This window comes from Falco peregrinus, chromosome W (assembly GCF_023634155.1).
Source record: "Falco peregrinus isolate bFalPer1 chromosome W, bFalPer1.pri, whole genome shotgun sequence".
In the NCBI taxonomy this organism is placed as follows: Eukaryota; Metazoa; Chordata; class Aves; order Falconiformes; family Falconidae; genus Falco; species Falco peregrinus.
In genome coordinates this window covers 22,874,267-23,450,982 of record NC_073743.1, presented here as the reverse complement: position 1 = coordinate 23,450,982, position 576,716 = coordinate 22,874,267, and the positions used below count along the sequence as shown (strand labels likewise).

General features: G+C 42.1%; 6 protein-coding genes and 2 long non-coding RNA genes across 19 annotated transcripts; 5 read left to right on the top strand and 3 right to left on the bottom strand.

Moving 5' to 3' along the window:
- Positions 1-109,254: 109,254 nt before the first annotated feature.
- Positions 109,255-371,799, top strand: LOC129783120 (BDNF/NT-3 growth factors receptor-like). The gene is given in 17 exon segments (XM_055792861.1): positions 109,255-109,958; positions 129,323-129,397; positions 129,827-129,898; positions 137,898-137,966; positions 139,708-139,862; positions 152,097-152,233; positions 155,120-155,252; positions 156,735-157,034; positions 159,958-159,974; positions 169,739-169,861; positions 172,194-172,293; positions 235,843-236,031; positions 251,693-251,823; positions 262,217-262,389; positions 267,001-267,235; positions 365,847-366,005; positions 366,844-371,799. Coding segments are annotated over 17 exon segments (2,517 nt in total). The 5' UTR covers positions 109,255-109,695; the 3' UTR covers positions 367,030-371,799.
- On the bottom strand, positions 270,883-276,988 carry LOC129783106 (BDNF/NT-3 growth factors receptor-like). The gene is made up of 5 exons (XM_055792812.1): positions 276,931-276,988; positions 275,824-275,960; positions 272,805-272,937; positions 271,023-271,322; positions 270,883-270,887 (listed from the first exon to the last, which is right to left on the bottom strand). The coding sequence occupies exons 1-5, from the start codon at positions 276,986-276,988 to the stop codon at positions 270,883-270,885; spliced, it is 633 nt and encodes a 210-aa protein (XP_055648787.1).
- LOC129783122 (uncharacterized) lies at positions 357,594-408,985 on the bottom strand. The gene is made up of 3 exons (XR_008745111.1): positions 408,798-408,985; positions 389,639-389,758; positions 357,594-358,249 (listed from the first exon to the last, which is right to left on the bottom strand). It is a non-coding gene; the product is annotated as an uncharacterized LOC129783122 (long non-coding RNA).
- Positions 408,986-420,094: 11,109 nt separating this feature from the next.
- On the top strand, positions 420,095-433,838 carry LOC129783191 (uncharacterized). 4 transcript variants are annotated; one of them, XR_008745164.1, is made up of 4 exons: positions 420,095-420,619; positions 423,462-424,655; positions 427,928-428,116; positions 433,109-433,838. It is a non-coding gene; the product is annotated as an uncharacterized LOC129783191 (long non-coding RNA). The 4 variants fall into 4 exon arrangements; XR_008745163.1 differs by having other exon boundaries at positions 433,089-433,838; XR_008745162.1 differs by having other exon boundaries at positions 433,079-433,838.
- Positions 433,839-449,543: 15,705 nt separating this feature from the next.
- LOC101921703 (NAD-dependent malic enzyme, mitochondrial) lies at positions 449,544-489,169 on the top strand. 5 transcript variants are annotated; one of them, XM_027794514.2, is made up of 16 exons: positions 449,544-449,672; positions 456,897-457,021; positions 469,726-469,859; positions 471,232-471,381; positions 473,329-473,404; positions 474,166-474,327; positions 474,853-474,956; positions 475,307-475,416; positions 475,538-475,635; positions 476,678-476,791; positions 476,884-476,998; positions 478,494-478,636; positions 481,807-481,909; positions 482,543-482,613; positions 483,354-483,452; positions 487,263-489,169. In XM_027794514.2, the coding sequence occupies exons 2-16, from the start codon at positions 456,914-456,916 to the stop codon at positions 487,269-487,271; spliced, it is 1,596 nt and encodes a 531-aa protein (XP_027650315.2). In that variant the 5' UTR covers positions 449,544-449,672; positions 456,897-456,913; the 3' UTR covers positions 487,272-489,169. The 5 variants fall into 5 exon arrangements, with proteins under 5 accessions (XP_027650315.2, XP_027650314.2, XP_005242962.2 ...); XM_027794513.2 differs by lacking the exon at positions 487,263-489,169 and adding an exon at positions 486,076-486,295; XM_005242905.4 differs by lacking the exon at positions 487,263-489,169 and adding an exon at positions 483,812-486,295.
- Positions 489,170-489,391: 222 nt separating this feature from the next.
- LOC101921875 (zinc phosphodiesterase ELAC protein 1) lies at positions 489,392-495,324 on the top strand. Of its 4 annotated transcripts, none has more exons than XM_055793103.1 (5): positions 489,392-489,815; positions 490,543-490,604; positions 491,468-491,646; positions 493,077-493,544; positions 494,163-495,324. In XM_055793103.1, exons 2-5 carry the CDS (start codon positions 490,600-490,602, stop codon positions 494,543-494,545), a joined length of 1,035 nt encoding a protein of 344 aa, XP_055649078.1. In that variant the 5' UTR covers positions 489,392-489,815; positions 490,543-490,599; the 3' UTR covers positions 494,546-495,324. The 4 variants fall into 4 exon arrangements, with proteins under 4 accessions (XP_055649078.1, XP_055649079.1, XP_055649080.1 ...); XM_055793104.1 differs by having other exon boundaries at positions 489,392-489,841; XM_055793105.1 differs by having other exon boundaries at positions 489,394-489,815; positions 490,543-490,656.
- A 14,266-nt stretch (positions 495,325-509,590) lies between these two features.
- Positions 509,591-538,705, top strand: LOC129782547 (mothers against decapentaplegic homolog 4-like). Of its 2 annotated transcripts, XM_055792941.1 has the most exons (12): positions 509,592-509,935; positions 519,871-520,236; positions 521,139-521,313; positions 521,738-521,767; positions 523,328-523,543; positions 525,335-525,454; positions 525,586-525,696; positions 527,502-527,552; positions 529,602-529,785; positions 530,791-530,959; positions 532,220-532,358; positions 533,565-538,705. In XM_055792941.1, exons 2-12 carry the CDS (start codon positions 519,988-519,990, stop codon positions 533,774-533,776), a joined length of 1,656 nt encoding a protein of 551 aa, XP_055648916.1. In that variant the 5' UTR covers positions 509,592-509,935; positions 519,871-519,987; the 3' UTR covers positions 533,777-538,705. The 2 variants fall into 2 exon arrangements, with proteins under 2 accessions (XP_055648917.1, XP_055648916.1); XM_055792942.1 differs by lacking the exon at positions 525,335-525,454 and having other exon boundaries at positions 509,591-509,935.
- Positions 538,706-549,123: 10,418 nt separating this feature from the next.
- On the bottom strand, positions 549,124-570,123 carry LOC101922045 (RNA-binding E3 ubiquitin-protein ligase MEX3C). Its single transcript, XM_055792970.1, has 2 exons — positions 569,359-570,123; positions 549,124-552,239 (listed from the first exon to the last, which is right to left on the bottom strand). The coding sequence occupies exons 1-2, from the start codon at positions 569,969-569,971 to the stop codon at positions 551,014-551,016; spliced, it is 1,839 nt and encodes a 612-aa protein (XP_055648945.1). The 5' UTR covers positions 569,972-570,123; the 3' UTR covers positions 549,124-551,013.
- Between the last annotated feature and the right edge of the window lie 6,593 nt (positions 570,124-576,716).

Genomic DNA, 576,716 nt, shown 5'->3' with positions numbered 1-576,716 from the left:
TAAGTGATTATAGAAAGCCTGATCCAGCTGCAAGAGATGCTAAAAAAGAAAATCATATTTACACTGATGTGGTGGGTTGACCTTGGCTGGCCAACAGGTGCCCACCAAGATGCTCTATCACTCCTCCTCCATCAACAGAACAGGGGGAGAAAATACAATAGAAAAGCTCATGGGTCAAAATAAGGGCAGGGAGATCACTCACCAATTGCTGTTACAGGCAAAACACACTCGAGCTAATTAATTTATTGTCAATTAAAAACAGAGTAGGACAATGAGAAATAAAAACAAATCTTAAAACACTTTCCCCCCACCTTCTTCCCAGGCTCAACTTCACTCCTGACTCTTCTAACTCCTCCCCCTCAAGTGGCACAGCGGGACAGGAAATGGGGGTTGCGTTTAGTCCATTATCTGTTGTCTCTGCTGCTCCTTCCTCCCCATGCTTTTCCCCTGCTCCAGTGTGGGGTCTCTCCCACAGGATACAGTCCTTCATGAACAGACTGCTCCAGTGTGGGTCCCCCATGGAGTCACAGGTTCTGCCAGACTCCTCTGTGAGCTTAAAATATGGACTGTACTTCTGTGGATGAGTGCACAAATAATGTCTGTATAATAATAATTATGTTTATATCTGGGTGGTAGCAACATATCACCATATTTTTTAAAAATAAATTTATTTATGAATTATTTTAATTTATTATATTATTTTATTATAAAAACATAATAAAAAGAAAATTAATTTAAAATTAAAAAGACCTGAATGGTGGTGGTAACTTCATTTCTTAACGAATTGTAGTCTTTGGGTTTTTTTTTTCCCCAAGAAAAAAACACGTAGTGTGTCTCAGCATAATTAGAACCCGGTTTTGCCCACAGCACTAAATTCAACTTGGTGAGTACAGGCCTAATTGTAATAGTTCTCTCATTTTTTTTTGTTAGTTAGGAGCATACCTTCCTTTTACTTATATGTATCCTAATTCCTGTGACTTGCATATGTAAAGAACGAACTGGTTCTATTAGGTAGTCATTACAAGATAGATGACCATGCTGGATTTTGTAGCATTATTTGCAACTATGAATAGTAGCTATAGGGGAGAAAAAGGATTCTGCTCCATGCTGAATTTTCCCCTGATGCTTTTTAACCAATGCATTTATCTGTTCTTCATTTTTCAAATTATCTTCTCCAGCTGTGCAGTTATAATTCAGCAATATCATGCACACTTCTGCATTAGTAAATACCTAGGACCTGCTGAGTAATTATGAAATAACCTCATAATGAAATGCAGCAAAGAGTTCTAATTAAATTCTGAAGTTGCTTAACAACTATTCTACTTAAAATGAGAATTTTCCAACCATGTTTCCTAATGAGTTCTCAATACATTACTAAAAATGTATAAACAATGCGGTAAACACAAAATGTGATTTTCCACACCTCTAGTGTGTGGAATACCATTTGTAAACAAAGTAAACTAATATAAAAAAATAAAATATTAAGTGATGTTGGAATACTAGGGCAAGTGGATAAAATTTTTATAACACTCTTTTATAAACAAAATCTAAGAAACCTGTATAGGATGAGACCAATGGTCCATATAATTAAGTATTTTGTCTCTGAAAATGGCCAGTAGTGGGTGCCTAGGGTAGCATGGCAATCATGTAGTGCTATTTCCCTGAAATATTTTTTCAGCAGTCTTTTGCTCATGAACCCCCTAAGCCAGAGGTTGTATCTTTGCACTTAATAGTCCCTGATGGAAATTAAGGAAGTACAACAATTGGACTAGACTTACAACAGAAAGTTTTGTCAACATAAAATATTGGCTAAAAATGTGATTGTTGTATACCATCTTTCATTCAGGGATTACTAAATTTATATTTGCAAAACAAATATTTTGTAAGTATAAGCTATATTTCTAGTAAAGGAGTTCACTGGTATTGCTATCGCTTTCTAATACAAAATAGACCTTATTCAGGATGCTTTCTGATTTAAAAGAGATAATATGCTCACAATCACTAATAGAAGTACAGTTAATGCCATAATCCATTCATGTTCCCATATAAATTATTTTTCTTAAGTCTTAAAAAAAACCCAACAGAAACAAACCCACAAAAATAAGTTATTCTATCCAAGCGCTAAAATCAACTAATTTAACCTACTAACTGAACATTTATAAGTAATACTAAAGTAATCATGATAACATTAATCAATTCTTGTTTGGATACAGAATTCATAGCAATACTAAATAAAATAATAATCATGGCATTCTTTTGAAAGATCTTTTTGAGAACTCTTAACTTCAATGATGGTATAGAGTACCATTTTATGGAAAATATTTTTGAGGTTAAAAAAATAAACGCACAGAACTAATTATATTACCAAGAACAAGTACCTCAGTCTCACAGACAGCCTTACAAAATTTAATCTTGTATTTCAGTTTCTCACTTTCTTGTTGTATAATGCTAATACTTTTTTTCTTCTATCCTTTACATGCTTTGTTTACTTGAACAGTAAGATTATTAGTTTACAATCCTGAAGACAGTTGAGGCTGCTAATTTCACAAGACACAGATTACCAGAATGCAGCACTTTTCCATCATGTTCCCTCCTTGCTCCAGGCTTTGAGTGATGAATAAGAGGACAATAGCAGGAGCAGAGGAGTGATTTCTGCCCTAAGAAAGCATGTGAGTGGCATAACTTTTTTTTTCTCAAACTTTCCTCCACAATCGGTGTATATCGTTGGGAGGGGTTGTCTTGTTCTGCTTTTTAAATTATTTCAGGTAATCATGTAGCAGCTGGAGTGGAGACAGTGCTGTCTTCTTACTCTAATGTATCCCCAATATTTGTAGATACTTTTTGATATCTTGTGAAAATTTACCCAAATTTAATAAAAATAGGGTCTCTGCAAGATAACCAGTTTACACATACCTCCTCCCTTCACAGGCTTTCTGTCTTAACTGTACTGCACAGTTGTGTGCTGTCTCTCAAAACTGAAATGACTGGCTAGGACTTCCCTCTAATTCCTGTCGTTGGCTGTGAGTGGCATTCTGGCACTCAGCACACCAGCTAAGATGAGAAAAATTTTTCCTACCCTGCAGACAGTAGAATTTACTGACCCTAGTGGAGAGAAATGGGTAATTGCAGTGGGGGAGAACTGAGTTTTCAGAAAACTGAAAGAAAAAGGCAGATGCTAGAGGAAATGAAAGCATCAAAGATGCAGCAAAACATTTCTGTAAAGGGGCTGTGTAAGGGCAGAAGACAGTCCTGAGTTTTTGGGTACATGAACAGAAGAATAGGAAACAAAAGTTGGAGAGACACATAAGAGGGCTAGGGGTCAGGTAGACAGAGAAGAAGAAATTTGAGTATATGGAAGTATAAAGAAGGGAAAGGGCAGGAGAGCTAAAATGAGAAACATGAATAGATGTGAGAAAGAGTCTCAGCATAAACTATAAGATGACAGTAGATAGGCAGAAACTGAAAGCTGTGACACTGGAAACTTGAGGAGCTGGAGAAAAAGAAGCTTGATGGTATGGCAGAAAGGTACAGGCAGCCAAGTTGTGGGTATAGTGCCTATGAGCAGAGATATGAGAGTTCAGATTGTATGCAGTAGAATTTCTAAAATATCCTTACAGTCACTGGGCAAAATAGCATGTTTTTTCCATCGCCTTATTCTCAGAAATGACTCAACCATTTTTGCTAAAGTTTCTCTAAGTTCAGCCTGAGGCAGGAATCTAGCATGATGCTTGAATGATTAAAGTATGATCCAAAATGATCTTGGCAAATCAGATATATGGTTTTAAAAAAAATAAAGAAGACATTAAAGACATTCAGTAGGATCAAGTACAAGATATTACACCTGAGGAAGAGCAATCAACTGCACAAATTAAGTATGGGCAAGAACTGGTTAGGTAGCAGATCTTCAGGAAAGGATTTATGGGTTATAGTGGATCACAGAATGAGTGAGCCTCAACCTCATGTGACTGTGAAAGGACAGATGTTAGACAAGGAAATATAAAAAGGATTGTAACCTGAAAGGCACATGAAGTAATTCTCCTCTGGTCAGCACTGGTAAATCTGCGTGGGTTTACTCTGTCCAGATTTAGGAATCACACTTCAGGGAAGATGTCAATCACACATTGAAAGTCCAAACAAGCAGCAAGAATGATCAGGAGAGAAAACATGTTTGGTGAGGAAAGACTGATAGAAACCAGGCTGTTTACCTGAAAGAAGACTGAAGGGATGAATGAGGAAACATGATAGTCTTCAAATATATATAAGGCTATTACAGACAAAAAGATTAATCTATTCTCTGTATCTACAATAGGACAAGAAGGAACAGGCTTAAATTGCTGCAAAAAAGATTCGAGTTAAACATGATAAAAAATTATTAAAGGTACTATTCACAGAGATCTCAAATAGGTTGTCTGGGGAGGCTGTAGGGTTCTATGATCAGGAGACTTTCAGGAACAAGTAGACAAAATCAGTCAGGAATGACCTGAGTATAGTTATTGTGGTTTAGAGACAATAGAAAATAGAACTAGATAACTTTGAGTCCCTTCAGATGTGTTTTCCTATGATTGTAAAATTATAAATACTGGGAAAAAATACTGAAAAGTATTTTAAGATTAACATGCAGAATGCTTTTCTGTTTAAGAATACCAACACTTGGAATATTTCTAAAGCTATCCCAGGGGTGGATGCAGTTATACCTAGAAAAAGTAAGCTTACCTAAAAGGCTTGGTTTAATCCTAATTAAAGCTAACTGTTGTCTACAAATGTGTTGTCTTCTCTGCCTATCTGCTGCTGTGTACTCATTTCTGCATCTACTTGTTCCAATGGTTAAAATGCTTTTGTCAGTAGAGTTCTATTTATGCTAGGGACTTCTGCTGGTACAACTCTTGTCACTCATTAATTATACCTCTTCATGCATAGCAGGCATCTCTGATATAAACCTAGCTTATTTGGGTAACTGTGACATTAGGATTGCAACTTGTACCATATGTTGGCAAAAAGTGGTAAAGAAGATATGGTCATTTTACCTGAACAGAAAACTTTTCTGATATCCAGTACTGAATACACAAAGAAGCTAATTGCTGTTGACTACCTCCAGTACTGAAAAACTGTGATTACCACAATCTGATTTGAAACTTTGTTTTGAAATATCTTTCTTAAAACATTAACATTTTCTTCCTAGATATTTATGGAATTTTAGAAAACTATTTTTATTCCATTAAAGAAACTTTGTAGAATTGCTCCCAGAACAGTTTTTACTTATATAATTCTTTTAAATGCAGTTCCTCCAATTAATAAAAGCATTTCTTAGAGAAGATATCTGAAACATAAAGCTAATTGCTTCGATCTATATACTCTGACTTGCTCTAATGGGCAGAGCTAAGTCTATGCTTTTCCTTTTTCTCTCCAACTACAATGTTATCTATTTTCATGTGAAGAGTACTAAAAAAAATCCTATTTTGATTTAAATAAGGTCTGTCCGTTTGAGTCTGTCCTTTTACAGTTAAAAAAAATATGCTTCTTAAAATAAATTTCACAGTAGCTGGGGCAACTGCAGAGTGAGTAGTCAGAAGAGAACAGTCACTAGATTCTCATGCTAGAGGAAATACAGGATATGTTCTTTTCTACACCAGAAGATGGGGATTTATTAGACCTTTTTGCAAATAATTTGATTTTAAAATACATTACCAGGAATTAGTGAGATTGGCTATGTCCCTAATTATGTTTTTTAAAAATGTCCTTAGTCTACTTTGAAAGATTTTGAAGTGGACCTTTATTATAGTTACAAAACTGTATAACAGAGCATTACCCTCATAAAATAAGGGTCACAGGTAGAATGTAGCAAGGCTGATATGAAAGTAATGGAAAAATCTACTACTTGCATTTGTTACTTAAGTGACATGGTTGGGTAAATGGATTTCTTGACATCCTAGGAGTGTGCTTCTACATTAGTCTAGCAGCAATTAGAGAAAAGAGGTTGCTCTGCACATTGGCTCTGTGAACCATGTTAATTTTTTTATTGTGTAAAGCATAAAAAATTGCTCCTAATCAATCCACTTCAACTTTCAGTCAAAAAATTATCAGACTAGAGCACTTCTAAAATTTTTTCCTGAAATTAACTAAAAGATTATATTTCTATCGATAAGCAGATTATGGTTATGTGAGGTAAATCTTACTGTGTTAGCAACAAAGGGACTACATTATTACAGCAGAGTTCTTAACAAATTAATTAATGTTTTTAGAATAATTAGTCCACATTTCAGATGTAATAGTGCTCTCTTATTTAACAAATGAATGATGCATCACTTGACCATAACAGTAAAATAGCTCATTTTTTGAAAAAGAAAATAAATTATTTTGAACTTTCCTTATCAACAGATAGTAAGTCACTTATTGAATACAGCTTGCCTCCTTGTCTTTAACATGTCTCCTTTGAGACCTCATGTGACTTCTGCTTTTGTGGACAATAATATTTTGGATTGTAGTTTCACGATAGTCATTAGTTCCCACAACTTGACAGAATCATTGTGATCAGATGATAGGACTGGGAGTCAGGAAATGTGATTTCTACAGCAGGCTACCAGTATGACAGTGGGGAATTATTTAACCTTGGTGTTGTATTTTCTGTAATATATAGGCAGGATGTTCATGATTAGAGTATTGCGAGGCTTAATTAATTACACTTGAGATCTTAGTATGAAAGAGGGTCTAAAAAGTATTATTATCTGCATGGATATTTTGAGTCCAATCTTGTAATCCTCTGAAAAGCAACACTATAATGCAAAGTATTTTTCTTGATTATTAAAGTTGGTGAGAGATGACAATTCAATTTCATTATAACATTCAGGCTTTTGAAGTTTGTTTCTGTTCTGCACTGGAGTAAAAACAAAACCTTTAAAGTGTTTCCACAAGTAAAATTGCATTGAAATATCCATTTCTAGATAAAATATTATCAATTTTATTCTTTCTCACCTGAAGTAACTGTATATGGCCTGTGATGCTATGAAACCTTCCCAATGAAAGCTCTGTAGAACTCAGTAAGTCTCTATCATGTTTCAGCTTAAAAAAAGGATATTTTCACAAAAATGTCTTTTGAAAGTGTTGCAACCAGATTTACTGATCATCTAAAGGAAAAAATATTCTACTTCTGATGTACCTGCACACATTCCTGTGAAAGAGGCTATTATCTAAGGTGATTCAACTATGGCTTCCATATCCATTTCTTTATTTTTGCTGAAAGCAATTATGCCAACTATAAATAATTTTGAAAATGTGATAATATTCTTATTTGTATGCAATAATAATATTTTAAAGTCTGTTAAGTAGATTCCTTCTGTAATTGCAAAAGAAGTACTTTAATGCAGTCATTCTGTACAGCATATGTGAAAATTATATGTATGGACTTTAGTGACTCCAGTCTTCAGTTGGCACTGAAGAACTAAGCAGTGAGCAAGTGAAAGAGTTCCATTCTGACTCATAAATCAATAGGGGCAACCAAAATTCACATTTCAGTTGCAGGGTTTATTTTGACAACAGCATGCAAGTCAGGGAAAAATCTTCCAGGTTGAATTTATAAGGCTAAAAGATACTCTTGAAGTCTGTGAGATTCAATCAAAAATAAAATTTGTGCTGAAATTTTTATAGGGCAAATTTCTGATTAGAATAGAACTTTATGGTGGGTTAGTCCTTTTAGGTGAAGGTGTCCTGGAATGATAAGAGGGATTGCTATACACTCCCAAACTAATCTTCATAGCCAATAAAATCTGGCTTTGGAAAAAAGCAGATTTTAATCTGCGGAGACCTCAAATCTAATACTGGTACAAGTTGCTAGTAGTTCTATACAAGATTCCCAACTATTGGCTGCCTGGTTCTCCAGAAGTCCAAGAGTTTGTGGCCTGAGTATTCAATTGTGGTTTAAAAATATCTCAGGATACTTGCTGATTGTATCAGCCTCCAAATTTGGGTCACAGATACCAGGTGAGAAATATTTTTGTCCTTTAATGAGCGCACCTGCAGCTCCAAATAGAATATTATATTGCCTATGACTCTGAGAAGGGATTTTTCAGAAACATTTGGAAAAGGATAGTGATGATCACTGCAGATAAGGGGTTGGCTGGAGCTAAAACAGAATTTGGAATATAAGGAATAGGGCAGTATTAGGGTTATAGACACCAGGGTGGAAGACTGCAGATCTACATTATATTGGACCTGTTTATTATAAACTATCTCAAGGATAGGAAGTAGATAATTAGGTGAAAATAAGATTTAGTGCCGGTATTATGGGAGCTTTGAAAAATATTACTAGTTCTCTTGGAACTCACATTAGATACAGATGTAAACTTAGCTTAGTTGCCACCACATTTATCAGCACATAAATGCAGAATTATTTATGTACAAACATGAAGCTATAAAGTGTGTACATCTGTATATATATACACAGATGTATATCTGTGTATAAATACAGATGTGCATGTTTTCTCATTTGTTCCAGAAAAAGAAGAGGGCTATGGAATTAAATTATTTACCTGTTTGTTGATATGTGATTATCAACCTCTGGGAAGAGTGACATGTTTGGTTTCTTAGGGACCTCAACCACTTAATATCACCTAGGAAAGAAAATCGTTTTTTTTCATGTTTTTCAATACAGTGTGCTTGAAACCAACATAAAATCTTTTCTATGGCAGTTTTCTACAACATGCTATTCCCTTAGAGTTCAGGAAAATCAAGCACCTGCTATGATCATAGTCTGTCTTTAAGCATCCCACATAGCTTCCACTCAGAAGTGACTGCTGATATAGTTCTATATCCATGATTCTTATTCTGGTTCCCTACCCTGAAAACTAATTAAGCATTGGTTGGACATTCAAACTTACACAAACTGGCAACTGAACAGTAGCCACACTCTTTCAGTCCTCCACACTGGTCCCTCAGGCAGGAGAATCATAGGTGAATTTGTCAGATCTATGTTTTCCCAGGAGTCCCTGACAAAGTAGGGATCAAAAAGGATCACAACTCCCAATCTCCCTCTTATGCAGAGAAGAAGGAGAGAAGTAAATAATTGAATTTACCCTTAGGAACTTAATTCTCCTTAACCCTTCTGTTAAAAGGTTTGTGTTTGGAATGTTTTGTGAGCTATTCTTATACTCAACTTAAGGTATATAATTCTTCTGTTGAATAATTCTTCTGGCCAGGCAGCAGTAGTTTCTGATAGGTCTTTGACAAAGAATTCAGATACTGATTAAATTTATTAGTCCTTCAAGGTATTGCTATGTTTTTCTTTACCCATATGGGCTCAGTATAAGTTCACTGACTAATCACAGCTGCTGGTGCTTTGTGGGAAGGATGCTGCCTGGGATATTTTAAATAGTTTTAAAATTAATTTTTACTCCCTGTTGTTCATAAAAAATTCTAAATAAATTAATTTTTTTCTTTTACTGAAATTATTCATTTAATAATTGTAAAATAGAAAGGAGGAACAGTACAAGATTTGCATTTAGAAATTCAGCAAAATCTCAACTAGCATGTATGGTGAAGTTATGACAACTGTTGACAGTAAAAAGAGAAGAATTGAGAATATACTTTTAAAGTTATTGTTGTTTTATTAGTGTTGTGTTAAAGGGGCATGGAGTAATTCCATGGGAAATCCCCCCCCCACCTTCCAACTCTCCTCACTGAGGTGGGAGGTTAGGCGTGGTTAGTTTTAAATTCTAGGTGATGTCCAATTTACCACTATCAGTCCAGTCGCGTTTAATATGTATATTAAACTACCACGGGTCTGGATGCACTGATAGCAGTCTGCACTGCTAGTACAGTCGTACTCATGAACTAGCATGGTCACACTCTAGGGTTTGGTCACGTTCAATGAAAAACTGCGACAACCAGCTACTTAACAGTGCAGTTTTATTTGTGCAACAGATATACAGGTTTTTGGATTGTCAGTGATAGTGACTGTTTGCAAAAAGACACATGTAAATAAAATGATATGAAGTATAAAATGCGTGGAAAAATTACAAACAATACAGCCTGGCTACAAATATTAAAAAGTAACTCTCTAGAGATATTTCTAAGTCTCCCAAAGAAGCACTTGGTTTAAGTCTCACCCAAGGTGTCCCAAGGAGATTAGAAGCAAGGCCCAGCCCGTCGGCTGGTCCCAGGAGTCTGTCTTGGTGGTGTCTTCTCTTAGCTTGTTCTCAGTGGCGTCTTCCCCACTTGTCCCCTCATTCATTCACTTTTTATACTTCTCTTTACTCTCAGGTGGAGCTTGGGTGACTCTAGTCATACATTCCTTTATTATGATTGGTGTAAAGTTCTCTTGCTTTCATTTAAAGATACAGTTAATTTTAAATTTACTATGCATGCTCCCCAAGTGGGGGATTCACTCTCTTGGGGGGAGGGGCATTTGAGTAGGAGGTTATGATCTCCCACTCCCACAATTATTTTATCCTAGCATCCTTGAGTTTTATCTCTTCAGCAGTTTGTTTTCTTTTAGCAGTTAGCACATCCTCATCAGAAGGCTTTGAAATGCTAAAGGAGCCAAGTTCCTGACCTTCTCTCGCAGATAATGAGGCTCCTGCTTGGTGCCACAGTTGTTGGCCCAGCAATGGACATCTTCTCATATATTTTACAGCTGCTATGCAGTTTATTTGCTGTATGGTAAATTCATCACATTCCCAATCCTGCAGGGAGTACAGCAGAGCCTGGCCATGGTGTCTCCACTCCGCTCCATCCTCCATCACTCCTACACTTCTATCAGCATGTGCTGAGCTCGCAGGTTGTGTTGCTTAGGGAACTGTGGTGATGTAGATTCTGTGCATGCCAACTTTTCTGAAGGTGATAGCTGTATTTTACCCTAAAAAGCCTTCTGTAATACTACGCTTCTATTAGGACCCAATTTTTCTCTAATTTCCCCCCTCAAGGTGATTTTCCCACAATTAGGAATTTTTAATTTTGGCGTAAAATATCACTCAGTTTCCACAGCTGTGAAAATACTTCATTGCCTTAAGGGAGAAGTATGAATCTTAAGTAACTACCATTAAATACATAGCTATGAAATACCTGAATGAGGATACCATAGGTACCTAAATAATTTATTTTTAGGTTTTTAATTTTTTAGGTCTTTAGATTTTAGGTTCAGTGTTTCTCACAGTAAGATTTTTCAGAGTTTTCAGAATTCACTGTGCCAGAAAATCAGCCAACTCTCAACCCAAGGGAGTATGGAATCAGGCACTGGGCTTTGGACTGGGTGTTCAATGACAGTAGAGTTTAGCCAATGAATGCAAAACTGCAGTGGTTAGAATGTGACTGCATGAGTCTCAATAGAAATAATTAGAATAAATAAGGCCTAATATGACATCAAGATCTTCTGATATAGTGGAATTTTCAATGTGGGTTTAGGTACTTAAACTAATAGCAGAATGTATACCACAGAACATCTGACTGAATGGCTACTGTGAGAAGACACCTTAATAGTTGGCAGTGTGATGCCTTACAGAAAAAGGCTACTCTGCCTAAGCCACCTGGTGGCAGAGAATGGAAATATTGGATACTGCATTAATAGAAAAGCTCTGTAATACCATGATGAGGAAGACCAGATGCAGAATGACCTTTATCTTCAACACATTTGATTAACAAAGCAGTAGCTGACTTTTTGTAAAATATTTTGGGTTTTGGAACTGACTGTCCCCTACTTTGATATTTTGACAGTTTACTTGAGCTATAGAGGGTAAAATACCTCAGATGCCTCAATTCAGACAAAGCTCCAGAGGGAGGAATCAGCTCCCTAGGCCTGAGGCTGCAGCCTGGTGCAAGTGGAAGTGATGTCTTCATCTGCAGGAAGGGTGTGCTGGCCAAGGAGCCACACTGACAACTTAAGGAGATGAGTGAACAGACTGTGCAGCATCAGGGAAGATAATAATAAAAAAAAAAAGACAAGATTCTCACAGAAACTCTGCAGAGACCAAAGCCTGAACCCCTAACTGCACAAAACCAGAGGTAGCCAGAAACTGTGTTCGACTGTGGGACAAATAGAGACATGGAGAGGGTGGAAGAAGTTGACTTCTGGTAACAGGAGGATGGCTCCTGTTCTGCCTGCAGATCTGCAATTGCAGACTAGGCTCAGTGCCCTGGTAGCAGGCGAGGGGCAGAAAGCCCTGTCTGGAGAAGCATCAGTGGCATCCAAGCCTGAATCCTGCAGGAGCACCAGGAGGAAACAGTGAGTGATAGTAGGTGACTCCCTGCTGCAGGGGACAGTGACCCCCATCTGCTGACCTGACTTGCTGTCTAGGGAGGTTTGCTGCTTGTGGCGTATGAAGGCACAGACTCAGGTTGTGGTTCAACCAGAGACACTTTATTGTACAGAGAAGGTCATATTTATATCTCTGAGCCCGGATACAAATTCCAGCTGTATGTACCACCAAGCTCAGGGTGGAAACCACTCATGCAGTTACATAGCTATATATCACTACAAGCATGCAGACACCTTTTTGCTACTAGATAACCATGTCTATCTTTCTTACTTTCCTTCACAATACCCAGCTGTTCTCTCATCTCCTGCCAGATCAGACCTTCTCCATCCTCCTCTCATACATCTCTCTTCAGACATTCTCTATCCTCCTCTCCCACAGCTTCTTGCTGGGGGCTTGGATCTCAAATGTTGTGGAGAGACAGATGAGGCTTTTCCAGCCCTTGGACTATTCCTTCCTGCTGCTCATCCCTGTGGATACCAATGATACAACCAAGGGAGACCTTGAGCATATCAAGAGTGATTGCATGGCTCTGGGGGATGAGGGTCAAGGGCATGAGGGCCCAGGTTGCATCTCATCTATCCTGTTGGTGAAGGGGAAACGCTTGGAGAGGAGCTGATGGATCCTGCAGGTCAACACCTGGTTGCACAGCTGGTGTCATGGACAGGGATTTGGCTTTTATGACCACAGGACTCACTTTGTGGATTGAGAACTGCTAGGAAGAGATGGGATCCACCTAGCAAAGTGGTACAAAAGCATCTTTGTCAACAGGCTAGCCAACCTGGTGAGGAGAGCTTTAAACTAGGAATGATGGAGAGGGAGATGGCAAACCACAATTAAGTGAGGAAATGGTGGATGGAGTGGAAAGAAATGAATGCAGGGTGATAGGAACAAGCAAAACCTCAGAAATTATAAAACAGGGTGAAGGGACACATACCTCAAGTACATTTGCACATATGCATGCGGTCTGGGAGATAACCAGGAGAGAGTAGAGCTCTATGTACAGTCACAAAAATATGACATTGCTGGGATCACTCAGAGGTGGTGGGAAAATTCCTGTGACAGGAATGCTGTGGTAGATGGACACAAGCCCTTCAGGAGTGACAGGCAGGGAAGACAAGGAGAGGTACTGCCCTCTGTGTGAAGGAACAGTAGGATATGTGGGACAGAGAACAGGCAGGTGAGAGCTTGTGGGTCAGGGTCAGAAGAGAGACCAGTAAAGCTGACAATGTGTGGGAGTGAGTTACAGACCAGCCACTAAGGGTGAGGAAGTGCACAAAGTCATCTTTAAACAAGTTGAGGAAGTCTCTGTGTCACCAACCCCAGTTCTTCTGGGGAACTTTAACCTCCCTGACATCTCCTGGAAGAGCAATGCAGCAGGACACCAGAAATCAAGATTTCTGGAGAGTGTCGGGGGAAACTTCCTGATATAGGTACTGGATGGGCCAAATGGGCAATGCACAGCTGTATCTGCTGTTCACTAACAAGGAAGAACTTCTGGGGGATCACAGAACCACAGAACAGTCAGGAATGGAAGGGACCTCTGGAGATCATCTAGTCCAACCACCTGCTAAAGGTGGTTCTCCTAAAGCGATTTGCACAGAGTCGTATCCAGGCAGGTTTTGAGTATCTTCAGAGAAGAAGACTGTACAACTTCTCAGGGCTATGTCACCATGCAGGGCTCCTGACTCCCTTGCTTGATTTATTACTCATAGGGATGCTCTGATATTGAGCTTGGAGGAAGTGATGCTTGAATATTAGCCAGATCTCTTGGACCCCCCCACGTTCTTGTTGTGGTTTAACACTGGCCAGCAACCAAGCACCATGCAGCCGCTTGTTCACTCCCCCTCTCCCAGAGGGATGCAGAGGAGAATTGGAAAGGAATGTAAAACTTGAGGGTTGAGATAAGAACAATTTAATTAATTAATGGTAAAGCAAAGCGAAGCAAGGAATTAATTCACTACTTTCCATCAGCAGGCAGGTGTTCGGCCATCCCCAGGAAAGCAGGGCTCCAACACACATCATGCTTACTCAGGAAGACAAACACCATAATGCCAGATGTCCCCCCCATTCCTTCTTCTTCCCCCAGTTTATATACTCAGCATGATGTCATATGGTATGGAATACCTCTTTGGCTAGTTCGAGTCACCTGTCCTGGCTGTGTCCCCTCCCAATTTTCTGTGCCACTCCAGCCCTCTGGCTGGCAGGGCCCAAGAAACTGAAAAATCCTTGATTTAGTATAAACATCACCTAGCAACAAATAAAAACATCAGTGTGCTATCAACATTGTTCTCACACCAAACCCAAAACACAGCACTGCACCAGCTACTAAGAAGAAAATTAACTCTATCCCAGCTTAAACCTGGACACTTCTAGAGCCCTAACCTATAGAATTCCTCCAAGTAGGTCCCTGAAGCGGCCAAAGTTAGCTCTCCTGAATTCCAGGGTTGCAATCCTACTTATTGCCCTGCTTCCTCCATGCAGGACCCTGAACTCCACCATCTCACGGTCATTGCAGCCAAGGCTGCCCCAAACCTTCACATCCCAAACCAGTCCTTCTTTGTTTGTTAGTACAAGGTCCAGCAGTGCACCTCGCCTTGTTTGCTCCTCCACCACCTGCGACAAAAAGTTATCATCAGTGCTCTGCAGGAACCTCCTGGACTGTGTGTGCCTAGCTGTGCTGTTTTTCCAGCAGATATTAGGGTGGTTTAAATCCCCCATGAGAACCAGGGCCTGTGATCATGAGGCTACCTCCAATTCTCTGTAGAAGGCCTCACTGATTTCCTCTTCCTGATCAGGTGGCCTGTAGTAAACACCCACAACAGTGTCACCTATGTTAGCCTGCCCCTTAATCTTTACCCATAAGATGTGGTAATCAATGGCAACTTTGGCTGTAGTGATCATGAAATAACAGTCAAGATCATGAGGAGGGTGAGGAAGGAGAGCAGCAGAGCATAGACCTTGGACTTTAGGAGAGCAAATTTTGACTTCAGAAAGTAGTAGGTGGGAACCCATGGGAGGCAGCTTTGAAGGGTAAAGGAGCTCAAGAAAGCTAGTGTATCTTTAAAGACAGCATCCTGCAAACACAGGAGCAGTCCATCTCAGTACTCAGGATATGAAGTAAATATTTTGGGAGACCAGCTTGGCTAAGCAGGAAATTTATGGCACAGCTCCAATGCAGAAAGGCAGCGTACAGGAAGGGGAAGCAGGGCCAGGATACAAAGCAGAAATTTAGAAACATTACCTGGGCATGTAGAGATGGTGTCAGGAAAGCCAAAGCTCAGCTGGAGCTGAGACTTACAAGGGATATCAAGATCAACAGGAAGAGCTTCTACTGCTTCATTAGCAGTAAAAGTCTGAACAAGGAAAATATGGGATGGTGTTGTGGTTTAACCCCAGCCACCAACCAAGCACCACACAGCTGCTTGCTCACTCCCCCTGTCCTGGTTTCAGCTGGGATAGTTAATTTTCTTCTTAGTAGCTAGTACAGTGCTGTGTTTTGGATTTGGTGTGAGAACAATGTTGATAGCACACTGATGTTTTTATTTGTTGCTAGGTGATGTTTATACTAAATCAAGGACTTTTCAGTTTCTTGGGCCCTGCCAGCCAGAGGGCTGGAGTGGCACAGGAAATTGGGAGGGGACACAGCCAGGACAGCTGACCTGAACTAGCCAAAGAGGTATTCCATACCATATGATGTCAAGCTGACTCACTCCCTAAAGTTGTTATGAATGGACTTCTAATCAAGGTAGTCAGCCTGTTACAGAAGGGTTAAGGTTTAATCTTAAGAACTTAGAAGTAGTCATGCATCCTAGGACTGAACAGTTAGTGTTAAGGCACCTTGATTGTTTGAAACTAATCTTTGTATGCTTGTAAGCCATAAATTCAGGTTCTAACAAAGAGGTAGCCCTGGAGGATGAAGGAAAATTGGCCCAAGGCCAGAGATTCCAGGCCAAGAAAGAGTAAGAGACTGAGATGACCTGGTTTAAGAACATATATGGGAACTACAAAGGAGAACTCTAGCCAACTGAATAGAGGAGTGGGCGGATTTGCAGACCCTTGAGACCATCGAAGACCCCTGCCCTGGACAACGGGGCATGTGTGAGGGAGAGGGTGAATATTTTGTTTAGTTTTGGGTAATGTCATGCATATGTATGTCTTTTCTGGGAAATTTGTTGAATATGTATACATGTACTGCATAAAAAGAGCTACCTAAGTGCACCTATGTTAGGTGGAGTGAGTCCCTGTGCATCCAGCACTGCAATAAAGAATGCCTGCTTCTTAATGCTACATTGGTGTTAAGGAGTTTCATATTTCCGATTTTGGTAACAAACCTTGCATTTGTAGCACTAAGCTTTCTTTTGCTGAGCAGAATAATACATTGTAGCTTTTGTATGTATCCTTGAGCATTCTATCCTGTTTGTAGAGCTATAGCTACCTGTGTGATGAAACCCAGCTATATTCTTGTTTAGCAATATGATCAAATACTGCAAAGAAATAATTTGTGCTAACTATTGCAATTATGTCTTGAAACAGTTTTAGATCATTGTAACAATAAGTGTTGTAAGTTTCTAAACTGGTGTTTTTTCCACCAGTCAATGGTTTCAAATCTGGGTGTGCCTAAATCCATTTAAAACAAACAAACAAAAAGAAACTAAATAAATCTAGCCTGGATGTAAGTACTCACAAATATCAGTGAAATCAATGGGAGCTGCAAGTGTTAAGCACTATTAAACAAACAAAATCAAGACAGAGTTTGGCAAACATTCTTTTCCCACCTTTGGAATGAAAACTCTTTAAGAAAATAATGCTTCCTAATTCCTGCTCATCTTGGGGATGAAAACTGACCGGAATGAGATTTGGTAAAGGAACTTGAATGCAGGTGATGAGAATGAGGAATAACCTTATGCAACGTCAGATTTTGCCTTGATTGTATACAAGCATTTCTGTGCTCATGGAAGTAGAGAGCTTAGATAGGTCTCATGTTTAACTGCGAAATAATGAGCTTTCTTTTGTAAAATGTAGGCTTCTCTTAAATAGGTGGTTGTTCTTCAGACAGTCGGAGAATAGCATTTCTAAAGTAATAGCACCAGTTTGACATGACGTTTTGTACTTAAGGCCTGCATTTTAAAATGTAAATTAATTCTTAAAACCATATAAAAAAATGGAGTTCCATCAGTAAATATTGGTTTAGATAGAAACATCTGTGTGTCATTTTCCCTTGATCCTAATTTTTACTGCTACAGTGTCCTGGCTAGCACTTAAAATCAGTTTTGTTGAGAGTGATATAATTCTTGGCCTACTGTTCTAATTCTTGTTCTTTTATTTATTTATCATAAAAGAAACATTATTTTATTTATTTAGGGATGTATTTACTGGTAATTGGTGAATTTACAGACTAAAATATTGCACAAGCTTAAAAGTTTATTTAATCTCCTAATCTTTAAATTTAAAAAGCATCAAAAACATTAAGCTAAGAAGTCTACAGACAATCTGCAGCATGTAAAAAAAATAAAAGCAACACAAACAGACTTGATCCTCCAAATTGCCATAACATTATTATAATTTCATGTTTACATTTTAGTAGCATTTAGAAAGTCCAGTATAAAAGTAATGGAGTTACTTTATTAAGCATTTTACAAACAAAGAGAGAGACAGGTCTTTGTTCTAAGCCTCTAATAGTCTAGGGCTCTGGTTCTGCAAATGACTACTTGTAGGCACTTTTTCCTATGTACCAAATATGATTCTTCACCTGCACAAATCCAGGGGCTAGAATCTCTTGACTAAAAGATTTGAAAAAGGAAGAACTACATTTATAGTTTTTAAATGTACAAAGGCAACTACAGATGTAGAGAGGCTCTCAGTGTTTTGAACACTTCTGAAAATCTTGCTTTGTTCTTTAATAACTCTTCCAGTTCAGCCCACAGACAAGTCACTTCCTTTCACTTTCTTAAGGTAAGAGCCACCTTTCTTATCCTGTGTAATCAAGTTTTGTGTACAGAGTACCTTAGCCATTCTTTTCCTTCACTACAAAAGTGTTCTCTCAATTCTTTTAGAAAAATAAAATCTGCTCTCTTTGTGATATATTTTCTATCTATAATATGAAGCTATTATGCTAATAGAGATATGTATAGCAATTGTGCTGGTGTTCAAATACCACAACCATTATTTTTTTGTTTTCCTTATTAAAAAAAATACCCTAAGGTCAACACTGAAGACTAACAGTCTACAAGGTATAATTAAAAATAAAGATGGCTAATTTTCAAGGATCACCTCCTCCAAGCTCAAGAATGGTCCACCCCAAGATGTAGGAAGTCAAACAAAAGTGACAGGAGGCCTGCATGGATGAACAAGGAGCTCCTGACTAAACTCGGATGTAAAAATGAAGTATACAAGAGATGGAAGCAGGGACAGGTAACTCAGGAGGAATAGAGACACTAACGGAGCATGCAGGGATGGGGTTAGGAAAGCCAAAGTCCACCTGGAGTTGAATCTGGTGAGGGATGTGAAGGGTTTCTGTGGATTTATCAGCAGCAAAAGGAAGACTAGGGAAAATGTGGGTCTGCTGCTGAATGGGGTAGGGGACCTGGTGAAACAGGACATGGAAAAGGCTGAGGTATTCAATGACTTCTTTGCCTCGGTCTTTACTGGTAAGACTGGCCTTCAGGAATGTAATCCTTCAGGAGGTGATCCTTCCTCTCTACTCAGCACTGGTGAGGCCACACCTGGAGTCCTGTGTCCAGTTCTGGGCTTCTTGGTACAAGAGGTGGACATACTAGAGGGAGTCCAACAAAAGGCCACAAGGATGATTAAGGGACTGGAGCACCTCACATATGAAGAAAGGCTGAGAGAGCTGGGACTATTTACCCAGAGAAGGCTCAGGGGGGATCTTATTAATGTCTATAAATACCTGAAGGGAGGGTACAAAGAGGATGGAGTCAGGCTCTTGTCAGTGGTGTCCAGTAACAGGACCAGAAGCAATGGGCAGAAACTGAAATAGAGGAAAATCCATTTAAAAAAAAGAAAATGCTTTTTTAATACTTTAATTTTTTTATCAAACACTGGAACAGCTTGTCCACAGGGACTGTGGAGTCTCTATACTTGGAGATATTTAAAACCCAACTGGACATGGTCCTGAGCAACCTGCTTTAGTTGACCCTGCTTTGAGCAGGGGTGTGGACTAGATGACCTCAATAGGTGCCTTCCAACCTCAGCTCTTCTGTGATTGTTATCATTAAAGCTATAGGCAGATTTCAGTTCCTGTAAAATTAGCAAATTACATTCTCTACAGTAATTTTCCACTTGTGCCATCAAGTTTCAAACTAAAACAGATTTCCTTGGTCAGTCACTGATCTTCAAAGTCACAGCTACAAGCACTGATGGACCTGTAATGTTCTACTTTGCTGTAGGCTCTAAGTCACAGGGGTCCTCAAACTTTTTAAACAGGGGCCGGCGTGTGGATTAAGTGGCAGGAAGTCATCTGCGGCTGCTTGGTTTCCCCCCCCAACCCTCGGCGGGGGGGTGGGGGGGTGGGTTCTGTAAATACTGGGGGCTGGATTGAGGACCTTGGGGGGCTGTATCCGGCCCACGGGCCGTAGTTTGGGGACCCCTGCTCTAAGACCTGAGGTAAAGATAGTAGCATTTACCTTAGAGCCATCTTACTTTTCTTGGAAGAAAAAATCCAAGACACCCATATTTAACTTTTTCTCATATTCCTTTCTGCCATCCTATGATGATCAAGTGATGCCAGCTGGAGAGGAACCTGAAAACAATAGAATCTGGACTTTGTTCCCTGGCTCATAGCTTCAAAAGAGTATTTCAGCAAGGAAATGCCAGGACAGCATTTCTCACCACCATTTTGGGAGGAACTTCTTGTTTCTCGCATATGTAAATGAAAAGCTTCTATAGCCAGCATTTTTAATGTTTTCTCTCAGGAATTTCAGACCAACAGAACTCACTTCAGAAGAAAAAAGTCCATATATACCCATCTGAACTGCCTCAACCAGAAGTGAATGTTGACCTGGTTTCCTTCTTGCACTGGCATCATCAAAAATAAAAACGATCTAATTGAAAGCTAGGAAAGTAAGTAAATCCATGATCATACAGAAGACAAAATTCATTTCAGGTCCCTTTTCCCGAGTGCTGCTGTCTCCTCAGTATTAACTGAGGACATGAACTGGATGAACTTCTAGGATGAACTGGAAGTGTTGGTTAGTTCCCAGAGCTATGATATCATTTGTATTAGCAAGACTTGGTGGAATGACTCCCATAACTGGAATGCTGGGATGGAGGTATATAGGCTGTTCAGGAGGGATAGGAAGGACAGGTAAGGTGGAGGTGTTGCACTGTATGTCAGGGAGAGGTTTGGCTGTACAGCCCTTACAGTTAGGGATGATGTGGTTGAGAGCCTCTGGGTGAGGATTAGGGGGATGGAAAACAAAGCTGATGTCATAGTGGGTGTCCACTACTGATCACTCAGCCACGATGTTAACACTGATGAGTTATTCTATAGGCAATTAGGAGAAATCTCTGGTCTGGTAGCCCTTGTCCTTATGGGAGATTTCAACTTCCCAGACATCAACTGGGAATACCGTACTGCTGTGACAAGCAGGTCTGGGAAATTCTTGAAGTTTGTAGGAGATTAATTCTTTTCACAAATACTCAGTGAGCCAACTAGGGAAGATGCCCTCCTAGACTTTTTGTTTGTGAATAGAGAAGGACTCATAGGAGACATCATGGTAGGTGTCTGTCTTGGCCACAGTGATCATGAAATGGCTGAGTGTAAAATTTTTGGTATAATGAGAAAAAAGGTCAGCAGAGTTGCTACCCTGGATTTCAAGAGAGCAAACTTTAAGCTACTCTGGGAGCTACTTAACAGTGTCCCCTGGGAACCTGCCTTTGTGGGCTTAGGAGTCCATGAGTGCTGGTCAATTTTTAAGAACCACCTTTTAAAAGCACAGGCAAAGGCAATCTCATTGTGGTGTCCTAAGTCAAGCAAGCTGGGCAGAAGACCAGCTTGACTGAACAGGGAACTCCTTGTAGAGCTCAAGAGGAAAAAGAAATTGTATGATATCTGGGAGCAAGGTCAGGCATTGCAGGAAGATTACAGAGCTGTGGTTTGTCTATGCAGGGAGAAGACAAGACCAAAGCTCAACTAGAGATGAAACTGGCCACTGTTGCATCAGACCACAAGAAAGGATTTTTTAAAGTATGTTAATAGCAAGAGGAGTTACAAAGAAAACATTGGACCAATACCTGTTGAAGATGGTCACCTGACAAATAGGGATGAAGAAAAAGTAGAGGCATTCAATACTTATTTTGCCTCAGTCTATCAGGACAGATAGACCTTGGGCTGCCTGTTCCTCTGAGTCAGAGGACCACGAGTGTGGTAACAGTGACTTTCCATTTGTGGACACTGAAATTGTAAGGGATCAGCTGTATTAACTGAATGTTCACAACTCCATGGGGCCTGATGGGATTCATCCCAGAATACTGAAGGAGCCAGCAGATGTTACAGCAGGACCCCTCTTGATCATCTACCAAAGGTCTTGGGAGTCTGGGGAGATCTTTGCTGACTGGAATCTAATCAACGGTATTCCAATTTACAAGAAGGGCATGAGGGAAGACCCAGGAAGCTACAGAACTGTTAGTCTCATCTTAGTACTTGGAAAAATTATGGAGAGGATCATACTGGATACTGCTGAAAAGCATTTAAATGACAATGCAATCATCAGGCACATTCAACATGAGTTGCCAAAAGCAAAGTACTTTTTAATTAATCACATATCCTTCTACAATAAGATCACCCAGCCAGTGGATGAAGGGAAGGTAGTGGATGTACTTTATCTTGGATCTTAGGAAGGCTTTTGATATTGTACCTCACAGCATCCTTCTGGACAAGCTGTCCAATTGTGGTATGAGGAGGTTCACACTGCACTGATTGAAGAACTGGCTGAGGCCTTGCAGAGGGATCTAGATACATCGAAGCATTGAGCAATCATCAATGGCATGAAACTTAACGAGAACAAATCCCGGATTCTGCACCTGGAATGGAGTAACACTGGACACAGGTATAGATTGGGAGAGAGATGCCTGGAGATCAGCCCTGCAGAAAGGGATCTGGGGGTGCTGGTTGACAGCAGGCTCAATAGGAGTCAGCAGTGTGCCCTGGAAGCCAAGAGGGCAAACCACATTCTGGGATGCATCAAACACAGTGTAACCAGCTTGTCAAGAGAGGTGATTATCCCTTTGTATTTAGCATTGTTGTGGGCTTACCTTGAGTATTCTTTGCAGTTCTGGGCCCCACAATTTAAGAAGGATGTTAAGGTACTTGAATGCATCCAGAGGAGGGCAACAAGGCTGATGAAAGGGCTGGAAGGCATGCCCTATGAGGAGCAGCTAAGGACTCTGGGTTTGACTAGTTTGGAGAAAAGGAGGCTGAGGGGTGACCTCATTGCTCTCTACAGCTTCCTGAGGACGGCAAGTGCAGTGAAAGGTGCTGATCTCTTCTCCCTGGTATCCAGTGACAGGATGTGTGGGAATGGTTCAAAGCTGCATCATGGGAGGCTTAGACTTGACATTAGGAAACACTTCTTTATCAAGTGGGTGGTCAAACACTGAAACAGTCTTATTATTTATTACAATTTCTAATAACAAATAACCATTAAAAAAATTACAAGCCACCATCTCCAGAGCTGTAACTGTCTATCTTAGCTAAGAGTCAAAAGAGCTAGTAGCACAAGTGTACACTCTCCCTTGTCAAGATGCACAATGTGCAGGTTGCTTGCTCCTTTGCTATCTCCTGTGCAGCTCTGAAAACTGGTACATTTCAAGAACACTACATTTACTATAAATAAAATTCTTTATTCTGTGAAAGCAAAATCTGTTCTTCTACTGAAACAGGAAAGAAGTTTATTTTTTGTTTCCCTGGACAGATGTTCTCCCTAGGAACTCAGAGCTTTAAACAAACTTAACACCAGTTGTTTTTAAACTGGGGGGAATGCTTTTAGAACATTTACCATCAATTCTACTTTTTTTTTTTTTAAATCTGTAATGCACACTTATTTAATAGATAATTTATCCCTGCTTTTACTAATGAATAAAGGCCAGATTCTGTCAGAGACATGAATTTTCCCATTGTTTTTCAGGGCACTATTACAAACAGGGAACTATAACAAAATCTCTGCAGGGAGTCCACCTAGGGACCAGTTAGATTTGATGAGGGCTCCACACTGATTCAGGAATCTTTGCCTGTTCCTCTTTGTAAGATCAAGCATGGTGTGCAGGACTCAGGCAGGGGATTTAAGCCCTACCTATACCCAGATGAATGCACAGAATCGATGTGGAAGAAGGATGAGGGGGGCTTCCTGACTGCATAGCCACAGTCATGCCACATTGTATGGACTATCCAGGTTCATCTCTCCTCTTTCCCTTACACCAGCCTACTGACAGTAAGGCTGCATCTGGTAATGAATGTAGAAAAAATGGCTACTGGAAACAGGTTGATATAATTACCAGAATTAGTGGTTGCTACATTTAAGTATTATAACTTCAAAGTTCTAGGGATGATAATAAAATCACCTATGGTCATTATGGATTCTTTCTTGGTATTTAAATTATTATTGATATGACAGAACTGTTCTTAAATTTTTTTAAAAGCCATCCTACAGCATTCCAAGAAAGACACTCTTTCTGATACTTCCTGAAGCAGTAAAAAATGGCTCTGTTGTTGCATTTAACAAAGTTGAAGCTGCTAAACATTGTAAGCAATAAACACGAGGGGTTTTTATTTCAGATAAAACTCTAATGCATAACTAATTATTGCTCATCCTGGAAGACCACTGTGTTGACTTTTGAATTTCCATGTCTCTTAGAGGTAACACATATTTTTGTTGACTAAAAACAATGAAAACCAAACCAGTTGGTTATCTTGTGCTTGAATTTGTATGAACAAAATTAAATTCTTATTATGTTACAGGTTCAATTTACATAGTAGGTAAAAGACATGACATGCTGTTGGGGTCTGCAGCGGGTCTGCAGACAAGTTAGTTGACTTCAAAGACTTATCCGTGTACCTTTAAGACAGCCACAAATTGTCAGGTATGTGAACAGGGTGTGAAGAATCGGAACTTAGAACCGCAGCATACGGGCACCTACAGCAACAGCAAATAGCAAGCAAGAAGAAGGACACAAAAACCTATCAGGGTCTAACACCTGCACTGTCTAAGATATATAAATAGTTTGTATAAACAATAAAGGCCATTTTGCTGGAACCCAGCCACGCAGACATAGTGTTTCTTTTAAGTCCGCCTCGACTTGCGTCACCACAGCATGCATTTTAAATCTGGCAGGCACACTAGTGATAATAAAGTGAGAGTGTTCTAATTAAATTACAAATCCTGCATTTAAATACATTATTTAATAATAATAAAAAGGTTGTATCATTCACCTTCACAAGCAGTTATAAAAAATAATTGGGTATAATCAATATCAAAATTGTCATTGCTGCAATATGATGATATAGCTTTGGGGCTTTGATATTTCTTGTTTTTTCCCTTTCTTTAGAAGATGAGCTATACCCCTGCTGCATTATGCAACCAAGCCAAATAGTCTCTATGCATAGGCTGATTTGCAGGGACATTGTAAGCATGTCCTGCAAGTGAAAGTAGGGCTGGAGAAGTCAAGGCTGCTCTCTCTACTCAAAGAGGCTCAAGAATCCTTGTGGAGAGTAGGGAAGAGAAAAAAAACACAAGTTATGCAGAACTGGTCTAGCAAGGTACTGTGTGGCTTAGTTTCTCAGCAGCTTCACAAAAGACTAGCAGGTGTGTTAAAGTGGCATTATGCCACTCAGTGCTGGACATAGCAAACTTACTAGGTCATGCCAAGTATTTGGCAGGAAATAGCAGGTCTGTAGCAGAGCTGCTGCATCAAAGATTTCCTTCATTACACCCTTTAGTTCTTAGGAGTCACATTCTGTGAAGAAACTGCTTTTTTCTTACACAAATCACAGAATCACAGAATGGTTGATGTTGGAAGGGACTTCTGGAGGTCACCTGGTCCAACCCCCTATTCTCAAGCAGGGCCACCTAGAGCTGGTTGCTCAGGACCATGTACAGATGGCTTTTGACTGTCTTCGAGGAGGGAGGATCCACAACCTCTCTGGGCAATCTGTCCCAGTGCTCAGTCACCCTCACAGTAAAAAAATCTTTCCTGATGTTCAGGTGGGGAACCTGGGGAAACTGCCCTAGTGGATCCACTGGTTAAAATAAAGCTAGGGGCTCAGAATAAGGAAGTAGAATTTTTAATTGATACTGATGCTTCATATTCTGTGTTGAATCAAAGGTTGGAACCTGAGGGAAATAATGCTGTCAACATTGTGGGAGCAACTGGTAAGCTTGAAAAGGCTCATTTTCTAAAATCATTACAATATAAATTGGGAAAGCAAGTGGGAATACATTAATTTTTGTATTTGCCTAACTCCCCAAATTCACTATTGGGCCAAGATTTGTTGGGACTATTAGATACCGAAATAAAGTTTCATAATGAACAAATAATATTTAAAGTAAAAGAAGAAAGATTGGTCAAAATTATGAGTTTGGTGTTAATAACAAATGTAAAACAAATAGAAATCCCCACTCAAGTGATGGATCAGGTATTTCCAGGGATTTGGGCCTCTGGGGTACCAGGAAGGTCTAAATGAGCAAAACCCATTGAGGTGAGGCTCAAACCTGGTGCAACTCCAATGAGAGTAAAACAATACCCCTTGAAATTGGAAGATAGACGAAGAATAAGAGAAATAATTGATAATTTTATACTGAACGGGTTATTAAAAGAATATGAATCAGAATATAATACACCAATCCTGCCCATCAAAAAACCCAATGGGAAAGGGTGTAGACTGGTGCAGGTTTTGAGAACAATAAATCAAATTGTGGAAGATTTAAACCCAGTGGTGGCAAATCCTTAAACTTTATTAACAAAATTAAAATCCAGGTGGAAATGGTTTTCAGTGTTGGATCTCAGAGATGCCTTCTGCCTCCTGTTGGCTGAAAGTAGTCAAAAGCTATTTGCTTTTGAATGGGAAAACCCAGATTTGGGAAGAACGACCCAGTTAACCTGAACAGTATTACCCCAAGGTTTTAAAAACAGTCCAACTATTTTTGGAGATCAATTAGCCAAAGAATTAGAAGAATGAAATCCTCCCTCTGAAAACAGGGCTTTATTACAATATGTGGATGACCTCTGAATTGCTACCCCTACTAAAGAAGATTGTTGCCAATGGATGGTAAACCTACGTAATTTCCTGGGATTAAGTGGATACCGAGTATCCCAGCAAAAGACTCAAATAATATAGACTTGTGTAATTTATCTGGGATATGAAGTATCTGAAGGACGAGAATTGGGGACAGAATGGAGAGAAACTATTTGTTAAACATCTGAGCCCACCACAGTAAAGGAGCTACGAACCTTTTTGGGTATGACTGGGTGGTGCCGTTTGTGGATATATAATTATGGACTATTGGTTAAGCCATTATACCAGATATTAAAAGCAAACCCAAGTCAGTTAGAATGGACTAAAGAATCCAGAAAAGCTTTTCAGCAATTGAAACAGGAATTAATGAAGGTCCCCGCTTTGGGTCTCCCAGATGTAACCAAGCTGGTTTTTTGTTCTCCTATGATAAGCAAGGAGTAGCTCTGGGAGATTTGGCACAGGAGATGGGGCCATATAAATGGGTGGTTGCGTACTTCTCCAGTTGGATGAAGTAGCTAAAGGATGGCCAGGCTTCCTGAGGGCAGTAGCAATGGTAATCCTGAATGTACAGGAAGCCTGAAAGTTTACACTAGGGCAAAGAATGACTGTATTCATGTCCCATGCGGTAACTGCTGTTTTAGAACATTGGTTATCCCCCTCCCATTTTTTGAAATACCAATCCATTTTGGTAGAGCTTGATGATGTCACCATAACAACCACTAACTTTGTCAATCCAGTTTCTTTCCTCAGTGGCGATGTGGCTGGACCCATAGAGCATGACTGTCTACAAACAATAATGGAGGTATATTCCAGTTGTCTGGATCTAAAGGATCAACCTATCAAGGATGCTGAGGACTGGTATGTTGATGGAAGCAGTTAAATGCAGCAGGGACAATGAAAAGCCAGATATGCAGTAACTACTTACCAGAAGGTAATTGAAGCCTGCCCATTACCTGCCAGAACATCAGCCCAGAAGGCAGAACTGATACCATTAACAAGGGCCTTAACATTGGCCAAGGGTAAAAGAATTAACATATGGACAGACTCGAAGTATGCCTTTGGAGTGGTGCATGTTCATGGAGCTATATGGAAGGAACGAGGGCTCTTATTGGCCCAAGGGAAAGGAATAAAATATGCTACTGAAATTCTGAAGTTATTGGAAGCGGTGAATGAACCAGAGGAGGTGGCTATCATCCACTGTAAGAGCCATCAAAAGGGTAACAGTGTTCAGGAAATGGGAAACAACTTTGCGGACCAAATGGCAAAATGGGCAGCAGAACAGCTGGTAACAGAAATGCCATTGATCCCTGAAGGTAAGGTAGAAAAACTTTGTATGTCCAGCTCTTCCCAGGGGTACTATGAGGATTCCCTTGTTTGGGGTTGCAGCAACTCATTGGAACATTGATACCTAAACTTGGCCAGAGTTTTGGAAAAGGCCTGATGGGAGCTATTGTGAATATGATAACAATAGTTATCCAGTAGGCCCAAGATTTGATTTGCAATTGTTGAATAATATCCAGGTGATAGTAATAATGAGTGTGCATGGAAATCCAGGTTTAACAACTGCCAATGTAGGCCATCAATTTGCCAGAACTGTGGGAATTGCTCTTGCCATGATGGGTGGGATGATTATTGGATAAAGAAGACTCAGGTAGGTGTAGGATCTTGGAGTTTAACTGGGGAAAATATAACATATAAATTTTTGTAATAAAACATAGTTAGAAATATACTTACCTATGGGCTATGATGATAAAAGGAACAATAGCACCTATGGGTGGAAACGCATAGGTTCCTTTCTGGGAGCCAACCTCACCGCCACTGATGGCCTATATAAGTTACTCCATGGATATTGGTGGTTATGCAGGGATGGATTTGCCTGTAAACGATTGCCCTTGGGATGGAAGGGTACTTAACACCATAGGGTACTTAACACCCCAAACTACTGTTTATAACCACTCTCATGCTCCTCAGGGGATATGGCGCACCCCATGGAAAAGAACTAAGAGATCTATCAGCCCTTTAGTGGAAAGGGGATTTGGCTTACATAGCTTCATACGTTGGCTCATCCCCACACTGGGAGTCAGTGAACTCGAGAAAGCAATAGTAAACATCCTGGCCACCCTAGAGCAAATAAACAATGCAACAGCAGATGCAATACGCAACCTGCAGATAGAAGTATCATCATTTAGCAAAGTAGTACTATAGAATCAAATGGCTCTTGACACACTATTAGCTAAGGATGGTGGAGTTTGTGCAGTAATTAACACTAGCTGCTGTGCATATATAAATAGAGATGCGGAAATTGAGACTCATTTAGAAGTAATTTGGGACAGATTATGATTAGTGCACCAAGTTTCCTTAGATGACACTTCTTTTGGGTTCTAAGAAATCTGGGAAAAGCTTACATCCTGGTTGCCAAATTTAAAATGGTTTAAGCAATTATTAGCATTAGTTACAGGATTCCTTTTAATGATTGTACCAATATGTGTATTAAGCTGCTGTGTATATATATAGTAGCCTATTGTATTAAATCAGAAAAGGGTTACTAAAACTACGATAAAATGGTCAGCTGGTATAAATGAAAGAATTCGTTTAGTATCTAGAAAAGGGGGGAATTGATATGTAAGGGTTAAAAGAATAAGAGACTGGTCAACTTTGGTGAAGTGGCAGGGGTTCACTACCCTTTGTACAATGTGCTAACATATGTAGAATGTAGGGAAATACCTAGTTGCTACATAATTGTGGTCTGGGAGTTTAGACTAGGGGATGTAGAACCATAAGGGTATGTCATAAATAACCTTGGACAATGGTAAACAAGCACTGCAAAGGAAGATATAAGTTTTCTGTAACTAGAGAACAGGATGGTGTGTTCCAGAACAAGAGGATAAGAAGTTTTAAAATTAGCAGAAATGAACTGCATATACGCAAGAGATCCCGGGTTGAAAGTTTATGCAGACAAAGACTTCATCAGAAGACCCTCTGAGAAGACCCTCAAGGTGGCAGCACGCATGCACGAGGAGGCGGAAAAATATGTAAATAATTTCAGGAAAATAGTTTAAAAATGTATTAGTTTTCCAGGAAATGTTATGCATATGTATTAGATTGTAGCATAAGAATAGTGAGCCAGAGCTGGGGTGTGCATACAAGGAGGAGCAATCCCCTATGCACCCGGCACTGCAAATAAAGAATACCTGCTTAACGACTCCGACATTACTGAGTTTTATCTCAGAATCCCAGCCCAGCCACACCTAGCCTGCCGCCTTAGCAAGGAGTGCTAGAAAGCAAGGAGGCTCAGAAACTGCAATTTTTGATATCATCACCATCTTCATGACTCTTTGTTGGACTCTCTTTTGTACAGGGGAGCCCAGAACTGGACACAGGACTCCAGGTGTGGCCTCACCAGTGCTGAGTTGAGGGGAAGGATCACCTCCCTCGACCTGCTGGCAACACTCTTCTTAATGCAGCCCAGTATACCATTCACCTTCTTTGCTGCAAGGGCACATTGCTGGCTCATGGTCAGCTTGTTATCCACCAGGACACCCAGGTCCTTTTCTGCTAAGCTTCTTTCCAGCTGAGTGGTCCCTATCATATGCATGGGATTTTTCCTCCTGTCCTGGTTTCAGCTGTGATGGAGTTAATTATTTTCTTAGGAGCTAGTGTGGTGCTGTGTTTTGGCTTTGATGAGAGAATTTTCAGTTCCTCAGGCCTTGCTAGCAAAAAGGCTGGAGGGGCACAAGAAATCGGGAGGGGACACAGCCAGGTCAGCTGACCCAAACTAGCCAAAGAGGTATTCCATACCATGAGATGTCATACTTGGTATATATACCTGGTGGGTTGGCCGGGGTGGGTGGGTTGTTTCTCAGGGACTGGCTGGGCATCGGTCGGCAGGTGGTGAGCACTATGTGTTCCTTTCTTCCTTTCCCTCTGGATGTTATTCTTTCCCTTCCCCTTTATTGTTATAATTTTATTATTACTGTTATAATTATATTATTAGTCATTATTAAGTATATTATTAGTCATTATTAATTATAATATAATAAATATATTATTATTAATTATTATATTGTTATTATATTATTGCTATAATAATATTATATTATTGTTATAATTTATTGTCATAATTTTTATTGTTGTTCTTTCGTTCTTATTCTATTTCAACTATTAAATTGTTCTTATCTCAACCCTTGAGTTTTACATTCCTTTCTGATTCTCCTCCCCATCCCTCTGGGTGAGGGGGGAGTGAGCAAGCAGCTGCGTGGTACTTAATTACCAGCCGGGCTTAAACCACGACACCTCCCCAGGTGCAGGACTTTGCACCACTTCTATGATTTATTTGGATTCAAAACTAAACAGCAATAAGGATATTTTTACAATTACTGTTTGCTTATTTAACATCAATGTCACTAAATAAGTGAAATGTCTGAACTTTGTAATAGACAAACAGCAACGTTGTTTCTCCTGAAATCCATACAAGTAAAAAATATTAGTGCCTCCAATGCACTCTAATTGCCTGCATTTAATTTTTTATTTCTTTTTAAAGAAGAGAAATAAAGAGCCTATGAATGATTGCACCTTCAGATGAACTCGTCACATGTACCTGCCCTCATTTGTGTGCAGTATGAAATATAAATTAATATAATTTAAGTGAATATATATAATTAATTATATATCTATATAAAAACCATGTAGTTCATTCAGAGCAGATTTTTCCACGTTATGTTTTTGATTTTCTAGCAGGTTGCTAATCAAGTCCCTGAGAGTGTGGAACCTTTTTTTATTTTGGAAATATAGAGCTCATCCCTTTCCCACAGCCTGACTTGAAATGCCAAACAGGTAAGTAACTATGGATAAAATGATGTAACTACACTACTGTTCATAGGCACTGCTCCTTCAAGACACAGAGGGTTTCCAAAGCATTTCACCACCCTCTTTAAATCCTTTTCTCACTATACACTAATGCCCAATGCTCAACCACCTAACATCTACTATTTTTACACCACCTTGTGTCTTTATTTTTTTCTTTTTTTCAGTGGACACAGGAGAAGTCTAGTTTCAGACAAATTCATCCCCATTATGAGTAGACACCCACCATCATTCAACCTTAAAAAAACCCTCATCAGATTATGAAAGTCCTGCCACTATGAGTTTTTTTATTTGCCATCAGCTTGGTTCTACTTTGTCTGGTGAGAGTTTTGATTTCCTTAGACTTCCTTCCATTTGACTGGACAGCCAGACAGGTTTAATATTCTTCAGGTATTAGCTAGAGAATAGAACAGAATAGAACAGAACAGTTGGAAGGGACCTACAATGATCATCTAGTCCAGCTGCCTGACCACTTCAGGGCTGACCAAAAGATAAAGCATGTTATTGAAGGGCATTGCCCAAATGCCTCTTAAACACTGACATACATGGGGCATCGACCGCCTCTCTAGGGAGCCTGTTTCAGTGTTTGACCACCCACTTGATAAAGAAGTGTTTCCTAATGTCAAGTCTAAACCTCCCATGACGCAGCTTTGAACCATTCCCACACATCCTGTCACTGGATACCAGGGAGAAGAGATCAGCACCTTGTGGGGCCCAGAACTGCAAACAATACTCAAGTTGGTACAATGTTGTGTTTTGGGTTTAGTATGAGAACGATGTTGATAACACACTGATGGTTTTAGTTGTTGCTAAGTAATGTTTATACTAAGAAGGATTTTTCAGTTGTTTAGGCCCTGATAGTGAGAAGGCTGGAGAGGCACAAGAAATTGGGAGGGGACACAGCCAGGACAGCTGACTTGAACTCGTCAAAGGCATATTCCATACCATATAAAGTCATGCTGAGTATATAAACTGGGGAGGGGTTGGCCTGGGTGTGCAGATCGTTGCTTGAGGACTGGCTGGGCATTGGTCATCAGATGGTAAGCAACTGTATTGTGCATCACTTGTGGTTTTTTCCCTTTTGGATTTTATTTCTTTCTCCCTCTCTCTCCTTTTGATTATAATAGTTGCTATTATCATTATTATTCTATTTCAATGTATATAAATTATTAAGTTGTTCTTATCTCAACCTATGAATTTTACCTTTTTCCCAGTTCTTCTCCCCATCCCAGTGTAGAGTAGGGAGCGAGTGAGTGGCAGCGTGGTACTTAGTTGCCAGCTGGGGTTAAACCACGCCAGTCCCAGAACTGCAAAGAATACTCAAGGTAAGGTTGAAACAATGCTAAATACAGAGGCATAATCACCTCTCTTCACAGGCTGTTTGTACTGTTTGATGCATCCCAGAATGTGGTTTGCCCTCTTGGCTTCCAGGGCACACTGCTGACTCCTATTGAGCCTGCTGTCAACCAGCACCCCCAGATCCCTTTCTGCAGGGCTGATCTCCAGGCATCTCTCTCCCAATCTATACCTGTGTCCAGTGTTACTCCATCCCAGGTGCAGAATCCGGGATTTGTTCTCGTTAAGTTTCGTGCCATTGATGATTGCCCAATGCTCCAATGTATCTAGATGCCTCTGCAAGGCCTCTGGCCTTCAAGAGAGACACGAGCACGTCCCAGTTTAGTTACCAGCAAACTTGCTAATGGTGCATTCAACTCCTGCATCCAAATCATTGATAAAAATATTGAACAGAACTGGCCCTCGAATTGAGCCCTGAGGAACACTGCTGATGACTGGTCACCAGCCAGATGTAGCCCCATTCACTACACCCTTTGAACATTTGTTTAAAAAATGCTGTTAGTAATACACCATCAAATACTTGTTCACAAAAAAGAAATATATGTAGTGAGGCTCAGTTCTAAACACAGCAGTGAGGGTGTCACCCCATTCAGACAGTTCTTCACGCAGTGTAGTGTGGACCTCCTCATGCCACAGTTGTACAGCTTGTCCAGAAGGATGCTGTGAGGGACAGTATCAAAACCTTCCAAAAATCCAGAAAAACTATATCCACTGCCTTCCCTTCATCCACTATGCGGGTGACCTTATAGTAGAAGGATATCAGAGTAGTTAAACAGGACTTTCCCTTTGTGAACCCATGTTGACCATGCCTGATGATTGCATTGTTCTTTAAATGTCTTTGAATAGCACCCAGTATGACCTTCTCCATAATTTTCCCAGGTACTGGGGTTAGACTAATATCTAGTTTCCTGGGTATTCCCTCATGTCCTTCTTGTAAAGAAGCTATACATTAATTGAAACTGTAGAAGATATACATTGAGTGAATCTGTAGAACAAAACTGTTAACAAAAATAGATCTCCAAAAATAAAAATGAGGTTGTTGTTTGTAGTGCAAATATAAACTAATTCATCGCTGAGGATAAGTAGGTTTAGGTTGTAGCAAGGTGACTGCTTTCTAAAAGAGCTTGTTACAGTTCCTAATAGAGATACTTGAGTATGCACTTCAGAAGGAAAAATCATAGAGTACTTACAGAGATTTTTTTCCTTCTTCTGTCTGATCTGAAAAGAAAAGGAAACAAATGGACTCCTTTTCATTTGGGAGATTTACCTTACTTCCCCAGTCAAATTATCATTTTAAAATTTTATGACCAAAAGGAATATCACACATCACACTTGTTTCTTCTGGTAGATTTTAACAAGTCCTTAGATAGGGACTAAGTCCAAAGACAAAGTGGCTAATGGTTCAAGTAAGATACAACAGGGTAGTCTCACCAGTTATGTGACACCCTCACTGCTGTGTTTAGAACTGAGCCTCACTACATATATTTCTTTTTTGTGAACAAGTATTTGATGGTGTATTACTAACAGCATTTTTTAAACAAAAGATTTTCAGGAAAGTATACTATCTTTACTTTCAGGAAACAGGATCTGATGGAAAATGCCAAAGACTTGAAACTTGAACTCTTTTTTGTATCAACTACTCATGTCATGGCAAGTATTTTTTAATATAGCAGCATTTATAATGTGTCTTTGGCTTACCCATTTGTGATCTGTTCCCATCAATAATTGCCACCTGTATAGATTATACAATGAATATTTTATAAAGAAAATTTACTTAGGAGTTTAATCCCTATGTAGTAAATATTAATTAGGGACAAATTATTGTTTTAAAACAGCTTTTGTGATACAGAGGGCATGTTTTTCTATCAGCTGCTCAATATTTATTTTAAGCATATTAAACCACCTCAGGAACATTCAGTGCATGAAACCCTTTTTATGATTGTGTGGATTAAATTTACAAGTCTAAATAAATGCTAAAAATTACTTTTACTTAATTAATTTTCCACAAAGGGGAATTTGTTTTGCATACGTATGTGCTAATATATGCAATTGATGAAAACACAGCACACTACTGTTGCCCATGTTGCTAATTTGGTCTAAACAGTTTATAAACCATTTCAGCTCCTTGTTTCGTTGCCAAATCTTTTAGTAGCTGTATTTCACAATTAAGCAATGTGTATGCATTCTCCCAAATTAAAAGAGCCTTGCTAAATAATAAACCCAAACAGCCCTTGCTTTGCTTCTTAGGAATATCATCATGTTTAAAAAGCTTATTATTAGTATTTTGCTTATTAGTATAAATAAGAAAAGGCAACTGGGGAGAAGCAAAGTAATTGAACAGAAGGTTAGACAGGAAAAGTATGCAGAGGAATGAGCAGCAGAGATGGAGCATTATGAACTGACCACAAAGCCCATTCCCCATCCCCGCTGCACTGCTCATGGGTAGGGGGAGAAAGTAGAAGAGTTGGAAACAAAGGAGTGAAGTTGAGCCTGGGAAGAAAGGGGATGAGGGGAAGGTGTTTTTAGTTTTGTATTTGTTTCTCACTATCCCACTCTACTTTTAATTGTCAATAAATACAATTAATCTTCCCCAATTTGCATCTGTTTGCCTGTGATGGTAATTGGTGAACAATCTCCCTGTCCTTATATTGACCCACAAGCTTTTTCATCCTATTTTCTCCCCCTGCCCAGCAGAGGAAGGGGAGTGATAGAGCTGCTTGGTAGGTACCTGGCAGCCAGCCGAGGTTTACCCACACACACTATGTCAAACATCCAAACTTAGAATATACATGTAACGTAAACTTGTTCCTTTCATATTTTCCTGATAGTGACATCTCTAGGATCCATGTACATTTTACCATTCATGCTATGTACTTTAAGGTTATAAAATGATGATATCTTAACATTTTACATATATAAATTATTACTTTATTGTATTACAATAATTTGTTGCACCTCAGGTACTATGAGTCTAATCCGAAAAGTCACTGAAATCAGTGAGAGTTCTGCTGACTCCTCTTGCCTTCAAAATGGACCCAATATTACTGTAATTCTTTATTGAAGCATTAGATTGGAAAACTTTCTATTATTCAGCTTGGTCCACTCCCCCTTTCTATTCACAGGTATTAGTTACATTAGTGATGGACTTGGCAGTCCTGGATTAATGGTTGGACTTGATGATCTTAATGGTCTTTTCCAACCTAAATGATCTATGATTCTATGATCCCCTCACCCAGATCATTGATAAAGATATTAAACAAAACTGTTTGCAGAGACCAAAGACCTTGTCTCAGAGAAGAAATTAATCTAGATGCAGCGCTATTTTAGGGACTGTTTAAAGAGTAAGAAGAGGGTGAAGGTGACTCCTAATACAGGTACAGGTTATAGTAGCATCCTACTGAACCCTCAAAGGAATGAATGTATCCACTGATCAGAATAACAATGATTAGGTAAATATATATATTCTTCTAGTTATTGAGATAGATTAGGGCATGAAGATGAAACTCCTTCCTGTTGGCACTGAAACGTTCAAGGAACTTTAGGCAGCAAGATTCACAGAAGGAAAATATATCAGTATTTTAAGTCTTGTATATCTTTGGAAAGAAAATAAATATATAGAAAACACTATAGTGAATTAGACCAATACTCTTTCTTTTGGTCTTTATTTGGCATGTTCTGTATTGGAAACAAGCAAGTCAAAGTCTGCAGGACAGAAATGGCCCTTTTGCAACCAGCTGAAATTATCTTTGGAATATACGCTGCCTTTCATGTCCAAGTAAAAATGCTTTTATGAGCAATGTCCCAAGAGTCTTCTTGAAGCTGTACTTTACAGGTAAAAGACACCCACTGTCTATAGTCCCCCTCCTGACATTTAGTTTGGTGATAAACATACATAACAGTGACACCCTTCCTCCTGACACTCAGAAACCTTTACCCCCCATATTATCTGTATCTAAGTAGAATGGGAATATTATAGCAGGATGCACAAGGATCTCCCTCCCCATTTGTTGCAAGCTTTTACAATATCCATGTATGTCTTTATTCCATAGTTCATTCTGCTACTTTCAATAACATTACTATAAAGAAGCATTAACACCCTTCACCACAATCTACTGTGGTAACTACAGATTTGGGGGGGACTGATGGGCATCTTTTTTAGGAAAAGATGATTTTCAGAGACAGCTGTATAATACTCTAAAAAGCAGACCTATTTAAAGTGCTCCATAGTTACCCCTAAAAGCAAAGCATCTTGGCCAAAGTGTATCATATTTTATATTACCTGAAATCAGAGGATGGCTAATAAATATATTTATATTCCAATTTTGAGCAACAAACAACAAATAAACCATATACATGCGAGTAAAAAGGTTAGATACTTGTATCTCTACATGTTTTCTGGTGAAGAGCTTTCACTGATTATGTTCTGCCACCTAGTGATATAAGAAAGGAAAAATTCAAGCACCCCTGTGGTGATGGAAATCAAAACGTAGGTGATCAAGAATAAACAAGGTCTGACCTGAAATGTCATTCTAGGCTCTGCTGTGGTGTTATTACAGCAGTAAAGGTAGAACAAAAAGAGAGCTGATTTTGTTCTCAAGCAGTTCTGCAAATTTTCCTGGATGATTTCAGGTTGAGTCAAAAAACACCATCAGTTATACAGAGATAAATGTATAATATAGTATCTTAGTTGACTTCAGCAGAGCTGGTCACAAGAACAGTTTGTAACTGCAAGGACAAATACTATTTTCAAAGATTGTTCAAAAAACTGTGAGGGGATGGTATTTGGTACTTATGAACTTGTGGATAACTGGCTAGCTGAAAAAAGGTCTCATAGACATAGTCCAGCTGGCTGAACAAAAATGCACATCGCTCTCAGCCTATCTGAAGTAAAGCAAAATACACTGTCTTTGGCTGTCCTTGTTACACAATAACAGGAAGATTTCGGTGGGAAAAGAATGTTGCAGGTGGGAACAGATAACTACAGAAGAGAAACTAGGGGCGGGCTTGGTATTTAGGCAACTAACCAATAATGAGCTTAACTTTTGTAATATGTATGAGCTAATTATAAAAAGGCATAAAAGGTGACTGTAAGAGACAATAAACGAAGTCTGCTGATCACTCATATTGAGTGACTGTGTCTTCCCTCCGTCGCGACAAATGGCGCCCGAACAGGGACCCTAGAGAGGGCTGAACCTGCGAGCCACGGTTCGACGGAGATTCGGGTACCGGTCCTGAAAGCAGCGCAGGAGGCGGAAGGGCACAGTCCCCGCGCCCGGGAGCACCTGCAGAGGGTCCTGCCGGCCACGTGGCCGAAGTCTCGCAAAGGCTGCAACAGCGCTGATGAAGGTATGGAGAGACAAGCGAAGTATGATTCGCTCATATGCTTTTTAGAAAAGCGGAGCATTCGGGGCATAGATTGTAAAAAGGAATTACCAGGGTTATTAGCGTATGGGGTAGCGAGGGGTCATTTTGGGAATCCAGATACGGTTTTCGAGCATGCAGAGTGGCGTAATTATGGGGACACGCTGTTTGCCGAAGTAATAGCCGACAATAAAACTGCCAAAAAACTGATGAAACCGTGGCAGGCTGTCACTGATGCCCTTTTGCAACATCGAGCCGAACAGAGAGCGGCTGCTGCTGCCTCTGGGCGGCTGGGAGTTGCAAGCGGGACTGCAGTAGCCGCACGGCAGGGGGAATCGGCTTCCCCCCCGATTGCCCGCTGCCTCCCTCGGTGCGTACGCTGACGGTTCAGCAGGGGGCTGCGGGAAGCTGGGACCAGTCGCCCTTCCCGTCGCCGCCCTCCTCGAATCCCTCAGCCCCCCCCGTCGGGGAATGATGACGTAAACGAGGACATAGACCGTAAAAACCCGGTAGAGAGTAGGGAATGTACGAATCCTTTTGCAGAATGTCTTCAGGTTGCCCAAAATAGGCAAAAGGTCTGGAAGCAGATAGCAGACAGTGCTATGCTTGAGGGTGAACGCGATTTTGCCACAGGAATCGTGCATGAGGCTTTCCCGGTCACGTATTCACAGCCAGATGCGCAGGGGAATATCACGGTTTCTCTCACTAACTTAGATTGGAAATTATTAACTCAGCTACGGGCTACGGTGAGTGAGTCAGGTTTAAAAGGGAAACCCACCAGGCAAATGTTAGATTATCTTTGGGGAACTAATATCTTACTCCCGAGTGACATACGCAGTATAATGAAGTTAATCTTGAGCCAACATCAGCAGCTTCTGTTTAACGCTCATTGGCAGGCTGCTTGTCAGGAATCGGTAGCAGTGGTTAGACAGCCAGGGGACCCACTGCATGGGGTTACTCTACAGGAGCTGATGGGTTTAGGACCCTATTTTCGAACCGAAGCTCAGGCACTGATGGGACCGGATAAGGCAAAGGAAGCGATGAGGCTAGCTAGACTAGCGCTTGACCGTATAAAGGAGCCCGGGGGAATCCCTTCATATATGGGAATCAAGCAGGGAAGAGAGGAGCCATTTGGGTTATTTGTCGATCGGGTAGCAAACGCCATACAGGCGGCTGGGGTGCAAGACTATCTCAAAGGCTCCATTTTAAAGCAGTGTGCCATACAGAATTGTAACCCAGCCACACGTAACATCCTAGCTACGCTACCAGGGACATGGACCATAGAAGAAGCTTTGGAAAGAATGGCACAAGTGCCAGTCGGGCCCCAGGCTATGTTAGTCGAGGCAATAAAAGAACTAGGGAGTGCTTTAAAAGAGCAGGCGCAGTCTACCCAGAGTCAGGTCTTAGCAGCTCTTGCTCCTTTGCAAGCCTTTGCTGGGCGATCAAATGACCGCGGCCCATCTCGTCTACGGTGCTTCCGTTGCGGTTCCACCAGACACGTGAGACGGGACTGCAATGTCAACTCCGTATGGTGCCGAAACTGCCGCTCGGACCCTCACAATGAAGCTGCTTGTCGTCGATCGCGAAACGGGCGACCCAGCAGGAAGAGCCGCCCTGCGCTGACACAAAAAGCGGCTGCCTGCCCAGCAGCACAAAATCCTTTCCTCTCCGACCTGCAACCAGCGGAAGCCTCGGCTTGGACCTGGCAACAACAGTAGATTGTACCCTCTTGGACTCAAAGCCGACAAAACTTGCTACTGGCATACAAGGCCCAGTTTGTATAGGCGGACAAGCTGCTGGAGCATTACTCATCGGGCGTTCATCAGCCACCATGTTGGGACTCAATGTTTTGGTGGGACTGATTGATAAGGACTTTCACGGAGAAATTCATATTATGGCTCAGATGCTGTTTCCCCCACTCTTTATACCTAACGGGACCAAGATAGCCCAGCTGATTCCACTACCGCATCTTGCAGGCACCCTCCAACCACTGCAAGAACAACCTCGAGGACAAGGTAACTTTGGGTCTGCAGGGCAAATGGCTTTATTGACTATTGGCTTGCGTCAACGACCACGGCGATCGGTCACAGTGCAGTATGGAGACCAGACACTCTCGATTACTGCGCTGTTGGATACTGGCGCTGATGTCTCTATAATCAGTGCACAGAAATGGCCGGCGCATTGGCCAACCTGTACGACCAATGCCACAGTTGCAGGAGTGGGAGGATTGACCCTCGCTCGCAAATCCCCCCTTCTGCGATGGACTATAGCTGACAAAGTTATAAACTGTTGTGTCTCAATTATTCCATTGCCTGAGGGGGTGCATGCTTTGATAGGCCGCGATATCTTGGCCCAAATGGGGATGGTCCTCACTTCAGACCTCCCTTTCTAGGGGCGGCCATTGCTTGGACTTTCCCGATCCCACTCCGATGGAAGACAGAGGAACCAGTGTGGATAGAGCAGTGGCCGTTAAAAAGGGAAAGTCTAGAACAGGCGCATGAACTGGTTAAAGAGCAGTATCAACAAGGTCATTTGCGTCTGTCAACGAGCCCCTGGAATACCCCCATCTTTGTTATCAAGAAAAAGTCTGGAAAATATCGATTGCTTCACGATCTGCGAGCGGTAAACAAACAGATGCATGATATGGGGGCCTTACAACCCGGTTTACCCAACCCAGCTATGATACCGGAAGGGTGGCATTTACTCATTGTAGATTTGAAAGACTGCTTTTTCACAATTGCTTTACATGAAGATGATCAGCACAGATTTGCCTTTACCTTACCCGCGATCAACCGGGAGGGACCGGACCAACGCTTTGAATGGACGGTCCTCCCGCAAGGAATGAGAAATTCGCCCACCTTGTGTCAACTCTATGTTGCTGCCACACTACAACCTTTGCGACAACGCTGGGCTAAGACTTTAATCTACCATTATATGGATGACATCTTGTTAGCACAGCCGACACCCTTCTCTTTACAACAAAAACAGGTTTTAACTGAACAACTCAAGCTTAGGGGCTTGGTAGTAGCACCCGAAAAGGTGCAAGAATCAAGCCCCTGGAAGTATCTGGGGTGGCGCATTACTGATACAACAATTCAGCCTCAAAAGTTGTCACTCCATTTGGATATCCGAACCCTTCACGACGCCCAACGACTGCTCGGTGATCTGCAATGGCTCCGGCCTGTAGTGGGCATCCCCAACGAACTGTTAAATCAACTACGCCCCCTGTTGAGAGGGACAGATCCTTCAACCCCAGTACAGCTTACTGAACAGCAAGAACAAACGTTACAACAAATAGCATCAATGGTGACTACGCGCTCCACGCATCGGCGTGTTGTAGGGTTACCCATCGATTTGACTATCTTGTGTGGCACTCAGTACCTCATGGGTGCTCTAACACAGCAAAAAATAAAAACAGGGGAGAAAGGGGAGTACTCCACCATCGTATTGGAATGGATAGCTCCCCCGCTGCAACCACGACGCACAATACAAGACAAGATCTCGACGCTGACGGAGCTGATCAAGAAAGGTCGCTGTCGTATTTTACAGGTGGATGGCACTCCTCCTGGCACGATATGGGTGCCGATGAGACAGATCGACTTGGAGTGGTACTTGCAGAACTCCGAGGAACTGCAGGCTGCATTACTCCACGATGGAGCAGCGATAATAGTGAAACCACTCCCATCGCCCATCCTGTCGTGGATGGAGAACATGGGCTGGATTGTTAAGCCAAAGCGATCCAGCCAGCCTATCCCGCACGCTCTCACGGCCTTTATTGATGTGGGTCGACGCTCTAGGACCGCTGCCATAACGTGGAAAGATGAGCAAGGGTGGCAACACCAAATTCTACAAGCGCAGCCAAAGGATTCCCTACAGACACTAGAACTCTTTGCAGTGGTCTGGACATTTATTAGATGGAGAGATGTCCCACTGAACGTAGTCACAGATTCTCTCTATGTTGCCGGCATAGTCAGCCGGATTGAAGATGCAAGCGTGTGTGATTTAAAGAATCAACGCTTGACAGAACTGCTTGTGAGCTTGCAGCTTGCAATCGCACAGAGATCGGAATCGTATGCGGTGATCCATATCCGAAGCCACCAGTGGGAAGAAGGCCTCGGAGAGGGCAATGCTTGAGCTGATCATCTCGTCGCAATCACTACTGAACCCCCATTAGCATCACATTGTCGAGCCCGAGAAGCCCATTCGATCTTCCATCAAAACGCGAAGGGATTGGCACGAGCCTACAAACTCTCTATGGAGGAGGCTCGGGCCATTGTGAAGGCTTGCCCTATATGTAGTCACCATAACTCAGGCTTAGGGCTCGGTTGCGGGGTCAACCCGCGAGGACTACAGTCTAATGGTGTTTGGCAGATGTATGTTACTCATGTTCCTGCATTCGGTCGATTGAAATATGTGCATGTTACTATAGACACCTATAGCCATATGTTATGGGCCACACCACAGCCCGGGGAAAAGGTCCGGGACGTGTGCCGGCATTTAACTAGTTGCTTTGCTGTTTTAGGGGTGCCTATTACTATTAAAACTGATAACGGTCCTGCATATGGTAGCGGATTACTTAAACGCTTTATGCAAATGTGGAATATTAAACATGTTACTGCAATCCCTCATTCTCCAACTGGACAAGCAATTGTAGAGCGGGCTAACGGGACGCTAAAACGTTATATAGAAAAGTTCAAAGAGATTCAGGATGTAAGAGAAAGGGTGGAAAAGGCCCTTTTTGTGCTTAATCATTTGTGTGTGTTTGGGGACAGTAATGAGCCGCCTATAATAAGGCACCACGCTGGCTCAGAACCCCCCAGGCCACCACACATGAAAGTATTGTATAAGGATGCAAAAACAGGACAATGGGTAGGTCCTGTGGAGGTGATTTATGTGGGGCGTGGTTATGTCTGTATTTCTACCAATTCAGGCACTATTTGGGTTCCCAGCCGTTGGGTAAAACCTGCTGTAGAGCACGCTGGAGGAGTTCGACGCGAGAACGCTGCTTTGCCTGCACTTTGCGATAGGCCCTGTTCTGGAATCTATTCGACATCTGTTCCGATCCCACACACAGAGGACCACGCGTGAAAAACTCGAACTTTTGACAGCAAAGATACAATCTCATAGCAAACGGGATTATTATTTTTTTTTTTGATCATTATGGTAATAGTTTTAGTAGTGCTTAGCTATGTAGTTTTCCTGTGTTAAAACGCTGTTATTGAAGATGGTCAACCAAGCCTATGTCGCCCAAAATAAAAACGGGGGAATTGTGGATAACTGGCTAGCTGAAAAGGGTCTCATAGACATAGTCCAGCTGGCTGAACAAAAATGCACATCGCTCTCAGCCTATCTGAAGTAAAGCAAAATACACTGTCTTTGGCTGTCCTTGTTATACAATAACAGGAAGATTTCGGTGGGAAAAGAATGTTGCAGGTGGGAACAGATAACTACAGAAGAGAAACTAGGGGCGGGCTTGGTATTTAGGCAACTAACCAATAATGAGCTTAACTTTTGTAATATGTATGAGCTAATTATAACAAGGCATAAAAGGTGACTGTAAGGTTCAATAAACGAAGTCTGCTGATCACTCATATTGAGTGACTGTGTCTTCCCTCCGTCGCGACATGAACTGACAATAGATATGGACTTTTTTCTGTGGCTTCTTGGGGAAGTACATGTAACAGTAATGATTCAATATGAATAGAAAACATTTGGATCTTTTTCATGTGTAATAATTAGCGTAATAGGTCAAAATAGAATTAATTGCAAGCAAATGAGTGCTTTGTAGACCAAATTAAAGTCAGCACTTAAGGATACTTGGAATATTTGGAGTCACAAAGATAATAAAGCAGCCATGGAAGGCAGCTGGGATTATGTGATGGCAACAGCAGTCATTTGGTATGGGCACCAGTTTGTTATTCCCCCTGCTATTATTTGAGTTGAGATGTGTTCCAGTCCGGGAAAGCCCGAGCTGGGGAGATTCATTGTTATACCCGGAGTGAGATTAAGACGCAAATGAGGTCAAATGCTGCCAATCAAGGAAGTTTATTGGAGCAAAGTGTTCATAAGAAAATAGCGATAGGAAAGGGAAGGAAAGGTAGAAAAGAAAGAAACCTAGCAAGCAGTCGGGATAGATTTGCAGGAGAGAGTCACCACCATGGATCCAGCGGCGTCCCATTGGCTTGTAGTTTCCTTGTCCATCGGTGGGGGAGGTCTCCGGATTGCACCCTTACTGTTCAGTTGTGCAGTCTTTTATCAGGTATTCAGGGAGACCATTTCCCAGACTTAGGTGCGGAATTAAACTCTATAACTCAGGATAAGTTATAAAACAGGTATGTTTATTGTGGCACGGGGTGCAAGGGGGATCGCTCCTCCTAACTTTCACACCTAGTTGTACTCACAATACATATTTATATAGTGAAGTTGGTTAGTTCTGCCCAAAGTCTACACCTACTAACTAAGTATTGGTTAGTTGCTTTCTCGCTTCAATTTAAAGGTACAGTTCATTTTAAATTTACTGGGCATGCTCCCAAGCGGGGGATTCACTCTCTTGGGGGGGGGGGGGGGGCATTTGAGTAGGAGGTCGTGATCTCCCACTACCACAATTATTTTATCCTAGTGTCCTTGAGTCTTATCACTTCAGTAGTTTTTCTTTTAGCAATTAGCACATCCTTGTCAGAAAGCCGGCTACTGATTCTAGTGGAGCTCACCTACATCTGTACTAACTGTCCCTTTTGAAGTGCTGAGCAGGCCGAGCTCCAGACCTTCTCTCCAGACACTGAGGCTCCTGCCTGCCTGTTGATGGTTCCTGTTATCTATGCAACTCCAACTCCTGCCTGCAGAGTTTTAGGTTTTTCACTATATTTTCTCCCATCAAGACAATGGCACATAATGCACTTCCACATGCTCCCTGTCTCAGTATGCTGGTTCCAAGGGGCACACGCAACAGCTGCTGGTCATTTGCCATGGACTGTGCATGTCTCAGCAGGTTGAGGTGGTCGTTCATGTCTGGATGTGTCCCCCAAAACGTGGCCGTTCCTTGACCCTGGCCGATGTCCGGTTTCAGGTGGCTGTTTGCTCCTTGTCTGGTCCACAACTGCCAAATTTGTTTAAACTGCCAGGGAGCCTTGCACTGAGCTCAGCAGGGATGTAAACAAGCTTTGAGACAGTCAGCTCACAATATGGTCTCCCATAAGATGCTACAGTAGTGGATTAGTGTTTCTTTAGAAGGGGAAAATAACATCGGTGCAAATTTATCTATAGTCTTCCTCCTTTTTCTGAACAGAAGCTATTCAGTTTAAGAAAAGCATCAAGCTGATTGAGTTGTATCTATCTGGTTTAATCCATGAGTAAGAGACCTCTGACAGAAACTAGGTATGTAGTGTATAGTTTCTCATTACTTTTTGGTACAGAATCAGTCAGGAGAAAGCTCATGAGTATATAAACCTATGACTGCAATTCTCCTGACCTTCCATTTCTGCTAACATTTTTTTCTGTACTATAGTTGGTAACAACACCTGTAGACTATTGCTTAATTTTACAGCTCAGGAACAGAGACATCACAAAGTTGAGAAACTTTCCCAAGGGCAGTTTGCCTGTGGCAAAACTAGAAACTGGCCACAAATCTCTTGTGCCACTTGTTTATTATCCTATGTGCAGGTTCATTCTCCCTAACATGGGGACTACAAATGTCATAGTGCAATTGCTGCTGAGGTCAGAGCACTTCCCTAGCACATGGAAAGCAAATAAACAACAGAAACCAAGTAAATAATTTTTAAAATATATTTAATCCTGGCAGCATGCAAGACTGAGGGAACTGGGGTGGTTTAGTCTGGAGAAAAGGAGGCTGAGGGGAGACCTTATTGCTTTCTACAACTACCTGAAAGGAGGTTGTAGAGAGGTGGGCATCGTTCTCTTTTCCCAAGTAACAAGGGATAGGATGAAAGGAAACATTCTCAAGTTGAGCCAGGGGAGGTTTAGATTGGATATTGGGAAAAATTTCTTCACTGAAAGGCTTGTCAAGAATTGGAACAGGCTGCCCAGGGAAGTGGTTGAGTCACCATCCCTGGAGATATTTAAAAAACGTCTAGATGTGGTGCTTAGAGACATGGTTTAGTTGTGGACTTGGTACTGTTAGGTTAACAGCTGGACTCAATGACGTTAAGGGTCTTTTCCAACCTGAATGATTCTATGATTCTATCTCTTATAATCCTACATCAGAAAAATCCTACAAAACAGATAGCAGGAATTTTTTTTTCTTCATATATGTTCACTTACATGTGCTTAGTTAGGTTTGAAAATTTTTTTCTATGTGTTTGACTCCCATTAAAACTATATGAGCCAATGGCAGAGTGTGAACTGGATTCCTTTCCTACTTGCACTTTCCTGAATACATGGTGCTTAGAGACATGGTTTAGTGGTGGACTTGGTAGTGTTGAAACAGAGCAAGGTCTTAAAAGGATTAGTCAGGATGAGTTTGGTACAATGCTCTGGGTGATGCTGTGTTTGTGTTGAGATAAGATAGAAACAGGAACCGTCTGTTCCCTTCCACTGACTATGTTAAAGTAAAAGAATGTACTCTGAATAATTAGAAAAGATAAGGTGGGCACCTGAAGGAGATGAGGAGACCATGAGTCAGGAGGTCATTGAACAAAGAAAGTTGAAAGGTTTAAGTGAGGAAGAAGATTGAGCAACCCCCAAAAGTGAGGCCAAAGAACGGAATGACCACCCAAAAGTCTCCCAAAAAGATGATTCTAGAAGACTCCACCTCAAGCTCCACCTAAACCCTGCCTATTATGAATATGATGATTAGATGTCGAAATCAAATGAATATGTATGTAAAGATGTAACCTCTCACGAAAACTGTACAAATTACCTGACTTTTCACTGAAAACTTGGGAGCTAGTTTGTCCGGTGCAAATCGGCTAGCTCCCCATCGTTGCACGAAATAAATACCTTTGCTGCTTAAAGACAAAATTAATCTCTGAGCAGTTACTCTGTGCTGTTTTGGCATCAGTGTTAGTCTAACAGTTGGACTCAATGATCTTAAGGGTCTTTTCCAATCTAAATGATTCTATAATTCTATGATTTTTGCATGTAAAAAGGCAAGATTTTCTGGTTTCACCTATACAGACCTGGTCCTGAACTCCAGCCTATACTTGCCACCAGGGAACATGCAGTCTCATGAAGGGTGCTCACATCTCCCTGACATTTCTAGCCACCTGACACAAAAGGCACCAATCAATACAGAAAAAGAAATATCAGTCTTTGTTTTCACTATGGCAACCCATCCATTCTGATCAGTCCTTTGTGAATTAGTACACTGGTTGCTATAGTGAGTCCCTATGATGCAGAATGTCAGAGCAATAAAAAAATGCAGTGATTTTAATTTTTTTTTAATAATTATCATGAAGGAACAAAGTACTTCTGAGCTAAAGAGTAAACTGGTCTTCCCCAGCCTGTTTTTCTGAATATCCTTGAGTTTCAGATTCAGAGCTCCACTAGGAAAAACAAAAGCATGTCTAGATGCACCAATCACTATTACAGTATTGTAGCATTTGAAGTACTTTCATTGGCTCCTGTGAACTGATAGGACTTTAAAACCATAAAATTCATACCTTTATAATGAGCATTTGGGCATTATTCCATCAGGTGCATCAGGAAAACATATTCTATGCTGTCTTAGTTTTGGTTGGCATAGATCAATTTTCTACTTAGTAGCTGGTACAATGCTGTGTTTTGGATTTGGTGAGAGAACAATGTTGATAGCACACTGATGGTTTTGGTTGTTGCTAAGTAATGTTTATACTAAGTCAAGGACTTCTCAGTTTCTTAGGCCCTGCCAGTGAGAAGGCTGGAGGGGCACAAGAAATTGGGAGGGGATACTGCCAGGACATCTGACCTGAACTGGTCAAAAGCATATTCCATACCATATAATGTCATTCTGAGTATATAAACTGAGGGGGGGGGTGTTGGCCTGGGCAGGTGTTGACGCGGAAGGCTTGACACAACTTATACGACTGATATGGAGAAATAGTGTGAAATGGGGACAATGGACATCGATTGTGATTGTATATGTCTGCTCAAGGAATGTGGGTATGGTGACTAGTCATGGGTGCGGTGTCTGGTCACATAGGCACACAGCCTTGAGGAGACGCCTACAGTTTTGAGGAGACGCCTGCCCTTCTTCCTCTAACAAAAGGGGCTATTTTAAAAAAGAATGAGAAAAGGATGAGAGATATTCCAATGCTATCTAGAGGGAGGGAGTGCTAAGTCTCCTTGCTGGAGAAGATCAGATGGTCACAAGGACATGAATCACCTACAAACCTGCAAGACCACCACATTCCAGGCAAAGGACTGATAAGCTAATTAACATACGAAGCGGGTTTAGGTAACGAATATGTATAGGCGTTAATTGAATATTCATTTGTTTTATTGTATAAGTGTGAGATGGTTCCTCACTTTGGGCATGCACGCTTGTGGAGGAGCGATCCCCCGTGCACCTGCGCGCAATAAACATACCTACTTTATAACTTTCGAGTTATAGAGTCTAATTCCGCACGTCATTTTGGCGAGCCAGGCAGGAGGATTTCTGCTTGGCTGAGGGACCAGCTGCGGAGCGGACGCTCCTAGGCGCGCCCCGGGAGATTTCCTCGGAGGAGCCTCCTCTTCTCAGCTCTTCACCCAGGAGCAGAAGAGAAACCCCTGGATCCACGGATAAAACGGTATGTTTAGAAATGGGGCGGCTGGTGAGACGCACGGAGATGTCCGGCGCGCAGCGTAGTCCCCAGGAGGAAAGGTACCTTGGGAGGGGGTTTGCTGACCAAGGGGTGGCCGCTAGCGATCTTGAGGGCAGATCGAGCAAACCCGAGGTTACTGCCATTCCTAAAAGCCCGGAGGCCTCGTGACGGAAAGCGGGGGGCGGGACGGAATAAGGCGGAATCTCACAGTAACAAGAGGGACCTCATAGCAAAAGTAAAAGGGAAACTTTTGCGTAGGAAAAAAAAAAAAAAGGAAAAAAAAAAAAGAAAAAAAAAAAGAAAAAGGGGGAAGCTAAAAACTTCCTTTAGGTTGTCTTAAGAATTGGGGAATTCCTAGAATGTAACAACTGAAATAGCGCTCTGTGTCTTGTTTGTTCTATGTGTTGTCTTGTTACATGTTCAAAACTTGGAGTTATGAAATGTATGTTGAAAAATAATAATATTCTGGTAATTCGTGGCAAATAGCGGAAAATTTAACACTCTGCTTAAGACCAGGAAAAATTGGTTTTTTGTTTGTTGTTTGTTTTTTTGGCAGTTGTTCATTGAAATGCATACTTTGTGAACTGTTAGAGTTCCTAAAAGTTGTACATAAGTGCACGGTACCGTATAATATACTGCTTGTGTGACTAAGGGCTGCCCGGAGAGTGTGAATGGTGTGACTGAGATGCGCATTTTGATTTTCCGTGTATAGCTTAATTATTTTGACTGAGTGTGAGTGCAAGAGTGCTTGAGATGCGCATTTGAGTGCAAAACGAGTAAGGAGCTCTATCCGCGTTTCCGACCTTGGGTGGCTAAGGCGGCCGGAGAAAACCAAAGTAATTAAAATTCCAAAATAGGAAATGGAAGGAGTAAGCCCTGTGAAAAATCGCCCTTGGGCTGTATATTAAAACATTGGAGGGATATCGTAGGACAGGGTGGTACCGAAAATAGAAGGAAATGGATTAAATATTGTAATCAGTGGTGGCCTTTGCATAAATTGGGGACTGATGCAAAATGGCCTCAGGAGGGAGGAACGTTAGATTATAACACTCTCCTGCAATAAATGTTGTTTCTGAGGAGAGAGGGAAAATGGGACGAAGTATCGTATGCAGACATGTTCTTCATCCTCCAGGACAAACCCGAGTGGCAAAAGGACTGTGGATTGGTACCCCCTCGGGATCCTATGGTACTAACATTAGAAAGAGTGCGGGATTAACATCAGCTGATCTTTGATTATGGCTCTAGAAAAGGATAGAAAAAAACCCTGAGACCTAAACTAGAAAGATGTTCTTGTTGAAATTTTGTGTTTAAAAGCTCAGGTTGTGGTTCCTTCTGTGGAGCAACCAGAACGAAACACGTTGTAAGATATAAAAACTTGTACTGATGTATGTAAAACCTGAGGTGGGGGGGGGGGTTCAAAGACCTTGTGAAAGTGTTGGGGTGAGTTTGTACAAACCCCCGTACCCCCTCAAAGGTGTGACTGAGTCATGCTGGGATGCATGGCAGGGTGTTTGCTATTTGCCTGCGAAGGCATGATATGTAAGAACACAGACTTAAAGCAACAAGTAGCAGATTTGCATTCAGGGTAAGAAAGAGTTAAAACAGAAGTGTTGTTGCAGAGGCAGGCTTGTGTAACCTGCAGAGCAGGAAGAGCATCTCCTGCCCCGAACCCTTCTGCTGGTAAGGAGGAGGGGATTGCTATTGCTGACAATTGAGCAGAGGGACCTGACAAGGTCACCCCAATTGCTGCAGCATTTGCAGTACAACAGGACCCATAACGGCCCCTTTTAGGGCAGGGAATGGGTATGAGGTGGAATTTTAGTGAATACGAAACCAACTTATTTGTTAAACTTCAGTAAAAAAAAAATAAATTGTTAACAGTTGTGGGAGCTGCTGGCCACCAGGAAAACATCCTGAAACCTTTAAAGTACAAACTAAAAAAACAAATAAGAATGCCAAATTCATCAAAATCTTTGTTGGGATGAGATTTATTAGAACATCTAGACGTTTAAAGAAGGGGAAATGAAATTAAAAGTTAAATATGATCAAGTAATTGAAATATTGAGCTTATCTTTAATTCAACAGAAAAGAGGAAAAGAGGACCTCCCTGAAGTAAAAGAAACTTTTAACCAGGTGTATCTGAAAATAAATTCCAGGAAAGGTGAAAAATGCTTTACCTGTTACAGTAAAAATGATAAGGGGGAGGCTTGCCCAGTTCAGATAAAAACAATATCCCTTGGTCAGCAAGGCTGTGGGGATACTGGCAGAAAAAGTGAAATAAAATACACTCTGTAGTAGATCTACTAATGTAAATCTGTGCGTTTTGCCATGACAGTGACTTGTTATGGGATGTGCAGATGAAACTGCATTGACAATGAAGTACAAGGAATAAGGTTGGTCAGGTGCCTCCTACCATAGTCAAGGGCAAGACTGGGTTGGCCTCTGTGTTTGCCACCAAGAAGAATCTTGAGCTCTGCTGTTGGCTGCAACCCAGTAGGCGTTGAGCAGTGGGAACATATGCCATGCCAGACCTTGATGTGAGGAATGGCCCCCTCTGTTATAAGAGGGTATCCAGGAAGGAAGAACATAAGATGGCCCATTGAGGCACTGATTTGGAAATTGGAAACTGCCTGGCCGACCATGAGGCCAGACGAGTAACAGAGGAGGTAGGAAAGGAGGAATTATCCTTAATACCAGACGATAAAATCCAAACTGTAAGTACAGATCAAGAGCCAAACTATTCTAAAGAAAACTTATAAGGTAATTCAGGACATGAATGATAAAATAAAATTAAGTAAGTGGACTTATTTAAGGGATGGTCGTATAGTGGTACCATCCAATTTAATATGGACCACAGCCCTATTATTAATAAGATGCATTGGGGAGCTGATGCTTTATATAAAAGTCTAAATCAGAAATTGATAGGGCGAAACTTGTATACTGTAATAAAACAGGTGACTCAGCAATGTGAAATGTTTTTACGCAATAATCCCAATACAGCAAATAAAACAAAACTAGGGAACATTAGTAGAGGAAATGTTCCAGGGCAACATTGGCAGATCGATTTCTCAGAACTTCCTAGAAAAGGGGGGTATCGATATTGGTACTAGCAGACACCTTTTCAGGTTGGCCAGAAGCCTTCCCGTGCAGAACTGCTAAAGCCCGGGAAGTGACCAAAATACTACTCCAAGAGATAATACCTAGGTTTGGAGTCCCAGCGGTAATGTCCTCGGATAGAGGACCACATTTTGTGTCCAGAATAGTACAACAGATCAGCCACCATCTAGGAATAGATTGGCAATTACATACCCCATACCGACCACAATCGAGTGGCCAGGTAGAAAAGATGAATCATCTAATCAAACAACAGATTGTCAAGTTAGGTCAAGAAACAAACGCCTATGTATAGGCGTTAATTGAATATTCATTTGTTTTATTGTATAAATGTGAGATGGTTCCTCACTTCGGGCATGCACGCTTGTGGAGGAGCGATCCCCCGTGCATCTGCGCGCAATAAACATACCTACTTTATAACTTTCGAGTTATAGAGTCTAATTCCGCACGTCACGACCAATGTGATCAAGTTAGTGCCACTTTATTAAGGGATACACAGCAATTTGTACTCTACAGGTGCTATTAATAGACCCACACCAATTTATACCCCCAGCTAAAAATACACACGCTATGCATGCTTCGTTATGTAAAAGGTGATAGGTTAAAACTACTTGTTCACACGCTTCCATCTCCCCTATGATTGGTCCCGGTGTGGTGCCCACACACTGCTCCCCCCTTGTGCAGGCATCCTGCTTTTTCTCATCTTTCTGTCCAACTCTCTTATCTCTCTGTGAATACACAGTTTCTTTGTTTCCCTTGGCCTTGCATATGTCCTTCACAACATCTGCAGCTTGTTACAGCTTTGGCCTGCTCGGCCTGCTATTACAACAAAGTTACTTGGTCTGGATTGCTCATAATATGTCTGTTGTCTTCCAGCCACTCCACAGGAAGGAGGATCGCTACTCAGGGACTAGCTGGGCATTGGTCAGCAGGTAGTGTGCAATTATATTGTGCATCACTTATGGTTTTTTTTCCCTTTTGGATTTTATTTCTCTCTCCTTTTCATTACAATAGTTATAATTATTATTATATTTCATTGTATATCAATTATTAAATTGTTATTATCTCAATCCATGAGTTTTACTTTTTTCCTGATTCTCCTCCCCATCCCACCAAGGGTGGGGGGGGGAGGAGAGTGAGCACGCAACTGCATGGTACTCTAGTTGTTAGCCTAGGTTAAACCATGACAGTCCTTTATTACACCCAACATGGGGTTATGAAGGGTTGAGATAACGACAGATCTGACTAGAATGTGTTAAAACAAAATTGTTGTCTGTATTCATTGTATTGGTTTAATAATCACTGGCCACAATATTGATTTTTTTGCTCTCAAAGTTGCTGCCTAGGATCTCAGGGCTATGTTATGTACTTTACTTGCAGTATGTGTTCTCTGTGGTGCTGTTTATTGCCCTTGAGGCCTGGGCTAAAGTTATTGTGCTGTACTTTATAGTGCTGGCTCGTGATATGATAGACTTGCTGGTCGTGAAATTAATCTGGTCTGTGTAGTCAGCACTGCCATCACCTCTGTACTTTGGGAGCCATCTAATGGGAACTATTAACAATTACATGCTTTGCCTTTTCTCCTTGGAGAGCCAATCTACGGAGGAGGCATCCTTTCACATCTTACCCTTCCCCACCAGGTTAATTACAGTAGTGTTTGAGAACCTTGAAAATTTTTAATATCCTTGGGATGTTGAAACCAGCATGATCCTGTTTCTAGGAATGCTAAATGTGTTCTAGGTCTTGTTTAAGGTTAAAAAACCAAGACCTAGTGACCCTGAAGGAGAACTGCATGGTACAAGGAGTACTATGCTGCTCCCTGATACCTGGCACTGGAAGGAACAACTACAATAAGGCCGTATAACAGCTGTCCAGAAGATGAATCACAACTGTTGTCGTAACAACGAACCAGAACATGCGTGATAACCTTGCTCGAGAAGGCAGAGACTGGCAATATTCCATGGGCCAGAGGAGGAGCAACGTGTGTTGCTCGGCATAAAAGATGACTCCTTAGTAACCAAACTGGGGAGATCTTCCCCACCAAGGATCACGATGATCAGAAGGACAGGCATGCTGCTTGGACCTGGGACCATAGGGACGCCTTGGACCAGTGGTGGTAGCTATAATCCTCTTTCCTTTTCTTGTTACTTTATCTTTTCTTCACTTTCTGTCTTTCTACCTATTGCACCCCGCTTTACGGGCAAACAATAAAATTGTGCTGTTTGATTGAAGTATAACCCCTTGGTGTGTTCGCCTTGATTTTTTGTGCTTTGAGATCATAGTAAATGAACCATCACGAGTCCACTGAGTGGACCGTGACAATAGTGCACCATCGTCATATGCCAACTCATTGGCAGTAATGAGCTGGAGAGTCAAAGTGGTACCGACAGTGGATGAAGTGGCTCACCAACTCTGGGAATGCAAAGATAACATCTCTACCTGCCTTGTCTCATCTGTCCAGGAATTGGTTCAGTGACTCAATGAGGATTAGATCCTACTCCCCACTTGTATGGACCCACATCACAGCTATTAACAGTAAGCATACTTCTGCTTGAGAGGAACAATATAGGAGGTACACACCATGGAGTGCCCTTTGATTTTACCTGTGGGACCACAAAGAAGACATGAGGAGGTAGGATGGGAAACCTATCTCCACCCTGGAGGCATAGGTATGTGAATTGCAAGGAAGAACAATGACAATGGGGGTTCTTTCAGGAAGGCTGCTGCTCCAGTTTCCAGTGGGCGGTTCCCCAGACAGAGTGGAAGGGATGATCTTACTCCTGATCCTATGGAAGGGAATTCTAATCTGTTTTTACAAGAAGTAAGGGGAAAATCCTACAACCAGGACTACAGGGACACTACCTCCAGGTGAAGGACAGGGACAACCAGGTTTATTGGACTGTGTGGATCCGATGGCCTGGCACATCAGACCCACAGGAATATAAAGCTCTAGTAGATACAGGTGCGCAGTGTAGTCTCATGCCATCAAGCTATGAAGGGGCAGAACCAATTATTATTTCTGGAGTGACAGGGGGATCGCAACAGCTAACTGTATTGGAGGCTGAAATAAGCCTGACTGGGCATGAGTGGCAAAGGCACCCCATTGTGACTGGCCCAGAGGCTCTGTGCATTCTTGGCATAGACTATCTTAGGAGGGGGTATTTCAAGGATGAAATACTCACCGTAACCAACAAAGATCTTTAAAAGATGAAAAAAAATGGACAGATTCCTAAAAGGAGCTATTGTATTACAGCCATCCAATATCCCTTTAATAATTTGCAGACCGATGTCTTGTATTTTATCGCATCATTTCAAAACACCAGAAACAAACATTAAATCTAGCCGAGTCACGTCATCCTGCACAGCCAAAAGTGTTTTTCCATTAATAACTTGGGGTAGAGGCTATGCTTGTGTTTCCACAGGTTCTGGCCCAAGATGGGTACCAGCTTGATGGATCGAGCCATCGTTATCTCAGTCATCGCTGTTACTGAAATCTCGGAATGAAGAACTTATCGACACCAATGTGATGTAGATAAGCAGACACTTCTTTATTAACGGCCGGGTGCGTGAGCGAGTCATCTCATGATCAACGCACACCAGGTCTCAAAATTAGACACCATATATAGAACTTATTCATACATATTCATTAAGTATTCATGCATAACCATGATATTTCCCGTAAATCATTAACATATTCTCCTCCTATATCCGATTCTGCACAGTAAAGCTTAGAAAGGTCTAGAAATGGGTCTGGGGTACGATTTGGGTAGGTGGTATATGAGTCAGTGGTCGCGATCTCCCCCTGCCGGAATTACCTTTTACTAAAGTTCACAGTTTCTTGGCAGGCAACTACAAGCTGTTCCAGTCGACTCTCCCCGGTTTCCATTAATCTCATATTCTGACATTTCAATACACTTTCTACATACAGAAGACTGGTCAAATACAAAGAAACCTTTCAAACCCTAAAGTTATTACCTAAGTTTTAACAATGGTTCTAGCCCCTTCTTCTAGCCTTGGTACAGGATGTACAGAAGATCTCATAACAGCTTTTACTGTGCAACTATAAGTTTCATTAAAATATTTCTTATCCTTCTATATTTTAATTTTATAAAATGATTTTATAAAATCAATTAATCAATCAAAGTCAATCAATCTTAACTTATTAACAAATTGATAACATCACCATCATCTGTGCCATGACGTCAGTTGCATCAATATGGATCCCATCTCAACCCAAAACCAACATCTGGGTAAACCAAAACCAACATCTGGGTAACCTTGGCCAATCGCATGGGACAGGACACACTATGTTTGTCAACTGCTTCACCGGAAAATCCTTTTACAACCTGTCTGGTTGGACAACCTGTTGATGATTGGCCTGTTCCCTCAGATAAATGGATCATAATTCAGAAATTTGGTGATGTGCTTAACAATTGGGATGGTTGGGTTCCTTATTTAGCATATAGTAGGATTGAACCACAGGAAATGGATTTATTAGGATCTGTAAAAATGGATTATTGTGTATACTTCAACTACACAGGCAAAGATGATATAAAAATGATTCAATGGTTAAATGCTACCATACCTGCGTATAGAAATGATAGTGTTTGGTGTAATTATACTTCTCCTAATATATCGAAGTCTAGCAATCATCCACTTAAACTGCCCACAGGATTATTTCTAATCTGTGGAGATCGTGTGTGGCCTGGCATTCCCTCCCATGCGAAAGGAGGACCATGTAGCATTGGAAGGTTAACCTTGTTAACACCCAATACATCCATGATTATAAATCATAAGTTACACTGCCACATGCCTTTAAAACTGATTGTAAAGATAATATGGAACTTTGGAGCCCTGGTGGAATTATAGCAGCATCTATATTTGCTCCAGGGGTAGGAACACCACAAGTGCTAACCACCTTGAATAAGCTTGGCTGTTGGCTTGCAAAACAAACTAATGCAACTTCATTAGCCCTGAGTGGACTATTGATAGATGTTGATTCAATAAGACATGCTATGCTACAGAATAGACCTGCAATAGATTTTTAATTGTTAGCGCAAGGTCATGGTTGTCAGGATTTTGATGGACTTTGTTGTATGAATATGTCTGATCATTCTGAATCTATTCACAAAAGTATTGAAAACATGCAAGAACGAGTACAGAAACTACAACAAAGTGATGGTTTTAACATTTTTGGACATCTTTTTAGTAGATTAGGTTTAACCGCATGGATAAAGAGCTTATTACAAATAGATGTAGGGTACTTATTCATTTTTATATGTATTCTTTCCGTGTATGTTAAAATGTGTGCAAACTTTAATAGATAGAGCATTGAAACAAGCCTTTTTTATATATAAAGAAGGGGGAGATGTGGATATGTGACGCTCAAACGGCGTCAGTGAGCGAAAACTGACCTTGGGAGAGAGACACAGTTATGCTTGTTGGAAGGAAACCATAGGAGCAAGAAGAGAAACTTTAAGATACGGAGTAGTTTGCAGAGCTTGTGGCCTTGTAGATAAAGGGAGTTGCTAAGTTGCTGTGTCTGCAACAGAAAAAAGAGCTAGGAGTGGAAAATTACTGAGCATAGTTACAGGCTGACACGTCAGCCCCCTGTAAAGGTATAAAAGGCTTGTTTGATTTTAATAAAGTGTCTTTGAGGTGTCTTTGAGGTGTCTTCGAGTGTCTTCGTGCCTTTGATCTGCTCCCGGAGTCCGTGCATCATACGCCACATTAGAAGTGTTATCATTTCACTGTTTCGGCAATGGACTAACTGATTAATTGCTTGTCCTTTTCTTTATACATCAGACAAATGTATATAGTGAGCTAGTGAATCTAGTATGAGCTTCTGTAGCAGTTGCAACTGCCACTGTTTTGAACATGGAACTACTGTGTAGGTTCATTTAAATATGGAATTATTTGAAACTTTGTAAAACACCCTTCTAAAATGTTCAATCTCAACTTCCTCTTGCCTCAACATGTTTAGTCTTCACACAGTAGGAAAACAATTGGGATCCAAGACAAGCCCCAAGCCAAAAATAAATCACATAATGGACTAATAGGCCTCAAGAATATCCTTTCTCTTCCAAATTTATATATTAAAAAAGGCAAGAAAATGCTTGAAACAAAGTTCTTTTCATCCTTAGCATATGTCCTCTAAACTACCCTGCATTGGTGAAATGCTAATTCCATTGACGTTTTGCCACCAATTTTAACAAGGCCAGAATCTGAGCCTTGGCTTCCCCTTAAAATAAAAGGCATCTAAGTATCTTGGTGGATCAGGACCAGTAGGCTTAGCAAAAGGCTGGTTCAAGTTACACCATTTAGAGATTATGATCTTTTAAACTGCTTTTACAAATGTCTTGAGTCTTGTGTCTGCTTTGTTCTACTTTCTATTAGTTCTGTAAAAAAATTTTGTTTTTTCAGGCCCTGCTTAGAACTAAGGAAATGTTGACCTGAAATCTGATCTTCAAGAATGTCAGAAACAAGAGTAGCTGACCTGGTATTAAATATATTTAATCATTTCAAGTATAACTGCTGTTGATAATCATCAGTCAATACAGGTCATTTTCTTCCAGGAATTTTTTAAAAAATATACATATTCACAATGGAATTTTCATGGCATAGCTCCTTTCCCATAAGTGATTCTGTAATGTTATGGTTAATAGTAGCTATAGAAGAAACAAGATCCCCATATGCACATTTCAGGGGATGTTAGTTCGGTTTGCTTTGCTTTATGCAGTTTCTGAAAACTTAGGCTCACAGTCAAAAAGGAATTAAGGTACATCCCCAATATATTTGATTTCAATAGCAGCTATGTGCCTACATACATTTGTATAAGTAGATCTCTGTAAATGCAAAGTGTCCAGTAATACATTATATTCACATCCCATGCAGCATAGGCATATGGCTTTCAAACCTCTATAAATTTATTTCTCCATTTGAAATGCACATAAATTATAAGCTAATACAAGGAGTGCTTCACATTTTAAAGGACAGTTTTCAAAGAGAGGTTTTCCAAATATAACAAGATAAAGATACATTTAACATCAATAAAGCATTGAGAGGGGGTTTTAAGTTCTCTGCTTTGTTTTTCATCATTTTAATGCTTCATTACCTACTATACTCATCCAGCTTGGGCAAAGAAATTCTACCAGCCACCTTTATTGACAGGTTGTTAGATATTGCTGCAGTGACAGGTGACAAACACTGGAGAGAGAGAACTGCAATCCAAGAAGTACATTATTTTTTTCCCCTCTTCCTTTAATTCAAAATGGAGAAATAAAACCTTTATTCAGTTATGGAAATTTTTTTTGTTTAGAGTAATTTGAGATCTAGAATCTTGATAGGCTACTTTCTCTCTTAAACCTTCAGCATAAAAATAATAAAGGAAAAATAGAATCTGAAAAATCTGGTAAATGCCATTTTAAAGAGATTGAAAGCTGGACTCCTGGGCCTTGTTTTCTCATTAGTATGGAAAGAAGTGGAAGTTTCATGAAAACAGCATATTCTAGACCAAAGCCTCAAATTCATACATATTACCTTAATTTTAGTATATAAATTCCAAACCTCTCTTAAAACTCTGGAGTGACTAAAGGCATAGAACTACAGGTTGTGTCTTGCCAGCCCAATCCTGCACAACACTGAACACCTCCTGAAGGATCCTGCCCTCCTCCAGCAAGAGCCAGTTTACACTGTCTCAGCATGCCAGAGACAACCCCAAATGAGGTCCCAAGGAGCCTGATGAGTCCTCACTGACTGGAAGAATAAGGATTAAAACAAGGGATGCAAAAGGTTACCTGAGAGCAAAAAGAAACCAGAATGTATAAAACCCTATGGTTTGTGATATTTGGGGTATTTTTAGAGCCTGGAAATTACAAAACTGATTTTAATAATGTTTACTTTCAACTCACCGTAACCAACAAAGATCTTTAAAAGATGAAAAAAAATGGACAGATTCCTAAAAGGAGCTATTGTATTACAGCCATCCAATATCCCTTTAATAATTTGCAGACCGATGTCTTGTATTTTATCGCATCATTTCAAAACACCAGAAACAAACATTAAATCTAGCCGAGTCACGTCATCCTGCACAGCCAAAAGTGTTTTCAGGAGAAAGGGGATGGGGGTTGAGAAGCCCTGTTGACAGTTTTATAATATATTTAATCTAAAACAGAGTCTAAAATTCTAAACTGAGAGATCCAAAATACCAACAGCACTGAGCTTCGTATAAATTCAAACATTTTTTTTTTATTTTTTTAGCACAGGCTCACATGACTTGTTAAGTAATTTACTCTACTTATCCTATTTATTAACAATTCTAGAGCGCTTTATATAACTGCATTAGAAATTTACTTTGTGGTTTTGAAATGTATACACTACACAATTGTTTGTTAAAAATATAAGGTATGAAATGTTAAGAAAAAAAAGAAAAAGGGGGGGAGAATTGTAGAGGAATTATAGAGGACTGTATGAAAAGATTATTTGTAAAAAGGTTGTGATGATTGTTAAAAACATAAGGTATGAAATGTTAAGAAAAAAATAGAAAAAAAATGGGGGAATTGTAGAGGAATGAAGCTGGGTTAATTAGCATTGATAATATACAACTGTGGGTTGGCTTCAGGGGCTGCGGGTTGACCGATGTAGATAAGGTGCAGCTGTGGCTAGTTCTGTTAAGAGGCTGAGCAGCCAAGGAAGAAAGAGAGTGTGCCTGGGATGAGGAGAAGGCAGCAGAGGGACTAGCATGAAGAGTATCTTGGTATGAGATGGTAAAAGACCTTGTTGCGGCTTGATAGTTTTGAGAGTGCTGTGACACACAATCATCTCTCTCTTTTACAAGGGAAGAGCTAAAGTCACCTACTATTTTGTTGAGAAGCAGTTCTTTCTGAAATACACCCAATAATTTCAAACCTCATTCTCCTGAATATTCATAAGACAAAGTATTAATGATTTAATACTAGAACTGCAAAACTAGGCCAGGAATATACTTGCACTGCAATAAGATACTTTGATAGCAAGGACTATGAAGAGTCATATACACTGAGATATGCTAACAGCACATTTTACTTAAAGATAAAATATTAGATCAGGCTTTTTACAAAAAATCAGAAAATTTTGAAGTGACTTACTATCATATTAAATGCTTGAGTGATCTTGCTAAGAATTACTCATGTGGTATTGTACCTATAGTGTATGGATTTAACAATATTTATATATTAATTTTACTCTCACCTTTCTTCCTCCTTAGCTCTTAATTTGAGCTTCAGTGGCTGATTTCATTATTTTAATTCAGGCCTCACTTTGGAGTTCAGTTTATCTCTAATAACATCAGTACTATAAAACAATTATTATGATTAAGCTGTGTTACGATAAACAATTTTAGCACAGGCACATGCTTTCCAGACTGAGACTAGCAAATGTAAGCACCCTAAGCAACAGGACAAAAATCTAACCTTATTGGCTGCTCATGGTTTGGATGGGTATACTGTTTGCTGGGTAAAAACTGGCTGGATGGCCAAGCCCAAAGAGTGGTGGTGAATGGAGTTACATCCAGCTGGCAGTTGGTCACACATGGTGTTCCCCAGGGCTCAGTACTGGGGCCTGTTCTGTTTAATATCTTTATCCCCAATCTGGATGAGGGGGTTGAGTGCACCCTCAGTAAGTTTGCAGATGACACCAAGTTGGCAGGAGTGTTGGTCTGCTTGAGGGTAGGAAGGCTCTACAGAGGGATCTGGACAGGCTGGATCGATGGTCCAAAGCCAATTGTATGAGGTTCAATAAGGAGAAGTGCCACGTCCTGCACTTGGGTCACAACAGCCCCATGCAATGCTACAGGCTTGGGGAAGGGTGGCTGGAAAGGTGGCCTGGTGGGAAAGGACCCCAGAGAGCTGGTTGATGGTTGGCTGAACATGAGCCAGCAGTGTGCCCAGGTGGCCAAGAAGGCCAATAACATCCTGGCTTGTATCTGAAATAGTGTGGCCAGCAGGACAAGGGAAGTGATCATCCCTTTGTATTTGATATTGATGAAGCCGCACCTCGAATACTGTGTTCACTTTTGGGCCCCTCACTACAAGAAATATATTGAGGTGCTGTGTCCAAAGAAGGGCAACAAAGATGATGAAGGATCTAGAGAACAAGTCTTATGAGGAGCAGCTGAGGGAGCTGGGGTTGTTTAGTCTGGAGAAAAGGAAGCTCAGGGGGGACCTTATTGCTCTCCACAACTATGTGAAAGGAGGTTGTAGCAAGGTAGGTGTCGGTCTCTTCTCCCAAGTATCAAGGGATAGGATGAGAGGAAATGTCCTCAAGTTGCACCAGGGGAGGTTTAGATTGGATATTAGGAAAAAATTCTTCACTGAAAGGCTTGTCAAGCACTGGAACGTGCTGCCCAGGGAAGTGGTTGAGTCACCATCCCTGTAGACATGGTGCTTAGGGACATGGTTTAGTGATGGACTTGGCAGTGTTAGGTTTACAGTTGGACTCTTCCAACCTAAATGATTCTATGATTCTATTAGAGGCACAGGATTTTGGAAACTGTCTGTTATCCATTAGAAGAGAAAACTGTGCAAAAACAACTAGGAAGGGGAAGAGTGAGGAATATAAGAAAAGCACCAGGCAGAAGTACTCCTATGTCCTCCCATACCAAGTTTCAGCAGCTGAGTCTCACAGGGCTGATGCAAAAGTTCTCTGGAGGTCTTCCTGCTGATTTCAGTGGATTTGGATGGTGATCCAACTATGCATAAAGTAATACCTGGACTTGAAAGAAAGTGTTTATTAAGCTCCGAAGTGCTATTTATCTATGGGCCAAAATAGAGCCAAGGCACCTAGGTACCAAGTGGTTCAAGGCTATTTAATGCGTGGGAAAATGCAGCTGTTATTTCTACCAGTACCACCCCAGCTTTCTCTCCCACTTCTCGGAGACAAGGGGAAACTCTTGCTGCCCACTCATACCCTGCCTGCTCAGTGTCATCCACCTGGCCCATGGCCAACCCTTTGCACCACCATGGGTTTCACATGCCTGACCCAACCATGCAGTATCCCACCTGCAAAATTCCCAGTGCACATGGCCTTCTTCCCAGATAAGGTTCTTTACTCAGGCAACATTCCCAGGGAGTTAGTGGATGCTTTGCCTGGGACTGTGGCACCCACTCCAATCAAGAGCAGGACATAAGCAATAAATGAAGGATTGGTCTCAGAAGACATTCAGAAAATATAAAGGAATATATTACAAGAAATTAAGTGTCTTATGCTCTTCTCACTCTCATTTGTACCAACAGTAATTCCACCAGCAATCAATGGAATTGTGTTTCTGTAACTACAGAACATATAAAAGAAAAATCAGGCCTGAGGCTTCCTAGATAAAATGCATGCTACAGCCTCTTAAACTGGTTGCTTAGCTAGAATAAACAAGATATGCAGTTTTAAAAAATATGTTTTCACATTCTGTATCCACCATATTAGAAATGCTTCCTTACATATTTATTATTTTCTGAGTTCCCACAATGAAAACATGTAGCAGCTGCAGGAGTCCAATTTTTAATTTATGTCTACAAACTAATTAAAGGGCCTTCATGCTTTATGTTAAAAAAAGAACATCTTAAATATGTGCAATATAATCTCCTAAGACATTCAGTACTCCACATTATTTTTAGATCATCAAACACAACATACAAAGTCACAGAATGATACAGTAAAAACTGAAAAGAAATGTAAAGATAAACAGTGATGCTGAAAAAACACAGAAGAGAATAAAACCCAAAAATACCAATGCAGAATGACTGGACATGTTTTAAGTTGATCATGTCTAACATATATATTTGCATATGCATTTATTTTCTGATCTTTTAAACAGAGCTTAAGTTCTAGGGGTAAATTGCTGAGTTACCTCCAAACTGAACATACTGGATAACAAGACTAGCAAAGCTTATAAAAAAGCGATGCTGCATAGCTTGAAGAATATATTTTTTTTATTAAACAATCCACAGAACACTAAACAAACATCTGAATCAATAACTGTTGCAACAACTTAGAAAGATTACTTCATTCTCTTAGGTCCTAAAAATCTACCAAAGGTAGGTCCTATATGAGTAGAAGAAATTAATGTCTCCAGCTTTTTACCCACACATACATGTGGAAATACAGCAAACTGACTATAATAAACTGCAGAAAGGTAACCCAAGAGCTAGAATTAATCTGAAGTCACATAAAATGTAATGGCATTTTCCTATTGTTTCTAAAGGAAACAGAAAAAGAAGAAGGGACAGAGTTAGAAAAATATATATTTTGGAGGGAAATATTCTGTTATTTTTTATATTAAAAATGTCATGGGAAACAGTGCAGAAACAGCAAGTGCTGGGGAAGATGGAAATAGACAAAACAGCTGTAGAGGGTTTTTTTCCCCCATATCTATCATCTACAAATCTGGTATCCAAAATTTTTGTTCAGCAAGTCTTTGCAGCTTTTCTCAGGCAAAGTATGTAGATATTGCAGAGTTCTAAAAAGGATGCATGACAGAATACAAAAAGCTACTGGATTTCTTTCTTGAAATCATTTCCAGTCAAACAAGGTTGGAAATGACACATAGGTAAGAGGAGAAAAAAAACCAAACCCCAAACAAAAAAGCCCTTCCACTTCCCTCACTATTAATGAGGGTTTCCTAATGCTCCAGTATTTGCTGAGAGACAGCGCAATGTTCATTCTCCTGTAGACAGTATTTTCTCCTTCCAGCCACCTTATAGGGAAGGGCAAAGCAGGCTCGCATGCCTATAGCCAGGGCAGGGAAGCTAGTTTGCTCTTCCTTCTATCAGAATGTGCTGCACCACGTTCTCCCCACCCCCCACCCTCTTTTTTGAATAGAAGAAGAATATAAAGTGGAGATCTGAGAGAGGGGAAGGCCATCCACCAAACTCTCCATTCGCAGGAATAAACGGAGGGAGCAAGATTTATAAAAAGAGAAATAAAAACCCTTTCCAAATCTGCGTCTGCTGTCGACGCAGAAGCAAGATTTGGGTGGTGCGCACTTCACCCCATCCTCCTGGCTGATGCAAGGGCCAGAGGCGGTAGCTCAGCTGTGCCCTTCTGCAACCCCAGGTATTTCCATGGACGCACGACCTCCGTGCTGACCTTCGCTGCGCTGCTTCACTGCCCGTCCTGCTCCCAGGAAATCGTATCACAGGCAACTAGGATTTATCATCTAAATGGATTAGAAATTATCTCTCTGGGAAGTCAAGTCCAAATTAAATCACACCAGACTTAGGCTTCCAGCTAGAACATCAGTCTGCAGAGCAAGTGCATTTCAGTGCAGGGAACTTCCCCTCTGCCCTCTGTCCCCACGTCGCTCCGTCGGCTCCATCCCCACCACCCCTGTGCCCAGGGCTGGGGCTGGACCATACTCACATCTCGGTGATATTGTCACCCTCAGCGCTCCGCTGCGGCACAGGGAAGGAGATGATGCCCGGTGCCGGCTCTGCACACCAGATCCGCCAGGAGCTGCAGCGGCAGGATGTGGGGCAGCCCAGCGCACTCCTCCAGGAGCCCAGCACCAGGCAGCACAAGCCCCACAGTTGCACCAAGCCGGGCCCCGGCCGACTTCGCTGCCAGGACGCCATGACGCCCCCGCTCACTTCAGCGCTGCCTCGACGTCCTCCACCTACTGCCATTGCCAGGGAGCACGACCAGAGGGTGTGCAGCCTTCGGAACCGCGGGCGAGCGCCCGCGGCCAGGGTTCACATGGACTCACCGCAGCTGCCCGGGAGGCTTTGAGGGGCGGCAGGACCAGGTGCTGCTGCGGGACAGAGACAGAAAGGGGTGATGAGAGGAGGGAGGGGCTGCCGGCGCGACACGACAAGGCGTGGTGCGGCCCGCCCTGTTCCCTGCCCTGACCCTACGGGCGGACAGCGGCGCCGCCTGAGCCGCGGCGGTTCCCGATGATGCTGCAAAACGCGCGGAGCGGCCGAGACAGGTAGCAGAGGCTACCTGCGGGGGCTCAGCCGACCGCTGCCTGCGGTAGAGAAGGAATGGAAGAAACAGCGCAGGTCGCGGCGGAAGTGGAACGCAGGATACTGTGCTTGCTGCTTTACGCACAGCACCGTATCCTCCTCCCTCCAGCTGACAACAAGGAGACAGAGAGAGGGGGGGGACCTAGATGGAGAGAGAGGCAGGGACAGAAAGGGAGAAAGGGGGAGAATAGAGGGGGGAACAGACTGGGAGAGAGAAGGGGGGGGGGGGAGGGGCGTGTGTGTGTGTGTGATGGAGAGGGACAGAGAGAAAGAGACCTAGAGAGCATGAGAGAGAGATGGGGAGAGGGAGAGAGAGCCTGAGGAGAACGGACGGTCGTGAGAGAGGGAGAAGAAAGGCCCAACAACAAATGGATTAATAAAATAGCTGTTTTAATAAGACAGAATAAGAGGAGGAATAGATAACAAGTAAATCTTACATCCATTTAGATGCTTTGAACCCCGTATTCGTGCAGAATCAGACAGACCCTGGATGGACTTCTCCTATGGCATGCTGTGCAAATTCTGTCTGTGGAGAGGGGTTCCTCCTTTTTGGTCATTCCAGGTATTATATAATTTTCTAACAAGGAAATTGCTCTATTCGTAAAGGATGCTTCCATGATAACTTCTTGCTGCACTTTTAGATAAACACAAAGCTATGCAGGTAGTGAGATTACCAGTACCAAGTGGGAGATCCCTGAAGGCTCCTCTGTTAAAATGAGCTGATTATGTTTGTCCTTTGGCCAAGGAATCTGTGCAGAACAATGCAGGCCTGAAGGCCACTCTATACATGCAGCACAGCACAGGCCTGGGATTACTCAGGTTCACTGTTACGTGAATCATTAACTCCTTGACGTACAGTGGTCTCCCGGTCAGGATCCCTAAAAGTGAAGGGACAACACAGCACAGCAAAAGCAATCCAAGAGGTTCCTGAAGAGCATCAATGACAATTCCCTGACACAAATGATAGATGGTGGAGTTCAGGATCCTGAGAGGAGGGATCAGGGTAAAAAGCAGGCTCACAGCCCTGGACTTCAGGAGAGCAGACTTTGGCTTCTTCAGGGATCCATAGGATAAGGCCCTGGAGGGAAAAGGGACACAAGAAAGCCAGCTAGTATTCAAGGATGATCTCCTCCAAGCTCAAGAGAGTTCTACCCCGATGAGAAGGCAGGCAAACATGCCAGCAGGCCTGTGTGGATGAACAAGGAGCTCCTGACAAAACTCAAACACAAAAAGGATGCATACAGAAGGTGGAAGTAGGGACAGGTAACCTGGAAGGAATACAGAGACATTGTCCGATCATCCAGGGATGAAGTCAAGAAAGTTAAAGCCCAAATGGGATTGAATCTGGCTAGGGATGTCAAAGACAAGAAGAAAGGCTTCTCTAATGTTACATGTCCAGATTACACAGGACATGGAAAAGGTAGAAGTACTGAATGCCTTCTTTGCCTCAGTCTTTACTAGCAAAATTGTCCCTCAGGAATACCAGGCCCCTTGGTGGAGCAAGGAAGATGTACCCTTGGTGGAGCAGGATCAGGTCAGGAAATACTTAAGCAAACTGGATATACATAAGTCCATGGTCCCTGATGAACCCGTGACTGCTGAAGGAGCTGGCTGATGTCATTGCAAGACCACTCTTGATAATCCTTTATCCATCTGTCATGGTTTAACCCCAGCCGGCAACCAAGTACCACGCAGCTGCTTGCTCACTCTCCCCCACCTGGAGGGGTGGGTGCTGCGGGCATTTCGGGCGAGCGGGAGTCAGATTCAAATACTCACAGAGTTCAAGATCTGATCCGTTTATTGTACAAACCAGGTAGACTTTTATAAGGCATTCTATAAGCGTGCAATAATGTGATTGGCTATTTTACAAGCGTATAATAATATGATTGGTTAACAATTGTTTACTGGGAAGATTTCTGTTTCTGCTTGTTCTGGCATGTAGGCTCCTTTCTGCGGTTTCCCAGCTCCTCTTATCACGTCCCGTTGGCCTTGGTTTTGAGCAAACATCTGCAATTTGCTCCTTTTTCTTCATCCCACTGTTCTGGCCGTAACCTCGTCTTATTTCTTCAGTATTTTTCCACTTGCTTCAGAGTTCAGTATAATCATTCAATACAGCAAGAGCCCCAACACGTGGGGAGGAGAATCGGAAAGGAATGTAAAAAACGAGGATTGAGATAAGAACAGTTTAATAATTTAAACAGAATAAATAGGTAAGAACAACAGCAATAATAACAATAACAATAATAATATTAATAACAATAATAATAACAACAACAACAACAATTATAATGGAAAGGTAGGGAAAAGGATAATATCCAAAGGAAAAGGGGAAAGGAAAACAAGTGATGCACAATACAACTGCTCACCACCCGCTGACCAATACCCAGCCAGTCCCCGAGCAACGATCCCCCCCGCCCCAGCTAACCCTCCGAGTTTATATACCAAGCGTGACAGCCCATGGTATGGAATGCCTCTTTGGCTGGTTCAGGTCAGCTGACCTGGCTGTGTTCCTTCCCAGTCTCTTGTACCCCTCCAGCCCTCTGGCTGGCAAGGCCCAAGAAGCCGAAAAATCCTTGACTTCAGTATAAACATTACCCAGCAACAACTAAAAACATCAGTGTGCTATCAACATTGTTCTCACATCATAGCCAAAACACAGCACTGTACTGGCTACTAAGAAGAAAGTTAACTCCATCCCAGCCAAAACCAGGACAGTATCCACCCCTTATTCTATACCATTTATGTCATGCTACGTTTTCCAATACATCATCATCGCCTCTCCTGTCCTTTATATAAATACACAGATATCATTCCCTTAGTCTATGGACCATCCCTCTAAAGTCCATTGAGTTCATTTAGTCCATGATGTTGGGCTCCATCTGTTATAACAGTCTTTCTGGGCAAGGAGGACGGTACAAGGTGTTGGATTGTTCCATGTCGAAGCCAGTTCTAACCCTATTACAGCTTCACTGATCTGGTTTCACCAGTCAGTCTTCGTTGGTGTGGCAGTTGAAGAGAAATAAGGTTCAAATCTCCAAATTTAAAATAGTTGAGATGGGTGCCGCAAGATGTCTAGTCTCTCCGGAGGCGTGGGTTCAAATTCTACCATTGTCACCAATGACAATATACAGTATTATATAACAATTAACATCACTCAATTTATTGGCTGTTTTCACCCAAAATCAAATCCCCTTGAGGCACACACTGGACTTCCCCATCCTCCCGCATTACCCACCAAGTGCTCCCAGGCCCTTGAGCAAAAGCAGTCCCACAAATGGATTTGCCTTTGCCTGAGGCAGGAATGACCCAGACTGTTTTCCCAAGCATATTTTTAAAGCGCACTACAGGAACTTTATCCCACTCTACAGTACGCAAAAGTTTTGACTGGGCAGGACCAGCTCGGGTAGCAGATCCTCTGGTATTAACCAACCAGGTGGCCTTTGTTAGACGTTTATCCCAATGTTTGAAAGTTCCATCACCCATTGCTTTCAGTGTAGTCTTTAACAGTCCGTTACATCATTCAATTTTCCCAGAGGCTGGTGCCTGATAGGGAATGTGATATACCCACTCAATGCCATGGTCTTTGGCCCAAGTATCTATGAGATTGTTTCGGAAGTGAGTTCCGTTGTCCGATTCAATTCTTTCTGGGGTGCCATGTCGCCACAAGACCTGTCTTTAAAGGCCCAGTGTGGATAACTGGCTAGCTGAAAAGGGTCACATAGACATAGTCCAGCTGGCTGGACAAAAATGCACATCGCACTCAGCTTATCTGAAGTAAAGCAAAAATACACTGTCCTTGGCTGTTCTTGTTACACAATAACAGGAAGATTGCGGTGGGAAAAGAATGTTGCAGGTGGGAACAGATAACTACAGAAGAGAAACTAGGGGCGGGCTTGGTATTTAGACAACTAACCAATAATGAGCTTAACTTTTGTAATATATATGAGCTAATTATAACAAGGCATAAAAGGTGACTGTAAGGGACAATAAACGAAGTCTGCTGATCACTCATATTGAGTGACTGTGTCTTCCCTCCGTCGTGACAAATGGCGCCCGAACAGGGACCCTAGAGAGGGCTGAACCTGCGAGCCACGGTTCGACGGAGATTCGGGTACCGGTCCTGAAAGCAGCGCAGGAGGCGGAAGGGCACAGTCCCCGCGCCTGGGAGCACCTACAGAGGGTCCCGCCGGCCACGCGTCGCCAAAGTCTCACAAAGGCTGCAACAGCGCTGACGACGGTATGGAGAGACAAGCGACGTATGATTTGCTCAAAGGCTTTTTAGAAAAGCGGAGCATTCGGGGCATAGATTGTAAAAAGGAATTACCAGGGTTATTAGCGTATGGGGTAGCGAGGGGTCATTTTGGGAATCCAGATACGGTTTTCGAGCATGCAGAGTGGCGTAATTATGGGGACACACTGTTTGCCGAAGTAATAGCCGACAATAAAACTGCCAAAAAACTGATGAAACCGTGGCAAGCTGGCACTAATGCCCTTTTGCAACATCGAGCCGAACAGAGAGCGGCTGCTGCTGCCTCTGAGCGGCTGGGAGTTGCAAGCGGGACTGCAATAGCCACACGGCAGGGGGAATCGGCTTCCCCCCCCCCCCCCCCCCCCCCCCCCCCCCCCCGATTGCCCGTTGCCTCCCTCGGTGCGTACGCTGACGGTTCAGCAGGGGGCTGCGGGAAGCTGGGACCAGTCGCCCTTCCCGTCGCCGCCCTCTTCAAATCCCTCAGCCCCTCCGTCAGGGAATGATGACGTAAACGAGGACATAGACCGTAAAAACCCGGTAGAGAGTAGGGAATGTACGAATCCTTTTGCAGAATGTCTTCAGGTTGCCCAAAATAGGCAAAAGGTCTGGAAGCAGATAGCAGACAGTGCTATGCTTGAGGGTGAACGCGATTTTGCCACAGGAATCGTGCATGAGGCTTTCCCGGTCACGTATTCACAGCCAGATGCGCAGGGGAATATCACGGTTTCTCTCACTAACTTAGATTGGAAATTATTAACTCAGCTACGGGCTACGGTGAGTGAGTCAGGTTTAAAAGGGAAACCCACCAGGCAAATGTTAGATTATCTTTGGGGAACTAATATCTTACTCCCGAGTGACATACGCAGTATAATGAAGTTAATCTTGAGCCAACATCAGCAGCTTCTGTTTAACGCTCATTGGCAGGCTGCTTGTCAGGAATCGGTAGCAGTGGTTAGACAGCCAGGGGACCCACTGCATGGGGTTACTCTACAGGAGCTGATGGGTTTAGGACCCTATTTTCGAACCGAAGCTCAGGCACTGATGGGACCGGATAAGGCAAAGGAAGCGATGAGGCTAGCTAGACTAGCGCTTGACCGTATAAAGGAGCCCGGGGGAATCCCTTCATATATGGGAATCAAGCAGGGAAGAGAGGAGCCATTTGGGTTATTTGTCGATCGGGTAGCAAACGCCATACAGGCGGCTGGGGTGCAAGACTATCTCAAAGGCTCCATTTTAAAGCAGTGTGCCATACAGAATTGTAACCCAGCCACACGTAACATCCTAGCTACGCTACCAGGGACATGGACCATAGAAGAAGCTTTGGAAAGAATGGCACAAGTGCCAGTCGGGCCCCAGGCTATGTTAGTCGAGGCAATAAAAGAACTAGGGAGTGCTTTAAAAGAGCAGGCGCAGCCTACCCAAAGTCAGGTCTTGGCAGCCTTTGCTCCTTTGCAAGCCTTTGCTGGGCGATCAAATGACCGCGGCCCATCTCATCTACGGTGCTTCCGTTGCGGTTCCACCGGACACGTGAGACGGGACTGCAATGTCAACTCCGTATGGTGCCGAAACTGCCGCTCGGACCCTCACAATGAAGCTGCTTGTCGTCGATCGCGAAACGGGTGACCCAGCAGGAAGAGCCGCCCCGCGCTGACACAAAAAGCGGCTGCCTGCCCAGCAGCACAAAATCCTTTCCTCTCCGACCTGCAACCAGCGGAAGCCTCGGCTTGGACCTGGCAACAACAGTAGATTGTACCCTCTTGGACTCAAAGCCGACAAAACTTGCTACTGGCATACAAGGCCCAGTTTGTATAGGCGGACAAGCTGTTGGAGCATTACTCATCAGGCGTTCATCAGCCACCATGTTGGGACTCAGTGTTTTGGTGGGACTGATTGATAAGGGCTTTCACGGAGAAATTCATATTATGGCTCAGATGCTGTTTCTCCCACTCTTTATACCTAAAGGGACCAAGATAGCCCAGCTGATTCCACTACCGCATCTTGCAGGCACCCTCCAACCACTGCAAGAACAACCTCGAGGACAAGGTAACTTTGGGTCTGCAGGGCAAATGGCTTTATTGACTATTGGCTTGCGTCAACGACCACGGCGATCGGTCACAGTGCAGTATGGAGACCAGACACTCTCGATTACTGCGCTGTTGGATACTGGCGCTGATGTCTCTATAATCAGTGCACAGAAATGGCCGGCGCATTGGCCAACCTGTACGACCAATGCCACAGTTGCAGGAGTGGGAGGATTGACCCTCGCTCGCAAATCCCCCCTTCTGCGATGGACTATAGCTGACAAAGTTATAAACTGTTGTGTCTCAATTATTCCATTGCCTGAGGGGGTGCATGCTTTGATAGGCCGCGATATCTTGGCCCAAATGGGGATGGTCCTCACTTCAGACCTCCCTTTCTAGGGGCGGCCATTGCTTGGACTTTCCCGATCCCACTCCGATGGAAGACAGAGGAACCAGTGTGGATAGAGCAGTGGCCGTTAAAAAGGGAAAGTCTAGAACAGGCGCATGAACTGGTTAAAGAGCAGTATCAACAAGGTCATTTGCGTCTGTCAACGAGCCCCTGGAATACCCCCATCTTTGTTATCAAGAAAAAGTCTGGAAAATATCGATTGCTTCACGATCTGCGAGCGGTAAACAAACAGATGCATGATATGGGGGCCTTACAACCCGGTTTACCCAACCCAGCTATGATACCGGAAGGGTGGCATTTACTCATTGTAGATTTGAAAGACTGCTTTTTCACAATTGCTTTACATGAAGATGATCAGCACAGATTTGCCTTTACCTTACCCGCGATCAACCGGGAGGGACCGGACCAACGCTTTGAATGGACGGTCCTCCCGCAAGGAATGAGAAATTCGCCCACCTTGTGTCAACTCTATGTTGCTGCCACACTACAACCTTTGCGACAACGCTGGGCTAAGACTTTAATCTACCATTATATGGATGACATCTTGTTAGCACAGCCGACACCCTTCTCTTTACAACAAAAACAGGTTTTAACAGAACAACTCAAGCTTAGGGGCTTGGTAGTAGCACCCGAAAAGGTGCAAGAATCAAGCCCCTGGAAGTATCTGGGGTGGCGCATTACTGATACAACAATTCAGCCTCAAAAGTTGTCACTCCATTTGGATATCCGAACCCTTCACGACGCCCAACGACTGCTCGGTGATCTGCAATGGCTCCGGCCTGTAGTGGGCATCCCCAACGAACTGTTAAATCAACTACGCCCCCTGTTGAGAGGGACAGATCCTTCAACCCCAGTACGGCTTACTGAACAGCAAGAACAAACGTTACAACAAATAGCATCAATGGTGACTACGCGCTCCACGCATCGGCGTGTTGTAGGGTTACCCATCGATTTGACTATCTTATGTGGCACTCAGTACCTCATGGGTGCTCTAACACAACAAAAAATAAAAACGGGGGAGAAAGGGGAGTACTCCACCATCGTATTGGAATGGATAGCTCCCCCGCTGCAACCACGACGCACAATACAAGACAAGATCTCGACGCTGACGGAGCTGATCAAGAAAGGTCGCTGTCGTATTTTACAGGTGGATGGCACTCCTCCTGGCACGATATGGGTGCCGATGAGACAGATCGACTTGGAGTGGTACTTGCAGAACTCCGAGGAACTGCAGGCTGCATTACTCCACAATGGAGCAGCGATAATAGTGAAACCACTCCCATCGCCCATCCTGTCGTGGATGGAGAACATGGGCTGGATTGTTAAGCCGAAGCGATCCAGCCAGCCTATCCCGCACGCTCTCACGGCCTTTATTGATGTGGGTCGACGCTCTAGGACCGCTGCCATAACGTGGAAAGATGAGCAAGGGTGGCAACACCAAGTTCTACAAGCGCAGCCAAAGGATTCTCTACAGACGCTAGAACTCTTTGCAGTGGTCTGGACATTTATTAGATGGAGAGATGTCCCACTGAACATAGTCACAGATTCTCTCTATGTTGCCGGCATAGTCAGCCGGATTGAAGATGCAAGCGTGCGTGATTTAAAGAATCAACGCTTGACAGAACTGCTTGTGAGCTTGCAGCTTGCAATCACACAGAGATCGGAATCGTATGCGGTGATCCATATCCGAAGCCACCAGTGGGAAGAAGGCCTCGGAGAGGGCAATGCTCGAGCTGATCATCTCGTCGCAATCGCTACTGAACCCCCATTAGCACCACACTGTCGAGCCCGAGAAGCCCATTTAATCTTCCATCAAAACGCGAAGGGTCTGGCACGAGCCCACAAACTCTCTATGGAGGAGGCTCGGGCCATTGTGAAGGCTTGCCCTATATGTAGTCACCATAACTCAGGCTTAGGGCTCGGTTGCGGGGGCAACCCGCGAGGACTAAAGTCTAATGATGTTTGGCAGATGGATGTTACTCATGTTCCTGCATTCGGTCGATTGAAATATGTGCATGTTACTATAGACACCTATAGCCATATGTTATGGGCCACACCACAGCCCGGGGAAAAGGTCCGGGACGTGTGCCGGCATTTAACTAGTTGCTTTGCTGTTTTAGGGGTGCCTATTACTATTAAAACTGATAACGGTCCTGCATATGGTAGCGGATTACTTAAACGCTTTATGCAAATGTGGAATATTAAACATGTTACTGCAATCCCTCATTCTCCAACTGGACAAGCAATTGTAGAGCGGGCTAACGGGACGCTAAAACGTTATATAGAAAAGTTCAAAGAGATTCAGGATATAAGAGAGAGGGTAGAGAAGGCCCTTTTTGTGCTTAATCATTTGTGTGTATTTGGGGACAGTAATGAGCCGCCTATAATAAGGCACCACGCTGGCTCAGAACCCCCCAGGCCACCACACATGAAAGTATTGTATAAGGATGCAAAAACAGGACAATGGGTAGGTCCTGTGGGGGTGATTTATGTGGGGCGTGGTTATGTCTGTATTTCTACCAATTCAGGCACTATTTGGGTTCCCAGCCGTTGGGTAAAACCTGCTGTAGAGCACGCTGGAGGAGCTCGATGCGAGAACGCTGCTTCGCCTGCACCTTGCGATAGGCCCTGTTCTGGAATCTATTCAACATCTGTTCCGATCCCACACACAGAGGACCACGCGTGAAAAACTCGAACTTTTGACAGCAAAGATACAATCTCATAGCAAACGGGATTATTATTTTTGATCATTATTGTAATAGTTTTAGTAGTGCTTAGCTGTGTATTTTTCCTGCGCTAAAACGCTGTTATTGAAAATGGTCAACCAAGCCTATGTCGCCCAAAATAAAAATGGGGGAATTGTGGATAACTGGCTAGCTGAAAAGGGTCTCATAGACATAGTCCAGCTGGCTGAACAAAAATGCACATCGCTCTCAGCCTATCTGAAGTAAAGCAAAAATACACTGTCTTTGGCTGTTCTTGTTACACAATAACAGGAAGATTTCGGTGGGAAAAGAATGTTGCAGGTGGGAACAGATAACTACAGAAGAGAAACTAGGGGCGGGCTTGGTATTTAGGCAACTAACCAATAATGAGCTTAACTTTTGTAATATGTATGAGCTAATTATAACAAGGCATAAAAGGTGACTGTAAGGGAAAATAAACGAAGTCTGCTGATCACTCATATTGAGTGACTGTGTCTTCCCTCCGTCGCGACAGCCCAGTATAATGTTCTGGGCAGTGGCATGGGGCACAGGGTACGTTTCTGGCCATCCGGTGGTCGCTTCCACCATTGTTATTACATGACGCTTGCCTTGGCGGGTCTGTGGGTGTGATATAGTCAATCTGCCAAGCCTCACCATATTTATATTTCAGCCATTGTCCTCCATACCACAGAGGCTTTAACTGCTTGGCTTGCTTAATTGCAGTGCATGTTTCACATTCATGGATAACCTGTGCAATAGTGTCCATGGTTAAGTCCACCCCTTGATCTTGGGCCCATCTATATGTTGTATCTCGTCCTTGATGATCTGAAGTGTCATGAGCCCATCGAGCTATAAATAGTTCACCTTTATGTTGTCAATCCAAATCTACTTGAGCCACTTCAATCTTGGCTGCTTGATCTACCTGCTGGTTGTTTAAATGTTCCTCAGTGGCCCGACTCTTGGGTACATGAGCATCTACATGACGTACCTTTACAACCAGGTTCTCCAACCGAGCGGCAATATCTTGCCATAACGCAGCAGCCCAGATGGGTTTACCTCTGTGTTGCCAATTACTTTGCTTCTGTTGCCATAACCGCCCCCACAGGGCATTTGCCACCATCCATGAGTCAGTATAGAGGTAAAGTATTGACCACCTTTCTCGTTCAGCAACGTCTAAAGCCAGCTGGATAGCTTTCACTTCTGCAAACTGGCTCGATTCACCTTCTCCTTCAGCAGTTTCTGTGACTTGTCATAGGGGACTCCATATAGCCGCCTTCCACCTCTGATCCTTTCCTACAATACAACAGGACCCATCAGTAAACAAGGCATATTGCTTCTCATGGTCCAACAGTTCATTATATATACAATGGGGCTTCTTCAGCATGTGTCACCTCTGATGACATCCCAAAATCTTTACCTTCTGGCCAGTCCATAATAATTTCCAAAATTCCTGGATGATTGGGATTTCTTATCTGAGCTCATTGTGTAATCAGTGCGATCCACTTACTCCACGTAGCATCAGTTGTGTGATGTGTAGAGGAAACCCTCCCTTTAAACATTCAGCCCAGCACTGGTAACTGGGGCACCAAGAGGAGCTGCGCTTCAGTACCAATCACTTCCAAAGCAGCTCGAACCCCTTCATAAGCTGCCAAAATCTCTTTTTCAGTTGGAGTATAGTGGGCCTCAGAACCTCCATATCCCCGACTCCAAAAGCCCAAAGGTCGTCCTCCAGTCTCCCCTGGTGCTTTCTGCCAGAGGCCCCAGGTAAGGCCATTCTCCCCAGCTGCAGTGTAGAGCACATTCTTTACATCTTGCCCAGTCCAAACCGGCCCAAGACCTACTGCTTGAACTATCTCCCATTTAATTACTTCAAAAGCTTGTTGTTGCTCAGGACCCCATTTAAAGTCATTCTTCTTTCGGGTCACATGATAAAGAGGGCTTACAATCATACTGTAGTTTGGAATGTGCATTCTCCAGAACCCCACAACACCTAAGAAAGCCTGAGTTTCTTTCTTATTAGTTGGTGGAGACATAGCTGCTATTTTGTTGATCACATCCATTGGGATCTCACAATGTCCATCTTGCCATTTTATTCCCAAACCTGGATCTCCTGTGCAGGTCCCTTGACTTTATTTTGTTTTATGGCAAAACCGGATTTCAGAAGGATTTGGATAATTTTCTCCTCTTTCTCAAAAGCTTCTTCTGCTCTATTGCCCCATACAATGATGTCATCAATGTACTGCAGGTGTTCCGGAGCTCCACCCTGTTCCAGAATGGCCTGGATCAGTCCATGACAGATGGTAGGGCTGCATTTCCACCCCTGGGGCAGTCGATTCCAGGTGTATTGGATGCCCCTCCAAGTGAAGGCAAACTGTGGTCTGCACTCCGCAGCCAAAGGGATCGAGAAAAACGCATTTGCAATATCAATAGTGGCATACCACTTGGCTGCCTTTGATTCCAGTTCATACTGAAATTCTAGCATGTCTGGTACGGCAGCACTCAACGGCGGTGTGTGACTTCATTCAAGCCATGATAGTCCACTGTTAGTCTCCATTCTCCATTAGATTTTCGCACTGGCCATATGGGGCTATTAAGGGGTGAACGGGTTCTGCTGAGCACTCCTTGGTTCTCTAGTTGGCGAATCAGCTCCTGGATGGGAATCAGGGAATCTCAGTTGGTGCGGTATTGCCGCCAGTGCACTGTGGTAGTAGCAATCGGCACCTGCTTTTCCTCAACTTTCAGTAACCCCACCACAGAGGGGTCTTCTGAAAGACCAGGCAAAGTAGACAGCTGCTTAATTTCCTCTGTTTCCAGGGAAGCTATACCAAAAGCCCACCTATACCCTTTCGGATCCTTGAAATACCCTCTCCTAAGATAGTCTATGCCAAGGATACATGGAGCTTCTGGGTCAGTCACAATGGGATGATTTTGCCACTCATGCCCAGTCAGGCTTATTTCAGCCTCCAATACAGTTAGCTGTTGCGATCCCCCTGTCACTCCAGAAATAATAATTGGTTCTGCCCCTTCATAGCTTGATGGCATGAGACTACACTGTGCACCTGTATCTACTAGAGATTTATATTCCTGTGGGTCCAATGTGCCGGGCCATCGGATCCACACAGTCCAATAAACCCGGTTATCCCTGTCCTCCACCTGGCTGGAGGCAGGGTCCCTCTAATCCTGGTCTAGGGACTCCGCACTAGGGTGGCTAGCGGTGTGAAATGGATGTAGCGTGGAGTGGTTCCGCTCACTTATGTCTTGCCAGAATGGGTTAGAATTCCTTTTCACAGGATCAAGAGTAAAGTCAGCCCTATCACTCTGTCTGGAAAACTGTCCTCTGGAGACTGGAGCAGCAACCTTCCTGGAAGACTCTTTATTTGTGATTGGTTTTCCTTGTAGTTCGTGCACTCGTGCCTCCAGAACTGAGGTGGGTTTTCTATCCCACCTCCTCATGTCCTCTCCATGGTCTTGCAGATAAAACCACAGAGTACCTCGTGGTGTGTATTTTCTATATTCTCCCCTCCAAACAGAAGGGCGTCTACGGTTGATATCTGATATGCGAGTCTGTATTGGTGGAGAGTAGGACATATTCTTGCCAAGCTCCTGGACCAGCCTCTCCACAGCTGAGACGATGCAGGTAGAGACACTATCTTCATAGTCTCGGAGCTGATGAACCGCCTCATCCACTGTTGGTGGTGCAGTGTCTGACCAACCCATTACTGCCAATGAGTTGGCATATGCTGATGGTGCGCTCTGTATCAATTTCTACCACATCGGTTGAGCGCATCGGACTTCATCAGGATCTATGGGTGACTGTGGATCATTCAGGTTATAATAGATCATCTCTTTCACAGCTAATTCCCTCAAGTACTGAATACCCTTCTCTATTGCAGTCCACTTGGTTGGGTGACATGTAATATCCTCCTTGTAGGGATACCTTTCCTTCATGCTTGACAGAAGTCGCTTCCAGAGGCTGATGATTTGCACTCCTTTTCCAATTGCCCCTTTCTTTCACAAGTGATCCCAGTTGCTTGGCTTCCCTACCCTCCAAGTCTATACTATGAGCTCCATTATCCCAGCATTGAAGCAACCAGGTGATAATGTGTTCACCTGGTTGACGGGCATAATTTTTCCGCATATCCCACAGTTCACTCAGAGATAGGGATCAGGAGGTTACCTCTTGTTCGCTTTCTTCATCTTGTTCCTGTGATGGGCCTGCTCCTTCAGCCTCCTTTACCAAACGAGCTGCTTTCTGTTTCCATTTCCTTTTATCTACAGGGGCCACTAACACTGACAACAGTCGGTCTTCTGCATCACTCGCTTCAGGGGCCAAAGTAGCTGGAATGCCTGCCACAGGGGCTAGAGTAGCTGCAGCGCCGGCTGCGGGGGCTGGAGCGGCCGCAGCGGCTGGAGCAGGGGCTGGAGCAGCCACAGCGCCTGCCACAGGAGCTGGAGCGGCCGCGGAGGGTGGAGCAGCGGCTGGAGCGGCTGCAGGGGCTGGAGCAGTAGTTACAGTTTGTCGCTTAGAATTCCACCAGATCCAGGACATGAAAACCGCATTCAGTATTCCTATCACTAGGTTCAGGACTGACACTATGGAGCTTCCAGCGGACCAAAGATACTCAGTGTCTCCTAAAATCCTAAATGTTTCATTAATTAGCCCTGAGGGGAAGGGGGAGGTGTAGACCCCACCCACGGGCCGACTCTCTGGGAAAACAAAGCCAAAGGTACAGTTGTTGGCATTCCCCCGCAGGGGCCACCAGACACACAGAGGAGACAACACCGAGTGCACAGACCAGATTAGTTTCATAACCAATGAGCCCATCATATTATAGATTAGTACTATATAGTACAACACTACAATAACTTTAGCCCAGGTCCCAGTGTAAACAAACAACACAACAGGGAACACATACAAGACATAAACAAGACAGTTCAACCCTGGGACCATGGGCAGCAAATTCAAAAGCAGAGAAGCCAGCATTGTAGCCAATTATTATTAATTTAATACAATGAATACTGCAAACAATTTAATCTAACACAGTCTGATAAGACCTGTTGTTATCTCAAACCTTCGAGCCCCACGTTGGGCACCAAAAAGGACTGTTGTTGTTGCAGATTATCCTAAGATTTTTACTGAATCTTTCTATATTTTGTGTTTATGTAACAGTTAGTTATAAGAGCATTTTGATTTTAAGGAGTTAACCTCCACGTTAGAATTATGTTAGCACTTATCAACCAATGACGTATGAATTGCTGTGCTGCTTGTTATCCGAGACTGTTACTTGAAGTCCCTATGCTATAGACCATAGTACCCTTAGTCTTTACTCTCTAGACCATAACCAGAGCACCTAGGTTCTACTGTGTATAGGATGAGTTATTGGACAGTTTGACAAGGCCGATATCCAGCCGTCCAACTTGGCAACAAAACTTACTTTTAAGGTGTCCTGAAGTGAACTACCTTCATTATAATACTAAAAATCACGCCCACAGGTCAAGAAGACCCTTGCCCAGGTGAAGACCCTTCCCCTGCACAAGCATAGTAACAGAAAAGAATGACACAGCAAATATTACAATTGTATGCAAATTACTAACCAATCATTGTAACTGGGAGTGTACAACCTTGTAATTTTGTGTATAAATGTAACAGTAAAATCTACACAGGTGTGCTTGATTTGTGGAGATGCCACCGAGCACCCAGCGCTGCAATAAAGGAGTGCCTGCTTCTTAATACTACATTGGTGTTAAGAGGTTTGATTCCCAATTTCGGTGACATTGTGGTTCCAAGCACCACGCAGCCGCTTGCTCGCTCCCCCCCCACCCGGAGGGGTGGGGAGGACAATCGGAAAGGAATGTAAAAAACAAGGGTTGAGATAAGAACAGTTTAATAATTTAAACAGAATAAACAGGTAAGAACAACAGCAATTACAATAATAACAACAATAACAAATAATAACAATTATAATGGAAAGGTAGGGAAAAGGATAATATCCAAAGGAAAAGGGGAAAGGAAAACAAGTGATGCACAGTACAACTGCTCACCACCCGCTGACCAATACCCAGCCAGTCCCTGAGCAACGATCCCCCCCGCCCCAGCTAACCCTCCAAGTTTATATACCAAGCATGACAGCCCATGGTATGGAATGCCTCTTTGGCTGGTTCAGGTCAGCTGACCTGGCTGTGTTCCTTCCCAGTCTCTTGTACCCCTCCAGCCCTCTGGCTGGCAAGGCCCAAGAAGCCGAAAAATCCTTGACTTAGTATAAACATTACCCAGCAACAACTAAAAACATCAGTGTGCTATCACATCATAGCCAAAACACAGCACTGTACTGGCTACTAAGAAGAAAGTTAACTCCATCCCAGCTGAAACCAGGACACCATCATGATGACTGGGAGAAGTGACCGAGGATGACAGGAAAGCCAATATCACTCCTGTCTTCAAGAAGGGCAAGCAGGACCCAGGGAACTACAGGCCAGTCAGTTTATTTTGCTGACCTTGGGAACATGTTAATACAAACAATGGCTATGTGTTTTGCCCTGGCCTTGATGGCCTTACTGTGCTGGGAGAGCTATCTTGTGAGGAGGGTGAGGGAATACACCTCCCTCTTCCTATGATGTGGGTGAGTTTATTACACAGGCTCCCAAGATCCTTGTTCACCCTTGTGTGAGCTGTTTAATACTAATTAACATTCTTGGCTTATTGTCAGGTTTGTGGAATCTGGTGTCATTCTGGCATAAGGGGAGACAACTTTTGGGTGAGGTGATACTGACACATGCCCTGAGACAGCCGGTCCCCAGGTGGCACAGTGTGTGGAAGTATTTGGGCAGGTGCCTAGGACAGTTATCACCTCCCATAGCCTGGGATTTTACACCTGAACAGGCAAGTAACCCTGGTAAACTGACATGTCACCTGATAGAAGGGTGCCTTGGCTACCCCAATGAAAACCAGCAGCTTCTAGCACTGTCCTGGGGCTTGGTCTGTGCCTATCAAACCACAGTTCAGTAGTACCAGAGGACTGTGGTTAAGACAGGGACCGAAACCACCTCTTAAGAATGCCGTGTTTGAGAGCAGGATACAAACTACATCCAAGAACATGATAATTGAAACAGAGACCCAAGCCACATATGAGGACACCATGATATCGAGATAGGCACCTGAATGCCAACTACAGTAATTGCCCCAGTAGTGAAAAAGAAACAGTGGACAAGGAGGTCAACGGGTCCATATCATTGATTAGTAAGGGAGGAGGAGGAAGGATCTGATCAGGAATCCAGTCCTTCAGCAAAGAAATCAGAGAAAAAAGTGAGAGAAATCACCCATGAGGCAGAAACTACCCAGTCCCTGACCTTGAAGGAACTTTGAGACGTGCAGAAAAGTTACAGTCACCAGCCAGATGGGTGGTTTGCTGCCTGGCTGCTCCGATGCTGAGATAGCAGGGCCAACAGTCAGCAACTGGAAGGTAAGGAAGCCCAACAGCTGGGATCCCTTGCTAGAAACCGGGGAACTGAGAGAGGCATTGGAAAAGAGGCAGCAATTTGCAGTCTCTGGATATGGCTCCTGTCAAGTGTGAGGGTGAGATATCCATTCAAGGAAGATCTTGTGACCTCCCCAGGAAAGTGGACTACTGCAGATGAAGACATCCAGTACCTGAGAGAACTAGCGGTACTGGAAGGCATCTACAGTGAACTAGATGATGATGAGGTCTTCAAAGATTTTGAGGATGTCCTGTGCACATGGGTCATGTGGAGGAAGGTGATTCAAAGTGCCCCAACATCATATTCTAACAGCTTGGCAGCGATGTATTGCCTGGATATGGATACACCAACTGTGGAGGTAGTGTCTTCTTGGCTCCAAATCTTTGAAGAAAATCTCTGTACTCCCTTATCCCTACAGGGGAAGCACCTTGGCTGTCAGGGGCACCCCAGGAAATCAGTCCTCTCCTGCCCCAGCCAGAGGGAAAGGGAGCCCCAGGTACATGCCACATGTTTCACTGTGGTTCTTCCTGCGTGACCAAGTGGAGGACATGAGGAAGGGCGATGGTGAACCCACCTTCAAGCTGGAAACCCGTGTACACAAACTGAGAGGGAAGACAGCTGTTAAGAAGGGGTCACCCAAGAAGGCTGTCAGCATAGTGGCTGTAGAGACCCAAGAAGGCAATCAATGCTCTCCCAAACAGAAAAACTGAAATCACCTCCCTTGATCCTGGTGAGGGGACTTCTGGTCTGGCACTGCAAGGGTCAGACAGTGAATACTCTGACCAGGAACAGGAATAGAGGGTCCCTGCCTTCGTCCAGGAGGAGGAAAGGGATGACCAGGTATGCTGGACTGTGTGGATTCGATGGCCTGGCACATCAGACCCACAGAAGTATAAGGCTTTGGTAGACACTGGTGCACAGTGTACGCTGGTGCCATCAGGGTATAGGGGCACAGAACCCATCTGGATCTCTGGAGTGACAGGGGGATGCCAAGAATTGTCCGTATTGGAGCCTGAGGTGAACTTAACAGGGGACAAGTGGGAAAAGCACCACATTGTGACCGGCCCAGAGGGCCCTTGTATCCTTGGCGTAGCTGACCTCAGGAGAGGGTGCTTCAAGGACCCAAAGGGGTACCGATGGGCTTTTGGTGTAGCCACTGTGAACACAGAGAAGATCAAACAGCTATCATCTACCCTGCCTGGCCTCTCAGAAGATCCCTTCATTGTGGAATTGCTGCAAGTTGAGGAACAGCAGGTGCCAATTGCTACCAGGACGGTGCACCAGCAGCAATATCGCACAAACCGAGACTCCCTGGCTCCAATCGGTGAGATGATTCATCAACTGGAGAGCCGAGGAGTCATCAGCAAGACTCACTCACCATTTAATAGTCCCATATGGCCAGTGCAAATGTCTGATGGAGGGTGGAGGTTAACAGTAGACTATTGTGGCCTGAACAAAGTGATGCCACCACTGAGTGCTGCTGTACCAGACATGTTAGAGCTCCGGTATGAACTGGAGTCGAAGGCAGCCAAGTGATATGCTATAATTGACATTGCCAATGTGGTTTTTTCAAATTCCTTTGGCAGCAGAGTGCAGGCCACATTTTGCTTTCACGTGGAGGGGTGTCCAATACACCTGGAATCGACTGCCCCAGGGGTGGAAGCACAGCCCTACTATTTGCCATGGACTAATCCAAACTGCACTGGAAAAGGGTGATGCCCCTGAACATCTACAATACATCGATGACATCATCATGTGGGGCAACAAGGCAGAAGAATTGTTTGAGAAAGGAAAAAGAGTAACACAGATTCTTCCGAAAGCTGGTTTTGCCATAAAGAAAAGCAAGGTCAAGGGACCTGCACAGGGGGTTCAGTTCTTGGGAATAAAATGGCAGGATGGACGCTGTCATGTGCCTATGGGTGTGGTCAACAAGATAGCAACTATGTCTCCACCAGCTAACAAGAAGGAAACACAAGCTTTCCTAGGCCTTGTGGGGTTCTGAAGAATGCATACTCCAGGTTATAGTCAGCTTGTGAGCCCTCTCTATTGAGTAACCTGAAAGAAGAACTGTTTGGAGTGAGGTCCTGAGCAACAACAAGCCTTTGAGCATGTCAAACAGGAAATGGCTCATGCGGTAGCTCTTGGGCCTGTCTGGACAGGACCAGCTGCTCAGAATGTACTCTACACTGCAGCTGGGGAGCATGGTCTCACCTGGAGCCTCTGGCAGAAAGCATCAGGAGAAACCCAAGGTGGACCATGAGGGTTATGGAGCCGGGGGTATCGAGGATCAGAAGCCCACTACACCCCAACTGAAAAAGAGATACTAACAGCATATGAGGGGGTTTGAGCCACTTCAGAAGTTATTGGTACAGAAGCATATCCCCTCTTGGCACCACGATTGCCTGTGCTACACTAGATGTTCAAAAGAAACATTCCCTCTACACATCACGCAACCAGTGCTACATGGAGTAAGTGGATAGGGTTGATCACGCAATGAGCTCAACTGGGGAAACCAGAGCCAGCTAACAAACCCCAAACCAGCTGGGTTGCTGTACTCAGATAGCTGAGCTAGTTTTATTTTTTGGTTTATTTTTTTGGAGGAGCTCCCTCAATTTGTATGTATAACCAGGATTACCCTGTCCCAGGTGGAGAATCTGGCACTTGCTCTTGTTAAATTTCATATGACTGGTGATTGCCCAGCTTTGTAGTCTATCCAGATCTCTCTGTAAGGCTTCTCTACCCTCGAGAGAGTTCACAGCTCCTAATTTAGTATCATTGGCAAACTTTCTTAATGTACATTTGAATCTTGCATCCAGATCATTTATAAAAACATTAGAGAGCACTGGCCCTAAAATTGAGCCCTGGGGAACCCTACTGGTGACTGGTCTCCAGCCTGATGTAACCCCATTTACTATAAGCCTTTGAGACCAACTCATCAGCCAATTGTTCACCCAATGTAGTATGGACTTGGTTAGCTGTATGTTGGACGTTTTGTCCAGAAGGATACTTTGAGAGACAGTATCAAAAACTTTGCTAAAATCCAAGAAACCTCACATCTACTGGTGGGTGACCTTGTCATAAAAGAAAATTAAGTTGGTTAAGAAGGACTTTCCCCTCATGAACCCGTGCTGGCTATGACCAATGACTGCATTGTCTCTCAAGTGTTTTTCAGTAACACCCAGAATAACCTTCTCCATAATTTTACCAGGCACTGGAGTGAGGCTGACAGGCCTGTAATTACCAGGATCTTCCTTCTTACCCTTCTTGAACACTGGGAAAACATTTGCCAGCTTCCACTCGATTGGGACCTCTCCAGACTCCCAAGACCATTGAAAAATAATGGAGAGAGGTCCCGCAATGACATTGGCCAGCTCTTTCAGTACCCTGGGATGAATGCCACGGGCCCCACAGACTTATGTGCATCCAGTTGGAGCAGCAAGTCTTGAACAAGTTCAGAGTTGGCTGGGAGTTTATCATCCTTCCAGTCATGGTCTTCCAACACAGGGCTCCAGGGGTCCCAGAGCCCATCATTGGTGTTGAAAATAGAGGTGAAGGTGTCATTAAATGACTGCATTGTCTGTGTCCCTATTTGTGAGGTGACTGACTTCATCAAATAACGTCCCAATGTTATCTCTGATCCTCCTTTTGCTGTTAACGTATTTTAAAAAGCCCACGCATACAAACAGAGGAAAAATTCAGCAGGGGGAAAGGGCAGGGAAGAAAGGCGTTATTTTTGATCAAGTAACAATATCTTCTAACGCCACACAACAAATTACAGGTAGGGGTTCCCATGACTATTCCCAAGATGATCACTAAAAGGAGAAGAAAACTAGAGAAAGCAGCCCCATACTAACTTCTTGAAGGGCACAAGGAGCAATAAGAATTGCATTTGTTTGTTTTGGTGAAAGGCTTTGATCACAAATTGAGTTTCCAGACCCTTATCAGAATTGGATATTGTACTACTTCTCCTCTAGAAATGGAAAGCTTTAATTTACTGAAAAGTTCTGAAATAACAATGCATTTGATCTTTTTCACAGCCTCTTTTTCATTTTGTTCATTACTTTTATTTATGATGTATTATGCCCTCAGTTGAACATACATAAAAGCTTTCTGCCATTAGTGGTACTGTATTAAACGTTAATGTCTGCCTTATTTTGTACCTTTTGGGGATTTTTTTTTCTTTTTAGTATAGAAAAGCTGAGATCTTGTGTGTTTAACATACTTGTTAACCAAGTGATGCTAGTTTTATTCAGGATGAATGTTGAGTGTACATGGCAAAGTCTTGGGGGGGGGGGGGGGGGAGCAGGGGTGGCCTCTGTGGGAAGAGGTCAGGACATAGCCAGTTCAACAAAAGACCCACCGCAGACCACAACTTAGCCAATCAGCAAAGTTTGTGGTGCCTCTGTGAAAACATATTTAAGAAAGGGTATAAAACCACCAGAAAGGTAAAGGACAAGGTAAAACAAAGAGTGAAAAACAGAGGGAACACCAATGTCAGAGAAGAAGGAGGAGGGGGAGGAGGTGTTCCATGGTGGAACAGATAGGCCCTACATCCCGTGGAAGACCTGCACCAGAGCAGATAGATATTTCTGAAAGACTGCAGGCCATGGAGAGTATCCACAGAATTACAGACTGGTTGAGGCCGGAAGGGACCCCTGGAGGTCATCTAGTCCAACACCCCTGCTCAAGCAGGGCCACCCAGAGCAGGCTACCCCGGACCATGTCCAGACAGTTTTGTAATATCTCCAAGGAGGGAGATTCCACAAGCTCCCTGGGCAAGCTGTTCCAGTGCTCAGTCATCTGAACAGTAAAAAAGTGTTTCCTGATGTTCAGATGGAACTTCCTGTGTTTCAGTTTGTGCCCATTGCCTCTTGTCCTGTCACTAGGCAGCACTGAAATGAGCCTGGCTCTGTTGCCTTTAAACCCTCCCTTCAGGTATTTACAGACATCAATGAGATAGTCCCTGAGGCTTCTCTTCTCTAGGCTAAACAGTCCCAGCTCTCTCAGCCTTTCCTCATAGGAGAGATGCTCCAGTCCTTCAGACATCTTTGCGGCCCTGCACTGGACTCCCTCCAGTATGTCCATGTCTCTCTCATACTGGGGAGCCCAGAACTGGACACAGGACTCCAGGTGTGGCCTCATCAGTGCTAAGTTGAGGGGAAGGATCACCTCCCTTGACCTGCTGGCAACGCTCCTAATGCAGCCCAGGATACCATTCGCCTTCTTTGCTGCGAGGGCACATTGCTGACTCATGTTCAACCTGGTATCCACCAGAACCCTCAGGGCCTTTTCTGCCAAGCTGCTTTCCAGATGGGTGGCCTCCATTATATATTGGTGCCTGAGGTTGTTCCCCCCCAGGTGCAGGACTTTGCACTTCTCCTTTCTGAACTGCATGAAATTCAGGTTCCTGTCAGCCCATTTCTGCAACCTGTCGAGGTCCCTATGGATGGCAGCATGACCCTCTGGCCTATCAGACACTCCTCACAGTTTGGTGTCATCTGCAAACCTGCTGAGGGTACACTCTGACCTATCATCCAGATTATTAATTAAGACATTAAAGAGGACTGGACCCAGTATTGACCCCTGGGATATACTGCTAGTCACTAGCCTCCAACTAGACTTTGTTCCACTGATCACCACCCTCTGGGCCTGGCTGATCTACCTCACTCTCTGCTTATCCAGCCCATACATTAACAGCTTCTCTATGAAGATCTTATGGGAGGCAGTGTCAAAAGCCTTCCTGAATTCCATGTAGACAAAATTCACTGCTCTCTTCTCGTGTACCAGGACAGTCATTTCATCATAGAAGATAATCAAGTTGGTCATTGTGGTAGGTTAACCTTGGCTGGCCACCAAGCCTCTCTCTCACTCCCTTCCTCAGTGGGAAAGGAGGAAAAAATAAGATTAAAAACTCATGGGTTGAGATAAAGGCAGTTTAATAAAGAAAAGCAAGCCCGCACGCAGAAGCAAAGCAAAAAAAAAAAAGAATAAATTGTATTCTCTACTTCTCATCAGCAGGTGTTCTGGCTATGTCCCCTCCCAACCTCTTGCCCACCCCCAGCCTACTGGCCTTTGGGGCTGGGTGGTTTGGAGAGACAGCCTTGATGCTGTGGGAGCACCGCCCAGCAGTAACAGGTCTGTAGTTTCCTGGGTCTTCCCTCACACCCTTCTTGTAAATTGGAATACCGTTGATTAGATTCCAGTCAGCAAAGATCTCCCCAGACTCCCAAGACCTTTGGTAGATGATCAAGAGGGGTGCTGCTGTAACATCTGCTGGCTCCTTCGGTACTCTAGGATGAATCCCATCTGGCCCCATGGACTTGTGAACATTCAGCTCACTCTGAACCAACATTTCAGCTGGTTCCTTAAAATTTCAGTGTCCACAAATAGAAAGTCACTGTTACCACACTCGTGGTCCTCTGACTCAGAGGAACAGGAAGCCCAAGGTCTGAGACTGAGGCAAAAAAAGCATTGGATGCCTCTGCTTTTTCTTCATCCCTATTTGTAAGGTGACCATCTTCAACAGGTATTGGTCCAATGTTTTCTTTGTAACTCCTCTTGCTATTAACATACTTTAAAAAATCCTTTCTTGTGGTCTGATGCAACAGTGGCCAGTTTCAGCTCTAGTTGAGCTTTGGTCTTTTGTGTCTTCTCCCTGCATAGACAAACCACAGCTCTGTAATTTTCCTGCAAAGCCTGACATTGCTTCCAGAGATCATACAATTTCTTTTTCCTCTTGAGCTCTACAAGTGTTGTAGCTCATGACGTGTCCAAACCTCAGTGCAGCACCTGAGGGACCATCAGCACTCAGACTCTCATAGAGAGGAAAGCAAAATGGCAGTTTATTGAAAGACACAGGCACTTATATACTAGTAGCAGAGCCATCACCTTCCTGGGTGGTTTTCTACTTAGTTCCTACGTTTCCGTCACAACACGTGATATTCTGCATCGCCACATCCCTATGCTACTACATACAAGGAGTTCCCTGTTCAGTCAAGCTGGTCTTCTGCCCAGATTGCTTGACTTATGACACCACAATTGCCTGTGCCTGTGCTTTTAAAAGGTGGTTCTTAAAAATTGACCAGTACGCATGGACCTCTAAGCCTTCAAAAGTAGATTCCCAGGGGACACTGCTAAATAGTCCCCTGAGTATCTTAAAGTTTGCTCTCTTTTTCCTCATTACTCTCTTACAGGATTCCGGGGAGGTTGGGTTTCCCCAGTTGAGCTCATTGCGTGATCAACCCTATCCACTTACTCCATGTAGCACTGGTTGCGTGATGTGTAGAGGGAATGTTTCTTTTGAACATCTAGTGTAGCACAGGCAATCGTGGTGCCAAGAGGGGATATGCTTCTGTACCAATAACTTCTGAAGTGGCTCAAACCCCCTCATATGCTGTTAGTATCTCTTTTTCAGTTGGGGTGTAGTGGGCTTCTGATCCTCGATACCCCCGGCTCCATAACCCTCATGGTCCACCTTGGGTTTCTCCTGATGCTTTCTGCCAGAGGCTCCAGGTGAGACCATGCTCCCCAGCTGCAGTGTAGAGTACATTCTGAGCAGCTGGTCCTGTCCAGACAGGCCCAAGAGCTACCGCATGAGCCATTTCCTGTTTGACATGCTCAAAGGCTTGTTGTTGCTCAGGACCTCACTCCAAACAGTTCTTCTTTCAGGTTACTCAATAGAGAGGGCTCACAAGCTGACTATAACCTGGAGTATGCATTCTTCAGAACCCCACAAGGCCTAGGAAAGCTTGTGTTTCCTTCTTGTTAGCTGGTGGAGACATAGTTGCTATCTTGTTGACCACACCCATAGGCACATGACAGCGTCCATCCTGCCATTTTATTCCCAAGAACTGAACCCCCTGTGCAGGTCCCTTGACCTTGCTTTTCTTTATGGCAAAACCAGCTTTCGGAAGAATCTGTGTTACTCTTTTTCCTTTCTCAAACAATTCTTCTGCCTTGTTGCCCCACATGATGATGTCATCGATGTATTGTAGATGTTCAGGGGCATCACCCTTTTCCAGTGCAGTTTGGATTAGTCCATGGCAAATAGTAGGGCTGTGCTTCCACCCCTGGGGCAGTCGATTCCAGGTGTATTGGACACCCCTCCACGTGAAAGCAAAATGTGGCCTGCACTCTGCTGCCAAAGGAATTTGAAAAAACCACATTGGCAATGTCAATTATAGCATATCACTTGGCTGCCTTCGACTCCAGTTCATACCGGAGCTCTAACATGTCTGGTACAGCAGCACTCAGTGGTGGCATCACTTTGTTCAGGCCACAATAGTCTACTGTTAACCTCCACCCTCCATCAGACATTTGCACTGGCCATATGGGACTATTAAATGGTGAGTGAGTCTTGCTGATGACTCCTCGGCTCTCCAGTTGATGAATCATCTCACCGATTGGAGCCAGGGAGTCTCGGTTTGTGCGATATTGCTGCTGGTGCACCGTCCTGGTAGCAATTGGCACCTGCTGTTCCTCAACTTGCAGCAATTCCACAATGAAGGGATCTTCTGAGAGGCCAGGCAGGGTAGATGATAGCTGTTTGATCTTCTCTGTGTTCACAGTGGCTACACCAAAAGCCCATCGGTACCCCTTTGGGTCCTTGAAGCACCCTCTCCTGAGGTCAGCTACGCCAAGGATACAAGGGCCCTCTGGGCCGGTCACAATGTGGTGCTTTTCCCACTTGTCCCCTGTTAAGTTCACCTCAGGCTCCAATACGGACAATTCTTGGCATCCCCCTGTCACTCCAGAGATCCAGATGGGTTCTGTGCCCCTATACCCTGATGGCACCAGCGTACACTGTGCACCAGTGTCTACCAAAGCCTTATACTTCTGTGGGTCTGATGTGCCAGGCCATCGAATCCACACAGTCCAGCATACCTGGTCATCCCTTTCTTCCTCCTGGACGAAGGCAGGGACCCTCTATTCCTGTTCCTGGTCAGAGTATTCACTGTCTGACCCTTGCAGTGCCAGACCAGAAGTCCCCTCACCAGGATCAAGGGAGGTGATTTCAGTTTTTCTGTTTGGGAGAGCATTGATTGCCTTCTTGGGTCTCTACAGCCACTATGCTGACAGCCTTCTTGGGTGACCCCTTCTTAACAGCTGTCTTCCCTCTCAGTTTGTGTACACGGGTTTCCAGCTTGAAGGTGGGTTCACCATCGCCCTTCCTCATGTCCTCCACTTGGTCACGCAGGAAGAACCACAGTGAAACATGTGGCATGTACCTGGGGCTCCCTTTCCCTCTGGCTGGGGCAGGAGAGGACTGATTTCCTGGGGTGCCCCTGACAGCCAAGGTGCTTCCCCTGTAGGGATAAGGGAGTACAGAGATTTTCTTCAAAGATTTGGAGCCAAGAAGACACTACCTCCACAGTTGGTGTATCCATATCCAGGCAATACATCGCTGCCAAGCTGTTAGAATATGATGTTGGGGCACTTTGAATCACCTTCCTCCACATGACCCATGTGCACAGGACATCCTCAAAATCTTTGAAGACCTCATCATCATCTAGTTCACTGTAGATGCCTTCCAGTACCGCTAGTTCTCTCAGGTACTGGATGTCTTCATCTGCAGTAGTCCACTTTCCTGGGGAGGTCACAAGATCTTCCTTGAATGGATATCTCACCCTCACACTTGACAGGAGCCATATCCAGAGACTGCAAATTGCTGCCTCTTTTCCAATGCCTCTCTCAGTTCCCCGGTTTCTAGCAAGGGATCCCAGCTGTTGGGCTTCCTTACCTTCCAGTTGCTGACTGTTGGCCCTGCTATCTCAGCATCGGAGCAGCCAGGCAGCAAACCACCCATCTGGCTGGTGACTGTAACTTTTCTGCACGTCTCAAAGTTCCTTCAAGGTCAGGGACTGGGTAGTTTCTGCCTCATGGGTGATTTCTCTCACTTTTTTCTCTGATTTCTTTGCTGAAGGACTGGATTCCTGATCAGATCCTTCCTCCTCCTCCCTTACTAATCAATGATATGGACCCGTTGACCTCCTTGTCCACTGTTTCTTTTTCACTACTGGGGCAATTACTGTAGTTGGCATTCAGGTGCCTATCTCGATATCATGGTGTCCTCATATGTGGCTTGGGTCTCTGTTTCAATTATCATGTTCTTGGATGTAGTTTGTATCCTGCTCTCAAACACGGCATTCTTAAGAGGTGGTTTCGGTCCCTGTCTTAACCACAGTCCTCTGGTACTACTGAACTGTGGTTTGATAGGCACAGACCAAGCCCCAGGACAGTGCTAGAAGCTGCTGGTTTTCATTGGGGTAGCCAAGGCACCCTTCTATCAGGTGACATGTCAGTTTACCAGGGTTACTTGCCTGTTCAGGTGTAAAATCCCAGGCTATGGGAGGTGATAACTGTCCTAGGCACCTGCCCAAATACTTCCACACACTGTGCCACCTGGGGACCGGCTGTCTCAGGGCATGTGTCAGTATCACCTCACCCAAAAGTTGTCTCCCCTTATGCCAGAATGACACCAGATTCCACAAACCTGACAATAAGCCAAGAATGTTAATTAGTATTAAACAGCTCACACAAGGGTGAACAAGGATCTTGGGAGCCTGTGTAATAAACTCACCCACATCATAGGAAGAGGGAGGTGTATTCCCTCACCCTCCTCACAAGATAGCTCTCCCAGCACAGTAAGGCCATCAAGGCCAGGGCAAAACACATAGCCATTGTTTGTATTAACATGTTCCCAAGGTCAGCAAAATAAACTGACTGGCCTGTAGTTCCCTGGGTCCTGCTTGCCCTTCTTGAAGACAGGAGTGATATTGGCTTTCCTGTCATCCTCGGTCACTTCTCCCAGTCATCATGATGGTGTCCTGGTTTCAGCTGGGATGGAGTTAACTTTCTTCTTAGTAGCCAGTACAGTGCTGTGTTTTGGCTATGATGTGATAGCACACTGATGTTTTTAGTTGTTGCTGGGTAATGTTTATACTAAGTCAAGGATTTTTCGGCTTCTTGGGCCTTGCCAGCCAGAGGGCTGGAGGGGTACAAGAGACTGGGAAGGAACACAGCCAGGTCAGCTGACCTGAACCAGCCAAAGAGGCATTCCATACCATGGGCTGTCATGCTTGGTATATAAACTTGGAGGGTTAGCTGGGGCGGGGGGGATCGTTGCTCAGGGACTGGCTGGGTATTGGTCAGCGGGTGGTGAGCAGTTGTACTGTGCATCACTTGTTTTCCTTTCCCCTTTTCCTTTGGATATTATCCTTTTCCCTACCTTTCCATTATAATTGTTATTATTTGTTATTGTTGTTATTATTGTAATTGCTGTTGTTCTTACCTGTTTATTCTGTTTAAATTATTAAACTGTTCTTATCTCAACCCTTGTTTTTTACATTCCTTTCCGATTGTCCTCCCCACCCCTCCGGGTGGGGGGGGAGCGAGCAAGCGGCTGCGTGGTGCTTGGAACCACAATGTCACCGAAATTGGGAATCAAACCTCTTAACACCAATGTAGTATTAAGAAGCAGGCACTCCTTTATTGCAGCGCTGGGTGCTCGGTGGCATCTCCACAAATCAAGCACACCTGTGTAGATTTTACTGTTACATTTATACACAAAATTACAAGGTTGTACACTCCCAGTTACAATGATTGGTTAGTAATTTGCATACAATTGTAATATTTGCTGTGTCATTCTTTTCTGTTACTATGCTTGTGCAGGGGAAGGGTCTTCACCTGGGCAAGGGTCTTCTTGACCTGTGGGCGTGATTTTTAGTATTATAATGAAGGTAGTTCACTTCAGGACACCTTAAAAGTAAGTTTTGTTGCCAAGTTGGACGGCTGGATATCGGCCTTGTCAAACTGTCCAATAACTCATCCTATACACAGTAGAACCTAGGTGCTCTGGTTATGGTCTAGAGAGTAAAGACTAAGGGTACTATGGTCTATAGCATAGGGACTTCAAGTAACAGTCTCGGATAACAAGCAGCACAGCAATTCATACGTCATTGGTTGATAAGTGCTAACATAATTCTAACGTGGAGGTTAACTCCTTAAAATCAAAATGCTCTTATAACTAACTGTTACATAAACACAAAATATAGAAAGATTCAGTAAAAATCTTAGGATAATCTGCAACAACAACAGTCCTTTTTGGTGCCCAACGTGGGGCTCGAAGGTTTGAGATAACAACAGGTCTTATCAGACTGTGTTAGATTAAATTGTTTGCAGTATTCATTGTATTAAATTAATAATAATTGGCTACAATGCTGGCTTCTCTGCTTTTGAATTTGCTGCCCATGGTCCCAGGGTTGAACTGTCTTGTTTATGTCTTGTATGTGTTCCCTGTTGTGTTGTTTGTTTACACTGGGACCTGGGCTAAAGTTATTGTAGTGTTGTACTATATAGTACTAATCTATAATATGATGGGCTCATTGGTTATGAAACTAATCTGGTCTGTGCACTCGGTGTTGTCTCCTCTGTGTGTCTGGTGGCCCCTGCGGGGGAATGCCAACAACTGTACCTTTGGCTTTGTTTTCCCAGAGAGTCGGCCCGTGGGTGGGGTCTACACCTCCCCCTTCCCCTCAGGGCTAATTAATGAAACATTTAGGATTTTAGGAGACACTGAGTATCTTTGGTCCGCTGGAAGCTCCATAGTGTCAGTCCTGAACCTAGTGATAGGAATACTGAATGCGGTTTTCATGTCCTGGATCTGGTGGAATTCTAAGCGACAAACTGTAACTACTGCTCCAGCCCCTGCAGCCGCTCCAGCCGCTGCTCCACCCTCCGCGGCCGCTCCAGCTCCTGTGGCAGGCGCTGTGGCTGCTCCAGCCCCTGCTCCAGCCGCTGCGGCCGCTCCAGCCCCCGCAGCCGGCGCTGCAGCTACTCTAGCCCCTGTGGCAGGCATTCCAGCTACTTTGGCCCCTGAAGCGAGTGATGCAGAAGACCGACTGTTGTCAGTGTTAGTGGCCCCTGTAGATAAAAGGAAATGGAAACAGAAAGCAGCTCGTTTGGTAAAGGAGGCTGAAGGAGCAGGCCCATCACAGGAACAAGATGAAGAAAGCGAACAAGAGGTAACCTCCTGATCCCTATCTCTGAGTGAACTGTGGGATATGCGGAAAAATTATGCCCGTCAACCAGGTGAACACATTATCACCTGGTTGCTTCAATGCTGGGATAATGGAGCTCATAGTATAGACTTGGAGGGTAGGGAAGCCAAGCAACTGGGATCACTTGTGAAAGAAAGGGGCAATTGGAAAAGGAGTGCAAATCATCAGCCTCTGGAAGCGACTTCTGTCAAGCATGAAGGAAAGGTATCCCTACAAGGAGGATATTACATGTCACCCAACCAAGTGGACTGCAATAGAGAAGGGTATTCAGTACTTGAGGGAATTAGCTGTGAAAGAGATGATCTATTATAACCTGAATGATCCACAGTCACCCATAGATCCTGATGAAGTCCGATGCGCTCAACCGATGTGGTAGAAATTGATACAGAGCGCACCATCAGCATATGCCAACTCATTGGCAGTAATGGGTTGGTCAGACACTGCACCACCAACAGTGGATGAGGCGGTTCATCAGCTCCGAGACTATGAAGATAGTGTCTCTACCTGCATCGTCTCAGCTGTGGAGAGGCTGGTCCAGGAGCTTGGCAAGAATATGTCCTACTCTCCACCAATACAGACTCGCATATCAGATATCAACCGTAGACGCCCTTCTGTTTGGAGGGGAGAATATAGAAAATACACACCACGAGGTACTCTGTGGTTTTATCTGCAAGACCATGGAGAGGACATGAGGAGGTGGGATAGAAAACCCACCTCAGTTCTGGAGGCACGAGTGCACGAACTACAAGGAAAACCAATCACAAATAAAGAGTCTTCCAGGAAGGTTGCTGCTCCAGTCTCCAGAGGACAGTTTTCCAGACAGAGTGATAGGGCTGACTTTACTCTTGATCCTGTGAAAAGGAATTCTAACCCATTCTGGCAAGACATAAGTGAGCGGAACCACTCCACGCTACATCCATTTCACACCGCTAGCCACCCTAGTGCGGAGTCCCTAGACCAGGATTAGAGGGACCCTGCCTCCAGCCAGGTGGAGGACAGGGATAACCGGGTTTATTGGACTGTGTGGATCCGATGGCCCGGCACATTGGACCCACAGGAATATAAATCTCTAGTAGATACAGGTGCACAGTGTAGTCTCATGCCATCAAGCTATGAAGGGGCAGAACCAATTATTATTTCTGGAGTGACAGGGGGATCGCAACAGCTAACTGTATTGGAGGCTGAAATAAGCCTGACTGGGCATGAGTGGCAAAATCATCCCATTGTGACTGACCCAGAAGCTCCATGTATCCTTGGCATAGACTATCTTAGGAGAGGGTATTTCAAGGATCCGAAAGGGTATAGGTGGGCTTTTGGTATAGCTTCCCTGGAAACAGAGGAAATTAAGCAGCTGTCTACTTTGCCTGGTCTTTCAGAAGACCCCTCTGTGGTGGGGTTACTGAAAGTTGAGGAAAAGCAGGTGCCGATTGCTACTACCACAGTGCACTGGCGGCAATACCGCACCAACTGAGATTCCCTGATTCCCATCCAGGAGCTGATTCGCCAACTAGAGAACCAAGGAGTGCTCAGCAGAACCCGTTCACCCCTTAATAGCCCCATATGGCCAGTGCGAAAATCTAATGGAGAATGGAGACTAACAGTGGACTATCATGGCTTGAATGAAGTCACACACCGCCGTTGAGTGCTGCCGTACCAGACATGCTAGAATTTCAGTATGAACTGGAATCAAAGGCAGCCAAGTGGTATGCCACTATTGATATTGCAAATGCGTTTTTCTCGATCCCTTTGGCTGCGGAGTGCAGACCACAGTTTGCCTTCACTTGGAGGGGCATCCAATACACCTGGAATCGACTGCCCCAGGGGTGGAAATGCAGCCCTACCATCTGTCATGGACTGATCCAGGCCATTCTGGAACAGGGTGGAGCTCCGGAACACCTGCAGTACATTGATGACATCATTGTATGGGGCAATAGAGCAGAAGAAGCTTTTGAGAAAGAGGAGAAAATTATCCAAATCCTTCTGAAATCCGGTTTTGCCATAAAACAAAATAAAGTCAAGGGACCTGCACAGGAGATCCAGGTTTGGGAATAAAATGGCAAGATGGACATTGTGAGATCCCAATGGATGTGATCAACAAAATAGCAGCTATGTCTCCACCAACTAATAAGAAAGAAACTCAGGCTTTCTTAGGTGTTGTGGGGTTCTGGAGAATGCACATTCCAAACTACAGTATGATTGTAAGCCCTCTTTATCATGTGACCCGAAAGAAGAATGACTTTAAATGGGGTCCTGAGCAACAACAAGCTTTTGAAGTAATTAAATGGGAGATAGTTCAAGCAGTAGGTCTTGGGCCGGTTTGGACTGGGCAAGATGTAAAGAATGTGCTCTACACTGCAGCTGGGGAGAATGGCCTTACCTGGGGCCTCTGGCAGAAAGCACCAGGGGAGACTGGAGGACGACCTTTGGGCTTTTGGAGTCGGGGATATGGAGGTTCTGAGGCCCACTATACTCCAACTGAAAAAGAGATTTTGGCAGCTTATGAAGGGGTTCGAGCTGCTTTGGAAGTGATTGGTACTGAAGCGCAGCTCCTCTTGGTGCCCCAGTTACCAGTGCTGGGCTGAATGTTTAAAGGGAGGGTTTCCTCTACACATCACACAACTGATGCTACGTGGAGTAAGTGGATCGCACTGATTACACAATGAGCTCAGATAAGAAATCCCAATCATCCAGGAATTTTGGAAATTATTATGGACTGGCCAGAAGGTAAAGATTTTGGGATGTCATCAGAGGTGACACATGCTGAAGAAGCCCCATTGTATATATAATGAACTGTTGGACCATGAGAAGCAATATGCCTTGTTTACTGATGGGTCCTGTTGTATTGTAGGAAAGGATCAGAGGTGGAAGGCGGCTATATGGAGTCCCCTATGACAAGTCACAGAAACTGCTGAAGGAGAAGGTGAATCGAGCCAGTTTGCAGAAGTGAAAGCTATCCAGCTGGCTTTAGACGTTGCTGAACGAGAAAGGTGGTCAATACTTTACCTCTATACTGACTCATGGATGGTGGCAAATGCCCTGTGGGGGCGGTTATGGCAACAGAAGCAAAGTAATTGGCAACACAGAGGTAAACCCATCTGGGCTGCTGCGTTATGGCAAGATATTGCCGCTCGGTTGGAGAACCTGGTTGTAAAGGTACGTCATGTAGATGCTCATGTACCCAAGAGTCGGGCCACTGAGGAACATTTAAACAACCAGCAGGTAGATCAAGCAGCCAAGATTGAAGTGGCTCAAGTAGATTTGGATTGACAACATAAAGGTGAACTATTTATAGCTCGATGGGCTCATGACACTTCAGATCATCAAGGACGAGATACAACATATAGATGGGCCCAAGATCAAGGGGTGGACTTAACCATGGACACTATTGCACAGGTTATCCATGAATGTGAAACATGCACTGCAATTAAGCAAGCCAAGCAGTTAAAGCCTCTGTGGTATGGAGGACAATGGCTGAAATATAAATATGGTGAGGCTTGGCAGATTGACTATATCACACCCACAGACCCGCCAAGGCAAGCGTCATGTAATAACAATGGTGGAAGCGACCACCGGATGGCCAGAAACGTACCCTGTGCCCCATGCCACTGCCCAGAACATTATACTGGGCTGTCGCGACGGAGGGAAGACACAGTCACTCAATATGAGTGATCAGCAGACTTCGTTTATTTTCCCTTACAGTCACCTTTTATGCCTTGTTATAATTAGCTCATACATATTACAAAAGTTAAGCTCATTATTGGTTAGTTGCCTAAATACCAAGCCCGCCCCTAGTTTCTCTTCTGTAGTTATCTGTTCCCACCTGCAACATTCTTTTCCCACCGAAATCTTCCTGTTATTGTGTAACAAGAACAGCCAAAGACAGTGTATTTTTGCTTTACTTCAGATAGGCTGAGAGCGATGTGCATTTTTGTTCAGCCAGCTGGACTATGTCTATGAGACCCTTTTCAGCTAGCCAGTTATCCACAATTCCCCCATTTTTATTTTGGGCGACATAGGCTTGGTTGACCATTTTCAATAACAGCGTTTTAGCGCAGGAAAAATACACAGCTAAGCACTACTAAAACTATTACAATAATGATCAAAAATAATAATCCCGTTTGCTATGAGATTGTATCTTTGCTGTCAAAAGTTCGAGTTTTTCACGCGTGGTCCTCTGTGTGTGGGATCGGAACAGATGTTGAATAGATTCCAGAACAGGGCCTATCGCAAGGTGCAGGCGAAGCAGCGTTCTCGCATCGAGCTCCTCCAGCGTGCTCTACAGCAGGTTTTACCCAACGGCTGGGAACCCAAATAGTGCCTGAATTGGTAGAAATACAGACATAACCACGCCCCACATAAATCACCCCCACAGGACCTACCCATTGTCCTGTTTTTGCATCCTTATACAATACTTTCATGTGTGGTGGCCTGGGGGGTTCTGAGCCAGCGTGGTGCCTTATTATAGGCGGCTCATTACTGTCCCCAAATACACACAAATGATTAAGCACAAAAAGGGCCTTCTCTACCCTCTCTCTTATATCCTGAATCTCTTTGAACTTTTCTATATAACGTTTTAGCGTCCCGTTAGCCCGCTCTACAATTGCTTGTCCAGTTGGAGAATGAGGGATTGCAGTAACATGTTTAATATTCCACATTTGCATAAAGCGTTTAAGTAATCCGCTACCATATGCAGGACCGTTATCAGTTTTAATAGTAATAGGCACCCCTAAAACAGCAAAGCAACTAGTTAAATGCCGGCACACGTCCCGGACCTTTTCCCCGGGCTGTGGTGTGGCCCATAACATATGGCTATAGGTGTCTATAGTAACATGCACATATTTCAATCGACCGAATGCAGGAACATGAGTAACATCCATCTGCCAAACATCATTAGACTTTAGTCCTCGCGGGTTGCCCCCGCAACCGAGCCCTAAGCCTGAGTTATGGTGACTACATATAGGGCAAGCCTTCACAATGGCCCGAGCCTCCTCCATAGAGAGTTTGTGGGCTCGTGCCAGACCCTTCGCGTTTTGATGGAAGATTAAATGGGCTTCTCGGGCTCGACAGTGTGGTGCTAATGGGGGTTCAGTAGCGATTGCGACGAGATGATCAGCTCGAGCATTGCCCTCTCCGAGGCCTTCTTCCCACTGGTGGCTTCGGATATGGATCACCGCATACGATTCCGATCTCTGTGTGATTGCAAGCTGCAAGCTCACAAGCAGTTCTGTCAAGCGTTGATTCTTTAAATCACGCACGCTTGCATCTTCAATCCGGCTGACTATGCCGGCAACATAGAGAGAATCTGTGACTATGTTCAGTGGGACATCTCTCCATCTAATAAATGTCCAGACCACTGCAAAGAGTTCTAGCGTCTGTAGAGAATCCTTTGGCTGCGCTTGTAGAACTTGGTGTTGCCACCCTTGCTCATCTTTCCACGTTATGGCAGCGGTCCTAGAGCGTCGACCCACATCAATAAAGGCCGTGAGAGCGTGCGGGATAGGCTGGCTGGATCGCTTCGGCTTAACAATCCAGCCCATGTTCTCCATCCACGACAGGATGGGCGATGGGAGTGGTTTCACTATTATCGCTGCTCCATTGTGGAGTAATGCAGCCTGCAGTTCCTCGGAGTTCTGCAAGTACCACTCCAAGTCGATCTGTCTCATCGGCACCCATATCGTGCCAGGAGGAGTGCCATCCACCTGTAAAATACGACAGCGACCTTTCTTGATCAGCTCCGTCAGCGTCGAGATCTTGTCTTGTATTGTGCGTCGTGGTTGCAGCGGGGGAGCTATCCATTCCAATACGATGGTGGAGTACTCCCCTTTCTCCCCCGTTTTTATTTTTTGTTGTGTTAGAGCACCCATGAGGTACTGAGTGCCACATAAGATAGTCAAATCGATGGGTAACCCTACAACACGCCGATGCGTGGAGCGCGTAGTCACCATTGATGCTATTTGTTGTAACGTTTGTTCTTGCTGTTCAGTAAGCCGTACTGGGGTTGAAGGATCTGTCCCTCTCAACAGGGGGCGTAGTTGATTTAACAGTTCGTTGGGGATGCCCACTACAGGCCGGAGCCATTGCAGATCACCGAGCAGTCGTTGGGCGTCGTGAAGGGTTCGGATATCCAAATGGAGTGACAACTTTTGAGGCTGAATTGTTGTATCAGTAATGCGCCACCCCAGATACTTCCAGGGGCTTGATTCTTGCACCTTTTCGGGTGCTACTACCAAGCCCCTAAGCTTGAGTTGTTCTGTTAAAACCTGTTTTTGTTGTAAAGAGAAGGGTGTCGGCTGTGCTAACAAGATGTCATCCATATAATGGTAGATTAAAGTCTTAGCCCAGCGTTGTCGCAAAGGTTGTAGTGTGGCAGCAACATAGAGTTGACACAAGGTGGGCGAATTTCTCATTCCTTGCGGGAGGACCGTCCATTCAAAGCGTTGGTCCGGTCCCTCCCGGTTGATCGCGGGTAAGGTAAAGGCAAATCTGTGCTGATCATCTTCATGTAAAGCAATTGTGAAAAAGCAGTCTTTCAAATCTACAATGAGTAAATGCCACCCTTCCGGTATCATAGCTGGGTTGGGTAAACCGGGTTGTAAGGCCCCCATATCATGCATCTGTTTGTTTACCGCTCGCAGATCGTGAAGCAATCGATATTTTCCAGACTTTTTCTTGATAACAAAGATGGGGGTATTCCAGGGGCTCGTTGACAGACGCAAATGACCTTGTTGATACTGCTCTTTAACCAGTTCATGCGCCTGTTCTAGACTTTCCCTTTTTAACGGCCACTGCTCTATCCACACTGGTTCCTCTGTCTTCCATCGGAGTGGGATCGGGAAAGTCCAAGCAATGGCCGCCCCTAGAAAGGGAGGTCTGAAGTGAGGACCATCCCCATTTGGGCCAAGATATCGCGGCCTATCAAAGCATGCACCCCCTCAGGCAATGGAATAATTGAGACACAACAGTTTATAACTTTGTCAGCTATAGTCCATCGCAGAAGGGGGGATTTGCGAGCGAGGGTCAATCCTCCCACTCCTGCAACTGTGGCATTGGTCGTACAGGTTGGCCAATGCGCCGGCCATTTCTGTGCACTGATTATAGAGACATCAGCGCCAGTATCCAACAGCGCAGTAATCGAGAGTGTCTGGTCTCCATACTGCACTGTGACCGATCGCCGTGGTCGTTGACGCAAGCCAATAGTCAATAAAGCCATTTGCCCTGCAGACCCAAAGTTACCTTGTCCTCGAGGTTGTTCTTGCAGTGGTTGGAGGGTGCCTGCAAGATGCGGTAGTGGAATCAGCTGGGCTATCTTGGTCCCTTTAGGTATAAAGAGTGGGAGAAACAGCATCTGAGCCATAATATGAATTTCTCCGTGAAAGCCCTTATCAATCAGTCCCACCAAAACACTGAGTCCCAACATGGTGGCTGATGAACGCCTGATGAGTAATGCTCCAACAGCTTGTCCGCCTATACAAACTGGGCCTTGTATGCCAGTAGCAAGTTTTGTCGGCTTTGAGTCCAAGAGGGTACAATCTACTGTTGTTGCCAGGTCCAAGCCGAGGCTTCCGCTGGTTGCAGGTCGGAGAGGAAAGGATTTTGTGCTGCTGGGCAGGCAGCCGCTTTTTGTGTCAGCGCGGGGCGGCTCTTCCTGCTGGGTCACCCGTTTCGCGATCGACGACAAGCAGCTTCATTGTGAGGGTCCGAGCGGCAGTTTCGGCACCATACGGAGTTGACATTGCAGTCCCGTCTCACGTGTCCGGTGGAACCGCAACGGAAGCACCGTAGATGAGATGGGCCGCGGTCATTTGATCGCCCAGCAAAGGCTTGCAAAGGAGCAAAGGCTGCCAAGACCTGACTTTGGGTAGGCTGCGCCTGCTCTTTTAAAGCACTCCCTAGTTCTTTTATTGCCTCGACTAACATAGCCTGGGGCCCGACTGGCACTTGTGCCATTCTTTCCAAAGCTTCTTCTATGGTCCATGTCCCTGGTAGCGTAGCTAGGATGTTACGTGTGGCTGGGTTACAATTCTGTATGGCACACTGCTTTAAAATGGAGCCTTTGAGATAGTCTTGCACCCCAGCCGCCTGTATGGCGTTTGCTACCCGATCGACAAATAACCCAAATGGCTCCTCTCTTCCCTGCTTGATTCCCATATATGAAGGGATTCCCCCGGGCTCCTTTATACGGTCAAGCGCTAGTCTAGCTAGCCTCATCGCTTCCTTTGCCTTATCCGGTCCCATCAGTGCCTGAGCTTCGGTTCGAAAATAGGGTCCTAAACCCATCAGCTCCTGTAGAGTAACCCCATGCAGTGGGTCCCCTGGCTGTCTAACCACTGCTACCGATTCCTGACAAGCAGCCTGCCAATGAGCGTTAAACAGAAGCTGCTGATGTTGGCTCAAGATTAACTTCATTATACTGCGTATGTCACTCGGGAGTAAGATATTAGTTCCCCAAAGATAATCTAACATTTGCCTGGTGGGTTTCCCTTTTAAACCTGACTCACTCACCGTAGCCCGTAGCTGAGTTAATAATTTCCAATCTAAGTTAGTGAGAGAAACCGTGATATTCCCCTGCGCATCTGGCTGTGAATACGTGACCGGGAAAGCCTCATGCACGATTCCTGTGGCAAAATCGCGTTCACCCTCAAGCATAGCACTGTCTGCTATCTGCTTCCAGACCTTTTGCCTATTTTGGGCAACCTGAAGACATTCTGCAAAAGGATTCGTACATTCCCTACTCTCTACCGGGTTTTTACGGTCTATGTCCTCGTTTACGTCATCATTCCCTGACGGAGGGGCTGAGGGATTTGAAGAGGGCGGCGACGGGAAGGGCGACTGGTCCCAGCTTCCCGCAGCCCCCTGCTGAACCGTCAGCGTACGCACCGAGGGAGGCAACGGGCAATCGGGGGGGGGGGGGGGGGGGGGGGGGGGGGGGGGAAGCCGATTCCCCCTGCCGTGTGGCTATTGCAGTCCCGCTTGCAACTCCCAGCCGCTCAGAGGCAGCAGCAGCCGCTCTCTGTTCGGCTCGATGTTGCAAAAGGGCATTAGTGCCAGCTTGCCACGGTTTCATCAGTTTTTTGGCAGTTTTATTGTCGGCTATTACTTCGGCAAACAGTGTGTCCCCATAATTACGCCACTCTGCATGCTCGAAAACCGTATCTGGATTCCCAAAATGACCCCTCGCTACCCCATACGCTAATAACCCTGGTAATTCCTTTTTACAATCTATGCCCCGAATGCTCCGCTTTTCTAAAAAGCCTTTGAGCAAATCATACGTCGCTTGTCTCTCCATACCGTCGTCAGCGCTGTTGCAGCCTTTGTGAGACTTTGGCGACGCGTGGCCGGCGGGACCCTCTGTAGGTGCTCCCAGGCGCGGGGACTGTGCCCTTCCGCCTCCTGCGCTGCTTTCAGGACCGGTACCCGAATCTCCGTCGAACCGTGGCTCGCAGGTTCAGCCCTCTCTAGGGTCCCTGTTCGGGCGCCATTTGTCACGACGGAGGGAAGACACAGTCACTCAATATGAGTGATCAGCAGACTTCGTTTATTGTCCCTTACAGTCACCTTTTATGCCTTGTTATAATTAGCTCATATATATTACAAAAGTTAAGCTCATTATTGGTTAGTTGTCTAAATACCAAGCCCGCCCCTAGTTTCTCTTCTGTAGTTATCTGTTCCCACCTGCAACATTCTTTTCCCACCGCAATCTTCCTGTTATTGTGTAACAAGAACAGCCAAGGACAGTGTATTTTTGCTTTACTTCAGATAAGCTGAGTGCGATGTGCATTTTTGTCCAGCCAGCTGGACTATGTCTATGTGACCCTTTTCAGCTAGCCAGTTATCCACACTGGGCCTTTAAAGACAGGTCTTGTGGCGACATGGCACCCCAGAAAGAATTGAATCGGACAACGGAACTCACTTCCGAAACAATCTCATAGATACTTGGGCCAAAGACCATGGCATTGAGTGGGTATATCACATTCCCTATCAGGCACCAGCCTCTGGGAAAATTGAATGATGTAACGGACTGTTAAAGACTACACTGAAAGCAATGGGTGATGGAACTTTCAAACATTGGGATAAACGTCTAACAAAGGCCACCTGGTTGGTTAATACCAGAGGATCTGCTACCCGAGCTGGTCCTGCCCAGTCAAAACTTTTGCGTACTGTAGAGTGGGATAAAGTTCCTGTAGTGCGCTTTAAAAATATGCTTGGGAAAACAGTCTGGGTCATTCCTGCCTCAGGCAAAGGCAAATCCATTTGTGGGACTGCTTTTGCTCAAGGGCCTGGGAGCACTTGGTGGGTAATGCGGGAGGATGGGGAAGTCCAGTGTGTGCCTCAAGGGGATTTGATTTTGGGTGAAAACAGCCAATAAATTGAGTGATGTTAATTGTTATATAATACTGTATATTGTCATTGGTGACAATGGTAGAATTTGAACCCACGCCTCCGGAGAGACTAGACATCTTGCGGCACCCATCTCAACTATTTTAAATTTGGAGATTTGAACCTTATTTCTCTTCAACTGCCACACCAACGAAGACTGACTGGTGAAACCAGATCAGTGAAGCTGTAATAGGGTTAGAACTGGCTTCGACATGGAACAATCCAACACCTTGTACCGTCCTCCTTGCCCAGAAAGACTGTTATAACAGATGGAGCCCAACATCATGGACTAAATGAACTCAATGGACTTTAGAGGGATGGTCCATAGACTAAGGGAATGATATCTGTGTATTTATATAAAGGACAGGAGAGGCGATGATGATGTATTGGAAAACGTAGCATGACATAAATGGTATAGAATAAGGGGTGGATACTGTCCTGGTTTTGGCTGGGATGGAGTTAACTTTCTTCTTAGTAGCCAGTACAGTGCTGTGTTTTGGCTATGATGTGAGAACAATGTTGATAGCACACTGATGTTTTTAGTTGTTGCTGGGTAATGTTTATACTGAAGTCAAGGATTTTTCGGCTTCTTGGGCCTTGCCAGCCAGAGGGCTGGAGGGGTACAAGAGACTGGGAAGGAACACAGCCAGGTCAGCTGACCTGAACCAGCCAAAGAGGCATTCCATACCATGGGCTGTCACGCTTGGTATATAAACTCGGAGGGTTAGCTGGGGCGGGGGGGATCGTTGCTCGGGGACTGGCTGGGTATTGGTCAGCGGGTGGTGAGCAGTTGTATTGTGCATCACTTGTTTTCCTTTCCCCTTTTCCTTTGGATATTATCCTTTTCCCTACCTTTCCATTATAATTGTTGTTGTTGTTGTTATTATTATTGTTATTAATATTATTATTGTTATTGTTATTATTGCTGTTGTTCTTACCTATTTATTCTGTTTAAATTATTAAACTGTTCTTATCTCAATCCTCGTTTTTTACATTCCTTTCCGATTCTCCTCCCCACGTGTTGGGGCTCTTGCTGTATTGAATGATTATACTGAACTCTGAAGCAAGTGGAAAAATACTGAAGAAATAAGACGAGGTTACGGCCAGAACAGTGGGATGAAGAAAAAGGAGCAAATTGCAGATGTTTGCTCAAAACCAAGGCCAACGGGACATGATAAGAGGAGCTGGGAAACCGCAGAAAGGAGCCTACATGCCAGAACAAGCAGAAACAGAAATCTTCCCAGTAAACAATTGTTAACCAATCATATTATTATACGCTTGTAAAATAGCCAATCACATTATTGCACGCTTATAGAATGCCTTATAAAAGTCTACCTGGTTTGTACAATAAACGGATCAGATCTTGAACTCTGTGAGTATTTGAATCTGACTCCCGCTCGCCCGAAATGCCCGCAGCACCCACCCCTCCAGGTGGGGGAGAGTGAGCAAGCAGCTGCGTGGTACTTGGTTGCCGGCTGGGGTTAAACCATGACAGATGGATAAAGGATTATCAAGAGTGGTCTTGCAATGACATCAGCCAGCTCCTTCAGCAGTCACGGGTTCATCAGGGACCATGGACTTATGTATATCCAGTTTGCTTAAGTATTTCCTGACCTGATCCTGCTCCACCAAGGGTACATCTTCCTTGCTCCACCAAGGGGCCTGGTATTCCTGAGGGACAATTTTGCTAGTAAAGACTGAGGCAAAGAAGGCATTCAGTACTTCTACCTTTTCCATGTCCTGTGTAATCTGGACATGTAACATTAGAGAAGCCTTTCTTCTTGTCTTTGACATCCCTAGCCAGATTCAATCCCATTTGGGCTTTAACTTTCTTGACTTCATCCCTGGATGATCGGACAATGTCTCTGTATTCCTTCCAGGTTACCTGTCCCTACTTCCACCTTCTGTATGCATCCTTTTTGTGTTTGAGTTTTGTCAGGAGCTCCTTGTTCATCCACACAGGCCTGCTGGCATGTTTGCCTGCCTTCTCATCGGGGTAGAACTCTCTTGAGCTTGGAGGAGATCATCCTTGAATACTAGCTGGCTTTCTTGTGTCCCTTTTCCCTCCAGGGCCTTATCCTATGGATCCCTGAAGAAGCCAAAGTCTGCTCTCCTGAAGTCCAGGGCTGTGAGCCTGCTTTTTACCCTGATCCCTCCTCTCAGGATCCTGAACTCCACCATCTATCATTTGTGTCAGGGAATTGTCATTGATGCTCTTCAGGAACCTCTTGGATTGCTTTTGCTGTGCTGTGTTGTCCCTTCACTTTTAGGGATCCTGACCGGGAGACCACTGTACGTCAAGGAGTTAATGATTCACGTAACAGTGAACCTGAGTAATCCCAGGCCTGTGCTGTGCTGCATGTATAGAGTGGCCTTCAGGCCTGCATTGTTCTGCACAGATTCCTTGGCCAAAGGACAAACATAATCAGCTCATTTTAACAGAGGAGCCTTCAGGGATCTCCCACTTGGTACTGGTAATCTCACTACCTGCATAGCTTTGTGTTTATCTAAAAGTGCAGCAAGAAGTTATCATGGAAGCATCCTTTACGAATAGAGCAATTTCCTTGTTAGAAAATTATATAATACCTGGAATGACCAAAAAGGAGGAACCCCTCTCCACAGACAGAATTTGCACAGCATGCCATAGGAGAAGTCCATCCAGGGTCTGTCTGATTCTGCACGAATACGGGGTTCAAAGCATCTAAATGGATGTAAGATTTACTTGTTATCTATTCCTCCTCTTATTCTGTCTTATTAAAACAGCTATTTTATTAATCCATTTGTTGTTGGGCCTTTCTTCTCCCTCTCTCACGACCGTCCGTTCTCCTCAGGCTCTCTCTCCCTCTCCCCATCTCTCTCTCATGCTCTCTAGGTCTCTTTCTCTCTGTCCCTCTCCATCACACACACACACACGCCCCTCCCCCCCCCCCCTTCTCTCTCCCAGTCTGTTCCCCCCTCTATTCTCCCCCTTTCTCCCTTTCTGTCCCTGCCTCTCTCTCCATCTAGGTCCCCCCCTCTCTCTGTCTCCTTGTTGTCAGCTGGAGGGAGGAGGATACGGTGCTGTGCGTAAAGCAGCAAGCACAGTATCCTGCGTTCCACTTCCGCCGCGACCTGCGCTGTTTCTTCCATTCCTTCTCTACCGCAGGCAGCGGTCGGCTGAGCCCCCGCAGGTAGCCTCTGCTACCTGTCTCGGCCGCTCCGCGCGTTTTGCAGCATCATCGGGAACCGCCGCGGCTCAGGCGGCGCCGCTGTCCGCCCGTAGGGTCAGGGCAGGGAACAGGGCGGGCCGCACCACGCCTTGTCGTGTCGCGCCGGCAGCCCCTCCCTCCTCTCATCACCCCTTTCTGTCTCTGTCCCGCAGCAGCACCTGGTCCTGCCGCCCCTCAAAGCCTCCCGGGCAGCTGCGGTGAGTCCATGTGAACCCTGGCCGCGGGCGCTCGCCCGCGGTTCCGAAGGCTGCACACCCTCTGGTCGTGCTCCCTGGCAATGGCAGTAGGTGGAGGACGTCGAGGCAGCGCTGAAGTGAGCGGGGGCGTCATGGCGTCCTGGCAGCGAAGTCGGCCGGGGCCCGGCTTGGTGCAACTGTGGGGCTTGTGCTGCCTGGTGCTGGGCTCCTGGAGGAGTGCGCTGGGCTGCCCCACATCCTGCCGCTGCAGCTCCTGGCGGATCTGGTGTGCAGAGCCGGCACCGGGCATCATCTCCTTCCCTGTGCCGCAGCGGAGCGCTGAGGGTGACAATATCACCGAGATGTGAGTATGGTCCAGCCCCAGCCCTGGGCACAGGGGTGGTGGGGATGGAGCCGACGGAGCGACGTGGGGACAGAGGGCAGAGGGGAAGTTCCCTGCACTGAAATGCACTTGCTCTGCAGACTGATGTTCTAGCTGGAAGCCTAAGTCTGGTGTGATTTAATTTGGACTTGACTTCCCAGAGAGATAATTTCTAATCCATTTAGATGATAAATCCTAGTTGCCTGTGATACGATTTCCTGGGAGCAGGACGGGCAGTGAAGCAGCGCAGCGAAGGTCAGCACGGAGGTCGTGCGTCCATGGAAATACCTGGGGTTGCAGAAGGGCACAGCTGAGCTACCGCCTCTGGCCCTTGCATCAGCCAGGAGGATGGGGTGAAGTGCGCACCACCCAAATCTTGCTTCTGCGTCGACAGCAGACGCAGATTTGGAAAGGGTTTTTATTTCTCTTTTTATAAATCTTGCTCCCTCCGTTTATTCCTGCGAATGGAGAGTTTGGTGGATGGCCTTCCCCTCTCTCAGATCTCCACTTTATATTCTTCTTCTATTCAAAAAAGAGGGTGGGGGGTGGGGAGAACGTGGTGCAGCACATTCTGATAGAAGGAAGAGCAAACTAGCTTCCCTGCCCTGGCTATAGGCATGCGAGCCTGCTTTGCCCTTCCCTATAAGGTGGCTGGAAGGAGAAAATACTGTCTACAGGAGAATGAACATTGCGCTGTCTCTCAGCAAATACTGGAGCATTAGGAAACCCTCATTAATAGTGAGGGAAGTGGAAGGGCTTTTTTGTTTGGGGTTTGGTTTTTTTTCTCCTCTTACCTATGTGTCATTTCCAACCTTGTTTGACTGGAAATGATTTCAAGAAAGAAATCCAGTAGCTTTTTGTATTCTGTCATGCATCCTTTTTAGAACTCTGCAATATCTACATACTTTGCCTGAGAAAAGCTGCAAAGACTTGCTGAACAAAAATTTTGGATACCAGATTTGTAGATGATAGATATGGGGGAAAAAAACCCTCTACAGCTGTTTTGTCTATTTCCATCTTCCCCAGCACTTGCTGTTTCTGCACTGTTTCCCATGACATTTTTAATATAAAAAATAACAGAATATTTCCCTCCAAAATATATATTTTTCTAACTCTGTCCCTTCTTCTTTTTCTGTTTCCTTTAGAAACAATAGGAAAATGCCATTACATTTTATGTGACTTCAGATTAATTCTAGCTCTTGGGTTACCTTTCTGCAGTTTATTATAGTCAGTTTGCTGTATTTCCACATGTATGTGTGGGTAAAAAGCTGGAGACATTAATTTCTTCTACTCATATAGGACCTACCTTTGGTAGATTTTTAGGACCTAAGAGAATGAAGTAATCTTTCTAAGTTGTTGCAACAGTTATTGATTCAGATGTTTGTTTAGTGTTCTGTGGATTGTTTAATAAAAAAAATATATTCTTCAAGCTATGCAGCATCGCTTTTTTATAAGCTTTGCTAGTCTTGTTATCCAGTATGTTCAGTTTGGAGGTAACTCAGCAATTTACCCCTAGAACTTAAGCTCTGTTTAAAAGATCAGAAAATAAATGCATATGCAAATATATATGTTAGACATGATCAACTTAAAACATGTCCAGTCATTCTGCATTGGTATTTTTGGGTTTTATTCTCTTCTGTGTTTTTTCAGCATCACTGTTTATCTTTACATTTCTTTTCAGTTTTTACTGTATCATTCTGTGACTTTGTATGTTGTGTTTGATGATCTAAAAATAATGTGGAGTACTGAATGTCTTAGGAGATTATATTGCACATATTTAAGATGTTCTTTTTTTAACATAAAGCATGAAGGCCCTTTAATTAGTTTGTAGACATAAATTAAAAATTGGACTCCTGCAGCTGCTACATGTTTTCATTGTGGGAACTCAGAAAATAATAAATATGTAAGGAAGCATTTCTAATATGGTGGATACAGAATGTGAAAACATATTTTTTAAAACTGCATATCTTGTTTATTCTAGCTAAGCAACCAGTTTAAGAGGCTGTAGCATGCATTTTATCTAGGAAGCCTCAGGCCTGATTTTTCTTTTATATGTTCTGTAGTTACAGAAACACAATTCCATTGATTGCTGGTGGAATTACTGTTGGTACAAATGAGAGTGAGAAGAGCATAAGACACTTAATTTCTTGTAATATATTCCTTTATATTTTCTGAATGTCTTCTGAGACCAATCCTTCATTTATTGCTTATGTCCTGCTCTTGATTGGAGTGGGTGCCACAGTCCCAGGCAAAGCATCCACTAACTCCCTGGGAATGTTGCCTGAGTAAAGAACCTTATCTGGGAAGAAGGCCATGTGCACTGGGAATTTTGCAGGTGGGATACTGCATGGTTGGGTCAGGCATGTGAAACCCATGGTGGTGCAAAGGGTTGGCCATGGGCCAGGTGGATGACACTGAGCAGGCAGGGTATGAGTGGGCAGCAAGAGTTTCCCCTTGTCTCCGAGAAGTGGGAGAGAAAGCTGGGGTGGTACTGGTAGAAATAACAGCTGCATTTTCCCACGCATTAAATAGCCTTGAACCACTTGGTACCTAGGTGCCTTGGCTCTATTTTGGCCCATAGATAAATAGCACTTCGGAGCTTAATAAACACTTTCTTTCAAGTCCAGGTATTACTTTATGCATAGTTGGATCACCATCCAAATCCACTGAAATCAGCAGGAAGACCTCCAGAGAACTTTTGCATCAGCCCTGTGAGACTCAGCTGCTGAAACTTGGTATGGGAGGACATAGGAGTACTTCTGCCTGGTGCTTTTCTTATATTCCTCACTCTTCCCCTTCCTAGTTGTTTTTGCACAGTTTTCTCTTCTAATGGATAACAGACAGTTTCCAAAATCCTGTGCCTCTAATAGAATCATAGAATCATTTAGGTTGGAAGAGTCCAACTGTAAACCTAACACTGCCAAGTCCATCACTAAACCATGTCCCTAAGCACCATGTCTACAGGGATGGTGACTCAACCACTTCCCTGGGCAGCACGTTCCAGTGCTTGACAAGCCTTTCAGTGAAGAATTTTTTCCTAATATCCAATCTAAACCTCCCCTGGTGCAACTTGAGGACATTTCCTCTCATCCTATCCCTTGATACTTGGGAGAAGAGACCGACACCTACCTTGCTACAACCTCCTTTCACATAGTTGTGGAGAGCAATAAGGTCCCCCCTGAGCTTCCTTTTCTCCAGACTAAACAACCCCAGCTCCCTCAGCTGCTCCTCATAAGACTTGTTCTCTAGATCCTTCATCATCTTTGTTGCCCTTCTTTGGACACAGCACCTCAATATATTTCTTGTAGTGAGGGGCCCAAAAGTGAACACAGTATTCGAGGTGCGGCTTCATCAATATCAAATACAAAGGGATGATCACTTCCCTTGTCCTGCTGGCCACACTATTTCAGATACAAGCCAGGATGTTATTGGCCTTCTTGGCCACCTGGGCACACTGCTGGCTCATGTTCAGCCAACCATCAACCAGCTCTCTGGGGTCCTTTCCCACCAGGCCACCTTTCCAGCCACCCTTCCCCAAGCCTGTAGCATTGCATGGGGCTGTTGTGACCCAAGTGCAGGACGTGGCACTTCTCCTTATTGAACCTCATACAATTGGCTTTGGACCATCGATCCAGCCTGTCCAGATCCCTCTGTAGAGCCTTCCTACCCTCAAGCAGACCAACACTCCTGCCAACTTGGTGTCATCTGCAAACTTACTGAGGGTGCACTCAACCCCCTCATCCAGATTGGGGATAAAGATATTAAACAGAACAGGCCCCAGTACTGAGCCCTGGGGAACACCATGTGTGACCAACTGCCAGCTGGATGTAACTCCATTCACCACCACTCTTTGGGCTTGGCCATCCAGCCAGTTTTTACCCAGCAAACAGTATACCCATCCAAACCATGAGCAGCCAATAAGGTTAGATTTTTGTCCTGTTGCTTAGGGTGCTTACATTTGCTAGTCTCAGTCTGGAAAGCATGTGCCTGTGCTAAAATTGTTTATCGTAACACAGCTTAATCATAATAATTGTTTTATAGTACTGATGTTATTAGAGATAAACTGAACTCCAAAGTGAGGCCTGAATTAAAATAATGAAATCAGCCACTGAAGCTCAAATTAAGAGCTAAGGAGGAAGAAAGGTGAGAGTAAAATTAATATATAAATATTGTTAAATCCATACACTATAGGTACAATACCACATGAGTAATTCTTAGCAAGATCACTCAAGCATTTAATATGATAGTAAGTCACTTCAAAATTTTCTGATTTTTTGTAAAAAGCCTGATCTAATATTTTATCTTTAAGTAAAATGTGCTGTTAGCATATCTCAGTGTATATGACTCTTCATAGTCCTTGCTATCAAAGTATCTTATTGCAGTGCAAGTATATTCCTGGCCTAGTTTTGCAGTTCTAGTATTAAATCATTAATACTTTGTCTTATGAATATTCAGGAGAATGAGGTTTGAAATTATTGGGTGTATTTCAGAAAGAACTGCTTCTCAACAAAATAGTAGGTGACTTTAGCTCTTCCCTTGTAAAAGAGAGAGATGATTGTGTGTCACAGCACTCTCAAAACTATCAAGCCGCAACAAGGTCTTTTACCATCTCATACCAAGATACTCTTCATGCTAGTCCCTCTGCTGCCTTCTCCTCATCCCAGGCACACTCTCTTTCTTCCTTGGCTGCTCAGCCTCTTAACAGAACTAGCCACAGCTGCACCTTATCTACATCGGTCAACCCGCAGCCCCTGAAGCCAACCCACAGTTGTATATTATCAATGCTAATTAACCCAGCTTCATTCCTCTACAATTCCCCCATTTTTTTTCTATTTTTTTCTTAACATTTCATACCTTATGTTTTTAACAATCATCACAACCTTTTTACAAATAATCTTTTCATACAGTCCTCTATAATTCCTCTACAATTCTCCCCCCCTTTTTCTTTTTTTTCTTAACATTTCATACCTTATATTTTTAACAAACAATTGTGTAGTGTATACATTTCAAAACCACAAAGTAAATTTCTAATGCAGTTATATAAAGCGCTCTAGAATTGTTAATAAATAGGATAAGTAGAGTAAATTACTTAACAAGTCATGTGAGCCTGTGCTAAAAAAATAAAAAAAAAATGTTTGAATTTATACGAAGCTCAGTGCTGTTGGTATTTTGGATCTCTCAGTTTAGAATTTTAGACTCTGTTTTAGATTAAATATATTATAAAACTGTCAACAGGGCTTCTCAACCCCCATCCCCTTTCTCCTGAAAACACTTTTGGCTGTGCAGGATGACGTGACTCGGCTAGATTTAATGTTTGTTTCTGGTGTTTTGAAATGATGCGATAAAATACAAGACATCGGTCTGCAAATTATTAAAGGGATATTGGATGGCTGTAATACAATAGCTCCTTTTAGGAATCTGTCCATTTTTTTTCATCTTTTAAAGATCTTTGTTGGTTACGGTGAGTTGAAAGTAAACATTATTAAAATCAGTTTTGTAATTTCCAGGCTCTAAAAATACCCCAAATATCACAAACCATAGGGTTTTATACATTCTGGTTTCTTTTTGCTCTCAGGTAACCTTTTGCATCCCTTGTTTTAATCCTTATTCTTCCAGTCAGTGAGGACTCATCAGGCTCCTTGGGACCTCATTTGGGGTTGTCTCTGGCATGCTGAGACAGTGTAAACTGGCTCTTGCTGGAGGAGGGCAGGATCCTTCAGGAGGTGTTCAGTGTTGTGCAGGATTGGGCTGGCAAGACACAACCTGTAGTTCTATGCCTTTAGTCACTCCAGAGTTTTAAGAGAGGTTTGGAATTTATATACTAAAATTAAGGTAATATGTATGAATTTGAGGCTTTGGTCTAGAATATGCTGTTTTCATGAAACTTCCACTTCTTTCCATACTAATGAGAAAACAAGGCCCAGGAGTCCAGCTTTCAATCTCTTTAAAATGGCATTTACCAGATTTTTCAGATTCTATTTTTCCTTTATTATTTTTATGCTGAAGGTTTAAGAGAGAAAGTAGCCTATCAAGATTCTAGATCTCAAATTACTCTAAACAAAAAAAATTTCCATAACTGAATAAAGGTTTTATTTCTCCATTTTGAATTAAAGGAAGAGGGGAAAAAAATAATGTACTTCTTGGATTGCAGTTCTCTCTCTCCAGTGTTTGTCACCTGTCACTGCAGCAATATCTAACAACCTGTCAATAAAGGTGGCTGGTAGAATTTCTTTGCCCAAGCTGGATGAGTATAGTAGGTAATGAAGCATTAAAATGATGAAAAACAAAGCAGAGAACTTAAAACCCCCTCTCAATGCTTTATTGATGTTAAATGTATCTTTATCTTGTTATATTTGGAAAACCTCTCTTTGAAAACTGTCCTTTAAAATGTGAAGCACTCCTTGTATTAGCTTATAATTTATGTGCATTTCAAATGGAGAAATAAATTTATAGAGGTTTGAAAGCCATATGCCTATGCTGCATGGGATGTGAATATAATGTATTACTGGACACTTTGCATTTACAGAGATCTACTTATACAAATGTATGTAGGCACATAGCTGCTATTGAAATCAAATATATTGGGGATGTACCTTAATTCCTTTTTGACTGTGAGCCTAAGTTTTCAGAAACTGCATAAAGCAAAGCAAACCGAACTAACATCCCCTGAAATGTGCATATGGGGATCTTGTTTCTTCTATAGCTACTATTAACCATAACATTACAGAATCACTTATGGGAAAGGAGCTATGCCATGAAAATTCCATTGTGAATATGTATATTTTTTAAAAAATTCCTGGAAGAAAATGACCTGTATTGACTGATGATTATCAACAGCAGTTATACTTGAAATGATTAAATATATTTAATACCAGGTCAGCTACTCTTGTTTCTGACATTCTTGAAGATCAGATTTCAGGTCAACATTTCCTTAGTTCTAAGCAGGGCCTGAAAAAACAAAATTTTTTTACAGAACTAATAGAAAGTAGAACAAAGCAGACACAAGACTCAAGACATTTGTAAAAGCAGTTTAAAAGATCATAATCTCTAAATGGTGTAACTTGAACCAGCCTTTTGCTAAGCCTACTGGTCCTGATCCACCAAGATACTTAGATGCCTTTTATTTTAAGGGGAAGCCAAGGCTCAGATTCTGGCCTTGTTAAAATTGGTGGCAAAACGTCAATGGAATTAGCATTTCACCAATGCAGGGTAGTTTAGAGGACATATGCTAAGGATGAAAAGAACTTTGTTTCAAGCATTTTCTTGCCTTTTTTAATATATAAATTTGGAAGAGAAAGGATATTCTTGAGGCCTATTAGTCCATTATGTGATTTATTTTTGGCTTGGGGCTTGTCTTGGATCCCAATTGTTTTCCTACTGTGTGAAGACTAAACATGTTGAGGCAAGAGGAAGTTGAGATTGAACATTTTAGAAGGGTGTTTTACAAAGTTTCAAATAATTCCATATTTAAATGAACCTACACAGTAGTTCCATGTTCAAAACAGTGGCAGTTGCAACTGCTACAGAAGCTCATACTAGATTCACTAGCTCACTATATACATTTGTCTGATGTATAAAGAAAAGGACAAGCAATTAATCAGTTAGTCCATTGCCGAAACAGTGAAATGATAACACTTCTAATGTGGCGTATGATGCACGGACTCCGGGAGCAGATCAAAGGCACGAAGACACTCGAAGACACCTCAAAGACACCTCAAAGACACTTTATTAAAATCAAACAAGCCTTTTATACCTTTACAGGGGGCTGACGTGTCAGCCTGTAACTATGCTCAGTAATTTTCCACTCCTAGCTCTTTTTTCTGTTGCAGACACAGCAACTTAGCAACTCCCTTTATCTACAAGGCCACAAGCTCTGCAAACTACTCCGTATCTTAAAGTTTCTCTTCTTGCTCCTATGGTTTCCTTCCAACAAGCATAACTGTGTCTCTCTCCCAAGGTCAGTTTTCGCTCACTGACGCCGTTTGAGCGTCACATATCCACATCTCCCCCTTCTTTATATATAAAAAAGGCTTGTTTCAATGCTCTATCTATTAAAGTTTGCACACATTTTAACATACACGGAAAGAATACATATAAAAATGAATAAGTACCCTACATCTATTTGTAATAAGCTCTTTATCCATGCGGTTAAACCTAATCTACTAAAAAGATGTCCAAAAATGTTAAAACCATCACTTTGTTGTAGTTTCTGTACTCGTTCTTGCATGTTTTCAATACTTTTGTGAATAGATTCAGAATGATCAGACATATTCATACAACAAAGTCCATCAAAATCCTGACAACCATGACCTTGCGCTAACAATTAAAAATCTATTGCAGGTCTATTCTGTAGCATAGCATGTCTTATTGAATCAACATCTATCAATAGTCCACTCAGGGCTAATGAAGTTGCATTAGTTTGTTTTGCAAGCCAACAGCCAAGCTTATTCAAGGTGGTTAGCACTTGTGGTGTTCCTACCCCTGGAGCAAATATAGATGCTGCTATAATTCCACCAGGGCTCCAAAGTTCCATATTATCTTTACAATCAGTTTTAAAGGCATGTGGCAGTGTAACTTATGATTTATAATCATGGATGTATTGGGTGTTAACAAGGTTAACCTTCCAATGCTACATGGTCCTCCTTTCGCATGGGAGGGAATGCCAGGCCACACACGATCTCCACAGATTAGAAATAATCCTGTGGGCAGTTTAAGTGGATGATTGCTAGACTTCGATATATTAGGAGAAGTATAATTACACCAAACACTATCATTTCTATACGCAGGTATGGTAGCATTTAACCATTGAATCATTTTTATATCATCTTTGCCTGTGTAGTTGAAGTATACACAATAATCCATTTTTACAGATCCTAATAAATCCATTTCCTGTGGTTCAATCCTACTATATGCTAAATAAGGAACCCAACCATCCCAATTGTTAAGCACATCACCAAATTTCTGAATTATGATCCATTTATCTGAGGGAACAGGCCAATCATCAACAGGTTGTCCAACCAGACAGGTTGTAAAAGGATTTTCCGGTGAAGCAGTTGACAAACATAGTGTGTCCTGTCCCATGCGATTGGCCAAGGTTACCCAGATGTTGGTTTTGGTTTACCCAGATGTTGGTTTTGGGTTGAGATGGGATCCATATTGATGCAACTGACGTCATGGCACAGATGATGGTGATGTTATCAATTTGTTAATAAGTTAAGATTGATTGACTTTGATTGATTAATTGATTTTATAAAATCATTTTATAAAATTAAAATATAGAAGGATAAGAAATATTTTAATGAAACTTATAGTTGCACAGTAAAAGCTGTTATGAGATCTTCTGTACATCCTGTACCAAGGCTAGAAGAAGGGGCTAGAACCATTGTTAAAACTTAGGTAATAACTTTAGGGTTTGAAAGGTTTCTTTGTATTTGACCAGTCTTCTGTATGTAGAAAGTGTATTGAAATGTCAGAATATGAGATTAATGGAAACCGGGGAGAGTCGACTGGAACAGCTTGTAGTTGCCTGCCAAGAAACTGTGAACTTTAGTAAAAGGTAATTCCGGCAGGGGGAGATCGCGACCACTGACTCATATACCACCTACCCAAATCGTACCCCAGACCCATTTCTAGACCTTTCTAAGCTTTACTGTGCAGAATCGGATATAGGAGGAGAATATGTTAATGATTTACGGGAAATATCATGGTTATGCATGAATACTTAATGAATATGTATGAATAAGTTCTATATATGGTGTCTAATTTTGAGACCTGGTGTGCGTTGATCATGAGATGACTCGCTCACGCACCCGGCCGTTAATAAAGAAGTGTCTGCTTATCTACATCACATTGGTGTCGATAAGTTCTTCATTCCGAGATTTCAGTAACAGCGATGACTGAGATAACGATGGCTCGATCCATCAAGCTGGTACCCATCTTGGGCCAGAACCTGTGGAAACACAAGCATAGCCTCTACCCCACGTTATTAATGGAAAAGGACCCTCCCATTGATTTGTCTGTAAATTTTTTACTAAAACTTGTGCTTTCTCATTAGATTTTGAAGCACTGTGTAAGCCAAAATGGCGTTTTATAGGAGGTCCTTCCTCCATCCAACTATTTAAAAGATTCAAAACATAACAAGCTTTAGCTATACGCTCCTGTGGGGTTAATCCTAGTTTCCTCCTTTTTTGTTTTTGCAACATAGTTTTAAGAGTGCTATGTGTGCGTTCAATAATGGCTTGGCCTGTGGGAGAATGTGGAATGCCTGTAACATGCTGAATTCCCCATTGTTGAAAAAATGTCTGTGTCTTATGCGCTATATAGCCTGGGCCATTATCTGTTTTTATAGTTTCTGGAACTCCGAGGATGGCAAAGGCCATAATAATGTGTCTGCAAACATCTTTTGCTTTTTCACCTGAGTGTACTGATGCATAAATGCAAGATGAAAAGGTGTCGATAGAGACATGTACATATTTGTACTTGCCAAACTCTGGTATATGAGTAACATCTGTTTGCCAAATTTCAAGTGACGAAAGACATCAAGGATTAGTTCCTATTGATGGTGCAGGCAAAACCTGCTGACAATCGGGACATGATTGTATAATTTTCCTCACTTGGTCTTGAGTCAGTTGAAATGTGCGTTGCAGTGCTTTTGCATTTTGATGATAGAATTCATGAGATAAACGAGCCTGTGCAAAACTGTCAAGTAAGACCTGCATGGTACCTGCAAGCCTGTCTACTTGTGTGTTTCCCTCACTTATGGGGCCGGGTAGGGAGGTATGAGAGCGTATGTATTGTATAAAATATGGATGTGCCCATCAATTTAGGAGCCACTTGAGCTCCCAGAGAAGAGCAAATAAGGCTTCGTGTGAGACTTCCTTCAAAAAGGAGTGTTCTAGCCTAGAAACAAGGCCTGCCACGTAGGCAGAATTTGTGATAATGTTTATTGGGATAGTCCATAATTTGAAAACACAGACTACTGCGGAGAGTTCTATTACCTGAGGCGATCCTGTGACAATATATATGTTGCTTTTCCAGTTTCCTTCATCGTCTCTCCAAACTATGACTGCTTGGCCTGTTTTACCAGACCCATCAGTGAATACTGTAGGGGCATCAGCTATTGGTGTGATAGCTAATTGTGAAGTAGGTAAAAGAGAAACAGAGTGCAGGGATTGTATAATTTTGTGTCCTGGGAAATGAATACTTATCTGTCCTGTAAAATCCGCTAGAGCACACTGAAAAACAAAAGAATGGTGAGTTAAGAAAGTTAGCTGTTTTGTATCTAGAGGCAAATACATAACATTAGGTTCAACATCATCTAAAGTTAACAAACGCTCTCTTCCTTTCTGAATTACCATAGCTATCATTTCAATAGCTGTAGTAACTTTTTCCAAAATTATGTGGTAAAAATATCCATTCCAGAATAATCAAAGGATATATGTCTTGTGGAACCCACTGTGCTAAGAGACCATAGGATTGAAAAGTTGAATAAAAAATGCAAAGGCTAATAGGGTAGTCCATTTTTTGCCTATGAGTGACTTGACCTGTTAATTTTACAACCACTTTATCGAGAGCAATTTTTGCAGAGAGGGTAAGCGTTCGAGGAGACGTCAAGTCTGGATCTCCTTCCAATAGTTTAAACAGGGGATGGAGTTCTTCAGTAGATATCCCTAAGAGGGGACAAACCCAATTTATGGTTCCTAACATTTTTTGTAAATCATTCAGAGTCCTTATTTCTGTTTGCAAGGTGATATGCAGAGGTTGGATGTTTTGTTCTGATATTTTCCATCCTAAATATCACCAAGGTGGTGTTTCTTTTATTTTTTCTTCTGCAATGTTGAGTCCTGCTGTCGAGACTGCTTGGACTACTTGCTGTTTCACTTCTTGGGCTGTCTGTTTTGATTCTGCAGCAATTAAAATGTCATCCATATAATGGTAAATTAAAACATTTTCAAAACATTCTCGTATTTGGCTTAAAACTGCCGCTATAAATTGCTGGTATAGTGTAGGACTGTTTTTCATGCCTTGCGGCAACACTTTCCAATGGTATCTTTTATGTGGCTCTGCAGCATTAATAGAAGGCACAGAAAAGGCAAATCGTGGTGCATCTTGTGGAGCAAGAGGTATCGAAAAAACCCAGTCTTTTAAATCAATAACTACGAGAGTCCACATTTGCGGTAACATTGTTGGCGAGGGGAGCCCAGGCTGTAAAGCTCCCATATCTTCAATGACCTCCTTTATTTTTCTTAGATCATGTAAAAGCCTCCAAGAATTATTTTTCTTCTGAATCACAAAGACAGGCGTGTTCCGTGGGCTAGTTGTGGGGACTGTGTGACCAGCTTTTAGCTGTTCATTCACCAATTTATGTAGCTGCAGCAGTTTTTCTTTTGGGAGGGGCCACTGATCTACCCACAGGGGCTCATTTGTTTTCCAGGTTAATGGTGGGACCTGCTGCAGGATAGTAGCCCCTAGAAAAAATCTGTGCTTAAATGCATACCCCATTGGCTTAAACAGTCTCTGCCCTAAAGGGTAGGAGATCCAGGCAACACATAAGGCCTGATCAAAGCAGATCTCCCTTCTGGTCCCATAATAACAACAAATGCTTTACTCTGTTTTGGAGAAGTTTGACCACCAATTCCCGATAGGGAAGCATGAGCGTCTATTAAAGGCCAGTGACTGGGCCATTGTGACACAGAAATGACTGTAACGTCTGCTCCACTATCAACAATTCCTCACATAGCAATTCTTGTCTTCCCCAATTGCAAAGTACAGGACAGCTGAGGTCGATTCATAGTTAATTGCTGAGTCCAGTAAATTTCTGGCATCCCTGTAGATTCAAAACAGCCTGAACCCCGTGTTACACATGTAGCATTCTGTGATTGGGGTATAAAATATATCAATTGTGCAATTCAGCTTCCTGCTGGTATAGTACATGGTGGCATTGGAGTCCACGCCATTATTTTAATATCTCCCTCATAATCAGCATCTGACTCCTGGCAGCACAAAAAGGCCTCTTAATGTTGTAGAGGATCGTCCAATTAACAATGCTGATTTTTCATTACCGAGTGGACCATATGTGCCTGTTGGAATAAGCACAAATGAGCTGTCTTGGATTATTGTTTCTGCTGAGATGGCCAGGTCCACTCCGGCACTGCCGCTTGTGTTGGTGCACAGACTGCTGCAGCTCCGCAGGGGGGCCAGTCGGAGAGGTGATTTGTTGTCATAGCGCAACCCCTCATGGTGCTCCGCTTGGAGTTTCCTGGTAAGGTCAAAGACTGGCCGTCCTGGTCAAATTTTGATCGGCATTGATTGGCATAATGACACCCTTTATGACAGCGCGGACAGATTCCAGGCGGACGCCCTTTATTATTCACTTTTGCTTTCAGACAGTTCTTTCATAGATGCCTGTACTGACCACACGAAAAGCATTGCTTTGACTGAACTGATAGCGCTGCAAATGCTTCTGCAATCAGAGACAAATCATGCTGTCTAGACCCAATATTCATACAAGCATTCAACATATCATCAAGGCTAGGATTCTTTAAAGATCGTAATACTTTCTGACAGTCAGGGTTTGCGAGCGGCAGGGAATAACACGCAGCCGACTCAATATGAGTGATAAAGCATGATTCACTTTATTAGCCCAAATCGCTCTTATTTATACAGTGTATCTAATTATGCATACTCAGCAGTCTATGATTGGCTAGAATCACTACCTAGTCATTTACATGGTCCTCCTACTTGCGGTTAGCTAGCTTACATAACTTCTTTATCTTTACTGCACATACCTCCTCAGAATTGTTTGTGAAGCCTGTTAAGGCTGTGGTGTCCCTGCAACTCCACAGCCATCAGCACAGCTGGCAACCTCAGCTGAGGCCTAGTCTTGATAGCACACCGGTTAGATTTGGCTCTGCTCGTACAAATGCTCTAATGATCTGTGACCCTTCTCATCCAGCCATTCTCCAACAAGGGTTGGCATTTTTAATAGCAAGTTGTTTAAAAATATATTCATGTGCCATCTCATTTTCAATCTGCTTTTCCAAAGCCTCATTAAGTCTGTCCAAAAATTTCATAAATGGTTCATTTGCTTCTTGTTTAATTTTGACAAAAGGCTGCCTCTGTTTACCTGCTTCAGGGGCAGTTTTCAAAGCACAGAGTGCCAATCGTTTTACTTGCTGCAAACCCGCCTGGCAAATCCTAGCTTGTGCAGTGTTGGTGCTATGATCAGCTTGCCCTAGTAATACATCTACATTAACTGCTTGCAATGGATCATGTGCCCCCAACACTGAGTTCTCAGCAGCTTGGACGTCTGCAAGCTGCCTCGTTTTTGACTCCCACATAGTATATTGCATGTCTCTCATTATCAAGCGAAACACCATTTTAAAATCATTAGGGGTAAACACATGAGTATCACAGAGAGACTCTATTAAATGAGTTGTATAAGGAGCCCCAAGTCCATGGTCCATAACTGTTCTCCTGATATCTTATTAATAAGAGCATACGAGGGAGCTTCCCATCACAGATCTTGATCTGGCACATACACAACAGGGAAAGCACACAGCAGATCTGTATCCCCTGCTCGCTTTGCTTCCCCTTTTACATCTGCCCATTTATCGTGAGGGTCTGGAGGGTATAAATCTGGCTCTTTCTGGATCAGTAAGCTCTGGGTCAAAAGGATTATCTGTGTCATCATCGAGAGTATCAGGCAGTAGAGCCGCAAGAACAGTAGCAGCAGGTTTAGATTTTGGTCTTACGGCAGGCTCTGCTAAAGAGGGTAGTGATGAAGGAACCGAAGAAGCCTTTTCTGCTTCTTTTGATTGTGAGCCAGTGTGAGCTTTTAAAGTTTCAAAAATAATTCGCCAAGGGCTCAACAGAGTAGCTGCTACCTTATCATTTTTTGTAGCACAGTCCCATAGATGGATGCTTATTTTATCCCAAATCTCTGGAGTATAAATGTTAGTGGTATTAACAGATGGATCGACTTTTGATGCCCATAGAAGAATGCGTTTTAATTCTTCCTCATCTATTTTCTTCCCATACTTCTTAAGAATGTTAGTAAAAGCTTGTAAAACAGTTCTCTGTTCCTTTGTTAAAGCAGTCCCCATAGTTCTCAGCCGCTTACCTTCGTCCTGCGATAGGTAATTGAGCGCGCTGGATACGCTTCCTTTCAGTGTGTAGTCCCGTAGTTTGACTGAGCTACGCCACCGGATCAACAGCTAGTTGATTTCGAGCCTTGCGTTGGGTGCCATTTGTGGCATATGATGCATGGACTCCGGGAGCAGATCAAAGGCACGAAGACACTCGAAGATACCTCAAAGACACCTTGAAGACACTTTATTAAAATCAAACAAGCCTTTCATACCTTTACAGGGGGCTGACGTGTCAGCCTGTAACTATGCTCAGTAATTTTCCACTCAGCTCTTTTTTCTATTGCAGACACAGCAACTTAGCAACTCCCTTTATCTACAAGGTCACGAGCTCTGCAAACTACTCCGTATCTTAAAGTTTCTCTTCTTGCTCCTATGGTTTCCTTCCAACAAGCATAACTGTGTCTCTCTCCCAAGGTCAGTTTTCGCTCACTGATGCCATTGAGCTAGCTCGAGAAATACCCACATTCTAAGATTCTTATGGGACAATCTGTTGATAGAACTCTAATTGGGGCTGGGCAAATTATTTATTTATTTTTCATCTTGGTTCGGCAGGTAAGACAACAGAAATATTTTGGTTTTAGTTTTAAACAAAATATTTTTTATATTTTTCATTTCTGAACCTTACATATGTAAATAATTAGGGCCTTATTAAGCAGATATCCTCCGTAACATGGATATCCTATATTACAGAGTCAGATGCTGTATTCTGTATGAAGAGCATATAGAATGTGACTTTTTCCCATACTTCTGCAACAACTGTCTGATTTTCTAAATGCCAGACTGCACAGCAAGTATATGCAGATAAATCATGTGCACATATTAGGCATATCAGACTTATTGGGCATGCATGGGGGACTTTTCACAACATATGCTGTTAGTGTCATATGCTGGACTTGCTAAGCATGTCTGGGATGGTCCCAGACTTCAGCATTTAAAATCTGGCAGGTCTCTATGAAGTGTGTAGCAAAGGCGCTTAACTCAGCTGGCTACTCTCCTGCCAGCAATAGAGAGTCCACCTCTTCCAGGAAATTATTCAGAAGGCCTAAATTAGACTCTTGCTGCAAATCTACTTACTCATGTGATGTAATTGTCCCCCTCTCTCTCCACTGACTATAAGAAAACTTTGGGGACTTAGTTCACTGAGTGGGAAAAGCAAGACCTCCCTTCTAATGAACAGCATCATGCTGTGAAGTAAGCTGTTTGTGTGGTCCAAACCAAATCATTTCAGCAGAGCATTGCACAGGGTTGCTCTGCTTGATTCAGAGCATGGGTCTGAACCAAGGTCTTGCATATCAGCATCTCAACTACCATCCTATAAGGCATACAGATGTGGATGTCTTGATTCTTCCTGTCAGAGTTGCCTAAATTTGTGTGGAATATTTAAATATGCTTTTGGGTTGGAAAGCAGAACTGTTTAGCTAAGTGACTGTGATACTTATTTGTATGGTGAGACAGCTTAATCCTGTTCCTGCTCCACTGAACATTCAATTATGACAAAAATTAGAACAGCATGAACAAGTAAGGCTGAAACTTCCCTCTCTGATTGTTTTATAGTATGGTATCTTTTGGGAGACTGGGATTACATTCTCTCAAGAAGAAGGAAGAATTTAACCTGGTATTCCTGGATAATAGTTGAACATTATTTCCAGCATTTCCTCCAAATCTGTGCTCTTCTACCTCATGTAGACATGTCTTTTTTTCTTCTTCTTCTTTTTTTTTCCAGCTGAACCTATTTGGTGAATATGGGTCTGTTTAAGGAATCCCTTTTGTGGATAGGGAGGTGAATAATCTGTTGCTTTTTCATTTCTTAGTTCCCTCTTGAGTCTTGCCTTTCCTATTTTTTTAAAATTAGTTTTGGAATATAATATGCATGCAGTGATCCTCAGCTTGTAAACACATATATTAAACTCTCCTACTAGGAGCAGTTCTGTTAATTTCTATGTGGCTAACTATGCAAGTGTACTTAAGCATATGCCAAAGTATTTTCAAGTTTAGGGTGGTAGCAGTGTAAGTATATTTTGAATACTGTATATGCCTCATGTATTTATATGTGTACACAAAAGTGTGAACTTTCCACGTTAGGTTCAAATAGATTTACAAACATTTTGAACTGGCACAAATCCATATGTGGCTTAAAGATGCCAAAATGAAAAAATATTAATGCTGGATAGAACTTTGGGGTTTTTTTTTCAGCACTAGACATCACTGCAGATTCTGTACAGTGCTTGTGTGCAGTGTCTGTCTTGTTGCCCAAAGCCCATGTTTTTCGGAGGGCATAGACCTAGGTGGCACAGCTACAGAAAGAGTTACCACTTGTCCTGAAGGTGAGAGGGAGTGGAAGTGATGCCGAAAAACCTCAGAATGAAGAAAACTGCTAAAAGACTTTTTGTACTTTTAGCAGCAAGGTATTCATTTTCTCCACAGAAACTTGCTCCAAAGTACAGGTGTGAAACAGGCTAATTTATACATTTGACATACACGATTGCAACATCTCTTCATACATTTTTCATGTAATTACAAAATCTCATCGCATATTAATGATGGGCAGAGTCTAGGCGGGGCCTGGGTGTAGTTTTCTCTTGGCATCAATTTTTAGAGGGTTGTTCTGGCCTTTGGCCTTGCTCAGGTGGTCTTCCTCAGAGTTGAACTTTTCAACTTTCTTTCATAAGTGACCCTGCCAGGATCTTGTACATGAATCTTAGATTGTTACCATTTTTTTCTACTGATGTGTCTAACTCTACCTAATTTATGATTTCTAGTACCTGGTACAGCGATTTCCAACAATGGCTTAGGCCTGGGTACAGTGAGCAAGAACAGGGCAATTCAGCTCTACATGCTATGGTTCCTCAGTAACCAAGTTGAGCAATCTTGTAATGCAGGACAGAACTTTTACCTGAGACTTTTCTCAGGTGGATCTTTAGGTTTTTAGGCTTTTTTTCCTTTTCAGAAGAAAGATGGTTTTGATCTTCCCTGCCCTGAACATTTCTTGCAACTCTCCATGACATTCATGTCTGCATGGAGACAGGGTAGTCATTCCCTCCTCTTTGGTATGCTTGTATGTGCAGGTTTTGCCTGCTGTACAGCACTTTGCATCTTGTAATGGTTTTTAATAAACAATTTGGCTGGTCATCAGGTGCCCACCAAGCTGCTCTATCATCCCTCCTCCTCAACTGGACAAAGGGAAAAAATATGACTAAAAGCTCATTGGTTGAGATAAGAACAGGGAGATCACTCAGCAATTACTGTCATAGGCAAAACAGGCTTGACTATGGGAAATTAATTTAAATTATTGCCAATAATATCAGTGTAGGATAATTAGAAATAAGATCAAATCTAAAAAACACCTTACCCCCACCCTTCCCTTCTTCCCAGGCTCAACTTCACTCCCAACTTCTCTACCTCTTCCTTCTGAGTGGCACACGGGGATGGGGAATGGAGGTTATGGTCAGTTCATAATGCTTCATCTCTGCTGCTCCTTCCTCCTCATGCTCTTCCCCTGCTCCAGTGTGAGGTCCCTCCCATGTGATACAGTCCTTCATGAACTGATCCAGCATGGGTCCTTTCCATGGGATCCTTCAGGAACAGACTGCTCCAGCATGGGAGCCCTGTGGGGTCACAGGTCCTGCCAGAAGACTTGTTCCCGCATGGGCTCTCCACAGGGTCACAGCTTCCTTGAGGGCACATCCACCTGCTCCAGTGTGGGATCCTCAATGGGCTGCAGGGGGGACAGCCTGCCTCACCATGGACTTCACCACACACAGATTGCAGGGGAATCTCTGCTCTGGTGCCTAGAGCACCTCCTCCCCCTCCTTCTTCACCAACCTTGGTGTCTGCAGAGTTGTTTCTCTCACACTTTTATTGCTCTTCTCTCCCAGCTGCTGTTGTGTAGCAGTTGTTACTCTTAAATATGCTATCACAGAGGCACCACCAGTGTCACTGATTTGCTCAGCTTTGGTCAGCTGCAGGTCTGTCTTGGAGCCAGCTGACACTGGCTCTATCAGACATGGGGGAAGACATCTGGCATCTTCTCACAGAAGCCACCCCTGTATGCCTTCCTGCTACCAAACCTTGCCACATAAACCAAATACAGTGCAACAGGTCAGCAATCACTGCCAGCTTTCAGACTTCGTTGCTGACTTCTGATCAAAGACATGGAAGAAGCCACTTTCTTACTTTGTTTTTTGTCTTTTTCAACAGTTACATCGCAAACCAGCAGAAATTAGAAAGCATCAATGACAATGAAGTTGGATTTTATGTTGGACTTAAAAATCTGTGAGTATATGGGAAAATTATATTTCTTTATTTCTCTTGTAGAAGCATTTACAGACCTCATGATAGAGCAGGGCTAACTTTTTGCATTATAGAAGACATCTGTAGAGCTCGCAGTTCAGTCTAGTTCAGGGGTCCTCAAACTACGGCCCGTGGGCCGGATACGGCCCCCCAGGGTCCTCAATCCGGCCCCTGGTATTTACAGAATGCCCCCGCCCCTCCACCCCCCCACCCCCCCCGGGGGTTGGGGGGGGAAACCAAGCAGCCGCAGATGACTTCCTGCCACTTCATCCATGTGCCGGCCCCCTGTTTAAAAAGTTTGAGGACCCCTGGTCTAGTTGGTATTTCATCCACTTTTTTATTTTAAACATTATCATTATTCTATCCATTGTATTTTAAATGAACTATTCTAAGTTTTATATACTTTCACAGGACTGTGGTGGATTCAGGCTTAAGGTTTGTGTCCCATCAGGCATTTGTGAAAAACGTCAACCTACAATACATGTGAGTAAGGATAGCTTCTGTCTTATAAGTTAAAACTGTCCAAACTTTGTTAACTCCCTTCTCTCTCTTCCTGTTTACTTAATATAGAATGTTTTAACTTCTAATGGCCTCCTGTCATTAATAGGCATGAAATAGGACATGTATGATAAGGAATTTGTAGATCATAAGAACATAATGTGGAATGGCAAAAAGACCCATCCTGTTCATTATCCTGTTTCTAGCAGTGGTCGCTAGCTGTGTCTCTTTTAGTAAGTAGTGGAGTGCAAAGAAATGCATCTCTTTACTGAGTCATTTGGTGCAGAGAGTATGATGTCCACACTATATGCATCACACTCACTGACATGGGTTTGACTTTGGACTAGCTCTTCTCTGATTCAGTGGGCTGAACATGTTTTAGCAGCTAGAAGTGCATTTGCTCCATGCATGGACCATGGTCCATTTATCTTCTAATGTCGTTTGACTAGTTTACATGCCCTGAGATCCTATCATGACTGTGAACTTAAGCTCAGTTCTGAGCTGAACTGATGCACTCAAAGCAGAATATAAGATTGTGATTATTTTCCCACCCAATTGCACTTTGCAGTTTATGAATTTCAGGAAACAGAGTTGGTGCCTGTGCAGCTTTTTGATTGTGTTTTTCTAGATTACTTACAGTTTAAATTTAGCAAAGTACAGAGAAAAATGATCAGTTATAAAGAAAAATTTTGTGGGATATTTTTTTTACCTTAAAAACATATCCCTGAAAGACTGGAGTGCTTTTCAGTGGGACAAACATAGAGTAACTCATTCCTGCTACTTAAATGGAAAATTGTGTTTCCAGTCCTACAAAACACTGAGATTGTGTGGGGTTCACTGTTTTAGCCAAGTATTCAAGTGTGTGTTTAAGTCCATCCATCTTTGTTAGACATATTTATCACTTAATTAAACCCTTGCTTTTATTAAAGTTCTAATGAGATCAAGAAGACATAAGGCCAAGCCTCAGGCTTGTAAGATGCCTAAAAGCTTTATTATAATATGGAAGAATTGTTGACTCGGGTTTTGGACTGATTGCCTTGTTAATAAAAAGGACTCACTTTCTGCACCTGTGTTTTCCAAGGAATAGCAATTAATTTATGTAAAGAAGTGGGCATTAATATCTGAATTTGCCTACACAATAATTGCTGTCCTTAACATGGAACAAACACTGGAAGAGTATGAACTGGATCTTGCTGGCCTATGAGGGTTACATATTACTTCATATAGTCCTTAATGAATTAAATTGCTTTTACTATAATCAGTTGGCAAATAAGGAAAGTATCTTCCAGAATGAGTTTGTGTGTCTACCTGTGTGTCAGTTTCCCAGTGAATTATGATTGTATAAGATGAAATTGCATGAAGTCAAGTTCATATGTACTGACTATGGAAATGCACAATGAGAAAATATTGGCTAAGTGGCACAGTTGCAGAGAAATGTTTAGTGGCTATATTGAAACAGAATCTGAGCATAATGCAGCAGAACAAAGCAAATTCAGTCTATGATCATGTCATGGTTTAACCTCAGCTGGCAACCAAGCTCCACGCAGCTGCTCACTCCCTCCCTCCACAGTGGGATGGGGAAGAAGACTGGAAGAGTAAAAGTGAGAAAACTCAAGGGTTGAGATAAAGACAATTTAATAGGTAAAGCAAAAATCTGTGCACACAAGCAAAGCAAAACTTCCCACCAGCAGGCAGGTGTTTGGCCATCCCCAGGACAGCAGGGCTCCATCATGCGTAATGGTTACTTGGGAAGACAAACACCATAACTCCAAACATCCCTCCCTTCCTTCTTCTTCTCCCAGTTTATATACTCAGCATGACATCCCATGGTATGGAATATCCCTTTGGCTAGTTTGGGTCAGCTGACCTGGCTGTGTCCCCTCCCAATTTCCCATACCCCTCCAGCCCTCTCACTGGCAGGGCACAAGAAACTGAAAAGTCCTTGACTTAATATAAACATTACCCAGCAACAACTAAAACCATCAGTGTCCTATCAACATTGTTCTCACACCAAATCCAAAACACAGCACTGCACCAGCTACTAAGAAGAAAGTTAACTCTGTCCCAGATGAAACCAGGACAGATCAGAAATAATTTTGTGTAAGTCTTTTGCATCTTTTCCCCATTAATTTAGCTGCTGAGAAGGCATCTATTGGAATACTGTATATGGATTAGAACACTGAATCTACTTATCTAGAAAGATATTTGAGAAGAGCAACAGAGCTTTAAGGACTTTATAAAACAAATAATTTTGGGATAGGCTGAGAAGGCTGGGTTTGTTCAATATAGTAAAGGAAAAAATGAAAAAGAATATACAACTTCAGATTTTTAAAAGGAAAGTGATTATGAAGAGGAGAATAATCAGTTTTCTCCATGACCATGAGGATAGGAAATAATGATTTTAATTTGTAACAAGGAAGACAGATATTTGGAAAACTTTCCCAGATGTATGGGCAAGTAGACACTGCAAAAAATAACTGAGAGAGTTGGTAGGAATCCGTTCATAGTCTTTTTTGCCTAGTTCCTTAGGAAAATGAGGTTCATGCTATCAGAAAGTGTCTTTGTCTCCAGTGGTTGATTCTAACCAAAATTGATATAGGTGAATAGGTTTTGTGAAAATTCGCCATTGGGCAGAACATAGAGACCCTATTAGGGGTCCTGCTTAGGGGAAAAATATCATTGTGCACCTATGTCCCATTGGGCACTAGAGAATACATATGGACAAGATGTTTTTAAAATACTTCAGCCACAGGAAAAGCTTCAACTGGAGCACACGATAAATCATGGAATACATCATACCTGTTGGTATGCAGGCTTTATTAAAACTCTAGTTCATGAAACTGTTAGAAACAAATTAAGCTGATTGACATCTGTTACGTTGATGTATATGCAATTGTGATTCAGAAGAAGGTTATGAACTAGGATCTTGTCCAGTCTAATACTATGGTTTTTTTGTTGGGGAATTAGGATGGCTGGGGCTCTTACATAAGATGTTTCTGTATTGTGATACTCTAGTATTTAGAAAGTGGGAGAGGGGTGATTTTCAAAGCCCCTTCTATTTGGCTTGGTCTGGAGTCAGAGCTTGAGCCTGGGCTTTCCCTTTTAGGGTGTTAAGAAAGATCACATGAAATGGAACAACTTCAGCTGGACAGAGATTTCACTGAGGGCCCCATCATTTGATGGTTAGGGAGTCCACCTGGTATGGAAGAGCAGGGTCCTCTGCTGTGCAGAAACCAAGTTTTAAATCTTGTCCTCCCATGACCTGGAATATGTTGCCTTCCACTAGACTAATAAGTGGCATAGGTACCTATTTGCAGGTAGCACCCACTGTATGTCTGGTTGTATTTCAGGGAAGGCAGGATTTAGTCACTGTGCAGGTAAGAGAAGCAGGCACTTGTCTTATTTGGGAATACCAAGGGGGCATCTGTGTGTGCTGCTCTGCAGTGTCAGGATTGGATGGGGTTTTTTTGATGAGTGAGAATCATCTATGGAGGGGTAAGATTTGACGTGTTTTGTATAGTCTCAGTGCTGGAGAGGAGAGCTCAATTTCACAGGAGGTTTTAACTTCCTTTCAACCTCCCAAACTATTATTTGTGAATATTAGGAAAACCATCATAGTTAACATATTGACTGGATTTTACTTGGCCACAACTTCTGTCCTACATGCAAATTGTACCTTAATTTTGTCCATCAGGATCCACATGAGATGTTTCCACCAGCATCTACTGTAGGGCATGTCAGTCAACCTGAGTAATGAAACAATAGCTCACTCATTTTGGTCTCACACATTGCGACCAGTCAGCTTGCAAACTTCAGGCCATTGTTTGTTGGGGCTCTTGCTGTATTGAATGATTATACTGAACTCTGAAGCAAGTGGAAAAATACTGAAGAGATAAGACGAGGTTACGGCCAGAACAGTGGGATGAAGAAAAAGGAGCAAATTGCAGATGTTTGCACAAAACCAAGGCCGACAGGACGCGATAAGAAGAACTAGGAGACCGCAGAAAGGAGCCTACGTGCCAGAACAAGCAGAAACAGAAATCTTCCCAGTAAACAATTGTTAACCAATCATATTATTATACGCTTGTAAGATAGCCAATCACATTATTGCACGCTTATAGAATGCCTTATAAAAGTCTACCTGGTTTGTACAATAAACGGATCAGATCTTGAACTCCGTGAGTATTCGTATCTGACTCCCGCTCACCCGAAATGCCCGCAGCATCTGGTGACCCCGACGATCCGATGAGGGTCAACAGGATCGGTTAAAAGGTCAGGAGGATTCATTAAGGATCGTGTTACAAGCTGCGGAGCCGGTGAGGATCCTGCTGCCAGCGGAGAGAGAGCTGGGCGCCCGAAGAAAGGCGGAACGTGCACGGCTGACCGGTGAGTCAGGAAATTTAAGCAGGATGGGAATCACTGCATCAGTGGTGGAAAAAGCAATCGTAGACAGTTTGATGAAACTGGCAGAAAAAACTGAAACGCCAGTCTCACGGCAGGCAGTAGTTGATCTGCTATGTTGGAGTCGCCGCCGTGGTTACCTTGCTTCTACGCAAGATGTATATAATAATGAAACATGGAAGAAAATAGGAGAGGACTTATGGGAATCTGTGCAAGTCGGGACTAAGGGGGTAAAGACTTTGGCTCGCACGTATCGGGCTGTACGGGGTATGGTCGCGCAGTTACACGGTGAGGCGCAAGTCGCTGCAGCTGTTAAAGCTGCAGTGCGGTCTCCCGGCGATCCTACTGCTCAGTCGGAGGAAGAGCCAGAGGGACAACCTCCGTGTGAAAATCCCCCCGATTATACATCCAAAGCTTATCCAGTACTGACCACTGCTGAACGAATAGCGTGGGGATTAGATGATGAATTACCACCCTGGTGTCCTAAAAAGGAACAAGCGGCGAGCGGCGGCGTGCGGCCCGGCAGGCCCCGTCCCGGCCGCGGTTTCCCTCCAAGGCGGCACCCCACCCCACCCCCCCCCTCCGATCGGCGCCATGGCGATGCAAGCGGCCAAGCGAGCTGACATCTGGCTGCCCCCAGAGGTCAATCGGATCCTTTATATTCGGAACCTGCCGTATAAAATCACAGCGGAGGAAATGTATGATATCTTTGGGAAATACGGACCTATTCGACAAATCAGAGTTGGAAACTCTCCTGAAACAAGAGGAACAGCTTAAGCTTCTCAAGGAAAAATACGGACTTGATTACAAACCCACCAAAAAAAAATAAAAAAAAAAATAAAATGCTTCAGATGTCACCTACAAGAAATGCGTTTCTGCTTTGAACTAGCAAACATCTCTGTGTTTAAAAAGAAGCTTTTTTGCCTTGATGGAGATAATTTATTCTGTATTCTGTATTTATGCTGTATTCTGAATGTGGAAATTGGTTGGGACTAGGAGGCTGGCTTAAAGGCATTTTGCAAACGGGATTATTATTTTTGATCATTATTGTAATAATAGTTTCTTGATCAAAACCAGCCAAAATTATTTGTAAGCATTAGGCATATCTGAAGAGAATGCCTTTATTTGAATCAGCAGTTAAGGTGTAGTTTAGTCTGATGCTGTGGTTTTATCTGCTTCTGGTGAATTTTTGAAGTGATGAAATCAGAGATACTAAGAGTTATGAGGTAATGAGGTAATAAGGTAATAATCTAAGTAAGGGTGCTGTCTTTTATATCTACAAGTGCAATATGCTTTTATGTAGCAGAGAGAAACTTTAACAATAATGTTGCTTGAGCGAGATGTGCATGTGACAACTTGGGAAAAGGGATATCACAACTGGAGTGCAACAGTGTTTCTATGTCTGGCAGAGTGAAATCTTTCAAGACCTGAGTTTAGACAGTCTAAAATAAATTGTTAGTATTCAGAAAACCCATCTTAAGCCTCTTTTGCTTACATAGTGTTATGGAAGTCAACTGCTATTGTAGAGAATTAATGATTTTTAATACATATTAACAAATACTACTATTTTAACTTGAGGCAGTTGAGTGAAAAATACTCACGTGTAGCATTTGAGGGAATGTCAGCATAAATCGCACTTACATTAAGACTGCATTTTTAATTACTGTACTCGTTAAGATTCGATGATGCCATAAGGCTAAGGCCTTTTATCACAGATCGGTTCTGAACTAAAAGGTGTGTGCACATGTAGATATGCACATTTGTGTTATTTTCCTTAATTGGCTACCCTTATATACACTGGCCTGATTTTGAGCCTTTGGGAGTAAACTATACGGCTATAAATCAATCATATTGGGGTTGGTTAGATCGGCAGTATAATGACATGAATCATGGCCTTGGAGATAACTATACCTGGTGGAATACTACACTTATCAAAAATATGTATTTTTTGCAACAGTTGATTTACCGTTTAAATGTATCAATTTATTTACCTCAACAAGAATTGAGGGTGGTTGAGGGATTTATTGAAACAAGGTCTGTCTATATTGTTGTTTGTTATTCTTTTGTTACTTTTAGTGCCTTGCCTTTTACAATGTTTTCAGAGCTGTGTGGAACGCAGTATTAATGCTGTATTTAAAAAGAAAGGGGGAGGTGTTGGGGCTCTTGCTGTATTGAATGATTATGCTGAACTCTGAAGCAAGTGGAAAAATACTGAAGAGATAAGACGAGGTTACGACCAGAACAGTGGGATGAAGAAAAAGGAGCAAATTGCAGATGTTTGCACAAAACCAAGGCCGACAGGACGCGATAAGAAGAACTAGGAGACCGCAGAAAGGAGCCTACGTGCCAGAACAAGCAGAAACAGAAATCTTCCCAGTAAACAATTGTTAACCAATCATATTATTATATGCTTGTAAGATAGCCAATCACATTATCGCACGTTTATAGAATGCCTTATAAAAGTTTACCTGGTTTGTACAATAAACGGATCAGATCTTGAACTCCGTGAGTATTCGTATCTGACTCCCGCTCGCCCGAAATGCCCGCAGCAATTGTTTGCTAGAAGGAATCAACAAAAGTATAGTAAATAAAATCTCTTAAAGATTCTGTTCTAAATGTTTATAAAATGTATCCCCATAATTTCTCTGAAAATTATCTTGTACTCAGAGATCAAGGGCTGAAAGTAGGGGGAATAAACACTGGTTTTTAGCCAGGGAGCAGGGGGAAGAGGTTTAATCCCTGTTTTAAATGCTATGCAACTTAAAATATGGAGACCCTATTTCACTTCTATAATACCACATAAAACTCGTGGTATTTTGGCTCATAATGCTGATTTGCACTACACTATTGTCAATTTTACAGTTTAATGCTCTCACTATCTTTAATTTGTGGACTGATAAGACTATGGAAACTCAGCATTATTTTGGTTTGGAGAAAACATTTTTGTAAACTTAGGAAGGGGAGCATTTCTGATTCAGATGAGCATTTCTTTGCTCTGCATAATGGGAGAGGACCTTTCATTTAATTAGCACTGGAAACTGTAAACACTTAATTGACATAAAAAACCCCAATATAGGCATTTTACATTTTTGCTTTTGATCTTTCCTGTGGGTGCATATTGCACATGTAATTTGAACATAATAAATAAAAGTCTCTGATGTGGATGTGTGCTAGTACGTGAGTACAGAGTTTGGTGCACTATCAAAGAAAGGGATACAACCATTTAACTTATGAATAAATTAAGCATATAATTAACACCTGGACTTTACATAATACTTGTGAAACACAATTAAATCTGATGCTTTTCTGTAATGAACACAAGTGCTTTAAGTGAAAATATTGACCCCCTGTTGAGTTTGATTTTAAGGAATATAACTTCAGCCACAGGTTGGATTCAAATCCTTGAAACCCATCAAACTGTAAAAAGAGATGGAGTACTATTCCTTTCCCACTGAAGTTAAAGGAATAAGGACTTTTTAGAGCTGGTTTAGGCTCTTCATTGGTTTTTTTTTGACACACAAACTGTATTGGGAGTGTAAGAAGAAACAGCCCTAATTAATACAATTTTTCTGTTTTCCCATAGCAATTTATCCAGAAACAAGCTCTCAAGTTTGTCCAAGAAGCCTTTTCACCATCTGGGTTTGTCTGATCTGTAAGTTGTCATTTTTTAAAATAAAGTTTATTTATGGCTAGCAATGAAAGGACTTTGAAGTTTGTTATTTTGAAGCTACAGGTCCATCAAAGACTAGAAATTAAATTCTGATCCAAAGAAGGTCTCAAATATGTTGCCAGTGACATAAGTGCAGAGAGATTTTAATTCCAGGCCTTCAGAAAAGATCACATTTATCTTTTAACATAAATTTATAGATCAAAATAGCTTTTCCCCTTCAACTTTAAAATACTTTAAATGAGATTATTTCACACAAAACTACTGGTGCTTGTATTAAATATTTGAGCTAGTAAAAAATACAGCCATCTACAGATCACAGGTTCATAGAATGGTTTGGGTTAGAAGAGACCTTATAGATCATCTATTTTCAAACCTCCTGCCATGGGCAAGGACATCTTCTACTAGACCAGGTTGCTCAAAGCCACATCCAACCTGGCTTTGAACACTTCCAGGGATGGGACATCCACAACTTCTCTGGGTAACCTGTTCCAGTGTCTCACCACTCTCATAGTGAAGAATTTCTTCCTTATATCTAGTATAAATCTACCCTCTTTCAATTTAAAGCCATTCCCGCTTGTCCTATCACTACATGCCCTTGTAAAAAGTCCTTTTCCAGCTTTCTTGTAGGCCCCTTTAGGTACTGGCAGGCTGCTATAAGGTCTCCCTAGAGCCTTCTCTTCTCTAGTTTGAACAACCCCAACTCTCTCAGCCTGTCTTCGTAGGAGAGGTGCTCCAGCCCTCTGATCATCTTTGTGGCCTCCTCTGGACTCACTCCAACAGGTCCATGTTTGATTTGCTAATCAGTGATTTAAATTTCATACAACATGCTATATAGCTAGATTATACTATACATTTCTGTTTCAGGGCCATTTTTTCAGTTATTATTTCTACATTACATAGGGCCTTTACTGTGATAGTTTTTCAGAGTAATATACATGATGAATCTTTAAGGTTGTGTGAAATCCTTTTTTATGATTAGAGTAAGAATTTGCCTGGCTCTGTAAAGAATTTATCCACTTAACTGTGGCGTATGAAGGCACGGACTCAGGTTGTGGTGCAACCAAAGATGCTTTATTGTGCAGAGAAGGTCATATTTATATCTCTGAGCTCGGATACAAATTCCAGCTGTATGTTCCACCAGGCTTGGGGTGGAAGCTGTTCATACAGTTACATAGCTATATATGGTTATAAACATGCAAACACCTTTTGGCCAGATAAACATGTTTTTCTTTCTTACTTTCCTTCATAAGAACCAGCTGTTTTCTTACTTCCCATTAGTAACGATCAGATAGTCTCCATCTTCCTCTCCCACACTTAACAGCAATAAGCTTTTTCCGGAGTGGTCTTTCTGAGATAGTTGAGCAGAGTCTATCATACGAGAGAAAAATTTGTGATGTGTTTAGCTGCTATGAAATAAAATGGATCTTAGTGGAAAGCCCAATTCTCCAGGCACTCCTGATTTACACCAGTAAATTTGAGATAGGGATTCAGCCCCCTGTGTGATCTCTCTGATCTGTAGCAGGATGGATTCTTAATTGGTGCAGACAGAGCTTCATTTTCTACAAAGAAACCATATCTACTTACAGTTTGCACTGCACTGAGGTCTTTGATCCATACCTTTTTAAAGTAGAGTTCAACTTTCAGTTTTACCTGCATGAGTACTTTGAATTTTTTTTCTATATGCATGATACGTTCTTAAGAAATTGTTTGATTTTTGCTGTAGGATATTGCTGGACAATCCATTCAAGTGTTCCTGTGAAATTATGTGGATCAAGAAATTTCAAGAGACCAAGTTTTACAGAGAAACTTGGGATTTATATTGCATAGATGACAGCACCAAGAGAACATCCTTGCTGGATATGAAGGTCCCAAACTGCGGTAATACTCTTTTAACATAAAGTTCTTACTAAGATATTGTGAGAAAGAAAAAATAAACATGCTTTTTGACAAGATACCCATCAAGATGACAACAGTGCTGCTAAAGGAAAAGTTTTTTAGGGGGTAATATTAACCACTCACCGGTCTTTTATGCCACATGGAATAATTTTGGGAGCTTCACATAAAGCCTTTTTTTTCCTTGAACCTTTAAAAACATACTGTTATTCAAGTGCAGGAAAACAGAGTATCAATTACAGATAACACACAAGAATTATATAAAATGCATGTACCTTTATTGAACAAAATAGTAGTGCTTCCAAGCTGAACAGACACAAGGTTTTGCTTCCTTGAATTTTTTTTTCAGTTATGTGAGGTAAATGAAATCTTTCTTTTCCTTCAAAAATACAAAATCTACTGCTAGGGCTACAGGAAGGAAATTAAAAAAAATGTGCCTACTGAAAGAGAAAAAATTAACAAATAGCTGGTTTTCATGCAGATAAAACTTTGCATAGGCTGTGCAAAAGAGACCTTACAAGCTTAGGTTTGTAGCATTTTGCAGAGTATTATCTTCAGTTAGCTTATATGGATTTGGAAATGGTGGAAAAATGGTGACACTAAGGCCATCCCCTTTGTTTTTTGAATGCAACTTCAATTCCTGTATTTAGTCCTGGAACAGCTGGTGGAATATTTCACCTGATAGTTGAAGAGATACTCTTCCTCTGTGGATGGGGGCAGAGCTCAGGTGTTTCTGATTTGATGTGAAGCCTATTGAAGTCTGGAGTTTTCTTTGTGGGATGGGGTGCTGGGGTGCTCAGTGGCAGTCAGATAAGAGGAAAAGAGCAGGGTTTCCTCACAGAGGGCTGATTTGGACTGGGAAAGCTGTAAGCAAAGGTGAATGTCAGGAGGAACAAACAAATTCTACCTTTCTTTCTTCCATTGTTGCCTACTGAGCGCCCTTCTCTCCAATGGCTATACGGAGGGTGCAACACTCTCTGATTGCAGTCACTGGTGAGTTAGAGCCATGGAGGGGACCTGCTGTGGACCCAGTATGTGCTGTGTTTAATGATACTAATGCATAACCTGTGTTGGTGGACTTATGTACTGCAGGGTCTGGTCTGATTTACCTGAAATGGGAGATGATACTGAGTTGAGCTAAATTGACCTGATTGGCTGCTCCAGCTGGATGGACTAGAAGGTAGATTCATCTGCCAGGTGTTGAAAGGTCTCCTGCTGGAGTGAAATCAATTCACACAAAATGGGAGTGACAGCATAGCCTCTCTTAATGTCCTTGCCCAGCATATCTAGAAACTGCTAGGTAGCTAGGATTTTCCTTTGAAAATTCTCAGTGTTAAATTCCCTGAATTAAATGTGTAAGACATTATTTCCTTCTCTTGAATTCTTTAGAATCTGCAGCCCCAGCAGACTTGTTTCTGACCTCTTGATGCTATGTAGATGCTATGTGTACACATGTGCACATCCTGTGGACATATCTTAATTAAAATACTTGGCATGAGAAGAGAAGGTAGCACTTCAAACTAGAGGGGGAAGAGGAGGAGGAAAGATGCCCTTGACTGTGAGCATTTATGACATTCAGACTGAAGTATCAGTATGTGGAATTTTGCATATGAGGAATGAGTCTTTTGCTGAAGAGCTGTGAATGTTAGCACAGGCCTGCAAATTATTCCCACATTTGGTTTAATATTAATTTACAGGATCCAAATATAACTAGACTTTATACACTCTGTATTTTTCTCTCTTTTTCTTCCCCACTACCTCTTCTGGTGAGTTTTTCCCCTTAATTTACTTTTTCTGGTATGAACCAACATAGGACATAGCTTTTTACTTAGAAGAGGTAGATGACAACACAGCCATTTCCTAGATGGAGAATAGGAAGTCCTTGGTGAAAACAAATGACAGTCTTCATGAACATGGCTTGTCTTCTGGAAGATATATCAAACATACAATGTATGGCTGGCATAGATGTTGCTTTCAGCATTTCTGTACATCTTTTTCTTTGTTTAAAAGCACAAGATAGTTTCCAGAAAACCCACTAATGTACTTGGCTTATTTAATTTCTAGCACAGTCTGAAAGGCCAGTAAGTATAACTGAAACAGAGGAAGAAGCCCCTTTTAGCTCCTTTGGATGTCAGCAGTTGTTTTAGGCATGAAGGTCTTTGTGAATTTTGTTAATGAAACATTTTTTAAATTTTTTTTACTGATTGTTTCATCCCATGTCTGGTTTCTCGATTTTTTAATTTTGGGGGATTTTTTAGGTACTAAGCAAACATAGTCTTTTTTTTTTTTTTTTCCTTGCAGGAGTTAATTACTTCATAATGTAATAAAGTAGCCTGTATGTGGTAAAAGTCCTGATAATAGGACACCTTACTAATAAATCTCTTCCTGTGAAGTTGGAAGAGACCACTGTGGTTTCTTGGTCATAAGGCTCTGCTTTGTAGATAATTCATGTGAAAATTAAAAAGGTAATTTAATTACTGTTTATATGGTAGAAATCATAGAATCATAGAATGGTTTGGGTTGGAAAGGACCTTTAAAGTTCATCTAGTTCCAACTCCCCTGCCATGGGCAGGAACATCTTTCACTAGACCAGGTTGCTCAAAGCCCCATCCAACCAGACCTTGAACACTTCCAATGATGGGGCATCCACAGCTTCTTTGGGCAACATATTCCAGTGTCTCACCATCCTCATCGTAAAAAATGTCTTCCTTATGTCCAATCTAAATCTACCCTCTTTCAGTTTAAAACCATCGCCCCTTGTCCTGTCACTACAGGCCTTGGTAAAAAGTCTTTCTCTGTCTTTCTTATAAGACCCCTTTAAGTAGTGAAAGGCTGCAATAAGATGACTCTGGAGTCTTCTCCAGGCTGAACCACCCCAGCTCTCTCAGCCTTTCTTCATGGGAGAGGTGTTCCAGCCCTCTGACCATTGTTGTGGCCCTCCTCTGGACCCGCTCCAACAGGTCCATGTCTTTCCTGTACTGGGGACTCCAGAACTGGAAGCTGTACTCCAGATGGGGTCTCACGAGAGCAGAGTAGAGGGGGAGAGTCACATCCATCAGCCTGCTGGCTACGTTTCTTTTTATGCAGCCCAGGATACAATTGGCATTCTGGACTGCAAGTGCACATTGCTGGCCCATGTGCAGTTTTTCATCCACCAGTATCTCCAAGTCCTTCTCCACAGGGCTATTCTTAATCAGTTCATCCCCTAGTCTATACTGATATTGAGGATTGCCCTGACCCAGGTTCAGGACCTTGCACTTGGCCTTGTTGAACGTCACGAGGTTCATATGTGGCCAACCTCTACCGCCTGACAAGGTCCCTCTAGATGGCATCCCTTCTCTCTAGGGCATCAACTGCACCACTCAGGTTGGTGTCGTTTACAAATTTGCTGAGGGTGAACTCAATCCACTATCTATGTCATTGATATAACTCCATCATAGAAGGCCACTGGATTATTCAGGCACAACTTGCCCTTGGTGAAGCCTTGTTAGCTGTTTCTGATCACTTCCCTACGTTCCATATGTTTTGAGATATATTCCAGGAGTATATATTCCATGATTTTAGCAGGAACAGAGGTGAGACTGACTGGTTGGTAGTTCCCAGGGTCTTCTTTTTTACCCTTTTTAAAAATGAGTGGGATATTTCCCTTTTCTCCAGTCATTGGGGACTTCACCTGACTGCTATGACTTTTCAAATATAACTGAGAGTGGCTTAGTGAGTGGCATCAGCCAATTCCCTCAGGACCCTGGGATGGATATCATTCAGTCCCATGGACTTGTGTATGTTCAGGTTCCTCAGGTAGTCTTGAACCTGATCTATTCTTACGATGGGAGGGAGCTCATTCTCCCAGTATCTGCCTTGAGATTCAGGGACTCAAGAAATGTGGGAAGAGCAATTGCCATTGAAAAATGAGGCAAAAAAAATGCTGACTACCTCAGTTTTCTCCATGTCGGTTTTTACTCGTTCTCCTGTCTTTTTTATCAGGGGATAGTACATTTTCTTTAATCTTGCTTTTTTTTTTTTTTTTTTCCAACATACCTCTAGAAGCTCTTATTATTATTATTCTCATCCCTTGCCATATTCAGCTCCAACTGTGCCTTAGCTTTTCTGATCACATCCCTACACATCTGGGCAGCGCCCCTATATATTTCCCAGGATACACATCCCTGGTTCCACTTCTTATGCGTTTCCTTCTTGCACCGTACTTTGAGCAGGAGGTCCTTACTGAGCCATGCTGGTCTCCTGCCTTCCTTGCTCCAATTCTTACACATGAGAATCGAGAGCTCTTGTGCTCTAAGAAAAATGTCCTGAAAGAGCTGCCAGCTCTGTTCAGCTCCTTTTATCCCCAAGGGCAGTTTCCCAGGGGGTTCCCCGCACTAATTCCTTAAACAGCTGAAAGCTTACCCTCCTAAAATCCAGGGTCTTGACTTTACTCTTCACTTGGCCCATATCCCTCAAGACTGTAAATTCCACCAGGGTATTATTACTACAGCCCAGGCTGCCACCAGTCTTGACCCCTCTAATTAGTTAATCTAGCAACAGGTCTGGCAATGGTTCTCCTCTGGCTGGGCTGTCTATCACCTGGATTAAGAAATTATCCTCGATGCACTCCAAGAGTCTCTTGGACTGCTTACAGCTCGCTGTGCTGCTTTTCCAGCAGATGTCAGGGTGATTGAAGTCCCCTGGCAGATCAGGGCCTTCGAGCACGATGCTTCCTGTAGTTGACGTAAGAATGCTTTGTCAACAGGCTCCCCTTGATTGGGGGTCCTGTAGTAAACACCAACCACGAGGTTCCTTTGTTGGCATGACCCCTAATTTTTTACCCATAAGATCTTGACCTTTTCATCACTGTTTTTCAAAAACAGCTTTGTGTGGTCAATCCATTTTTTTTATTATTTTTTTTTTTACATAGAGGGAAACCCTTGCCCCTCCAGCTTCTTTTGTTTGTTACCTATGCCGCATGCATTGGTATAGAGGCACTTCAGCAGGGCTATCAACCATGTCACCTATTTAGAGGAACACACTCTAATTCCTTTGAGGCATTTCACATGTGTTTCCCTGTTGGTTCCTAATAAATTGGCATCCCCTGGCTCTTCTGTGTTGCTCAAAATTCTGTCCCCTTCCCCTGCTAAATCTGTTCATTAATGAGCTGATTAAAGGCCAGTTACAATTTAGATGCCATCAACTTTGTGATTTCTGTTGTTGACAATTATAATTAGGTGTGTTCTATAACTAGAAGATCCTTTCCAAGAACAATATTAAAAGTGTCAATCAATTAGTTTGATGTTTGCAGCACTATTTTTTCCAACTGTGTTTGGAATGTATTTATGTGTGATGAAAATTGCTGGATTCTTTTAAATTTTAAAGTCACACTTAATTACTATGTCAAAGGTTTTTAAGTTGCATCTACCACAGTTGTATTAGTAGAGCCTTTTGTGTAGAGAAATGATGTGCTTTACTTTTGCCGTTTTCACAGCTGGTGGTCATCCATACAGTGTGGCCACCTACACCTTCCTCTGTCTTGTTTCCAGCTGGTAAATAGCATTAGAAAATCTAGAAAGAGAAGTAAATACTTTGTTCTCATTACTGTTTCTGTAAGTGATGGCTGCGATTGCCACTGGTGCGTTAAATTCCTGGAAGCAAGGCATGTCCTATGTGTGGGGTAAGATCACTTGTAAGTCCATTAGTCTTCTGGAGATCACCTGGAGCTCACTTAATCACAGGGATGCAGGATCAGATTCTTTGGGATGTTATATCAAGTTATTAGTTGCTGCCTCTGGTAAGCATTTGATCGCTGAGCTGCTATTACTGAACTCATTGAAACTGAAGAGGTCTTTTTCTTCTAGTATTTTTGTGTAAGGCCTGTCTTCTACAGTTGTCTCTGCAGCCCCATGTGGATTTTTCTGTTGCTGTAGATCTCAGTCTAATAATGCTGGTAAATCTAGCCAATCTGGTCAATTTAGTTAATCCAAGGAACTGTTTTGTGTATGTTGGTGTGGTGCTTGATCTGGTTTTCAGTTTTGTTTATCCTCCCAGCATTGTAATCTTATTTTTCATGTATTGTTTCTGCAGATGTTTTCTGTCTTTTTATTGGTCATATTTGCTAGCTAAATATACTCACCAAAGTAGCAGAAAAGTACATGAGACTAATTTTTTCTGGATTGTATTGGGTCTGGCTGGGATGGTGTTAACTTTCTCTATAGCAGCCCTCATAGTTCTGTGCTTTGTATTTGTAGCTAGAAGGGTGTTGATAACACACTAATGTTTTGACTACTGCTGAGCAGTGCTCACAGCATCATGCTGTCTCTCCAACCCTGTCCCACCCCCAAAGGACAGTAGGCTGGGGGTGGGCAAGAGGTTGGGAGGGGATATAGCCAGGACAGCTGACTCAAACTGGCTAAAGTGATATTCCATACCATATTATGTCATGCTCAGCAAAAAAAGATAAGAGAAAAAGTGTGGGGGGGGGCATTAGTTATTAAGACACTTGTTTTCCAAAGCAACTGCTACATATACTGAGGCTCTACTTCCCAGGAAGTGGCTGGACATTGCCTGCTGGTGGGAAGTAGAGAATATTTTTTTGTTTGTTTTCCTTTGCTTTTACATGTGGCTTTTGTTTTTCTTTATTAAACTACCTTTATCTTTACCCATGAGTTTTTCATCTTATTTTCTTCCCCCTGTCCTGCTGAGGAGAGTGATAGAGTAGCTTGGTGGGCACCTGGCAGCCAGCCAAGTTTAACCCACTACCGAAACTTTGCCATGTAAACCCAATACATTCCACCCCTCACCTCTGTGAATCACATATTTTAAAATTATCATTAAAATGCACATTCATCCATCACACAATCTACAATCTTCACAAGCCTCACTTACATCAACAAAAAGAATTCCCCACATCAAAATCAAAAAACATCATCACAACACCAATAAAAGTGGACAATTTACACATACTCTAACACTTGTCCTTTCACCATAATTACAACAAAAATTCTCCACAATTATTCCACTCTCTAACAATGTTCAGTCCGTGTTTTGCCCATTACATCTCCCAATTACTATCCTTATCTCAAATTCCTCGTGCTCCATGTTGAGCGCCACAAAGGACTGTGTCGAGTTGACCTTTGCTGGCTGCCAGGTGCCCACCAAAGCCACTCTATCGCTCCCTCTCCTCGACAGGACAAGGGGAAAAAATATGATGAAAATCTCACAGGTTGACATAAGGAGAGGGAAATCACTCAGCAATTACTTTCACAGGCAAAACAGGCTCCGCTTGGCCAATCATATCAGAGTAGGATAATGAGAAATAAGAACATATCTTAAAAACACCTTCCCCCCACCCCTCCCTTCTTTCCAAGATCATCTTTACTCCCCACTTCTCTACCTCTTCACCCTGAGTGGCACAGGGGGATGGGGAATGGGGACTGCAGACAGTTCATAACACTTTGTTTCTGTTGCTTCTTCCTCCTCATGCTTTTGCCCTGCTCCAGCGGGGTGTCCCTCCCATGGTAGACGGTCCTGCATGAACTTCTCCAACATGGGTCCTTCCCATGGGCTGCAGTTCTTCAAGAACTGCTCCAGCATGCATCCTTTCCACAGGGTGCAGTCCTTCAGGAACAGACTGCTCCAGTGCGGGTTCCCCTGTGGGGTCACAAGTCCTGCCAGAAAACCTGTTCCAGCATGGGCTCCTCTCCATGGGGCCTCCTTCAGGGTATATCCACCTGCTCCGGCGTGGGGTCCTCCACAGGCTGCAGTGAGAATGTCTGCTCCACCATATTCCTCCATGGGCTGCAGGAGGAACAACCTGCATCACCATGGTCTTCACCATAGGCTGCAGGGGAATCTCTGCTCCTCTGCTCCAGTGTCTTGAGCACCTCCTTCCTCTCCTTCTTCACTGACCTTGGGGTCTGCAGAGTTGTTGCTCTCACATAGTCTCATTCCACTGTCCCAGCTGCTGTTGTGGCAGCATTTTTTACCCCTTAAATATGTTATCACAGAGGTGCTACCATTGTTGCTCCTTCAGTCAGTCTGGGAATCAGATAATTTTTTGTAAGTGTGAAGATAGTTAACTACTGAAATAGCATTTTGGGTGTAATGATGGAGTCCTTTCTTCTTGTTTAAGACCCTCTTTTTCTAAAAGCTGCTGTAGTATATTAGCTAGAACATTGACTTGGTGCTGAGAGATCAGTTACAGACTACAGTTTGTATTAATATTCAGTTATTTCTTAATTAGGTCATATCCTTTCTTTGATAGATATAGTGACAGTTTGGCTCTGCTGAGGGCAGTATAAGTTTTCTGTAGAAAACAGTAAGTAACAGCATGAGGACACTGAAAGCTTTCAAGAGTTCAGACATAAGTTTTTATTAATTTCCATTGACAACTGTGTAGCTAAATGCTGTAGTAGCCTTTAAAAATTTCAGCCAAAATATTTAGTTTTGTTATTGTGGAAGTCCCAGCTGTGCATGGTGAAAATATGAGTATGGCCTAGTATGTCCACGGCCATCAGTTTGCACTAATGATGGTATGTGAAAGTAAATAGCCCACCTACTTAGAGTTTATTACTTCTAAAAGCCTCACATAATATTTAGAGAGACTCAGGTGACATAAATGAGTGTGTGTGTCCGTTGCCTTTTGTTGTGTCCATTTGTGCTGGAGTAAATTGAAGTGACTGCTTATTCTAATCCAGAGCTGCCTATTCCCTGGAACAAAGCATTATTGATGTGAATACGTGTCATGGTTTAACCCACCTGGCAGCTAAGCCAGTTTAATAGGTAAAGCAAAAGCAAAATAAGGAATTCATTCATTACTTCTCATTGGCAAGCAGATGTTTAGCCATTTCCAGGAAATCAAGACCCTATTGTCCAAAACATGGAATTGTTCACCCAGTGTGCAAGAGCTAATCAACACACAGAGTCGAGGTATTTCTTTACTACAGATTTGCACAAAGCTGGGGGCTAGGTGGTATTCTACAAAGCAAGCCCAAACCTCAGAAGAACAAGAATAATATTTATGCAATCTACTTATACATATGTATTTTCCAAACTCTACCTAAAAGATACTATTGATAATTTGTTATGCACGGTAGTTTTCTGTTGGTCTATATATCTCTCACTTCGATTTAAAGTTACAGTGTATTTTTAATTTACTACACATGTCCGAGGGAGGTGAGGGTGTGAGTCTTTTAGTCATGAATTGAGTTGGCGGTTGCGATCTCCCCCTGCCGCCTTTACATTTCCCCTAGTTACAACCTCATTCTGTTGACTTCTTGTCTTTGTTGCAATTAACTGGCTGCTGGCACTTCCTGGGTTAGGTTGTTCTCCTTATCAGGCTTTTAGTTCTCCTTCAAGGGGACAGTCATTAATACAAAGTTACAGATACATGACTAACCTAACTTCACTAGAAGAAGAGAATCATTTCATGTTGACAACAATAAGATAATGGCGATTGAATGCATAGCTAGGCATCACTATCACAGATAATGGTTACGTGGTGAGACGAAACGCCACAACTCCAAACGTTCTCCCCTTCCTCCTTCCTCCCTATGGCTTTTATTACTGACCATGACATAATATGGTATGCAATATCCCTTTGGTCAGTTGGGATCAGATGTTCCGGCTGTGTCCCATTCCAGCTTCTTGTGCACCCCCAGCCTACATGCTGGCAGGACAGTGTGAGAAGCAGGAGAGGCCTTAAAGCTGTTGAAGCACTGCTCAGCAATAGCTAAAACATTGGTGTGTTAACACTGTTTTCATTACAAATCCAAAACATAGCCCCATACAAGCTGCTGTGAAGAAAATTAACTCTATCCCATACAAAACCAGTACATTATGAAAACAGATTGTCTCTATGCAGTGAAATAACATAGATATTATACATCTATACACAGTGAAAGGCATTTTTTTTAGTGTACACTTTTAATACATCTACTAAACTGCATAACTCTGTTAGAATTTAAAATTCATTGTAGCAAGTTCTATCCTCCCTTTTTTGAAGAGTATGAAAAACTTTGGATAGATTATTGAAAAAAACGGGACATGAGAAAAATAAATAAAACAGAGTGGTTTTAAGAAGATAATTCAGAAACTTTCTTTTCCTTGTCCTATCAGAACAGGGAATGAGCAATGAATTTGAACAGAGACAAATTTCAGAACTGATATAAGGAAATACTTTTGCATGCAGCCTTGATAATATACCTGTGAAACTCATTGCTCCAGAAAGCTGAAAATTATGTCATGGCTATCTTGCGTGATATTCTTATGCTACCATATAAACTTACTGTGCTGGCAGTATACAAAAGTATGCAAACCTATTGTCTGATTGCTTATATAATTTGCTGTGTACAAAGTTCTTTAAAATGTGCATCCATATAAACGGAACTGGTCATCTAAACCCCCTGTATTTAAACGAATTAAGATATGAATAAATTCAGCTGGATTAGAAATCTTTATAATTGTGTAGGTGTCAAAATGCTACTGATTCATATAAATGGTCTCACACTACACTGAACACATGTATTGAACATATGTTTCTGTTAGGGAACATTGGAGTTTTTTATATGCAATATTTGTCAGTACAGGTTTTGCTGCTTGGTCTCACTGCTTTACTCCTAAGTTCAGTGTATCACCTTTTCTAGATATGTCTTATGCTATTATCTTCTTTTTTCAAATACAGCTCAACTAGTGTGTGTTCTGCTGTGGTGCAGTCTGGGTACCACTTGAAATAGAAGCCAAAATGGTTGTGCATTAAAGTTCACCAACACAAAATATACAACCAGAAAAATTAATCCCAAAGCAATTATTTTATGTGTTTCTTTCTTACCCACCTCTTATGACTCGGAAAGGGAATAAATTCTGTTATCTGAGAGGATAAATTGCAAGTCAAACTTGCCTGGAATTGTTGATGAGAAATGCCTCATAATTGAGGGTAAGGATTCTTACAATGTGTAGGAGCTCCAAATGATGGTACAGTATCTCTGAAGAAATATCCAATATGTTATGTAATTATTTGCTATGCAAATAAATATGATGTGAGGTCTTGCATGCCTAAAGTCTTTTGACATTCCTGGCAATATTTTTGAAGAGGGCCAGACCCAAAGTAGTCTATAATGTGTTGGGGTTTTGGAAGTACTCAGCATATTGGTGCTGTTACTCTTTTGAAAGTTCCCGTTGCTTTGGGTGCTGAAGAATGAGAAAAATGAGATATGAAGTGGTGGGAGAGTCCTGGCACTTGAAAAAGCTAGGCTGGCTTACTGGTGAGTGGTATCATCTTGCAGCTTTTCTTCTTTCCCTCTGTTTTGAGGGCAATAGCTAAGTCTGCTGAAGCGCCCTGGATAGCAGGCAGCTCTGTGCGGTTGCTGATCCTCTCTTCTGTCCTTTCTCTCCTCTGGTTTGATCTGTTCAGGGCCTTGTTTTCCTCTTGTGCACTTTGTACTTGGAGATCTAGGTTTTGCTGTGCTGTCTATGAGCTCTGTATATGAGAGGGAAGGCTTCAATCTCTTATTCAAGGGTCCTCAAACTTTTTAAACAGGGGGCCGGCGCACGGATGAAGTGGCAGGAGGTCATCTGCGGCTGCTTGGTTTCCCCCCCCAACCCCCTGCGGGGGGGGGGCGGGGGGGTTCTGTAAATACCGGGGGCCGGATCGAGGACCCTGGGGGGCCGTATCCAGCCCGCGGGCCATAGTTTGAGGACCCCTGTCTTATGTGATACCATGGGGTAATGGGATTTTCATGTTAACTGTAGTAGAGAATAGTAAGAATACCACAATGTGAATTAGTCCCTGGAAAATAGAGATTTCATTGCAACTGCTACAACAGAGATAGACTAAATTTAATGTGTTAAAAAATGAAGGGATCTTTTTTTTTTTGGATGTTAAAACCTGAAGTTAACTACTATTTGTCCACCTAAAACATTTACCTCTATAATTAGCTTAATGTATTTCTGTATGCTAGAATGTTTCCTTTGGATGTGAAATGAAGGAGGCCCAAAAAAATTTATGTAGCAGCTTAAGGACTGTATTTATATATCTCCAACAATGCTGTTTGTACTTCCTTACTGAACAATAACTGACCACAGTGAATTTTAAGTAAGCAGTGATTTTGATTGCATTTATACATTTCCCATAGTACTGAGCAGTATCTATTTCTGGCAAACACAAATATCCATGTGGTGGGGTTTTTTAGGGGGTGTTTTTCGTTTTTTGTTTTATTTTTGCTTGTATCATAGACTTGCCCTCAGCAAAATTAAGCAGTTACAACATCACCGTGGTGGAAGGAAAGAACATCACATTGTACTGTGATACTACTGGAGGGCCGCCCCCTAATGTATCCTGGGTGCTCACTAATCTTGTTTCAAATCATGAGGTAAGTCTCATATTCAAATACGTGGTAATTCAGAGACATCTGCCAAAGGGTGAAATAAAGCCTTTTCTCTAACTTTAATTAACTTTTTATAAAAAATATGAAATAGTAAATTAATGTTAGGATTACATTTATTTCCAATTACTTTCAATCCATGGTGACTGCTGCAGTGCTTTTGGAAAATCACAAACATTCATTCCTCGAGAAACTGATTTGCACTTAAGTTTTTGGATATTCTTTTGTAAATGAGAGTGCTGTAATTTCATGGAAGTAATGTAGTGAATCAGGATACTGAAGCTTAAGTACTTTCTTATTATCACAAATACCTGCATAGAGAGAACAAGTCCAATCTAATTGTGAGAAAAGCTTTGTCTCTCTAATTTTATTATATTTTTAGGTTGAAATCTTGGTGTGCTGGAACTTTTGTTGCAAATATTAATTACTTTGTAGTTTGTTTCATTTTCCGTTAACAAAACAAAATAACAAGATAGTCATGAAAGCCAAAGTCAAGGTTTTACTATGGCAAAATTTTCTTATGATGTATGAAATTGTTTCCTCAATAAACCCATCCAGACAGTGGGAATTTTGTTTCCTGAGATCCTGGTGTTCTGTGGACCTGCCTTAGACTGTGTGCGCAGTGGGTATATACTGATTAAGTTCTTTCTGATGGAGATGTTGATAAGAAGCATTTAAACAGGTCTTCAACATGCAGCTGTTGACCTCCTAAATTGCTGTTATTTACATTGTGTAAGACCCTCTGTTATTTACAGTTTTATGGCATCAGCTCCCCTGCATTCATGAGAGTATAGACTGCCTAAAGCTTTCTGGCCTGTACAAAATGTGTGATGTGCGCTTCCAAAACTGTTCCTGCAGTATGGAAGAGACAGGACCTCTGGGGTCTCTTAACCTCTGCACTTTCTTCACGGAGGTCATTACATTAGGCTTATGTAGAATTTGACTAGCCTGTCTTTCAGCTTTCATAAGAGCTTTGCAGAGCTCTAGTTTTATTTTTCAACTTTTCTCTAATGTGTAAAACTACCCAAATGCATCAATTATCAACAAGAACAAGAAATTAAAACAGTTTGAGGAATTTATGCAGTTGTGGTTTTTTATATTTCTTTTTTTGTTGTTGAGTCATGAGCCAAGACAAATGTGGGATACTATTCAAAAAGTAAGATCATCTCATTTTTTAACCTCCCTGTCTTTCAAATACCATGTTCAGTTTGCTTTGAGCTTTCCTGAAAAGCTTTTTTATCCTGACATAACTTTGTGAGAGAGGCTTATAAAATAGCTGTTAAGCACAGTAGTCTTTTCAGTAGCAGAAGAATGAGTGCCTTATAAATCTCATTTGCCATTCACAACTTTCCTTTTCTGTGAGTGTTGGTTTTGGTTTCCTTTTTCTCACTTTAATGTCTTTGTTTCTGCCTCCCTTTTCTTAACCTTCTATGCTGCTTCTGTCTGGTTTTCTTTCCTGTTTTACAAGGAGAAATGTTAGCAAAAGTGAAAACCATTCTTCAGTCCTGGAACATTAACCACACTCTCAGCTTTTATGCTGATGTATAAGTTCATTAATGTCAGTTAGATTTTTCTTGTTATATGTTTCAGCCTGAGCCTGCAATTGAAGCCCTGTAATTTGGAGAGTTGTACATGGAGAAGTGTGCATTGGGGTGTTGTTTTTTCCATTCCTCCTGCCCCAGTGTCACAGTGAAATCAATGGGATGTTTGACTTAAGTGGATTTAAGGTGTTATCTCAATGTTTAAAATTCTGGTCCTGCAATCCTGTATGCAGGAGTGTTCCCACATGTCCCCATTGTCTACCACTGGAAGTCACTGTGGTTTTACAGGTGTAGCATATCATTTGCTTGTGTTCAGTGCAGCATCAAAGCATATGTGTACAATAAGTATCCCAAAAGGCATTTTTTAAACAATCATCCTAATTGTTGCTCATTTTCCAAATTTGTTTTGGTTCCTTTCCTTTTTAATAAAACAATCTTGCATTTTGTGAAAAATTCAAGTATGGAAATAGTAATTATTTGGCTGTAATTATAAAGACCTCACTTAACAGAAGCTTTAACAACTAGCTTTGCTAGCTGATAATTTTTTAAAAATCTTTGTAATTACTTTTTTATTTGTTTTTGTAATTAATTTTTGTAATTTATTTTATACAGCGTAGCATAGCTGCATATTTAATATAGCATTTAATGCACTGAACTTTCTGCAAATCATAATTCTTACCTCAATTAGCCTAGCCTGTGCTCAAGCACAGTAAAACAGCACTTGGGCAGTAGTTCAGTTAGTAGAAGGGACTCTTGTGGGAGGTTCCATGATAACAAGGAGCTTTTAAGAGACATTTGGCTAAGGAGGAGGGAGAAGACATGTTGTCAAGGTACGGTAGAGCTCAGAGAGCAGTAGTAGAAGACATGTCAAGCTAAGTGTAAATGAAAGAGATAAAAGGAATAGTAAAGCAAGGACTGAACAGAATATAGGAGGGAATAAAAAGATTAAAGAGATTAGAGATAGACCATAGAAATCAATCATGAAACTGAAGAGAGGGATAAGCAAGGGAATGGATGCAAAAAATCAACCCACATTTGTGTAGAGAGAGATAGGTGTCAAAAGAAGGGAGAAACAGAAAGTGACATGGTAGAAAAATGAATGAGCATTTTGGGCTTTAAATCCACCGCTACCGATGGTTACAATTGGTTCTGTAGGTGTGTTGCATCTGTTTGGATAAGACACCAAAATAATGCTTTGATTAATTGCAGTTTGATACAGCTAAAAGGAAGGGAAAATGGAAAATGCTTTTGAACTGTGGCCAATAGTTCCCCCCTCTCTCCATTGTTTCTTTATACCATATTTGGCACATCCATATTTCTTGATCATTTGTAGAGTGACACAAGTAAGAATCCTGCCTCACTAACCATAAAGAACGTTTCATCTGTGGACAGTGGACTGTGGATTTCTTGCGTAGCAGAGAATATTGTGGGAGAGGACCAAGCCTCTGCCGAGCTCACAGTATTCTGTACGTAAGCAGGCTAAACCACATTGGCAATAACTATTTTGGGTATAAATATTTGTTGGACACACAAGTTGTTGAAACAGAAACACCTTTTAAGCATGTGAGCTATCTATTACAGTTAATTCTGGGAATAGCCCAATGAGCAGTTGTTATTTTTACCTTTTTCTGCTCTGAGTTCTTCTGCAAAAATTATGTTTCTAAATGCTTTATCTTCCAGTCTGAGCAATCTGTAAGTAAATGTCTGAAACCCCAAATACTCAGTTGTACTGTCAGTGTGAACAGATTTGTAATGGTGTGCATATACATACACACTGTCTTAGGAATTAAGAAACATGAATGCATCAAAAGCCATAGAAATTATTTATAATAAACTACAATTTATTTTTTTTTAACTAAACCAACAATTGCTTTGTTCAAAAATTAACACACTTGCATTATTTGTTCTGCCAGATATAAAATTATTTGTCATAGCTTTGAATAATTATTTGTCAGGGCCAAGGAAGGGGGAAGGGACGTGTAGTATAGAAGTATTGGGTTCTTAGATCTGAGATTCCAACATGAATTCATTTTATGTGAAATATGTTTTCACAAGTTGCAGCCCTCTGTTTAATTGAAGATGGGAATGGAACACTTCGTAAATGGAAATTTATTTTTAGCATGTGCTCAGGACAGTAAACTTAAGAAATCACTCTACAAGCATTTAAAATGTTTTGGAGGTGGAAATTAGATATGTAATAGCTATGGAATGGGACAGAAACTAGAAATGTTTGAACAGTGTAAATGAGATTGTGAGATTGCCACTGTTATGAATGATAAAAGGGAGTATAACTAGATGAAATCAAATGCAGTTAAGAATGAATATCAAGGAATATTTCCTAACAGTGAAATAATGTGCAAGGTGTTAGAATAGTGTCCTGAAGGGAAACAGAAGTCTATAAACTTGAGGCATTTAGCACATTTGAACAAAGAATGAGAAAATGTACAGTAGAAAATGGTCTTACCCTGACAGAAGAATCTAGGGAATGAAAATAGCTGTTCTGGCCTTGATCCTTTTAAAGAAGTCACCTGAAAGTTTGGATTCTTAGCTGAATATATTTCCAGTACTACTTGCTTTTGGCTGACTTAAATATTTTTAATACTGTTTTGTTCTTTCAGCATTCCTCTGTGCCATTTTTTCAGCACAGTAAAGCTAAAATTTCCCTATCTCCCTTCTCAGTGATCTGGTAACTGAACTTTCCACACCTTGCAGAGTATGTGATTTAATGGAGGTTCACAGTTTGTCTGAAACTAGTTTTTTTTCTTTCTAAAGAATGGCTTCATTTCAGTTGTGAGCATAGTACCCAAGGCAGAGCAGGTGGGCTTCCTGTGTGAGTATCCTCCATATAGGTATAATTCCTTCAAGTAGTGTATTTTAGCACTGATAGCCTGAGAAAACAAGATGTTTGGTATATTGTGACGTTATTCACTCTTTTTTCCCCAATATAGTTGCACCAAATATCACATTTATTGAATCTCCAACCCCGGACCACCACTGGTGTATTCCATTCACTGTGAAAGGGAACCCTAAGCCCACATTGCAGTGGTTCTATGAAGGGGCTATACTGAATGAGTCTGAATACATCTGTACTAAAATACATGTTATCAATCAAAGTGAATATCACGGCTGCCTTCAGCTGGACAACCCTACCCATCTGAACAATGGTGCTTATACCTTACTAGCAAAGAACGAGTATGGAGAGGATGAAAAATGGGTTAATGCTCATTTCATGTCAGTGCCTGGAGATGGTGAGTATAATTATTATTTTTTTTATGTTAGCAATTGTAAATTGACATGAATGTGCAGACAGTGCTCCTGGACAGCTTACCTATTTTGGAGGAAGCTTTTTATATACGTTTTTTCTCTGAATGAATGTCTTCAAGATTAGTTGTAAAGTAAAACGATATTTTTTTTTTACATTTTCTTCTTGTTTATTCCTTTTCAAGGGAGGCCATGCTAGTGCTATTTAAATCCTCCCTTTGAGTAACGATCCTCAGTGCTAGTAAGGCTAGTAAAAGATTGCTGGTTTTGAAGTGTTTTCTTTAGCTTCAGTTCTGATCCTGTAAAGCATTGAGTACCAATTCAAGGACTCTGCAAGTTTTCTACACTGTGCACAAGTGCAACCAGGCAGTGTATCCAAGGGCACAGGGAGTATGCCTACATAGCATCTAGTGCATTGATGCAAAATCAGCAATGCAGTCCAACGAGTTGAGGATAATATATTGTGTAGGACACTAGAGGGAGATGGATAGAAAACAAGTAACCCAGAGGCAGGATGGACCAGCTCTCAGGTCCTCACAGACATTTAGACATCCAATTCCCATTCATTTCAGTGGAGGTTGGGAATCTGCATGCCTAGGAATACCTGTGTTCAAAATGGTTATCTTCAAATGTATGCATCTTATGCTACTCTAAAGGCTCCTGTTCAGACTTCCTAAATGCTATGTGAGCAGTCTCAAGGTGGACTAATTCACTGAACTGCAGGGACTACTGTAAGTAGTTAATGTACATTGTGGTTTGATCTTTTCCCACATCTTCAAAACCCTATTTGAAGTGACTGTAAGAATATGAAGGTGTACATGTAAGTGCATTGTTCTATGTGAAAAAACTGAGTGGACCTTGAGTGGAAATATAGGTGTGATTTTGTGCAAATAATTGCAGAATCATATCTGAAAATATGAACGTGTGCATACCTTTGGCTTTTTAACCATGGGATAGAAATAGCCTCCCTCTTGAAACAGCAATATGCAGTGCTAATGTTATGTGATAGAAAAAAAATGAATATTTAAATTCTCTCTCCTACATTGTAGGCTACAGACAGTAAAAAAATAGTCTGTATTTAACATTTGTTCCTATCAGCTCAGCCTGTTACAGGGAAAGAGATGGCAAGTATTTTTCATTCCCATCTTTAGAAAGAGAAGGTGAAGAGCTGATATAATCAGGCTCTATTTTCTCCTACTGTTCTTAGTAGCTTCCCTCTTCTTTTTTCCCTACAGTCCTTCCTTAAATAGACTCTTTACAGAAACAGATCATGGTTTCAGCTACAGGCATCCTTTAATACTACATTATAACAGTTCAGTAGAACAGTTCACCTCATGCATATACAATGGAAGTTCTCTTACACTCTGTTTATTTAATATTAATTTGGCTTTATTTTCTTTAATAGAATAACAGTTCCTTTTTTTAATAATTTTTTTCTTTTAATGCTCCATTTTTCTTCTATGCTTGTCTCTTTTAAGCTGAAAATTTCCTGTTTGTGGCCTTTTAAATTAAAGGTATCCTCCCAATTAGAAAGACAACATTATTTATTTGTTCCTTCCTTTTTATAAACATTCATTATAAGTCTCCAAGATAATCCATGTTGTGTTCAAACTGGACTACATACAGACAGGATGTAACTGCTTTAGAAATCAGTTTGTGTGTATGGGATGGCACCAAACCAGTCTTAAAAATTAACAGCAGGGGAAATTACTTATTTAGTTAGCATCCTCCGTGTTGTTTTTATTAGTGGGGCTTTTTCCTCTAAGACTTATGGTACTGAGCTTTAGAATATTCTATAATACTGTTGTCTCCTCCACGGAAGCTGGCATAAAAGTAAATGTTAAAAAAATAACATCCTTTATGTATTGTATTAATTTTTAAACTTTTTAAATTATTATTACTATTTAAAGCACTTCCAGGATCTTTCAGACCCTTAAAAGGCTTTTTCAGCACTGCCATTACTGTGTAGCATCTCCTTTTGGCCCACATATTGTACAATGAAGCATAAAGATTAGGCCCATGCTCTGTTATTATGTTCATTTCCATGCCTTCATGACTGAATTAAATACCAGCCCTGATGTTTCATGGGGTGGGGTATCCTGACTGAGCTTTGAACTGATTCTCTGGTTATTAAATCACTTACAGGCAAATGCACTAAAGATAAAAACAAAAGCAAATTAAAAAAAACCATTCACCTATAAACTATATATCTAATTAAAATAAATACAGCAAAGACTGAAGCATGTATTATCAACAGCCTAATACTCTACTTTCAAGGTTGCATCAAGCATGATGAAGACAGGATTTGTGCTAAGATGCTCTCAGCTTTCCAGCATGCTACTTACAGAACATATTTCAAGGGACAGCATAGAGGAAAGCATGTTCCACAGTGGGATTTGGGTCAAGTTAATGATATCACAGTTAATGTTATAAATTCAAAGTTTGTTTAAAATACTAAGGTCCGGGGGAACAAATTTCACATTGTTAGCTAGATTTTAAACTAGTTTTAATCTGCTAATCTTTATGGATACCAGTAAAGCTGTTCTTGCTGAGGATAACTTGACTATTTGAGATTAAGTTATAGAAAATGCTAAGCAATAAACATCTGTGTTTTATTTCAGAGGCTGTTTCCATAATTGATCCATAACAATTAATGAGTACTGCAGAGATTTTTACCAATAACTATTTTTTAAGTAAAATTATTCATCTACCAGCCCTCTACTCTAAAATTCAGATGAAGGAATTAAAGTCATGTAGTATCTTGTCATAGTATAATAATATGTTAGATATACCGTAGAAGTAGAATTTTGCTGGTTTGGCAAAATAACATGACTGTGTTGCACAAGTATTTTTTTGGATCGAGTCTTTTGCTGCTGCTTTATTTTGAAAATGTCTACTTTATAAAGAAAGAAGCAAGCAAACCAAATGTAGTTGAGGCAGTTTATAAAGATGAGTGAATAGAATATGTCTGTAATATTTTATTTGCACAACAACCTGTTCTAACAAGGACCAAAACAACGATGCTGTTCTTTGTGTTAAAAATAATTGCATGTAAACATGCAAAATTACTGTGGTAATCTTTAATGTTAAAATAGATTCAACCAATGTTTTGATGATGTTTTATGTAGGGAATACTGCATTGAAATTTGGGGTTGGTCCAAATTGATATTTGAAATTTTATTTCAAGTGAAGCATTTAGTTATGTAAAAGGTATTTGAATGGAATAGATGACTTCCTGCTTTATATGCCCCTAGCAGGAATTACAGGTTAAATCAATCAGATTATTTTAACCCATTTCCAGTAAACAGTAATAAAAATATTGTCATTTAGCTCAGGATAAAGGCCTAGGAAGTTTGGGGGTTTTTTTTCTTCAGATTATGAGAAGTAGGACTCATATAGACAATAAACTGGTTCTTTCATCAGCTGAATGTTCTATACTGGAAAAACTGAATCCATGAAGGTTTATGGACAAAAAAACCCCGGTCAGAACCTGCTTGAGGACAGACAGTAGTACACAATTATTTCACTTGCTATTTATTTCTGCAGATTGACATGACCATTCTCATGGGGTCTCTTAATCTATATCTTTGAGTACTAGAATATCTTCAAATGCATTTAAAAATGAACCTAATTATCTGCTGCCATTTTATATCTTCAAATGCATTTAAAAATGAACCTAATTATCTGCTGCCATTTTGCAAATAGGTTGCAACTCTTATTTTATGTTTTCAGCACAGATTCTCCTGCTGTTTAAATAAGCAGAAACAATTCTGTTCTGGTCATACTTCACAGTGGTTTATGCCAGTATAATGTCACTGGTATGGAATTACTGTATGGTACAATAAACAGAATTACGCCTTTTGAAGACTGAGTCATCTTTAGCAGTTTTACCTATCTTAACTATTAATCTTAACTACTATTTTATTACCAAACTAACAACAAAAAACAGTAAATATACTACATAAGTCATGCTATAAATAAATTATAAACCAGGATGAATGGGCATGTTGAAATATAACACAAGTATCTTTCAAAGCATGAATAAACTAATGTATATTAACTTAAGCGTATGTTATACTCACATGTGTGCTTAGCCTTACATATGTTCAGTAATTGGAAAAAGCTGCAAACTGGAACTAGTAACATTTTAAAAAGTATATACTAGACAGGTATCTACTTTGCTTGTTTAAAAGCTGGCTTCTCTAGTTTCTTTGCATATGGGAAATCTTATTCTTTCAATAAGAGTTCTGTCTGTGGATCAGGTGTGCAGCTGGCTTCTTGGGAACATCTTCTTACAGTATCCTCTAGCCTTTAATTTGCCAGAATGCTGCAGCTCTAAACCAATTTGCTCTCTCAGTGATTTAACTGCAAAATTTTTGACCAGGTAAAAGTCAGTTATTGTAACTCCCACTGAAGTCTGCTTCCACTTAATGTCAGGGAGAAATTTGCCAATGATTTTCAACAAGAATAGTTACCGTTGCACTTATTCCAGATATACATTATCAGCAGAGAGCAGAATTTTGCACATTTGGTAAATATGCCTGCTTTTACTAGAGCAAATGCCCTGTGTATTATCTGTTTCACATGAAGCAAAGCATTAACATTTGGGATAGCTCTAAAATAATTGTAATTTATAGTACAACATATTGATGTTGTTTTGCATTTGTGTAGGTACTGACCATTGCTATTGCAAATAACATGTAAGCTCTTAAATAAAAATCCTAAAGAAAATCTTATTCTTCCAGCATTTGCAATCTATTTACAAAGGCTTTTTCTTTCTGTTTTTTGTTGTTGTTTTTTTTTTTCTTCTCCATGCACAGGTAGTGGCCCAATTGTGGATCCAGACGTTTATGGTATATATTTGATTTTCTTTTTCTTTTCTTTTAATGATAGAAATAAAGGAACTCAAAGCATTAAAAGAATGAATGTCAGTCTCAGTTAAACTGAAATGGCAGATATTATAACACAATTCTGAAAGGCACTTGGTATTGTTGGTTCTATTCCTGACAATTAAGATAAATGAGGACAATTTTTACTTATGCTACAGCTTTTGATTCAGGGTACATAAATCCACTGCTACTGATGGTTACAATTGGCACTGTAGGATGAAAATTGTCTGATGTAGCACACAGGCATGAGATTTTGTGAAACTTTCAGAGGCATTTCTTAGGGGAAAGAGAGTTCATAATTTCTCCTTATAGAACTTATTTTTTCAGGGATGATTCCATACTTGTTTTGCCTCCAAAAATGTACCCCTAAATTCCCCTTAAAAATGAGTTTGGCACAAGTGAGTTTTCCTGTTGTGGTGGTTGATCCTGGCTGGATGCCAGGTGCCCACCAAAACCACTCTATCACTCCCCTCCTCAGCTGGACAGGGGAGAGAAAATATAACAAAAGGCTTGTGGGTAGAGATAAGGACAGGAAGTGATCACTCACTAATTACCGTCATGGGCAAAATGGATTAGACTTGGGGAAATTAATTTATTATCAATCAAATCAGAACAGGGTCATGAGAAATAAAATGAAATTTTAAAAACACCTTCCCCCCACCCATCCGTTCTTCCCAGGCTCAACTTTACTCCCGGGTTCTCTACCTCCTCTCCTTGAGTGGCACAGGGGGACAGGGAATGGGAGTTGCAGTCAGTTCATCACATGTTATTTCTGCCGCTCCTTCCTCCTCACACTCTTCCTCTACTCCAGTGTGGGGTCCCTCCCACGGGAGACAATCTTCCACGAATGTTTCCAACATGGGTCCTTCCCATGGGCTACAGTTCTTAATGAACTGCTCCAGTGTGGGTCCCTCCCACAGGGTGCAGTCCTTCAGGAACAGACTGCTCCAGCGTGAGTCTCCCATGGTGTCACAAGCCCTGCCAGCAAACATGCTGAGCTCTTCTCTCCATGGGTTTACAGGTCTTGCCAGAAGTCTGCTCCAGTGCAGGATCTCCACAGGGTCACAACCTCCTTCAGATGCATCCACCTGCTCCAGCATGGGGTCCTCCATGGCCTGCAGGTGGCTATCTGTTATACCGTTAACCTCCATGGGCTACAGGGGGACAACCTGCCTCACCATGGTCTTCACCATAGGCTGCAGGGGAATCTGTGCTCTGGCACCTGGAGCACCTCCTCCTCCTCCACTGACCTTGGTGTCTGCATGGTTATTTCATTAACATATTCTCACTCTTCTCTCCCACTGAAGTTGCCAGGGTGGTTTTTTTCCCCTTCTTAAATATGTTATCATAGAGGTGCTACCACTGTTGCTGATTGGCTCAGCCTTGGCAGTGGTGGCTCTGTCTTGGAGCCAGCTGACATTGGCTCCATCAGACATAGAAGAAGCTTCTAGCAGCTTCTCACAGAAGCCACCCCTATAGCCCCCCCACTATCAAAACCTCGCCACACAAACCCAATATACCTGTAGGTAATTTTTCTCTGTCCTCCCAATTTTACCTTCCTTTATTGTCTCTTGCATAAGCAGAACATTAACTTAGTGATATCTGAAGTAAAATATTTTAGGCTACACCTATTGAAAGCCAGTGTGCATTATAATAGAAACTGCAAACTGAAATACAACTGGCTATTTTTACATAATAGTTCTGGTATACTTCTGCTGAGCATGAAAGTACATCCTAACCAACACATCCAAAACACCCTTTAGCTTCCAGCAGAAGCAGGATCCTGTTTGGAGTAGCTTTATTTGGACAAAATGGCCCATGAATCAAGTTTCCTTAAGCTGATTGAAATGTTATTACTCTGATTCCATGTCATTAAACTTTAGCAAATGTGCATTTGAAGCATCAGTTTGGCTTTAAGTGCTTAGAAATACTAAAGCATAGCTTCCCCTCTTTCTCTTCCCAATTATTATTTTTATTTTATTTTAGGGCGAGGAAGAGGTGATGGTTTGCACAGTTTCCTAAATGTGTTGTATTATATATGATGTATACATGCATGAAGATTTTGAATCTGAGCTGTTTATCATGATCCTGATGCATGTGTATGAGTACTGTAATTCAGTTGACTGGTAGATTCGGTTAAAATGTATGCTTTGAATTGTGCAAGTGAATCACAGCCTGCAAGAACTAGTTCTGATGAGAACAATATTCCTTTTTATTTCAGGCTTTTCTTTCTACTTTTGAAATTGCTGCCTTTGATCTTTGTTACAGTGACTTAGTGATTGCTTTGTGCAACACTTTGTATTCCAGAGTGTTTCCTTAATTATTCCAAATTCACAAGTCCAGTTGGTGAGATGAATAAATAAGTCTAAAAAGTCTAGAAACTTATACTTCTTGGGAAAACCACTGCATGGTTCCCACCTGGGAATTAGCTCCTCCTAGAGACTGAGCATTTTTCATGACTTCTTTTCAGATCCTTCAATCTGTATGCTAATCTATTTACCACCAATTTAGATTATGTTAGAAGCAAGATTTAAAATTCTCCTTCCCCATCTCCCTCCTTCATGCTGCTTTCCCTTTTAAAACATATTTTTCATACTCCTATGCTAATCATGCTGCGAATTTGCACTCTGTAAAGGGTAAAGATAACTGCAGAGGGTTTGTTCTTCATGCTACACAATTTCTATGTTTTTTTAAGTGGTTTAATTCCTGGTAAACTCAGGATGCTTGGATGGTGCCCTAGTGCTTTAATAAACTCAGGGGATTTGCAAGGTATTTTCCTTTAAGTGTCAAGGCACTGCAGTGCCAGTGGCTTTGTGGGGACCAGGTGCCAAGGGTATTTTTGTGCTGGCAAGGCAGAAGTCTTGCCAGCCAGGGCCTGTCCCACTGTCCCCAATGAGGGAGCAGGGCAGGTTGTGGGGGCAGCTGTGGGCAGCCCCCAGCCAAGGGCATCAGGCACCTCTGTGGGGATGGGGCTTGGCTGTGGCCAGGATGAGCTGTCAGCCTGTGAGTGGGGATCAGAATCAGGACTAGTGACGGTAACCAAGGTTAGATACAGTCCCAGGATGGCAGGGCAGGGAGCAGGGCCACAGGGATGGGGACAGGCTCTGGTCAGGCCAGGATGTGAGCCTAAGTGTTGGGCCTGACACAGCATGACCCATGACAAGGTAGGGCAGGGCTGTGGCAGAGCTAGAGAGGAACATTCCTATGGTGTTCCTGGGGTGGGGATTGGTGGCCCTGGACTGACCTGAAATGAGGCTCCTGGGCCCATGGGCAGGGGTGAGAGAGGCCTCAGGGGAGGCTGGACAGTGCCAATAAGGGTTAGTACTCTCAGGGCCCTGACAATCGATTGGACCTTCACAGAAGAGGTGAATGTTTCTCCCCACCTGAATAAATGCAGGAAGAAGGTGGAATGTGACTAGGCAAAAATAAATTGGAACAGGGTATGAAGGGTGACCTTTCACTTCAAAGGAGCTAAAACAGACTACAAAAACTAATCATGAGATTTGAACCAAAAAGAATAATTCCAGACAAAAAGAACCCATATGTGCCCCTGAGAAAAGGTTTGTGACAGTTTTTCACAGTTTCTATTGGGCTGGAACTTGGTCTCTGCAGTGTCTGTGCACCATCTGAGTTCCCTTAGCCAGCAGGACGTGGTTACAAGCTCATGTAGGATGATTATGACCCTCATTGCTGTGCCTTGTGTGAGTAAGCAGGGCTTGGCTGCATGGGGGCAGGGGGCTCTGGCCTTGAGTACCCTTCTCCATAGAGCAAAGCCCTTTGTAGTGGGATATTCTCTGTCCCTTGGATTTGACCTTCAGAACTCTGTGCTTCATGTGAGGTAATTTGCAAATGTTTTCCATCAAATGTTTCAAAAATACTATGGGAAACAGAAGAACCAATCAGCTCACAAAAGTATGCATGTTGTTATGTTTGTTGGGGGAATTCTATCCACATTGTACTTTATATACTCAAAGCACAGATCAATCAATCCCTAATAACTAATCCCCAGAGAATCCTGTGGAAGAAAGAAATAAGAGATGTTATCACAGTTTTGTATGACAGGTAACTGACAAAATAAAATAAAGTGATTTGCCCAGGGCTGAGCAAGAAATAAAATGCAAAGATGCCTACTTTGGCCCCTAGTTCATGTTTTAAGGCCATGCTGCTTTTTTATAGAATCACAGAATCATTTAGGTTGGAAAAGACCTTTGAGTTGATCAAGTCCAACTGTTAACCCAGGACTGTCAAGTCCATCACTAAACCATGTACCTAAGCACCACATCTACACATTTTATTGACTACCTCCAGGGATGGTGATTCCACCACCTCCCTGGGCAACCTGTTCCAATGCTTCACCACCCTTTCAATGAAGAAGTTTTTCCTAATATCCAATCTCAACCTCCCCTGGCGTAACTTGAGGCTGTTTCTTCTTGTCCTGTCACTAGTAAACTGGGAGAAGAGACCAACACCCACCTGCCTACAACTTCCTTTTGTGTAGTTGGAGAGAGCAGTAAGGTTCCCCTTGAGTCTCCTCTTCTCCAGGCTAAACCACCCCAGTTCCCTCAGATACTCTTCATAAGGCTTCTGCTCCACAACCTTCACCAACTTCATTGTCCTTCTCTAGACATGCTGCAGCACCTCTATGTCCCTCTTGAAGTGAGTGGCCCAAAAGTGAACACAGTATTCGAGGTGTGGCCTCACCAGTGCTGAGTACAGGGGGACGGACAATCACTTCCCTTGTCCTGTTGGCCACACTGCTTCATATACAAGCCAGGATGCTGTTGGCCTTCCTGGCCACCTGGGCACACTGCTGGCTCATGTTCAGCTGGCTGCCGACCAGCATCTTCTGGTCCTTTTCCAGCAGGCAGCTTTCCAGCCACTCTTCCCCAAGCCTGTAGCATTGCATGGGGTTTGTTGTGACCCAAGTGCAGGATCCGGCACTACTTGTTGAACCTCATCCTGTCCAGATCCCTCTACAGAACCTTCCTACCCTCAAGCAGACCAACACTCCTGCCAACTTGGTGTCATCTGCAAACTTACTGAGGGTGCACTCGACCCCCTCATCCAGATTGGGGATAAAGATATTAAACAGAACAGGCCCCAGCACTGAGCCCTGGGGAACACCACGTGTGACCATCTGCCAGCTGGATGTAACTCCATTCACCACCACTCTTTGGGCTTGGCCATCCAGCCAGCTTTTAACCCAGTGTAGAGTACACCCATCCAAGCCATGAGCAGCGAGTTTCTCCAGGAGAATGCTGTGGGAGATGGTGTCAAAGGCTTTACTAAGCTCCAAGTAGACAATATCTACAGCCTTTCCTTCATCTACTAGGCGGGTCATCTTGCCGTAGAAGGAGATCAGATTCGTCAAGCAGGACCTGCTTTTCATAAACCCATGCTGGCTGGGCCTGATCCCCCAGTTGTCCTGCACGTGCCATGTGATGGCACTCAGGATGATCTGCTTCATAACCTTCCCCAGCACCAAGGTCAGGCTGATAGGCCTGTAGTTTCCCGGATCCTCCTTCCTGACCTTCTTGTAGGTGGGTGGCACATTGGCTAACCTCCAGTCTGCTGGTACTGTCCTGGTTAGCCAGGACTGTTGATAAATGATGGACAAGTGGCTCCTCGAGCTACTCCACCAGCTCCCTCAGTACCCTTGGGTGTATCCCGTTCAGCACCATAGATTTGTGCACATCCAAGTGGAGCAGCAGGTCACTAACTGTTTCCTCCTGGACTGTGGGGACTCCATTCTGTTCCTCCTCATATTGGATTGTATGACACATTTTCTAATTTGGTCATGAGAATGAGAGAGACTATGCCCCATAAAACTGAACTCCCAGAGGTATTCTCAAAACGACTCCCTGGTACTTATGACAGTGCCCTTGATTGGGTCCCAGCTGCTTTACACCTTGTTTATAAAAAAGCTGCAAAATGCTCCCATGCTTTAGTTGTGATTTACCTCCGTTGGTGTAGGAATATATGACTGCATAAGTTACTAGATACCAGAGAATTTTAGCCCTGAAGCAATACAAGTCCCACATAGCATGAATCAAGAGGCATGATCCTGTCTGTATCAGAATGCTATCTGCCTAATCAGAATTCATAATAAAATGAACAAGAACTCATTTAATTCAGAATTGCCTGGGTTTGGCTGAATAACTGTTGTGCATATTTTCCTTGATTTGCTCATCCATTTCAAGAGGCTTTGAAAGCATGGCACTAATTCAAATGTAAATGGTTCACAGTTATACAGGAGGGAATGGCAATGCAACACTGATGTACTGAAGTGGCCTACTTTATCCCTTGCCCTTGTCAATAATACTGCATAAACCCAGACCTGAAATACACAATTAATTTCAAATTTAATTTAGCATGCTGGAGGTGCATTTGCTATAAATGCACTTATTGGCCTTGTTTATTTTATTCCATCTGCACACATTACAGTCATACAATTGAAACGTATATTTCCAGATGCAATTACAGAAAATAATAATTTTAAAAAATATTTTTATTTTTTTATTATTTCAGTGCATGTATCTCTAAGTTCATGCATTTACTATTTAAGAATTTTTATCTCATTTAATAATTTTGATAGAAAATAATGAATTGCATATATTTGTGTTTCATTTTAAAATAATTATTTATAATTAAACCATATTCATTCTTTTGATGGAATTGTCCTGGATTCACCCCTGCAGACCTATGAGTAGCATTGTTTTGATAAATTAAATTTTTTCAGACCATCTGATATTGACGCAGAAGGTTTGGACACAACTTATATGACCAATGTGATCAAGTTAGTGCCACTTTATTAAGGGATACACAGCAATTTATACACTAGCACAAAGCACACACATTGCTTCTAGATTGCTAATAGGCTAAAGCTGCTTGTCTATTCATTCTCCTGAACTCTATGACTGGTCACAGCATGGTATACATGTTCCTCACCTACATTCTGTTTCAATATTTATTTTCATATTTTTCAGTTCAACTCCTTTATCTCTTTCCCACGTACAGTTCCTTAATAGTCCAACTTTCTTATCTCTCTGCCAGTACACAGTTTCTTTGTCTCTCTTGGCCTTGCATATGTCCTTCACAACAGCTGCAGCTTGTTACAGCTTCAGCCTGCTCGGCCTGCTCTTATAGTAAAGTTACTCGGTCTGGATTGCTCACAATATGTCCGTTATCTTCCAGCCACTCCACAATCTGAGGCACCTTTTTAAAGTTTACCTGTATGACCATTTAGCATGTTAGAACATAACCTCTATGCACACAGCATCATTTTTCATTATTTTTTTAACCTAAGAACACTAGCTGTTTTGCATTTGGTATCAATAAAATAGCTAAAAGGTCATCTGCCAAATTCTTCACAGCTAAACAAAAAGTCCCCAAGCTAATTTCTAAGTCAGTCTTATATTTGGCAGAATACAAAGCTAGAGAAGTTAATTTTAGAGGGCAGTCTTCAATTTTTAATGGGAAGTCAGAAGCACATAAAAATAGCTTTATGGATGGAGTTCTTATTTAACTCTAGTTTTTCTAATAGAACTATATATTATGATGTAGATTCTTTCTCTTTTAAGCTGAATAGAGAAACAGCTTCTTTTTTCAAGTCTGTTGGTCACAACACGTTTGTTCAAAGTTATCTGTCACAAGGATACCCCCAAATGTATCAGGTACTATATAAATAATGTATAATTTTCAAATTGCTCAGAATTCTGATAAGTGTTACTGTCATTTGGGCATTACAAAACTGAAATAATAAAGACAACCCTTTTCCCTTCAAGGTTGCAAAATTATAAAAGCACCCTTTTTTCCTTTCCTAAGAGTATGAAACCACGCTTAATGATCTTGAAGACACCACAAATAATAGTCATCGAATCACTTCTGCAGATGTTTCCAAAAAAGAGAATGAAGATAGTATCACTGTAAGTATATACATTGTTTCCTGATCTGTAATCTTGGCAGATTTTTTTGACTATACAACTAATGAAACTGCAAAGATTGTAATGGAACCCTAAGCTACCAGAACACCAGAGCTGTTACTGTGTCACGATCAAAATCAAGAGGCAAATAATCAATGCACCCCCCTCTTCCTTCACCCCATTTTTTGAGAGTGGTTCACTTTTTATTCCAAGTAAAGTTGCTAATTTGTTTTGTGCTTTTCTGAACAACTAACTGTAATTTGTTAGCCCAAGACTTTGCTTCTAATTTTAGCCAAGGAGAACAACTCTTTTTTTACAGAATATCAACATCCAAGGTAACTTAAAGACTTTTGCTTTAATTCCAGTTCCAAAATCAACTGCTCCTTACAAAGAGGACATGGTGTAGCGAACTTTCAAATTCTAATTGTATGTTTTTAATGTGTGTTTTCATGTAGCTTTTTTATAAAATAATTTGTAGTAGATCTTAGTATAGGCAGCTGAATTTGTGGGTCTTCTCCTTTGCTGCCTCACCTATCATGATGTTGGAAATTGAATGTTAGATGAACGTTAAATGTCATGAATTGTTGGAAACTGGTAGCAGGCAGCAGATCTGGTTAGTAGTGCTGCCTCCCTGGTGCAGGCGTTGATGACTCTGCAAGGCGGCAGGCAGTGGAGAGTGTGTGCATTTGTGGTAGACTGTGAGTTGGGAAAGAATGGAAAAGGAGGCTATAAAAGCTAGGTATTGTCTCAATACATCTGAAAGTGATGAGGGAGGAATCTATTTTGTGCAGATGGAAGAAAGCCTACCCAGTGGCTCTCTCTAGTGCTAGTGGTTGGGGAGTGAAAAGTTATAAGAATAAGAGCAGTGAGAAGGGTTCCTAAAACTTTGATTTTGTTCTGTTTCCATCTGTTAAGTGCAGTGGGGGCATTAACTTTGACAGCCTTCAGTCCCTCAAATTGGCAGTGGTTGCTTCATTGAGATATACTTTGCTAAAAAATCAGGAAGATCCCAGATAGTCTTATTTCTGATAACAGAATCACAAAATAGCTGAGACTGGAAGGCACCTCTGGACATCACCTAGTCCAACCCTCCTGCTCAAAGCAGAGTCAGCTACAGCAGGTTGTCCAGGGCTGTATCCAGTCAGGTTTTGAATATCTCCAGGGACGGAGACTCCACAACCTTTCTGGGCAACCTGTGCCAGTGTTCAACAACCCTCACAGTAAAAAAGTGTTTTCTTATATGTTTTCTTAAAACATGCCACTCTGCTGGAAGGGAAAGGGGTGATGTACATTCCCTCCCACCTGTCCTGAATGTGTGGAATGTTGAAAAAGTGGTTCTAAAGGTGTCTAAATCTCTATTCTTGGCAGGATAGAGGAAACTTCAGCAAGTGACTTATTTATGTACTCTTTGTTCTGAGTGCAAATCTTTCCTATTTGAAATTAATCTCTACCTAAATCATAGAATCATAGAATGGTTTGGGTTGGAAAGGACCTTTAAAGTTCATCTAGTCCAACACCCCTGCCATGGGCAGGGACATCTTTCACTAGAGCAGGTTACTCAAAGCCCCATCCAGCCTAGCGTTGAACACTTCCAGGGATGGGGCATCCACAGCTTCTCTGGGCAACCTGTTCCAGTGTCTCACCACCCTCATTGTAAAAAATGTCTTCCTTATGTCCAATCTAAATCTACCCTCTTTCAGTTTAAAACCATCGCCCCTTGTCCTGTCACTACAGGCCTTGGTAAAAAGTCTTTCTCTGTCTTTCTTATAAGACCCCTTTAAGTAGTGAAAGGCTGCAATAAGATGACTCTGGAGTCTTCTCCAGGCTGAACCACCCCAGCTCTCTCAGCCTTTCTTCATAGGAGAGGTGTTCCAGCCCTCTGACCATTTTTTTGGCACCTTCTCTGGACTCACTTTAGCAGGTCCATGTCTTTCTTGTACTGGGGGCACCAGAAGTGGCTGCAGTAGTCCAGATGGGGTCTCATGAGAGTGGAGTAGAGGGGGAGAATCACCTCCCTTGACTTGCTGGCCACACTGATTTTTATGCAATTCAGGACACAATTGGCTTTCTGGGCTGTGAGCGCACATTGCTGGCTCATGTCCAATTTTTTATCCACCAGTACCCCCAAGTCCTTCTCTGCAGGGCTGCTCTCATTGCATTCATCCCCCAGCCTGTATTGATACTGGGGGTTGCCCTGATCCAGGTGCAGGACCTTGCACTTGGCCTTGTTGAACTTCATGAGGTTGGGTTAATGGGTAAATCTGAATGTATGCTGAATATGTTTGAAGATGGTTAATGAGAAAAAATCAGATCTGTTTGTGTCCTTTTTTTTTAGGTATATATTATGGTGGGAAGTGCAGCACTGGTGTGCACTGGCTTAGTAATAATGCTCATTATTCTGAAGTTTGGAAGACACTCTAAGTTTGGGATGAAAGGTATGCAGGGTCATTTTTTATATCTCCTGTAATTGTTGTGGGTTGTACAAGCTTATACCGTAGGTATCTGTACCAAGAACAGTCAAGATAGATAACTAGATAAAGTGCCATCACATTTTGTGCTTCATTTATCCCTCAGATAAGTAAGAGCAGAGACAGGTCTAGAGAGGAATATATCATTTTAGTTTGAATGTTCTACTCCTCTGATTTTTCTTATCACAGATCCCATTTCTTTATCTTCAACTGCACAGCCCCATGGGACACTTCCTGAAATAAAATATCACTTGAATTACTGTAGGGAAGTAGAAGATAAGAAATTAATTTTTTTCTGATAAAAGTTTGATTACAAATATTTTGCAACAATCTATGCTTTATGGAAGAGATACTTCAGACAATACTATAAATGCTGCCTTGAGGTGATAGATTGCATTGGGTCTGGCTGGGATGGAGTTAACTTTCCCTATAGCAGCCGTCATAGTTCTGTGCTTTGTATTTGTAGCTAGAAAGGTGTTGATAACACACCAGTGTTTTGAATACTGCTGAGCAGTGATGGCACAGCTTCAGGGCTCTCTCTCCAACCTTCCCCCCCACCACCACCACTAGGCTGGGGGCGGGGGGGGGAGGGGCAAGAGAATGGGTAGGGACACAACCAGGACAGCTGACTCAAACTGGCCAAAGGAATATTCCATACCATATGATGTCATGCTCAGCAGTAAAAGCCAACAGAAAGGAGGAGGAAAGATCAGCAGAGATGAAGTGTTATGAACTGACTGCAGCTCCCATTCCACACACTGATCAGGGGCTGGGGAGGGAGGGCATAGAAGATTCATGAGTGAAGTTGAACCTGGGAAGAAAGGGGGCTGGAGGGAAGTTGGTTTTAGTTTTGTTTTTATTTGTTGTTATCCTATTCTGTTATTAATTGGCAATAAATTGAATTAATCATCCCCAAGTTGAGTTGATAGAATGGCTTGGTGGGCACCTGGCAGCCAGCCAATGTTAAACCACCACAGTTTGTTCTAGAGCTGGAGGAATTCAAGGTAGGGACAGTAACTGGGAGAGACAAGGGGAAAAACATGGACTGGACATTGCCAGAGAGCAGAATAATCATGGGAAATTTTTGTTGTTGTAATTGTGGTGAAGGGACAAGGACTGAAGTGTGTGTAAATTGTCCACTTCTGTCAGTGTTGCAATGATGTTCTGATATTGGTGTGAGAAATTCTTTTCATTGATGTAAGTGAAGTTTGTGAAGACTGTGTGATAATGTATATTTTAATGATAATTTTTAAATATGTGTTTCACAGAAGCTGTCCCTGCAGCCTCCTCTGCTACCAAAACTTTGCCCTTTAAACCCAATACATAGATTCAATGACAAGAGGGGAATGTGCATTTGCAGTGCATCCTGTCACACTGGTGATTTCTCATTTTCTTGAGCCTGTGCATGTGTCTTGGGAAATGGCAGCTGGAAAGAGTGGCAAGTGCTCAAGTCCCTATGGAAGGGGAACTGTCAGCTGTTTATTTATTTATTTATTTTACTACTGAATGGAGGTACAAATAACATAGAGGTACTTGTAACAACTCCAGTATGGTATCATTGTATTCATCTCATCAGTCTGCATCTAGAGATGTTGGTGCAATAGTATTTAAGAAAAACAACAGCCTCCCCCCAAAACCCAGAGGAACACACACACACACACACTTGTTATCTTGTTGAGAGGCACAGAAGGTGCTTTTCTGTGTACTAAAGGAGATGAGCTTTTGATCTTAAGATGTATAGTTAAGGATCTGTGGAGAAAGTGGTAAGTTATTTTTGATAGGTTCCTATTAACCTTATGTCCTTCCCCTTATTTGTGCTTATGATATAGTACCACAGAAGTTTTTTCCCCAAAGTTGTATATTTTGATGATTCTGACTTGTTCTTTGTCGCGACGGAGGGAAGACACTGACACTCAATATGAGTGATCAGCAAACTTCGTTTATTGTCCCTTACAGTCACCTTTTATGCCTTGTTATAATTAGCTCATACATATTACAAAAGTTAAGCTCATTATTGGTTAGTTGCCTAAATACCAAGCCCGCCCCTAGTTTCTCTTCTGTAGTTATCTGTTCCCTCCTGCAACATTATTTACCGACCGCAATTTTCCTGTTATTGTGTAACAAGAACAGCTAAGGACAGTGTATTTTTGCTTTACTTCAGATAAGCTGAGAGCGATGTGCATTTTTGTCCAGCCAGCTGGACTATGTCTATGTGACCTTTTTCAGCTAGCCAGTTATCCACAGTTCTTGACAGTGATCTTTTCAGAGATATCAACTGTATATTTGGTATTTGTATATTCTGTGTAGAAGAGAGTTCCTAGAACAGAGTAGATATGAAGAGTAGAAATGTAGGTAGTAGATAGTACAGATTAGCTCACTAGGATGGTAACCTCCTTTTCTCTCACCTCCTTCTGATATGATGCAGTCTCTGGTCTTTGAGGTAGCATTAAAAGAGGACAGACATTGTGAAATGTCCTGAAAAACAACATGGAGCTTGTGGAACAGAGCTGGAGAGTTTTGGCCAAAGACTAGAAAAAACTGTCTAGAACTGGATAGCAGCTCAGTGGAAATTTTCTTTGTGGCTGAAGCTTTCTGAATTCCATTTAAAGACCTGAAGGAAATGAAGCTAAATGACAGCAAGGATAGGATCTGTTTGCTTTAAAGCTGAATGCTTTTTAGTTTTTTCAAAATTTGTGTTACAGATTTCAAGACAGCATTGCAGAAGAACTTGGAAGTAAACTCTATCCTGAGGGAGAATGAACAAAACTGTATTTTGCATGGTAACATAATATGTTACTTTCTGGGTAGCTCCTTACATGGTGGTTGTTTTTCAGTATCTTCAATTAGAACTTCTCTCACAAAAATAACAGTTTTGCATTATTAGTAAGTTTGATTTCAGTAGTTTTATGTTGTGAAATTGGCCATCTAGATCATATTTGAATAAGGATGCATTTTGGGGGGAGTAACTAGCTGAAATTATGAAAAGGTAGCAACTGCATCTATGGAGTTTATTTTTTCCTGTTAATTTGACCAGTGATGGTTAGCAAAAGCAGTAAAATTACTTCACTATTCAGGTACACTCCCTCAAAAACTTATCACTGGCATGATATGTATGGTAATGGTGAAATGTCACTGTGAGCTACAAGTAACCCCTGAATGTTTCATGAGAAAGGAATGATGTTCAGTTGTCCCTGAAATGAACCTCAAACTTCTCCTAAGTTTACAGTCGTGCATCATTAATATGCTTGCAGTATGGGTCTATCTATAATCTATCCATAATCCAAAGCCCCAGAAACACTTTTACAATTTTTCATCACCAGTATTATTGAATTTATTTTAAAGCAATATTTAAAGACCTGAGATTAGAACACCATATTGATATGTAATACTCAGACTGATAATAAAAGAATGCCTGCTCTGAAGATCTGGCAACATAAGCATATAACGAGAAATAATGAATGAAGATAAACAATCCAGGATATTTGAGCATGAGGAAAATAAGGCAAAGCTGAAAACAAATTTTTAGTCTGTATTGGTCAGTATAATACATTTTAAAAGTGTATCTTGGAAATTCTGCATAAAAAAATTAAGCCAGCTACCTGTGAACTCGATGAGTGGTTTTGCATTGATTTCAGTGAGAGCAAAATTAGTCTCAACTTTGCATACAGACATCATTTTATAGTTGGTGTAGCTTAGCATATGATTTTAGTAGGGAAGTGGGAGGGAATAAAATATCTAAAATGCTATGGAAAACATTTATAAAACAAGGTAAATCAAATATTCCCCAAAGCGTGAATGAATATTTTTGAATACATGAGAAGGAACTTCTGGAGTTGCATGGGGTAGAGATGAACAAAAGGCTGTGCTTCATTTTTCTATTATCTTGTGAGAACACATTATGGTCACATCAAACACCCTGTCGTTAAACATCTCCCCACCCTTCCTCAAACAATAGTTTAGAAAAAACCAAAGTAGTCGATAACCGGAGCAGTAAAACTGGCACCCAATGGTATTTTTCATGTTACTGTGCACTAAGAGGGGAAAATTTGCCTTCCATGCTTAAAGAGCTTGAGCATTGTTGGACTTCAGAACTGAAAGTAACTAGTCTCCTCAGAAAGAGATGTGGAGCATGTAGTTGTGGTCTGAACTATGCTGTATCAGAGCTGACCATAGTTGAAAGCACTTTCACTGCAGCTGAACAGCTGTCACTGCAGCTGAACAGCTGCAGAGACTGCCACAGAGCCTACATACCCCCATTGTCTTCTTTCCATGACTGTGCCTGAGCAGAAGAGTCCATTTTACACAATAGGGAGAGCCTGGTGCTCTGGGTGCTTCCTGTACATTTGCATCAATCTCTTATTGAGATGTGTTGAAGAGTTGTGTAAAAATAACTTATCCTCTCTTTTGGCTTCTCTATTCATTTTGTATATCTTAGATGAGGGGACAGCTTGGGATATGTTAATTTCACACTGTTACCTTTGGAAATAACAGTAGTATAGCGCTTTTGCAGATAAAAAAAGACAAGCAAATCAGTTCACCAGTTCACCACCAGCAACAAAACTAAAACATTTTTTTTGTGATATCCTGGATTCTGGTTGAAGCTGGATTGTACCATACATGGCAATTCTTGTCCAGTTTTTGCAAAAGCACCCATTACTAGGCTTCTATCAAGAGCTTCCTTTAATGCACCTGAAAATGCCTTTGTTTTCATAGTATATACATTCTCATAGCATTACACTCCTTGGACCTGGATGTTTGGAAAAGAACATAAAAAAATAGAACTTTTTTTGCAAGTTCTATGGTACTTCTTTTTTCTGAATGAACAAGAAATGCTGTAAAGCCATTGTTGTTGCAGCAGTGCTGTTGGTGCTTAGGAAGAAATCAGGAAGTACAAAAGTTCACAGGAATTAAGAATAAATGAAGATCAACGGTAGCCAAGCTGTTTGAATGTCTTATAACAAGAACAATTCTGTGGCATATGAAGGCACGGACTCAGGTTGTGGTGCAACCAGAGACACTTTATTGTACAGAGAAGGTCATATTTATATCTCTGAGCCCGGATACAAATTCCAGCTGTATGTACCACCAGGCTCAGGGCAGAAACCACTCATGCAGTTACATAGCTATAGATCACTACAAGCATGCAGACACCTTTTGTCTACTAGATAACCATGTTTCTTTCTTACTTTCCTTCACAATACCCAGCTGTTCTCTCATCTCCTGCCAGATCAGACCTTCTCCATCCTCCTCTCATACATCTCTCTTCAGAAATTCTCTATCCTTCTGTCTCACATCTCCCCTTTTTTGCTTGTTAATTACAAGACAAAGGTTGTGTGTAGCTGGGTGACCATGGCCTGATTTATGTTATGATCAACTAAACACTGAATACAAGAAAGGAGGCATGGGAGACATACAGAAGGCAATTATAATAAATCCTGCAATACTTTTGATCCATGGCCTGAAGTTTCCCAGCCATGAGAAGAGACCAAAGGCATCCCACCCCTGGCTCTGCTGCAGATCTTTGTTTAAGGCTTTTAAGTTTTGTATGCTTTTGTGAATTGATTCAGAGTGGTCACTCAGATTCATGCAACAAATCCCATCAAAGTCTTCATGCCCATGTCTGCAGGAGCAAAATCATTGACTCAACAACATATCAATATGATCCTAGTTGAAGCCACTTTACTTAAGTTTCTGCAAGCTTATATACCATTTTCATATTCATACACGCGTCACATCTTAATTCTATTGGTTACATACACTGTTCACACGCTGCTATACAGATACTAATTGGTTAAAAACATACAAGCGGTTAGTCCCATCATTAAAATTGTTGATATTCCTGCGGTCATCAGTTCCCAACTCAGCTCCTCTTTTTCTGCCTGCTTAACTGCCAAAGATCCTGTTTTCTTAGTTCTCAGTGTCTTTCTCACACAACCTTGGGCCTTGCTGAGCAGGCAAAGCTTTTAATCATATCAAGCTGCTAAAGCAAGAGCAACTTTTGATAGGCCACATGTCCCTTTTCTTCCAAATACATTGCCACACATGTCACTGTGCTAACAATAAGAAATCAATAGCAACTGTTCTGTAGCAACACATGATGGACAGAATTGACAACTGCTAATAAGCCAGAAAGAGCAGTGTTTGGAGCATTACTTTCTTTAGCAAGGCAGCAGCCTAACTTATTAAGCGAGTTAAGAGCATGTACTATTTCTACAGAAAAGATTAGAGAAGCAAAAATGCGTTGCGCTGCATTCCAGAACTCAACCTGAGAGTTACAGTCTGCTATAAGGTCTGTGCCATAAATATTTGACACATAGTGGAGTTGTGATTGCGAAAGGGCTGCAATGCCCATTTGCAATCTTCATTGGCATTGTCATATGCAAGTTGTTTCAAAAGCAACCCTCGAGCTTCCACATGCTCGACTTGTCATTGCAAAATATTTTGAAGCCAATCAATAAAGGTAGCATATGACTCTCTAGGATCCTGCAAGACTGTGGCAAACGACTCACTAGAGGCATGCTCAGACTCCGGTATCTTCTGGACTGTCTTAATAGCCATCTCCTTCATTTGCAAATAGTCCTCCCTGGGATACCTTGCCTGAGTCACGGAAGCAGCATAATTATTTTCCCCAGCCAACTGCTCATAGCTAACAGCAATTCCCCAATTAAGGTTTTCAATCAAGGCCATTACACATAGCTCACAAAAATCAGATAACCACATCATATACTGCATCGGTGTTAGTACCATACGAAGCAATGACTTCCAATCATGAGGTGCGAGTGTATAAGGCTCTGCCATCACTTCAAGAAGGGACATAAAGAATGTTTCAGGCTCTGTGACCCTTCTACTTAAACCCCACTGTGGGGTGCTGTTCATGGTGCATGAAGGCATGGACTCAGCTTGTGGTGCAACTAGAGATTCTTTATTGTACAGAGAAGGTCATATTTATATCTCTGAGCCTGGATACAAATTCCAGCTGTATGTAACACCAGGCTTGGGGCAGAAACCATTCATGCATTTACATAGCTATAGATCACTACAAGCATACAGACACCTTTTTGCTACTAGATAACCATGTTTATCTTTCTTACTTTCCTTCACAATACCCAGCTGTTCTCTCATCTCCTGCCAGATCAGACCTTCTCCATCCTCTTCTCAAACATCTCTCTTCAGACTTTCTCTATCCTTCTTTCTGCATGCACTTCAGATTTTGTTTCAATTCTGGTAAAAACCTCAAAGATTATTGTTTTATCTGAATGAATGGCCCTCTTTTCATACATGCTGTTGTACATTTATAATCTCCTTACAACCTGGGGATCAGCTTGGTCCTCCTCCCATTAGTTCTTTTCCTTCTTGCCCACTCTGAACATTAGCTGTATAATAATACAGAGCTTGCATCTCTGAGAACTCAGAATTGAGCTTTTCCCCTCAGACTGTTTTTGTATTTTAAGTGTGTTATCCTCATGGAGTACCAGGAAGGAAGAAGATAGCCACAGTTGTGGCACTTAGCGCAGCTGGGCCCAATCTTTCCACTGCTATAATTTTTCATGGTCCAAAATCACAGATCTTTTACTTGTGCCATGCTCCAGTTTCCCCATCATTGGAAAAGAAATATCAGCATTTTGCTTTCTGTTAATTGCTTAACCTTATAATACTGATACAGCTGTGAGGTGCTCAGGTGCTGTGGTGCTCAGTGTAAACCATACTTAATAGTACAGCTAGTTGCAAATTTCAAAATCAGACTGTATATAAATGCCTACAGAGAGTATATGGAAACTTCTGCAACTAGAGGAGTTCATTCATAACACTAGTGAGGAATGCCTATGTTCATGGATCCAACACTTGTTCCCAGATTTGACAGGGACAGCCACAATATGGAGACATACCCTATATGGCCTTTTAAAGGAGGAAAAATTTTAACTTTGGTTCCAGTCAGAAAAGATTGTAAGTAATTGAACTTTGGAGATAAATGCTCTTAAAATCAGTGAATTGATTTACTAGAGCTCTCTTTCACCTGGGAGTGCTTAGACACATGAGCTGATGGCTGTGGCTGAAATCTGTGATACCCAAGGCCTTCCAAGAAAGTGTTGTGGCCTAGTCCTTCTATGTTTGTGTCCTTTTAAAAAGTTACCTTTCTGTGATTTCTAGCAATAGACAGCAGCAGGAATGCCTCCCACAAAAAGATTTCATTTTCCACACTGTCTGAACCAGAATATCTAGGCTTCCTTTAATATATTTGGAGAGGGCCATTGTAATGTTCTCTTAAAGTTTTCTCCTACAGTCTCTAGAGCTCCACTGTTATCCATCCTTTTCCCATGACATGTGGAGATATATTCTACAAGCAGCCCATGTTTTAAAAGTGTTCAGTTGGCTCTGATCCAAGTGTTCATTTGTTGAACGTCCCTTGCACTGTAGCTACCTGAGGGTCAAATTAAAACATGTAGTCAACTTCTATGTTTTCAACTACTAAGTATTTCTGTCCAGTACCATCATCTTGGGGGTTTCCCATGAGCTCTCACATCTTTAATTCACTTTGGAGAGCACTAGATAGTCTCTCCTGCTACGTTTCCCTTTTTCCATGTTTCTGAGTGCCAGCTTGTCAGCTAGGCAGGTGATGTAACTACTCATGGTGTCTGAAGCTTGTGCATTGCAGGTCCTTTTGCACTGACATTTCCCTACATGTTTTGGGCAAACATTAATACAGGCTATTCTGCTGTCATCAGAAGTATTCATGCAACCTGTCATGGGTACAATATACCCCAGGGGTCCTTTGAGTGCAGGCAGAGAGCAGGTTGTGAGCCATGTGAACAGCACAGGGTCTATTCCCTGCCCACTCAGGATCTGTGAGTTTGAGTGGTACAGCTATTAAGCGCAAAGACATCACCTCTGACTCATTAAGTCTTTGGGCTGCAAAGCTCAGAGAGGTATTCTGGATAAATGTCACTATGTGGTTTCTCTGTACTTACATGATTCCTCAGTCACATGCTTTTGGCCACTGTCGTTTGGTTGAACTGACACGGCTGTTCTTGTGTTCTTAGATATGCCTGCTGCACATAGGAAAGTTGGTAAAGGAGAGAAACTTTCCTTCTCTTTGTTTCTTAAGCCTCCTGTTGGTCCTGCAAGGAAGAGTATAAAATAAGTACACCTGGCTTTATTTTAGCAAAGCAGTAGTTTGGAATTTCTTGTACTTGATTTAGGGTAAAATCCTCCCCTAATTCACCAGATAATCTAGCATGACTGCAGGGGAACTGGAGGAAACATTTTTCCTTTTGCTCCTTGGAAAAGCATCCTATACCTTTGTCTCACACATGGTATATGCTACAGGACATGTAGCCTGCACAAGAGGAGCATGTTCACAAATCTACAGAGGAACTGAGGAGTATTTATACTTTCAACGTGTTGGACCATAGTGTCCTGAGGCCATTGAAAGACGTGCAATAGTTTGAATCCCTGATTTTCCTTTGGTGTGTTAGGACGTTTCCTGAGCTCAGGTCAGAGTGTGTGATCCTGTAGGATCAACAAGGACTGGAAGCATGTGTCCAGTTGCACAGATAAGGCCCAAAGATGCCAGATTTGAATTGTGGGCAGTGATTGTTCCTGAGAGAAGGATGAGTCTGCCCCATTCTGCTTTCCCATCCCTTTCCTCTGTGGCAGCAATCCAGCATGCTGGTGTTGCCCATGGCAGCTCTGGGCTGACAGTCTTACCTTCATGGTGCCAAAAAGAAGAGGAATTCTTACCATGTATTTACAGTCTTTTATGCAATTAGGTGGAACCCATCTGTGTACTTTGAAAAATGTTTATGCCATGTTATACATTCATTATTAATCACAATGAAATCACATAGCATTTAAGAGCTTAGACACCACAATAATGACAACTTTTGCAAACATTGATTTACTCCCAGAAGCCAGGACACCAACTTTTGCTAATTACAAGCTATGCTTCCACAAACAGATGCTCTTGATTGCATAAAGCAAAGCATTGGTCTCACTGGCTGCTACGTGTACAAAAATGATATCTGTATGAATAATGGCATATGCTAGTTGTCCTTGGACCAGTGATCTCTTTGCCACTGAGCTCCCGTATTTTGAGCAGACAAAATTTATGCCTGTCTTTTATTACTTGTCATGTAACTACAAGGCATAGAGCATCTGATAGTTTCCCAATGTCTCTTCCAACTGCTTCTAATTCCTAAGTTTACTTAAATTTTAATTAGGTACTTTCAAGTTAGATACCCCATGTTTTTCCAACTCATTCAATTGCATTTGATTACTGATAACCTTTCATCTCTGTTACAATTCTGAAGGTGCATCCAGGGTAGTGAGCAGTGTTATAGAAATACTTCATTTTAAATATTTGCATTCACTTTGAAAACTTGATCACTGGTTTATTTTGCTTCGGGGGGGGGGGGGGAAGTAAAACATCAATTACAGTGGAGACTTCAGAATTCAGTGTTTATTACTTTTACATGTCACAGAATCATAGAATGGGTTGGGTTGGTTGACCTTTAAAGGTCATCTAGTCCAACCCCCCTGCAATGAGCAGGGACATCTTCAAATACATCAGGTTGCTCAGAGCCCCCTCCAACATGACCTTGAACGTTTCCAGGGACGGGGCATCTACCAGCTCTCTGGGCAACTTGTTCCACTATTTCACCACCCTCACTGTAAAACATTTCTTCCTTATATCTAGTCTGAATCCACTCTCTTTTAGTTTAAAACCATTGTCCCTTGGCCTGTTGCTACAGGCCCTATTACAAAAGGCTGTCCCCATCTTTCTTATAAGCCCCCTTTAAGTACTGAAAGGCTGCAATAACGTCTCCCTGGAGCTTCTCTTCTCCAGGCTAAATAACCCCAACTCTCTCAGCCTTTCTTCATAGGAGAGGTGTTCCAGCCCTCTGATCATTTTTGTGACACCTTCTCTGGACCCACTCAAAAAAGTCCATGTGTTTCCTGTACTGGGGACTCCAGAGAAGGATGTTGTGGGAGCCTGTGTCAAAGGCCTTACAGAAGTCCAGATAGATGACAATAGTCAAAAAGCAGTCTCATTAATGTTTAAAACTTAAGTATTGTCTTTGATAAATAGGGAGATTTTGGAGAAGGAGAGGAGGAAATGGGCTGCATAGAATGGATGATTAGTTGATTGGTATCTAAAGTCAGTGAACCTGGCTCTTATTTACACAATGGCCCCTTTATACTACCCTGCCAGTAAATGAATGTAGATCAGATTTGGACTCATTTAGATTGATGGGGGTTAGCATTTCTTTGAGGAAGAGAAGTGCAGCAGGCAAAGTTCCTGTGGTTTGCTGTGAGCTTTCCATATGCATCTAGGAAAGTATCTTCATAGTAACATGGGAAACTAAATCCTCCCAGAGAATAGGTAGAACTTAATCTTGGCCTTTAGCTCCTCAATAAATCTTGGTACTATAACCCACTGGATGAGGGAGGCATCTCAGAGTGGTTCTTAAATAGCTTCTTAAATAGGAGATGAAATATCAATATTTTGCTGGAGTACTGGTTCCAGCCAGTGTAGTAGAATTTACAAGGCACATACAGAAAATAGCCCCACGTAATAACCTCTCTCCTGAACCTGCTCTGGGCAAGGTATGGACCATGATCAATTTTCTTCAGTGAGTCTCAGTCACAAAAAGGTTGTGGAGAACAGAGCTGAAGAAATGAATTTTCAGAGCGTTCCCTCAGCTGTAATTCAAATGTGCCTGACTGCATTGGCTAATGTGCAGAAAAAATAAAAAGTACAGCAAAATGGATCTTGCTGATATCAGTGAGAAAAGTTCCTAAGTCGAGCAGTAAATATGAACACAGGTTGTAGGCTGAACTGATAAATCCTTTTTATACGCTGAGATGTTCATGTACATACGTTAATGTATGCTTACACATTCATGGTTTGCTGTATAGGCTGTCATCTCTTTGCAGATAAATATCTCCCCAAATGTGGCTCAAGATAGTTTTCTGCTTTGTTTAACATAACTTCATAGTATTAGAATGCATTTTTTTTTAATTTGTCCAGTATGTTCATAGTTAAGTCACTTAACAAATACATCCTTTTTTACAAATACTTCATGGGTTCACTGCTTGTAATTCCCTTTTAGGATGTGGCTGTACCTTTAAGACATTTCTGTTGCCTGATTTCACTGAAAAATATTGCTAATTGTGCAAAATATGTATAAAATATTGAAGCTAGAAAAATAAGCAAAGTGAATACGAATGAATATTACAACATTTTGCATGATTCCTGCAGCCAAATTGAACAGATTTTGTTTTCCCTTTCTATAAAGTAATATAGGTCTTTGTAAAGATTTTAGTCTGTCTTCAGCAATAAGTAGTACAGGTGAATGAAAATTCCTTGTATTAGTATGACCTCAACCCTTGCTTTGCAAGAAAAATCATGGTTTCTTTTCTTCTTTCTGTGACGAACTATAAGGGATTCAAGGATCAATTCAGAAAGCAAAATAGTGTGTGGCAATTTAAATTGGAAAAATAGCTCTAAATCATGACTCGTACAAATCTCTTAGGATGGAAGGTGAATGATATGTTACATAAGCATAATAGGAAGTATTGCCAAGGGTAGGTATACAAGCAAGGTCCTGGATCAAGACCCAGAAGATTAGAATCACAGAATCATTTAGGTTGGAAAAGACCTTTGAGTTGATCAAGTCCAACTGTTAACCCAGGACTGTCAAGTCCATCACTAAACCATGTACCTAAGCACCACATCTACACATTTTATTGACTACCTCCAGGGATGGTGATTCCACCACCTCCCTGGGCAACCTGTTCCAATGCTTCACCACCCTTTCAATGAAGAAGTTTTTCCTAATATCCAATCTCAACCTCCCCTGGCGTAACTTGAGGCTGTTTCTTCTTGTCCTGTCACTAGTAAACTGGGAGAAGAGACCAACACCCACCTGCCTACAACTTCCTTTCATGTAGTTGGAGAGAGCAGTAAGGTTCCCCTTGAGTCTCCTCTTCTCCAGGCTAAACCACCCCAGTTCCCTCAGATACTCTTCATAAGGCTTCTGCTCCACAACCTTCACCAACTTCACTGTCCTTCTCTAGACATGCTGCAGCACCTCTATGTCCCTCTTGAAGTGAGTGGCCCAAAAGTGAACACAGTATTCGAGGTGTGGCCTCACCAGTGCTGAGTACAGGGGGACGGACAATCACTTCCCTTGTCCTGTTGGCCACACTGCTTCATATACAAGCCAGGATGCTGTTGGCCTTCCTGGCCACCTGGGCACACTGCTGGCTCATGTTCAGCTGGCTGCTGACCAGAGTCTTCTGGTCCTTTTCCAGCAGGCAGCTTTCCAGCCACTCTTCCCCAAGCCTGTAGCATTGCATGGGGTTTGTTGTGACCCAAGTGCAGGATCCGGCACTACTTGTTGAACCTCATCCTGTCCAGATCCCTCTACAGAACCTTCCTACCCTCAAGCAGACCAACACTCCTGCCAACTTGGTGTCATCTGCAAACTTACTGAGGGTGCACTCGACCCCCTCATCCAGATTGGGGATAAAGATATTAAACAGAACAGGCCCCAGCACTGAGCCCTGGGGAACACCACGTGTGACCATCTGCCAGCTGGATGTAACTCCATTCACCACCACTCTTTGGGCTTGGCCATCCAGCCAGCTTTTAACCCAGTGTAGAGTACACCCATCCAAGCCATGAGCAGCGAGTTTCTCCAGGAGAATGCTGTGGGAGATGGTGTCAAAGGCTTTACTAAGCTCCAAGTAGACAATATCTACAGCCTTTCCTTCATCTACTAGGCGGGTCATCTTGCCGTAGAAGGAGATCAGATTCGTCAAGCAGGACCTGCTTTTCATAAACCCATGCTGGCTGGGCCTGATCCCCCAGTTGTCCTGCACGTGCCATGTGATGGCACTCAGGATGATCTGCTTCATAACCTTCCCCAGCACCAAGGTCAGGCTGATAGGCCTGTAGTTTCCCGGATCCTCCTTCCTGACCTTCTTGTAGGTGGGTGGCACATTGGCTAACCTCCAGTCTGCTGGTACTGTCCTGTCGCGACAGAGGGAAGACACAGTCACTCAATATGAGTGATCAGCAGACTTCATTTATTGTCCCTTACAGTCACCTTTTATGCCTTGTTATAATTAGCTCATACATATTACAAAAGTTAAGCTCATTATTGGTTAGTTACCTAAATATCAAGTCCGCCCCTAGTTTCTGTTCTGTAGTTATCTGTTCCCACCTGCAACATTCTTTTCCCACCGCAGTCTTCCTGTTATTTTGTAACTTTTGCTTTACTTCAGATAAGCTGAGAGCAATGTGCATTTTTGTCCAGCCAGCTGGACTATGTCTATGTGACCCTTTTCAGCTAGCCAGTTATCCACAATTGCCCCGTTTTTATTTTGGGCGACATAGGCTTGGTTGACCATTTTCAATAACAGCATTTTAACACAGGAAAATACACAGCCAACTTATAAAATCTCAGTTCAGAAGTATAATTCCTGAAATACTTGAAAAATAAAGTAAGCTTGAAGCTTTAATTTATATGCTCTTTCTGTTCCAGTGATATAAAAAGTTTAAAAAATTCAAAGGTAATTTTAAAGTTCTGAACATGGACTAATGCAAGCTCAAAACCCCAAAAGAAACCAAACTGATGTTTGACTAGGAATATTTGCAAATATTTTAGTGGAAAATCCCTGACCATTAACAATTTTCTGTCCAAATAACAACTGCCCTTATGCAACCAACCAGTCCATACATTTTCTGAAGAATTCCTCATTGATATCAAAGAATTAACAAAGGGAAAAAAAATTAGTTCTAAGCTATATACATTCATAAGTGTTTTTTTTCAATAGTTACATACAGATTTACACACTAAGCCATAATGGCTTGTAGGTGATACACACAAGAAGAGTACGTTGCTTATCTGTCTGAATGTCTATGCTAAATTTGACAATTGTGCCACAAGCCAAGCCTACATGGGTGCTGTATGTTATGCACGTTCCTTAACAAACAGAAGTATAATAGACAAATTCCCAAGATCTAGTCCCCAACCTAATTATATTATTTTGTAGCCAATTAAGGAAAATAACACAAATGTGCATATCTACATGTGCACACACCTTTTAGTTCAGAACCGATCTGTGATAAAAGGCCTTAGCCTTATGGCATCATCGAATCTTAACGAGTACAGTAATTAAAAATGCAGTCTTACTGTAAGTGCGATTTATGCTGACATTCCCTCAAATGCTACACGTGAGTATTTTTCACTCAACTGCCTCAAGTTAAAATAGTAGTATTTGTTAATATGTATTAAAAAATCATTAATTCTCTACAATAGCAGTTGACTTCCATAACACTATGTAAGCAAAAGAGGCTTAAGATGGGTTTTCTGAATACTAACAACTTATTTTAGACTGTCTAAACTCAGGTCTTGAAAGATTTCACTCTGCCAGACGTAGAAACACTGTTGCACTCCAGTTGTGATATCCCTTTTCCCAAGTTGTCACATGCACATCTCGCTCAAGCAACATTATTGTTAAAGTTTCTCTCTGCTACATAAAAGCATATTGCACTTGTAGATATAAAAGACAGCACCCTTACTTAGATTATTACCTTATTACCTCATAACTCTTAGTATCTCTGATTTCATCACTTCAAAAATTCACCAGAAGCAGATAAAACCACAGCATCAGACTAAACTACACCTTAACTGCTGATTCAAATAAAGGCATTCTCTTCAGATATGCCTAATGCTTACAAATAATTTTGGCTGGTTTTGATCAAAAAACTATTATTACAATAATGACCGAAAATAATAATCCCATTTGCAAAATGCCTTTAAGCCAGCCTCCTAGTCCCAACCAATTTCCACATTCAGAATACAGCATAAATACAGAATACAGAATAAATTATCTCCATCAAGGCAAAAAGGCTTCTTTTTAAACACAGAGATGTTTGCTAGTTCAAAGCAGAAACCCATTTCTTGTAGGTGACATCTGAAGCACTTTTTTTTTTTTTTTTTTTTTGGGGGGGGGGGGGTGGGTGGTTAGTGGGTTTGTAATCAATTCCGTATTTTTCCTTGAGAAGCTTAAGCTGTTCCTCTTGTTTCCGGAGTGTTTCCAACTCTGATTCGTCGAATAGGTCCGTATTTCCCAAAAATATCATACATTTCCTCCGCTGTGATTTTATACGGCAGGTTCCGAATATAAAGGATCCGATTGACCTCTGGGGGCAGCCGGATGTCAGCTCGCTTGGCCGCTTGCATCGCCATGGCGCCGATCGGAGGGGGGGGATGGTGCCGCCTTGGAGAGAAACCGCGGCCGGGAAGGGGCCTGCCGGGCTGCGCGCCGCCGCTCGCCGCTGCCGCGGGGGTCCCTAATGCTATCCCATACGCTAATAACCCGGGTAATTCCTTTTTACAATCTATGTCCCGAACGCTCCGCTTTTCTAAAAAGCATATGAGCGAATCGTACGTCGCTTGTCTCTCCATACCGTCGTCAGCGCTGTTGCAGCCTTTGCGAGACTTCGGCGACGCGTGGCCGGCGGGACCCTCTGTAGGTGCTCCCGGGCGCGGGGACTGTGCCCTTCCGCCTCCTGCGCTGCTTTCAGGACCGGTACCCGAATCTCCGTCGAACCGTGGCTCGCAGGTTCAGCCCTCTCTAGGGTCCCTGTTCGGGCGCCATTTGTCGCGATGGAGGGAAGACACAGTCACTCAATATGAGTGATCAGCAGACTTCATTTATTGTCCCTTACAGTCACCTTTTATGCCTTGTTATAATTAGCTCATACATATTACAAAAGTTAAGCTCATTATTGGTTAGTTACCTAAATATCAAGTCTGCCCCTAGTTTCTGTTCTGTAGTTATCTGTTCCCACCTGCAACATTCTTTTCCCACCGCAGTCTTCCTGTTATTTTGTAACTTTTGCTTTACTTCAGATAAGCTGAGAGCGATGTGCATTTTTGTCTAGCCAGCTGGACTATGTCTATGTGAACTTTTTCAGCTAGCCAGTTATCCACACTGTCCTGGTTAGCCAGGACTGTTGATAAATGATGGACAAGTGGCTCGTCGAGCTACTCCGCCAGCTCCCTCAGTACCCTTGGGTGTATCCCGTTCAGCACCATAGATTTGTGCACATCCAAGTGGAGCAGCAGGTCACTAACTGTTTCCTCCTGGACTGTGGGGACTCCATTCTGCTCCTCATCCCTGTCTTCCAGCTCAGGGGGCTAAGTACCCAGAGGGTAACTGGTCTGACTATTAAAGAATGAAGCAAAGAAGTCATTAAGTACCTCAGCCTTTGTGGCAATGTTCCTCCCTGCATCCAATAAAGGATGCAGATTATCTTTGGCCCTCCTTCTGTTTCTAATGTATTTGTAAAAACTTTTTTGTTATCTTTTACGGCAGTGGCCAGCCTGAGTTCTGGCTGGACTTTTGACTTTCTAATTTTTTCCCTGCATGACCTCCTGACATCCTTATAGCCTTCCAGAATTGCCTGCCCCTTCTTCCAAAGGTGCTAAACTCTCCTTTTTTCCTGAAGTTCCAGCCAAAGCTCTCTTCTCAGCCAGGCTGGTCTACCCTGCTGGCTCGTGTTTTCACACATGGGGATGGCCTGTTCCTGTGCCTTTAAGAATTCCTTCTTGAGGAATGTCCAGCCTTCCTGGACCCCTTGGCCCCTTAGGACTGCCTCCCAAGTGACCCTATCAACCAGGCTCCTAAACAGGACAAAGTCTTCCCTCTGGAAGTCCAAGGTAGTGGTTTCACTGACCCCCCTCCTTATTTCTCCATGAATTAAAAACTCTATCATCTCGTGATTGTTATGCCCAAGACAGACTCTGACCACCCCATCACCCACCAATCCTTCCCTGTTTATAAACAGCAGGTCCAGCGGGGCATCTGCCCTGATTGACTCACTGACCGGCTGTGTCAGGAAGGTCTCTTCCACACACTCCAGGAACCTTTTAGACTGTTTCCCCTCTGCTGTGTTGTATTTCCAGTGGGCATCTGGTAGGTTGAATTTGCCTATGAGAACAAGGGCTAGCAATTGTGAGACTTCTCCCAGTTGCTTATAGAATGCTTCATCTGCCTCTTCATCCTGGTCGGCTGGTTTATAACAGACTCCCACCAGGATGTCCATCTTGTTGGCCCTCCCCCTGATTCTTACCCATAAACACTCAACCCTATTGTCACTATGTCATATCACACTGACTGGCAGTCATGAAAGGGGCTTTTCCCCTCCCTTTGTATCCCTGGTAATCCCGTGGCTGTATTATGGACAGGAAAGTGTGCTCATATATGAAACAATGGTACAATGTATTTCAGATATTTGATTATGCAAGATTTGTAGAATTGAATTGAGTTTGAAAAAATTGAGTTTCTGTGTGAGAGAGAGGATGTTTCCACTTTATGGATGTTGATCCTTCTTACTGTATTTTTGCAACTTGTTTTCCAGAACATCAAGTGAATAGTACATTTAAAAATAATGATAGTTAATTATTATTTTTTCATTATTTGGAAACTGGTTCAATGTAGACTAAGTAAACTTGTCCCATACTAAATAATTATCCTCACTTCCTGATGTTATATTGTAAATCCTAAGGTGAGTCCCAGATTCAGTATTTTAATTACAAGAAAAGAAACAGTACTTCACTAATGGGGGTGAAACATTCATCCCTGTAAAATAGCTCTCCTGTTCTGAGAAATAACTTCAGCAGTCACACACAAATACAGAAGAATACCTTAATTATACTTTTGTTTGGAATCTCATTATTTTATCAGCCAAGCATTTCCTTTCTGAATAGGCTACTAAAATACAGGTTTGATAGTTTGACAAGTTGCAAATGAGGCTGCCTTTTGTTATATAAATAAAAAATAAGGCATCATATCTTCCTTCTCTTGTTTTGTAGGAATATCCAGACAACATTAAAGTCTGAAGTCTTGACAGAATTCTGAGTCATGATAACAATTTCAGGAACAAGCTCCTGGAGATCAGCTTTACTGTAGAAAATTATAAACACAGTTAATGGTGCCTGTTGAACACAATGGATCCAAATTTTCTGTGGGTCATAATCCTTAATCAGTTGAAGAAAGTCAATCATTTCATCATAGAAGTTTATCAAATTGGTCAAGCATGACTTCCCCTTGGTGATTCCATGCTGACTACTCCTGATGACTTTCTTGTCCTTCATGTGCCTGGAAATGGTTTCCAAGATTAGCTGCTCCATCACCTTCCCAGGGATCAAGGTGAGGCTGTCCAGACTAGTTCCCCAGGTCCTCCTTCTTGCCTTTCATGAAGATAGGAGTGACATTTGCTTTCCTCCAGTCCTTGATCACTTCTCCCAGTCACCATAATGGATAAAAGTTTATCAAGAATGTCCTTGCAATGATATCAGCCATCTCCCTCAGAACTCATGAGTGCATCCAATCAGGGCCCATGGGCTTGTGTATGTCCAGGTTGCTCAAGTATTCTTATTCTCTAACCTGATCCTGTTCCACAAAGGGTACATCTTCCTTACTCTAGCCTTTCCCCCAGTCTCTGGAACCTGGGTTTCCCAAAGGCCAGTCTTGCTAGTAAAGACTAAGGCAAAGGCGGCATTCTGTACCTCAGCCTTGTTCATGTCCTGTAAAACCAGGTGCCCCATCATCTTCAGCAGTAGAACTACATTTTTCCTAGTCTTCCTTTTATCACCTATGCACTTATATAAGCCCTTCTTATTCTCTTATTGTCCCTTACCAGATTCAGCTCCAGGTAGACTGGCTTTACTGACTACATGTCTGCATGCTTGGAGAACAGCTCTGTATTCCTCCCAGGTTACCCGTCCCTGCTTACACCTTCTGTGTACTTCATTTTTGTGTTTGAGTTTGACCAGGAGCTCCTTATTCATCCACATATACCTGGATTTTTTGCATGACTTCCTGCTTGTTGGGATGGACTGCTCTTGAGTTTGGATTAGGTGATCCTTAAATATCAATGAGCTTTCTTGCCCCCCCTTTCCCTCCAGGACCCTATCCCATGGGAGTCTTCCAAGCAGATCCTTGTTTGAGTATGAGGTCCAGCAGAGCACCTCCTCTCATTGGCTTCTCTATCACTTGGGTCAGGAAGTGGTCATCGATGCTCTCCAGGAAACTCCTGGATTGTTTCTGCCTTGCTATGTTGTTCCTCCATGAGATATCAAGGTTGTTGGAGACCCCCATGAGGACCAGGGCCTGTGAATGTAAGTCTGCTTCTAGCTGGATGTGGAGGGCTGTCACGTGAAAAGGGAGGTGGAGTGGGGGGGGAATCCTCTCAACCCCAAGTATTTGATCTGTCTATCAGCACCCCAGGAAAGCCGAGACCTTTGTGCCAGACCAGTCTGTCAGCATCCCCTTACAGGGACCCTTCACTGAACATTCCCACTGGATCAGAGGGCAATTTGACTGACTTGTTCAGGGAAACATGCCAACAGCATCAGGGGGACCCCTCAGTGGGTCTTCCCACTTTATTTGAATGTGTTACCCGCTGCCGGCAACTGCTAGTGCCCACAAAGAACTCACACTAACAGTTTACGGAATAACACTCTTTATAATAAAATTGTGACAAGTTAAGATTCGTGATTGCTGGTGATAGGGACTGCCTGCAAAAACAAGCTTGAAATGATACACAACCAAACAATATACAACCAAAACCTTAATTACTAATGACAGCTAGAATGAGTTAGTTATTTAGCATGCATAAGTCAAAGTTCTTACCCAATAGGTGTCCCTATGGATGAGAAGACAGGCTCAGCCCGTTGACTGATCCCAGAAGTTATGATGGAATCTTCCCCTCACTTCTCCCCTCATCTGTCCACTCTTTATACTTCATAGTACATTGCATATTAATTCATCATGCACAGGATTGGTTACAAGTTTCTCGCTTCTAATGCAAATTAGTACGCATCCTCAGATAGCACTACTGATGTTCTCTACTAACTACGCATGCTCCTCAAGTGGGGTTTTGCCCTCTTTCGAGAGGGCTATTTGAGTTGGAGGTCGTGATCTCCCACTACTATTATTTTTGTCCTGTTTTCAACTAATTTTCTGTTGATATCAGTGGATTGCAACACCTTATCATCCTGCTTCCTCTCATGGCCAGAACTTTCCTCACTTGAAGGCTTCTTTCTGCGTAACTTAGATAACGGTGTTCTTTTCACTTTCTGTTCTGTGTTTCTCATGCTCCCCAAGGCTGACTACCTTGATTAGAATTCCCTTCATAACAACTTTAGAGAGTGAGTCAGCTTGACCTAGAGTTGTGAACACTGAATCAGAGTTGGGTAATCTGGGAGTTTAGACAACAATTCTCCCCCTTTGGACTTATTTCAGTCCAGGACCAGTCCATTTTCTTTCCATTTAGGTGGAGCTTGAGTGACTCTAGTCATACATATTGTTGTTACTAACTGGTATTGTGTGCCCAGTGAGGTGTAGTAGTACCTTGGAGGCAGATATCTTTGGGAGGGAGGTGTGTGTTAGTATTGCAATGAGATTATTTCATCTGAGGAAAGTAATTTCGCCACAATGGTTGGCTCAGCCATGGACATCTCATGGATTCTTCATGTGACAACTGGTGTGCAACTTATCAGCTGTGTGGTGCCATCGAGTTCCCATTCCTGCAGGGAGCATGACAGAGCCTGGCCATGGTGTCTCCACTCCGCTCCATCCTCCATCACTCCTACACTTCTATCAGCATGTGCTGAGCTCGCAGGATGTGTTGCTTAGGGAACTGTGGTGATGTAGATTCTGTGCATGCCAACCATCCTGAAGGTGATATCTGTATTTTACCCTAAAAAAGCTTTCTGTAATACAATGCTTCTGTTAGGACCCAATTTTTCTCTAATTCCCCCCTCCCCAAGGTGATTTTCCCACAATGGCCTCATCTTGGTCAGGCAGCCTGTAACAGACACCCACTATAATGTCACCTTTATCTGTCCTCTCTTTAATCCTAACCCATAAACTCTCAATTGTCTCCTCATCCATTCCCATGCACTCCAACTGCTCTCTCACATAAAGGTCAACTCCCCTTCGTCATCTTCCCAGCCTGTCCTTCCTAGAGAGCTGTATTCCTCCAACGCAATGCTACAGTCATGGGATCCATCCCACCACATTTTCTTGATCTTAGCAAGATTGTAGTCATGCAACTGCACACAGATCTCTAACTCATCATGTTTATTCCCCATACTGTGTGCATTACTGTACAGGCACTTTAAAGAGGCACTCAAGTATGTTGAGTTCCTGGAAAGGGTTTGGGGGTTTTCTCCATAATGGTGCCTTGTAGGTACTTCCCTGATCACATGCAAATGCAAGTTGCCCTGCTTAAGCTCTGTTGTTGATTTTGCATCCCCTTTCAGTCACATCACTCCAGGCCCTTTACCCATCAACCCTGTCTGTCAGTCCCCCACAGAACTGATGGTAACTCTCTCTCTCCCCTGCTATTTCTAGTTTAAATCCCTTCTTACCAGGTCAGCTGTCCTACTGGCAAAGATACCTTTGCTCTCCTTATTGAGGTAGATCCCATCTATTCCAAGCAGACACTGGATCTGTAAACAGGGTCCCATGGTCATAGAAACCAAAGCACTGTGACTGAAAACAACTCCACAGCTAATTATTGACTTGCCATGTTAGTGCCCTCTTCCTCATACCCTTCCTTTTACAGGCAGGATTGAGGAGAATACTACCTGAGTGGGTCCTAGTCATCTGAAGCTTCTTTAATGCAGTGAATTACCAACTGTTAATCAAAGAGGGTCCCCCGTGGAGAGTCGGCCAAGTCACGACAATCACACCAATATGGCTACATGCCGTGCTCCCTTTATTAAACAAAAAGGTCATATTTATAACTTAACCCAACTGCTCACGCAGCTCTACACACAGGTGATTGGATAAAAGTCTCTGGCCACGTGGGCGTCCATGTCGCTGATTGGTGAGCATGCTGCAGGTGCCTGATCAGAGTGTGCTGATGAGAGTGTGTTGATTTCACAGTTCCCAGGACTTGCTCTGCACCTGGCTTCTTGTTTGTGCATAGCTTGTTTTCTTTCTCCCACTGCTTGTTCCCAGGACAATTTAAAGTTGCTCTGCAGCTTCAACTAACAGGCCTGGGTTGTCCAACCCAGACAATGGTAACATATGTCCTCGGTCCTTTAAAAATTCCTCTACAGTTAATGAATCAGTGTTTCATTCTATATATGACCCCAAACAAAAGCAAAAACCCCAGAGAAAAACTATAAAACCTAAGTAAAATAATGTTCCATGCAATATGACTAAAGATTGATCCTTGACTTCATTGAATAGGAACTATCTGAACATTAAATTTGACTTTTCAGACCAAGGATCTATACCAAGAAGAATTTGGCCAGTGACTAAAGAATATATATTCACTACTGATTATAAAGAATAATACTATGAATTGTTTAAGAAATATTTTTACACTGTAGTGGCTTTCTATTTCTCTAAAACACATGCACAGGATGTGTCTAGTAGAATCCAGTCCAAAAAATATAGTGATAACCATTCTTGTGGTATATAGATTAACTGAAAAATGTGAACTGGGAACAGTCTAGAAGTACCAGAATGTTTTCTCTTCTGCAGAGTAGGATGAAAATTAAAGCAATTGGTAAAGAAATATAAATATAAAAAAGAGTAGAACTGACAATTGCAAACCAAACCCTTGACATTGCAGTAATGGTAATGCATTCTGTTCCAGTTCATGCTGAAGTAAAAGGAGTTGGTCTGGTAGATCAAAATGTCTTCCATTGTGTACTGGTTTTCGCTGGAATACAGTTCATTTTCTTTGTAGTAGCTCATATAGTGCTATATTTTCAATTTGAGATGAAAACAGTGTTAATAATACTCCCATATTTTAGCTATTGTTGAGCAGTGCTTACGCAGCATCAGAGATTTTTCTGTTTCTCACACTGCCCTGACAGCAAGTAGGCTGGAGATGCACAAGAAGCTGTGAGGGAATGAAGCCAGGACAGCTGACTCCAACTGACCAAAGGGATATTCCATAGCATATGATGTCTTGCTCAGCAATAAAAGCTGGGAGGAAAGAAGGAGGAAGGGGGGATGTTCAGTTATGGTGTTTGTCTTCCCAGGTAACCATTACACATGATGGAGCCCTGCTTTCCTGGAAATGGCTAAGCACCTGCCTGCCCATGGGAAGTTGTTGTGAATGAATTCCTTATTTTGCTTTGCTTGTGCACACAGCTTTTGCTTTACCTATTAAACTGTCTTTATCTCAACCCACGAGTTTTCTCACTTTTACCCTTCCAATTCTCTTCCTCATCCCACTGGGGAACATTTAGCAAGTGGTTGTGTGGTAATTATCTGCCTATTGGGGTTAACCCACAATGCATTGTAAGACTGCAGTAATGAAGGTGAGATGATAAAGTTATTCAGACTCCTAGCTATAAAGAGCAAAGGCTTTATTGTTTTCATATACACCTGGTGAATTTACAGAATTATTTCTTCTTAGAACAGATGTCATCTTAAAATACCACACTTATTTTCACTTTTTACTTCCAGCATATATACACACATACATACATACATACTTTTTCGTCAATAAAACATATGCAGTGAAAATTACAAATAATGAATTGTAGGTTCCCTTATGAATCTGGGAAATTATTTTTGTGTGAATGTCAAGGATTTGAACAGGGCTTGAAAAAGATGGTATTCTATTGAAATTTTTATTAATTGAGATGGACTAAATAATATTATGAGAAGGTAACTTATCTTGTTTTGCTCGTTAGAAATATGTTGTTTAGCAGGACTTGGTAAGTATTCATTTGTTATAAGCAAGCCCAACTGTATATCTGGGGAAAAGTTCTGAATATCTTGTCTGTACTAGTGTCTTTAGAGTAGTGGTTTGGGTTTTTTTTCTTTTTATGTTTGCTTACATGTTTTCAATCATCATCATCTTTTCTATTTCTGATAGGACTAAAATCACAAGAGCTCTCAAGTACCTATTGATTAATGTATTTTTCAGAGAGAATGTCAAAAATTGCTCTCTGTTTTATCAATATTGATTTATGACATCAAGCCTAAATAATTAGAAGTGGCCAAATGCTAGGCTTTTCTGTACTACATTAACAAAATTAGTAAAATTATTTTGAAAAATATTTAATCAGTTGCAATGCTAGTATACATTTCACATAACTGAGTCACTCCTTCCATTCCATTGTGCTTTAAGTAATCCAAAATATTTCAGTTCTATATTATCTGTTAAGTACTCTCCCTGGAGAGTAGGCATAATGTGTGGCTTGCAAATACATTATCATTTCACTTGCTTTTGGGGAAAAACACGGCAGCATTTGAGCTTACAAGTATACTAATAAAGCAATTGGGGCTAGGGTACATTCTCTGGCCCTGAGGGAAAGGTATAGATCATGCCCATACATTTAAAAATCTCTTCTCTCTCTTCTCTCAAATAAGGTGGCCTCATCCATACTGTGCATTGCAAATAATTCCTGAGCCATGCTCTCCTTTGAACCATACTGGGACATTGTCTGGGAAAGTGCTATTTATCTTAGGCCAAAATGGATAATAATAGAGATGAAATAAATGAAATGACAAAATAGAGATGAAATAAATGTGGATAAAAAAAAAAGATGACATGCCCTTGCTTAAGACTGTGTTCTGGCCTTTTTTTATTCACTGACATAGATGTGCCCTGAGCCTCCTTTTCTTAGAAGTTTTTAGCTTAGTGGTAGGGCCCTAAAACAACTTGTCTGGCACAACCCATTTACTCTAGAGAACTTTTGGCTTATTAATGGATATTTGGGTCTTGTTGCATGTCTGTTCCACACCTGAATCCACATGATTATCCTTTGGTAGAGAGGAGTTATTCAAGCTCTAGTTTGTACCACCCTGGCTCCAAGTAAGTCTAATTATTTTCTAGGAGGAAGTTGGGGAAAGGGGAGGAGATGGGAACCCCATCTCATGAAAGGAGGCCAGATCTAAGCCCCATTTCTGATTCTTTCTGCAGTGGCAGCAGCACATGTAGCCAGAGCACTACCTTGACCAATGCCTGCAGCATTGTGGCTGAAGCACTGACAGGTTCCAGGGATTCTGGACCTTCAGGATCTTTTCCTCCCCAGTTGTTGCAGGCTGGGAGCTGTTTGGTCCCTAGAGCCCAAAGGTAGGCAGTCATTTTAGTTGCCTGACTGAAAGCATATCTATTTAGCTGTTTCTTGAAAAGACAGAGGGTTTTGTAATGACTGTGAAGGATGAAGATACTGTATCTTTTAAGCAATGCTTTCATCACTTCAAGGCTACAAGACCACTTTCTGTGGAAACAGAGAAATTCAGGAGGCACAGCTCTGCAATGCTCCAGGAATAACTGAACAATAGCTCCACACCTTTCCTGGTTCTGTCCCTACAAATTTATGTGATGGAAATACCTTTGGGAGTGAGTTTCTACAGTTGGAGCTTAGCTAATATATATGGAAATAGGGAAAGGTTATTTCTAATGCTCTTCACACAACTCAGAAAGTTATGTTCATGGTGCATCAGTGCGGAGAAATAGTATCTGAATAGGACATATAGCATACAGTGTGACAGAACATGTGGATGAGAAACCGAGCAGCTCCAGTTGCAGGAACAGAGTTCTCAAAGAAGAAAATAGTCTTATTCACTTACTTGTAATAGTGCCCTCTGGTAATTATGGCAATAAGAAACAACATGGTATCCATTATAGACTCATGTCTCCAATTGATTTCCTATTATTTAAATTTATAATGACATTGTATTATTTAGTAAAACTCTTTACTTTCTCCCATAAGGAAGTAACTGAGCCATCAGATGGGGCTTTTCGGTTGTAATTTAGATGTAATTAGCCTGTTAGATATAGTATGTGTTTAGTTTTGTCAAAAAGGTGCTGTATGAGGTAGCATTTATAAATATAAACAGTGGAAGCTTCCCTTTTTCCCAAAACATGCTTGCAATACCATTCTCCTTCTCCATTCCATTCTTTACCCTTTGAAGGTTTCTCCTTTGAATAAAGAACTATTTTGTGCCCATGTGTCTATGAAACTGAGAACACAATGAAGCAAACTAAGGCTATACTGGAATAAGCACACATTCTTTTTACTTTGGCTACAAGCAGCTGTGCTTCGGGAGTCTCAGACTCCAGGTCTCCTGCACTTCAGGAGATCCCCAGCCAGACAGGAGCCCATTACACAATGGGGCCACCCATCCACACCGAGATTTTAAGGAACCCACAGGAGACAAGGCACACGGTGTAGGGAGCTAACAGAAACACATCTGCTGGATAACATTTCCCCAGGGGACCTCTGCTTCTTGGAAGAGGTATCTCTCCTCTGCCAAGTGGCAAGATGGCACCAAGTGTGGCTCCCAGCACAGAGCTGAGCCAGCACAGCTCCAGGCAGCAGGTAGGGATGGTCCTGGGACAGGGTGCAAGACAGGGCTGGTCCCGGGACAGGGTCGTTGAGGGACAGGGCTGGTCCCACTCTGCAGACAGAGTCAATACTGAGCTGTGCAATATCTTTCCTTAAAAATATTATCCATCATCTTCTGTGTTTTGGAAGAATCACTGGGGCATTCACAGAATCACCGAATGGTCAGGGTTAGAAGGGACCTCTGGAGATCATCTAGTCCAACCCCCTGCTAAAGCAGGTTCACCTAGAGCAGGTTGCACAGAGTTGCGTCCAGGCAGGTTTTGAATGTCTCCAGGAGACTCCGCAACCTCTCTGGGCGGCCTGTTCCAGTGCTCTGTCACCCTCAAAGCAAAGAAGTTCTTCCTCATACTCAGAAGGAACTTCTTGCGTTTCAGTTTGTGCCTGTTGCCCCTTGTCCTGTCGCTGGGCACTACTGAAAAGAGCCTGGCCCCATGCTCTTGACACTCACCTGTGGCATATGATGCATGAACTCCGAGAGTGGATCGAAGACACAAAGACACTTGAAGACATCTTGAAGACGCTTTATTAAAATCAAGCAAGCCCTTTATACCTTTACAGTGGGCTGACGTATCAGCCTGTAACTATGCTCAGTAATTTTCCACTCCTAGCTCTTTTTTCTATTGCAGACACAGCAACTTAGCAACTCCCTTTATCTACAAGGCCACAAGCTCTGCAGACTACTCCATATCTTAAAGTTTCTCTTCTTGCTCCCATGGCTTCCTTCCAACAAGCATAACTGTGTCTCTCTCTCAAGGTCAGTTTTTGCTCACTGATGCTGTCAAGCTAGCTTGAGAAACACCCACACTCGCCCTCAGGATATTTGTATAAATTGATAAGATCTCCTCTCAGTCTTCTCCAAGCTAAACAGGCCAAGCTCCCTCAGGCTTTCCTCATAAGGGAGATGCTCCAGTCCCCTAATCATCTTTGTAGCCCTCTGCTGGACCCTCTCCAGGAGTTTCCTGTCTCTCTTGAACTGGGGAACCCAGCACTGGACACAGCACTGCAGGTGCGGCCTCACCAGGGCAGAGCAGAGGGGGAGGATCACCTCCCTTGACCTGCTGGCCACGCTCCTCCTAATACACCCCAGGATCCCATTGGCCTTCTTGGCCACAAGGGCACACTGCTGGCTCATGGGCAACTTGCTGTCCACCAGCACTCCCAGGTCCTTCTCCACAGAGCTGCCTTCCAGCAGGTCAACCCCCAGCCTGTACTGGTGTGTGGGGTTGTTCCTCCCTAGGTGCAGGACCTTACACTTGCCTCTGTTGAACTTCATTAGGTTCCTCTCTGCCCAGCTCTCTAGCCTGTCCAGGTCTCGCTGAATGGCAACACAGCCTTCCAGTGAATCAGCCACTCCGCCCAGTTCTGTATCATCAGCAAACTTGCTGAGGGTACACTCTGTCCCTTCATCCAGGTCACTGATGAATAAGTTGAGCAGGACTGGACCCAGTACTGACCCTTGGGGAACACCACTAGCCACAGGCCTCCAGCTAGGCTCTGCGCTGCTGATCACAACCCTCTGAGCTCTGCCATTCAGCCAGTTCTTAGTCCACCTCACTGTCCACTCATCTAGTCCCCACTTCCTGAGTTTATGTATGAGGATGTTATGGGAGGCAGTGTCAAAAGCCTTGCTGAAGTCAAGGTAGACAACATCCACTGCTCTCCCCTCGTCTACCCAGCCAGTCATTCCATCAGAGAAGGCTATCAGGTTGGTCAGGCATGACTTCCCCTTGGTGAATCCATGATGACCGTTGCTGATGACCTTCTTTTCTTCCACATGCTTCTAGATGACCTCCAGGATGAGCTGTTCCATCACCTTTCCAGGGATGGAGATGAGGCTGACCTGACCGGCCTGTAGTTTCCTGGGTCCTCCTCCATGCCCTTTTTGAAGCCTGGAGTGACACTGGTTTTCCTCTAGTCCTCAGGCACCTCTCCTGTCCTCCATGACCTTTCAAAGATGGTGGAGAGTGGCTTGGCAATAACATCTGCCAGCTCCCTCAGCACTCGAGGGTGCATCCCATCAGGGCCCATAGTCAAGTTTGCTTATGTGATCTCCAACGAGATCCTCCCTAACCAGGGGAGTCTTCCTTTCTCCAGACTTCCTCTCTTGCCTCCAGGGTCTGAGAAACCAGAGGGCCAGCCTTCACAGTAAAGACTGACGCAAACAAGGCATTCAGTAACTCTACCTTCTCTGCGTCCTTTGTCACCAAGGCACCCACCTCATTCAGCAGCAGGCCCACATTTTCCCTAGTCATCCTTTTCCTGATGATGTACTTGAATACGCCCTTCTTGTTGTTCTTGACCTCCCTCACTAGATTTAATTCCAAACAGACCTTAGCCTTCCTTGTCTCCTCCCTGCATGTTCTGACATCCTTATATTCCTCCCAAGTGTCCTGTCCCTTTTTCCACATCTCATAAACTTCCTTCTGTTTGAGTTTTGCCATAAGCTCCTTTCTCATATATGCAGGCCTCCTGCCCCCTTTGCTTGATTTCTTACTCATAGAGATGCTCTGATATTGAGCTTGGAGGAAGTGATGTCTGAATATTAACCAATTCTCTTGGACCCCCCTACCTTCCAGAGCACTAATTCAGTGTGTTTGGAGTGATTCCAAGTTACTGCAGAACTTGGGATGAGATGAGAGTCCCTGGAGTCTTTGAAGAGGTGGAGGACCTGAATGTATATACCCCAGGCTGCCTGCAAAACATGTGCCAGACTTTGGGATGGCTTTTTAGCAGTGTAAATCCTGACCATGAGGTTCATAAGGAGATATCCTCTGCCTCATCCTTCTCTTCTTTCAAAGCCCATGTGATGTGGAGAAGGACTCATTTGGATAAGGTTCAGTGAAAGGCAACTGTAGGTTTGTTTCTTCCCTGTGACAGTAGGATTTGTGGTAAGAGTTAACTAATGGGGGGGGGGAGGGGGAGGGGGGGAAGGAATGGATGGATATTTTTGTTGTTGTTGTTCTGAACCTATGTCTTTATTATTCTACCAGGAGAGAATTTGCAGGGTGAAACACCTGAACCAAGATTGTATTAAAATATGGCATTGAGCTCTGGGCCTGGGGGCTTAAAGTATGTACAGGAGGGAAGAAGAAAAGACCCACAGAAATGCTGTAGTTGTGTTCATGGAGCAAATCAGTGACTGGGATAGCTTGGATTTGACTTTTGGTCACTTGTTTTCAATCCATTTTCCTAGTCATCGTTCATACTACTTCTCAATAACATTTATCCAACACAGATCAGCTTTTTAAGGAAAATCATTAATTTCCAGCTGGAAGTGCTTGAATAGTAATGACTATAAAAGGAAATAGTTGAGATTAATGAAGTATTGAGTACTGCTTGCAGTTCTGGGCCCCACAATTTAAAAAGGATGTTAAGGTACTTGAATGCATCCAGAGGAGGGAAACAAAGCTAACGAAAGGGCTGCAAGGAATGTTCTATGAGGAGCGGCTAAGGACTCTGGGTTTGTCTAGTTTGGAGAAACAGAGATGACAAAGGGGTGACCTCATTGCTCTCTACAGCTTCCTGAGGAGGGGAGATAGAGAGGGAGGTGCTGATCTCTTCCTGGTATACAGTGACAGGATACATGGGAATGGTTCAGAGCTGTGTCAGGGGAGGTTCAGACTTGACATTAGGAAACATTTCTTTACCAAGAGGCTGGTCAAACACTGAAACAGACTTCCTAGAGAGGTGGTCAGTGCCCCATGTATGTCAATGTTTGAGGCATTTGTGCAACGCCCTTAATAATATGTTTTAACTTTTGGTTAGCCCTGAAGTGGTCAGGCAGTTGGACTAGATGATCACTTTCAGCAATATCCAGTATGATCTTCTCCATAATTTTTCCAAGTACTAAGATGAGACTAACAGTTCTGTAACTTCCTGGGTTTTCCCTCATGCCCTTCTTGTAATTTGGAATACCGTTGATTAGCTTCCAGTCAGCAGGGACCTCCCCAGACTCCTAAGACTTTTGGTAGATGATCAAGAGGGGTCCTGCTGTAACATCTGCTGGCTCCTTCGGTACTCTGGGATGAATCCCATCAGGCCCCACGGAGTTGTGAACATTCAGCTATATACAGCCAGTCCCTTACAATTCCAGTGTACACAAATGGAAAGTCACTGTTACCACAGTTGTGGTCCTCCAACTCAGAGGAATGGGCATCCCAAGGTCTGAGACTGAGGCAAAAAAAGCATTGAATGCCTCTGCTTTTTCTTCATCCCTATTAGTCAGGTGATCATCTTCAACAGGTATTGGCCCAATGTTTTATTCAAACCTCCTCTTGATATTAACATACTTTAAAAAATCCTTTCTTGTTGTCTGACACAACACTGTCCAGTTTCATCTCTAGTTGAGCTTTGGTCTTGTCTTCTCCCTGCACAGACAAACCACAGCTCTGTAATCTTCCTGTGAAGCCTGACCTTGCTTCCAGAGATCATACAATTTCTTTTTCCTCTTGAGCATCATAAGGAGTTTCCTGTTCAGCCAAGCTGGTCTTCTGCCCAGCTTGCTTGACTTATGACAAAGTGGACTTGCCTCTGCCTGTGCTTTTAAAAGGTGGTTCTTAAAAACTGACCAGCACTCAATGTGCGGCGAATGAAGAGACGGGATGCAGCTTGATGCAAGCAAATGTCCATTTATTAGTGATTTTCTTACAAATATATACGTTTCTACCTTCTACATATTACACACTGATTGGTTAAATCTTAAGCGTAAAAAACACTGATTGGTTGATATTTAAGGCACACCGTTAGAACAATAGGAACTTACTAGTTTATCTTGACATAGCAATAATTTCTATTCCAAGGTTAGGGAGTTTCTTTCTACGCGGCTTTCTTGATTACATATTGGCACCATCCGTTCCCTTATCTGGCTACTTGTTTCTCTGTCCGTCTGGTTGCCTCCTCAACTGTAACGGCTCAGGGGCCTGCAGTTAGCTTGTTCCTTTGCTCCCAGGGCTTGTGCCCTACAAGTTCTAACAAGTCTCTATTCATCAGGCTATCAGTACTTGGACTCTTGTCCTTGAGGCCTTGTCCTACATCTCCCCCTTCCTGTTGCACAAAAAGAACCCCTGAAATCGAGCAAAAACAAGGCACAAGTAATAGAACAAATAAAAAAACAACTAAGACATATTATCAATGTCAAAATAACCCACTGTCTTTGTTCCGTACAATTTTACAATTTCCCCTTTTTGTTTTTGAACAGCTAGTACCAGGTTTGCCATGTTCTGCAGGGCCCTTGCAAACATGACAGCAACCAAGGTAACAGCAAACAAACAATACTGCCAATTGAGTGAATGGATGCCAAAAAGGCTGACATTTTCTCAGATTTTGATAACATGTTGCTGCAATGGGGCGCCTAAAATCCATTCAGCACATACCATCCAAATCCTCACAGCCATGTCCTTGAGCCAACAACAAAAAGCAGTGGCAATTTTGACTCACATTCTGAACTGCCTACCAAACAAGGTGATTTAACTCTTTAATGCTTTCCCTGCTGTTACTCTGGATAAGAGAAGAACCGCTGCGACACGTTCCCATCATAGCCTCCTACTACATTAGCATCTACAGAAAGACAATTATCGACATTCAAAGTGTAAACAATATCATCTTCTTTTGGATTAACATTATACATAGGTGGAAGGGCACACCAAACAAGAACTGGTTCAGTCAAAAAGTTCGAAACATAGCATGCCTTCTTTGAACATACCTCTGGGGTCATTCCCTTCATTCCCTCTCTTTTTTATGCAAAGAGAAACCGTTTTACCATAACAGAGAAGCCCCTATTTACATCTCTGAGCCAGGACACAAACCGCAGCTGTATGCTCCACCAGGCTCAGGGCAGAAATCATTCATGTAGTTACATAGCTATATATCACTACAAGCATGCAGACACCTATTAAACACTAGATAACCATGTTTATCTTTCCTAGTCTCCTTCACAATACCCAGCTGTTCTCTCATCTCTTGTTAGGTCAAATAATTCTCCAGTTTCCTCTCCTATCTCTCTCTTCAGACATTCTCTATCCTCTTTTTTGCTTGTTAATTGTGACAAGGCAAAGGGGGTGTGTAGCTGGGTGACCATGACCTGCTTTAAGTTACAATCAACTAAACACTGAATACAGAAAAAAAACAACATGGGAGACATAAGGCAAACATCAATAAGGTGGTTAAAGATGATTATAATAAATCCTGTAATACTTCTGAGTCATGGCTCAAAGTTTCCCAGCCGTGAGAAGAGACCAAAGGCATCCCGCCCCTGGCTCTGTTGCAGATCTTTGTTTTAAGGCTTTTAAGTTTTGTATACTTTTGTAAATTAATTCACAGTGGTCACTCAGATTCACATAACACATCCTATCAAAGTCTTCACACTTGTGTCCCTGTGCTAATAATAAAAATCAATAGCAACTCGGTTCTGTAGCAACATATGATGGACAGAATCAACATCTGTTAAAAAGCCAGAAAAAAAATATAGTATTTGTAGTATTACTTTGTTTAGCAAGCTAGCAGCCTAATTTACTAAGCAAGTTAAAAGCGTGTACTATTCTTACAGAAGAGATTAGAGAAGCAAAAATGTGTTATGCTGCATTCCAGAACTCAGCCTGAGAATTACATTCTGCTGTGAGTTCTGCGTTACAATCATTTGACACATGTTGGGGTTGCGATTGTGAAAGTTGCCCGTTTACAATTTTCATTGGCATTATCACAGCTAGTTGTTTTAAAAGCAACCCTTGAGCTTCCTGATGTTCGACTTGTTGCAAAATATTCTGAAGCCAATCAATCAAGTTAGTATTAAAGTTAGTGACTCTCTAGGACCCTGCAAGACTGTGGCAAGACTCCCGCATCCGGACTGCCTTAATAGCCATCTCATTCATTTGCAAACAGTTGTCCCTGGGATACCTTGCCTGAGTCACAGAATCGGCACAGTTAATTGCTCCAGCCAACTGCTCATAGTTAACAGCAATTCCCCGATTAAGGTTTTCAGTCAAGACCACTACACATAGCTCACAGAAATCAAATAACCACATCATATACTGTATCAGTTAGTACCATACAAAGCAATAACTTACAATCATGCAGTGTGAGTGTATAAGGCTCTGCCATCACTTCAAGAAGGGACATAGCAAATGTATTATAAATCCTCCCTTCCCGCACTGCTTTGCTTAACCCTTTAACAGCCTCGTATTGCACAGGCTGCCACTCTGCAGGTTGATTTGTCTGACAAAATACTGAACATGCCCTAGCGACTCCCAAAACCCATCACTTAAGTGTTTCCCACTTGCATTCCTGCCACCAATCCCTCAGACCCCCTTTCACCCTCCCCAAAAATACAATCAATGCATCAGGAGAGACAAGGGGGTGGGGGAAAGGTCTAGCTCCTTTTCCAGATCTATAGGACCTGGATCAAAAGGTTTATCAGTGTCAATAAAATCATTGTCCGAGTTGTCCTGTTCCCGTGCTTGGTCCTGTGTTGTGAGGGTCGCTGCAGTCAGTGACAGAAGCTTTGGGGGCAGAGGAGGTGTGGACGGAATCGCCATCGCTGACGGTGTCTTGAGAAGAGTCGCGCTGTCGGTGGAATTTACAGCTTCCTCTGGTTTAGCACCGTTAGTAGAATTAGTCCACACTTGGCAAAGAGTAGTCAGAATTTGCCACCAAGGTGCTAAATGCATTCCCGACATGGAGTTCCCCTCCGCGGCAGCATCATACAATTGTCTGCTGACCGCTTTAATTTCTTTCAAAGTCTCTAAAGTTTCTTGACTGCTCGCCTGTCTCAATGAGTACAGGTTTCTAAAGCTTCTTAAAATTTCTTCAAATATTTAAAATCTCTAAGGTTTCTTGGCTGCTCACCTGTCTCGATGCATACAGGCGTTATCCTCGGGGTTTAGGTTGTCCGCCTGGTCCAGACAGCAAGACACTCGTTCAGCCAAGCCGTCTCCTCCGGAACGCAGCCCTCTTCCACGAGCTGTCTTTTTTATCAACCTGTTCCGTCCTTATTCTTCCAAGGCTTCGGAACACCACCATAGGGGTCACCATTTGAGGAGACTGAGGCACGGACTCCTTGATCTGACTAGAAGACCCTTTATGAGTCCATATACGTCTCTTTCTGGGGACGAAGCCTGATTCCCCGTTACAGATTTCCCACAGCTCACCTCTCAACTCCGGAGGGATTTATGGCCGGCTCCTGCTTCCTTTCAGCAGATCATTCAAAGTTCTGTGGGATTTGCTGCATGTCGCTCAGTTAGGCGATTCGAGAGCCCTTCAGGTTAGACCCTTAAACGGATCACGTCGGGGTCACCAATTTGCGGCGAATGAAGAGACGGGACGCAGCTTGATGCAAGCAAATGTCCATTTATTAGTGATTTTCTTACAAATATATACGTTTCTACCTTCTACATATTACACACTGATTGGTTAAATCTTAAGCGTAAAAAACACTGATTGGTTGATATTTAAGGCACACCGTTAGAACAATAGGAACTTACTAGTTTATCTTGACATAGCAATAATTTCTATTCCAAGGTTAGGGAGTTTCTTTCTACGCGGCTTTCTTGATTACATATCGGCGCCATCCGTTCCCTTATCTGGCTACTTGTTTCTCTGTCCGTCTGGTTGCCTCCTCAACTGTGACGGCTCAGGGGTCTGCAGTTAGCTTGTTCCATTGCTCCCAGGGCTTGTGCCCTACAAGTTCTAACAAGTCTCTATTCATCAGGCTATCAGTACTTGGACTCTTGTCCTTGAGGCCTTGTCCTACATCAATGGACCTCTAAGCCCTCAAAAGCAGATTCCCAGGTAACACTGCTAAGTAGCTCCCAGAGTAGCTTAAAGATCTCTTGAAATCCAGGATAACAACTCTGCTGACCTTTTTTCTCATTATACCAAAAATTTTAAACTCAGCCATTTCATGATCACTGTGGCCAAGACAGACACCTACTATGATGTCTCCTATGAGTCCTCTATTCACAAACAAAAAGTCTAGGAGGGCATCTTCCCTAGTTGGCTCACTGAGTACTTGTGAAAAGAATTAATCTCCTACAAACTTCAAGAATTTCCCAGATCTGCTTGTCACAGCAGTACGGTATTCCCAGTTGATGTCTGGGAAGTTGAAATCTCCCATAAGGACAAGGGCTGCCAGATCAGAGATTTCTCCTAATTGCCTATAGAATAACTCATCAGTGTTAACATCGTGGCTGAGTGATCAGTAGTGGACACCCACTATGACATCAGCTTTGTTTTCCATCCCCCTAATCCTCACCCAGAGGCTCTCAACCACATCATCCCTAACTGTAAGGGCTGTACAGCCAAACCTCTCCCTGACATACAGTGCAACTCCTCCACCTTACCTGTCCTTTCTATGCCTCCTGAACAGCCTGTAGCCTCCATCCCAGCATTCCAGTCATGGGACTCATTCCACCAAGTCTTGCTAATACAATTGATATCATAGCTCTGGGAACTAACCAACACTTCCAGTTCTTCCTGCTTGTTCCTTATACCATGTATGTTGGTGTATAAGTGTTTCAGATACACTCCTGAGCCCTCCATGCTCCCTGGAGCACTGTAAATGTTCCATTAGCATTGCCACCCTCAGGTTGTTCCATGTCAACCCTTGGCTTACCTACTGCATTCCTGTTGGTATCCCCTTCCTCTATCGATTCTAGTTTAAAGCCCTCTCTTGATCAGCCCGGCCACCTTACACCCAAAGATGCATTTTCCCCATCAGGACAGGTGGATCCCATCAGGCACCATCATACCTTGTGCCTCAAAGGCTCTTCCATGCTTTAAAAACCCAAAGTTTTGGCAGAGGCGCCAATCCTGGAGCCAGATATTGATGTCTTGGGCATACCTGTTTCTTCTAAAGTCTCCCCCCATTACTGGGCGGATTGAGGAAAACACTGCCTGTGCTCCTGATTTTTTTAGCATTCTTCCCAAAGATCTGAAATCTTTTTTAATCGACCTCAGACTTTTTGTTGCAACATCATTAGTACCCACATAAAAGAGCAGGAATGGATAGTAGTCTGAAGGTTGTGTTAAGTTCTTCAGTCTTGTGGTGACATCCCTATTTGGGCCCCAAGGAGGCAGAAAACTTCCTTGAAAAGAGGGTCCGGCCTGCAAATGGGTGCTTCCATTCCACACAGGAGGGAGTCACCTATGACTATAACTTGCTGTTTCTTCTTGGCACTGGTCTTAATTCAGCTCTTGTTGTGAGGGGTTCATCTTTCTGATCTTGGCAAGACTGTTTGCATAGGTTCCTCCTCTATCTCATGTGCTTCATCTACCATACCCAGGGTCTTGTACCTATTCTGTAAGGGTATCTTAGAGGGTAAGGAGGGTTAAATCTTAGGTTCTTTAGTGTGATGTGGAATGTAGATAAGCTTTCAGCTCTTTATAAACATTTCAAACTTACTGAAGCAAGGTTAAAAACAAGAACGAAAAATAATTAATAAATTGTTGGCCACAAGCTGGAACCAATGTTGTCAGGTTCATACATTCATGTACAGTTTTTATTTAACATTTTATGTACATGTGAAATGCCTTTTATGTTTGATTGTCAAGTAGTCATTTGTGTTTGTTCCTTTGTATTATTTTTTCTTTGACCTTTTTTAAAAGCGTGATTTCTCATATTTTATTTTTGGTTTTTTTTTAGGTTTTGTTTTATTTAATAAGATTCTACTGGATGTGTAAATGAAATAAAGAAAAGATGAGAGAGGGGCTGTTGAACTTATTTATGAAAGTTGCATGTTGCACACTAGGGAGTGGACAGCATTCTTACCCAATGAAGTGCCACCTCCCTTGGACTTCTCATTTAGGCATTGGTTGTGTTTGGAGAACTCTAGAAGTACATTCAAATCTGTAGCTGATTTTGCAACAGCAGGGTAATGTCAAACTCTAATGCAGCTATAAAACTCAAGAAAGTCCAGAAATAAACTATCACACTCTTTTATATTGTCTTGTTCTTACTGTGTCTTCAAAATTACATTGAGAAGAAATTATGTTGTTTGACATTTTATTTTCTGTTTGAATTTAACTGGAAAGATGTTGCTTTTTATAAATAGTATTTATCAAAGATTAACTGCAAAGTTGCTTTTATTTTATTACATTAGAGGCTCTGGAAAACTCTTCTACATGTTTAATCTGAATGTGTGTGTAATTCTATTGATTTCAATGGGAATACTTGCATACTTAAAGTTAACTTCTTTTATGTTTTCAGAATATGTCCTTAAATCCTAAAGCAGTAAATTGCAGAGTTGGCCCTGCAAATCTTATTTATGTATGTGGCTGTATTGGGTCTGGCTAAGCCCCATAGCAGCCCTCCTAGTGCTGTGCTTGTATTGGTGTTTTGTATTGTATTGTATTGTATTGTAGAAAGGTGGCAATAACACACCAGTGTTTTGGCTACTGCTGAGCATCAAGGCTGCCTCTCCAACATTCCCCCCTTCACCACCAGGCTGGGGATGGGCAGGATCTTGGGAGGTGACATAGCCAGGACAGATGACCCAAAGTGACCAAAGGGATATTGCATACCATATGATGTCTGCTCAGATATAAAAGCTAAGAGAGAGGAGGAGGAAGGGGGGGGATTTATTATTTACATTTGTCTTCTGGAGCAACCGCTTACATGTACTGAAGCCCTGCTTCCCAGGAAGTGGCTGAACATCACCTGCTGATGGGAAGTAGAGAATAACATCTTTTGTTTTCCTTTGCTTCTGCATGCAGCCTTTGCTTTTGCTTTATTAAACTGCCTTTATCTTGACCCACAAGTTTTTTTTCAGTCTTGTTTTCTCCCTCCCTGTTCTGCCAAGGAGGTGAGTGATAGAGCCGCTTGGTGGGCACCTGGCATCTAGCCAAGGTCAACCCACCACAGTGGCTCCATTGACTTTACCAGAAAGATTATGGAGAGTATGAATTGTATGCATAAAGGGGGCAATACTGTGTGTTAGTGCTTTTGGGTTTTGAACCACTGTCATCACTTACACGTCCAGTTAGGCAGTACTTACTCAATACAGTCCATACTTTTGGGTAAGGGTACAAATCTTTAGTAGGCTAAAATGCTGAGTCTGATCCAAGAGCAAGAATAGCATATTATACTGTTGGTCCTGCAGACTATATACTTACATGCATACTTAACTGTTCAGAGGAGAGTACTAAGTGAAGTTAAACAAAGGTACAAGCATTTTGCAATAACAGGGACTACATTTAGACATAATGTTAGAAATTAATTTTCATGCTATTTACCTATCCAGTCTTTATCATTTTATCTTTTTGATTTATGAAATTGTTATAAGAAAGATGATGGTTGTTGGTGGGATATTTTTTAACAGAAAGTTAGTTACAAAAACTAACAGCAAAAGTCTGAGATAAATCTATATATTTCTATTAATTTTTATTACATTTCTGATATTTGGTTTGATTATAATTCCTTACAATTATGTTCAGTAAAAAGGAAGAGATGGTATTGCCTTGTTTCTTTTGAGATTGCTTTTCATTGTTTTAGCTTTTTTAATTCCATCATTTTCACTCTTCCACTGAAACATTCTTGTCTATTTATTATTTTTTGCAGCAATTTTTTTCAGCGTACACTGTCCTTCTCTTTCTGCAGTACTGTATATTGTATCTTTTTTTTCCTTCTGTCCTGATTCTTGTTCTTTCTCCATAAACTTATTCTTGCTTCACCTTTTAAGACTAGTACTCCTTTGACTTTTTCCTTATGTTCTCTGCAGTCTCTCACATCCAAACTCTTTCTTCCTGCTGTGCTCAAGTTTTGGGGATCTCTTTATTAGTAAAAAATATGTCCATATTTGCATTCTTCTGGGCCAGTACAGTGAGATATTTCCTGCAATTGATTAGGGAAGGAGATCTGCAGGTGCTACAGTGCTTTCTTCCCTTCTCCCAAATCTGTCCTAAAGATGTGTTCTCCTCCCCATATTAAAGAAGAGAGCAGAGCTGTAAGTCTAGTGATGACCTAGGAATCATGGTGTCTTTGGTCACCCTGCACATAGCATGGTGATTTGAGGACCAATGTCAGCAATTAAGGATATCCATCATAGTCACTCATTGAAATTAGATGTCAATGAGTGTTCTGCTGTTCCTCAGAAAAATATTGGGAATGTCTGCCTTTTTTTCCTCCCTAAGTCTATATGGACATGGTCTTTTTTTTACAGAGATAACAACTTTCTCTTCTGCTCACCAGTTCTCCTTTAACTTTCTTTTAATTTTTTTTTCAGACTTTTTGCTTATCAATAAATCTCTCCCCCTGTTTAAATAACTTCTGATGCCACTGGGCTGATTCTAAATCAATAATGAATCATTTAGATCAGCAATATGTGAAGTAAAGTCAGTGAAGGTACATGGAGCATAAATTGGACCTTGAGCAGTGCTTGACACAGTAGTCCAGATTCCAGTCTTATATTATGCTGAAATAAAGTTGACATAATTCAGTTATGTATTCATTTTTGTTTTGGCAGGGAAAAGACAAACTTGCAGAGTTGGGATTTGACAGATGACTTTTGAAACATTTTATTTTATTAGGCAGTTCTTTCTGATTCATAATATTTATATGCATAAATGTGAACAGCTACTGATTTGGGATTTTGACACAATTTTTAAAATTTATTTTGCACCACTTCGCAGTTCATCTTTATGGTATAGGAGTAAGTAAGGTTGAACTTTCAATAGTTTAGCATGTACCAACATGGTATTTTAGATTTTATGTAATCATGGAGGTAAATTTAATAAAACACAACAGATATATGCACCACTGAAATGCATATGTCACCGAAATCTGGAATCAAACCTCTTAACACCAATGTAGTTTTAAGAAGCAGGCACTCCTTTATTGCAGCGCTGGGTGCTCAGTGGCATCTCCACAAATCAAGCACACCTGTGTAGATTTCATCGTTACATTTATACACAAAATTACAAGGTCTTACACTCCCAGTTACAATGATTGGTTAGTAATTTGCATATAATTATAATATCTGCTGTGTCATCCTCTTCTGTTACTATGCTTGCGCAGGGGAAGGGTCTTCACCTGGGAAAAGGTCCTGACCTGTGGGCATGATTTTTAGTATTATAATGAAGGTAGTTCACTTCAGGACACCTTAAAAGTAAGTTTTGTTGCCAAGTTGGACGGCTGGATATCGGCCTTGCCAAGCTGTCTAATAACTCATCCTATACACAATAGAACCTAGGTGCTCTGGTTATGGTCTAGAGAGTAAGGTTATTATGATCTATAGAATAAGGACTTCAAGTAACACAGTCTCGGATAACAAGCAGCACAGCAACTTATACATCATTGGTTAATAAGTGCTAACCTAATTCTGACATGGAGGTTAACTCCTTAAAATCAAGATGCTCCTATAGCTGTTTCACAAACACAAAATGTAGGAAGATTCAGTAAAACTTTAAGACAATTTGCAACACACACATATATATATTAAAAAATACATAATATTCTTACATTTTTTATTAGTTCTTTTTATATTAGCCGTTCAGTGCACTATTACTTAATGCAAATATTCACAGAAACTTATGGATTACAGCACATGTTTTGTTGCCAATTATGTCTCAATGCATATGTTTAATGATTGATGGAAGAAGACTATGTGTTCCTAAAATTTTTTCTTTTCAGTATGTGGAAAAAGCCTCTTAAAGCTAAGGGAGCTAAACTAACATGGAGATTATAGTACCCGCTAGCTCCTGTTTTTCAGCTTGATTGTAAATGGCATTGCTTATAACTGTAGAGATTCTGATCTGCCCAAATGATGTTGGTTTACAAAGGGCTCAGTTAAAGAATTCCTGACCTCTCTAAACTGAGACTCAAACTAAGAATCATGCAGGAATCATTTACATGGTAAAAGTTGCTGAGCATTCAGGATTTTATATTAAAAAGTTTTTATACTGCTTCACTGAGCAGTAGTCTATGAAATGTTTAAAGGCAGAGGTGTTGTTTTTTAGTTTGCCAGACATGAAACTAAAATAAATGCATATATCTAATGTTCTACAAGAAGGGGCTTATTTATGCTAGAATTTACTTTAAGTTGACATTTAATATATTCAGAGAAGAACTGAGACAAGCTGTTGAGCAGTTTGACAGGTGGATTAACTTTCAAATGGTTTGTAAAGTTGGAAGCCATTATTAGACAAATAAAAAGTCTTCTTTCTGAAACCTTTCTAATCCAGCCCTCCTTTTCCTGTTGTATATTTAATATTCACAATAATTTGAAAATTATTCATGGATTGAGCAGCTTAATATTTTGTTCAGTTTTGTTTCAAAAAAATAACCTAAAAGCTTACCTGAAGCTTTTTCCTTTCCTTTATTCTTGTTCTTCACAGTCCTCTGGCTTCTTTCAAATTTTCAGTTGATCTGTCTTTCCTTCTCTTCTGGTTTTTTTTTTGTTCAATATCCTCTTATCTGATGTGCTGTAGGCTCTCTTCCCCATAGGGTACAAATGTGCATGGTCTCTAAATATCTTTTTGAAGGGCTTTGCCATGGTTATGTGATGGTGTAAGGTATTCCAGAGTATAATGTAGGCCCACATTGTGCCAGATTTAGTCATCTGATCTCTGAAGCAAGCATTCATGGATCGTTGGAAGTGCTGAGAACTATAAATACAGCATTATAGGGAGCACAGAGAACATTGGTACTATGTATTCCACACATTACACTGTCCATTTCATTGTTCCACTTCAATGGAAATGTGTATGATGAAACTTTGAAGCTGGTTTCCATTTATTCTAGTTCTCTTTTGTGTGTATAAATACAATCTGCTATGAAAATAGAAATAGATTCAGTAATTGAAAGTAGATATAGCTATTTTTTTACACAAGCATCTAAGTTGTATGGTCAGACTTGTAGAAGAGGTTTCTGTCTTTTAATGAAACCTCAGGGTTAACTGGAAGATATTCATATTTATACATTAGAAATCATTGTTTCAGAAATTTAGCCATTCATCAAAAAAGATAGATTGAAAGAGTCCACATTAGGGTATATATTTCTTTGATATGGACATGCAATTTCCTTCTAATTTTAGCAACAGCTGATAGCATCCTTCAGTGATTCTGTATATATTTTTGCAACTGCAAGGACTCAGTGTAGTGGATAAGCACATGTCCTGGCTTGCAGTAGAGTCACAGGCAATATTGATCCGAACTGTTTTCATTTCAAAGAGGGCAATCCCCTGTAAATCCCAGGGACAGCAACTCAGTAGTGTTACTGAGCTCAATTTTATTACTAAATTATGGCTCAATTTTAAATGAAAGACTCCCCTCATCACATATACATTTTAACTGTAGCTTCTTTCGTTGGCTGGAATGATAAGAACTACCACTTAGTCATGGCCTTCTTGTGATGATTTCGATGGCCTTCCTTTCCTATACATCAGCATTTTTTTCCCTTGGGAGTTGAAATAATCTCTTTCCAGGTAAAGAGTCACACTTTATCACTCTTAATCTCCATGTTTAAAAAAAGGGTGAAGTTCCATAAGCTTCTTCAAAAGGAAGAGTAAAATTTATCATAATTGCTTTTCCTTCCTAAAGAGGTTGCCAAGTTTCCATTCCCTGTTGCTACATCATACTTCATTGGAATCCAGATATATGTATAAACCTCTTGCTGTTAAAGTAAAATACCCTGAGATCCAGGTGAAGTTGTTACTTTTTATTTGGAGGTGATGGCATTGGATCTAAGAGCTCATGTTCCTAACTATGGAGCTCTAACATTTTTTGTTCCTAGGTTCTGAACTTTGCCCAAGCTGAGGGCAGTTGTAACCACTAATGATTTGTAGATAGCCCACATGATATCAGTTTGATTAGTGATTGCCAGAGAACAGATACTCGTGCCAGGAAATGGCAGCTTTTGGCAGACTGAGCAGAGAGGCCGAGGATTGATGGCATAAAGACTGAGTTATCCTCTCATCGGTAATTACAAGGGTTTGATTGCCTCTAGGAGAGAAGGGGAAATTCAGAAAAACTTCAGAGTTTTTTTTCTCCATTTGGAGACACACAGGCCTTGCTTCAGATGCCATAAATCAGGCTACTGTAAGATTTAGTTATTTAATACAGAATATAAATGTAACTTTAACTCACTGCATTCACAAGGAATTCCATCTGCATGTTGAAGGATGCAAAGTCTGTGCAGATGCTTTCCTCACTTTTTCAGTTACACCAGACCCCTGACTCTGACCCCAGATTCAGCACAGTGCTGTATTCCTCCATAAAATAAATCAGAGGTCTTTATTTATCTAGGATTTTTGTTAGCACTGGAATTACTGACATGAGAAATTGTATGCATGTGTGGTCCTGCCTGAAGTCACATCCTTTTCTTATTAATTTTCTCTGCTTCAGGAGTCTGGTGAGGGCTGTTTGTGTACAACATTACGTTGTCCCTGAATAATATGTAACTGTTTTTATTTAGCAATCTGAATCTTTCTGTCTTTATTTGCCTACACATTGCAATTGCATGCGCACAGCTCACATAGGTCTGATTCTCCCATGTCTTTCTCCTTGCATTGCATTTATGTCTATGCCATGTGACTGTAAAATGCTAACAGATCAATCTGTCCAGTAGTGACTATATCTGCATGAGATGTAAAACCATGAGGAACTCAAAACCAATACAGTCTGAGAAAGGTATGAGTCAGATCCTTTAACCAATTTAGTACTGTATTCATCATTATTTTGCAAGTGATGATGGTACCTAAATATATATATATTAATTAAACATTATAAGAAATATTCATGTGCATGACTATTATTTAATTTTAGCAATAATCGTTTGGTCATTTGAAATTAAATCGGTGCCAGATAGCATTTCTGGTGATTAAAAATGTCAGAAATCTATTGTAATCTTATTCTTGAAATTAAGTTTATTTTTAAAAATTACATCTGTAATGAGTTTTCTATGTTATTCTTTCTTCCTCATAAAAATTTGAATGGATGAGTTAACATTTTCCAAACTGTTTGTAGCTCAGGACTCTTTTTTTTGCTTCATTTTGCAAACTAGTTAGATAAATTAGCTTTAACTATATATTAGAGATACTGCCTTTCAGTGACAGAACTAAGTGCCACAGCAGCTCAAGACTTCATTTGTCAAAAAGGATGTCATCATTCTTAATACAAAAATGGGATCCTGATTCCACTGTCATTCATAGGGATTTTGCACCATTGTGACTTTAACAAATTATTCTCAGTTGACATTAAGATGAAGAGAATTAGGCTTTTGGTATTGCTGTTTCATGTTTTCTGTTCATAGGCTTCATGCTTCACCCCATCCCCAAATTTGATTTTATTTGCATTTTTTATCATCTAGCTAGTTGGAGCTCAGCACACTATTCTGGCTTAAAAAAAAACAAAAACAAAAACCTGAAAAACCTCATCTGATGAGTAAACTGTAGAAAAATCTTTAGAGAAAATGGGTCTTTTCTAAAGACTGTGAAAATTAAAAATTTTCAATTTATTGAAATTATAGTATAAATGTGCCTATCCCAGAGTAGGGAGTACTAAGTGACAATGTTCCTGCACTGAAGTCCGATACTTGGATATTTCATATGGGTGTGCATGAAGTAAGGGCATGCATTTTTTTGTGCATGTGAGAAGTGCACGCCTGCCTTTCACAGTCTGGTCCTTTGTGACCCATTTTTATATGACTGTTGCAGACTCCAATTTTGAATCTAGTCCAGTGCAAGAGAGGATGGTGGCTGTGTACGGTTTGTTTTGTTTTGCAATCTGAAGACAAGATTGTTTTTGCAGATCAACTCAGACACACTAATTAGAAAAGTTCATAGAGACTTTTACATCAGTGTTAATGCTCTGCACATGTTCATTAGATTCATATAGAATTACAAAACCATTATACTCCCCCTTATAGTATTTGCCTCTAATGGCCAGATATAAGGCTGTATTATCAGCTTCCTTTAGCAGTTCCTTGTTGAGAGTATTTGATTTCCATGTAAATCTGTTCTGATAAAGTTGTTGCTAAGAAGCAGCCATGACTGGACTTAATGTTTTGTAAAAGACGAAGTGACACTTTAAGAACAAATGAGTGTCACCCTAAAATACTTGAGTATAACAAGTACTAATGCTATTTTATGTGAACATATAAATTGCAGCATCACATGAGTCCATTCCCAGAACTGTGACCTGAATGTACTAAGTGTTGCAAATCCAGGGAGATGTTAGAAAAAGAAAGAGTAGACAAGCCAGAAGTGGTCAAGAGAGAAGTTATTAAGGAGAGAGGTAAAAGTCTTCAGAAAGGAAGAAGGTAGTAAATGAGCAGAAGGGGCACATCAGAAAAAAAGTCAGATGAGAATACTTGTTAAAGTTCTCTGGCAATGTAGAAATTATTTATGGAAATATTTTATACATCATCTTGAAAAAAACCTGAAACATTGCTTTATTTAGAGCCCTGCAAAATAGAAACAATGATACTTCAGATGTTTTAGCAAAACCCCATTGTAGTTTTGTGACTGGTTTCATAATAAATGCATCCATTTTCAAATCTGCTGTAGCAAAACTTCCAGAGCTTGGTTTGTAGTGTGGCTATCTCCAGGATGTCTGACCTGCCTGGTATGGTGCAAGCAGCGTTCTGTGTAGGGCATTTTCATGCTTGCCATGGAGACAACTGCAAGGAAAGCTGGCACAAGACAGGTGGCAGGATGGAATCTCCAGGAGATGAGTCATCATATGGCAGGGAGAAGGAGGTGGCTGCAAACAGCAGTAGAGGACCAATATCTAGAGGAAAGTCAGCCAATTTGTGGAGCTAATCCTATAGCTTGAGTGACACTGCTGGGACATGCTGAAATTTGAAGTGACACCTTTCTATTCACAGTTGCCCTTTGCTCTGCTGTAGTAATATTTAGGCCTGCATTTGAAGAGGATTTTGAGTATTTGAGGCTTCACTGCTTTAGGAATAGGCTTGGAACAGAAGTGTGTTGTTCTGAGGCAATTGTGTATCTTTGATCTGAAGCTGTATTGGCAGGGATATTCTTCCAAACAGTCCATCCAGCTCCCTTCCTTCTTCAAAGCTGAGTTGTTTTTAAACAATGTTGTCCCAAAAGATCTAGTTCAGTATAATCCTAAAAAGTTATAACCATGTTAAAGAAAAGTAATTGCTTTTCTTCCCTTTATGGTTTCTTATAGATGTAGACAACCACAAAATCCTACAATGAGTCTGTCACTAAGGCTATTCCATGTTGTAGAACAATGGCAGATGTTTCTCCTAGCTATCACAAGAATTTTTATTGACACATGATTGCTGAGAACCAGGACTTTTCCCAGAAGACCATCTTTTGCAGGCCAGTAAAGGTTTCTGGGCAGGGGCTAGGATCTCCATTCTGAGGCCAAAGAGAGATGTATAGATGCTGAATGCTCTAGGGACAGGGGCTATAGAGAAAGCTGCTGAAATGATCACTGTGATAGAGACACAAAGGGAATCAGTTTCACTATTGCTGAGTAATTTAATGTCAGCTGGGGAAAAAATATCAGGCACTAGTGCTCTGGAAGGAAAGTAAGTTGCCTCTTGCTTTGTGCTCACTGAGGGACAGTTTTGTACAGCCTCTCTTCTGTGCTGAAGCTTCCTGCCCCTCCATCAGCCCTCTTTCAAAAGCTGAATACTGCCTCCCAAGCATATGCAAAATTTAGGTCATCAAGACCCAAAGCCTGTTTACCCAGGAAGATAGTGCAGTGGACTGTTAGTTTACCGGCTTCGCATGTCCTCCTTTTTAGCTGTAGGTGGATTTTGTTTTCAAAGCCTGTTTTCAAGCCTGGGGAATGCTTGGAGATGAAGAAAAGCCATGATGGGTCTCAATGCAAGTCCAAGAAATCTTTAGTTGGGCTGCAGGATCATCTAAATAAGAGTTGAGTAAACAGCGATACCACATTTCTGCAGACATTGTTTATAATTTGGGCATGGTATGTGAGTTAATTGTGTATAGTCATTCAATTTTGCTTCTGTGCAGAATGTCATGTTTAAAGTTAGCTAGTGTGGTTGTAAATGAAAAATGAATTAGAAGCTATTATGCTGGAATGTTTGTTGAGACCAAATTGAGAGGTATATTTCAATGTAAGACTTTATAATTCATGCAGCCTTTGTGGACTATAGAAATCTTCCACTCACAGAAAATGAAAAATGGTACAAGGCTTTGTGTTATTGTGCTATGTAGCTAACACCTCCACTAATTAAAACTGTTCAGAATGTTATAAATTCCGAGTCAATTTTTAGTTTTATATGATTTAATAAAAGGCAAGTAAACAGCGCTGGGTGCGTGGGGAGTCAGGGCTCCTCTAACACGCACATGTGTTACATCAAGCGGCTGGTTTTTATGTTCCTAAGCTAATACATATTCATCACTACTTCTAAGAAAGGCAGGGTTATTACAATTAGTTTCTTGGGCTGAAGGCTAGCAGTCTTCCTCCCAGGCTTTGTCCTCCAGTCCTCCTTCAGTTGCCTTTTCTTCCTTATTTGGTAATCTCTTGGCTGGATGTCATAGACTTGTGTAGCATCCCGTGCAATAGTTAACAGTCATTTTGAAACTCCTTTGTTCTCCTGTCCCCTAGATCCAGGTCCCAATATTTACCTTTTAACCTCTCTATTGACATGAATTGCTGGACCATTTCTTACAATCCCTCATCTTCTTTTTAATATTTTCAATTCATGTCTCTTCTTCAGCTTTTGCTAGTACCAACTGGATTTCATCATTCAGTTCTTGGGGGGTCCATTTCCTAAGCATCATTATGGGTACATTATCTTTCTTCACAAATTGGGTACTATTTATTATTTGGCGTATCAATAATGTAAAGCAAGGTATCATACAAGGTATAAATAACAGTATTATTACAACACATAGGAATAAGAATAATATTCTTTTAACCCATAGTCCACCAGACAACCATGAAAACAAATCCCAATCTGTACCCTTCCAAGTTTGTTCTGGGACGTGGTCTAATTTTCTAATTTCCTTCGTTTTCTGTTTAACCACTTTTCCGTTATCATCAATTTGTAAACAACAATTGGAGTCGTTCAGTTTTCCACACACTCCCCCTTCTTCCGCTAGTAAATAATCTAAAACCATTCTATGTTGAAAGATGGCGTCCCTCATCTGGGTGGACTGATCAGCCAAGAGATCCAAAGCCGTCGCTGTTTGGCTGGTTATAACCTCAAGGACAGCTTGCAACCTAATACTAAGGTTAAAGGCCTTGACCACCTCCTCCCCCAGAGTGAAAAAGTTATTTTTCCATTCATACCCATGTCTCAGTTGTCCTTGTAAAAACAATACCAGGAAGTATAGCATGTCTTATCCCTTGCGCCGTCCAATCTTGAGGGTATGGAAAACGCCTCCGATCAAGGGGTTGGGCCGCCTTCAGGATCGATCTGGGCTTGTGTTACCGTTCAGCCTTTCAGGGTGATCTGGCTCCTGGAAAACTAATTATATGGTTTAAAAGGGTTCTTATATTATTTTCTCAGAACAGTGTAACCTTAGTGCGGGAGAAGTCCAGTCGAGGCCCTCTCGCTCGGTAGTCAATACCCATAGGGGTTGCCTCCCTCGGTAGACTATACACACCGCAGTGGAGGGTCCTGCCCCGGTCTTGCCTTCTCCCTTTCCTCCCTTTAGGCTTGTTCTCTTTATCTGGTGCCCTTTAATTCATGCAGAGCCACGTTGCTGGAGCATTAGTCCGTCCCTCTTCAGCCTCAGTTTCAGTTCCCCAGGAGTGGATTCAACCTTCCAAGCTTTGGTATTTATTGGCCCCTTTACCCTGGAGGCATGGGTCCAACCTCTTTCTGCTGTTCTCACAGCTGTTTCAGTAGTAAGTAAAACAAGGTACAGTCCCTCCCATCGAGGAGTTAATGATTCTTCCTTCCAGGTTTTTATGAAGACCTTGTCTTCTGGTTGTATTTCATGAATAGCAAACCCCAACGGGGCGTTTTGTGCTAAGTCCCTTTTCCCTCAGTTGTTGTAATTGCTTCCTTATCATAATTACATACTTCTGGCTCTCATAATTCTCTATCAAAGAATAGTCCAATGACATTCCTTGGGAATACGGCATCCCATATAACATCTCATATAGTGAGATGAGATACCTGTTTCACCGTGGGGCATAGTCCAAAAGTTCAATAATGCCAATGGCAAACATCTTATCCAAGACAGTTGGGTTTCAATCATTAATTTGGCCAATTGTTGTTTAATCGTTTGGTTCATTCTCTCAACTCGTCCTGAACTTTGTGGATGCCAGGGAGTATGATATTCCCATTTAATGCCCAGGGCTGTGGTTAAGTCCCATAACACTTTAGATGTGAAATGTGTCCTCTGGTCAGAGTCAATACTCCCTACCAACCCAAAACGCGGTATTATATTTTCTTGACACCTTCAGTCCCTTTTCTCCCCCAAAAATGAATAGTTTAACAGTGGTTTTCCACACATCATCCTCGGTTTTTCCTGCCACTAGTAGGTCATCCACATATTGTAGTAACATCACTTCCCCCTCTGTCTCATAAGATTGTAATATTTTTCCAAAGTTTGTCCAAACAGATTAGGAGACTCCTTTCCCAATTCCCCTTCCTTATACCATACCCGGGGATCTATATCTCCCTCATCTTCTTTTGTTAATGTATGTAACCAGACTTTTCTGTTTTCCCCTTTAAGCTTTAAGCCCATTTTGATAATCAAATCCCTCCCCAATAGGTTATATTCTGCTTCTGGAACAAGTAAAAGATCATTAAGACCCACATAGGTCTCAGATTCTACCTCAACATTTTCCAGTATTGACACAGGGAAGGATTCCCCTTTTGCCCCTACCATGGACATTTGCTTATTCCTCCTTTTGAGTCCATCTGGTATATTCTGGATAGTCGATCTTTCGGCCCCCGTATCTACCAGAAACAAAACTTCTTCCTTGTGGGGACCTATTAATAACTTTATCAAGGGCTCTGTCGATGTTTGGGTCCCCAGAAGGTATAGCCCCTGACACCCCTAATCTTCCTTAAACATTTTCTCATTTTTCTGTCGCTTCCAACAGTTTCTCTGCAAGTGTCCTCTCATCCCACAATAATAACAAGCTGGTAAGTTCCCGTCCTTCTTTTTCGGTCTGTTGTCTAAGCTACCTCCCTTATCTTTTCCTTTTCCCCCTCCTTTCTGGCTTTCTCTGATAGCAGCCACAAAAATTTTTGCTTTAGCTTTCTGTCTTCTTTTGAGCCTCTCGCAACAATTCCTCCAATCCCCTGTCTTGCCAGTCATCCAGTTTCTCTATCTTTTTCTGTATATCCTACCATGATTTTGCCACAAACTGAGTTTTCAATAGCGCCCCCCCCACCCCCCCGGGTGAATCTGGATCCAGGCCAGAATACATTTGGAGTCTTGTCCTTAACCTTTCCAGCCATTCCGTTGGGGACTCCTCTTTCTTTTGGTGTTCATTGAAGGCTTTAATATTCTGTCCCCTCGGTACCGCTTCCTTGACACCTTGAATTATTATAGTTCTAAGATCCCTCATGTTCTGTCGTCCTGCCACCGTTTGAAGGCCCCAGTTAGGGTCCACATTCGGCCATTTTGTATCTCCGGGCGGTCCGGCTTGATTTTGCCTCTCCCATATTCTCATTCCCGCTTGCCTAATCATTCCCCTTTCTTCCGTGGTGAAGAGGAACCCCAAAATCAACTGCATTTCCTCCCACGTACGTGTTGGGTCCCAGGAATTGGTCTAATCTCTCTGCGACCCCTAGAGGATCATTCAATAAATTACCCATTTTCCTTTTTTAAAAATTCCTCACATCTGACGTATTGAGGGGCACCATCACAAAGCCTGTTCCTCCCTGGTTACCTCCCAAGGGTACCTCCCGCAACGGGTATAAACCCCTCTGCTCCTCAGCTCCTTCCTGTTCCCTTTCCCTGTCCTTGTCCTTCGGGCAGGTGGGGATGGGCTAGGGCTTGGTGCAGTTGGGGAGGGTTGGTTATATGGAGGGGGTACATTATCAAGGGGCTCCCACTCCTCCTTATCTTCCTCACCCTCCCTTTTAGTAGTTAAATTAAATATCCGAGTGGCAGGTGCTTCCGTTAGTCCCAACCAGGTCGCAGCATACTTGCTCTCTTCCGGATCCACAGGTGTTCTGCTATTAACATAAATGTTCAAAGCCTGACAGACCCAGTCCTCCATGGACCCAAACATCGGCCAAAATACGTGGGGTCTTAAGGGTTCTTTTGGCCATTTAACCATACAAAACTGAATCATTTTCGCCTTGTCCTTATGTTTAGTGCTTCTGAAGCTATTCCAGTATCTTAAAATTAGCTGTAAGGGACTATCCAGTGGAATGTCTGGTAATTTTCCTCCCCTTTTAAACCAGAGGCCCCTCCTTGAACCTTCCAAGTCTAAGGATCTGCTTTGCCCCTGACCCATTACTGGAACCTTTTATACAAAAACCTCCAAACTCCTGGCTGTGCCTGTATCTAAAGGTGTCTTGCGAGTGTTATCCCACCCACGAACACTTAGAACGATCGCTTCGATCCTTCACCGGCCAAGCCCCTTGCGGGATATTGGAACCGCGGTTAAAAGACCTCCGCACTCGCTTCGGAACTGAGTTCCATCTCAGTCACACCCTTACACACAGTCACACAACCGTACCCACTCACAAAACAATAAGGGGCTCCCACTCCTCCTTATCTTCTGTAAACCAGAGGCCCAAGAAGCAATTAAGATAAGGAAATGAAACCCTGAAATTAATTGTATATGAAGAATGCAATTAAATAAGTTGTATTCTAATAGCAGTAATTCACTATAAACTGTGGATTCATGCGTTACTGATGTGCTTCTCTCCTGACTGAACCACTGCTAATGCAGTGAAATGTATGTAGTTTAATTATATCTATTATACTTTTGTTCAGGTACAAGCCTCATTCAATTCTGAATAGATAAATCAGCATTTGAGGAGACCAAAGTATCTGTTGTAAGAATTCTCAAGGTCTACCTTTTTGGCATCATGAAAGATTATGGCTGGAAGGGGACATGGGAGATTATTCCCTGTCCTAAGCCTGTATCAACTATGTATCTTTCCTGACAGATATTTACCTAACTTGGCTTCTCCAGAAGTGGAAATTTCTCTACAATTTATGAACAATTCCAATGCCTGAGGAAGTCTTCCTAACATTTAATTCCTGTCCAGTGTAGACATGAAATAAATATTGTTTCTTTCCTTATGCAACAGTCTTGAAGGCTGTTGTCGTGCACCTCCTCAGACATCTCATCTCTTCTTTAGGATAAATTAAATCTCATTTCTTCCAGTTTTTCCTCAGGTCTCTGAGCATTCTTATAGCTTTCCATGTCATGTTTTCAGTTGATTTTCTTGGATAGGACAGTCCTGTAGACAGTGCCTCTGAACTCTAAGAAATAAATCAGGGAGTGTTTAAAGGAAGGAAATAGTTTCATTACGGAAGGGAGGGGGTTGTTTTTTCTTGTTGTGTTCTTTTTTAAAAAATGTAAGTTAAATATCTATCACGTGAAAATGGGGGGGGGGGGGGGGCAGGGGGGAGAGAGATATATTTTCCCAACCCCGGGTTTTTGATCTGTCTATCAGTGCCCCAGGAAAGCCGAGAGCCTTGTGCCCAGCCAGTCTGTCAGCATCCCCTTACAGGGACCCTTCACTGAACACTCCCGCTGGATTGGAGGGCAATTTGACTGACTTGTTCAGGGAAACATGCCAACAGCATCAGGGGAACCCCTCAGCGGGTCTTCCCACTTTATTTGAATGTGTTACCCGCTGCCGGCAACTGCTAGCGCCCACAAAGGACTCACACTAACAGTTTACGGAATAACACTCTTTATTATAAAATTGTGACAAGTTAAGATTCATGATTGCCAGTGATAGGGACTGCCTGCAAAAACAAGCTTGAAACAATATACAACCAAATTATATACAATCAAAACATTAATCACTAATAACAGCTAGCATGAGTTAGCGTGCATAAGACAAAGTTCTTACCCAATAGGTGTCCCTATGGAGGAGAAGACAGGTTCAGCCCATTGACTGATGCCAGAAGTTACAATGGAGTCTTCCCTAACTTCCCCCCTCATTCATTTACTTTTTATACTTTTCTTTACTCTCAGGTGGAGCTTGAGTGACTCTAGTCACACATTCTTTCATTATTGATTGGTGTAAACTTCTCTCACTTTCATTTAAAGACATAGTTGATAAGAAATAGAAAGCGCATGCTTGGTGAGGGGTGGTCGTGCCTTGGAGGCGGGTAACTTTGGGATGGAGGTGTGTGTTAGTATTATAACGAGATTATAATGAGCAAGGTTCATTTAAGGAGAATAATTTCACCACAGTTGTTAGCCCAGCAATGGACATCTCATATATTTTCCATTTGACAGCCACTATGCAGCTTATTGGCTGTATGGTACCATCAAGTTCCCAATCCTGCAGGGAGTACAGCAGAGCCTGGCCGTAGTGTCTCCACTCCACTCCACCCTCCACTGCTCCTCTAGGGTAGCATGTTGTGTTGCCTAGGGAACCATGGTGGAGTAGATTCCATACATGCCAACCATCCTGAAAGTGGCAACTGTATTTTTCCCTGAAAAGGTTGCTATAATACTAAAACTTCTATTAGGTTCCAATTTTCTGTAATTTCCCCACTCCAAGCGATTTTCCCACAATATCAGGGAGAATTTCTCCATGGTATGTCATAGCTACATATCTTCTAACTATGTCTAACCATATCAATCTAAACAGAATTTGCAAAATTGTTCCAGTTGTCTACTCCAAGTAGCTTTGCTATTCTCTCAGATAAAGACTGTCTAAGAAGCATAGGGAAACTTGTGCTTCTTCTGTACATGTTGTATTTATCTTCCAGACAACAGAGCAACTCATTCCCAACCTTAGAAATGGGACTGTTAACTTGGAATATTAAAGAAAAGTGAAGAGATTGTTGAATTAATTAGCTTTAAAAGGAAATGAAAGGCGACAAGGATTTAAAATTGGCTGAATTATTCTTTTTTGCTTGAAGCCAACAAATGCATTCCAGCTGATCTTTATTATTATGGCTGTGATTTTTTTACTGTAATGTTTTTGAAGGATTATCATTTTACCCATGTTTCCTATATATCCAAATGTGCAGGTGGCTATAATGAATGGTCTTAGTGATCATAGAATCATATAATCATTTAGGTTGGAAAAGACCTTTAAGATCATCTAGGCCAACCATTAACCTAACACTGCCAATTCCACCACTAAACCATGTCCCTAAGTGCCACATTTACACGTCTTTTAAATACCTTCAGGGATGGTGACTCCACCAACTCCCTGGGCAGCCTGTTCCAATGGTTGACCACTCTTTCAGTGAAGAAATTTTTTCCTAATATCCAATCTAAACCTCCCCTGGCACAACTTGAAGCTGTTTCCTCTTGTCCTATCGCTTGGGAGAAGAGACCGACACCCACCTTGCTACAACCTCCTTTCAGGTAGTGGGAGAGAGCAATAAGGTATCTTCTGAGCTTCCTCTTCTCCAGGCTAAACAACCCCAGTTCTCTGAGCCACTCCTCATAAGACTTGTGCTCTAGACCCTTCACCAGCTTCATTGCTCTTCTTTGGACACACTCCAGCACCTCAATGTCTTTCTTGTAGTGAGAGGCCCAAAAGTGAACACAGTATTCAAGGTGCGGCCTCACCAGTGCTGAGTACAAAGGGACTATGACTTCCCTAGTCCTGTGCGCCACACTATTTTGGATACAAGCCAGGATGCTACTGGCCTTGTTGGCCACCTTGGGCGCACTGCCAGCTCATATTCAGCTGACTGTCAACCAACACTCCCAGGTCCTTTTCCAGCAGGCAGCTTTCCAGCCACTCTTGCCCAAGCTTGTAGTGTTATATGGGGATATAATGTAAATTAGAAACTATAAATCCTTATTTCTTTCATTCTTTCTTCAAAATTTTCTGCTTTCCTGTATCCTTACTTCTCTGGCTTACATATTTTTATTGATTAATATACCACATCCCTGCTAGATTTTTGTCTCAGATATGTTTCTTTTGATTAGCAATACTGAGAGGCCATAAATTCATCATTCTTTATGACAGGACACATAATCTGAGCAGCAGACAGTGCAAATGTGTCCATGACACAGTGGTCTGCTTTATAGCCACCATTTATCCTGTAGCTAGAAGAGAGATATAAGTCAAGAGGCTCTATTGTTTGGTGGCAAGGGCTAGCAGTCCCTCCCAACTCCTAGTTGTGACTTTGACAAAGATCCTGCCTGCATTGCTGGGCAAATCAGCAAGCCATGCAGAACTCTTTTTGCTGCCCCCAAAACAGGAATAATAGAAATATGTATCTCATGGAGGACAAACTGTGAGGATTTATTGGTTACAGTGCTTACCACTTTGAAGATATGTACCAGATAGTGGTTGTGATATCTGTTATACAAATGTTTTCTGTTCTGCCTGAAAGTAGAAGGAAATCAGTAACATTTGTAAGACAAGCTAAGGCTTCCCTGATGACATCCCTGGAGAGTATCTCGTAGAGCAGAGCCATAGGAAAAGGGGATGCTCATCTTCGGTCCTGCACAATCAATAGTAAAAAAAAAGCAACATGCATAAGACACTCCAATTTTCCTAGAGGGCTTTTCTGTCTGGTGAAGTAGGTTTCTTGGGTGATCTGATGTGCCAGTCTGTCCAGACCTACTGACCTGCACATCTGTCCTCGTGCCCTGTAGATCTCATGACTTTCAGTGAGAAACTTAGAATCATAGAATAGTTTGGGTTGGAAAGAACCTTTAAAGATCATCTAGTCCAACACCCCTGCCATGGGCAGGGACATCTTTCACTAGACCAGGTTACTCAAAGCCCCATCCAGCCTAGCGTTGAACACTTCCAGGGATGGGGCAGCCCTGTCCAACCTGACCTTAAACACTTCCAGGGATGGGGCATCCACAGCTTCTCTGGGCAACCTATTCCAGTGTCTCACCACCCTCATCATAAAAAATGTCTTCCTTATGTCCAATCTAAATCTACCCTCTTTCAGTTTAAAACCATCGCCCCTTGTCCTGTCACTACAGGCCTTGGTAAAAAGTCTTTCTCTGTCTTTCTTATAAGACCCCTTTAAGTAGTGAAAGGCTGCAATAAGATGACTCTGGAGTCTTCTCCAGGCTGAACCACCCCAACTCTCTCAGCCTTTCTTCATGGGAGAGGTGTTCCAGCCCTCTGACCATTTTTTTGGCACCTTCTCTGGACTCACTTTAGCAGGTCCATGTCTTTCCTGTACTGGGGACTCCAGAACTGGAAGCTGTACTCCAGATGGGGTCTCACGAGAGCAGAGTAGAGGGGGAGAGTCACATCCATCAGCCTGCTGGCTATGTTTCTTTTTATGCAGCCCAGGATACAATTGGCATTCTGGACTGCAAGTGCACATTGCTGGCCCATGTGCAGTTTTTCATCCACCAGTATCTCCAAGTCCTTCTCCACAGGGCTATTCTTAATCAGTTCATCCCCTAGTCTATACTGATATTGAGGATTGCCCTGACCCAGGTTCAGGACCTTGCACTTGGCTTTGTTGAACGTCACGAGGTTCATATGTGGCCAACCTCTACCGCCTGACAAGGTCCCTCTAGATGGCATCCCTTCTCTCTAGGGCATCAACTGCACCACTCAGGTTGGTGTCGTTTACAAATTTGCTGAGGGTGAACTCAATCCACTATCTATGTCATTGATATAACTCCATCATAGAAGGCCACTGGATTATTCAGGCACAACTTGCCCTTGGTGAAGCCTTGTTAGCTGTTTCTGATCACTTCCCTACGTTCCATATGTTTTGAGATATATTCCAGGAGTATATATTCCATGATTTTAGCAGGAACAGAGGTGAGACTGACTGGTTGGTAGTTCCCAGGGTCTTCTTTTTTACCCTTTTTAAAAATGAGTGGGATATTTCCCTTTTCTCCAGTCATTGGGGACTTCACCTGACTGCTATGACTTTTCAAATATAACTGAGAGTGGCTTAGTGAGTGGCATCAGCCAATTCCCTCAGGACCCTGGGATGGATATCATTCAGTCCCATGGACTTGTGTATGTTCAGGTTCCTCAGGTAGTCTTGAACCTGATCTATTCTTACGATGGGAGGGAGCTCATTCTCCCAGTATCTGCCTTGAGATTCAGGGACTCAAGAAATGTGGGAAGAGCAATTGCCATTGAAAAATGAGGCAAAAAAAATGCTGACTACCTCAGTTTTCTCCATGTCGGTTTTTACTCGTTCTCCTGTCTTTTTTATCAGGGGATAGTACATTTTCTTTAATCTTGCTTTTTTTTTTTTTTTTTTCCAACATACCTCTAGAAGCTCTTATTATTATTATTCTCATCCCTTGCCATATTCAGCTCCAACTGTGCCTTAGCTTTTCTGATCACATCCCTACACATCTGGGCAGCGCCCCTATATATTTCCCAGGATACACATCCCTGGTTCCACTTCTTATGCGTTTCCTTCTTGCACCGTACTTTGAGCAGGAGGTCCTTACTGAGCCATGCTGGTCTCCTGCCTTCCTTGCTCCAATTCTTACACATGAGAATCGAGAGCTCTTGTGCTCTAAGAAAAATGTCCTGAAAGAGCTGCCAGCTCTGTTCAGCTCCTTTTATCCCCAAGGGCAGTTTCCCAGGGGGTTCCCCGCACTAATTCCTTAAACAGCTGAAAGCTTACCCTCCTAAAATCCAGGGTCTTGACTTTACTCTTCACTTGGCCCATATCCCTCAAGACTGTAAATTCCACCAGGGTATTATTACTACAGCCCAGGCTGCCACCAGTCTTGACCCCTCTAATTAGTTAATCTAGCAACAGGTCTGGCAATGGTTCTCCTCTGGCTGGGCTGTCTATCACCTGGATTAAGAAATTATCCTCGATGCACTCCAAGAGTCTCTTGGACTGCTTACAGCTCGCTGTGCTGCTTTTCCAGCAGATGTCAGGGTGATTGAGGTCCCCTGGCAGATCAGGGCCTTCGAGCACGATGCTTCCTGTAGTTGACGTAAGAATGCTTTGTCAACAGGCTCCCCTTGATTGGGGGTCCTGTAGTAAACACCAACCACGAGGTTCCTTTGTTGGCATGACCCCTAATTTTTTACCCATAAGATCTTGACCTTTTCATCACTGTTTTTCAAAAACAGCTTTGTGTGGTCAATCCATTTTTTTTATTATTTTTTTTTTTACATAGAGGGAAACCCTTGCCCCTCCAGCTTCTTTTGTTTGTTACCTATGCCGCATGCATTGGTATAGAGGCACTTCAGCAGGGCTATCAACCATGTCACCTATTTAGAGGAACACACTCTAATTCCTTTGAGGCATTTCACATGTGTTTCCCTGTTGGTTCCTAATAAATTGGCATCCCCTGGCTCTTCTGAGTTGCTCAAAATTCTGTCCCCTTCCCCTGCTAAATCTGTTCATTAATGAGCTGATTAAAGGCCAGTTACAATTTAGATGCCATCAACTTTGTGATTTCTGTTGTTGACAATTATAATTAGGTGTGTTCTATAACTAGAAGATCCTTTCCAAGAACAATATTAAAAGTGTCAATCAATTAGTTTGATGTTTGCAGCACTATTTTTTCCAACTGTGTTTGGAATGTATTTATGTGTGATGAAAATTGCTGGATTCTTTTAAATTTTAAAGTCACACTTAATTACTATGTCAAAGGTTTTTAAGTTGCATCTACCACAGTTGTATTAGTAGAGCCTTTTGTGTAGAGAAATGATGTGCTTTACTTTTGCCGTTTTCACAGCTGGTGGTCATCCATACAGTGTGGCCACCTACACCTTCCTCTGTCTTGTTTCCAGCTGGTAAATAGCATTAGAAAATCTAGAAAGAGAAGTAAATACTTTGTTCTCATTACTGTTTCTGTAAGTGATGGCTGCGATTGCCACTGGTGCGTTAAATTCCTGGAAGCAAGGCATGTCCTATGTGTGGGGTAAGATCACTTGTAAGTCCATTAGTCTTCTGGAGATCACCTGGAGCTCACTTAATCACAGGGATGCAGGATCAGATTCTTTGGGATGTTATATCAAGTTATTAGTTGCTGCCTCTGGTAAGCATTTGATCACTGAACTCACTGAAACTGAAGAGGTCTTTTTCTTGATAGGGAGGCCTGTAGTAAACACCAACCACGAGGTTCCTTTGTTGGCATGACCCCTAAGTTTTACCCATAAGATCTTGCTGTTTTTCAAAGACAGCTCTGTTCAGTCAATCCATTCCTTTACATAGAGAGCAACCCCCTCCCCCACGACCCTCCTTCCTTGCTTGTCCCTGCTGAACAAATATATAGCCGTTGACTGCAATGCTCCAGTACTGTGATTTGTCCCCCCACATTTCAGTGATAGCAATTTGGTCATAGCTTTCTAGCTGCACCATGGCTTCTAGCTCCTCCTGTTTGTTACCCATGCTGTGTGTATTGGTATAGAAGCACTTCAGCAGGGCTATTGACCATGTCACCTTTTTAGAGGAACAAGCCCCAATTTCTTTGAGGTATCTCACATGTGATTCCCTGACAGTTCCTAATGCATCAGCAGACCCCAGCTCTTCTCTGTTGCTCAAAACTCCATCTCCTTCCCCCCTAAATCTAGTTTAAAACTCTCCTTATCATTCTGGCCAGCTTGTTGGCAAAGACCCTCTTGCCCCACTTGGTCAGGTGAATCCCATCAGCTCCCAACAGATGTCTTTATGAAGAGGATCCTTGGGAGTTTTACATAGTTAGAAACCTCCCTTGCAGATATTATGTCTTCTGGAATGTTCTAGTCTTGCGCATAATGGGACATGTGAATGTGTGTATACATAAAAAATATAGATAATTTTGTGAGAAAAAATAGCTACTGCTTCAGAATAATACTAACACAAACAAATATGTAACTTTTGACTCTTAGGATTGAAAGCAACAACAAAGATGCCTGATTAAATATTTGACTAGATAAAATCTGCATGCAGACATTTCAGTTGAAATTACCCATCTTACATGTTCCTTGCTCTGTCGAAGAGTTAAAGATATTAAATAAAGTTTGCTAGCAAGAAGAACCTGCATTTTAGGTGAAAGGCATTTATGTCAGTGTGACCGGCCTTTTGACACCTAGCAACCCTGAAAATTTAGTGCTGTAAAGCTGACTAACGTATCTATTATTTAATTGCCCTCGAGGTTATATATTACTTAAATCATTCTTTTTAGGAAAGAAAATAATCTGTCACTGTAGCATATTTTTTTTGCATCAAAGCAATACAATGAGAACATAATTTGGTCTTCTCATGAAGCTACAAGAAATATGGAAAGACCAAACATTGATTTTCACGTGAAAAGGAAAACACATTGGAGCCTTGATCACCCAAGAGAAAGGTCAGAGTGGTGTGGCTCCATCAGAATTTTCAAACAAAATCTCTCTACCTTGCTTTGTAATGTTTGCAGGTGAACATAGTCTCATAGGGTGCTTATTGAGTTTAAACCTCTATTCTGAGCCTCCTCCCTTCTTTAATTCAGAAATTGTTGAAAGGGGAGTAGAGGCATTTGGCTGCTGGGTGTAGGGGAGTTCTCTAGCTCTCTGGAACAACTGCCATTCCAGTTCATTTGACTTCCTGGGGACATGCTTGTTGGATGGGAACTGAACTTGTTGGACAGTTTCAGAATGTTTTTCTAACCTCATGTATCAAGGAATGACATAATACAAGCTTAAATAAGCACTGGTGGGTGCAAATCAGTTAAATACATTAATGATACCCGTCAGAAGACATGAAATTATTTACCCTATAAACACTCAAGCCTGGAAAATCTCAGTTTTCTGAGTCACAAACTTAACATCTGCAACGTAGTTTTTAGTTCAGTGTGTTGCACATTAGGCACTGGGATAGAAGGACATGCATTGTTTCAGCTGTGAAGAGCACTGTGTTTCAGCAGGATAGATGGGTATAATGTTGCTTGGGGTGACCTTATTTTGGGGCTTTTTCACCAACAACGATGGAATAATAAATCCATAATACTTGTTTGGGAACTGAATGTGGCAGTGAATATTGAGAACATGGCACTGAGGCTAACCCCAGTGGCTGTGTTCTCAGGAGCTGACAGGGATGGGGATATGAGATGAGAGGTCAGTTGGAAAGCAGAGAGAAGCAAGAAATGCTATTGCTCCACACAGCCAAACTGCTGGGGAAGCATAGTAGCACTATGCCTTGGGCTTTCCCACGTTAAAAGCATCAACATCTACAAAGCAAAGATCATCACTTTAACAAGCTCACTGAATGAATTTGCAGAAGAAATTCAGTTCAAATGTTATCTATTCTGATCTCAGTGTTAGATCAAAGGCCCCTGCAGCTCATATAAGTGGAACTCTGCTAAGCATATTGGTTATTTTTACCCATTTATAAGGTTTTATCTCTGTGGTGGTTTCATTGAAGATACAAAGCAAAAACTGAGAAAACCCCAAAAATTGTCACTAAATTACTGATCAAAATAAACCCCTCCTTCTGGAAGGTCACTAGATTCGGGTGTTGATATTACCTCATAAGGCAGAGAAATGTTCCCCTGTGCTGGACAAGCCCCTGTGAAATGACCCCAGATCTTATGGTGGAGTGGGAAGAGTGTTTTCCACTGCTCTTCTGAATGTCTGCCTTGCACCTACTGTGACTGTGCAAATTGTCTTCTGTATTTTGGCTCTCAGCCATTTTGTCCTTCAGGAATCATATCGCTTCCCACATTAGGATGAGCCCATCTCCTTCATGTCTGTTGTCATTTTATAATGCCACCTCAAATGGAAGGCGAATGTTTGCCAGCTTTGTGGGAAAAGGAATTATTGCAGTGTGATCAGAGTAGGGCATAAGGTAAAATAATTAATGTGTGTATTTCATAGCTTATTTCTGAGAATGATAGGAGTTCATCAAATTTGGAGATCTTTCCCAGTGACACAGTATGCTAGACTGATGTATTTAGTGTAGGTGTTCTCTAGTACAAAATTTCAGATCACATTCCTATTTTTAATGGCCAGATGTATAAAATTCCTGAGGTAAGATCAGCAAGGGACATAAAGAGAGCTCTTGACTAGTGGGATGGAGGACAAACTGGTCAAAAAAAGAAAAAAAATAATTGTCTGAGGGGGGGGAAATGTTCTGAATTACAGGAGAATCTTTGTTTCTAAGTCTAGGTCCTTCTTCAGTTATCAGCAATGACGATGATTCGGCAAGTCCCCTCCATCACATCTCAAATGGCAGTAATACTCCATCTTCTTCTGAGGGAGGTCCTGATGCAATCATCATTGGAATGACAAAGATTCCCATAATTGAAAATCCCCAATACTTTGGAATTGCTAAAAGTCAGCTCAAGCCAGACAACTGTAAGTACAAATGCCTATATGTAGTTCATCCTTTTTTTTTTTTTTTTTTTTTGGTGCAAGTGCTGGGGCTCCTTAACAGTGCTAATAGAAAAATGGTGTAAGTTCCTGGGAGTAGTAGGGTGAAGTTAAAATGTATGCAATTCATTAAGGAGTACTTTGGTACATGGGATGAACTGCTTTACATCTGTCAAAGCAAAATTCAGCCCTTGTGATGAATCAATGGACTCAGCAGTGGGCTCAAAGCCCAATCTGTATTCCATCAAAGTCACTGGTAGTCTTTCCACTAATTTCAGTGGTCTTTGGCCAGTCCTCTGCACCTAATGTATTCTTGGGATAAAACACATCCTGGGTCAGAACCAGAAGTCAATATTCGCATTTGCAGCTAAAACATACCAGTGTTTTGGCTATTGCTGAACAGTGCTTGCACAGCATCAAGGTTTTCTCTTCCTTTCCCCCCTCCCCCAACAAGTAGGCTGGAGATGGACAAGAGGTTGCAAGGGGATATAGCCAGGACTGCTGACCTGAATTGACCAAAGGGAAATTTCATACCATATGACATTAAGCTCAGCAGTAAAAGCTCAGTGAAAGGAGGAAGAAGGGAGGACGTTTGTAGTTATAGTGTTTGTCTTCTCAAGCAACTTCTATATGTGCTGAGGCTCTGTTTTCCAGGAAGTGGCTAAATATCTGCCTGCTGATGGGAAGCAGTGAATTAATTCCTCTTTTTGCTTTGCTTGCACACACAGCTTTTTTTTTTTTTTTGCTTTTAAACTGTCACTATATTGATCCATGAGTCTTCTCAACTTCCTTCTATTTTCTCCCTGTCCCAAGAGTGAGCTGTTGGCTAGGTTTAACGCACCACAACATGAAATGCTGATTTTTGAAGCAGCAATCAACGCTGCAGCAAATAACTGAAAAAATATCTAAAGAATATTGTAATTAATAGTAACTGCACTACTTATTATGTTTCACCTGTACATTAAGGTCTTTAACTGCTTCAGAGAAGGTTCTTTCTACCTCTTTATGCTGTGAACTTGTGCATACATTTCTGAAGTGCTGCTGGAAGCCTGACCTGTTTCTCTGAGAAGTCATTCTAAAGATTGCCAGTGCAGTTGGTGAGTGTTAGATGTGCTACTAAGTGATATCCATCTCTGTATTCTGACTGATTTAGCTTCACAGCACAAACTGTAGTTTAAGGGCATACAATCTAGGTCAAAAACCTTTGCCTCCATCTTTGCATAGTTTAAACACTATAATAGGTGCCTTCCTTGATCTGTGCATGGGTACATGCATGCATATGCATGTGCAGGACTTCAAAGGGTGTAAAGACTGATGCCAGGCTACCTAATTTGTCTTGTGAACATTAACAGTAATCCACAGCTTGATATTTGCACTAAGAACAATCCACATAAGGATCTTCCTGCAGTGCAACAGGAGGCATTTTACTGCATTTTTATTATATATTCCCAATGTTCTCTCTTACCATAATTTTGTTGCATGGCACTATTTTGTAATTAGAAATAACCCATAATCTCTTCTACCAGAGGGTGTTTGAATAATCTGGCATAGCATAAGCAATGGAATGCATTAAATAATCACCAAACTGCTGATACTTGATCAGCACAAGAAAGATGCTATATAGATGCATTAATTCCTTTGAAAAACAGAAGCCACTAGGGAATCATAAATTGGCAACATGTCCACTAGAGCTCTCTGATGTTATATAAAAGGACATGCTTTTAAATGAGGCTCTTGTACTTCCACTCCCAGCTGCATTAAACATTATAAACAAACATCAGTGACTACACAGTATTTCACTTTCAGCATTAATGCTGAAACAATATACATGGTGTTCTGTGAAAAAAACCCCAAACTGTACCAAACACAGAATCCTCTCACATTTAGTAAGCTGCATAGTAAGTACAGAAGCATTAACTCACAGCTGACTAATACTAACTAGGTCTTGATCCTGAAAATACATAAGTCTGTGTTTAGTTTTGTGTGCTGCAATGAAACCCGCATGGTGTCAGGGAAGCTAATCACAGTACATGAAGTCCAGCTTATGCATAAATGTTTGCAGGATGAGGGCTTGAGGCTTTGCTGTCATGCTCCTGGGAGATGTGCAGAGCTATTGCTCTGCATTCTGCTACATTGCCATGGTAGTGCAAATCTTTGTGAGAATCAGGTAAACAGTAGTAGTATATAAATTGAGTCAGATATCTTCTACCACACTAAGCATCTGTCCAATAAAGAGGGACATTTAAAATTTCTAGGACAAAAAAGGTCTTCCCATAAATAATTTCACATACTCTCTCTCTGATCTCTTGCTAGTTATCTGTTTCTGAATACAGTGTTTCAGGCTCCATTGCAAAGTATTGGAATTGGATGTGTTTAAAAAAAAATGAAAAAGTATTGCAATCAATTTCATTTGAAATTCCATCAATGTATCAATAAATCAGTACTTTTCTCAGTCACAGAATGTTTGAGGTTGGAAGGGACCTCTGGAGGTCATCCGGTCCAACACCCCTGCTCAAGCAGGGCCACCTAGAGTCAGTTGCCTAGGACACTGTCCAGATGGATTTTTAATATCTCCAGAGAGACACTCCACAAGCTCCCTGGGCAACATGTTCCAGAGCTCAGTCACCCTCACAGTAAAAAAGTCTTTCCTGATGTTCAGACAGAACCTCCTGTGTTTCAGTTTGTACCCATTGCCTCTTGTCCTGTCATTGGGCACCACTGAAAAGAGCCTGCTTCCCTATTCTTTGCACTTTCTCTTCAGGTATTTATATACATTGATAAGATTCTCTCTCCTCCCTGTCCTGTCCTCCCCCCCCCCCAGCACCTTCTCTTCTCTAGGCCTAATGCAGCTCTGGATACCATTAGCCGCCTTTGTGGCAAGGGCACAGTGCTGGCCCGTGTTCAACACAGTGCCCACCAAGACCTTTTCTGCAAAGCTGCTTTCCAGCTGGGTGGCCCCCAGTATGTACTGGTGCATGGGGCTGTTCCTCTTGTCTCTGCTTTATTTTTATCACTAATGTCAGCTGAAAGATAACACTATCAACTGAATGGAAGGAGATTTATCATATTCTCTGATAGATGTCAGTATTATATGAAAATGTATGCAAATCTAAGAGGGGAGAAGAGAAAAGTTGTCACATTTTTTTGCAAGGGAAATGTCCTGGGAAAGTCCTGCTGTTCCCACTATCAAGCTACAGCTTGACCACGGCTCAGTCCATGAATGTATTTTCTTACAAGTCCTGCTACTCAAACTGGGATCCTAGGATGCTATTCAGACTGCCTGTTTCTGAAAACAAAGGCAGAAAAGAGTTAATACTTTGAAGCCAGTTGTTTATTATCCCTTTCCCTGCAAGCTCTTTCCTAGGAGATACACAACACAGTACTTTCCCATTCTTTGCTGAGTGCTTCTGTTTCTGCAGCACAGAAGATCCCAAAAGATTAGTATTGTGGTGAGGGAAAGGATTTCCTGCTCTGAGCTAGGAGAAGGGTGCTGGTGAGATTGTCTCCTGTTAACTTAAACATGGAAGAGGGACCACAATAAAATAACACCAGCAAATTAAATCAAAAACAATTTCAAGTTATTAAGGCTCAAGGGTGTAGAGGAATGAAGGCAGTGGGTTGATTAGCATTGTTAATATGCAGCTGTGGCCTTGCCTCAGAGGCAGTGGGTTGATTGACATGGACAATGTGCAGCTGTAGCTTCTTCCTACTAAATGGTTAAATAGCCCTGAGGGTGGTGGGATGTTTTCTGGTTTTTGGAGGAAGAAGAAACAGCATCAGTAGAATCTGACTGATGGTAAACCCTTTTTGTAGCCTGATAGCTTGCTTGTGCTGTAACACAAGGGTTTTGTGTACCTTGTTTTTTTCTTATGCAAGGTTGAATTCATTCCTGAGAAAAATGTCAACTTCAGTATTCTTGTTTTCCTGAAATGTGAATTTATCTCATAATTCTCATGCACTTAAAACAATGATAGAATTGTTATTTTAATTTATTATTAAGTTGTTCCCCTTTGATTTTTAAGGATTTAACAGAGCATGGCAATATGCCTATCTGTAGCCAAACTGAAAGGATCTTTGATGCATAAAATGAATAAATTAAGTATTATCTCATCATTTTTATACAGTCTCACCAAAAATCAAATATAATACCTGAAAGACAGTAAACACTGGGTTTTGACCAGAGAAGTGCCAACCTAACTATAGCAAAATTAATTTACAGCAGGCAAGAGCTGTGGTGCCCCCACTTCTGTGGGGGAGAAAGAGTCTTATCTGGGCACCCTCCCAAGAGTTGAAGCACTATATCATGGAAGGAAGCCAAATTCTCATTCAAGGCAATGAAAACTTTGGGATTTAAAATACAGATCCTGGGAGCATTTAAGTTGTAAACAAAGAATCTGAAAGGTTTAGTTATAAATTTATATTGTTATCGGGTTTATTGTCAGATGTAGCTCTTGACAACTAGGAAATACCTATGGGTTTTCTTCTCGTGGGTGTCTCCAGTTCTTCCAGGAAGACTGCTGCCATGGAAGTGCCTTAAGTCACCTGTTAAACATCTGTAGTGTTAGTAGTTCAGTGAGCAGTGCTGATGGACCCTGTTTCCTGTAGCTCTTACTGTTTGTCAAGCAGTAAGACCTTGCAGCATCCAATCCATAAAGATAGAGATCTATTTTCTGCTCTGTTGTGTTTGTAAGGTATATGGAATGTTGTGTTACAGGGGATGGAGTAATTTAGTGAGAAATAACACACACACCCTGCCTTCCAACTCTCCTCACTGAGGTGGGAGGTTAGGTGCGGTTAGGTTTTGAATTCTAAGTGATGTCAAATTTACCATTATCAGTCCAGTCGTGTTTAATATGTATATTAAGCTACCATGGGTCTGAATACACTGATAGCAGTCTGCACTGCCAGTCCAGTCGTACTCATGAACTAGCATGGCCACATTTAGGGTTTGGTCACATTCAATGAGAAACTGCGACGACCAGCTACTTAACAGTGCAGTTTTATTTGTGCAAAAGATATACAGGTTTTTGGATTGCCAGTGATAGTGACTGTGCAAAAAGGCATGTGCAAATAAAATGTTATCAAGTCTAAAATGCACAGAAAAGTTACAACAATACAGCCTGACTACAAATATTAAAAAGTAACTCTCTAGAGATATTTCTAAGTCTCCCAAAGAAGCACTTGGTTTAAGTCTCACCCAAGGCGTCCCAAGGAGGGGAGAAGAAAGGCTCAGCCCATCGGCTGGTCCCAGGAGTCAGTCTCAGTGGTGTCTTCCCCACTTGTCCCCTCATTCATTCACTTTTTATACTTCTCTTTACTCTCAGGTGGAGCTTGGGTGACTCTAGTCATACATTCCTTTATTATGATTGGTGTAAAGTTCTCTCTCTTTCATTTAAAGATACCGATAATTTTAAATTTACTGCACGTGCTCCCCAAGCGAGGGATTCACACTCTTTTTTGGGGGGGGGCATTTGAGTAGGAGGTCGTGATCTCCCACTCCCACAATTATTTTATCCTAGCATCCTTGAGTTTTATCTCAACAGTTTGTTTTCTTTTAGCAGTTGGCCTGTCCTTGTTAGAAAGCTTATCTTTTCTTTGAAGTGCAAAAGGGGCCGAGTTCCTGACCTTCTCTCACAGATAATGAGGCTCTTGCTTGGTCTTCGCCACAGTTGTTGGCCCAGCAACAGACATCATCTCATATATTTTCCAGCCGCTATGCAGCTTATTGGCTGTATGATACCATCAAGTTCCCAGTCCTGCAGGGAGTACAGCAGAGCTTGGCCACGGTGTCTCCACTCCACTCCACCCTCCACTACTCCTCTAGGATAGCAGGTTGTATGGTTTTAGCGAGCTCTGGTGATGTAGATTCTGTGCATGCCAACTGTTTGAAAGTGGCAATTGTATATTTCCCTAAAAGGTTGTTATAATACTACAACTTCTATTAGATCTGTAATTCCCCCCCTCCAAGCAATTTTCCCAACATGGGCAAACATCTGAAACTTTTAGCACTTGTGATATTGTAATTGAGTGAGGTGTTAAGATGAGATACACAATTGCATAATTTTCATGCTCTTTAGGAAACCTAGCCTTAAAAGGACTAGTGAAATCTTTGGATGTACGGAGAAGTAAGGGGCTGATTTTATGTTTGTATTACAGCCTAGTTGAGAATGATACAAGGATGTGTCTTCCAGTTGGAAAAAAAAAACAACCTGGAAATAACTATTTTCTAAAGGATATTGCAAATTTTCCCACAGAAGAGCCATAAAAATGACTGGTAAACTAGAAAAAATGCCTTCCAGGGAGGGGCTTCCATCTCTTTGCCTTACCAAGATGAAAGATGATTATGTATATCTATTCTTTCAGAGTGAAAAAATGCAAGACCTTAAAGGGGAGTTTAAACTAGTAGAGAAAGTCTCCTAAAATACAAGGGAGGTGAAAGCCAGACAACAGGAGAAAAAAATAATAGCACAAACTTTCAAATCAAGATTGGCACAAACCCTTTCTGGAGATATTCTTCTGCTGTATACAAGCCATTTCACTCAATACTATGTTCCATGTTGTGCAAAAGGTCAGCTTAGATGGTTTAATGGTCACATAGGGAAGAGCTATGGATGTCATTTACCTAGACTTCTGAAAGGCCTTTGATATGGTCCCCCACAACATTCTGGCCACTAAATTCGAGAGATATGGGCTTGATAACTTGACTGCTAGATAAATAAGGAATTGGCTGGATGACTGCATCCAAACAGTAATGGTCAATGGCCCAATGTCCACGAGGAAACCAGTAATGAGTGGTGTCCCTCAAGGGCCTGTACTGGGACCAATACTATTTAATATCTTCATCAATGACCTAGACAGTGGGATTTGCATGTACCTCCAGCAAGTTTGCAGAGAACACCAAGCTGAGTGGTGCATCTGATTCACTGGACGAAAGGATGCCATCCAGAGGGACTTTGGCAGGCTTGAGGGGTGAGCCCACGTGAACCTCATGAAGTTCAACAAGGCCAAGTGCAAGGTCCTGAACTTGGGTCGGGGCAATTTCAAACACAAATACAGGCTGGAGAGAGAATGGATCGAGAAAATGCCTGTGGAGAAGGACTTGGAGATACTGGTGGATGAAAAACTGCACATGGGCCAGCAATGTGCACTTGCAGTCCAGAATGCCAATTGTATCCTGGGCTGCATAAAAAGAAACGTGGCCAGCAGGCTGATGGATGTGACTCTCCCCCTCTACTCTGCTCTCATGAGACCCCATCTGGAGTACAGCTTCCAGTTCTGGAGTCCCCAGTACAGGAAAGACATGGACCTGTTGGAGCGGGTCCAGAGGAGGGCCACAAAAATGGTCAGAGGACTGGAACACCTCTCCTATGAAGAAAGGCTGAGAGAGTTGGGGTGGTTCAGCCTGGAGAAGACTCCAGAGTCATCTTATTGAAGCCTTTCACTACTTAAAGGGGTCTTATAAGAAAGACAGAGAAAGACTTTTTACCAAGGCCTGTAGTGACAGGACAAGGGGTGATGATTTTAAACTGAAAGAGGGTAGATTTAGATTGGACATAAGGAAGACATTTTTTATGATGCGGGTGGTGAGACACTGGAACAGGTTGTCTGTAGAGGGATTTTTAAAGGACTGAGGATATATGTTACCATTGTCCGGGTTGGACAACCCAGGCCTGTTAGTTGAAGCTGCAGAGCAACTTTAAATTGTCCTGGGAACAAGCAGGGTGAGAAAGAAAACAAGCTATGCACAAACAAGAAGCCAGGTGCAGAGCAAGTCCTGGGAACTGTGAAATCAACACACTCTCATCGGCACACTCTGATCAGGCGCCTGCAACATGCTCACTAATCAGCGACACGGACACCCACGTGACCAGAGACTTTTATCCAATCACCTGTGTGTAGAGCTGCGTGAGCAGTTAGATTAAGTTATAAATATGACCTTTTTGTTTAATAAAGTGAGCACGGCATGTAGCCATATTGGTGTGATTGTTGTGACTTGGTCGACTCTCCATGGGGACCCTCTTCATCTGGTGCCCGAAAAGGGACCCATTTATTCGCTTAAGTGCGGTTCGCTTAAATGTGGTTTAGCTTAAATGCTGTTCGCTTAAATGCGGAAGTCTCCGTGCATTGGACCCGAAGGGAATTTGTCCGATTAGTGAGCTGGAGGTTGGAGGTGGAAGGTGAAAAGCGGAGTCCAGAGTTCGGTGTAGAGCTGCAGATCGCACCCCTGCCGGAGGTAAGACCGCGTAGAGTAAATCGCGGCAGGGATCCCCACTGATTTCCTCTCTGTGAGGGGGCGGGGCACTAAGGAAGACCGCGACGAGTGCAGCAGGGCTCTCCGCTGATATCCTTTTTGTGAGAGGGGGAGTTCTGAGGAAGACCGCGATGGAATTAGACGCGGCAATTAAACTGTTAACTAGCATCCTCTTTAAGAGAGGGGAGAGCATTAAAGAAACAGAAGTGGATATTTTAGTTCCCTGGGCATGAAAAAAGAATAAGATCCCCGAGCCCACGTTATTGTTTAGTATTACAGAATGGAGAGAAGTGGGAAATTGCCTCTGGGATACTACGATCGAGGGAGGTAAAGAAGGAAAAGAAGCTAAAGCGTTAGGAGCTACGTGGCGGTCTATAATTAACACTCTGGAAACTATGAAGGCAGAAAAAGAAGTAGCAGCGGCAGCTATAGAAGCGTTGGGAGGAGATGTGGTAGAAAAGCCAATAGAGCAGAAGGGTGATTCACCTAAGCCTTCTCTCTTGGCTACATTTTTCGGAGTTGGGCATACTCGTCCTATGAAGGGTATGTCAGCCTCTGTGTGTTCAACAGTGTAGGAGTTTTTAGATAAGACAGCGGACAGACCGGAAGTTACTCCTCAGGGGTCTGTTGTAACTGAGCAGAAACCGGAAGACCCTGTTGAGACTCCCCAGGAAGGGGGAGCAGCGAGTCATACTGCACCAATCGGAGCTGTGGGTGGAGCAAGACCAAAACGGAGGGTGGTGACAGCTCATAGGTCACATCGGGGGGGCAAAAACGCCATGCGATGTCGTATCCTCCTCTTCCTGAAACATCATCGGACAAATTTGAGGAGGAAGGCGGGGAGAAGCTTTGTGATAACAATACAGAGAAATCCTTACAGGAAGTAATAGATAAATTAAGAAACCTGGAAAAGCGAGTTGAAATGAACCTGCCTACTACTTCAATCCCTGTAGTTCCTCCAGTTAACCAAACTACCCCTCCGATGCTGAACTCGAGAAAAGATCCAATTCTACAGCGTTGGTCTGGTGTTGTTTGTGATGCTATTTTGGAAGGTGATTGGCAGGTGACCAGCTCGTTAGCTTGTCCAGTAGTGGTCAATAATCTTGGTGCATGTAATTGGGACATGATTTATGGAAGGTTAATGATCAGATTTTAGAGATGGGAGTGTTGCAACCTGGTCTTCCACTTTTTATGATGATCCCTCAGAATTGGCAAAATTGTCGTGGTAGACTTGAAAGACTGTTCCTTTATGATTCCCTTACATCCTGACGACACGCAAAGATCTGCATTCACTCTGCCATCAATAAACCGTGCCGCTCTGGCCAAACGGAATGAATGGGTTGTCTTACCACAAGGAATGAAGAACTCTCCTACGATGTGTCAGACTTTTGTAGATTGGGCACTTGTTCTGGTACGACAACGTTGGCCTCAATCCTGATCTGTCATTATATGGATGATATTTTATTGGCCGCTGAACAAGGGATTTCAGATGATCAACTGAAATGGCTTGTTGACCACCTTCTATCATGTGGTTTGATTGTGATGCCTGAGAAGGTTCAACATTCGGCCCCATGGAAATATCTAGGCTGGCTCATCTTGGATGCTCAGATCTGACCACAGAAGGTGACCCTTACTACACAAATAACTACTCTGCATGATGCTCAAAGGCTTTTAGGAGACCTACAGTGGGTTCGTAATATAGTTGGCCTCACTAACGATGATTTGCAATCGTTCCAATCCTGGTTGCATGGCACTGAAGCCAACAGTCCTTGAACTTGTTCACCAGAACAGCGGGCTGCCCTGGAAGTTGTGTCCTGCAAGATTCAGACTGGCTGGTGTGGTCGCCGAATGGCGAATCATCCGTTATCTTTTTTGGTTTGTAATGTTGCCACTTCACCTTTTGCCCTTATTTTGCAATGGCAAAAGAAAAAAAGGGGAAAATACGGCGATCGTTTTAGAGTGGTTGTTTTTGCCGTTGCAACCCAGACATCGTATTTTAAGTCATCCTGAAGCAGTAGCAGCCTTGGTGAGAAAAGGAAGAGACAGGATTGTTGAAATTGATGGGACTGAACCGGCAGATATCAGTATTCCAGTCCGTGGTGATGATTATGAGTGGCTCCTGAGACATTCAATAGCCATACAGGAAGGCTATACAGGTGTTGTACACAACAACCGGCCAAAAGGACCTCTCTGGGAGATGTTAGAACATTACCAGTGGACTGCGAGACCGTTATGCTCAACAAGACCAGTTGAAGGGCCAATGGTGTTTACAGATGCAGGAAGAAAGATGAAGAAGGCTGCGTGTGTTTGGCAATCCGATAATCAGTGGCAGAAACACGTGTTCACCGGTGAACCACGGGACAACCTTCAAACCTTAGAACTGAAAGCAGTGTGTTGGGCATTGGGAAGCTGGAACAACACACCTGTAAACATAGTATCAGAATCATTGTACGTAGTTGGTGTAGTACAGCGCATTGAAGATGCCTTGTTGAGAGAGACAAAGAGCCAACATCTTGGTTAAATGTTTCTACAACTGCGTAGTACTCTTCGTCAGAGAAAACATGAATTTTGTATTATGCATATTAGAAGTCATCAGTGGACCATTGGGTTGGGTGAAGGTAATGCTAGAGCTGATGAAGCAGTCAGCTGTTCAGCAATAACTCCTCCAACAAATAAGTTTGAAGAAGCTCGTAACAGCCACGAGATGTTTCATAAAAATGCAAAGTCTTTACATCGACAGTATGAAATACCCATAGCAGATGCAAAGGGCATCGTTCGCTCCTGTCCTCAATGTAGTCATCATGGACCTGGTTTAGGGGTGGGCACTAACCCAAAAGGTCTGAGGGCATTTCAGGTTTGGCAAATGGATGTAACACATGTGCCTGACTTTGGGAAACTTAAGTATGTGCATGTCACCCATATGTTTGTCCTAGGCAAGATGTCAAAAATACTTTGGCCAATGGGTAAAAAATTCATCAAGACCATAAACCAAGTCCACCACTCAAACATGTTTACTCCTGCGGTTGCCCAGAGAAGCTGTGGATGCCCCATCCCTGGAAGTGTTTAAGGTCAGGTTGGACAGGGCTTTGAGTAACCTGGTCTAGTGAAAGATGTCCCTGCCCATGACAGGTCCCTTCCAACCCAAACCATTCTATAATTCTTTGATTCTATGTGGCAGTAAAATGTTTGGACCTATTTTTTGTGACCAAGGAAAAAGTTTACATTGTCACTGCTTTTCACTTTTTAATTAAGCACACAAACATTTTTACACTTATACCATTGAATGTCTTGATGTCTGTGGCTGAAATCAGTCACATCCAACTCAGTGAATTCAGTGCGGTGATGTGATCATGAGCTGCCCATTTTGTTAGGACCCAGTTCAGTCCAGAACATGGTGTGATCATCTCTGTTCAGCCTCACAATCAAAGGTAGGTTTCTTGGAGGATGAAAGACCATGCTTACAGGTAGTTATTTTTAAAAGTACAACTATCAGCTCAAAGGCAATCACCATTTGGAGCCAAAAGGAGGAAGATTTATAATGACCCTTTGAACATTTGTGCATCTTTGCCTGTGATAAAATGTTATGACACCACATCTTTGGTAATTCAGTTATGCCACCTCCTTGGCCAAATTCTGCTTTGTTTCTTCAGTGTAAATTCAGGATAATCCCTTGGACTTTAACAGAGATAATTTGCTGTATCCTGATATTAATTGAAAGTAGATTTTGACTTGATTTTTGTTTTGTACTGCTGGAATTTACTGCCACTGATGACAGTGTCATTATGGCTTGGCCCTGAGTGCGCTAAATGGATTTTTTTCCTTAGATCATATTTCAACATCAGTGCTGTTCTATGTTCAAAATGGAGAGGACCCAAACAAAATTTAAGAGGTTGTGTGTTTTTATCACCAGGTCTTTTATGGTGGTATTAAAGAGAACAAAATGAAAACCTGCCTCAACTAAAGTGGAGTTTTGCTGCTGACTCCAGTAGGACAGGATTTTAGCCATGCTCTCTGCCTACAAAAGTTAATGGGTTTTATGAGCATTTTAAAATGATGACACTTGTAATGTGGAGCTAAACTTCTCCTCTCTATATTAAAGGAAGGGAGACAGCCTTGTAATGCTATTGGGGAAGTAGAAGGAAAAAGAAAAAGAGAAATACCCAAAGAGGTAGGACTGAATGACAGTTTTGACTGAACATGAACAGGAACAAAACAGGACCTCATGGTTTCAGTCTCTGCCCTGATGAGAACAGCTGGTGAAAGGCAAGTTCTAATGCTGGCAAAAAGTAATGGCTCATTTATTAGTAAGCATTTTTTAAAGTACAGGTCACAGTGGTCTTTAAGCCCGCATGATATCCATAATGTGAAAAATCTGGGCTAGGCTGTCTATCAGGCAGCCCAGCACCTAATCCCTCACCGCTGCCTGCTATCCTGGCTCCTGATGGCATTGGGAGGCATGGAAGGGCCTCTAAGACTCGGGTGGAAAGGAGTCCTGCCTCTCTAGAAGAAAAGAAATCTTCAAAATTGTTCACAATCTTCATATCCTCCCACTCAAATGGACTGGTCTGACCATAATTGGATTCCCTTGCAACAACCAAATATAATTACAGTCTGTCAACTTGTACACTTTTCTAATGTTAACATAGGAAAACATTTGTATAATTGTAATCAACCAAATAGTTTTGAATGGCTTTCATTTAAAAAATCATCCCTGCTTCTTTAGCTGCAATTGAAGACCTCTGTTAGTATTAGGGACTGTTTACTGACTTATTTCCTGAGTTGAGACATGAACAATTAGAAAAAATGAAGGAAAGCAGAACAACTTATATGATATTGCACAATGGCAGCAGATTTCAGGCCTGATATGAGCCATCATATCTAGACCCTCTGCTTAAATTGTGTTTGAGATGTATATCATGTATCCTGTATTTAGGTAACACTCCAGGAAAGTAATTCAGCCTTGATATTTGTTTTGTTATGAATATTAGTAAAGGTGAAGTAAGCCAGTTAATTTGCATCTGTGAGGAAAAGTTGTGTTTTGGTTCAGGCCTGTTTCTTGTGCTAACTGTATTTTATGCTTTATTTAAAAAGCCAGTGCTGAGAAGGAAATTAAAATAAAGAGTATATTCCTACTGATGGTAGGGAAGCTTCTCAGCATTTGAGCAGCTGGCCAAAAAGGGGTGTGGGTGTGTGCACATGCGCACATGTGTATCTTACCATGATATAACTTAATGTCGTGGTTTAAAACCAGCTGGCAACTAAGCACCACACAGCCGCTTGCTCACTCCCCCTACAGTGGGATGGGGGAGAGAATCACAAGAAAAAAAGTGAGAAAACTTGTGGTTTGAGATAAAGACAGTTTAATAGATAAAGCAAAAAGCCACACATGCAAGCAAAGCAAAATAAGGAATTCATTCACCACTTCCCATCGACAGGCAGGTGTTCAGCCATCCCCAGGAAAGCAAGGCTCTATCATGCATAACAGTTACTTGGGAAGACAAAACACCATAATGCCATATGTCCCCCCCTTCCTTCTTCCCCTAGCTTTATATGCTGAGCATGACATCATATGGTATGGAATATCCCTGGGGTCAGCTGTCCTGGCTATGTCCTCTCCCAACTTCTTGTGCACCTCGAGGCTACTTGCTGGCAGGTTGGTGTGAGAAGCAGAAAAGGCCTTGACTGTGTAAGCACTGCTCAGCAATAATGAAAACATCCCTGTATTATCAACACTGTTTTCAGCACAAATCCAAACCATAGCCCATACTAGCTACTATGAAAAAAATTGTCTATCCCAGCCAAAACCATTACATTTAATTTTACAGTAGACCAGAGTTTGACAAGAATCAAAAATGCTTATAACTTGTGGTCTCATTTAATGTCTATTTTGCTATTATTTCAAAGCATGGCTTCTCAGTTTTAATGAGAGAACTGTCATACAAGGAGGACCGTTTTCATAATTATCTCACTCTGCAACCACAGCAATGGCAGGAACAAGTTTTTGTGGGCCTGTAAGATTGTACATGGGCACTCATCCATATTGTGCTGTCCAACAGGCTGGATGTTACATTAAAAGAATGTGATCGCAGCAGTTCTGTCTGTATCTGATAGAGTGTTGAAGCCAAAGGGTACTGGCATGAGTAGTGGGAATATTGGGATCCAGAGGGCTTAAAGATACATATCACCCAAGTACAGGGTACACTGAGTTGTCCTGTTTATAGGCCATGCACTCCAGAGGTTGTCAAAATGGAAGGTAAAAAGCTAAATAAATATTGGCCCTGTACCCTCTACAGACCCATGCCCCCAACCTCATTTGGAAGAACTATGCAGCAAAGGCCTTGTTCATAGCTTATCTTTTGTTATAGTTTGAAAATGTCAGCACTGAAATATTTAATAGTCTCTCCCCACCCTTTGAAAACAGCACGTTTAGTCATCACCCTGGAAATAAGAGACAGAGTGGCATGCTGGGCTGTGAGAGGGCAGCTGGGCATTGCACCTCTGGCACTACTGAGCCCTGCAGGTGAGTAAGTGGCATGCTGGGAGTGGCTAGCTAGGAGCTCAGGGCCCCACAGCATCCCTTCATGGGATCAGAGTATGTGCAGCTAGCCTGTTTTCATGCTGGCAGTGGGTTTTCTGGCACCTGATTGAATGGCAGCTGAGTCTTGTGTAGGTGTGCTTCTCAGGCATGCTGCCTTCCTGGTAGGCTTATGTTGGAGGTGCCTCAGGGTATCCTGGGTCTCTCTTCTAGTTTATTCCAGCACCAGGCTCACACGTATACACATTATTATTAAGTATATATGCAGTGTTCTGAGGTTGCATCTTCATAGACTTATGATTTAGAACATATGTATTTTCCTTTCATAGACTGTGGCCCCTTTCCCCGAAGTTGGTGATATCAAGGGGGACAGGCTGTGTCATTTCTCTCCACTGCTGTTAATAGCAGCACTTCTTTTTATATTCTTTAGTAATGGAGATAAGGTAGTTTCTAAGTAAATGGACACCCAATTTGGAATATGCATGTGGTCAAGCACAGAGCCTGAGTTTGGTCCACATCTGAATATATCCCAAACGCTGGATTGTTTATCCAGTAGCATTCACTATTATGTATGCTCTACAGCACTCATCCAAGTACAATGATAAATAGCTTTTCCCAGGTGATTCTTAATTCTACGTCTTCTTCTTATCCAGCAGATGTGCTACGTTCCAAATATAAATATATTAACACATTCTTTTTGGACAAAGTGCTAATGAATGACATATAGGCACATTGATTCTTTTCATGATACGCACTGCACTGTACAGGCAAACCTGTCTCCATGAGACCATAAGCACAGCCCCCTTCCTGTTGTGTCCTTGCAGTTCACTTTTGACCTCTATTTTGTGTTCTATTCACAGTTGTTCAGCACTTCAAGCGCCACAATATTGTTCTTAAAAGAGAACTCGGAGAAGGAGCCTTTGGAAAAGTCTTTCTGGCTGAATGCTATAACCTGTGTCCTGAGCAGGACAAGATCTTGGTGGCAGTGAAGGTAAAAGAGTCTAGGGTTTCCATTATTAGTTCATGGTTGCAGCTAATGCTATTTTATTTGTAAATTATCATGTTTGCCTATTCTGTAGCCCCATGTAACTCCTCTAATATATGTGGAGGGGTTCACAAGGCTAACGGAGCATTAAGAGAACATGAAATTTGATCTTACTGTGAATTATAAAATGAGAGCTGAATTTCATAAGGAAAAGGAAGAAACTGACAGTGTCACAAAGGGGCAAAATCTTTTATGATCTAAGCTATATTAGTGAAAAATGACATTTAAGTCATTAGAAATATGAGTTGTGTGTCTAAAAAAAAATAATCTATAACCAGATAAGTGTATAACTGCTAGTCAAAGAAGACCTATCTTTCCATGAACTGTGCAATGCTTTGTCAACCTTTGAAATTGTCTGTAGATAGTTGTCATTAATATGGCTGCCAGGAATGTTATAAAAAAATGTACAGATAATATTGTCATGTGTTGTTAAACACTGGCTGCACGGAAATCCAGAAATCATGATATTTCAGACCCTGAGGAGTGATTCTTCATTATTCTCCATTCAGCCCTTCCAAAATACAGTCCAAAGGAAAAGGAAACTATGTGAAAACAACCATAACCTTGGACTTGCCAGTATTCAGAATAATTCTTATGTTTCTGAGGGGGGAAAAGGATTTCTTTGGAACCCTGGAAGGGTACAAACTACATGGTACATTGGGAATCTACCAAGAAGTAAGATTTCCATCATGATCTCAGAAACTGCACACCAGACGCTTCACCATGCCAAGCCTTTTTGTTCCTCAGAATGGAACCACTGAGGTCAATTGTCATCCTCAGATATGCATGCACACTAGAAAACAACATCAGTGAAACCATACTCTACTAAGAGTTTGCCAATTTTCCCTGCCAACAGTCTTCTATCTGTGTTCTGCTGAAAGCTGAACAAGGTGTTCAACATTTGAAGTATTTCATTTAAGGCAGGGAGAATATACATTTTAGAATCTGGGCTGTGCTTAGGGATCAGAAAATAACGCTATCTGTCCATTCACAATTAGGCAACTGTGTGTACATTTTGGATCAAACCTGTGGTGGTTTGACCCTGGCTGAATGCCAGATTCCCACCAAACCCACTATATTGCTCCCCTCCTCAACCAGACAGGGGAGAGAAAATATAACGAAAGGCTCATGGGTCAAAATAAGGACAGAAAGATCACTCAGCAATTACTGTCAAGGGCAAAACAGACTTGACTTGGGGAAAATTAGTTCAATTTATTACCATTCAAATCAGAAAAAACACCTTCCCCTCACCCCTCCCTTCTTCTTAACTTAATTCCTGATTTACTACTTCCTCCCCCCAAGCAGTGCAGGGAAATGGGGAATGGAGGCTGTAGTCAGTTCATCACACATTGTTCCTGCTGCTCCTTCCTCCTGACACTCTTCCCCTGCTCCAGAGTGGGGTCCCTCCTACGGGAGACAGTTCTCCATGAACTTCTCCAATGTGAGTCCTTCCCATGGGCTGCAGTTCTTAACACACTGCTCCAGCATGGGTCCCTCATGGAGTTACAGATCCTGCCAGCAAACCTGCTCCAGTATGGGGTCCCCTCTCCTTGGGTCCACAAGTCCTGCCAGCAAACCTGCTCCAGCGTGTTCACAGCCTCCTTCAGGCATCCACCTGCTCCAGAGTGGGGTCCTCCATGGGCTGCAGGTGGATATCTGCTCCACCATTAACCTCCATGGGCTGCAGAGGGACAGCCTGCCTCGCCATGGTCTTCACCATGGGCTGCAGGGGAATCTGTGCTCCAGCACCTGGAGCACCTCTTCCCCCTCCTTCTGCACCGACCTTGGTGTCTGCAGAGTTGTTACTCTCACGTATTCTCACTCATCTCTTCTGCTGCAGGGTTTTTTTGTGCAGATGTTTTTTCCTCCCTTCTTAAATATGCTATCATAGAGACGCTACCACCATTGCTGATTGGCTTGGCCTTGGCCAGTGGTGGGTCCATCTTGGAGCTGGCTGGCACTGGCTCTGTTGGACATGAGGGAAGCTTCTGGCATCTTCTCACAGAAGCCTGTAGACTCCCTGCTACCAAAACCTTGCCATGTAAACCCACTACAAAACCATACAGTAAAAGAATCCCAGCAGATCATCTTTTTGAAACTGTAAACAAGGAACAGAATTTTGGATCTGACAGTGAGAGAACACAAAAAAGAGGATGGATTTGTTGAGCACTTTTTTGCTCCACCAAAAATAGCAGGATTTTTTAGATTTGCCAAGGTTACAAGTTTTTTGATACTTGGAGTTGTTCACTCATGCTGACCGGTGAGAAAAAATAAAGCCCTGAAAAGTATATACAGACAGGAGAAAGCAACAGAGGAGATGACAAAATTAGAACTGATGGAATTTTCTGCTGTATTTTGGTGAAGCTAGAGTGAAAATTTTCTCTCCTCTTTCATTTCAGTGAACTGCTTGGTAGCAAAATAAAAGCCTTTCCATTCACTTGCTCCCTTTGAAAATCCTGACCAAATGGAGCCTAGCACTTCAGCTGCTGCAAAATGCTGTAACTGCACTCTCTATCTGCTGCTCTTTCTCACTGTAATTCACAATGAAGATCATTCAGCATTTAAAGGGAGAGATGTCTCCATGGGTTTAGATGACAAATCTATATTTTTTCTGGAACAGTATTTACTTTTTTTTCCAAATACATTCTTTACAATGTCCTTAGTAAGCAACTTACATGTAGCCATAGAAGGACAAGTAGGAAGGATTATGTTTGTGGACAAGTTATGCCTGTTAAGTGATGTAAGTGTGGCTGGCTTCTCCAGCTGCTCTAGCCCAGGACCTCTCCTGCCTAGCCCCTGGAGCCCAGCCCAATGCCCATGGACTCAGGATCTCTGCCCAGGCTGAGGGACGTAGCTGCTGCTTTTCCAGTTGCAGAATCAACCAGTAACGAAGCTGCACAGGTATTCCAGAGACACACACGCAAAGGACACTGACACAGCTGGTCACGCAGACTGCCACAGACAAGGCGTTGCCTTCAACAGCACCTACATACAGGACTCGCATAAAACATAAACATAGACAGCCAAGTCTCCTCCTCCTCTTCAGCTGGTAGAGATAGAAGTTCACTAGTGGAAGCATACACACAACACTACATAAACAAGCACACACACATTCACAGATCCCTCTGTCTGCCCAGCACCCCTGCCTGGAACCTGGGCCCTCTTACTCACTTCACTGGTTCCCTACTCATCGGCTCATCTTGATACTCACTAGCAAACATGCATGTACTCACACACTCCACATTTGCAAGTCCCCCTGGACTACTCTGCCTGGCTGATACTGAGGCCTGGACCTGAAGCCCTCCTACTTGCTGGCTAGTCCAGCTTAAAGTTTGCTAGTGCATATACATGCACACCCCACACACAACAGGTTTGGGGAAGATGCAGACACTCAGCCCTCCCCAGCACCCTGTACCCACGGTTCTGCTCCAGGCACTAGTGCGGAGCCCCTCATCCACCTCACTCACACTGGTCCCCCCAGTAGCTGGTTTTTGGAACATATGTCATTCCCCTTCAGTGGCTGGAGGCAAGAGACCCCCACTCACTTGAGTAGCTGACAACACAGGCCAGGGCTACCTATACCCCAGATCTGACTCCAGTAGCTAGTACCAAAATACACTCATGCAGATACAGGTCTCACCAGAAGCTGGCACTTAGTCCTGGCAAGCACGCATACACACGGGATAGAGAGTGAGATTATACAGATAAATAGAATCATAGAATCATTTAGGTTGGAAAAGACCTTTGAGTTGATCAAGTCCAACCGTTAACCCAGGACTGTCAAGTCCATTACTAAACCATGTACCTAAGCACCACATCTACGCATTTTATTGAATACCTCCAGGGATGGTGATTCCACCACCTCCCTGGGCAACCTGTTCCAATGCTTCACCACCCTTTCAATGAAGAAGTTTTTCCTAATATCCAATCTCAACCTCCCCTGGCGTAACTTGAGGCTGTTTCTTCTTGCCCTGTCACTAGTAATCTGGGAGAAGAGACCTACCCCCACCTGCCTACAACCTCCTTTCAGGTAGCTAGAGAGAGCAATAAGGTCCCCCCTGAGTCTCCTCTTCTCCAGGCTAAACGACCATAGTTGCCTCAGATGCTCTTCATAAGACTTCTGCTCCACAACCTTCATCAACTTCACTGTCCTTCTCTAGACATGCTGCAGAACCTCAATGTCTTTTTTGTAGTGAGGGGCCCAAAAGTATTCGAGGTGTGGCCTCACCAGTGCTGAGTACAGGGGGACGGACAATCACTTCCCTTGTCCTGTTGGCCACACTGCTTCATATACAAGCCAGGATGCTGTTGGCCTTCCTGGCCACCTGGGCACACTGCTGGCTCATGTTCAGCTGGCTGTCGACCAGCATCTTCTGGTCCTTTTCCAGCAGGCAGCTTTCCAGCCACTCTTCCCCAAGCCTGTAGCATTGCATGGGGTTTGTTGTGACCCAAGTGCAGGATCCGGCACTACTTGTTGAACCTCATCCTGTCCAGATCCCTCTACAGAACCTTCCTACCCTCAAGCAGACCAACACTCCTGCCAACTTGGTGTCATCTGCAAACTTACTGAGGGTGCACTCGACCCCCTCATCCAGATTGGGGATAAAGATATTAAACAGAACAGGCCCCAGCACTGAGCCCTGGGGAACACCACGTGTGACCATCTGCCAGCTGGATGTAACTCCATTCACCACCACTCTTTGGGCTTGGCCATCCAGCCAGCTTTTAACCCAGTGTAGAGTACACCCATCCAAGCCATGAGCAGCGAGTTTCTCCAGGAGAATGCTGTGGGAGATGGTGTCAAAGGCTTTACTAAGCTCCAAGTAGACAATATCTACAGCCTTTCCTTCATCTACTAGGCGGGTCATCTTGCCGTAGAAGGAGATCAGATTCGTCAAGCAGGACCTGCTTTTCATAAACCCATGCTGGCTGGGCCTGATCCCCCAGTTGTCCTGCACGTGCCATGTGATGGCACTCAGGATGATCTGCTTCATAACCTTCCCCAGCACTGAGGTCAGGCTGACAGGCCAGTAGTTTCTGGATCCCCCTTCTTGCCCTTCTTGTAGGTGGGTGGCACATTGGCTAACCTCCAGTCTGCTGGGACCTTCCTGGTTAGCCAGGACTGTTAATAAATGATGGACAAGTGGCTTGTCGAGCTACTCCACCAGCTCCCTCAGTACCCTTGGGTTGATCCCATCCGACTGAGTTAAGAAAAGTATTAATAAAAAAATATAAAATGATAGTGTTATAAAATTATTAGTAAAATTGAATGTATTGTTAGTAGCTTGACTTTAAATTAGAACAAATTAGTTATTAATTCTGAATTCAGGTTACAAGCATTTTTGTATGTCCTACTAAGTGCTTCATCAATCACCAGCAAATCCTTTTGTTTAGAAAAGGAACTCCACAGAGGAAGCACCTCTACAAAATAGAGAAGTTGTTAGGAAGCTCATCGCAAGCAGTGACCTCGGCTAAACTAGGGGAAAGGTAATTCTGGCAGGGGGAGATCATGGCCACTAACCCTTGACCACCAACTCAAGAAACCCACCTACTCAAAAAGAAGTGGAGATTGAGCATGAGGACTGATTAACATAAGAAGTGAGATAATTTCTTAACAAATAGGAATCTGAGTACTAAATAATGAAAGAGTTGTGCAGCTTGTAACCAATGAAGGCTGATGTCTTTGCTTGCTGAACTGTATAAATAGTGTAAAGTTTTGACAGTCGGGGAGCTAGGCATTTGTGGGTGACCACCTAGCTCCCTACTTTGTGCAAACTAGAATAAAGGAATAGAAATACTTTGACTCGGTGTGTGAATTGATGCTGCACGCCCAATAACGAACCTGCCTACAGGACAACAATAGGACAGACTGCAGTGATCAGGCACAGGGCTCAGCTGGACAAGCATACCGACTGCCCTCGTTTTTCATGTGACTGGCCCCTTTTATATCCTTTTATTTCTACCCCTTTCTTTGTTCCTTTCTGCTCCCTCCTTTGTCTGCATGTCCCCCACGGCTCCCTGCTTTACAGTTTTAGCAGTTGCAAAATCCAGATTGATTTTACTTGAAGTGGTGTCTGTGATTTCTTGATAGCTCATCAGTTAGTGTGACTGGTGAGGTTTGTTTCTTGTCACTGTCTCCATGTTTGCTTTGTCAGGTCTGGGGCTTGGTGTATTTTGGCTTCTGGTTTCATGTTTTTCCCTTGGTTTCCCAATTGACTATATTCCTGATCAGATAACCTGCTGGAATAAACATTCTCACACCCTCTCATCAATTAGTGTGACTGACCAAGTTTGGTTCTCATCCTCTCCCTTATGTGTCAGTCAGGTTTCTGTCCCTGAATGTTCTTGTTTATGGCTTCCTCCTTTTCTTATTTCCCTTTGCTTCACTGAAGGGTATCTGGTCAAGGACAGACCAGATAGGTCTGTTTGAAGGAGCAGACACACTCCTTTCACACACCCTTACACTGCCCACTTTCAGTTTCTTGCACCAACTCTTGAAGACCTGATTCTGGTCCCTGTCAAAGAGTGAGTTTTTAGCTATCTAGACCATTGGACTGATCCCTGTATAGCCCTGTATGGCACTTCCTGGCCATTCTCTTTTATCATGGCACAAAGCATAGTTTGTGGTTATGCTCCAGTTAAAATTGAGGGTGGTACTAATCAGAGATGTGAAGGCATGCAAAGAGCAAGACAGATGACTGTGTCCAAATCTCCCTGTTGGGCACAGGGTTTGGCCCAGTGAAAATGTGAAGACTTTTCATCCTAGAGGAGCAGTCCTGGATGCCAGCAGCTGAGGGTAGGTTGTCTCCATGAACATCAAATGCTTTAGAGAGCTTCAGCCTCCTGAGTGATACCAAAATAAAAATGTCCCTGTGCAGTAGCCAATGGAAATCTATAACTGGCAAGTAATAGGAGAATTTAGGCAGCAAGAAAGCTGAGTGAGCTGGCCTGGGAGAAGCACTGTGTCATCAGACATTCACCAGAATTTCTTTTCATTCACCAGGGTGCCTGTCAATTTTTACCTGCTGGTTGCTGGGCAAGTGCAGCAGCCTTGTACAAGCATGCTAAAAACCCTGGCACTGAACCTCACAGAAGATAGTTCATCTGACTCAAAATGCATCAAATATCTGAATTGTTGACATTGCTGTAGTAAATTATATAAGAGCTAAGAGTTCCAGAAAAAGCTCTAGTAGAGTGCTGCCTGTACAAGATGAACATTTCCACGGCACCTGCAGAGGAAAACTAAAGGTTTCCAACTCTTCAGAACTTCTTAGTTCAGATAAGGGTCAAAACCATCATTCATTTATTGAGCTTAGCTATTGTATGGTGATGGGGAGCAATAGTAAGGATTTCACAGTGAAAGTCTGAAAGAATGTAAAGGAAAGGTATCCTGAGAATTTCATTACTGAATTATACTGATGCTAGTGAGACTCAAATTCCCCTGTTCTTGTTCTGACTTACTTGTAGATACAGCTCAATCGAGTAGAGATGGATTGAGGAGCTACAGGTTTGCACTCTATGAAGCACAGATCTGCAGAGACTAGTTTCTAAGTGGATATCTGGAGAAAGATCCCATAGAGGAGAATATGTGTGGGGTGGCAGTCCATCTATTAAGTGTGAAAAGCCTGAATTCAATGGTTGTGGAGCTTCTGTAGCAGCCAGGGAGTCCCTCTGTTGCCCAAGGCAGCACGTCTCTCCTCTTTAGCTGCTGGCCGAGTAGGGTTGTATGTACATGGAGTTGTCTCTCAGTTCCTACACGGTCAAAACTCCCATGGACTGGTGAGAGTCCTTTGCATGCTAAAGCTTTAGTTTACTTGTCAATAACGATAATTGTTGTTGTTATTATTATTATTATGTTTTATATTACTTGTGTTCTTACAGATTTATTTGGGGTTTTTTTCCCTTGCACTGAGAACATGCTAAATGCATTACTCTGTCATTTCTATGTAAATTCTGTATGCTTATTAATTTTTGTTCTTTTCACTGTCCTCCTTGCCTGACTATGTAAGCTCTCTCATGCATTCTGTCTATTCTGTGTGCTGCATGAAATAATGAAAAGGGACTTGACAATGTTGAGTAACAGAAATTTCAATCACCTCTTGGTAGCAGAAACCCTGTTTGGTTATACCTGGGTTTAGACGTTTCTGTATTTTGCTGTTTGACAGAAAATGTGTAATTGCCATGCAACTGCTCTTTCATATGATAATTTTGCTGTTTCTGTGAGATGAAAAGTGCTTTCTGAAATATAAAATATGCCAGCCTCACAGGAAAAAGTTTTCAGCATTTTTACTGTCTTTCCAGGGAAAGGTTATGTTGGAAAGAGTATGAGCCTATGTTTCTCCTTGTCATTTTTTTTTCCTCCAGGTTGCTATTATCTAAAAATGTTTTTAATATGAATTGTTTTTTTAGTTGTATTACTGAGAAGTATTACAGTCCAATTGCTTTATACATTAAACCATCAGAGGAAACTCAAGTGGCAATAGAATTCTCAATGGTGATTCCATTATATAATATGTAGATTAGACTGTGGGTCAGTGCCTGTATTATGTTAAAGCATCACCCCAGAGCTTGGAAAGTTTGGAAGACATGTTCCAATTCAGTTCTTACCTGGTTCAGATATGACTCTGTGGGGACCATAGGTGAGGAGATGATATGATATCCACCTTAGAGGATATAGCTCTGTGTGCTGTATCATAGGTTGTAAAGCAGCCAAAATCCTTATTGCATCACTAGTAGTAAAACTTGTGGAAGAGGCTCTCTGGGCCAGAAAACACAGGACGGTCCCTCAGAGAAGGGGTGTTTGTGGCATGACAGATTTTTATTGCCTCTGGGATCTATAGAGCCTGAAATCCACAGGGAAAAAAACCTCAACTTGTTAGGTGGCTGCTCCTTGTCCCACCATCTAGACCTTACTATGGTAACTGTTCATTTTTTTGAGACCTATGTTGCAATTTCATAAATAAAGCAAGTGCTTTCTCTGACAGTTGTCTTTTAGCCCCTCATTCGCACATGTATACATATAATACTACAAAAGTGGATAGAAATGTGTCTGTTGAAGAAAAACCTTGAACAAACCATTACTGTAGCTGTAGCTAAGAACTGGGTTTGTTGGTAGGACCATTGCATTGCATCAACTTGTTCTGTGTCTGTTCTCATGAGTGTGGTTGGTCCCACGCTCTCTATATGAATTGGGGATAGAAAATAACATAACTAGATAACCAGGAGAAACATCTTTAGTTAAGGCAAAGCAACTACTTTTTTGTCTCATCTTCCTTTGCATTGAGTCTAATTGTACTTAAAGTACAGAGGTAGAGAGCCCAAAGTTCACTTTCCGTGAATAACAATTTGCAAGCACTGGTAACCTGTTACCATTCTCTTACTATTTTAAAAATATTATTTGAATTAACCACTATACCTTTTTAAGGTAGAGCATAGCAGTGGTTTATTGCTATTTATGATTATTGCTTACTTAAACTGGTGTCAGAATTGGGGCTTTTTGGTGCATGAAAGTATTTCCTTGCTCATGAAGTGTAGTTCTTGAGAAGGGCTCTAAAGCTGCCTATGTGTGGGAGTTAAATTAGCACTATTTCATTATACAACATTTAAGCCTCCCATTTAATCTATATAAATGGGGAAAAAAATAAAATTAACCCCCCCAAATTCTGTTCTGCATCTACTTCTTCTCTGTCCATCAGTTTAAGATTGAACCTCCAGTTGCTTATGCATATGCTTAATCTTATGAGTAGAATTACTGAATTCCAAAGGAGTTTCTGGCTAAGGTCTCAGATTGTAAGTTGTGGTCCAGGGATGTACCCTTCTATAAATCTACCTAATGTATAGCATACTGTAGGGGTCAACATCAGCAACAACATTAATAATAAATAACAAATGAATCTACATTACTGCTAAGCATTTTAAGCAAACAAATCTTTACTTTAAGGAACTTACAAGAAAGGTAAATACCAATAGGATACCAGATTTTTGCTTGAGTTAAATGCTAAAGGTCATAGATCAGCTATGTACTAGCATGTTTTTCAAATAAGATTAATTTCTTTGTTCTGTTTTTGGAAAACACTTGGTACAATAAGATCATGAGTATTGCTGCATCCTCTTACAATAAAAAACATATGGGATGAGGTGTGGCAGGAGAATGAAAACTGTACCACTATTATTTGATTGCAATTGCATCTCATCTCCATTGCTGAAACAGTTACTAAGAATGTACTTTCTCCATCCTTTACACAGTAGTGTACTTATTTTACCTTTACTATGCCTTCCCACATGTTTTCTGCCTTCTGCGAACATCTCCCCTTCCTTACATATTTCTTTCTTTTACCAGACGTTGAAGGATGCCAGTGACAATGCCCGCAAGGACTTCCACCGTGAGGCAGAGCTGCTGACTAACTTGCAACATGAGCACATCGTCAAGTTCTATGGTGTCTGTGTTGAGGGTGATCCACTCATCATGGTCTTTGAGTATATGAAGAATGGAGATCTTAACAAATTCCTCAGGTAAATCCACCAACATGTGTTGTGCTGAAAAGTCAGAAGTGGGCAGAGAAAGTAGGCATTGCTGGTACTTAATGCCAAATTAACTGCTCTCACTGAAAAATGTGGACACCTAAGAGTGAAAATCTGTGCAACACTGCTGATTCATCTTGTGTAGTGTGACGTGGGGCTTATTGTTTCTTTACCTATTTGGAAGTACTATTAAGTTAATCCACTTTCCACCAAAAGAGTCAGAACCAAAGGAATAGTGTTTTCAGTATATTTCAGCATATTCTGAAATGTTTGTTTATAAAACTTGCAGTAGTAATTGTTTCCTTGCCTCTTTTCTGCTAGCACTTGAGAATATCCTACTCAGTACCTATCTCTGTTTGTAGGTGTCTAAAAGCTTTTGAGAATCTACTTCCCTCTCAGTGTTTTGAAAGGGTACCATTAATCTGTAGCAAGAAAATTTTGCACCTTGGAAACTTCAGTGCAATAGAAATTACTACATTTTGAGGGCTAGTTTGGGGATTTTTCTTAAAAGCTATTCAGGAACATGCATCTCAAATAGAAATTTGGTAGTGAAGCAGTTATAAATAAATAGGTAATACCTAAGGTTCACAAGAATAGGTAACTCATGAACCAGTAAGTTATGTCCAGTGGCCTTGTACATGTACAATTTCTTCTAGCCTGCACTTGACATACAATTAAACAGTTAAGAGACAGCGTTAGCACCTATATAAAACATTTGTATATGGGACGGTTCATTCAATGTCTTCTATATAATTTCCATCAAAGGGTATGTGTTGGTTTTGGCTAGAGTTAATTTTCTTCATAGTAGTTAGTATGAGGCTATGTTTTGGATTTGTGCTGAAAACAGTATTGATAATACAGGGATGTTTTCGTTATTGTTGAGCAGTGCTTACACAGCACCAAGGCCTTTTCTGCTTCTCATACCACCCCACCAGCAAGTAGCCTGGGGGTGCACAAGAAGCTATGAGGGAATGCAGCTGGGACAGCTGACCCCAACTGACCAAAGGGATATTCCATAGCATATGATGTCATGCTCAGCAATAAAAATAGGGGGGAGGTTGGTGGGGGGGTACTGCTCAGGGACTGGCTGGGCATTGGTTGGTTGGTGGTGAGCAATTGTTTTCATTTGCATCACTTGTCTTCAGTTTTATTTTTCTCTCTTTGTTATTTTACCTTTTCATTGCAATTTATTTTTTTTTTTTAGTTATTAAACTGTATTTATATCAACCTATGAGTTTTCTCACTTTTACCCTTCTGATTCTCTCCCCCCATCCTGCTGGGGGGGGGGACTGAGCGAGTGGCAGTGTGGTGCTTAGTTGCCGGCTGGTGTTAAACCACAACAGGGTATCACAAAGGCATTTCAATGTCCTGAGATCGCTTCTGCCTAAGGATAACTAGGGGACACCACCATTTTGGAAAGATATCTGTTTCATATGTGCTACTGACAAAGCTGAAAAGCAATCAAATTAATGTCCCTTTAAATGGGTTTGGATTTTGTATCTGACTGAAATTGATAGTGACTGGTAGTCTCACCATTTTTGATAGCCTTGTCAAAGGAGTTTGCTGTCCTCCTAATCTCCAGTGATCAAATAGCCATATCATAAAAGCAAAAGGCATCAGCTAGCATCCTCCCTTATTGGCAGAGCTGGCAGGGTTGACAGGAAGATCAGGGGCTGAACTGAGGATGCAGAGCAAACACTACTTTTCCTGGGATGTTTATCTCTCTGGCAGAGGATTTAAGTATATTGTCAGGACAATATTGGGGCATTTGCATTTACCTCCTTGGACCTCTGCTGTGGATCAGAAGAGAGCTTCAATTTTCAAAGATGCCAGCTCAGTGCTTTTTCAGAGCACCAAATTTCCATTAGAACAAGCCAAATTTGCAGCTGATTCATTGTCATCATGAGAAATACTTATTTTTAATACTTTTGGATTGGCCTTATCTCCCAAGTCTGGTTTTGAATTCTTGTACAGAAAGGTAGTTTAGGAGACAGAATATTCCCTGTTAGTTCTTTTTTTAAACTATTAATCAGCCCTTGTCTTTATAATGTAAAGTGATTATACTGGGGCAAACTGTTTAACCTAAGCTCCAATTTGTTATTCCTCTCACATTTGCTGCAGCTTGTGCTGCAGATCAGAGGTTAGTTGCAAACAGGCTGTAAAAACCTGTATTTCTTACCCTGCAGTGCCACCAAAGGCTGTCAGGGAAAAATTAATCTGAAATTTAACACAAAGGTGCTTGCTGACTATGTGCAGTCAAGGGCTGTTTCAGATCTAGGACCACACAGACTCAAAGTCATGCCTGCTCTGTGCTTGTTTTGGCTAACAAAGACTCACGTGGATCCAAAGGAATATCTGTCAATGTTACTGCCTATTGCAGATACTGAGGAGCTCCTGATTCATAGCCAGCACAAAGATAAGCAAGATGCATTAAAATAATCCAAAAGTTTCATTAGGTACAGACCATCTCCTCAAGAAAACTAGTGAAAGATTAAGAACTCTCTAATTTAGCAGTCTCGGAGCTTCATGCTTGAGAAAGGTCATTAAAAAAAAATCAGTACAATGAAGAGGTGCAATGCTTTTCAATAGGAATTTGCCTCTGAGTCTTGGTTGGGAATTTCATCTTGTCCTGGTTTCAGCTGGGATGGAGTTAACTTTCTTCTTAGTAGCCAGTACAGCGCTGTGTTTTGGCTACGATGTGAGAACAGTATTGATAACACACTGATGTTTTTAGTTGTTGCTGGGTAATGTTTATACTGAAGTCAAGGACTTTTCAGTTTCTTGGGCCTTGCCAGCCAGAGGGCTGGGGGGGTACAAGAGACTGGGAAGGGACACAGCCAGGTCAGCTGACCTGAACCAGCCAAAGAGGCATTCCATACCATGGGATGTCATGCTTGGTATATAAACTTGGAGGGTTAGCTGGGGCGGGGGGGATCGTTGCTCAGGGACTGGCTGGGTATCAGTCAGCGGGTGGTGAGCAAGTTGTACTGTGCATCACTTGTTTTTCCCTTTTCCTTTGGATTTTACCCTTTTCCCCCACCTTTCCATTATAATTGTTATTATTATTATTATTGTTTTTGTCATTGTTATTATTGTTGTTCTTACCTATTTATTCTGTTTAAATTATTAAATTGTTCTTATCTCAACCCTCAAATTTTACATTCCTTTCTGATTCTCCTCCTCACCCCTCCGGGTGGGAGGGAGTGAGCAAGCTGCTCCGTGGTGCTTGGTTGCCGGCCAGGGTTAAACCACGGGTTAAACCACGACACATATCTTCCCTTTTATTCCCCCCACCCTCCCAGAAACAACTGTATGGCTACCTGTGGCAGAACAAGTACAGATAACTTCTTTGCCTAGTATCAGATGCAATCCCAGGAATGCTACACACCCTCCTTCATCTGTCACTGCTCAGGAAGTTCTTCCCCTGGGGCAATTTTGATATCATATTTCTAATAGGCAATGTCAGATTTGATCTCACAGATTTTGTTTAATTTTAAACTCTTCCAAACTCCTGTACCCTTTCCCAAGATACAAATAAAGGCTACATCTCACCTCTATTGATTAGAAAGGTGACTCTGAAACTCCTCTTTGTAGGAAGGAAGGACTTCTGAGAAAAAATAAAAATAAGTTCTAGGCTATTTTTTTCAAAAAAGTTCAGGAGAGAAGGGCAGAGGTGGTCACTGAAGGATTAGTCTGAAGGAATGGAATAAAAAATGGCTTCTGTAAAACCAGAAGAATGGAATGGATAAAAAGGGCTATTCAGAATATTATAGTGTGTATCAAATGAGGAATAACTGTCAGATGACGTCATTAATTGGCTAAGTACTGGCTAGTAATTCTTGCCATAAAATGGTACATGTAGGCATGCTGATATCTGTATCCTCAAGGTACCAGGATGTGACACATGTATGTGACACTGTTGTGGCACATCAATGTCACTGAAGCGACACTGATAAGATAGGTGAAGCACGCATTATAGTGCTTTGTTGGGATTTCCAAATGCAGAAGGGTTTTCTTTTCCCTAGAGTGTATAGGAGTTGATGAGTATATCTTTTAAGGGATTGAAGGGATTACTAGATCTTGAAAAACTCCTATTTCTGAAGTTATTTAGTTGTTCCAACTAGACTGTTTTTGTCCTCTTCCCATTGTCGAGAATTCCTGTGTTGGGCAGAACTCACCTTCAGTGATGAAATCAGCAAAAATATTGTTGTGCTGTGCATATGGATGGGAAATTAGAAGTATAAATCTAAAATTGCTGCACTTGTTTCTCAGATGGCATGTGAGAAGGAAGTTAGCTAGGAAGTTAGCTATTGGAACAGAACAAGAGAAAGGTGGTAGTTTAGGACTGAGATATATTGTTATAAACCATCTGCCTTATTTCCCTAAGCAATGTTACCCATTGTGTAACACTCTTTATAAAAGAAAACAATGAAAGGAAAAAAATTGAAGAGGCAAATTCTCCCCTATTTCACCAATGAATTTATAGCCCTTTTTGTCATTATATTCGAGTGAGACAATTTTGTGGTTTAGGGCCCATTAATGCCTTTCACTTCTCTAGCTTAAAAGTGGCCTATTACTTCATTGGCTTGTATTTTGGTGCAGGGCACACGGACCAGATGCAGTACTGATGGCAGAAGGCAACCATCCTGCTGAACTGACTCAATCCCAGATGCTTCGCATTGCCCAGCAGATTGCAGCTGGTATGGTTTACTTGGCATCACAGCACTTTGTGCATCGGGATCTTGCTACCCGGAATTGCCTGGTTGGTGAGAACCTGCTGGTGAAGATTGGGGATTTTGGGATGTCTAGAGATGTGTACAGCACAGACTACTATAGGGTAAGTGAACTGCTATAATCAGTAATAACTGAGGTCTTGTTCAGTCATCTTACTGAATTCATGTGACTGATTCTACTTTTACACTGGACAGTCTCTGTGAGATGATTTAGGGGCTGGCATATGAAGAAGCTGGTGCTGAGTAAATACTCATGGTAACTGCTCAGGTTTGGTATTAGTTTTGGTAAATTTGGAGGGAGTTAATCAGAATAAGATTGGCATGTCCTGTTGTTTATATATGTTGACTTTCTTTTCTATTAATAAATCATACAACAGTCTTTTACTCTGGGGAGAAATTTGGCATGTTTGCTTGGCTGTAGTGAAGAAGCAGCAGATAAAAAGGAAGAGACGGTAATCAAATTTGGCCAGACTCTCAGAAGATATTAAAATATCTTCTTATACATTTCTAAGACAAATGGAAATTGTAACTTTTTGTTATTGTATAATATTTCATTTTACTTAAATAGATATAACGGTCAGCAGCACTGGACGGAACAGTTATTTTACTTGCTGACAGCAAGCATTTCCTACTTTAAGCCAGTTCTTTAGTCTTACTGTTTATGGCTGAACATTTGGTTTGTGTCACCCTGGTGAGGTCTGTAATTCAGTGGTGGGTAAGAATAGCCAATGGTGCTTGTTCATATTCTGGCCCTAGCCATTTTCCTTGAGCTCAGTTTTCATAAAATGATCTGTGAAGTTTGTAAAGGGCTTCTAGGATCTCTAGGGTAGACAGGACTGTGTACACTGTTTATTATTGTTACTGTTGGCTTTGTACTATGTGGAAAGTCATAGTTTACAGCATTTGCTGTTCAATACCATGTGTATAACTTCATGGGTGGAACTGGAGTAAGAGTGGCAGCTATCAGGTTTTTGTAGCATGGGGGAGGCAATCCATGGGCAAGCCATTATTTTATAAATTCTAGAGTTTTATTCTGTAACATTAGCTACTCAGAATCTTTAAATACATTCTCTGTACCTGCATCCCGCATCACTTGTTACCAGTGTACTCCTTATAGATAAAATGAAGGTCTATTCCTTAGCGACCTTAATTGGGCTGCTGTGTCTAGAAAAGAAGAAAACTTGGCACCAGTGTTTCTGTGATGCCTGAAAAGGGATCACCTTTTGTGGTGGGTTGAACTTGGCTGGCCACCAGACACCCACCCAGCCACTTTCTCACTCCCTTTTCTCAACAGGACAAGGGATAAAATAAGATGAAAACTATCATGGCTCAAAATAAAGACAGGGAGATTGTCGCGACGGAGGGAAGACACAGTCACTCAATATGAGTGATCAGCAGACTTCGTTTATTGTCTCTTACAGCCACCTTTTATGCCTTCTTATAATTAGCTCATACATATTACAAAAGTTAAGCTCATTATTGGTGAGTTGCCTAAATACCAAGCCCGCCCCTAGTTTCTCTTCTGTAGTTTTCTGTTCCCACCTGCAACATTCTTTTCCCACCACAATCTTCCTGTTATTGTGTAACAAGAACAGCCAAAGACAGTGTATTTTTGCTTTACTTCAGATAAGCTGAGAGCAATGTGCATTTTTGTTCAGCCAGCTGGACTATGTCTATGTGAACTTTTTCAGCTAGCCAGTTATCCACAGGAGATCCCTTACCAATTAGTCATGGGGAAAACAGATTCAACATTCCTTTTCCCACATCTCCCTTTCTATTTGTCACTTTGTCTTCTCTTATCCAGAGACTGAGGGAAGCTGAGTGGGGTCCGGGGAGAAGAGAGAGAGAAGGAAAGGGACAATGTGAGTAGTGAAGAGGGTGCAATAATGGATATGAGAGAAGGAATAAGGCAGGAAAGCGGAGAAAAGTGTTAGTAAAAGACAAAAGTGTGGATGAAGGGAGAAAGAGGTAGACAAGTGTCTGGAGGGATGAATGAAAGTGTAAAGTAGCATGGCTTCATCCAAGTCGATGGAGTAGCTTGAAGTATGATGCATAGATATGGAACTTAAATTTGGGCTGTTGCTTGTTTTGCACAGTGAGAAAACCAAGAAGGACCATTTCTCTATCCCCTCACACTCCATCTGGCTTTTGGCTGGCACAAGAAGAGGGACAGAGCCACAGCCTGCCTTGCCACCATCTTTCACACTGATAAAAGCTGGAAGTTAGAGATTTTGAGCATGTGAGACTTTGGCCTGCCCTGCTAGCGCCATATATGGACTAGTCAGAAGATGGTCAGGAAACAGTCAAGGCTATTATGACTTATCAGATGATTGCCTGGAGAATTATGTCCATGGCAGACCTAAATAATGAAACTGTCAGCAGTGACACTGGGATGGTTCTGACCTACCATACCTGATTTTTTGCAGCAGGATAAGTCTTTTTAACTGTTCAGGCTTAATCACATACATAGAAGAAATTTTCCCCCCACTTCGACAGCTTTATCTGATGTTTATTGGAAGGATTTCTATAGCTCCAAAATGCTCTGCAAGAAATGGTTTGGTAGTTTTGTTTATTAATACACTGCAATCAATTTTCTGAGCTTCTGCCTCCCTGTCAGGATGTTAGATTTGCCCAAGGTGACTATTTATAATTTGCTTCTGTAAGATAAGGATGATCCCCAGTCCTTGTTCACTGTTATATTGTTAATGACATTCTATGTTGAATCAGCTCAGTTGTTAAGAGATGCTTCAGGGAAGAGTGGGAGAGAAATAACCTTCCAGCTGTGAATATAAGTTTCAGGTTCACTAGGGGATTTTACTTACTTTGTTGATGTCTGGGGTTTGTTGTTTAGACTCCTATCCCTCAACAATTAGGGTTTGCCATCTTTCCTTTGGACATACAAATAATGTGACTCATCTGCACTGTTCAGTGGATTAAAGTACTGACATTGAAGCATGGGAACAACCACTTTGCTAATATTTGTTCTTGCATGCAGAGATACTATTTCAGACCCTTTTTAGGCTTACAATTCAAGTTTGCAAGAGCTTGATCAATATTTGGTCATAAAAAAACTTTTCTGTGATCACTTCAAATAGGGTTTTGAAGATGTGGGAAAAGATCAAACCACAATGTACATTAACTACTTACAGTAGTCCCTGCAGTTCAGTGAATTAGTCCACCTTGAGACTGCTCACATAGCATTTAGGAAGTCTGAACAGGAGCCTTTAGAGTAGCATAAGATGCATACATTTGAAGATAACCATTTTGAACACAGGTATTCCTAGGCATGCAGATTCCCAACCTCCACTGAAATGAATGGGAATTGGATGTCTAAATGTCTGTGAGGACCTGAGAGCTGGTCCATCCTGCCTCTGGGTTACTTGTTTTCTATCCATCTCCCTCTAGTGTCCTACACAATATATTATCCTCAACTCGTTGGACTGCATTGCTGATTTTGCATCAATGCACTAGATGCTATGTAGGCATACTCCCTGTGCCCTTGGATACACTGCCTGGTTGCACTTGTGCACAGTGTAGAAAACTTGCAGAGTCCTTGAATTGGTACTCAATGCTTTACAGGATCAGAACTGAAGCTAAAGAAAACACTTCAAAACCAGCAATCTTTTACTAGCCTTACTAGCACTGAGGATCGTTACTCAAAGGGAGGATTTAAATAGCACTAGCATGGCCTCCCTTGAAAAGGAATAAACAAGAAGAAAATGTAAAAAAAAAATATCGTTTTACTTTACAACTAATCTTGAAGACATTCATTCAGAGAAAAAACGTATATAAAAAGCTTCCTCCAAAATAGGTAAGCTGTCCAGGAGCACTGTCTGCACATTCATGTCAATTTACAATTGCTAACATAAAAAAAATAATAATTATACTCACCATCTCCAGGCACTGACATGAAATGAGCATTAACCCATTTTTCATCCTCTCCATACTCGTTCTTTGCTAGTAAGGTATAAGCACCATTGTTCAGATGGGTAGGGTTGTCCAGCTGAAGGCAGCCGTGATATTCACTTTGATTGATAACATGTATTTTAGTACAGATGTATTCAGACTCATTCAGTATAGCCCCTTCATAGAACCACTGCAATGTGGGCTTAGGGTTCCCTTTCACAGTGAATGGAATACACCAGTGGTGGTCCGGGGTTGGAGATTCAATAAATGTGATATTTGGTGCAACTATATTGGGGAAAAAAGAGTGAATAACGTCACAATATACCAAACATCTTGTTTTCTCAGGCTATCAGTGCTAAAATACACTACTTGAAGGAATTATACCTATATGGAGGATACTCACACAGGAAGCCCACCTGCTCTGCCTTGGGTACTATGCTCACAACTGAAATGAAGCCATTCTTTAGAAAGAAAAAAAACTAGTTTCAGACAAACTGTGAACCTCCATTAAATCACATACTCTGCAAGGTGTGGAAAGTTCAGTTACCAGATCACTGAGAAGGGAGATAGGGAAATTTTAGCTTTACTGTGCTGAAAAAATGGCACAGAGGAATGCTGAAAGAACAAAACAGTATTAAAAATATTTAAGTCAGCCAAAAGCAAGTAGTACTGGAAATATATTCAGCTAAGAATCCAAACTTTCAGGTGACTTCTTTAAAAGGATCAAGGCCAGAACAGCTATTTTCATTCCCTAGATTCTTCTGTCAGGGTAAGACCATTTTCTACTGTACATTTTCTCATTCTTTGTTCAAATGTGCTAAATGCCTCAAGTTTATAGACTTCTGTTTCCCTTCAGGACACTATTCTAACACCTTGCACATTATTTCACTGTTAGGAAATATTCCTTGATATTCATTCTTAACTGCATTTGATTTCATCTAGTTATACTCCCTTTTATCATTCATAACAGTGGCAATCTCACAATCTCATTTACACTGTTCAAACATTTCTAGTTTCTGTCCCATTCCATAGCTATTACATATCTAATTTCCACCTCCAAAACATTTTAAATGCTTGTAGAGTGATTTCTTAAGTTTACTGTCCTGAGCACATGCTAAAAATAAATTTCCATTTACGAAGTGTTCCATTCCCATCTTCAATTAAACAGAGGGCTGCAACTTGTGAAAACATATTTCACATAAAATGAATTCATGTTGGAATCTCAGATCTAAGAACCCAATACTTCTATACTACACGTCCCTTCCCCCTTCCTTGGCCCTGACAAATAATTATTCAAAGCTATGACAAATAATTTTATATCTGGCAGAACAAATAATGCAAGTGTGTTAATTTTTGAACAAAGCAATTGTTGGTTTAGTTAAAAAAAAATAAATTGTAGTTTATTATAAATAATTTCTATGGCTTTTGATGCATTCATGTTTCTTAATTCCTAAGACAGTGTGTATGTATATGCACACCATTACAAATCTGTTCACACTGACAGTACAACTGAGTATTTGGGGTTTCAGACATTTACTTACAGATTGCTCAGACTGGAAGATAAAGCATTTAGAAACATAATTTTTGCAGAAGAACTCAGAGCAGAAAAAGGTAAAAATAACAACTGCTCATTGGGCTATTCCCAGAATTAACTGTAATAGATAGCTCACATGCTTAAAAGGTGTTTCTGTTTCAACAACTTGTGTGTCCAACAAATATTTATACCCAAAATAGTTATTGCCAATGTGGTTTAGCCTGCTTACGTACAGAATACTGTGAGCTCGGCAGAGGCTTGGTCCTCTCCCACAATATTCTCTGCTACGCAAGAAATCCACAGTCCACTGTCCACAGATGAAACGTTCTTTATGGTTAGTGAGGCAGGATTCTTACTTGTGTCACTCTACAAATGATCAAGAAATATGGATGTGCCAAATATGGTATAAAGAAACAATGGAGAGAGGGGGGAACTATTGGCCACAGTTCAAAAGCATTTTCCATTTTCCCTTCCTTTTAGCTGTATCAAACTGCAATTAATCAAAGCATTATTTTGGTGTCTTATCCAAACAGATGCAACACACCTACAGAACCAATTGTAACCATCGGTAGCGGTGGATTTAAAGCCCAAAATGCTCATTCATTTTTCTACCATGTCACTTTCTGTTTCTCCCTTCTTTTGACACCTATCTCTCTCTACACAAATGTGGGTTGATTTTTTGCATCCATTCCCTTGCTTATCCCTCTCTTCAGTTTCATGATTGATTTCTATGGTCTATCTCTAATCTCTTTAATCTTTTTATTCCCTCCTATATTCTGTTCAGTCCTTGCTTTACTATTCCTTTTATCTCTTTCATTTACACTTAGCTTGACATGTCTTCTACTACTGCTCTCTGAGCTCTACCGTACCTTGACAACATGTCTTCTCCCTCCTCCTTAGCCAAATGTCTCTTAAAAGCTCCTTGTTATCATGGAACCTCCCACAAGAGTCCCTTCTACTAACTGAACTACTGCCCAAGTGCTGTTTTACTGTGCTTGAGCACAGGCTAGGCTAATTGAGGTAAGAATTATGATTTGCAGAAAGTTCAGTGCATTAAATGCTATATTAAATATGCAGCTATGCTACGCTGTATAAAATAAATTACAAAAATTAATTACAAAAACAAATAAAAAAGTAATTACAAAGATTTTTAAAAAATTATCAGCTAGCAAAGCTAGTTGTTAAAGCTTCTGTTAAGTGAGGTCTTTATAATTACAGCCAAATAATTACTATTTCCATACTTGAATTTTTCACAAAATGCAAGATTGTTTTATTAAAAAGGAAAGGAACCAAAACAAATTTGGAAAATGAGCAACAATTAGGATGATTGTTTAAAAAATGCCTTTTGGGATACTTATTGTACACATATGCTTTGATGCTGCACTGAACACAAGCAAATGATATGCTACACCTGTAAAACCACAGTGACTTCCAGTGGTAGACAATGGGGACATGTGGGAACACTCCTGCATACAGGATTGCAGGACCAGAATTTTAAACATTGAGATAACACCTTAAATCCACTTAAGTCAAACATCCCATTGATTTCACTGTGACACTGGGGCAGGAGGAATGGAAAAAACAACACCCCAATGCACACTTCTCCATGTACAACTCTCCAAATTACAGGGCTTCAATTGCAGGCTCAGGCTGAAACATATAACAAGAAAAATCTAACTGACATTAATGAACTTATACATCAGCATAAAAGCTGAGAGTGTGGTTAATGTTCCAGGACTGAAGAATGGTTTTCACTTTTGCTAACATTTCTCCTTGTAAAACAGGAAAGAAAACCAGACAGAAGCAGCATAGAAGGTTAAGAAAAGGGAGGCAGAAACAAAGACATTAAAGTGAGAAAAAGGAAACCAAAACCAACACTCACAGAAAAGGAAAGTTGTGAATGGCAAATGAGATTTATAAGGCACTCATTCTTCTGCTACTGAAAAGACTACTGTGCTTAACAGCTATTTTATAAGCCTCTCTCACAAAGTTATGTCAGGATAAAAAAGCTTTTCAGGAAAGCTCAAAGCAAACTGAACATGGTATTTGAAAGACAGGGAGGTTAAAAAATGAGATGATCTTACTTTTTGAATAGTATCCCACATTTGTCTTGGCTCATGACTCAACAACAAAAAAAGAAATATAAAAAACCACAACTGCATAAATTCCTCAAACTGTTTTAATTTCTTGTTCTTGTTGATAATTGATGCATTTGGGTAGTTTTACACATTAGAGAAAAGTTGAAAAATAAAACTAGAGCTCTGCAAAGCTCTTATGAAAGCTGAAAGACAGGCTAGTCAAATTCTACATAAGCCTAATGTAATGACCTCCGTGAAGAAAGTGCAGAGGTTAAGAGACCCCAGAGGTCCTGTCTCTTCCATACTGCAGGAACAGTTTTGGAAGCGCACATCACACATTTTGTACAGGCCAGAAAGCTTTAGGCAGTCTATACTCTCATGAATGCAGGGGAGCTGATGCCATAAAACTGTAAATAACAGAGGGTCTTACACAATGTAAATAACAGCAATTTAGGAGGTCAACAGCTGCATGTTGAAGACCTGTTTAAATGCTTCTTATCAACATCTCCATCAGAAAGAACTTAATCAGTATATACCCACTGCGCACACAGTCTAAGGCAGGTCCACAGAACACCAGGATCTCAGGAAACAAAATTCCCACTGTCTGGATGGGTTTATTGAGGAAACAATTTCATACATCATAAGAAAATTTTGCCATAGTAAAACCTTGACTTTGGCTTTCATGACTATCTTGTTATTTTGTTTTGTTAACGGAAAATGAAACAAACTACAAAGTAATTAATATTTGCAACAAAAGTTCCAGCACACCAAGATTTCAACCTAAAAATATAATAAAATTAGAGAGACAAAGCTTTTCTCACAATTAGATTGGACTTGTTCTCTCTATGCAGGTATTTGTGATAATAAGAAAGTACTTAAGCTTCAGTATCCTGATTCACTACATTACTTCCATGAAATTACAGCACTCTCATTTACAAAAGAATATCCAAAAACTTAAGTGCAAATCAGTTTCTCGAGGAATGAATGTTTGTGATTTTCCAAAAGCACTGCAGCAGTCACCATGGATTGAAAGTAATTGGAAATAAATGTAATCCTAACATTAATTTACTATTTCATATTTTTTATAAAAAGTTAATTAAAGTTAGAGAAAAGGCTTTATTTCACCCTTTGGCAGATGTCTCTGAATTACCACGTATTTGAATATGAGACTTACCTCATGATTTGAAACAAGATTAGTGAGCACCCAGGATACATTAGGGGGCGGCCCTCCAGTAGTATCACAGTACAATGTGATGTTCTTTCCTTCCACCACGGTGATGTTGTAACTGCTTAATTTTGCTGAGGGCAAGTCTATGATACAAGCAAAAATAAAACAAAAAACGAAAAACACCCCCTAAAAAACCCCACCACATGGATATTTGTGTTTGCCAGAAATAGATACTGCTCAGTACTATGGGAAATGTATAAATGCAATCAAAATCACTGCTTACTTAAAATTCACTGTGGTCAGTTATTGTTCAGTAAGGAAGTACAAACAGCATTGTTGGAGATATATAAATACAGTCCTTAAGCTGCTACATAAATTTTTTTGGGCCTCCTTCATTTCACATCCAAAGGAAACATTCTAGCATACAGAAATACATTAAGCTAATTATAGAGGTAAATGTTTTAGGTGGACAAATAGTAGTTAACTTCAGGTTTTAACATCCAAAAAAAAAAAGATCCCTTCATTTTTTAACACATTAAATTTAGTCTATCTCTGTTGTAGCAGTTGCAATGAAATCTCTATTTTCCAGGGACTAATTCACATTGTGGTATTCTTACTATTCTCTACTACAGTTAACATGAAAATCCCATTACCCCATGGTATCACATAAGACAGGGGTCCTCAAACTATGGCCCGCGGGCTGGATACGGCCCCCCAGGGTCCTCGATCCGGCCCCCGGTATTTACAGAACCCCCCCGCCCCCCCCCCGCAGGGGGTTGGGGGGGGAAACCAAGCAGCCGCAGATGACCTCCTGCCACTTCATCCGTGCGCCGGCCCCCTGTTTAAAAAGTTTGAGGACCCTTGAATAAGAGATTGAAGCCTTCCCTCTCATATACAGAGCTCATAGACAGCACAGCAAAACCTAGATCTCCAAGTACAAAGTGCACAAGAGGAAAACAAGGCCCTGAACAGATCAAACCAGAGGAGAGAAAGGACAGAAGAGAGGATCAGCAACCGCACAGAGCTGCCTGCTATCCAGGGCGCTTCAGCAGACTTAGCTATTGCCCTCAAAACAGAGGGAAAGAAGAAAAGCTGCAAGATGATACCACTCACCAGTAAGCCAGCCTAGCTTTTTCAAGTGCCAGGACTCTCCCACCACTTCATATCTCATTTTTCTCATTCTTCAGCACCCAAAGCAACGGGAACTTTCAAAAGAGTAACAGCACCAATATGCTGAGTACTTCCAAAACCCCAACACATTATAGACTACTTTGGGTCTGGCCCTCTTCAAAAATATTGCCAGGAATGTCAAAAGACTTTAGGCATGCAAGACCTCACATCATATTTATTTGCATAGCAAATAATTACATAACATATTGGATATTTCTTCAGAGATACTGTACCATCATTTGGAGCTCCTACACATTGTAAGAATCCTTACCCTCAATTATGAGGCATTTCTCATCAACAATTCCAGGCAAGTTTGACTTGCAATTTATCCTCTCAGATAACAGAATTTATTCCCTTTCCGAGTCATAAGAGGTGGGTAAGAAAGAAACACATAAAATAATTGCTTTGGGATTAATTTTTCTGGTTGTATATTTTGTGTTGGTGAACTTTAATGCACAACCATTTTGGCTTCTATTTCAAGTGGTACCCAGACTGCACCACAGCAGAACACACACTAGTTGAGCTGTATTTGAAAAAAGAAGATAATAGCATAAGACATATCTAGAAAAGGTGATACACTGAACTTAGGAGTAAAGCAGTGAGACCAAGCAGCAAAACCTGTACTGACAAATATTGCATATAAAAAACTCCAATGTTCCCTAACAGAAACATATGTTCAATACATGTGTTCAGTGTAGTGTGAGACCATTTATATGAATCAGTAGCATTTTGACACCTACACAATTATAAAGATTTCTAATCCAGCTGAATTTATTCATATCTTAATTCGTTTAAATACAGGGGGTTTAGATGACCAGTTCCGTTTATATGGATGCACATTTTAAAGAACTTTGTACACAGCAAATTATATAAGCAATCAGACAATAGGTTTGCATACTTTTGTATACTGCCAGCACAGTAAGTTTATATGGTAGCATAAGAATATCACGCAAGATAGCCATGACATAATTTTCAGCTTTCTGGAGCAATGAGTTTCACAGGTATATTATCAAGGCTGCATGCAAAAGTATTTCCTTATATCAGTTCTGAAATTTGTCTCTGTTCAAATTCATTGCTCATTCCCTGTTCTGATAGGACAAGGAAAAGAAAGTTTCTGAATTATCTTCTTAAAACCACTCTGTTTTATTTATTTTTCTCATGTCCCGTTTTTTTCAATAATCTATCCAAAGTTTTTCATACTCTTCAAAAAAGGGAGGATAGAACTTGCTACAATGAATTTTAAATTCTAACAGAGTTATGCAGTTTAGTAGATGTATTAAAAGTGTACACTAAAAAAAATGCCTTTCACTGTGTATAGATGTATAATATCTATGTTATTTCACTGCATAGAGACAATCTGTTTTCATAATGTACTGGTTTTGTATGGGATAGAGTTAATTTTCTTCACAGCAGCTTGTATGGGGCTATGTTTTGGATTTGTAATGAAAACAGTGTTAACACACCAATGTTTTAGCTATTGCTGAGCAGTGCTTCAACAGCTTTAAGGCCTCTCCTGCTTCTCACACTGTCCTGCCAGCAAGTAGGCTGGGGGTGCACAAGAAGCTGGAATGGGACACAGCCGGAACATCTGATCCCAACTGACCAAAGGGATATTGCATACCATATTATGTCATGGTCAGTAATAAAAGCCATAGGGAGGAAGGAGGAAGGGGAGAACGTTTGGAGTTGTGGCGTTTCGTCTCACCACGTAACCATTATCTGTGATAGTGATGCCTAGCTATGCATTCAATCGCCATTATCTTATTGTTGTCAACATGAAATGATTCTCTTCTTCTAGTGAAGTTAGGTTAGTCATGTATCTGTAACTTTGTATTAATGACTGTCCCCTTGAAGGAGAACTAAAAGCCTGATAAGGAGAACAACCTAACCCAGGAAGTGCCAGCAGCCAGTTAATTGCAACAAAGACAAGAAGTCAACAGAATGAGGTTGTAACTAGGGGAAATGTAAAGGCGGCAGGGGGAGATCGCAACCGCCAACTCAATTCATGACTAAAAGACTCACACCCTCACCTCCCTCGGACATGTGTAGTAAATTAAAAATACACTGTAACTTTAAATCGAAGTGAGAGATATATAGACCAACAGAAAACTACCGTGCATAACAAATTATCAATAGTATCTTTTAGGTAGAGTTTGGAAAATACATATGTATAAGTAGATTGCATAAATATTATTCTTGTTCTTCTGAGGTTTGGGCTTGCTTTGTAGAATACCACCTAGCCCCCAGCTTTGTGCAAATCTGTAGTAAAGAAATACCTCGACTCTGTGTGTTGATTAGCTCTTGCACACTGGGTGAACAATTCCATGTTTTGGACAATAGGGTCTTGATTTCCTGGAAATGGCTAAACATCTGCTTGCCAATGAGAAGTAATGAATGAATTCCTTATTTTGCTTTTGCTTTACCTATTAAACTGGCTTAGCTGCCAGGTGGGTTAAACCATGACACGTATTCACATCAATAATGCTTTGTTCCAGGGAATAGGCAGCTCTGGATTAGAATAAGCAGTCACTTCAATTTACTCCAGCACAAATGGACACAACAAAAGGCAACGGACACACACACTCATTTATGTCACCTGAGTCTCTCTAAATATTATGTGAGGCTTTTAGAAGTAATAAACTCTAAGTAGGTGGGCTATTTACTTTCACATACCATCATTAGTGCAAACTGATGGCCGTGGACATACTAGGCCATACTCATATTTTCACCATGCACAGCTGGGACTTCCACAATAACAAAACTAAATATTTTGGCTGAAATTTTTAAAGGCTACTACAGCATTTAGCTACACAGTTGTCAATGGAAATTAATAAAAACTTATGTCTGAACTCTTGAAAGCTTTCAGTGTCCTCATGCTGTTACTTACTGTTTTCTACAGAAAACTTATACTGCCCTCAGCAGAGCCAAACTGTCACTATATCTATCAAAGAAAGGATATGACCTAATTAAGAAATAACTGAATATTAATACAAACTGTAGTCTGTAACTGATCTCTCAGCACCAAGTCAATGTTCTAGCTAATATACTACAGCAGCTTTTAGAAAAAGAGGGTCTTAAACAAGAAGAAAGGACTCCATCATTACACCCAAAATGCTATTTCAGTAGTTAACTATCTTCACACTTACAAAAAATTATCTGATTCCCAGACTGACTGAAGGAGCAACAATGGTAGCACCTCTGTGATAACATATTTAAGGGGTAAAAAATGCTGCCACAACAGCAGCTGGGACAGTGGAATGAGACTATGTGAGAGCAACAACTCTGCAGACCCCAAGGTCAGTGAAGAAGGAGAGGAAGGAGGTGCTCAAGACACTGGAGCAGAGGAGCAGAGATTCCCCTGCAGCCTATGGTGAAGACCATGGTGATGCAGGTTGTTCCTCCTGCAGCCCATGGAGGAATATGGTGGAGCAGACATTCTCACTGCAGCCTGTGGAGGACCCCACGCCGGAGCAGGTGGATATACCCTGAAGGAGGCCCCATGGAGAGGAGCCCATGCTGGAACAGGTTTTCTGGCAGGACTTGTGACCCCACAGGGGAACCCGCACTGGAGCAGTCTGTTCCTGAAGGACTGCACCCTGTGGAAAGGATGCATGCTGGAGCAGTTCTTGAAGAACTGCAGCCCATGGGAAGGACCCATGTTGGAGAAGTTCATGCAGGACCGTCTACCATGGGAGGGACACCCCGCTGGAGCAGGGCAAAAGCATGAGGAGGAAGAAGCAACAGAAACAAAGTGTTATGAACTGTCTGCAGTCCCCATTCCCCATCCCCCTGTGCCACTCAGGGTGAAGAGGTAGAGAAGTGGGGAGTAAAGATGATCTTGGAAAGAAGGGAGGGGTGGGGGGAAGGTGTTTTTAAGATATGTTCTTATTTCTCATTATCCTACTCTGATATGATTGGCCAAGCGGAGCCTGTTTTGCCTGTGAAAGTAATTGCTGAGTGATTTCCCTCTCCTTATGTCAACCTGTGAGATTTTCATCATATTTTTTCCCCTTGTCCTGTCGAGGAGAGGGAGCGATAGAGTGGCTTTGGTGGGCACCTGGCAGCCAGCAAAGGTCAACTCGACACAGTCCTTTGTGGCGCTCAACATGGAGCACGAGGAATTTGAGATAAGGATAGTAATTGGGAGATGTAATGGGCAAAACACGGACTGAACATTGTTAGAGAGTGGAATAATTGTGGAGAATTTTTGTTGTAATTATGGTGAAAGGACAAGTGTTAGAGTATGTGTAAATTGTCCACTTTTATTGGTGTTGTGATGATGTTTTTTGATTTTGATGTGGGGAATTCTTTTTGTTGATGTAAGTGAGGCTTGTGAAGATTGTAGATTGTGTGATGGATGAATGTGCATTTTAATGATAATTTTAAAATATGTGATTCACAGAGGTGAGGGGTGGAATGTATTGGGTTTACATGGCAAAGTTTCGGTAGTGGGTTAAACTTGGCTGGCTGCCAGGTGCCCACCAAGCTACTCTATCACTCTCTCTCCTCAGCAGGACAGGGGGAAGAAAATAAGATGAAAAACTCATGGGTAAAGATAAAGGTAGTTTAATAAAGAAAAACAAAAGCCACATGTAAAAGCAAAGGAAAACAAACAAAAAAATATTCTCTACTTCCCACCAGCAGGCAATGTCCAGCCACTTCCTGGGAAGTAGAGCCTCAGTATATGTAGCAGTTGCTTTGGAAAACAAGTGTCTTAATAACTAATGCCCCCCCCCACACTTTTTCTCTTATCTTTTTTTGCTGAGCATGACATAATATGGTATGGAATATCACTTTAGCCAGTTTGAGTCAGCTGTCCTGGCTATATCCCCTCCCAACCTCTTGCCCACCCCCAGCCTACTGTCCTTTGGGGGTGGGACAGGGTTGGAGAGACAGCATGATGCTGTGAGCACTGCTCAGCAGTAGTCAAAACATTAGTGTGTTATCAACACCCTTCTAGCTACAAATACAAAGCACAGAACTATGAGGGCTGCTATAGAGAAAGTTAACACCATCCCAGCCAGACCCAATACAATCCAGAAAAAATTAGTCTCATGTACTTTTCTGCTACTTTGGTGAGTATATTTAGCTAGCAAATATGACCAATAAAAAGACAGAAAACATCTGCAGAAACAATACATGAAAAATAAGATTACAATGCTGGGAGGATAAACAAAACTGAAAACCAGATCAAGCACCACACCAACATACACAAAACAGTTCCTTGGATTAACTAAATTGACCAGATTGGCTAGATTTACCAGCATTATTAGACTGAGATCTACAGCAACAGAAAAATCCACATGGGGCTGCAGAGACAACTGTAGAAGACAGGCCTTACACAAAAATACTAGAAGAAAAAGACCTCTTCAGTTTCAATGAGTTCAGTAATAGCAGCTCAGCGATCAAATGCTTACCAGAGGCAGCAACTAATAACTTGATATAACATCCCAAAGAATCTGATCCTGCATCCCTGTGATTAAGTGAGCTCCAGGTGATCTCCAGAAGACTAATGGACTTACAAGTGATCTTACCCCACACATAGGACATGCCTTGCTTCCAGGAATTTAACGCACCAGTGGCAATCGCAGCCATCACTTACAGAAACAGTAATGAGAACAAAGTATTTACTTCTCTTTCTAGATTTTCTAATGCTATTTACCAGCTGGAAACAAGAAAGAGGAAGGTGTAGGTGGCCACACTGTATGGATGACCACCAGCTGTGAAAACGGCAAAAGTAAAGCACATCATTTCTCTACACAAAAGGCTCTACTAATACAACTGTGGTAGATGCAACTTAAAAACCTTTGACATAGTAATTAAGTGTGACTTTAAAATTTAAAAGAATCCAGCAATTTTCATCACACATAAATACATTCCAAACACAGTTGGAAAAAATAGTGCTGCAAACATCAAACTAATTGATTGACACTTTTAATATTGTTCTTGGAAAGGATCTTCTAGTTATAGAACACACCTAATTATAATTGTCAACAACAGAAATCACAAAGTTGATGGCATCTAAATTGTAACTGGCCTTTAATCAGCTCATTAATGAACAGATTTAGCAGGGGAAGGGGACAGAATTTTGAGCAACACAGAAGAGCCAGGGGATGCCAATTTATTAGGAACCAACAGGGAAACACATGTGAAATGCCTCAAAGGAATTAGAGTGTGTTCCTCTAAATAGGTGACATGGTTGATAGCCCTGCTGAAGTGCCTCTATACCAATGCATGCGGCATAGGTAACAAACAAAAGAAGCTGGAGGGGCAAGGGTTTCCCTCTATGTAAAAAAAAAAATAATAAAAAAAATGGATTGACCACACAAAGCTGTTTTTGAAAAACAGTGATGAAAAGGTCAAGATCTTATGGGTAAAAAATTAGGGGTCATGCCAACAAAGGAACCTCGTGGTTGGTGTTTACTACAGGACCCCCAATCAAGGGGAGCCTGTTGACAAAGCATTCTTACGTCAACTACAGGAAGCATCGTGCTCGAAGGCCCTGATCTGCCAGGGGACTTCAATCACCCTGACATCTGCTGGAAAAGCAGCACAGCGAGCTGTAAGCAGTCCAAGAGACTCTTGGAGTGCATCGAGGATAATTTCTTAATCCAGGTGATAGACAGCCCAGCCAGAGGAGAACCATTGCCAGACCTGTTGCTAGATTAACTAATTAGAGGGGTCAAGACTGGTGGCAGCCTGGGCTGTAGTAATAATACCCTGGTGGAATTTACAGTCTTGAGGGATATGGGCCAAGTGAAGAGTAAAGTCAAGACCCTGGATTTTAGGAGGGTAAGCTTTCAGCTGTTTAAGGAATTAGTGCGGGGAACCCCCTGGGAAACTGCCCTTGGGGATAAAAGGAGCTGAACAGAGCTAGCAGCTCTTTCAGGACATTTTTCTTAGAGCACAAGAGCTCTCGATTCTCATGTGTAAGAATTGGAGCAAGGAAGGCAGGAGACCAGCATGGCTCAGTAAGGACCTCCTGCTCAAAGTACGGTGCAAGAAGGAAACGCATAAGAAGTGGAACCAGGGATGTGTATCCTGGGAAATATATAGGGGCGCTGCCCAGATGTGTAGGGATGTGATCAGAAAAGCTAAGGCACAGTTGGAGCTGAATATGGCAAGGGATGAGAATAATAATAATAAGAGCTTCTAGAGGTATGTTGGAAAAAAAAAAAAAAAAAAGCAAGTTTAAAGAAAATGTACTATCCCCTGATAAAAAAGACAGGAGAACGAGTAAAAACCGACATGGAGAAAACTGAGGTAGTCAGCATTTTTTTTGCCTCATTTTTCAATGGCAATTGCTCTTCCCACATTTCTTGAGTCCCTGAATCTCAAGGCAGATACTGGGAGAATGAGCTCCCTCCCATCGTAAGAATAGATCAGGTTCAAGACTACCTGAGGAACCTGAACATACACAAGTCCATGGGACTGAATGATATCCATCCCAGGGTCCTGAGGGAATTGGCTGATGCCACTCACTAAGCCACTCTCAGTTATATTTGAAAAGTCATAGCAGTCAGGTGAAGTCCCCAATGACTGGAGAAAAGGGAAATATCCCACTCATTTTTAAAAAGGGTAAAAAAGAAGACCCTGGGAACTACCAACCAGTCAGTCTCACCTCTGTTCCTGCTAAAATCATGGAATATATACTCCTGGAATATATCTCAAAACATATGGAACGTAGGGAAGTGATCAGAAACAGCTAACAAGGCTTCACCAAGGGCAAGTTGTGCCTGAATAATCCAGTGGCCTTCTATGATGGAGTTATATCAATGACATAGATAGTGGATTGAGTTCACCCTCAGCAAATTTGTAAACGACACCAACCTGAGTGGTGCAGTTGATGCCCTAGAGAGAAGGGATGCCATCTAGAGGGACCTTGTCAGGTGGTAGAGGTTGGCCACATATGAACCTCGTGACGTTCAACAAGGCCAAGTGCAAGGTCCTGAACCTGGGTCAGGGCAATCCTCAATATCAGTATAGACTAGGGGATGAACTGATTAAGAATAGCCCTGTGGAGAAGGACTTGGAGATACTGGTGGATGAAAAACTGCACATGGGCCAGCAATGTGCACTTGCAGTCCAGAATGCCAATTGTATCCTGGGCTGCATAAAAAGAAACGTAGCCAGCAGGCTGATGGATGTGACTCTCCCCCTCTACTCTGCTCTCGTGAGACCCCATCTGGAGTACAGCTTCCAGTTCTGGAGTCCCCAGTACAGGAAAGACATGGACCTGCTAAAGTGAGTCCAGAGAAGGTGCCAAAAAAATGGTCAGAGGGCTGGAACACCTCTCCCATGAAGAAAGGCTGAGAGAGTTGGGGTGGTTCAGCCTGGAGAAGACTCCAGAGTCATCTTATTGCAGCCTTTCACTACTTAAAGGGGTCTTATAAGAAAGACAGAGAAAGACTTTTTACCAAGGCCTGTAGTGACAGGACAAGGGGCGATGGTTTTAAACTGAAAGAGGGTAGATTTAGATTGGACATAAGGAAGACATTTTTTATGATGAGGGTGGTGAGACACTGGAATAGGTTGCCCAGAGAAGCTGTGGATGCCCCATCCCTGGAAGTGTTTAAGGTCAGGTTGGACAGGGCTGCCCCATCCCTGGAAGTGTTCAACGCTAGGCTGGATGGGGCTTTGAGTAACCTGGTCTAGTGAAAGATGTCCCTGCCCATGGCAGGGGTGTTGGACTAGATGATCTTTAAAGGTTCTTTCCAACCCAAACTATTCTATGATTCTAAGTTTCTCACTGAAAGTCATGAGATCTACAGGGCACGAGGACAGATGTGCAGGTCAGTAGGTCTGGACAGACTGGCACATCAGATCACCCAAGAAACCTACTTCACCAGACAGAAAAGCCCTCTAGGAAAATTGGAGTGTCTTATGCATGTTGCTTTTTTTTTACTATTGATTGTGCAGGACCGAAGATGAGCATCCCCTTTTCCTATGGCTCTGCTCTACGAGATACTCTCCAGGGATGTCATCAGGGAAGCCTTAGCTTGTCTTACAAATGTTACTGATTTCCTTCTACTTTCAGGCAGAACAGAAAACATTTGTATAACAGATATCACAACCACTATCTGGTACATATCTTCAAAGTGGTAAGCACTGTAACCAATAAATCCTCACAGTTTGTCCTCCATGAGATACATATTTCTATTATTCCTGTTTTGGGGGCAGCAAAAAGAGTTCTGCATGGCTTGCTGATTTGCCCAGCAATGCAGGCAGGATCTTTGTCAAAGTCACAACTAGGAGTTGGGAGGGACTGCTAGCCCTTGCCACCAAACAATAGAGCCTCTTGACTTATATCTCTCTTCTAGCTACAGGATAAATGGTGGCTATAAAGCAGACCACTGTGTCATGGACACATTTGCACTGTCTGCTGCTCAGATTATGTGTCCTGTCATAAAGAATGATGAATTTATGGCCTCTCAGTATGCTGTGAGTTCTGCGTTACAATCATTTGACACATGTTGGGGTTGCGATTGTGAAAGTTGCCCGTTTACAATTTTCATTGGCATTATCACAGCTAGTTGTTTTAAAAGCAACCCTTGAGCTTCCTGATGTTCGACTTGTTGCAAAATATTCTGAAGCCAATCAATCAAGTTAGTATTAAAGTTAGTGACTCTCTAGGACCCTGCAAGACTGTGGCAAGACTCCCGCATCCGGACTGCCTTAATAGCCATCTCATTCATTTGCAAACAGTTGTCCCTGGGATACCTTGCCTGAGTCACAGAATCGGCACAGTTAATTGCTCCAGCCAACTGCTCATAGTTAACAGCAATTCCCCGATTAAGGTTTTCAGTCAAGACCACTACACATAGCTCACAGAAATCAAATAACCACATCATATACTGTATCAGTTAGTACCATACAAAGCAATAACTTACAATCATGCAGTGTGAGTGTATAAGGCTCTGCCATCACTTCAAGAAGGGACATAGCAAATGTATTATAAATCCTCCCTTCCCGCACTGCTTTGCTTAACCCTTTAACAGCCTCGTATTGCACAGGCTGCCACTCTGCAGGTTGATTTGTCTGACAAAATACTGAACATGCCCTAGCGACTCCCAAAACCCATCACTTAAGTGTTTCCCACTTGCATTCCTGCCACCAATCCCTCAGACCCCCTTTCACCCTCCCCAAAAATACAATCAATGCATCAGGAGAGACAAGGGGGTGGGGGAAAGGTCTAGCTCCTTTTCCAGATCTATAGGACCTGGATCAAAAGGTTTATCAGTGTCAATAAAATCATTGTCCGAGTTGTCCTGTTCCCGTGCTTGGTCCTGTGTTGTGAGGGTCGCTGCAGTCAGTGACAGAAGCTTTGGGGGCAGAGGAGGTGTGGACGGAATCGCCATCGCTGACGGTGTCTTGAGAAGAGTCGCGCTGTCGGTGGAATTTACAGCTTCCTCTGGTTTAGCACCGTTAGTAGAATTAGTCCACACTTGGCAAAGAGTAGTCAGAATTTGCCACCAAGGTGCTAAATGCATTCCCGACATGGAGTTCCCCTCTGCGGCAGCATCATACAATTGTCTGCTGACCGCTTTAATTTCTTTCAAAGTCTCTAAAGTTTCTTGACTGCTCGCCTGTCTCAATGAGTACAGGTTTCTAAAGCTTCTTAAAATTTCTTCAAATATTTAAAATCTCTAAGGTTTCTTGGCTGCTCACCTGTCTCGATGCATACAGGCGTTATCCTCGGGGTTTAGGTTGTCCGCCTGGTCCAGACAGCAAGACACTCGTTCAGCCAAGCCGTCTCCTCCGGAACGCAGCCCTCTTCCACGAGCTGTCTTTTTTATCAACCTGTTCCGTCCTTATTCTTCCAAGGCTTCGGAACACCACCATAGGGGTCACCATTTGAGGAGACTGAGGCACGGACTCCTTGATCTGACTAGAAGACCCTTTATGAGTCCATATACGTCTCTTTCTGGGGACGAAGCCTGATTCCCCGTTACAGATTTCCCACAGCTCACCTCTCAACTCCGGAGGGATTTATGGCCGGCTCCTGCTTCCTTTCAGCAGATCATTCAAAGTTCTGTGGGATTTGCTGCATGTCGCTCAGTTAGGCGATTCGAGAGCCCTTCAGGTTAGACCCTTAAACGGATCACGTCGGGGTCACCAATTTGCGGCGAATGAAGAGACGGGACGCAGCTTGATGCAAGCAAATGTCCATTTATTAGTGATTTTCTTACAAATATATACGTTTCTACCTTCTACATATTACACACTGATTGGTTAAATCTTAAGCGTAAAAAACACTGATTGGTTGATATTTAAGGCACACCGTTAGAACAATAGGAACTTACTAGTTTATCTTGACATAGCAATAATTTCTATTCCAAGGTTAGGGAGTTTCTTTCTACGCGGCTTTCTTGATTACATATCGGCGCCATCCGTTCCCTTATCTGGCTACTTGTTTCTCTGTCCGTCTGGTTGCCTCCTCAACTGTGACGGCTCAGGGGTCTGCAGTTAGCTTGTTCCATTGCTCCCAGGGCTTGTGCCCTACAAGTTCTAACAAGTCTCTATTCATCAGGCTATCAGTACTTGGACTCTTGTCCTTGAGGCCTTGTCCTACATCAATGGACCTCTAAGCCCTCAAAAGCAGATTCCCAGGTAACACTGCTAAGTAGCTCCCAGAGTAGCTTAAAGATCTCTTGAAATCCAGGATAACAACTCTGCTGACCTTTTTTCTCATTATACCAAAAATTTTAAACTCAGCCATTTCATGATCACTGTGGCCAAGACAGACACCTACTATGATGTCTCCTATGAGTCCTCTATTCACAAACAAAAAGTCTAGGAGGGCATCTTCCCTAGTTGGCTCACTGAGTACTTGTGAAAAGAATTAATCTCCTACAAACTTCAAGAATTTCCCAGATCTGCTTGTCACAGCAGTACGGTATTCCCAGTTGATGTCTGGGAAGTTGAAATCTCCCATAAGGACAAGGGCTGCCAGATCAGAGATTTCTCCTAATTGCCTATAGAATAACTCATCAGTGTTAACATCGTGGCTGAGTGATCAGTAGTGGACACCCACTATGACATCAGCTTTGTTTTCCATCCCCCTAATCCTCACCCAGAGGCTCTCAACCACATCATCCCTAACTGTAAGGGCTGTACAGCCAAACCTCTCCCTGACATACAGTGCAACTCCTCCACCTTACCTGTCCTTTCTATGCCTCCTGAACAGCCTGTAGCCTCCATCCCAGCATTCCAGTCATGGGACTCATTCCACCAAGTCTTGCTAATACAATTGATATCATAGCTCTGGGAACTAACCAACACTTCCAGTTCTTCCTGCTTGTTCCTTATACCATGTATGTTGGTGTATAAGTGTTTCAGATACACTCCTGAGCCCTCCATGCTCCCTGGAGCACTGTAAATGTTCCATTAGCATTGCCACCCTCAGGTTGTTCCATGTCAACCCTTGGCTTACCTACTGCATTCCTGTTGGTATCCCCTTCCTCTATCGATTCTAGTTTAAAGCCCTCTCTTGATCAGCCCGGCCACCTTACACCCAAAGATGCATTTTCCCCATCAGGACAGGTGGATCCCATCAGGCACCATCATACCTTGTGCCTCAAAGGCTCTTCCATGCTTTAAAAACCCAAAGTTTTGGCAGAGGCGCCAATCCTGGAGCCAGATATTGATGTCTTGGGCATACCTGTTTCTTCTAAAGTCTCCCCCCATTACTGGGCGGATTGAGGAAAACACTGCCTGTGCTCCTGATTTTTTTAGCATTCTTCCCAAAGATCTGAAATCTTTTTTAATCGACCTCAGACTTTTTGTTGCAACATCATTAGTACCCACATAAAAGAGCAGGAATGGATAGTAGTCTGAAGGTTGTGTTAAGTTCTTCAGTCTTGTGGTGACATCCCTATTTGGGCCCCAAGGAGGCAGAAAACTTCCTTGAAAAGAGGGTCCGGCCTGCAAATGGGTGCTTCCATTCCACACAGGAGGGAGTCACCTATGACTATAACTTGCTGTTTCTTCTTGGCACTGGTCTTAATTCAGCTCTTGTTGTGAGGGGTTCATCTTTCTGATCTTGGCAAGACTGTTTGCATAGGTTCCTCCTCTATCTCATGTGCTTCATCTACCATACCCAGGGTCTTGTACCTATTCTGTAAGGGTATCTTAGAGGGTAAGGAGGGTTAAATCTTAGGTTCTTTAGTGTGATGTGGAATGTAGATAAGCTTTCAGCTCTTTATAAACATTTCAAACTTACTGAAGCAAGGTTAAAAACAAGAACGAAAAATAATTAATAAATTGTTGGCCACAAGCTGGAACCAATGTTGTCAGGTTCATACATTCATGTACAGTTTTTATTTAACATTTTATGTACATGTGAAATGCCTTTTATGTTTGATTGTCAAGTAGTCATTTGTGTTTGTTCCTTTGTATTATTTTTTCTTTGACCTTTTTTAAAAGCGTGATTTCTCATATTTTATTTTTGGGTTTTTTTAGGTTTTGTTTTATTTAATAAGATTCTACTGGATGTGTAAATGAAATAAAGAAAAGATGAGAGAGGGGCTGTTGAACTTATTTATGAAAGTTGCATGTTGCACACTAGGGAGTGGACAGCATTCTTACCCAATGAAGTGCCACCTCCCTTGGACTTCTCATTTAGGCATTGGTTGTGTTTGGAGAACTCTAGAAGTACATTCAAATCTGTAGCTGATTTTGCAACAGCAGGGTAATGTCAAACTCTAATGCAGCTATAAAACTCAAGAAAGTCCAGAAATAAACTATCACACTCTTTTATATTGTCTTGTTCTTACTGTGTCTTCAAAATTACATTGAGAAGAAATTATGTTGTTTGACATTTTATTTTCTGTTTGAATTTAACTGGAAAGATGTTGCTTTTTATAAATAGTATTTATCAAAGATTAACTGCAAAGTTGCTTTTATTTTATTACATTAGAGGCTCTGGAAAACTCTTCTACATGTTTAATCTGAATGTGTGTGTAATTCTATTGATTTCAATGGGAATACTTGCATACTTAAAGTTAACTTCTTTTATGTTTTCAGAATATGTCCTTAAATCCTAAAGCAGTAAATTGCAGAGTTGGCCCTGCAAATCTTATTTATGTATGTGGCTGTATTGGGTCTGGCTAAGCCCCATAGCAGCCCTCCTAGTGCTGTGCTTGTATTGGTGTTTTGTATTGTATTGTATTGTATTGTAGAAAGGTGGCAATAACACACCAGTGTTTTGGCTACTGCTGAGCATCAAGGCTGCCTCTCCAACATTCCCCCCTTCACCACCAGGCTGGGGATGGGCAGGATCTTGGGAGGTGACATAGCCAGGACAGATGACCCAAAGTGACCAAAGGGATATTGCATACCATATGATGTCTGCTCAGATATAAAAGCTAAGAGAGAGGAGGAGGAAGGGGGGGGATTTATTATTTACATTTGTCTTCTGGAGCAACCGCTTACATGTACTGAAGCCCTGCTTCCCAGGAAGTGGCTGAACATCACCTGCTGATGGGAAGTAGAGAATAACATCTTTTGTTTTCCTTTGCTTCTGCATGCAGCCTTTGCTTTTGCTTTATTAAACTGCCTTTATCTTGACCCACAAGTTTTTTTTCAGTCTTGTTTTCTCCCTCCCTGTTCTGCCAAGGAGGTGAGTGATAGAGCCGCTTGGTGGGCACCTGGCATCTAGCCAAGGTCAACCCACCACAGTGGCTCCATTGACTTTACCAGAAAGATTATGGAGAGTATGAATTGTATGCATAAAGGGGGCAATACTGTGTGTTAGTGCTTTTGGGTTTTGAACCACTGTCATCACTTACACGTCCAGTTAGGCAGTACTTACTCAATACAGTCCATACTTTTGGGTAAGGGTACAAATCTTTAGTAGGCTAAAATGCTGAGTCTGATCCAAGAGCAAGAATAGCATATTATACTGTTGGTCCTGCAGACTATATACTTACATGCATACTTAACTGTTCAGAGGAGAGTACTAAGTGAAGTTAAACAAAGGTACAAGCATTTTGCAATAACAGGGACTACATTTAGACATAATGTTAGAAATTAATTTTCATGCTATTTACCTATCCAGTCTTTATCATTTTATCTTTTTGATTTATGAAATTGTTATAAGAAAGATGATGGTTGTTGGTGGGATATTTTTTAACAGAAAGTTAGTTACAAAAACTAACAGCAAAAGTCTGAGATAAATCTATATATTTCTATTAATTTTTATTACATTTCTGATATTTGGTTTGATTATAATTCCTTACAATTATGTTCAGTAAAAAGGAAGAGATGGTATTGCCTTGTTTCTTTTGAGATTGCTTTTCATTGTTTTAGCTTTTTTAATTCCATCATTTTCACTCTTCCACTGAAACATTCTTGTCTATTTATTATTTTTTGCAGCAATTTTTTTCAGCGTACACTGTCCTTCTCTTTCTGCAGTACTGTATATTGTATCTTTTTTTTCCTTCTGTCCTGATTCTTGTTCTTTCTCCATAAACTTATTCTTGCTTCACCTTTTAAGACTAGTACTCCTTTGACTTTTTCCTTATGTTCTCTGCAGTCTCTCACATCCAAACTCTTTCTTCCTGCTGTGCTCAAGTTTTGGGGATCTCTTTATTAGTAAAAAATATGTCCATATTTGCATTCTTCTGGGCCAGTACAGTGAGATATTTCCTGCAATTGATTAGGGAAGGAGATCTGCAGGTGCTACAGTGCTTTCTTCCCTTCTCCCAAATCTGTCCTAAAGATGTGTTCTCCTCCCCATATTAAAGAAGAGAGCAGAGCTGTAAGTCTAGTGATGACCTAGGAATCATGGTGTCTTTGGTCACCCTGCACATAGCATGGTGATTTGAGGACCAATGTCAGCAATTAAGGATATCCATCATAGTCACTCATTGAAATTAGATGTCAATGAGTGTTCTGCTGTTCCTCAGAAAAATATTGGGAATGTCTGCCTTTTTTTCCTCCCTAAGTCTATATGGACATGGTCTTTTTTTTACAGAGATAACAACTTTCTCTTCTGCTCACCAGTTCTCCTTTAACTTTCTTTTAATTTTTTTTTCAGACTTTTTGCTTATCAATAAATCTCTCCCCCTGTTTAAATAACTTCTGATGCCACTGGGCTGATTCTAAATCAATAATGAATCATTTAGATCAGCAATATGTGAAGTAAAGTCAGTGAAGGTACATGGAGCATAAATTGGACCTTGAGCAGTGCTTGACACAGTAGTCCAGATTCCAGTCTTATATTATGCTGAAATAAAGTTGACATAATTCAGTTATGTATTCATTTTTGTTTTGGCAGGGAAAAGACAAACTTGCAGAGTTGGGATTTGACAGATGACTTTTGAAACATTTTATTTTATTAGGCAGTTCTTTCTGATTCATAATATTTATATGCATAAATGTGAACAGCTACTGATTTGGGATTTTGACACAATTTTTAAAATTTATTTTGCACCACTTCGCAGTTCATCTTTATGGTATAGGAGTAAGTAAGGTTGAACTTTCAATAGTTTAGCATGTACCAACATGGTATTTTAGATTTTATGTAATCATGGAGGTAAATTTAATAAAACACAACAGATATATGCACCACTGAAATGCATATGTCACCGAAATCTGGAATCAAACCTCTTAACACCAATGTAGTTTTAAGAAGCAGGCACTCCTTTATTGCAGCGCTGGGTGCTCAGTGGCATCTCCACAAATCAAGCACACCTGTGTAGATTTCATCGTTACATTTATACACAAAATTACAAGGTCTTACACTCCCAGTTACAATGATTGGTTAGTAATTTGCATATAATTATAATATCTGCTGTGTCATCCTCTTCTGTTACTATGCTTGCGCAGGGGAAGGGTCTTCACCTGGGAAAAGGTCCTGACCTGTGGGCATGATTTTTAGTATTATAATGAAGGTAGTTCACTTCAGGACACCTTAAAAGTAAGTTTTGTTGCCAAGTTGGACGGCTGGATATCGGCCTTGCCAAGCTGTCTAATAACTCATCCTATACACAATAGAACCTAGGTGCTCTGGTTATGGTCTAGAGAGTAAGGTTATTATGATCTATAGAATAAGGACTTCAAGTAACACAGTCTCGGATAACAAGCAGCACAGCAACTTATACATCATTGGTTAATAAGTGCTAACCTAATTCTGACATGGAGGTTAACTCCTTAAAATCAAGATGCTCCTATAGCTGTTTCACAAACACAAAATGTAGGAAGATTCAGTAAAACTTTAAGACAATTTGCAACACACACATATATATATTAAAAAATACATAATATTCTTACATTTTTTATTAGTTCTTTTTATATTAGCCGTTCAGTGCACTATTACTTAATGCAAATATTCACAGAAACTTATGGATTACAGCACATGTTTTGTTGCCAATTATGTCTCAATGCATATGTTTAATGATTGATGGAAGAAGACTATGTGTTCCTAAAATTTTTTCTTTTCAGTATGTGGAAAAAGCCTCTTAAAGCTAAGGGAGCTAAACTAACATGGAGATTATAGTACCCGCTAGCTCCTGTTTTTCAGCTTGATTGTAAATGGCATTGCTTATAACTGTAGAGATTCTGATCTGCCCAAATGATGTTGGTTTACAAAGGGCTCAGTTAAAGAATTCCTGACCTCTCTAAACTGAGACTCAAACTAAGAATCATGCAGGAATCATTTACATGGTAAAAGTTGCTGAGCATTCAGGATTTTATATTAAAAAGTTTTTATACTGCTTCACTGAGCAGTAGTCTATGAAATGTTTAAAGGCAGAGGTGTTGTTTTTTAGTTTGCCAGACATGAAACTAAAATAAATGCATATATCTAATGTTCTACAAGAAGGGGCTTATTTATGCTAGAATTTACTTTAAGTTGACATTTAATATATTCAGAGAAGAACTGAGACAAGCTGTTGAGCAGTTTGACAGGTGGATTAACTTTCAAATGGTTTGTAAAGTTGGAAGCCATTATTAGACAAATAAAAAGTCTTCTTTCTGAAACCTTTCTAATCCAGCCCTCCTTTTCCTGTTGTATATTTAATATTCACAATAATTTGAAAATTATTCATGGATTGAGCAGCTTAATATTTTGTTCAGTTTTGTTTCAAAAAAATAACCTAAAAGCTTACCTGAAGCTTTTTCCTTTCCTTTATTCTTGTTCTTCACAGTCCTCTGGCTTCTTTCAAATTTTCAGTTGATCTGTCTTTCCTTCTCTTCTGGTTTTTTTTTTGTTCAATATCCTCTTATCTGATGTGCTGTAGGCTCTCTTCCCCATAGGGTACAAATGTGCATGGTCTCTAAATATCTTTTTGAAGGGCTTTGCCATGGTTATGTGATGGTGTAAGGTATTCCAGAGTATAATGTAGGCCCACATTGTGCCAGATTTAGTCATCTGATCTCTGAAGCAAGCATTCATGGATCGTTGGAAGTGCTGAGAACTATAAATACAGCATTATAGGGAGCACAGAGAACATTGGTACTATGTATTCCACACATTACACTGTCCATTTCATTGTTCCACTTCAATGGAAATGTGTATGATGAAACTTTGAAGCTGGTTTCCATTTATTCTAGTTCTCTTTTGTGTGTATAAATACAATCTGCTATGAAAATAGAAATAGATTCAGTAATTGAAAGTAGATATAGCTATTTTTTTACACAAGCATCTAAGTTGTATGGTCAGACTTGTAGAAGAGGTTTCTGTCTTTTAATGAAACCTCAGGGTTAACTGGAAGATATTCATATTTATACATTAGAAATCATTGTTTCAGAAATTTAGCCATTCATCAAAAAAGATAGATTGAAAGAGTCCACATTAGGGTATATATTTCTTTGATATGGACATGCAATTTCCTTCTAATTTTAGCAACAGCTGATAGCATCCTTCAGTGATTCTGTATATATTTTTGCAACTGCAAGGACTCAGTGTAGTGGATAAGCACATGTCCTGGCTTGCAGTAGAGTCACAGGCAATATTGATCCGAACTGTTTTCATTTCAAAGAGGGCAATCCCCTGTAAATCCCAGGGACAGCAACTCAGTAGTGTTACTGAGCTCAATTTTATTACTAAATTATGGCTCAATTTTAAATGAAAGACTCCCCTCATCACATATACATTTTAACTGTAGCTTCTTTCGTTGGCTGGAATGATAAGAACTACCACTTAGTCATGGCCTTCTTGTGATGATTTCGATGGCCTTCCTTTCCTATACATCAGCATTTTTTTCCCTTGGGAGTTGAAATAATCTCTTTCCAGGTAAAGAGTCACACTTTATCACTCTTAATCTCCATGTTTAAAAAAAGGGTGAAGTTCCATAAGCTTCTTCAAAAGGAAGAGTAAAATTTATCATAATTGCTTTTCCTTCCTAAAGAGGTTGCCAAGTTTCCATTCCCTGTTGCTACATCATACTTCATTGGAATCCAGATATATGTATAAACCTCTTGCTGTTAAAGTAAAATACCCTGAGATCCAGGTGAAGTTGTTACTTTTTATTTGGAGGTGATGGCATTGGATCTAAGAGCTCATGTTCCTAACTATGGAGCTCTAACATTTTTTGTTCCTAGGTTCTGAACTTTGCCCAAGCTGAGGGCAGTTGTAACCACTAATGATTTGTAGATAGCCCACATGATATCAGTTTGATTAGTGATTGCCAGAGAACAGATACTCGTGCCAGGAAATGGCAGCTTTTGGCAGACTGAGCAGAGAGGCCGAGGATTGATGGCATAAAGTTACCCGCCTCCAAGGCACGACCACCCCTCACCAAGCATGCGCTTTCTATTTCTTATCAACTATGTCTTTAAATGAAAGTGAGAGAAGTTTACACCAATCAATAATGAAAGAATGTGTGACTAGAGTCACTCAAGCTCCACCTGAGAGTAAAGAAAAGTATAAAAAGTAAATGAATGAGGGGGGGAAGTTAGGGAAGACTCCATTGTAACTTCTGGCATCAGTCAATGGGCTGAACCTGTCTTCTCCTCCATAGGGACACCTATTGGGTAAGAACTTTGTCTTATGCACGCTAACTCATGCTAGCTGTTATTAGTGATTAATGTTTTGATTGTATATAATTTGGTTGTATATTGTTTCAAGCTTGTTTTTGCAGGCAGTCCCTATCACTGGCAATCATGAATCTTAACTTGTCACAATTTTATAATAAAGAGTGTTATTCCGTAAACTGTTAGTGTGAGTCCTTTGTGGGCGCTAGCAGTTGCCGGCAGCGGGTAACACATTCAAATAAAGTGGGAAGACCCGCTGAGGGGTTCCCCTGATGCTGTTGGCATGTTTCCCTGAACAAGTCAGTCAAATTGCCCTCCAATCCAGCGGGAGTGTTCAGTGAAGGGTCCCTGTAAGGGGATGCTGACAGACTGGCTGGGCACAAGGCTCTCGGCTTTCCTGGGGCACTGATAGACAGATCAAAAACCCGGGGTTGGGAAAATATCTCTCTCTCCCCCCTGCCCCCCCCCCCCCCCCCCCATTTTCACGTGATAGATATTTAACTTACATTTTTTAAAAAAGAACACAACAAGAAAAAACAACCCCCTCCCTTCCGTAATGAAACTATTTCCTTCCTTTAAACACTCCCTGATTTATTTCTTAGAGTTCAGAGGCACTGTCTACAGGACTGTCCTATCCAAGAAAATCAACTGAAAACATGACATGGAAAGCTATAAGAATGCTCAGAGACCTGAGGAAAAACTGGAAGAAATGAGATTTAATTTATCCTAAAGAAGAGATGAGATGTCTGAGGAGGTGCACGACAACAGCCTTCAAGACTGTTGCATAAGGAAAGAAACAATATTTATTTCATGTCTACACTGGACAGGAATTAAATGTTAGGAAGACTTCCTCAGGCATTGGAATTGTTCATAAATTGTAGAGAAATTTCCACTTCTGGAGAAGCCAAGTTAGGTAAATATCTGTCAGGAAAGATACATAGTTGATACAGGCTTAGGACAGGGAATAATCTCCCATGTCCCCTTCCAGCCATAATCTTTCATGATGCCAAAAAGGTAGACCTTGAGAATTCTTACAACAGATACTTTGGTCTCCTCAAATGCTGATTTATCTATTCAGAATTGAATGAGGCTTGTACCTGAACAAAAGTATAATAGATATAATTAAACTACATACATTTCACTGCATTAGCAGTGGTTCAGTCAGGAGAGAAGCACATCAGTAACGCATGAATCCACAGTTTATAGTGAATTACTGCTATTAGAATACAACTTATTTAATTGCATTCTTCATATACAATTAATTTCAGGGTTTCATTTCCTTATCTTAATTGCTTCTTGGGCCTCTGGTTTACAGAAGATAAGGAGGAGTGGGAGCCCCTTATTGTTTTGTGAGTGGGTACGGTTGTGTGACTGTGTGTAAGGGTGTGACTGAGATGGAACTCAGTTCCGAAGCGAGTGCGGAGGTCTTTTAACCGCGGTTCCAATATCCCGCAAGGGGCTTGGCCGGTGAAGGATCGAAGCGATCGTTCTAAGTGTTCGTGGGTGGGATAACACTCGCAAGACACCTTTAGATACAGGCACAGCCAGGAGTTTGGAGGTTTTTGTATAAAAGGTTCCAGTAATGGGTCAGGGGCAAAGCAGATCCTTAGACTTGGAAGGTTCAAGGAGGGGCCTCTGGTTTAAAAGGGGAGGAAAATTACCAGACATTCCACTGGATAGTCCCTTACAGCTAATTTTAAGATACTGGAATAGCTTCAGAAGCACTAAACATAAGGACAAGGCGAAAATGATTCAGTTTTGTATGGTTAAATGGCCAAAAGAACCCTTAAGACCCCACGTATTTTGGCCGATGTTTGGGTCCATGGAGGACTGGGTCTGTCAGGCTTTGAACATTTATGTTAATAGCAGAACACCTGTGGATCCGGAAGAGAGCAAGTATGCTGCGACCTGGTTGGGACTAACGGAAGCACCTGCCACTCGGATATTTAATTTAACTACTAAAAGGGAGGGTGAGGAAGATAAGGAGGAGTGGGAGCCCCTTGATAATGTACCCCCTCCATATAACCAACCCTCCCCAACTGCACCAAGCCCTAGCCCATCCCCACCTGCCCGAAGGACAAGGACAGGGAAAGGGAACAGGAAGGAGCTGAGGAGCAGAGGGGTTTATACCCGTTGCGGGAGGTACCCTTGGGAGGTAACCAGGGAGGAACAGGCTTTGTGATGGTGCCCCTCAATACGTCAGATGTGAGGAATTTTTAAAAAAGGAAAATGGGTAATTTATTGAATGATCCTCTAGGGGTCGCAGAGAGATTAGACCAATTCCTGGGACCCAACACGTACGTGGGAGGAAATGCAGTTGATTTTGGGGTTCCTCTTCACCACGGAAGAAAGGGGAATGATTAGGCAAGCGGGAATGAGAATATGGGAGAGGCAAAATCAAGCCGGACCGCCCGGAGATACAAAATGGCCGAATGTGGACCCTAACTGGGGCCTTCAAACGGTGGCAGGACGACAGAACATGAGGGATCTTAGAACTATAATAATTCAAGGTGTCAAGGAAGCGGTACCGAGGGGACAGAATATTAAAGCCTTCAATGAACACCAAAAGAAAGAGGAGTCCCCAACGGAATGGCTGGAAAGGTTAAGGACAAGACTCCAAATGTATTCTGGCCTGGATCCAGATTCACCCGGGGGGGTGGGGGGGGGCGCTATTGAAAACTCAGTTTGTGGCAAAATCATGGTAGGATATACAGAAAAAGATAGAGAAACTGGATGACTGGCAAGACAGGGGATTGGAGGAATTGTTGCGAGAGGCTCAAAAGAAGACAGAAAGCTAAAGCAAAAATTTTTGTGGCTGCTATCAGAGAAAGCCAGAAAGGAGGGGGAAAAGGAAAAGATAAGGGAGGTAGCTTAGACAACAGACCGAAAAAGAAGGACGGGAACTTACCAGCTTGTTATTATTGTGGGATGAGAGGACACTTGCAGAGAAACTGTTGGAAGCGACAGAAAAATGAGAAAATGTTTAAGGAAGATTAGGGGTGTCAGGGGCTATACCTTCTGGGGACCCAAACATCGACAGAGCCCTTGATAAAGTTATTAATAGGTCCCCACAAGGAAGAAGTTTTGTTTCTGGTAGATACGGGGGCCGAAAGATCGACTATCCAGAATATACCAGATGGACTCAAAAGGAGGAATAAGCAAATGTCCATGGTAGGGGCAAAAGGGGAATCCTTCCCTGTGTCAATACTGGAAAATGTTGAGGTAGAATCTGAGACCTATGTGGGTCTTAATGATCTTTTACTTGTTCCAGAAGCAGAATATAACCTATTGGGGAGGGATTTGATTATCAAAATGGGCTTAAAGCTTAAAGGGGAAAACAGAAAAGTCTGGTTACATACATTAACAAAAGAAGATGAGGGAGATATAGATCCCCGGGTATGGTATAAGGAAGGGGAATTGGGAAAGGAGTCTCCTAATCTGTTTGGACAAACTTTGGAAAAATATTACAATCTTATGAGACAGAGGGGGAAGTGATGTTACTACAATATGTGGATGACCTACTAGTGGCAGGAAAAACCGAGGATGATGTGTGGAAAACCACTGTTAAACTATTCATTTTTGGGGGAGAAAAGGGACTGAAGGTGTCAAGAAAATATAATACCGCGTTTTGGGTTGGTAGGGAGTATTGACTCTGACCAGAGGACACATTTCACATCTAAAGTGTTATGGGACTTAACCACAGCCCTGGGCATTAAATGGGAATATCATACTCCCTGGCATCCACAAAGTTCAGGACGAGTTGAGAGAATGAACCAAACGATTAAACAACAATTGGCCAAATTAATGATTGAAACCCAACTGTCTTGGATAAGATGTTTGCCATTGGCATTATTGAACTTTTGGACTATGCCCCACGGTGAAACAGGTATCTCATCTCACTATATGAGATGTTATATGGGATGCCGTATTCCCAAGGAATGTCATTGGACTATTCTTTGATAGAGAATTATGAGAGCCAGAAGTATGTAATTATGATAAGGAAGCAATTACAACAACTGAGGGAAAAGGGACTTAGCACAAAACGCCCCGTTGGGGTTTGCTATTCATGAAATACAACCAGAAGACAAGGTCTTCATAAAAACCTGGAAGGAAGAATCATTAACTCCTCGATGGGAGGGACTGTACCTTGTTTTACTTACTACTGAAACAGCTGTGAGAACAGCAGAAAGAGGTTGGACCCATGCCTCCAGGGTAAAGGGGCCAATAAATACCAAAGCTTGGAAGGTTGAATCCACTCCTGGGGAACTGAAACTGAGGCTGAAGAGGGACGGACTAATGCTCCAGCAACGTGGCTCTGCATGAATTAAAGGGCACCAGATAAAGAGAACAAGCCTAAAGGGAGGAAAGGGAGAAGGCAAGACCGGGGCAGGACCCTCCACTGCGGTGTGTATAGTCTACCGAGGGAGGCAACCCCTATGGGTATTGACTACCGAGCGAGAGGGCCTCGACTGGACTTCTCCCGCACTAAGGTTACACTGTTCTGAGAAAATAATATAAGAACCCTTTTAAACCATATAATTAGTTTTCCAGGAGCCAGATCACCCTGAAAGGCTGAACGGTAACACAAGCCCAGATCGATCCTGAAGGCGGCCCAACCCCTTGATCGGAGGCGTTTTCCATACCCTCAAGATTGGACGGCGCAAGGGATAAGACATGCTATACTTCCTGGTATTGTTTTTACAAGGACAACTGAGACATGGGTATGAATGGAAAAATAACTTTTTCACTCTGGGGGAGGAGGTGGTCAAGGCCTTTAACCTTAGTATTAGGTTGCAAGCTGTCCTTGAGGTTATAACCAGCCAAACAGCGACGGCTTTGGATCTCTTGGCTGATCAGTCCACCCAGATGAGGGACGCCATCTTTCAACATAGAATGGTTTTAGATTATTTACTAGCGGAAGAAGGGGGAGTGTGTGGAAAACTGAACGACTCCAATTGTTGTTTACAAATTGATGATAACGGAAAAGTGGTTAAACAGAAAACGAAGGAAATTAGAAAATTAGACCACGTCCCAGAACAAACTTGGAAGGGTACAGATTGGGATTTGTTTTCATGGTTGTCTGGTGGACTATGGGTTAAAAGAATATTATTCTTATTCCTATGTGTTGTAATAATACTGTTATTTATACCTTGTATGATACCTTGCTTTACATTATTGATACGCCAAATAATAAATAGTACCCAATTTGTGAAGAAAGATAATGTACCCATAATGATGCTTAGGAAATGGACCCCCCAAGAACTGAATGATGAAATCCAGTTGGTACTAGCAAAAGCTGAAGAAGAGACATGAATTGAAAATATTAAAAAGAAGATGAGGGATTGTAAGAAATGGTCCAGCAATTCATGTCAATAGAGAGGTTAAAAGGTAAATATTGGGACCTGGATCTAGGGGACAGGAGAACAAAGGAGTTTCAAAATGACTGTTAACTATTGCACGGGATGCTACACAAGTCTATGACATCCAGCCAAGAGATTACCAAATAAGGAAGAAAAGGCAACTGAAGGAGGACTGGAGGACAAAGCCTGGGAGGAAGACTGCTAGCCTTCAGCCCAAGAAACTAATTGTAATAACCCTGCCTTTCTTAGAAGTAGTGATGAATATGTATTAGCTTAGGAACATAAAAACCAGCCGCTTGATGTAACACATGTGCGTGTTAGAGGAGCCCTGACTCCCCACGCACCCAGCGCTGTTTACTTGCCTTTTATTAAATCATATAAAACTAAAAATTGACTCGGAATTTATAACATTCTGAACAGTTTTAATTAGTGGAGGTGTTAGCTACATAGCACAATAACACAAAGCCTTGTACCATTTTTCATTTTCTGTGAGTGGAAGATTTCTATAGTCCACAAAGGCTGCATGAATTATAAAGTCTTACATTGAAATATACCTCTCAATTTGGTCTCAACAAACATTCCAGCATAATAGCTTCTAATTCATTTTTCATTTACAACCACACTAGCTAACTTTAAACATGACATTCTGCACAGAAGCAAAATTGAATGACTATACACAATTAACTCACATACCATGCCCAAATTATAAACAATGTCTGCAGAAATGTGGTATCGCTGTTTACTCAACTCTTATTTAGATGATCCTGCAGCCCAACTAAAGATTTCTTGGACTTGCATTGAGACCCATCATGGCTCCTCTTTATGGCCTCTCATTATTGCTAGTCAAAAGAAACATATCTGAGACAAAAATCTAGCAGGGATATGGTATATTAATCAATAAAAATATGTAAGCCAGAGAAGTAAGGATACAGGAAAGCAGAAAATTTTGAAGAAAGAATGAAAGAAATAAGGATTTATAGTTTCTAATTTACATTATATCCCCATATAACACTACAAGCTTGGGCAAGAGTGGCTGGAAAACTGCCTGCTGGAAAAGGACCTGGGAGTGTTGGTTGACAGTCAGCTGAATATGAGCTGGCAGTGCACCAAGGTGGTTCCCTCCCATCGTAAGAGTAGATCGGGTTCAAGGCTACCTTGTTACTGAAAATTGTAACCAGGAAAGCTCTTGGTTTGCCAAATGATAATTTAGAAAGCAAACATTGGTTTATTGCAGCACTGGGTGCATGGAGGATTTTTCCTCCTAACATACACACCAAGCTACTCAAGGGTGCATGTTGCAATTTCACAACATTATGCATTTTTTATACAATAGAGTATTTACATATAGTACATTGCATATTCATTGTCATTCACACACAGGTTTGGTTACAAGTTTCTTGTTTCTGATGCAAATTTGTGGGGATCCTCAGACAGCATTACTGAAGCTTTTTACAACTACACATACTCCCCAAGCCGGGTTTTGCCCTTTTTTTTTTTTGTTCCCCTCCCTCTTTTGCGGGGGATATTTGAGTCAGAGGTCGTGATCTCCCACTACCACAATTACCTTTGTCCTACTTTCAACTAATTTTCTGTTGATGTCTGTGGATTGCAACACCTTATCAGCTTGTCTCCTCTTGTGGCCAGAACTTCCTTACTTGAAGGCTTCTTTCTGCATAGCTTAGATAACAGTGTACTTTTCACCATCTGTTCTTTGTTTCCCCATCCTTCCCAAGTTTGACTCCCCTGATTAGAAGTCCCTTCATTCATCAGTTTTGACAACTTTAGAGGGTCAGCTTGACCTGAACTTTGTGCACATATTTGTTTAACATATAGTTAAATGTTGGGAAAGGGGTCCGCCAGAGTCAAGAAATTACTCAATATGAGTTATGCATCTTGCTCAATTTTATTGGCTTCTAACATTTCTTATATAGCCTCAATACACAAGCATGCTCCCAAAGCAAACATATAATTGGTTATTAGCCCCTAAGCACGCGCTGCTCACACACCACTAATTATCGTGATTGGAACAAGCATTCTGTCCATGCAGCTATTTGCGTTAGCTATGTTTTAGCCTTGCGGTTTGCTACTCCCTTTATTCCCATTCTGCTCCCTATCTCCCTTGGCCTTGCACCTGTCTTCCCTAACAGCTGCAGCTTGTTACAGCCACGGCCTGTTAGTACAACAAAGTTACTTGGTCTCAGGAGTCAAGAATAGCTCAAGGCTACTTTCTTGTTAACTTCAGCACAATTCTAATTCCAGGCCTATTCTAATTCCCGGCCTGGATTATGCAGATCTTTAGGGATTCTGTGGCCATGCTTCTGCAGCCATTCTTCTACAGTTAAACACTAAACCAGAGTTTAGCACTAAATCAGAGTTCAATAATTTGGGAGTTTAGACAACAACCTGAGGAACTTGAACATACACATCCATGGGACCCAACAACATGCATCCCAGGGTCCTGAGGGAATTGGATGATGTAGTTGCTAAGCCACTGTCCATCATATTTGAAAAGTCATACGGTCAGGCATAGTCCCCAGTGACTGGAGAAAAGGGAAATATCCCACTCATTTTTAAAAAGGGTAAAAGGGAGGACCCTGGGAACTACCAACCGGTCAGCCTGGACTCTCTGCTGGTCAGGTCACATTCTTAATAATCAGCATGCAATACAATAATCATAATCTAGACTCTGACTTTAAAACGTACACAAGTCACTCAGTCCTCAAGTTCATTCAAGGTGAACGATGGAGGTGATGTCACAGTACTCTAGCCAACACTGGGAGTTCTCCCCATTTGCCCCTGCCCATGGTGTGGGCATCACCTGTATCACACCAGGAAGCATGAAGGCCTTAGCAGTCCGGCTGCTGTTGGATCGGCTTCAAAAACCTTTTGGATGAACTGATGTATTTATATGTCTCAATTTGGGAGTTTGGTTTATACCATTTCCGTAAGTTAGTGGGTTCTGAAGAGGCTGCCAGACATTCAATATGCAATAATTTCAGCTGCAGGAGACCGCAAGCTGCAGGTGCTAATGGCTGCATAATGACCCTTATCTCTTCCTGTCCATTGTGTCCTGCCTATGTGTTGCTCTCCCTTTGATCTAATGGCATGCTCCCAGCACATATCAGGCCTTGGCATGAACTGTGTATTACCCAAATTTTGAGCAGGAGTTGAGTGGACAGCCACAGGAGTCATCCCAGACTACCAGGGGTTCACAGGTTTTGCTGTCCAGAATATCTCATGAGCTGTTACACTTCCCTGTTCCATAACATGTGTCACCATATCCTGGCAACAGTGCTGTGCCAGGTGTCAGGAGGAGGGGGGTACTGATCACACTGGACATCCATAAGTCCATGAGCCCTGATAGGATCCACCCACAAGTGCTGAGGGAGCTGGCAGATGTCATTGCAAGACCACTTTTAATAATCTTTTATCTATCATGGAGACTGGGAGAAGTGCCCAAGGACTGGAGGAAAGCAAATGTCACTCCTATTGACGTGCGGAATTAGACTCTATAACTCGAAAGTTATAAAGTAGGTATGTTTATTGCGCGCAGATGCACGGGGGATCGCTCCTCCACAAGCGTGCATACCCGAAGTGACGAACCATCTCACATTTATACAATGAACAAATGAATATTCAATTAACGCCTATACATATTTGTTACCTAAACCCCGCTTCGTATGTTAATTAGCTTATCAGTTCGTTTCCTGGAATGTGGTGGTCTTGCAGGTTTGTAGGTGATTCATGTTCTTGTGACCATCCGATCTTCTTCAGGTGATTCATGTCCTTGTGACCACCCGATCTTCTTCAGGTGATTGTGACCACCCAATCTTTTCCAGCAAGGAGACTTAGCACTCCCTCCCTCTAGATAGCATTTGAATGTCTCTCATCTTTTCTTATTCTCTTTTAAATAGCCCCTTTGTTAGAGGAAGAGGGGCAGGCGTCTCCCCTTTGTTAGAGGAAGAGGGGCAGGCGTCTCCTCAAAACTGTAGTTGTCACCGCACCCATGACTAGTCACCATACCCACATTCCTTAAGCAGACACATACAATCACAATCCATGTCCATTATCCCCATTTCACATTATTTCTCCATATCAATCCCCCCTTTTCTATTAAATTAAGTAAATTCTTTTACTTAAGCAGCCTTCCCGAATGATATAAAGCATCATACATAAGTGTTACCCTTTTAAACATTCTCCAAACCCACAAATATAACATAATGGTTAGTATTAAGGAAATTCCTAAACTGATCAATAAGATCACAATGGGGTGTACCAGAGTGTTAAGAATTCCTGTTGCAGAGGGTGACCAGCCAAAGAGAGTATCCCACCAATTATGGTTTCCATCCTGTTCTACCTTTTTTAAAACTTTCTTGATCCCCTCTACATCATGATGGATCATAAGAAGAGTTTCATGTCCCTTTTCTTTGGTTTCTTCCAGTATACGTTGTAAATCTGCATGTTTTAATAGTTCTTTTATACTGCTTATATTTAGTCCTATGGGGGTAGGAATTATTATCTGTGATAGGGTAAAATTGGATTTTAAGAATTGATGAGACACTACTGGGGCTGAGTAACTAAAATCGCATCCTGTGATAGTAGTAAAATTACAAATACAATAATTTGAATACTGTGCAGTCTCTTTTACCTCCCCATCTATGGTTATTGTGTTACACTTAGTTCTCAAACACGCACATCCCTTCCCTGCATATATAATTACTGTTTTCAAGTTTGCATTTGGTCGGGCCTCGAAATGACATATTTTCTGATCTGTATCTAAACAAGTATCCTGAGCCATTATAGTATTGCTTTCACAGAGGAAGCCCTGCTGTTCTCGCATAATACAAGATTCTAAATCTACTGTTTGCCACTTGTCGCCTATCTTTCTGGCCCATGTTCTATGTTCAAAAGGGTATAGGAACACCCCATTACGGTTAATTCCAAGGGCTACAATGGGGTGTATGGTAATTATTACTGCATTATGTATGGTTAACACAAAAGCTGTGATGGTGTGTGTGTTGGGGTCATAGGTAAAGTTCACCATATTCCACCATGACTGGAGTTTTCTTTCTACCTCCGTAGCACTGTCCCAAACCATCTTTCGAATTTCTGTAGGAAATATGCCTTCCTCTCCTTCTCTTATTATGGATGCAGCTATTGATTGCATCCACATTTGGGCTTGGATGCAACTTAGAGCCAGGGCGACGTCATCCTGTAAACCACCTAATGCCTTAGTGATGAGTTGATGATCTTCCATGTTTATTTGTTCCCACCTGGGGAGTACCTTCGATATCAACCATTGATGTGCCCCTAATGCCAATAATGAAGATTTTAGTGGTTGTTGTAGTTTTGATAGATCGGCCGTGGTGGCGGCTAGTTTATTCATTATCACCTCTGAGTCTATGGAATTTAATACTCCGAGTCCTGTTCCCAACATTCCAGTTACATCTCTCACTATTCTGTTTCGATAAATATTTCCCCTTTTTCTTAACCAAGTTGTCCATCCCTCATAAGAGGTTCGTAAGAAGGGGGAACAGGATGGCTTAACATCAGAAACATTGACTTGTATTTGTAACTCTATTCTTTTAAGAGACCATTCTGGGTTAAACAACATTTGTTGCTGACCTGTATTTCTGATTACATATGGTCCAATTGTATAAATCTTTGGAACTGGTTTAGTTAATTTAAGATCAAGTGTTAATGGGGTTGTTGTAACTGTGGTGGTGGTAGGAACAGTGGTTAGCATGATTGTTATTTTGATCTTATAAGTCAGAGCTGTTCTTGGGGATTCCTTTCCTAGGCATATTATAAAGATGGGCTCGGTTAAGGTAAAATTGTGCCAACATTCCCGTGAATTAAAGCACACGGTTGTATTTAGAAGGGTAAATTCCTTATCTGCCTTTCTGACATTAATCTGGGTGTCTCCCGAAATCTTGGTGTTATCCTTTTCATTATATGTTTGACACCCTACTTTTATCTTATCTCCTAATTTTCCCCATAATCGGTCGACTTTGTGTACATCCTCCCGATCCCATTGATTCCTTTGGTACACCTCATTTTCAGAAAAAACCACCATAGCTAGTTTCGTCTTTGAGTCCACCTTTCCCATTATTCCAGTGTGTTTTTTCTGGGCATGATTCCAAGGCCATTTATCAGGCTCTTGGTTGTAGGCAAGAGAGAGGGTACAAAAAAACACAAATGGTTTAAACCCACTATTGATCATTTTAAGAATCTAAACGTTAAAATCTGTTTTGATCAAAAATATCTTTGTTTGAGTTGGGGCTTACTAATAACAAGTTGGGCAAGACTGGCCACTGGCTCAGTCCCCGACTCTTTTGTTCTATATTGTTTGTTGTGGTGCCCTTCCCATATGGTGGATCCTCAACCGCTCAGGTTCACTTACTTGCCACCCACATTGTTCCCATTTGTCCGAGTAAATTTGAGTTTCAGTTCTTTTTTATCTGGGATTACTTTCCAAGAAGTTGCAGGGGCTTTCTTAATCCGGGTATGGTGAATCCAAGAATTCTGTCCCTCAACCTTGATTGCAGTGTAGGTGGTGAGTAGGACTTGAAAAGGTCCGGTCCACTGTGGTTCCAGGGTTTTATCTGCAAAACACTTAACGTATACATAGTCTCCTGGTTGTATATCGTGAACAGGTCCATCCAGACCCCTACTGCGTGTTCCCATCACATGCTTCTCAATTCTTATTAATTGTTTGTTTAGTGCCACCATATAGGAAGTCATTGTTTCTTCACCAATCTGTGAAGACATCCCCTTTTGTACCCCATAGGGTCGTCCATATAAAATTTCAAATGGGCTAAGCCCCTCTTTTGCTCTCGGTCTAGTTCGAATTCGTGTAAGAGCTAATGGCAAAGACTGGGGCCAAGTTAGATTTGTTTCTTGGCCTAACTTGACAATCTGTTGTTTGATTAGATGATTCATCTTTTCCACCTGGCCACTCGATTGTGGTCGGTATGGGGTATGTAATTGCCAATCTATTCCTAGATGGTGGCTAATTTGTTGCACTATTCTGGACACAAAATGTGGTCCTCTATCCGAGGACATTACCGCTGGGACTCCAAACCTAGGTATTATCTCTTGGAGTAGTATTTTGGTCACTTCCCGGGCTTTAGCAGTTCTGCACGGGAAGGCTTCTGGCCAACCTGAAAAGGTATCTGTTAGTACCAATAAATATCGATACCCCCCTTTTCTAGGAAGTTCCGAGAAATCGATCTGCCAGTGTTGCCCAGGAACATTTCCTCTCCCAATTTTTCCCAACTTTGGCCCCTTGGTAATCTTAGGATTAGTCTGGAGGCAAAGATCACATTGTTGGGTTACTTGTCTAATAGTAGTATACAAATTTCGTGCTATTATGTTTTTAGTGAGATCCTTATATAGAGCTTCTGCCCCCCAGTGCCTTTTTCTATGTTCTTCCCTGACCACTGACCATACCATGTAGGAAGGAATTACTATTCTCCCATGTGAGATTATAGCCCACCCTTCCTCATTATATGATCCCTTTAGGTCAGAAATTAGTTTGCGATCTTCTTTTGTATAGTCTGGTTTACCTTCTAGAGATATTTGTCCATCGGGTATTAGCGCACCCTCTACCTTGATTGCTTTTCTGGCTGCCTGTTTTGCTTCCCTGTCTGCCAGTTCATTTCCTCTTTCCAATTCTGTGCTCACTTTCTGGTGTGCCTTAATGTGCATAATTGCCACCCTTTCAGGAAGCTGGACCGCATTTAGGAGTTTCAAAATTTCTTCCGCATGTTTGATGATTTTTCCTTGGGAGTTTAACAGTCCCCTTTCTTTCCATATTGCTCCATGAGCATGTACCACTCCAAAGGCATATTTAGAATCAGTCCAAATATTTATAGGTTTTCCCCGAGCTCTTTCCAGAGCTCGAGTAAGGGCTATGATTTCAGCCTTCTGTGCCGAAGTGTCAGCTGGTAGCGGCCCCGATTCTATCACTTCTTCAGAGGTTGTAACAGCATATCCGGAATGTCGCTTTCCATTCAGCATATAGCTGCTCCCATCCGTGAACCAATGTTCAGCTCCATTAATAGGAACATCCTTGAGATCTGTCCGACTAGAATAAGTGGCTTCGATTGTTTCTAGACAGTCATGATCGACTGATTCTCCAATATTCCCATTAAGAAATGAGGCTGGATTGACGATGTTTGTAGTCACGATCTCAACATCATCTTGTTCCACCATTATGGCCTGGTATTTTAGGAATCTCTGTGGGGAGAGCCAATGCCCCCCTTTTGTTTCAAGGACTGCAGACACTGTGTGGGATACTAAGACAGTCATTTTCTGGCCCAGGGTAAACTTCCGGGCCTCTTGGATGTTTAGGATGACGGCTGCTACTGCTCTCAGGCAACCAGGCCACCCTTTTGCAGTGGCATCCAGCTGTTTAGAGAAGTATGCCACTGCCCGTCTGTATGGTCCCAAATCTTGTGCCAGTATTCCTAATGCCATTCCCTGTTTCTCATGGGAAAATAGGAAAAATGGCTTACTCACATCAGGAAGTCCTAGTGCTGGTGCCGACATCAAGGCTTTCTTCAGTTCATGGAAAGCTCTGTCTGATTCAGCATCCCACTGAAGATCCTTCTGGTTAGCTGCTATCAGGGAATATAATGGTTTAATAAGCAAGCCATAATTGCATATCCAAAGCCGGCACCATCCTGTCATTCCCAGAAATGTCTGCAGTTCCTTTACAGTTCGTGGTCGGGGGGCTTGGCATATGGCTTCTTTTCGGGCCTTCCCCAGGACCCGTTGTCCGGCACTGATCTCGTACCCCAGGTATGTGACCTGTTGTAACACCACCTGTGCCTTCTTCTTAGAAACTCGATATCCCTGTAGTCCCAGAAAGTTCAGCAGACTCACAGTCCAAATAATACAAGATTCTTCGGTTCTGGTTGCAATAAGAAGATCGTCTACATATTGTAACACTTTCCCTTCTTCTGACGGTGGTTCCCATAACTCCAAATCCTTTGCTAATTGGTTTCCAAAAATTGTGGGGCTATTTTTAAACCCCTGTGGCAACACCGTCCATGTGAGCTGGGTCTTTCGACCGCTTCTGGGATTTTCCCATTCAAAAGCAAAAATTCTTTGGCTGGCTTCATGGAGAGGGAGGCAAAAGAAGGCATCTTTTAAGTCTAAAACTGTGAACCAAGCTAGGTCAGGTGTCAGGGTGGTAAGTAAGGTATAGGGGTTAGCTACTACAGGATACAGATCCTCTGTTATTTTGTTAATGGCCCTTAAATCTTGAACTATCCTATAAGACCCATCAGGTTTTTTAACTGGGAGGATAGGTGTGTTAAATTCTGACTCACATTCTTTTAGTAGTTTTAGTTCTATGAATCGCTCTATGTTTGGACGAATTCCTTCCCTATCTTCCCTTTTCAGTGGGTATTGTTTAATTCTTACCGCACTCTGTCCATCCTTCAATTTTACTATTACAGGTGATGCATTCTTGGCACGTCCCGGTATGTCAATTGCCCATACTCCGGGATATACCTGATCAATAATCCTGGTATCAATTTCCCTTTTTATAGGAGTATTGGCCAGAGATAGGCTCATAACCTGTATGTATTGATGATTATTTACCTCCAGAGTAACTTCCCCTTTTTTAAATTTGATTGTTGCCTCCAATTGTTCTAATAAGTCTCTACCAAGAAGGGCCTTTGGGGAATTTGGCATAAATAGGAATTTATGGATCCCCATCTGTTTTCCCAACTTATATTTTAAAGGTTTACAAAAATAAGCCTTTTCAGTTTGGCCAGTTGCACCTTTTACTGAAACATAATCATTTCCCAAAGGCATTAAAGCCTGGTTCAAAACCGAATAGGTGGCTCCTGTGTCTATTAAAAATTCCACCTCCTCCTGTTCTTCTCCTAATTTTAATTTTATTAATGGGTCGGCTAGTCAATTTTCTTCTTCCATGTGAGCTATTGTTTTCCCTTGATTATTGCGCCATTTAGTGTTTTCTTGATGTCTGCGTTCAGGGCATTCGTTTTTCCAGTGTCCTGTCCTTTTGCATATTGCACACTGATTCCTACCCAGGGGTGTCAGCCCACGCCTTGATTTAACTTTAGATTTTTGATTCTCATTTTCTCTTACTACTGCTAATATTTTCTTTTGGTCCTGCTTGTAACCTTCTTCTCGATTACTAAATATTCTCCATGCTTCCTCTACTAATTTTTCCAAGTCTCTATTTTCAGGAGGTCTCAATTTTTGCAACTTGCGCCTAATATCCCCCTGTGATTGTCCTAAAAAGAGGGATATTAGTTGCTGTGCGCCTACCTCCGAATTTGGGTCCAGAGACGTGTGCCGGCGCATTGCATCTCTTATTCTGTCTAAGAATTCTGAAGGTGTTTCAGAAGGACCCTGTCTGACCTCATATAACGCTGCCCAATTTATTGTTCTAGGAATTGCTTTCTCCATTCCTCTGAATATCCATTCCTGGTATGCTTGTAATCTTCCCATTTCAGCGGCTCGGTTTGGGTCCCATTCCGGGTCCAACAAAGGAAACCATTCTCTATAATTATCTCCCTTTATATTATAATGTTCCTTTGCGAGATCCCCCGCTGTTTTTATGACTAATTGTTTTTCAGTTTCAGTCAAACAATCTAATAATAATTGTATATCACTCCAGTCAGGATTGTGCTGTTTTATTAGAAATTTAAAATTCTGTGCCGTCTTTATCGGATCATTACGGTATTCTCGGGCAGCCTCTTTCCATTCTCTCAGATCAGCGCCCGTGAACGGAACTTTTATTTTCATTGTTCCTCCGTCCGGATTTACAGCTTCTCGGAGGGGTGCCTGTAAAATAGACTTCTGTCTGGTGCGTGAAGACACCGGACTATTTGGAGCCGTAATGGCAGTTTTTGTGTTTCCTTGTGTGGCACCGGGTGTTTGGTTTTCTTTATAAATAACTTGTGGAATTTCTTCCTCTTGTTCGCCTGGGGGTGGACTGGGAGCCCCGGCCGAACCTTGTCTCTCCACTCTATAAGGTGGATTAAATAAATCATTTAATTCGGGCTCTTGTTCTCCGTTTAATTTGATACACCTTTGTCCAATACTACATGCTGAGCAACATCTTTTTAACTTTCCTTTACGCTCCGTCCTGTCCTCTCTTTCTAGTGCTAGTACCATAGGATCCCGAGGGGGTACTAAGCCGCAGTCCTTTTGCCACTCAGGTTTGTCCCGGAGGACAAAGAACATGTCTGCATATGATACTTCATCCCATTTTCCCTCTCTCCTCAGAAACAACATTAATTGCAGGAGAGTGTTATAATCTAACGTTCCTCCTTCCTGAGGCCATTTCGCATCGCTCTCCAATTTATACAAAGGCCACCACTGATTACAATATTTAACCAATTTCCTTCTATTTTCGGTACCACCCTGTCCTACGATATCACTCCAATGTTTTAATATACAACCCAAAGGCGATTTTTCACAGGGCTTACTCCTTCCATTTCCCATTTTGCAATTTTAATTACTTTGGTTTTTCTCCGGCCGCCTTAGCCACCCAAGGTTGGAAACGCGGATAGAGCTTTTTACTCGTTTTGCACTCAAACGCCTGTCTCAAGCACTCTTGCACTCACACTTAGTCAAAATAATTAAGCTATACACGGAAAATCAAAATGCGCATCTCAATCACACCATTCACACTCTCCGGGCAGCCCGCAGTCACACAAGCAGTATGTTATACGGTACCGTGCACTTATGTACAAACTCTTAGGAACACTAACAGTTCACAAAGTATGCATTTCAATGAACAATTGCCAAAAAACAAACAACAAACAAAAACCAATTTTTCCTGGTCTTAAGCAGAGTGTTAAGTTTTCCGCTATTTGCCACAAATTACCAGAATGTTAATATTTTTCAACATACATTTCATAACTCCGAGTTTTGAACATATAACAAGACAACACATAGAACAAACAAGACACAGAGCGCTATTTCAGTTGTTACATTCCAGGAATTCCCCAATTCTTAAGACAACCTAAAGGAAGTTTTTAGCTTCCTCTTTTTCCTACGCAAAAGTTTCCCTTTTACTTTTGCTGTGAGGTCCCTCTTGTTCCTGTGAGATTCCGCCTTATTCCGTCCCGCCCCCCGCTTTCCGTCACGAGGCCTCCGGGCTTTTAGGAATGGCAGTAACCTCGGGTTTGCTCGATCTGCCCTCAAGATCGCTAGCGGCCACCCCTTGGTCAGCAAACCCCCTCCCAAGGTACCTTTCCTCCTGGGGACTACGCTGCGCGCCGGACGTCTCCGTGCGTCTCACCAGCCGCCCCGTTACTAAACATACCGTTTTATCCGTGGATCCAGGGGTTTCTCTTCTGCTCCCGGGTGAACAGCTGAGAAGAGGAGGCTCCTCCGAGGAAATCTCCCGGGGCGCGCCTAGGAGCGTCCGCTCCGCAGCTGGTCCCTCAGCCGAGCAGAAATCCTCCTGCCTGGCTCGCCAAACTGACATGCGGAATTAGACTCTATAACTCGAAAGTTATAAAGTAGGTATGTTTATTGCGCGCAGATGCACGGGGGATCGCTCCTCCACAAGCGTGCATACCCGAAGTGACGAACCATCTCACATTTATACAATGAACAAATGAATATTCAATTAACGCCTATACATATTTGTTACCTAAACCCCGCTTCGTATGTTAATTAGCTTATCAGTTCGTTTCCTGGAATGTGGTGGTCTTGCAGGTTTGTAGGTGATTCATGTTCTTGTGACCATCCGATCTTCTTCAGGTGATTCATGTCCTTGTGACCACCCGATCTTCTTCAGGTGATTGTGACCACCCAATCTTTTCCAGCAAGGAGACTTAGCACTCCCTCCCTCTAGATAGCATTTGAATGTCTCTCATCTTTTCTTATTCTCTTTTAAATAGCCCCTTTGTTAGAGGAAGAAGGGCAGGCGTCTCCCCTTTGTTAGAGGAAGAGGGGCAGGCGTCTCCCCTTTGTTAGAGGAAGAGGGGCAGGCGTCTCCCCGTCTCCCCTTTGTTAGAGGAAGAGGGGCAGGCGTCTCCTCAAAACTGTAGTTGTCACCGCACCCATGACTAGTCACCATACCCACATTCCTTAAGCAGACACATACAATCACAATCCATGTCCATTATCCCCATTTCACATTATTTCTCCATATCACTATCTTCAAGAAAGGCATTAGGGGGAACACAGGGAACTACAGGCCTGTCAGCCTCACCTTGATGCCTGGGAAGGTGATGGAGCAGCTAATCCTGGAAACCATTTCCAGGCACATGAAGGACGGGAAAGTCATCAGGAATAGTCAGCATGGATTCACCAAAGGGAAGTTATGCTTAATCAACTTGATAAGCTTCTATGATGAATTGACTGGCCTGGTAGATGAGGGGAGAACAGTGGATATTGCCTACCTGGACTTCAGGAAGGCTTTTGACACTGTGTCCCATAAGATATTCATGGAGAAGCTGTTGATGTATGGGCTGGATGAGCAGACAGTGAGGTAGATCAAAAGCTGGCTGAACAACCATGCCCAAAGGGTTTTGATCAATGGCACAGAGTCTAGCTGGAGGACAGTAATTAGCAGTGTACCCCAAGGATCAATACTGGGTCCAGTCCTGTTTAACGTCTTTATTATCTGGATGAGTGGACCTTCAGCAAGTTTGCTGATGACACAAAACTGGGAGGAGGGACTAATATGCCAGAGGGTCATGCTGCCATCTAGAGGGACCTCGGCAGGCTGGAGCAATGGGCTGACAGGAATCTCTTGCAGTTCGGCAAGAGGAATTGCGAAGTCCTGCACCTGGGGTGGAACCATGCACCAGTATGTGCTGAGGGCCACCCAGCTGGAAAGCAGCTTGGCAAAAAAGACCTTGGGGGTCCCGGTGGACACCATGTTGAACGTGAGCCAGCAATGTGCCCTTGCCACAAAGACTAATGATATTGTTACCAAAAATTGTAACCAGGAAAATTCTCCAAATAAAATGATAGTTTAGAAAGCTGACATTTTTTTATTGCAGCACTGGGTGCATGGAGGATTTTTCTTCCTATCATGCACACCAAGCTACTCAAGGGTATGCATTATATACAGTGGAGTACTTGCATATTCATAGTACATTACATATTCATTTTAATTCACACACAGGATTGGTTACAAATTTCTTGCTTCTAATGCAAATTGTACAGATCCTTAGACAGCATTACTGAAGTTCTTTACCAACTATGCATGCTCCCCAAGCAGGGTTTTGCCCTCTTTTTTTTTTTTTTTTTTTGGGGGGGGGGCTATTTGTGTCAGAGGTCATGATATCCCACTACCACAATTACCTTTGTCCTACTTTCAACTAATTTTCTGTTGATGTCTGTGGATTGCAACACCTTATCAGCTTGTCTCCTCTTTCTTTTGGCCAGAACTTTCTCACTTGGAGACCTCTTTCTGAATAATTTAGATAAGTGTTTTTATCATTATCTGTTCCTAGTTTCCCAAGGTTGACTCCCTTGATTTGAAGTCCTTTCATTCATCAGTTTTGATGACTTGAGAGGGTGGGTCAGTTTGACCTAAACTTTGTGCACATACTTGTTTAACATATAGTTAAACAATAAATCAGAGTTTGGTAACTCAGGAGTTTAGGCAACAATATTCTGCTCTGCATTAGGCAAAGTATTGCTAGCAGGTTGAGGGAGGTGATCCTTCCCTCTACTCAGCACTGGTGAAGCCATACCTGGAGTCCTCTGTCTATTTCTGGGCTCTCCAGTACAAGAGAGACACAGACATGCTGGAGACCATCCAACAAAGTGCCACTAAAATGAAGGGGATTAAGGGACTGGGGCATCTTTTATGAGGAAAGGCTGAGAGAGCTGGGCCTGGTTAGCCTAGGTAAGAGAAGGCTTACTGGAGATCTCATCAACGTGTACCTGAAGGTGCAAAGAAGATTGAGCCAGACTCTTTTCAGTGGTGCCCAGTGACGGGACAAGAAAGAATGGGCACAAACTGAAATAGAGGAGGTTCCCTCTGAACATCAGGATACACTTGTATTTTACCGTGAGGGTGACTGTGCACTGGGACAGGTTGTCCACAGAGATTGTGAAGTCTCCCTCCTTGGAGAAATCCAAAAGCCTCCTGGACATGTTCCTGAGCAATTGTCTCTAGGTGGCCCTGCCTGAGCAGGAGTATTGGACCAAATGACCTCCAGAGGTCCCTTCCAACCTCAACCAGTGTGTGATTCTGTGATAAGCCAGACCTGCTGCTAAAAGAAAAGGTCCTTTTCTTTTGCTACTCCCAGCAGCTAATTCCTGCATCAGCCTCATTTTTGCACTAGCACAAGTGTTTCTGCAGCCACTGAACAAACTGCATTGATGAAGCAATCCAGCTGAAAAATAGCCATTTTTTTCCTGCTTGTGGGGAGGACAGGATACTTTTCTGAAGAGAAGTGCCAGGGCATTTCTGCTTAGAATCTATGCTGATGGAGAGTCTAAAATAACTGTGCTATATGAATGCATCAGAAGGGTAAGTAAACATGAGGGGAAAAACCTGTTTAAACTGAAGGATATTTGCATAAGAACAAATGAGTATGAGTTGGCCATGAAATAATTTGAGCAAAAGATTCAAAGAATGTTTCTGACTGTTATAAACAATAACAATTAAAACAGTTTTATTTTGGGTTCAATCAATTTAGGTTGAGAAACAATAAGCAAAAACAGCGCTGGGTGCGTGGAGAACTCAATTAGTTCCACCACACGCACACCTGAGTCCTAAAAGCAGCGTCTTTTATCCCCGGATCTTGACCAATCTCTTCTCGCCGGATGTTCATCCTGCTCTTTCCCCATTGGGTCGTTAGGGTACACCTTCTCCTCCTATTGGCTCTCCTTTGGCGCGCTTTTTCAAAACTCAAGGTCTTTGTCTCCTTCTGCGGGCCTTCTCTGGCGTGATTCGTGGTTCGCTTTCCTTATCTCCTTCCCCGGGCTTTTCCAGGCAGCGATTGCCTCAGAGGAAGGGGAAGCCATCACATTGTCTTAAAGGAGAACCACACGTGCCCACTCACCACAACAGGTCCCAGATTTACACAGGGTACAACAATTACACTTATCACAGTACATTCTATTTTTGACATGAATCATGACTGGGTTTATCACGTGACCATCAGAGAAATGAGGTCCTTGGACAATCTGTGAACAAAGATACTGGGGAGAAAGCTATCATCTTAAAGTGATACTGAGCAATTTATGAAAGGAATTATGTGATGTAAGTGAACTATGTGATAGGATGGAAGTGGACCTGAGGACTCAGGATGCCCCTCGTAGTTCTTAGCTGGTCCCTTGAAGCACATTAAAAAACAAAGCTACTATTTGTGTCATAAAGTTTTATTTCAGCAGTGTCAACTTGAGTAGCAGTTTCAAGTGTAGATACTTCATTTTGTCAGGACCAGTTCACTCCGTATTTAGTTTGCACAGAATATTCATAGTAGAGTTATTAGCATATGTGAAAGACAGCTTACAGTGGCTGATTTTCACAGGAAAGAAAAAGTTTTGAAGAGAAAATATTTCTTGGTATTGTCTGAGCATAGGCAGAGCCAATATTGCTTTTTCCTTGTCTTTTCCCAATGACCTGCATTTATCATAAGTTAAAGTCAAGAGAAAAAATAAAGGATGAAAACATGAAGATAGTTCTTCTTGTACTCCATCTTTATCCCTCTTCTTTTTTATTCACTTTATTATTTCTTTCAAGTAGGGTGATGATTTGAACTTATTTATTCAGGTCATGCCCATTTCAAAAACCTGAGTGGCTTCTGATTGTGACAAGGTTTAGCACAATCCTTTCTGGCTCAACAAGGCAGAAGTTACCTCTCAGGTCAAAAACCTATAGCTTTGAATACAAAGTGGCTTTCATACTGGATTATACCAGTGTTTTCACTTGAATTTTAAGGCAGTGCAAATATTACTATGTATTGGTTATTGCATACTGTATGCCTTGCTCCATACTTGTTTCATAGAGAGCATGAGCCAATCAGAACCTTAGCTGTAGTCTAGAACTTTAGCACATGTTCTGTGATGGCAGCCATACAGTAGTCCAGCGCTGACATGAGAAACAGGACATCCATCTCAGTCTTCTTGAGTCTTGCATGCTACAGAGAAGGAAATGGCCTGAAGGCTAATCTCCCTGCTGGATATAATAGTAGAAGATGTAAAATGAACCTTATTTCTGTTATTCTCAAAAGGTCAAAGGTATCTTGTCTCACTTCACCTTTCCCTACCACACCTAGAAAAGTAGTATTTTGTTAGAGAGGATGTGATGAAAGTTGCCTTAAAGTTATTTTCATTATTTCATCCTTTCTTCTGTTGCTGAGACTGGGACCAGGGTGAAAAGTACTGAGATAAGTCGCTTGATTTACAGCAGATATCTGTGTGCATTATTCTAGTCTTGCTCTTCATTGCAAACGCTGGGGACCTGGAGCAGCAGGAAGCACAAGTCTCAAGGTGGCAGTGGAGCTTTTGCTTCACACTGAAATCCCATAGAGTATCTTTGATAAGCTATAATTTTAATTATATAGATTGATCCCCTGCCTTTTACAGAGCGACTACTGAATTTAAAAGTACTCTGGATACTTATGGGGACAGACAGGTTGAATTATAATTATTACCAAAGATCTATTTAATGATTACTACCCTCCGAATAACAAATCGCCCACCCCCATGAAATACAAACAAAAAAACTTTGCTTGTCATTTTAGAACTCTTCTGGCATTCAACTCATAACTTTTAAGCTCCAGCCATTCACCTCAATGCTTTCTTCTGCTTTATAGAAAAAACTCCTTGTCTTTAATGTTTCCAGTATGTCAGACTTAGGTCATGAAATTAAAAGACACAGATACTCATTTGTTTCCAATAGGTTTTGGTTTGTAAACACTCAAATAGGTTCCTTCATGTGCATGAAGGAGAGGTGGGGGTGGGGTGGGGGTGGGTGTATGCATGTGCACATGCAAATCTATGTGTTACTATACCTAGAGATGGATTGCCAAACACTTTACAACATTGACGTACGGAATTAGACTCTATAACTCGAAAGTTATAAAGTAGGTATGTTTATTGCACACAGATGCATGGGGGATCGCTCCTCCACAAGCGTGCATGCCCGAAGTGACGAACCATCTCACATTTATACAATAAAACAAATGAATATTCAATTAACGCCTATACATATTCCTTACCTAAACCCGCTTACTCTCGCTTCGTATGTTAATTAGCTTATCAGTCCTTTGCCTGGAATGTGGTGGTCTTGCAGGTTTGTAGGTGATTCATGTCCTTGTGACCATCTGATCTTCTCCAGCAAGAAGACTTAGCACTCCCTCCCTCTAGATAGCATTGGAATGTCTCTCATCCTTTTCTCATTCTTTTTATAAATAGCCCCTTTGTTAGAGGAAGAAGGGTAGGTGTCTCCTCAAAGCTGTGTGGCTATGTGACCATACACCACACCCATGACCAGTCACCATACCCACATTCCTTGAGCAGACATATACAATCACAATCGATGTCCATTGTCCCCATTTCACACTATTTCTCCATATCAACATAAGAGGTAATTGTGACCTTTTCCATTGCACTGCTTAGAACTGGACTTGCATGACTGCCCAAGGTACAGTAGCACACTACTGGGAAGAGCTTGGTTCCTACATCAATATCTGGAGAAAGCCAGGCTATGTTCTGTCCCACCACAGCTCTCCTGTTGTAGTCCTACCAGAGAAGCTTATCTGTCCTGCTGGAGATCCCACATGGCACAAAGTCCATCCTTTCTCCTGACAGTCAGCAAAGAGGCAACAGGATTAGATTTGCCATAACCACTACCCCAAGGCTTGGTCCCAGTCTTCATTGTCCTGGAATGATTTCAAATCCCAAGTATAAAATTTATTGTTGACTTATTTGTGCCTTCTCTCGGAAAACTTTATAGCCCCCTTGGCCCAGGAAATTCAGCAAGCTGATGGTCAATTCCATGCACTTTTCCTTGGTCTCAGTTGCTAGTAAAATGTTGTCTACATATTGTAGGACTAGTCCTTCTGGATTATCTCTCTTCCAGATCTCTAATTCTTTTGCTAGTTGGTTCGCAAAAATTGTGGGACTATTCTTGAACCCTTGCGGCAACACCATCCAAGTGAGTTGGGTTTTACAACCCGTCTGGGGGTTTTCCCATTCAAAGGCAAAGAGAGCCTGACTTGATTGATTCAGAGGTATGCAAAAGAAGGCATCTTTCAGATCTATCACTGTGAACCACTGATGACTCTCAGTAGGAGTTGTTAAAGTATAGGGGTTAGCAACTACAGGGTGGATATCCTAAGTGATTGAATTAATAGCCTGTAGGTCTTGCATTAATTTATACTTATCTGTCCCAGACTTCCTGACTGGTAAAATAGGGGTATTATATTCCAACTCACATTCTATTAATAATCCAAATGTCTTAAAGTTCTCTATTAATTTCTCAATTCCTTTCCTTGCTTCTAATTTTAAGGGATGTTGTTTTTGTCTTACCGGTTTTGATCCTGGCTTCAAAGTAACACTTATGGGTAGCGCTCACCAAAAGCATCCTGGGATCCCACCAGCCCATATAAGAGCGGTTACCGCGTTTTCCACTTCCTCAGGTATCCTCTTTGGGTCTTCATCCTTTCCCTGTAATGTAAAAGTTCTTGCCTCAACAGCTTTAGTTTTGGGTACCAGAAACTGTACTTCCCCCCATCTTTAAAAACAATCTGGGCATCCAATTTGCTTAAGAAGTCCCTCCCTAGCAAAGGAATAGGACATTCAGGCATGTACAGGAACTGATGAGAGAGCCACTGTTTTACAAATTTAAATTTCATGGAGTTGAAGAATACCTGGTTTTCAGATTTCCCTGTGGCACCGATTACATTTACTTCATTTTTACTTAAGCTTCCCTGGTTAGTATTTAACACTGAATAAGATGTTCTGTTATCTATCAAAAAATCAATTTTTTTCCCCCCAGTTCCAGTGTAACCAGGGGTTCAGCTGAGGTCCTCTCCCCCGTCCCCTTCACTGTTGCCCCAGGTGTAATTCTGAAGCTTCCCTGCTAATTTTTCTCTGGGGGCACTCTCTTTTCCAGTGCCTGAACTCTACAGTATGCACACTGATTAGATCTTAAACCTCTTTTATTAGGCTGGTATCTTCCTCCACATTGTGGCGGAGGCACACCTCTCAGTGCAGCAATGAATCTTGCATCTCTCTTTCCCTTTCTCTTTTCAATTCTCTTTTTCTTTCTCGTTCTTCTTTTCCCTTTTCTCTTTCCTGTAACCTATTCTCCTCCTCTTCCCCTCTACTATTAAAAACTGTCCATGCCACTTCTAACAGTTTTCCCATATTCCTTGAGTCCCCCTCCTCTAATTTCTGCAACTTTTTTTGAATATCTGAGGTTGAATTCCCCAAAAAGATGGAAGCCAGTTGCACGGCCTCCTCAGGGTTCTCGGGACCAATATTAGTGTATTTTCTAGCCATTGTCCTCAGTCTCTCTAAAAAGGCAGAGGGAGATTCTTGGTCCTCTCTATAATGGTCCTGTACACCTTATCCACATCTCCAAATCACTCGGAGAAAAAGGAACTTTTACTACCACAGGACCATGGGATCCCACTCCTCTCAGCAGGGCTATCACATTCTTAGCCTGCCCCCCCTCCCCCCCCCTCCCCCATGTCTGTCCAGCTACTGGGCTGTCCCTGCTCCACTCAGCCTTGTGTCCCCTTGCCTGGGGTTCCTCTTCTCCTTCATCCCCTGACATGAACAGACTGTCTATTCCCAAGCCTCCCATGTCCAGGGCTACCATCAATTCTACATCATCCTGTTCATTCTGTTCTTTGTACTTCAAACACCTATGTCGAATACTACAGACAGAGCAACACCTCTTCAGTTTTCTTTCCTTCTTCTTATCCTTTTCTAATGCCATTACTAAAGGGTCCGATGGGGTATGCAAACACCTCTTCTGTAATTCAGGATGGTTACTGAAGTAATAGAATAAATCTACAAACAGCACTTCACTTATTTTTTACCTTTTATTTTCACCTTTTACAAAATAACATCAATTGCAAAATGGTATTGTATTTCAAAGTGCCATTTTCTGGCCATTTCTCCCCATCATCGAGTGTATATAGTGGTCACCACTGATTACAAAATCATATTAACTTCTCTTTCGTTAATGGATCTCCCCCAACATGCTTCCAGTTCTTCAACAGACATTTAAGGGGCAAATTCGGAATATCCCCTGCTGATTTTGACTCATTTATTCCCATTTTCAGATAATTGAGTCAAATTATACCCCATATAATTCAGTTTGATGTTACCACATTCTCACACAACAACAAAATAATGACAGAACAGAATAGAAAGAAAACAACCAGACAGGAGCCTAATTCTCCTTTTGGTCCAAATGACCAGTCATAGAGGACTCAAACCTCTTATGGACGGTAAGCTTACCGCAGGGCCTCAAACCCTGCTGGAGACTCAATCTCCAAATCTCCCAAATAACCAGAACCAGAATCAGAAGAAAAAAGAAAAGAAGAAAAAAATAATGCCTTAAAGGTACTCACCTAGGGTTCTTGCCCCAAGCCCCAAATGGTCCACGGTCGAGACTCTCCCCAAGAAGTTCCTTGGTGCCATCTGAAGACTGGTCAATCCCAGGTTTGTTGAGGCTCAGAGGCGAGATCCCATCTGGGTCGCCAGAAACTGTCACCAAAAATCAGGAATGAAACTCCTTAACACCAATGTAGTATTAAGAAGCAGACATTATTTATGGCGGCGCCAGATGCACAGGGGATCATTCCACCTAACGTGCATCCTGAACTTTTTCACTGGTCCCATTTTATGTCACATAGCTATACATATTCATTACATTTCCATGAATTATCTGCACATATATGAGTCTTCCCAGGACCTTCATTACTATTATAATGTCCTTTTATGCCTGTGGAGTTAGGCCTCTAGGTGGTCATCTTGATGGTCTGGTGGTCGTTACTTCCTCTTCACTCCTCTTCATCCTGTTGTTTGCCCCATGATCCCCTAAATTCTTGCACATATCCCTTACTTGGCACTTCTTCACAAACCGCAGAATGAGCTCAGCCTGTTTTTTTCTACTGCAGACCCTCTCATCACTTCACACATTCCTTGACTAAGGTAAACACTTCCGTATATGGTTAGTAGCTACATACAAGAACTACAAAGCCTAAACAATAGCTGGCCCCAAGGATAGACCCAACCTGCAACTAAAAGCTAATTTCTTTATACACTAAACAAAGGTTCATGCAGCTATTACAGCACTGTATCAGCTTCATTCCATTTACTTGTGTCCCATCACTGGTCATCAGAGAGAGAGCAGAACCTCCCCCTCCACTGCCCTCCTTGAGGAAGTTGTAGACTGCAGTGAGGTCACCCCTCAGCCTTCTCTTCTCCAAGCTGAACAAACCAAGTGACCTCAGCTGCTCCTCATAAGTCTTGACCTCAATACCTTTCACCATCTTGGTCGCCCTCCTCTGGACATGCTCTAATAGTTTGATGTCCTTCTTATATTGAGGTGCCCAAAACTGCACACATTACTCGAGGTGGGGCCACAACAGTGCAGTGTAGGGTGGGACAATCACCTCCCTTGACCAGCTAGCTATACTGTGCTTGATACGCCTCAGGACACAGTTGGCCCTTTTGGCTGCCAGGGCACACTGTTGACTCATATTCAGCCTGCCATCAACCCAAACCCCCAGATCTCCCTGCTCTCCAGCCTCTTGTCCCCCAATTTGTACGTATAACCAGAATTACACCATCCCAGGTGGAGAATCTGGCACTGTGGTGGGTTCACCTTGGCTAGATGCCAGGTCCCCACCAAAGACACTCCCCTCCTCAACTGTACAGGGGAGAGAAGATATAACAAAAAGCTCATGGGTCAGGATAAGGACAGGGAGAGCACTCAGCAATTACTGTCATGAGCAAACCAGACTTGACTTGGGGAAATTAGTTTAATTTATTAACATTCAAATCAGAGTAGGATAATGAGGAATAAAACCAAAACTTAAAAACACCTTCCCCCCACCCCTCCCTTCTTCACAGGTTCAACTTTAATACCAATTTTCTCTGCCTCCTCCCCTCCAGTGGCACAGGGGGATGGGGAATGGTGTTTGTAGTCAGTTCATCTCATGTTGACTCTTCTGCTCCTTCCTCCTCAGGGGAAGGAATCCACACTCTTCCCCTGCTCCAGCAAGGGGTCCCTCCCATGGGTGACAAACCTCCACGAACTTCTCCAACGTGGGTCCTTCCCATGGGCTACAGTTCATAAACTGGTCCAGCATGGGTCCCTTCCACAGGTTGCAGTCCTTCAGGAACAGACTGCTCCAGCGTGAGTCCCCCGTGGGGTCACAGGTCCTGCCAGCAAGCATGTTCCAGTGTGAGATCCTGTCTCCACAGGTCCATAGGTCATGCTAGAAGTCTGCTCAGGCATGGCCTTCCCACAGGGTCACATCCTCATTCTGGCATCAACCTGCTCTGGCACAGGGTCCTCCATGGGCTGCAGGTAGATACCTGCTCCACCATTAACCTCCATGGGCTGCAGGGGGACAGCCTGCCTCACCATGGTCTTCACCACAGGATGCCAGAGAATCTCTGCTCTGGCACCTGGAGCACCTCTTCCCCTTCCTTCTGCACTGACTCTGGTTTCTGCATGGTTGTTTCTCCAACATATTCTCACTCCTCTCTTCTGCTGCAATTTGTTGCACACGGGTTTTTCCCCCCTTCTTAAATATGCTATCACAGAGGCACTACCACCATTGCTGATTGGCTCAGCCTTGGCCAGCAGTGAGTCCGTCTCAGAGCCGGCTGGCATTGGCTTCATCAGACATGGGGGAAGCTTCTAGCAGTTTCTCATAAAAGCCACCCCTGTAGCCCCCCTGCTAATAAAACCTTGACACACAAATCCAATACAGGCATTTGTTCTTGTTAAATTTCATATGATTGATGATTGCCCAGCTCCTAGTCTATCCAGATCTCTCTGTAAGACCTCTCTACCCTCGAGAGAGTACACAGCTCCCCCTAATTTAGTATCGATGGCAAACTTACTTAATGTACATTGGATTCCTGCATCCAGATAATTTATAAAAACATTAGAGAGCACTGGCCCTAAAATTGAGCCCTGGGGAACCCTACTGGTGACTGGTCGCCAGCCTGATGTAACCCCATTTACTATAAGCCTTTGAGACCAACTCATCAGCCAATTGTTCACCCAATGAAGTATGGACTTGGTTAGCTGTATGCTGGACGTTTTGTCCAGAAGGATACTTTGAGAGACAGTATCAAAAGCTTTGCTAAAATCCAAAAAACCTCACATCTACTGGTGGGTGACCTTGTCATAAAAGAAAATTAAGTTGGTTAAGAAGGACTTTCCCCTCATGAACCCGTGCTGGCTATGACCAATGACTGCATTGTCTCTCAAGTGTTTTTCAGTAACACCCAGAATAACCTTCTCCATAATTTTACCAGGCACTGGAGTGAGGCTGACAGGCCTGTAATTACCAGGATTTTCCTTCTTACCCTTCTTGAACACTGGGAAAACATTTGCCAGCTTCCACTCGATTGGGACCTCTCCAGACTCCCAAGACCATTGAAAAATAATGGAGACAGGTCCCGCAATGACATTGGCCAGCTCTTTCAGTACCCTAGGATGAATGCCACGGGCCCCACAGACTTATGCGCATCCAGTTGGAGCAGCAAGTCTTGAACAAGTTCAGAGTCGGCTGGGAGTTTATCATCCTTCCAGTCATGGTCTTCCAACACAGGGCTCCAGGGGTCCCAGAGCCCATCATTGGTGTTGAAAATAGAGGTGAAGGTGTCATTAAATGTCTCTGCATTGTCTGTGTCCCTATTTGTTAGGTGACTGACCTCATCAAATAACGTCCCAATGTTATCTCTAATCCTCCTTTTGCTGTTAACATATTTTTAAAAGCCCTTCTTGTTGTCCTTCACAGTGTTGGCCAGCTTGAGCTCTAATCGAGCTTTGGCTGCACAAATTTTCTCCCTACAGTGGCAAACAGCATCTCTGTAGTCCTCCCGTGTCACCTGTCCTTGCTTCCAATGTCTATACACTTTCCTTTTCTGCCAAAATTCTAGAAGATCCCTGCTCAGCCAAGATGGCCTTCTCCCCCACTTGCTACACTTCTGACACTTTGGAATTGCCTGCTCCTGTGCTCTTAAGAGATGGCTCTTAAAAAGTGACCAGCATTCATGGACCACAATACCTTCAAAAGAAGATTCCCAAGGGACCTTACTAACTAGCTCCTTCAGCAGATTCCGAGGGGACCTTACTAACTAGCTCCTTCAGCAGCCCAAAGTCTGCGCTCCCCATATCCAGGGTTGATGTTTAGCTGGTAGTTTTTCTCCTATTGCCAAAGATTTGAGATTCAACTACTTTGCAGTCACGGTGACCAAGACAGCCACCAATCACCACTTAGCCCACAAGTCCCTCTCTGTTTACAAACAACAAATCTAGGAGGGCACCTTTCCTAGAGAACTCCCTTAGTACCTGCAGCAAAAAGTTATATTCAACATGCTTCAGGAATTTCCTGGACCTGTTTGTGTCTGCTGTATGATATTCCCAGTTGTTGTCTGGGAAGTTAAAATCACCCATAAGGAAAAGGGCAGTTGATCTAGAGATATCCCTTAATTCCTTCTAGAATAATTCAACAGTGATTTTGTCCTGCCTGAGTGGTCGATAGTAGACTCCCACAACATCATCTGCATTATTTATACTTGTGCCTGGCATTACTCCCACAACAGGTGCAGAATCTGGCTTTTGTTCTTGTTAAATTTTATGCCATTAACAATTGCCCAATGCTCCAGTCTATCTAGATCCCTCTGCAAGGCCTCTCATCCCTCAAGAGAGTCACCAGCACCTCCCAGTTTAGTATCATCAACAAACTTGCTAATGGTCCATTCAACTCCTGCATCCAGATCATTGATAAAAATATTGAACAGAACTGGTCCTAGAATTGAGTCCTGACGAACACCGCTGGTGACTGGTCACCAGCCAGATGTAGCCCCATTCACTACAACACTTTGAGCCCTGCCCTTCAGCCAGGTCTTCACCCAGCACACCGTGAACCTCCTCATCCCACAGTTGTACAGCTTGTCCAGAAGGATGCTGTGAGGGACAGTATCAAAAGCCTTCCTAAAATCCAGAAAAACTACATCCAACCGCCTTCCCTTCATCCACTAGGCAGATGACCTTATCGTAGAAGGATATCAGATTAATTATAAAAGGACTTTGTGAACCCATGTTGACTGTGCTGATGATTGCATTATTCTTTAAATGCCTTTCAGCAGTACCCAGTATGATCCTCTCCATAATTTTTCCAAGTACTAAGATGAGACTAACAGTTCTGTAGCTTCCTGGGTCTTCCCTCATGCCCTTCTTGTAAATTGGAATACTGTTGATTAGCTTCCAGTCAGCAGGGACCTCCCCAGACTCCCAAGACTTTTGGTAGATGATCAAGAGGGGTCCTGCTGTAACATCTGCTGGCTCCTTCAGTACTCTGGGATGAATCCCATCAGGCCCCATGGAGTTGTGAACATTCAGCTGATACAGCTGGTTCCTTACAATTTCAGTGTCCACAAATGGAAAGTCATTGTTACCACAGTTGTGGTCCCTCCAACTCAGAGAACCGGGCAGCCCAAGGTCTATCAGTATTATTAAAGGCTGAGGCAAAAACACATTGAATGCCTCTGCTTTTTCTTCATCCCTAAATGTCAGTGCTAAAGTTTAACCCCAGCTGGCAACCAAGCACCTCGTAGCCACTCACTCACTTCCCCTCAAACAGAAGGATGGGGAGGAGAAATGGAAAGGAATGTAAAACATGAGGGTTGAGATAAGAACAATTTAATAGGTAAAGCAAAAGCTGCGCATGCAAGCAATGCAAAATAAGGAATTCATTCATTGCTTCCCATGGGCAGGCTGGTGTTTGGCCATCCCCAGGAAGGCAGGGCTCCATCACGTGCAATGGTTACTTGGGAAGACAAACACCATAATGCCAGATGTCCCCCCTTCCTTCTTCTTCCCCCAGTTTATATACTCAGCATGGTGTCATATGGTATGGAATACCTCTTTGGCTAGTTTGGGTCAGCTGTCCTGGCTGTGTCCCCTCCCAGTTTCTGTTCCCCTCCAGCCCTCTTGCTGGCAGGGCCCAAGAAACTGAAGTGTCCTTGACTTAGTATAAACATCACCCAGCAATGACTAAAACCATCAGTGACTTATCAACATTTTTCTCACACCAGATCCAAAACACAGCACTGTACTACTAAGAAGAAAATTAACTCTATCCCAGCTGAAACCAGGTGACTGTCTTCAACAATATTGGTTCTATGTTTTCCTTGCACCTCCTCTTGCTATTAACATACTTTTAAAAAGCCTTTCTTGTTTTCTGACACAACACTGGCCAGTTTCAACTCTAATTGAGCTTTGGACTTTTGTGTCTTCTCCCTGCATGTACCAACCACGTCTCTGTAATCTTCCTGCAAAGCCTGACCTTCCTTCTATTGATCATACAATTTCTTTTGTCTCCTGAGATCCAAGACGAGCTCCCTATTCAGCCAAGCTGGTCTTCTGCCCCGCTTGCTTGACTTATGATACAATAGGATTGCCTTTGCCTGTGCTTTTAAAAGGTGGTTCTTAAAAACTGACCAGCACTTGTGGACTCCTATGCCTTCCAAAGCAGATTCGCAGGGGACAAGTGCTAAGTAGCTCCCTGAGTAGCTTAAAGTTTGCTCTCTTGAAATCCAGGGAAGCAAATCTGCTGTCCTTTTTTTTCATTACACTGAAAATTTTAAACTCAACGATTTCATCATCACTGTGGCCAAGACAGCCACTTACCATCACACCTCCCATGAGTCCTTCTCTATTCAAAAACAAGTCTAGGAGTGTATCTTTCCTAGTTGGCTCACTGAGTACTTGTGAGAAGAAAGTATTGTGTTATAGCTGCAAATATTTCCAAGGAAGGAAAAAGAAGGAAAGCTTTTTCAAGAACATCTAACTTTTGATTAATTCCCATTTTCCTGTCTTAAGATTTATTTAGTTATAAAACTATACTTGCACTGTCAGGATTCTGTAAATACAAACTTGATATATCTTGTTATAAATAATACCCTCCTTAGTCTAATGTTAAAACAGCAAATGGAAGGAAAACCTAATAGAAGCCAGGGTTCACATTATTTCTAAATCAGTCAGAACATCAACTTCTAGCTGTATGTCAGTATTTTAGTGTTAGCACAGAAAAAATACAGCTATTGCTGTTAGAGCTCAAGCCTAGTCTGTATATTGCCACAAGTCAACACTCATAGATTCTATGAAAATAGGAAGTGATGCATATAATATTGTAGCGCTGTTTGATACACATCATTTTACAATGGTCATGTGCTAAGCAGACTATGATCGCAAGTAAACACCACCTTTAATAGTCAATCTAGCTAAGGTTACAACAGGTTTAAAGTATTACAGTTTTAATAAGATATATACTTTAAAAATCTGTATCGTAGCTGTAGCAATGCTGAAAAAATGACATTTTTATGGATACAATTTATGATATAGTTTCTTGGTGTTTACTTGATGGCAGTTGTATTATGATGGTTCATCTTCATTTAGAGTTGCACTTCTATAGATCCTTTCTGTGACTTAAGTACTTACTTCCAAATGTCATTTTATGCAAGCAAGCAAGCACTTGCTAGTCCTGCTGTAGTCTTATATTATGTTTACTAGTTATAGTTACTAGCAATATTGGGCTAGAATCTAAACCAGAAGGCCTAGTGAATTAGCTTCTGCAATGTGTGAACTCTCCACAGGGAGGAGACTGCTATGCCAAATCACTGAACTATGGTGCTGTTCTCCTAAGAAACATTTCCAAGGGGAAACTGCCATACTATTTCACATATGAAATGTTACATTTTCAACAATGCAATGTCATTCCACTTGTCACCACTTTCAGCACTCATTTTTAAAATTAATTTAGTGCTTTTGAAAGGTGTCAGACAGACAAGTAGACCTTGATCATTCCTTTTGTCTGTTTGCAAATGTGAAGTTTCAAGGATCACTATATAAGTACCATGTCTTAGCCTTGAAGCAGGGGGTCTAATTCTAGTGTTTGCTAAAGTTTGTTCACTTTCTGGCTTCAGATGTTCGTTATCCCTCTTTGCGGGCTCTAGGAAATGGTGAGGCTTGTCTAATGCAGAAATTTCTGTTGTAAGAAGTAAACCAGGCCTGTTGTATGAAATACTGTGGGAAGCTGATTTTCATTACCCAAGGGTTTTGCACCCATCCATCCATCCATCCATCCACCCACCCACCCATCCAATATAAACCCAGATTACTGGCACATTGCTAATACTACCACAGACAAGATCCCTCAAATGACTGTTATCAACCTAAAGGCAGTCAGTCACTGCAATTTCCCTGTGCCAGTTGAAAATATATGTGTCAATACTCTCCTCTGGTTACAGTTTCAACTTCTACTGTCCAACCACCATGGAAACCCAAAGCCCTATTGCCTCATGAAAATCTCCAGTGTATTCTGGAAGTATTTCTTTCCCCGTTGGCCTACAACGGGCCTACAACTGTTTGTCAGGTGACCATCTTCAACAAGTATTGGTCCAACGTTTTCTTTGTAACTACTCTTGATATTAACATACTTTTAAAAAGCCTTTCTTGTTTTCTGACACAACACTGGCCAGTTTCAACTCTAATTGAGTTGAACATGAATATTTCTCACAAAAAGCAGAGCCTTTGTTTCTGATCACTATAGTTTTGTAGAATAGATGAATAAAATGACTATGTAAGTAGCCTAGGGAACAGCTTGCATATATTGGTTTAGCTTTGCTGGGACGGAGTCATTTAGGGGAGAACATTTCGTTCCGTAAATTGCACTTTCTGCTGCTTTATTTAATCTTAATCTGTTTATTCCATCCTCACACTCTGCTTTGAGCCTTCTGAATCACAATGTATTAAAATCTTAGTAAAAAGTTATTGTGATTTTTTTAGCAATTAGACCCTAGATTAAATAACCCCATGTCTACATAAGACAGTACTTGTCCCTTCTTTGTGTTGCCATCATGGAACAAAAAGATATAGGGTCCAGTTTTACATGGACTGCTTCTGAATGCCATACGCATCCTAGTTCATGCTTACAGGTGCACCTCTATTATCTAACTGCATTGTTCTCTTTTTCTTCATACATGTGTATTCTTCTCATAATTAATATCAGCAGCAATGATATTTTATAGTATGAGAATTAGCATAAAATGTTAAATATTAAATAGCTTTAAATGTTAACAGTCTTGAAAATATTAATAATAAGAAAATGTTTCCATGATTGTAGCACATTAATATTAATTATTCTGAAGATGCATTTATGGCAAATACCATATAGTAATTGGCATCCATCCCAGTGCAGATAGACAGCAGCAGGTGTATAGTAATTCTTCCCCTGCTTTCTAATTGAGAATATAGTGAGTGACTTCAATGGCATGGTCCCACAGAGATGAATTTCCACCTTAGTGAAAAAAACCATGATCACAGAATTTAAGCCTTGGGCAGAAATAATCAATATATTAATAGATGGTGACCTTGCCAGATGTGCAATTCAGCTGTGGTTGAGAACAAGGACATGAATAATAATGATAAAGGATCATTGACCCAATGTTGGACATTACAGAGACAATTCCTGATGCAAATGCAGAATGACCAAAAATCTGTAATTCTGCTGCAAGGTAGGACACAAATGCAGTAACTGTTCTGGAGAGAACAACTTTAAATCATCATGGGCTGTGGCTGCAATTTCCACCCACACCCTGTGGTGGCAGATATAGTCCTTATAATCCTAGAAATTTAGGATCAGTTTGTTGCAAATAAGTGATTTGGAATGCTCAAAGAATAACCATCAAAGGTATTAGTGAAAGTGGTTTTAATGTGATGTTGTATAAGTCTGATATAACAAAGTTTGATGGCAAGGTTCACTCTATTACTTACTACATGGAAGAAACATACAAACGAAAATTGAGTTAGAATCAATCTAGAATTATTTACACAGACACCAGTGACGCAAAAGGGTAAGGGGGACCCTCCTGTTGAGTCATGAGGTTCAGAGTGGATCCCCTTGCTTTCTAAACTCCTGATGGAGCTTAGGTGTGGCTAGGTCCAATCAGTCTCAGACTTGGACAACGGTTTATGTCTAAAGGAAGACATATAAAGAGTAAGGAAATCCTCCCATTGAGTCACGAGGTTCAAAGTAGGCCCTTTCCCTGTACCTCTGCCTGAATTTCACCTGAGAGCCCAGAGGCTCGCTCCAAGGCGCTGTGCTCCCTGACTCAAGGGAAAGCCTGGTGGTGACAGCTGAAAATCACAATCTCATCAGGGCTTTCTGACAGCTGCTCACAACCTGTGAAATCCCCCAAGAGCCAGTCAAAGTTGGTCTTGTCTCCTGCCAGTAAGGGCCTGTGGGGTCCTGTAGGGTAGTGGAAAGCTCTATATCTGTATTGTTTTAGAGAAGGAACTGATTCTGCCTTACTCTTCCCCCCACCCCATCTGTCCCAGAAGAAAGCCAAATAAGCAAGGACACTGCAGGTTTTGTGTCATATATGTTGGAGAAATGAAATTATATTTGTACTTAGTCTGAATATTGCATTCCTTTTGCTGAAGCAGAGAAGGGCTGCTGCTTCAAAAAGAGTCTTTCCCAGCCTTCAGCCCATCCATAAAGGGACTGAGTAGGTAGGAGGGTTATATGGGACACAGTGCTTACTGATGATCACTTGTGTACTTGCTTGTTAGAAATGATTTGCAGTAGATAGAAGGCTGGTTGGTCATTCATTCCTGCATACCCTGACCTATAATTGTGACCATTTTGCTTTCTTTCTAACTCCTGTTCACCATATGTTCTCTCACCCACCCACCCCCGTCCCCAAATCCTCTTTTCTCTTCTGTTGATATTCATCTTGATTCCTTTTCCACATTTCCCATAGCTAGGCTGTTGAGTTGTTACTTATTCTACTAGATGCTTCTTCATTAAAATGGTCCTACTGAGCATAAAGATGCCCTTATTTAAGTGACCATCAGGGACAGTAACCCATATCAGGTTCATTTAACAGGGAAAGGACTCCCCTGCTTTCTCTAACGCCAAGACATATGCTCTGGGACCATGATTTGCTCCTGCAGTTATTGCATCAGGCCTGTCACAGGAGAACCATGGATGCTGGGAAGCCCTCTGACCTTAAAGAATAAGAAGTCAGATTGGATTTCATTCAGGAATTGTCAGAAATATTTCCTGTCTAATAGAAGTATGATTTATATTAGCTCATATATGGTGCTCATTGTCATTGCTTCAAAACAGCCAATGAGAGTACATGAAGCATTATTTTAGGGCTTCAAATGGTTAACTCTCACTTCACTATTTCTCTAGTGCAACAGTTCTCACAGAAAACCAGAGCTTCCTCTCACTTTCCAACAAAGAATTAATGCTGACCATAACAGTAACATCTCATTAAGAGTTAATTACCTTTACCAAATCTACTACAGTGCATGTACTATTATGATCTAAAATATTATCCTGTTGTACTGGGTCTGGCTGAGATGGAGTTAACATTCTTCATAGCAGCCTGTATGGTGCTGTATTTTAGATCTGTGACTAAAACAGCATTATTAACTCACCAGTGTTTCAGCTGTTGCTGAACAGTACTTGCACGTTGTCAAGACTTTCTTTTTTCCACTCTGCCCCCCTAGCAAGTAGGCTAGGTGTTGGTAAGAGATTGGGAAGGGACACAGTTGGAACAGCTGACCTGAAGTGACCAAAGGGCTATTCCATACCATATGACATCATGCTCAGCAATAAAAACTGGGTAGAGGAAGAAGAAGGATGGTTTTGGCTTCCAAACTGGCTGTTGCTTGGAAAATGACAGGGCATCAGTCAGAGGTGGTGAATGATTTCCCTTGCGTCACTTGGTTTCTTTCTTTCCTTCACCTATTAAACTGTCTTTATCTCAAACCATGAGCTTTCTCACTTTTGCTCTTCCTATTCTCTCCTTCTGGGGGGGGGAGAAGTAAGCAAGCAACTGTGTGGGTGCTTGGCTGCTGGCCAGGGTCAACCCACCACACCTGTAAAACCAGAAATGAGTAAAGTGTCAAACAAGTGGAATACACTTTATGATGGAGTCTTCATGATCTTGTATTAATCCCGTTTCCTCACTACCTAGTTCACAATACTCGGCAACAGAGCACAGAATCTCTTGTACAAATAACCATGCAAAAAGAGCTGAAAACTTAAAAAGTGAAACACACTCCTCTGTGGCACAACTAAAGGCAGAATTTACTGTATAATACATGTTGTTCTAGACATCTGTCATGTGAAGGGGGGGGGGGAGGGGGGAATTTTCCCAACCCCGGGTTTTTGATCTGTCTATCAGTGCCCCAGGAAAGCCGAGAGCCTTGTGCCCAGCCAGTCTGTCAGCATCCCCTTACAGGGACCCTTCACTGAACACTCCCGCTGGATTGGAGGGCAATTTGACTGACTTGTTCAGGGAAACATGCCAACAGCATCAGGGGAACCCCTCAGCGGGTCTTCCCACTTTATTTGAATGTGTTACCCGCTGCCGGCAACTGCTAGCGCCCACAAAGGACTCACACTAACAGTTTACGGAATAACACTCTTTATTATAAAATTGTGACAAGTTAAGATTCATGATTGCCAGTGATAGGGACTGCCTGCAAAAACAAGCTTGAAACAATATACAACCAAATTATATACAATCAAAACATTAATCACTAATAACAGCTAGCATGAGTTAGCGTGCATAAGACAAAGTTCTTACCCAATAGGTGTCCCTATGGAGGAGAAGACAGGTTCAGCCCATTGACTGATGCCAGAAGTTACAATGGAGTCTTCCCTAACTTCCCCCCTCATTCATTTACTTTTTATACTTTTCTTTACTCTCAGGTGGAGCTTGAGTGACTCTAGTCACACATTCTTTCATTATTGATTGGTGTAAACTTCTCTCACTTTCATTTAAAGACATAGTTGATAAGAAATAGAAAGCGCATGCTTGGTGAGGGGTGGTCGTGCCTTGGAGGCGGGTAACTTTGGGATGGAGGTGTGTGTTAGTATTATAACGAGATTATAATGAGCAAGGTTCATTTAAGGAGAATAATTTCACCACAGTTGTTAGCCCAGCAATGGACATCTCATATATTTTCCATTTGACAGCCACTATGCAGCTTATTGGCTGTATGGTACCATCAAGTTCCCAATCCTGCAGGGAGTACAGCAGAGCCTGGCCGTAGTGTCTCCACTCCACTCCACCCTCCACTGCTCCTCTAGGGTAGCATGTTGTGTTGCCTAGGGAACCATGGTGGAGTAGATTCCATACATGCCAACCATCCTGAAAGTGGCAACTGTATTTTTCCCTGAAAAGGTTGCTATAATACTAAAACTTCTATTAGGTCCCAATTTTCTGTGATTTCCCCACTCCAAGCGATCTTCCCACAATATCAGGGAGAATTTTCTGACAAGAGCACTATTAGAATTAATTAAGAACTTCAAACATGAACCCCTCAAATAGAAATGAGATAAAATAGGGTTCAAAGTGAAAGGACACATCTTTGTCTATTGGCAAATAATCTGCTTTATTCCATAATTCAGCAAGCTCATGTGCTGAAGTGGTATGGCTTCTTGTCCAAACAGAATGTGAAAATAATATATTGCTTTTCTGCAAGTGGGCATGGCAGGATTGATGATATTTTAAGAGGAGACATTGACTTTGTCTGCAAGGCCAGGGCATGGAAGAAATGAAAATATGAGTTATTGATTTTTTTCTTGTGTTGTGAGAAACATTTCCCAGTATTTTATGAGGAGGAAAGAGCAGATGTTCACCAAGAGAGGAGAGATTTTCAGTTTTAGCAACAAGGCATGATAGTCTGCAGAGAAGATTTCTTTGCAGTTATATTATCCTGAGATAGGGGAATAAATCAGAAGACCAAAAGAAAACTAGAAGAAAGTACCCTGAAATACTATAATCCCCCAAATACTCAGGATGCTTTATTAGAGGTAAATGAATAAAGGAATCCAAAGGCAAAGCTTGGTTTGACAAACTAAGATCCAGCTATATGAAAAAGACTAAGTATATACCTGCATCCTGGTTTCAGCTGGAATACAGTTAATTTTCTTCCTAGTCACTTGTATAGTGCTGTGTTTTGGATTTAATATGAGAATAATGTTGACAACACACTGATATTTTAGTTGTTGCTAAGTAGCGCTTACTCTAAATCAAGGACTTTTCAGTTTCACATGCTCTGCCAGTGAGCAGGTGCACAAGAAGACAGGAGGGACCATAGCCAGGACAGCTGATCCGAACTAGCCAAAGGGATATTCCATACCACAGAATGTCATGCTCAGTATATAAAATGGGAGGTGTTGGCCAGGGGCTGCCGATCACTGCTCGGGGACTGGCTGGGCATCGGTCAGCGGGTGGTGAGCAATTGTATTGTGCATCACTTGTTTTTCTTGGGGTTTATTCCTCTCTTTTTCCTTTTCATTACTATTATTATTATTATTACTATTACTATTATTATTATATTTTACTGTATTTCAATTATTCAACTTTTCTTCTCAACCCACAAATTTTAACTTTTTCCAATTCTCCTTCCCATCCCATCAGGGGAGGGGGGGAGTGAGCAAGAGACTGTGTGGTACTTAGTTGCCAGCTGGGGTTAGACCATGACAGCCTGCTACATGAAAGTTAATTTAAGCATATGTTGAGCTTTATTGCTGCTCTGGGGCCTACCACCCTCAATTGCAAAAAGTCTACCCTTCGGTAGAGCTGCACTAAGTTTAGCAGATCACTGGAAAGATGCAGCAGTCAAGCCAGAGGGGGCATTGGGCAGGATCAGGGTTGAAATCCATGCATTAGTCATTCACTGAGCTCACCAAATAAACAGATTTGAAATAAAAAATAAACTTTGAAATAAAAAATAAAATTTTTACTCCATGAAGTCAGAGTAACTGACTGGTTAAAGATGAGGATAAAAAAAAATGGGAAAGGGATTATCTAATATGATGCCTGCAAGAGCTGGAGGTTGGATTTGATGTTCTCTCCAGGAGTGCTGGTAGATAGTGAAGGTACAGAACATTTTAATACGTAGATGTATTCAGTCCCTCTAGAAGATGCTGATGGGGACATTCTTCTCCCACAGCACACTGACAGTCACAACATTGAAAGGCCAGTAATATTCTGACAGACTAGGGCCTACCTTTCACTGCTCTGTCTCATGAAGGTATGAACAAGGCACCTGCATAGCAGCAAAAAGGATTTAAACTTCCCTTTGGAGCAGCAGTGGGTGCGTCCCCTAACTATGGCCATCAGCATTTAACAGGAAGAGAGGTAGATCCATGTTCTGGCCAGGCCCTCTCCTTTGGTCACACCCTGCAGCACCTCATAGAATAGGGGATACACCTGATGTGAATTGATTGGGTGGCCACCTTAGCAACATTATTTCTTGTGCCTTTTCCAGCCCTTGGTTTGCATCTTTTTTCAGTCCTATATACAGCCCTGTTTCTTCCACAACTCTACAGGTTGGCTTCCCCCAGCTCCCCTGACAGTCTCCTGCTCCCAGCAGGAGCATGATCTTTCATATGTTCATACTTTACAAGAGAGCATATCCATTTGCTCACAGTTGTAGGCCAACGGGGAAAGAAATACTTCCAGAATACACTGGAGATTTTCATGAGGCAATAGGGCTTTGGGTTTCCATGGTGGTTGGACAGTAGAAGTTGAAACTGTAACCAGAGGAGAGTATTGACACATATATTTTCAACTGGCACAGGGAAATTGCAGTGACTGACTGCCTTTAGGTTGATAACAGTCATTTGAGGGATCTTGTCTGTGGTAGTATTAGCAATGTGCCAGTAATCTGGGTTTATATTGGATGGGTGGGTGGGTGGATGGATGGATGGATGGATGGGTGCAAAACCCTTGGGTAATGAAAATCAGCTTCCCACAGTATTTCATACAACAGGCCTGGTTTACTTCTTACAACAGAAATTTCTGCATTAGACAAGCCTCACCATTTCCTAGAGCCCGCAAAGAGGGATAACGAACATCTGAAGCCAGAAAGTGAACAAACTTTAGCAAACACTAGAATTAGACCCCCTGCTTCAAGGCTAAGACATGGTACTTATATAGTGATCCTTGAAACTTCACATTTGCAAACAGACAAAAGGAATGATCAAGGTCTACTTGTCTGTCTGACACCTTTCAAAAGCACTAAATTAATTTTAAAAATGAGTGCTGAAAGTGGTGACAAGTGGAATGACATTGCATTGTTGAAAATGTAACATTTCATATGTGAAATAGTATGGCAGTTTCCCCTTGGAAATGTTTCTTAGGAGAACAGCACCATAGTTCAGTGATTTGGCATAGCAGTCTCCTCCCTGTGGAGAGTTCACACATTGCAGAAGCTAATTCACTAGGCCTTCTGGTTTAGATTCTAGCCCAATATTGCTAGTAACTATAACTAGTAAACATAATATAAGACTACAGCAGGACTAGCAAGTGCTTGCTTGCTTGCATAAAATGACATTTGGAAGTAAGTACTTAAGTCACAGAAAGGATCTATAGAAGTGCAACTCTAAATGAAGATGAACCATCATAATACAACTGCCATCAAGTAAACACCAAGAAACTATATCATAAATTGTATCCATAAAAATGTCATTTTTTCAGCATTGCTACAGCTACGATACAGATTTTTAAAGTATATATCTTATTAAAACTGTAATACTTTAAACCTGTTGTAACCTTAGCTAGATTGACTATTAAAGGTGGTGTTTACTTGCGATCATAGTCTGCTTAGCACATGACCATTGTAAAATGATGTGTATCAAACAGCGCTACAATATTATATGCATCACTTCCTATTTTCATAGAATCTATGAGTGTTGACTTGTGGCAATATACAGACTAGGCTTGAGCTCTAACAGCAATAGCTGTATTTTTTCTGTGCTAACACTAAAATACTGACATACAGCTAGAAGTTGATGTTCTGACTGATTTAGAAATAATGTGAACCCTGGCTTCTATTAGGTTTTCCTTCCATTTGCTGTTTTAACATTAGACTAAGGAGGGTATTATTTATAACAAGATATATCAAGTTTGTATTTACAGAATCCTGACAGTGCAAGTATAGTTTTATAACTAAATAAATCTTAAGACAGGAAAATGGGAATTAATCAAAAGTTAGATGTTCTTGAAAAAGCTTTCCTTCTTTTTCCTTCCTTGGAAATATTTGCAGCTATAACACAATACTTTCTTCTCACAAGTACTCAGTGAGCCAACTAGGAAAGATACACTCCTAGACTTGTTTTTGAATAGAGAAGGACTCATGGGAGGTGTGATGGTAAGTGGCTGTCTTGGCCACAGTGATGATGAAATCGTTGAGTTTAAAATTTTCAGTGTAATGAAAAAAAAGGACAGCAGATTTGCTTCCCTGGATTTCAAGAGAGCAAACTTTAAGCTACTCAGGGAGCTACTTAGCACTTGTCCCCTGCGAATCTGCTTTGGAAGGCATAGGAGTCCACAAGTGCTGGTCAGTTTTTAAGAACCACCTTTTAAAAGCACAGGCAAAGGCAATCCTATTGTATCATAAGTCAAGCAAGCGGGGCAGAAGACCAGCTTGGCTGAATAGGGAGCTCGTCTTGGATCTCAGGAGACAAAAGAAATTGTATGATCAATAGAAGGAAGGTCAGGCTTTGCAGGAAGATTACAGAGACGTGGTTGGTACATGCAGGGAGAAGACACAAAAGTCCAAAGCTCAATTAGAGTTGAAACTGGCCAGTGTTGTGTCAGAAAACAAGAAAGGCTTTTTAAAAGTATGTTAATAGCAAGAGGAGGTGCAAGGAAAACATAGAACCAATATTGTTGAAGACAGTCACCTGGTTTCAGCTGGGATAGAGTTAATTTTCTTCTTAGTAGTACAGTGCTGTGTTTTGGATCTGGTGTGAGAAAAATGTTGATAAGTCACTGATGGTTTTAGTCATTGCTGGGTGATGTTTATACTAAGTCAAGGACACTTCAGTTTCTTGGGCCCTGCCAGCAAGAGGGCTGGAGGGGAACAGAAACTGGGAGGGGACACAGCCAGGACAGCTGACCCAAACTAGCCAAAGAGGTATTCCATACCATATGACACCATGCTGAGTATATAAACTGGGGGAAGAAGAAGGAAGGGGGGACATCTGGCATTATGGTGTTTGTCTTCCCAAGTAACCATTGCACGTGATGGAGCCCTGCCTTCCTGGGGATGGCCAAACACCAGCCTGCCCATGGGAAGCAATGAATGAATTCCTTATTTTGCATTGCTTGCATGCGCAGCTTTTGCTTTACCTATTAAATTGTTCTTATCTCAACCCTCATGTTTTACATTCCTTTCCATTTCTCCTCCCCATCCTTCTGTTTGAGGGGAAGTGAGTGAGTGGCTACGAGGTGCTTGGTTGCCAGCTGGGGTTAAACTTTAGCACTGACATTTAGGGATGAAGAAAAAGCAGAGGCATTCAATGTGTTTTTGCCTCAGCCTTTAATAATACTGATAGACCTTGGGCTGCCCGGTTCTCTGAGTTGGAGGGACCACAACTGTGGTAACAATGACTTTCCATTTGTGGACACTGAAATTGTAAGGAACCAGCTGTATCAGCTGAATGTTCACAACTCCATGGGGCCTGATGGGATTCATCCCAGAGTACTGAAGGAGCCAGCAGATGTTACAGCAGGACCCCTCTTGATCATCTACCAAAAGTCTTGGGAGTCTGGGGAGGTCCCTGCTGACTGGAAGCTAATCAACAGTATTCCAATTTACAAGAAGGGCATGAGGGAAGACCCAGGAAGCTACAGAACTGTTAGTCTCATCTTAGTACTTGGAAAAATTATGGAGAGGATCATACTGGGTACTGCTGAAAGGCATTTAAAGAATAATGCAATCATCAGCACAGTCAACATGGGTTCACAAAGTCCTTTTATAATTAATCTGATATCCTTCTACGATAAGGTCATCTGCCTAGTGGATGAAGGGAAGGCGGTTGGATGTAGTTTTTCTGGATTTTAGGAAGGCTTTTGATACTGTCCCTCACAGCATCCTTCTGGACAAGCTGTACAACTGTGGGATGAGGAGGTTCACGGTGTGCTGGGTGAAGACCTGGCTGAAGGGCAGGGCTCAAAGTGTTGTAGTGAATGGGGCTACATCTGGCTGGTGACCAGTCACCAGCGGTGTTCGTCAGGACTCAATTCTAGGACCAGTTCTGTTCAATATTTTTATCAATGATCTGGATGCAGGAGTTGAATGGACCATTAGCAAGTTTGTTGATGATACTAAACTGGGAGGTGCTGGTGACTCTCTTGAGGGATGAGAGGCCTTGCAGAGGGATCTAGATAGACTGGAGCATTGGGCAATTGTTAATGGCATAAAATTTAACAAGAACAAAAGCCAGATTCTGCACCTGTTGTGGGAGTAATGCCAGGCACAAGTATAAATAATGCAGATGATGTTGTGGGAGTCTACTATCGACCACTCAGGCAGGACAAAATCACTGTTGAATTATTCTAGAAGGAATTAAGGGATATCTCTAGATCAACTGCCCTTTTCCTTATGGGTGATTTTAACTTCCCAGACAACAACTGGGAATATCATACAGCAGACACAAACAGGTCCAGGAAATTCCTGAAGCATGTTGAATATAACTTTTTGCTGCAGGTACTAAGGGAGTTCTCTAGGAAAGGTGCCCTCCTAGATTTGTTGTTTGTAAACAGAGAGGGACTTGTGGGCTAAGTGGTGATTGGTGGCTGTCTTGGTCACCGTGACTGCAAAGTAGTTGAATCTCAAATCTTTGGCAATAGGAGAAAAACTACCAGCTAAACATCAACCCTGGATATGGGGAGCGCAGACTTTGGGCTGCTGAAGGAGCTAGCTAGTAAGGTCCCCTCGGAATCTGCTGAAGGAGCTAGTTAGTAAGGTCCCTTGGGAATCTTCTTTTGAAGGTATTGTGGTCCATGAATGCTGGTCACTTTTTAAGAGCCATCTCTTAAGAGCACAGGAGCAGGCAATTCCAAAGTGTCAGAAGTGTAGCAAGTGGGGGAGAAGGCCATCTTGGCTGAGCAGGGATCTTCTAGAATTTTGGCAGAAAAGGAAAGTGTATAGACATTGGAAGCGAATGAAGAGACGGGATGCAGCTTGATGCAAGCAAATGTCCATTTATTAGTGATTTTCTTAAATTATATATGTTTCTACCTTCTACATATTACACACTGATTGGTTAAATCTTAAGCGTAAAAAACACTAATTGGTTAATTTTTAAGGCACACCGTTAGAACAATAGATACTTACTAGTTTATCTTGACCTAGCAATAATTTTTATTCCAAGGTTAGGGAGTTTCTTTCTACGCGGCTTTCTTAATTACATATTGGCGCCATCTGTTCCCTTATCTGGCTACTCGTTTCTCTGTCCGTCTGGTTGCCTCCTTAACTGTGCCGGCTCAGGGGCCTGCAGTTAGCTTGTTCCTTTGCTCCCAGGGCTTGTGCCCTACAAGTTCTAACAAGTCTCTATTCATCAGGCTATCAGTACTTGGACTCTTGTCCTTGAGGCCTTGTCCTACATCTCCCCCTTCCTGTTGCACAAAAAGAACCCCTGAAATCGAGCAAAAACAAGGCACAAGTAATAGAACAAATAAAAAACCAACTAAGACATATTATCAATGTCAAAATAACCCACTGTCTTTGTTCCGTACAATTTTACAATTTCCCCTTTTTGTTTTTGAACAGCTAGTACCAGGTTTGCCATGTTCTGCAGGGCCCTTGCAAACATGACAGCAACCAAGGTAATAGCAAACAAACAATACTGCCAATTGAGTGAATGGATGCCAAAAAGGCTGACATTTTCTCAGATTTTGATAACATGTTGCTGCAATGGGGCGCCTAAAATCCACGAAGCACATACCATCAAAATCCTCACAGCCATGTCCCTGAACCAACAACAAAAAGCAGTGGCAATTTTGACTCACATTCTTAACTGCCTACCAAACAAGGTGATTTAACTCTTCAATGCTTTCCCTGCTGTTACTCTGGATAAGAGAAGAACTGCTGCGACACGTTCCCATCATAGCCTCCTACTACATTAGCATCTACAGAAAGACAATTATCGACATTCAAAGTGTAAACAATATCAGCTTCTTTTGGATTAACATTATACATAGGTGGAAGGGCACACTAAACAAGAACTGGTTCAGTCAAAAAGTTCGAAACATAGCATGCCTTCTCTGAACATACCTCGGGGTCATTCCCTTCATTCCTTCTCTTTTTTATGCAAAGAGAAACACTTTTACCATAACAGAGAAGCCCCTATTTACATCTCTGAGCCCGGACACAAACCGCAGCTGTATGCACCACCAGGCTCAGGGCAGAAATCATTCATGTAGTTACATAGCTATATATCTCTACAAGCGTGCAGACACCTATTAAACACTAGATAACCATGTTTATCTTTCCTAGTCTCCTTCACAATACCCAGCTGTTCTCTCATCTCTTGTTAGGTCAAATATTCTCCAGCTTCTTCTCCTATCTCTCTCTTCAGACATTCTCTATCCTCCTCTTTTTTGCTTGTTAATTGCGACAAGGCAACGGTTGTGTGTAGCTGGGTGACCATGACCTGATTTATGTTACAATCAACTAAACACTGAATACAGGAAAAAAAAAGCATGGGAGACATAAGGCAAACATCAATAAGGTGGTTAAAGATAATTATAATAAATCCTGTAATACTTTTGAGTCATGGCCCAAAGTTTCCCAGCCGTGAGAAGAGACCAAAGGCATCCCGCCCCTGGCTCTGTTGCAGATCTTTGTTTTAAGGCTTTTGAGTTTTGTATACTTTTGTAAATTAATTCACAGTGGTCACTCAGATTCACGTAACACATCCTATCAAAGTCTTCACACTTGTGTCCCTGTGCTAATAATAAAAATCAATAGCAACTCGGTTCTGAAGCAACATATGATGGACAGAATCAACATCTCTTAATAAGCCAGAAAAAAAATAGTATTTGTAGTATTACTTTGTTTAGCAAGCTATCAGCCTAATTTACTAAGCAAGTTAAGAGCGTGTACTATTCTTACAGAAGAGATTAGAGAAGCAAAAATGTGTTATGCTGCATTCCAGAACTCAGCCTGAGAATTACAGTCTGCTGTGAGTTCTGCGTTACAATCATTTGACACATGTTGGGGTTACGATTGTGAAAGTTGCCCGTTTACAATTTTCATTGACATTATCACAGCTAGTTGTTTTAAAAGCAACCCTTGAGCTTCCTGATGTTCGACTTGTTGCAAAATATTCTGAAGCCAATCAATCAAGTTAGTATTACAGTTAGTGACTCTCTAGGACCCCGCAACACTGTGGCAAGACTCTCGCATCCTGACTGCCTTAATAGCCATCTCATTCATTTGCAAACAGTTGTCCCTGGGATACCTTGCCTGAGTCACAGAATCGGCACAGTTAATTGCTCCAGCCAACTGCTCATAGTTAACAGCAATTCCCCGATTAAGGTTTTCAATCAAGGCCACTACACATAGCTCACAAAAATCAGATAACCACATCATAGACTGTATCAGTTAGTACCATACAAAGCAATAACTTCCAATCATGCAGTGTGAGTGTATAAGGCTCTGCCATCACTTCAAGAAGGGACATAGCAAATATGCTATGAATCCCCCCTTCCCGCACTGCTTTGCTTAACCCTTTAACAGCCTCGTATTGCACAGGCTGCCACTCTGCAGGTTGATTTGTCTGACAAAATACTGAACATGCCATAGCGACTCCCAAAACCCCTCGCTTAAGCGCTTCCCACTTGCATTCCTGCCACCAATCCCTCAGACCCCTTTCACCCTCCCCCAAAATACAATCAATGCATCAGGAGAGACAAGGGAGTGGGGGAAAGGTCTAGCTCCTTTTCCAGATCTATAGGACCTGGATCAAAAGGTTTGTTATAAATTGAGACCACAATAGATCATAATCCAATTAAAATTTTTATTAATTATAGCAAGTAGAATATGAGCAAAAACAGCGCTGGACGACAGGGGAGTCTGCGCTCCGCCAACTGCCGTCCTGAGCAGTTCAAACAGTCCCTTTTTATACCTTTTTTTTTACTTTCGTGTTCATGAAGTAGTGGTGTTGACCCTTCATTCATATGCACAAGCAGCATCCTGGACACCTGGCGGTTATCTTATCTTTTGTTGCCTAATCTTTACATTGGGCTTAACATAAATCTTAATAAACAATACCCTAGTCCATAGTTTCTTACAATCCCCCCTTTTTTTCTTTTTATCCTATTATTGTTTATTAGACGCCGCTTTCATTCTCGGCACTGCGAACAAACCTTTTTCCACAATCCCAACATTTATCATAACACTCACAAGGTAATACCTCACAATTACAATAGGCATAGTTTTCAAGTGGCATAACGCATTCGCAACAATCTTCATCCTCATTAATAGATACACTCTTATATTTTGCCCTAGACCTCGTAGTTAAAATAAGCAATTTAGCTATGTCAAACCGTTCTCTAATAAAGGTTAGCGTAATATACAAGGCCCAAATATAAGTCCCAGAATCAACATAATAAGTGGTCCTGCTAAAGCAGACAACAAAGTGGTTAGCCAAGGTGAGATATTAAACCAGTTTTCATACCATGACCTGCCCGCCTCACGATCTTTCTTACGTTGATCTAACCTTTTCCGGAGTTCAGACATGGTGTCCTGGACTACTCCAGTCCTGGGGAAGTTCGGCCATTGTTGCTTTAGTGTCCCATTGTTCTGGTTCTTTTCTCCACAGTTTGTTCCTCCTCTGCCTTGCCCGTCGACTCGGTTGCTTCGAGCCACGGGGTGTACCATCTTCTCGGCAGCAAGGGAAATTCTTCAGGAGAACGGCTGCTTCGGGCTTTCTGCCTGTTTACATAGGCTTCCCACTTTGCAGCTTTAATTGCCACCCACATTGTTCCCATTTGTCCGAGTAAATTTGAGTTTCAGTTCTTTTTTATCTGGGGTTACTTTCCACGAAGTTGCAGGGGCTTTCTTAATCCGGGTAGGGTGAATCCAACAATTCTGTCCCTCAACCTTGATTGCAGTGTAGGTGGTGAGTAGGACTTGAAAAGGTCCGGTCCACTGTGGTTCCAGGGTTTTATCTGCAAAACACTTAACGTATACATAGTCTCCTGGTTGTATATCGTGAACAGGTCCATCCAGACCCCTACTGCGTGTTCCCATCACATGCTTCTCAATTCTTATTAATTGTTTGTTTAGTGCCACCATATAGGAAGTCATTGTTTCTTCACCAATCTGTGAAGACATCCCCTTTTGTACCCCATAGGGTCGTCCATATAAAATTTCAAATGGGCTAAGCCCCTCTTTTGCTCTCGGTCTAGTTCGAATTCGTGTAAGAGCTAATGGCAAAGACTGGGGCCAAGTTAGATTTGTTTCTTGGCCTAACTTGACAATCTGTTGTTTGATTAGATGATTCATCTTTTCCACCTGGCCACTCGATTGTGGTCGGTATGGGGTATGTAATTGCCAATCTATTCCTAGATGGTGGCTGATCTGTTGTACTATTCTGGACACAAAATGTGGTCCTCTATCCGAGGACATTACTGCTGGGACTCCAAACCTAGGTATTATCTCTTGGAGTAGTATTTTGGTCACTTCCCGGGCTTTAGCAGTTCTGCACGGGAAGGCTTCTGGCCAACCTGAAAAGGTGTCTGTTAGTACCAACAAATATCGATACCCCCCTTTTCAAGGAAGTTCCGAGAAATCGATCTGCCAATGTTGCCCTAGAACATTCCCTCTGCTAATGTTCCCTAGTTTTATTTTATTTGCTGTATTGGGATTATTGCGTAAACACATTTCACATTGCTGAGTCACCTGTTTTATTACAGTATACAAGTTTCGCCCTTTCAATTTCTGATTTAGACTTTTATATAAAGTATCAGCTCCCCAATGCGTCTCATTAATAATAGGGCTGTGGTCCATATTAAATTGGATGGTACCACTATACAACCATCCCTTAAATAAGTCCACTTACTTAATTTTATTTTATAATTCATGTCCTGAATTACCTTTAAGTTTTCTTTAGAATAGTTTGGCTCTTGATCTGTACTTACAGTTTGGATTTTATCGTCTGGTATTAAGGATAATTCCTCCTTTCCTACCTCCTCTGTTACTCATCTGGCCTCATGGTCGGCCAGGCAGTTTCCAATTTCCAAATCAGTGCCTCTATGGGCCACCTTATGTTCTTCCTTCCTGGATGACCCTCTTATAACAGAGGGGGCCATTCCTCACATCAAGGTCTGGCATGGCATATGTTCCCACCGCTCAACGCCTACTGGGTTGCAGCCAGCAGCGGAGCTCAAGATTCTTCTTGGTGGCAAACACAGAGGCCAACCCAGTCTTGCCCTTGACTATGGTAGGAGGCACCTGACCAACCTTATTCCTTGTACTTCATTGTCAATGCAGTTTCATCTGCACATCCCATAACAAGTCACTGTCATGGCAAAACACACAGATTTACATTAGTAGAACTACTACAGAGTGTATTTTATTTCACTTTTTCTGCCAATATCCCCACAGCCTTGCTGACCAAGGGATATTGTTTTTATCTGAACTGGGCAAGCCTCCCCCTTATCATTTTTACTGTAACAGGTAAAGCATTTTTCACCTTTCCTGGAATTTATTTTCAGATACACCTGGTTAAAAATTTCTTTTACTTCAGGGAGGTCCTCTTTTCCTCTTTTCTGTTGAATTAAAGATAAGCTCAATATTTCAATTACTTGATCATATTTAACTTTTAATTTCATTTCCCCTTCTTTAAACGTCTAGATGTTCTAATAAATCTCATGCCAACAAAGAATTTAGTGAATTTGGCATTCTTATTTGTTTTTTGTTTTTTTTTTTACTTTGTACTTTAAAGGTTTCAGGATGTTTTCCTGTTGGCCAGCAGCTCCCACAACTGTAACAAATTTATTTATTTATTTATTTTTTACTGAAGTTTAACAAGTAAGTTGGTTTTGTATTCACTGAAATTCCACCTCATACCCATTCCCTGCCCTAAAGGGGCCGTTACCGGTCCTGTTGTACTGCAAATGCTGCAGCAATTGGGGTGACATTATCAGGTCCTTCTGCTCAATCGTCAGCAACAGCAACCCCCTCCTCCTCCCCAGCAGAAGGGTTCGGGGCAGGAGATGCTCTTCCTGCTCTGCAGGTTACACAAGCCTGCCTCTGCAGCAGCACTTCTGTTTTAACTCTTTCTTACCCTGAATGCAAATCTACTACTTGTTGCTTTAAGTCTGTGTTCTTACATATCATGCCTTCGCAGGCAAACAGAAAACATCCTGCCATGCATCCCAGCATGATTCAGTCGCACCTTCGAGGGGGGTACGGGGTTTTGTACAAACTCACCCCAACACTTACACACACACACACCCGCCTCAGGTTTTACATACATCAGTACAAGTTTTTATATCTTACAACGTGTTTCGTTCTGGTTGCTCCACAGAAGGAACCGCAACCTGAACTTTTTAACACAAAAATTTCAACAAGAACATCTTTCTAGTTTAGGTCTCAGTTTTTTCCTATCCTTTTCTAGAGCCACAATCAAAGATCAGGTGATGTTAATCCCGCACTCTTTCTAGTGCTAGTACCATAGGATCCCGAGGGCGTACCAATCCACAGTCCTTTTGCCACTCAGGTTTGTCCTGGAGGACAAAGAACATGTCTGCATATGATACTTCATCCCATTTTCCCTCTGTCCTCAGAAACAACATTAATTGCAGGAGAGTGTTATAATCTAACGTTCCTCCACCTGAGGCCATTTCGCATCACTCTCCAATTTATACAAAGGCCACCACTGATTACAATATTTAACCAATTTCCTTCTATTTTCGGTACCACCATGTCCTACAATATCCCTCCAATGTTTTAATATACAACCCAAGGGCGATTTTTCACAGGGCTTACTCCTTCCATTTCCCATTTTGCAATTTGAATTACTTTGGTTTTTCTTTTTTTCCGGCCGCCTTAGCCACCCAAGGTCAGAAACACGGATAGAGCTTCTTACTCGTTTTGCACTCAAACGCCTGTCTCAAGCACTCTTGCACTCACACTCAGTCAAAATAATTAAGCTATACACGGAAAATCAAAATGCGCATCTCAATTACACCATTCACACTCTCCGGGCGGCCCGCAGTCACACAAGCAGTATGTTATACGGTACCGTGCACTTATGTACAAACTCTTAGGAACACTAACAGTTCACAAAGTATGCATTTCAATGAACAATTGCCAAAAAACAAACAATAAACAAAAACCAATTTTTCCTGGTCTTAAGCAGAGTGTTAAGTTTTCCGCTATTTGCTACTAATTAACAGAATGTTAATATTTTTCAACATACATTTCATAACTCCGAGTTTTGAACATATAACAAGACAACACATAGAACAAACAAGACACAGAGCGCTATTTCAGTTGTTACATTCCAGGAATTCCCCAATTCTTAAAACAACCTAAAGGATGTTTTTAGCTTCCTCTTTTTCCTACGCAAATGTTTCCCTTTTACTTTTGCTGTGAGGTCCCTCTTGTTCCTGTGAGATTCCGCCTTATTCCGTCCCGCCCCCCGCTTTCCGTCACGAGGCCTCCGGGCTTTTAGGAATGGCAGTAACCTCGGATTTGCTCGATCTGCCCTCAAGATCGCTAGCGGCCACCCCTTGGTCAGCAAACCCCCTCCCAAGGTACCTTTCCTCCTGGGGACTACGCTGCGCGCCAGACGTCTCCGTGCGTCTCACCAGCCGCCCCGTTTCTAAACATACCGTTTTATCCGTGGATCCAGGGGTTTCTCTCCTGCTCCCGGGTGAACAGCTGAGAAGAGGAGGCTCCTCCGAGGAAATCTCCCGGGGCGCGCCTAGGAGCGTCCGCTCCGCAGCTGGTCCCTCAGCCGAGCAGAAATCCTCCTGCCTGGCTCACCAAACTGACGTGTGGAATTAGACTCTATAACTCGAAAGTTATAAAGTAGGTATGTTTATTGCGCGCAGATGCACGGGGGATCGCTCCTCCACAAGCGTGCATGCCCGAAATGATGAACCATCTCACATTTATACAATAAAACAAATGAATATTCAATTAACGCCTATACATATTTGTTACCTAAACCCCGCTTTGTATGTTAATTAGCTTATCAGTCCTTTGCCTGGAATGTGGTGGTCTTGCAGGTTTGTAGGTGATTCATGTCCTTGTGACCATCCGATCTTCTCCAGCAAGGAGACTTAGCACTCCCTCCCTCTAGATAGCATTGGAATATCTCTCGTCCTTTTCTCATTCTCTTTTAAATAGCCCCTTTGTTAGAGGAAGAAGGGCAGGCGTCTCCTCAAAACTGTAGTTGTCTCCTCAGAGCTGTGTGCCTATGTGACCAGACATCGCACCCATGACCAGTCACCATACCCACATTCCTTGAGCAGACATATACAATCACAATCGATGTCCATTGTCGCCATTTCACACTATTTCTCCATATCGCTGTTAGCTCTTGATTTTTTATTTTAATTTCTAATTGCAATTCAACAATTAAATCTCGTCCTAACAGATTAAATTCTGCTTCAGGGACGAGCAAGAGTTCACCCATTCCAAATTTATTTTCAGTTTCGAATACCACATTTTTGATTTTGCTTACTTTAAAGGGTTCTCCTTTTGCCCCAATTACTTGTACTTTTTCAGGGGAAACTTTACATCCCTCAGGTATTTGCTTAATAGTTGATTTTTCAGCCCCAGTGTCTACTAAAAAGGTGAACTCTTGTTTATGGGGACCTATTTTTAATTTTATCAAGGGCTCATGATGACTCCGGTCCCCTAAGATATAGAGCCCCTGACTCTCCTATTTGCCACAAACTGAGTTTTTAGGAGCGCTTACCCTAAAGGGTCGCCTGGATTTACCCCAGAGTACAGCTGAAGGGCTTTCCTCAGTCGTTCCAGCCACTCAGTAGGGCTTTCATCTTTCTTTTGCATTTCATTAAATGCTTTATTGATATTCTGGCCACGGGGTACTGCTTCCCTAATCCCCTGAATTACTATAGTTCTCAGGTCCTGCATATGAGTTCTATGCACTGGATCCTGATTATCCCAATTAGGTCTTTGGAGTGGCCATTTAATATCTGCTTGGGGTTCCTAGGCATGCTGAGCATCCCACTGTTGCGACGGAGGGAAGACACAGTCGCTCAATATGAGTGATCAGCAGACTTCGTTTATTGTCCCTTACAGTCACCTTTTATGCCTTGTTATAATTAGCTCATACATATTACAAAAGTTAAGCTCATTATTGGTTAGTTGCCTAAATACCAAGCCCGCCCCTAGTTTCTCTTCTGTAGTTTTCTGTTCCCACCTGCAACATTCTTTTCCCACCAAAATCTTCCTGTTATTGTGTAACAAGGACAGCCAAAGACAGTTATTTTTGCTTTACTTCAGATAAGCTGAGAGCAATGTGCATTTTTGTCCAGCCAGCTGGACTATGTCTATGTGACCCTTTTCAGCTAGTCAGTTATCCACAATTCCCCCGTTTTTATTTTGGGCGACATAGGCCTGGTTGACCATTTTCAATAACAGCATTTTAACACAGGAAAATACACAGCCAACTTATAAAATCTCAGTTCAGAAGTATAATTCCTGAAATACTTGAAAAATAAAGTTAGCTTGAAGCTTTAATTTAGATGCTCTTTCTGTTCCAGTGATACAAAAAGTTTAAAAAATTCAAAGGTAATTTTAAAGTTCTGAACATGGACTAATGCAAGCTCAAAACCCCAAAAAGAAACCAAAATGATGTTTGACTAGGAATATTTGCAAATATTTTAGTGGAAAATCCCTGACCATTAACAATTTTCTGTCCAAATAACAACTGCCCTTATGCAACCAACCAGTCCATACATTTTCTGAAGAATACCTCATTGATATCAAAGAATTAACAAAGGGAAAAAATTAGTTCTAAGCTATATACATTCATAAGGGGATTTTTCAATAGTTACATACAGATTTACACACTAAGCCATAATGGCTTGTAGGTGATACACACAAGAAGAGTACGTTGCTTATCTGTCTGAATGTCTATGCTAAATTTGACAACTATGCCACAAGCCAAGCCTATATGGGTGCTGTGTTATGCACGTTCCTTAACAAACAGAAGTATAATAGGTAAATTCCCAAGATCTAGTCCCCAACCTAATTATATTATTTTGTAGCCAATTAAGGAAAATAACACAAATGTGCATATCTACATGTGCACACACCTTTTAGTTCAGAACCGATCTGTGATAAAAGGCCTTAGCCTTATGGCATCATCGAATCTTAACGAGTACAGTAATTAAAAATGCAGTCTTAATGTAAGTGCGATTTATGCTGACATTCCCTCAAATGCTACACGTGAGTATTTTTCACTCAACTGCCTCAAGTTAAAATAGTAGTATTTGTTAATATGTATTAAAAAATCATTAATTCTCTACAATAGCAGTTGACTTCCATAACACTATGTAAGCAAAAGAGGCTTAAGATGGGTTTTCTGAATGCTAACAATTTATTTTAGACTGTCTAAACTCAGGTCTTGAAAGATTTCACTCTGCCAGACGTAGAAACACTGTTGCACTCCAGTTGTGATATCCCTTTTCCCAAGTTGTCACATGCACATCTCGCTCAAGCAACATTATTGTTAAAGTTTCTCTCTGCTACATAAAAGCATATTGCACTTGTAGATATAAAAGACAGCACCCTTACTTAGATTATTACCTTATTACCTCATAACTCTTAGTATCTCTGATTTCATCACTTCAAAAATTCACCAGAAGCAGATAAAACCACAGCATCAGACTAAACTACACCTTAACTGCTGATTCAAATAAAGGCATTCTCTTCCAGATATGCCTAATGCTTACAAATAATTTTGGCTGGTTTTGATCAAAAAACTATTATTACAATAATGATCAAAAATAATAATCCCGTTTGCAAAATGCCTTTAAGACAGCCTCCTAGTCCCAACCAATTTCCACATTCAGAATACAGCATAAATACAGAATACAGAATAAATTATCTCCATCAAGGCAAAAAGGCTTCTCTTTAAGCACAGAGATGTTTGCTAGGTCAAGGCAGAAACCCATTTCTTGTAGGTGACATCTGAAGCACCTTTTTTTTTTTTTTTTTTTTTTTTTTTTTTTTTTTTTTTTTTTTGGTGGGTTTGTAATCAAGTCCGTATTTTTCCTTGAGAAGCTTAAGCTGTTCCTCTTGTTTCAGGAGTGTTTCCAACTCTGATTTGTCGAATAGGTCCGTATTTCCCAAAGATATCATACATTTCCTCCGCTGTGATTTTATACGGCAGGTTCCGAATATAAAGGATCCGATTGACCTCTGGGGACAGCCAGATGTTAGCTCGCTTGGCCGCTTGCATCGCCATGGCGCCGATCGGAGGGGGGGGGGTGTGGGGGGGTGCCGCCTCGGAGAGAAACCGCGGCCGGGAAGGGGCCTGCCTGGCTGCGCCGCCGCTCGCCGCTGCCGCGGGGGACCCGGATGCTATCCCATACGCTAATAACCCGGGTAATGCCTTTTTACAATCTATGTCCCGAACGCTCCGCTTTTCTAAAAAGCATATGAGCGAATCGTACGTCGCTTGTCTCTCCATGCCTTCGTCAGCGCCGTTGCAGCCTTTGCGAGATTCCGGCGACGCGTGGCCGGCGGGACCCTCTGTAGGTGCTCCCGGGCGCGGGGACTGTGCCCTTCCGCCTCCTGCGCTGCTTTCAGGACCGGTACCCGAATCTCCGTCGAACCGTGGCTCGCAGGTTCAGCCCTCTCTAGGGTCCCTGTTTGGGGCGCCATTTGTCGCGACGGAGGGAAGACACAGTCGCTCAATATGAGTGATCAGCAGACTTCGTTTATTGTCCCTTACAGTCACCTTTTATGCCTTGTTATAATTAGCTCATACATATTACAAAAGTTAAGCTCATTATTGGTTAGTTGCCTAAATACCAAGCCCGCCCCTAGTTTCTCTTCTGTAGTTTTCTGTTCCCACCTGCAACATTCTTTTCCCACCAAAATCTTCCTGTTATTGTGTAACAAGGACAGCCAAAGACAGTGTATTTTTGCTTTACTTCAGATAAGCTGAGAGCGATGTGCATTTTTGTCCAGCCAGCTGGACTATGTCTATGTGACCCTTTTCAGCTAGCCAGTTATCCACACCCATGGGTATTTCCCTTAGGGGGTACATCTGAGCTGCCCCTTTCTGACTTATAGTTATGCGTCTAGGAAGAGGGGGAGACCCTTGTTCCGACTCTGGTGGGGGAGTGGGCGCTCTGGGGACCTCAGCGGGAGCAGGAGGAGGAATGTAAGGAGGGGGGGTTAGAAGGGTTTCGTCCAACTCTTCCTGCTTTTTCTTTTGTTTAGTTTTTATTTCATTCAGTGGGTAAAGTCTAGCTCCCGGTCTTTCTAGCCACACTTCCGCATATCGACTCTCCTCCGGGTTAAGGGGTTTTTTATTATTAACCCAGAGGTTTAATTGCTGTCTTACCCAATCTTCTTCTGACCCATAGACTGGCCAAAAGACATTTTTAGAAATCTTCTTCCCTCCCCATATCTTAGTACAATATTCTATCATCTTCTGCTTATCTTTCCCTAGAGTTCAAGGGAAATATCTCCAATTGTCTAAGATATATGCCAGAGGGGTATTCTTAGGTACAGTGGGTACCCTTCCCATGGGAGTCGAAGGCTTGCTGCCCTTCGCCCCCATCTTCTGGAATATCCACAAACATACACTCACTCGCTCCCCTTGTTCCTGGCCCAGTCCCTCGTGGGAGATGGGAGACGCAGTACTTAAGAGTCCGCACTCGCTTGGTTCAGTATATCGAACCTCTCACTCGTTATATTCCAGGAAACCCAATCCCGCCCGAACGGCAAACCCGCGAACAAATTCGCAATATACTTACGCGTCCTGCGTCTTCGTCCGGACTCCCGTGCACAGAATTTTTATGGGATTTTACCGGTTTCTCCTTTGCTCATTATTCTAGAATTTAGGTTCGTCGGTAAGGTTGGAGTAAGCTGTTGGTCGCGGGGCCGCGAAATGTCGCGGGGCGCCTCCCCGGAGGACCAAAGCCCACCGTTCCTTATCCGAGTCACAGCACCAGAATTGTTATAAATTGAGACCACAATAGATCATAATCCAATTAAAATTTTTATTAATTACAGCAAGTAGAATACGAGCAAAGACAGCGCTGGACGACAGGGGAGTCTGCGCTCCGCCAACTGCCGTCCTGAGCAGTTCAAACAGTCCCTTTTTATACCTTTTTTTTTACTTTCGTGTTCATGAAGTAGTGGAGGTGTTGACCCTTCATTCATATGCACAAGCAGCATCCTGGACACCTGGCGGTTATCTTAACTTTCACAAGCGGCATCCTGGACACCTGGCGGTTATCTTATCTTTTGTTGCCTAATCTTTACATTGGGCTTAACATAAATCTTAATAAACAATACCCTATTCCATAGTTTCTTACAGGTTTATCAGTGTCAATAAAATCATTGTCTGAGTTGTCCTGTTCCCGTGCTTGGTCCTGTGTTGTGAGGGTCGCTGCAGTCAGTGACAGAAGCTTTGGGGGCAGAGGAGGTGTGGACGGAATCGCCATCGCTGACAGTGTCTTGAGAAGAGTCGCGCTGTCAGTGGAATTTACAGCTTCCTCTGGTTTAGCACCGTTAGTAGAATTAGTCCACACTTGGCAAAGAGTAGTCAGAATTTGCCACCAAGGTGCTAAATGCATTCCCGACACGGAGTTCCCCTCTGCGGCAGCATCATACAATTGTCTGCTGACCGCTTTAATTTCTTTCAAAGTCTCTAAAGTTTCTTGACTGCTCGCCTGTCTCAATGAGTACAGGTTTCTAAAGCTTCTTAAAATTTCTTCAAATATTTAAAATCTCTAAGGTTTCTTGGCTGCTCACCTGTCTCGATGCATACAGGCGTTATCCTCGGGGTTTAGGTTGTCCGCCTGGTCCAGACAGCAAGACACTCGTTCAGCCAAGCCGTCTCCTCCGGAACGCAGCCCTCTTCCACGAGCTGTCTTTTTTCCGTCCTTATTCTTCCAAGGCTTCGGAACACCACCATAGGGGTCACCATTTGAGGAGACTGAGGCACGGACTCCCTGATCTGACTAGATATATACGTCTCTTTCTGGGGATGAAGCCTGATTCCCCGTTACAGATTTCCCACAGCTCACCTCTCAACTCCGGAGGGATTTATGGCCAGCCAGCTCCTGCTTCCTTTCAGCAGATCATTCAAAGTTCTGTGGGATTCGCTGCATGTCGCTCAGATAGGCGATTCGAGAGCCCTTCACGTTAGATCCTTAAACGTATCACGTCGGGGTCACCAATTTGCGGCGAATGAAGAGACGGGACGCAGCTTGATGCAAGCAAATGTCCATTTATTAGTGATTTTCTTACAATTATATATGTTTCCACCTTCTACATATTACACACTGATTGGTTAAATCTTAAGCGTAAAAAACACTAATTGGTTAATTTTTAAGGCACACCGTTAGAACAATAGATACTTACTAGTTTATCTTGACCTAGCAATAATTTTTATTCCAAGGTTAGGGAGTTTCTTTCTACGCGGCTTTCTTAATTACATATTGGCGCCATCTGTTCCCTTATCTGGCTACTCGTTTCTCTGTCCGTCTGGTTGCCTCCTTAACTGTGCCGGCTCAGGGGCCTGCAGTTAGCTTGTTCCTTTGCTCCCAGGGCTTGTGCCCTACAAGTTCTAACAAGTCTCTATTCATCAGGCTATCAGTACTTGGACTCTTGTCCTTGAGGCCTTGTCCTACACAAAGGCAATCCTATTGTATCATAAGTCAAGCAAGCGGGGCAGAAGACCAGGTTGGCTGAATAGGGAGCTCGTCTTGGATCTCAGGAGACAAAAGAAATTGTATGATCAATAGAAGGAAGGTCAGGCTTTGCAGCCCTGATGAGATTGTGATTTTCAGCTGTCACCACCAGGCTTTCCCTTGAGTCAGGGAGCACAGCGCCTTGGAGCGAGCCTCTGGGCTCTCAGGTGAAATTCAGGCAGAGGTACAGGGAAAGGGCCTACTTTGAACCTCGTGACTCAATGGGAGGATTTCCTTACTCTTTATATGTCTTCCTTTAGACATAAACCGTTGTCCAAGTCTGAGACTGATTGGACCTAGCCACACCTAAGCTCCATCAGGAGTTTAGAAAGCAAGGGGATCCACTCTGAACCTCATGACTCAACAGGAGGGTCCCCCTTACCCTTTTGCGTCACTGGTGTCTGTGTAAATAATTCTAGATTGATTCTAACTCAATTTTCGTTTGTATGTTTCTTCCATGTAGTAAGTAATAGAGTGAACCTTGCCATCAAACTTTGTTATATCAGACTTATACAACATCACATTAAAACCACTTTCACTAATACCTTTGATGGTTATTCTTTGAGCATTCCAAATCACTTATTTGCAACAAACTGATCCTAAATTTCTAGGATTATAAGGACTATATCTGCCACCACAGGGTGTGGGTGGAAATTGCAGCCACAGCCCATGATGATTTAAAGTTGTTCTCTCCAGAACAGTTACTGCATTTGTGTCCTACCTTGCAGCAGAATTACAGATTTTTGGTCATTCTGCATTTGCATCAGGAATTGTCTCTGTAATGTCCAACATTGGGTCAATGATCCTTTATCATTATTATTCATGTCCTTGTTCTCAACCACAGCTGAATTGCACATCTGGCAAGGTCACCATCTATTAATATATTGATTATTTCTGCCCAAGGCTTAAATTCTGTGATCATGGTTTTTTTCACTAAGGTGGAAATTCATCTCTGTGGGACCATGCCATTGAAGTCACTCACTATATTCTCAATTAGAAAGCAGGGGAAGAATTACTATACACCTGCTGCTGTCTATCTGCACTGGGATGGATGCCAATTACTATATGGTATTTGCCATAAATGCATCTTCAGAATAATTAATATTAATGTGCTACAATCATGGAAACATTTTCTTATTATTAATATTTTCAAGACTGTTAACATTTAAAGCTATTTAATATTTAACATTTTATGCTAATTCTCATACTATAAAATATCATTGCTGCTGATATTAATTATGAGAAGAATACACATGTATGAAGAAAAAGAGAACAATGCAGTTAGATAATAGAGGTGCACCTGTAAGCATGAACTAGGATGCGTATGGCATTCAGAAGCAGTCCATGTAAAACTGGACCCTATATCTTTTTGTTCCATGATGGCAACACAAAGAAGGGACAAGTACTGTCTTATGTAGACATGGGGTTATTTAATCTAGGGTCTAATTGCTAAAAAAATCACAATAACTTTTTACTAAGATTTTAATACATTGTGATTCAGAAGGCTCAAAGCAGAGTGTGAGGATGGAATAAACAGATTAAGATTAAATAAAGCAGCAGAAAGTGCAATTTACGGAACGAAATGTTCTCCCCTAAATGACTCCGTCCCAGCAAAGCTAAACCAATATATGCAAGCTGTTCCCTAGGCTACTTACATAGTCATTTTATTCATCTATTCTACAAAACTATAGTGATCAGAAACAAAGGCTCTGCTTTTTGTGAGAAATATTCATGTTCAACTCAATTAGAGTTGAAACTGGCCAGTGTTGTGTCAGAAAACAAGAAAGGCTTTTTAAAAGTATGTTAATATCAAGAGTAGTTACAAAGAAAACGTTGGACCAATACTTGTTGAAGATGGTCACCTGACAAACAGTTGTAGGCCCGTTGTAGGCCAACGGGGAAAGAAATACTTCCAGAATACACTGGAGATTTTCATGAGGCAATAGGGCTTTGGGTTTCCATGGTGGTTGGACAGTAGAAGTTGAAACTGTAACCAGAGGAGAGTATTGACACATATATTTTCAACTGGCACAGGGAAATTGCAGTGACTGACTGCCTTTAGGTTGATAACAGTCATTTGAGGGATCTTGTCTGTGGTAGTATTAGCAATGTGCCAGTAATCTGGGTTTATATTGGATGGGTGGGTGGGTGGATGGATGGATGGATGGATGGGTGCAAAACCCTTGGGTAATGAAAATCAGCTTCCCACAGTATTTCATACAACAGGCCTGGTTTACTTCTTACAACAGAAATTTCTGCATTAGACAAGCCTCACCATTTCCTAGAGCCCGCAAAGAGGGATAACGAACATCTGAAGCCAGAAAGTGAACAAACTTTAGCAAACACTAGAATTAGACCCCCTGCTTCAAGGCTAAGACATGGTACTTATATAGTGATCCTTGAAACTTCACATTTGCAAACAGACAAAAGGAATGATCAAGGTCTACTTGTCTGTCTGACACCTTTCAAAAGCACTAAATTAATTTTAAAAATGAGTGCTGAAAGTGGTGACAAGTGGAATGACATTGCATTGTTGAAAATGTAACATTTCATATGTGAAATAGTATGGCAGTTTCCCCTTGGAAATGTTTCTTAGGAGAACAGCACCATAGTTCAGTGATTTGGCATAGCAGTCTCCTCCCTGTGGAGAGTTCACACATTGCAGAAGCTAATTCACTAGGCCTTCTGGTTTAGATTCTAGCCCAATATTGCTAGTAACTATAACTAGTAAACATAATATAAGACTACAGCAGGACTAGCAAGTGCTTGCTTGCTTGCATAAAATGACATTTGGAAGTAAGTACTTAAGTCACAGAAAGGATCTATAGAAGTGCAACTCTAAATGAAGATGAACCATCATAATACAACTGCCATCAAGTAAACACCAAGAAACTATATCATAAATTGTATCCATAAAAATGTCATTTTTTCAGCATTGCTACAGCTACGATACAGATTTTTAAAGTATATATCTTATTAAAACTGTAATACTTTAAACCTGTTGTAACCTTAGCTAGATTGACTATTAAAGGTGGTGTTTACTTGCGATCATAGTCTGCTTAGCACATGACCATTGTAAAATGATGTGTATCAAACAGCGCTACAATATTATATGCATCACTTCCTATTTTCATAGAATCTATGAGTGTTGACTTGTGGCAATATACAGACTAGGCTTGAGCTCTAACAGCAATAGCTGTATTTTTTCTGTGCTAACACTAAAATACTGACATACAGCTAGAAGTTGATGTTCTGACTGATTTAGAAATAATGTGAACCCTGGCTTCTATTAGGTTTTCCTTCCATTTGCTGTTTTAACATTAGACTAAGGAGGGTATTATTTATAACAAGATATATCAAGTTTGTATTTACAGAATCCTGACAGTGCAAGTATAGTTTTATAACTAAATAAATCTTAAGACAGGAAAATGGGAATTAATCAAAAGTTAGATGTTCTTGAAAAAGCTTTCCTTCTTTTTCCTTCCTTGGAAATATTTGCAGCTATAACACAATACTTTCTTCTCACAAGTACTCAGTGAGCCAACTAGGAAAGATACACTCCTAGACTTGTTTTTGAATAGAGAAGGACTCATGGGAGGTGTGATGGTAAGTGGCTGTCTTGGCCACAGTGATGATGAAATCGTTGAGTTTAAAATTTTCAGTGTAATGAAAAAAAAGGACAGCAGATTTGCTTCCCTGGATTTCAAGAGAGCAAACTTTAAGCTACTCAGGGAGCTACTTAGCACTTGTCCCCTGCGAATCTGCTTTGGAAGGCATAGGAGTCCACAAGTGCTGGTCAGTTTTTAAGAACCACCTTTTAAAAGCACAGGCAAAGGCAATCCTATTGTATCATAAGTCAAGCAAGCGGGGCAGAAGACCAGCTTGGCTGAATAGGGAGCTCGTCTTGGATCTCAGGAGACAAAAGAAATTGTATGATCAATAGAAGGAAGGTCAGGCTTTGCAGGAAGATTACAGAGACGTGGTTGGTACATGCAGGGAGAAGACACAAAAGTCCAAAGCTCAATTAGAGTTGAAACTGGCCAGTGTTGTGTCAGAAAACAAGAAAGGCTTTTTAAAAGTATGTTAATAGCAAGAGGAGGTGCAAGGAAAACATAGAACCAATATTGTTGAAGACAGTCACCTGGTTTCAGCTGGGATAGAGTTAATTTTCTTCTTAGTAGTACAGTGCTGTGTTTTGGATCTGGTGTGAGAAAAATGTTGATAAGTCACTGATGGTTTTAGTCATTGCTGGGTGATGTTTATACTAAGTCAAGGACACTTCAGTTTCTTGGGCCCTGCCAGCAAGAGGGCTGGAGGGGAACAGAAACTGGGAGGGGACACAGCCAGGACAGCTGACCCAAACTAGCCAAAGAGGTATTCCATACCATATGACACCATGCTGAGTATATAAACTGGGGGAAGAAGAAGGAAGGGGGGACATCTGGCATTATGGTGTTTGTCTTCCCAAGTAACCATTGCACGTGATGGAGCCCTGCCTTCCTGGGGATGGCCAAACACCAGCCTGCCCATGGGAAGCAATGAATGAATTCCTTATTTTGCATTGCTTGCATGCGCAGCTTTTGCTTTACCTATTAAATTGTTCTTATCTCAACCCTCATGTTTTACATTCCTTTCCATTTCTCCTCCCCATCCTTCTGTTTGAGGGGAAGTGAGTGAGTGGCTACGAGGTGCTTGGTTGCCAGCTGGGGTTAAACTTTAGCACTGACATTTAGGGATGAAGAAAAAGCAGAGGCATTCAATGTGTTTTTGCCTCAGCCTTTAATAATACTGATAGACCTTGGGCTGCCCGGTTCTCTGAGTTGGAGGGACCACAACTGTGGTAACAATGACTTTCCATTTGTGGACACTGAAATTGTAAGGAACCAGCTGTATCAGCTGAATGTTCACAACTCCATGGGGCCTGATGGGATTCATCCCAGAGTACTGAAGGAGCCAGCAGATGTTACAGCAGGACCCCTCTTGATCATCTACCAAAAGTCTTGGGAGTCTGGGGAGGTCCCTGCTGACTGGAAGCTAATCAACAGTATTCCAATTTACAAGAAGGGCATGAGGGAAGACCCAGGAAGCTACAGAACTGTTAGTCTCATCTTAGTACTTGGAAAAATTATGGAGAGGATCATACTGGGTACTGCTGAAAGGCATTTAAAGAATAATGCAATCATCAGCACAGTCAACATGGGTTCACAAAGTCCTTTTATAATTAATCTGATATCCTTCTACGATAAGGTCATCTGCCTAGTGGATGAAGGGAAGGCGGTTGGATGTAGTTTTTCTGGATTTTAGGAAGGCTTTTGATACTGTCCCTCACAGCATCCTTCTGGACAAGCTGTACAACTGTGGGATGAGGAGGTTCACGGTGTGCTGGGTGAAGACCTGGCTGAAGGGCAGGGCTCAAAGTGTTGTAGTGAATGGGGCTACATCTGGCTGGTGACCAGTCACCAGCGGTGTTCGTCAGGACTCAATTCTAGGACCAGTTCTGTTCAATATTTTTATCAATGATCTGGATGCAGGAGTTGAATGGACCATTAGCAAGTTTGTTGATGATACTAAACTGGGAGGTGCTGGTGACTCTCTTGAGGGATGAGAGGCCTTGCAGAGGGATCTAGATAGACTGGAGCATTGGGCAATTGTTAATGGCATAAAATTTAACAAGAACAAAAGCCAGATTCTGCACCTGTTGTGGGAGTAATGCCAGGCACAAGTATAGATCAGGAGAGGAGTAGCTGGAGATCAGCCCTGCAGAAAGGGATCTGGGGGTGCTGGTTGACAGCAGGCTCAATAGGAGTCAGCAGCGTGCCCTGGCAGCCATAGGGCAAACTGCATTCTGGGGTGAATTAATCGCAGCATAACCAGCAGGCCAAAAAGAGTTCATTATCCTGCTCTATTTAGTGTTAGTGTGACCTCACTTTGAGTACTGTGTGCAGTTCTGGGCTCCATAATTTAAGAAGGATGTTAAGGTACTTGGATGTGTAAGGTACAGAGGCTGGTGAAAGGGCTGGAAAGCATATCCCAGGGGTCCTCAAACTACGGCCCACGGGCCGGATACAGCCCCCCAGGGTCCTCAGTCCAGCCCCTGGTATTTACAGAACACACACACACCCACCCACCGGGGGTTGGGGGGGGAAACCAAGCAGCCGCAGATGACCTCCTGCCACTTCATCTGCGCGCTGGCCCCCTGTTTAAAAAGTTTGAGGACCCCTGGCATATTCTATGAGGAGCAGCTGATGACTCTGGGTTTGTCTAGTTTAGAGAAAAGGAGAATGAGGGGCAATCTCATTACTCTCTACAGCTTCCTGAGAAGGGGAGATAGAGGCAGAAGTGCTGATCTCTTCTCCCTGATATTCAGCGACAGGACATATGGGAATAGTTCAAGGCTGTGTCAGGGGATGTTCAGACTTGACATTAGGAAACATTTCTTTACCAAGAGGCTGGTCAAACACTGAAACAGGCTCCCTAGAGAGGTGATTGATGCCCCAAGTCTGTCAGTGTTTAAGAGGCATTTGGGCAATGCCCTTAATAACATGCTTTAACTTTTGATCAGCCCTGAAGTGGTCATGCAGCTGGACTAGATGATCAGTGTAGGTCCCTTCCAACTGAGCTCTTCTATTCTAGCTTAGCTGGTTAGACTATTTTAAAAGTACTTGAGTGGATTTATTCATTTATGTGATCTAGTCAGAACATATTAGGAACAGTAAGTTGTTTAGAAACTAGAATGAAAAGCAAGAGTTTATTAATTTATATTTTTTATTTACATTCAGCTTAAGTAACTCAATTTTTTAAAAGTATAGCATTTTGGGGAAATTTCAAGACTTTCAGAAAGGCATTAATTCAGGAAAAGATGCCTGGGGAATTCAACATGTGATGATTTGAGGCACAGAGTCCATGTCTTGTAAGTTAATGATTATCAAGTGTATATATCCAAAGGACTGAAAATTTGGAAAGCTGTGTAGAACTGGGTAGTTAATTTCGAACAAAATTTGATGCATTGGTTAACTTTGGAAATTACCTACAGACAGTAGCATTGCTTTAATTCTTTCATAATTAATAGATTAAACCATATAGATCCTGATGCTTTTGTGTCATGCAGTTACTGTGTCTTTATGGATCTCAGCTGATATCTGGTAGATTTCATTGCATGAATCTTTTACAATTTTCTCAGCCTTAAGATTGAGAGTAATACCAGACTAATTTCTAATGGATTGATAGGTTTAGTTAATATTTTTATAAAGCATTCAGTTCCTTGTGTAGGGGGTACAAAATAAATGTAGAAGATTAGTTTATAATTCAGAAACAATTTATTTGGAGATTCTATTGAGAAATCTATCATGGCAGTGATCACCATTTGGGAGAGAGGAGGTTGGATCACAGCTCCCTAGTTCTTATGAGCTCTTTAAAGTGAATGGCAGCAGATGGGAAAAAAGAAAATGTGGATTTCCCTGGCTTAGCATCTCAATACTCTTCCTGGAGGTCTAGAGGAATTATTTCTAACTCTTTCTTTATTTTTCCCCTCAGGTTGGAGGTCACACAATGCTGCCTATTCGTTGGATGCCTCCAGAAAGTATCATGTACAGAAAGTTCACCACAGAAAGCGATGTCTGGAGCCTGGGGGTCATATTATGGGAAATATTTACCTATGGCAAACAGCCATGGTATCAGCTCTCAAACAATGAGGTGTGTGTATTATATTTTCAAATAACATAGAGGGCGGCATTTTAACTGGTGGCATGGCTTCTCTGGGGAAAGGACAACAGTAAATTTATTTAGTAGAAGCAATTACCCTGATATCATATAATTATGGTATTGTCACAAACTTTGTGGTTGAAATTCTTTTTCACCCTTTTCTCAGATGGATGGAAGTAGGACTATACTAAGTTGGGACATACCTTCTTCCTTTGTATAGGATAGTCTGCTCTGGGTGTTGAGAAAGACCACGAGGCAATAAAAAGGAGCTTACCTGTCTCCCAAACTGGCATTGGGTGATTTCAGTTACATATCAGGAAATGTCATCGTCACAAAGTAGTTGTTCTAAAACATTCTTGAATAGACTGAAGGAATATGGAAATCTCTTCATACCTGGGAAATCAAAAGTAATCCCTTTCCACAAATTAGCCATGGTGGTACTCATAAAGCATAAGGAGGGAGGGAGAGGTGCTCTATGTGAGACGATTGAAACTGCTTGCTTCTGAGATGAGGTGAGATTTATACACATATAGGGCAGGTATGATATTGCTTGCTTACCACTGTTCCCTCATGAATGCAAGGGATAACACAGGTTAACACAACATCACATTACATCAGATATTGCTCCTTGACATCCTACGTTATGGTGATTTTTCCATATCATATCCCACTACCTGTACATCTACCTAGAAATGCAGCTCTTCTGCAGAGGTGGCCAGGTGACTTCCACCAGTGAGGCTGCTGTGGCTATTAGCAGCTAGCTCTTCCATGGGTGAGGCCTATGTAATTGGAATGGCTACACTGATCCTTTCCTTGTGATTTCTTGTAGGTGATTGAGTGCATCACTCAAGGCAGAGTGCTGCAGCGACCTCGCACATGCCCCAAGGAAGTATATGAGTTGATGCTGGGCTGTTGGCAAAGAGACCCTCACATGAGGCTCAACATCAAAGAAATACATTCCCTCCTCCAGAATTTGGCTAAGGCATCTCCAGTTTACCTGGATATTTTAGGCTAAAATATCCTAGCATTTCTTCTTATGATCTGCGTGAATGAATGTATTCAACTGCCACTGAACTCCATTAAAATGTGTTCTTAACTTTGACAGTACTAATGACAAAGATATGAAGAAGCTTTCAAAAGGCAAGCAATGTACACATCTATAGACACAGTACTGACTTTTTAGACATTGCTGAAGCATATCTTCACTCTCAGTTTCTATCATTTTTCCTCTAATCAATTTGGTTTCTGCATTATTGTAACTCTGCATAGACAAAGGCCTTAAAAACTTGATCTGTTATATCAGCAGACTCTCCAGTTAACCCACCGCAACTAACAATGGCTTGTTGTATTCATGCTTTTGATGTGGATGAATAGAAAAATATATTTAACTCAAACTTTGTGATTTCTTCTGTATAGATACCAGGAGTCTCTTTGTATTCACCTCAGTTTTTTTGCTTCAGCATATGGGTAGAAAAAGACTAATGTTCTTTACATGAAGCATATTTCTTGCAGACACAAAGCTAGATGGAATGAGAAGAGCACTTATGTGACCCAATGTCTGAAAGAACCATGGGATCAGATGGCATCCAAAGCCACTAAAAAAATCACAAACAATTTGATGGAAGGCAAGAGATGGTTTAGCACTTTCCTTGGATAGTCTTTCTGAGGAGTAAAGGGATTGTTCAAGGAGGTGCATGGCCAGCATTTTTCATTGCCAGATACAAGTCTATGATAAAAGGGAAAAAGATATTGTCTGCACTGCACACAATTATGCTACAAAATGATGAACAAAACACATGCCCTTATTTTGTCTTCTGGTAGGATATTGGCATGCCACTGGTATAAAAATGTTCTCCAGCTAGTCTTTGGTAATAAAGGCTGAAGCTAGGCTTATTAATGTACAGGATTAATTTCAGGATCAAGTGTTTAAACTAAGGATTTTGTTAAGATAGGGTACGCTATAGATGCTGGGGTAGGTGTATCTTATATGGTGCTTGTCCAGCAGCATACTCCTTCCTTCCTCAATATTTTTTAACTGTGCAAGCAAAACTGCATGGTATTTGTTGATTAATGCCCTTTGTGCAGAAAATAAACTTTCATCTTGTAGTACACCCTTGTACTAACTCATATATATAAACCTCATATAGCTAACTCATAATAACATTAACTTATATTTCATTAAAGGGGCTAATGGAGGACACAATTACAATAGACTGATATTACATGAATAATCTAAAGCACAGAGATCACTGGTTATGTTTAAGCCACGGTGGGGGATAGATTAAGATCCCTGGACAAAATAAATGACATTGAGATTACAGCTTACTATTCAGAGTGCAAAGACCCTGAATTCAGCACCATATTTGTGTCAATGCTAGTGCTGTCATTCCCAATATCCACTTTAAAAAAATTATTTGTTTTTGATTGGATGGACATTGTACATGTACAGCATTTGCATGGCCACTGTGTTGATGACAAATGCATGGGTATATCTTGGTTTTCAAACTGGAAGTTGAAGATTTCAAATTCAGAGGTAGGATTATTTTTAATATGATTTCTTACAAATGAAAACCTACCTTACCTAGTCCTCAAGACTTTTGCCTCCCTCTGTGAGTGGGCATTGCTGCAAAAAAAGTGATCTTTCTTTTCTTTTTCTCTTTGTTTTTTCTTATTGACATGAGCCAGATCAAAATAGTCCTTCATCTTTGTGTTGAGAGTATTATATTTAATAAATTAAACATTTTAATTTTGCAAATGTTCCCATAATATTCTTAATATATAATTTACTTGTATATATTATTTATTGAGGCACTTTAGCTTGTTCCTTCAGAAGCTTTTAGAGATAGCTCATAAACATTTTGAACATTTTCAAAAGAAAACAGTTCACAGGACAGTGGTACATTTTTACCCTTCTCAATGTCATTAAAAAGGCAGCATTACAAATAAACATGAGAATATAGCTGTAAAGCCATACTCAGTTTTCCTTTAATAAACTAGATGTTATTTTTTTAACCAGTACTGAACTGGAAACACACATAAAGTCTAAGAAAAATTCCAGCAAAATCAGCCTTAAAATTTTACTAGACTGTCTTAAAAGTTCACATAGAAAGCTAGTTCACATAGAAAGCTAGATAAAGACTGAGCATCCAGCGAAACCCATTCTCTTGAGAATCTGATTTTTATGTTATAAAGGAATTTGCACATAATTTTCAACATAACAGCAGTGGAAAAAGAAGGTGTCATAGTCTGCTAATACTGTGCAGTAGGAAAGGGTTGCAGGTGATGGAAGGGGAGGTGTTAAGCTTCTGCCTGCTGTATTTTTAGTTTCTTATGAGCTTAAGAAAAAGGCATTGAGATGCTTCTGTTGCAATGTAGGCTCTAACATTGAAATCAAACACGTGGATTTTGCAAGTACTGAAAGAATGTATACTCCAAAAAACCAACAAAAACCAAACCCCTGAAATTGTGCTTTAGCAGCATCTTATTTTTTATTTACTATGACTATGACTAATGACTATGAGTCATTTTAGAGACTAGCTAATGTTACAACATATTGTGCAATAATGTAGCAGTATGTTAAACCTCTAAAGCAGGGGTCCTCAAACTACGGCTCGTGGGCTGGATACAGCCCCCCAGGGTCCTCAATCCGGCCCCCAGTATTTACAAAACCCCCCGCCCCCCCCCCGCCGGGGGTTGGGGGGGAAACCAAGCAGCCGCAGATGACTGCCTGCCACTTCATCCATGCGCTGGCCCCCTGTTTAAAGAGTTTGAGGACCCCTGCTCTAAAGGACCAAATGTTCAACAAAGCCACCAGTATGGATAACCTTAAGCTATATCATTACTCTTCTTCATCATACATAAAAGGCATAATCAGAGTAGACAAGCTATTAACTGTAGTTATATATATTTTACTTTTTTCATTAAAAGGTAATATATATGTATAAATTTACATACATCTACATTACTGCAAATTATAATTAGTGCTATTAAAAGTCTGCTAAATGACCGAAATAAAAAAAGAAAAAAAATATTTTTCTATGTTTGTGAAATTCAACTTTTTAGACTGGTGTGCAGCAGAGGAAGTGCTAAAATGCAAGAGATATAACAAGCACTTTTTTCCCCAAAATGACTGCTTAAAAACTTTTCTTCCATTCCCATCTGACTTGCTGATTTCTCACAAGGAAATGATCTAAGCTCCAAAAGCAGTTTGATTTATTGTCATTTTCAGGTTTGTGCTATTGCTTTTTTTATTGTCCTAGAATAACAGTGCAGCTTCACTAGCATTTTATAATTGTATGTAATAACAAAATAATTCCAGGACTATTCAGACTGCAGCACTACCTGCAGGACAATGGTGAGAATACCAAAATTCAGCAGTAATAATAGCAGCATTTGCATGCTCTTTCTCTCTCTCTCCCCCTCACCCACATCTTTTTGAGAGATTGTTTCTGTTGTGGCTGATGTAGACTTTTACAAAACACTTTGAAAATAAAAGAAATAACCCAATAAAATGATCAGGTCACTGAATGACTAAGGTACAACGGGAATGTGTTAGAACAAGACTATCTCTGAGTTGTTGCAGCCTGAAAATTAATTCAAATGCTGCTATATTGAGGCAAGTGCAGGGGAACAAATCAGGGTTTCTAATAAAACATGAAGGTTTTGATAGCACAGGAAGTTGTATTTTCTTGTCAGGGCTGGTATGAACCAGTGCTGCTTTAAATCAAAAGCCTTAGTTAGAATACTTTTGGGTTGTTTTTTTGTGGGATGGGCGGGTGTGTTACTATAATTAATCACAAATATGAAGCAAAAATTAAAAGTGCACATGTTTCAGGAAAACATTGTGAATTTCACAACAACAGAGTGACTATTTTGCCATCTTTTAAAGATATTTCAGGAGAAGGAAAAGGAAATTCTAAGTACATTATTTTACCATCTATGCATTCTAGACCAGGTCTACAGGTTGGTGGTTTTTTTTGTTTGCTTGTAGAAGACTGAGTGACAACCGGCTAGTGTTTTATAAACACTGATTACTTTGAGCAAGGATAATAGAAGCTGCTAGTAGTGGGGCTTTTTGATAGATATATGTAAGAAAACAGAGATCAAATCAAATCTTTACAGAGGCCTCTTGCAGCTTATATGTATCATTCTGCAACTTAATGAAAACCAGCTAAGAATGTTTTATATATACAAGAAATTTAATTCAACACTGGTGTTCAATTACATCACCAATAGATATAGAATCAATTATGAAATATTTGTCCCAGCCCTGCACTTCACCTATACTTTATGTATATACATATATTTCTAAATCTCTCTTGCTTTGTCACCTGAGACAGATAGACATATCTACATATAAATATAGATCTCCATATTGTCACCAAACTGTGACCTGGTGTGTAGTGCTATCTTTCTACTTTCCTTTGTCTTTTTCTTTTCTTATGTGATGTCTCTGTGCAAATATTTAGTGGTCCTCATTTTGCAGTTTGCTATAGCAAGGCTGATTTTGAAGTGATGCCTATGTATCAGTGTTAAAAGTTTTGTTTCTGAATCATGTGACCAGCTTCTCTTGACATGACATGGAAAGTTTCTTGTGTTATAGTGTATTTAATAAAAATGATGTCTTACAATAAACAATGTAATTCAAAAGAAAGATTCAATGATTACTTTAAAAGACATACAATTTTCATGAAGGGCTGTGTGCTATTTTATTTTTTGTTTTAATGTCTTTGTTCACCTCCATTCCTTCTGAAAAGGTTGAAATTAAGATATAGTTTAGTATGCTTAGAAGCATTATATATTTCCACTCTAAAACCCTGAATAAAAGCCAGATCACTGAATTCCTAGGTGAGGAAAGAAGAGTTCCATAAAAATAATAGGAAAATAAATATCCGATTTTAATGTAATCTGTTAGGCTCTTTTCTTAATTTTTATTTCTTTTTTCTCGAAAATTAAGATCCTATTTGAACACTTATTCATTTGGAGAGCTGGCTTTGCAAATAACTTAAGGCCATTTGTTTCTCCTTCAATGTGCACAACATGCAGCAGCCAAGCATAGTCCCCTTTGCTGTTCAGCAACAGGGCCTTCCACAGCCTAATAAGAGTCAAAGGCCTATCAGCTCTTTCTGCACCTTCTGTATAAAATCCATAGAGAATTGTGAAACACTAAAAAGGCTGGTAGGGGATATTCAATACAGGTCCTGCTCCTGAGCTTCTGCTAAGGTTCAACAAATTTCAAAATTGATTTAATGATGAAGAAGTCTCTGTACTGGGGCAGATCCATTCTCTGGGAGATGCTGCTCATCACCACTTGTGGCAGCCCATCTTCAGTAGCCAAACAAAGAGGGGTGATGTCTAGGCTGCCCCCATCTCTTCTTCTTGGCCCTTTCCCAGCTGCCTTCTGCAGCTGCTCATCTTGTCCCCAGCCTGTAACAGAGGAGCCAGGACTGGGTCTCACCTCCAGCTCCCTAGACCCAGCCAATTACCTCCTCTCTGCTAGAGCCCATCTAGACTTTGCTTGACATGGCAACTAATAAATCACCCAGTGACATAGTTTTATTGTTTTAATGATCTTGAAATTAAAACATTGAAATACCTATCTGTCCTGGTTTTATTGCATTAATTAAATCTTCTCACATAAGAAGAGTCAATCTGCATTGTTCCAGAGACTACATAAATACTCCTTGGAGACATACACATTCACATCACCTTTCACTCATTTATCTTGCTCAGGTAACCAAACTGACCGGTGCTAGGAACATGTGAAGAGATGCCTCCTGCCTTTGACACCTCAGCTCCCAGGCATGCTTCTGACCTTCTCTCTGTCACCCTGAATGCTGTCCAGAATTTGCAGATTCCTGGCACATCCTCCTTGAATTGCCACTCTTCCAGTACTTTTGCTGCAATATACTTTGGAAATTGGCATATATACACATATACAAACAAATTACTGGGTGTATTGACTTATATGTCAAGCTTTTGGTAGTCAGGGGCTTCAGGGCTGGCCAGAAGCTTCCCCCATTTCAGTGTAAGAGACTGTCCGTGAGAACCACCATCGCCACAGCAGATGTTTGTCTCAACATTGCTATGGCAGGAAACTCACATCACCACAGCAAGTATTTATCTATGGCAGGAAGCCAACATCACTGCCACAGCAGAGGTTTATCTCAACATTGTTAAGGCAGGAAACCCACTAACTGACACCATGGAGCAACAGGGGAAGCTAATCCTGAGAAACTTAACCAAGTCCCTGTGCATGTGCCCAGACCCAGGGTCAGGGGGATCAAGGGGCCTGGAGACCTCTGAGGACTACCTGATGGTATTGGGCACGCACACCACCGCCAGGTGGAAGGTGTGGTTAAGCAGAACAGCTCATGACAACCCTTTAAAAGAACAGAACCAACCAACATCGGAGGGAACATTCCCCCACTGGACTTGGAAACAAATTGGACTGTCAGGACACTGCAGCTCCGGGGTGGTAGCTATTGCTATGAACTCTTTCATTCTTTCTTTCCTTCCTTTCTTTATCTCTCACTCTCTCCTTTGCATTTGCAAACCTGTGATCAGGCAAATAAAGTTCTTTGGATCTTGACTCCATTTTGAGTCTTAATTCTGTTCCCAAGAATACAAGCAGAACCTCACTCTGGTCTTGGACTGGCATGCGACAGAGCCTGTTTCAGCCAGCTCCAAGACAAACATGCCACTGGCCAAAGCAGAGCCAATCAGAAACATTGGTAGTGCCTCTGTGCTAGCATATCTAAGAAAGAAAAATATATGCTGTGCAACAGCTGTGAGAGATAGGAGCGAGGAAGTGTGAGGGAAACAACCCTGCATGTACACAAGGTCAGTGAAGGAGGGGGAGGAGATGCTCCAGGCACTGAACAAGATTCCTTTGCAGCCCATGGATGAGACCATGGTGATGCAGGTTCATAGAATCAGAGTCACTGAGGTTGTTGGAAAAGATCTTTAAGATCATCAAGTCCAACCTTTAAGCCAGCACTGCCAAGTCCATTACTAAACCATGTCCCTAAGCACCACGCTTACCTGTTTTTTTTCAACACCTCCAGGGATGGTGATTCCACCACCTCCCTGGGCAGGCTGTTCCAATGTTTCACCACCCTTTCAATGAAGAAGTTTTTCCTAATATCCAATCTCAACCTCCCCTGGCGTAACTTGAGGCTGTTTCTTCTTGTCCTGTCACTAGTAAACTGGGAGAAGAGACCAACACCCACCTGCCTACAACTTCCTTTCGTGTAGTTGGAGAGAGCAGTAAGGTTCCCCTTGAGTCTCCTCTTCTCCAGGCTAAACCACCCCAGTTCCCTCAGATACTCTTCATAAGGCTTCTGCTCCACAACCTTCACCAACTTCATTGTCCTTCTCTAGACATGCTGCAGCACCTCTATGTCCCTCTTGAAGTGAAGGGCCTAAAAGTGAACACAGTATTCGAGGTGTGGCCTCACCAGTGCTGAGTACAGGGGGACGGACAATCACTTCCCTTGTCCTGTTGGCCACACTGCTTCATATACAAGCCAGGATGCTGTTGGCCTTCTTGGCCACCTGGGCACACTGCTGGCTCATGATCAACCAGCACCCTGAGGTCCTTTTCCTCCAGGCAGCTTTCCAGCCACTCTTCCCCAAGCCTGTTGCATTGTGTGGGGTTGTTGTAATCCAAGTGCAGGACCCGGCACTTCTCCTTGTTGAACCTCATACAATTGGCCTCAGACCATTGATCCAGTCTGTCCAGATCCTTCTGGAAAGTCTTCCTACCCTCAAGAAAATCAAAACCCTCCCTCAACTTGGTTTAGTCTGCAAACTTACTGAGGGTGCACTCAATCCCCTTGTCCAGATTGTCAATAAAGATATTAAACAGGACTGGCCCAAATACTGAGCCCTGGGGAACACCATGTGTGACCGGATGCCAGTTGAATGTAACTCCGTTCACCACCACTCTTTGGGCTTGGCTGTCCAGCCAGCTTCATGAAGGACATACCCCACAGTGGAGCAGGGGAATAGTGTGAGGAAGGAGTCGTGGACAGAGTGTTATGAACTGATCACAACCTCCATTCCCCATCCCCAGTGCTGCTCAGGGGGACGAAGTAGGATGTCAAGAGTGAAGTTGGGCCAAGGAAGAAGGGAGGGGTGGGAGGAAAGGTGTTTTAGTTTCTTTTTTATTTCTCAATATCCTACTCTGGTTTTGATTGGCAATTAAATTAATTTTCCCAAGTCAAGTCTGTTTTACCCATGATGGCAATTGCTGCGTGACCTCCCTGTCCTTATCCAGACCCATGAGCTTTTTGTCACGTTTTCTCCCTCTGTCCTGTTGAAGAGGGGAGTGATAGAGAACCTTGGTTGGCACCTGGAGGCCAACCCATCACACTGAGCCTACAGCAAGTGCAAAAAGTATAGAAATATAGTATTTCAGACTCCTAGCAACAGAGTAGGTAAAAATGAAAACCAGACGCTTGTTTCCCTGGCAGTATTCTCTATGTAAACTGTGCATTTTACTTTTGTTGCCTCCAATTACTATTTATAGAAATGTCTTTTTTTTAAATTGAGTGATTTTCAGCACTTGATTTATTCTATGAAGAGCACTGTTCACATTCCCACTTACTATAATTAACAATTTAAAAAATCACAGGTAGGAACTGCAAGTCTTTTGGAGACAAAATAGAATGAGCATATGAAAGGCATATTCCCCGTTTCCCTCTTCCTCCCTCTCATCCCTGAACTAGATTTTTTCAGTAGAGTCTGTTTATTTACCTCTTTTCTCCAAGCTGCTACATAAGAAAGTCTCTGCAAATAACTCATTATAAACTTGGGTCATCCCTTTTCATTTACATTTTTTGTACTGCTTCATGATTTTGGGAATTATATTGACAAATGACATTATCACCAGTCATTTTTAACAACCCAGAATCTAAAGAGGCTTGGATAAGAGAAAGCAGATGCAAAGTAAACATGGTGCCTCTGATAGCAGAGAGGCCACTAAATAAATATGCACTTTGCTTGCTTAAAATAACACCTATTGGCAGTAAATGTTTTCAGCCTTTTTACTACTGGGGAATTAATCACTTGGGCAAGAGCTAGGCTCTTTGCAATCTGTTCCAGTGCTCTTTTGGCTCATGTTATGTTGTACAACTTCACTGACCTCAGCGTTAGGCAGCCAGGTAGGGATTAATGAAGTTAGTAATATAAATCACAGGTAACATTGTTTTCCCAAGGTGTGAAAAATCCTGTAGCAGTTTCATAATAGGATATGTATTGCTTAAAGGTTACTTTCAGACTAGAATTACTGCTAAAAAATCTACTTGTAAATGTGACGTAGGAAAGGGTCCAAAGATGGTTTTCTTGAGCCAGAATGGTATATGGAACAAATTTGGCTGCCAACTCATTTTGGGCAAAGTCAAAGTTTTGTTTAAAACCTAGAAACTCAACTAATGGATATTAAATTTCTTAATTTCAAGTTTGCAGCACTGAAAAGCCCAGCCTAGAGCCTCACCAAAAGTAGCAGCATACAGCTGCAGAGTTGGAGACAGTGAGGCCCATAAAACCTGAACTGAGACTGTGGGAGACAGGATGTCTCCTGAGACCCTTGTAGGAGACCAAGTGGAAGCTAACGACTGGTAAACCCCTAGAAAAGAGGGACTGTTTGCTCAAAAGGGTATGGACAATGGCACAAGATGAAACTCAATTAACAGGGGTGGAGACCTCCTGAATCTGAGAGACAGCTCAAACACTCAAAAGACTGATAAGAGGGAACATCTTGCCAAAGGCTGGATGATTGCCCAAGAAGCAACAGTCAGCAAATATTAACTCAGTTCAAGCCCAAAAACACTTGCCCCCCCCCACCTGTAAGGAACATGCTTATTTACATAGCAAGCACAGCTAATTTAAATAAGAGGTGGTCCACATTGAAGGATAAAAGTTGCAGTTTGAGTTAAGATGGACAACAAATATTGCAATGTACCCACATCAATTAGTCATCAACAGCTCACCTCTCACGGTGTCTGTTATGTGATCTGGGTCACAGGTTCTCCTGCTTGTCTCAGCTACATTGGGCACCAGTTGTTGTAGTCAGAGTCCAACTCAGCCTCACACAGGGCAACAATTGTTGCAGCTCAGCAGGCTAGTAGGCTGCAACAAGGTTTTTACTGTCAGTCAGATTCTACTGTCCATGCTGTTTCTCCTTCCTCCAGAGGTCAGACCACACTGTTCCTCTTCTCTTATTCTCTTGTTCTTTTACCTTTTTCTAGTAAGTAACACAAGGCATAAAACTTTATATAATGGCAAGTGATAAGCATTTCTGCTACCTAATTATTTACCAATGAGCCTGACTATGGAATAAAAGTCTTTGTTTACCTCAGACCTCAAGTATTGTATATACCCTATTCCAACCAAGAGAATCAGTGAACCTGAGTCACTCCTCCCTCCTTCTTGGTGGGACATAACAACCCTGTCCAGGGATCAAATCCTGCTACTGTTGTTTTGGTTTTCAGAGATTGAAACCTAGGGTTAGCTGGGGAAGCAGGCATGATGTTGGAAGAAGGGTTCGCCGGAGTCAAGAAGACGCTCAATATGAGTTATGCATCTTGCTCAACTTTATTAGTTTCTAACACTACTTATATAGAACCGATACACATGCATATTCGTAAAGCAGAAATATAATTGGTTAGTAGTCTCTAAACGCGCGCGGTTCTCACACCCCTAATTATCATGACTAAAATAAGCATTCTATCCATGTAGCTAATTGTGTTGCTATGCTTCAGCCTTGTAGTTTGTTACTCCCTATATTCCCATACCGCTCCCTATCTTTCTTGGCCCTGCACCTGCTTTCCCAGCAGCTGTATCTTGTTACAGCCATGGCCTGTTGGCACAACATAATTACTTGGTCTCAGGATTCAAGAATAGCTGAAGGCTACCTTTCTTGTTAACTTCAGCACAGCAACTTCAGTACAATTCTGATTACAGGCCTATTCTAATACCAGGCCTGGATTGTGCAGATCTTCAGTGATTCTAAGGCCATGCTTCTGCAGCCATTCTTCTACAGCATGATGAGAAGGGAATTGATGGGGGAGGGTAGATATTCTCATGCAGGACTAAGAAATCAAGCCAGGGCCACACCAAAAATGCTAATACTGACAGTCTGTAGCAGTACTTTGAAATAGTGGTGAAGCTGTTACATACACTGAATGAAGTGAGAATAATGGTAAAAGGTAGCAAAATGTAACTGGTGTTATATTCTGGCTTTTCTGTTACTTCAAGTATTATTGATGACACTGAATAGCACTGTTAATGCAAGGTAAACCTTTCATGTTGCTATTTTGTCTTTAAAACCATATTAGTGGTTAAACCTATGTGGGCAATCAGTATCTTAAAAATTAATTCAGCACAGACTTGATGAACGTTTCCTTAGAAAGACACAATGTAATCTTCCACTTTGCCTGTGTTCTAATGCAGTAATCCATGATTCCCCAATGAGCAACACATTCAAAAGGACAGAGACATACCAGTTAATTTTCTGGTGATGCTTTGGTGAGCCTAATGCTAGCAGCCTTCATCTCACTGGCTAACTGAAGTTCACTTTCTGTGTGTTCTACTTCTTCTCTGACATAAAGCCTTTGTTACTATTGATTTCACCAATATTCAGGCGAGCGGAGGTTATCTTTATTCAGCATCGCTGGGTGCATGGGGGATCGCTGCACCAAAGTCATGCACACCGAGGGGATTTTTCAGTCCCCTCTTTATACAAGCAACTCATAACTATTCATTAACTTTCCGGGAAATCGTTTACATATTCATTACAATTCCAGGAACTCAATTACATATCTCCCTAAACTAGTGACCATGATTTAAGTCCTTGTCTTTGCCACGTTGTATAAGCAACAGGAACTTAGGACCAGATAGCCTTTTTAAAGATGACAAATCCAAGGACTTAGCAATTAGTACATCCGTCATGTTAGCAATAAGGGTCCTTGGACGTTTCCCAACTTTTAGATAAACATAAGTACGTCATCCTTTAGATAAGTGGCATTCATCATTCATTCCCCCCTTTTCTAGTAACTTTTGCAAATTCTTTTGCAACTACAAAAAAACATTATGCCTTATGATCATTCTTTGACAGCACCAAACAAAACATTGAAGTAATACACATATTATTCCTAAAACTATTACAATAAGTATTATAATAAAAGCATGCTTTAACCATTCCAAATTAGGTAACCACTAAGTTATTTTGTCCCATAAAGCTTTAAATTCCATGATAAATCATCTTTAGTAATTTTTCTTATAGAGGATCACCCTATTGATCACCCTATTATATTTACGATCTAAAGAACCGTAGTCTCATGGGTCCTGCCGGGGTGACAGCCAATGATTTCTCAGGAGCTTTCTTTATCTGCGAGTAGTGAATCCAGGCTGGTTGTTCTCTTGTCTTGATGGCAGTGAAGGTTGTCAGCAGCACCTGATAAGGTCCTTCCCTTTTTTCTTCCAAAGGTTTCCCTGAAAAAGTCTTTATATACACATAGTCACCAGATTTAAAGGAATGGACAGGTGGATCCAACCCTCTGGCCCTTGTTCCCAATATTTGTTTATTTATAACCTTTAATTGTCCCTGGAGGGCCTTCACATATTCACATAAATATCCCTCCCCTAACTGCCTTAAATCTTCTCCAGCAAATTGTAACTGGTACGGTCTCCCATATAATATTTCAAAAGGGCTCAAATTCTCCTTTGTTCTAGGCTTAGTTTGGATTCTTAATAATGCCAAGGGAAGAGATTGTGGCCAAGGTAGATTTGTTTCTTGCCCTATTTTTGCTACTGTTGTTTAATTAAATGGTTTATTTTTTCCACTTGCCCACTTGCTTGAGGCCTATAAGGAGTGTGTAATTGCCAATCTATTCTTAACACTGTACTCACTTGTTGTATTATTTTGGCACAAAAGTGTGAGCCTCTATCAGAAGAGATTGTTGCCAGAACCCCAAAGTGGGGAATAATTTCATTTAACAATCCCTTCGTTACCTCTTTTGTTTTATTTGTTCGACAAGGGAAAGTTTCTGGCCAACCTGAAAACGTATCAGTCATAACTAATAAATATCGGTACCCCCCTTTTCTTGGGAGTTTGGAAAAATCAACTTGCCACTGTTGTCCTGGCTAATTTCCTCTACTAATGTTCCCTAATTTTATTCTATTTGCTACATTGGGATTATTACGTAAACACACTTCGCATTGCTGAGTCACCTGCTTTATTGTAGTGTACAAGTTTCGCCCTATCAATTTTTGATTTAGACTTTTATATAATGTATCAGCTCCCCAATGAGTTTTATTATGTTCTGTTAGGGCTGTGGTCCATATTAAATTGGGTGGTACCACTATACGGCCATCTGCCAAATAAGCCCACTTATTTCATTTTACTTTACCATTCATGTCCTGAATTAGCTTTAAGTTTTCTTTAGAATAGTTTGGCTCCTGATCTGTACTTACAGTTTGGATTTTACCGTCTGGTATTAAGGATAATTCCTCCTTTCCCACCTCCTCTGCTACTCGTCTGGCCTCATGGTCGGCCAGGCGGTTTCCAGTTTCCAAATCAGTGCCTCAATGGGCCATCTTATGTTCTTCCTTCCTGGATGACCCTCTTATTTCCTTCCAGTGAGTTAGAACACATCCCAACGGACTCTTTCTTACTATTCCACCACTTTGTTTTCCCCCCATGTTACCTCAATCGCTATCCCAGCCACAGACGACTCTAATTTCACTTACAGCTCTCTCTCTCTTATCCCAAGGCATCCAAACCTTACAGTTAGAGGATTCAATTTCTTGTCCCCACCATACATACAATAATTCTTTACACCATATACACTTTAAAATATAAAGAGTTTCACATTCACCCCTCGGATGTTCAAGACAATAACCATATACCAACATTTACAATATACTTAATACAGAAATGTTCTCACATTTCCAGCATAAATGAGTATAATAATTATTAGAAAACTTGTTACAGATTTGCTAATAAGTAAAAATTGATTGACTTTATTTGATTTTTAAAATCATTTTTAATAGAAATATAGGGATAAGAAATATTTTAAATGAAACTTATAGTTGCACAGTAAAAGTTGCTATGAAATCCTTTGTACAGTCCCATACCAAGGCCAGAAGAATGGGCTAGAATCATTGTTTAAAACTTAGGTAATAAATTTAGGGTTTGAAAGGTTTCTTTGTATTTGCCTAGTCTTCTGTATTTAGAAAGTGTATTGAAATGTCAGCATATAGGATTAATGGGAACTGGGGAGAGTCGACTGGAACAGCTTGTAGTTACCTGCCAAGAAACCGTGAACTTTAGTAAAAGGTAATTCCGGCAGGGGGAGATCGCGACCACCGACTCATATACCACCTACCCAAATCGTACCCCAGACCCATTTCTGGACCTTTCTAACCTTTACTGCGCAGAATCGGATATAGGAGGAGAGTATGTTAATGATTTACGGGAAATATCATGATTATGTATGAATACTTAATGAATATGGATGAATAATTTCTATATATGGTGTTGATATGGAGAAATAGTGTGAGATGGGGACAATGGACACCGACTGTGATTGTATATGCCTACTCAGGAATGTGGGTATGGTGACTAGTCATGGGTGCGGTGTCTGGTCACATAGGCACACAGCTCTGAGGAGACAATTACAGTTTTGAGGAGACACCTGCCCCTCTTCCTCTAACAAAGGGAAGACAGGGAGACACCTGCCCTTCTTCCTCTAACAAAGGGGCTATTTAAAAGAGAATGAGAAAAGGATGAGAGATATTCCAATGCTATCTAGAGGGAGTGCTAAGTCTCCTTGCTGGAGAAGATTGGATGGTCACAAGAACATGAATCACCTACAAACCTGCAAGACCACCACATTCCAGGCAAAGGACTGATAAGCTAATTAACATACAAAGCGGGGTTTAGGTAACAAATATGTATAGGCGTTAATTGAATATTCATTTGTTTTATTGTATAAATGTGAGATGGTTCCTCACTTCAGGCATGCACGCTTGTGGAGGAGCGATCCCCCGTGCATCTGCGCGCAATAAACATACCTACTTTATAACTTTCGAGTTATAGAGTCTAATTCCACACGTCAGTTTGGTGAGCCAGGCAGGAGGATTTCTGCTCGGCTGAGGGACCAGCTGCGGAGCGGACGCTCCTAGGCGCGCCCCGGGAGATTTCCTCGGAGGAGCCTCCTCTTCTCAGCTGTTCACCCGGGAGCAGAAGAGAAACCCCTGGATCCACGGATAAAACGGTATGTTTAGAAACGGGGCGGCTGGTGAGACGCACGGAGACGTCTGGCGCACAGCGTAGTCCCCAGGAGGAAAGGTACCTTGGGAGGGGGTTTGCTGACCAAGGGGTGGCCGCTAGCGATCTTGAGGGCAGATCGAGCAAACCCGAGGTTACTGCCATTCCTAAAAGCCCGGAGGCCTCGTGACGGAAAGCGGGGGGCGGGATGGAATAAGGCGGAATCTCACAGGAACAAGAGGGACCTCACAGCAAAAGTAAAAGGGAAACTTTTGCATAGGAAATAGAGGAAGCTAAAAACTTCCTTTAGGTTGTCTTAAGATTTGGGGAATTCCTAGAATGTAACAACTGAAATAGCGCTCTGTGTCTTGTCTGTTCTATGTGTTGTCTTGTTACATGTTCAAAACTCGGAGTTAAGAAATGTATGTTGAAAAATAATAATATTCTGGTAATTCGTGGCAAATAGCGGAAAACTTAACACTCTGCTTAAGACCAGGAAAAATTGGTTTTTGTTTGTTGTTTGGTTTTTTGGCAATTGTTCATTGAAATGCATACTTTGTGAACTGCTAGTGTTCCTAAAAGTTGTACATAAGTGCACGGTACCGTATAACATACTGCTTGTGTGCCTGAGGGCTGCCCGGAGAGTGTGAATGGTGTGATTGAGATGCGCATTTTGATTTTCCGTGTATAGCTTAATTATTTTGACTGAGTGTGAGTGCAAGAGTGCTTGAGACATGCGTTTGAGTGGAAAGCGCGTAAGGAGCTCTATCCGCGTTTCCGACCTTGGGTGGCTAAGGTGGCCAGAGAAAACCAAAGTAATTCAAATTGCAAAATGGGAAATGGAAGGAGTAAGCCCTGTGAAAAATCGCCCTTGGGTTGTATATTAAAACATTGGAGGGATATCGCAGGACATGGTGGTACCGAAAATAGAAGGAAATTGGTTAAATACTGTAATCAGTGGTGGCCTTTGTATAAATTGGAGAGTGATGCGAAATGGCCTCAGGTGGAGGAACGTTAGATTATAACACTCTCCTGCAATTAATGTTGTTTCTGAGGACAGAGGGAAAATGGGATGAAGTATCATATGCAGACATGTTCTTTGTCCTCCAGGACAAACCTGAGTGGCAAAAGGACTGTGGATTGGTACGCCCTCGGGATCCTATGGTACTAGCACTAGAAAGAGTGCGGGATTAACATCACCTGATCTTTGATTGTGGCTCTAGAAAAGGATAGGAAAAAACTGAGACCTAAACTAGAAAGATGTTCTTGTTGAAATTTTTGTGTTAAAAAGTTCAGGTTGCGGTTCCTTCTGTGGAGCAACCAGAACGAAACACGTTGTAAGATATAAAAACTTGTACTGATGTATGTAAAACCTGAGGCGGGTGTGTGTGTGTGTAAGTGTTGGGGTGAGTTTGTACAAAACCCCGTACCCCCTCGAAGGTGCGACTGAATCATGCTGGGATGCATGGCAGGATGTTTTCTGTTTGCCTGCGAAGGCATGATATGTAAGAACACAGACTTAAAGCAACAAGTAGTAGATTTGCATTCAGGGTAAGAAAGAGTTAAAACAGAAGTGCTGCTGCAGAGGCAGGCTTGTGTAACCTGCAGAGCAGGAAGAGCATCTCCTGCCCCGAACCCTTCTGCTGGGGAGGAGGAGGGGGTTGCTGTTGCTGACGATTGAGCAGAAGGACCTGATAATGTCACCCCAATTGCTGCAGCATTTGCAGTACAACAGGACCGGTAACGGCCCCTTTAGGGCAGGGAATGGGTATGAGGTGGAATTTCAGTGAATACAAAACCAACTTACTTGTTAAACTTCAGTAAAAAATAAATAAATAAATAAATTTGTTACAGTTGTGGGAGCTGCTGGCCAACAGGAAAACATCCTGAAACCTTTAAAGTACAAAGTAAAAAAAAAAACAAAAAACAAATAAGAATGCCAAATTCACTAAATTCTTTGTTGGCATGAGATTTATTAGAACATCTAGACGTTTAAAGAAGGGGAAATGAAATTAAAAGTTAAATATGATCAAGTAATTGAAATATTGAGCTTATCTTTAATTCAACAGAAAAGAGGAAAAGAGGACCTCCCTGAAGTAAAAGAAATTTTTAACCAGGTGTATCTGAAAATAAATTCCAGGAAAGGTGAAAAATGCTTTACCTGTTACAGTAAAAATGATAAGGGGGAGGCTTGCCCAGTTCAGATAAAAACAATATCCCTTGGTCAGCAAGGCTGTGGGGATATTGGCAGAAAAAGTGAAATAAAATACACTCTGTAGTAGTTCTACTAATGTAAATCTGTGTGTTTTGCCATGACAGTGACTTGTTATGGGATGTGCAGATGAAACTGCATTGACAATGAAGTACAAGGAATAAGGTTGGTCAGGTGCCTCCTACCATAGTCAAGGGCAAGACTGGGTTGGCCTCTGTGTTTGCCACCAAGAAGAATCTTGAGCTCCGCTGCTGGCTGCAACCCAGTAGGCGTTGAGCGGTGGGAACATATGCCATGCCAGACCTTGATGTGAGGAATGGCCCCCTCTGTTATAAGAGGGTCATCCAGGAAGGAAGAACATAAGGTGGCCCATAGAGGCACTGATTTGGAAATTGGAAACTGCCTGGCCGACCATGAGGCCAGATGAGTAACAGAGGAGGTAGGAAAGGAGGAATTATCCTTAATACCAGACGATAAAATCCAAACTGTAAGTACAGATCAAGAGCCAAACTATTCTAAAGAAAACTTAAAGGTAATTCAGGACATGAATTATAAAATAAAATTAAGTAAGTGGACTTATTTAAGGGATGGTTGTATAGTGGTACCATCCAATTTAATATGGACCACAGCCCTATTATTAATGAGACGCATTGGGGAGCTGATACTTTATATAAAAGTCTAAATCAGAAATTGAAAGGGCGAAACTTGTATACTGTAATAAAACAGGTGACTCAGCAATGTGAAATGTGTTTACGCAATAATCCCAATACAGCAAATAAAATAAAACTAGGGAACATTAGCAGAGGGAATGTTCTAGGGCAACATTGGCAGATCGATTTCTCGGAACTTCCTTGAAAAGGGGGGTATCGATATTTGTTGGTACTAACAGACACCTTTTCAGGTTGGCCAGAAGCCTTCCCGTGCAGAACTGCTAAAGCCCGGGAAGTGACCAAAATACTACTCCAAGAGATAATACCTAGGTTTGGAGTCCCAGCAGTAATGTCCTCGGATAGAGGACCACATTTTGTGTCCAGAATAGTACAACAGATCAGCCACCATCTAGGAATAGATTGGCAATTACATACCCCATACCGACCACAATCGAGTGGCCAGGTGGAAAAGATGAATCATCTAATCAAACAACAGATTGTCAAGTTAGGCCAAGAAACAAATCTAACTTGGCCCCAGTCTTTGCCATTAGCTCTTACACGAATTCGAACTAGACCGAGAGCAAAAGAGGGGCTTAGCCCATTTGAAATTTTATATGGACGACCCTATGGGGTACAAAAGGGGATGTCTTCACAGATTGGTGAAGAAACAATGACTTCCTATATGGTGGCACTAAACAAACAATTAATAAGAATTGAGAAGCATGTGATGGGAACACGTAGTAGGGGTCTGGATGGACCCGTTCACGATATACGACCAGGGGACTATATATACGTTAAGTGTTTTACAGATAAAACCCTGGAACCACAGTGGACCGGACCTTTTCAAGTCCTACTCACCACCTACACTGCAATCAAGGTTGAGGGACAGAATTCTTGGATTCACCATACCCGGATCAAGAAAGCCCCGGCAACTTCGTGGAAAGTAACCCCAGATAAAAAAGAACTGAAACTCAAATTTACTCGGACAAATGGGAACAATGTGGGTGGCAAGTAAGTGAACCTGAGCAGTTGTGGATCCACCATATGGGAAGGGCACCACAACAAACAATATAGAACAAAAGAGTCTGGGACTGAGCCAGTGGCCAGTCTTGCCCAACTTGTTATTGGTAAGCCCCAACTCAAACAAAGATATTTTTGATCAAAACAGATTTTATATGTATATATGAGGAACGTTTAGATTCTTAAAATGATCAATAGTGGGTTTAAACCATTTGTGTTTTTTTGTATCCTCTCTCTTGCCTACAACCAAGAGCCTGATAACTGGCCTTGGAATCATGCCCAGAAAAAACACACTGGAATAATGGGAAAGGTGGACTCAAAGACGAAACTAGCTATGGTGTTTTTTTCTGAAAATGAGGTGTACCAAAGGAATCAATGGGATCGGGAGGATGTACACAAAGTCGACCGATTATGGGGAAAATTAGGAGATAGGATAAAAGTAGGGTGTCAAACATATAATGAAAAGGATAACACCAAGATTTCAGGAGACACCCTGATTAATGTCAGAAAGGTAGATAAGGAATTTACCCTTCTAAATACAACCATGTGCTTTAATTCACAGGAATGTTGGCACATATTTACCTTAACCGAGCCCATCTTTATAATATGCCTAGGAAAGGAATCCCCAAGAACAGCTCTGACTTATAAGATCAAAATAACAATCATGCTAACCACTGTTCCTACCACCACAGTTACAACAACCCCATTAACGCTTGATCTTAAATTAACTAAACCAGATCCAAAGATTTATACAATTGGACCATATGTAATCAGAAATACAGGTCAGCAACAAATGTTGTTTAACCCAGAATGGTCTCTGAAAAGAATAGAGTTACAAATACAAGTCAATGTTTCTGATGTTAAGCCATCCTGTTCCCCCTTCTTACGGACCTCTTATGAGGGATGGACAACTTGGTTAAGAAAAAGGGGAAATATTTATCAAAACAGAATAGTGAGAGATGTAACTGGAATGTTGGGAACAGGACTCGGAGTATTAAATTCCATAGACTCAGAGGTAATAATGAATAAACTAGCGGCCATCATGGCCGATCTATCAAAACTACAACAACTACTAAAATCTTCATTATTGGCATTAGGGGCACACCAATGGTTGATATCGAAGGTACTCCCCAGGTGGGAACAAATAAACATGGAAGATCATCAATTCATCACTAAGGCGTTAGGTGGTTTACAGGATGACGTCGCCCTGGCTCTAAGTTGCATCCAAGCCCAAATGTGGATGCAATCAATAGCTGCATCCATAATAAGAGAAGGAGAGGAAGGCATATTTCCTACGGAAATTCGAAAGATGGTTTGGGACAATGCTACGGAGGTAGAAAGAAAACTCCAGTCATGGTGGAATATGGTGAACTTTACCTAAGACCCCAACACACACCACATTACAGCTTTTGTGTTAACCATACATAATGCAGTAAAATTACCATACACCCCATTGTAGCCCTTGGAATTAACCATAATGGGGTGCTCCTATACCCTTTTGAACATAGAACATGGGCCAGAAAGATAGGCGACAAGTGGCAAACAGCAGATTTAGAATCTTGTATTATGCGAGAACAGCAGGGCTTCCTCTGTGAAAGCAATACTATAATGGCTCAGGATACTTGTTTAGATACAGAGCAGAAAATATGCCATTTCGAGGCCCGACCAAATGGAAACTTGAAAACAGTAATTATATATGCAGGGAAGGGATGTGCGTGTTTGAGAACTAAGTGTAACACAATAACCATAGATGGGGAGGTAAAGGAGACTGCACAGTATTCAAATTATTGTATTTGTAATTTTGCTACTATCACAGGATGCGATTTTAGTTACTCAGCCCCAGTAGTGTCTCATCAATTCTTAAAATCCAACTTTACCCTATCACAGATAATAATTCCTACCCCCATAGGACTAAATATAAGCAGTATAAAAGAACTATTAAAACATGCAGATTTACAACGTATACTGGAAGAAACCAAAGAAAAGGGACACGAAACTCTTCTTATGATCCATCATGATGTAGAGGGGATCAAGAAAGTTTTAAAAAGGTAGAACAGGATGGAAACCATAATTGGTGGAATACTCTCTTTGGCTGGTCACCTTCTGCAACAGGAATTCTTAACACTCTGGTACACCCCATTGTGATCTTATTGATCAGTTTAGGAATTTCCTTAATACTAACCATTATGTTATATTTGTGGGTTTGGAGAATGTTTAAAAGGGTAACGCTTATGTATGATGCTTTATATCATTCGGGAAGACTGCTTAAGTAAAAGAATTTATCTAGTTTGATAGAAAAGGGGGGATTGATATGGAGAAATAGTGTGAAATGGGGACAATGGACATCGATTGTGATTGTATGTGTCTGCTCAAGGAATGTGGGTATGGTGACTAGTCATGGGTGTGGTGTCTGGTCACATAGGCACACAGCTCTGAGGAGACAATTACAGTTTTGAGGAGATGCCTGCCCTTCTTTCTCTAACAAAGGGGCTATTTAAAAGAGAATGAGAAAAGGATGAGAGACATTCCAATGCTATCTAGAGGGAGGGAGTGCTAAGTCTCCTTGCTGGAGAAGGTTGGATGGTCACAAGGACATGAATCACCTGAAGAAGATCAGATGGTCACAAGAACATGAATCGCCTACAAACCTGCAAGACCACCACATTCCAGGAAACGGACTGATAAGCTAATTAACGTAGGAAGCAGGGTTTAGGTAACGAATATGTATAGGTGTTAATTGAATATTCATTTGTTTCATTGTATAAATGTGAGTTGGTTCGTCACTTCGGGCATGCACGCTTGTGGAGGAGCGATCCCCCGTGCATCTGCGTGCAATAAACATACCTACTTTATAACATTTGAGTTATAGAGTCTAATTCCGCACATCAATAGGACTAAATATAAATAGTATAAAAGAACTATTAAAACATGCAGCTTTACAACGTATACTGGAAGAAACCAAAGAAAAGGGACACGAAATTCTTCTTATGATCCATCATGATGTAGAAGGGATCAAGAAAGTTTTAAAAAAGGTAGAACAGGATGGAAACCATAATTGGTGGGATACTGTCTTTGGCTGGTCACCTTCTGCAACAGGAATTCTTAACACTCTGGTACACCCCATTGTGATCTTATTGATCAGTTTAGGAATTTCCTTAATACTAACCATTATGTTATATTTGTGGGTTTGGAGAATGTTTAAAAGGGTAACACTTATGTATGATGCTTTATATCATTCGGGAAGACTGCTTAAGTAAAAGAATTTATCTAGTTTGATAGAAAAGGGGGGATTGATATGGAGAAATAGTGTGAGATGGGGACAATGGACACCGACTGTGATTGTATATGTCTACTCATGAATGTGGGTATGGTGACTAGTCATGGGTGTGGTGTCTGGTCACATAGGCACACAGCTCTGAGGAGACAACTACAGTTTTGAGGAGACGCCTGCCCTTCTTTCTCTAACAAAGGGGCTATTTAAAAAAGAATGAGAAAAGGATGAGAGATATTCCAATGCTATCTAGAGGGAGGGAGTGCTAAGTCTCCTTGCTGGAGAAGATCGGATGGTCACAAGGACATGAATCACCTGAAGAAGATCGGATGGTCACAAGAACATGAATCGCCTACAAACCTGCAAGACCACCACATTCCAGGAAACGGACTGATAAGCTAATTAACATACGAAGCGGGGTTTAGGTAATGAATATGTATAGGCGTTAATTGAATATTCATTTGTTTTATTGTATAAATGTGAGATGGTTCATCACTTTGGGCATGCACGCTTGTGGAGGAGCGATCCCCCGTGCATCTGCGCGCAATAAACATACCTACTTTATAACTTTCGAGTTATAGATTTTAATTCCGCACATCAGTGTATGATTCTGAAACTTGGTGTGCGTTGATCATGAGAGGACTCACTCACGCACCCAGTCGTCAATAAAGAAGTGTCTTCTTATCTACATCACATTGGTGTCGATAAGTTCTTCATTCCGAGATTTCGGTAACAAACATAAAATTATTAATCCTGTATGTAAATTTTTTTTATTATTATTATTATTATTTTAATTTTTTTTTAGTCTTCCCACCAAAACAGAATCAGAGTTCTGATGTTGCCTCAATATCAGAACAGGTACCAAAACCAGAACAGAATCAGAGTTCCGATATTTTCTTAGTATCAGAACAGGTCCCAAAACAGAATCAGATGTATACCTGGGGTGCTAGCTATCCGGTATACGCCATCCTGCATAAGCATACAATGATCTTACGCCTTACGGACAGCTTTACAGATGGACTGGTCCCAGAACAGAATCCAAAACAGTACTGTTTAAAATATAATATTAATATAATATTTACAATTAATATAATATTTGAATAAAGAATGTACCTTCACTCCATAAGATGGAGTCCTTGTCTGCTCCTGTGGTGATCCGGATGAGATGAGGAGCCCCTCCGGGAAAATCCCCGGGGGTACCCTAGGGAGTCCCTGCTCTCAATGGGTCCCGCAGCCGAGCAGAGCAGGTCCCATCTGGGTCGCCAAACTGATTTGAAGAATCAGTCAGCAATATACAGGCGAGCGGAGGTTATCTTTATTCGGCAGTGCTGGGTGCATGGGGGATTGCTCCACCAAAGTCATGCACACCGAGGGGACTTTTCAGTCCCCCCTTTATACAAGCTACTCATGTCTATTCATTAGTTTTTCCAGAAATTGTTTACATATTCATTACAATTCTGAGAATTCATTTACATATCTCGTGCCTGCGCAATGTCCTTGAGGAGTTGTCTCTACGCAGACTCTATTCCTTAGCGGTCATGTTTAAAGTCTCCATCTTCACCGTGTTGCATGTACAACAGGAATCTAAGGCAAAATGTCCCTTCTAAAGATAACCAACCCAAGGACTTAGCAGTCTGTGCATCCGTCATGTGGCAATAAGGGTCCTTGGACATTTCCCAACTTTTAACTAAACATAGGTGCATCAACCTTTACATAAGTGGTACAGCATTCACTATTCATATGATGGACTCAATGGTCATAAAACTAAACTGGTTTGTGTACTCAGTGTTGTTTTCGCCCGTGTGCTGCATGATTCCTAGCAGGGAATGCCAACAACTGCACCTTTAGCTTTTCTTTTATGGAGAGTAAACCCATGGGTGGGGTCCACACTTCCCTCTTCTCCCCAGGGCTAATTACTGAAGCATTTAAGATTTTTGGAAATACTGAATATCCTTGGACTGCTGGAACCACTATGGCGCAGGTCCTGATCCTATTGCTAGCAACACTGAATGTGGTTTTCACTTCCTGGACCTAGTTGAAAATTAAGCAACTAATTGTAACTACTCTAGCCCCCGTGGAAGAAACAGCAGCTGCTCCAGCCCCTGCAGCAGGCACTGCAGCTATTCCAGCCCCCAGGAGTGATGCAAAAGACCAACCCATGTCAGTATCAGTTGCCCCTATACACAAGGAGAAATGGAGATGGAAAACAGCTCATTTAGTAAATGAGGATGAAGCAGGGGCACCACAGGAACAAGATGAAGAAGCTGAACAAGAGATAACCACTGGATCCCTATCCCTGAATGAGCTGCAGGATATGCAGAAAGATTATGCCCGTCAATCAGGTGAACACATTCTCACCTAGTTGCTTTGATGCTGGGATAATGGACATAATAGTTTGGAAGTAGGGGGTAGGGAAGCCAAGCAGCTGAGATCACTTTCTAGGGGAGGGAACATTGATGGGGCAATTGGAACAGGGACACAAGTCCTCAGCCTCTGAAGGCAACTCCTGTCAAGCGTTAAGAAAAGGTATCCCTACAAGGAGGATACTACATGTCGCTCAGGCAAGTGGACTGCAATAGAGAAGGCTATCCGGTACTTGAGGGAATTAGCTGTGAAATAGATGATTTATTATGACCAGGATGGTGCACAGTGAAACAGAGCAAGGTCTTAAAAAAATTACTCAGGATGAGTTTGGTACAATGCTCTGGGTGATGCTGTTTGTGTTGAGAAAGGAATGTACTCTGAATAATTGGAAAAGGTTCCACTGACAATGTTAAAGGAATGTACTGTAAATAATTAGAAAAGATAAGATGGGCACCTGAAGGAGATGAGGAGACCATGAGTCAGGAAATAGTTGAACAAAGAAAGATTGAAAGGTTTACTCCACCTAGATCCCACCTGTTATGAATAGAATGATTAGATGTTGAAATCAAATGAATATGTATGTAAAGATGTTGTAACCTCTCACGAAAACTGTATAAATTACCTGACTTTTCACTGAAAACTTCGGAGTTAGTTTGTACGGTGTTAATCACCTAGCTCCCCAGTGTTGCACAAAATAAATACCTTTGCTGCTTAAAGACAAAATTTGTCTCTGAGCTGTTACTTTGTGTCATTTTGGCATCAACAGTCACCCACAGATCCCAACAAAGTCCTATGCACATGACCCATGTGGTGGAAATTTGTATGGAGCACACCATAGTCATATGCCAACTCACTGGCAGTAATGAGCTGGAGAGATGACGCACCACCAATGGTGGATGAAGTGATTCACCATCTGCAAGTTATTCACCATCTGCGGGACGATGAAGATAACATCTCTGTCTCCATCATTTATCTGTGGAGGGACTGGTCCAGTTACTTGACAAAGATATATCCTGCAGGAGCGGGTTGGAAACTAGGACCATGCAGATGAGAGATGAGAGAGATGAGAGAACAGCTAGGTATCATGAAGGAGAATAGGAAAGATAAACATGGTTATCTAGTGTTTAATAGGTATCTGCATGCTTGTAGTGATATATAGCTATGTAACTACATGAATGATTTCTGCCCTGAGCCTGGTGGAGCATACAGCTGCGGTTTGTGTCCGGGCTCAGAGATGTAAATAGGGGCTTCTCTGTTATGGTAAAAGTGTTTCTCTTTGCATAAAAAAGAGAGGGAATGAAGGGAATGACCCCAGAGGTATGTTCAGAGAAGGCATGCGATGTTTCGAGCTTTTTGACTGAACCAGTTCTTGTTTAGTGTGCCCTTCCACCTATGTATAATGTTAATCCAAAAGAAGCTGATATTGTTTACACTTTGAATGTCGATAATTGTCTTTCTGTAGATGCTAATGTAGTAGGAGGCTATGATGGGAACGTGTCGCAGCGGTTCTTCTCTTATCCAGAGTAACAGCAGGGAAAGCATTAAAGAGTTAAATCACCTTGTTTGGTAGGCAGTTAAGAATGTGAGTCAAAATTGCCACTGCTTTTTGTTGTTGGCTCAAGGACATGGCTGTGAGGATTTGGATGGTATGTGCTGAATGGATTTTAGGCGCCCCATTGCAGCAACATGTTATCAAAATCTGAGAAAATGTCAGCCTTTTTGGCATCCATTCACTCAATTGGCAGTATTGTTTGTTTGCTATTACCTTGGTTGCTGTCATGTTTGCAAGGGCCCTGCAGAACATGGCAAACCTGGTACTAGCTGTTCAAAAACAAAAAGGGGAAATTGTAAAATTGTACGGAACAGAGACAGTGTGTTATTTTGACAATGATAATATGTCTTAGTTATATTACTTATACCTTGTTTTTACTCGTTCGGTTTCAGGGGTTCTTTTGTGCAACAGGAAGGGGGAGATGTAGGAGCGGGCTGGAAACTAGGACCATGCGCGGCAATCAGTTAGCTGAGGGGAATGTGCTCGAGCTTGTCTAGACAACAATTAACATGATGAGGCATGTTTACAGAGCACAGGGGAGTGGGAGACGGATGGAGCCAAGGAAGGCGCCAAGGAAAGGTAACACCTTGCTGTTAATTGCTGGTAGTTAACCACCAATCAGGGATTGCCTAGTATGCGATGCTTAGCTTCAAGAACCAATCTGTTTAAAACGCGCAGCTTCTGAAAGTGTATAAAAACTCGTGCTTCTGTACAATAAATTGACATTTGCTTGCATCAAGCTGCGGCCCGTCTCTTCATCCGCCGCAATATCCTACTCCCCACCTGTACAGACCTGCATTTCAGCTATTAATTTGTTTTTTATTTATTTAATTAATTAATTAATTAATCCCAAACCTTCTGTTTGGGAGGGAGAATATAGGAAATACACACCATGGGGTATCCTGTGGTTCTACCTGTGGGGCCACGGAGAGGACATGAGGAGGTGGGATGGAAAACCCACCTCAGTTCTGGAGGCACAGGTACATGAATTAAAAGGAAAATAATCACAAATAGGAGTCCTTCCAGGAAGGTTGCTGCTCCAGTCTCCAGAGGACAGTTTTCCAGACAGAGCGATAGGGCTGACTATTCTTGATCTTGTGAACAGGAGTTCTAACCCATTCTGACAAGACATAAGGGAGCAGAACCACTCCACGCTACATGTGCTTCGCACCATTTGCCACCCTATTGGAGAATCCTATGACCAGGATTAGAGGGACCCTGCCTCCAGTCACGTGGAGGCCAGGGATAACCGGGTTTATTGGACTGTGTGGATCCGATGGCCTGGCACATTGGACCCACAGGAATATAAGCTCTAGTTGATACAGGTGCACAGTGTACCCTAATGCTATCAAGCTATACAGGGACAGAACCAATTATTATTTCTGGAGTGACAGGGGGACTCCAACAGCTAACTTTACTGGAGGCTGAAATAAGACTGACTGGGCATGAGTGGCAAAATCATCCCATTGTGACTGACCCAGAGGCTCCATGTATCCTTGGCATAGACTATCTTAGGAGAGGGTATTTCAAGGAACCAAAAGGGTATAGGTGGGCTTTTGGTATAGCTGCCTTGGAGATAGAGGAAATTAAGTAGCTGTCTACTTTGCCTGGTCTTTCAGAAGACCCTTCTATTGTGGGATTGCTGAAAGTCAAAGAACAGCAGGTGCTGATTGCTACTACCACAGTGCACCAGCAGCAATATCGCACCAACTGAGACTCCCTGATTCCCATCCATAAACTAATTTGTTGACTGGAGAGCTAAGGAGTGATCAGCAGGACCCACTCACCCTTTAATAGCCCCATATGGCCAGTGCGAAAGTCTAATGGAGAATGGAGACTAACAGTGGACTATTATGGCCTGAACGAAGTCATGCCACCATCGAGTACTGCCGTACCAGACACGCTAGAACTTCAACATGAACTGGAATCAAAGGCAGACAAGTGTTATGCCACCACTGATACTGCAAATGCATTTTTCTCAATCCCTTTGGCAGCAGAGTTCAGGCCACAGTTTTCTTTCACTTGGAGGAGCATCCAATACACCTGGAATTGACTGTGGAAACACAACCCTATGTGTCTGTCATGGACTGATCCAGGCTGCACTGGAACAGGGTGAAGCTCCAGAACACCTGCAGTACACTGATGACATCATCATCATATGGGACAACACAGCAGAAGAAGTTTTTGAGAAAGGGAAGAAAATAGTCCAAATCCTTCTGAAAGCTATGATTGTAAGCCCTCTCTATCAGGTGACCCAGAAGAAGAATGATTTAAAATGGGTCCCTGAGCAATGACAAGCCTTTGAAAAAATTAAACAGGAGATAGTTCAAACAGTACCCCTACATTTTTTTAACTATTCTAACATTGTCACTTTTCAGTACAAAACCAATGGGTTGTAAATAGGATTTAAAATAAATCAGTATATAAGGAATAACCATCAATGTTGCTTTTAAATTGCACCTCAGCATCAAGAAAACATTCTTTTATCTGCTGGTATTGAAAGAGGCTATATTTCACAGAAAAATTTAGTCACTTGCAACATAGCAAAATAAAAACAAAGAAAAAAAGCCATTACCTATGAACAACCAAAAGAAGGTTTGGCAAAACTTAAATGAGTTGTTTGAACTGTATATACAAAATGTGGAGGTAGAAGAATCCCTGTTGCCTTTACAATGTTTCATAATATGATTTGAACCTACATTCTTTATTAATAATTTTAATTACAGATTTTTCAGGTCTTAAGAACTATTTATTTATTTATTTATTTTTAATACCCAAAATATATTTCTGGTAAAAGCTGTCTGTGGTGGCTTGACCTTCGCTAGCTGCCAGGTACCCACCAAGCCACTGTATTACTCCCCCTCCTCAATATGACAGAGAGAGAAAATACAACAAAAAGCTCATGGGTCTGGATAAGGGCAGGGAGATTACTTACAATTACCATCACAGGCAAAACAGACAACTTGGGGAAATCAATTTAATTAATTACCAATCAAAACCAGAGTAGGATAGTGAGAAATAAAAAGGAAACTAAAACACCTCTCCCCCACCCCTCCTTTCTTCCCAGGCTCAACTTCACTCTTAACCTCCTACCTCCTCTCCCTGAGCATCACCAGGGGATGGAGAATGGGGGTTGTGGTCAGTTCATAATGCTTTGTCTCTGCAACTCCTTCCTCCTCACGCTATTCCCCTGCTCCAGTGTGGGGTCTGTCCCATGTGATACAGTCCTTCATGAATTTCTCCAACATTGGTCCTCCCCAAGGGCTACAGTTCTTCACAAGCTGCTCCAGCATGGGTCATTTCCACAGGGTGCAGTCCTTCAGGAACAGACTACTCCAGTGTGGGTCCTCCACAGGGCCACAGGTCCTGCCAGAAAACCTGCTCCAGTGTGGGGTCCTTTCTCCATGGGTCCGCTGTTCCTGCCAGGATCTTGCTCTAGTGCAGGGTCTCCATGAGGTCACAGCTTCCTTCAGGGCACATCCACTTGCTCCAGTGTGGGGTCCTACATGGGTTGCAGGTGGATAACTCATCCACTGTTAACCTTCATGGGCTGCAGGGGGAACAACCAGCTTCACTATGGTCTTCACCACAGGCTGCAGGGGAATCTGTGCTCCAGCACCTAGAGCATCTCCTTCCCCTCCATCACTGACCTTGGTGTCTGCATGGTTGTTTTTCTCACACATTCTCATTCCTCTCCTCTGGCTGCTGTTGTGCAGCATTTTTCACCCTTTCTTAAATATGTTATCACAGAGTTGCTACCAACATCACTGAATGGCTCAGCTTTGGCCAGCTGTGAGTCCCTCTTAGAGCCAGCTGGAACTGTCTTTGTCTGACATTGGGGCAGCTTCTGGTATCTTTTCACAGAAGCCACTCCTGGAGCCCCCCGCTACCAAAACCTTGCCACATAAACCAAATACAATGACTTTGTTGCATTGTCATATGATCATTTGCTGTTTATCTGAGAAAGCAGGAATTAGCATATAACTTCACTAAGATGATGGAATTCTCATCCTATCTGAGCAAATTTTGTCCCTGGGTGACTTGTCTTCCCCTTCTCATTATGCCTCATTTCCTCATTTTCCTTTTTCAACTGTATATTTCTCCCCTTCAACTCATCAGTCATATCTGTTGCTGCTCTAAGAGAACTGCCTAGTAGCCAGCACATAACATCTTTTTCTTTTCCCTTCCTTAATTTACAAAAAGCCCACCACCTGACTAATTAATGCCAAATATTATCAGCATTTGTGCAGTGGCTCTCAACCTAGGACAAACCCCACCTGGAATTTCATCATCCTTCTTTCTCAAGAGAGAAGTTATGGATGCCTCAACATTGGAAGTGTTCATTGGAAGGACACGCATTGGAGAAGTTCATGTGGGACTATCTCCCATAGGCGGGACCTCACACTGGAACAGGGGAAGAGCGTGAGGAGGAAGGAGAAACATAGATGAAGTGTTATTAACTGACCACAACCCCCATTCCCATCTGCCACTCATGGCAAGGACATAGAGAAGTTGAGAGTGAAGTTGAGCATGGGAAGAAGGGGGGAAGATCTTTTCTACATTTGTTCTTATTTCTCATTTTCCTACTCTGTTATTAATTGGCAATAAATTAAATTATTTTCCCCAAGTTGAGTCTGTTTTTCCCATGAAGGTAATTCCTGAGTGATCTCCCTGTCCTTATGTCGATCCATGAGCCTTTTTTGTCGTATTTTTCTCCCACTGTCCTGTTGAGGAGGGGGAGTGATAGAGTGGCTTGGCAAGCACCTGGCAGCCAGCCAAGGTCAACTCACCACAGTCATATAGCAACAGTAAACAAGATTTAGAATAAACTAAACAGAAAATCTGATGCAGATAGTGGATGAGTGTATTAATTAATGGCACGTTTGCAGAACAGGTCATTACGTGCTTCTCATAAAGAGACATCCTGGAACAAAATTGCTCTTCCATAGTAAAGTTCATACCAAAACCAAATAACGCTAATTAATATATGTGGTACATACCAGGAGCAGGCCCTCAACGGCTCATTTAATCATGGCACTACCTTGTGCATTCCACCAAAACTTTCTGATGGTCCCTTTCCCAAAGCTTGCAGGGGCTGGATGCTTGAATCCCCATGCAGCCAAAGAGACTTATATAATTTTGCAAGATCAGGCCTTCTGTGCAAGTTGCATTTCACTTTCTAATCTTAGTTTGATTTGCCAACAGGATGAGAAAAACATGTTTTCAAGCAACACCAGAGCTTTCTATAAGAACTCCTTATATAAGATAGGCCTTTCACAATTAAAAAAATATTTTCTCTTAGATTGTTTTTTTCCTACTGTTAAAATGAAATATAGCTACTTTAAAACAGCTGTTTGTCACAGCTTGCAGGGAAGAACTGGTTACCCTGCCAGGTTAGGCCTGCTGGTCAAATGTGGTTACATCTTAGAGTCCAGTCATCTATGGCCATCTAAATGAGAGTAATTCTAGTATTCTACACTAAACAGGGTGAAGGCAGAGGCTTGAGACAAAGTACAGAGTCCAAAGAAACTATCACAGGCACCACTTTTCCAGGACAGGATGAAATGACAAAATGATGACTATTGCACTGGTTAAATGGGATATATTACTGAATTTGAGATAAGCAATTTGAGAATTAGAGCTAGTGGGAAGCTATTGGATATGGAAAAATGCAGACTAGATATAAAATACGGCAATCTCATTTTTCAAATAGACCACTGTAGCTGAACCTCCAGTATTCATATCCAACTGGTAAATAAGATCATTGGGCAATCCAGATGTTTGTTGAATCACAAAATTTATCAGATGTAACTTGTAAGGACTCTTTGAAAACCGCATGCCTATTTTACTAGACATAGATATTTACATATCTGTTTAATCAACTGTAATGCTAAGATCTATGTATACATGAATGAACTGGTAGGAACCTAGGATTTTGCTAAGCATTACAATATGTCTCAAGTGTCTTACAACATGGAGAGTGTTGTATAAGGTAGCCTACAGTGAACTATATAGTAATACATACAGGTCCTCATCCTTAGTGTTAGAGGAAATTTTCCCATTGACTGCAGTGATGAAGCCCAGAGTGTGTCTTTTAGAAAGCTGAGTATTGAAACTTCACAAGGAGAATTTCCCACAAATCTTTCCTGTCCTAGACAAAACAGTGTACTTTATTATGCATGTTGCCCATATTATTTATCAGTAGTTTTACGAAGAACATAAAAGTTCTAATATGGTGCTAGAAACATAGATGCGAGTTTGCAATGGAAGGAGTTTTTAGGAATCTATTCAGATTGAGCATCTTCCTACAGTGTCTGTTGTCCATTCATAAACCATTGTTAGCTTCCTGTGCCCAATGCACAGATCCAATGCAAGGGTCTCCATTGGTTTGCAGAAGTCCTGCTGCTTGTGCTTTTGGTGTTGCAATCCTAGCATTCAACAAGTTGGCATTTCCTTGTGCAGAATAAGATGGGCACAAAGAGGAATCTGGATTCCGGACAGAGATGGATATACTGTCTGTTGCCTCACACTCCCAGAGGCTGAGAGGTTTCATCTTTTCTATTTCTATACAACAGTGCCAAAGCAGATACATTGGAATCTTCACCTATAAGCTTGGAAGACAGGACATGAATTCTGAGTCAGAGACAATAGACGAGAGTTCTTTCTCCACTCATAGTCTTGTGTCTCTGCTATAATTATCTGAAGAAAAATATATGTAAGTATTTTAATTTTTCACTTCTAAGGCAATATGATAATAGGAGAGTCTTCATGGGAGTCAGACATTGCATTTTATATTCTTAAGTAATGGGTTAATTATGAAAAATTCACCTTTAATTTTAAGGATTTTATCATTATAATCTTTCTTACTGTCCATCTTTATTATTCATAAATTCATTGATTGCCTTAACTGTTTCTCTTTGTACTATTGACCTTATAATCCATTCCTTTCAGCTCAAGAATGCTGCTCTCAAACAGAGCTTTTCTTCAGAAGATGACTTTTCTATCAAAAATACATTAGAAATGACCATCAGTGACAATGACACAAATACAGTGTGATGTATTTCAGCTTGAAATCATCTGTGGTGAGAGATGTTTATTCTAGGGTGCATCTTTCTGCAACACAAATATATCCAACAGAAATCTAAATCTTTCTGGACATTACTAGTCAACCTAGTGTTGAGTTACTATGCTGAACCCAACTCATCTCTGTCTAACTTCACTGACTCCAGTAGGAAAACCCCTTGCATGAAATCTCTTTCCTTTAAATGTACTGTTTTCTGATGACTTACATTTATGAAGGCAGAAAATATGAAAAGCAACTCAATATCTTAGAGCCTCTAGCTCCAGGCCCTTGAGACCATCAACAGAATTATATAGAAAACAGGTGCTTCAAATACATTTGGAAGTAGTTCTTTTCAGAAAATTACAAGTCTGATTGATAAAGGCAACATGATACTTTCTGTGAGACTAGACATTTTTAAAAAAATCCTATACAAATGCAATGCATCAATGTAGTGTCTATTCAATGAATGAAAAGTTTTTCATGGTAAACTTCAGGTCTCCAGCTGTAAACGTTTGTAAGGAATTTTCATCATTTGGGTAGAGTCTGGAGGAGGTTGATTCTTAGATGTGTTGGGGGGAATTAAGTCACTGTGGATAAAGTTCATAATGGCTCAGAGACTGGAGAAATAATAATGGAAGATATTAGAAAGAGAGATAGTAAATGGTGCAATCAAACAAGTCAATTAAATGCAGTCAAATGAAGGTCATATACCCAAAACCTAAAAATGTAGATTACTACTTACATCGTAGAAGCCTGTATTCTGAGAAACAACTCTGTAAAGAGCTTAGAAGATGCTTTAGATAACCTGGAAACCAAGATTTTTATATATCAAGATCAGATTTCTGTTTAAAGTTTGCTCTACTTCTGCCCATTAGTCACTGGGCTTCATGCAGTAATTAGTGGGTGAAGGAGTTTTTAGTATGTGTAGAAGAGTACAGATTAGGGAATGACTAGACCCTTCAGTCTCTAAAAATCTATGTTTATTAAATTAAATGCTCTGGTATCAAAATCTTGATTGCTTCAAAATAACTTATTTACTTAGGTAAATCTCTCACGGGAGGCACAACATGAATATAATTATTTCTTCTATGAGTGTCCAGCTGTGAAGTAAACAAAATTACTGCAGTAGATCAAAAAAGACTCGCTCCAAAAAAAATCCCAAAACAAGAGAGAGATAGTGACAATAGTTTTACCAAAGAAACTCAATAAATATACTTTAAAAATGTTTACATTGCTTATGTCTGTTAAGATCTCTTTCACTGCAGGAATCATTTTATTCTGTAAAGGCAGAACAGCCAAAGATTAGGCCTTTTTCTGAAAGCTTGAATCATTCCATTTGACTTTAAGTCATTTAATCTATTAATAATTATTAAACATGTCCGAATTTAACACAGAAAAATCATAATATTTCAGCATTCTGCTAGCTCCTGGATGCACTCAATTGAAAGGCTATAATCAAATATTAAAGAAAAAAACATAATTTTCCTAAAGTCAAATCAAATTCTGTTTTGTAGTAGTAGCATGCAATCAAATGGTCATTTATTCCACTACAGAGCCTATTCTGAACTGATTGACTAACCAAACTATCACTTGCTTTTTTGTCAAAAATAACTACCTTTGAGTCACCTGGTTTGCTCTGAAGTTCAAAAGATTGTGCAAGTTGCTACACATCCTAGCCTAACCTGGATAGAAAAGTAAACTGTTGCTTGCCTTAATGGCAAAGCAGAAGCCTTTGAACTAGCTGAATATAGCTGAAAAGCTGACATACATTCCCCTCTTAGTCTTTCTAGATCTTTGGTCACTAAAAAATGATGCATTCGAAATGGGGGTTACTTACATGCTCTGAGTGCACTTTGTGTATACCCTCCCCTTGTCTCTTTAAGCAGGGCTAGCGTCAAATCAGTATTCTCCTCCATATAACCTAATTACTTGTTTCTGAGGGTAAGACCTTGTCCACAAAATCTCCAATCCTGGACTGGTTTTTGAGCACTGGGGTTCTTCACGGCTTGTGTTTTTGAACAGAGGATGGTGGCATTCCATAGCAACTGCTAAGTCACAGAGATTGGATCTTCATGGCTTTCTAACTTTCTGTACAGCCCTGACTTCTAAGCTTTTAAAACTCAGAATAATCCAGGTCAAATTCCACTTAAATATCTGTGCTTGGTGTTTCCCATCATCTGAGAGTCTCTTAGGGCCTAGGAGCAGCCCATGGGTAAATTCAGGTGAAGGGCTTTTAGGTCATCTGAATCTGCACTAATCGTCAGTACTTCCAAGGAAAGGAAGTACATTCAAGGCTCAGATAAACTAGACTGAAGAAGAGCTCTGAAGGGATTTCTGGGCCTGCATTTTTGGACTAGCAAGAAGTATCTCCTTTCTTCAGATATATATTTTATTTTAATTTTATCACTGATCTTTTTAAAGATGTAGTATAATAAACAGGAGCCAGCAGCTGCATTGAATGCTTGTAAGGTCATCCTCCAGAAAAAAAAAATGCTTTATGTGTGTAAAAGTTTCTTTTGTGTGTGTTATGATAGCAGCATTTTTTGAAAGGCTGCAGGGTTCTCTAGGGTTTTGGAAGCCAGCCTTTAACAGCCAGAGTCACTCCCCAAAACGTTTCTGAGATGATGGTACAGAATAAACAGCATTACTTAGAAATAAAAAATGTTTTTACCTATGTATTTTTCTTGGAAAATATTCTGTCCTTTTAAAAAGTAACAACAAACCCAGCCAAGACAGCTGGCTGTAAAAAAAAAGGAAAGGTAAATATTCAATATTAGTTCTCATTTCAATATGATTTTATAGTTTTTATTAGTCAGTGGACTGAACTAAGCTTTGGTCCTGATTCATCTTCTAGGCATATAATTGAGATAGCTAATTAGTAAACCAAATATATTGTGCTCCCTTAAAATCAAAGGAGAAATATGCCCTTACAATAGGCCCTCTGGCATTTCAGCCAAAGACTTAGTTATGCTGCGGGGGTACAGTATTTATCTATGCACTGAATATTGAGATATCTTCTGGAAATGAGGACTCCTAATTTAGGCCACTCAGATTGGTGTCTAACATTAATTATGAGTCACCTTGAGTTTATATCCTGTATTATGCACATTCTATATCTAGCTTTTTTAAGAAATTGCTGTGTCACCTGAGATTGGGTCATTTAACTCCTGTCTCAGTTTCTAAAACTGCTAATGTTGGTCCATGTTTCTGTAAGTTCAGAAAATACCACAAAGAGAGTTACAGGTAGATATATCATCACAAATGAGGCTAAACTATGATTTAGTTTAGCTGCATTTCTTATTTTACAAAGACTGTTTTTGTTTAAATCTCAGTATTACTTCTTTTCTTAAACAAAGCTCACTTAAAATAGAAATATTTTGTTGCCATAGCAATGTTTTCCCTTTGTAATTCTGTTATTTCAGGTTCATTGCAAACTGTAGTCCATAGCCAGAATTCAGAGATGAAAAACACATTTCAGATCATATCCTATATCCATGGACAGCATATGATTGCAGTCTAAGGCATGTATCTGAGTTGATATTTATTTCAGGGTATTATCTAGTGTCATTTGAAGTGATGCAAATTCTGGTGAGTTTAATGAAAAGTTAAATAATACAATTAAATATTTTTGTCACTATCCAAGCTGATTTTCAACTTTCCAGTTTTCCCTTTCAGCTCCGATAAATTGTACATCTTAACAGTCCATCTGTCTTCCCCAACATAGTATATTGATAGATAATTGTCATTGTTTAACCCCAATCAACAACTAAGCACCACAGAGGCGCCCACTCACTCCTCCCACAGTGGGATAGGGGAGAGAATCAGAAGAGTAAAAGTGAGAAAACTCATGGGTTGAGATAAAGACAGTTTAATAAGTGATATATAAGGGTTAAAAGAACAAAGAACAACTTTGGTGAGTTGGCAGGGGTTTAATAACATCTATAGAATGTAGAGAAGATACGTAGTTGCTACATATTTGTGGTCTGGGAGTTTAGATAAGGGGATGTAGAACCATAAGGATACGTCATAAATAACTTTAGACAATGAGAAATGAGTACTACAAAGGAAGATGTAGGTTTTCTTTAACTAAAGAACAGGATGGTGTGTGTCACAACAATAAGAATTTTTAAGTCAGCAGAAATGAACTGCTATGTGTGGAGGCGGAAAAAAACTTAAAACATTTCAGGAAATAGTTTAAATATGTATTAGTTTTCCAGGAAATATTATGCATATGTATTAGGTTGTAGCATAAAAATAGTGAGAACCAGAGCTGAGGTGTGCAAGCTAGGAGGAGCGATCCCCTATGCACCCGGCACTGCAAATAAAGAATACCTGCTTAACAACGACTCTGTTGTTGTTGAGTTTTATCTTAGAATCCCGGCCCAGCTGCACCTAGCCTGCCGCTTCATGCAGGAGTGCTAGAAAGCAAGGGGGCTCAGAAACTTCGAATTTTGGTATCATAAGTAAAGCAAAAGCCGCACATGCAAGCAAAGCAAAACAAGCAATTCATTCACCACTTCCCATCAGCAGGCAGGTGTTCAGCCATCCCCAGGAAAGCAGGGCTCCATCATGCATAATGGTTACTTGGGAAGACAAATGCCATAACTCCAAACGTCCCTCCCTTCCTTCTTCTTCCCTCAGCTTTATATACTGAGCATGACATTATATGGTATGGAATAAACCTTTGGTCAGTTCAGGTCAGCTGTCCTGGCTATGTCCCCTCCTAACTTCTTGTGCACCCCCAGCCTACTCACTGGTAGGGTGGGGTGAGAAGCAGAAAAGGCCTTGTCTTTGTGTAAGCACTGCTCAGCAGTAACGAAAACATCCCTGTATTATAAACAATGTTTTCATCATAAATCCAAAACATAGCCCAGATACTGTGAAGAAAATTAAATCTATCCCAGTCAAAACCAGCACAATAATCAATATACTGAAAGGGTGGTCAAGCATTGGAACAGGCTTCCCAGGGACGTGGTGGAATCACCATCCCTGGAACTGTTCAAAAAATGCATAGATGCAGTGCTTAGGGACATGGTTTAGTGATGGACTTGGCAATCCTGAGTTAACGGTTGGACTTGATGATCTCAAAGGTCTTTTCCAACCTAAATGATTCTATGAATTCTATGAATTCTATGATACTGAAAATGAAGTGTATAACTCTGTGCCCCCCTCCATTAGTGTACAGAATATCTGACTGTTACCAGAGTGTTTTCTACTGTTGTCTCTGTCTCCATTTACTTGACTCATACAACTAGAAGACAGTAGAAAGATCTGGGCAAAACTTTTCATATCAGGCAACTTAGACTGAATATATTTTTTAATGTTCAATGGCATGCAACTACTATTTAAAAAATGGGGGTGCTTAAAGAGTCAAAACAGGCTTGTGCTTTCATTATACTGTTCAGAAAGAAGGAAAATCCCTAGAAATAATATCTAACTGATAATGACTAAGAGTAGCACTGACTGTAGCTATACTGCCTGCAATCATGCACTGTTTTGCAATGAATAGTAGGAGTTCTTTCTAATCAAATGCATTTTCTTCAGTTGTGTATTCCTACCCAAAGGCACTTCTTTAATATAATATGATTTACAGTGTAGCAAGAAACCTTAAACAGCATCACTGTCATTGTAGGAGCTGAAACACACAAAGAACTTTGTCCTTGGGAACAGGAGAGTGCAGCATGCTACTGAACGACTGACTCATTTTTCAGTCCTCACGAGCTCAACTGCCCACTTTTTGTTTCCAATGTCCCCTTAAAAACTGTTTCTCTGAAACATGCTGTCAAACAGGCCAGAAAGGCTATTTCTACCAGGACTGGATGTCTGTATTTGCATTGTAATCGCAACCCAAAATGTATTTTGGGGCCTTGCAACATTTATCTGTTTTCCAACAGCCAAACACCCACCCAGCCTCTCACTCCCCTCTCCCACGGCATGGAGATAAAATAGAAGGAAGGTGAGAAGACTTGCTGATTGAGATAATGAGAGTTTAATAGGGAAAGAAAAAGCTGTGTGCACAAGCAAAGCAAAAAGAGAAATTAATTCACTGCTTCCCATTGTGATGACAAATGGCTGAAGGAGGAATGTGAAATAATCCAGGAAACTGACAAGGCTAACAGAATACAGACAGAACACAGACACAGTGACCCTGAAGAGTCAATATTGTGGAAGGAGGGTAAGGAAAACATTTGCAGATCCACTAATTGCTGAGACAAACTACCTGAAAGTAAACGATCCTCATTAAAATATAATTATAATAGTGTAAGTAACTCCTCTTGAATCAGAAACTTTGAAAAGGTAGCCCCTCCCACCTCTGAAGCATGTGCATTGTATATAATATTATGTAAGAGTTTTAGCCAATCATGTTGCATGATTACTAAATTCCTTGTTTGTTGAACTGTGTATAAACCTCCTAAAACCAGGATAAGGTGTGCTAGCTTTGTGGATTTATCACCTAGCACCCATCTCTGCGCAGACATGAAATAAATATCTCGACTCCGTGTGTTGATTGGCTTTTGCATACCAGGTAAAGAAACCTCATTTTGGGGCAGCAGTTGGGAGGCAGGTGTCCAGGCATGTCCTGATGTGTTGGATTAACTCCAACAAACAACTAAGCACCAAAGAGCTGCTTTCTCACTCACCCCCACAGTGGGATGGGGGAGAGAATCAGAAGAGCAAAAGCAAGAAGTCAAGATAAAGGCAGTTTAATAAGTGAAGAAAAGCCACCCAAAAAAACCCCAAATGATGCAAAGGAAATCACTCACCACATCTCACCAGCAGACCAATGCCCAGACAGTCTATGAGTAATAACCACTTTGGAAAGACTCTCCCGCCCCCCCATCCACCCCATTTTATTGCTGAATGTGACATTATATGGCATGAAATATCTCTTTGGTCAATTTGGGTCAGCTATCCCAGCTGTGTCCCCTCCCAACTTATTGCCCACACCCTACCCTACTCACTGGGAGGGGGTAGAGTGAGAAACAGGCGGCCTTGATGCTGTGCAAGCACTGTTCAGCAATAACCAAAACATTGGTGTGTTATCAACCCTGGTTTAGTCACAAATCCAAAACACAGAATCACACACAGTTATACAGGCTGCTATGAAGAAAATCCATTCCAGTGAGACCCAGTACACCTGGAAAGCAGGGCCTCAGCATGCATAATGGTTGTTTCAGAAGACAAATTCCATAAACATGAACAGAGGAGAGGGCCCACTCTTCCAGTCTATCCAGGTCCTCCTTCAGGGTGGCTCTCCCTTCTGAAGTGTCTACTTCCCCACTCAGTTTGGTATCATTGGCAGACTTCATCAGGGTACACTTGATCCCATCATCCAGATCATTTATGAAGATGTTAAACAGCATTGGGCCCAATATCGATCCCTCAGGGACCCCACTTGTGACAGGTTGCCAGTTTGAAAAGGAGCTATTTACCACCACCCTCCGGGTGCGGCCTGTCAGCCAGTTCCCCACCTGCCACACAGACCACTTGTCTAGACCATAACGCATCATTTTCTCTAGGAGGAGGCTGTGGGAAACAGTATTGAAAGCCTTGGAGAAATCCAGGCAGACAATGTCCACCACTCATCCCACATCAACCAAGCAGATTACTTTGTTGTAGAAGGCAATCAGGTTTGTCAAGCACAATTTGCCCTTGGTCAATCCATGCTGGCTTTTCCCTATCACATGCTTCATTTGACTTGTGATAGCCCCCAGGAGGATTCGTTCCATAACTTTCCCAGAGACTGAAGTAAAACTGATGGGCCTATAATTTCCTGGATCCTCTAAGCCCATCTTGTAGATGGGGGTGACATTAGCCTTCTTCCAGTCTTCTGGGTCATCCCCCGATCTCCACAACTTCTCAAAGAAAATGGAGCGCGGCCTCACAACGACATCAGACAGCTCTCTTAACACCCTTGGGTGGATATTGTCAGGGCCCGTTGATTTGTAGGGGTCAAGCTCCTGTAATAGTTCACATACCAATTCTTCCTTCACTGACAGTGGGTCTGTGTTTGCATCAACCTGAATTTTTGTTCCCAGTGCCTGGGGCCCAACAGTGCTGGTAAAGACACATGATATGGAGAAATAGTGTGAAATGGGGACAATGGACATCGATTGTGATTGTATATATCTGCCCAGGAATGTGGGTATGGTGACTAGTCATGGGTGCAATGTCTGGTCACATAGGCACACAGCTTTGAGGAGACCCCTACAGTTTTGAGGAGATGCCTGCCCCTCCTCCTCTAACAAAGGGGCTATTTAAAAAAGAATGAGAAAAGGATGAGAGACATTTCAATGTTATCTAGAGGAAGGGAGTGCTAAGTCTTCTTGCTGGAGAAGATTGGATGGTCACAAGGACATGAATCACCTACAAACCTGCAAGACCACCACATTCCAGGCAAAGGACTGATAAGCTAATTAACATACGAAGCGAGAGTAAGCGGGTTTAGGTAAGGAATATGTATAGGCGTTAATTGAATATTCATTTGTTTTATTGTATAAATGTGAGATGGTTCATCACTTTGGGCATGCACGCTTGTGGAGGAGCGATCCCCCGTGCATCTGTGCGCAATAAACATACCTACTTTATAACTTTCGAGTTATAGAGTCTAATTCCGTACGTCACACAGGTGAAGAAAGTGTTGAGAATTAGACCCCAAATATCTTTCATGGGGTTCTTTTTCCAAGTCAGATATACAAGACACCTGCTTCCTTCAGTGGCTGCCCCAAGTCAGCCTCTAACCCGACTCTCCCAGTCCCCCAGGAGCCCAATGCTGACCTCTTGTGTACTGCAGAGATTGATGTTTGTGCTTCTACAAAGCACAGAGGTTATGTGGCCATTTGAAGCTGTGGATCCCATGCAGCTATATTACCATATCATGGTCACAACCTTCAGAGCAGGTATCACAGGGGAAGCTTTAAGGAAGGAGAAGCTTAAAAGATGCTGGTAATTGGAATGAGTGTTGAATGTAGGTCCAAATCAAATCACAGATGCTTTCAAAGTTCATTCACACATAATGACAGATTTACTATCAGTCTGCCTTCACTCTCTGTGAATATCAAATGCTGTAACTATGAAAGAAATTAACATGTCTGCCCCTCAGTGTTCCAGTGTAGTCCCATGACTGCTGTAGCACCTGGGCGGGATATCACAGTGTAGAGCTGGCAGAAGTAGGCTGCGACACTACATTGGAGGTAGAAGACAGTGGGAAATTGCTGAATTTTTCCAAGCTCGGTTGCTTGGGGTATATTCTGTTGTCCCAGTTTCAGCTGGGATGGAGTTAACTTTCTTCTTAGTAGCTGGTACAGTGCTGTGTTTTGGCTATGATGTGACAAAAATGTTGATAGGACACTGAGGTTTTTAGTTGTTGCTGGGTGATGTTTATACTAAGTCAAGGATTTTTTTGTTTCTTGGGCCCTGACAGCCAGAGGGATGGAGGGGCACAAGAAATTGGGAGGGGACACAGCCAGGACAGCTGACCCAAGCTACCCAAAGAGGTATTCCATACCATATGACTTCATGCTGAGTATATAAACTGGGGGAAGAAGAAGGAAGAGGGTGACATCTGGCATTATGGCATTTATCTTCCCGAGTAACCGTTACGCATGATGGAGCCTTGCTTTCCTGGGGATGGCCGAACACCTGCCTGCCCATGGGGAGTGGTGAATGAATTCCTTGTTTTGCTTTGCTTGCATATGCAGCTTTTGCTTTGCCTATTAAATTATTCTTATCTCAATCCCTGAGTTTTACATTCCTTAAGGATCCTCCTCCCCATCCCTCTGGGTGAGAGGGAGTGAGGAAGTGGCTCAATGGTACTTGGTTGCCGGCCAGGGTTAAACCACGACATCTGCCAAATGGAAAAGCTGCTAGAATTTGCAATCCCACATTTGCTGGACAACTGCAATTGGCAAAATGGAGGAATAAATTGTGTGACTTACAAAATTATTATGCTTTTATACTAATACATTAGCTGAATACTGTGCACACAATAGTCAATCTGGAAATATTCAGCTGGCTAACAAAAACAAAGCAAGCAACAAAAATGTATAACCAATGTACACATTTTCTGTGGTACTATAAAATCATCTGTTCTTTACAAGCCTTGTGGCAACAAACCCTTTTATGATGCCTTTATTCAAGGCTTATCCTTCCCCAAGAGTGTTGAATAGCTAATTTATCTACTATGCTGCGGCGAATGAAGTGACGGGACACAGCTTGATGCAAGCAAGTTGTCCGTTTATTAGTGATTTTCTTACAATTATATACGTTTCTATCTTCTACGTATTACACACTGATTGGTTAAATCTTAAGGGTAAAAAACACTGATTGGTTTTCATTTAAGGCACACCATTAAAACAATAGGAACTGATTAGTTTACCTTGTCATAGCGACAATTCCTATTCTAAGATTAGGGGGTTTCTTCCTACATGACTTTCTTAATTAATAAAGTTCCTTATCGGCACTATCCATTCCCTTATCTGGCTACTTGTTCCTCTTTGTCCATCTGGTTGCCCTCTCAACTGCAACGGCTCAAGAGTCTGCAGTTAGCTTGCTCCTTTGTTCCCAGGGCTTGTGTCCTACAAGTTCTAACATGTCTCTATTCATCAGGCTATCAGTACTTGGACTCTTGTCCTTGAGGCCTTGTCCTACATCTCCCCCTTCCTGTTGCACAAAAAGAACCCTTGAAATTGAACGAGTTGTTATTTTTCGTAAGCATTGTAAAAGACAAGGCATAAGTAATAGAACAAACAAAAAAGCAACTAAAGCATATATAATCATCTTCACTAAACTTCTTAACCATCCTGAAATACCCCAACCACTAAACAGTTTATCTAACCAATCCCAAGTATCACTTTGTTGAAGATGAGAAACTCCATCCTTCAATCTTTGGATGCTAGCATGAATTGATTCCGAATGATCTGAAAGGTTCATGCAACACATCCCTTCAAACTCTTCACAACCATGACCTTGTGCCAGAAGCTAAAAATCTATTGCAGCTCTATTTTGTAATGTCACGTGGCGAACACTATCAACATGTAATAAAAGACCAGACAGGGCACTGCTTGTGGCATTAGTTTGTTTGGCAAGCCAACAGCCAAGCTTATCTAATGTTGCCAGAGCATTTCCTGCAGCAGCCCCAGGCAACAAAAGAGATGCAGTAAAGCGTTGTCCAAAGGACCAAAATTGCATGTTATCATCACAATCAGGGGCAAATGCATGAATGCCACGCTTTTTCCTTCGAGAGTAGCGATGTTGTAAAATCATAGATGTGTTAGGAGTCAGGACGGAAAGTCACCCTAAACTACACGGACCTCCTTTTATATGAGAAGGAACGACAGGCCATGCTCGATCCCCACAAATAAAAAATACTCCAGCAGGTAGTGAAAGCAGAGCATTGCTAGATTTAGACAAGTTGTTAGCAGTGTAATTACACCAGATACTTGTATTTCTAAAACCAGGATGAATAGGGGAAACGTCCCATGCCCTAGATTGATTCTTTCCCGTGTAGTTAAATTTTATGCAAAAATCCATTTTTACAGAACCAAGGAGTTCAATTTCTTGTGGTTCCAAAGTGGCCAGTGGGAGATGGGGTGTCCATACATCCCAATTGTCTGTCACATTTTTTGATACGTTTTTGGGTGGAAAAAGACTTTGAAGGTTTCTAGGTATAGGCCATTCATCTAATGGTAAGCCCACAAGACATGTGGAAATAGGCTGATCCGGAGTGGCCATAGCAAGACACAGAGTATCCTGTCCAGTCAAGTTCGCCAACGTGACCCAAACATTTACCTTTGGTAGAAAAGGGGGATAAGAGCTACCTTCAATAGGCCAAGGTCCAGATGTGAACATCATTATCCATATTAATGACAACACTTGTTTCTCCTTTTCTTTTGCCATCGTCATTTTACAACCAGCCATTCTTCTGGTCGTACTGTCCACGACCGAGGCACTGCAATTGATTGTTCACACTCTAATCCTACAATAATGTTCTTGTTAATAATATAAATTCTGCTTGCTAATATAATATATTGAAACAACAACCATGCAATAGCCCGTACTTCTAGGCTTTCAATCAATGATAAAAAATTTGCAAAAACTAAGTTTGGCAAAATCTCAAAACCTAATCCTATAACTCCCTCTATTTCCAAAAGAGGTTTTCCCATAAAACGTTCAGCCCACTGTATCTGATTAAACCTTAATAATATTTGATTGTTACACCCAGAACACATCCAATGACCCCATCTGTCCCTTAGTCTTACAACTCGCCAGTGATCCTGATCACAGAGTTCACAATGAATCTTGATCCACAGTCAACAGAATGGTCCATGTTCATAGCAACATAACTGTAGAAATCAAGACGCTGTCCAATCTGGTTCGTGACAGTATCGTTGAAAGTCAATGTAAGGGAAGATAATATCTGCTAGCGGTGCTGTCAGTGCGTTGGGGATCTGGTCTGGTCCAAACGTATTACCTTTGTTAAGTGGTTTGATCCAGGGTGATAGTGTTCGTTCTAAGCACTGTAAAAAGCGAAATCTAGATTCTATGTCCTGATTTTGGGTATCTGACATTAATGCAAAACAAAACTCCTCACGCAGTTTTTATTTAATTCTGTAGGGTCGGTGTCGGTATCAGTTGTCTGCGGTAAAGGTTCACGGAAAGGTCTTACATTCTTCGCTGGGATCCATCTGGGTCCTTTTTCTGTGGAGACACAAGCATAACCTTTTCCCCATGTAACAAGAGGATATGGTCCCATAATTTTACCTGTTTCTGGATCTCGAACTAATACTGGGGCTTTAACCCATGCCTCGAAGGAGGTATTTGCAGTAAAATGTCGAACTATCGGTGGGTTGTTATCTATTAAAGAACAATTTAAAAAATTAAAAACATACAATGCTTTCTGTAACCATTCCTCCAGAATAGCCATTCCCATTCCCCCTTTTTGTTGTTGTAATAGACGTTTTAGAGACTGATGAGACCGTTCAATGAGAGATTGACCGGTGGGGGAATGAGGAATGCCAGTAATATGAGTTATACCCCATAGGGCAAAGAAGGTTTTTATAGTTGTTGAAACATAAGCTGGACCATTATCTGTCTTTATCTTTGAGGGAATACCCAAAGTAGCAAAAGCACGCATTAAATGTCTACGAACATCTCGTGCCTTTTCTCCTGTATGACAAGAGGCAAACAAGGCACCTGAAAATGTATCAATAGAAGAGTGGATATATTTAAGGTTACCAAATTCAGAATAATGTGTAACATCTGTTTGCCATAATTGTAGGCTTTGTAATCCTCTAGGGTTAACTCCTGCAGCAATTGATGGGAAAGAATGTTTTTGACAATCAGGACAGCAATAATATTTGACGCTTGTTGAGAAGTAAGGTCAAACTGTCGTTTAAGAGCTCCAGCATTTTGATGGAAAAAAAGAGTGGCTTAGTTTAGCTTGTGCAATGCGGTCTGGCAATACTTGAACTGATAACGTCAATAGATCAGCTCGTCAATTGCCTTCTGCAAGAAAACCAGGTAGTGAGGTGTGAGACCTAATATGCATAACAAAATAAGGCGCAGATCGAGAGTCCAAAAGGAAAATAAGTTCCTGTAACAGGGTAAAAAGTTGTGAATGTGAAACATTCCGCAGCACAGAAACTTCGGCTTGTGTAACAATACCTGCAACATTAGCAGAATCAGTAACAAGGTTGAGTGGTACATTCCATTTTCAGAAAATGCGAACAACTGCATTCAGTTCTACTATTTGAGGTGAACCAAAGACTGTCTCTATGTCCGAGTTCCATCGTCTCCGTTGATCATCCCACCACAGAAGAACAGATTTATGTGATTTGCCTGATCCATCTGTAAACACAGTAAGTGCCTGTGAGGGTTGTTCGCTTCTTTTGGGTTTTAACATCAGACGAAAGTCATTGTTAAACAGTTTGTGTGAAGGTGGATGGGAAGTTATTTGACCTACAACAATAGCAATGTTTTCAGGCAAATTAGTGATCACTATAATAAGTGGTCCCAATGACTTCTTAAAACTTACAATGGAAACAGGTAGCAGAGGCTAGAAATTACATCAGATAATCCTGCATTCCTGCCACATGCTTTAATACGGAAACACACTTACTTTTTAAAAATAAAGTGAAATATGATTAGAACTTTTTATCACACAGTGAATTCTCAGTGTACTGCTGCAGTGCTTTCTCCCAAAGGATATGTCACAAAACAATCTGACCTTATCTTAAGCACATAATTGAAGGTGAAGGCCCCAATTGCTGAGACAACCCACAAAGAGCATCCAAAATTATTCTCCACATATGGCCCCTCTAAAGGGGTTTTGGTGAGTACCAATGTGTTTTATTTGTTGGGACATATTCAATGCAAATCAAGGATAAGTTTTAAAATAGCTGGTCTGTGTCAGGCTGAGATTTGCTTGACGGAGGACCAGACTAATCACAACAGCAATCCAGGATGAACAAATACATGCACAAATCGCATGTGTTTCCTGTTTTCTCAAAGTGGGCCACACCTGCTAGTTCAAGGTGGTGACTGCACACCCATCTGTCAATCAGCTCACCACTTCTCTGCAACAGAAATCATGCCAGGAATTACAAACTTTTGTTTTTCTACAATACCCACAATCTGTGTTAGAGAGAGGAGGAGTCCTTTCCCAACAGCATGTTGTGGTAAGAGTTTTAATAATATACACCATGCCGTGTGGCCAAATGACTGGTGGGAACCCTCCTGGTTTTCAGTACCAAGGTACCTCCTGTTTTTCAGCACCTCCTGAATCTGCACATATTAGAGGAATTTATTCTAAAACAAAGCATAAGTCAAAGTTAAGTTTATTATTTTATCTGTGCCTGCCTTTAATATTTATATATATCTTCATGGTAAAATACATTTTTTTAAATTCAATTCTGACACTGTGGGAAACATTACACAAGGAAACAAAGCCACACACAACAACACTGGAGATCAATGTGGAAACAAAACTTGGCTGCTTTCATGCAAAACTCTGGCCCAATGGCACAAGCCCTCCTAAATTACATTTGACATAAAAGAAGATTCATGCCTAAAAGGACTACAGAGGCCTTTCCTAAGGGGTGAGGGATAGTTCTCTGAATTCCTTATTGAAATTAACATAACACTGGCCAAGGATGATCTCTTCAGCTATTTTGGATTTCATTTTTGCCTTTGTAAAACAACTCAAAAGAGTTAGCCATAGATTAGGTCTTTGGAATTACACCTCCATGCACAGAACAAACTGTATCACTTCGTGTTCTGCACTGCAGTCAACCCAAAACTTAAATAGACTTCAAACATAATCGTCAAAACCAATAATTTTGCATAATCTTAAAATATACAAATACATACCCATCTGGGTATCCCTGACAGCTTCCAACTTACAAATAACCTAAACCCTCACATATTTTTCCCATTTATATTTGCTCTTTTGAACTTATAATATTCTACATATTTAGACACCCAGTTTTATTCCTTTGATCATTACTTCTGTGTGGATAATGCTGTCGCTCTTTTTTACAGATGAACCATGTAAGGCACTGAAAAATGAATTAGTTAGTCGGAAGCTACTGCACAAGGTAGTGAAACAGACAAAATTTTAACTAAGAAATTACAGACACCCACCCACCCTTATTTCTTTACGTGCCCCAGGCACTTTGTGCAGTAAAAATCTTGTCTGAAGGACCTGGCTGGGTGAATAAAAAGATGGAGTGAACCAACTGAGATAAAATATAAATAATCAGAACCTTAACCTAATGTTTTTACTGGACTTTCCATCAGTTTCTCTGTGATCTCTGACTTGCCTAGGACCAAAAGTATTATCACATCATGAGAGTCTCACAAAAAACTCTTCCTGGTATTACTCTCCTAGACAGAAGTCAGAGCTTCTGGCAGCATCCTTTCTCCAAATTTTACACTGGCTTCCTATCTCAGCTCAACATTTGATCTTTTGGGTCTTAATACTGTCTCTGTCTGTGCCAGGGGGAACAGATGCCCTTGCCCTCCTGTTTTATTTGCTGCAACAGAGGCCAGTCAAAGCACTTTTGCTACTTGTTCCTGGACCTGACTGCACCTGTGCTAACCACATAGCCGGTGAGGGTGGCTCACCTGCATGTCATGCTTCCCTCTCCACTCTGTAGGATGCATGGCCAATATCATCTTCCCACTCGGCAGCCTTGTGTGGATGAATGGGGATTTTATTAATAGGAAGACACTGGGCAGAGAAGCTCCTTTCTTCAAAGTATCTAAGAAATGTTTTCACTGATTTTCAGACAGTCAGCAGTGTTGGACTCTGCTATAGAAGACATCAGTTAGCCCTTCTGACAGTATGATAAATACATGATAGCCATAAGCTGCCTATTGTCAGGCAAGTTTCCAAAGGTAAGACTTGAGTGAATTGGCATTGTGTATACTTCACATCCTTGCAATTACGTGGAGACAAGGCCAGTTCCTCCCTATATCACTCTAGCCTCTTTGATAAATTAATTTGACAGCTTTGGTCTAGCTTGTGGAGCATCAGCAGTTACAATGCAAAAAAAATCAGTGCTGTAGCTGGCACAAATCTGAAATTGCTGTGTGATATGCTGATCCCACATGTGAAATGTGACCATTCCCCATTGATTTCCTGACCTTTGAGAGAATTAGTATGCTTTTCCATTTTCAGTTTTCTCTACACACAATTACAGCAGGAACAGTGGTGTGTCTACTGCATGATGAAAAAAAAAAAAAATGTCCTGCCCCAGCAAGTAATAAAGAGTTAAACTCAGTGGAAATAATTTCTTTCTGAACTTTAAGAATGGCTAATACTTTCCACTGAAACATTTACCCAGTGAGAATGGGTCACATAGGTATTTTGAATTTTGATGGATAGTGCTGATATTTTCTGACTTTCCTTTAGAAGAACTGTTTCAACTGGGTTGAACTAACTGTTCTGCACTGGAGGTCAGGGAAGAGTAGAGAGAAAAAGATGGTACAAGGTTCTTTCTGGATCTCAGTAAGAAAGGCCCATGTATTGGGTTTATGTGGCAAGGTTTTGGTAGCAGGGGGCTCCAGGAGTGATTTCTGTGAAAAGATACCTTAAAGTGCCCCCATGTCAGACAGAGCCAGTTCCAGCCAAGATGGACCTGCCACTGGCCAAAGCTGAGCTAATCAGCAATGGTGGTACGGCTTCTGTGATAACATATTTAAGAAAGGGTAAAAAATGCTGCACAACAGCAGCCAGAAGAGAGGAGCAATAAAAATGTGAGAGAAACAACCATGCAGACACCAATGTCTGCGGCGAATGAAGAGACGGGACGCAGCCTGATGCAAGCAAATGTCCCTTTATTAGTGATTTTCTTACAATTATATACGTTTCTACCTTCTACATATTACACACTGATTGGTTAAATCTTAAGCGTAAAAAACACTGATTGGTTGATATTTAAGGCACACCGTTAGAACAGTAGGAACTTACTAGTTTATCTTGACATAGCAATAATTTCTATTCCAAGGTTAGGGAGTTTCTTTCTACGCGGCTTTCTTGATTACATATCGGTGCCATCCGTTCCCTTATCTGGCTACTTGTTTCTCTGTCCGTCTGGTTGCCTCCTCAACTGTAAAGGCTCAGGGGTCTGCAGTTAGCTTGTTCCTTTGTTCCCAGGGCTTGTGCCCTACAAGTTCTAACAAGTCTCTATTCATCAGGCTATCAGTACTTGGACTCTTGTCCTTGAGGCCTTGTCCTACAAATGTCAGTGAAGAAGGAGGGGAGGAGGTGCTCCAAGCACCAAGAGATTCCCCTGCAGCCTGTGGTGAAGACCATGGTGAAGCAGGTTGTCCCCCTGTAGCCCATGGAAGTTAACAGTGGAGCAGATATCCACCTGCAGCTGGTGGAGGACCCCACACCAGAGTAGGTGAATGTGCTCTGAAGGAAGCTGTAACCCCATGGAAATCCTGCACTGGAGCAGGCTCCTGGCAGGAACTGTGGCCCCATGGAGAGACACCCAGGCAGAAGCAGGTCCTTTGGCTGGACCTATGACCCTGTGGGGGACCCACATTGGAGCAGACTGTTCCTGAAGGACTGTACTTTTCAGAAATTACCCACGCTGGAGCAGTTTGTGAAGAACTGTAGCCTGTAGGAAGGACTCATGTTAGAGGGTTTGTGAAGGACTGTATCCCATGGGTGGGACCCCACATTGGAGCAGGGGAAGAGTGTGAGGAGAAAGGAGTGGCAGAGACAACGCGTAATGAAATGACTGTATCTCCCATTCCCCATCCTTCTGTGCTGCTCATAGAGAGGATGTAGAGAAGTCAGGAGTGAAGTTGAGCCCAGGAAGCATGTGGGGGTAGGAGGAAAGGTGTATTTAGTTTCTTTTTTAGTTTTCACTGTCCTACTCTGTTATTAATTGGCAATAAATTAAATTAACTTCCCCCAAGTCAAGTCTGTTTTACCCATGAGGGCAATTGCTGGGTGACCTCCCTATCCTTATCTCAACTCATGATCTTTTTGTTGCATTTTCTCTCCCTGTCCTGTTGAGGAGGGGGAGTGATAGAGTGGTTTCGTAGGCACCTGGAGGCCAACCAAGGTCAACCCAACACAGCTCAAAAGCAAATGGCTTAATAAAAGAGCTGTTTTAATAAGACAGAATAAGAAGAGGAATATAGACAGCAAGTAAATCTTACATCTGTTCTGGTTTTGGCTGGGATAGAGTTCATTTTCCTCTTAGTAGCTGGTACAATGCTGTGTTTTGGATTTAATGTGAGAATAATGTTGATAACACACTGATGGTTTTGGTTGTTACTGGATAATGTAAAAGAAATGCAAAAGAAATTTAGAGGAGATACAGCTAGGTCAGCTGACCCAAACTAGCCAAAGGGATATTCCATACTATAGAACATCAGGTTGAGTATATAAAGGTGGGGGAAGAAGAAGAAATGGAGTGATGGCGTTTGTCTTGCCGAGTGTCCTGGTTTTGGCTGAGATGGAGTTAACTTTCCTCTTAGTAGCCGGTACAGTGCTGTGTTTTGGCTATGATGTGACAAAAATGTTGATAGGACACTGAGGTTTTTAGTTGTTGCTGGGTGATGTTTATACTAAGTCAAGGATTTTTTTGTTTCTTGGGCCCTGACAGCCAGAGGGATGGAGGGGCACAAGAAATTGGGAGGGGACACAGCCAGGACAGCTGACCCAAGCTACCCAAAGAGGTATTCCATACCATATGACTTCATGCTGAGTATATAAACTGGGGGAAGAAGGAAGGGGGGGACATCTGGCATTATGGCATTTGTCTTCCCAAGTAACCGTTACGCATGATGGAGCCCTGCTTTCCTGGGGATGGCCAAACACCTGCCTGCCCATGGGAAGTAGTGAATGAATTCCTTGTTTTGCTTTGCTTGCATGCACGGCTTTTGCTTTGCCTAATAAATTGTTCTTATCTCAACTCTTGAGTTTTACATTCCTTAAGGATCCTCCTCCCCATCCCTCTGTTTGAGGAGGAGTGAGCGAGCAGCTTCGTGGTGCTTGGTTGCCGTCTGGGGTTAAACCACGACACCAAGTAACCACTATGCATGACGGAGCCCTGCTTTCCTGGAGATGGCTGAAAACCTGCTTGCTGATGGGAAGTAGTGAGCCAAGGCATCCTAGTCTGATAAGCAAGCACATACTTAAACGATACTGCACATATAATGCCTCTAAGTTGCTAAGAGTTATATGTCATGATGAGTTCGCATAAAAGTCACTTGGCGTTACTTAGATATGTTTACTGTTATAGCATGTTTGCTGATTACTTATAATCTATGTTTTGCAGTGGAGGTGTGGCCTGAAGGTTGAATATAATCAATATTATGTGTGGTTTTAGATAAAGAATATAATCAGTATTATGTGTGGTTTTGGATAAAGAAATGTAACATGTATAAATAGGTCTGAAAATGTTAAAAAGGCATGCACGATTTTGGTGGGACTACCCCTGTGCCACCCAGCGCTGAATAAACATACCTACTTTACAATCTAATCATTGTGAAGTCTGTTTTCTTCACATCAGTTTTGGCAAGCCAGCCAGGAGGACTCTCTGCTCGACTGCAAAACCGGCTGTGGAACAGACGCTCTTGAGTGCGCCCTGAGCAACTTCCTCGGTGGAGCCTCTGCTGCTGGCCAATTACTGTGGGAACAGACAAAGATCTCCTGAAACTGCGGAATAAAACGGTATGTTTTTAAAATAGAAGCCTATAAGCTGTACGCGTGGCTAGTAGGGGTGGCTGGTAAATCGCACAAAGACTTTTGGCGTGCAGTGCAAAACCCGTGCAAAAGGAGTATTCTGAGAATTTGGTAAAGGATTTGCTGGCTGGTAGAGGGGCCGCTAGCAATGTTGAGGGTAGATCGAGCAAATCCGGGGTTGCCACCGCATCTTATTATTAAGAAACAGGATGGACCTGTCAACGACTGGTATATAAGAGACAGGTGAAGGGTAGGTGGGACCTCCTCGCAATTGAGCTTGGATAATTTCTGTTTGCAGCTGCCGAATAGAGCAACTAGATCAATGCGGAAAATTGGCATAAAAACACATAAGGAAAGGTGGTAAGAAATCTAAAATATATAATTGTATGCATGGAAACCGAGTTATATTTGTTAATAACAATTATTTGCTTATGTATGTTAGTTGTGACTTTTTGGATGATTAAGGAATCGGACCCTAAGTGTTGTCCAATTTGGAAGGAATTGAACTAGTAACTGGATTAATATAATTGTGATATCTAAGGGGTAAGAACTATAAAAAAGTGTAAAAAGTGATTTGCGTGGAAACTTGCAAAAAGAAATAACTGATCTAAACTAATAAGAGATGGGAAATAACCAAGGGGGAGGAATATTGAAAAAGAGCCCCTTGGGTTGTGTACTAGATCATCGGAAAGATATCATTCGATCTGGAGGAACAGAAAGTAAAAAGGTTCTTATCAAATATTGCAATCAATGGTGGCCACTATACAAACTAGAAGGTGATACTAAGTGGCCATTCAATGGGACCATAGATTATAATACTCTGTTACAACTGTTATTTCTAAGGAGAGAAGGAAAATGGGATGAGGTCTCATATGCAGATATGTTTTTCACCCTCTGGAACAATCCAGAGTGGCAAAGGGACTGTGGAATGGTACCCCCACAAGATCCCCTGGTACTCACACTCGAGCAAGAGAATAACAAAGAGTTTAAAGGCAAATTGAAAAGGTGTTCAGCTTGCAGCATTGGTCAAAGGTGTACTAAAATGGCTAAAATTCGCCAGGCATCAGAACAAGATTTAACTGACCTATTTAAGCCTCCCCCTCGACTACAGGGGCAGGATGTGGACTCAGATAGAACTCTCACTCCCCTGGACAGCCCCGTATCTTCCCGCACTAGGAAAAAGATGACCTTGGCTGTGGTCCAAGCACCACTCTGAGAGGCGGTGGGGCCTGATGGTGGGGCAGTGATACTCAAAGTACCTTTCTCCACTACAGACTTGGAGGAGTGGAAAAGAGTAGCAAAAGTTTATAGAAATGATCCAATAAGTGTAACAAAACACTTCCAGTTTATTATAAAACAGCATAATCCTGACTGGAAGGGAGACCATCATAAAATTACGGGGGGAGAGGTTAAGGAATATTTTCCCCTCCAAGATCCAAAATGGGACCCAAACAGATTGGTCCATATGGAGATGTTACAAGTGGATTTTGAAAGGAATGGAAAGAGCTATCCCTAAAACTATAAACTGGTCAGCGTTGTATGCTATTAAACAGGGTCCCTCTGAGTCCCCATCCGAATTTTTAGATCAACTGAGAGATTCAATGCGTCATAGCACACCTCTAGATCCAGGATCAGAGATGGGGATACAACAGTTAGTCTCACTATTCTTGGGTCAGTCTACAGCTGATATTAGAAGAAAACTTCAGAGGTTATGACAGAAAGTAGGGACTTGGAGATATTATTGGATGAGGCCTGGCGAGTTTTCAGCAATTGGGAAGATAATAACAGGCAGGGACAGAGGAGAATAATAGCGGTGGTACAAGGAGAGGAGAAAAAGTGACTGCAACAATCAGCTCGATTAGGAAAAAATCAGTGTGCATTGTGTAAAAGGTTTGGACATTGGAAAAAAGAATGCCTGAGGAACAGGAACCGACAGTCACAGAAAACAATAGCACATATAAAAGAAGATTGATGGGAACCTGGGGAATCTACCCTAGCGGACCCACTGTTTATACTTAAGCTAGGGAAAACACAACAAAAGGTAGAATTTTTAGTAGATACAGGGGCAACATACTCAGTTTTGAATCAAGCTCTAATGCCTCTGGGAAATGATTATGTTATGGTAAAAGGGGCAACTGGCCAAAGTGAAAAGGCATACTTCTGTAAGCCATTAAAATATAAAATGGGCAAGCAATGGGGCATTCATAAATTTTCAAATATGCCTAACTCTCTGAAGGAGCTTTTGGGGAGAGATTTGTTGGAACAATTGGGAGCAAAAATTGTATTTGAAAAAGGAAAAATTACTTTAGAAGTAAAAGATCAACAATATATTCAAATATTAAGCCTAAAATTAACCAGTCGTTTCTTAGAAGGAAAAATTAATGATGAAGTTCTAAATCAAGTGTACCCAGGGGTATGGGCTACCTATACACCTGGAAGAGCAAATAATGCTTTACCTATTGAAGTAAAAATTAAAGAAGGCCGAAAACCAGTAAGAATTAAACAGTATCTCCTAAAAAAAAAAGATAGAGAAGGAATCCGGCCAGTAATAGAGAAATTTTTGCAGTTAGGATTATTAAAAGAATGTGAGTCTGAATTTAATACCCCTATATTACCTGTCCAGAAGCCTGACGGATCATATCGAGTGGTCCAAGACTTACGGGCAGTAAACAAAATAACTGAAGACCTTTACCCAGTTGTGGCAAATTCGTGTACATTCTTAACCGCACTAACACCCAAATTGACTTGGTTTACTGTCTTAGACTTGAAAGACGCTTTCTTTTGCCTCCCTCTCCACGAGGCCAGACAAAAATTATTTGTGTTTGAATAGGAAAATCCTAAGAGTGGAATAAAGACACAGCTCACTTGGATGATGTTGCCGCAAGGATTCAAGAACAGTCCCACTATTTTTGGCAATCAACTTGCAAAGGACTTAAAATCCTGGGAAACCCCAACCAAAGAGGGAAAATTGTCGCAGTATGTGGACGATATCCTAATCGCTACCAAGACAGAAGAAGAATGTATGATGTGGACAGTGAATTTACTAAATTTCTTGGGACTCCAGGGGTATCAGGTATCTAAGAAGAAAGCACAGATAATACAGTACAAAGTAAATTATTTGGGATATGAAATTAGTGCAGGACAACGAACTTTGGGGCAAGCCCGTAAAGAAGCAATTTGCCAGATTCGGAAACCACAGACAGTAAAAGAATTGAGAACCCTTCTGGGAATGATGGGGTGGTGCAGGTTGTGGATCTATAACTATGGATTACTCGTTAAACGACTGTATGCCCTAACTGCCACTGAGCAGAAACATCTTGAATGGAACAAGGAAACTGAACGAGCCTTTGAATCACTGAAAAAGGCATTGATGTCAGCTCCGGCTTTGGGACTCCCAGATGTAAGCTGTTTCTTCTTTTCTCTTATGAGAAGCAGGGCATTCCCCTAGGAATATTAGCACAAAATCTAGGCCCATACCGATGAGCAGTTGCTTATCTTTCTAAACAGTTAGATACAACTGCCAAAGGTTGGCCTGGATGCCTGCAGGCAGTTGCAGCAGCGATATTAAACATCCAGGAAGCCCGAAATTTTACTCTAGGGCAAAAGATTTGGTTTCGCATACAGTATCAGCAGTATTGAAGGCAAAAGGTGGACATTGGCTTTTTCCGCAAAGATTCTTGAGATATCAAGCTACATTAGTAGAACAGGATGATGTGGAAATTGTGGTCACTAATATTGTCAACCCAGACTCTTTTCTCAGCGGAAATATAGGAGAACCGGTACACCACAACTGCCTAGAAACCATTGAAGCAACATATGCAAGCCATCCAGATCTGAAGGACAGCCCTATTGAAAAGGAGGAAAACTGGTTCACAGACAGAAGCAGCTATGTGCTAAACGGTAACCGACACACGGGATACGCTGTCACTACCAGTGAAGAGGTAATAGAATTGTGAGCTTTGCCTACGAACACTTCTGTTGATGCAGAAGGCTTGGACACAACTTATACGACCAATGTGATCAGGTTAGTGCCACTTTATTAATAGACTCACAGCAATTTATACTCTACAGATACTATTAATAGACTCACACCAATTTATACCCCCAGCTAAAAATACACACGCTTACGCACGCTTTGTTATGCAAAAGGTGATAGGTTAAAACTACTTGTTCACACGCTTCCACCTCCCCTATGATTGGTCCCAGTGTGGTGCCCACACACTGCTCCCCCTTTATGCAGGCATCCTGCTTTTTCTCATCTTTCTGTCCAACTCTCTTATCCAGGGGTCCTCAAACTTTTTAAACAGGGGGCCAGCGTGCAGATTAAGTGGCAGGAAGTCATCTGCAGCTGCTTGGTTTCCCCCCCCAACCCCCGGTGGAAGGGGGGGGGCGGGGGGGATTGTCTGTAAATACCGGGGGCCGGATTGAGGACCCTGGGGGGCCGTATCCGGCCCGCGGCCCTAGTTTGCTCTTATGTCTCTCTGAATACACAGTTTCTTTGTCTCCCTTGGCCTCTTGGCCTTGCATATGTCCTTCACAACACCTGCAGCTTGTTAGACCTGCAGCCTATTATTACAACCAAGTTATTCAGTCTGGATTGCTCATAATATGCCCGTTTTCTTCCTGCCACTCCACACATTTCTGCACAAAAGGCAGAAATAATTGCCCTAACTCATGCCCTGGAATTGGCCCAAGGTAAAGTTGTGAACATTTATACTGGCTCAAAATATGCTTTTGGAGTAGTACATGCACATGGAGCAATTTGGAAGGAGAGAGGACTGTTAAATTCTCTAGGGAAAAACATTAAACATTCAGAAGAGATCCTGAAGTTATTAGAAGCTATCCAACTCCCTAAGAAAATAGCAATCATGCATATAAAGGCACACCAGAAAGTGAGCTTGGATTTGGAAAAAGGGAATGAGTTGGCCGACAGAGAGGCAAAACAAGTGGCCAAAATAAAGGTAAAGATAGAGGGGGCTTTAATCCCTGACAGACAAATTTCCCTAAAAAGCAAACTTTTAACCAGATCACATCGCGGTCACCAATTTGCGGCGAATGAAGAGACGGGACGTAGCTTGATGCAAGCAAGATGTCAATTTATTAGTGATTCTTTTACATTAATATATGTTTCTACCTTCTACATGTTAGACACTGATTGATTAAATCTTAAGCATGAACTACACAGATCGGTTATCTTCTAAGACACATCATTTAAACAATAGGTACTGATTAGTCTATCTTATCTTAGCAACAATCTTTATTCTAAGATTAGGAGTTTTTTTCCTATTTGACTTTCATGAATAACAAAGTTCCTTATCAGCACTATCCCTTCCCTTATCTTGCTGTATGTCCCTCTTTTGTCCATCGGGTTGGCATCTCAACCACTATGGCTCAAGAGTCTGCTGTTAACTTGTTCCTTTGTTCCCAGGGCTTATGCCCATCAAACTAACAGTGCTCAGACTCTCCTCCTTGAGGCCTTGCCCTACACTGTAAGGCTGTTGAATGTCTCAGGAGCCACTCATAATCATCACCACGACTGGAATACTGATATCTGCTGGTTCAGTCCCATCAATTTCAATAATCCTGTCTCTTCCTTTTCTCACCAAGGCCGCTAATGCTTCAGGACGACTTAAAATACGATGTCTGGGTTGCAATGGCAAAAACAACCACTCTAAAACGATTGCCGTATTTTCCCCTTTTTTCTTTTGCCATTGTAAAATAAGGGCAAAAGGTGAAGTGGCAACATTACAAACCAAACAAGATAACGGATGATTCACCAATCGGCGACCACACCAGCCAGTCTGAATCTTGCAGGACATAACTTCTAGGGCAGACCGCTGTTCTGGTGAACAAGTTCGGGGACTGTTGGCTTTGGTGCCATGCAACCAGGATCGGAACGGTTGCAAATCATCGTTAGTGAGGCTCTTTGCGTGTCATCAGGGTGTAAGGGAATCGTAAAGAAAGAGTCTTTCAAGTCTATCACAACAATTTTGCCAATTCTGAGGGATCATCATAAAAGGTGGAAGACCAGGTTGCAACACTCCCATCGCTAAAATTTGATCATTAACCTTCCATAAATCATGTCCCAATTATGTGCACCAAGATTATTAACCACTACAGGACAAGCTAACCAGCTAGTCACCTCCCAGTCACCCTCCAAAATAGCATCACAAACACCACCGGACCAACGCTGTAGAATTGGATCTTTTCTCGAGTTCAGCATCGGAGGGGTAGTTTGGTTAACTGGAGGAACTACAGGTATTGAAGTAGTAGGCAGGTTCATTTCAACTTGCTTTTTCAGGTTTCTTAATTTATCTATTACTTCCTGTAAGGATTTCTCTGTATTGTTATCACAAAGCTTCTCCCCGCCTTCCTCCTCAAATTCATCTGATGATGTTTCAGGAAGAGGAGGATACGACATTGCACAGCATTTTTGACCCCCCTGATTTAACCTACGAGCTGTAGCCACCCTCCATTTTGGTCTTGCTCCACCCACAGCTCCAATTGGTGCAGCAGGACTCGCTGCTCCTCCTTCCTGGGGAGGCTCAACAGGCTCTTCCGGTTTCTGCTCAGTTACAACAGACCCCTGAGGAGTAACTTCCGGTCTGTCCGCTGTCTTATCTAAAAACTCCTACACTGTTGAACACACAGAGGCTGACATACCCTTCATAGGACGAGTATGCCCAACTCCGAAAAATGTAGCCAAGAGAGAAGGCTTAGGTGAATCACCCTTCTGCTCTGTTGGCTTTTCTACCACATCTCCCCCCAACGCTTCTATAGCTGCTGCCGCCACTTTTTTTTTCCACCTTCATAGTTTCCAGAGTGTTAATTATAGACCGCCACGTAGCTCCTAACGCTTTAGCTTCTTTTCCTCCTTTACCTCCCTCGATCATAGTATCCCAGAGACAATTTCCCACTTCTCTCCGTTCCATAATACTAAACAATAATGTGGGCTCAGGAATCTTATCCTTTTTTCATGCCCAGCGAACTAAAGCCTCCATTTCTGTTTCTCTAGTGCTCTCACCTCTCTTAAAGAGTATACTAGTTAAAAGCTTAATTGCCGCATCTAATTCCATCGTGGTCTTCCTGAGTGCCCTCCCCTCTTTCAGAGAGGGTATCAGCGGAGAGCCCTGCCACGTGTTTTTTTTTGTCGAGGTCTTTGTTAGGTCTCCCCCCTCTCTCAGAGAGGGTATAAGCGGAGAGCCCTGCCGCTTTTTATTCGTCGCAGTCTTACCTCGGCAGGGGTACGATCTGCAGGTCTACACCGAACTCTGGACTCCGCTTTTCACCTTCCAGGTTCCGCCTGCCTCTGACCTCCAGCTCCCTAATCAGACAACTTCCCTTCAGGTCCGATGCACAGAGACTTCTGCATTTAAGTGAACCGCATTTAAGCAACTTAATGGGTCCCTGTTTGGACGCCAGTTGGATTTGGAAAAAGGGAATGAGTTGGCCGACAGAGAGGCAAAACAAGTGGCCAAAATAAAGGTAAAGATAGAGGGGGCTTTAATCCCTGACAGACAAATTTCCCTAAAAAGAAAACCAGGATATACTAAGGAAGATCAAAAACTTATTACGGATTTAGAGGGCTCATATAACAAAGAATGGTGGGCCTATACCCCACAGGGAAAATTAATTATTCCCTCTTACTTACTGTGGCCTTTAATATGGGAAGAGCATAGGAAAAGACATTGGGGAGCCGAGGCTTTATATAAACACCTAATCAGTGAAATTGTGGCCAGGAATTTATATACTACAATAAGGCAGGTAACTCAACAATGTGAAATATGCCTCCAGACCAATCCTAAAAGCATTCCCAAATTAGAGATGAGGCAAATTGGGAAAGGTAATGGACCTGGACAACAATGGCAAATTGACTTTACTGGACTCCCAAGAAAGGGGGGGTATCATTATTTATTGGTGTTAACAGACACCTTTTCAGGTTGGACAGAAGCATTTCCAACTAGAATAGCAAAGGCAAGGGAAGTAGCTAAAATAATTGTACAGGAAATTATACCACGATTCGGGGTCCCAGCAGTTATTCCATCAGATAGGAGACCACATTTTATTTCCAAAATAGTACAAGTTAGCCATTATTTGGGTATAGACTGGCAACTACACACTCCATATCACCCACAGTCAAGTGGGCAAGTGGAAAAGATGAATCATTTGATTAAACAACAGATTGTTTAATTAGGGCAAGAGGCAAACTTAGCCTGGCCCCAGTCTCTACCTTTAGCATTTTTACGAATACAGACAAAACCTAGAACTAAGGAGGGAATGAGTCCATTTGAAGTTTTATATGGACAACCATATGCGATACAGAGAGGAATATCTATCCAATCAGGAGACAAGGTTATAACCTCTTATATTGATATGGAGAAATAGTGTGAAATGGGGACAATGGACATCGTTTGTGATTGTATATGTCTGCTCAAGGAATGTGGGTATGGTGACTGGTCATGGGTGTGGTGTCTGGTCACATAGGCACACAGCTTTGAGGAGACGCCTACATTTTTGAGGAGATGCCTGCCCTTCTTCCTCTAACAAAGGGGAGATGCCTGCCCTTCCTCCTCTAACAAAGGGGCTATTTAAAAAAGAATGAGAGATATTCCAATGCTATCTAGAGGGAGGGAGTGCTAAGTCTCCTTGCTGGAGAAGACCGCTCCTTGCTGGAGACGCAAGGAGACGATCAGATGGTCACAAGGACATGAATCACCTACAAACCTGCAAGACCACCACATTCCAGGCAAAGGACTGATAAGCTAATTAACATACGAAGCAGGTTTAGGTAACGAATATGTATAGGCTTTATCTGAATATTCATTTGTTTTATTGTATAAATGTGAGATGGTTCCTCACTTTGGGCATGCACGCTTGTGGAGGAGCAATCCCCCGTGCATCTGCGCGCAATAAACATACCTACTTTATAACTTTCGAGTTATAGAGTCTAATTCCGCACGTCAGTTTGGCGAGCCAGGCAGGAGGATTTCTGCTCGGCTGAGGGACCAGCTGCGGAGCGGACGCTCCTAGGTGCGCCCCGGGAGATTTCCTCGGAGGAGCCTCCTCTTCTCAGCTGTTCACCCGGGAGCAGGAGAGAAACCCCTGGATCCACGGATAAAACGGTATGTTTAGAAACGGGGCGGCTGGTGAGACGCACGGAGACGTCCGGCGCGCAGTGTAGTCCCCAGGAGGAAAGGTACCTTGGGAGGGGGTTTGCTGACCAAGGGGTGGCCGCTAGCGATCTTGAGGGCAGATCGAGCAAACCCGAGGTTACTGCCATTCCTAAAAGCCCGGAGGCCTCATGACGGAAAGCGGGGGGTGGGACGGAATAAGGCGGAATCTCACAGGAACAAGAGGGACCTCACAGCAAAAGTAAAGGGGAAACTTTTGCGTAGGAAAAAAAAAGAAAAAAAAAAAAAGAAAGAAAAAGGGGGAAGCTAAAAACTTCCTTTAGGTTGTCTTAAGAATTGGGGAATTCCTAGAATGTAACAACTGAAATAGCACTCTGTGTCTTGTCTGTTCTATGTGTTTTCTTGTTACATGTTCAAAACTTGGAATTATGAAATGTATGTTGAAAAATAATAATATTCTGGTAATTCGTGGCAAATAGCGGAAAACTTAACACTCTGCTTAAGACCAGGAAAAATTTGGGGTTTTGTTTGTTGTTTGGTTTTTTGGCAATTGTTCATTGAAATGCATACTTTGTGAACTGCTAGTGTTCCTAAAAGTTGTACATAAGTGCACGGTACTGTATAACATACTGCTTGTGTGCCTGAGGGCTGCCCGGAGAGTGTGAATGGTGTGATTGAGATGCACATTTTGATTTTCCGTGTATAGCTTAATTATTTTGACTGAGTGTGAGTGCAAGAGTGCTTGAGACAGGCGTTTGAGTGCAAAATGAGTAAGGAGCTCTATCCGTTTTTCCAAACATGGGTGGCTAAGGCGGCCAGAGAAAACCAAAGTAATTCAAATTGCAAAATGGGAAATGGAAGGAGTAAGCCCTGTGAAAAATCGCCCTTGGGTTGTATATTAAAACATTGGAGGGATATCGCAGGACATGGTGGTACCGAAAATAGAAGGAAATGGATTAAATATTGTAATCAGTGGTGGCCTTTGTATAAATTGGAGTGATGCGAAATGGCCTCAGGAGGGAGGAATTTTAGATTATAACACTCTCCTGCAATTAATGTTTCTGAGAAGAGAAGGAAAATGGGACGAAGTATCATATGCAGACATGTTCTTCGTCCTCCGGGACAAACCTGAGTGGCAAAAGGACTGTGGATTAGTACCCCCTCGGGATCCTATGGTACTAGCACTAGAAAGAGTGCGAGATTAACATCACCTGATCTTTGATTATGGCTTTAGAAAAGGATAGGAAAAAAAAACTAAGACCTAAACTAGAAAGATGTTCTTGTTGAAATTTTTGTGTTTAAAAGCTCAGGTTGCGGTTCCTTCTGTGGAGCAACCAGAACGAAACACGTTGTAAGATATAAAAACTTGTACTGATGTATGTAAAACCTGAGGCGGGGGGGGGTGTTCAAAGACCTTGCGAAAGTGTTGGGGTGAGTTTGTACAAACCCCCGTACCCCCTCGAAGGTGCAACTGAGTCATGCTGGGATGCATGGCAGGGTGTTTGGTATTTGCCTGCAAAGGCATGATATGTAAGAACACAGACTTAAAGCAACAAGTAGCAGATTTGCATTCAGGGTAAGAAAGAGTTAAAACAGAAGTGCTGCTGCAGAGGCAGGCTTGTGTAACCTGCAGAGCAGGAAGAGCATCTCCTGCACCCAAACCCTTCTGCTGGTAAGGAGGAGGGGATTGCTATTGCTGACAATTGAGCAGAGGGACCTGACAAGGTCACCCCAATTGCTGCAGCATTTGCAGTACAACAGGACCCATAACGGCCCCTTTTTAGGGCAGGGAATGGGTATGAGGTGGAATTTTAGTGAATACAAAAACAACTTATTTGTTAAACTTCAGTAAATAAAAAATAAATTGTTAACAGTTGTGGGAGCTGCTGGCCAACACGAAAACATCCTGAAACCTTTAAAGTACAAACTAAAAAAACAAATAAGAATGCCAAATTCACCAAAATCTTTGTTGGGATGAGATTTATTAGAACATCTAGACGTTTAAAGAAGGGGAAATGAAATTAAAAGTTAAATATGATCAAGTAATTGAAATATTGAGCTTATTTATTCAATTTTACTCGGACAAATAACCGTAGATGGGGAGGTAAAGGAGACTGCACAATATTCAAATTACTGTATTTGTAATTTTACATCTAACTTTACCCTATCACAGATGATAATTCCTACCCCCATAGGACTAAACATAAGTAGTATAAAAGAACTATTAAAACATGCAGCTTTACAACGTATACTGGAAGAAACCAAAGAAAAGGGACACGAAACTCTTCTTATGATCCATCATGATGTAGAGGGGATCAAGAAAGTTTTAAAAAGGTAGAACAGGATGGAAACCATAATTGGTGGAATACTCTCTTTGGCTGGTCACCTTCTGCAACAGGAATTCTTAACACTCTGGTACACCCCATTGTGATCTTATTGATCAGTTTAGGAATTTCCTTAATACTAACCATTATGTTATATTTGTGGGTTTGGAGAATGTTTAAAAGGGTAACGCTTATGTATGATGCTTTATATCATTCGGGAAGACTGCTTAAGTAAAAGAATTTATCTAGTTTGATAGAAAAGGGGGGATTGATATGGAGAAATAGTGTGAAATGGGGACAATGGACATCGATTGTGATTGTATATGTCTGCCCAGGAATGTGGGTATGGTGACTAGTCATGGGTGTGGTGTCTGGTCACATAGGCACACAGCTCTGAGGAGACAATTACAGTTTTGAGGAGATGCCTGCCCTTCTTCCTCTAACAAAGGGGAGATGCCTGCCCTTCCTCCTCTAACAAAGGGGCTATTTAAAAAAGAATGAGAAAAGGATGAGAGATATTCCAATGCTATCTAGAGGGAGGGAGTGCTAAGTCTCCTTGCTGGAGAAGACCGCTCCTTGCTGGAGACGCAAGGAGACGATCAGATGGTCACAAGGACATGAATCACCTACAAACCTGCAAGACCACCACATTCCAGGCAAAGGACTGATAAGCTAATTAACGTACGAAGCGGGTTTAGGTAGCGAATATGTATAGGCTTTATCTGAATATTCATTTGTTTTATTGTATAAATGTGAGATGGTTCCTCACTTCAGGCATGCACGCTTGTGGAGGAGCGATCCCCCGTGCATCTGCGCGCAATAAACATACCTACTTTATAACTTTCGAGTTATAGAGTCTAATTCCGCACGTCAATATGATAGCACTAGGGAAACAATTAAATAAAATCTGAAAACATGTGATTGGGGCCTGGGGAAGTGGCCTTGATGAACCAGTGCATAATATGAAGCCAGGAGACTATGTATATATAAAGTCTCTTACAGAAAAGACTTTGTAACCACAGTGGGAAGGACCGTTTCAAGTACTTCTGACCACCTTTACTGCCATCAAGATCAAGGAACAACACTCTTGGATCCACCACACGGGTGAAGAAAGCACCAAGTAAACGGACAAGTGAATCAGATGGAAAATTGAAGATACGAATAAGAGGACAACAATTATGAAAAATATTGGAATAATTGTAGAAAGTATGTGCTTGGTATTGGTGGATGCATGGCTTGAGGTCTGGACCCCTCATATAAAATACAAGGTTGAGGAAGGGCAAACAGTTGCACTAATGAAATGTTCTCAACTATGCTTAAAGAGAAGAAAAGCCCTTAGAAAAGGGCATGAGAAAAAGAAAAGGGGGGAGTTGAGCCAAGGCATCCTAGCCTGATAAGCAAGCACATACTTAATCAATACTGCACATATAATGCCTCTAAGTTGCTAAGAGTTATATGTCATGATGAGTTCGCATAAAAGTCACTTGGCGTTACTTAGATATGTTTACTGTTATAGCATGTTTGCTGATTATAATCTATGTTTTGCAGTGGAGGTGTGGCCTGAAGGTTGAATATAATCAATATTATGTGTGGTTTTAGATAAAGGATATAATCAGTATTATGTGTGGTTTTGGATAAAGAAATGTAACATGTATAAATAGGTCTGAAAATGTTAAAAAGGCATGCACGATTTTGGTGGGACTACCCCTGTGCCACCCAGCGCTGAATAAACATACCTACTTTACAATCTAATCATTGTGAAGTCTGTTTTCCGCACGTCAGTAGTGAATGAATTGCTTGTTTTGATTTGCTTGCATGTGCGGCTTTTGCTTTACCTATTGAACTGTCTTTATATCAGCTCATGAATTTTCTCACTTTTCTGATTCTCTCCCCCATCCCACTGTGTGTGGGGGGTGTGAGCAAGCAGCTGTGTGGTGCTTAGTCACTGGCTAGGGTTAAACCACGATACATCTCTTCAGATGGTGGGAACCTCATGTTTGTGCAGCATCTGATGGACCCTGGTTGGATTTTCCTACCGCACATCCCATCCATGGAAAGGAGCTCCTCCTTTTTTGTTATTTGAGCTATTATTTAATTTTCTTATAAGAAAACAACTCTATTCATAAAGAATGTTCACATGAGAATGTTTTTTCTGTACTTTTAAATAAAAACTATGCCACACAGGTGATGTAATTGCCAGAACCGAGTGGATGCCGCCTCCAGGCTCCTCTGTTAAAATGAACAGGCTAAGTTTATCCTGCAGCCAAGGAATTTGTGCAGTACAACACAGTCCTGAAGGATAAGCTGTATGTACAGCACATCACAAACATGGGCCTACTAAGGTTAACTGTTATGTGAATCACTAACTTATTAATGTACAGCTACCTATCAGGATTACTGCATTCTACCCCTCGATCCACATAGTTTACCATTCTCAAAGATATTATAAATTACAGATTATATTAATAAACTGTTCAGCTAATGGGAGGTTTCTTGACAGGTTGGAATGTAATCTCGGTCATTACATCCACCAACGTGCAGCAACAGGCCAGCATTCCAGCATGTTCCCATACAGCAGCTACTCATGCTAACATACAGGCTTCTTAAGGCCTAAGAACAAGGCCCAACAGAACAGACATAGCCTGTTCAAGATCACTAACTACTCAAAGACAATGTCTTATGCAAGGCTCCTAATAAACTAACACATGAAAGAGAAGCCTTGTGTTTCAAATTGGTACTTCATCATTTCAGTAGGATAAAATATTAGAAGGACAATACTTCAAAGCAAGTCCTTTCTTTGCAATTTCCACAGAAGTATTTGTAGCCATATAATTATATATATTTAACTGCCATCTGGCCACTGTTGGAGCTGGTTTATAACAATCATGTTGATAAATTCAAGAAGTATGATTTTATTTATCAAAAAAAAAAAGAAGAATCTGTCTTAAAAAGGCAAGCTTTTCTCATGGGATCTTGAAGAGGGTTCTCCCATGGAGAGTCGGCCAAGTCACAACAACCACACCAATAAGGCTACATGCCGTGCACCTTTATTAAACAAACAGGTCATATTTATAACTTAAACCAAGAGCTCACACGACTCTACGCACAGGTGATTGGATAAAAGTCTCTGGCCAAGTGGGCGTCCGTGTGGCTGATCGGTGAGCATGCTGCAGGCGCCTGATCAGAGTGTGCCGATGAGAGTGTGTGGATTTCGCGGTTCCCAGGACTTGCTCTGCACCTGGCTTCTTGTTTGTGCATAGCTTGTTTTCTTTCTCACACTGCTTGTTCCAAGGACAATTTAAAGTTGCTCTGCAGCTTCAACTAACAGGTCTGGGTTGTCCAACCCAGACAATGGTAACATATGTTCTCGGTCCTTTAAAAATCCCTCTACAGGATCTTAATTCTGTTGGCTCTTGGGTTGCAGCAGAATAGATTGCAACAAAAGGATCTCAAAAGGGTTGCTTTGATAGATGCTGCAGTGAAAACAAGCAGGTGTTTTAGGAAGTCTATAAATTTTTATGAAGCTTTTCAGTGAAGATACCCAAGTACATCTTTGACAGCATAGACTATACCTAAAAATTAGAATTAACCCCTGTGATGTGTCACTGTTGCGTGAAATGTTTGTGTGTACACACAGGATTTTATTTTAAGTTTAAGCAATGTATAACATGCCTCCCAGAAAATGGCAATAGATGTAGGTAAAGGTGCTTCAAGGTGTGATTTGAACTCTGCTTATCCTCTGTGCTTCAATGTCCAGGCGTGAGAACCACTCAGGGCATATCTGATTACTGCTTAATGCTTGGGCACTAGCTCTATCCTCGTGTTCATGGGAATCCCTACCAAGGTCGTACTGCTGATGGTATAAATATCTGGGCAAAATATGGAGTAATTAAACAAAACTTTGATAGTCCAGTCCGCAGAATGGAGCAGGTAATAATAACTGGTGTGGGGGATTGGCTCTGTGATGGCGGATAGCAGAGGGAAGACCTGTGATATATTTGGGGGTTATTTTTGAAGAATAAGGAGTTTCTCATGATATCCTATTTCTATACAGCTCTGTGCTAGAAGGACAGTTTATAAAACTCATTTGAACAGCCTAAGTCTAGTGCTAAGTCTAATGAAAACAGTCCACAGTGAATCAGCCTGAACCTTGCAGCTTGGCTAAAACCACTGTCACAAAACAGCTGCTAAAAATGCAAAATCTTCAAATTCTGCAGAGCCTTCACCCCTGTCTCGCATCCCCCACTGGCACAGGCTGCTTGAGCACCTGGAGCTGCTACCACCTCATCCGCAGCGCTGTAGACACCCATTAGCAAGTACCAGCTCGGCCCAGGGTGCGCGGGGAGCAGGAGGAAATGAGCTGGTGGCAATGCCCTGTCTCACTGCCATGGCCCATGCTTTTCCATCCCTTGCCAGTTCTTTCCATCCCTTCTTCCAGTTCTAGTGGATGGTTTGAGGATGACTGCAACAAGTGTTGGTAAAACAATCTGGAAATGTTATTTTTGCATTTGACCTCTGATGCAACAATAGTTTATTTTCCATATTAAATAAGAAAACACTGAAAGCTCGCTGCAGTAAACAGTTATCAATGTTTTTTTTCAAGTGACAGTTTTTCTTGGTATGTGCTCCAAACATTATTTTCATCACCACTGTTTCATTTCAACTGCTGTTGTTATGGCACTTCCTTCCATAACTGCCACCAAAACCTGTGGAGTGGCTGGAAGAAAACGGGCATATTATGAGCAATCCAGACCAAATAACTTGGTTGTAATAACAGGCTGCAGGTCTAACAAGCTGCAGGTGTTATGAAGGACATATGCAAGGCCAAGGGAGACAAAGAAACTGTGTATTCACAGAGAGATAAGAGAGTTGGACAGAAAGCTGAGAAAAAACAGGATACCTGCACAAGGGGGGAGCAGTGTGTGGGCACCACACTGGGACCAATCATAGGGGAGGTGGAAGCATGTGAACGAGTAGTTTTAACCTATCACCTTTTACATAACAAAGCATGTGTGGCGTGTGTATTTTTAGCTGTAGAGTATAAATTGGTGTGAGTCTATTAATAAAGTGGCACTAACTTGATCACATTGGTCGTATAAGTTGTGTCCGAGCCTTCTGCATCAACAAAAACCCATCAAGGCACCAGCTTGGCATTTCTTAAAGCTATTTAAAAGGAGCCAGTTTACATTTCTAACTGTACGCAAACCAGTTTGGTTTTTGACTCGACAAATGCCAAGTGCAAGGTCCTGCACCTGGGTCGAGGCAACCCCCAGTATCAATGCGGGCTGGGCAGAGAATGCATTGAGAGCAGCTCTGAGGAGACGGTCTTGCGTTGGACAAGAAGCTCAGTTTGAACCAGCAATATGCACTCACAGCCCAGAAAGCCAACCATATCCTGGGCTGTATCAAAAGGAGCATGGCCAGCAGGGCAAGGGAGGGGATTCCGCCCCTCTGTTCTGCTCTCATGAGACTCCCACCTGCAGTGCTGTGTCCAGCTCTGGGGTCCTCAGAACAGGAAGGACATGGACCTGCTGAGGAAGGTCAGAGGAAGCCACAAAGATGATCAAAGGCTGGAGTATCTCTCCTGTGAGGACAGGCTGAGAGAGTTGGGGGTTTTTAGCCTGGAGAAGAGAAGGCTCCAGGGAGACCTGATAGCACCTTCCAGTACCTAAAAGGGCTGACAGGAAACCTGGAGAGGGACTTTGTACCAGGGCCTGTAGCGATAGGACAAGAGGGAATGGTTTTACACTGGAAGAGGGGAGATTTAGATTGGATATTAGGAAGAAATTGTTCACTGTGAGGATAGTGAGGTGCTGGCACAGGTTGCCCAGAGAAACTGTGGATTCCCCCCTCCCTGGCAGTGTCCAAGGCCAGTTGGACAGGGCTTGGAGAAATATGGGCTAATGGAAGGTGTCCCTGCCCATGGCAGGGGGGTTGGAACTAGATGATCTTTAAGGTCCCTTCCAACCCAAACAGTTCTGTGATACTATGAAATATGGGTTCAATGCCGACCATGTTCACATTCTTTTCCCCTGCCATTTCTCCTCTGCTGCACATTCAACATTTCAGCTCAAGCAGGGCAATACCAGGTTAGCAAACACCCTGGGAACACTGTACCTCTGGCAGTGAGCTGTGGGGCTCTGGGACAGAGCAGGCAGTGCCAGGCTGGCTGCTTCTCTGTGGTTATTGCAGTAACTATTGCAAAATCCTGGGACATTTCTGTTAGTCCTGCTGGCACTTCAGGAGGGTAGTGGAGATCGGTGAAACAGCTTGAACCCAGCCAGGTCCAATTATAAAGGGAGGTCAAGCTCCAGGATGAGTAACCATCTGGCTGTGAACAGGGCTGGGTGATGGGACAGGCAGAGCCTCTGTGTTTCCATGCAGTCACCCTACTACTCTTGGAGCAAGCATAGGGTGAGTTGACGTCAAATGGATGGGGTGAAATAGGTTTTGGAATGACAATTTAATAAAGAAAGAATCCCTTTAGAAATATCTGCTGTCTGCCCCTAAATCCTGCTGGCCACTGCTAGCCACTTGAGTGCCAGCAGGAGTGCCTAAGACAGAGCCACAGTAAAAAGCTTCTTGCCCTACACAAGTTCAGTGCTGTATCTCCTCATGTGAGGACAGTGAAAACACACTGCCAACAGGAGATGGGGTGGGGAAGAGAGCATGTGAGCATACAGAGGTGATGAAATTCCCCTGCCAAGCAATAACACGCAGTAAGGGAAGGAAATGGTTTCAGCCCAAAACATTTTTGCTCTGTTCTGCAAGGGACCTGTGCTCATGAGTGGCTGGGCACTGGAAAGCCGCCAGTCATCCAGGTTAGTCCTTCTCTAAAACACTCAACAGCGTTGCAGGAGGTGGAAGGTGAAAGGAAACATGCCATGTGCATGAACTGGGCTCAGCCAGGCACAACAGACCCTCTGTGCATGTGCGCACATACAGAAATGCGCATTTCATGTGCTGAGTGCCTGAGGGAGACTCTGCATCAGGCCTCTGGATTGGAAAGGTTTGTTTCCATCCCTGTAGTTCCATCTTTCCCTCTCATAACAAAGCTCAGCCATATCTCTTCAGGCCCCTTTGCCTCTGGAGACGTGAATTCCTTCTCCATGATGAAAGCCTTTTGGCACTCTTGTAGGAATAAAAACACCAGGAGCCCAGCATATCACAAAGCAAATGCACAGAGGATCCGAGCTGTCCACATAGAAATCATCCACTTTTTCAGCTTGCTGGAGGTGGTTGATACTTGAGTTATTCCATCCCTGAGCAAGTAGCTCATATTTTTAGGAGTTTGATGAGCCTAATCATATTTGTGGATGGGCAGCATTTGCATTCTACCAAGGAAGACTCATCAGTCCCCAAAGCAGTGGCTGTTGGGGATCTTCAACTGAGAAGGTCTCCTCAGGCTCAAGAGTCAATCATTAGGCACAGCAAGGTGTGAGGAAGGCTAGGCAAGGCAAAATGGACATGTGGACAGCTGCCATCTGTCCAGTGTAGATAAAAAGTCCCCAGGGAGGTCTAGAAACAAGAGACAACCCTCCCGGAAACAGTTAAAAATTATTTGGAGGGGCCTCCAGATTTTCCTTGTGTAATCCCATGCAACTGTCAGCTGTGAAAGGAAGGAAGAAGAAAAGCCTCTCTCCAGAGAAGATGGTATATGATGGTTATTCATCACAGGCTGAAAAGGCTGTCACTGCAGCAAAACAAGGCCTTACATTTGAGTGCTTCTGCCACTAATTCAGCATGCTGAGCAGCTGAAGCCTGCTGTGATCCCACCAAGCAAGATAGCTCATTATTTTCTTCCTACAAAAGGATGCAGAGAAATCAGGTTTTCTGGCCAAAATTAGCAGCATATCAAGGGCTCACATCACACATGCATGGCTCTTGCCATCTTTTGGCCATGGCTGCTGTACATCTCATCCCACTGTCTACTTCTGGAGCTGTACCTCACCACTGTCCAAGCGCCGCTGGAACCAGACAGGCTTTGCCTGATCTGGGTGAGCTTCTCCATCCTCTCACAGCAGAGGGACAGGCTTGGCTGGGAACAGAGATGGTGCTGGCATGTGGAGTTGTGTGTCTGCAGAGAGCTGGCAGTAGCAGTTTATTTGTGTGTCACCCCTTTAATCCTCAGCCAGGCTGTGCCTTCGCTCGGTCTGTGATGGAAAAACAAATGGAAAGCTACAGGCAAAGGCGGCAAAAATGTCAGCCTGCTGAGCAACAAACTGAAATATTTAATCACAGAGCTATTTATGGAGGGGCTGAACAGCAGGAGCCTTAGTTTCTTCCTTTGGCCGTGACTTCTCTGTCTCCAGAGACACCAACTGACATTTTGCACCAATTGAACTGGCTTATTAAAAACCAGACATGGGCAAGACCTGTTTGTCATTCCACCGGGCTAGGGCCTGTTCCTGCAGCCGGTACTTTGTTGCTCTAAATGTTTTTCCTCAAATCCTCCAATACAGTAGCTGCTAGTAAATGCTAAGATCTTCCATCCTCTTGTCTGCCACTTCGGGTTGCTCCCCCAGGAGCTCTGCTGTCCTGTGCTGCTTTGTCTTCAGATGAGTATCATTGCGCACATACTCAGTTTCCATTAGCCAACCCTTATTTCCCAACTCGGTGGTGAGGAGCAAGTCAGAGCACTGCTCTGGGACTGCTCTGCAGCCTGTTCCTCCCTGTTTTACTGAATTTCCAGGGGCAAAATCACTCCAGCTCTATGTGTCCTTAACCCCATCTGTAAAATGGGGAGATGCAAAAATGCAGAGACTTATTGATGAAAAGAGTGAGGTATCCTCTGGTTTTCTTCTCCAATCATTAAGCTTTTATAGAATCATAGAATGGCCTGCGTTGGAAAGGACCTTTAAGGATCATCTAGCTGAGGGCAGTGAAGTTATCACAGATGGGCTGAGTGGCAGCTTGCAAGGAGCCCACCTCCTGCACCAGTTCAAGCAGGGGAGGGGCAGATGCTGAGCCCACACATGCCAGCTACTGCAACTCTGTTTCTGGCTGAAGTTCCTGCTGGACCTGCTGAGCAGTTTGCTCAGCAGCAGCCCTAAAAGAGCCAGGATCTACTCTATGAGGAGATGAACAGAGAAGAGAGGCTGGAGGGAGAAACCGTGGGAGACAGGAAACCATGGGTAGGGAGCTGAGCGGGCAGGTGGGAGAAGCGGAGATGAGTGGTGGATTCAGGGACTCCCACCAGGTACTGGAGGCCAATTTGCATCTGGGGTGTCTGGGGTGCAGAACTGCAGCCAGACAAAGGTCTTCTTTGGGACGATGTCCCCAAGCCAGGGTTGTCAGCTCTTTCCCTGCCGCTGGGCAAGCAGGAAGAATTGTTTCGGGGTTAAAAGTCTGCCTTCAGAGTTGTGCAGCTCTGGGAGCTGTGAGCTGTCTTAGGCGAGGAGGGACCGCCCTCTGCAGGGGAGCCGATAAAAGTGGGGTTCCGAGCCTTTCCTGGCCTTTCTAATTCACTGCCTGGATTAAACCTTAGAGATCAACCCCACAGGGGACCCAAACTGATAATATCACCCAGGGCAAGAGCCTTGCCATGTCCTTACATCCTCCGGCAGACTTCCATTTTCAGTACCTGTGATGTGCAGAAGAACTCAGGGCGAGGCTGTACCAGCAGTTGGTGAGTTGACATCAAGCTTTTTCCCCTGCAAGGAGAAATAATGGGATCACACTTATTTGGCATATGTGTAGACAGTGAGGAGCAGCAGTAGGTCTGGGCTCGAGGGATGGTGGGTGTTCCCTGCTGCTGTGAATGAAGCCAGGAGGTGCTTTCTCTTGCTGAATCGCATCTGGTAGGTTTTTTCCATCAAAGTATTTAAGCACGTCATCCTCAAGCAGGTCAGCAGAGTCATTTTGTCCATGGGGATTACTTGCACGCTTCATTGCATACATGCTTGTGGCTAAGCACTTTGTTCATCTGGGTCAGTATTTAAATAACAGAGGTTAGAACAGAAAAGGAAATTACAAATTATGCTGTTCCTGGTGACCTGAGTCCACACTGCGCAGGTGCTGAGGCCACCTGGATTGTATCAATGCATGTAAAAATTATGAATTGCAATCTTCGTCTTTGGCAGTACATTCACTGCATCCTCTGACAAAGAAGGCAGAAGGGAGGAACCTCTTCACATGTGGGCCTGAACTGATAGGCTTACCTGCTAAATTAGGTGGCTTTTAACACCCAAGAAGCTCATGCTTTGTAGCAATGTTTTAAAAGTTATGTTGGAGACTGTTTTTTCTCTCATAGAGAGAAGCATGTGATCTGTTGGTGGAGCTCAAAATAAGAAGTCCAAATCTTTCTGAACAGTAACCTAGTGCTACTACCAGTTTGCTCATTAACTCTGCACCCCACCAGATATTTGGGGCAGGGATAACATACAGCTCACATTCATGTGAATCAGCAGTTGAAGAAGTATGATGTTTTGCTGTTCAGGCCTTCGTATGCACTGCTGGTAAGTAAGGTATCCAAAACGCACCACATACAGCTGCTGTCCCTGTGAGTATTCTCCCATGGTTGCAATTTGCAGTCTGCAGGAGCTGTGGGGCATGACTGAGACTGAGGGAGAGTAATGAACTGACTCTCCTGGCCTCAGTCATGCAGAAAACACACACTGATGGCAGTCCTGCGCACCTGCTTCCAGGTCTGGCCACATGCTTTCCCTGGGGACTCCTGCAGGGAGAGTTGGCATCTGGAGGCTTTTGCTTCTGACAGTGTCTAACAGCTTCTGCTGGCAGTTTCCCGATTAGGGACTGCCAGCACCTTTTGTCTTCAACTGACTCCTGGAGTGGTGGAGGAGCATCCCTGGGAGTGCATTAAATGATGTCATTAAATAACAGCAGGGGTGCAAAGGGACCCCAAACCCCTCCTCAGGATGGAAGGGATTGCTCAAGCCTGCAGGTCAGGCAGCCTAAGCTAAGGTCCTGCAAAGAAAAGGGAGCAAATCCTCCTGGAAGCCATTTCTGAGCACCTGAAGTGGATAAAGGTGGTTTGGAACAACCGACATAGATTTACTGAAGGTAGATTGTTCCTAACAGATTTCTGTGATGGCTGCCTGATGACTTTCTTTTTTCAGCATGCTGCCTGTAGAGCTCTGGCCTCAGAGGAGAGTAAGATCTGTGGCTTCTGCAGCTCTGTGTCTTGCCATCTTTTATCCTCAGGTGTCTTTCGGCAGTGGCTTCATTCAGCCTCTGCCCTCCTGATCTTTGGATTGAGGAAAATAAGCTTAAACTGGAAAAAAAAAATCCTTGCTAGCTAAATAGGTCTGAATTTTCTAGAGCCTCAAGTTCCCTCACTCTCAGAAAAAATCTTGGTTGCGGAAGTTGTCAAGAATCAGAGACTTCCATTTACAGCAGTGCTGATGAAATCTTGACAGAGTTAGGTTCTCTGTAATTTGAACTACAGAAAAGCTTCTGAATAAGTGCCAAAGCTCACTTTATAGCAGGGGGTTTGTAGCTGGCTCATAACTCTCTATCTCATATCTCATAACTAAGACAGCTGACACTGTTCCAAATCCAGATGTCTGCATATTCTGGAAAGTGATACGATGCACAATTGATGTAAAGGATTTATGGCTTTTATTGTTTGTACGAGATGTAAAAACTCATCATGTAATTGTTTCTCTTTGATCATGTTTTTAATATCAACCTTCTCCTGCAGGAAGAGTTAGATCTTATGATTCAACTAGCAACATGTGGCCAGTGAGAGTACATGTCAGATGAATTAAAATGCAAAGGAGTCCAAGCAGGGCATAGATGTAACACTGCAGGTCAGCAGCTGTAACACTGCTTTAGCGGAGTCCCAGGGATTGCTTTGCCTTCAGCAGTCTTCAGCAGGCAAACAGTAGCTCCAAAAGCAAAAGCCGTTTCTCTTGAGTGCAGTGGTGGCACTCTGCTTATCAGTTCATAGTCTCTTTTCTCACTTCTTTTGTAGGAAACTAAGTCGATTTGCATTAGTTAAGATGCTATCCTTTGCTAGCCTTGCAGAGAATTCAGGGTGGAGATGATGATATTGTGCTAAAAAGTACAGAAAATTCACTTTGTGGCCTCTCAGGACAGTGCAATTTGGAGACCTATGAAGGCTAATGGACCTTTTTTTGCAGGTTTCTCTATAATTTTTGTCTGTCACTGCCATATGGAGTCAAAAACACACTGTTCTCATTTGAGAGAGTTTCAAGCCTGAGACACCAGTGTAATTGCCTGTAAGCCCAGGCTGAGAGCGTGGTGTTCATCATTTAAAAGCAGAAGCAAGAGTCATCAAGTGTGCCTATGATGATGGGACTCATCTTTTAACTTTCAAGCCTCACCACTGGCTCTGATGAGTCCCTGCAAGGTCCATCCTCATTCTGCAGCACACACACACACACTGTATTAGATGAGAGTGAGACAGAAAAGCACTTTATGCTGATTTCCAGATCTTAAACACAGATACAAGATTACCAAACCATTACTGATGGAGTTAGACTCTCCCCTGAGATGTCTGAGTGGCAACTCTTTCCACCTTAACTGAAGTCAGTGGCACTTTAGGATTTCTAAACTCACAGTGAGTGTAAAGTTTTTGGTGCTTTTTATACCCACTTTGGTCAAATAAAGGCATGACAATCCCAATTTGGTATATACTGAGCAATCAGAAGAGGGCAGTCCTTCCCCTTTGTACTTGTTCTACTTTGTGCTTGAATTAACAGTCTCAAAGCCCTGAGTTGATGCTGCATGCTTGAGCTGATACGGTTACATTGGTCGGGGACATGGACAGATAAAACCCCAGAACGACATCGCTGTGCTGGATGGAGTAGGACCCACCACCAGCATAATTCTGCCAACAAAGCTGCACTTTCTCCTTCCTTGCTGTATTCACCACAGAGCTGCAAGTATGGAATATCTCTGAGGATTACATTAGTCCTCAGCCCCTTCCCGGCTAATCACACAAAAGGGAGACAGAGAGGTAAAGTGACAGGACAAGAAGAAACGGCCTCAAGTTGTGCCAGGGGAGGTTTAGATTGGATATTAGGAAAAAGGTCTTCACCAAAAGGGTGGTCAGGCACTGGCACAGGCTGCCCAGGGAGGTGGTGGAGTCACCAGCCCTGAAGGGATTTAAAAGACGTGTAGATATGGCACTTAGGGACATGGTTTAGTGGTGCACTTGACAGTGCTGGGTTAATGGTTGGACTTTGTGATCTCAAAGGTTTTTTCCAACCCAAACAATTCTGTGATTCTATGGTGGCCAGATTACATCCAGTACAGGTCAGTCTGTGCAAACTGCAACTGTATCTTCTACTTGCTTTATTAATGGAGAAAAACGAGGAGGGAGGAGATGGTCATTGGTCAGGATAAGTAGTGTGACGCAGTGTTGAAAGTGGACTGAAGAAACTGAAAATTGAAGGAAGCGGAGAAAGAGGCAGAAATGCAAGATGAAACGCTACCTGGTTAGACCATCTCAGGGTTTGTCACCATGTCCCCGGCCATTCAGGAGCTCAGCGGAGTCGAAGCAACTGATGATCTGAGGTCAAACGGGTCATCAGCCTAGAAAGAGGTTCCAGATCAAAAGCAGAGAAAGTAAAATACAAATTAAAAAGCAGGAAATGACAGACCTGTTCACCTACAATAATAGTGATATGAGTCACTGACAAAGGCATTCATCAGAACTAGGGAGAGGAGGGACTGGTACCCATGCAGGCCAGAGCTCCCTAACTGGGAAGACTTACAGACATGTATGGATATATGTTTAAGCAACATCATCCCTAATCAAGACAGATTTAACAGCACCACAAAAGGTCCCCAGGAGCCGGAGCTTTGTCATCTATACTGTTAAATCATTAGCACAATCCCAGGCATAGTTCTGGATCAGGCCAACTAGCATTTTCTCAATCAGTTGCTGGAGGCAGTATGGGAATTAGTGCACTATTCCCAAAATACAGTCTGCATGTGAATGTTGGTTTGGATGGTAAAACACTTTAATAGCGTGGATGTGGGCTGTTGTCATGTGAGCTGGTCTCGGTGCCAGAGAATACTGTGGACACATTCGATTGCAAAAACATTACATGAGAAATTTTAAGCAGAATAACTTTAAAAGAGAGAATGAAATTACTTCTACAGAAGTAGAATTAAAATAATGGAAACAGTGTAAAGGTAATTAGCAGTGCTGTTGCTCTGCTAATTGTTGAAAAAGGCAAGGTTTGCGGAGAGAAGTATCTTTTAGTGGAATTCATCTAATAAAATATACTATTTTTCTTCACAAAACTTGCCTTGAGGTAACGATCATCTGCCTCGTTCCTGCTATAGTCTCATAACGTAAATGAGAAGTCAGAAGGGTCATCGCTCTATGAGGATTAGTCTAACCATACAGTTAACGCTGAGCACTTTTTAACAGAAATAAGGAGTAGAAGGTGAAAACGCCAGATTTTATCAAGCTGCAGAAAATTTCTTTGTGAGTGATGTCTTGTCTGCTAGTCTGTACTGTCAATATTTCTGAGACTGGAGGGAGATAAAAACTAACATGACTGCTTAAATAATTATTTGTTCAGTAGCTGTTTATACATAGCTACATTATCAGTGTATTTATGGGAGTGACAGTGTAGGTGTTGAGGCAGCACTATGGAGGAAAGGAAAAGAGCCCTGGATCTAGCAGAGTAGAATAAAGAAGTGATTTTTTTTTTTAAAAAAAATTACATTAAGAATCAGTGATATAAAAACCAAGAACACCGAGTCCAGCTCTAGTGCTGCTGCTTTTAGTAAGATATTTGAAAAACTGGAAATGTTACAGAAAGGAGAGACAAAATTATCTCAAGGATGGGAAACAAAAGTCTTCTATTTAATTTATCAGAGGGACTCAGTTACAATCAGTAAGGTTTATTTATCATGAGAAAAATGAAACAGGAAGTATCCAACTCTGTGATTTAGCAAAGAGAGACAGAACAAACAGCAAATGATCAAAAGTGCAGAAAAATCAAATGGGGAATACAGCGTGGGTTTAGGACAGTGGAAATGATTTAAGAAAACCATCTTGATGTATACCTTCAAACTGTGATCGGATTACTTTTGGGAGACGCATTTTACTTCAGCACAAAGCGCTGTCTTCCTCTGAAGAGGAACCCCAGTAAAATTCCATGCCTTGTATATGCAGGAAATCTGATGTTACAGTCAAAGAGTCTCCTGTTGTATTAAAAATTTCTGAATGAATTCGTGCCCTGTAGTGAGTGAGCTGTGACACTGCTTGAGGCTGCTCCTGTACAGCCAAGAGATAGCAGAGCTGTGACAGTTGGCTTTACCAAGCTGAGGAATGCCAAGGACTCCCACTTGTTCTCTTGGCAACAGCAAAGCAACAACATTGTGTGTGCCAAAAGAAACTCTTCTGTGTTGATCACCAAATAAGGTGATAAAAGTCCTTGGGAGGAAGAAGAAATAACTGCTGCTCTTGTTCTACAGCACAGGCAGTTGCATGAATTAGCAATACATGTAACAGTCACTCGGTGGCTATGTAGTAGCATGAGATGAAGAACAGGCTTGAGAAAGCAGAGTCCCACGGTACATGGAGTTGCTGTCTATATAAATCAGACATAAAGCACCCCTGTTGCCTTAGGACAAGCCAAGTTGGTGTTATCAGGCAGTAGGCTGTGCTGTATTGTGACATATCGCTCCAAGCTGCTGCTGCCCAACTATACAAGACTGAGGTGGAGCACGGCCACCTCAAACCAAAGTTTTGGTGAGTCTGCATTGGGGAATGAACCTGATACCAAAGAGCTGCTGGGAGGAAATGCTGGCACAAGTCATGGGTGTGCTGTCTAGAAATGAAAGCTCTCCCTCCCATTAAAAATTGTTGCTGGAAGTTTCAGACCCTGCAGTTCTGCCAAATCCCATTCCCTGGGGTGGAGGTTTTTCTCTTCTGGGACTAATTACAACACAGTTTTCAAGACAGACATTCTTTCACAAGGGAGTGTTATGCAGTATATTTCAGCAAGGCGTTAAACTGTTCGTTAGCTATATGGGGCAAGATCCTCAACCAGTCTACAATGACATGAGTTTACTGCAATACTGATTTATGCTATTCGGGTATGAAGTCTGGTGGTTTTAAATGCCTTCAGTTTTTAGTCAGTCACAAAGTCATGATCTTGCATGTTATTTTAGCAATCCCCTTTGTTTATAGGTGCAGCACCACATTATTCAGAAACGTTTCAAAGCCGTCAGTGTCATGCTGATGGTGGAAAGCAGCAGAATATGCACTTCATGACAGGTCTCAAAATCATGATTAGACAAGGTTTTGATTAAAAGGGTTTATATATTATTGCTCCAGTTACTATAGCAACTCTGCTTCTCTTAACTGCACAGTGCTCATTTGTACATCTAACAATTTAAATCATATTAAGTGCCAGCAGAGAATTAACAGCCTCATAATGTGCAACACTGGAAAACATCTCAGGGTTTGGGTTAGAAAGGAGACAGACGAAGTCTCAGACAAGCTGAGTGGTCACATTTAATACCATTATACCTTCCCTCTCCAAACACTGTGAAAGCTTAGCTGAGGAAGAGTATAGTTTCTATTAAGAAGGTGAGACCAGCATTAGGACTAACAACCCTATGTTATGAAGTGTGATGCTTTTTGAGATCACAGTTCTTTTCTGGGCCTGGTAATTTTATTGCTGACCTGCAGCATTAGTTGCCTCACCATCTTCTGCCAAGTCTTCTGTTTTAATCAAAGGGTATTCCAGTCCTTCAGGCTCTGTATGGCAGCACATAAGGCAGAGGATAACTCCTCAGTGCTGTGGCTCTGCATGTTTTGAGGAGCTCTGATCCGTGTAGGGGATCCAGCACTGTGGCCCCGGACATTGGGAAGCAGCGTCTGTCTTGCTTCAAGCAGCTATACCCAGGGGGACTCTGTTCCCCTGCCACCAAAAGACCTCCTCTCTGCTACCTTCCTGCTGCTTTGCCCTTACTGCCTCGCCCTCCGTGCTCCCTCAGGAGCCCTGCCACCCTAGGTGCCTGTGGGCACCCTTACGGCCCCTGGCCCCTGACAGCCCCCATCCCTGTCCCCTCACAGCTGTGGTCCCCTCACAGCCCCTGTCCCCTCACGGCCCCTGTCCCCTCGCAGCTGCTACCCTCTCACGGTTCCAGTCCCCTCACGAGCCCGGTCCCGTCACGAGCCCCGGTCCCGTCACGGTCCCTCATGACCCCATCCCCTCACACAACCCCTCGCCCCGCCCCTTATCGGGAGCCCCGCCCCTCAGGCGCTGGGCTCGGCGCCGCGCCTCTCCACGCCGATTCGCTGTCGCTCCTGCCCTAATTAATATTTAACAGGCCGCGCCCGGCTATGCTTGGCCCTGTTTCCCCTCCGTCGGGGCGGGGAGCCGCGGAGCGGGAAGCGCATTAGTCGCGCCGGCTGGCGAGCCGGCTTCCTTTTCATTGGCTGCGCTGGGTTGTCAGTCATGAGGAACACCCCACCTTCCGGGGTGTCCCTCCCCGGTGTCTCCTTGTTTGCTCCATTCAGTGGCGGGTTCCGAGGCAGACGGAGCTTCAGCGGATGGGAGCTGCCGTTGCACAATAGAAACGGATCTTCAGCCAGCATCACTCAGAGGGCAGCAGCCACAGGAGGAGGTAGATCCCATTCTGATAACAATTTTACAATCGGCGTACAAAAGGTCTCTTGTCTCCTTACAACCCCGTATTTTGGGGGCGTTTTTTCCAGAGCCTCGACCCTTGCAACCTTTCCTCTCTCGACTGCCTCCCCCCTTTGAAACCTGGCCCCCGGCCCTGTCGCCTGCGTGTTGCCAGGGTGAGAAGAGGCCGCTCGCTTCGTGCCCTGGCCGAGCGTGCCACCGAGCAGCAGCCGGAGGGTGTGCGATGGGCAGGACCGGGGCGGCACCGAGGGCCGGGAGGGCCCGGGCATGCGGCCAGCCCCGTCCTCCTGTGAGGGTACACGAGGCCCGCCCGGGAGCCGGGAATGGGGATGGAGGGAGCTCCGTGTCCCCTGGGGCCGACTGAAGCCTAGTACAACAGCAGCTCACCCCTGTGTGTCGGCAGGCCCCGAGGCTCGGCCTGCTGCGGGGGGTAGCGGAGGCCTGCCGCCCTCGGCCTGGCCGGCCCTGGCGGCGGGTGGAAAATACTTCAGGTCCTGCCTCAGAGGCAACAGGGCGTGCGCTGCCCAGGCCATGCAGGGTGTGTGTTTACCAGCTGTCAAAATGGGTGACAAGTACGCAGCTGTCACCCGCCGAGAACAAGCCCCATCATTGGTAGCAGCTCCTCGGGTCAAGCCTGGGAGGACGCTGCCCCCAAATTCCCCACATTTAGCTCTTTCTGCAGCTCCTCGGTGTTGGCTGATGGACCCCCATGATGACTTTCAACCTGTGGTGAACTTTGATGGGCCTAAAAGCTAGAGAGTGAAAGCTGGGAAGTTGCAGAGCTGCTGGTGCAGGGTTGGAAGAGGAAACATGGTCAGGCTGCCTGGTATTTTTAGAGCTAGTCTCTCTGGTCATTGGGTTTTGCTTCTTGGCTATTAAAAGAAGTGGTGGTGGCTGTTTGAAATGCCACTGTTGCAGGTTCCATGTGCCCCTTGGACTTGCTGCACTGTAATGTTAAATGGTACCAGATAAGTGCTCGTCTCTGAGCAACTTGGTGTGTTGTATCATGGCATCAATCTCTTGAAGAAACCTGAAAACTTGCAACCTGTTAAGGGGCTGATAAAAAAGGACAGTCTTGTAGCCAAGCAAGCTATTGTTTGGTATCTTTGCATTCTTAATTCCAAAAAGTAGTGAACAGCAAAGGGAAATCTGTATCTGTGTACATACGTGGGTAACAGGAAGAGGCAGACAGAATATGAAACTCTGCAAGTAATCCATGTGTGTGTGCAGCCACCAGTGCCTGACATAAGGTCTGTAGAAATTTAGTCTGGGCGTGTATTTTAAGAGAAAGTGTGTGTTAACAGTCCCAGAACAAAACTTCTGAGAGTCCTGTGTGGTAGTGTTATGAGTCAGCAGCATGAGTGCAGACAAGATTTGAAGCTTTTTCTTCTGCAAACTAAGAGCAAAGCTGTCAAAATGCATGGTAGTGCGCTGTGCTTGAGTGAGTACTAATTGAACATTCATCTTTACGACTGGTGGCAGCCCCTTTATTGCAACAGAAGGAGCACTTCACTGTTACTACGGATAGTTTTTCAGATTCTTCTGTAATTTAAAGTCCTAACTGTAGTGCACAGCGATGTTTATAAGCGGTTTGCAGGCTTATACTTTACCTGATTGGCACTAAATGAACATGTGGCTTTGTTTCTCAGTGTTTATTGCTGAGCTGTTCTGGGAAGAATTCCCTTTTATAAGTGTGTAGCAGTTATTGAGAACATCCTTGTTTCACTCTCCTATCCAAAAAAAAAATCCCTATTTGTGAACAGAAGAAAACAGTTCTAGTACAGGAATGTACCAGTTCTGCAGAATAAAGCAACAGTGACTTTCTGTGTATTTCTGCAATCTTTCTAAGGATTCTGCAGGATAAGGCCTTTTTCCCACATACACAGATGCACTTACCTTTACTACTGGTAGCCCTCCCAGTCAGACAAATGGAATAAAATCAAGAATGTGAGTACATCTTCTTGTCAAAGTAGATGCTGCTGCAGTTTCCACAGTACAAGATAATGGACTGACTTCAGAAAAATATTTAGGCCAGATCATTAATGTATAATAAAATAGCTCTTTGATGTAGTGTGATAAGAACTTTTATGAACCAAGACTCCAATATCAAATCATTTAGTCCTACTTTCTAGTTGTGCTGCAAGAAGTTTTATAATATTGTAAGTTAAAGCAATTTAGAGAACACATGCTCTTTTTGCAAAGGTGTTCTGCTATTATTCACTTTTGAATTTGCCTAAGTGTGCTTTATTTGCTGGATGTTTCAAGCCTCATGTTATTAACTTTCTCCACTGAATTACTGCACATCTAATTTTTCTCCTTGCTGAACCGGCTGCCTCAGAATAAGAGGGAAGAAAAGTAGTTTCAGTATCTTGAAGATCTGCATCCAAAGTGACCAGCTTATCACTGCCAAACACTTTATTAGTAACACCTCCCCATATGTTTGTTCCTTTTAATCTGCAGATCTCAAGATACAGTAGAAATATCCTTTAAAGTGACAGCTCAGGACTTTGCTGGAAGGAACCTGAAATATTATTACCACCATTTTCTGCTAACTCCCTCCAACAGTGTCTGGTCAGCTCAGGGAATCGGAGATGCTGAGTTGCTGTGCAGGACAGCATCGCCCAGCCTCATCAATCTGCTCCTTCCTCCATATACGTACACACTGGGATGCTCCTGTTGTAAAATGCAAGTGCCCCCTTCCCCCTTGATCTGCAAAGCATGCACTGCAGGGTGGCAGGTGCAGGGAAAGCTGCTTTCTCTTGAGTAAAAGTCTCATTGGGAGATGCAGTTATAGTTGGTACTTGCCTAATGTAATAATTTTCAACTGCTTTATCATTGAAGTGATGAAGCCAGCTAGTGTGTGCCTGGTTTGTGTCAAGGCTTCTTTCATTTAGGAAAAAAAAAAAAAAGATAGTGTGGTGGTGTATCCACACCAGCCCTGGGGATACTGCAGACTCACTGGATAGATTGCTGTGGCAATGTAAGAGAAAATGTTTGTTGGCCCTAGAGCAGTGGTGCCCAAAATACCAAAACTGATTGAGGCCAGAAAGATTGGAAACTGTGGTGCCTGTATGGGCTTGAATGAATAAATCCAGCTTGTGTTTATCAAGAAAAAGTTTCTATTAATGCACGTCTTGGTAATTTCTGTACATGAAAGAAAGACTGGAACTGTTCATTTACACAGGATTTCAGGAATACTTGAAATAGATTTCTCTTTAGCCATCTTTCAAAGTGAAGGAAGACTGCAGAGTCATGGAGCGCATGTTGCTGTCCACTGAGAGATACTCCTTGCTAAGGTATAATTGACGAGTCAGGCAGCCTGTGCAGGAATTGAAGCAGACCTTGCTTTAATTGACACTGAGCTTCCTGACTCTGAGCAACATAATTGTACCTTTTAAAAGTATGAGGAACCTTTCCCTTAAAGGTAACTTTTGCAGTTTAACAAATCCATAATTGCAGCAGCAAAACATTTGCTCCTAGATAAGGGCACTTGTGCAGTATTGGTAATTAGTTTGACCTGGCCAGATGCCTCCTGATAAGGCACAGCAGAGAGCTGTCATCTGGCATGCCGAAGAATTTAATTATCTTAAATTGTGACACAGCATGTATGTGGTAATAAATAAAAAATTACCCATTGTATTGGTTTAAGTCCAGTGGTGCACAACAGTCTTGTTTAGTCCTTACCATTGTCAGGTACTGAAAGAAGAAAAGAAATCCTTGTTCTGGTTATGGAGACACGTATTTCAGCAGGAATTTTATTCTTCTTTGAATTCCTCTGTTTTTTTCCTAATTCCTCCTCGTGGGAGACAGAGGGCTGAGGTTGTGCAATGTATTTTTTCATGTCATGGCAACACCCCCCTTTTGACAGCTTCTACCATCAAAATAATCTCTCCTTTTTCTTATGGTTAAAGCACCACCATCTCAAGCCTGGCCCCTCTTCTACAAAACCTATCATAAACCATTTAAAAACCTTCCCATGAAGCAGCATGACCCAACCCTTTAGTCTCCTTGAAACCAGGTATCTGTTTGGGGACCCTTTTTCCAAACCTCTCCTTGCACCTTGTTGCCTGCCCAAAATGCTTTGCAGAAGCAGAGCTGGCAAGTACTAGCCACTAGGCACAAGATTTTATATCCCTTCTGTCTTCCCCATGAGACCAGAGGGGAAGTGGTGCTGCCCAGGGCATGTTATTTGTTGTCAGTTGTACCATGCTGCGTTTAAAATATTTTTATTGTCTGCTGGCATCTTCTGTCTGAGAAGTTGTTAGCGGGAATCCCAAACTCCTGGTGTGAATTTTATGGCTACCCCAGTGCTGCATCTGGCTCAAGCCCCCCTGTGAGCCTCTGCTTGTGGGTGAGCAGAGTCAGCCTGGGAGCTTCGCTGTAAAAAACATCAAGACACTGGTGGCATGTACGGATGTGGCCTTGATTTTTAATCCTAAGGGTTTCTGGATTGTCCTGTGCATGTATTCTTGAGGAGGATTTTGGACTTCTAAAGTGGAAAGACATGAGCTGATGGGTGGCTTGTTCTTGCCAAGTTGGCGGCCAACAGAGTGGGGAGTAGAGGGTAGATGAGTCATGGAGGGCCATGGCCATGCGGGTAGAGCTCTTGGCACTCCTACAGAGGAGTATGGATGGGGGATAAGGCAAGGATGCTTGCTTTGTGTTTTCAGGGTGAGCCACGTTAAACTGAGTTTTGGAGGCAGATTCTTGGTAAGACATGTTTAAAAGTTGCCACAAAAGGAGCTAGAGGAGATGTGCAAGAATGGAGTTGAAATGGAAATAGGAACCAATTGGAAGAGCAGGGAAAGAAGAGCTCAGGACTGAGTTACCAGTCAGGTTTTATGCTGGATATAAATTAACTGGGATTATCTCTCTTGCATATAAACGGAGGGACTGAGTGAAAAATGAAGCCTGATTCTCCCACTTGCTTTATGCATTTGAAGTACCCCCAGCAAGAGAATTGTTTTACGTGCCAGTATGTCACCTCAGAGGAGAGGAGCAGGTCTTCTCTCTCATAGGGAAGAGAATAAAGTAAGATTTTAATCACACCCCTGAAAAGTCTTTTTCTCTCTTTCTCTCTTGATTAGAGAGTTAATTGATCAAGTTAAGAGAAATCTGGGCCACAATCTTGTTTGGTTCTTAAATGCTTATTAATTGCAACAAAGTAATTTAAACTTAGAGTAGGCTGAGGTGTGCTGTTTGGCCTACTTTTTAATTCCATGTTTAAGGCATTTGCTCATGACCCATTGAAGCCCCCCTAACACCAGACTGATGGGATTTGGGCTGAGGTTTGCTGCGATGCTGTAATCCTGTAATCACAGATTACTTTTAGCCTCATGTGCATAAGGAGATGGACTCACAGTTGTGTAACAATGGCAAATGAACAATCAGAATTTAAAACAGTTAAGACCGAATTTGTCATTCCTAAAGGCTGGTTGTTTTGCAGCACAAAATGAATTTTGCTTATCTGATCCTGATTTTCAGCTGCCCCAAGTTCTGGCAGACCAGTGGTGTTTAGTCCACTGCTGGCTGGTTTAGGGAGGAATTATCATATTAAAAGCAACATTTGTTTGTGGTGCTGGCAAGGCTTCCATTCATCCTGTCTCCACACAGTAAATTTATGTTCTTCACCACGAAACAACTAAACACATGGGTTTTGAGTGGATTTTTTTTTTCAGTTGCAAGGCCTAAACAAACAAATAAAGGATGAGAGAAAGCGATCCTGCTGAATAACAGTGCTGCTTTCCTCTATGCTTTATAGTAGGTGAAAGAGAAACTTGGGCATAACTGTTGATGAAAAATATTAAATGTTTGCATGTTAATGCTTGGGAAGATTTTGAAGAAAATCCTTAGATTGTAACTTGTAAGATCAGTGTGCCATTTTAAAAGCTGATTATGTGTAAATTTGATTATAAGAAGGTCTTCTAAAGTATTCAGGCTATATTTAAGATAATGAAGTTTTGTTGTTTAATCTAATTTTGGCTTCCATCTGGAAGAAATTAAAAATCCAAACCATGCATCATTTCATTCCTTAAAAATGGCTCATACCTGCTTTACTGTCCTTGCATGTCTCTTGGATGTGAACCTGCAGCCGGGCCAGGGGATGATGGAGCTCTGGCTGCTGGCGTCCCCCACCCACACCAATTGCAATGGAGAGGGGTTCCCTGCTGTGCTGATCCCGGATCTCTGCCTTTCTCCACTGACTCTATAGGCCTGTTGCTAAAGGGATTTGTTGGTGGTTTTTTTTTTCTTCTCCCCGTGTCAGGATTCTGCATGATACTGCATCCAAGCTGCATACATCTGTCCTTTCTGGCCTGCCATCTTAATGTGTCTTCATACAGGCCATGGTCCTCTGTATGGTCTCACTGTCATTGCTGTTGTCTCTCTGTGTTGGTGAAATAATGTTTAGAGATGAGTCCAGTACACATTCCCTGGTGGTACTGCATTTTACAAGCACATGATAAATGATAACTTCTCTTCCAAAGAGCTTGCAGTTAATATTTGAGTAAAATGGATTTAGGAGTTATCACCTGGCAAGATTAAGAACTAAGCTTTGAGTGATACTAACAATTTTTTTATTTGTTAGGGAAACATGTCAGTTATTGAAAAGACTATATTCTCTCTAAAAATAGCCTTTTTTTAGGCTTGGAATTTAAAAAAATCTAAGCACGGAATCCAGAGTTCAGTGAATTTCTGACCATTTTAAGTCTACATTTTGTTCTAATCTAGGTTTTTTTCTTGTCCAGGCCACAAGATTTCATTTTCAGAAAGCTGCTGGAGCAACTCAGCTTAAAATCTTTTTGCTGCACTAGGCCAAGTCATTCTGCCCTGCTTGGTATTTGCACTGGTGCCAGTTGCAGGGTCACCACAGAAGGTTAATATTTGCTAATGGCAGTTCTGCTCTGGGTTTATGGTGCAGCTATAAGGCAACACATAGTGAATGCTGGTTGACTACAGCCTACAGCACAATGCTAGCTCACATCAGTGTCCCTGTATTTTATCTCCACTCGCTCATGCACTCTCGTTGTAAAGCATTCCTTTTTCTTCCAGTTGGCTGCTGCAAGGTGATTCTGAGTTACTATCACAGTGTTAGAGCAAAGAGTTTTATCTAGCATGTGCCTATTTCTTTTACAATAGATGGCCTACAAATATGAACACTGGTTCCACTGCCTCTGTATATGAATGATTTTTTTTTTCCCAGGTGCAGTATAAAAAAAAATGTTCTCCCGACTAAGAGTAGCTGCCACTCCCTGCATGATGGTGTGTCGCAGTGCACATACGAAAGAAAAAGGCAAGCCACTGATGTTAAACCCACGAACAAACAAGGTTGGTAGTGTGTGATTGTCAAATATCTTATCTTCATCTGGTAATTGTTCAGTGAGCCTTGTTCCAGGGTTAAACCACCTCTAGGACATGTACTGGGCCACAGCCAAAAAAGGGTACAGAAGATGGAGGAGTCAGTGAGCATTTCAAGTTTACTACCTGGACACTTACAGTACAAGGCCTTCCAGTAACAGCTTCTCCTTCTGTCAGCCTGCGCGTCCCCTGGTTTGCTGTGGTTTACACAATAAATACCGCTGCTTCCTTGTGCCAGATAGAGTCACTGGTTCTTGCTGGTTATTGGCTTAATTATGGGGCTGGTTGAATTGAAGTAAAGCTTTAGCAGATAGTCTTATAGTTTGCAAAAGTTAATTCTGAAATCAGTCTTGCTAGTTATGGAAAGTCTTTGCCTCTTTGTCCTAGTCCTGGCTTCTTCCTGCAAGACAGAATTGAGACCAAGCCATATCAGTAAGAAACATTCCTGTGCAGAGAGTTGGACAGAGAGCATCTAAAAATAAGCCTTGAATGGCACTAGCTGGGAGGTAGAAATGTTATGTTAATTCCATGCACTGGGAGGAACTTCTCCTAAAAAAGCAGCTTCCTCCCACTCCTTCACAAAAATTTTCCCATTTCCACAACCCAATCCCCAATATCTTTTTTTTCCCAGAGCAGTAGTAGCCTTCAGGAATCTTGAAACAATTAATGTGTAATCTAAAACTAGTAAGAAATGAGATGAGGACGTGTTGGTAGCTGGGCCAAGACATGTAAAGCGGCCAAGAAAGGTGACAAATCCAGCTGCCTCAGACAGGGTATTTCCTGAGCCAATTTAGCAATGGAAGGTGGACTTCCATAGTTTTATCCTGTATTTTTAATGTTTAGCTTTTCTCCTTTTCCCCATTCTCTTGATTTTATTTTTTTCCCTTCCTATAATGCCTTACATATCCTCTTCGCTGTAAATTTCCTTCCCTTCCTTTTCTGCCCATGGCCCTGACTCCTTCTCTCCCCCTGTATTCTTAGCTCCTTCCCCTGTGCCCCATGCGTAGACACAAATAAGCATGTTCTGTGTTAAATTGGCCAGGTGGCAAGCCAGGCACATAACCCTGAGCCTTTCAGCAGAAGGGCTAGGCTGGCTCTTTGTTTTGCACAGCAAAACCTTCTCCCCGTCCCTCTCTTTATCAAAATTAGAAGTTGACCAGTGGGCTCAAAATAGCTGGGGAGGATATTAAGCTGGGAACTGCATGCTGCATCTCCTTGTGTTTTGCCTGTAACTACGTGGAGAATTGCTGCAGTGGGTCTTTTGGCAAGCATGACTCCTAAGTGTTGTGAAAAGAAAGGAAGAAAACAACATACAGACCTGCAGCCATGTTTCTTACAGTTTCTTGTGTGGGATAGTATAGTGTGAGCTGCCTTGATACTGCGTGAATACAGGTTGCCTATACAGAGAGAACTGTTAGAGACTGGCTGACTACAAAAGTAAAATTGAGATTGCTGTGTCAGGGAAGGAGAAGAGTAGATTGGTGTGATTTGTCAAGATCAGATTATCTTGAGACTTTTCTGAGCTAGAAACACTTTGACATGCCAGTGGAAATTATTTCAAGCCCTCTAAGCTTTACCAAGTGCTGATTATGCAACAGTATTCAGAAACAAAAACAATAGGTCATTTCTTACTGTTTTTCTGGTGGTAATATCTTTCTAATTTTGTTTTAAGCCTGGAATTCTCTGGTGGACTGAGCACAAGGCAGTATTTTTAATGCCTTTTTTTGAGGAGAAGGGAAGAGCAGCGAGCTGCGTATTAATAGTTGATTTTTTTTTTTTAAACTTCTGAATGTCACCAAGAAAAGATACTTGTGAGAGGGAAAAAAACTTCCCATGTTTGTTTGGCTCTGCATCAGTCTGTTAAGGGTGACACCTGTTGGAATGGATCTGTAAGCTAGTGAAGTGGTAACTGCTTGATATTGGATGCAGTATCTGTATAGAAATGTATTTTGGAAATTCACCAGAGAAATAAATGATTGACTAAATATGCAGAGTACTTTACCCTTTGTGCTTTTCTTGCCCACAGTGCCTCATGCATATATATCTCATATTCATACAGGCATAGATAAAGGGCTTTATCTCTTGCTGGCAGTTTGTCATTTTATGACTTGTTTTAGTTGCTTATGTTTATTTTTATAGTCCCTATCAACTCTACAGAACATCTGGTCTCCTTTAATATATGTGGGCCCTAAAATAAGAGCTGCAAGGTGGCAGCATCACTAACAGAAAACCACCCCTTCCCTCTTGTGCAGATTAATCTGCTCTTTGTTCTTTGTCATTGGAGCAGGTTTTTCTTGTACCATTTATTTTTTTCTTTTCTTTCCCATCCTTACCTTTTAAAGGTGCATACTATACCTACATCAACAGGTTTGGGGTTTTATGTTTGAAGGCCAGCTTTTGAACGTTTAGAGTGGCTCAGAAAAGGTCATGAAGTATCTCAGTAATGCCCTTGCTGTTGCAGCCAAACAATTGCAGAACCTACCGTAACTGCATTGCTGGCATCTGTGTATATTTCCAGTCTTCCATGATGTTTGATTTCTGCTCTGACAGGGATTCAAATTACAGTTAATTGGCTTCAGGACCTTTTATTCTGCTGGAGATCCCTGCTGTGCCAAGTCAGCATTTTAAGCTTCTTGGGCACTTAGAACAGTTAGGACAGTCTCATTTGTTTAGTACTGACAGTTAAGATGTTATGTATGTTGTGGTAGTGCTTTGGATTCTTGCTCAAGGGCCAGGATTTCTTCTTCCAGCACAGAACAGATGATGCATGAGTAGATGATCCCTGACACTGGTGATGTCCATTCTGCCATGTAGAGTGCATCAGTATGTTTATCTTCACTGGAAATACATGACCTGTAACATTTGTATGCTTGCTTTCTGTGTGCTTGCAGCAAATTTGTGACTGAATAATTTGTGATGCTTCCTGTATTTTAGTTGCTGATGTTTCTACCTTGTGGCACTAGTTCTTGTTACAGTCACACACTTAAGGGAGTATTTTGTGCAGTTGAATTCCATTAGCCCTTTTTTCTATTACTCTGTTCCTCAATATTGTTTGGTTGTTTCATTCCTTAATATCCTTCTCCTGCACTGACAATGCCTCTCAAATTTTTAGCTTCAGCAAATATCTCCAGGACATTGCATTAAACACACACATATATTTGTATTTATGTATATGCTTGGGCACATGTGCATAGGAATACATGATACATTTTTAATAATTCAGTGATGGTGCTGCAAGTGGCAGTTTAATCCCAGACTGATTCCTGAGGAACTGTCCTTGTGTCTCATCTTCCATATGGGTGGTCATCTTCTCAAATGCTGTATTTAGCTAGAGCATTCATCACAGTTTCATCTGTGTTCATTTCCAGCTTTTCCAGCCCAATTTATTTCAGCCTTACTCTTGATAGATTAGCTTAGTTGAGAAAACTGATTCTCTAAAAAAAGGTGTACATGACCTCCCTGACTTTTGGCAAATATCTGAACAGTGTGTTTCCAATTCAGAATAAAAAACTAACAAAAAAACCACCCCAAAGGTACAGCTAGTTGGACAAAATAAATAGGATGGGACAAGAGAATGTGAAGAAGGGTTGTATGAACTTGGAAGATTTAAAAGCAGATGTTCATTTCCCCTTCCATAGCCCTTTGTCACCATGCTGATTTTTGACACATTTGATTTATTTTAATACTTTTTAAACTGTGTCAGTTGGGTTGAGCAGCCAGGGTGTACAATATGCAATGCCTGTCTGCCTTCCTGGGGAAACCAGGATAAAAGGATGTGGAGATGTATTGCAAATGGTAATTGTCATGTCACTAGGAAATGCAGTGCTTGAAATACTACTACCAGCAGTTTCTAATCAGTTGCAAAGAAAGATCTTAGAAGGCAGAAAACTGATAGAAACCGCTAGTTTCCTTGGGTGTACACACAGCCCCAGGCCAGAAGGCCTGCCACAAGTTTGTGTCCTGCCCAGCTGGTTTGGAGATGGAGAGATTGTGGAGTGGAGGTGGCTTGGTCATGCATCTGCCACTTCTGCAGCTTTTCTCAGCTTCCTTGAGATCTGCATGCTTTTAAAGGGAGTTAAATGTGGAAAGATGGAACTGTTTAATCTCTAACAAGCTTTTATCCAGTCTGTCTGAAAAGGTGCCAAAGGTAGAAGGTAGTATTGCACCTCATTTAACTTAGATCAGCTATTCTGCTTAGGACTTGTGAGCTGCTGGGATGGTGGGTAGAAGAAGGAAGGAAGCTCTCTTGGTTTTGTCTTGGTTTTTCTGGTTGTTTTGTTTTTTGTTTTTTTTATTCTAAGTTGAATACTGAAGAGGGTCCCCTGTGGAGAGGTGGCCAAGTCACAACAATCACACCAATATGGCTACATGCCGTGCTCACTTTATTAAACAGGTCATATTTATAACTTAAACCGACTGCTCACAAGACTTTACACACAGGTGATTGGATAAAAGTTTCTGGTCATGCAGGCGTCCGTTGCTGATTGGTGAGCATGCTGCAGGTGCCTGATCAGAGTGTGCCGATGAGAGTGTGTGGATTTTGCAGTTTCCAGGACTTGCTCTGCACCTGGGTTCTTGTTTGTGCATAGCTTGTTTTCTTTCTCCCACTGCTTGTTCCCAGGACAATTTAAAGTTGCTCTGCAGCTTCAACTAACAGGCCTGGGTTGTCCAACATGGACAATGGTAACACATGTCCTCAGTCCTTTAAAAATCCCTCTACATATCCCCCTTTTTGGACAATCCATGTCTGTTTCACGATAGATGTTAAACCTTTCTTCAAACAAGAAAATGAACAGCTAAAAACATGACAACAATGATTATAACAAAGCGTATTCCTTCCATCAACAACGTCTTTAACCAACCTGTTATCCCCAATCCTCTCAACCATTCATCGAAGGGATCATCATCAGCAAGAATATGCTTCATGTTTCCCTGCAGTTGTGACAACTTCTTGTGCATCGATATGGAATGAATGGGAAGGTTCATACAACACATCCCTTCAAAATCCTCACAACTGTGTCCATGTGCTAATAACAAAAAATCTATTGCAGCCCTATTTTGTAACATAGCATGCCTAACACTATCTACATCAAGCAGTAACGAACTTAAAATCTGTGATGTAAGATTAATTTTTTTCTCTCCCCAGCACGCTAACCTTCGTATATTCTTAGCATTTAATGCTGCCATTGCCCCTGGCATAAATATGGAGGCTAGGACATTTGCTGTTATGGAATGTAGATAGACTCTGTCATTACATGTTTCATCAAAGGTGCGCAGTGTCCTCTGTGATCAATGGGATTGTGGAGTCATTTTCAATAAGTCTTTCACATGTGGAGCAAACAAAGTCAAATGCCCTAAATAACATGGTCCACTGACAGGATACAAAGGAATCCCTGGCCATGCTCTGTCCCCACATATCAGAAAGACTCCCAGTGGCAGCTGATAACCCCCTGATACATCTCCATGGAAACCCCCAGTGAACTGGTTAGATTTTGAAACCCTGTATAAAACCCCCATTCACCTTGATGTGTCAGCCATAACTGCCACAGGTCACCAAACCAAATTACTCCAGTGCCATTCATGGGTTGAAGTGGTGATGACATGTGGGTACAGTCTGCCATACCAGTTGCAGTTACATTAACATATTCAACAGGTACAACACTACCCAATAGGTCTAACTCCTGCAAAGGTAAATGATGTGGCTGATTCAAATTCTCAATAACCATTTTCTGCCATGCTGCATTACACATAGAAGGCCAAACATATTGCCCATTTGGACTCATGCATGTACCATTCTGATTGGAAGTCAGATCCACTGTTTTAACATTCCAAAAACCATGAAAATTTGTTTCATTCTCTTGCAGGGGAATACCAATTAAACAAGTTCTAAAGGGGTTGCCTGCCCATTGCAGACTTAAACAAAAGTCTGTTACTCCCGTGATATTTGCCCATGTCACCCATATGTTTGTCCTAGGCAAGATGTCAAAAATATTTTGGCCAATGGGTAAAAAATTCATCAAGACCGTAAACCAAGTCCACCAGTCAAACATGTTTACTTCTGCAATTTCCACTTTTTTTTTGTTTGTTTTTTTGTTGGTTTTTTTTTACAGCCAAATAGTTTTGAAAAATTTTTTTTAGTCTCTCCCCAATCTTGCCCTAAAACAGACCAAATCTCAGATACAGAAATGGGTTTACTATGTTCCACACTGCAAATCTGGGTCTTCACAGATTCTGATGATGTATACTGTCTCCAATCAGTATGGTATTACACTAGTCATATGATTTCTCTTGCTTCATGCCCAGTTACTAATCAAACACATACACTCTTTACACCATTTACATTTAAGCTTTGGCTTACAGAACCGTTTTACCCCACATAGCATACATTGGCATAATACCCGAGGGTTACATCCCTTACAACATAGACAGTTTATTCCGTCTGCTCGCTCTGAGTCTTCTCTTCCGTCTTCTGATCTTGACATACAGGTCGCACAAACTTGCTAGGGACCCATATAGGTCCTTTATCTGTGGAGATACAAAAATAGCCTCTACCGATAAATAACACCGGATTAGGTCCTTCCCATATGCCTGAAGCCATATTTTTATACAAAACATTCAAACCAGGAACTGTAGTTGTTTGGTTCCCTCGTGCTGTTTGGTGATGTATAACAACAGGTGGTCCCTCTCTACCCTCCCTAAGGGAGAGAGAGTTTAAGGTAAACAACACCTTAGTCAACCGTTTAGTTACGTCTATGTCCTGCGATACTTTCTGTCTCTGAAGATAATCCTTCAGGGTACGGTTTGCCCTTTCAACAACTGCTTGCCCCGTTGGGGAGTGAGGAATCCCTTTAATGTGTTTAATTCCCCAAGTTGTCATAAACCTAGCGACTCGTTGACTACTATATGCTGGACCATTGTCTGTCTTTATTTCTACAGGTACTCCCATGACAGCAAAACAAGACATTAAGTGTCTCTCCACATGTAATGCCTTTTCACTGGTTTGTGCAGTGGCCCATATAAAGTGAGAATAGGTGTCAATTGTGACATGCACATACTTAAGCTTCCCAAAGTCAGGTACATGTGTTACATCCATTTGCCAAACCTGAAGTGCCCTCAGACCTTTTGGGTTAGTGCCCACCCCTAAACCAGGTCCTTGATGACTACATTGAGGGCAGGAGTGAACAATGCCCTTTGCATCTGCTATGGGTATTTGATACTGTCGATGTAAAGACTTTGCATTCTGATGAAACATCTCGTGGCTGTTACAAGCTTCTTCAGACTTATTTGTTGGAGGAGTTATTGCCAGACAGCTGACTGCTTCATCAGCTCTAGCATTACCTTTGCCCAACCCAATGGTCCACTTGTGCATAGCTTGTTTTCTTTCTCACCCTGCTTGTTCCCAGGACAATTTAAAGGTGCTCTGCAGCTTCAACTAACAGGCCTGGGTTGTCCAACCTGGACAATGGTAACATATGTCCTCAGTCCTTTAAAAATCCCTCTACAGAATACCATTAAAGGAGAACAATAGCAACATTATCTGCTCAGTTAGAAAAAAAGCAGTCTGATGAAATGTCTCTAAGGTGTTCAGGGATGTATGTATTTCTATATGGTGTAGATGAACCATTTCAGTCATCATGCTCATGATCTGCAATATACAGCTTTACTATAACCATTGGTGCTTGGAAACAAACCCTAGAGAGGCTGGAGGGCTTTCTTGCTGGTGTGTAAAGGCTTTCTGTTTCTGACTCTTTCCCATTTGCTACAGGGGAATGCTTTAATTTGAAGCCCCATCATTAGTAAATGAGAGCTGCTGTGGGTGAGCTATAGTGTGGTTCAGCAGCCAAAGTGATTTACATCTGGTTCCACACATGCAGAGGCGGTGCAAGAACTGGTGGCATCTTTGCCTGCAGAGAGACTCAGGTCTTTAAAGGCTGAATAACCTGGGAAGGTTTGGGTCATTTCACAGTTCAGGAGAGTTAGATTGCTGTGCTGTATCAGCCACACCCTATAGTATATAAACTATGCTGTTTCTGGAAGAATAAAGATATGAAATTGAGTTTAAAAAAAATGGAGGAGGAAAGAAATCAAAGGAGATTTCCATATTCTACACTGTTCTCATAAACACAGAGAAACTTTGAATCTGTGGTTGAGATAGCAAATACACCTTTGGTTCATATAAGTGGACTTTATTAATTTGCAGTGGAGACATGTTACACAACAGTGAACTTTATGGTTTGGCAAAAGGAAGCAGAGTTAAGAGAAGCAGCCACAATCCAACATAAAATCTACTTTATTTTAAAAATGTTCATGATGCTACTTCAAAGGCTATGCTATACTGCTGAATGTTATAATAATGATTAGAAATTACGTGAAAACCATTTGATTAACTCTTCCCTGTGAAGTAGGCCAACTAATTTTCCAAACAGTGGCATGTTTGGATATATTCTGCATTTACATCTTTATTGGTTTGAATGGGGTTTTTGTTATAAACTGTACAGGTTTTCAGAATGCTTGAGAGCTTTTATGATATCAGTTGAAAGTATCCCCTCCTATACATATGCTTGCAAGACTTTGCAGGTGGGGAAAAAATTGTCACCACTAGTACTTCTCTGCTCAGAAACCTCTCAGTATTACTTAGTGGTGCTATAAAAATCAATGCTTGCAGGATTCAGGTCTCCCATTCACCTTCATGCAAAGTAGGCAACTAGAATTTTTGTATGCTGGTATTTATAGCACCACTGACTTGATGTAGTAGAGCCCAGTTGTTAGGGCGAAAGTGAAGTCCCAGTGCCAGATAGTGTGTGGATTAAAGGCACAGTGATGCAATGTGAGCTTATCTTAACTAAAAAACAGACAACACTTCATTTTACTTGCCTTTTTTCTTTTTTTCCCCCCAGTGATATGTTGGTTTTGTTGCAAGAAATTTGTCTATGTGTGTTAATTAATCCATTTGTGGTCTTTGAAGTATGCTGGGGTTTCTCCTAGATTCGCTTCCTGCTTTATCTGGACTATTTTAGAAAGGACACCTGTTTTTTTCTGAGCTGTAAAGAGGATTAAGGAAACTAATCTAAGTGAAAGTCAGCGCGTAATGCTCAGAAAGGACACCTAGCACTGTGGGTCAAAGGAAACCAAAACCTGTGACTTAAACCTGAATCGTTACAGTATTTAAGCATTTAATCCCAGGAGAAACCAGAGGGAATTTGGCCCTTAAGAAGGTCCTGGGATCTTAAGCGCCTTTGAGGACATCAGTCCCACTGCAAAGTGCTGAGTGCCTCCTAATTCACTGGAACCTGATCTCTGGTTCTGTCAGACTGTACTGGGGTTTATAAAATAAGGGAAGAGGCCAGGAAATCTGTAATACTGCAGCTCCTAGGTACGCTGGTTTAAGGAAAATCTCTGTCCTGCCAGGTGCTGTATGGGAAACAAGCTGCAATCCCAAATCCAGAACAGGGGGCTGCTGATGGTTGTGGACAAAGATAATGAATGGGAGGGAGTACAGCAAGTGTTGGAAGGTCTCTGGGTCTTTTTTTATAGTGCTGCTCTGGACTAAACTTGTTGTGTTCTAGTTGGAATGAGGATTAGATTTCTGTATGGAGGCTGATGACATTCAGATTCCTGAGGTAGGCCTGGACAGAAATTAAAGCGTCTTTTAATGTGGTAAGATCTAATCTTCATGGAATAAACAGCTGGAAGTACTTCAGTACTACTAAAAAAAATTCAGTGTTTAATGTTACTGCAATTCCAGATACCCTGAAAGTCCAGGTTGCCTATAGACTGGAAAAAATGTGAATAAACTGAATAAAGATGGTAGCTGTTTCGCTTGGTACTAACCTCAGGGCTTGTTTGATGTTATTCAGGACCCAGATGGTTCAAGGTCACTGGTTTCACTGTACAAGGAAATTAAGGAAAAGCCATGGCCCAGCATCATGCTAATAGTGGAAATTAGAAATTAGGTAGATTTTATTTTTAAGGGACTTGAGAGTTTCTGATGGGGAGGACATAGGTTTTGCTAGTGAGGTATTTCAGCTAGTTTAGAGTAAAATGTTGATGTAGTTAGTGTGCTACAACTGAAGGGGTTCTGACCTTTGATATGCCTTAAACTAGTGACATTAATGGCTTTACTGACCAAGTTTTATATATCCTCTGGAAAGAGACAAAGCTTTTTTTATTCCTCCTCCTTAATATTGTAAATCTTTTGGTATTAATGTTTTTGTAGTGCCTAAAGTAACAGTCAAAATATTACAGATGTTTACCAGCTGTACTCAGCTTTGTATCCTAAGTCGCTTGCACAGCAAATTGTGTTGAGAAACAGTTGTTTGAAAAAGATATAAACTGCTGATGGTAACAAATTAGGGGGTAGTTAAGGAAAAGGGGAAAATTGCTGAGATGTGTTTGCATGGTTCACTTCCAGGCAACTTTGGAAGATGCATTTACATTCCCAGAGAATCTTTCAATATTCCTGTGAAGTGTGCAGAAGTGAAACTAAAGCAGATCCTTTGCAACACAGGGAAAGAATTATGGCATTCAGCGTGTATTCCTTGTGGGAGTTTTTTTCTTATGCTGTTGTTGCTTGCATGGTTGTGTTCTCAGTGGAAATTCTGGATTATTCAAGTGAGTTTTCAGAATTACCACATGGGTAAAGTGACTGTTACACCCAGCAAAAGACCAGCAGCAAGGGTAAAAAGTTCAGGAATAAGCTGTCATCTGAAATTTATTTACAGACAATACTGGAAGGCTACTTGAGAATAAGAATTACATGAGAAAAGAAAACAATGGTTTGCGGATGACTCAGTAGAAAAAAGACTTGTAGAAAAAGGATAAATTGAGTTCAGTAATGTCAAATCTATTACATGGAAGGTTTCAGAAATACAAAGTATTGATCTAGTTTAGGGTTAAATACTTTTTTTCCCAAGAAAGTATTTGCAAGTGTTTTTTGTGATATACTGAAGTTTTTTTGGTTTTGTTCTGTTTTTCTTCCTAACTTTTTTCTAAGTATTTCATTACTTTAAAACATAGTATAGAATTAGTACAGAAAAGCAGGTGGCTGCTTAAATCAGTGTAGCCAAAATAATTGATATTAAATGTGATTTAAATAAGCAAGGAGAAAAACTATGTAAAAATATTATGTTTTTTCCTAGGGAGTAGTTGTATTGGTTATAAACCATTCAAGTGTGCTGAATTACACTGTATAATCTCTAAATGAGAGATTTTTTGTAAATAGGCATGTTTTCCATGAATACCTGTGAAAGTCTATTCAAGTAGAGGTGAAAATATATATATATGTATTTATGTCTTATTCTAAAGTGGGAAAATACTAGGGGTTTTTTGTGATCTATCTGTTTGCAGGAGGATTTTTGTATGATTTTTTATGATTTTAATTACAAGGTATAAAATAAACCTTGCAAAGCTTTTTAAACTTTTTTTTTTTTAGCTTGGCAGTAAGAATCTGCTGCCAGCGTGGGGAAATTTGAGAAAACGCGCACTTGTTTTTTAGTCTAGCTGCTTTAGTGAACAAAGGAAGTGTTTGTCTGTGAGCAGAGCTGTTTCTTGTTTCCATCTCTTTCAAACCATTACAACTAGAAGACGTTTCCCTTTCAGATTCTGCTTTTGTTCACGGATTGATGCACAGCCTTGGCACAGCAAAGGTTTTCCTGGGTTTTCGGCTCCTGCGTTTACAGATATTGATTTAATCATTCACTAAACTGACCCAGTTGGATGAACTGAAATGAGGAAATTTATCATTGCTCTTTTGGAAGTGGCAAACTTAGCGAGGTCAATTGTTGTCAGAAATGAGGTCAGCACTTTGAGACAGGTTGGTGGTGAATCTGGACTCGGATCAGTTAATGTTTTGCAAAGTTACACCTAGGAGTTAACTGCCCCATGAAGATGCCTGTCAAGTCTCCGTAGCAGGTAGCTCGCACCAGGCTGTTTTGTGTATTAAATGAAAAGCCAATTTTATTGAGTGTTATTGTTAAATAACTCAAATTAGTATTTAAATAACAAACTCTTCATCCACCTTGAAACAGAAAAGAATGGAAATGGTGGGATATTTTTGTGCTTTAACTGTTCTGAAACTTAACTTGTTACAAATGAGGCTTTTTGGTAGGACACAACTACAACTGAAGACAGATAGATTAGTTTTATCCCCAAGTAAAAATGAAGGATTTGGGTTGAATTGTCATCTCAATAGAAGCATTAGGGCAATTCAGTAATCCAGCCAGATCTGAAAGTTACTGAATGTATGTAGAAAAAAGCAGCAAACAGAACAATTCAGGTAAACCTCTGTGGACTAAATGTTACTGCCTGTGATTGTAGGGGCCAGACTGGGTGATCTTTGTCAACCTTATGTTCCTATGAAACAAATCAAGAAGCAGCTGGTATTTTACTTTTAAACCTTAGCCTTTCTGCAATGGGATCTCCTAGTTGTTTGCAAGTTTCACAGAGCAAAATGAAATCTGGCAAAGGGCATGAGGTCTCAGAGATGTGGAAAAGCTGTGGTCAGAAGGGATACCCACAAAGGATAGGGAGGCAAACATATCCAAACCCTGCCAACTGTGTCACCTGCCATGAGAAAAGAATGCAGTTGATAGTCAGAAATGGCAAATAGAAATACATTCTAAACAGAAATGCCAGAGGAAAAGCTGAAAAGTCTTTCTCACCTCTCTTGTTTTCAGGGTATGGCCTTTACATTACATGAACGACAACTGCTTGGATTGCAAGGACTTCTACCTCCTAAAATAGAGACACAAGACATTCAAGCCTTACGCTTCCATAAGAATTTGGCAAAAATGACTGACCCTTTGGAAAAGTAAGCACCCCTCTGGCTTTGTTTTGTCATGCAAGTAAATGGAAATTGCTGTAAAATATTGGATGGGGATAACCAAACAAGGTTTCTGTGCCTCCATTGGGTTTTTCAGTTGTTGGAGGTTATTTTCATTTTCGCACAGAAAACTGCTTTCCTCAATCATGCATTCATCATGTGGCTAAATGAGGTTGGGGAGGTTTTTTTTCTTTTATTCTGCAGTCATAAAGTAAGAATAAAGAATGTGCACAAAGTGGCAAACCTTGCTGTAATATGTATTTCTGTAATATGTAGGATTTGGGTGGCAGGTTGTTACAGCACAGAACTGCTGGGGGGAGGAGGGGGCAGGTAGTGCATGCTAAACAAAAAGTGAGAAGGTAAACTGAGAGTTTGATAACTAGGTATGAAAAACTTTATCATATGCGGTGGTTACTGCTAGAAAGGAATTACAGGATTAGAATTTTGAGTCTCACAATGTAATTTTTTTATATTAATTTTTTTTTAACTCACTGGTTTGGTAAAAAAAAAATGTGAAGGATTTTGATTGTTTGGGTTTTTTTAGAATGGCATGTTTTTAGTGTCCTGTTCCTGTTTTCATATAAGCCTATGTATATCTGCCTGTAAAAATGTGCAGTCTCCTAAAGGTGAGAGGAGCGCTGGAATGGTTTGAGGCTTACCGGACCACATCAAAACTCTTTTGTTCTCATGAAAACCAAAAGATGACTTTTAAATCAACATCGTGTCACTTGCTGATCTGAAACAGTCATGTCATGTGTATTGGCAAAGTGCCTGGTTGCTGTAGCCTAAGACAAATCGATAATTCATTATCCTTATGTTGTTGGGTCAGTAAGACTGCGTTACAACTGATACACAGTAGGTTGGTAGGTAAATTTGCAAAAATGCAGGTTTAATTTACATACCTAGGTAAGTCCTTCAAAATGGACCTTTTGTTACGAGTTAATTTGTTTTACAACTGTGTTAATGTTAGGATTAACAAGACCTTACTGTCAGGACCTCGCTTTTTTTGGATGAAAAATTCTTTCACTGAATTTTTTTTTAACAGTAATGAGACTCCTAGCTGCATCCTGTAATAAATCTATGGGTTATCTTTTACCACAATGCATGCTGGCGCATTAACTTGTTAGCATGCATGGTATGTCATAACCAGTATTTTTATTTCAGCTTTTTAGTACTGCTGCTCTCTCTTCTCCAACTTTTGTTTAGTGCTTATAGCCCAACTTGAGTGGAAGCAGGGATTTCATGAAGAAATAATATGAAGCAAATTTGGGTTTTTGCTTTGACATTTTTCACATCGTTTTAAAGAAGCATAAATGTGAAACAGTAACTAATGGGGTTTTTTTCTTTTGCTTTATTTCAGGTATATCTACATAATGGGAATCCAAGAGAGAAATGAAAAATTATTCTATAGGGTATTACAAGATGATATTGAGCGGTTAATGCCAATTGTATACACACCAACAGTAGGCCTTGCTTGCTCCCAGTATGGACACATCTTCAGGAGACCAAAGTAAGAACAATAGATACATATTACTGCTGCTTTTACTATAATTTTCTCTGTATACTCGCCTGAGGTTTGGAAATGTTTTACTTCATTTTCATTTGGATTCAGCTACCCAAGACTTGTGCCAATTCAGGGCAGTAAAAGTTCATTAAATAATATCTCAAGACCTAGTTTATATTGGAAAACAGAATATTTGAAAACAGAAGTGGTACTGTGTCACATAAATACCACAAGTGCAGGGCTTCAGTTCCATTTCCAGCTCTTCCTATATGCCATACAGCTCTTTAATTCGGAGGAGAGTGCTGTGGCTTTCTCCAACTCTCAAAATCACATCGGTGATTCTGAGGATGTTATCAGGACGGAGCATTTGGAGGAGAGTGTAGATCGAAAGGGATTTCTGGAGGTCATCTGGCCTCACTCTCTGTTCAAGAAGGGTAACTTCAGGTAGGTTCATAGATCTATTCCCCTGTGCATGTAGCCTGCACAGAGGCAGAAACACAAGTGCACACACGCCCATACAGCAGATTTGCTGGAGGGAGCTCAGGCTAATGGCGGTTCTGGCAGAATCAAAGCTGTGATGAACATGTTCCTGCTGATGACAGAGGGTCCCGGTGCTGGAGAGATTCTCACAAGGCTCTGCAGACCAGCACAGCATGACACCTTGGGTGCAGGAGCAGAGGCCAGCAAGCAGTGCCCGAAGAGAGATGTAGGCAAAGAAGGAAGAGAGAGACTTGACTTGTGGTAGCTCAGCGGACTCTGTTGGGTACAGATAGTCCCCATATTAAAGCTGTGCTATGAGGAATCAGCTTTCAGTTATTCTGACACAGTAAATGCACTTGACTGGGATCCTGGTTTGGGTTCAGCAGTGACTTCAGAACAACCGTTCCGGTTATTAGCTGTGTTGAGGAAACCATTTCAGACTGGCAGTCGTTTCAGCTCATTTCCATGATACTCTCACTGCAATTCAACGTGTCTCTAAAGCCCTCTCACTTGAGGGCTTTAGTGCTGGGTGGAGGAAGGGCTAATCCATCGCTGCCACAAGGACTGGGCTGCCTAGTCTGGCTGCTGTGATAAAGACAGTAAGAAACTCAATGGTTTTGCTCCTGATATGGAGCAGGGGATGTGAAAGATGTACTCTTAGTTCTCACATGCTTCCTTTCCTCTTCGACGTCTCTCTCTGTGTTATAGACCACTTTGAAAACTGTTGCCCTCTAGAAGTTGTCTGTAGAAGAAATGGCAGCATGGACTGGAACTCAGGATGTGCCCCTTTCTTTCCAAGCACCCGCACTTTCCAAGTGTTGGTAATTTATCTGTTACCACCTCTGCTGAGCCTCCTAACAACAGAGGGCTTGCTCAAGCAGAAGAAATACAGACACTTCTCTTCACCTCTGCTCCTTTCTGCTCCTTTGCCTCCCCTCTCACGTTCCCATGGAGGAGCACTCAGCAGTGGGAAGCACTGTTCTCCTGGTCTTGAAGAAGACAGTATGCTCAGTCCCTGGCTTTCTCTTCTCTTCCCCTCACCTTGTATAATGTCTATTATACAATATAATATTTTATATTATATAGTATAATAGACACTATATATATAGGCACTCAGGTAAAGCCAGGCCTAGGATCATATTCCCTTCTCCTATTCTTACAGGGGAGCATAGATCCTGCCTGACGCTAACACCAGAGGTGTTCTGTCCAACAGGGGTATTAAAGGTGAATATCTGTAGTAGTGCAAAATCCAGGTAGCATCATGGAAAGTATTTTCCCTGCGTTCTTATTTTAGTGTCACAGTAGCCAAATAGACTTTTCTATTAGAAAGTGTCCTTTGAGTGATTTATGGCAGTGATTGCAATGCTTTCAGTTTTAATAAAATAGTACTGTTTGATATTTAGTTTTACAAAGCAAGGTGAACTTTCTAGTTGCCACCTATAAAATATTTATGCTTTTTATTTTTTCTTCCAGAGGATTATTTATTTCTATCTCAGACAGAGGCCATATAAGGTCAATTGTGAACAACTGGCCAGAGAACGACGTTAAGGTATTACCATGCTTTTTTTTCTAGTTATTTAATCTCAGTTGAACTTCTTGAAGACTTGTTAGGACTTGATGGAAATGTAAATGTTAAATAATGTATCCTTGTCTATTTGACAGTGATGGCAAAATACAGCTAATGATGATAATGCATATCTTGAAGAGCAGCGTTTTATCCTAAATATGAGGTTTATGATTTGAGTAAACAGCAATGATGGGAACTAGACTTGCCAAACTTTTTCATTTTACTTCATTATTCCACCTTTTGGGGAGGTGTTGAGGGATGCACCTCTGGGTCTTACTGTGTTACACAGCAGTAGCAGAGGCAATCTTGTCCTCAGATTAGGACACAGAAGTGGTAGTTGGGAGGCCCAGATTTTGCCGTTAAATCCTGTATGAGCCAGTTGGGTCAAGAACCACAAGGAGAGATGAGGTGAATGATACTTACACAAACTTTTTGACGTCTGGATTTGTAAGTGGAAATCATAAATCCAAGTTACAAGCTGGAGTTCCACACAGCAGCTTGGATCCTTCCTTAGATCCTTAGCTTTCAAGGATTTGGGCAGTGGATTTCAGCAAAGAAAAAGAAACATAGCAGATTCTAACATTAAGCATTATTGCTTCAAGTAGAACATTCCTTGCAATCTGTTCTTTGTTTGACTGTGCAAACATACCTGAATTTTTGCCTGGAAAAAAACACAACTGGTATTGCTCTAACCTTTATAGATTTCAGTAGTCATGTATAATTTCACCTGCTTTTGTTTTCAGGCTGTTGTCGTCACTGATGGAGAAAGAATATTGGGTCTTGGAGACCTCGGTGTATATGGGATGGGAATTCCTGTAGGAAAACTGTGTTTGTATACAGCCTGTGCAGGAATACATCCAGATAAATGCTTGCCTGTGTGTATTGACGTTGGAACTGATAATACAGTGAGTTTGACTGAACTTTGCCTGCCATAAATTATCCCTATGAAAAGCAGTTATTTAAGAGTATTTAGTACTATAAGAGAAGATTTTTATTTGAGCACTTTGATTTAAGTTAAAACCAAATGTTTTATGTAAGGGTAAATGATTTGGAATTCACTATACAGTTACATATCAGTGACTGAAAAATGCCAGTTGATTTGTCAGTGAAATGGTACATTTGGAAGTAATTTGAATGCTGGAATGTAAAATAGACAGTCAGTTTGACCTGACTTTTAGAAGCTGGAAATGTGAATCAGATTTATTAAAGCAGTTTATTGTTCACAGTATTGATTTGTTCCATTTTAAAAGCAGCCATCACCATCCTCAAGTGCCAGCTGAAATTACTGAACATTGATATAGACTGGAGGCAGTTACAGTGGCTATATAAATGCAGCATCTTTGGTGTGAAATATGTTGCTGTGAACTCTGGAAAGTGTACATTGAGGAAGTGAATCATCCTGCTGCTGTCTTTGATCTATTCTTTTTCAGACACTCTTAAAAGATCCATTTTATATGGGGCTATACCAAAAAAGGGATCGCTCACAGGTCTATGATGACTTAATTGATGAATTTATGGAAGCCATTACAGACAGGTATGACACTGAATGTTCTGCACAGGAGGACGGCCAAAACTGCTGGCAAAAAAAAAACCCCAACTCTAACACACTGTCCTTGAAACAGTAATTTAAGGAATAAGGATAGGACTAGAAGTCAAGAGATGTAGCTCTATTTCTGGCTCTGTAGTGACTTTCTCTGTGACCTGGAACATGCTGCTTGTAGTTATCTGTTAAATATGCACAGAAGGGAGATGGAACTGTTTTAAGCGGTGAAAGGCCTGAGGACATCCTCTTCCAAAGTCAATTGATTACGTGCAGGATTTGTTTCAAAAGGATTGTATTTCTTTTATGTGTCTAGCGATAGGAATATTTGCCATGTTCTGTAGGTATGGCCAGAACACACTTATCCAATTCGAAGACTTTGGAAACCACAATGCTTTTCGTTTTTTAAGAAAATACAGAGAGAAATATTGTACCTTCAATGACGATATTCAAGGTACACCTTTTGTTTATGTTCCTTAATCATTATGTTCCTTACTATGCAGAAACTTTGCCTAAAACCATAATCTGCCATATAAATCTGTTCAGCTTACCTTAGGTTTGTATTGCTTTTAAAGGGACAGCTTCAGTGGCCTTGGCAGGACTGCTGGCAGCACAGAAAGCCATTGGTAAACCATTTGCAGAGCAGAAAGTACTGTTCCTTGGAGCAGGAGAGGTGAGTTCTCTTAAGGGCTCTAGAGCAGCAAGAGATTTAACTGTGTGTTTTCTGGTTCTGTAGGACTTGTGGAGATTCACATTCTCTGAATTCCATTGCAAAGCTTTTTATATAAGGCCAGCTGAAATATGTTAACAGAAGGGACTACCTGCTGAAAGATGATTATTTGAAAGGTGTTTAACATTTGCAAGGACTCAAGTTTTCCACTTCTTAAATAGACTTGAAAAAAGCATCAGGGACTTGTGTATAGTTGAAGGGGAATTTACCATAAAATTCTGATTTAGTAAGAAAAAGAGTGAGAACATCTTGTTAATTTTTATAGCATTGGAGAGAAGTACACAGTATTTTTCTTAGCAGGTTAAATCAGTGGCTGTTTGCAGCAGATGCTTGTTAGTTACTGGGGCAGCAGTGTCAGGACCAGCACCATTCTGCTTGGGATGTCATCAAAATTGCTTCTATGGTGCTGACAAAATAACTTAATTAGCTGAAAATTTCTCCAGCTGGGGAAGGTCCTGATTGCAATAATTGCCCAGTGTTGTGTTGTTGCCTGAGCACTGAGCCCTGCTCTGCACTTCCTTCTGTCTTATTTCTCCTGCCAGACTTAGAAGCGTGTGCAGTAAGTCAAGAGAGGGGATGTGGAGGGGAGAACTTCCAGCATCTACTTTCTGCCCTCCCTCTGAAAGGCCTTTATCACAGGCAGCAGGAGCAGAGAGAGGTTTAGAAAGTAGTTGGGCGCAAAACACTATGCTGTGGTTTCTTGACAGGAGGGCTGCAGCACTAACTTGTTCTTATAGTCTGGTTGGGCTGGTTTTTTGTGGCTGCTGAATTGGTACAGGCACAGTACCCAGAAGAGCTGCCCCTCTTTCCCTTGAAGATGTGACACTGTTGAATCCCAGGAGTCTGCCCCTGTCTAGGCAAACATTGCTTGTGTTTCAGAGCTGACTTACTAAATGATTTTTGTGGGCATCTTGAACAGGGTGGTGTTTGTGATGACAGACCTCTTTTGTGACTTGTTACAAATCGAAGTCCTTTTATCCACAAGGCTGCCCTAGGAATTGCCAACCTCATTGTTATGGCTATGATGGAAAGTGGTGTTTCTGCTGAGGAAGCCTATAAGAGAATATGGATGTTTGACAAATATGGCTTACTGGTTCAGGTAGGGGTGCACCATGCCTTGAAATACCACAGTACAGATGGCCAGTGATTTCTGTGTTCTTCTGACCAAACGAATCAACTTTTTATCTATAGGGTCGAGAACAAAAGGTAGATTCCAATCAAGAACCATTTACACATCAGGCTCCAGTGCAGATACCAAAGACATTTGTAGAGGCAGTGAATGTACTTCGGCCTTCAGCTATCATTGGTAAGTAAGGTTATTTTTGTTTCTGTGTTCCCATCATTTAGTTATTTGTAGCATTTAATTTGCTAACATGGTTCCAAGGAGGTTGATGACAGTGATCTGTGTTTCTGCTGGTAAATAAGATTAAAATGTGAGGTCAGTTTTCTGCTTGAAAATATACTGAGCTGCAGGTTAGCTCTCGGTGCATCCTTCATTGCAGCTGTGGTGCTTCTTCTGCGTCTTCTGTTCCTTGTTAACTGCTTCCTCTAGCCCTTGTCCAGCTGGTGTTGGACCTTTCTTGGAAAACTCTGAGCATGTTCTCAGGGACTCCATGGCCACGATGAACTGAAACTGTAGTGAAGGACACTAAGAGTCAGGAATAAAAATAGTGACCTTTTTCCTAGACGTGTTCTCTACACCAGCGGCAAGGGAGAGGGCAGTCACAAACACCATGGTTTCTGCTTTACAGGAGTTGCCTAACCTGAGGGTTTTTTCCTGATCTTACCAGTGTATACAAATATCTTAAGGGCAAGTGTCAGGAGGACGGGGTCAGACTCTTTTCAGTGGTGCCTAGTGACAGGGCAAGGGGCAACAGGCACAAACTGCAACACGGGCAGTTCCACCTGAATGTGAGGAAGAACTTCTTTACCTTGAGGGTGGCAGAGCCCTGAAACACGCTGCCCAGAGAGGCTGTGGGGTCTCCTTCTCTGGAGACATTTGAAACCTGCCTGGAGATGGCTCTGTGCAACCTGCTCTAGGAGAACCTGCTTCAGCAGGGGGTTGGGCTAGATGGTCTCCAGAGGGCCCTTCCAGTGCTGACCATTCTGGGATTACTTGCCCCAGTCAGCTTCTGTGGCCAGAATCTGCCAGCAGCATGGCTGGAAGGAACCATTTCATCCTGCAGATCGCCAGTCCCTGTTAGGTCGTTGACATACGTAGGTATCGATGCATAACTGTGGCTGTTTGCACAGGTTAGATGGGATTACAGGTATTTCCTGGTACAACTCTGCAATTTCCTTTGCACAGGATGTATTTGGTGGGTAGGGGGGTGGCAGTTTTTTGGGTGAGTAGCTACCTTGAAGTTTGTAGCAGGTGTACAAACGTACATCATTTTGATGTATTTGCACTCTGTGTTTGGGTGTGGTCAGGAATACCAATATCAAGGGAACGTGCATTGTTAACATCCCACTAGGATGAATCATCGATGAAGAACCTGGAGTTCCCACTTGCTTATCCAGGGCAGTGAAAAGTGTTCTTTACCCAGATCAATACAAAAAAAAACCCATGTAAAATAGGCTTTTGGAACACATTAATTAGATGTTCCTGTGAAAATGAGAATTTTAACCAGCCACCAGCAGAGCAGTGCCTGGTTTTTATCTCCTGCTGTTAGAAAAGCCTGCGATGCTTTGCTCTGAGTGGGAGACTTCAGGGGTGACATGAACTTAATCTACAGTCGCTGTCATCTGCCCTGAGGCAGTCAAGTATTGATTCTATTTTTATGTGTTTCCATGTGCTTCAGGAGTGGCGGGAGCTGGGCGGCTCTTCTCTCAGGATGTGATCAAAGCAATGGCCTCTATCAATGAGCAACCCGTAATATTTGCACTAAGTAACCCTACAGTGAAAGCTGAATGCACAGCAGAGGAAGCGTATACATTAACAGAGGTATGTAAGGTTTAGAAATGTTGACCTACTGGCACTTACTGACAGAACTGTTTACTGAGTGTGAGAAAGCAAGAAGTCCAATTATTTTATTATTACTTGGACTTACTGACGTAATAATACAGATCTTTCTTGTGTTCTGGCAAATGTAAATGGAGACGATTCAACAAGAAGTCTTTATTTTTAAATGACATCTTGCAAAGCTTAGAGCCTAAATCTTGTTATGGCACCGGTGAAGACTTGTGCTTCCAGCACATGAGTTGGTGATGGCCCTCTGTCCTTGTGTTGCCCTCTCACAACGTCTGTGTCTCGTACCTGGCATCACCACACAACATTGAAATGAGTGAAACAAGAATAAACACCCCTCATTCTGCACCATTACCTCAAAGCCACTACACCGTGGACTACTTGGGGAGGGTCAGAGGCCAGGGTTTTGGGGTGTTTTTTTTAATAACACTATCACCAGTGCATCCAGACCTTGGTTTTTACCTTCAGTGAAGCAAGTCTTTTATCCTTCTGCATAGCTTTTTATATAAAACTAATCATCTTTGAGGAGAGCCTGAAAGGAAGGAGATGGGGGCAGGGGAGCATCAGGCAGGTAGGGCTAGCTTTTAACACTTCGAACTGACTGTTGATGCCTTTCCTGCAGACTTCAGGGGTGAGGCTCATGAAAATACTACTTTTTTTTCTCTCTCTCTTTTTTTTTTTTTTTTTTTTTTTTTAAAATACAATCCGAAATCAAGTGACTGGTGTGAAAATGAGTGGGTGGAGATCTTTCCTTGTTTCTTGATGCAGAACTATGAACCCCTTTTTTTCTACTGGTAGTGTGGCTCAGTTTCCACTTTCCATTACTGCCTCAGTGGCATTAGCTTCATCCTAGGAAGGGTAGAGCTCCATCATCTCCAGTTTCTCTTCCCAGATTCTCTTCTGTGTTATGGGGCCCATCAGCTCGGAGGCAGCTCTTGATACAAGAGATTTGCAATTCCAGAGTTGAGCCCTAGGCAGGAATAACAGCCTCAGGACAAAATCTAGACCTTAGTTTTTAATAGTAAATGAGAATGCTTTTAAATGTCGATGGTTTAATATCTCTTGGATATCTTGCATTAGCCAGAATAGTGAGTTGGGCAGTGTTTCAGTATATAAAATTAAATTCCAATTATCTTGGATAGAAAGTAAACAGGAGTTGGTTATACAGCAAAGCCTTTAGCTGGCATAAATAAATGTAAAAATTACTGGCATCTCTGATGGCTGAAGGAGGCCAGCAGCACTATTAGAGGGAGACTCAGCCTCATTTTTGCTTGCACTTTTTATAGAATATCAACAGAGCAATAGATGTTTTAAGGGAAGAAGCTCACTTGTTCCCTCATGGCCGTGTGTTGAGTCACAATGAGTTGGACCTCAGGGTGGTTGTTGCTGTCAGATGGAGAAGCAAAACAGTGCTGGTTAGATTTAGGTGTGATAACATGTCTTCACTGAAGTAGCTGTGTGAGCATGGTGCCATTTAAAAAATTGGTGCCAAATGGGGAGAGGGTCTTTGTTTTTTTCCTGTATTGGATCGATATGTCCTTTTATTCAGGAGTTTCCAGAAGTTATTATTTAGACATGGGTTATTTGAACAATTCAATATTCCTGGTCAGTAAATGAATGGATGTAATTTTGTTCCAGTCCTTATTAATAAATTTTGTAATGTTTCTGGCTCTTTAGACTTTTCTCTGTACCTAATGTTTGTTTTCCTAATGCTCTTCAGTTCTCTGAAATGTACTCATTTTACCTATAGTTTGCCCTCTGAAAAATGTGTAATATTTTTCCCTTCAAGGTACAGTAATTACCTAGAGAATCCTGCCCAACTTCACTTTGTCGTTTAACTAACAAAGTTTGTCAGAAAATTAGGGATAAGAGCTGTCAGCTCTGTGTGTCTCCTGGCCTTGGGAGTAGCCTGATCCTGGCTGGTGTAAAATCTTAGACTAAATTAGGAAGTCAGTAAAGAAATGAAGATATCATCACTAAGCTTTTATTCCTTATTCTTTTTCCACTAGGTGGCACCTGTAAAAGCCTGATGATGTTTTGGTGCCCTCTGCTGCCGTGTATTGTGTGGGCTTTTGTTGTGTTTGAATTTTCATAGTCTTTTGGTCCAGTCCTCAAATGCATCCGTATATTTTGCTCCCTATGCAAAAAGGCTATTGTTGTGGGTATGCCCTAACATTCAAACATAGTTCCCAAGTCCCTAGCTTCTTTGGTAATTTGTTCTCTAATGTAGTGGTCTGGGGAGCTTTAAATGTTTGTAAATAATGTTATTAAACCTGTTACTCAAAAGAATGTCAAGATTTGTTGCTTAGGGGGAGTTTACTGCTTGAGGAAAGGATCATTTATTTGGAGAATATATTTCACACTCCAAACTCTGGATTTGTTTTAGTGTTTTGTGCTGATTAAAATTCTTTTCAAAAGAAACTGCATTATTCACTCCTCTGAGAGCTCTCAGCAATAAAAGCATGATACAGCAGTCCCTCCCTTCACTCTCTCACTCATCAGTAAATAAGTGATCTTTTGTTACTGTACTTCTGTTGCAGTCTCCTTTTGGAAGTGGCCATCATTCAGCTGTCTTTGTACAGTCCGTACGGTGGTGTGTCCTGGCTTGTGGCCATGGTTCCTGATACATGGTTATAAAAATAGTTAACACACAAGTACTTTATTTTGTGTGTGAGTAGTTCCTCTAAGTCATTGCTGTCTTAAAGAACAATGAATGATAAAACAAATGGATGGCTTCCATTCCTTAGAAAGCTACACAATTCAATGTGTATGCTTGCCTCTTCTGCTTTCCAGATGTTTGCTGCAGGAACACTACACATTCTGCAGCTGCAGAAACATGCAGATGCTTACTGATTCTTGTGTCTCTTCCAGGCCCTACTGGAAAAGGGTGGATTTGGTGGCAGTCGTTCTGGGATTGCGGAAATTGAGTCAGCAAGGGTTTTAAGTATGTGCTTGAATCCAGTTGCATTCAGCAGGGCCATTTGCCTTTTTGCATTTGGCTGTGTGCTTGAGTACCTTCCTGACTCAGTCCAAGAGCCAACTGGCAGCTGTAGGACTGTGGTGTCCCTGTATTTCGTAATGACTGTATTGCTCCAAACTGTTGGCTCTTTAGAAGCCGCCTAACTGATTATTCCTCTGTTTAACAGGGCCGTTGCTTGTTTGCCAGTGGCAGTCCCTTCGAGCTGGTGACTTTGAAAGATGGAAGAACCTTCAAACCAGGCCAAGGAAACAATGCTTATATTTTTCCAGGTGATAAATAAAATTTTCTTCCTTTAGTCTTTCAGACTAGGCTGTTAGCAGCTCGTCTTGGGTTCCCTTGCTACCCTAGGCACAGCTAGCAAAGCAGCATGAAGAGGTGTTACCAGCATGTAAAGCTGAGAACTCAATCAGAAGAACGAATGAAAGAAAATCAGTTAAGGATGGATGCGAGGCATGTGCAGCTACATATGCGACATGCATGCAGTGAGCTTACCTAGCTGGATATTTCTAAGAAAACAACAGGGAGTTATTAAAGGCTTTGAAAGCTGTTGCATTATGGGTTCTTCTGCTTGTTTGGGGCAGGAGGTGGAGGAGAAAATAAGTGTTAATATATGCCTCTTTTAAAGTTACACCTGCACAAGTGAGGGTCCAAAGGAAGCCCTAGGGATACTTCTCTGCCTTCCCCTTTCTCTCCCTTTCCTCCCTGAGCTGCTAAGCTCCAACCCCTTGCCGAAAGCCACTTATTATGGTAAATGACTGGCACACACGGTAATAGTTTTGTGAATGTGCGTAGAAAGCTATGGGAAGATTTTTTAAAATAACATTTTAGATGACTTGCAGCTTCTTGGCAGCAGGCTGCGTGTTTTGGAATGGTGGCCCTAATTGACAATAATTTTATTGTAGGTGTGGCTCTCGCTGTGATCCTCAGCAGTGTTCGACATATTAGTGATAAGGTTTTCCTAGAGGCTGCTAAGGTAAGTGAGGAAGCAGAGCAGGCTGTGGCTTCTGACATGATGGTGGATGAAATGTTGGGCAATTTCTCAAATCTTGCTGAAACTCTGTGGTTTCCTGTTTGATTTCTGTTGGTTGTATCCCTCCCCAATGGAGGAAAAAAAAAAAAAAGAAGGATTTTTATCAAACAAAACTGTGAAAAGCATCAGCTTCCATTGCTTTTTTAATTTTTTTTTGTTCAGAAAATCAAACACCCAAATAGGAAATCTGTCCATGCTTAAATTGCCTCCCAGCCCTGTAGGTCTGGCAGCAGGCCTGCCCCTGCCTCCTGCCCCACTCTGGGTTCCACAGCTGGCAGTGTGCTCAGGGATGCACATGGCCCCCAGGCTACCAACCTCTCCTGCCTTTCTACTCTGCAGCAGGAGCACCTACCACATTGGAGTGGCCAGTGAATCAACTGGCCAAACACATGGGTAGTTGTGCAGGCACGTTGCGCTCTTCTGACTTCCCTAGTTATGGGGAGTTCAGCCTCCAAAAAAATAGGATCATATTTTGCTAAATGTTTACAAGCAGAATTTGCTGATATGGGCACAGATTGAAGAGTTGATTTTTGAGAATTTTGAGATTCTGACTGCCTTACCCTACTGCTTTGGGAGCATTCTAGTAGTAAGAACAGTGCAACTTGTTTCTTTCAGGTGTTTTAGCATGATATTGATCCCACTCGGGATGCAGTAAATAAAACTTGTTTGTTTTTCTAACTCAGGCATTGACAGAACAGCTGACCAATGAAGAACTTGCACAAGGAAGACTTTATCCTCCACTGTCTAATATCAGGGAAGTTTCCATTTATATTGCTGTCAAGGTGAGTATGAAGCATAAAAGCGGACTGTACTAAAAGCGTTTTATGTGTACATTAACCTGCTGAATTGCACAGTATGGCCCTTTGGCACAAAATACCCAGTTCTTTGTGCCTTTAATAAGAGCCACTTATAAAAATTTGGAGTTTGTTGGATGCTTCAGTTTGGCAGTAACAATGGGCCAAAATGATGCTCCCTTGGTTTCTGAAATCAAGTTTTAGATCTTGGTAAGACATTCAGGAATTACAAAAGGACTTTGGTGTTTGTCTTTATCCAGTTTGTGAGTCCTAAACATTGCAGTGGAAGCGGGGATGTTACGTGAAAGTAATAAAAGGCACAAACTGCATGGTGATTTAATTTTCAGGTTATGGAATTTTTGTACGCAAACAACATGGCTTTCCATTACCCTGAACCTGCAGACAAGAACCGTTACATTCGATCAAAGGTTTGGACCTACGAATATGAGTCCTTCATGCCAGATGTGTATGACTGGCCTGAATCTAAGGTTCACTGATGCATCAGAAGATTGCACTCCTCAGGCAGCATCTTCTACTCTGCAGGGATCCCTTTTTCAAACAAGTTTAAATCATCATCTTTGAGTCCTATAATTTATTTTTGCTCATTTTGTTGTCTTTTTTTTTTTTTCCCCCTTCTGCCCTGTTTTTCACTTGATGTAGATTTCTCCCCACTCTCCCAAGTACCTGATGACTGTATGGATGATGGCATCCATCACAGGAATGAGAGAGGACTTGAAAATTAATTTAAATAATGACATTGCATTTCTAGCTAAGAGCCAGCACCACAATAAATAATTCCATTAATGATGTTTTAGCTACGTGCATTTGATGAACTATAGCTCTCTCATCACTGTTGATTTCCAGAATGATTTATTTCTGCTTTTAATAATCAGTCTTCTAATTGTCCTGGTGTTGTCACACTGCATTATCTGTGACATCACCAGAGAGCATTTGTCAAAAAAGAAAGGACAGCTTAAGACAAATCTAACGGTCTAATGGGCTTTCTGTTTTATCTGATATTTAAAGATGCCCATGTCCAGACTTCCTTGTGGCATTGGCTGCTCTGTTTCTTTCAGTGTGCTTTGAGGAGCAGCATGGTGTACACACGTGGAATCTGCAGCAATGTCTGTATTTTGTGTTTTCATCATCATGTAAAAAAAATCTGTTATCAGGAAATACATGAGCTAGTTAAAAATATTCTTGGAAAGCCTGAAAATTATATTAATCACTTAATAGCTTTTAAAAACAAAGCTATGCTGTTGCGTAATAAATTCTATAAAGTAAAGGCAGGATCTGAGGCAATTTATGGAAATCTTTTAGAGGTTTTAAGGGGAGATTTTTTGCAGTGGACTCCAAGGTGATATGCCAAAGGGTTTTTGTTTCATTTGTTAATTTTTTCAGGGTTCTGTTTCTTCTAAGCTAATTTGTTTTCTCTCTTGCATACCCTTGTTCTCACAAAACGACCTGCGTGCGATGTTTTCGTGACATCGCTGACTCAAAAACTCGTAAGTGGACTCACTTGCCACTTTGAACAAGCCCCCCGCAGATAGCTGATGAAGCTGAAACAGAAAGTGCTACAGGCAGCTGTTGACACACACATATACAGAAGTTTGAATGTTTCTTGTGGTCTTAGTCCAGTATATTCAGTTCAGTTTGAAGACAGGACTCAAAAGTTCTAATGCCTAGAAGCTGTAAGTTGATCACTTCCTCACTCCATTTACAGATGTAATTTGTTGGGGGTTTCTGAAAACAAAAATTGAGTTGAATTCTTCCTTGCAATGAAGAGCGCTGCATGTTTGATGCAGATACCACAGTGTGCATTCCTTTTCATTTTGTTCATACCAGGTTTGTGTGCCCTCCATTAGTTTGTATTAGCAGGCATGGACACACAGTGATAGTTACAGTCTGTGACTTTTCTAAATCTGGTCGCTGTAACAAGAACAGTGGTATGTCAGGAACAGAAATAATGTGCTGCTGTTTTGCAGTGTTCTGCATCAAGGTAAAAAAGGACAAAAATAGATAGATGTAAAAGGGCTATACTGGCAAACTTGAAGCCAGAATCCAAAGAGATGAAGTAAAACTTGCTCAGGATTTACCTATGGCAAGCACCTCTCTTGTTTCCTCATTTTTATTGGAAAATGCGGTCTCCAAAAGAACAGGCCCAAAATAGAACAGGGAAAATAGTCTCTGTACCCCTTTAGACGTGGTCTCTGCCTCTTACTGCCTAATCTCTGATTTTAAAATTATGTTCATGTATTAGATAAAAAGAACAGTGAACTCTGGGAAGGCTTTTATCTAAGTGAGGAAAGAAGACTGATTATATAAACGCAGAAAACAGTCATGTGGGGAAAAGGCTGCATATTCAAACTGTGGTAAAGTGCTGTCTGGTGGGGCTCAATGCCACATTGCCAAATTGGGCGATGTACATGGATTGCAACTTGTATATGTACAAAAAAGACCAACACACACAGAGATGATGTTTTTACAAAGAATGTTTTTTCCATCTATTTTTGCTATGCCTGGTTTTTATTGTATTTAAATTAGTGATCTTACTGAAAAATTGTTAATTTAATGTACAAATTATTTTTACCTTCTGAAAATTCAACTCTAGCTGAAGCCTGTGGTAGTGTGTCAATGGAGTTCTGCATCACTGGATTCAAGTATATTGGGAACGCACAATTCCTCACTTCTGCCAACATACTAATTAGGCAGATGAGTAACAAAAATATCCCATGTGCTGATCTTGTGTCCTGGCTGAGACTGATCACAGAGGCAGGGCAATCAGTCTCTAAATATAACTCTGTCTTACAAAATAAAGATCTCCATCTATCTGTTCAGTCTGATTGTGTGTTTTAAGGCAAGAAGTGCAGTCACCATCCATAAGCAGTGGGCATTGACGGTGCTCAGGAAAACCTGGCGCTTCAGAGAACAGCATTACCTGCACGCAGCAGAGTCTTGCTTTGGGCAAGAGTGATTACAATTCCCAAAGGGAGCTCTCGCACAGGGAATTCACAGTGGCTGCTGTCAGGCTGAAGGAAAATGCCTGTTTGGTGAAGCACAGTCCTTTTCCTTCCTGGCACAGCCTCCCTGCTGTCTTTAAGCTGCAGATGCCGAGAAGGGCTGTTCAGAATTGGCTGGCAGTGGGATTTTCCCAAGTACAAATGTTCCTGCATAATTTTTCTGGAAATACCACTGCACAGGTGAGGAAAAAAAGTCTTTAACAAGCTGGGAGGCTCCAGTTACAATACAGCCCTGCCCTGATGGGGCTCCTCTATAGAGGAGGCCTGACTGCCTTTCTAATCTGTCCCAGTTACTGTGGATATGTGCTTGTGGACATTGTTTAATCAGGTTCTGTTCTGTTGATAGCTTGCAATATAGACACAGTGGAATTTTACCTTTAATGTACAGCCATTGTTTTCCATTAGCAACAGGAAATATGTCAGCTCAGTTTTAAGTGCATTTCACCCTCCCTTTCATCTCTCTCAGATTTATTTTTTTTTTATAAAATATACAGGTTCATCTTCAATTTTGTGTATTCTTCACATCTAATCTTTGCATTAATTAGTTATTTATCTTGCCGATTAGTAAGGACCCAAAGTATCCTTTTTCATATTCTACTTAACCTGATTTTTTTCTGTTTGCTGACTTATGCAAAAGTATTTACCGATCTTTATCTAATTAGAAAATCCTCTTACGCAGTATGCAAAGGGAGAAAGTTGTCACCAGGATGTATTTTGTAATGCTACATACAGTAAATTAATCTTATACTGTTCTTTAAAAAAATTGTATTGCCTACAGGATGACTAGTGTTATAGCTCTTCACACAGCTCTGGTGACTTTTGCCCTCTGAATGGTATAGAAGTCCGTCTTTCATGTCTCTTCTGTGAGGATACTATTTTGGGTGTACAGAACGCTTCGGAGAGGATCAAGGACTTCCACTGAGGTCAGTAGCTCAGTCTTTTCCAGGACTGGTCCAAGATTTGCTTCCTTAAAATCAACAGGAGCAGGACTGAGCCTCTTGGCAGCAATGTATAGAAATGTCTAGGGCAGGAGAAGAAAGGTAGCTAAGGGAGCGCAGCCTTTTTATATAAAATACATGTGTTCTTGTTCAAAGATGTTACAGAGGTTTGTACGTTCCTGAAGCATATGTCTGCATGCCAACAAGTGACCTGTAGAGGAAGACTACTAAAATGTATCTGATAGATTTTTAAAACCCAAGTGTGACTTCTCGCATAAGTTCTTGGTTATGTTTGTGAACAGTGATGTTTCATGATGTTGTGTTTGTTTTCCAGGCTTAAAACAAAGCAACACTTCATGTGCAGATTGGTGTTTAACAGGTTTCCTGCAGTAGGTGCGTGTCTTCCCTGTACTGTAGTTTCCAGCACAGTGTTTTGCGTGGGGGTAGAGTAACTCTGTCACACTCCTCTGGTAGTAACTGCAAAGATAAATGATACACCTTTTAGTTTTTCAATAGCGGCCCTATTTGGTGACTATTCCTGCCTACGGGGTTCACTATTGTACAGCTACAACTGTGAATTTTAGTTCAGCTGACTCTGGGGCTAAGTAAATCCAAGTTGTTTGTCTTTTGTTTGTTCCGGGTCTTCTTGACCTCAAAGGTGCAGATTTGAGCACCTCTGTCATTTGGATAAAAGTATCTACAAGACTCTCAGATCGGACTGTAAGAACAGAACAGTTTGGACTCCTGTTGCAGCTGCAAGTGCTGTTCCTGAGTTTAAGACACTGTCATTTTTTGGACTATTTTTTTTAAGATGATGCATGCTGCTATCCTGTTTCGTAACAGCCAATACCTAATAGGCAGCGACTGGTGTTACATTGAATAGTGGAGCAAGGAGAAAATCTAGAGCAACTCTCTAATTGCACCCACTTGGCAGCTGAGTTTGAGCAATGTAATTCAGCTGCTGCTGGTGAAGGGACATCTAGTTCTGTATGGATCTACCTTGACCTACCTACCTACTTCCGAAATACATATTACCATGGTATCAGAAAGCCTGCAGATATTCTGGGTGAACCACAAGGAAAATACAGCACGCTTTAGACCTCTGCTTCCTACCATCACTTCCCCAATCCTAGCATTTGGTAATGATGCAGCTTACTCGTGCCTGCTCTGGAGGAAGATATGCCAGCAGCTCCATCGTATGCAGGGGATCCAGGACCTGGTGGCACAGCGGACCATGGCTACAGCTCATGTAAAAAGCTTTCTCACATCAGACATTTTGCTCACGGTGCAAGAACCCTGGGGCATGCATTTATATTCTCCCATGCATGAAGTTGGTGTTGGATTGAACTTCGCTCTCAGACTACCTTGGACTTTACCCATCCTTGAAGTAGTTCCTTTGTAATGAAAATGGAAATAAAAGTACTTTTAGGACTACACAAACAGAATAAGATGGCCAGTTTAAGTAATGCAGTGTCAAAATAGATATAGATGGGCTTAAACATACCTACTTTACACAAATAAATGTAAGTCCATCGGAGTGCTTGTGAGAACAGTTCTTGCCTGATCTGCCCGGGGCTGACTGTACCTTGGAGGGTTATCGCTCAGCTGAAACTAAAATTGTATTTAATGTGAACTGGTTGGGGTTTTTTCTCCTTTATAACGTTGTAATTCTTGGAATGTGTGTTCTGGTCTTCTGTTTTCTTAGTAAAATGCATTCCCTTTGCCTAAAGTACATTTGACTTTGTTTATTCTGAAAAAGTAACCCTTGATCTATACGGAATTGGTATGGAACTGTCTAAATCACTGATGTTTTGGGGTTATTTTTTTCCCTTTTGTCCCTTGCGCACCACCAGCAGACACACCCAGGACTTAGGCTGTGCAATTTTATCCCCAGAACTGGTTTTCCACAGCATTTGGTTGCCGGGAGGCCCTTTGTAAACGCCCTGAGGCCCTGCCCCCGCCTGGCCCCAGCGGCCGGCGGCAGCCCCCGGCACCGCAGCCGGCCAGGGCCGAGGCCGCCTAGCTCCCCGTGGGGCCGGGGCCGCGGCAGCCCCGCCTGGGACAGCCCCGCCTGGCGCAGCGTGGGGGCGGTGGGGCCGGGCCTGGGCCGCTCGGGCTCCGCCTGCCGCCGCCCGGGGGAGGGTAGGCGGGCCGCGGGGAACGGGGTAGGCCGCGGTTTCGGGCCTGGGCCTGGCCGCGGTCTGTTTGCGGGCTAAACCCTGCCGTGCCCGGGCGCGGCAGCCCGCGGAGGCTCGAGTTGTGCCTCACAAGCCCCGTGGGAGCGGGGAGGGCGGCCCGGCTGTGGGGGGCTGCGGGCGAGCTTAGGCCTCGGTAAGGCTTTTAGCGTGCCCTGGCCACAAAGTTACAGCGTGATGCCTCAGACCAGCTGACAGGTTGCTAAATCTGCTTTTACGCAGGGGTAAAGGAAGCAAAATGTTTATTTCTGCTTTCTTTTGGGGGGGTGATAGATGTGCATTGTACCCCTCCTCGCCTCCCCCGAGGTCGGGTTGCACCTTGGTGTGCTTGGGAGGAGGCTGCTAGCACACCCGGGAAGAGGACTGCTTTCCTTCAGGGAATGGCGGCAATGCCTCTAAAAGCAGCTAAACTGAGGCATTTTTTTGTTTGTTTGTGTGAGAAGCTATGGACTAGGGTATTGTTTATTAAGTTTTATGTTAAACCCAATGTAAAGGTTAGGCAACAAAAGATAAGATAACCGCAATCGCTTACACAAACTAAACCAGATACCGCTTGTGCGAGATAAGATAACCACCAGATATCCAGGAACCGACAGAAGCAGGACAAACAACCCCATATAAGGACATATGAGTGAGGGGTCAACTATGGGACGAAGGAGGAAGACTTCTTACTTCGGCCTCAACGACCACCAGGAGGCAGAAAACGACCCCCTAACAACAACTGAAGCATGCCTCCACTACCTCATGAACACGGAAGTAAAGATGTATAAAAAGGGACTGTTTGAACTGCTCAGTACGGCAGTTGGCGGAGCGCAGACTCCCCTGTCGTCCAGCGCTGTTTTTGCTCATATTCTACTTGCTATAATTAATAAAATTTTAATTGGATTATGATCCGTTGTGGTCTCAATTTATAACAGTTTGAAAGGCATCTGAAGCTGTTGAGGCACCTGGACCTTGAAATGAGGATGAAACACATCTGAAAATGGGGTAGGCGCTAAATCCGGGAGGACTTAAGGCTGGAGATAGCACACCCCGTAAGGCGAGGCGGTGTTAGAGTCGTGCACGGGGAAGTTCTGCTCCTAATGCAGTTTTCCAAAGGTTGCCCTGCGCCTACAGACCGGCCAGGCTCCTCATCTGGACAATACAGCAGATACATAAACTACTGGGGTATGGCAGCTGACAGTATAGATCCTTCTGCTGCAGTAGGTGTCCTGCAATCTGTCAGGCAGCCTTCAGGCTACGTAAATGTTTGGTAATTTTGAATTTTTCTCTTTGCCCTGATGAGAAGCCAAACAGGCTTTCAAGGGCACCATTGCAAAGGCAGAGTAAATCAGGTCATTCCTGCGTCTTGTGGTCTCTGAAGCTGTTTTGAGGGGAGAAAGTTTTTCCTCTCTGGGTTGCTGGGCTGCCTGCCCCTGACGTCCTGCCATGGCATTTAAATGTCAGCAGTGGCTCTTTGGTGTTAGTCGTTCTGAAAAGGCTTTTAGAGGAAAGCACATGCAGGAAAATGCAGTTTAAATGAAGTAAAGAAGAAAGAAATAATAGTGGGTTGAAAGGTTAGAGTGTTTCCAACTGGATAGGGCTGTTTCTTTAGGTAATGAACAAAGGTCTTACGTGTGGGCTGCATGTTTGCAACCTTCCACTGACATAAAGAGGAAATCTGCCGCTTGTAAATATTGTGTCATCTGAAAGTCATATCCTACTCCAGGGAGGTTTTATTTTTCTTTTTTCAAGGGGAGGGGAATTTGATCCTCACATTAAAGTACAGAGGATGCCTTCATTTAAAGCGAAAATGTTTGTTTCTTTCCCAGCATAAACACATATGTTCAGCAGCTCAAAATCTCTTTCAGGTGGTGTACCGACGTACTCAGAATGTTGATGGATATAACTTTCCTCGGCACAGGCTCAGCGTATCCCTCTCCAACAAGAGGAGCATCAGCATTAGTGCTTCACAGGGAAGGAGAGTGCTGGCTCTTCGACTGTGGAGAGGGAACCCAAACACAGTTCATGAAGAGCCATCTCAAAGCAGGTTTGTGCTGTTGAAAGGTATTGTTATGAGGGAAGGGGGAAAGTTTCATGAGATCTAAACAAAATACTTTGTTCTCCTGCTCATGGTATTTGAATACATACTAAACATGCACGAGCAGCTGAAAGTGTTGTGTATGGGTGGCACTTGCTTAACCTGCTGTGCAGTAATCCTTGATTGCCCTTTGGTAAGGAATTGTGTTTGAGAACCAAACTCTCTTGAATTAATTTCTTGGGCTTTGTAATTTCAAACGTGGTCCACAGACCAAGTACAGCTTGTGTTTATCTGAAGACAGCTCTAGACAATACCTGCTGTGAGTCTTCCTGTCAACAAACACTGTGCTTTTGTTGTCAGGTAAAGTTGTGTGTATCTGTGGTAACTTTTACAAATGTAAATATACAAATACAAATGGCAAATAAAGTAGAAAACAGGTTTATCATCAGTTGCTATGCTTTTGCAGTCTACAGCAGCAAGAGCAGTCTTCTGACTCGAAAGTTACAAAGATGGAATTATCAATTATGAACAGAAAACCAGCTTCCTGCTCCTCCAAAATCTGAAGCTGTCAGAGGATTTAGTGGCCAAGTGGACAGACAAATTTTTACTAAATTTACTGCTTTTTACTAAATTGTTCTTAAATCAAAACAGAGATTCTGTCCTTCCTATTGCTTAGTCCTAACAGATGCTGGAGAAAATGCCTTACTGTACAGAAGTGGGGACTCAGCTAGGAGAGGAGACTGAGGCAGCCTGATTTAAGTACACGTATCTGTAATGAGAGAAAATTCTGGGTTTTTTCAGTCTAGCAAAGGTAGGGTCCAGTGCCTGGGAGCTGGAGTAGGACAAATTCAGACATGAAACAAAACCCAGATCTTGTAAGCGCAGTTTTTCATCTGTTCAAAACAAACCAGCCAGACACCATAGTTTTCTTGCCTTTTAAAAAAACTTCAAAATCAAAACTGGATGCTTTTTTTAAATTTATTTTTGATTATGTTAATGTCATGTGCTAAATTCAAAACTGGGAACAACATAAATTCCACGTTACGTTTCTCATTCGTCTACAGTTTCCATGTGATGTATGAAAGCACAACCACTTTCCAGCACTGCTTTGTGTTTTAATATGGCAGATGTCACCAGTCGATTCTGTTCCATGCTTGTAGCACGTTTTGCTTAGAAGGAACTAAAACTTCTGTCTCAGCAGTCTTCTCTTGGCAAATCAAGACAAAATAAACCTTGTGTGGAAACTTATCGCTACTATGGAAGAAATACACTTTGTGGTTTGGGTTTTATTTCTTGAACACTAGTTTTATTTTGATTTCCCTCTTTCCTTATTTCCTACTTCTCACCAAAAAGCGATTATTCCTGAGTTGATACAGCGTTCATTTATTTTCCTGCCTTTTTCTGGTTTGTTTTTCTTTTCCTGTTGTTCTAATCAATAGGCAGAATTACCAAGATTTTCATAACTCATCTTCATGGTGACCACTTCTTTGGACTTCCTGGCCTGCTGTGTACACGTAACCTCCAAAGTAGCCCTGACCCAAACAAACCACCTCTTGATATTTATGGACCATTGGGACTGCGAAACTTCATATGGAGGAGTATGGAGCTCTCCCACTCACAATTTCTCTTTCCCTACACTGTTCATGAACTGGTACCTACACGGGACCAGTGCCCCTCAGAAGAATTTAAGGAGTTTTGTCACTTGGACAGAGATGAGGTATCTCCCCAGGGAACACAAGGGAGAATACTCCACCTGGATCCAGTAGAAAACTCTTACTTGCTGGTTGAAGATGAGGAGATAGTTCTGAAAGCATTTCGCCTATTTCACTGCATTCCTTCCTTTGGCTTTGTGGTAGAAGAGAAGCCCCGGACCGGTAAACTCAACGTACAGAAACTGAAAGACCTTGGTAACTATTTTGGCTTATTTTTCCTCTTTGTAATTGTTTAAATGCCTAAATACATGTGTTCCAACTGAGTAGCGAGCCCAGTTTTCAGCAAATGTAACAAAATTGGGTTCATAGGCAGTTGAAATCTTTTTATGACCATGTTTCTAGGGGTTCTAGCAAATTAGAGGTCCTGTATCTCTCCGTAATTGATTTTAATTCGATTTCCCATTTTCTGTTAAAGACATTTTAATACTTCACACCAATGCAGCCATTTGGTGTGTAATACTAGTGCTAATTAATATTGCAGACCATTCTCATACTGGGAAGAGCAAACAAGTTCAGATGTTAAAGTTTAAAAAGCACAATGTGGCTTTCAGGGAAATGTATGGCCAGTGTATTTGCATGACTTTATTGACTTTAATATGAAAAATATAGCTTTTCTTCAAATACACTTCCTGCTGACATTACAGGCTCGCTATTTGCATGAAATATATGAAATATCAATTGCTATTTATATTTAGGTTGTATTTTTTCAGTGAGACAACTCTATGTATAGCATATCTCTTCTGAAGTTGTTTTTTTTTTTTAAACATGACATTCATTATAATACTTATGGGCTCTTTTGCCTTTATTTACCAGGAGTTCAACCAGGTCCTTTATATGGGAAACTGAAGAATGGAACTGCAGTTGTTCTAGAAAATGGAGTAATGATTTCTCCTTCTGATGTTTTAGAAGACCCTATTCCTGGAAGAAAAATTTGCATTTTGGGGGATTGTTCAGGTGTGGTTGGAGATGCGGCTGTGAAGCTTTGCTGTGAAGCAGATGTACTGATACATGAAGCTACATTAGATGATACCCAGGAGGAAAAGGCCAGAGAGCATGGTCATAGCACTCCAAAAATGGCATCAGATTTTGAAAAATTGTGTAAAGTTAAGAAACTGGTTTTCACTAACTTCAGTCAGCGGTATAAACCAGCTGCTCAGAGAGGTGAGGGGGGTATGGACGTCACCGAACTGAAGTGACAGGCAGAGTCAGTGTTAGATGGTCAAGAAGTAACATTAGCTGAGGATTTTATGACAATAGAAATTCCAATGAAAAATGAGAAATAGCGTTAGCAAGCTCTGCATGAAGACAAAGTAGGATGGTGTTGGATAGCACTTAAAAATACTGGTGGTGTTTCTGGTACCATAGAATGACAGAATCATTTAGGTTGGAAAAGACCTGTAAGAACATCAAGTGCAACCGTTAGCTCAGCACTGCCAAGCCCACCACTATCCATATGAGTTCTTTTCTGTGGCACGCAGAGAACTGTTGCAAACTAGAGAGAGTACTAGGTACAGTTAGCGTTGCTTTTGTAAAGGATACGCAAACATCTGGAATTAGGAACAAATTCATAAGTGATGGTTTCAGACACCTAGCTTCCCCAGAAACTGAATGTGTAGACTGGTGCAAGCCTTCACAGCCTTTTTCTTTTCAGCCAAGGTTTTCCTTGGACCACAGATTCCGGGAGCAGAACACTGGATCATTTAGCTTAATACAGCCCTCTGGAAGGTTTGTTTTCTGCACCAGAATTTAAGATAGCTCGCCTGTTGCAAGCTTTTGAATAACGTCTATTTCAAACTTGTATACAGTATTTTGTAACTGTAAGGGGACTGAAACTAATAAAAGTACTTATAACTCTGCCAAGTGTTTGTAACTAGGGGTGTTGCTATGCTTGAGTTGAGGAGCGCTTCTAATTCCCCCTTTGCATATGAAGTTTTCTCATAAATAAAAACAGTTTAGGCTTCCTATCAAAAGTGAATCGCTCTTAACAATTTGATTCATTTAAAGCTTTGAAGCGTGAGCACTAAGCTTGTATACCTATTCCCTGCATCAGTAATGTTTTGGAAGTATGCTTGAAAGTCTTTAGGCAGATGACAAGTAGTCTTTCCTAAAGTGTTCCTCCAGATGCATTTCCAAAGACAAATTACCCTGATAAGACCGTATTTGTGTTTGTAGAAGTACCACTACAGGAGGAATTTCACCTAGTATATAGCTCAGTCTGCAATGACTTTCAATTAAGGGACATGTAAACCAACTTTATCTCCTTTTCTTCTCCCCTCAAAACAAACCAGAAGTTGGGAGTTTCCCAAATTCTAGCTCAATTTTCTGGAAAAAAAAAAAAGTAAAATCAGTGTTTTTGTAAAATCTACCCTAAACATGTTTCCCTTAGCATGGATTCCTGAAAGCTGAAACACTTCATAGCTCTCTAATATAAACACTGAAAACTCTGGCAGGTTGAAGTACAGCTGCTACAGTTTGTGCTTGTTCTTTTGTTGAGTTGATGGTAATACAGATGGAAAATGAATCTGTTTTAATACACAATTTCCTTCCTTGCTTTAAATGTCAAATAACAAAGCTCCAAAAAACTAAAACACTCCCACTCTTCAAGGATCTCTCCCCTGAAAATGGTGCACTGCTCAAAGGTGGTTTGTGGACAGTGGTAATCCTCACCCAGACCAAGCTGGTGAGATGAGGAAGTTAAATCCTGCAGATAATTTTTCCATACTCTTGATGTTTTCTTCACTAGGAGCGTGTAAGTAAACAACAATCTTCAAAGAAAAAAAAAAAAGTGTGATTTCCTTGCTTAATTTGATCAAATTGAATTCAATGTCTTATCCCCACCCTTCAAACAGGCTTTTACCTGTGGCTGTAGTAACTCCGAACTGAATTACATCAACATGAATATTTCATGCTTCAAATATGCTTCAAATGTAGAGGAAGTCTTGGATTTCTTAAAAAAAAAAGTTGGGAAGAATTGCAAACTTGAAGAACATGACTTCTGGAGCAGAAACTCACTGATTTCTTGTGACTTCTCTCTTAAAAATGGTGTAAAGTGGGTAGAGTCTCCAGGTCATGCAACGGGAGATTCTCTCCACACGTACACACACACCAGTTTTTTTTCTTTTGTAAGATAAAAATCAATGGCAGGCACAGAGATCTTGATATCACACTCTGCTTTGAATAGTCAAAAGCTGACCGGACTCCAGCTGTTCTCTTTCATACAGGGAAAGAATAACTAACTTTGTTGTCCTGATGTGCTCTGCTACATCTGCTTCCACACTGGAACAACCAAAAATTCCTATTTCTAAGCCATTCACAGCTGTGATAATGAAGTTCAGGAAGCAACTTCAAGGCTTTGTGGAAATTCACCCGATACCACCTGCAAATGACAAATCAAAGGCTGGAAATAAAACCAAAGGACAATCCACAAGCCTATGCAGCCTGAAATGTGTGCACCCACCGCTGCAGCACATATCCCTGCAGTGCTGGATGCTGCTGCTCCAGAACCGCGTTATCCATCCCAGCGGTAAATACATTTTTGTGTTCTTGTGGTTAGTGAATTGCTATGAATTCAGGAATATCTTCAGTTCCCATTCAAATGACAGAGGATGTGGGTAGGTGTGTGAGATGCATCGATGGCACAGGCTCCCGGTGCCCCCGTGGTCCAGTTCAGTGTGCCAGCCTAGTGCTTGCCTGGTTAAACAACCACTGTTTCTTGCTAGCCTGCAAGAAGATGGCCTCTGGACTAATTTTTGGCTGGATTACCAAGTTGATTAGCGAGCTGTCTTGCTGCACAAGTTGTACAAGGGCTGAACGAAGGAGGCTGCAGAAGGGCTTGGCCAGAAATGGGGAGCTGCCTGGGACACCACCTCCACCTCCCCTTTTTAACAGTACTTTGCTGATACATTGAGTCAGTCCTACTGCATAGCTACATCCTAAATATATTTTAGGATCTAAATCCAAAGTAAGAATAGGGTGTGGATAACTGGCTAGCTGAAAAGGGTCACATAGACATAGTCCAGCTGGCTGGACAAAAATGCACATCGCTCTCAGCTTATCTGAAGTAAAGCAAAATACACTGTCTTTGGCTGTCCTTGTTACACAATAACAGGAAGATTTTGGTGGGAAAAGAATGTTGCAGGTGGTAACAGATAACTACAGAAGAGAAACTAGGGGCGGGCTTGGTATTTAGGCAACTAACCAATAATGAGCTTAACTTTTGTAATATGTATGAGCTAATTATAAGAAGGCATAAAAGGTGACTGTAAGGTTCAATAAACGAAGTCTGCTGATCACTCATATTGAGTGACTGTGTCTTCCCTCCGTCGCAACAATAGGGCAGTTTAGATGAAGAACAGCAAGGGGAAGAGTGTATCAAAGCAGCAGGTCAGGTCCTCTTCAGGTATTAGGTCTGGGGACTTTGTTGCACAGAGCTGATGCGTTAGTGCGTTATTTATGGCAATTTATTCTGTATGGACAATCGAGGGAGGAAATGCTCCTTTCATCTAAGCTGAGAAGAAGAACTACAAGCTGCTCGGTCCGTATCGAAGGCCAGGTTAACTGTGTGGCTGTCAGTTTTTGAAATGGTTCCTTTTTGGTGTGTTGTGGAATGAGGGTACATTTAGTGCTGGAGTTATGTGAATTTCCTGTATTTTCAATTTAATCTATTTTAGTAGTGGTAATCAGGTTATAGTTGCCTCTTTCTTAGCAGACCCATGTGTCTTTGCCTACCGTGGTCCACTCTTCTCTCTCAGTCTGGATGCTAAATGACTTCAGAAATCGGACTGCTAGTGAGACTTGAATATTGAAAATTAATGGGAACATGTGTGCCAGTAAGGACTGAAAAACTTGGACTGTAAATTTTCTGCTTTCTCAATGAGTTTATCTTTCCATTATCTATTTGTAAATTACCTTGCCTTCAAATACATGTTCCTGAGAGTATTTAATCTGACAGCAGATAAAGGACTCCAACCTGGTCCTGTAAGGACCGGGAGGGTGTTTTAACAAGTTCTGGGTATGTAAATGAAGATAGATTTCTTTTTAAGCTTTATAACTTGTTTTAAACATTCTTCTGCTTTCCTGGAAGAGTTCCTCTAAGTTTGTTTCCTTTTTTAGCTGGTACCAGCGAAGGGACTTGATAAAGTGCGAAAGAAGCTTTTTATGTTACGGGAAAGAGGAGGAGGGAGGAAATAAGTCTTGAAGAGTTTTGTAACAGTGGAGATGGTTCCTGTGTTTTACATGTAGCTGCTAACGGAAGGGATGAGCACTGATCAAAGGGAGTGAGGGGAAATCTTCCTTCTGCTGAAATCCGTGTGAGTTTGCAAAAAAGGTTGAAAAATAAGTTACCTAGAGCACAAAAATGGTTAGCTGCTCTGAGTGTGGTGCAGTCTGTGCTGAGGATGGAGAGCTTGAGATCAAGTCTGAGCTCTAAATCCAGCTGGAAAAGGGATCCTTGATGCTCGAGGTGGTTCAGCCTTTGTTATCAACCGTTCCCCATGGCCCATGGTGGGACGCTTCATCTGTCAATGCAGAAGAAACAACGATCTTCATTTGGTAGCATTTATTTTTTTTAAACAGACTTTTAAAATAATTTTCTTATACTGAATTATGTTCATTTATAAGGAAAAGGATAGTAATTATTTACCTCAGATGGTTTCATTCTAGAATTCTAATTTCTGGTGAGGTGGTAGGACTGATCCAGGTCTCACTGAAATCAGTGGCTTGGCACATAGTCACTAGAACAACTTAATGCATTTTTTATTAATAATAAAAACATATTGATTGGGATCTTGAGGTAAAACAAGTTGCAGAAATTTGATCAAAGTAACATTTTGGGGAGGGGGGTGGGGATGGATGCTAAACCACAACATGTTAAATTCATCCTGCTAGTCCCTGCATTTGATGTTTGAAAAATAAGTTTGAGTTCAAAGGCGTTTAGGTGGTTGGAAAAAGTACCATTTTGTCAGACATGGTATCTCTGCAGCCTTTCAAAATCACCTTAATGGGTTGCAAAGGTCCTTCCCAGGACTAATTGTTGCTGGAGCTGTTTGGATTTGGATAAATACGAGGTGAAACAGAACAAGGTCTTAAAATAAAAAGATTAGTCAGGATGAGTTTGGTATGATGCTCTAGGTGATGCTCTGTTTGTGTTGAGAAAGGAATATACTCTGAATAATTAGAAAAGATAAGGTGGGCACCTGAAAGAGATAAGGAGACCATCAAGTCAGGAAATCATTGAACAAAGAAAATGGAAAGGTCTACTCCACCTAGATCCTACCTATTGTGAATGGAATGATTAGGTGTCAAAATCAAATGAGTATGTATGTAAAGATGTTGTGTAGCCTCTCAAGAAAACTGTAGAAAATACCTAACTTTTCACTGAAAACTCGGGAGCTAGTTTGTCCGGTGTGAACCAGCTAGCTCCCCAACGTTGCACGAAATAAATACCTTTGCTGCTTAAAGACAAAATTGGTCTGTAAGCAGTTACTCTGTGCCGTTTTGGCATCAGAGGCAGCAGCTCAGCATCTTCCCTGGTGAAGCACCTACCCAGTGGTCACCCCAGTTTCTTTATAGCTCCAGTTTAGTCCTTTCCTCCTGTGCTGGTGCTGGCTGGGGCAGGATTTGCCGTGTGTCCCCAACAGCCACCGTGCACAGATGCTTGTGGACACTGCACTGAGCTTGGGACACCGGAGACTGATGGTGGCACCCGCTTAACGGCTTGTGTGCCCCCAAATTCCATATTTCACCATCCAGTTGAGCAGGACATCACAATGATTACTTTACAATCCTCAAAACAGAGATAGGTATAAGCACAGAGTTACTGTGATGCATACAGTACTTTTAAGATACCTAAATCAGATTTGTTCAGATTTAATACAACATTCATGTTATAAAGGTGAATTAATCCCACCACCCCATAACCCAGCTGCAGTTGGGGATTTCCTTGTTGAATTCGCAGCTTGTTCACACCTGCTTGTGAAATAAGGTGAAGGGTTGCACTGAATTTCCCAACACCCTTTCTTCTCCCCTCTTAAAAACTAATTTTTTGCCTATAAAGATGGCTGCTTCTTGAAAAGGTGTTTTAATACCTAGTCAGTAATGGCAGTTCGCTGCATCCCCATGGGCTAGATAGAGCTCTGGTTCATGGTATGCCTTGAAAGCAAAGTAGGGCTATTGCCAACGGAAGAAAATGCCACATCTTGTATTTAGACTTAGTATTTGCCATTATACAACCAACAGGAAATCTGAAAATTATACTGTTCGGTGCTCAGCATTACCATTTTGCAGCTTTCATCCCTGTATTTGAGCAAATCATCTCCTAGAATGAAAGGCTGTGGCTGGTTCTGCAAGCACAAGGGGGAAGAGACCTCTGCTTACAAATTATTCAATGATTTATATTTTTTTTAAAATTACATACCTTGGAGAGGGAGGAGAAGCACTGCTGTGTAACTTGCCAGCAGGGAGGCTGCTCTAGGCAGCCTGGAAGTGTGTCCATTTGCTGCACCGTAGTCCACAAGTCCTGCCCAGCACACGCTCCCCGTTGAACTAGAGTGCTCTTCTCCCATCGGTAACGGTTCAAAAACTCTAGAAATAGAAATTTGCAATGCACTCAGCAAATCCTGGTGTGAAGAGGCTTCAATTACATCTACCCAGGAAAAGATGACAAATATAGCAGCATTTTACATTGCTTTTCATCACTAAGATCTTAAGGATGTGGAAGTGACTATAAATGATTTAATAGTGTTACCGAAATCTCGGAATGAAGAACTTATCGACACCAATGTGATGTAGATAAGTAGACACTTCTTTATTGACGGCCGGGTGTGTGAGTGAGTCCTCTCACGATCAACGCACACCAAATTTCAGAAAAATACACCATATATAGAACTTATTCATACATATTCATTAAGTATTCATGCATAAACATAATATTTCTCAAAAACCATTAACATATTCTCCTCCCATATCCGATTCTGCGCAGTAAAGGTTAGAAAGGTCCAGAAATGGGTCTGGGGTACGATTTGGGTAGGTGGTATATGAGTCAGTGGTCGCGATCTCCCCCTGCCGGAATTGCCTTTTACTAAAGTTCACGGTTTCTTGGCAGGTAACCACAAGCTGTTCCAGTCGACTCTCCCCAGTTCCCATTAATCCTATATTCTGACATTTCAATACACTTCCTACATACGGAAGACTAGTCAAATACAAAGAAACCTTTCAAACCCTAAATTTATTACCTAAGTTTTAAACAATGATTCTAGCCCATTCTTCTGGCCTTGGTACGGGACTGTACAAAGGATTTCATAACAGCTTTTACTGTGCAACTATAAGTTTCATTAAAATATATTTCTTATCCCTCTATATTTCTATTAAAAATGATTTCATAAAATCAAATAAAGTCTATCAATCCTAACTTATTAGCAAATCTGTAACATTTCCCCCCTTTGAAAGTGTTGAAAATTATTATTTCAATATTTTCACATTATTTACATATCATTTGTTTCAGCATATTTTGGTGGTGGACTATGTCTTGATGGAATAGTTGGTACTTCTCTCATGATCATACGATTGACTGCAATTCAATTGTAAACTGTTTCTTCAAACATGCATATACTAGCATGATCATCAGAAAGACAATTAGTAACAGAAACAAAGTTTTGATTATGGATTGTATCCAAGAGCTCAAATTCCATCCCAGTTTGCTAAAAATTTTCCCCAGCCAATCTTCTGACATATCTTCTCAAATTGATTCTGTTTTTTTTTCAATTTTACCTAATAGGTCCAGATCACGTTCCACATCTTGAGTGACATTTGGAATGTGAATGCAACAGTGGTCCAGTCTATCCTTGAGATATCTACATACCCCATGTTCTTTAAGTAGGAGCATATCTAATGCCATTCTATTTTGTAAAGTCATCTTGGAAGTCACCTGTAATTGTATGTTCAATTCTTTAAACCCTTTCTTGGTGACATTTGCTAACTTTTCTACCTGACCTGTTAACTGATAAAGCCATGCTCTGTTTCTGTATGAGGCTATAGGATTCAAAAGTGATTCAAGTGCCCAGCCAATTTTTACTCCTGTTGAGGGTTCATTCCAAGTATCATCATCTGTCTCAGACCTTTTGGTTCGTTTTAATTTTAAACTTTCCAAGGGTCCTTTAAATGGTGATTTCTTCCAAATCAGGCACAATTTTGGCATGCCTAAAGTGATTTGTTTCACCTTACCATCTAATGGTAAATGAGTTGTCCAGGTTCCGTCACTTAATGCCCAAATTAGATGTCCTGGACTTTGAATAGTAGATTTTCTGCAACTAAATAGAGTTCCTTTCCTGGGTGTAAAGGTATTAGTTAAATCGAGAATATTTTTAAGACCTCGACAAAAACAACCATATTTTAAAGCAGCGGCCAAAGGAGGAATTTGTTGAATTATTAAGTCTGCATTGCTGCAATCGTACACTTTTTCACATTTCCACCATGGCACTATTTTATTTTCCTTCTCTCTCAATGAAGTTGCTTTATCATCGACCCAGGGTAACACTAAAAAAAACTTTTCCATCCCAGGCAAAACACCAAGGAGTTCTGGTCATGTACTGAAATTGAGAAAATATGGACATGGACCATATAGAGTCCCATTGTTCTACTAATTGCGTACCTTGGCCAGTTTTGTTACACTTCCATTCCATGATACTTTTGTTTGCATTGATTTTAAGTTGTTTGTCATAAGAACACTATCTTAACTAGGGATTTGGACCCCCAGGAAGAAGAACTCGAGCTATGGCACTAGGTCAGGATACTGTTATAAAATCATAATTCAGTAGTTTTTTTACAATCTGTTTCTTTACCTGGTGACTTCCACTGTTTTCTAATAACCTTTACTTGTTCATACCATTGAGTCACTGGCCTTTGTTCACAATAGGTGGTCTCATTTTTATGTTCCAGATTGGTCAGATTCATGGTTAAAATTCCCCATGGAATAAATTCACCTACTGCCCTCGGTATTGGTAAACAAGCAGTAATCTGCGTAACATTTTGAAAATTGGCAAATCCTTTAATCAATCCCAACATCAGATTTTCCTCAACCATTTGTTTGGGAATGTCAATTACTTGTTCTCTTTCTAGTTGTCTTTTGTTGCTATCCACCAAGTCAGCCCACGATCTTACCAGCACTACCAACCAAAATAAAATCCAAAGGACAATCATAACTTGATATGAAAAATTAGACATGTTTCAAAGTCAATTTTAAAGTCTCTGGGTCACGGTTAACAATCTTGCATGGAGTAGGTGTTCTCTTCACTCGAGTATAATGTATCCAAGCATCTGATTCTGCAATCTTGATAGCTGTAAAAGTGGTTAACAGTATCTGGAAAGGTCCTCTCCAATGTTCCTGTAAATGTTCGGAGGTCCAGGTCTTCACATAGACATAGTCTCCCAGTTGGAAATCATGCACTGAATTCTCCATGGATAAAGGTCTATTCCAAATTACTGCACTCCGAATTGCAGCCAAAGTTTTCCTTAGAGAAAGCAAACAGTTATACACATCTTTTTTTCCTTTTACATATATGTTTGGATTTGGTTCTGGAGACTCATATGGTTTTCCATATAATAATTCATAAGGACTGACTGAGGTTCCACTCCTTGGCTGTACTCTGATTCGTAATAATGCCAATGGAAGCGCCTGAGGCCACTTTAGACTAGTCTCTTGACAAATTTTACTTATTTGTCTTTTTAAAGTTTGATTCATCCTTTCCACTTTCCCACTCGATTGTGGCCTCCAAGGCGCATGTAAATCCCAATTAATACCCAATACTTTGCTAACACTTTGGACTACTTCCGCGACAAAGTGTGGACCTCTGTCAGAAGAAATTCCAATAGGTACTCCAAATCTTGGAATTATTTCTTGTAATAACCACTTCACTACTTCTTTTGCTTGTGTGGTGCGACAGGAAAGGGCTTCTGGCCATCCTGTAAAAGTATCAACCCCCACCAGGATGTACCGGTACCCATTGTATCTAGGCAACTCTGAAAAATCTACTTGCCAATAATCTCCAGGTTCTGTACCAGACTTCAGCCTACCCATTTGAACCTTTTTCTTAATCACTGGTTTATTTTTCAAACATACTTCACATTTTGCAGTTACCATTTTAACTGTTCCCAACATTTTAACTGATACTATTTGTTTCCGTAAAGAAGCTACTAAGACTTCTGCCCCCCAGTGACATTCCTGATGTCTTGTTTGAATTCTCTCTCATCAAAAGAGGTGGAATTACTACTTGTCCATTAGGAGTTATCCACCATCCAGCTAAGTTTTTCTTAGCATTTAATAACTGACCCAATTTGTCATCTTCCTCTGAATATCTCGGTTTTTCCCTAGGAAGGGTTACTGTTTTAGAAGGAATTATTGCCATTTGCAATGCTTGTTTCTTTGCTACCTTTCTTGCTGTTTTATCAGCCAAATTATTCCCAGCTATTGTTTTTGTATTCCAAATTTGATGTGCCGTACAGTGCATGATTGCTACTTGATCTGTTTTTTGAACTGCTTGCAGTAATTGTAAAATTTCCTTTTGATGTTTAATATTTGATCCTTGAGAGGACAACAGCCCCCTTTCTTTCCATAAAGCTCCATGGACATGCACTACCCCAAAGGCATATTTTGAATCTGTCCATATATTTACTTTCTTGTCTTTACTTAATTCTAGGGCTTGAATCAAAGCAATAAATTCCGCTTTCTGGGCTGACGTGGTACTCGCCAATGCTCCTGCTTCTATAACTGTAGTATCTGTTGTTACCGCATATCTTGCGTATCGGACTCCTTGTTCCATAAAGCTGCTTCCATCAGTATACAATTCCCAGTCTGATTGCTCCAATGGTACATCCTTCAGATCTTCATGACTGGAATAAACATACTCTATGGTAACCAAGCAGTCATGTTCCAGTCGTCCTTCTTCCTGTATGGAACTTAAAAACACTGCAGGATTTACCAGGTTAGTTGTCTTTAGAATCACATCATCTTGTTCAGTCAATACTACCTGGTACTTCATCATTCGGCTGGGAGACAGCCAATGTCCCCCCTTCTGTTCTAGGACAGTTATCACCATGTGTGGGACATAGACTGTTATTGTTCTTCCCAAGGTCAATTTCCGAGCTTCTTGTATGATCATCACTGTTGCCGCCACTGCTCGAAGGCAGTTTGGCCACCCTTTACTCACTGTGTCCAGTTGTTTGGAGAACTGTCCGACTGGTCGTTTCCAGCTTCCTATCTTCTGAGTTAACACTCCCAGTGCAAGATGTTGCCTTTCATGAACAAACAACTGAAAAATCTTTGGTTAAATCCAGAAGTCCCAAAGCAGGTGCAGACATTAAGGCACATTTTAACTCTACGAAAGCCTTTTGCTGTTGTGGGCCCCATACCAAGGGAGAATTCTTTTGGGCCTCATACAGTGGTTTAGCTATTAGCCCATAGTTCATAATCCAAAGGCGACACCACCCAGGCATTCCCAAAAACGCTCTGAGTTCATGAATATTTCTCAGCTCAGGTATACCACAAATAGCTTCTTTGCGATCTTTTCCTAATTGTCCTTGTCCTTTTGAAATCTCAAAACCCAGATATATCACAGTCTGGCAGGCTATTTGGGTTTTCTTCCTGGATACCTTGTACCCATTTAGTCCAAGAAAATTCAAGAGGTCAATAGTCACCTGTACACAAGTAGATCTTTCTTCTGTAGCAATCAGTATGTCATCCACATATTGTAAAAATAAATGTCCAGGCCTTGGTTTGTCCTGTTTCCAGATCTCAAGTTCCTTTGCTAACTGATTTCCAAAAATAGTTGGACTGTTTTTAAATCCTTGGGGTAATCTGGTCCATGTCAACTGCATCTTTTGCCCGGTTTGAGGATTTTCCCATTCAAAAGTAAACAGTTTTCTGCTTTCCTTTTCCAAAGGTATACAAAAGAAAGCATCTTTCAAATCAAGCACTGTAAACCACTGATAAGTCTCCCTTAACGCTGTTAACAGTGTATAAGGGTTTGCTACTACAGGATAAATATCCTTAACTATTTGATTTACTGCTCTCAAGTCTTGCACCAGCTTATATTCACCCGAGGGTTTTCTGACTGGTAAAATAGGAGTATTATACTCGGATTCACATTCTTCCAAAATTTTATACTCCAGAAATTTATCAATCAATTTCTTTAGTTCCTGTCTAACTTATGGTTTGATTGGATATTGTTTAATTTTCACTGTCCCTGCACCTTCCTTCAAATCTATTTTAACAGGCTCTACTAGTTTCAATTTATCAGGAATATCTGTTTCCCATACAGTAGGGATCACTGCCAAATCCACCTCTGTTGGAATTTCTTGTTCCTTTACTTTTTCTTGTATCATCAAGATTTCTCCCGTTTTTGACTTAGGTATTTTCAAGAAAAGTTCTCCTTCGTCAAAAACAATTTGTGCATTTAATTTGGATAACAAATCCCTTCCTAACAAGGGTACCGGACATTCTGGTACATACAAGAATTCCTGTGTAATTATCTTATTTCCAAATTTCAAATCTAGGGGTTGCAGGAATGGCCTGTTTTCTTCTTTCCCTGTTGCTCCTATTAAATTGGCTGGTTTTGTTCCAATTTTTCCTTTACAGGTATTTAATACCAAAAATGTTGCTCCTGTATCCACTCCCAATCTCACAGGTTGAGCAACATTTTTTTTTTCCATTTTCTTATTATTAGAAGTTATAGCCATTATCAAATTATCTCTAATAGTTAGCTTACATTCATCCTGCCAATCCTTTCTTTGTCTTAAGTAAAAGAACAAATCCACATTTGGCATTTTATTCCATTTCCCTTCTCTTTTACAATACAGCATTAACTGCAGAATAGTGTTATAATTCAGTGTCCCATTCATGGGCCACTCTTCCTGATCATCCAATATATACAGTGGCCACCAATTATTACAATACTCAATCATCTGGCTCTTTTGCAGATCATCATGTAAATTTCCCCAATGTGCCAATAAATATCCCAACGGAGAATTTTTCAGGATTTTGTCATTTACCGCAAGATTACCCATGCTTTTAATTTTAAACAACCAAGTTAACTTAGATGCCATGGTATAATCACTTACAGTACAATACACAATTATTCAACTCTGTCACTCCAATCCGCGGATCCACACTCGCTTTCGTGCTCAATTGCACGTCTCACCCTTACAGCCACACTCACACTTTTCTACAATTGTTACTTTAAACAAAGATATGAAACACAATATTATACACTTCTTAATTTTCTTCTCAATACACAAACACAGTACACAAGTCCGTAACACAAAAAAAACCTTCTAACTTCTTGTTAGAGGCACTACCTTAGAGAACACTATAGCATATAGGTTCTCTTGTTTCCACTATTGTCCAACCCTGCAATAGCTTTCGCTTATGTCTTACGGGCAGATGCCTAGGCTTCCATTTCAACAAGGATCCTTTTAGTCCTACCCTGCGCAGCTTTCGCCACGTCTGACAGGCAGACTTACTCAGCGGGACTTGAACCCACTGGTGGGACTCTAACCCACTCCTTACAATACACTTATTGTAGTGGGACTCTAACCCACTTGCTTTAGTGGAACTCCAACCTACTTCCTCCAGTGCACTTACTTTAGTGGGACTCTAACCCACTTACTACAATTACAAAAAGAAGTGTCTTACCAAAATCCAGGGAATGTCGCGAAGAGCCTTACGGATCGGGGATCGATGGGTATCCCTGAGAAATCCTCAGTGCCGGCTGGAACTGATCAGGTCCCCGACTCCTCCGGTCTCCTTCAGCGAGGTCCCATCTGGGTCGCCAAAAACTGTTACCAAAATCTCGGAATGAAGAACTTATCGACACCAATGTGATGTAGATAAGCAGACACTTCTTTATTAACGGCCGGGTGTGTGAGCGAGTCCTCTCACGATCAACGCACACCAAATTTCAGAAAAATACACCATATATAGAACTTATTCATACATATTCATTAAGTATTCATGCATAAACATAATATTTCTCAAAAACCATTAACATATTCTCCTCCTATATCCGATTCTGCGCAGTAAAGGTTAGAAAGGTCCAGAAATGGGTCTGGGGTACGATTTGGGTAGGTGGTATATGAGTCGGTGGTCGCGATCTCCCCCTGCCGGAATTACCTTTTACTAAAGTTCACGGTTTCTTGGCAGGTAACCACAAGCTGTTCCAGTCGACTCTCCCCAGTTCCCATTAATCCTATATTCTGACATTTCAATACACTTCCTACATACGGAAGACTAGTCAAATACAAAGAAACCTTTCAAACCCTAAATTTATTACCTAAGTTTTAAACAATGATTCTAGCCCATTCTTCTGGCCTTGGTACGGGACTGTACAAAGGATTTCATAACAGCTTTTACTGTGCAACTATAAGTTTCATTAAAATATATTTCTTATCCCTCTATATTTCTATTAAAAATGATTTCATAAAATCAAATAAAGTCTATCAATCTTAACTTATTAGCAATTCTGTAACAATAACGTGAGCAGGAAATTTTGGTATGGCAATATAACAATTTTTTTAAATTTCCATCATTCTTATCAGAAGAGCTGCGATAGCACCCCAGCACCTTGCGAAACAATCCACTTAATTTAGCAAAAATATATTGGATTTTGCAGTGGATATGGTATTTCATGCACCTTTTCCTTTCTGGTTTGTATTTGAACGGTGGTCCAACACTAAAAAGGTAGAAAGATGTAACTTGCTAATTTAAAATAAGTGTTCTTCTTTTCAGCTGGATTCCTTTGGAGAGTTTGCTTTTGCTGGATGAGATGATGAGGAATGGAAGAATGGTTGCATTTGTGGCCCTGTGCATTTGTTGGGGTTGCATTTGCAGGGCTTCCAACTTTCTGAGGGTTGCATTTGTGGGGCCGTGCATTTACAGGGATTGCATTGTCGGGTTTTTGCCCTTACAGGCGTTGCGTTTGCGCACCTGCGCGTTTGTTCGCGCTGCATTTTCGGAGCTGCGCCTTTTTAATGGCCGTGCTTGCTGTCCCGTCCCAGGAGCACTACCCGCGCCTCCCGGCGCAGCGCCGCGGCCGCCAACCACAAAAATAACCCCCAAACGCGCCCGCCCGCGCCGCTCTCCGGCCGCCGGCAGCGCGCCAACCGCGGGGCGGTGGGCGGGCGCGCAGGCGCAGTGGCGGCGGCGCGGAGGCGCTCACTGTGGCGGCGGCGTGGGTGTGGGACCCGGATGTCGCGCATGCGCGGTGGTGGCTGGACGTGGCGGCGGCGGCCGCGGAGCGCGAGCGGCCGGAGCCGCGGCACCACCACCGCCAACAACAACAAGAAGGTGTCGGGGGTGGTGACAGGGGTGGCCGTGTGTCCCCCCACCCCGTGCCGCGGGCCTGTGAGCGCCGGCCCGGCCCGGGGAGGGCGTGCGGAGGCCTGGCCCGCTCCGCCGCACCGGGGCCGGCTGAGGCGAGGGAAGGCCCTCCTCCTCCTCCTCCTCCTCCTCCTCCTCCTCCTCCCTGTCGCCGCCCCTCACCACAGCCACAGGCCGCGCCCGGAGAGCGGCCGCTCCGCCGCCGCCGCCCGCGGCCCAGGTAACATCCGCTCTCGGCTCCCGCCCGCCCGCCGAGGCCGCCCGCAGCGACCCTTCCCCCCCCCCCCCCCCCCCGGGCCGCGCTGGGGACGGGCCGGCTGCCGCTCCGGGAAGCTGGGGCAGCGCCCCCCTCCACCCCCGGGGGCTTCTGCTGGGCCCCGCCGCGATGGGTGCCCCTCGCCCCCCTCCCCCGCTTCCCCTCGGCAGCAACAAGAAAATCCCGCCGCCCCTAAACTTTTAGTGGTATTTTTAAAAAGCAAACCCTTGTGCCCTCCGGTAAAGGCTGGCCAGCCGTCCTGTCCCCAGTTCAACTTCCCTCCGCCGCTGCTGGTGCGGAACGCACTCTCCCTGCTCTCTCCCACACGCTGGAAAATGCCCTGGATGGTTTTGTTGGGAGCCGCTTCGTATTTAGGTCTTTGTAATCTGCCATCTTCTTTGCCGTAACAGAAAACAGTGCTTTTAACTGATTGCCAGGGCAGCGTGGGGCTGCTTGGCGCCGGGGGTGTGAATTTAAGATTATTCCTTCTTTCCTGCTCTTCCTTCCCATCCCCGGTGCTGGGGGTGTGGGATTTTGGGGAGGCTTGTGACTTGCTGGGTAGTTGAGTCTTAAAAAAGGTTTTACCGCCGAAGGCTGGTTAATTTCTGGGGTAATCTACTTGTGGGTTAGGTGTGTTATTACTCGGAGCCCAAATTGTACTACTGCAAACCAAGTGTTCTCAAACACATACGGTCGGGGTAGGATCGTGGTGTCTTTTGCCACCACTTCTCAAATTATCTTGGTCTTAGAATGGTGTGCCACTGTCAACAGGCAGGAGTGATTTCAGACTCCGTGGGATAACTGTCATCTTTTCAATTTTAAGACTGTTGTACTGTTGTTACTTTGTTCGGTAATGTAGGTAATCCCATGCAAGGCTGTTGAATTAGCTGTACTGCCCTCTAAAACATCACATGTTTTTGTACTCCAGCGTCATGATAAGTAGGCAACTTGTCCTTCTGGCCCTCTTATCTTGGTCGGATTGCTATTGGAAGGAGTTTCTTCTCTTCTTCTCACTTTGCATTCATGAACCTCTTTTGATTTGCTTGTTGCATAAGCATGCGTGTTTAATATTGATATGGAAACTTTTATTTCAAAGAGCTGAAGCCTAAAGAGAAGCAGTAAGTGTATCAAACTGATTAGAATTCCTTTTTTAAGTAGATGGCTCTTTTACATAATGCATTCAAGTGCAGCGAACGCAATAGGGATATGAGGTTTGAGAGGGTATCAACAGATTTAGCAGAGAACAAAGGTGCTGAGAGCAGATCGCTTGTTCCTGGTGAGGAGCAGCCTTCGCCGGGCTGTTGTTAAGGTCCTGCTGGAATTTTAGGACTGTTTTCTTATGTTGTTAACCTTGTGAAAAACTCTACTTTTGGTTGGGGCTGGAATTGCTAGGATGAGGAGAGGATGACCTTTTGCTCAGGGGGGACGCAAAGGGTGCCCTCTGGGAGGTGAGGTAGTGCAAGGCATGTATATCTGCGTTGTGGAAATAGATCTAGTTGCAGTGTAGTTTACTGCACTTCCCACGCTCATGGCATGATAATGTGCAGTGGTCTTCCTTCTCTGACCATACAGAAGCCTGTATTGAAAAGAGGAGTGTTTTTTTCAGCTGCATACTTTCTCAAAAATAAAAAGTAGAGAGAGGGAAGGGGAACCAAAATGAAAAATGCAGCTTTCTAGGATTTATAACGTGTGTGTATGTGGTCACATCAGCATAGTAGCGCTACCTTTTTCACTGTGTCCTGTCCCCCATGCATTCAAAGACAAGATAAGGATTTGGATGTGTTTTTTACTGTTGTAAGCATTTCTTGAACGAGATTTAAACCCCCTCGAACCGTGTGCAGCAGAAACATTTGCTCCATTTATAGGATCAGTCTGTTGCATTTGTAAAGCGCTTTTGAAAGCGGTTGAAGTGTACAGGTGGAAGCTGAGAGGACTAAAGATGCTGAGTGCTGCAGTTGGGCAGTTAGATCAGTTTCTCTCACAAAGAAATGGCTGCTCATACTTTTTAACCATGGATTTATGGTAGGATGAAAGAATTGCCACTCAGAGTTGTCTTAAAACTCTTCTCCAGTTCCTTTTATGCTGTCACGTCTTCAGGTTTTTTGTAGCTACTGACAGTGAGATGAGCAGAATTGATACTGATGATTCAGATACACGCCCAAAAATAGTATTCTCGGGAATGTTAGCTCTTACTGTACAGAACAGTGTGAGTGTAGTACATTCTTAGTACTCGCTTGTTCTTTAATGCTAATTGTTCTTATGTCTACAAACATTTTTTTCCTGTTCACCCTTTGGGCAAGCAGAAAAGAGTCTAACATGCTGGAAAGTATCTGCAGTTTAATCACTTATATCTTCATCAAATCATGAGCTGCCTTTTGTTTTACTGATTTATTGATTTTTCTTTATCATGTTTATCATAAAACTTCTACCACTGCATTATTAAACAGCAAAACTCTGGAGTAATGTTTTGGTGGTTAAAAGCTATCAAATGTGTATGCTGCTTTTCTGACATCTTTGTGTTTGTCTAATTTTGGAGGTAACAGTTTATGCAAGAGCCTTACTTGTCCTTTATTCATGTGAAATGTTCTAGCAAGATGTTAATTTGTATGCTATTCTAATTAGCCAGTTTGTTAGCATTGCATTTACTGCCTGCTATCAAAATGCTGGAAATCTGTGACTGGCATGGCTGTTACTGGTAAATCGTGCTCCCAGAGCATCAATGGCAGCTTCAAGCAAACAGCTCAACTATTCTTATTTTATCTTAGATACATTTTTCAAGAAATTACCTTCATATTTGCAACGTGGAAATATGTTTTTCGCTCAGATGTTAGGAGCTTTTTTTTTTTAAGACCATAGTGGTAACTCACTGAAGTCATGGCTCATCACGAAGGATACTTTGCCTGCAAATTTGCTGACTTGCTTAGACCCTTCTACAGTGTGTTACAATGGATAATGGCCAAATTATCTTAAGATTCATAGCATAGATAGAAATCCTGTATTGTACCTGGTGAAGGCTGTTAGGCACGCTTACTTGCTTGATGTTACTGTCTTTAGCATCCCTGTATGTGTTTGTAACACCAGCCATTACGTGGATATACCAGTACTAAAAATTCTCAGGCTTACGTATTTATGTGCATCACAGAGCATTTTTGCATAACTGCTGCTATGAGTTCTCATAAAACACACAAAATCTGTGTTCCTATTATTCAGAATAGTTCAGTTAGCAGGGACTTAGAGCGCTCATGTGTTGAGGGTCATTTGAAATGCTCTGAGGTGACACAGGACTGTTGTCTGATCGGTTTGTACAAAAAGATGGCAAATCTCTCCCTGTTTAAAAGGCTTCCTGAGGCCCAAATGTGTCATCTGATACGTAGCACGTGTAAATTTTCTTCTTTGATTTTAACTTTGCAGGCTGGTTGGATTCCCATCACAACGGTTTATTTCAGGCTTCTTGTGCATGCGGTCGCAAATCCATCTTGCGTTCTTCATTTGCTTCTGGTGTGTCAGTATATGCTGCGCATTCCCTTGCCTCCCCAATTTGCCGCGTTTATCCGCCTTTCCCACCAGCGCATCTCCAGACCTTCAGTGCCGTGTCTGTGTCCGTAACTTCTTTTCTGAGCTGATCTGCAAGACTGCTTCCCTTTCTCCTTCAAAAGCTTTTCAAAGGGCCATTGCTGCCCTGACACCTCCAGGAACTCTAGTTCTAGTTGTGTCAAGGCTATACTACATTTTAAAATATTTTTTTCCCCTTTAAATACAACACTTCACAATTCTTAGCATCTTAGTTTTAAAAACTAAGTGTTACTTGATCACTCCTAGTCATGGTACTTCTCATGTAATTTGTCCTGCAAACAGTGAAGTCTGTCTCCAAAGAGTCTCAAATTGTCTCTTGTTTGGAAAATACCTAGTTTGCTGTAGAAACTTAATGAATAAAATATATGCTAAGAAAGTGACATGGAGTGGGTTTTGGCCTTTTGCCCATGTCTTAAAGTAATTATCCAGTGGCATTTGGACTGTCACATTTTTAGACCGAGTTTCTTGGTGAATTTGATCCCTCTGCAGCTGCGATTGGCTTAAACCCTACTGTAAATTAATAGGGTAGTGTATCATATCAGCATCAGGTCTGGATTAACCATCTTGCCCAAGCTGTTGGATTGCTGATTGCCTGGATCATAATATTCCTTTGGGTTACATCCCTGACTTCCAGCTCCATCCATAACCACCTGGTTTGTCTGTGTAAGCGTGTTATTTTATTTTGATGCCAAAACGGCACAGAGTAACTTCTCAAAGACCAATTTTGTCTTTAAGCAGCAAAGGTATTTATTTCGTGCGATGTTGGGGAGCTAGCTGGTTTGTACCGGACAAACTAGCTCCCGAGTTTTCAGTGAAAAGTTAGGTATTTTCTACAGTTTTCTTGAGAGGCTACACAACATCTTTACATACATACTCATTTGATTTTGACACCTAATCATTCCATTCACAATAGGTGGGATCTAGGTGGAGTAGACCTTTCCATTTTCTTTGTTCAATGATTTCCTGACTTGATGGTCTCCTTATCTCTTTCAGGTGCCCACCTTATCTTTTCTAATTATTCAGAGTACATTCAGTGGAACCTTTTGTAATTATTCAGAGTATGTTCCTTTCTCAACACAAACAGAGCATCACCCAGAGCATTGTACCAAACTCATCCAGACTAATTTATTTTTTTTTTTAAGACCTTGTTCTGTTTCACTTTCCTTGTTTGGGATCGATCGTTCTCCCCAAATTGCAAAGTGTGGCTTTTGTGGGAAGGGATGGGGAAGATAAGTGATTTGTGAGTGTAAAAAGTATTCATTTAAGGTTGTTCTTAGTATGTAGAAAAGAATGTGAGTTCTTTTTAAGAAATCTGGATTTGTAAATCCTCAGCAAATTTCAACCATGTTAGAGTATTGGTAATGGGAATTGTTTGGAGGAAGGGATTTTTCAGGTAAGTTTAAAAATTGACTTGACTGAATGGCTAGGGCATGCTGACAAGGCTTTAGATGGGAGTCTTTGTATTTCTTTTAGCAGCCTTTGCTCTTATGTCTCAGTTGAGTTTCTGTATGACTGTAGTAATACCTCTGTAAAAGCAAGGAAATCAAGTCCATGTGTTTTTTCTAACCATGAAAAGCAGAAAAACTTCATTTTCTTTTTCCAAACCCCTTGTACCTTCTTCAGACTGTGTGCATGTCTGCCTACATCTGTATGTGTCTGGATGCTTTTCTGATGAAGAATTTCAAACTGGAATATACCTCAGCAACTCTCGGGTGTCATGTGAGGCCTTCCAAATGATCCTATCTCTTAAATACCTTGTGTGCTGCCTGAAGAGTTGTTGCAAATATTTGGAAGTCATGGCTTGTGCAGGTTTTGTTACCCTCGGTTTTTGGCATGTAAAAGCACTTGTTCTTAAGCTGTGCTAGATGATGATACTATCTTGCTGGTGCAGCTGAAGAGATACTGGCAAAGAAGCTGGAATATTAATTTTCTGTTCCATAAATACGTTGGTTATCCCTTTGGGTGAGATCTCATCAGCTTTTTGTACTTTGCTCAGTTTTTTTTCTAGTTGATCAGGAGCACCTTGCTTCCACAAATTGGAAAGCTCTTCTAGGTCTCTGAGCTAGCTTTTGCAGAAGATGCTGAGCATTTAAATGTGGTCTCTGTTTTGTAGTCATGCTAGTAAAATCATCGCTGTTTTGAGGGAGAAAGTGTAGTAGCAGTTGATCTGAGAACAGTGGAACAGTTTGAGTCAGTCCGGTGTTTATTTTGCTTTCCTGCTCATAAGATAAATGTAAGTGCAATGAGGGCACTAGTGTGAGAGCTCACTAATGTTACTTCCATGGAGATAAGTCAATAATATATTTGACTTTAGTTCTATGAGGTAGCATACTGTTATGGATGCCTGTATTTTTAGAACCTGTTTATATTGTGCAGGTAACCGCTTCTGGCAGAATTATCCACAGACATGAAAATGAGGCATGTGGCACCAGTGTTGCATTTTTAATTTTAGACAGCTGCTTCATGGTTTGAATTTCATTGCACAGGCTAAAAAGATACTTTACCCTTCAGCAAGGTGGCCGTGGGGAAGTATGTATGGAAGAATTAGGATGTATTTGTTCAAGTCTGCATCAATCTTGAAGGATTTCAGTTAATGGTTACTTATCACTTCTCTGAAATAGCAGCATGTTTGCCACAGATCATCAAAGGTGTTTCTAATTACCTGGCAATCTTAACTTTTCCCCCCTTCTGTGTTCTGCTTGCATCACGCTATAGCAAAAGGGAGAGAAATACCTTTTTGACCTTTGGTAGGTGAAGCTGAGAACTTTACTACAAGTGCTGTCTCCTGCTGCTGCTTTTCTCATGTTCCCTGTCTCTTCTCTCTGCCTCTTTTCCTCCAAAGCGTGCACTCCCCCATTTCTGTTTCCATGAAATCCCTGGCTAGAAGGGAAGTAGAAGATCTTTGCTCAGTGTATTTGGCCCTACCTGCTCCACTAAAAATCTGAGCTTGAGCTGTAATGTGGGATCACCTCCTTGGGCGGGCGATGTGCTAAGGAATGAACTTGAGGTTTCGTGCTCACATCAAGGAAATATCCAATCACACAAGCATGCTGCTGTTTTGCAGAACATCTAACACTCCATGTCTGAGGGCATGCTGGGACCTTATCTTCAAAGGCATCTTCTAAAAATGCAATGCATTAAGATTGCATTTTGCTTTTATTTGCACACATGAAAGTAATATAGTAAGAAGGTGTGAAGGCACCTCTTGAATGTGTGACTCAGGCTTGTAGAGCTATTTTGTGAGAAACTGAATTGGTGGCACATAAAAACTTGGCTTGTCTGCAAAATACAGTAATGCTTCTGGTGCTTTGGAAGAAATACGTCACAGCTTTTGTCAATACGTGCCAGGTTGATAGCTACTGACCTCACCCCCTCTTTCTGGGGATGAAAATGGCAAGATTAAATACAGCATTTCTGCAGATGGGGCTTCTAAAGGGAGGCTTTTGAATTAGCGTGCAGTTACGCACCAACAGTGTGTAACAGTATTCAAAATCCTAAACATGTGGCCCAGCTTTCAAAAATGCTGAACAGTCAGAAGCTCCCATTGAGCACAGTGGCAGCTGAGGGGTGACTCAGCATTTCTGAAGATCATTCCACTTAAATAAGAATTTATTTGCTTGCTCTTAGTCTTCCGAAAGTCAGCAAGCAAAATTCTCATTCATGGTTTTAGGGATGTAGAAGATAGAGCTGCCTGTCTAATTTTAAGTATCTCTTTATTTAAAACTCTCCTGGCTAATAGCTTTCTCAAGTCACTTATTTATGATTACTTATGCATATCTATCTGGGATGCTGTTTTATATTTAAGGAAAATGATGCTCTATTCTGTTTTAGCTGGCACGATTTTATGGATTTATGTGAGTGCAGGTGTTACCGATTAGTTAATAAGTTAAAATTGATTGATTCTATTTGATTAATTAATTGATTTTATAAAATCATTTAATAGAATTAAAATGTAGAAGGCTAAGGAAAAAAAAATAAATAGGAAACTTGCATCTACGCAATAAGAGACGTTATGGAATCTTTTGTATGTCTTGTACCAAGGCTAGAAGAAGGGCCTGGAACTATTGCAATAACTCTAGGGTTGAAAGGTTCCATTGTATTTAACCAGTCTTCTGTACGCAGAGGTGTATTGAAATGTCAGAATATGAGATTAATGGGAACTGGGGAGAGTCGACTGGAACAGCTTGTAGGTACCTGCCAAGAAACTGTTAACTTTAGTAAAAGGTAATTCCGGCAGGGGGAGATCGCGACCACCGACTCATATACCACCTACCCAAATCGTACCCTAGACCCATTTCTAGACCTTTCTAAGCTTTACTGTGCACAATCGGATATAGGAGGAGAGTATGTAGATGATTTACGGGAAATGTTACGATTATGTATGAATAATTAATGAATATGTATGAATAAGTTCTATATATGGAATCTGATTTTGGGACCTGGTGTGCGTTGATCGTGAGAGGACTCGCTCATGCACCCGGCCGTTAATAAAGAAGTGTCTGCTTATCTACATCACATTGGTGTCGATAAGTTCTTCAGTCCGAGATTTCGGTAACACAGGTTGCCATGGAGAATGACTGGCAGGTTAAGCTTGACTTCTTTTAAAAGAGGCTTATTGAGTTGAAGCGCAAAAAAAACCAGTGTTGAGGGAGAAACTTTTAATAGCTAGGTAAAATGATCTTACTCAAACTTCTAGGTAATTGTTCTTCTTTTTTGGGAGAAATTAGGTCCAGAAGCATCCTTACAAAAGAAGAAAACTGTTGAAAATGGAGGCGGGGGGATTTGCAATGTGGTTTTTTTTCCAAGTATACCAAAGCATGTTGTATTCAGGTTGAAATTGGAGAAAATATAAAGTAGGGAAGACTTTGTTTCCTTCTATAATTGTGCTGGATTTCTGTTACAATATTTCTTTTACAAGAAGGGAAGCCATACATTCACACTGTAATTTGTGCGATGTGCTAACTTTCTAAATTAACATCCCCTTCATTTTTGTGCAACACATTTTTTTCCAATAAATACTTGCCTCTACTGTACCTCTAATAACATGGAAAATTCCAGTGCAGTAGCAGGTCTTTGACTGGATGTGTTCCTCGGATACTATGAAGAAACTTTTTTCCCTTAACCATTAAAATCAAATATACTTTATTTACATTGCCAAGAACGACAAACATGTTATTTTCAGAAAGGCTTATATTTTAAGCTTACTCAGAAAATGTTAATGCAGTAAAATCATTTAGGTGTATTTGCTGCCAGTGTTTTAAAGTCAGTGCACATAGTTGGTAGAATGGTGTTAGTGGATGACTACCTGAAGCCAGAGCTGCTTGAAGAACCAAAGTAGCTTTTTGACAACATTAGACTCCTTTTCTGTGACCGCACGAAACCTGCGGTCCTATGTTTCTGGAGAAAGCAAAGCAAAGTGTAGTAATTAGCTCATTCGGAACTGAGAAAATCAGGCTAGCTCTTCTAATTTGTGAATTAAAGGAAACTTCAAAAGGATGAGGTCTCTTGGCTTTTGGAGTGATGATTTCATGGCCAGAAAATCACTGCAGGTTCTTAGCAAATGGAGTTTAAAGGCCAAATGTGTTAGGAGGGTCTATTCCATATCTTATACGTAGTGTAATTAAGGCAGTTCTGTTTGAGACAGTTTGGAAGTGCTTTTTTAGTGACTTCAGTTGATTTGTCTTGATCTAGAAGAAGCTGGATCCAAACAAAGACAAATGTGCTAGTTGGGATTTTAATATGTAAAGATACACACAGTACTACTATACATAAACATGTATTAAGCTAATGGCGAGGTACAGAAGAGAAACAGAGTTAGTATGAGGTCAGAACATAGCTGAACTATTTGAACAGAAATATTAACTAAAGGTGACAGATGATTCTAGTGTGCATTCATGCTTTTCACTATTCAAATTTTGTTTAAATTGATCCCCTTGATTCCCAGTCAGTACTTCTACTTGGTTTCATCCTACCAGTATAAAACATAGGAAATCATTGTCACTGTTCTCCTTTTCCTGATTCAGAGCCTGTTCATCTAATAATCCCTACCTTTCTATATGTACATACTATGTGTACATGTGTATAAACTATAATCTTTATTTAAATATTGTTGCTAGGGGGAAAAAAAAATCTTATATCTAAAACTGTGCAAGCAGTGTCTTAAGCATGTTTTAGCTATCATGGGACAAGCAATGCAGTTTTTCATGTGCTTTTAATATCCTGCACTTAGCTTGAAAATAAAAGAAGCAAAAAGCCACAGACTTCCTGAGAAACATGATCTGCAATTTGTTAAAAACAATTCTAATGTAGATATTTTTTCCTCCTAGGTTTTACCAAGAGACAGTACATCTAACACTTAACTTGGATCATCTCTTGTTCATCAGCTTGAAAATCATAACAGCCCCCAAAACTGACATTTGATCTGAAAGAAAAAGCTGTGACAAATGGACAATATGTCTATTACTAACACGCCAACAAGTAATGATGCTTGTCTGAGCATTGTTCACAGCTTGATGTGCCATCGACAAGGTGGAGAGAGTGAAACTTTTGCAAAACGCGCAATTGAAAGTTTAGTTAAAAAGCTAAAGGAGAAAAAAGATGAATTGGATTCTTTGATTACAGCTATAACCACAAATGGAGCTCATCCTAGCAAGTGTGTTACAATACAGAGAACGCTGGATGGGAGGCTTCAGGTTAGTACAAGTGAAAATCAGATGTTTTCCTCCTAGTGAAGCTGGAGCAAAAGTGAGTGACAGGATCCTAGAGTGTTCAGGAAGAGTAGCTCTTTTCTTGCAGCCTCCCTTGCCCACATTTGTAGGTATGTTTTGTGGTTGGAGCTCTGGACTGCTGCAGTAGTTGATTATTTTTATATTTTTTTTCCAAAAGGAGCAGAAGGCATTGGATCAGCCGTTCTAAATGAGTGTGTGTGTGGCAGTAAAAAGCAGGGTCACGTAACAAATTCGGCTGTTTATCCTGGTATTTTCACTACAAGCTTCTGTTAGCTCTGTGTTGGTCAGCAGTGTGAAGAAAGACCTAAGATCCCTTGCTAAGGTACTCCAAGGAGTCTGCACTGAGGATTTATCTTAGCCTTATATTGTCAGTATATAAATAGCGATTTCCTTGTTCCAGGACAGATGTCTTGTTTGCTGGCTAGCTTTCTGTATACCCTAGAAGCATATATATATATATTATTTTTTTTTTTCAGTATAATGGATTGGCATTCTTCTACTTGTAAATTTCTTATAGTATAGTTTAGTGCCTCATTCCTCTTCTTCTGGGGCAAAGCTCCTTCATCATCCATGGTGGAGAAGGTGACCATACATACTACGTTAAGTACAAATTCTGCTTCTGCCATTTTGTATCCAGTATTTTTTCTTAAGAATCACAGTGTTGACTTAACCGTAGCAAAACCCTAATAGAAATTTATTTGTTGAGTACAGAACTTGGGTAAACTGTACACTACCTTTTTTTTTTTCATATTTTGATGATGGAGAGAGGTTATGTTGTTGTTTGTCCTCTTCCAGCTTTGCTCCTCGCTAAGTAAAGAGAAATGTCTTGCTACTTTCCCAATCAACTTCCGTGTCTAATTTTTTAGGTGGCTGGTCGCAAGGGATTCCCTCATGTGATTTACGCTCGTCTTTGGAGGTGGCCTGATCTTCATAAAAATGAACTCAAGCATGTTAAATATTGTCAGTATGCTTTTGACTTAAAATGTGACAGTGTCTGTGTAAATCCTTACCATTATGAGCGTGTAGTATCACCTGGCATTGGTAAGTAGACTCTTGATTTAAAATGGAACAGTGGGAATGAAATGTACGATGTTTTCCTTTTGAGTGTAAGAAATACAGGCCTAAATTAGAAACATTAACTTTTAATGATCTAATTATAAATTACTCTCATATGCTGTTGTCCATCTTCTTAATGGAATTATTCTTTTGCCTTTATTTCAGATTTGAAAGAACAGTTTGTGGCTTTTGTTTAAGCCTTTCTGTTGGCTTTGCACACAGTTCTTGCAGTTAATGTGTATCCTAGGAATAACTTAGCATTGAGACTTGTGTTACAATGGAGGGGGTATAATATGTAGAGTCTGTAGGACTGATTTCTAAAGGCTTATAAACTTAATGTTCAAAAATCATTGCAGATCTCGATGTATATAACCCTCCACACCCTCTTTTCTTTTTCTTCTTTTTAAAGATCTCTCAGGACTGACACTACAGAGTTCTGGTAAGTAGTTCTGTTTACTATTAAATTTCTGTGGGCGCAAACTCTAAACTTTTCAGTGTGTACACAGTTTATTCCTGTGTATCTCCTTAGGAGGGAGTATAGACAGCAGATGGAAATGCATTTGTGTCTTTGGTTTTGGAAAACCAGCTAGGTAGCATATGAGGCAAGTATTGATATATTCTCTAAATTGAGGCTTCAGCTCAGCTTGTAGGTGTGTTTTGTTTTCATTGCCTGCAACTTACAAACCCCCACAAAAAAAACCACCAACCAACCCCCCCCCCCCCCCCCAAAAAAAAACCCAAAACCAACCCACCACCTCACTGTTGAGTGCCGTTAATTAAAAAAAACCCAACAAACCAAACACCCAAAAACATGTGCACCTGTATGATGTACTAATTCATTGAATTAGGAATAATAGATGTTTGTGACTTAAGTAGTTTAACAAGAAAACAATGGAAATTCTGTAGTTAATATGCATTTGAATGAAGCGGTCTAATTTTCTTGCTTTCTCTGAAACTTGAGAGAAATTGGACATTAAATGTCCAATGGATGTGATTCAGAAATCTGAGATTGTGCAGCTGGTAACTTCTTTATTTCAAAATTCATTTTTTTCCTTCCAGAAGAAATTCATAGAGAAGGAAATTTGGGTAATTCAGTGTTTAGCACATTATTAGAAGTATTCAAGCAAAAATGACTTAAAACTTGTGAAGTTAACAGTTTGTCGGGTTTAGGGTTTTTTAACTTGTGCGCTCATCTCTGCTAATTTGTGTTGTTACCTGTGTCTTTTGTAAAATGATCCTTTTGTACAGGATCAAAGCTTACTAGCCAGCAGTTAAATACATAAGTGTTTCCTTGTCATGCTACTGTTTTTGCAGCAGGAAACAGAAAATTACTGCCAGATCTTAATACATTTAAGGCTACTTTAAAAATGAGCATGGGAGCTAATGTAGTGAGTTTTACTTGAACTTGCTCAATAGGATATATAGAAAGAAATTCTTCTAGTGGCGATGGTATCTTTATGTGGATTGTCTTTGAATGTGAATTTGATGTTTCTAGTCAATTTGGATGGGAGTTGCTTCAAATTACTTCAGGGGTGCATGAAGTTTTTTGTGCTGTGTTAATGAATTACATTGTTCATAGGAGCTTTATGTGTGTACTTAACATGTGTACTAGGAATTGGTTTGTTAGCATTGATATAATTTAGATGTTTGACAAAAAGCACGTTTCTCCCTTTTATTAACCATGTCCAGCCACACGGTGATGGACTAGAAAACAAAATGCTATTGGAGTCTGCTACTGTGGGACTAAACTGCTTGTTTGATAGCAGTAAGCAGAATAAATAGTTTGCTTTTCCATCCAGTTATGCTTCAAAATTTCCTGCTGCTGACTTGGAAGTGTTTATTTGTAATTTAGAGGAGTGCTTTAGCAATGTTTATATAGGTTAAATCCTCCCCCCAGTAGTTTCAATAGCGTTGTTATTGCTTGAAAGTAGCAGTGCAATTGTAGTGAAATCCTGAAAATACATTTGCTTTGCATGTTTAACAGTTTGCTTCTTCACAGCTCCATCAAGCATGTTGGTGAAAGACGAATACGTTCATGACTATGAGGGGCAGTCATCATTGTCTTCTGCTGAAGGCCATTCAGTCCAAACCATCCAACACCCACCAAGTAACAGGGCATCTACAGAGCCTTATAGCACCCCAGCCATGTTAGCTCCTACTGAGGCTAGCACTACCAGCACCACTAATTTTCCCAACATTCCTGTGGCTTCAACAAGTAAGATCATTGAGATTATATGAAATCCTAAACTGTGAAAATAGGAAAGCTCAAAGATAACTACTCATTTTTGCCAAAGTAGATCTTGCAGTGGAACTGTGCTGCTGCCATGCTACGCTGATAAAGTCTGTGGCAATATGATCTAGACAGTCTTGTAAGTGTTAACATACGGTTTTAACTCGGAGCAGAACTGGAGTAACTTTTCCTGGTGACCCAGTCTTTTTTCAGTGGGGCTTGCACTACGTGAGTGTTACAAGACTGTTGGGGATATGCCCAAGGTTCAGTGTTCCAATGTTAAAATAATTGACCACTGGCAAAACATTGTGGCTATTACTGGAATAATTGCTGTAGGAATGAAGAATTTTATTTTATTACAACAGCAAGCAGGCCAACAAACAGATATACTGTAAGGTGGCAGTGTCGAGAGGTTTTCAGGCAACTCTTTAGTGTTCCACAGCTGACAAAACGAGTCTTTCAGTTTTAACTTGATTATTTTTATAACAGCCCACTGTACCACCAAAGGAACAGCCTTAATTAATATTTTCGTGAGTCCGTTGGAGTGTTGCGTTGAAGTTTTTCTTCTCTGTGTGTATCTGGTCCAAGTGGAAGAGTCTGGTTTACCAATATCAGACATAGCAAACCTCACACTTCACTCCAGCAGGACAGTAAAGCAGTTAGGTACGCAGCATCCTGCAGCCCCAGTGTAGGGAAACCTTGAAGTTTTGGAAGGGTTTCACATAGTCTTTGTCACTTTAATATCAGAAGACATGTGAATATAATGAATTTCGTGTTACTGAATTCGAATTATGGTGGCGTGGTGTTTTGATAATGTTCTTTAATTTTAGCTGACAACTTTTTTTGCTAAAACTAATGATGGTTTTGTCAAGCTGAGATACAATGTCTGTCTCCAGCAGAGAAAAAAGGATAGGTGGTTTAATTGTTTTGCCTTTGCACAACAGTTTATAGTCAATAACTTTTTCTCGTCAGTGCTATAATTGTTGGGGCCAAGTCAACAGGAAAAAAAGCTCATTTTTAGGTTTTAATTCAAGTTCTCAATGTGTTAAATTCTGCTAGCCACACTGGTTTGAGAGTGCAAGTGTACTTGTGAAACTGCCAATCAGTTTAGTGTTAATGGCTGAACTGAAGCCTTTTAAAATCAAATTCTGTTAACCTGTTCTGAAATATCTGTAGTTTTACTTTAAAGCTTAGACAATTCTTGAAATACTTACTTGGGAGGAAAAAAAAAAATAAAAATCCTAGTGACTTTCTCAGGAAGGAGTCCAGTGATGTATGCAGCTCTATTCAAAAAAATCAAGTACTGTTCAATATGTTTTGGAGGAACATACATTTAAGCAAGTGTCCTCCTTAGGAACAGTAGTTATGCTGAAAAAAAGCAACTTGTTGGACCTGCTGTTGGCCTGTTTGGATTCATACCAAATCTACTCCAGCTGTGTTATTCAGTAAAACCTGTGACATCTCTTCTTCTTTCCTTTCAAATCGGAAAATGAGATGCAAACAGAACAAAGATGCAATTGATAAACAGAGTTCTCTGCATACTTCTACTCCTCAAATATTAAGGGTGTCGGAGTCAAAATTAGCTGATGTAGAGCATCTTGCTTCAAGTTTCCTAGGACACTCTGGTGGGTGGAAAAAAAAGTACTGAAACCAGACTTGTAGGAACTGTGTATTGCAGTGCCCTTAGTTGGGTGTATTTTCCTACCCAATAGTGCTGAGCTGCTCTTAATTCAAATTTTGGAATGTTCATGAATAGGTAGTGTGTTCTTTTACCAGGTCAACCTACCAGTATATTGACAGGTAGCCATAGTGATGGACTCTTACAGATTGCTTCAGGGCCTCAGCCAGGAACTCAGCAGAATGGGTTTACAGCTCAGCCAGCTACTTACCATCACAGTGAGTATATACATATGTGCACTCTTCTTAGTTTTCTAAAACCAGTTTCCAAATGTTCAGGAGAAATAGAGGATTAGAAGCGAGATGTGGAAAAACTCCCTTAAAAACTAACCGCTCCTTTCTTTTTCTAGATAGTACTGCAACTTGGACTGGAAGTCGGACGGCAGCCTACACACCTACCATACCTCACCACCAGAATGGCCATCTTCAGCATCATCCACCTATGCATCCTGGACACTACTGTAAGTAGTGCACGCTTCCAAATCACTCAATTCGTTTTCAGTTTTGGTGAACGGTGAGGGCTCATTTGTGATTATTCTTTAACCTCAAATCCTGTTGTTGTTGTTTTTTTTTGTTATAGAACTGCCATTACTGTGTTTAGTATATTCTGACAGGTAAATAAAAGAGCTTGATGGACTTTCCCTCCCTTAAAGCAGCAGAGATTGGAAATTCAAATAGCTATAGTGATGCCATCTATATTATAGATGTCTTACTATACCTAACAAAACTACCCTTTCCTTTCTAAACCTATTTTTAAAGCTTTGCAATCTTAGAGTAAATATTTCCTTTGCAAAAAAGGAAGTTGATTTAGAATGTGTTGTTTAGATCATTTTCTTTCAAAATGTGGAAGTTCCTGGCTGTTTTTATTTTCTAGAAATTTTGAAGTCATGTGTTAATGAGGTAAAAATCTACCTTAAGCTTTGGAAGATGTGTGTCCAGGTACACTAGCCAGTTTAAAAGAACTTTGTGACAGCTCATGCAGTAAAGTACTTCTCAGTGAAGGAGTTTTGCCACAGCCTGGTTCATGAGTACATTTGGCACACAAACTTGAAAATCTTTTTCATCTGCGAAATAGAACCACAACCTCTTGAGATGGGAAGGCAAAAAACAAAGGTGGTCAGATTTCTACTGTGCCTAGCATGCTAATGTGCATTATAAGAATATGGTGCAAAAAAACCCCCACCCAAATTAAAATTTTTCTAAATTTTGTGGCAAAAATCTAGAACGTTTCTTTATTTCCTAATACAGTAGTTAAGCAGATCACCTGTTTGTAACAGTTGTTATTAGTGGAGGGGAGAACATACTGTGAGTTAATGTTAGAATGGCTTTTCAGCTTGTATCTATCAAGAAAATTGTGGATTAGATACGGTTATTAAGTTTTGTTATTTTCTTCTGTTAGTATCCCACTTATTTGTTAGAAATACCAGAATGTAAAAAAACTTTCAGTGGTGCTGTAGATACTCTATAAACGTTTCTCAGTGCATGTTTCTTTCCATAATTAATATTTGTAACTGGCTGGTGATACCACATAGAGCTTTTCTTGGCTGCTGCCATTTCTCACTTCAGAAAGTTGCATGTGTTGACACCTACCAACGTTGTGCCTGTTTTGACAACTTGTTGCGAAAGCTGCTGTTCCTTACAATACTATGTTTAAGTCTTTCCTTCTTGTTCTCTGCTGCCTGTAAGGGACCTAGTTAGTTTATAAAAGCAGAGAGAATAAACTGACTGATAACAGGACTGTATTCAGTATTTTTTTTCTTTAGAAAATGAGTTCTCTAGGGCTTTTTTCCATCTTCAGGTAGTATTTCTTATGGTCAAGTCCACAGCACGCTGGGCAACTTGTTCTGTGATCGATGAAACTAACGAAGCGTGGTTTCTGGCTGATATGTATCACGCCTCTATATAGTGATTCTCTCCTTGTCTAACTTGGGGTAGATGTGAAGCCTAAGTCCTAATTCTATTACATCTCCATACTACATCTGGTTTCTGCTCTCTCCCGGAGCTGGGTCAGGCTTGGGCAGCATGTGGCCTTTGTTCCTGGGATACTAACGGAGCTCTTTGCTCAACTCAACTGAATTTTTAGGAACCTCTAAGAGTGTAATTCTTCTGTGGGCATCTTTCTCCCCTGTCAGTTTTGGCCAGTTGATTCTGAAATTACTGGGATTTATAGCATCTGGCATCCTCACAAGTCTCTCTTTCATAGGAAAACAAGAAAGAAAACCTTATTTTTCCTCCTGTAAAACAAATTGCGTGTTTTCTTTTAAAGGGCCAGTTCACAATGAACTTGCATTCCAGCCGCCTATATCAAATCATCCTGGTGAGTAAAGTCTAATATATAATGCTAATATCATGGAAATGAATACATTTCTGTTGACAGTTCTGATTTTTTTTTTCTTGGTATCAAGTATTCTGAAATTTGTGAGATACATATTCAAAATGGGACGGAGAGGAACTATTTTGTGATGTGGTCTTTTGAATTCAGACATCTCTTTTGGAATGGTGACACAGGCATCTAAATTCAGTTTGCAGCCTAAGATTGCAATCCTCAAACTAACACTGAGCTGATGCCTACCTTGGAGGTGTCTGAACTCTGAATGTCCTTGATTCTAAACTTTGTAGGGTGTCTGAAGTTGTACAAATTTTTACCATCTTAGAAATGTCATGGAGCTTAGGTCACACCAAAGCCCTCTTGAATCTGTAATCTAGAAGTCCATTGTGACAACCAGATACCCTGAAAGACAGTTATTGCCCTTCTTAGTATTTTTGGAGCCGAATTCCTCTTTGGAGCTTTGCGCAGAAGCTTGCTTTTTAGGAGTCTTCATTAATGGTAGCAGTTCATGGAACTAAGGAGGTCTGGTCTTGTGGTACAAGCTAGCTCCATTGCAGGTGCAAGGTGGTATTCTGATTTTAACAACAGCAAAGCTATTGCCTGCACAGGGAGAGCTGCATAGTTGAAGAGCCTAAAAGTTTTAACTTGTTTATTCATTGGCCAGTGACAGTACCAGAAATAAACGGTTGTTAATTGCTGGCTGAACTGAACTGTAGCTAAACTGTATTTTGTATTATTTAGTATGTCTCTTTCACCCTATTGATTTCACCCTATTCAGTCCTCACAGACATGAGTATTTATGTGACGATAAAAAACTTAAAGCAATTCAGGCACAGGTTTATTCTTTTCTAATGAAAACAGAACAACAGTTTAAGACAAGTAGGTGTGCTGTTGGGTCCTGCTGTTTGTAGTGAACGAGTACCACTTACAGCACTGGCAGAACTTTTTTTTTTTTCCTGTTGGCTTATCAGGCTGTGGTATTTAGGTCCTGTCATGTTAGCTCTTCTATTTCCCCTGTTTTGAGTACACTGTAGTCCTGATTTTCTTTGCCCTTCCCAACAAGCTGCTTCAGCGTCAGCTGTGTAACTGTTTTGTGGAAATTGGCCCTTGTAGTCAGCAAAGGTGCTGAGTCCCAAAATCCCCAGCGACTTAAGCTTGTGGCAACTTCAGGTTTTAATGTGTCTGAAGAGAGAAACTCTTAATACTTAAAAGCATGCACAACAAACCCTGCAGACGGCTGGACAAGCCAGTTACTCCCAGGTAGCACACAAGCAGCACACACACATGTACAAAATCACTGTGTGCTTTGTCAGGTTTCCTTGCTTATTTGAAGTGTTTAGGCTTCAGCAGCATGCTCTAGGGAGTCAGGGTTTCCCTTCCTCATATGGTAGCTTCTTCTAAGTACCATCTTTCCTTTGTAGCCTGTTTTTAAAATAGTATGAGTTAAAAGGTGCCTCTTTGCTATTAAAACATGCCATTTTGTTCTACTTCCTTGTTTTATCCCATTACTGACTTGCTTGTGTGCAGACAAGATCAGTGTGTGATCTTTGATATTTTTCCCCCATTGCCCTGCTTTCCAAATCTGGTTTGCTTTGCAGGGAGGATAGAGTAAACTGCTTTCACCTGGGAAGTGGTTACTCTTGTATCCTAAGCCAGATCTGTTTCAGAGTTAGTTTATATCTGCCTAGCAATGAATAGGCATGTATGTATTACTCCTTTATGCTAAAGGAGGGCGAAATCGAGCTATAAGGTGTAGGAATGCAGATAGCTTAAAAAATCTACCTGGAATTATAAACAGTTCAAAGACTTAGAAGATCTTAACTAAAACAAACCCTTGTGTTGATGTGTGCTCAAAGAAAAAATGACAAGCCAGTGTTTGTTGTAGTACGTGGTATTTCTCTGTGCTAGCAGACATGTCTTTTTCTATCTGAACTTGCTTATGACAAATGCATTTGCAGAAGACTTAATTGATTGTCTGGAATGGGTTTATGGAGGGGGGGGGTGCCTTTCAGGCAGTTAATTGTATATATTCTTTAGCTCCAGAATATTGGTGTTCAATCGCATATTTTGAAATGGACGTGCAAGTTGGAGAAACATTTAAGGTCCCTTCAAGCTGTCCAATCGTTACGGTTGATGGATATGTGGATCCTTCTGGAGGAGACCGTTTTTGCCTGGGCCAGCTTTCCAACGTGCATAGAACAGAAGCCATTGAAAGAGCAAGGTATTCTGCAAATCACCAGAGCCCCAGCTCTCTGTGGTATTTGATAATCATTTGGTTTTGCCTTTAGTATGTGCCTCCCTTTTGAAATGACAAGTCTGGTATGTTTCTTTTAACTGAATTAAGTGTAGCAGAGTGTATATTTCTAGGCCATGACTGTAATGCATTCAAAATGTGGACTGTGTAACAAAGACTTTCGGTGCTTTGCAATAGTGCATTGCTTTTCATGGCTTTCAAAGGCTGCGCCTTCAAGGATAAAATTAGCAACTCGTGCCATTATGTATGCAAGCTGAATATTAGCTCTCCACACCAGAGAGTGATGTGAGAATAACTGCAATATATAGATTTGTCAAAGGAGCAAAGGAAGGTTGATAAAGAGCTAGTGGATTTTCATTCATTCTCACCATACGTGAGCTAGGCTTTGATGTGGAAGCACAGAGAACCGAAGCAATCTTGCAACGTTTTTTTTCCCCTCTTTGAAAAAAAGAGGAGGAAAATGATTCCACGTCTTCAGGAATGTTGCGTTGTGGTGATCAAAATGCTAGATTGCTGTAATGAGATTCAAATGAACATACAGTTCTGCATTAAAATGTGGTTTTGTGTATGTACTATTTCTGTACTAGATTTTCTATACTATGTTTCTATACTGGAATACTTGTGGGATTTTACACTTCTGAACAGAGCTGAATGTGTTTGGCATCCCAGCTCTGTATTGTCAATAAGTACAGTAGCTGCTACTCAAAAATCATTGGTTTTGCATTCTATTCTGTGTTTCCCATAGCTCTTTACATGGTATTACAAATGGCTTTTTACTTTACAGATTTTGTGTGACTATGTACTGACTTACACCTAAGATAATAACTACAATTTCAGGTCCTTGTATGAGTGGAGCGTAAATTAAGGCAGCACCACTGACTGAGTGCTGGAGAATTGTTCATGGTTTATTTAGTAAAGGTCTTGTTTACAGTATGTACACACAGGTGCATTGGAACTGTTTTTCTTTTTAAGGTTGCACATAGGTAAAGGGGTGCAGTTGGAGTGCAAAGGAGAAGGTGATGTGTGGGTGAGATGCCTCAGTGACCATGCAGTCTTCGTTCAGAGTTACTACCTGGACAGAGAAGCAGGGCGTGCACCAGGGGATGCTGTTCACAAGATTTACCCAAGTGCATATATAAAGGTTGGTTTGACGTTCCTAGATGAAAATTGTGGGGGAAATAGCATACATTTGGTTCTTGTAAATGTTAGGGAAGCTATGAGGCACTGACATAAATGTCAGTTTCCTTTTAGTTCTCCTTTAAAAAAAAAAAAAACAACCTCCTCCATTTGACAAGTCACTTAAGATGACTTTTTAAAATTAAACTCTGAAGTATTATCTAGATACTATGAAAGAAACTGATTTTGTATTTTGTCACAGTCTTGATAGCAGTTCTTTCTACTTTTAGCCTTACAGTTTTAAATTAACTGCTACTAAAATTTTTAGCATAGGTTATCTGTTTCTTTACTTTCTCTCCAAAACAAGAAAAATTAGGAAAGTGTGTATAAATGCAGTAGAAGTGTAAAGTGTGTGTTAGTGTTAACGAATGTGAAGTGATCCAGAGGTTGCAGAAAGTTGCATGGAAACAAATTATTTTTGGGAGGTTCTTACTTGGACATGCCTCTGCCAGATTTGAAGCTTTATTTAGGACAAATCACACTTGTGAAAAATAATTCTTGAATTAGAGATAAACTGTTTGAAGTTTGGAGTGTTTTGTTTTTTTTCTTTTTTTAATCCTCAGTTTTGCAGACAGGTTGTGTAATGAAGGTGAAAGAAACCCCACTGACTTCTGTGTCTGAGCTTTCTAGTATGAGAACAGAGTTCCTGTAGATATTACTGCTGAGCCTGATCACAAAGATAGAAAATGCTACCAACCTGAAACCTAGCTGCTGAAACCTTATCAATTATTGGTATTTCTTTTAAAGAGACTGACATATTTCACTAAAGCAGTGAAGAAGATTAAAGTCTGACAAAGTGAAGCAGGACTTGGCTCCCATTTTTATTTATGTGCCTGTTTTTCTGGAGATTCTGGGATTTAACTAAGCAGCTGGGATTATATCAGCCTGTGGCACTCTTCAGACTGTGGTCAGGCAGTCAGTTCTGCATAGAATATGCTTTAGCCTGCTCAGCTCAGCCGGGTTCTGGTATTGCTGGTGGTAATAATGTCATATGAGAAGAGTTTCTTCAGAAACAGCTTTAATGGACCGTTTCTGTTAGAAATTAAGCAAAGCAGGGAAGGCTTGTTTTTACCCAAGTGCATGATGAGACCACAGAAGTTGCTTTGGGCGAGCAGAGAGGTCCAGATTATTGGGGATGGGAGCTGAGGAATTCTTTCCTTCCTTGATTTTGGTAAGTCTACATAGTTCAGGTTGTTTTTGTTGTTGTTTGTTTGTTTTTTTTAAGGTGTTTGATTTACGCCAGTGTCATCGTCAGATGCAACAGCAGGCTGCCACGGCCCAAGCTGCCGCTGCTGCTCAAGCTGCAGCAGTAGCAGGAAACATCCCTGGACCAGGATCAGTAGGTGGAATAGCCCCAGCCATTAGTAAGTACATTAACTGATTGGTCTCCTCTTTTTTTCCGTACCTGAAAACAAACACCACAGCTCTCCTCATAACTGCACCCATTGCCCCTGCAATGGTGCAAATTAACTTGGAATGAGGTAGTAAGATTGGGGTGAGATGGGGCTGGGGTGGCATCGAGGTAAGTCTGTATTCATTCGGTTTGTTACTGCTCCACACACCAGTTTTCACTCTGTAGCCTTCAGGGAACGTTGGATATGAAAGTGGGTACTTACTGTACTGCAAGAAGTGTTGCAGTACAACAGAAAACATGTTATATACAAGGTCAGATAGCATAACCCTATGAGTTTAAGCAGAGATACTTTTGGCTGCTTAGCCCAAGCTTGAAAAATTACCTTTGAGATCTAAGTTCATAAAAATATTACTCAAAACAATAGGGATTACTGGGCAACAAGTCCTTGACTAGGTATAGAAGTCAGTATTACAGTTCTGGAGAAGAGGAAGAAGAGAGTGTGAGGGTGTGTTTCTTTTTCTCTTTTTATTTATTTATTTTTTTTATTATTCTGGGCTAGAGTTTTCTTAGTTACTAAATTCTAGATCCTTGAAATTGTACCCAAGTACTTCTAAAAGTGTGAGTACCTACATGTCTCAGACTGCTTTATGTGCCTTAGTATTTTCTGGATTCCTTGTGTTGCCATGTGACTCTCCAGCTGTCCTACAAATTGCTGAAGGCATTTTGGAGGATGTATTTAAATTTTCTTAACCATACTTGCAATCTGAAGTTTGCCAGCTGTATTCATCTTTTTTATTTTATTAGATGCAAGCAATGTAATTAGTTCATCCAGTTTCCTGCAGATGGTCAGTCACAGTTCTTATGCTGAAAATGCAGCATTTGGCAAACCTCAGGAATAAATATTTTTTGACTATATTTCTTAAATAAGGTTTCGTGCATTGTTATCACATAAGACATTGGGTTTCATCATGTCTGCTTTATTATAAGGAGTTTTATATTTCAGAACCCTTTCAAGATTGCAGAATGATGAGAAAAAATTTAATTGGAAGAAACGCAGAATACTTACTGCGTTCATTGTAGCAGAGATCTAGAAATGTGGATTGGCCTTTGCTGTGGTGAGAGGGGAAAGCTGTACGTGAAGAAAGAGCCGAGCAGACAGGAATGGCTAAACAAACCAGATGATAAAAGAAACGTGTCTGTGACCGCTCCTGTTTAGGTTTGTCAGCTGCTGCTGGAATTGGTGTAGATGACCTTCGCCGCTTATGCATACTCAGGATGAGTTTTGTAAAAGGTTGGGGACCTGATTACCCAAGACAGAGCATCAAAGAGACACCGTGCTGGATTGAAATTCACTTACACCGTGCTCTCCAGCTTCTAGATGAAGTACTTCATACCATGCCTATTGCAGACCCACAACCTTTAGACTGAGATCCTTCTGCTGCACTGCTGTGGGCCATTATATTGTGAGGATGGTGGACTGTAAAATACTTTTCTGTTTATAACCTGAAGATATATTTTACTTTTGTTCTGCTTAATCTTCTAAAACCAGGTTTTAAAAATGTGTTTGCCGCCTTGCTCTTAGCAGAAATAAACTGAACATGCAGAATTTGGATTTCAGTTATTTTCAGAACTTAACTGTCATAATACAGGGCTTAAAGTGGAAGGTAAATGCCTTATAGAGCCTTTACAGTATTGGGTTTGTTCCCTTTGAAACTTTCCTTCTCTATTGTGGAATCTTGGTGATAAGCCTCACAGGAGCCTTTTGTATGCAGAATATATATTATATATATATATATTTATATCTGAAAATTCCTTCTAATAGTTACAAACATTTATCTTACAGCAACTTTAAAATTCCAGCTGGTTTGTGATGTTCTTTTTAGGGAACAATAGTTAACAGAAGACGTCTTTATTTTGTTGACTATCTTGTTATGATTTTTCCAGATCAAAACCTAGAAGCTGTCAAAAAGTGAGGGACGAGACGTACGTTGTTGGCATTGATTAAAAATAGCAAGGAAAAGAAATGTGGCTTTTCCTTCACTAGTTTTAAATAAAAATCAAAGATATCTTTTATTTAATATAGACACGTGAGTTTTAAAACACTAAAGGAAATGGATACTTTCAGTGCTGGCACTCAGTTTAACATGAAATACCCAGTCTGCAAAGTTGCCACTGAAAATGCATAATGAGTACCTAATGGCAGGAACATATTTTCATAACTACTACTGACTTTTATGATTTTACTCAAGTAAAACTTGGCAGATATTTTAAAAAACTTGCATGACACTTTTTACTTGCATATACCATTAAATCATGTATAATATTACATCGATATTTAGGATCCAGTTTTTGTATCTGTTCACCATTTCCACTCAGGGCAAGATGGCAAACTTGTTTTTATACCTCTTGGTTATTTTAAGCCCTATGCCATCAATGACCGTATCAATTGGCAATGACTTTGTATAGAGAATTTATAGTAGAAAACAAAATGCAGATGTATTGACTGTATGACAGATACAATATGTATGCTTTCTCTCTAGTTAATAGTATAAATAAAACTATGAAAACCCTGATTTTTATAAATTTAGTTTCTTCTGTTATGTAATTCTGCACCTTGAAATCATTGATCTTGACTTGATGGATTATTTTCCTTTGCAAGACCAGCAGCAGCCAATAGTGGTAGGAATTTTTGTTGGTTTGAATTGCCAGGAAGCAACTCTCATTTTTCTTACTCCCCGCTTCTCACTAAAAGCATGTCCTGAGGATATCTGTTTCTGCTGTTTGCTGGGGTATGAAGAGGGAGCAGGAATTCCTGCTTTTTCAGCCTGTGTGTAGGGAGTCAGAGCTTAGTTAAACAGGCTTAGAAGTACGCAGACACCAACTTCAGTCCTTCAGGCGCTGCCGGTTTGGTCTGCCTGCCATGCTGTACTGAGCCAACCTGGCAGTGCAGCTGTAGTGGTTAACCTAAGTAGAAATCTTGGAAGAGATTATTCAGGCTTTTTGCCAAGCTTCTTGCATAGTTTCAGGAATCTGTAGAGGGCTGTGACACGCAGTGTTTAGGTATTGCTTCCCCTATCTGCTGAAATTCTTATTGAAGATGTCAGCGGTCATTGTTTCTGTCTTAGGTGTGGAAGCACAGAAGACTGCGTGAGCTTTCTCTGTGTTTTCATTAACAGTTGTTGCCTTCTTCAGACTAACTCCTAATAAGATCAGTCTTTTTTTTTTCCCCCCTCTTATGTGGTGACTTCTTGATATTTGGAAAAATCACATTTCTTTTTCTCAAGACCTTTGGTTTAAAACTTTTTTTGTTTTCCTTTCACTCCTAATGATCTAGTTTGTCCGAAAAGCAAGCTTCAGGTTCTTGAGGAACACTTTCAGTAGAGGATTCTGACTACATCCTCAGAGAAGCTTATTAACCAGCAGCTCGGTTATGCTTCATCCACAACAGAAAGCTTGATTTGGGGGAAGAAATGAAAAGCCTGACTACATGTTCTTCTTGCCAACCCCCTTTTGAATCATCTGCCCTGCTCTTACTGCTTGTTTCAAGGTACCTTGGCCTTTGGGAGGTGTCTGGCCTTTCAACTGATGAACTGCTTTTAACAGACTGTTCTTTTGATTAGGAGTCCCTGAGCTTACTCCCTATTTAACTTTGCGGTTTTGCAAGGTGCTTATCTTGGTGGGTGTCTGATCTGTGTGTGGCTACTTCACAGAAAACCCTCTGTACCAGTTGTTTATTTTTGAATTGTGCTGAAATTTGATAAAACAGTAACAGATTGCTTCTGCCTGTTGGTGTTCCTGCCTGGATTGCAGCCTGAAAGAGTTCAGCTATTAAGACTGGGGTGTTTTTGGCAGATGTTTTGCAAGTCTCCACCTACAGTGGATGGTACCTATAGTGTAGTATTTAGATGGCTAAAAACATTCTGAATGGAACAACAAAAGAACATTGGTTGAGTTTATCAGAACCAAGAAGTCGCAGGCTCCACATCAGGAGTAATCTGAATATTGTGTGAGGCAGTAAAAATGCTGAAATGGTGCTTGTCTTACCCACCAGGCAGTTACTGATAAGATGCAATCATAACTGTTAAAGGGCAAAATGAGAGACTCATTCTTAGTTTTTAATATGCCTTTAACTTAATTTTTGTACTTTTATTTCTTGTGACGGCATAAAATGCAGCGCATAATGGATTGGAAACCCTTCAGCAGCAGCTCATTGAATCTTTGACAGTCTTGCATTTATGTCTTTTTCTGAGATTCAAAAAAGAGCTACAGCTACTTGACAGCTGTGACGATCCCCATACGCGCTGTAGGCAGGGATGTCAAGAACGCCAGAATCGTGCCTCCTCTTCAGCTCCAAATGTCTCGGAGTCCATGAATTCAACAAGTATTTTTTTCAGCTAGCAAACTCTAGCTTGTGCTCCTGTTCCTGGGTCTGCTCTGCTTCGTTCTTTTGCTGGAGTAATTACCCTTGTGTTTCTCACCCTCTGTTACATGCATGCTGCTCAAAAAAAGCATTGGAGCTGGAGCGCTTTGTAATCTCACTTCATGTTCTGGAGAGTTGGGATTAGCACCGCAAGGTTTAGATGGCTTTAGCAGTGTTATTGTTAGTTTTGAAAGCAAGGGCATTTGAAGTTGACACAATAAGAGATGTAGGAGAGGAAACCTTTTCGCTGGCGTGATTTCAAAAATATGTAAAAGAATTCTAATGGGAAACCCTTAGAAGGAGCCGTAAGCGCTATGCGGTGCTGGTTACAAATGGTTGTTCTGAGATGTGGCTTTTCTGGGCTTGATGAGAGCGATGTGCTCAGGGACCCAGACCCCCTGGCTGTGACATCAGTGACTTCATTAACGGCTCTAAGCATACTGAAGACCTGGGAAAATACTCTGGCTGCTTTACAGAGAGGGGCCTAAAGGAGGTGACGGTCTCCCCCAGTCACAAAAGAGGTCTATAGCAGCAGTAGTCATTGAACCTGTGTCCAACTCCTCTGCCTTACCTTTGAGGCCATCTTACTACTTGTGACACTTCTAAAGACAACAGCGTCCTCTCTGCATAGCTCAGGAACGACTGCCTCAATTCTTTTACTAGGAACCATTAAAAAATTCCTGTGCCAGTGTATCTGGGGGGGCTTCTGCCTCTGAACCCTTTGAGTGTTGTTTACGTCTTGATGGTGGTCTTTATTGAGACATCTTTAATCTCTTCCTTGAAGAATAAGCACTTTAGAAAGGACTGTCTCGTCAATTTGCATTTTTACTCCGCTATGCGGAGTGACTGGGATCACTGGTCAGATGGGTCTTCCTCTAAGTGGGATTCAGACTTCATTTAGGAAATCCTCTTCCCCCCCCCCCCTTCTCCTGTCAGGCCCCATGCTACTTAGTATCTGCTCCATAAAATTACAAGATGCTTGGTTGTCAGGTGGTGTTAAGGACACAATTTTTGAGCAGTTACTTCCTTTCTGTTTTTTAAGTTAAGGCTTAAGCATTGAAGGTGATGGTCTTGGCCTGGTCCTGCTGATGAGTGTTTCCATGACTGATGACGGATTTTTGAGGACCATGGTGCTGTTCTTGCGACTGAGATTTGCAGCTTGCCTGTCGTAGGCATGTGTGTTATTCATGAGCACTAAGCTGGTTGCATCTACTCCTGATGCGCCTAATCGCACTTCAGTCCCGGGCAGGGAGATGAAGCCAACGGAAAGCGCTTCCCCACCAGTCACGTAGGAGCTGGATGCTGTACGTATCCTTGCATTGTGTCATCTGCCTCCAAATCGCTATCCTCGATCATGTGTTTCTGAAAATGATCTGGGAGGTGCAGCCAGGTCAAGTTGAAGCTGCCGTGTATGATGCTGCCGAGGTCCTTGAGAAGTGACTTCCCAGCACTGTAGAAGTTTTACTTGGTGAGACCTGGCAGAAAGCAGAACAACTGCCGACAAAATCTCGAGAAGTTTTGGCGCTGTTGGCTGCTGTTGTGCCTTGTGAGCGCTATGCCACTCCTAAATTTACAGGACTTAATTCTTTCAAGTTCACCAAAATCACCTAATGCTTTCTTGCTACAGTACCTTTTTCTGTGTCTTTTTGGTGCAGTTTGGTAGCACTACAAAGTTGTGAATCAGATGGATTGAGAGCTGTGAATTACCCGTAACCCAAAACTTGCCACGAGAGGGGTTTTTGAGTGTGAAAGCCTAGTTAAGCGTTTCTTCTTTTAGCTATTGCCTTTTGATAAGCGGTCAACAGAATTCCCAGTAGTTCCTTTGTAGCTTATTGTATGTTTTTCATTAGACCTAGTTTGTGGATAATATACTATAGTTAACTTTCCTGAAATTCTGTAACAGAGTATGTTTTTGATTAAAAAAGGTAAAGATCCAAGTCTTTGGCTTCTTTATTTCATGCAGTGGACAGCTTTGACCCTGTTTCTGGCTGGCTGGCAGCACTACTAGCTGTGGTCTTGGATGGTGTGGGGGCTGGGAGAGCTCCCTGGGGCAGGGCTGCAGGTTCACGGTGCCATGTGTCAGCTGCTTCGGTGCCACCAACACTGACCCCAAAGCCAAGTGCAGCGTCCAGTGTGGTAGCCTCTCTGAGCACGTGAAGGCAGGCAGGTACCAGGCTGTCTGAAGCTGGCAGGACATGACAGTTTTGTGGGTTTTTGTATTAATGGAAATTATTTTTTTTTAATCCACCAGCTGAGCTCTGTGTTTTGTTGCGGCCTCGGAGCAAGGACCAGGGACTGGAGCTACTACCAGGTCTCGGCAGCCGTACGTGGTGATAGAGCGATGCTGTGCAGTCCGGGGAGGATGCAGCTGAGCCCAAGCAGCACATGCTGGTGGCAAAATCCCTCTTTCAGCCTCAGCCGTAGCCTTGCTCCAGCCGACGCCGTTCCCAGACCCCACTAATGCCCTGCTGGTCCTGCTCCCCAGCTGTGGCTTGTGCAAAGCTGGGGATGGCGGGGGGTTGTACTGTTAATGTCACCAGCACTTGCTCAAACTGTGACCCTTCCTCAATAGCTCGTACGCTCAGCTGTGCTGGCAGTTGGAGGGAGCAGAGGGCCCGGGTGGCTGCAAGGCCCTTGTGCCATCCTGGGGGGGTGACACCCCTTGAGCTGCAGCTCAGGCGCTCGGCTTCGCGCTTACTTGGCTCCTGGAGCCCAACCTGCCCCAGGATGGAGGGTGGCAGGGGCAGGACTGTGAGCTGCAGCAACACGAAATCCTGCAAAAACTAAAGGGTTTGGGGTGTTTTTTTAATACCTGCAGCAGAACCAGAGCCATGGGCATGTGGCTCTGGCGGAGGTGGGTGTGGAGGGGGGGGTTGTGTGTGTCTGTGTCCTCAGAAGCCTTTAAGGGATGTGGGGCTGGGAATCCCCTGGCATGGAAGGGCTGGGGACAGGCACCCCACCCCCCCACCCCCCACCCCCCCCCCCCGAGTCATCCAAAGCTGGTCATGGAATGGTTTAGGTGGGAAAAGACCTTTAAGATCATCAAATCAATCCCTTAACCCAGCACTGCCAAGCCCCCCCCCCCCCCCCCCCCCAAATCAGGCCATGCCATGCAGCATGTGGGCTTTCCTACAGCCCCTTGGTGCAGCTCCTTTGCCCCCAAACCCATTTGTTTTCTTTGCAATAGCCTGCACCCCCAGCTCCTTCCGTTCCTTTTGCATTTATTTACAATTTTACCCAAGCAGCTCCTGGAAATGCAATGTGACTTTGGAAAGAAAAAAGCCCAACAAATTAAGGCTAAAGGTATTTTTTTGGGGAAAAAAAACCAACCTACGAACCAAACCCACTTATTTTTTTTGTTTATACCAGTTACGCTTCTTTCAGGAAGCACCAGTGTGGGATCCCACCCCGGCATGAGCCCTGGTTGCTGTACCAGGGCCGGGCTCAGCCACGGCAGGAGCTGGGTGGTCAGCACCAGCTGCCTGCACCTTACCTGCACAAACCAGCCTGCCATGTCCCAACCCCCCCAGCATGGGCAGGTTGTCCTGGCAGCTCCAGTGAGCTGGAGCAGAAACGCTGCAGGATGGGGCCGAGGAGGTGCCTGTGGGCATGAGTTCACTCACCTGCTGGTGAGTTTTGCCCCAAACTCTCCATTCCAACCCCCAAAACCAGCTCAGTTCCTGAGTCTTGATGTGTTGGTGGGCTCATCCCAAGGGAAGCATCGCCCCTCTACCTCTGCCAGAGCTACAGGCAACGTAAGCTTCCTCATGAGACATGGAAAAGGGCATTTTTGGTCCAAGGAGGGAGAAGATTTCTGAGCACAGCTCCCTGCCGCAGTGCACCAGGCTGACTGCTCACAGAACTGAAAGAACAGCACCAAGTACAAAAGGATTTACTTTGTCTTTGGTTTTGTTTGTTGGTTTTTTTTTTAAAAAAAAAAACCACAAACTTAGAGCAATTTGTTGCCAGCTCCTGTGCTGTACCTACTGTCCCCAGCAGCAGGTTTGAACCCCATGGGTAGCTGAGCAGGAACAGCTGAACCTTGGCTGATTTTCAGGACCAAACAGGAGATGCTGAGCACAGGGACGTGCCGTTCCAAGCACAGCTTGCGCTGCTTCCCACCCCGAGGTTCGTACCACTGCTCGCCAGCAGTATCTGCAACAGGGCGCATAAAACAACACCGAGTTCCCTCCCCAGGAGCCAGGAGAGGTTTCCCATCCCTGTCTACCCCCAACAAGGAGCCAGATGTTTCACAGGACAGGGACTGGGCTTTCGGACCAGTTCCTTAAAACCTCACCTTGGAATAAAAAAAATAATTTATCTCTTCTAACGAGCCTGGCTGGCAGTGGGGCAGACAGGCTCATGCGGATGGATGCTTGGTGGTGAGTGCTTTCCTTTCCATGAACAAGAGTTAAAATTCCAGGTGGGTTAGTCACCCATCACAAGTGCTCCTGAGCATGGAAAAGTAAATTCATGACAGCAAATTGAGAAGTGGAGTCTTATGCAACTCTGAAGCAACCACAGTGTTACTTGCTCTGCTAAATAAAACGTGTTGGAGGGGATGGGATTTAAGATGGTTGATGCACATCTAGAAATAACGAGGCTCTATCTCCCTGCTGCCTGAGGTTTTCTGTCCAGGACCTCTTGTTACACCACTAAAACTGCCCCAAGACCCAAGTGAAGTAAATTTAAATACTCTTTGATCTCTTCCCAAGACTTAATACTAAAAAGGCACTTAAAAAGAAATATTCTGTCTACCTGAAGAAAGCGAACAGAAAGTTTAGATTTGAGGACACAAGCTTCAGGGTGGTGGCTTTGAGGACCACAAGCAGATGCACAGGCTCCACCATCTCCAGGTACCCCAGGGATGTACCCCAGAACAGTTGATGATGAAGGAGATGTGAAACAACCCACACACACGAGTGGCCCTCGGGCATCTAAAATCCTTGGCCGAGCAGGAGAAATTCATAGAATATCATAGAATGATGTAGGTGGGAAAAGACCTTTCAGATCAAGTCCAACCATTAACCCAGAGCTGCCAAGCCCACCACTAACCCGTGGCCCTGTGCTGCCAGGAAGAAGCAAGGATTATTCTCCCGCTCCCCAGCCTGCAAAGAATAATCAGAAGCAGGTTCTGGTAATAAACCTAGCAGCACCCCATTGTATCTACCCACTGAGCCCCAGCAAGGCTCCCCTTCAGCACCCCCAGGCTGCAGGGAACAGCCTCAAGCAGCATTGCAAGCAGGATTTATAAATACACACCTTTGAAGCCAAACGGCCTTCATATGCCTTTTCCTATTGCCTGCTGTCACTCACCTCCATGCCAGGGAAGAGTCCATCTGCCATCCAGGTGCTCTGCTTCACTGCAAACCTTCCCAGAGGGAAAGGGCTCCCTCCCACAGGCCCCCACTGGTGAGAAATCAAAGAATCATTTTGGTTGGAAAAGCCCTTTAAGGTCATTGAGTTAACCCAGCACTGCCTGGGATGCTTCAACAGGGAGCAGGGATATATCTGGATGGACATTGCTCAAGTACCCAACACACCACAGCAACAGCCAGCACAACACCCAGACCAAGGAGCCTGCAGCTGGGCTCCTTCTACCCACAAAACCAGAGTCAAAGGGGGAGGAGAGGGAAGAGAAGGCAGCTCACGGCAAGGAGGGGATGCAAGGACTTTCAAAAGAAACATGAAAGCACTCTGCACAAGGTGCAAACTGATATTGGACTGGGAGGAAACCCAACAGGAGACCCACACAACTTGACATCAGGAGGTACTTCTGCAACACCCCATTGGAGCAGGTCCAGGGGAAGCCACGGGGATGGTTGGGGCTGAGGCACCTCTGCTGGGAGGACAGGTTGGGAGAGCCGGATTGTCCAGCCTGGAGAAGAGAAGGCTCTGAGGAGACCTTACTGCAGCCTTTCAGCACTTAGAGGGGGCTTAGGAGAAAGATGGGGACAGACTTTTTAGCAGAGCCTGTAGCGACAGGACAAGGGGGATGGTTTTAAACTCAGAGGGGAGATTCAGACTAAATGGAGGGAAGAAATGATTTATGCTGAGTGTAAGAAACTATGGACTAGGGTATTGTTTATTAAGATTTATGTTAAGCCCAATGTAAAGATTAGGCAACAAAAGATAAGATCACCGCCAGGTGTCCAGGATGCTGCTTGTGAAAGATAAGATAACCGCCAGGTGTCCAGGAACCGACAGAAACAGGACAGACAACCCCATATAAGGACATATGAGTGAAGGGTCAACACCTCCACTACCTCATGAACACGAAAGTAAAAAAAAGTATAAAAAGGGACTGTTTGAACTGCTCAGTACGGCAGTTGGCGAAGCGCAGACTCCCCTGCCGTCCAGCGCTGTCTTTGCTCGTATTCTACTTGCTGTAATTAATAAAAATTTTAATTGGATTATGATCTATTGTGGTCTCAATTTATAACAATTCTGGTGCTGTGACTCGGATAAGGAACGGTGGGCTTTGGTCCTCCGGGGAGGCGCCCCGCGACATTTCGCGGCCCCGCGACCAACAGCTTACTCCAACCTTACCGACGAACCTAAATTCTAGAATAATGAGCAAAGGAGAAACCGGTAAAATCCCATAAAATTCTGTGCACGGGAGTCCGGACGAAGACGCAGGACACGTAAGTATATTGCGAATTTGTTCGCGGGTTTGCCGTTCGGGCGGGATTGGGTTTCCTGGAATATAACGAGTGAGAGGTTCGATATACTGAACCAAGCGAGTGCGGACTCTTAAGTACTGCGTCTCCCATCTCCCGCGAGGGACTGGGCCAGGAACAAGGGGAGCGAGTGAGTGTATGTTTGTGGATATTCCAGAAGATGGGGGCGAAGGGCAGCAAGCCTTCGACTCCCATGGGAAGGGTACCCACTGTACCTAAGAATACCCCTCTGGCATATATCTTAGACAATTGGAGATATTTCCCTGGAACCCTAGGGAAAGATAAGCAGAAGATGATAGAATATTGTACTAAGATATGGGGAGGGAAGAAGATTTCTAAAAATGTCTTTTGGCCAGTCTATGGGTCAGAAGAAGATTGGGTAAGACAGCAATTAAACCTCTGGGTTAATAATAAAAAAAAAAACAACCCCTTAACCCGGAGGAGAGTCAATATGCGGAAGTGTGGCTAGAAAGACCGGGAGCTAGACTTTACCTGCTGAATGAAATTGAAATTAAACAACGAAAAAAAGAAGGAAGAGTTAGACGAAACCCTTCTAACCCCCCCCCTCCTTACATTCCTCCTCCTGCTCCCGCAGCCCCTCCAGAGGTCCCCAGAGAGCCCACTCCCCCACCAGAGTCGGAACAAGGGTCTCCCCCTCTTCCTAGACACGTAACTAGAAGTCAAAAAGGGGCAGCTCAGATGTACCCCCTAAGGGAAATACCCATGGGGGGACCTCAACCTGTCATCGGATATATTTCCGTACCCCTAAACTCGGCTGACCTACGAGATTTTAAAAGAACCAAGATGGGAAACTTAATTGAGGACCCACTCGGAGTGGCAGAAAGATTAAATCAATTTTTGAAATGGCCACTTCAAAGACCTAATTGGGATAATCAGGATCCGGTGCATAGAACTCATATGCAGGACCTGAGAACTATAGTAATTCAGGGAATTAGAGAAGCAGTACCCTGTGGCCAGAATATCAATAAAGCATTTAATGAAATGCAAAAGAAAGACGAAAGCCCTACTGAGTGGCTGGAACGACTGAGGAAAGCCCTTCAGCTGTACTCTGGGGTAAATCCAGACGACCCTTTAGGGTAAGCGCTCCTCAAAACTCAGTTTGTGGCAAAATCATGGGAAGATATCAGAAAGAATATTGAAAAGTTAGAAGACTGGCAGAATAGAGGGTTGGATGAATTATTGAGGGAAGCTCAGAAAGTCTACGTAAGGCAGGAAGAAGAGAGCAGCAAGCGACAAGTAAAAATGATGGTAGCAGCGGTCAGAGAGGATCGCAAAGGGCGGACTGGTGAACACAGGTCTGCTGGAACGAAACAAGGGAGCGTAGTAGTAAAGAAGGAACAGAGATGTTGTTTTTACTGTGGAAAGAAGGGACATATAAAGAAGAATTGCAGAGAAAGGATCAGGGATGAGGAAATATTGAAAACGGAATAGGAGAGTCAGGGGCTCTATATCTTAGGGGACTGGAGTCATCATGAGCCCTTGATAAAATTAAAAATAGGTCCCCATAAACAAGGGTTCACCCTTTTAGTAGACACTGGAGCTGAGAAATCGACTATTAGGCAAATACCTGAGGGATGTAAAGCTTCCCCTGAAAAAAAAAAAAAAAAAAAAAAAAGTACAAGTAATTGGGGCAAAAGGAGAACCCTTTAAAGTAAGCAAAATCAAAAATGTGGTATTCGAAACTGAAAATAAATTTGGAATGGGTGAACTCTTGCTCGTCCCTGAAGCAGAATTTAATCTGTTAGGACGAGATTTAATTGTTGAATTGCAATTAGAAATTAAAATAAAAAATCAAGAGCTAACAGTGTCTGCTTATCCTTTGACCGTGGATGATCAAAAACAAATTAACCCCGATGTCTGGTACTCTCCGGACACAATTAGTAGACTGGAAATCCCACCGATTAAAATCCAAATTTCCGAACCCCACATACCTGTGAGGGTAAGGCACCAAGATAACCCTGAATGATAGAGACTTTATTTGATTATTTTGCCGCATTACCTTTTGGTATAAAGTGTGTATTGTTGTTTATATTTGCTATAATTATTTCTTTTTTTATCTATTATATATGGAAGCGTACAAAGTGTGTTGAAGGAAATTGCTAAACTTATGCAACCACACAATATCAAGTATAGAAGATATGCTGATGTAAATAATATATGCACTCTAGATATACGAATTAGATGTAATAATTTGAACTGCAATTGTTATCCATTTGCTTGTTTCAGGTGTAAGGTATGCCAGAATAAATGGTGGACACACTGTGAATGTGGATACCCTCCAATAGGAGTTTGCACACAGTGTTGGAAAATCCAAAGAACTCTTACTGAGTGGAAATTAAAACAATTAGAGTCTAAACAAGAAATTATTCGAGAATCCCATGAGTGGTGGGAAATTTTTGCCAAAGGAATAAACCCTCAATATTATTGTTACCACTCCACCGAACCAGTCCCCTTTGTAGCTGAAATCTTGGCTATAAAATGCAGAAGGGAAGTACTAACCGTGTCTTGCTTTGCCCCATTAGTTAAAGCTGCAAAGTGGGAAGCCTATGTAAACAGGCAGAAAGCCCGAAGCAGCCGTTCTCCTGAAGAATTCCCTTGCTGCCGAGAAGATGGTACACCCCGTGGCTCGAAGCAACCGAGTCGACGGGCAAGGCAGAGGAGGAACAAACTGTGGAGAAAAGAACCAGAACAATGGGACACTAAAGCAACAATGGCCGAACTTCCCCAGAACTGGTAAAAATATACTTAAATTGGCAAAATTGACAGACACCCTTTTTCCTGGTATACCGTTAGTTTTGTTATTGATAATAACCCAAGCAAATGGAAACCCTCATGAACCTATGAACTGGACAATAACAAACATAAAATATCCAAGTAATCCAATCCAAGCACGAACTACACCGGGCACAGTTAGTTTCAATGTGAGTTTGCATGATCTAATTACTGAAGAAGATCGTAGAGATGAAGTGGATATATGTAAACCAATTTATATATGTCCAGCATCAAACCCTGGTAAAGGATACTGTAATTCTCTAGGTCATTATTACTGTGCATATTGGGGGTGCGAAACATGGGCCTCTGAGTGGTCCGCACCTGGAGACCAATATCTAGAAATAAAGTGGTCACCGGAAGGATGCGAGAGACCTAAATTACACGGAGACCGGTGGGGTCATTGCTTAAGTAAACCGATTCCTTGTGTGGGCATCAATATAACTATAAAAAATCCTGCTCAGGACTTTTGGCTGGCAGGGAAATATTGGGGAATTAGATATTGGGAAACAGGTGCAGACAGAGGAGGAATTTTTCAAATAATGAAGAGACCGATGCCCCACGATCCTTTACCAGTAGGACCAAACCTGGTCCTGAATCCACCCACTTTCTCTGAAGAAAAGGTTGCCCCCGTAATTGTCGTAACCCCTTCTCCAGACTCCCTTTCGAAAAAAACTAATGACACTGTGACTGAATTCTCCTTATCCAGGGATCTAGAGTTGTCAGAATCCAAAGACCCCTTATGGAATCTCATGCAAGCCTCTTATCGTGCCCTTAATGAAAGCAAACCAAATTTAACTAAGGAATGCTGGTTATGTTATAATGTTAGACCACCATATTTTGAGGCAATTGGAAAACCAGGTAGGATTCAATGGTCTAATGGTTCAAACCCACGAGAATGCCCATGGGATGACCAGAGGAACCATACGCAAGGAATTACTATTCAATTAGTAACAGGTCAAGGAAAATGTATAGGTACAGTGCCCGAAAAGTATCAGCCTTTGTGCAACCGAACAGTCACTAACACCAATATAGAGAAACACAAGAATCAAAATGACAAATGGGCTATCCCGACACCAGGAGCTAAATGGGTTTGTTCAGACATCGGAGTAACGCCTTGCCTATCCCTAAACGTGTTTAATCAATCTCAGTTTTGCGTACAGGTGATTATTGTTCCTCGTCTGATCTATCACACCTCTAAGGAGGTGTTACGCCACTTTGAAGGAGACCTGAATAGACAAAAACGAGAGCCAATTACAGTGGTAACCCTAGCTACACTGCTGATAGCGGGCGGAGTTGGAGCAGGTACAGGCATAGCCTCCCTAGTAAAAGGTCAGGAATTACAAAGTTTGCAGATGGCTGTAGATGAGGATTTAGCAAAAATAGAACAATCTATCCAAAATTTAGCCACTTCAGTAAAGTCTCTATCAGAAGTAGTGCTGCAAAATAGAAGAGGATTAGATCTATTGTTCTTAAAGGAAGGAGGGTTATGTGTAGCTCTCAATGAAGAATGTTGTTCTTTTGCTGACCATACGGGAGTAGTCCAGGACACCATGTCTGAACTCCGGAAAAGGTTAGATCAACGTAAGAAAGATCGTGAGGCAGGCAGGTCATGGTATGAAAACTGGTTTAATATCTCACCTTGGCTAACCACTTTGTTGTCTGCTTTAGCAGGACCACTTATTATGTTGATTCTGGGACTTATATTTGGGCCTTGTATATTACGCTACACTTTATTAGAGAACGGTTTGACATAGCTAAATTGCTTATTTTAACTACGAGGTCTAGGGCAAAATATAAGAGTGTATCTATTAATGAGGATGAAGATTGTTGCGAATGCATTATGCCACGTGAAAACTATGCCTATTGTAATTGTGAGGTATTACCTTGTGAGTGTTATGATAAATGTTGGGATTGTGGAAAAAGGTTTGTTCGCAGTGCCGAGAATGAAAGCAGCGTCTAATAAACAATAATAGGATAAAAAGAAAAAGGGGGGATTGTAAGAAACTATGGACTAGGGTATTGTTTATTAAGATTTATGTTAAGCCCAATGTAAAGATTAGGCAACAAAAGATAAGATCACCGCCAGGTGTCCAGGATGCTGCTTGTGAAAGATAAGATAACCGCCAGGTGTCCAGGAACCGACAGAAACAGGACAGACAACCCCATATAAGGACATATGAGTGAAGGGTCAACACCTCCACTACCTCATGAACACGAAAGTAAAAAAAAGTATAAAAAGGGACTGTTTGAACTGCTCAGTACGGCAGTTGGCGAAGCGCAGACTCCCCTGCCGTCCAGCGCTGTCTTTGCTCGTATTCTACTTGCTGTAATTAATAAAAATTTTAATTGGATTATGATCTATTGTGGTCTCAATTTATAACACTGAGGATGGTGAGGCACTGGCACAGGTGGCCCAGAGAGGTGCCTGATGCCCCATCCCTGGCAACATCCAAGGCCAGGCTGGATGGGGCTCTGAGCAACCTGATCCAGCTGAGAATGTCCCTGCCCATGGCAGGGTGCTGGACCAGGTGGCTTTTGAAGGTCCATTCCCATCCAAACCATCCCATGATTTCTGCTGCTGGCTGATGCTCACCAATACCAGCATGGGGAAGTTTACCTCACAGCTGCACTGAAAGCCCCCTGAAATGCAAGCTCCTGAGCATTACAGCTGGAAGACCACAAATTGCTTTTTAAAGGCAGCATGTAAAGCCAGATTATTTGCACATGAAGTCACTCAGCCACACCAAAGCTGGGCCCATGGTGTATTAAGCACAGGGAAACCCCCCGGGGGAGGGGAGGGGGAGGGGAGGGGGAGAATCAGCCAGCCACAGCCCCCATGGGCTGCTCCAAGTGACAACTATGAAGACAGCAGAACATTCAAGTTAATGGAAACAAGTCTTTAAGTAACTTTTAATACCAGAAAAATAAAACTCTTATAATTCTCTTTACAGCAAATATATCAGTGCTTTGGCCATCATAAGTTAAAGGCCCTTTATCATAAAATATATGGTTTTTAAACATTACTCAAATTGAATTTATAATCCCTATGACCTCCCTACATATACATAACAAAAAGTGTAGAAAAATTAGCAAATACTAAACTATAGTGATAGTTTATCATTCTTAGTTTGTAGTTTATAGAAATGGTATATGCACCTAGTATCTGTCAATTCCTTGGCTTATTAGTTGCAGTGTACAATGCAATAAAATACAAAATACATGCTTGGTGAACATTTGTTTGCATCTATAAGATTATGGCTAGAGATTAGGTTTCAATACTGACATGTAACTATTCTATCAAGCAATTATAGCATTAAAGTTATGCAGTACATAATATGCTATCAAGGCAACTTATACTGAAAATCATAAAATAAAAACCATTATTTGTAAACTTTTATACAAAATGTAACTCTTCAAGTGGAAATAAAAAATAAAATTTTCTGTATATTTACTAGTTCAATACACATATAATTTCTTTTTTGTTATACTGAGAAAAAAGCTTTGTCTTGTCTTGGGAAAATAATGCTTCAAAAAAAATAAAATAGAAAAATCCACCAGAACTCCACTTTGTCTTTTTTTGTTTTTGTTGTTTTAATATATGCCAGCACAGATTTGGGAACACACTGAGGATGAAAAAGCTAGGAACATCCACAGGTTGAAATGTAAGAAGCACATTCAGAAGACTTTTTTTTTTTTTTTTCCCTCCTTGTGATTGGAAAGACAGTTTTGAAATGAAGTAAACTGATTGCAGGGCCACTGTCACAGCTGCTGTCATGAATAATACAAGGGCACATACGCAACTCCCCCCTTTTTCCTTTTCCTTACTAAAAATATATATTTATATATGTGCAAGACAAATATGGATTGAACATAAATGCTTCACATTTTGAACTAGATACTCTTTAAAAATGTAATTTAAGAACAGCTTGATCAGACTAATGAACGGAATGTCAGCATCCTCAATGTAAGTCAAAGTATGTGCATCCCAAAGCCCTTACTGAAATGGGATGAAGCCAACCAGACTTTTCCACATTACACTAAGAAAAGCAGTGGGTAGGAATTCAAACACCAAGATGTTCCTGATCCTCTGAACATACTGCCCTTAACTCATCAGGTGAAATGGAGGTGCATCAGGCCGCTTCTCTCCCCCGCCTCACTGCCCTCATTATCTAAGCCTGCCAATAACATCATCCATTTCAATAATGAATCAAACTATGCTTTTTAAAAAAAAAGTATTTGCAATGCTGAAGAATTAGGCATAAGTTGTTGCATGAAGCAAAAAAAAAATAAAATTTCCCCAAACCTGTTTTTCAAAACTGGCAGTGTAAAGAAGGCAGCATTGGAATTGTTGTTTGATATATTGATAATGCCACAAACCCTCCATGGCAGACAAGTACTTCTGTGTTCAGGGGACAAGGTTCATTGCTGCCAGCACACAAGTCAAACGCTTAACAGAGATCCTTTAGAAAGCCTGTAAATTTTGTTTTTTCAGTTGTGTAATTGATGAAAACTTCCCCTCCCTGTGCCAGACCATCACACCAGATGTATCTCTGCTAAACATGCCATCTGCTTAAACTGACCAGACAGAGACCACCTAGGTTTAGTGTTACCGTAGCAGCCTTTTGAGAAAGTAGAAATTTATGAACAACTTCAGCCTAATCCCAAGAAAGCCCAACAGTCAGAATTCATTAGGAAGTTTACTAGAGGGTACCATTACACCCATGTCTTTAAGAGTTTTTAAGAAGTCCATATATAATAATATCTGTATATATTTAAGAGTGAATTTGGATTGCTTGAGTAACAGCTGTCTGGCAAACGGGACATGATGGAGTTTCCTTTTCACAGATTTTGTTGGCACACTCCATGCAGAAGAGATTGTGGCCGCAGGGGACCAGGGCTGCAATGACTTCACTCTCAAAGCAGATCACGCAGTCATGCTTCCGTCTCGACTCGGGGGGCGAGCTGGATGTGGAGCCACCGTTGGAAGAGGAATAGCTGTTGGTACCATTGGAAAAAGCAGGGATGTATATGGGAAGGCCAGCTTGGTGGCCGGTGCTAGGCAGGTCACTCCTCACTCTCCTAGCCAGCAGGTGATCGAGACTTTCCGGAAATGTGGGTGACAGGCAAGGAGTAGATGGCTGGCTCCCTCGGCGCTGAGGCTTGGCATTACTAGCAGGGTCGCTACCAAAGCCAGAGAGAGGGTTTACAGGTTCAAAAGGAGTCCAAAAGGTTTGGGAAGGCATCGGTAAGGAGTCATATGCAGGAGAGTCGACCGCAAGGTCTTCCGTGCCCACCGAAGGCAGTGCTTCTCCAAACCAGAAGTTGCCCGTGCCGAACGGACTCATGGGGCCGAAGTCAGCCAATCTATTGCTTCCAAAATAGGAATCTGTGGAGCCACTTCCCAAGGAGCTGGAGCTGTCATTTCTATAATTAGAAATCATTCTGGTGCAGCTAGGAGGGACAGGATTAGAAGCAAGCCACACAGACCCAAGAGTGCCACCTTCGAAGCTCACGTCAGTACCATTGTAATGGAAATCATTCTCTTCGTTCAGCTCAATGTAGTTCCCAGTACGCATGGCTATATGCATCTCTATCTCCTCGCGTGCACGGTCAACGTTTTCGGGCATTCCCGTGACTTCAAAGACAGGCTCCTTGTCTCTGCTGGGAGTGACTATGTAGGTATGGGTCTGCTGCTGAATTCTTTTGATTGTAGCTCCTTTTGGTCCAACCACTAGCCCAACTACACAGTAAGGCACCCTGACTTGGACTGTCGTCTGACCTGGCAGGTTGGGGGTACATGGCAAACCTCCAAGGGCAGGGCTGTTCTTGTTGCGTGATGCTCTGATCATGGAGAAGTGTTCAGCAGCTGACAGAATTTCCCTTTTGGCCATGGCTACGTCCTCTTTTCGTCCAGTGACGACAAAGATGGGCTCTTCTCCACGAACGGGGGTCTTAATGTAAGTATTTGTCTTGGCCCTTAGTGCTTTTATTTTGCAACCTGTTTAAAGGAAATACATGCAAGTTTAGTAAGATATCTAAGTTTAGACTACTTTCTTGTGGCTTTCCATTTTAAGTTGTTTGAGAGCTTCAAGAAACCATAAGGTGAAACCAGAAGCAGCTGTTTTTATCTCTGCAAGCCACATTACAGAAAGTGGTAACAACTTCTACCTATTATTTTCCAAACAGACCTCTTGACACTCGGGAGCCACAAACTGTTTTAGCAACATTTCTTGGGCTGCTTTAGCCTGTAATTTCCTCAATTACTATTACATGGTGAATAAATGTGGATGGCTTTTTCTCTCCAACAGCCACACTCGTGATTATCTCGTAAACATTGGTGGGTTTAAATTTTTTTCCATCATTGGGGTATCCTTCAGTTATTTTTAAGATCCTGCAAAAAGAGTCAAGGCTCACTCATATGTGCACATAAGTCTACTGGTATGCTAACCTTTCATTGACAAGCGTGACCTAAAATCAAACATTTACAAGCGAGAGAAGGGTATCTCAACCTCTGTAGGATATAGATAAAATTGATTTACTGAGAACTCTTCATTTGCTTCCTGTTAGCAATAAATGTTATTTAAACCTTACTCTTCCCTGTGGAATGAAGGAGCTACTCCTTGAACTGTCAAGTAGGAGTTCAAGCAGTTTGCTGCATGCAAATAAGGCTTGCTATGTGATATTACGTGCCTACGTGGAATTTCTCTCATTACCTGGGTAAACACAGTCTGAAAAAAGCACAAAACTTAGCGGAACATTTGTCTTTGGTTTTTGGAGACTGAATTATAAAGTTTGCCAGGACACAGTGGTGGCAGGCTCTTTCCTTAGATGCTTAAGGTGTTTTGGTGTGGTGCATACAGGAGCACCTTCTACCCATCACAGGACCAGAACAGCAGGCAGCACGAAATTAAGACACACAAGCAGGTCCATGACCTGCAAGAGAGCCTACTGGACTCAGTCTTAACTGAATTTCACCTATATTAAAACCAATTCAAAAGCACATCACCCTAAATGTCATTTTATAGCAAACCTCATCTTGAAATGACTATAAGCAACATTTGCAGATCAAGTGTTTTTAAGCATCATTTCACTTGCAGAGTGAAATTTGTTCCCATTTTCCTCATTTACTTGAAGTACTTCATGTCTGGGTCCACAAAATAATCTCTCGAAATAGCATTGTGTCAGTCCCTTGCACCCAAGTACCACTAGTGATAATTTTACAGTTCAAAGGCCAAAGATGCACTTTATTCAGGACTATCTAGTAATAAAAAAAAAGCAAATACACAGATGCAAGCTGGAATAGAGGGAAGGAAGGGCTGCTTGTTGCAGGGCCCCTGCACACAGCAAGGAAAAAAGCTGAACACAACAGCCCTTTGTTTCCAGGACACAGCTGGAGAGGAAGTTCATTATCTTCCACAGCTTGTCAGGAGGGCTCTCAGAGGCCCTACCTCCACCAGAAAGCCCACGGAGGAGCATGGGAGGGCTCCCACAAGGGCAGGAGCCAGGCACAGGCAGGTCTGCACAAAGAGGGGGATGCAGACCCAGGAGCCCCACAAGTAGTTCAGCAAGAGCAGCAAGTATCTGCAGGGGAGGACAAACCCATGAGCCTCAGCCTCCCAGGACAGCCTACTGAGAAGGGCATTAGTGCTCTAGTAGATAGAAGAGGGGAAAAAACACAGGTGTGAGATGCCTTATGGAAGTAGCAAAGCAGAGAGCCTTTGAAGCAGTGCCATTTCCCTGCTCATAACAGACAGCAGCACCTCGCTTTGGCAATTTGCCTTTACTCTCTCCACCTCTTTGTTTGTGTTTCTTCCTCTTAAGTACATCTGCTCACCCGCTCGGCTTCCCATTCCTCCATGGTTACTCAGAAAAGATGGTGGGCTCAAACCTTAAATCCATAAGGATCCCTAAAATGGTGCTGCTGAAGTTTTCACACCCATCAAGCCCTCTTTACTGGAAGACCTGAAACCAAAGTCAGTCTCCTGATGTGTATCAATTATTCTCCAATTTACACAGATTATTTTCATTTACTCCACCCCACCCAAGCATATATCCTTATTTCCTAAAAATTATTGAGGCAGCATTTAAATACCAGGAGCATCTAGCACAAGACACACATATTAACAGCTATATAATTCTTTTTCATATGCCACAGTTCAGAGCCTACTTTATTCTAGATTCTGAAGCGCCTTAGCAATTCTTACAGTTTACATTTTAGACAAGATTTTCCTGATCTTTTAGAAGCCCAGATCAAGTAAAAAATCTGCACCTTCAGCTCCATTCCCCACATGAGTTGCAACACCCAGAGATTGCTTTGCCAGAGCCACATTTCCAAAGCACTCTGGTGCAAAGAAAAGCCTTCTCGCCTTTCTTCCTCAGGCTGCTGAACGATGCAGACCAAGGTGGGCAGAGCTTTTCTTTTAAGGCATGAGTCACATACCTAGAAAGCAGGGGCCAAACGCTGCCTCAACTCCCTGCAGCGACAGAACAAGACTTTTAAGCATTGGATAGCTGGCTTCAATGGAAAGCAGACTCCACAGACTGTCAAGGTCAACCCTCAAACTTGATCTGAAAAGTTAGGAAGAACTGAAGAAAGTCACCACATACAAAACCCAACGTTTGAATGAGTCAGTCGATACCCACTGAGTTTTGCCTGCAAGGAGTGCTGGAAAACCCCGCAACAGCCAGTCATGTCAAAACACGAGGTCAGTAGCCCATTCTACCACCCCTGAAGGATGGTCTTTCTATTTGCTTTTACCCAGCTGCTCTGGCTTCCCACCCTCCTCCATTAGTCACTACACAGAGGCAATGATACGAAGCACAGTTGATCCCATCCCCTCTCCAACAACTCACAGCAACCAGAGGCACTGCAGCCACAATGACACAAGGTCGGTCAGCTATGAAGTCATGTGGCCAAAGGATGAATCAAGAAGTTTCCCAATCCCCTGAGCTAAGTAATCACAGAAAGACAAAGGGGAAAAAACAAAACATACCGCCCCACACTTTTGTAATAAATCATCAGATCATTGTATCTGAGATTCTGAAATACACATATAAAAAAAGCCTGAGAAGAGGACTTCTAGACTGGGAACTCAATATAATCAAACCTTTCAAAGTAATTTTAGTTTTGGTATGATAATGGAAGTTATGCAATACAAGTTATCATACTTGGTTCAGCAGCATAAGCACTCCTAAGCAACACATTCAGCCCTAATTACATACTGACATAGTTAATGCAAACCCCTTTAGTTTTGCTTTTGTTTAGGTAAAGATTTAGTGCTTGCAAAGATTTAGTACTTGCCTGCCCAGGCACCCGAGGAGAAGCTGAGCCTGTACTGAGCCCTGCAGGCAGTGTTCATCCTGTGCTGGCTGATTTGTATCGTTCTTCTCAAGCCTCCTCCCCGTTTTTCCCCTCAAGAGGATTATTTGACCAAACATTTTAAACACACTACGAACATTATACTCCCCAAGAAACTTAAAGGTAGCTCTGAAGGAACAGTTTACCTCACACTGCTGATTTAAAATGATCAAATACTTCTTTATTAAGAAAAGGCGACAGGGAGACAGATTATTCCACCCACCCACCCCCCCCCGGAAGTGAGAGTGAAATGTAGCAGCCACAGCACTTGCAGTCCTTACCCATCACAGCACCAGCCAGCTCAGCCTTCACTCAGACTTTCACCTTTCATCATCACAAACAGGACGAGATAAGTCAAACCCAGTCCCAGGCCACTTACTCCATGAGGGAAACTCCCTGGTGGTGCCAGCAGAGCCAAGCTACCACAGCGGGAACACTGTGCACACCTGCCTCGCACCACTCCAGCCAGCCTGCTGCCATGGACCACCAGCAAAAGCATTCGCCTGACTCCTCTTCCCAGGAGAAATGGAACCTTCCTCTTCATTTCTTTCTTCTGCTGAATTCACCCCAATGCCACACACTGGGAATGGGACAAGGATTGATTAACAGATGAGGATCCTTTCGTTGCATGGTCTCTTCCAATGGGAAGAGAGTCCTTCATGCTTCTCAGTACCAATATTAGCAAAATGCAGCCTGTCAAAGCAGGGACACACACTTCATACCTATGTCCCTCCTCCAACTCTTGCCAAACACTGTGAAACTGGGCTTCAGGCATGCACAGGAACCTAAACCTTCTTACCATCACGTCTGTTTAACCTTGCCTCCTCAATTACATAGGGCTTTAGGAAAAAAATCCGGGGGGAAAAAAAAAAAGTTTACCTAAATAGAAACCCGGAGGGCACAGTGGGTAAAAATTCAGTGTGCAGCCCCTGTGAACCACAGTCAAATGATGATACCAGTTTGTTCTCCTCCCCTGCTCCTGCGGAGTACCTAGCTAAAGGGATTGAAACAGAGAACCTTCTGTAGCTCCTTAGACACACAAGCCCTGTGGGAAGCCACGGGTACAGTCTGGGCTGTCAGAGCAGCGAGCAGGGTGAAGCTGCATTAGCCCCAACTCTTCTCTGACACAGAAGGCAGGGCTGATGAGCAGCCCCGACCAAACCTGACATCCTCCAACATGGCCCCAGAGCAACCGCAGACAAAGCCGAGATCTCACAGATAGGCCTCCGCAGCTCGTTAGCACTAAAGACAAAGCCCTAGCTCACAGGAATCTATTTTTCAGTAGCTTTGCTGTTATCTGATGAAAGGCAATACTGTATTACAGCCTCCACTCTGCATACGGTCTTCAGCACCCTAACCACTGATTTTGCAATATGCTGACACCAAGCAAGGAGGCAGTGACAGAATAATTAGTGGCATCGACCTGGAACCACAAGCTGCTGGTAGAGCCGTGGCTAATTCCTTGCCTAGAAAGTAAGGGCAGGGTCTGGGAAGTCCCCGCAGGGGGATGGCACAGCAGTGCCAGGTCAGCCAAGGAGAGAGGGGATGCACAGGGATTTGTTTTCACTGAACCTGCAACTGTTGTGTACAGACACAGCTTTAAAAGTAGAGCCTGTTAAGCCGGCACAGCCCTTATTTCATTGCTAAGTTGCCACAAGCTTTTAACTGGAAAGTGAGAACTCCTGCAGCTAAGGTAAGGAAGGATTTGCAGAGACTGAAACACTGGGTGTACCAGAAAGTGAACAGCTGCTGGGTCTGCCGAGCATAACACTGCCCACCTGATTAACAAACAAAGAAAAATTAATCTACTTCATTAAGAATAACTGCTGTACATGTTTTTCAGCAGAGCTGTTTCGTTCCCACAGGTGGTACAAGCTGCATTCTTTTGCTTAAACACTGAATGCTCCCTCTCAGATGACACATGGCTAAAAAAAAAAATCTATCCAGTTTGTAATCAATATATGCCCCATTTATTAAGCAGAGATGAAGCTGCATTAGACAGAAAATAAAATCCTATTCCAAGTTGTTTAATGATTAAGCTTCCTTAAGCAGGCTGGCTACCCAAGAACATTTCTGGCACTCCACTAGGTTATTAAAAGTCATATGACATATACTACCTGTTGTCTGGTCAGTTGATGGACTGACTGGTTCACCTTTTGCCTAACATCAATTAATTCATCTTGCACCTTGTTTTAATTCATGGACTGGAGAATTTCAGCTCCCAACAATACTGGGTTTTCAACTGGCTGTTGAACATAGCTAGTTGATTCAAGGAAGCAGAGAAATTACTTTCTTCATCACTTGCAAAAGATGCCGGTCTGTACAAAAACCTAAATCTATGTACTCAGGCAGCTATTTATCAGCTATTATTTATTCTTTTCATTTTTGATTTTAGGAATGAAGGCTGTAAAAATATTGCTTTTAAGTTTTGTTTTTGAACAATTTTAGGAGACAGGCTAAACTTTGATAACAATTATCAAATAGATTTTTTTTGAAAGCAAGTTTTCATTTATTTTTATGGAGCTTTCCGTACAGCAAGCTGCAGAAGGTAAACAGAGACACCTCATCACAGACCACAGCATCCATCCGGAAGACAGGACCAGACCAAGCACTAACAGCTTTAACTGCTCCCCATTAGCATTCTATAGTGCAGATAATAGTCTGATCACTATTTGGGTTAATTAGACAGTAAGATTACGGCTCCTGTGTGACAACTAGACACAATACATGCCAGAGAGCTAACAAATATGAGTACACCATGAGACAGGCACAGCTTGCAGCTGGGATTTGCTCAGGCTCACAGGGCAGGCTGCTGGCAGGTTTGGAAACAGGAGGTGACAGTCCCTGAAGAAGAGAGCAGGCTAACTGCTTAAATGGGCACTAAGACATAGGCAGATTTTAAGGAACAGCTGTTTTGTTCACCACCTCACAAAGTGATCTCCTCCTCCCTGGTGGTACCTGAAACGCAGTTCCTCAGAGATGTCCGCATGAAACACGCAAGTAGAGTAGTGAGATTAACATCCCTGGGCAAAAGCTCTTCCTGCAGACTACCCAAGCGCTAGTATGTGTGGATAACTGGCTAGCTGAAAAAGTTCACATAGACATAGTCCAGCTGGCTGGACAAAAATGCACATTGCTCTCAGCTTATCTGAAGTAAAGCAAAAATACACTGTCTTTGGCTGTTCTTGTTACACAAGAACAGGAAGATTGCGGTGGGAAAAGAATGTTGCAGGTGGGAACAGATAACTACAGAAGAGAAACTAGGGGCGGGCTTGGTATTTAGGCAACTAACCAATAATGAGCTTAACTTCTGTAATATGTATGAGCTAATTATAACAAGGCATAAAAGGTGACTGTAAGAGACAATAAACGAAGTCTGCTGATCACTCATATTGAGTGACTGTATCTTCCCTCTGTTGTGACAAATGGTGCCCTAACAGGGACCCTAGAGAGGGCTGAACCTGCGAGCCACGGTTCGACGGAGATTCGGGTACCGGTCCTGAAAGCAGCGCAGGAGGCGGAAGGGCACAGTCCCCGCGCCCGGGAGCACCTACAGAGGGTCCCGCCGGCCACGCGTCGCCGGAATCTCGCAAAGGCTGCAACAGCGCTGACGAAGGCATGGAGAGACAAGCGTTCGCTCATATGCTTTTTAGAAAAGCGGAGCGTTCGGGACATAGATTGTAAAAAGGAATTACCCGGGTTATTAGCGTATGGGATAGCATCAGGGACCCCCGCGGCAGCGCGCGGCCCGGCAGGCCCCTTCCCGGCCGCGGTTTCTCTCCAAGGCGGCACCATCCCCCCCCCTCCGATCGGCGCCATGGCGATGCAAGCGGCCAAGCGAGCTGACATCTGGCTGCCCCCAGAGGTCAATCGGGTCCTTTATATTCGGAACCTGCCGTATAAAATCACAGCGGAGGAAATGTATGATATTTTTGGGAAATACGGACCTATTCGACGAATCAGAGTTGGAAACACTCCGGAAACAAGAGGAACAGCTTAAGCTTCTCAAGGAAAAATACGGAATGAATTACAACACACACACACCCCCCCCCCAAAAAAAAAAAAAAAAAAAAAGTGCTTCAGATGTCCCCTACAAGAAATGGGTTTCTGCTTTGAACTAGCAAACATCTCTGTGTTTAAAAAGAAGCCTTTTTGCCTTGATGGAGATAATTTATTCTGTATTCTGTATTTATGACTTATTCCGTATTTATGCTGTATTCTGAATGTGGAAATTGGTTGGGACTAGGAGGCTGGCTTAAAGGCATTTTGCAAACAGGATTATTATTTTTGATCATTATTGTAATAATAGTTTTTTGATCAAAACCAGCCAAAATTATTTATAAGCATTAGGCATATCTGGAAGAGAATGCCTTTATTTGAATCAGCAGTTAAGGTGTAGTTTAGTCTGATGCTGTGGTTTTATCTGCTTCTGGTGAATTTTTGAAGTGATGAAATCAGAGATACAAGGTATACTAAGAGTTATGAGGTAATAAGGTAATAATCTAAGTAAGGGTGCTGTCTTTTATATCTACAAGTGCAATATGCTTTTATGTAGCAGAGAGAAACTTTAACAATAATGTTGCTTGAGTGAGATGTGCATGTGACAACTTGGGAAAAGGGATATCACAACTGGAGTGCAACAGTGTTTCTATGTCTGGCAGAGTGAAATCTTTCAAGACCTGAGTTTAGACAGTCTAAAATAAGTTGTTAGTATTCAGAAAACCCATCTTAAGCCTCTTTTGCTTACATAGTGTTATGGAAGTCAACTGCTATTGTAGAGAATTAATGATTTTTTAATACATATTAACAAATACTACTATTTTACCTTGAGGCAGTTGAGTGAGAAATACTCACGTGTAGCATTTGAGGGAATGTCAGCATAAATCGCACTTACAGTAAGACTGCATTTTTAATTACTGTACTCGTTAAGATTCGATGATGCCATAAGGCTAAGGCCTTTTATCACAGATCGGTTCTGAACTAAAAGGTGTGTGCACATGTAGATATGCACATTTGTGTTATTTTCCTTAATTGGCTACAAAATAATATAATTAGGTTGGGGACTAGATCTTGGGAATTTGTCTATTATACTTCTGTTTGTTAAGGAACGTGCATAACACACAGCACCCACGTAGGCTTGGCTTGTGGCATAGTTGTCAAATTTAGCCTAGACATTCAGACAGATAAGCAACGTACTCTTCTTGTGTGTATCACCTACAAGCCATTATGGCTTAGTGTGTAAATCTGTATGTAACTATTGAAAAATCCACTTATGAATGTATATAGCTTAGAACTAATTTTTCCCCTTTGTTAATTCTTTGATATCAATGAGGTATTCTTCAGAAAATGTATGGACTGGTCGGTTGCCTAAGGGCAGTTGTTATTTGGACAGAAAATTGTTAATGGTCAGGGATTTTCCACTAAAATATTTGCAAATATTCCTAGTCAAACATCAGTTTGGTTTCTTTTGGGGTTTTGAGCTTGCATTAGTCCACGTTCAGAACTTTAAAATTACCTTTGAATTTTTTAAACATTCTATATCACTGGAACAGAAAGAGCATCTAAATTAAAGCCTCAAGCTAACTTTATTTTTCAAGTATTTCAGGAATTATACTTCTGAACTGAGATTTTATAAGTTGGCTGTGTATTTTCCTGTGTTAAAACGCTGTTATTGAAAATGGTCAACCAGGCCTATGTCGCCCAAAATAAAAACGGGGGAATTGTGGATAACTGGCTAGCTGAAAAGGGTCACATAGACATAGTCCAGCTGGCTGAACAAAAATGCACATCGCTCTCAGCTTATCTGAAGTAAAGCAAAAATACACTGTCTTTGGCTGTCCTTGTTACACAATAACAGGAAGATTTTGGTGGGAAAAGAATGTTGCAGGTGGGAACAGATAACTACAGAAGAGAAACTAGGGGCAGGCTTGGTATTTAGGCAACTAACCAATAATGAGCTTAACTTTTGTAATATGTATGAGCTAATTATAAGAAGGCATAAAAGGTGGCTGTAAGGTTCAATAAATGAAGTTTGCTGATCACTCGTATTGAGTGACTGTGTCTTCCCTCCATCGCAACAAGTATGTGCTCCTGCTCTTCATCGGGTTGCATTTTTTAGAGGACACTTCCTATTTAGCACAGCAAGGATGCTTTGTAATGAGAACCCACCAAGCAGAGCTTCTTCCCAAATTTACAGTCCAAAACGTGATACGGATACCATTTCAACCCCAAACTTCAAAGCAAAGTTTTGGCTTTCTGCTCTGGAGTGTGGCTGTATTAATGGTTGCAGGGAACAACTGTACCTCAGAAGTGCTGTACCCTGGTAATGACCATCTTTCACTTCTAACTGTAATGACACCGCAATAAGCAATGCTAAAAGTAGGCACATACGTGACATTAGTGTAGAGAAGAAACTCAACTGACAGCCACTCTGATAAAGTTATTCCAAGAGAAGAAAAGATGACATACAGGTCTCAAAAAAAATTAGAGCATTTTATGCCAAAGACATTTTTCCCTACCTCCTGACCCCAACATTAGCTTACCACTACAATCAAAGGCTTTTAGTTACACTGCAGTTACCAAACCCCCGTGCCTGCCTGTGGAACATTTCAATATTACTCACACTATATATAGCGACCGAGACTGCTCCCATTGTAATTCCATCACACTTACCCATTTCTGGGGAGCAACTGACCACTTCACTTTGTATTTTTTACATGTACAAATGTCAAGATGAAACATTACTTTCCTACTTATCATCCAGCTGGAACTGCAGAAGGGTTTTTAGGCTAGATACTTTCCAGACCTGCACTTCAAGCCTGAACACACCAGGCACCGCAGCTACATGGGCTTGCTTAGGTACCGGGAAGCAGGACAATCTGGAGACCTCAAGTACTTCAACTGAGAGCCAAGGAATCATGGTCAACTACTTGGCCATGCCAGACCACAGGAAGCAGGATTTTGTTTGGCCCTATTGCTGCCAAGCTAACAGGTGGGAAGAGGTCAGCTTTAAGTGTCTCCGATGATGCCGAGAAAGCTTCCCAAGAGAGTTTGTGAGCTCTCAGGGATATTTCCCTTCTCTGGGAAACAAAATCCCTGGCTCCAGAACCACACAGAAACTCTTTATTGAGTATTTCTTAGTTATGCATCAATTTATCAATCCATTTAGATATCAATCCTGTACAGAATGAAGTAGTCAGCCTGCACACTGTTTCCTTCTCTATCAGGCTGGGACAATCTATCAAATCAGCAATCTTACCAGCAGAGGAATATTCCAATTCCCAAGACAGATTGCAACTCAGTAAACAAGTTACATGCTGCAAAAGAGCTAGAGGGCAGCAACTTATATTATTAATTACTTGCACTACTGCAGCACCAGGCCCATGGCAGCAGCTGCTGAGCATAATTAGAAAGATTCAGTAGTAGAAAAGCAATCATGAGAGAGAGTACATCCAGGCCACTACAGGAAAACAGTTGTTTCCATTAGGAACACTGATCTAGTGAATGTAACAGATTGGTGCAAGCAACAGGATTGGGAAAGTTGACCTGCCCAAGGAGGCTACTAAAAAGGGACCACCACTCAACATGCCACACAGCATGCTGTGATGGCCAATAAAAGGAAGATTTAAAAAAACCTACACAAATCTTCACCTGCACCCAATCTTCAATTCAAAAGTGCTGTGACACCTGTTTTTTCACACATAAAAATCCTACAGTATATTGTAAAATGAACTAGAATGTAAAGAGTAAGAGTTACTGTGTCATTGTTCAAAGGAGCAGAGAACTCTGTGCAGGCCACAGAGCTACTGACTCATACCAGTGAAGGAAACTGAAAGAGAGAAAAAAAGGAAGACATTCTTAAAGAGTAATGAAATTGGAAACAAATGCTTGATTTGGAGCTTTTTGGTCTTGTCTTTTGATTAAATAATAATTAAAAAAATAACATTCTAGTGCTCAGCAGCCTTTTTTTTGTTACAGCAAGTTTGCAACCCTATCCCTGTTACATTTTTTTGCCTGCAAGGGGGAATTGGCTCTGTGGGGTGAAGGTATTGCATGAAAAAAATTTAAGATCCGAGATGTCCAACACTTTGTTTAGAACAAAGCTTCTCTTCCAGAAATTCAGACCACAGTGCACCAGAAGAGAGAGCAACATGAGCTAAGACAGGGAAACACACAACATCTGCTGACTTTAACAGCTTAAACATTCATCACTCTTTTCTCATGCCACAGACAGGTTAACCCAGTGCAGTTCAGAAGCACTTTAATCAGGATTTCTTTTGTATGCGTATGTTATAAACTTTTGTTACAAAACCCATACTCTTTCAGAACACAGCTATTTTACAAGAAAAACAAAAGGACCAGAGGTTTAGAAACTGGCATTTATATTAATTTCAGCTTCATTAAAAAAGTCTTACTTATGCAGGTATTCATACATTAAAGTCTACAGAATTTCTGGCAGACTATACAAAGAAAAAAATCTCTAGCATGCACCGTTTGGTGTGCTTCCCACCCAACAAGCCAGACAAGAGCAGCATTTATGACTGAGGATTTATGATCCCAGCTGGAGAACCTGCACCCTGACACTATGCAACTCAACTTGGAATTTTGCATAGCACAAATGACAAATAGCAGAACTGAAATGATGTTTGTCACACAGTACCAGAGCAATAAACCACCAAAACTTCAGCAGTGACTGCAGACTGTGCCAGGCCACAGTATGTTCACGTGTTTCAGTTCCTGGAGTTCCAGGCTCTAAAAATTACAAGACTTCCAACTTCTTAGAAAAACAGCTTTTATAATGGATTTCAACAAATACCTCAAGTTTTCTTTCAGTCTTTAGAACAAGCCATTTAATACAGCATTTAATAACCTACTTGTTATAGAAGATACAAAAAATAGTAATGTGAAATGTAACTGCCTTTTCAGCTTTCACTTAAAATAAGTCAGCTGAAACTGTGGTCTTTGTGGCAATCAGCTGACACCGAGATACACAATTACTTCAGTCATGCAGATTAAACTTACTCATGAGAGTGGAAATCTTAAGGCAGGGGTCCTCAAACTTTTTAAACAGGGGGCTGGCACACAGATGAAGTGGCAGGAGGTCATCTGCAGCTGCTTGGTTCCCCCCCCAACCCCCGGCGGGGGGTGGTGGTGGTCTGTAAATACCGGGGGCCAGATTTAGGACCCTGGGGGGCCGTATCTGGCCCACGGGCCATAGTTTGAGGACCCTTGTCTTACGGCATCCAGTTTTAAAAACAATATGCAACTCTGACTAGTTAGCTATGCTTATGCTGACTACTTCTTACAGGTCAGGAATTAATAACCAGTCACAGCTACATAAGTATTGTCAGTAATTCAGTAACATTATTATCACAACCCACCAAGACATAAAACCAGACATACAGTTCTTTCTGAAAGGACTATAATTACCTCACCATAGGACATTTATGTACTGTACTCAGCTAACACAAGTTTTTGCTCCAGGATTGCTTTAGCACTGTTTCCACTCCCCGAGAGCGATAGCTATTGTTTTCATTTGGCCGTTCACCTCTGCCAGATAGTTATCAGCTACCAACAACTTAAGAATTATTTTTGTTGTTTCAACTTACAGGACTATTTTAAGCAAAGTAATATTTTGCTCAAGAGCCCACATTCAAAAGCAAAGAGCAAAAAGGAGCCCAAGATCATTAAATATGCATAAAAATGTTATTTTAGTTGCAAGGCTGTCTCATGCAAAGCAGTTTTGTCATTATCAATTTAATCAGTGAAATAGGATGATATCATTCCTCCTCTTACTCATCTGGGGTTTGGAGACTGCCCTGCCCGTTTCAAGCTCTGCAACCATCATCCAAACTATGTGTACTGAAGGAAGAAGCATCACACTTTACAGTTAAGTAGCTTCAACTCAAGTGATGTCTTAGAAAAGAACAGTATTGTCAGCTTTATCAAGGATATAAACACTTGGGAAATCTCGTTACTTGGACAGTCACAACACTGGAATACATTAGCAAATATATTCCAGCAATCATTATCTGAAGACAGTTAATACACTCAGGGATGCAGCACCTCCCTACAGGACAGACTTTTGTCCCTTCCAGCATCTCTCAAGTTTTCTGTTCATGTCTTCAGACACCACTCCTCTTTTGTGCATTATTCGCAAGAGCTTTTAGTGTTTAAACATGTCCTTTTTTTAGCATAAAGAAAGTAGTGGGGAGCACTAAAGATTCCAGTGAAACTTGTCAAATCCTTCTCAATGCCCACCAAGCCATGGCAGGACTACTACAGAAACCCACCAACTTTATATATGGGAAACAGTTTTCAGGTGATCCACTGCAGACTTTCAGAAGTCCTTCACATGCTTTAGAGATTAAAAAAAAATAATCTTCCAAGTTAAACCTCCTCAAGTTTTTTTAAGTCTGGATACACACTTATATAATTTTGGGTATACTCCCTATGCCAGCTTTTTTCAGTCAAACAAGGTCACCTCCTCAGCAATGCAGCTTTTTGCTACCACTTCTCAAAAACACTTTCTCCAACTTTTTTTAACCCAATGCAACTTTGTGCATGCAGAATTTTTTAGCTGCTGACAGCAAAGGAAATCACTTTTCTGATCAGCATGATGACTGGCCAACTTACCAAAGGTTGGATTCAACAGCTAGTTCAAATTCATACAGGAAGTCTGTACAATGCCATGAATGGAATCTAGTTTTTCTGGCTTCCAGTCACATGCCTTTAGAAGAATAAAAGGATACAAATATCTCCTCCTTTGTTGTTCACCTTTGAGATTCTTCCACTTCAAAGACTACAAAGAATTATATTACACTAACCCAACCAGTGTCTGTCAGCTTCATTTTGGGGGGTACAAGGGGAATAAAAAAAAAATTGAGAACATCTAAGATTCAAAAAACACCCAACAAAAAAGCACAGGAAACCCACCAGGTTTCAGAAATACTACAGAACTTTAAAGAAGGAATTCCCAGAAGTCATTAAAAGAAAATCCTACTTAAGCCTTTTCCAGTGATACAAAGGCTTCCAGCAGCAACACACTGAACTACTGGTGCCTCCAACGTAGCTTCACAAGAAAACAGTCAACCACAAAGTACATTTCAGGCACTTCACACCTTCTAAAGCTGCAACATCCCACATCTGTGCACAGCTACCAGCACAGATTCGGCAAGAGCTGCTACCCACATGGGAACCTGCAACACAGCAACCTAGAGTGGGGCTGTGGGAGCACCACCTCACCACCTGAAGTGCTATATTTATTTCCAAAGCTTGCACATAATTGAAAAAAGTGTTAAATGCAAGCACTGTTAAGGTTTTTTGCTTGTCTACAGCTCTCTTAGGAATTGGGGGCTCCTTCAGTCTGATACTGTGTCTGGAATTTCTCTTCCTCCATGCAAAAAAAATTAAATTTGGATAAAGAATACTATGGAATTCTGGTTATCATTACTCTTTCAATTAGGGGGTTAGGACTTACAATAAACATGTTTTCAGACACAGCACTGAGGCCTCCATCAAAGCCTAGATCAAACTCAGCATTCATGGTATTTCAGAGCTGATGTTTTTGGGCCGCAGACTTTTCAAGTTCTTTTTATACCTCACGAAGACAGCAACAGAAATAATATAAACTTAATCTTCATGAAAATCCATCAGAAGTAACATTCCAATTGCATCACCCTTACATAATTACATATTAAAGTATTACAGCAGAGGAGCCTGGCATAAAACTTCAGCTGAATTTGTTAGAGACAGTGCAACCAGCTGGTTACGGTGCATGCTAGGAAGAGAATATGCAGCACCTTCATTTTTAGAGAGCAGAACAATCAAAGGATGCAGCTTCAGCCAGCCTTGCTCAAAGCAGACCAAGCTGCACCACAGCCGACACCACTTTGCTGGGCTAGAGCACAAACACATGCAAAGCAGGTGGATGAGAGCACAAGAGCCTCTAGCCCATGCCATGAGCCAGCACAGCTCTGGGCATAAAAGGAGATGCAAGGGCTAGTATTTCTAAGAAATCTGGTAAATATTTAATGGAACCAACACAACTTATGTAAGTCAGTCTCTAAATGTAAATCTCCCTCGAATGTGAATTTTGAAGGAGGTCCTTACGCAAAGCTTTTGGGCAAGTATATTTGGCAGTGATTTTTTTAGTTCTCCCTCCACTCCTTCCCCTTTTGTAACCCTAATTCTTTCTGATACAATCCCTCCCCCACAGAGGCTAAATATTTTATCACAAGCTAAACAGTATGACATCAGATAAGAAATAAAAGCAGAAACAGCAAATGAACTCTTCAGGAACAGTGATCCTATTTTTTATGCAAACTCCATTAGCTTGTTTTTAAGGGACTCAAAGTACTGAAACATACACTACTGGGAACAATCCTGATCTGGTGGAGAATAAACACAGCAGCCTGACCAGTCCTTGAAGCCCAACAGTTTGTATTTCTCTTTTAAAGGGCTGCAGCAATAAGTTTTCAGTTCTGTTTTCCACCCTCCTGCCATCCCCAATGACACATAGGCAAAGTCTCAAGACATTCAAACACTATTTCTTGGAAAAAATATTTTCTGCTTAAACAGAATGGACCTGTCTGCATCAGAGGAAGCTACCTGCCAATTTCTGCAGCACAGCCTTTGGTTCTCCTTTGACACACCCAACAAAAACCCCACCCTTGACTGCTAAAAGCCTAAAATAAACATAGCAAGAGGAAAAAAAAAAAGTCTGCCTAAGCATCAGTGTTCAGTGGGCATTTTAGTACCACATTGGTTTAGACTGATTTTTACCATTTCTTACATACTCCAGGGGAAAAAAAAGGAAACAAAAGCCACATTGATGTAGAGACCAGACAGCATAACCGCTTGTTATCAGAGCTGATCAGTAAACGAGACACACCACCCCCAAACCAATAAAGAGTAACACACAAAAAAAGGGAAGATGAAGAGTGGCAACTTCATTGTCTGCTTTTCCACACCTACACTCAACACTGCTCAGCACTTCTGATACACAAAAAGTGCTTTTAAAATTAGGTTTACTGCCAGAAAACTGGCACGAAACATCATCTTCCTAACTCCTCCAAGCACCACTCCCACAAGACCACATGAAAGGCCAACAACGAACATGACCTCACCGATATGACCTTATCCTAACGGCGTAACAGACACCCAGGGAGTCTAGCAAGAACGATCAACAGGAAGCCACAACCCCAGCAGAAAGACAAGGGCTTCCACCCAGAAGAGGGCTGCATGTGGCTCCTTTCTCCATCTTACTGGCTCCAGAGGTCCCACTTTGCCTCGATGAGCTCCATGTGAAGCTGTAGGAAGAGTGTCAGCCCAGAGCCTGCTCTGCCAGGCACTTTAAGATGCCTTCACCCCAAAGTCTCTGTAAAACACAGTCCAAAGTTCCTAGGGTGAAACGTGGCTTCCCACCGAGGACCACAAGCCGAGCATCACTGAGGACCAAAGCCTGTGCCAACACCTACCTGTCCACAGCCACACTACACACTGTGTTTTATAGCCAAAATGAACCATAAGGCCAAGGTCTGAGCAAAGCCAGCGTTGGCTCTCAGCTTCTCCAGCAGGGCCAGCCTGTCCCCGCTGGGGAAGCTGGGGTGTGGAGGTGAGGTAGGCCCCAGGGCCACGAAGCTCCTACAGAGGTGAAGGGGCTCCTCTAGCCGCCGCCCCCCCCCCCCCCCCCCGGGGGTGCTGCGGGCAGTGGCCTGCCCCGAACGCCGGGGGCCAGGCGCCCCCCGGCCCCACTCACCCTGACGACCCACGATCTCGGCCACATGCTCGGAGCTGGGCACGGGCACGCACTCGGTGGTGTTGACGCTCTTTCGGCGCAGCAAGGCCGCCTGCTCGCCGTTGAGGCCCGCCGCCCCGTCGCCGCCCAGGCCGCCGCCGTAGGTGTGGGACAGCATCGCCGCCATCACGCCCTGAGGATCGTCCGCCCCGCAGAGCGCCTCCGCCGCCTCCTGCGCATCGAAGGAGGGCGAGAGCAGGACGGAACCCAGCGCCGGCAGCAGCGGGAGCGGCTGGGAGGGCAAGGAGAGCAGCAGCGCGGCCGGGTCCTCCTCCTCCTCCCCCGCCAGCAGCTCCTCCTCCTCCAACTCCAGGTCTCCCTCATCGCCCGCCGCCTCCTCCTCCTCGCCAGGCCCCAGCTCTCCGGGAGGATCAGGCAGCGGCACCAAGCCCGGCCGCCGCCGCCGGGCTTGCCGCCGAGCCGCACCCCCCTCTCCGCCACCGGCGGTGGGCAGGCCGTGATCGCGGAGACCGAGCCCGGCCAGGCGCTGCTGGAGCAGCAGCGGCGGGTAGTGCGAGGGGAGGCGCAGCGGTTCGGCAATGGGGGAGGCCGCAGCGGTGCTGCCACTCGGCATGGCGGGAGAGGCGGTACGGGCCAGGGTTAGCGGCGCCAAGCCGCCATGCCGCAGCGGACAGCAAGCGAGACCGGAGTAGCCTAGGCACTGAGTCCACGCTCCTCAGCGCGCCTTTTGTCCCATAGCGCTCCCCGCGGCGGCGGCGGCGGCGGGGGGGGGGGGGGGGGGGGGGGCGAGCAGGAGGAGAAGGAGGAGCAGGAGGCGGTGCCGGCCGCCCCGCGCTCGCCGCCCCGCCATTGGGCGGTGGAGCCGGTTCCTGGGCGAGGCCGAGGGATGGGCGGGGCCTGTGGGTGTGGAGGGTGGAGCCCGTTACCCGCCCGCCTCAGGCCCTCAGGGAGCCTGCGCTTGGTCGGGGGCTGTGAGGGAAGCCGGGGGGGCGGGGTTCAACCCACCCGCCTTGGTGAAACGGGGCAAGAACGACAACACATTAAAAAAAAATCACAAACCAAATAAAATCAATCCAGAAGCCATTGATAGATGCCTCCTTCCCCTCGTGTTTCGCTGGGTGCCTCCCTGCTGAGGTGAAGGCTCTGATACGAGGTAGGGCCCTGCGATTTTTCATGCCTTTAGTGTCTGTACGAGTCACAGGTGAAAATTGTCAGGCAAAACATGAAGGAACTTGTTTGCAAATGTGATCATGCTGGCAGGAAGAGTCAGGAATGAGATGGGACTTCTTGGCAGTGTTCAAGGCCGTCCCTGGAATGGCAGGCTGGGCTCTGGGCCCCTCGCTCCCAGACAGACCCTGAGGGGCTGGAGCATGTCCAGAGCAGGGCAGGGGGCTGGGGCACAAGTGCTGTGGGGAGCGGCTGGGGGAGCTGGGGGGGGTCAGCCTGGAGAGGAGGGGGCTGAGGGGAGACCTTCTGGCTCCCTACAACCCCCTGAGAGGGGTTGGAGCCAGGGGGGTCGGGCTCTTCTCCCAGGGAACAAGTGACAGGAGAGAGGGAACGGCCTCACGTTGTGCTGGGGGAGGTTTAGGTTGGGAATGAGGGAAAATCCCGTCATGGAAAGGGTGGCCAAGGCCTGGCACAGGCTGCCTGGGGGGGGCTGGAGTCACCAGCCCTGGGAGGGGGTCAGAAAACACCAAGATGGGGCACTTAGGGCCATGGATTACTGGTGGCCTTGACAGTGCTGGGTTAATGGTCGGACTCAATGATCTGAAAGCTCTTTTACAACCTAAATGATCCTATGATTCTATGACTCTGAAGTGAAATGATGAGTAGGGAGTGAAGACTACTCGCTGCTGTTTCATGTGCCAGGGGAGAGCGTCTGGGGAGGAACACAAAGCTTGTTTGAAAACATGATTATGCTGTCACGAAGAGTCAGGAATGAGACAGGGCTTCTTGATTCTGAAGTAAAATGATGAGCAGGGAATGAAAACTACTTGTAGAAGAATGGCTGCAGAAGCATGGCCATAGAATCTCTGAAGATCTGCACAATCCAGGCCTGGAATTAGAATAGGCCTGGAATTAGAATTGTGCTGAAGTTAGCAAGAAGGTAGCCTCGAGCTATTCTTGAATCCTGAGACCAAGTAACTTTGTTGTGCTAACAGGCCATGGCTGTAACAAGCTACAGCTGTTGGGAAGGCAGGTGCAAGGCCAAGAGAGATAGGGAGCGGAATGGGAATATAGGGAGTAGCAAACCGCAAGGCTGAAGTATAGCAACACAATTGGCTACATGGATAGAATGCTTATTTTAGTCATGATAATTAGGGGTGTGAGAACAGTGTGTGCTTAGAGGCTAATAACCAATTATATTTTTGTTTTGGGAATATGCATGTGTATTGAGTCTATATAAGTAGTGTTAGAAACTAATAAAGTGGAGCAAGATGCATAACTCATATTGAGTAATTTCTTGACTCTGGTGAACCCTTCTCCCAACAACTACTCACTCCTGTTTTGTGTGCCAGGGGAGAGAGCCCAGGGAGGAACACAAAGCAGAGGGTGACATGAGCCTCCACAAAAACAGACTAGAAAATGGTCTTCAAGAGCGGCCTTCAAGGTCAGCGTGAGCGAAGCTGGGTTGTTCTTGTAGTCAAGGAAAGGCATGTGTAAATGGTTGAAATGCAAATGTCAGAGCAAGAACTGGGGTTGTGTAGCTGCTCCCCGAAGATGTTAGGCTATGAAAAGGTTCTGGGGAAAAGCCCAAGTCTAGGTTAGAGATGCCAGTGTCAATCCCAGTGCAGGCAAAGGGAGAGGCCAGGGTAAGAGCATGGGCTGGCAGAGATGAAAAGTTCGGTATTCACCATGTAGCTGTGAGCTGGCAGACAACTGTCAGATGTGAGAGGGACAGCAGATCATTAGCTGGTGTAGAAAGGCAGAGGTCTGCAGCAGAAGGATCAGCCTGTACACTGTCGGCAAGGGAAGGGGAGATTTCCAAGAGAGGAGCATGATTTACCGTGCCGCAGGTGGCTGATGGGTCCAGGAGAAGGAGGATGGGTCTGGCAAGCATGGCAAAACCCCTAGGATGCCAGGGTGGAGGACTTTTGAAAAGAAACGAGGTCTGAACCAGAGGAAAAGCTCTCCAGACAGCAGCAGTTGGTCTCAGTGCATGTTCTCAGCAGCCAGATGTCTGTGTCATTGCAATCACTGGGGGTGTTAATTGGCACCCGGGTGGATGCTGCTCACAGCCAGACTGAAGTTCAAATTGCCTCGCTGTGACTGCTCCATTAGCTAGAGCCAATGCTTGTCCTCAGAGGTCCTCCTTTCAGGCCAGAGCCAAGCAGAGCTCCTGGACCTTTGTGGAGATGCTTTCTAGGTCACTGTGCTGGAGGCACAGCCCTCACAGTGCGCTCCAGATGAGTGGGGGCCTTCGTTTCCTCTTTTCACCTAGTAAATAGATAAATGAACACAATAGCCCCCAGATCTACTTGTGGAAAATACTCGTAAACCCAAAGATTAGATAATTGCCTGCTGAAGCCCATGGTCAAGACAGAAAGTGTTCTTGGAAATATTTTTTGAGTACTGGGGGCTGAAAACATCATTCCTACCTCGGGTCAGAGGTAACAGCCAAAACCCCTGGATGCAGTGAAAGAGGCTTTTACTGCCCCTGCTCACATTTGCTCCGTTAGCCTACAAAAATGCTCAGTAAAGACTTTCCCATCACTGCTGTTAGACTTCAGGTTGTATTTCAAAAGCGTCACTAATAACCAAAGCTCCTGCTTATTTTGAAAACCTCCAGTAGCCTTTTCCCTTTGTATACCTTTGCTTCCAAGTGTGAATGACTGGAATTATAAATGCAACTTTGTGAAACTGCCTATAATGGACTGATGTAATTGGCTTGAAACAATCCATGCATTAAAATTGTTAATTATGATAAGAAGGGGTTCTTATGCTATGAGGGAGGTGAAAGTAGGGTTGAGGAAAAGAGAGCATAGAGAGATTGCTGCAGGGATGAATCCTCCCCAGGCTGTTGATAAGGCTGACACAGGCTTTTATGTTCTTGATGCTTCTTTTTCCCCCTTTCTTGATAAAAGCAGACATACAGAAAGGCTCAGTTGGACCTTTATACTGTGTGGAACATGTTGTGCAATGCCACCGCTTATGCTTTTCTTAATAAATCTCACTCAAATTCAAATGCTTTCCTCTTCTGTTTCATTATAGGTTAACTTTGGTGTTCTGTAGCATGCATTTTAAAATCTAAAGTCAGGCTCTGTGGGAACTCTCCCACTTGTACTTAGGCAGAATTATTTATAGGCGTAGGGTCGTGGGGTTTGGAGGTGGACCCAGCCTTGGGTGACCTGCTGTCCCAGGGTGACCTCGTGGCTGGAGCCTGAAATTCCTCTTCCATGCCATGTAAAATCCTCCATTCCTGGCATTGCCTGCTCTAGGTGACTTCAGATTTAATAATAAAAAAAAGTATTTGTGAAGCAGAGAGGTAATGTGAAAGGAAGGGAATGGTGAAATAAATGTGGTTTTGTTATCTTTCTCTGGGTGGGGAGGGCAAGGCTTTCAGGTACACGTGAGCAGAACTCGGCAGTTCAGCTTGCCTTGAGCTGCAAATCTCAGAGCATCAAAGGGATGCCTCTTCCTCCAGCCCTGTGCAGTAACATGCTGATAGTAAGGACACCTGCAGGGGCCTTTTCTGGGAGGTTCTGGGGTTTCCACATTGTATTTTCAAACACTCCCTGCAGGTGCTTGGGAGGTGGCCAACAGTGTGGGGGGACAAGCAGGGCAAGACAGGACAATTTCCTTACGAGGCTGGAAAGGAGAGAAACCAGAGGCTCACTCTGCGTGGTGTTTTTTTTCCACGATAGTGCTGATTTCTGTGTTGTCCAGACATTTTGCAGTGCACAGCAGCTCCCTTTGGCCTGTTCCCCCAGGTTTGCTTTCTGTGGGAAGGGGAGCGCTGCAGGGAGAGGGCAGGGAAAAAAAGGGAGTTGATGCATTTGTAGATCTTACTCTGAAATAACATCACAAGGCAGCCAGGGTGTTCATAGAATTCCAGGATCAGAGAATGGTCAGGGTTGGAAGGGACCTCTGGAGATCATTTAGTCCAACCCCCTGCTAAAGCCCAAGCTCAAGTCCAGGAGCTGGAGAGTATTTCTGGGTGCCCTGGTTTGGTAGTAGCTAGAGGAACCTGTTCAGCTGCTCCTCCTGCTCCCTTCTCTCCCCATCCTCCTTCTGATCCATCACTGTGTCCCCTCCACAGCAGGTTTTGTGTTGGAAAAAGTGACACTGGACCGTAACTGTACATTATATATAGTATTTATTTGTGACTTTAAAAAACTTGTTAAGTGGAGTAAATGGCAGTCACGTTGTCTTCTGCAGACAAGCTCTGCTATTTGGTCATATCTTTTGAAGCCCTCTAAAGCTGATAAATAAACAAAAATTTATTTTGGCAGCATTTGCCAAAAGACTGAGAAGAGAATTTAATGTGAACCTAAAGGGAAGCAGTAGAGTCTTCAGTTTCAGATGACCTGAAATGAAGAGTAGTGGATCTCTAGAAGATATTTATACACAAATTACTAGGTTACAGCCGTGGTAACTGTGATTAGATTTGATGGCCTGAAAGCTCCTTTTTTCTGATGAACTCTGTCAAAGTTTCCATGATTTCATCTGGTTTGGCCCATCACTGTTGGTTGGGAAACAAGTGAGGAGCACACAAAGAATAAATGAAGACTATGTTAGGCTGAGCATTGGTTGCACAGCAGATGTTCTCCAGACCATTTCCTTGCTCTCCTTCCCTCCTCTGTGCTCTGCCTGTCATGTATTTTGGCCGAATCTTTGCACTAGTGTTTCCTAGAGCTTTTAGGGCTGGCTGAAGGCTTTGGGGTGGCCCTATTTCCAGTTCTCTGGAAATGTCACTGGGTGTCGTGGTGACTTGTAGACAGCATTTTTCCCATGTTGTTTCCAGATCACATACCAGATGTTAGAGCTGGGCTGTCAGGCTGTGTCACAATGGCTTGCTTTCTGTTTACCAAATAATAATTTCCTTTCTGTCCATCCTAAGTCACCAAGTAGATGTGGAATCAAAGTACCCTTTCACCTCTCACTGCAACATTTCCTTTACCTCCACTGTTAACACGTGCCAATTTTTCAAGCATCCCATCCAGAAGCTTTTACTTTAAAAAATATCTTGGCTTTAAATCCATTGGTGCCAGCTCCTAAGTCAGGATGTTGCTTTCCCAAAGAGGAAGGCTTACCTTGGTGACATCTGCCGAGATGTTGTTTATCTCCTTACTGAGCTATGTTATTTGCCATGCTAACAATTCTGCTGTTTTCAGCATTAACCTTCTACCCGCCTCCCTGAAAACAGTGCTCAGGGTGCCCGGGGGCTGCTAGCCATGAAATGTGACTTCTGAGGGAAAAGAGGTTTCTTCTCCAATTTTTGTGGAACATCAAAATCCACCTCGTGTCTCTGTGGCTGGAGTTTGCTTTTCAATGGGGTTTATTAACTTTCTTATTTCCTGCCTCAACATGCTGTCTCTGGCTGCTCTTCACAAACTGGTCCCTGCACCCTTCTCCCAAATTCTTGATTCTTTTCTCAGGTATCTCCATTTTCCTCCCTTTATTCCTCTAGTCCGGTGGGCATTTTCTCAGTAGCGCCACAGCATGCACGTAGGGCAGGTGGAAGCAGGAGGATGCTTGGGTTAGAAAGTGCTGGTCCCACCAGCTGACAAGGGCAAGATCTCACTAGCAGGAGGAGGAGATGCCTGGAGGCTACAAACATTTCTGCAGTGGAGGAAAGGAAGGGGAAGCTAACAGCTCAGGGCTTCCAGGTGTGCTTCAAGCAGCCCAATGCCAATCTTATCCCCATCAAAGGCCTGGAAGGACTACAAAGACCATGTCACCTTGTTCTGTTCCTGCCATCATTGTGTGACGATCCAGGATGAAAACACAATTCCTTCTTGGTGCGACTGTTGCTGTGTAGAAGAATGGCTGCAGAAGCGTGGCCATAGAATCTCTGAAGATCTGCACAATCCAGGCCTGGTATTAGAATAGGCCTGGAATTAGAATTGTGCTGAAGTTGCTGTGCTGAAGTTAACAAGAAGGTAGCCTTGAGCTATTCTTGAATCCTGAGACCAAGTAATTATGTTGTGCCAAGAGGCCATGGCTGTAACAAGCTACAGCTGCTGGGAAAGCAGGTGCAGGGCCAAGAAAGATAGGGAGCGGTATGGGAATATAGGGAGTAACAAACTACAAGGCTGAAGCATAGCAACACAATTAGCTACATGGATAGAATGCTTATTTTAGTCATGATAATTAGGGGTGTGAGAACCGTATGCGCTTAGAGACTACTAACCAAT

Excerpts from the sequence above, each read along its gene's own strand:
- LOC129783106 (XM_055792812.1), bottom strand. The coding sequence starts at position 276,988 with ATGAGATATGAAGTGGTGGGAGAGTCCTGGCACTTGAAAAAGCTAGGC. Across the intron at positions 272,938-275,823 it reads ATCTTGTTTCAAATCATGAG|AGTGACACAAGTAAGAATCC; the intron begins GTAAGTCTCATA and ends GATCATTTGTAG. Across the intron at positions 271,323-272,804 it reads TGCCGAGCTCACAGTATTCT|TTGCACCAAATATCACATTT; the intron begins GTACGTAAGCAG and ends TCCCCAATATAG.
- LOC101921875 (XM_055793103.1), top strand. Across the intron at positions 491,647-493,076 it reads GAAGAGCCATCTCAAAGCAG|GCAGAATTACCAAGATTTTC; the intron begins GTTTGTGCTGTT and ends TCTAATCAATAG. Across the intron at positions 493,545-494,162 it reads ACAGAAACTGAAAGACCTTG|GAGTTCAACCAGGTCCTTTA; the intron begins GTAACTATTTTG and ends TTTATTTACCAG.
- LOC101921703 (XM_005242905.4), top strand. The coding sequence starts at position 456,914 with ATGTTCTCCCGACTAAGAGTAGCTGCCACTCCCTGCATGATGGTGTGT. Across the intron at positions 469,860-471,231 it reads ATGACTGACCCTTTGGAAAA|GTATATCTACATAATGGGAA; the intron begins GTAAGCACCCCT and ends GCTTTATTTCAG. Across the intron at positions 474,328-474,852 it reads ACGTTGGAACTGATAATACA|ACACTCTTAAAAGATCCATT; the intron begins GTGAGTTTGACT and ends ATTCTTTTTCAG.
- LOC101922045 (XM_055792970.1), bottom strand. The coding sequence starts at position 569,971 with ATGCCGAGTGGCAGCACCGCTGCGGCCTCCCCCATTGCCGAACCGCTG. Across the intron at positions 552,240-569,358 it reads CGAGATCGTGGGTCGTCAGG|GTTGCAAAATAAAAGCACTA; the intron begins GTGAGTGGGGCC and ends TCCTTTAAACAG.
- LOC129782547 (XM_055792941.1), top strand. The coding sequence starts at position 519,988 with ATGGACAATATGTCTATTACTAACACGCCAACAAGTAATGATGCTTGT. Across the intron at positions 521,768-523,327 it reads ACTGACACTACAGAGTTCTG|CTCCATCAAGCATGTTGGTG; the intron begins GTAAGTAGTTCT and ends GCTTCTTCACAG. Across the intron at positions 529,786-530,790 it reads GAAGCCATTGAAAGAGCAAG|GTTGCACATAGGTAAAGGGG; the intron begins GTATTCTGCAAA and ends TTTCTTTTTAAG.